Source organism: Temnothorax nylanderi, unplaced genomic scaffold (assembly GCF_030848795.1).
Source record: "Temnothorax nylanderi isolate EJ_2023f unplaced genomic scaffold, tnyl_v1.0 TNYL_tig0111_pilon, whole genome shotgun sequence".
Taxonomy (NCBI): Eukaryota; Metazoa; Arthropoda; class Insecta; order Hymenoptera; family Formicidae; genus Temnothorax; species Temnothorax nylanderi.
The window spans coordinates 110,605-619,324 of record NW_027249173.1 but is presented as its reverse complement, the minus strand read 5'-3'; the positions used below and the strand labels follow the sequence as shown (position 1 = coordinate 619,324).

At 37.1% G+C, this 508,720-nt stretch overlaps 11 protein-coding genes, 2 long non-coding RNA genes and 1 pseudogene across 29 annotated transcripts; 6 read left to right on the top strand and 8 right to left on the bottom strand.

Moving 5' to 3' along the window:
* Nucleotides 1–59,867: 59,867 nt before the first annotated feature.
* Nucleotides 59,868–327,467, top strand: LOC139776081 (UPF0489 protein C5orf22 homolog). Of its 2 annotated transcripts, XM_071712547.1 has the most exons (5): nt 59,868–59,990; nt 105,763–105,957; nt 208,977–209,092; nt 324,778–324,996; nt 327,243–327,467. In XM_071712547.1, the coding sequence occupies exons 1-5, from the start codon at nt 59,955–59,957 to the stop codon at nt 327,373–327,375; spliced, it is 699 nt and encodes a 232-aa protein (XP_071568648.1). In that variant the 5' UTR covers nt 59,868–59,954; the 3' UTR covers nt 327,376–327,467. The 2 variants fall into 2 exon arrangements, with proteins under 2 accessions (XP_071568648.1, XP_071568649.1); XM_071712548.1 differs by lacking the exons at nt 59,868–59,990; nt 105,763–105,957 and adding an exon at nt 204,578–205,030.
* On the bottom strand, nt 94,426–167,976 carry LOC139776082 (uncharacterized). 2 transcript variants are annotated; one of them, XR_011719007.1, is made up of 4 exons: nt 166,594–167,976; nt 158,143–158,189; nt 99,250–99,466; nt 94,426–94,926 (listed from the first exon to the last, which is right to left on the bottom strand). It is a non-coding gene; the product is annotated as an uncharacterized lncRNA (long non-coding RNA). The 2 variants fall into 2 exon arrangements; XR_011719008.1 differs by lacking the exons at nt 158,143–158,189; nt 166,594–167,976 and adding an exon at nt 99,875–100,183.
* LOC139776088 (5S ribosomal RNA) lies at nt 98,410–98,528 on the top strand (annotated as a pseudogene).
* A 41,645-nt stretch (nt 327,468–369,112) lies between the features above and the next one.
* On the bottom strand, nt 369,113–378,713 carry Spin (Protein spinster). 4 transcript variants are annotated; one of them, XM_071712555.1, is made up of 11 exons: nt 378,558–378,696; nt 378,235–378,477; nt 377,870–378,066; nt 377,565–377,716; nt 377,271–377,474; nt 375,580–375,714; nt 375,236–375,497; nt 375,046–375,144; nt 374,769–374,982; nt 372,617–372,709; nt 369,113–370,657 (listed from the first exon to the last, which is right to left on the bottom strand). In XM_071712555.1, exons 2-10 carry the CDS (start codon nt 378,431–378,433, stop codon nt 372,657–372,659), a joined length of 1,515 nt encoding a protein of 504 aa, XP_071568656.1. In that variant the 5' UTR covers nt 378,434–378,477; nt 378,558–378,696; the 3' UTR covers nt 369,113–370,657; nt 372,617–372,656. The 4 variants fall into 4 exon arrangements, with proteins under 4 accessions (XP_071568656.1, XP_071568653.1, XP_071568652.1 ...); XM_071712552.1 differs by lacking the exon at nt 372,617–372,709 and having other exon boundaries at nt 378,576–378,713; XM_071712551.1 differs by lacking the exon at nt 372,617–372,709.
* A 577-nt stretch (nt 378,714–379,290) lies between these two features.
* Nucleotides 379,291–381,368, top strand: LOC139776087 (lys-63-specific deubiquitinase BRCC36). Of its 2 annotated transcripts, none has more exons than XM_071712556.1 (7): nt 379,291–379,428; nt 379,869–380,002; nt 380,095–380,299; nt 380,391–380,479; nt 380,691–380,795; nt 380,877–380,979; nt 381,100–381,368. In XM_071712556.1, the coding sequence occupies exons 2-7, from the start codon at nt 379,889–379,891 to the stop codon at nt 381,243–381,245; spliced, it is 762 nt and encodes a 253-aa protein (XP_071568657.1). In that variant the 5' UTR covers nt 379,291–379,428; nt 379,869–379,888; the 3' UTR covers nt 381,246–381,368. The 2 variants fall into 2 exon arrangements, with proteins under 2 accessions (XP_071568657.1, XP_071568658.1); XM_071712557.1 differs by lacking the exon at nt 379,291–379,428 and adding an exon at nt 379,495–379,634.
* A 1,602-nt stretch (nt 381,369–382,970) lies between these two features.
* On the bottom strand, nt 382,971–389,322 carry Ksr (kinase suppressor of ras). The gene is made up of 16 exons (XM_071712550.1): nt 388,817–389,322; nt 387,730–387,867; nt 387,415–387,562; nt 387,081–387,320; nt 386,835–386,997; nt 386,432–386,700; nt 386,100–386,357; nt 385,823–385,959; nt 385,316–385,433; nt 384,986–385,239; nt 384,722–384,904; nt 384,414–384,596; nt 383,952–384,085; nt 383,731–383,865; nt 383,347–383,476; nt 382,971–383,228 (listed from the first exon to the last, which is right to left on the bottom strand). The coding sequence occupies exons 1-16, from the start codon at nt 389,108–389,110 to the stop codon at nt 383,076–383,078; spliced, it is 2,937 nt and encodes a 978-aa protein (XP_071568651.1). The 5' UTR covers nt 389,111–389,322; the 3' UTR covers nt 382,971–383,075.
* Nucleotides 389,323–391,120: 1,798 nt separating this feature from the next.
* Rpl11 (ribosomal protein L11) lies at nt 391,121–392,933 on the top strand. The gene is made up of 5 exons (XM_071712546.1): nt 391,121–391,141; nt 391,817–391,984; nt 392,078–392,227; nt 392,301–392,448; nt 392,757–392,933. The coding sequence occupies exons 1-5, from the start codon at nt 391,136–391,138 to the stop codon at nt 392,882–392,884; spliced, it is 600 nt and encodes a 199-aa protein (XP_071568647.1). The 5' UTR covers nt 391,121–391,135; the 3' UTR covers nt 392,885–392,933.
* Nucleotides 392,934–393,051: 118 nt separating this feature from the next.
* Nucleotides 393,052–407,222, bottom strand: Qtc (GRIP domain-containing protein quick-to-court). Of its 3 annotated transcripts, XM_071712541.1 has the most exons (10): nt 407,071–407,222; nt 403,008–403,266; nt 401,586–401,872; nt 399,043–399,324; nt 397,674–398,222; nt 397,338–397,574; nt 397,155–397,250; nt 396,353–396,454; nt 395,766–395,824; nt 395,134–395,384 (listed from the first exon to the last, which is right to left on the bottom strand). In XM_071712541.1, the coding sequence occupies exons 2-10, from the start codon at nt 403,231–403,233 to the stop codon at nt 395,363–395,365; spliced, it is 1,860 nt and encodes a 619-aa protein (XP_071568642.1). In that variant the 5' UTR covers nt 403,234–403,266; nt 407,071–407,222; the 3' UTR covers nt 395,134–395,362. The 3 variants fall into 3 exon arrangements, with proteins under 3 accessions (XP_071568640.1, XP_071568641.1, XP_071568642.1); XM_071712539.1 differs by lacking the exon at nt 395,766–395,824 and having other exon boundaries at nt 393,052–395,384; XM_071712540.1 differs by lacking the exons at nt 395,766–395,824; nt 396,353–396,454 and having other exon boundaries at nt 393,052–395,384.
* On the top strand, nt 401,866–403,614 carry LOC139776080 (uncharacterized). The gene is made up of 2 exons (XR_011719006.1): nt 401,866–401,992; nt 402,602–403,614. It is a non-coding gene; the product is annotated as an uncharacterized lncRNA (long non-coding RNA).
* Nucleotides 407,223–407,660: 438 nt separating the features above from the next.
* On the top strand, nt 407,661–413,754 carry Mif2 (mitochondrial translation initiation factor 2). Of its 5 annotated transcripts, XM_071712535.1 has the most exons (13): nt 407,661–407,795; nt 408,976–409,107; nt 409,417–409,558; nt 409,633–409,919; nt 410,019–410,179; nt 410,264–410,490; nt 410,572–410,842; nt 411,423–411,676; nt 411,778–412,036; nt 412,106–412,270; nt 412,340–412,480; nt 412,547–412,739; nt 413,254–413,754. In XM_071712535.1, exons 2-12 carry the CDS (start codon nt 409,070–409,072, stop codon nt 412,717–412,719), a joined length of 2,118 nt encoding a protein of 705 aa, XP_071568636.1. In that variant the 5' UTR covers nt 407,661–407,795; nt 408,976–409,069; the 3' UTR covers nt 412,720–412,739; nt 413,254–413,754. The 5 variants fall into 5 exon arrangements, with proteins under 5 accessions (XP_071568636.1, XP_071568635.1, XP_071568639.1 ...); XM_071712534.1 differs by having other exon boundaries at nt 412,547–413,754; XM_071712538.1 differs by lacking the exon at nt 408,976–409,107 and having other exon boundaries at nt 407,703–407,795; nt 412,547–413,754.
* On the bottom strand, nt 412,822–429,584 carry LOC139776078 (uncharacterized). Of its 2 annotated transcripts, none has more exons than XM_071712544.1 (6): nt 428,765–429,584; nt 418,461–418,594; nt 415,148–415,263; nt 414,598–414,742; nt 414,141–414,323; nt 412,822–413,634 (listed from the first exon to the last, which is right to left on the bottom strand). In XM_071712544.1, the coding sequence occupies exons 1-6, from the start codon at nt 428,856–428,858 to the stop codon at nt 413,287–413,289; spliced, it is 1,020 nt and encodes a 339-aa protein (XP_071568645.1). In that variant the 5' UTR covers nt 428,859–429,584; the 3' UTR covers nt 412,822–413,286. The 2 variants fall into 2 exon arrangements, with proteins under 2 accessions (XP_071568645.1, XP_071568646.1); XM_071712545.1 differs by having other exon boundaries at nt 418,461–418,576.
* Nucleotides 429,585–432,123: 2,539 nt separating this feature from the next.
* On the bottom strand, nt 432,124–434,903 carry LOC139776083 (uncharacterized). Its single transcript, XM_071712549.1, has 5 exons — nt 434,647–434,903; nt 433,966–434,236; nt 433,408–433,677; nt 432,624–432,877; nt 432,124–432,211 (listed from the first exon to the last, which is right to left on the bottom strand). The coding sequence occupies exons 1-5, from the start codon at nt 434,901–434,903 to the stop codon at nt 432,124–432,126; spliced, it is 1,140 nt and encodes a 379-aa protein (XP_071568650.1).
* A 906-nt stretch (nt 434,904–435,809) lies between these two features.
* Nucleotides 435,810–448,972, bottom strand: LOC139776073 (uncharacterized). Of its 3 annotated transcripts, XM_071712532.1 has the most exons (6): nt 448,829–448,972; nt 448,609–448,694; nt 439,866–440,190; nt 438,873–439,106; nt 438,470–438,705; nt 435,810–438,186 (listed from the first exon to the last, which is right to left on the bottom strand). In XM_071712532.1, exons 2-6 carry the CDS (start codon nt 448,643–448,645, stop codon nt 437,960–437,962), a joined length of 1,059 nt encoding a protein of 352 aa, XP_071568633.1. In that variant the 5' UTR covers nt 448,646–448,694; nt 448,829–448,972; the 3' UTR covers nt 435,810–437,959. The 3 variants fall into 3 exon arrangements, with proteins under 3 accessions (XP_071568633.1, XP_071568632.1, XP_071568631.1); XM_071712531.1 differs by lacking the exon at nt 448,829–448,972 and having other exon boundaries at nt 448,609–448,803; XM_071712530.1 differs by lacking the exons at nt 448,609–448,694; nt 448,829–448,972 and adding an exon at nt 443,686–446,321.
* Nucleotides 448,973–454,490: 5,518 nt separating this feature from the next.
* On the bottom strand, nt 454,491–463,118 carry LOC139776065 (uncharacterized). Of its 2 annotated transcripts, none has more exons than XM_071712510.1 (4): nt 462,762–463,118; nt 461,895–462,000; nt 461,591–461,788; nt 454,491–461,499 (listed from the first exon to the last, which is right to left on the bottom strand). In XM_071712510.1, the coding sequence occupies exons 2-4, from the start codon at nt 461,991–461,993 to the stop codon at nt 459,580–459,582; spliced, it is 2,217 nt and encodes a 738-aa protein (XP_071568611.1). In that variant the 5' UTR covers nt 461,994–462,000; nt 462,762–463,118; the 3' UTR covers nt 454,491–459,579. The 2 variants fall into 2 exon arrangements, with proteins under 2 accessions (XP_071568611.1, XP_071568613.1); XM_071712512.1 differs by lacking the exon at nt 462,762–463,118 and adding an exon at nt 462,162–462,683.
* Nucleotides 463,119–508,720: the final 45,602 nt, after the last annotated feature.

Here is a 508,720-nt window from a genome sequence, read left to right as displayed (position 1 = left end):
CTCTCTCTCTCTCTCTCTCTCTCTCTCTCTCTCTCTCTCGCTCCTCGTGCGCGTCAGACTTCTTTCTCTCTTCCTTTCTTCTGCTTTGTGCCTTTTCTCTCTTTTTATTCCTTCCGATAAAATGCTCGCATCGCGTCACAACTTACAGATTCTTCTTGCCCCATTATAAAGACGCTTAACGTTCGCCATGTAGGAACGAAGTATCGATACAAGAAATGTGAGATCTTGTAGGAAAACTAACGTACGACGATGTATTAAAAATGTAATTTATCGCGACAATGAAATATTCTGTCTCCTCGTTATGACGTGTTACATAATTTCTTGGACATTATTATTTTATTTACCTGCGATTTTAATTATTGATTATTTTTATTCAGATGAGAGATTTTTGGATAAAAGGACAGTGTACACACACACACACACACACACACACTAACATACTTATATTATTTTGCCTCTGCGGCGAGACAAAATTCAATATTACTGGCGCGAGGAAAAGTATATCAAATTCGAAAGAGGAGAATGAGAGAAACAACGGTAAATATAACAGTTTATTTCACCGTGTCCAGATATTCGTATAGATATCTGGAAATGGCCATGTGCGTAATATATCATAAATGTGCAACGAATGTGAATCATTAATTGACTTAGGAATATCAGTATCTCCAATGATTTAGGGCGACAATTCACCGTCCACCGATACAGTTGTAATACAATACTAAACCATTGGTATTTTCATTCCCACGAGATTGATTGGCCCGTTAATAGGAGATATTGAGCAGATGTTCAAAGTGTGTAAATGCCAAGAAATATTTATTTTGCAAAATGCAATTTCCATAAGTTTATTATTACGACACATAATAAATATGTGATCGATACAACGGTTGATTTTAATCCTACCGGGTACAGGCATTAAAACACATATCATTTATATTCGTAATTAACAATAACAGCGTAAGCAGGAACGGCCGAACGGTGATATGATAGTTTCCGATACAATCAAGATAATTTATTGCGTACTCGAGAGTACGTTTTCAAGCACGAGTTTTAGAGGCTGTCATATACTGAGAAGTGTTGTAATGTTATCGTCGTAATTATTCCACCCCAGTAACGCCGGGTGGACGAGCAACGCGTTGAACGCCAATAGTGCGTTACAAGGAACTATTATATTACCAGCCATACCATATATAGATATACGATATGAGCGTTAAATCTAAGACAAAGCAAACGGCATTGTTTTGCCCAAGATAAATATTAAGCAATCGTCGACGACTTTATGATGTTTATCTATCATCATAATTTTTTTATCGTCACTCACGAAATGGATCAGGATCTCACCGCTAGCTAAAAATATTTAACGGCGACTTTTATGGATGTCATTTATATCGCAAGTACCTAAATCTCGGCGGATCGTCGATCGGTAGTGGTTACGGAGGAGTCGAAAATTCGAGGGTCGGTTAACCAATCTCCCTCTCCCTCTTCAATCGTCGCAGCGGGCGATCTAGGGGCCAACAAAACAACAAAAGCCGAAATTGCGGAGCATTAGTCAAACATCGCCACGCCGTAAACTAAACACCACGCCGGTCCTTCTCTCGCTCCGTCTCTCTCCCCGTTGCCTCATCCGACCTCTATACGAGAGCGAGTTATCCGGCATCTCACTTCGACTGTCGATTCTCCTGCGCTCGGAGCAAGGCGGAACTTGGCCACCTGGTACCATCAAGAGCCCCTGGATAAAGCCATCAATAATTCACGATCGGCTAGTGCCTGTGGTTAATATATATATTACATCTATGTGCATTGTACCACATCTGGGCGCGGCAATGCGAACTGTCGCTCTTCGTTCCTGCTGAGAAAGGAGTGACGCGACAATGAGCATTAAAAAAAAAATGATTCCAACGGAAAGAAAGAGAAAAGCGAGAAGCAGATGACATTTATTACGTCACCGTGGCGCGCTTCTCTATAGAAACTCCATCAAGGCCAGCGTAAATATTTTCTATTCTATCGATCATTTTTCGAACGCGTTGTTCATCCTGGTTTTATATTTGAAAGAATGCGCGATTAACTTCGCCGATTTTATCACCGGTCAGCCTCTCGCCTTTATTTATAATTCACGCGAGACCTTCTGCATTCAGTCGCAGCTCGGAATTTTTCTTCTAGTCTCTCGCGCCGACATCTATCAGTTCTGTGACAAGTGTACTCGTGCCATAGTTTATTAATCTTATCGGTGTATAATAGGCATTGACTTTTGCACAATCCTCATATTGTATATGAAACGTGAAAGAGGCGAGAGCGAAGTCCGTCGGAATTAATAACTGAGAAGGACGTACGTCAGGTACGATGTGATGCATGCATATTACATTATGTTAGCCGTTGCAGCAGCCCGAGAGAGTCCCATAAATCTCGACCGCGCGCGCGGCGAGTTTCGACGACTTACTTGCCTTCGATATGCTCGATCTCATAAATTTCTGGTAATCTACAGGAAACGTGAGCGGTCGTGAGCGCATGCGTATATATACCCGGGTACGCGTGTGCGTGCTCACGTATGATCTCACGGCAAATGTTAGGATGATTCACGTACGATCACGTGGAAACAGCTTCGCTCTCTCGCGGTTCTTATTAATGCTGATTCGATAGCGCGATTTCTCGTGTATCCGCGCGCACCATCTTACACCTGTGCATGTGTTCGATACCTCGTACAAGTATCACCGCTAATTATCCAGCAATTTGTGGATTGTTCAATCATACACGAATGTGTATAATTAGCGTGCACCGTAAGGTGAGCTACAATATTATTAATGGACGAATTAGTTAAATCTATGATAGCCTCAAACCTAGCAGAGGCTTTTATAAAATGCTATCTAATTGTTGGGAAACGGGATTACAGAAGACTTAATTGCAGATTGCAATTACGTGCGGTAAAACCGAAAAAAAAAAAAAACGAAACAAACTGTTGCGTGGAAGAAGTCGATGAATTAGCGATACAATTATTTTTATAGCTCCCACGTTCGAATTTTCAGGAATATCTTTACTACAATCGATTTATTTTTTGCAACGCTATAATTATAAAACTCTAAGTATAATTATAAAACCTAAGATTAAAAATCGCATTTTTTATAAAATAGCGCCGCTTGGAAGATGGTGCAGCTGTTGAAGCGATCGATGGCTCATGTCGAAATCGAGACACGTATTCACTCGCCTTGCGCGTTGCCATAAATATCGCTGTCTCGTCCCATTACATTCAACTAATGCGCCGAGTTTTCCTTAGTTGGTAACTTCCGGCGTATAACTGACAAAGTGCCATTACATATACAACGTTAGCAGTGACGCTTTGTAAACGTAATTCATGCTGATCGTGACCTTGGATAACGCCGTTCCACATGAAACTATGTGAATTGCAATAACAAACAATTCATGGTGCATCATTGAAAAGAGCTTATGGAAAACATCGAAAAGAGAAATTTTATTTTTATCTGTATTGTTAATCAACCTTTGGATACTCGCTGTTATTCATTATTGAGATAAATTATTTTGCATAACTCATATACCTTTTAACAAATTACATTCTATAGAAACATTATTGTACCTACATATAATTCAACTTGAACAAACCATCTTGATACCGGTTTCGTGCTCGATAGATATTGAATTCCCAATAAGTATCAAATTTCGTAACATTAGAGCGCTGCAAAACAATTGGCCAAATCAATATTCGTAGCCGTGATTTATGCCGAAACATTAATTAGTCATTAACTATGCGTTTGTTTTTTAAGTATAATATCACGCGTTAAATTTACTATAATAAGCAATTGCGCGAAGAAGTCATTAGGATATACTACGGTTGGAGAAACCGTCGCGCGTCGGCACGAATCGTCGGTTCCGCATTTCATGTCTTTCTCAATACCTATGTATTTTGCGCGGTATGAGCGATCCCCGTAATATTTTAATGGATCGCTATGTTGATTATTTTAATCGTTTCCTCATTACCGATCGCTCCCGTATGATGTCTCGCGCGCGCGCCTCGTAAACGCGCACGCCGCGGCAATTACGTACACGAAGCCTTCTTGGAAACAATCCTCCCGATTGTCCGCCTCTGGGCAACGGTGATGCGTCCCGTCGACGTACGCTCGTCGAGGCTCGCCCGTTTATACCGATCGTAATTAGATGAGCACATACCAATCGCAACATACGTTCGCCACCGTTCGAGTGCCTCCGACTTTACCGCACGAGATTCCGATCGCGCATAATCGCACGCTCATCGATATGCCGTCGCTAATGATCGCTTTTGCGTATATTCCACGAACGATCTCTCGTACGAGAGGGAATTTTAGCGATTTGATCAGTTATGAGTCTTAACCGCGCGATGAGAAGTACATGTATACCTCTCGGAGGAAGGTACGATTGCGCCTTAGCAATTTTATGCATAGACGTTTCGAATGGCTTTAGCACGTGATTTGATATATTAGAATGGAAATAAAGAGAGAAGGAGAGAGAAGGAAAGAAGGAGCGAGAGTCGATATCGATGTTACATCATCATGATTATAGCTGAACACATTGATCGGATTAACAGTCTCAATCAGTTGGATACATAGTCTCGATTGTGAGCCTAACTTAATCTTATGTACACCTATGTATGCAAATCCTATCAAGTGTCAACCTTATCCTGACGGATAAAAAACTAATTTACAATTTTTTAATCAATATGCAATAACTGCTCTACGTTATTTAAATACAATCTTATAGAAAAATATTGTATGAATTGCCGTAGTGTTATCACTGTCAGATATCTCTTATATCGTACGCTGCTATATAATTTACAGCTATAACCTGTTTCTTATTATATTAACTTTCCTCAGCCGCATTTTATATTGCATGTTGGAAGATATAATGCTTGATATGTGTCGTTGAAAATCCTAAAAGCATTTCATTATAAAATTAGTAGTGTGATAAATTTAACATGGTTTGAATAGTTAAGAAATTAATGTATAATGAAATTGCTTTTGAATACCGAAAAAATATTGCTGTGTAATATTTCTGTAAAAAGAATGCAATTTTTAAAGAAACGATTTATTCCCTCGAAATTGTGTCGATGCACTCGGTACGTCTGAGACATCCGTGGTACCCATTCGCGGTAACGCGGCCGGTAATTCGGTTAACCGCCTCAACTCGTATGTTTTATCCTAATGAGAACAACGGTCGCGACCGATACGAGGCTCCTGGGAATTGGCGGCGTCGACTGATGAAGACGAAGAGGGAGCGGAGGCAGAAGGACGGGGTCGTTAAACTCACGAGAGAGAGAAACGCGGCTCTCGGGTCGCTCACGACACTGGACGGTGGCCGATACGCTAATTTAATTAGCAGGAAATGGACGAGCTGCCCGCTAGGATCCAGTGTGCGTGCGTATGCCGCGCGACATTAATGCGTGAACGCTCTTGGAGGAGAGGACGGTGTGTCTCGCGCGGGGCGGAGGGGGGCAGCGGAGTAGCCGTAAGCCAATTCAACTTCGTTCGCATGACCGGCCTGCCTCGAAATGAGTCTGTAATTTACGTATCGCCACGGCGCGGCGACGCTGTTTGATGATATCTGCGTCTGCGAAAATCAGCGATGCGCGCCCGCGATGGCTGGGAATACGTCGTTGACAGTTGCGCGAAAGTAGTTGGTGAAATTGAAATTCGCCGAGTTACCGAGAATCTTGATGCTATTAAGTGCACGGGTGATCTATGACCGTCGCGCGCTCATCTTCGTCATGCGGGCTGAAGCGCGTGAGCGTAGCTACCGCGGCATGACGAATGCGCGAAAGCGCGCATTGTGCGCGAAAATATTCGTTCCCGGCTATATCGCGCGTGCATCTTCGCGCCTAATCTACCTTACGATGATACTTTCATGTACTTTTAATTTAAAAATAAAAATTGTGAGATTTGTTGTCATAAAATAGTCAAACTATGTGGCGGTTGCCTATTTTGTACTCTGATGCTTATTTTATTTTATCACTGTTATATTTTAAATATTAATAAAATTTAGTAATTATCGATTTTTATATACAATAGATATTCTTATTTTTATTTAAACTTCTATATTTCGTTTTTCAGTGGTTTATAGCTTTTATAAATATTTTATTGCGACAATATAAAGTTGAATATAGTTTAAACTTTGCACTTTGTTAAAGAATGTATTAAAAGATTTTAAGGTATGAGACATGTAATCGCAAAATTTCAAGGGATGTTAAAAAATTTAGAAGGCATGCTTTTTATATTATAACTTTAAAGTCGATTCCGCGTACGCGTTGTTCAGTAAACGCATTGTAAGTCATCTCACATATCCGACAACGGACAGAAACAGAAACTTTAGTCATAATACGCGCATTCATAGCTCGTTCCCCGTGGCTTCGAGCGATATCAGTGTAACGTCTCATTCTAGCTGGCTATCTGGTGACTATCAACCCGGTCAAAACACGGCTGGCAACCTGCTGGTCCCGTATGGACCGATCGCTTCTTTATCTGCGATCAACAGGAAGAAATTACTCAAGAGAATGACAGTGAGGTGAACGTTTGAACGCCGGAGTTGTATGTATTAAAGCTGCGTCGGGATCGGAGATCTAAGATAGTGGCGAAGTAGAGATTGCGCTAAGTAATGATAAACAAAGAGACGAAGAGGAGAGGCTGGATAATATTATCGCGCAACGCGATTTATAACACTGATCCTGCACGATTGACTATCCTTCCCATGACTTTTCAGCAAAGGATTATTTCCCACCCATTTTTCGCATCTCCTAGCTGCCACCTTCGCGTTATTGAAGTACAGACTGTATTACTGAGAAACACGAATATAAAATTGTACATATAATCCATATATCTATAAATCTCATACGTGTTGGCATATTTAATATCGCGTGAAGAATACGATCGCGATAACATTCGTGGAATATCGTTCGCAACGAGAGCGGTATATATCGTGATGAATCTTGGGCGGAAGAAAGCAGAGGCGCGAAGCTGCTCTTGGCGGCTCGTCTTTTCAAAGAACGAGAGCGTTGATACGCCTTCCCGGAAAAACCATAAAGCCGATAGGTGATGGTAATTGAATGAGTGATTACCCCGCTGGGGTAGTTACGGCAAATAAATTGGCGGTGGAGTAATCGCTACGGCAAGAAGCACGCCCCGGCCAAGGGGAAGGGGAAGTAGCGAGTAAAGACGGACGAGAAATGCTTTTTCCTGCGCACAAAAGCGTCGAGTGGAAACCGGCGGAGACAGGCCGCGTTCGCGACCGCGCGGTGTCTCGCGATTGAACACTGGGATGGGAAAAAAAAACGTAGATAATAATGAAATGTTCTTGCCCGCGCGATGTGTTACCACCGAAAGAAATATTTTATGCCAGATGGGCCGAACGCGCTTCGCGAGAAGTCGTAAAGCGAGAGGTACGAAGGTGAAGGCCGGAAGCCGTAAATGAACGGCGAGGGAAAAGGCGATGGAACATCGTAGATCGTCTAGCCGCGTCTCAGCGTAGAAAATATACAATGACAGAAAAAAGTACTAATGACCTAGATTTTATCAGCGTCTTTACGTCCCACCATCGGTAGTACCCGGGCCGTGGTACAATACGGAGGAATGCACTTTGTGTGCGAGATAAAGTAGAGTTATTGCGACAGGAACACCTGAAGACCGATTTATGGAAATGTTTTGGGATTTCCTACGAGAGCTTTCTTCCGCGGCTCTCTCTCGGCGACAGTAAAAGATTTATATCTTGAACTATAAAACATTGTTAAGATTAATATAAAACATTGTTAAGGTAGCTTTATTTAATTATTGCTTTTAATTACATACATATATCGTATTTTAATTACAGTACCTAATAATTAGCATTCCTATGCAAGCCTCTATGCGAGAGAATTAATTTCGCGAGTGCGGGATATTATCTATAATCCGATATCTATTGGCCTTCTCGGAAACATACCTGTACCATATAAACAAATATATCGGTTTGAATTGCGGCTTTTAATCACGGTTAATTATTCGCTTATTTAGCAATCTCATTTGCACAAGTCGTTTGTGCGATCAACGTAACTGCCCGGCCCAGGAGGATGCACCGTCACCGACTGAAAGTGCATTCCACTGTTTCGGCCACGATGTGGAATGTTAGTGAGCTTTCTACTATGGGTATGTACAAGGCATACAACTTCCCGCATGAACACTGCGCAACGCCGGAATCTCGTCGACGAGCATAATTAAGGTGAATATGTCAGATCAGGACAATAGCGTGCGCGTTATTCCTACTGAAATATATCTCGAGGTACTGCATTATTTTGAATCTCTTGCGCATATTTAACGATATTATATATATTAAATTTAATTTTTAATTAAAATTATTACATATAAATTTAAATATAAATATATATGTTTCTTTTATAACATAAAAATTTTAAGTATGTTATTAAAATTTCAATTTCCTTAGTCACTATGACCTACTTTAAGTATCTGCGTTGTAACAGAAGTGTCACATATTAATAATTACAACAAAATATTTGGCAATGTTGTTTTGAGATTCACTCCTGAGTAAGCAAGTTTTTATTTCAAATATCTCTGATCTCTGAAAACGAATCTTTTAACTTCGTGTTGCATATGTGAAATCTATCCTGTTGGGCCAGACGTTATACAGTATCGAGGAGGAGTTTCGATCTTTTATAATGAAATGAATCTACCGTCGAAACAGGTGAAGTCCGTGGAACCGAAGTGTTTCACACATCCCCACGCCTGCACACGTGTGCATCTCTTCGTATGTTACATACAATAAAGGGCTGCATCCGCTGTAGACGCATCGGCCGGACAATAGGTTTCCTCGGTAGACGAAATTAGTGTTATTATTGGACCAAATGTCTGGGGCCACGTCGTGGGAAGAAACGTTTCTCGACAGCCTCCACTTCCTCTTCGGTCTGCTTCTTCCTCGTCTTCTTCCGTTCCGTCTTTTTCTCTAAACGACAGCAGGCGATTTAACCCTAGTATTTTGACATTATTGTACGCATGGCATAAGTGATAAATAAAATCTATGAGCTAAAGATTGTGCAACTATTTATTTTTTCTAAAGAAGCATTATCCATTGTAATTATTCATTATTCATTACAATTTGGTTTATAAATAATGCTTCCTTTGCAGAAAATTGATTAATAACATTTTATTTAAATATAAAATATAAAATAAATATCTAAATTAATCATATATGAAATAAATCTTATATTTAATCATAAATCATATAATGATGTTATTATATATAATACAGAACTTACTAGTAAACATATATTTTTATTATATAGTTATGTATAATGTTATATCTAATATATGTTATGTATAACATAAGGATTTCTTTTATTAATAATAAAAATAGTGATGAAATAAAAAATCTGTATTTGTGATATCTACTTTCTAAATCTCACAGAGTGGTTTCGCCACTAATATATTAGAGTGATTGCGAGAGTCACTCCAAAAGAAAAGATTGTCACTCTAATTTGAGTAAATGCGGGCATTTATAAGATAGGAGTGAATTTTTTACTCAAATTTTTAGAGCGGCTACTCTACCGGGGTGAAATTCTCTTACGATATCACTTTAAAACTATAGTGAATTATGATTCACTAAAGATCGACTGATAAACAACTCTAAAGAGTGAAATTCTCCACTCAAAATTGTAGAGTGACATAATACACTTTCATAGACACTGATCTACTGCATTCGAAAAGAGTGCCCTTCCACTCAAATTAAGTACGATTTCACTCCAACTTATAGAGCAAGTTTACTCTTTCTTAGAGTGGCGAATCACTCAAAGTGCACAGGCTCAATCGTCATTTTTCGTTACACTTGCATTTCACTCGTTTTGAGTGATATTTCACTCTTCGACTTTTAAAGAGTATTCATGTTTTATGTCATAAAATTATCATATATAGCTTCTCGTTCAGCAGAGCAGCAAACAACGTGATAAAACGATATATTTTTCAGCGAATGAATAACCATAAAGGTAGCTTTGCGACACGAATTATGATCAAAGCTTCCAATTATATATAATAACGAAGTACACTTATATCACAATTCTTTTCTCAAAGAGAGTGCCGCTCACATAAAAATTTATCTATAAGATTCCATTTAATATATCTAGATATGGATTATCATTTAAACGTCACGTTTACCATTATTGTGATAAGAACGTTGCATTTGTTCGGAAAACAAAGAAACGGACACAGCTCGTTTCGGCTCGAAACGCGAAACACGAAAGGATGTTAAAAGAGCTACTCTTCACGACAAAGCTTACAAAAGAGCCGGCGGTTACATGGTCGACTTTATAAATTTGCAACCGCAGGAGAAAATCGTAACGACGACGAGGGACGTCGGGAGAAAAAGAGAGCCGCAGCGACAAAGCGTGAGAGGACGAGGGAATAGGGGGAAATCGTGGCACGCAGAGTGCAGCGGTAGATTGTATTCAGAGGCTCGGCAGGAAGTAGGCGTTCGATGGAATTCGGCCAAGGTAGAAGCTGACCAAAGGTGGAAGTCGCCCATTATGATTACGTCCTTTCGTTTGTAAAAACAAACGGTGCCGCGCCGCTAACGCACGCTGAAAACGTGACTACCACCCACGCTTTCAAAACTAAGAACGGTGTTAGGCATAGATCGTATATAATTTGTCAGGCGTTTTGTCGCTCTTTGTTTAAAAGCCACGATGACTGAAAAATATGTTTACTCCAGTGTTTGGTGGAGAAAAAGTATCGCGTCGAGAAGTTGTGTTTATATATCTTTCATTTCAGAACGAAGCGAGAAAACGAGAGTGAAAAGCGAACATTCGTGCCAGTGCGCTTAGATACAATAATCAATTATTCAAATTGAAATCAAATTAATAATTACCAATAATAATATGTGAAACAGGATCGATATGATGTACAATCAAATTAAAGAATAAGCCGTTTACGATCAGGACTGGATCTTGCTTGCCTATAGGCATAATAATAGGTATATGTGTACTTAATATACATATTTCCAACCTGATAAACCGTGCGCCGATTATTTGTCGGACTTAAAACACAGCTTCCGTTGGAACAGTAAAATCTCCTCTCCTTATTTAAATCGATGATCGATTTAACTTTGATGCTAATAAGTATCTTATTTTAATCACTGTAAAAAGCTTATTGTGAAAAATTAGGCAACTATAACATCCTGTCCTGACCGTAAACGGCTTGTTCCTTAATTTAATTAATAAGTAACATCTTGGATATCAACAGATGCGGTAGCGTCTTTGCACTATGTAAAACATATGTAAAAATATAACAACTCTGAAAGAGACACTAATATAGTCTTCGAAGTGAGGAATTTTTTTTAGTATAATTCGATTACATATACCTATACGTTTAATTAGAACCATTTTATCGAAAGATGGACGTATAAAAAAAATGAATTCTTTATCATAATATTCAAAAACTAATTCCTATATAACCTTATGTGTGAACATACTTTCTGATGTATGTGTGTGTGTAATGTGAATGTGTGTGTGGGTAATAGAGATTTATGTGATTTTCATAAAAATTCGTAATGTTCGTGGGAGAGAAGATGTATTATTTGCAACCAAAAGATGCATGTAAATAGCAAGGAATATAATTACAACTAATAAATTTCAACAAGCAACAATGTGTATCTACGATCTAGGGAATGTAACAATAGACTATAACGTAAAACAGCATTTAACCTTATTGTTACAGACTCTATAAGCGGATCGTAAAGAAACTTTTCGACAGCCATGTTCGATCGTTGGGAATGCATAGCGATGGAGCCAGGGCGTAATTCCTGTTTTCCCATTTTCAACTCGCCCACGTGCCACATACCTATTTTCTCACATACTCATCTCCATGTTCGTCCGTTTCCAAGAGCGAGCTGGATGCGAATGCACAGTTATCTCAATCTTCGAGCAACCGAGCCGGCGCGGTGTCAGCGTAGGGGTCTTTGTTGAGCCTACCGCGAAGCGAAGGTGGTGTACGTGTTTTCTACGACGGGCATCCTACCGACCTATACGCGCATATCCACTAATCTCCTAGAATCATCTAAATGCTTATATTCTGTGATCCGTTCCCGCTCTCGCGCGCGGGCGTTTCAACATCGAAAATTTCTTAACGGCTCCGAGAGACCGGCGCGGCGCGCACACGCACGTATATGCATAATACGTAACGCTCACTCTCGCCTCTTCATTCTTCGCGGCCCCGTAAATCCCTCGAATGATTGATTACGCTCACGTCACGTCCATTCACTCGGGCCCTTTTGCACGCTCTATGTACCTTTCCTTTTTCGTGTGCCGTGCCGTGCCGTGCGCGAAGGCGCGCGGATCCGCGCGCCCGGTTCGTACACAGACGCGCTATTGATTTTCTTAATAATTAACAGCTTGTCGCGCCCACCCTCGACAAACGATTCCTCCGACACGGCTGGCCTGGCTCTCGTAGCACGTGCGATCTTCGGTAAACACGTCGCGTACTGATTTTCTCGATAGCTTATCGTCCAGCAAGAGGATCTTAACTATCGGCCATGTAAGCCGCGATAGATACAGGATCGTAAGATGATTGCAAGTGGGAGATAATTAACTATCTATTTGTATGCATCTGAGAGAGATATCGATCGATCTTTCGCACATGAGTCGATTATCAAGTAAAACGTTAGCGTCTCAGCTAATAATTTAAATAATTAAAGAGAGTTATGCAACTTTTGTAGCTTATTTTAGAATATTTTAAGAACAAATATTTTTTTCCGATGAAATTCCTCGATAATATTGGGAAGGTAAAAAAAAATTTAATTAACCGCTTTTATGTTCGTGCATAAACGTGTCTGTGCGTTTTTCCATCTCTCGCAGATCGTCTATCGAAGGTACATACGTATATCGCGTGCATGTGCGTGACTTTGGACTGTGCCACGTAGACGTATGTGCGCGTATTTCCAGTAGCACATTGTGTGGCCGCGCTTTATTTGCCTATATATAAATACGCACACACGCACGTGCGAAACACTCGCACATGCAGTCAACTCGCACGTATATAGTTTATAGGCACGGTCTCTTTGCCAGGCCATATCTCTCGTATCGCAATGTGACGGGTGTGTCGGCAGTATATCAGTCTAACCCCACTGCTAGTCGCTGCTGACAACGAGATATTAACACAATGCAGGAGTAGGCACGCATGTGTGTACGCACATGCACGCGCATCACGTCACGGGAAAGCACGAGAGGCTCGATGTGCCGTTGAACAATCAAGGAGCGACGACGAGCGTACGGCGGGAAGTGTCTTCTGAAAAACGAGAATGTCGTTATCATGTTTACGCACGTGTGCACGAGCACATTTTGTCCCGCGGCTAATTATTCACGTCTATGATAACGAGATATCGAGAAGTTGTGCAACATCGTACGTTTCTCTTTCTGTCGAAAATATGAACGATTGACAGAAGGAAACCTGGCTCACTTTTTGAGAAGAATAGAACAGTTTGAATTCGACTTTCGTTCAATTTTCAAATATGTATCTCAGTGCGGGGACTAAATGTTAGTAGCAGCAAATTATTGGAAAATATTTCACATCTGCTTTAACAAAAAAGAAGCATACGTAATACTAAAAATGTTATTGCATGTTCCGACTACAAGAACATGTTTAATGTAAATAGATATAGTATTAAACCCATGACGGTTTTTTTTTCTTTTAAAATGCAATCTCGAGGAATGACAACTTTTATCATACGAAATAACACACGCACAACATGCAGTTTGATAAATTATTTCACCACAGTACTGCATCCTCTGGTGCAGTCGAGCTGCGCAATTTACAGATGAAATGAAGAAATGTTGATTTATTAATGGATTTTTGCTATTTATTAATGGATATTTGCGCTCTTGGGGCTTTTTTCTAGTTTATATGTAGTATATGTCAGGCCGCGTTCAATACGAAAGTGATTGTATTCTCTTGTGCAAGCCGCTGTAAGTAGCGACCTTGGTTCGTCAGGCTGTAAACTTCAAGGCTGCTTGCAGTCGGATTGCATGAGTGGGTGGCCGCAAGCGATATAGCGAGAGAAAGATAAGGGTACGTTCACATCACCTTTGGAAGGACACTGAAAACGATACTCGTGCCAACTTGTTTGTCATCGATTTCGGTCGAAAACATATCGCGAATTTTCTTCTGCGAGAATACAGCGAGACTTTACGAAGCTACACACCCGCAATCTTCACGCAAACAAGATCTCTCCTTCATATAAATAGTTTCTCGATCATTTTTGATTGATCACTCTTACAAAATGATTATAAATATTTTCTAGATGTTTAAATTCTATAAGAAAAGAGATCAAATACATAAATAACTTTTTTTCTTGTCTGATAAATCAATTTATTCTACCTGTGTTACAATATTCATTCATGATTAACGGGAGAAACGCTCTTTCCCCTCACAAAACGTAATTTAGAATAGATATATTTCTTGTCAAGGCGTGAAAATTGTATGGATTCCCATATACAGTTTGCGCAAATAATAATTTACATAATGAAGGCGAGATCTCGCGCGCTCCATTTTAATAATAACGATCCTGGCCGAGTGATAGCGTTCGCAAATAAGGCATCGCAATACAACCGAGCATCCTGATTTGACCTGGCAATATATCTTTAAGGTGATCCCTCGGGAGAGCAAGGCGCATGAAAATAGGCTGCGGTCCAACTTGAGCGTACCGAGGTTGCGTTTGGTCGCGTTGATTTTTGCGGTCTTGGTTCACGTCAATCAGTCGACGATCCACGCGAAACCGCACGCAATCTCCATCTGTTCTCCTACATCTGGAGAATGCATATCATCGCGGGCGTACTCACACGTAGATAGCGTCGGAGTGTCGGACGTACGCGCGGATGTTCCTACATGAGGGGGGGGGGGGGGGGGTGGGAGGCACATGTATAAACCGGCATTACGTGTGCATGATTCGATGCGAATCCGTTCGATCAGACCTTTTTTCATTATCAAATAAGAAATTGCGAAGGGGTTAGGATTACTACGTGCCAAGAACAAGGTAGTTACCTGCTTGCGGATGCTTCGCGGTCGAATCTCCCTGACGAAGTTCGTCCTAGCGGAACTTTCCAGGATGATACACTGGCTCGCACTTGGACGATGCCGGCTGTCGGGAACAGAATTCGTAATCATAAATCGAATTCTATTACGGCTTCGCTGCGTTGCGATAACATGTATTCAACCTGCAGATTTATCCTTTTAAATAACAATGCAATGTGAGAAACGAATACGTTATGGCTAATTTGTAACGTAATCCTCGCTAAATTGTGTAGGCACAATATTTTTGATCATATTGTTATTTTATATTATATTATTTTATTTTATATTATATTATTGGTATAACTGGCAATAATAATGTTTTGATGTGTAATAAACTTAATATTTATTAAAAGTAAAATGGTTTCATCATTATAATATAATTATTCAGATAAGAGAAACGCGTGTATATAAGTACTTTACTCATTCAGGATGCAATAATTCTAACTCGGATAGCTGTTTCCTCTTGGATTATAAAGCTCGATATTTTCATATTGTAAAATAGGATGCATATATTCACACATACACACACATACATACATACACCCGTATGAAATACGATTCTGGGTCAGCAAGGCCCACAGGAAATTAACTGTACGTACTAATAGTCATTCAAAGCGGTCGCGTATCGTCAAACGGAAGCTGGGCGTATGTGGAAATGACGACGTATCGTAATCACGGGCATAACCGGCAATTATCGTTTGTTTAAAATCGGTAACCGGCGACGCTCGGTATTCGGGTCGGCCTCATAAACGATCCGGCTGACGGTTTCAAGCAATAAATCGCAGCCGGAGCATTGGGCAAGGCGGGAACTAATCGAGCACCCTTTTCCCTCCTCCTCCTCTCTTCCTCCCTTCCTCTCTCCCTCCCTCGAAACCTCCGCGGGTTGAACGAGCCCCATCCGATATTCCATTCCGTTTCGTTTCATTGCGGTTTCCTTCTATCAATTATTTCGAATCTGAAATCGTGCCTATAAATCCACGGAATCAGGATACAGAACGTTATTACTCCGCCCCCTTCTCCCTGTCTCCTGTCCCTCATCGTCGGCGATCGCGTAATCGGCGTTGATCCGGCCGCACGAAGGAATTGCGGCACTGAGGGAAATTGCGGAAAGGACGCACGCTCGCACATAGGAGCCTATCGATAGTCTGATCGCTCGCGCGCGCCGGCTAAGTGGCTCGCCCGGTTCTCGCTATAGTTTTGGCGCGATGGATTTATGATTCTTATGCCTGTAAACGCTCGATTTGTCGTTACTTCGGAATAGATTTCTGTCACGAAATGAGTATTACCGATTCGCGGTCAATCCTTTTGTGGAAATTGGCATTAAATGAAATACAGAAATGAGTGCAATGTTTTATCATCGGGGTATACAATTCAGATTATATGATATTATAATGAGATGAAATTTATCGCACAATGGATATTTCTCTGAACGTTGTTCCACGCACTTTACAATTATCATATAATTTTGCTGATTATATGAAGGATATATAATCTCTACTTTTTAGAAAATATAAAACCTTTTTGACACAGCAGTTTAAATTATCTTCTATAATTCACGCGTTGTATACTTTTTCGAAACATAATCTCTATTAACTCATTTTTAATGCGAGCGATAAAATGTATTTTTATTGCTAGAGCAGAGCGTTAAACATGACGTTACCAAAGGCAAAGATGGTGAGTTTGGCTAAAAACGATACACATGTTTTTCTTGCGTCAGTTAACGTGTTTATATCTGTTTTTCTCCGTCATACACAATAAATGTTTATTGCTGTCGTGACTGGTGTTGTCTGTTACGTGCCAGGTACATCACCGTTGACCCTTGCCTGCGCCACGCATTAAATCTCATTTTACGAGCTATACGTCATTTTTACAGGATACGCAGCTTCTATGTAAACAAATGTAATAAATTCTTGAAGGACCGACGTTAACGACGTTCTTTTCCATGTTCGAGCTATCTGTCAGAACGCACAAGTTCTGCAACGTGGCGATGACATCACGGGTCGCATGAGTACTTGACCCTCCTATTTTCCATAATATGGTCAATTAGTGCAAAACCGAGCGGCGCCAGACAATGGCAGGCTTTCGAGTTTTTGCATTCTTCGTATTGTGCCGAATTAATCGCCTCGGAGCTGTAGGGAGGAATAATGTCCATCAACGTATTACGGGTGCGGTTAATAGCTATAAAACGACGGCGACATATTGAGTGATATGTTAAAAATTTAAGTACACATTGACGAAGTGTACATTGTACTTTTTTTCATTAAGCTCCGTCGTAAAAATTTTATCGCAATGATAGCAGCTTGTTAGCAAGCTAATATTGAATTACTAAGAATAACATCCTGAAAATTCACCGTATGTCATATATATTATTATATATAATTGCCACTTTTTATAACTTTTGTACACATTCCCCTCTTGTATTTTGCGTAATTATTATTATGTCATTAAAATATAATTGTACTCTTGTTACTGCCACGTTTTATATTATGGCGATCATATTATTTATCTGTATTTTCCCCTCACTCGACATTCCTTTTTAATATGATTGTACAAATAAACGAGCGCGCGCGCATATGCGTTCAAATAAAATATCGCAAAGATACATGCGATTGGTTTTCTGTGAAACGGAATAATACGATCACGATATCCGTACACGTTAAACAAACAACGTCACTGATAAAATAACGTTTTGCCATTAACGAGCCATCCGTTGCACCAATATGCGTTCGCTCTGTCGAAAGCTGTTATTGAAGCAAATTTCGTGATTGCGTTTACACGGGCAATATTGCATGCGAGGCAAGTTCGACTACGAAACGCACATGAATACTGGACATTCACACCAACGTGTTCGACGAAAAACGGACTCATTAATGATTTATTTGCCTTTCAACTCCGAAACGTTGCAAACATTTTCCGTAAACCGCGGATGTTGATCACGTTATCGAGAGAGATACGTTATGATAAATATAAATCATTATTCATCCAGGGATTTAAATCAATTATGCGTGGCATTTTTGCAGCATTGTGTTATATCCCAATCCTATTATTGCATGTTTTTTGTAAAATTATAAAAACAGTATTTTTTGTTTATAAAATGATTGAATATTTCAAATATTGAAAACCATAATAATTAATATGAAAGATCTAAAAATATTTAAAAAATTGTTTTATAAAAATGTTCTATAAAAAAAGAATTTTTTATACTTATTCCAACAATATTAGAAAGGATAAGATAATTTATAATACGACATATCAAAACATGAATATTAATCTCTATATGGAGTTATAGTTTAAAATTATAATTAGTTAGATTGTATTGATTGTTCTTAGCCTTTAGAAAACGGGAATTTTTCGTTATATAAATAATATAAAACAACGCGATCAAGGTCTTTCTTCATTAGGCGGACTAATAAGTGACTAGCGAATGTGGGATCTGATAAACGTAGAAATTTTGTACTCACAATACCTATTTGATATATGAATAAAGTGCCACTGAAGAAAGATGTTTTGAACATTAACAAAGGATTAATATGTGCCCATTAGCCAAGTCTTAGACACAACCCCGCAAGCAATTAACGGTGATTTGACTTTTCTCCCTCTAACCGGTGACACAAATTAGCTGCGTTCCCATCACGTGTTTCAACATTACCAGGCGGCATCAATACCTCGCCATAAATCGTTCGTTATACGAACATAAACTATCGACGTCACGTACTAACTACGAACGTTGTTGTGTGTATCGCACTTGAAGAATAATCGGGAAAAACAATGGTTTCGCGAGGCTAATATAATAATCTATGAGATAGCGGAAGTAAAACGTTGAAAATTTTTGTCCCGCGAGTATTATTACGGCATACATATTTCATAACGAACGTGTAGGTTGACACAGAAAATTGATCGACCTTACGGCAGATTTATGTCTTGAATTTGCATCCAATCTCTCATGTCTGCGCCCACGCGTATAAATTATGTACGTATGTACAAATATATGTGGAATTGCGATTAATGCTGTAAAAAAAAAGGTAAGATACATTCGCAATAAATGGAAGGGGAGAGCCGGACACGCGCTATTACCTGACATTTATAATGAGAGAGAAAGAGAAAACTAAGTTTGTTTCGCATACAATTATAAGTTTAATAATCACGATTTACGTCACGCTTGCGGTTTTTTGGCGACGCGACGTAAGACAAGGAATAAGGAAATGACGTTGAAATGTCTTGGGCCTCTGCAGACGCGCCTAATTGCAACATGCTGCAACTCTTAAGCTGTATGAGACAGCAAGTAAGTCTCGGGTATTTTATCGGGCTAAAGTTCGAATTTGATATTCGCGAGCTCGTGTCAGATAATTAGATGCGAGTAAGACTTACCTGTTTAAGTACTTACCTCCGATCCGGAGATAAAACGGGCATAATACGCATGCAAACAATTTGCAATTTGACATTTACAAATAGGCTATTGCTTGTGTAGAGGCGAACAGAGTCGGCGTACGTGCAAATTATTTCGTCACATACAGACAGGACAACGCATTGTTACTGCAAGCACGACATTGAAGGCGTTGCCATTATCTTGAAGTTTGACATGACAATCGAATTAAAATTATCATAATCAATACTACCGAAGCTAGTATATTTTAATATTATTCAATATTATTTAATTTAATTTTATAAAAACTCTTTTAAGAGTAAATTAAATTAACAAAGATTATTTGATAGTCACATAAATGCAGATAATACGTAGATACTATGATATTTCAAAAATCTATTCGATCCATCTATGTAATTTTCTTCCAATATAAAATTGATGATTCCATGTAATGATTTATTATCGATAATTAACCGTGCTTGCCCCCTTGCGCCCGGCACTTGAAAAATCTAATAGGCGCAAATCATATATCTTTAAGAATGTTCTTTCTATCTAATCACTTCATTTACCTACCGTAAAAGTGTAATTTAACTCTTCATCACATGTTGTGTAATATCTATCAAAGTGATAAATAGTTAACGAAATATAGCAAAATATAATTTAAAAGAAATAATTAATATGTGTAGTTAACATTAATTAAATCTTATTAATTTTTAATAAAAAAAATTGGTCTTTTTAATAATGTTAATAAATAAAAGCACAGAAGTTCTCGATTGTAGCGATGTATTGCAAGTACTGAAGCTTATGCAGAACACAGAAGAGCCTGGTAGCGGAAGCCTATCCAGTCGAGCTTATCGAAAGTTATTTATGTCGTGTTTGGCTACTACTTCGCTCATACGAGATTTTACACGCATTTATATTCGTACACATGTGATACTGTGAGCTACCAAAAACTTGTCGAACATCCACGCGTCACCCATAAAACAACTGCAGGTACAATTAAAGAAGTGCAAGATACGAAGATTAGATCGCGATAAATCCGTCGATATTGGACGAGTTTGCGATGAGCGACTGATAAAGTGCGTAAAGCTGCTTTCGCGTATAGTGTACATCACAATGTCCTACGCTCGTCATTCATTTCTTTGATATCACCTTTTTTATATTTTCCTATACATTCAGCAGATATAAATTCGTCTCCGAATTAAAAGATTAAATGAATAAATATGCGATAATATCTTCTTCTTTATTTTGAGATAATAAAATTGGAATACGGAGCTCAAGAAAAGGTGTTCAGCAAACATGATTATTGTAAGAAGATTCGATAACAGAAATCTTTTTTTACAATTCGAAGTATAGGTTCCAATGGAAATCCACGAATAAAAAAAAGACGACGAATATAGAAAACGGGCTAACTAAGAACCAAGCGCGGTAAATAATGCGCGAAAGTTTTATTTTTATTTTTATTTTATAAGGTTGAAAAATATGTAAAATAAAAATAAAACTTTCGCGCGTCATTTACCGCGCTTGGTTCTTAGTTAGCCCGTTTTCTATATTTGTCGTCTTTTTTTACAACTTAAAAAGTGTTCTCTTGCACGATTTCCTAAGCAAGTGAACTCAGTATTGTCTGCTATCAGTGATGCATATAACAACTCGTAATTACTGATATATAAGCTTATTTCTTTCTTCATATCGCAATTTCGATTTACAGTTTACTAATGTTGTGGTGCAGCTGCGACCAGATCGTATAAGCTCAATCGTTAAATCGGCTTCGACTCGTACTTTTCTCACATATAAATACGAATGAATCGGGAGTTATACCACGCGATCGTTTCAGGATTCAACCGATAGGCCGCATCGAGCCGCGTTGGTTCGATCGACTTAACAGACAAGGACGTACGTGGTCACCGCGGATAAGGACAGACGGTAGATTCTCCTTCAATTTGTTTGTAGACGATGCTATTTGTGAGATGTTCACGTTGCGTCTGCATTTTATTACGAGGTATCATATATTTCTCCCTTTACGTACACGACGCAGTTTACAATGCTGACAGATCAAGAGAATTATAGGGAGAAGGAAAAGGAGAAGGAGAAGGAGAAGGAGAAGGAGAGAGAGAGAGAAGTAGGAGAATGGAGAGGATCCAGAGTCCGGTAATGGAACGCACTCGCCTTGGCTATCTAGCCGCGCCCGTCACTAAATCAGGAGATATTACCACTATTGTGCTCACAATCAGTCGTAATACCTGCGATAGGCTTAGTCAGGATGTGCTGCGATCGTCTGGACTAACGTCGATTTCCAATTACTGTCCACCGTTCATGGTGCACGAAGTCAAGATTTGTTGGAGAACTATGGAAAAAGGAAACCCGTATGGAATTATAGAAATGGTTTTATATAATGTTAATATAAAATATGTTAGAAAATAATTTCATAGTACTTTAAGCAGATTTAATCTTTTTTTTTTACACGATATTAGAAAATTTATGCTAAAGTGTGAAAACAATCATTCAGTATGGAAGATAATTATGAAAATTAAAAAAGTGAACATAGCCGATTTATTGTTTCCCAGTATACAATTTAAAAAAAAATCGTGTAGTTATAATTAATTTTATCTTTATACTGAGATTTACCTACTACTAGTTATAGTATTATAATTTTATACACAGAAGGAAGTTGTAAAGAACCATATTAAACCATTTATATAGTATTATCAATGCAGCGGTTGCGACGATAATTCTGAAACATGTTAATACATGACTGCCTACTGATAAAGAATGTCTCGACATAAACGCAGATCGTGCACGTTGTGTTCATAAAAAATTCAGACAAAAGTTAGAATCATTCAATTTTCAGTTTCGTATATTTCAATCATATGACTTATATTGAATCTGATAATACGATATAGTATCGCAACTTTGATGCACAAGATATTATAGGTTTAAATGTAACACGGATAACGCCATGAGCGGTCGAAATTAAAATTTATTTCTTGAAAACTAATTAGAAAAAATATGTAAATTTAAATGTAGGAATGTATGGTAGCTGGTAGCTAATATACGTGTATCGTGTATGGTTGCTATATCTTTCTAGTTTTATTGTAATTTCGTCGCGTATTCCATACGCGTTTTGCATTGAATAATATGACAGTAACCGATTGTATCAAACGACATATCTTTTGTTTTTATTCTTGCTTTCATCTAATTGTGATAATTTATTTTTATCGTATCAACTAGATGACCGGAAAATACATGCACTGACAGAAATGGAAATCAGATTATAACAATTTTTGCCCTTTTTATTTATCAAAAGACAGAATATTATTTTGAAATATAAAATACAAATGCGATTATATCAAAAGATAGAGATATAAGAGACACATTGAAGGATCTAGATAGATTAAGTCTATTATAAATTTGCATTAATTGTAGATGAGTGCATTCATATATTTATATCTGCTTTCGTGACAAATTGACTTTATTTATGTTACTAGATTCTCATTGTGATCAGAATGACAATGCATCTTGTTTAATAAAAGCGTGTATTATTAAGCACCCGATGTCCTGTTATCATAAATTGCACCGAGAGTGTTAATAAGAACAAAGCTCCAAAGCAAATTTACTGCAGTGTTCAGAATCATATTGTCTAACAAGAACAAAGAGAGCTGAAGGAATATCATATAATAAAACTGTGAAATAAGCGAATAGAGAGAGAGAAAGAGAGTAGAAAGTAAGAACTTATTATTATTATACTCAGCATTACACCGTATCAGTAAGAAAATTAAACGGAGACATAGCTTAATATTTAATAAACTATTAAAAACAATATTAAATAAACTATTTAAAATAATCTAAAGAAGCAATAAGTAATGATTTTATCTCAATGATTAATACTTCAGCGATAAAACGTGATTACATATATTAATATATAAATCGATTCGGTCTTTGATAATTTCATTGCGGTTATTGCCCTTCTAAGAATGTGATTTAATATGAATTTGCGTGATTAGTTTTGTCTCATGTCCTAAAGCACCATTAATACATTTTACGAAATAGAAGAGCAGTAACTAATTTATTGCAATAACGTTTTTTGTTAGCGATAATGAGATATAGTTTTTATTATAAAGTTGTAGAGCTTTCTCGATGCAAAATGCATTTTTACCGAAATGTCCTGCGCTATATGTTCAGTGAAGACGATAAGGCCTGACTCCGCCCTAACAGGTCTCCTCATCCTCATCCTTTCTCAGACCTTTCTATACTCTCCATCATCATCTCCTCGTCCTCCGGGGCCATGCAGGCGGGTAGCATCGACCATCATTCATCACTCGGTACTTTTTGGTACGTCGGACAAGTTCCGAGAATGTTGGTGCAATTATATTAAACATAAATCAGTTATAACGAGCCTATGTGATCGCAATGAAGAGTGCACAATTGATGCACATGCTTGTCTATCTGCCTTTCGCGTGCCGCTTCGCGCTTATTGCGTCAAGCTCGAAACACGCGAAAAGACGTAAAATCGTGTCTATTATTATTGCTTCATGCATGAGAATGCGCAGGAAATTTCTTTTAAGTATACTTCTTAGAGACGATTTCCTTTTTACTTCTCTTTTTTTTATCATAATGATTATTAATAGTTAATACCTTAGTAACCTTTGAATTAATTATGATAATATTATTATGATGATTTCATTATTTTGGTAATTCACATATTTTAGTTCTATAATTTACATATTTTACGTCAGCATGAAATATGATTGCTGCAGTTTTGAATACATAAATATTTATAATTCGGTCATTATACCTAAAGAGAGACACGGAGACATCAACACACAATGATAAATCAAATCGCCGACGAAGAAAAGCACTTAATTTTAGTGTATCTAGTTTGTATCCTAGTAAGGTCATCATGATTAGTACTAACGATAAAAAAGGCGTTCTCTATTAAGACAGTGGCCGAGGTCTATCCGCCTTCTTGAGCTCTGACTTCTCAGCTTCGTTCCCTCGAATCTCCTTCATATCTATACTCTTTTCTTCCTTCTCTTCTTCCTTTCTCCTTTTCTTTCGCTTCTTTTGAGCGCTAAGACCGAATGAAAATGTATGAGGGCGATATCTATGGTTGAGAGGGAGAATCGGAAGGGGGAAGCTGATGATGAGATACGATTCCCTCTCTTTCTCTTTGCCTCTTGATGCATCACGCACGTAATGCACATGCGTAGCAACTGCGGATGGATCGCAGCAGCAAGAAAAAGGAGTCAGAGAAGAGATTAAATAAGACAGGAAGAAAGAAAGAAAGAATGAGATCAGTAAAAGGATGGGGCCCTAGGTAATTCGTTTTGAGCATATATATATACAGAGAAACTGTATTTATACTATATAAATATATGCCGCCATTTCTGCACCCTATTAGATAACAATAGTAAATTTTTGGATAAGGAGAAGCTACTGCTTTTAAAAGGCAGTAACTAATCTCTGACTTACTTTATCAGTATGTCATATCGAACTTTGCAAATATTTTGAATTAATATGAAGAGATACGATTATTTTAAAATTAAATGTGAGATGGGATTTAAATAATTATTTTAAGATTAAATATGATGATTACAATCGTTCCCGGCACAATACACTATTTTGTTCAAATAATAATGTCCCGTCACGAGACTGTCGTTATATAACTACCGGAACGTACAAAAAGTGCCGCGTTCGTAATCGCGAGTTTTTAATGCGCTATTTTTTCATTAATACTTACATAAAGATATCACCGCAATGATAAAACATTGTTAAATATTTATATTGAACATGATATCTTACGTACGTATTATGCTCAATATACGTCCTATATGGCTGGAAATACAGACTCTTATCAAATGTTACAAAAATAGAACAATAACTTTGTAAATAACGTATTTCACTCCATATGAAGTATTACGTTATAGGTGTTATCATTAAAAACGCATGTCTCATATTTATTCAATTTCTATATATATTGTTATCCTCATCTGTATGCGATGAAAAACAGTTGAAGATTAAAAAGAAATACTTATATCTACCAAAAATTTTTATTGACTCTAAAATTAAGAATTAATTAATTAAAGAGATTTATTCTTCAAAATGCTATTTGTATTAATAGCTTCATAAACTACTATTGCCACTTTGATATTTATAATGAAATGGAGAATCAAGGTCACGTGCATTCGCGTGCAGAACTGCGGAACACAGATGAAATTTACCGAAGCGTTTTGCCTATTAAGTGTCTCTTAATGACTTTATCGGCACCAACAAGCGTAATCAGCGGGGATCAAGATAACTGCGAGAATTTATGCCTTTCTGAATAAAGATGGTATCGCTCGTGTGCAGAGGAGGATGCGCGTATCTTTGCGAAGCATTATAAAAGATGGACCGATTGCCATCCACGTATAATACTGTAATCAGCATTAATGGGAATTCAATTTATCGGTCGAAAAGGTTAACCACCGCTCTCCCACAAATATTTGCGACATCGGGCCTAATTAGAGCCGCGTTTTGCACGAGTAGCGGCCGCGTCTGCCTACCATTGATCCTTTCGATTAACCGGCAAGACTTTAATTTATACACCGAAGATACTCGCGGCACTCTGTGTGCGCTGTCTAGGAATATAAATTATTGTTCTGTTCATTATAAAACCCGTAGTTAATCCGGTTTAAACGAAATTGCGGATATTAATTAATATCGAGAATTGTTGTCTTGCTTCAGTTGCGACTTTAGCGGTTGAAAGAAACAGAGCCGAAATGATTTATGATGATTGAAAATTAGTTCGACTCTCTACGCACTTATTGACAATCTCTTTTATATATTACTTAGAAGCAATTACGCTACATTTTCACCTATACGTGTAAATCGGAGAAAATGTATATCTATGATACTCAAGGATACTGACAATGAGGAGTAAAAGGATACACCTGATGTATAAACGTATCATGATTACACTCTAGCACGTCGTCGGGTTTATCATCGCAAACTTTTATCTTTAATTTCAGATACATAAAGTCTACTCGTCAAATAGGCGCATAGAATCCGCCCTGCAGCTCTTTAAGCTGGCGTATGATGCTGTGCGTATGCCCGATGCCATGTAGATATCCGTTCGTGGTGAACGGAAAGCCGCAATTATTTTAATTTGTAATTTAATAGCACACCGTGCCTCAACTTAATGCGATATAACTCCGAGGCAAAGTCTTGAATTCTGACTCTGAGATATCGTGATCGCACGATAACACGTGCTGCTTAATCGAAACAACGAGTTGTTTGTTTTCCACACGTAACGCGTCTGTTGTTTCATATGGAATTACAGGATATGTCAGTCACTCCTCACCGACTTTCGTCATTAATCCCTCAACTTAACTTAACGTGATAGGTTAGCGAAACGTCATTATATGTAGTAAATCGAGGTTTTGCGCATTTCGCAATGAAGTAGAATTGAAATTATTCCTTTCATAACCGGTGTTCTCGATTTCTTAACTAGCGCGCGCGCGCGCGCGTATGGTCATGTATTCTATATACAAAATGTAAATTGTAAAGAAATAAAATTTTGTAAAAAATCTTGAAAATGATTACAGAATTCGCCAACACATTTTTTTGCTCTTTAGATAGATCAATAATTAGAAACTATTAGCAAAAACATTTTTCCATCAATATGCAAAATGTTGCTCCACCGGCATTTTCATGAATACATTAGTGGCTCGTACTATTCTCTTTTCCATAAAAAAAAAAGAAAGGGAGAACGCATCAACAAACACATTCGCGGCGTAATACAACCGCGACGGTGGGTAGCGAGATAAGGGGAGATATCAGAGGAAGGAATGTCGAGGAGTCTCACGCGTGTTTACACGACCGCTGAATGCGCTCCTATATGCGGTTTTAGACACCCTGATAGGAGCGCAAACGGCGCGGCGTATCGACTATCGAAGCGCATTGCAAAACACACCTGGGTGTTGCAACGCACCGCACCGCCAACGTAATGCCGTTGGTTGCGCTCGAGACACGCGCGCGCGCGCGCGCGCGCGGGCTCGCCCGCGGGCTCGCCCGCGATCATGTGTGCAAAAGCGCGGCTCACCACATGCGGGTGCAACTCTCGACGAGGCCGCAAGCAACAGCGGTGGACATGTACGTGAGCACACGTTGCGTGTATTGTGTAAAAGCCCTACCTACCTACCTACCTACCTACCTATGTGCGAGCCCGCATACGACTGATACGACTTTAACGTCGCGGAGAGTCCGGTTCAGAAAACCGATCGCGAAACTGTACTATTCCCATTTCGCAATGGCCTTATTTCGATACCCCCAGACTCTCGTCTGAATTTTGTTTAAATATACATGTACCTATATATTTGCGTCTCTTTCAAACCCTCGTGCAAATAACGCATAATAAAGGGACGAATGCCTACAAAAGCTAATATGAAACTTCTTGTAAGTTGTCAGTAGCAATTAGTAAACTGTGTTGGTGCATGACGGAAGACAGCAAAATGCAACATACAGATTTGCCCTTACTATAAATTCGTACTTACGTCATGAAATTTAATCTTCAAATCAATGACCCTCTCAGTAATGAACGTATCTGGATTTATTTCTTGATGCACGATACACCGTACAATACATATTTTCTCGTTAAGAGTACTTGGCCTCATAGGCGTATAGGACAGATGATTCTTCCTGTTGAGTCCTTTCGGCGAGGCAAAAGCAATCAGTTATCTTTCACCGGATATTCTTGCATCTATCCAGGCACAGGGAGCACGATGCGAGTGATCGTTACGATCTTCCGAGTACCACGGGTCATCTTGATCCGCGGGATAATCAGGAGAGGCTGAATGAAGCTCCTCGGATCGGCAGATCCACCGTTCGTGGACGAAGCACCCTCGTCGATCGAGGCACGATCGGCCGCGCCGGTCGTTTCAACCCGTCCGGATTTATCGATACTAGAAATGTAGAATCGCTCTCTGCTTCAATCTCCGCTCAACTAGACGATCAGAAGCATCCTCGCCGATATTCAATGTCGGTAAAAGCATATATTTACTGAGGAATGTTTAACTCGATTATCGTTCCACCGGATCATATAGTTTATAGTCAGCGTTGTAGAAACATCAGCGTTATCTCATTTTTTAGAAATCTTCCCTATAACCCTATCAAGAGATCTAATTAGAGACGAATGATTTAACGGATAGCAATCTAAAATAAGTTTTCCGCTTACTGATGATCTGCATCTCTGACTACAAATTAATCATTATGGATAATTACGGAAAAACAGATCGGCGAGAGATAATCTCAGATGAAATATTACCCTATATATCGTGAAGGAAAAATAATTATAAGAGATAAATATAGGTCGATAAGTGTAAATAAAATGTATAGTAAGGAATTACTAACTGCCTGAATGCAACATATTGTTAAATAAAATTAAACTGTGCATGCGATAAAACGATTAAAAAGACGATTTAAACAAAACAAAAGAATGTCAAGAGCCGACGCGCAAGCCAAACTATCAGTGGACAATGAAAACACAAATAAGGCCGGCAATTTCATTCCCCGCATAGTTCGTTAGCTAAAAGTATTCGTGGAATTCCTCGAGATTAAAAAGTTCAAGGATTATTGGGCAATTTATCGCGTAAAAATACACTTATGTGAATAAGCGGCGCGGCAAAGAGGCAGCTTCGAAGGAAAAGACAGAGAACTGGAAGTCGAAGGATGCGGAAGCTGAGGGATTACCGCGCGATCTCCCCCCCCCCTTCCCCCGGTCGTTGCTTAAATTGTTTCCTTAGAACAGGCCGTGTGTGCCATTGTTCTTCCAACGGAGTGGACGGTGACGTACGTCACCGGTTGCTCATTATGTTCATGTTTTCCCACATACCTCTTTCGTCGCATTCTCTAATCTTTTTGCGCCGGGTTCTTCAGAGAGTTCTTCATCCGGCTGTGTGTCCAGGGTATTCCGACCGATGACCCGGAAGCCAGCAGCATTCGTACGTCCATATGCGTAGTGAAATTTCATGTGACTCTGTGAACTTCTTTTTATATGTATATGTATTCGCGCGCGCGCGTTCTTAATGGCTGTATCTACATATATAGTCAAATATACGCGCGAGTAGACATTAGCATAAGCACATAAAGTAAAGTATTCATTCTTTGTGTTTAAAATGCATCTTCTTTCTGATGAATGTAACAGATGTTCATGAACATAGCCTAAAAAATTAATAATTAAATTAATAATTATTTTGAAACCATTTAATCTTCTTATTTACTTAATAATGGCATAAAGCGATTAAAAAATAATTAAAAATGTACAACAAAATGAATTAAATTTCAGTAATTTGAACGGAACACACATTTGTTTTAAATCGACTATTTGGAAGTTAAAAAATAAGAACAATTATACGTAAATAAAAGTAGATTTTTAAGAAGAGCAAAAAATGTGATATTTTTATCTTTTTTTATCGTGAGAAATCCAAAAAATTCCCAAACATGTTTTGCAACTAGGAAATATATTCGTACGCTATAAATATATATTACTTTACCGACCACTTCACGGTTTATCATGCTCCATTAAGCTAAACTCATACATCGAACACATCCGCGATAATTTCGCCCATACAGGCGTCCGCTAAACTAAATGTATGAGCTAGAAGTCGGGTACGCCATCGTTCTCGGATTTGCGCGTGCACGATCACGCATGAAACGTGAACACGGGCCTCCACGGCTTAGCGCGGATACCGCAGCGGTTCCACTCGAGTGTATACTTATGTTATACGCTATACCGTACTCTCTCGTATGCACGTAGGCAGAAGCTTCGATGTGCGAGAGAGCCGACCGCGACTACCAAAGGTATGGGCCACTCCACCAGGTGTGGAGAATGGCGCGCCCGATGGCAATTACATCGGCAAATAAACCACGAGGTGAACACACTGTTAAAGCTAGCCACGGCTGTGGCGCGGCTAGAGATGGCTGTTCACGAATGATTCTCGTCGCCGGGCGAGGCTCGAGCCAACAATAACGCGCGACATGACAAAGGGCTGTGAATTACTAGCAGACGTTTCCTGCATCAACCGTTGCGCAAATGTCGAAGGGATTCTCAGCGAACGTCATACGACAATCTTGTCCCGCTGGATTAATTATCGGAAATTAATTTCGAAATATATTTTTGCCAATACACACATTATTTTCGCGAATATTCCAAGATTATCCCGAGAAAATTCTATCGATCAGCACGTATATAGTTAGTTTATTTGTACATATTTTTCACTTTTAATTTAATGTAACAATTTCAGTATAAAATAAAATGCACGATATAAATTTCTTTTTATTAGAAATTAAGTAGAAGAGTTTGCTTTTATTTAAATATAACGAAACTAAAAGATATTTATATAAATTTACATAGATACAGAACAATGCGTATTTATTGTGAGGGTTTACTAAAAAATGGATATGTATTATTTCTTCATATTGTTCGAATTTCTAACAATAACAAGATAGAAACGAGAATTGAAGAAAGAGGTAGTGCATATTGTGCTCGTCTGCATTTTCTCTTGATGGGCCACTGCGGCACTATTAACAGAAGTGGATTCGTGTAGAACGGTCCGTCTGGTAAGTGGTCTGGCTCCCTGGCTTCCACATCGACTTCCTCGATAGAGCGTAAACACTGGCCCGAACGAGGAGCTCGGTACTCACTCTACCGTCTTCCCACGGCTGTTGACATGTTTTGTGTTCATTAGTCGACTCTCGAGAGTCCAGTACCTGTAGCCGTTGCATAGTTCCGTACCAGAGACGCGCACGCGGGCGCGGACACGTACACACATTCATAAATATATATATACATATATACGCGCGTTGTTCCACAACCTTTTGCCACAGCGTGAGAATACTCGGGAGTTATACCACGGTTGGTTGTAGACTTTATCCCGCAAAATGTATTCCCGCGTTCTCAAAATTTCACTATTTGTACAACGATTATTATCTTAATTATATAAATAATCACTTATTATATTATATTATATTACAATTGGATTAATTCTTAACATTCGCTCGATACAGATTGTTGCATTACACGATATTTTAAACCAGGAAAAATTCGTGAAGATATCGGGCGATAAGCGAATAAATGACGTGTCAAATCTATATTTATCACAGAAACGCTCACTTCCGGCACCGGCACCTGTCTAGATTAATCAGCTTTCGATTAATATACACAGATGCGAAGCTTTGCAATGCGCGATGGCTGCGATAACCTATAAAATAAGAAAGAAAGACTGATTAATATCTTAAGAAAACTATGACATATGACATATGTAGCTTTTCGAGTTTGTTCACATAGCTTTTCTCGAATTAACTAAAATTATATAGTTAAATTAATAAACCTGTGCAATGTATACTGAAACAAACATAAATTTTTGAGAAAAAACTTAATATTTTTATCGAAAGCTACTTATTGAAATGTATTATTTTATTGGATTACCATAGATATTGCTTCAGCAATATTAATGAAAATGTATCAATAGTATGAAAATGTCAATCAAATTATTCTGGCAGAATGCTAATCGAATAAGTATCAATCATATTCACGCTGTCACGTGAAAATAAATTCTGCAAAAATAGAACGTCGTGATCGTCGCATTTCACTATATTTCTAAATCCGTATTCGTTCCCCTGTCGAGGGATATAATGAAAACATCGAACCTAAGAACCATGACTGCAACCATTAATTCTTGCATCTTCCATCACGATCTTCACAACAATCATTAATTCTTGCACCTTCCATCTTGTTCGTTTAGAAACACGATCATCCTAGTTGCTCCGGTGATGGTATGTAAGACCTTTTAATGGAATGGTTAATGCACTTCATCTTGAGTGCTAGAAATGTCGTATTTAGCAAAAACGCCTCCACTAATCTGGCTTACGTACAAACAGGATATATTATTTGCTCATCAGCCTCGTTTTCCTACCACTTACAATAGTTTTTATATTACCAGAGTGCACGCAACAAATACTTATATTCCTGTTGAACATTACGCTACATATAAATGGACATTTCGACTTCGAAATGTGTACATAGGTGACGATGCGATTAGTTCTCAGGCGAACAAAAGCACACTTCCGTTCCGGATTTGATCATAACGCATTGTACTGCACGCGTACTTACGGCCACGCTGATCATCAACGAATCTACCCGCGGGTATCACAGTCATGTCATTAATATTGTAGGTATCGGATCTCGCCGGAGAGTGACTCAAAAATGCATACACAGTTAGCTCGGGCGCGGGTCTAGCAAGTGTGCGGAAGTGCATGGAAAGCGCATCTTCCCGCTTAATGTCGTGATTGCATTTGTATGGATCTGATCGACCGGCTGCGTTGAGAGCAAGAAGTTAAAAGGACGCCCGAGGATCATGACGTTGAGATCATCGCTATGTAGCCTTCGCAAACGTCTTTTTTACATATCCGAGAAGCTAAGATGAGTACCGGAGATCCTCCCGCCAGAAGTCATTACACGCGTGTTTATTTATTTGATTACAACGTTCCAGATACTTGAGCTATCTGCCGTAATGTGCAGTTTGCAGTTTGCTTAATGTACACACAATGTTCTAAAATCGCTAATGTGCAGTTTAACAGCATATCGAAGAATTGAGCAAGGGGGATTTTACTTTCGATAATAATATTAAAAGCTTTTTAATTATAGGCAATGGAGGAAAGAACAGTTTTCTAAAAGATTAATCAAATATAATTAGTGATTTATATTTTATACTATTAAACAAATTAAAACTTCTCTGTATCAGATTAAAAGCTTTTTAAATAACAATGTGTTTGAAGGAACATATAAAAAGCCATCACTCTCTTAATTTCTGTGCATTTATAAAAGTTCTCATATTTGATTAATCCCTTAACAAAAGTTCTTTCTAATTTTTGCATGTTATTTATTGCACTGATTTTTTTCTTAATTGATATCACAATGTGTTTAATATATAGTCTTCTCACGTCGCTCTTTTCACGTCATCTTTTAATTTTGCTTACGTGGAAGATGGTTAAATTATTCTGCAAGAATTTCCGTGAGTGGAAGGTAACTTGCATCGTCGACGACCGCAACGTTTCCTTCCTCTCAGAGTATTCACGATCTCTCGAACGTATTACAGTGTATTAACGTGAAACGATTATATTAACTCATTCATTTCTTGGTTTTCTTCATGACTTATGCAAGCCGCATGAAACGCGCGTAATCATAGGAATCGACTCCTGATAATATTTTATTTGACCGGTACATATTATGTAACTGTGGCGCAGATAACGAATCACGAGTTTGCAACCATGCAGCTATTACTCTTGACGTTATCTGCATTTGAGTTTCACCTCCAGACGGAGTAGAGACTTCGATATATTATTTATGTAATGTAACATCTATTTGATTAATCTCCCCGGCCATTTCTTCTTCAACGCGAATTAAAAGTCATCCGCTGAATTGTTTATCAGCGACATCTCAACGAAAGGAAAGTTTCCTCCGGTAAACAGGTTTTGCAAATACTTGTGCGAGAGATCTCACGACGCGGGATGCGCTACTACTACTATTATTATTATTAACGGCTATTTGTTGAGCGTAAGCAAGTGCATCGTGCATAGTTAATAACGGTTATTATTCATTGGTAATGGGTAAATTAATCTTTTGGTACGAGATCACTCGATAGACTTTCGATCTAAATGCCGTGGCGCACAGCACGAGACGAGACGAGGCAAATCCGTGGCGTCTTTTATGACGCAATAACATTGTGGAAATTATTCGCGGCGCAATATTCTAGGTATAAATAACCGTAAACTGCTGATAGAATGGAACGCGCAAATTTCTACAAGACATCATGGAATGATACGATTTACTTCTTATATACCGTGTATTTGTTATTAAGTTATTACGTTTGCAAAAATAATATGTGTGCTTTACAGAGATCTAACTTGCACTGAAATAATAATGTAGTTCAGATCGGAAACTTTGATATTTTGTGCGTGATGTGCATTATGTATTCTGTAATTAATCATCATTATAGTTTTACCGAGCTGTGAAATGACTAATATTTAACAATAGTAGGAAAGATTGATTATAACGTTGCTCGTACGATTTTTTAAATGTACGTCAGAAAGCTTCATTGTAGCTATATATACCTACTTAGTTTCAACATTAACTCAATAAGAATACATATCTTCTTTAGTAAAGTCCACGAATCTTATTCCTAAGAAAAAATTAATTGTTGCTGTTATATAAATATAGTTAAATATAAATATGATGTTTTAAATTACAATTATATAATTATATAATTATTCTCAAGTAATATCTCTATACTTCAAAAATTTATAAGCTAATATAAATTATTAAAGCTAATATACACATATATTATTAAAAAATTGCTAAATTATAGTATTGTAATATTGATTTTTAATGTAAAATCTAAAATTTATAATTTTTTATGTTGTAGAAAGCAATTTTCATTAATTATATATGCCACATGTATTACAATAACGTACAAAATATTACAGAAGGTATAAAGAATATAAAATCGTACGTTGTTAGTTGGTTGCGTGCTTGTTTGCTGCATCTATCCAAGAATTGTCCTATTGTCGGAAATAATAACTCCCGGAAGCATTAAGGCCTCAAGAACTTCGTGCAACTAAGATATCTAATCTAACCTACGGGCTGAAAATAAGCAAATTTCGCAATTTAAAGTAATGCCTGTTTAACTAAGAGTTCACGTATTATATTTCAAAATAGGAGTAAATGTTTCATCAAGATAATAAGCTATTAATAACGGAATAAATTAACAGAAAGTGGAACGTATTAAGAATATACTGTAAGTATATTGTGTAATTTTTGCATTTTATAGATATACTATGTACATTATGTTTCATAATCGTATAAGATCTATGTTAGCAAATGCAGTGAAATAATAATGAACAATTATTATTTTTCCTCACATATTCAATTTTTTCGATTGTTAAACCGAGCAAACCTGCGCGTGAACAAAAAACCCCGCATAACATATGAGTGCACTGCAAGATTAATTTTCTTTGAAACTAATGTATCTTTATACATACTTCTTGTAGTGAAGGAGTTAAACAGGATAAGTCACCGGCATGGAAAAATGCCGGTGATTCATTGGCCACGTGCGTCTCAACTATCCATCTAGGAACTAATGGAGAATGTGCGTGATTGAAGTTTTACATCTTGTTTTTTCTCACACCTAGCAGTTTATATCGGATTAATGACCGCGTCCTTGACTTCAGTAACACATAAACTTCATCGCGAGATTTCAAGGCGAAGGCTGCAGTTAACGTGTTATCTAGAATCTGGAATCGTTATCATATATCCTCGAATGTCAACTGATGCGAAATAAATTATTGCGTACTTGTTGCGTAAAAATAAATAAACAGCTGGTAACTAACGTATATCATATCGAAAGTGATCGGAAGTTTTTTTTTATAATTATATGATATATTACAAATCATTTGGCTTTTATCGGCGTGATAAATGATTTTCCTTTAATTAATTCTCGTTGCATATAATATGATGCAGATATTGAAATGTCACAATATTCTACAGCGAGAGAATAATTGCAAGGTGAATTATATTAATTTTACATGATACTACGTGAGAGAGAAGATATGGCCTAAAACCGGCTGTGCAGCGGTAAAAGGCCGCGTAGAAGTTGTGTCAATTTGACGCGCGTGTAAGCAGTACCCAGATGATAATGAAGCAATGTACATATATATGCGCGGTGACTTGACGCGGCGTCATCGTACGTTCGTGTGCATTGCCTCATTATTATTTAGATACTGTTTAAACACGCGGCAAATTGACACAGAGTCTACAGTGTCTTTTTGCTACTCGTGTCCAGCCGAGCGAAATCGCGAATTTTCACCGAATTGTTATTTAGAATCGCACGTGTAGAACGTAACAGAATTTTTTATACTGAGTTATATAAGACATTTTATACACTGTTTTAAGTAACAGAATGTACAAACTTATAGATCAACTTATAGATCATACAGACTTATAGACTTTATACCCTTAATATTCATGTTATTGCTACATGCTGTAAGAAATGTATCCTTTTAGTAGATATGTGTGAAGTTATGTAAAATAAATCTTTTTTTTATATTTATTTCTTATACAGCTCGATTCAGTGTCTTATTATTCTAAATATCTTTGACGATTTTATTTTTTTAATGTTGATTGTTGGTCGATAGCATGAACTCTAGCGGTATGTAGAAAATGTATTATAATCTATGCACCTTGTACGCATTGAGTGTACATGAGGAATCTGTCAGAAGATGATGAGAACATGCGTAGTCTCTTCCTATATACTTCATTTTTTTAAGTAGCTGCTTAGCATTAGACTAATATACGCTTATTCAACTTCAGCCGTATGTTTATACTTGACCACATGTGGTTTTAACAATGTTACAAGGTGCAGCACAGTTTCTTTCTTTACAATTCAAGGTTTGTCGAAAGATAGAACGAATAAACAATTTATGCAAAATAAGTCGCTGACATTATATTTTTGTTTACTGAAATACAAATACGAAAGAGAAATTACAATTTATTATTGCACAATTAGATATAAATTCATATCAATATGGTATATACAAAAATTGCTATGAAATTTTCATAAAAATTTGACAATCTCAATCATTGCATTTCGTTAAAAACTATGCGCGTGATCGTGAAATATAATGCGTTTTAAACGAGGAAAGACGACGTCGCTGTCGTAATTTGAGACTTGATAAGGACGTAATTGTTTGCGCTTCAGCTTCTACTACCTACGAAGAAGTGAGACACGCGTAAACATATCAGCTATCATAATAACTTATTTCTCGATAACAACAACATTTCGGTATTCATCGACAAATCTGAATCGAATAGTCCATCGTTTTTCCGCCCTGCTCCGTCGTGGACTCGGCGAGGTAATTCGACGAGTTTGAAAAAATGTCCCGATGATTCATACGTTGCGCGCGTCATGGGTATACGTTTGCACGTGAAACCTGGTGGGACCTCGACGGATCGGGGGTGCGAGGGACGCGTGTCGTTGGCCTGTCGTACTTCCTTTCCCGTATAGGTCCCGGGAAGTCTATTCAGAGGTTGCGCCACGACGACGTCCAGCATCCACGTCCAGGGCCCGGAGCGCGTTCCACGGTGATTACCATATTGCATGTCACATTGTCGGCGCACCCCACGATGGAGAAGAGGAGTGGAGGAGAAGACGAGGAGGAGGAGGAGGAGAAGGAAGAAGAGGAAGAGAGCAGAGGATGAGGCAGAGAAGGGCCCAACGAGAGACGGGCAACGGCACAGAATGGAGGAGAGAACGAAGAGGATGTGGACGCTAACCGCATTGCAATATACCCAAGGGCACGGCGTCTATAAACCACCGCAATTCTATCTGCATCCCTTCTCAGCGCGCGTATAACTCTCGCCGCCGGGATTAAGCCTTTTATAGTCCTTTGGAACGGCGAATCTTGCCTCTAACCCTTCATCCCACTCATCTTTGCCTCCGGCTCGCTCTTTCTTCCGCGACGTTCGCACGTTGAAGTTATACCTACGTTTTTCTCTTCTTCCATATCGCCGGTGCTAATCGTACCCCCAGCCCCGGCGCGCGTCACCTTCAGCGCCGCTACTGATATTCCGTTCGCCGCGTCCGTGATCCCTAACCACGTCGTTTTCAAGACGGACACCTGCGCGAGCGCGATCGGTAGCACGGTGCAGAAGATGAGCGTTTTGATCGATGATACGCAGGTGTTGCATTGTGGTAAAATGATTGCAAGCTGTTAATTTTGCATCCTTCAAAATCTCTTCAACCAGGATTGATGAGATCATATATGTAAATGTTTCAAAGCTTAAAATCTCATTAATAGCGATATACAGATTGCATAGAATTCTTTATCTGACTTACAATTAGACAGAGAGATAGGCTGTAATAGTTATTATACTATCCGATATAGAATATGATAGATAGGGGGGAGGGGTCTTGGGGCGATATAGGAAACGTACCGGTCTTGAAAACGTCATAAGCGAAACGATCGTGTCCGTGCAACTGGCACGACGAGACTCTTTCAGTTTAATATCTGGAGTTTTCTTTCACGTATAGTATATACAGAGAGAGAGACGTTCTCACGCAGCGAGAAACGGGTAATTCTTTTATCGCAATATCCTGCCAGATGTGAGATGAACGGCGCAAACAGGGTAGGAGTCAGGAACAGGAGAAGGGTAAGGTGAAGATACAGCGTGGAAAGTGTAGAAGGGCTGGCTTAGAGCGAGTAAAAGCTGAAGATACGTCAGCCAGCAACTTTTGCCAACTTTAATATCTCACAAGTTTTCTCATACGTATATATCTCTCATTCACCGTACTCTTCATCCTTTTTACGCACTTATATACGCGAAGTACAAGACGCACATTTTTCTCCGTGTATCATTGTTCGCAATTAAATATAGAATTATTTTTCGCGAGTTATTAAAAAATGAAGTGTTAGCCACCAGCGTTTTTCCATCGAGCGTAACGGAACGCGGAAACATTGCGATCGACAGACCGTGCAGGCAAGAAGGAAATCGCGAAGCGAAGGAAACGGACTGAAAGTTGAAAATTGTTGAAACATACGTCGATATACCTCGCGCAGCAGGAAATACAGACAATTATTTTGAGACAACTGAAAAGATCAATAGATATTCATAGCTCGTGCTTATAATAGCGTTTATGCTAAAGAACTCAATTGAAATCAGTTTTAAAATATGATTTTATAAATAGATCTTGAATTAAAATAAAAAGAATTAATTTGATGTTCGTTATGTCATATTTTCAATCATGATAATATTAAATCACGACAATTTAATCTAATTTTTTTGATATATTAAAAAATTCGATTACAATTTTATTCCGCTTTTAAATAAAAGAGAAATTATCTTTTTTAAGTAATAAGAAGATAATAAAATTTAATTATATAAATAATTTTTTATCAAAACGAAGATAAAAGTTATTCTTTAAATAACAAGTTTAATAATTCTTTTAACATGAAGCAAGTAATTATTAATTCATAATGACATTTAAAAAAAGAATTAATTTGATATTAATAATATACTTGAAGCAAATTGAAGCAAATTCTCTCATCAAAAAATCAATATTCCTATTCTAAAACACTTTTTCAAATAGAATAATCGTTATTTTGAGCAATATTAATAAAAGTCTCTACAAAAGAAAATAAAAAATATCCGATAATAGCTTATTTATTGAAATTAGTTTGAAATATCAAGAAATAGAATATTTATTTGACGTACATTTATTTCATAATATATAAAATATTTCAGCGTGACAAGAGTAGCTGGCGTTTGATCCTGATATTCGGTAATGTACAGCACGCTGTCGCGTATGCAAAATCATTGCGCGCCGTGTTATCATTCACGTGATGGAACTCAAGCGAGCAGGTACTTAACAGTACGAGCCGTTTTGTATGCTCTTACATTAATTATCGAAACGTGATCATAGCAAGTATATACCAAAAGATTCTAAATACGATTGATTATTTTCTATAATTATTTCTTACATTTCGAGTAATTAACCACTCGATATCAGCTCACCAGCGAATAATTAACTTCCGCGATTAACAACAGCAAATGCATCGGCTATTCATCAAATCAAGTGTACATGTTTTGCGCGAATTATCTATTTTTATGTATATAAGAAATCTGCAGAGCAATACGGAATGAAAATTATATATCATTACTTTAACGCGATATTTATACACACATGTGAACATTTGAAATATATTGCGCATACAATACTAAATTTTGATTATACACTCCCGATGATTGCATCTTGATTAGTCATCAACTCGATCTTATTAATCGCATTTTAATATCGCACGATATTAAAATGTCAACAACATTTCTTTTCTTCGTTGATAAATGAAACTTTTTCGAATCGGCATCATGATGCGTTTATTTAATAAGTATAGTCATAATTAAGAGCATATTTTATTTTTTATTCCTTGCTACCTGCGTTGTACATCGTCTGTGATTTGTAAAAATCTTTTACTGTTCGAGATTTTATTTGTTGTATTAATTTATGAGATTCGCCGAGCAGATCATAGAGCTTCATATTTTTTTCACGTTATTCTAGCGTCGCAACAATAAAATATGCGTGCGATTAACGTCGGAAAAAATATCATATGCGATTATCCTATTCTGATGATTAATACGCGCGATCGTAATTACCCATGTTTTTACGACTGTCGTGTAGTACGAGTGCAATGATCGAAACTGAGAATAAAAATGGAAGCAGTTTTTCAACGTAGTTTTCCATCTTATGTATCGTGTCAGTGAGCAACATGTTACTTTTTCTTTCACTAGAGCAATGAATCTACGTGAAAATTGTATCAGGTATATGTTATATATTAATAAATTTATTTGGCAAATTTTTATGTCATGTGTATGTATATAAATGATAATGTATTCAATGTCTGAATTTATTAGACATTTAATAAAAGATAAGAAAAAGAAATAAAACTGTGATATATAGAATGTATATATAAAAAAAATTTATATTTCAAGAATGTTAATATGTGTATATATATATATATATATATATATATATATACATATTAACATTCTTGAAATATAAAATTTTTACTTAAATTCTTTCGTAATATTTATGTCTCATGAATGATGAAGACTGAAACTAAGAATTTAGTTACATGAATATGTGTAGTTTATGTACTACACATATGTACTACATATATGTACTACACATATTCATGTAAAATAAAAATAAATAATCTGTAAAACATAACAGGAAAAATTGTTATTTTCGTTGTGTTGCTTTATTTTTATCTTTTTTTAAAATAGAATTTGAAGTCGGTGTTTAACCTCTATATGGTTCCAGGATTATTAAACAAGCTAGTACAACAAAACAGTATTTAGACATTTTTCTAACATGCATGCATTTCTCACAAACTTAAATAAAAGATCGACAGAAAATATTTTGCTATCATGAGTATATCTCAAGAAATATCATATTATACCGTTCATATATTTTAAGTTTAGTTACTTATTATTATTAAATTACTTGCTACAGTTTTTGTTCTTTAAAACTGAGATAGTTATGATAATATTCCATACCTTCACATACGGTCTTGAATTATACATGGCAACGCGTATGCAATCGCTTCAGGGCACGCAGATTTTTAAGTTAATGATATAAGTGCCGAAGGCACGCCCCGTTTACACGTGTGTACGATCCGTGCGAATGCGAACGAGATATGGACCGTGGTCAATTACTTCAATTACATCGATCGCATTGCGTGGCGAGGCATTGCTATGACATAATTTCTAATCCCCGTGTATATGTACCAAATGACACAAGATCGTTTATTATCATTATTGAGTAATTTAAAAAGTTATGTCCACTATGTCACCGGTAATTATTAACATTAATCATTATTATTACATAAGCCAAGCAAAAAGTCAGGCGAATATTCTACTTTATAGATCGTTATTCAGAACTTAAGTGCATAGGTATCGATACGCGTCCTTCACCAGATCACGCAATTATTCATACTTTCAGGTTCGTAAACCTGATCGTTGCGAACGTTGGATATCGTTCTTTAGATTGAATTTTATTTTCCTTTCAGAATTAGCATTAATTTTTCAATAAACATACGAAGAATGAAGATTTATAAAACTAGTTGCTTTCCGTAATAAAAAAAACTCCATACATTCTGTTCTTATTTTTAAAGCAACTAGTTTTATAAATCTTCATTCTTCGTATGTTTATTGAAAAATTAATGCTAATTGTCCGAGAAAAAAAGCGGAGTATTAATTCCTTTCTGTAAGGACAATGATCGATAATCGTCACGCTCATTGAGCTTTCATGAATTAAGATTAATTTCAAAGAAAGGATACAGCGCGCCGATACATACATCGAACGGTTCCAATGTCAGGACAACGAACGAATGGCCATTCACTAACGATTGCAGCGCGATGCAACATAGTAGGACCATTGGTGTCTTCTGGTACGAAAACGTCATTAACAGCATTTAAAAGGCGCAGAACGCCTCGCGGGCATGACATGCTATCGCCTAACGAGCGAGCGGAAGAGTTACGACTGGCTGCCACTGCTCTGTTTACGTTTACGATATCACGACAACGTTTACGGGCAAAGGAAATGTTCGCTATTAGTACGGGATTACCCGTTCGTATAGCAGCGACACGCTAATCCCTATGATTTCTGCCCTCCTCTTCCGCCCTCTCTCGCTCACTTGTATATGATATTCTCCTTGTGTCTCCTTCATCCACCTTCGTACCGGTTGTTCGCCTCAAGGCCGAACTTTTCTCCTCGCTCGATGTCGGCATGCTTTCTGGAAGTTTCTTTCCCTTTCGTTCTCTCGTTCCTTCTCTCTCTCTCTCTCTCTCTCTCTCTCTCTCTCTCTCTCTCTCTCTCTCTCTCTCTCTCTCTCTCTCTCTCTCTCTCTCTCTCTCTCTCTCTCTCTCTCTCTCTCTCTCTCTCTCTCTCTCTCTCTCTCTCTCTCTCTCTCTCTCTCTCTCCCTCCCCCTCTCTCTTGTTGTTTCTTTCTTTCTCTCTTTATTTCCTCTTTCTCGGTCTCGTCTCCTTCTTCTTTTCCGACCTCGACAGCGCCAGGAATATTTCCTTCTCTTGCACGGCTATGTTCTTTCAGGTATCTCGCACATCCACCACGTGATTACCGTAATTTTCTCGGCACTACGTCATGTTGCTCTGCCTTTCCTCCTTTTTTAGCCTTTCGAGGCACGGACTCGCGGAAGAGAAATTCGCAAAGAATTTGTATAGCATTTTTCGGAAGAGACCGGCAACCGCGATTACAGATTCGTTCTCCAAAGTTAGCTGTTCAATGTTCGCTGAATGGCTTTAGCAGCGAACAATTAGCGGAATGTAATAACGGATAAGCTACTTCAAAATTGATTTGTGAATTCTTGAATTGGCTTTAAAAATTTTTTCTTTCACGGTAATCTAAAATTCTAATTTTAATCTTGACTCTTTTACCCCTTTGATTTTTATACTAAGTACCTTGTCTAGCAGTTATTAAATATCGTAAAGTTCTATCAAAGTGTACTCAAAGTTAATGTAGATGTCGAATGATCGTTATCTACTCTCGTTCTCCTAATGATTATTTCGGTAGAAAATTTTGAAAAGAACATATAACTTTTTGAGATATACTCTGTAACAAAATTCTTTGTAATATAAAATAATTCGATTAAATTGTAAAATTTGTGACCGTTGACTGACCGATTTACGAGGAAAGGATTAATGTATTGTCAAAAGGCGTTTCTTTATGGTGACATTCGAAGCATATAATCGTGCCTTCCACGTTGTACTTCTCAAACGAGATCTAATTCTTAGCTGTCCTACTCATTCCCGACGTCCTTCCATACGCTCGTTTCCATCTCCCTGTCCCGAGGTCCCACGTTAGACGAGCAAGGCTACCTCGGCTTCCGCGGTCCGTAGCTTAACTCGTGCACATACGTGTGTCATTTGCGTGAGTCTCTCCCGTCGCAACGTGTGTTTTTCCACGTAATGCTCCGTGAAACGGGCAATCACGTTGCATTACCGCGGCCATTAAGAGGCCGCGCTGCGGGGCGATGCAGAAAACTACATATGCCCGACTCATACCCTGGCCTCTCTCGTGCGGGCCGCGCAAAACGGTTGCGCTGCTGCCGAGGGAGAAGAATCGAGGCGAAGAAGAAGGAGATACAAGTAGCCATTATTAATTCGTGCGTCCGTTTCCTGCCGGGTGCGCGCCCTTCTCTTTTCCCAACGAAGAAGAAATGATCGTCCACTTTCTCTGTTCTCCGTTTCTTTCTTTCTTCATCTCCCTCTCTACCTCACCCTTGCCCTTTTTTCTCTCTCTTTCTTTCTCTCTTTCTCCAGCTCTCGACCTTTCGCTCTTACTCTCGGCCTCTCGTTTGCGTAGGTTACGGCGGGCGACGTCGTGGATTTCAAGCGCAATGGAGTATTTCACTGTTGCTTCGCGCTTCCGCTGGCGCTTGCACGCTTCGTAAATCCCATCCCTCGCGCGTCGTTTGCGAAGAGATATTCGTGCGGTTATGCGATCGTGTTCTCCCTCTTAACAGCGGACAGATAGCGCTCCGGGGACGGGAAAGATGGAAAATTGAAAAGAAAAAGAGAGACGTCGAAACAGCCTGAATCTACTACTAGGAAACTAATGCACTGATGCGATTTATCCGCAAAACTTGTACCCGTCGGGTACAAGAAGTTATTATACGATTACAATTCTGCGATATACATCTACCTTTTTTTTTTATTATGCATTGCTCTCCTTATGATTAGTGGTACTTAGATCTCTTTGATGTGGACATCAGCTGCCGGTTCCGTCAATCGCGCGGGCTATTTGCCGCGTGCTTATTACTAAACGAGTGAATTATCTCTCGCGGAGTTTAGACCACGTATAATCTCCGCATAACTGATGATACGTGCGATACATTGAGATAAAACCGATATTAACGCCACGAAACTTTATTACTCGAGATCTGCTTCCATAGGCATTCCGTAATGCGCTCTCTGTGATCACGATCGCTTTGGTAATCGGCTTGGTAATGTAATGAGTATCATTAAGCGACATTCACTTAATTCAATTATTATCGTACCGCTCTCCACACGATCTCTGCTCTCCCATTCTGACTATCTCTTTCTCCTCCCGCCCTCTCTCTCTCTCTCTCTATCTTACTCCGCTACGTGCTCCGGTATAAATTCTGTAATCACGATTAGAGCCGTCGTCTGACTAATGCGCTGGGGAATTATTCTATTAGAGCGGAATCGCATTAGAGGCTTGCGGTCTTAGAAAAATTCTCGGCTCGAATGTACCTACGGCTAATAGGATGTCTATTAGGCGCACGAAGTATGTTGCGACGTTTGAAGCACACAACGCGTCCATAATCAAGGCCACGCGGTAAGGAGACGATAATGCGGTGGTTTTACGCGCTCGACAGTAACGCGTCCCTGATCAGTGCATTATATATGATTTATACAATTATTGTAAATGTTAAACATAATTGACTTTAAGTGATGAAAAATTGACTTATTATGCTTTTTTATGTTTGTGAAACAAATGTCCTTGTCACGCATTGTATGAAAAAAGATACGGTAAAATATTTATTTACATATACACACATTTTTAGATGCGATGCAAAGCGTTTTTATTTTATCGTTATCAATATTCGTATTCCACGAGACTTTCATCCATAACGATAAATCGAGCAATTTCACAACGTATAATACATTACCGCTACGATACCGCAAAATTATCGCATGAATTTGTCATCCCTTCCTGGAGGACAATAATGATTGTGTAAATTTCTCTCGTTAAAAGCCAAGGAAGCGATAATTCTCGCGTGCAACGGTAATTCACGTTCGGCTAGGCAGCATAATACGTGCCGCACGACGTTCCAAGTAGACCTGGGCACGGCATCGACTTTGACATTAGCTCGGACCGTGGCAATATCGTTAAATAAATGCCCCAGGGATACCACAACCTTTGCTCCGCCCTGCTGGAATAGTTTTCAGAATGTGTCACCGCGCTGGATAGCGACGTTATTTCACGTTCCAGGGCGAAACTACATTTTACGCCAACAGTTTATTGTAACTGTATGGAATATTAAAGTTTTACCCAACAATATTGAACGCGACGCGGTTTTTAATATTAATTTAATATTCCTTTAAACTATTTTAAAGGATCTACTATATATATCCGCGAAGTTTATTAAGTAAACGTTTTTTTCTAAAGCTTCTCAATGCAACAAGAGCATGACAAATGTGAAAAAATAGATAAAATCAGCTTACGCAAATTGCTTTACATAAAATAAGAAAAGCGCCCCCCTTCTCTTCTCTATAAATTAAATTTCAAATATTCTAGTAAGTACTTTAACAAACTATATTAAATATATACACAAGACAGTTTTCTAATCCAGGTTTTGTTATTCTTTTTATTTTTGTATAAAATATGTTCTATTCTCTGCTATTAGAATTTTTGTATTTTTCTTACTAGAAGGGCTTCTATTGTCAAATGAACAACACAAATGAGAAAATAAACTTATTATGTCAGAAGGCGACCGCAGAGATAAAATGCTAACGAAAGCATTGCGCGTGCAACGATAATTCTTGTTCAACCGAGCGATATGCTATAAACTATAGCGATCTGACTACGGCCATGCCTGAGATCAGCTTTGACATTAGCATGGTCCACGTTTATTATCGCTGGATAAATGCCCCAGGTATATATCAACCTTCACTCCATCCGGTTTGAATATTTTTAGACCGTGTCACAACTTTGACATACGTCTCCTTTTCTTTCACATACGTCATGTACTTTTTAACTAAAAGCTGTCCGTAAATCGGCCATTTTATTGAAATGAGCTTGCACACCTCGATCTATCACCAGCAAAAATGGAAATTAATGATTTTATGAATATATTGATCTTATGCAGGTTATAAGCGATTCTTAACGAAAAACCGAACTTGTTCACTTTTTAGATTAATAATAAGATTTAGGCACCTGTTGCACTTTTATCACAATTTGAATTGAAAACGTAAATAGTAATTTGTATTTTTCGTAGCTCAATCAAGAGACACGGTAGTGTCTCGCGCCAAGTGCATGTGCGCTAGCGACGCACGAGCGGCGAGACCTGACCGTATATCTTTACGCGAACCGTCGAGTTGAGAAACCCTTAGGTTATCGGATCTCAATAACGGCTGAAGTGATCAAGTTCTGAGTAGGCTCAATCGATAGCTTGGGGTTTGAGTTATATAATAAAAGTGTTTTTATTTTTCATTTACGTGTCCTACGAGCGGAGATATTGCGATGCAAAATCCGAAATATAAATATTTTGCATTAAGATACGTTGTTATTATTATTATCATCATCTTCGTCGCGGAAACCATCCCCATCACTTTTTTAAACACTATACAGTGCTAGTAAGAAAGCTTTCTCATTAGCGCTGCATTAAAAAAAATTGACACAATATCGCCAGCGTCTCTGTGACAACGTCTGTACTGTATCTGTATGTGGGGCAATATACATATGTGTGAGTAATTTTTACAGCTAACAATAAGCTTGACTTTTTAGCTTGACAATGTGGACAAAACGTGTACCTTAATCTAAATGTTCGAGGACTAGGATCGAGCAATTAGAAACAAAACTAACTGACTTAACTATTAGCAAGATTCAAACAATGTATCAATATTTATGTTTAGTAAAGGTTCACATGTGTCTCTTAGGCCGGTATTCATAATCAGATCTTATTTCAAGACCGTCTTAAGCAATATCTTAAGATGCTAATACGGCTCTGTGATTGGTTAATGACATCTTAAGATTGTACTTAAGATGGCCTTAAATATAAGAACCGACTATGAATACCGGCCTTAGACCTTCCCCGAACAGTTTCACCGAATATTTTTCTTGGTAATTGATATGTCATATTTAGTAATACACGCTCCGTGATACTGAGTGGATATAATGTCGTCGAAAAATAATCGACGTAGTCCGATGTGGAAACATTTAAAAAAATTAAACATTACTGAAATATAAAATGCAATACCTGTGATAAAATTTATAAATATAATACACACAATGCGCAAGGACACTTAAACAGAGATTATCAAATAATTGATAAAGAAGACCGCTTAAGATGGAAAAACGACACCTACTTAGTTTGGCGATATTTCACAAGAAGAGACAAGTATATTGCACGTTGCAGACTTTGCCGCAAATCAAAAATACTTAAAAATACATATAGAAGATTTGTTATAGAGAATCATATGAAATGTGCACATAAAGACGTATACTAACTGCAATACAAAAAGTAATTACTTTTACTAGGCTATTGCGATATTTTAATTTGACAAACTATTGTGGAACCTGCAGATTAAGAGAAAAGTGCGATTACACTGTTAAAATATTTCAAGGTATAGATGTCTTAAAATCTCACTTGGAAGCTCAAGCTTCAATATTTAAAAATATTAGATACATAAACTGTTGGAATTATATGGATAGCGTAGAAGAATGTTCTCCCACATTGCGAGCGTATCAGTTATTATCGTTTCGATATTTATGCCACATTGAGGCAAAGCGAGAACATATGTTTCCTGTCATCGAAATCATCATATATCATCGTGAAATCACACAGAGAGGCAAATACTCGAATGGTTTGAGATTAAGTGGGAGAACGGAGAGACTAAAGAGAAAAGCCACGTTCATTATACTGTCCAACAGTCACGTTATCGTTATAAGATGCGCGTTTTTATCATTCGCGAATTTTAACGTTGATTATCAAGTTGACGTGGGCTTACAACGCGTCCGTTTATCAATCGATTTATGTTATAATGCGAAATTATTATAAACATCGAGACGAGCGCATTACATTACGCCGTATCCCGATTTTTTTGTAGGTCGTAAAATAAAATAGAAAACTATGGTCCGTATATTCTGAACGCACTTTTATCGATGAATGTGTGCATTTATTTCTGAGATGCTCTCATGTTGCATATACTATAGCATCTTGGAAATAAGTGCGCGCGTATTTATCGATAAAAGTACGCTCAGAATATATGGACCTATAATCTTGTGTCTATAAAGTCGAAGTTATACCCACAGATAATTACATCTAATTACGAATAGAATTATGCTAAGTAAATGCAGTCGTACGTATATCGAGTACAGATAGTGGCAGTGAAATTGATAATAACAAGTGGTATCCATTTAAAGATTATTAGAATAACCCGTATTTACGAACAAAATTTAATTAGAGAGATATTAGGTGTTATAATTTACATAAGTTAATTGCGTGTAATTGTAGATAACGTAAAAAGTATTTTTACGAAAAGAGATGAGAGTGCGCATTAATTTAAATGAATCAAACGAGCACTTTTCAATTTCTAATCATGTTTCCATGCACAATTAAATAACAATTCTACATCAAGTATTACACCAAATGAGACGCGGCACAAGAGTTTGTTCTTAAATAACAATTAATGATACTAACGATAGGAACTGCAGTTGAAATAAATAAGTGTTTATCGCGGTACGAAATCTCCATGGCAGCTGCTGTTGCTTCGGCGTCGTGTCTACCGAAATTATATCCCCGTTACGCGTCCTTTGATCTCCGATCGACGAATACGAGGAGCAAGAAAAATGATTCCCTCTTAGCCCCGTATTATCATTAATCAGGTTACGGCGTAACGAACGTAACTTAAGAAGGTAGGAGGCAAATTATCTGTATTCTCGGTCTGGTGTGTGCGCGCGCGCGCGCGCGGCTCATCTCGACGATACATCACGTACGATCCACCCCGTACGGCCAATGATGCAACCTGAAATGATCGATTGTTCGTGGAAGATCGAGAGCTTGACATTTTGCTTTACGCGTCTATCTCAGGGACCACCCGGTAGATACTCGAGGCGTGCGCGACTAGTATAATCACCTTCGTGTGCAACAGATACATACCTACACCCTCATTCTCTCTTCTCAGGGACACTCTTCGAGTACGGTAAAATCGCGCGACATGTGTGTACCGGTGAGCCTCGCACCAATTCCATCTGTGGACGCGACACGTAAAGCATCAAGGGAATAGTATTAAGCTGAATATTTATTACGACACGTATACAAACTGGCTCTATCAATCGTAGATATTTATCGCTATTATATTATACGTATAATCCGCGGGCGATTATGTTTCCGAATCGTTAGGGTAGAAGTTAGCTTGACGCGCAATTTTCATATACCGCGCGATACAAACGAGTCCGATTCTTGTCCCGATAAACGGGCTTAACGGATTCGAAATAAACTCGTCGTACTCTCGTATAGGTAACGGCTAGGCTGAGTTTATTGCCGGGATTATCGAGCCAGCTTGTGACAGTGATGTGTCGTTTATACGTAACAGTAACTTATTGTTAGACAAGAGAATCGTGTGTCGCCGAGAAATTGATACGGAAACTTTCGCAATGATTTTGCGATATACGATCCTAAACCAGACGTGATTTATGATATAAGGGAGATAGGAAGAAAAGCATCTCCGCGCTTTTACGCCGCGGTTGCAGAACGATGAAACCTGATGCAAGACAATAAACGCAAAACCATTAGAGTGAAGAGGAAAATTGTTTTGTTGTTATTCCGTAGGGGAGACCGGGGCCTAACCGTCGCCGGGGTTAAACCGTCAAATCAAATATCTCGGAACCTGTATATTGTGCGAACTCGCTATTAACATTGTAAACGCTGCTTATGGTACCCATGTGACCAACGGAGTTTCGGCAGGTTACCTGCCGTGTTATGATTTTTACGAGGGCAAACGTGTTTTCGGAAGGTGAAAGTTACATTTTCTGCGCGTGGAAATTTTGTAATATCTGCAATAATATTTGCTCTCCAAATCTCGAGGTACGTGATTATAAAGAGTAATGCATGCTGAACACGAATCCAGTGTAGTTTTTTCATTATCGTTGATGTCTAATATTTCGTGGGCGATCAAACCTGAAACTTGTGTTTGGGGTTAATCCGTCAGTAAGCAGTCCGGGTGCATTTTCAAGGCATTTTCGGGCATTTCCAGGCTCACTGCATATGGAATATGGATGAGACGGGAATTACAACCGTTCAGACACGGAATAGAGTCATCGGACGTCGAGGAGTGAAACAAGTCGGGCGAGTGACTTCTGCGGAAAGAGGAACCCTCGTAACTATTTTTTAATAATGTTTCGCATAAAAATTTTAAATAAATTTTTATATTTTTCTCTTAAAAAACAATTATTAAGATGTATCCTATCATTTTTCAGGATTAGATGTACGTATATGTATTGAAAATGCAGTGTGACGGTTAAACCCCGGCATTTTTGAGATTTCAATTTTTCCACCGTTGTCGTTTTTACTCTATACCGGTTAAACAAAGCGACGTAGATAAAAATTTCCTATATAAATTTTGTAGCTAAAGGTTTACTCTTTACAGTGGTATACCAAATTTAACTAAAATTATTTATTTTCTTGTTAAAAATCGGCACCGAAAAAAAACTGACGGTTAGACCCCGGTCTCCCCTAATGATTAGGGAACGACAAATTTCATTCGTTGTTCCTTAATTATTTTACTATATTTACAATTTCGAATTACAAAATTTTAAATTAACTTATTTTTGTATAGTTGTATATTATTATTTATAATAATCAAATCTCAAATTAATTCCAATTTGTCAAAATATCATTTGCGAAGAGTCGCAAGAGGATATTATCTCATTCAATTAATATATCTTCATAGTTTCTGTTAAATATTATACTTGTTAAAAATTTCATGACAGTTGCTTGAACGGAATGTATTTTCGAGAAAAAGATTTTAATTCTTTGTTCTCTAAAAATAGGAAAACAGGTTCTTAACTGCCGTAGCATAAAGATGCGATTTGCTAATTCGCAAGTAATTGAAAATCACGCTGGTAGCAATATCTGTCAGTTAATGACCTATTAATTAGAGAGAGAATCCGCGCACGAAAAAGACCAATAAATTAGTTTCAACCATATCGTCGAGCGATTTCACGCACTCGCGTGCTTAGATTAAGAGTCAGAAATTCGCCGTTTCATTTTCGCCTACACGACTCATCACATGCGTGAAATCAGGGTGCGGCCATGGGGTTCCCTCCGTTTTTCTATCAGCCTCGCATCGTCCTTCTTCCTCGTACACATCGCATGGTCAATTTTGCACTTATTATTCATTCTACCTCTTCCGACCCTTATCTGACTTCGTCGAGTTTGCCTTTTTGCACTTTTACCCTCTTTTCTATCCATCTGGCAAATTGATTCGGCAACACGTGCGTAAGGCAAACAGGGCACTCTAACAAAATGATATAACGAGGTAAAAGAAAAAAAACTAGAAACGGACATTATAATCATTTGTTAAAAAATTAAAAGAGAGTACTCTATTATTGTAAACGATGCAATAGAATGTTTTAAATGTGCAAATGAAAATCGACAATTTTAATAGATTATTTTATTAAATCAACCCCTATCAATCATAAAAAATTATGCAATACAAACGAATACGTAATATTATTTTAAAAGATTTTAATAGACGTCCAAGTAATTCAATTCTCCTCTACGTCACTATATTTTAGCAATATTATTATTCTCATCGATTTATTATTAAGACATCTTTAATGATAATCGTGATAAGCTCAAATGATTAGAAATCAAACATATATAACGAAAGGGCACAGAGCCGCAACAAGATGTTCACGTTAAATTATTTTTAATTTTAATAGATATTTTCCAACCATAATAACTTGCGCGCCGACTAATTGTCAGACTTGCAACACAGCTGTGATTGGAGTAAAATCCCCTCCCCCCCCCCCTAATTACATCATTTCGACTTAATTTTGATGCTAAGCATCTAAATAACTGTAAAGAAATTATTGCGAAAAATATTACCTCAGCCAGGGTTCGAACCAACTTTAATGAGTTTCGTACCGAGGAGCGAGAGCGAAATTGAACGCGCGGTCGCGTAACCAAATTTTGTAACCGCCAATCAGGTTTGATCGCGCGTCGCGTGATGCCGCAGTTTCTTGACGCTGCCCAGTGCCCGCTGCCAGGCGGGTGAAGAGGGTGGTGTACACTGCACACACCACACAAGGAAGGAGTCGTGGGTAGGCCGCGATGGCCGCGTTTATTACGTATTTTCGCGTCTCTTTACCCGTCCCGCGCGATTTCCGTGTACGAACGAGTGTCGGGAGTGCCGGGAGTGTCGAATCTAATAACGGATGATCATCTCGGTGTATCAATTAATAACTCATGTATTAGCGCGTCTCTCGGTATTCGTAATCCGGGCCCGTCGCGTTTCGTGTTTCGTCGCGTCGGCGCGCGTCGCGTCGGTTCGGCTGGGTTCGGCATTCGTTCGAAGATCCGTTTCTCGACACGGGCCTCTCGCGTCGTTTATTCGCCCAACGAATGTCCTGAATGCCGTCTAACGTATATCGAGTATCGAGGAGCAGCGAGATGAGTCTCGAGCGATCGGCGTGATGCGTTAATCAATATGGTAAATAAATCTCCTTTACCTACGATATTCGCGCACTCATCGAAGCCGCTTTTCTAATTTTGCTCGCCAGTCATAAGAGCGCATTTTGCAAATCGGACGAATTTGAGTGATTCTCTTGACACGACGCGATAATTCGATCGTGGTTAATCGCGTTTTCTGCTACCGATATTGATCACATCCCGTCGAATCCGTCGGATAACGCATTTATCCAAAATAAACATTTATACGATTAGGTTTTTTTTTTATATCAATAACGATATGGAAAATTGAACTCGGCGGAATTATACCGATACACTGTTAAATTCGTAGTGTCAAATAATACTCAATTTGAGTCATTTTTAATCATTTCTATAGAGTGCCGTTACTCCTGTTCAATATGTCATTAATTTAACTAAAACAACGTTAATTCAACTAAATCAATGGAGTTAAAATAATACTGTTTCATGTTAAAATAATAAATTTAGATATGATAGTTAAAAATAATAAAGTGTTACTTAAGTAATTCAAGGTATTGGTTTAAATTTCATCCTTTAATATTTAACAGTGTATCAAACCTTGATCTAAAGTAGGAAGGCTATGAATATTCTCTTTTTTATTTAGAATCGCAGTTAAAATTTCTTAAAAATTAGAAAGTCAGTAATTTAAATGTGGTAGAAAATTTTTACAATTATTTCCAGAGAAATTACATAGGCGATAAAAAAATATATTCTTATTACAAAGCTTCAATAAAAAATTGAATCCTATATAATAATATAATTAGCTGCAGGCATATTCTATTTCCTGCAGTCGATTTCCGTCCATTTTATACATGAATGACTTAAACGATATCGTAATTAAACGACGAGTAACATATTATCTATGACATTTCATATGCGAGACTTCTTATTTCGATTAAGATATTCGTCTTGTGATTTATATAATTCTGATATCAACTTCTCGACATTGGCAGATTTATCCGTGTCCCAGCATAATTTTAATCCTCTCATATTGGTCGCGCTAAAATACATGCCGCAAACGAGTAGTACACGGATTTCTACATTCAATTCGTACATATTGTACACTCGATCGTCATACATACCATAAATAGCAGCTGCAGTCTGCTACGTAACTAATTGACAAGTTTAATGCCCTGGATAAAACATAGGTTTTGTTTTTCGGATATCGTCGAGTGAGCAACCAAATCCAATCGCGTAACGTTATTAGTATTGTTCGCTATTATTACTGCGCTGTGCTTTCTTTCGTGATTAATGATTTGCATTATTAAAGACTTCCTCCTCTTTTAGAACAATTTGCATGCCAATATAAAAAATAATTTTAATAGATTTTCATCACATTGCATATAATTTAAATACAAATGTGTGTACAGGATGTTCCCTAAAGTTAAAGAAAAATAAAACTTTGAAGGCCCATAACTCTGTAGGGAAGCATTTCCGGACCCCATGTTTATTGGAACTTTTTTCTTTAAAAATTGTCAAAGGAATCGCTTCCTAGAGTTTTTGACATCACTTGGGAAAGACCCTGTATACAAATAAGTACAGATACAAATACAAATACAAATGAGTATAGTACGTACTCTATTTTATTATTGTTATAAGCAAAATGCAGTTAATTGAATTGTTGTTATTTTACAATTATATAGTTTCGGTAATGTAGAATTTATATTTATACATAATTAATGCTTAAGTCTATGAAAAAAAACGATGCAGTCAATAATGAGGGATCTCTCAGACACTTATTTACTCTTTTCGATCTCTCTTTCAATTTTTTGAGCATATTGCTCATTATTGTTGCTTTTATTGATTAGGATATCCAAGAATAAAAAAAATCTGTAATTATTTGTCATGTTGCTTTGGGGTTTGAGAAATCTCGTATGTTTTGTTAAGACTTAATCAAATTATCGATTCTTCGGCGACACGTGGCCTAGCGAGTATGACTCGCTTCGTTGATGATAAAAGCATTTTTTTGTGGCATTACCATAGGAAACCGATTCTAATCATGCTAACCGACACTAAATAAAATGCATGAAAATCTCCTGGAATAGCTGTCTCGTCGAATGTGCATAATTATTGTGTAAACAATCTAACCATCTAAATGCGTTAAAAATATAGTTTCTTCGGAATTTCTAGACACTTCTGTAAACATTTGTAAGATTTCTTTCAAGAGACACAGAAAATTTACGCCATCATGCCACCACAAACGAATTTCTGTACAGAAATATATGTTGTTAGGGAAAAAAATGCTTAGAGATAAAATATCTTTTTATTTAATTACATTAAAAGATTCTATTCTGCTAAATAACATAATGTGTATGACAACATACGTAATAAGCAACTAATAATAAAAATCTACTAATTTTACAAATATAATTTTCAACAGAACTCTTTCTTTTTATACTTGCAAATGAGGAATAAACATGACCTGTGGTTCACTTGTTTCTATTTACCGTATACTTTACATATGCTGTTTTTTCTCTTTTTATTAGTGTATGGTTGATAATAAAATCGCTTTTCTACAGAAATAGCGCAATAATTTAAGAACGTTGCAATTATTTAAAAATATATTAAAAAATAATTTTTGTTAAAAAGTATTTATTATTGCTAAATTCATCCGTCGTTTCATTATGCGGTATTTATGATTTGTATTGCGAAATCTCCTTGGCGTATAAACGTTACTTTCGAAATTTGCGAAGCGTAAAGGATCCGGGGAAGGCTACGAAAACAAGGTGGCTCAACGACATCGTAGGCGTTTCGCGATTTTCTGCCAGTAAACGGCACTTTAATGACGCAGCTTGCGAAGAACTGATTCGCGGAAAGTATAACATTTAATGACTGTTTCGCGGTAAAGCCGTACCAAGTCGGATATACTTTCAGTAATCGACGAGATCAGATCTCGTTTTGGAAAGGCGATTCTCAACCAGCATTATTAAAGACCGAATATTAATGTGTTTTAAAAAATCGAAAACATTCAAAAGAAATTCTTAATGCGAAAAAGAGCAGAATTTACTATTTTCAAATTTTGCAAATTTTACCGAATAAGTAGCAAACATATTACTCCGTCTAACAAAATATTCCTCCGTCTGTATACAACGTTCGAGCCAAAATGATATCTGCTCGTAATTGTAAAACTTGCAAGTCTGCCAGAAAATATCGAATAAACGATGATTATCGAAATGATAATAATCTTTATAATCATTTTATAAACTCTCTCTTTCTCTCTCTCTCTCTCTCTCTCTCTCTCTCTCTCTCTCTCTCTCTCTCTCTCTCTCTCTCTCTCTCTCTCTCTCTCTCTCTCTCTCTCTCTCTCTCTCTCTCTCTCTCTCGCCTTCTTTTTACATTAATAATACAATATGATTTATTAAATAGATACAGGTATAGGTATATTATGTTTAAAAATAAGGGTTTACTGCAATGATTCTTGTTTCAAGCCTTATTTCTCCTTTCAATATCGCGAAAGCGCAAGCTGCAAGAATATTTGCACGCGTCGTTGCGCTTGTCCGAGCAAGCATACATATGTGGGCGATCGATCTATTCGGTGATCGACGGGTCTATGGATTACAGACATGATGTCTATTGCCGACTGCGTAAGCAACCAGTCGAGACCTACTCAAGATAAATCGTTAATTGTGCAGAACCGAGCCATTGATAGCACGTATGAGTTTTTTTATGCAATACTGGTTTCAGGGCTAATAAATTAATTTCTTCATTTTATTTCTGTGAAATCAAATAAATCACGGTTGTAACGTTGGTGAATGTTGTCTGGTGTCTATGAAAATGTACAAATAGCGTTATTATGCTAAAATATGTCCAAATATTATTAAAATGCTGCCTTTATTATTTTGCATGTTCATATTAATTTGATCATACATTTATTTGTGTGTATGTGTGTGTAATGTATAATAATATATAATTTATATATTTATATATTAAATTAAAATCATTAAAGTATTTTTTAATTCATAGAAAGGAGCGAAAAGAAAATAAAGTAAATATCGTAATGCTGAAATAAAAAAAAACCAACTTACACAAACACAAAAAACACAACTGTTATACTAACCTTGAAGTAGCTTCTTTCAGTCATTTTCTATCGAATACATATAGTCATATAATTATAAATTAAAATGCATCATTAAAGTTTTATGTATAATTAAAAATCCAATCTCTCATATAACTATTACAACAGGACTATAAATTTTTACGACTTTTCTTCTTTTTCTTATTTCTGGTTTAACAAGACTTGCTCTTTATTCTGAGCTTGAGCTCTCTGAACGAAATCGTTTCCTCTAAAAAGTCTTGCAAAAATCTGAACATATACGATACCACTAAAATAGTTATTACTGTTATTAGACGACTGGATGATCGTATCATGGCAATCTCCGGAGTCTTTCGATTACCCGCGTCCGATTAATTCGCATAAGCTTTATTAGAAAAACCAATATGAACCTTTTACGAATGAATAAGAAGCAAGTGTATTAGTTAATTCGCGTGAATCCACGCTTTCCGTATAATATACCTAGCGAAGCAAACTCCGAGACCGCTTCTTACGACGAGCTTCCTCGCGTAAGGGATCTCCACGATGTTCCTTTTGCCGAGCCTCCGATCGTCTCCGGGTACACGAAGCCATTAATATTATTACCGAGCGAGAGCGTGTGGGTATCATTATCGCGGACGATGGAAAAAACGACGATCGAAAGGGACGCCGAGAAACAAGAAAGCGAGGAAGAAAGGGAGATGGAGGGAAAGACGAGGACAGCCAGAAGAGGAGGCAGTAAAGGTGGTGGTGGCAGTGGTATCCTCAAGTAAGAGCACCTTTATACCTCGACTTAGGAGGCTCCTCGATTACGCGGGCATTCGAAATTTTCGAGGCTCTTCCGACACCGCCGGGAATCACCCTCGAAATTGATGTTGCCCGGCCACGCAATCTCGGGGCCGTTCAGACTGCTCGATTTTTCTCGCCTGCCTCGTACACATCCCTCTTTCTCTCCTCAACCATCTAAAGACAAGGAAGGAACATATTTATTATACTTGCCGTGACCCGGGAGCAGCGCACGGGATCCGTGCGTTCGTCGCCGCGAGTACTCGTACATGACGAAAAAAGTGGTGTATACCGCGTAAAGATTAATATCCTGCAAAAGAAAGACGGGAAGGAAATATTATTGGCCCCCGCGAGGTTCGGTGATTTATTGCGTTGTAGCCCACTTACTTGAAATGGAATAAATTCGCCACTCGTGTAAATCGTTGAAAGACAAATAAGCCGCGTCAATTAGAAGATATATATCTTTCATACTTTATAGTATTACGTATATATACGTACATTATACTATTCGCGGATACATGTAAATATTAAATAATGTGATCCCATTTTAAATTGTAAAAATCTTTCCATAGTTTTGTCAAAATAAACCTTTTTAGAAGGATACAAGTACCTACCATCAATACATTTTATCGTCATATAATAGCTGCATAACGTTAATTTTTTTTAATTACCTAAAAGTGATCGAACTTTTGGATGGTAAATGCTATATATGATATTTTTCTTCTTCTTTTTATTTCTCTCGCTCGGTATTCGTCATCGAAAATTCTCAAGAATCCCCTTATGTACCGCGCAGCAATATAATTAAATCGAGATAATGCGGTTTATGATACACAGTACATGTACGGTTATATGTTGCGATTAAATCTTGATATTGGGATAATAGTTACGATAACCATAAATGTTGACCCAAACGTCGGGATCATGGATTTTAATTTATTATTATTATTTATTATTATTTTTTCCCGCAAGAATATTAAAAATAAAAGTATATGAAAACATTCACATAATAATTATTATAATTTTAACTCTTCCATAAAAATTAATATGTTATGAATATTTAATTAATATGAATATTAATAAGATATAGATTTTATATATTTTACGCACTCTTGAAAGATAAATATATGTTTTACTAGACTGTGACTAATTATGAGTTCTTTTATCTAATTTAAATCTACACGGAGAGAATTTTCTCTTAAAATTTACCCTGAAATCATGGTAGTTGTGGGACAACATGTACCACCAAGAATTTTATGTGAGCTATTCTGATTAATATCCACCATAATAAGAAATATTAATATCTATTTCATTAAAATATAAAATATATTCGATTAATTTTACTAAAATATATCTAGGAAATTTCAATAATTTTTCAAAATTTACCAATCTGCATGGTAATTTTTATCACGTTGTTTGTAAAATGTCTTTTGTATATTTTAAAAATTCCTTGGTTGCCAAGTTGTCCCAAGTTTGTAGTGAATTTAAGGGTAAAATATAACAAAAAATTCTCTCCGTGTATCAAACGGAATAGATTTAACGATATTTATTCTTTGCAGATTAACTTGCCCCGAACCATACTTCCTTAGCGAAGGTTTATACGCGACACCAGAAGAACTTGAAAATACTCGCGAGGTCACTCTGCAGGTGATGACCATCGGAACTTTCATCGAAGATGCGGCAAAGGTAAGTGTCTAAATTAGTTAAACATCGTTTCTCTATGACGGGTCACAAAGGTCTGTTAATCTTTTTTACGCGATTTATCTTATTTCTTATAGTTTGTCTATAACAAATACTGTATAAACTAGGTATATCCCCAGTAGCAGAGTGGCGTCAAATGACGTTTTAATGACGTCTAGAGACGTCTCTAGACGTCAATTAGACGTCATCTTGCTACCTAGGATGATTACCGAAAAAATACGAATGTTTTTGATTGAATAGGATTTTTATTAAAATTATTTTCTATTACAGAAAGAATAACGATAACATTTCCAAATATCAACATTTGAAAAAGATATATGAAAAGTAAACGGTTCTTTGCATCATTTGGGCTTGTTCTTAAGATGCGCTTATGAATTTAAAGGACGTCTCATGATATTCGACGAGTATTAAAATCATCTTTTAATCAATAGAATTTGTACGATGCTAGTATTACAACTCGGATCGTCTACGTAATGTTTTCCATTTTTTCCTTGATTCGCGTAAGATTACGTGCTTAGAGACCCTTAAAATTCTTGTCGACCAACGGCTTCACGTCAGCCTTTTTTCATGCGCAGCTCAATAAGCGGTAAATAGGTAAATAAATAAAAATACGACTAATTGCAAAGTGCACGCGGATGCTAGTCCTGCATCCGTCGACCTTTCTTATCTGACGTGGGTGCCGATTAAAATTACGTATAGCTATGCAGGCCCATACCGTGTCGGTATCGCACAGCGCTAGGGCTATCTCGTGGCTTTCTCCTCGGATCGCTAATTAAATGCAACGGCTAATTAGATAACTGATAAAAGGTTATGGCGAGCGGCACGATGTACTTTTGGTCCTCTCTCCGCGCGCGTGTTCTCCTTCACCACATCCGCGCACCACGTCCTTTTTGTCCCCTCTCCCGCAATCCGCCGAGTTCGTTCCGCTGAAATCTGAAACTCCGCTTGAATTCTACGGTCGACGAGGTCCGGCGTGTGACCTTGAGACTTTGGAGGTTTCTCTCGGAATATTTTTGTGCGGAAGACGACTTACGTGGGCAATCTCTCCGTTTAAAGTGTGCCTTGCTTAATAACCAGATGTCTATTTAAATAGGCATCTGATTCTCTATGGATAAACAACACGTTACATAAGTGTATTGTAGCGTAACGCGAGAGCAATATAAGCAATCAAAAGAGTAATGGAAAGTAGTAAAAAAAATACACATCACACGTTACCTTGTACACTGCTGTTTAGGCACGTTCGAGAGGAATGATTTATTACGATAATAAATTTTATTTTGGTTTGGCGGTGCCGTTATTATTGCGGCGTGCGTTAGGGCACCTGAAACACTGATAATCGAGACAGACTTCCTCGAGAAAGTGTTCCCTCGCTGTTTATTCTGTCGCGATAACGAGTCTTGGAACTGGTTCGCATCCAGCTTCGTATGCCTCATTACTTGGCCGAAGGGCTTGGTATTTTATTTACGCGTTTATACCCAGGTACAGTTATTATAATTGCTTGTCGCCCTTGCGTGATTTATGAGGGCTCGGATAAACACTCGCTCTTGAACGGTTACATCCTGCTCCTAATAGCTACCGTGGTGCCGCCTTACACCGGCCGTTACGCGACACTCCCAATAAACGGTGCAAAATCTACGTGTGTCTTTTGCTCTTGTAAATTTTGCAATATATTCTTAATGGCTGGAAGTGGTATTTTGTTACGTAACTTTACAGTACTTGATTTACATAAACCGGATGAATTTAGCTGAAGATTAAAAGCTAACGCGTAATAATAGTAAATATCTTGCAAAGTCCGCGTCGTAATGTTTAACTTCTTTTTTAACGTTTTGCAACTTGTATTTCTACATGGCGTATCAAGATTCAGTGTTATTGGCATACCTATTTATGAGGTGTGAGAAGTTATGCCTCTTCTATTCTTCTCGTATTTCTCGGTTTAAGCGCAATTAGCGCATTTCTGTGAGCTTTACCAAGAAGCGTGTAAGAAGCATACAGGAGCGGATAAAGAAAATACAAGTTGCATAGTGGAGGAGAGTCAACTTCGGCGGACCCGCAGTGGCCTTCCGGGTACATTGAATAATGCATACCGCGCATCTGGGGGCAACGTTGTTGCGCGGATATGGGGACACAACACGGAAGAAACTACCAATTGACATGTCGACAGTTTTACGGGCCAGCAAACTTTCATGCATCATATATTTCGAAATTGAAGAAAGCCACATGCGGGACACACGGTTGCAGTAATGCATTTTAATTAAATCGGTCATTTCTTATTCAAAACACTGCAAATTTGAGAATTATAATAAAATCGTTCTATTAAATTAAAAAATGCGTTTTTAAATGTAAAAAATCTTTTTATACTATATAATATTGAAATATTGACGTTAGATTTAATATGACATCTCCATACAAAATTTCTTTATAAAAACTTTAATTTATTTAACCCTGCAACCGTATACATGCGGGTTCTTTGCGTCCTCGGCATTTTGACTATATTTTTTTTGCAAAGGTTCAACGATTAAATTAACAATTGCAAAATTAATTTTATATTAATACTGTTTAAGCTTATAGTTAAGATCTCAAGGAACACCTATGAATTTTTTCAGAATTTTTGGTAAAGTTTTAGGTTGTTTAATATGCCGCGGACGCAAACGTCCCCACATACCGTTAATGAGTGCCGAAAAAGAGTGTACGATTACAGGGTTAAAATATTTATATGCTTTATATGTTATGAAACCTCTTACTCTCTCTTAAATGTGTATTTTAAATCATATGAGAGAAAAAGAGAGAGTATTATAGTTGGTGACATACTATAGTAAGATGCACGTCCGCGGTGTTAATGTTCTTACAGCCAATTTAAAAGAGATTTTTCCAAGAAAATGTTACTAAATCCACGTTCTATTGCGTTCAGGTGCGAGTAAATGTCTATTTTTATAAACGATCTATCCCAACTGTGTTACACGCACACTTCTCGGTCGCGAAAGATGGTCGGTCAACTCCTAAGCACAGCAGCGAGCATAAATTATTCAGGCGATGTAGCAAAAGCGATTAATTTTATTGGTCGACGTCCCGGATACGGCTCGTCTGTACCCGTCACCGTTGCTTTGTTGCAACGTCCTATCCTATGCCCCGTGTTTCTCGATCATGTGCCAGCCAGACTAACACCTTATTAACGGCGGCGGTGGTTGCGCGAATGCCGGCCGCAGGATAGTTGCGCAAAGTTATTCGCGCGCGCGCGCGAGCGCGAGCGCTTTCAGTGCCGACCAGCTAATATTATCTTACATGTTGAAAATTAATCCGCGAGGTCTATGCGACGTGAAATTTATCGTGAACTAACTCGGAACAAGCGACAATTTAAGTATTCTCTTTGCGAACGATACCAGAATTAACATTTCGTTACGGTTCGATCATAATTTCAATGACATAGTTTAGCCGATTTCGAAAGAATAAGTAGAAGGGACATTATTTATAATGGTGTTACGTTCAACACTCTGTTACTGTTGTTATTATTATTATTATTATTATTATTATTAACCATGATATTAAATTTCTCTCTTGGCCTGGTTTAATTTGCAATTCGTATCTTTTAATTGACATCTCACGCCATAAAATTGAATCATGGTATTAATATTAACATTTTGAGTAGTTATTTGCAAGTCAAAACAGTTGTGCTAATAGTTTTAGAAATTTGTTTTGTAACCGTGTAGTTGTTTTACGTGGAATATAAAAATCCGATGGACTTGCCTTTCAAATTCGAACGGCTCACATAGTTTAGCAACATGTTTCAGTAGTGAAAGATGATGTGATCTTTTTGGGTTATATTACAAGGAGAAATTGACACCACAGAAAATATACCGACCATGGTTTTTATGTCTTTCATTCTGAAGACGCGGATGATGGCGACTCACCTTTCCCAATCCGGGTTTGCCGTTCAATTCTTTTCATTCCTAAAAAAAACCGCTCGGCCACACACCATAGATAGCTTTAGCAACGTCCACGGTATCTCGATGATTTCCCGGTAACCATGAGGTCGACACTTATATCAGGACATGTTTGGACGATGAGAAAACCGCGAACACAGACACAGAAAAGGAACTTCGCTGCAAAAGACCTTGAGCATTTAAGTTTATGCGTACACCTGCATGCACGTACCACGATTCTTTCGTCCACAGACAGATCGCATTATATTCCGTACTGAATAGAAAAAGCGTCTATACTCTCGTGTTTCTAACGTTTGTATTATTTGTGTATTTAGATTTAGCCGTTGGAACATGAATTGCATGTTATGCTTTCTACATTTTTTTCGTTAAGTATATGTTTGAAAGATTTGCATTACATTGCTATATGCTCATAATAGTCTTAACCAGCCATATACTATTAAAAGCTCAACATTAATAAGTTTTTGACACTTTGTATATAATATTGCTATTAATATGTACATAAAATTTAGAATTTTGACTTACAGTTTTTAAATACTTAATGGATGTGCTTTATGCGTGGTATAAATTTCAGTACCTCTTGCGGTATAAAAATCGAGATACTGAGCATCAAAGTTTCAACTTTTACTAAATTTTGGTATAAAATTTGAAACTTTAAGGCTCAGTATCTCGATTTTTATACCGCAAGAGGTATACTGAAATTTATATTACGCATAAAGCGCACCTAAATTAACGTATATTCACAGTTTCAAGAAAATCTATAGAATTTCGATTTTCTCTAGTATAAGGACCGGTGAACGTCCTTAATGTTACAATATATTTATGATAAATTTTATCAAAAATATTTTCTTTTATATATGTTGAGAGTTTTAAATATAAAACCATCACAGAATATAAAATAAACAGCAACACTCATAATCTGTGTCATTTGGTTTTGACAGTCATAGTTATGATAATATTCAGAAATACTAAATGCATCTTAAAATGAATGATCTATTTTGATAAATATTTTATACACATTTATATAGCCATCATATTTTCTTATTTTTTCATGTGATATCAATTTTTCCATTGTATTATAATCTAAAGATGATGCACCGAATTAACATTTTCAGTATAACAATCATTCAAATGTTATTTTTCTTTATCGGACATTTTCCGTGATAAATTATCGAATAAATCACGTTGCGTTGCAATAAACGATTTAGTTACTATTATCTTGAAAGTCGCCACGTGTATCTGTTTGTTACAGATATAACGATAGAAAAATAATCTATTATCTGCCACACTATTTTTGTTTGTTTTTTCTTGTATTGTATAAACAGTGTTATAGATATTGACATCTATGACGCGACACCACGTGAGTCTTGAATAAGTGTCGGAACAATGAGCATGAATGAGCCGATTATTAGACAGGTATTCGGTTACTACGGTCTCGAAGAACCATAGGTCAGCACTACTGTCGGCACTGTCAGCGATTTCAGCTGAAGTTACCAAATGGACAGACATGCTGACACCGTTGCTGAATCATGTCGAGCATAGTTCAGTCGAATGGTAGTCACCGATCATAAATTAGTTTAGATCTTATGTCTTCGCCCCGTAAAATATACATTTGATAATAACCCAGCGTTTTTTTTTCGACTGGCAAAAATAAATTTCTCTGCTTAACATGCACCATTTCTTGAGAACCGGTTGAGACTTTCTATCGAATCACGCCCGTTACTATTTATAAACGTCGATCTTAAATACGTAAATATATAAATGACTGTGTATTTTTAATGCGCGGAAATTTTTCATTGAATCTCAGATTCTCTGCATTTAAGTATCGCTAAATTATTGTTCAACGTAGAACGTCATATAAATCGATTTTGTAGAAAATAGTCGTGGCTTCACTACAAAAGAACATCGAAAACGAGATTTTTAAATTAAAATATGCGGCATAAAAAGAATAAAATACATGATACTTTATAGATTCGCAATATTAAATTTTATAAATAAAATTAAATTGGTTAATAATTAATTGCTGATTATTTAAACATTTTATATCTAGTATTTGTATAACTGATAGATGAATTGACGTATCACTTTAAAGAGAGGCTGAAATGGATAATATATTAAGGATAACGATAACTACCGTAAGGATAACAAGTCGTTACTTACTGATGACAAATTGTCACTTATTTAGCAAAAATTCTTCGTATATATTTTTATTTTATTATAATCTTCTAATTATAGACGGATAAACATTTCACGTAAATGATATATATCCTGAGATACCTGACGATTTACATGTCGATTTCGTTTCTATTCCTTGATTTCTCGAGCGGATTGATATAACATTTAATTGCTTGATGTCAGTACTAATTAGATATTGTGCCATGGTAAACGACATTATAATTTATTGTAATAATCAAGATTTCTCGGTGAATACACCGCCGTATTTTCAATACTTTACGACAGTCTTGCCGCAATCATGGCGCAACGCCACACATCGCGCGTACAAAATATTTCTCCAGAGATATGCGTGCGTGTCCGTAAACGAATACCTTAACGTAATGATGGGATCCATGACAATCTTATTCTCTTTACATTGGCTTATACTCGAGAGAGATTATAAAAATGCCTTAATTTCTTCTACGTATGTTTATACGAGTAGAATGACAATCGCATTCCAATCATTAATATAATTAATGTAATTGATCTATAGTATCTATACTAACAGAAAAAGTTTTTATTTTTTATTTGTTTAAAACAACATTAATTAGGGAACACGACTGAACGAATCTATTAAAAATTTTAGCAGTAAAGGCAGTTTATTCTCTCGTAGCTACTCCGTTAATAATACTTCCGATAATTAATATTAATTATTCTTGTTTATATATTAGAAATGGTATACATTAAAAACATCTATACGAAACATAGATAATTCTCAACCAGTTTTAAATATCAGAGCTTATAAGATATTTTTCCGTCAATGTGAATAAAGATTCGTACTCATTATACCGTAATTACAAGAGGGCTACGTCGCGCATCCTCATGACATTCGCGATCAATTCCTTTTTGATGGGAGCTGAATAGTTCTCGTTGGAATTTATTCACGGCTTAGCTAAGCAATCTGCGACAATAGACGTGACAACGATGCGAATTGCGTTCCTGCGCTGCGAGCGTATTTGTCAGTGACATTTCGAACGATTCATCACGACTGCCAATTCGATTACATCAACATGCAGCGGTAACTGCTGTCGACGCAGAAGACCTAATAAATGACAAGATGTAGGCGTGTTTTCGACGCTGATGACGATAATCTTGACGGTATGGTGAAAGATCGCAGTGCAGTTGGTTACGCGGCCGTTACCCAAGACCGATCAAGGATCACTTTAATGTTAGCCTGAGCGTCACACGCAATGATTCTGCGCTTTATACATATAATTTCATGGGCCTTTTCATATTTATCCTTGCGGAAATGCAATGTCGTAATCAATTTATTTATGATCGTAACTTTGCCATTAGTGTCGTTGTAATAAAAGCCTGGGTTACCGCTCAATCAATGTACGATGACTAAACAATCAGAATTGTCTCACGAATATCATTTAACATATATCTCAGATCTGAGAATATAACTTTTTTAAAGATTAAGGATTTTAGAAGCTGATTTTATGAAAATAAGGATCTTTGAATCCTATGACTCTTTCTTTCTCTCTCTCACAGTAAGAACACATTTAATAAGAATACATTTTTATGAACTGTTGCATAATAACTTTGATGCTTCTAGCTTTTTTAGATTTAAGTTCTCTAACTGGATAAAAAATTTTGGGTTATATATATGCAAGAAGATAAATGCCTGCAATTTCAATTAAGGCTTAGAGCTTATCCGCGGCGAAATATTTCTCCCGGCCTATCGTGCGAGGAAATACTCTCCAATTACGATATCTCCTTTTCACATCCACCTGCGGATTCGCGGATAGCCCGCGCGAGTCGTAAGCTACGTATACGCATATGCATGCGGCGTGGCGGCGACATGAGGGAGCCATTACCAGAGCGTATGTCCGGCTTAATTGTACGGCAGGAATGCAGCCGCGCGGTCACACAATGGGCTGCTCTTCGATATTTATAAGGGGTCAGTCTGTGATATACGCCACGTCGTGATAAGTATGAACGGTCCGCCAGACGTGTGTCGTGATAGAGCATACTTAAAGCCGAGCGTTATACGATGAAACCGATGGGCGATGCTGTGCCGTGAACACTGCAAGGATATATTATCTATAGAAGATGACCCTTATGATGGACATCCTCCTACATTATATTCTTAATTTTGAAAATTTGTTATTCCTCATATTCATCATATCAAATAACAATATAATTATTAGTAACTTTTTTATCATACATCTTGTGCTATAACATACAAACTATTTAATATATTATTTTTAATTTTTATTGTCGAATTGCAATTGTTTAAAAGAAAATATATTGTCTTAATATTTATTTATAATTACTTTGGCACATCATTCTTGCAACTTTTAAGAATTGCAAAAGGCGTTGCGCTGCAATGTTATGTTTCGTGTGAATTAATGAATAAAATATACGAACTAATGAGAGATTACATTTATCATTTTAATTTACATTTTAGTTTCTTGACGAATTTGAACCCAATTTACATTGTTTCTATAAAACTAGAGACGGTGTTATGTTATACAAATTATGTCCCCCAAGAATCTGCTCCCTCTCGCTTGTCGATAAAGCTTGTTGAACCTCCTTTTGTATCAACTAAATTCACAATTATCAACGTACGTTCGTAGACGTATCGATAACTATTAGGGCCAAAGCACATATGACAGTCGTAGTCGTGGACGTAAGTAGTAACGCACAAGCTTTGGCGTATCCTGATTTGTCAGGTCGAGGACTACGACCGTCGTATATCGCTACGCCATCCATGTTATGTGCTTTGGCCCTTACGCGTACATTAAACATAACCGTTCCATTCGAGTAAGTTTCTTGTCTGTAACTACGTAACGCAGCGCCGTCGTCGTCGTTGTCATCACCATCATCATCGTCATTATCAACATTATCATCATCATTATCATCGTCATCGTCATCGTCATCGTTAACGTCGTCGTCGTCGTCGTCGTCGTCGTCGTCGGCGTCGTCGTCGTCGTCGTCGTCGTCGTCGTCGTCGTCGTCGTCGTCATCTCGTAGAAGGCGTTTCACGATTTCGTGTTCGCCGTTCAACTCGGGTCAAAGTTCAAATCGAGGCGGACGAGATAGCAACGGCGACGTCGATAAATCGCCGCGGTGAACCGCGATAAACGTTCGTGGCTCCCTCCTCGGCTTCTCCGTGTTTCTCTTCTTTTTCCTCAGTATCGTACACGTACAGACCACAGATTTGGTAAACAAATTATTCTCAATGCAAAAGTCCTTTCAAGGCTTCCATGGGAAACGGGCGATTATGCTCTAGTAGACGCTCGTTTAAACTGCGGTCTGCAGAGATAATGATTTCGCGAGATAATGCAAGCCGACGAGAAATAAGACTCGCAATTTAGACGATTGCGGTGAGCGATTTGTATGAAACACATTGTATGTAAAATGATGTTGACGTCGTCCGAATAGAGGTTACACATGAAATATTATTACATATTTTATGAAGGACTATTATTAGTTTTTTTAAGCATTAATAATATGAATATTACGTAATTACATAAAATATCTCAGTTGAAATTTTAAAAGATTAATCAAAGACCAGAGCATATAGTTTGTTTTTTAACTACTGCTTTTGTTGTTACCAAGCAATTAATATTAATTATTGTACTTGGCGATAATGAAGACAGGAGATATAGCTCTCAAAGGGTGTCTCAAGTAACTAATACACACACGAATTGTGCCAATCTGTCCTTACTCCCAAACCACTCCCCACCTCCACCATATCCTACTTCCATTTTATCCCTCACACATATATGTATCACCTGCCACCCCCTTCTCCATACACGGATATAGTCAAACTGATAAAGCCAGTAAATAGACCTTTTTAAACCCTACAACTTTTATCTGAAATATTTTTTTATAAAACTTACATTTTTCGAGATATTTTGCCGTCCCGGAATTTTTTATATACCCTATATTCGCCAAATTTTTTCAATTTCGTTCCAATACGTTTCGTTATTATACCGAGGAACATGAAAAAAGCAGCATAGGCGAAAAATGTTTTATCGTTATTATACTCTTTACTGAACTTAAAAAGCTATAAACGACGACATGTGACACTCACATGAATAAAAACACGAGGTTTTAACAAAGGCGCCCTACGGTATATTGTTACACAGAGATCTATCCGCGGTTTTTAGTTTTCGTTTTTGTTTTACCGTTTCTTTATATGGCATCTTGTTTATCCGGCTTCTCTTCTCTTTAGTGCAAATATAGCGTAGCTTTTTAGTTGTCTATTCTATAGGAATATATAAAGCTTCTTTTATTAAAAACAATTTAAAATAATCAAACAAGAAAGAGACAGAAATGTATTGCTAATTTTATAAAATAATAGTAAATCTCAGAAATATCTGTTTAATAATTATTATAGAGAAAGAAAGTTAAATATACTTCCATAAATTTATCTTGATAAATTAAGATTAGCATTAGTGCGAATTATAATCTTATTTCGTTAAACGTAAAAGAGATGAATTATGTATTACTGTAATTTTATTAACCACTCTATTATTCATAATATGACTTCTTGATAACCGCTTGATAAAGGTTTTATCCCATGGCTATCCCGCAGCGCGAGAGAAAGGCCGACATTTAAGAAAGGGAACTCGGCAAATGTGGTACGCTCGTGGATTACGAGGGCGAATGCAAATGGATTAATATATCACGCGGGGCAGTTATGCTGGGTGTACCAGTAATTCTCGCGGAAAGCCTATGAAAGATCGGTTCCTTTCGGCGCTCTCTAACGAGCGGAAATTTCCCGAAGTGGGTGCTAACAGTATCGTTTCTTCCGTGGCGTGCGGCTTTCACGCGAATGTGAAAACGAGCGTGCGGACTCGCATACGCGGCGTGCATACACACACGCGCATCACGCACACCAGCACGCGAACCAGCACGAGAAACGCGGATGTGCGGAAGGCGGCGTGACATATTTTCCACTCTTTCGCCTCTGTGAATTTAACGCGCTCTCGACTCCCCACCTAGCTCGGTGCCGACCCCGCGCGAAAATGACTTTATCATTCATGAGATGCAAAATGCATTAGGAAGTCTGGAAAAATACCGAGCAATTAGCCGTAAATCAAAATCGCGCTACCGAGTACTTGTACTTAATGCCACCTGTCTGCGATTTACACACGGCTGTAGCGCCGGCGTTTCGGTGGAATTTACGGTACCCCGAAGTTTTGCGCGCGAAGAAACGTTCGACATTTACTTTTCGCGGGCGCGCGTTTGCTGAAATTAATCGACATGAATATCGTTATACGAATAAACAGCTGAGAAAATTTTCCGAGTTGAGTGATTTAGCACTCGCTAAGTATTCCACTCATCATACATAAATATTAATTGATTTAAAATTATGTTATAAAATGACAGTGAAGACGAACTAACCGACGTTTAACATACTAAGTTAGAATACTTTGTTTCTTTCAAAAGATCTTAGTTTTCGTGGTAGATATGAGCGATTAAAGCTTAAATAGTATAACGAAAAGAATTTTTAAAAACTTTTACGGTTATTTCAAAGATTAAATAGGTTGATGTTGGACTGCTCGAAAGCCTGCTTCCTACTATTTAATATTGAAATTAAATTTATTTACTGTTACAAAACGAAGTTATCGTATTAATGCCGTTTAATAAACCAACCCGAGAACTCATACATAAGACAGTGTTTTATGGATTATTTATGTATAATAGATGCTCATGAGCGCAAGTAACACGTTGTCGGTAATTAAAAATATTTTTCTTAGCGGGCAGGTGATAAGATCTGTGATTTTGCATCAGCATCGGCAAGTGCATCTATTTAAAGATTCTTTCGAATCTGAGATAGACGCATGAACATCGTCTTTTGTGTGTGTTTGTGTGTGTGTGTGTAAATATAATTGATCCGATATAACGCGACACGACACGACGCGATGCGATGCAATGCAATGCAGCGAAAAAATGCCAACAATTTTGTTGCTACGACAAGATCAGCTTTCCGTGACCAAATCCAACCGGACACATCAGAGTAAACAGGAAACACTCGACTACCCATAAATGCTTATCGATGCACTGGATATATTTCTGCGTGACATTCAATTTTCCGCTACAACACTTCGTTATGGTGATCAATCGCGCGAAGATACCTGTTGTAACTGTAATGCAAAGTGTAAATAATTACAACTATTTTCATTTGCGTTGAATATTTGTTGTGATAAAGGCTGCGTTTCGATATTCACTGCTAGTACTGAAAATCTATAGTGTATGTGACGTAAACTGGCAGTAAATATTAAAAAACGCAGTCATAATCATCCATATGAGATAATATATTTTAAAAATGTAATATATGTATATCCTTAGTTATTAGATTAAATTGGAATGAATCTTCGTTACTTATAAATTTAGAAATATAAAGTAAAAACTTGGACTTGTAAATAAATTTGATACACTGTTGGAAAATTTTTGTAGGTTTGTTAAAAAAGGTCCTTGTTAAAATTTTTGTGTAAAATAATCAACACATACATGTGTAGATTTAACATATGCCTGCTATGTTAATTGAACTTAACAAATTTAAAATGTAAAATTATTAAAATAATTTAAAGAATATGTTAAAGTAACACAATTTGAACGTATTTATTAAATGTGTTGAAATTTACAGAAAAAGAATGTTGATTTTACTCTATAACAGAAGTGGGAATAAAAATTTACAGAAAAAGAGTGTTGATTTTATCTTACAATCTTAACTTCAACATAAAACTTATGTTAATTGTACACATAATTAACCTTAAATTACGATCAGAATTACATTTCTTTTCTGTTGAAATATTTTAACATAGTATCGGTGTTACTATTTAACACATCCATATTATGTTAAATTAACACAAAAATTTGAGTGGACCGTTTGGGACATGCGATTTATGTTATATTTAACACAAATTTTCCAACAGTGTATGTATATACGCAGCATATATATGTATATTTATAAATTTAAACTATTTAAACTTATTTATAAATTTATTTATTAGAGGAAAGTCCCTATTATGAGACAGGATCCTAATATGAGATATGTTAAGCTAAAAGGCTCTATATAGGTCCCATCTGTTGATCCCACCATGAAAAAACCCCGCCATTTTATATTAGGATCTTATCTCATAATAGGGGACTTTCCTAAATACTTTTAAAAGAATCAATGGTACATGTAATTATTCTGACTACCATTATTTATACCTAAAATAAAAAAATAATATCAATAGAAATTTAAATATGTTAAGTCAAAATAGAAATGTCTGTCATTAATCAATGATAATAATTTAATAATATATAATTATAATTAAATTAACTTATATAAGCATTACAAGTACTTTTAATTCGCATAATAATAATTAAACGATATTTTATAAATATTTTCTATCTATCAAATGACTTATAGGAAAAATTGTCCCTCTCTCTCTCTTTCTCTCTCTCTCTCTCTCTCTCTCTCTCTCTCTCTCTCTCTCTCTCTCTCTCTCTCTCTCTCTCTCTCTCTCTCTCTCTCTCTCTCTCTCTCTCTCTCTCTCTCTCTCTCTCTCTCTCTCTCTCTCTCTCTCTCTCTCTCTCTCTCTCTCTCTCTCTTAATGATCAAGTGAGATATGTTGAACTGATAGAATCAAACTCAGTCTGATTATTTACATCTAATTATTCAAGCTCGTGAGTTAATTAAAATCAATGTATCTCGCACATACAAGATGCATTCTGCAATATTTGCGTGCTAATGATACGTGTAGTTTCCATTTATATGTATATTTATGTGCACTGTTTTTCAAAACATGTAACTTTCATTGGCGCCTTGATTGCAAAATTATTAATGCTATCGGCTATCGCTTCGAATTCGATAGCGCAACCTTTGCGCGATTCAGCACCGACGAGTCTCTTTCTGAAAACATAGATCGTTATTAATAAGCTACTAAGCGTCACATTTCGAAAAAATCTCGATCGTACGTTCGACAAATAGAAGTTATATCCAATAAATTTATAGAAGATTGATTTTATCTTTGACGAATTATTATTGAGTTTTTGACATAGTGTTATACATATAATATTGAGATTAAAAACTACTTCCCAACTACAACAAATTCTTATTGATCAAAAATATACTTATCGTTTAAAGTTTAGATCTAATTTTTCAAAATTGATGTAAAAATTCGTAATTAGAGTTACGAGTTGCTCTCATCTTTCTTGATTTACTAAAAGATAAATCAATGTATTATAGTGTATCTAACTTATACTCAATTCTTATAAAATGACGATGATGCACTTGGATGCATGAGTCTGTATTTAAATATTACATCTAATATAACATTAAAATAAATATAATATCCAAATTTAAAAAAATCTCCTATTTATATTTAATATAATATTGTTATCTTGAGAAATACGTGAAAGTCAAGTCGTGTTTAGCCGGGATCAAGCTATTCAAAAATGATATTTCTAGAATATAATGTTCAATTTATCTATGGCAAAATATTCAGACAAAGCGTAAAATCACGGTGTCTTGTATTTACCAGTGCAGTGTACTGTTCCATGTGGTACGTTACGAAGTTTACTATAACATGAAGATATAACAGCCTTAAGGCTACCGGCATTAATAAATAAAGACTCGCTATAGGGTCTGACTCGCTAACGTCTGCTCATTGCGATTGAATCCTCTGTTAATGTCAAACAGTCTCGCTGTTCGGCACAACGTGACGAATTTAATGACATTCCGTGGCCAACGAGATTTGCACATAATTCCTCTGGCGGTGCATATGGCGGTGTCGATAACGGTACAGGCTGCCGCAATCATACCAGCAGATAAGTCTAAACTCTCGTACGGTTTCTCTCTTTATGCCTTAACCTGTATCTGTATTTTACATCTCGCCAGTAGTAGCTCGACGATAAATCAGTTAAGCGATACGACGGAGGTAAACTTCCAATAATAATGACTAGTCAACAATTTTTTACAACGGATCGAAATAGACTGGGCGTATGATTTTTACATGCGATTTCGCAAAGCGTACCGCTATGATTAACATTTGAAAAAAATTGTTTTCAATAAACATTAAACAACTATCCGTCTTATTTAAGACGAGAGCTATTCACACGAATAATGATTTTAAAGATATGCTGCATTCGTCTGATGAAATACAGACCAATCTATTGAGAATTCAAAATAGCTGGTACAATTTGTAATATTTGCGGGCTATGACGAACTAGACGAACCTTAAACGTATTTTATATATATCTTTTTAAGTATTTTTTAAATATATTTTTTGATCACTAAAGGGGGAAGAGAGCGAAATTTAGTATTTAATTAAATTTAAAAATTTCTTTGCATATTTTAAAATCACATTTTAAAATTTTATTTAATCCTAAAATTAGAGACAGATATAATTTTTTCTAATATTCTTAAATATTCCTCAAATATTCCCAAATTTGTTAATAACTTACAGAAAATACTGAATATATTATACTCAGTTTCTTAATAAAGAGATTGTTATGCAATGTTTCTATAATACATACACAAATATACATGTATTTAATTTTAATATGACATATGCAGCTGCGAAGTTTCATATGGATTCTTAAACTTGAATTTTTAACCGAGACTGTTGCATCCGACTATACGCAGTAATGCTTCTAGTAAATAACCGTCCCCATATTGTTGTTGCGCGAGGCACCGTTTGACAGCATCAAAGAAAATGCAAGAGAATCGAGAGAAGAATTATTACTCACGTACTACGAGAATCGTTTCATTATCAACTCGTAAAGAGGCAAACGTGCATTGTGTGCTAAACACCGGTAACGTGGCCGAACCCCCCAGAGAGTGGCACCGCGGTGAACCTCACCTTCAAGCCGATCCATGGTTTATACTGTTGTCCAGTATATTGCCAAGCGGCGCCAACTAAGCACAGCAGCTGGTTCCTTTATGTTCATTTAAATAATAATCTTGCCACATTATACTCGAGCGTGGTCGATCATACAAATTTAAATATTCTTTGGGGAAAAAAATTAAAATCCATATACATACTCGTATATACGAGAAAAAAATGAATTTTGGTTTATACAAGTCATAATACTGTTTCTTTTGAATTTGACCATTGAAGATTATAGAAAAATTTAGTCCAAAATTTAAAATTAAAAAAAAAGAGATTAAAACTATATGAAGATATAAAAGTTTTAAATTATGAATTAGAACCGTATGGAAATCTGTCTATAAAATAATTAATTTAGAAAACATTTGATGTCCTCTTATGGAATTTTTTCATATATAACTTTTATTCTTTATACCATGTACATACCGTGTACTATTTTTCACTTTCATACAGATATCAAAGGATTGAAAATTCTTGATACTGGGATATTTCTATTCTCCGTGCAACACCATGCGGATAATTAGTAAGCGGTTCATTGTTCGTCTGTCGGCGTACGCATAAAATCTCTTTTTCCACCGTGTTCGTATACGATAAAATCTTTATTCCCCATAAGCAGAAGAAGCAGAAAATGGCTGGCACCGCCATGTCTCATCTTCGGATCGCTTCACGCTCGACGAGCACCATCAAGAGGCCTGAGGCTCGCTCGAATCATTCCCATACCAATAACATACACACGTACATACATTCGCATACATAAAGTGAGTTATTAAACAATTATAATCGCATCTAAGGACTAGCATTTACCTCTCGATTTGACGCACCGATAACCGGTATGAAGGAAGATTCCGCCTAAGAATTGAAAGGAAGGAAGGATATACGAGATATAACTTTGCCTTATCCCTTCCTATTATCTTCACTACTGATTAATGAGTAAAATTGATAGTCAATAACACAATAAAGTAAAATAAGGAAAGGAAATGATTTAATAATCTCCTCAAATGAAGCAAAAAGAACTTTTATTAAACGATTTATAAATGATAAATTTTTACAATATGAAAGAGTCTTCTTCATATTAGATACTAAATGTTTTTCTAGTTTTCAAGAAATACAAGGGTAAGTTAAATTTAAATCGCTCGGACGTACACGCGCATTTTAATATAAGTTTATTCATCATATCACATCATGTCGGCCTGATCCAAAATCACAAAGACAGCATACTGTCCTGACCTTTAGGTACGCCATTATGAAAGAGAAGAGTCTAATGGAAATCCGCTAATGGAGGACCGGGCGGCGACCTTTCGAAAACAATCGATCGCCATCCACAGCGGTCCCGGTTGTGTCTCAGGAACGAGCCTTCCGAGTGAAAGTCCCCGTAGCATTGGTAGCATTCTGTCGTTTCTTCACCGATATGTACCGCGCAGCGTGCTAACGGCGAAGTAGGTCAGCTGCAGACATTGCACCACCTTCCTTCCACTATATCAGACTCCGTTTCGTATCTCGGGGTTCTGGTTAAAACGCGGTGCACGCCGGCATTTGTTGATTAATCGCGGCGAGCTTCCTGTCTCCCGCCAGTCCCGCCAAGGAAGCTCTTTTTTTATCCCCCTCTTTCCCCCCCCCCCTCCGCGCTCAACGGCCACATCTGACGATTACGCGTTTCTGCGAGAATTTACGGTGCTTCCAATTTGATTGTGTAACACGCAATTAGTAGCTTCGGAACGCTTTCTATTTCTAACACTGAAAGAGTGCTCGTTAGTTATTCTCGGCGATCAAGCGCCGCGCAAAGTTATTTCATTGCAAATTAATGACCATGTAGCGATATTGCAACACCTGTGCCGAGTTGGTCGAACGCACATCCAGCCTTGCGAATCACACGCGCGGACGCGACTTATCTCTCCCTCATTCATTCTGGTACTACACGTTGCCTTACGAAAACCATTTAAAAGAGCACCATGCACGTCGCGCTTCGAAAAGATTCCGCTCCGCTTTAGAACGCTAGATAGAGGAGATTCCGTTCTTATCCGATCTCCGAGGGAGCTGGTACGCCGTGAGCGCGGTAGTTAAACTTAACTAACGACTCCATTAAAGCATCCGCACCTAGTCTAACAAAACTCACGATCGGCTCGATGCATCGCAACGAAAGCGATGCGACGCGCGTCCGCCGATCGGAGATCCGTTCACCATCGGTTATTGGTACCGGAAGTGAGTGCACAGAAATCTCCAACGGCAACCAGAATGACGCGAGGTCATGGGTGATCGATGGCTCGGCCGATTGATGCCACGACGATTGATCATCTGACTCAGGGAGTTTGTTTTTCTCCCGTCGCCGATGTCGTTTGACCGGTATTCAGTGGCAGGTACGCGCGGGTACCGGACGTATATCTGAAATAATATCTTCCTCCAGCATTATACCTCGTCGATAATTTTTTGTATTCGACGAAGTGAAGACAGTATTAGGAATTATTATTTATTAAATGCATTTCTTTATATTTTCATTTTATCTTCAAATGGACCTGCCATCGAGTTGCTAATGTGATTCATCTAATTAATATTTATTAAGGAAACGCGCAGTTATGTTTTTGTACCTGCAGTAATTTAATGTACATTTAAACCCGGATACCATGAAAACACTACGACAAATACAGTTGCCGACACAAGCCTCACTATATCTTGCTATAAGAAAAACATTAGAAACAAGTAAGAGAGCGTCTGAAACCTCGACTTCAATCATCCGAAACACTCGCTGTCATACATTTGTCTTTCTGAGTGAAGAGATTTAAGGTGTTTCGTGCCACGGATCGGTCGTGAACACGAGACTATTTCTTACAGTAATAAAGGTTCTTCCTGAGTATAACACCACTGATTGTGAGTAACTGCATCTCCACTACTATATTACACGATCAGGGTATTCCGCCCTGGGAGAGCACGGCGGGATCTTCCTGGACCCGAAGGTGGCGGGTCATCGTATTATACGAGAAAGACTTTCTACTTCTGTACTACACCGACCCGGTCCGCGCGCGATCTCTTCCTGCACGATGTAGATTACCCGGTGAGCATCTCTCCTTACAACGAGATACCAGCCAAGCGATAAGCTACCGTGCAACTTTCTTGGTGCCTTACCACGCTCCGCGATATCGCGCGCTCTTTCGGCATGATTTCACCTCGACTCCTCTCGGATGCCTTTATGCAAATGCACGCGTGCAAGAAAATTCTGTTAACAAAGCCTGCCACTATCGCGCCGGCAGTTTTTCCGCATTCTTATAGAGTGCGGAACTTATCCCTCGGGTTATTTTTTCGCGACCTGAGAAAATTATGTTGCTAGAGAAGTAAACATAAAAATAATACTTTAGGATCTTTGCCTTTATAAAAAGGAATCTTAAAGGTTTACTTTTAGTATGAATTGCATACGATAACAAACATAGTGTTAGTCAAAACTTCATAAAAAAAACAAAAATTCATATTTTTAGATTTTTTGTATAAGAAAACATACTTACATATCGTTCATTAACATAATAGTTGCTTTCCGTTTACACTCAAGTGATCTGAGTCACTCAGTTATGTGAGTATTTTATACTCAGGTAAGATATGTCATTTTGTATTTACCTGCTTATTTTGGTGACAAAGCTATCGCATAATAATACAGATTCATAGCCTCACTTTTAATGTGAGTCTATTAGATCTCGATATTAGGTCTCGATTGTGGATAAAAACTCAGTCGAATCTCACTTGCTAGCATGCAAAAAGAACGTGCATTCAACTGAGTTATGACGTCACAAGTGAGAATTATCTGAGTTTTGATGTAAATGGAAAGCAACTAATAATTGCGAATAAACAAAAAATTACATAGTGGGATTGAATTTAAAAATGTGTAACTTCTATATAAATTATAATGATTAAAAGTATCTATATAAAAGAGTGTTTACTTTATAATAACCGGAAGAGTTTTTAAGGAAATTAAGGAGGAGAGTGAACATGAATTAGTAAAAGAATTTTTAATTTTAAATTTTATTTAGAGTTACATTTACCCTCCAAACTTTACTTTATAAGAACATATAATTTTTATTTAAAGATATTACTTAAACAGGCTTAAGTACAATGCTCCTCAGCTTCTTTCAAATAATATCTGTTAATTTTAATACTTTGGCATCAAGCCATAATTTAATTACTATCTCAGTTCGTGTTATGACCGTTATGTTGCAAACCCGAGTTATCGACAACTGTTTCTCGATTACCTTTCCTCGATGGTTACTTTGTGTGCTTCTTGCAACGCGTACGCCAACGCACATTCAATTCTGTTCGCAATGAGTGTTACGCTATAGCGTATAAAGTCGATTATACCACGCCAATCAGATCCTCATCCCCGGGTCCGGAGTTGCATATACGCTTACTCGCTCGGTCGGACTTACCCCGTGATACATATCGTTTATTATTATTCCTCGAAGCTGTCCAATTACCTTAGCCAGCGCCGCAATTCGCGCTAATGGATCGAGGAGCACGTCGTGGCACGTCGTGGCGAGCCGCGGGGGAAATCGCCACGGTGCGGCGCGGCGGCGGCGCGGCGGCGGCGGCGCGGCGTGGCGTGGCGGCACACGGCGTTCCTGGATTTCTTTGGCGGATTTCCAAACGCGCCGAACGGCCTGAACTCGCCCTGGAGGAAAAGTTACGTTTACCTAAGGTTTCGATCCTATTTCCGTACGGGTCGGTGACCCGATCTTTTTCCCCTCTGTCTCCCTCCCTCTCTCTCTCCCTCGCTGTATCTTTCTCTCTCTCTTATTCCTCCGATCGCTCTCGCGACTTGACTTCTCTCTCGCTCACATCGCCCTTCATCACTCTTTGTCTCCTACTCTATGTTCCACTTCTACCGCGCGCGCCATGCCTTCCTTGCGAGCTGTTTTCTCACTCTCCTCTCTGTCTCTAAGTTATTCCTCTCTCGCCTCGCCCTTTATCCTTCTCTTTCCCTTTCTCTCGAGATTGCCCATCTTCATCTTCCTATCTACGCGCTCGTTTATTCGCGCTCGCTTCCTTCGCACCCGCCGTCTCTCATTTATCCATTCAACCTCTCTGTCTTTCTTCGGCTCACGATCGTGCATCCACTCGCTGTGTCTTTCTCTCTTTTTCCGTTTCTCTCCGCAACCGCTTCTTGCCTCGCGCAACCGACAAACCTTTCAGCGTTTCGCGTTGCACCATACACCTGTCAGACGTCGCGTAATTGTGAAACGACTTTATAGCCTGGACTGATATTGCAAAGGGACGCGCTGCGTTTCCTTCCTTCATCTAAAACCGGACGTTCTCTTTTAACCGAGATAGACGACAGATATCGCGCATCGCGCGAGATGTCTGGTATTTTTAGCCGTACTTGCAGTCGCATACATTGGATCTATAACTTGTGTATGCATATATTTCGGTCCAAGTACAGAATAACAGAGTTCGAAAATTGTCCCGAAAGATTTGCACAATGCGTGCAAATAAATCGGAGTATTTTCTATCTATGCCAAGAGTTTGTTAACTTTAAATTATTTATTTAATCATTAAATAAAATTAATGTAAATTTAATAATTGCATAAATATAATATTAGGAGAGAGATGGCTTTACTTCCATTTTAACATACGTATATATTTAACAATCGTCTGTTAATGATTAATACTAAACATAAATAACTGAAGTTAATTAAATTATTGCATTTATATTATCCCTTCTTTGCACGTAGTTAGTTATCTGCCGTACGCTACACAGCCAAAGATAAATCATCGATTTTTTTATTCCTTCCAAGAAATGTCACATACGATGAAGTTATCTGCTGGCCGCATCACATTTTTCATATCTGCTGCCAGGAAGGAGGTCGATCGGTCAATTAATTACACGGCAGTGATCGCTCAATAATTAATGCTTGAGCCACGAGATTCTTGATGCGTTCGACGTGAACTCCGGGTGGCCCGGGAACGAATATGGAGGCGCGTATGCACACGTGCACACATGCAAAAACTCCGCCTCTTTCCTGCGTATGCTCGCGATTCATTAATTAATCCATTTGTAATATCTCGCGTGGAATGCCATGAGATGCGGCGCGTAAATTCGAACGTGTGTACACAAAATGTTTGGTGGAACCCTCTCTCGATCTGCATTATATTTAAATGTTTTATTCAATGTGTCCCAAAAATCCAACATTTTCTCTACGTGCTCTTCAACTTCAACGAGGTCGATCTTTTCTTAGCGAAAATTGAATTAGATTTTCTTTTCTCAAATATCCGATTTTGATACCGTTGTAATTATATTTTAAATTAAAATGAATTTAAGAATTTAACTTATTTTCAACCTATTTTCGATAATCAGTTAAAAGTTAAAATATTCATTGTTAAAAGTGTTTTTCGCGGATACGTTGAATAAGGAGATTGTTACGAGCAGGAATTTCTGTCTAGTGTCACGTGACAAAAACAAAATTCCGCGTTATTATTTCACTTTCGTCCTTCTTTTCTTCTTACCGTCACCTCCACGAAGAAGCGGTCGCTATTTTCGATGCGACGCGCTAATCATTAATTAGCTCTTTCTTTAATCGGAGTCTGACTCGGATGTTCCGATCGTTTTTACCCATGACGATGAAGTCCGCGGCAACAGCGACAGGACGTAAACGGACGGCAGGAACGTCGCTTGACGTGGCGAACGCGATGGAATGTCGAAGCATAACCATCTTCACGAGAACAGCGATAATTCGTTTGTACGTTTCTTCGGCCGCGTCGAGCGGAAATTGGCAAAACGGTTTATACACAGAGAGTACTAAAGTTCCGACGTCTTCTGTATCTTTCCGCGAACTCCTGTAATTATTTCCGTTTTATATTCTTTTGCAAAGTTTGGGAAAAAAAGATGTGAAAGAATCTTATGAAAGAAACTTACGTATACGAAAGAATCGAAAAGATTCTCATGAATTCCTCAATCAGTAATCAATTCTCCGCGGAAGTTGATGGAACAACATAATTTAATTTACACTTAAACTGTCAACAGTTCGATTATACGATGATAAATTGGCACATTCCAGAATGTTAAACATTATACATATTAATGTGATATAAATCCTTTGAATTTATACTGATAATATGTATGTATCAGTTTACGTCGATATCAACGCGATGTTGCTTGCCAAAAGCTATTTACAGCAAAGAACGCGAAAATATTTGCGACTGCATTAGCAATCGTCTAGATAACATCTCGATAATTTCCACAGTGTTTACGCCGACATTCAATTATAAGGTCATTAAACGACTCGACCTACGGCACTTGAGGATAATTTCTCGTCCCGAGGGCTCGCGAGAGAAGCGCGTAAAACTTCCCGGCAGGTATTAATCACGTACGATAGACCGAGCATGGATTTAGTTGTCCGTTGAAGTTGCCGAGTCTCCTGCCTGCGGCGTCGTCTCTTCGTATAGGGTGTTTGAAGGGAGGGATGGCCCGATCCCCGCACACCGTTATGTCCTGCGTCGAGTTTAGTTTCGCGTCGGCCGGGGCACCTACGGTGACCGTCCGCGTCGCGATAATCATCGATATTTTCTCTTCCGCATACCGATTTCGTGGCTGAACGTGACCCGGTGAGCAGAAATTGCGGCGTGCGGTCGATACCCGATACGATAATGGGTAACAACGCAGAGAAATTTCTCTCCGTGGCCCCGGGTATCCCGTGTGACGACGCGACGCTACGTACTCGCGAGATCCAGGACTGCCGATTTTGTGATAAAAATCAGAAAAGTATACTCACCGGCGCCGGCGGGGAGCCAGCGGATGCTGGAAATTTCAGAAGCTCCGTACGATCGAGTAAATAAACAATAATTACTATAAATAAAACGTATATTTCACGCGATTTTAAAGCACGAATGATATTTGTAATATCGAAAAGAGTCGGAAAAATTTTTGATACTACGAAATGACGAAATTTATATTACTCCGCATACTAATGAAATATAATTAAATTATGAATATACGAGAAATCCTTGTATTAAAGATTAGTTGCGTTGCAAACAAGTTTTCGTCGAATCATTCATAAAATAGATAAATATATATATTTTATCGGCGTTAGAAGATTATAGGCTCATTGAAGTGCCTCTCCAGAGTATCCAAACAAAAAGTTCGAAAAGTATAAGATATAGGTATGGGATAACAAAGACTAAAAGTTAAACAGGATATTATAGTACAATAATATTTATTATTAATAAATATTTCCAAAAGACTTAATATTTGAAGGAATACATAAAGGAAAAGTACAGAACTCAATACAGAGCTGAGTCATGAATCGACATTGTTTGTTTGCGCGCTTTCGGTTAAAGTCTTGTTGATGGAAAAGGTTTGCTGTCATCAGCTATATTCGCTATTCGCTTACGGCGATACGAACAATCGAATGGTGAATTGACGTAACACAGTGCGGTCTCGCGAAATCTCGTATTCTCAAAGGAATCATTTAGCGTGCACGCGCCCATGAAGGCGCGTAACGTCGCGTGTCCTCTCGCCATGCCGTCGAGGAGTCCTCCTGTTTGTTCTGCACTTTAATAGCGCGCCTGCAATCCTTGCAACGTGGACACGTGGAGGAACGCGTTTCTCTACATTTCCCCCTCCTGTCTCTCTCTTTCTCTTTCTCCTTCTCTCTCTATTTCTTGTTTTCCTCCTCGTTCTTTCTCTTTCCCTCTCTCCCTCTTCCACCGCTGCCTCATTCTCGCGCTCTTTCTTTCTCCCGCTTGTCTCCCTCGCACCGTCGGTGGTCCTTCAGGACTCGAGGAGACACAAGCCGCCCGTGGAGAACACGTTCCCCAAGAGCAACGTCAATATTGACACATCCTCGGTGCAAATCGACAAATGCGTTTTGCGCTTCTGGAACTCACGCAATACAACGGGTACTTCTACGATGGGTTCTGTAACCTGGATCGAGCGTCAATGCCTTTCATTTAAGTATTGGAAGCTGTAAAAGACGGCTATATACTTATCTTATTAACCTTAAACGCTATTTGAAATACTTTGTTTCGTGTTTTTTTTTCTTCCTTTATTTTATATTTCTTCCAGATTAAGACTTTCTGTCTGCTGAAAATATTTAGAAGCAGTTTTTATTAGACCGTGTGGACGATACAAGTTTATTCAAACATATGTTATTGAAAATTTCTGTAGCTCTTTAATTTCATTGATCGAAGAAATGATCTGAAATGAAGAAGTATATATAAGATACGAATAACGTAGAAAAGTAACGAATAACGAATCAAGTAACACATAAATATTACGAATAAAACGTATAACGTTTCATACAATAATAATGTAAAATAATTTTAATTTTAAATAACATGTTGGATATTGTTAAAAATTGAAGACAAATTTACCATCAAAAATTAATAGATTGAAAAACATTGGAATTTAACGATTTCTATTAGATCATTTGTCAATCATTTTCCGACGGTGTCGCGTTTTCGCTTAAATGATTGCGTGTGCTGATACTGCCTCCTCAACGATATCGTAAAGGGACAAGAGCGAATAAAAAAAGCATCAGCTTGTAAGTGACGAGAGAGCGCTTGTGACGACAGCGATACTAATTTCGCTTCTACATTCCATCGGCGCGTTGGCTTGCCGTCTTAAAGCTGTTGACGAGCGCGAGCAAGGTGTGTCTTAAAGCGGCTGCAGTCTCGCCGAGAAACGGAATTTTTATTGCTATACCGAGAAAAATGACGGAATAACTGGGAAAAGCGCTTGTCTGAATTGCGACACACGGAAGAAATATGAAAATTTTTACAAAAACAGATTGTATGAATTTGTGATTTATGTTTCGTATCTCATGCGTATTTTAGTATCCAGTTCGTCATTTTATTGTAATAAAATTCAGTGAAATGCGCAACAATCGAACAGGTTCTTGTCTTGCATGATAAATTTTGATTTATATCTACTATAATTATGGCAATAACTTTGAAAAACATGAGGCCGCATTTTAAGATGTATCAGATGTATATACGTAGATGCAATTGCCAATGAAAGGATAGCGTGTATCTTTAATCCTTCCGACATGCCCATCGTTAGCGATCTGATCTATTATATCTCCGAATGTAGGATGCTGAAAAAAAAAAAAAAAAAAAAAAACGGATCTCAATAATGGTATCGATGTAGCGCTATATTCAATGAAATTTTCATTTCCGTAAACACACGTATTAATCACGCCTTATAGGAATTGCTGGTGTCGACGGTTATCATCCGCGAGTAATTAGATCGTGTACTTATTAACGAGAACACCGATGCGCATCGGGCTTAATGGCCGTTGCCTAGCGCGCTTGTGATTACCGTCCGATATAATTGCCCCGATGACCTTAAAAGCGCTTTGTACGGGCACACCGAGCGGTTTTGAAAGTTGGAAAAAGTGCTCGGCACGTAATTTTCATCGTGAAGCGTGGCTGACATTTAGAACACCCGTTACAGCGACATTCACCGATAGTCGTCGGGCGTCATGCGGCTACCTATGCGCGACGTCTTGTACCTACGAGCGCCGTTATTAATGCGTATAATTATTAATCTATACGTATTTATGTAATAATTAATGGGCGATCGCGGCGCTATACGTCCGACCGCGGTCACGGCGGAACACGAATGTCGAGGAACTATCTATCAACGTCCCACTTTGGCGTCGCTCTTATGGTTCCCGGGCGACCCTAATGTCATGAGAAAGAGGCGTGGACCGCGCGCGCGGAAGAAAATCTCGGTCCTTATTAGCCGAGCAGACGATCGTTTGATCACTTCTTATACAGGCTCGCTTATCTTTTTACTGAAAACTTTGGTTTTGTACCGTTAATTATATCCTGCTGCATTTTTTTAATTTTAGAGACTTAGAAACTAAATAACTCGAGGTAGAAAGAATCTGATTTACTCGAAAGATTTCTATGAAAGATATTAAAGCAAACAATAAAATAAAGACAATCGTTATCGATATTTGTTATAAAGTGGCAAATTGCGATAATCGTTATCGCAGGTAGCAAATAAGAAGATAGAAAGATATGAGATACGATATAGTACCACAAGTTTAATTAGCTCTTAATATCCGGCAGCGAGTTCTATATACCGCTTAGCTATAAATATATACTTCGCAGAAACGTTATGTAAGCTGTATATGACGTATAAGGTATCCAAGAGATAGCTTTTGCTGTCAGCAATGAATTTACAATGCGTCATAGTTTGAGAAATAATGATTGATGATTAAGAATTAAAGAGAGGAGGAAAAGCTTGAAAATTGACAATCTGAAATAACAGAATTTTTGATAGAAGGCAAATATAAAAACAATCACTTGAAAATCGTCACGAAAATGATAAAAAGTTACACACAGAAATAAGTGTTAAATCAAGACTCATATACTTGTATATAAGTAAGAATCTGTAATCTTGAAATGAGATATAAATTGCGTTAAACGAAGAAAACTTGTTTGAATGAAGGTATTTATACAGTTTAATCAAGAAAAAAAAGTTGAAATAAAAAGTTGAAATTCTTATAAGAAGATTATAGATTCTTGCTTATATACAAGTATATGAGTTTTGATTCAACGTCTTTTTTTTCTGTGCAGACTATTCGAAATCTTCTTGTTGAAGTTTCTGCTATTTTGTTATTGGATATATCTGTTCACATAATACACTTAATAATTGTGACAAAATAACTTCTTTATATTATGTTATATCTAACAATAAGCATATTATTTGATTTTCTTTAATATCGTTAAAAGAGCCAAAAAAAATTTGGTACGATTCGGTACTAAGACTGAAGTATCGCGAATACAAGACTAAATAAAGACAGGATCGCATGCTGGGAGAGAGAGAAAGAGAGAAAGAGAGAAAGAGAGTGGGGAGGGGGGAGAGGGGTATCGCGTCCAGTATTTCCTTCGCTTGACTTCTAGTATGGGTTAGGACGTGGTCACACGTACAACGCTGCTTCCAAGTAAGTCTCGTGGCGAAGTTGCATGAGAATGAACCTCCGCTGACCAAAACGAGCATTCGAGACGGCTGGTTGGCCCGATAGGTTCCCTTTTCTTCGGGATCTCGTCTCGGAACACTGTACCGTACCTTCCTTCTTGCAGGCCGCTTTCGATGAAGCCGGCCTTCTTTATGCCGTTCTTCGACGGCCCGCGCTCTCCACGCTCCACGCTCTTCTGGTTAAGTGTCGATTCGAGGAAAGCTACGAGTCGAATAATGCATAACGGATTCTCGGTCTAGCGAAGCTGTCAACCTCGAGATGTAGTAAAAATATTTTTTGTCTCGTATTCTAGTGGGTGATATTCTATTTGCAATAGAATTACATGCTAACGGTTTGAATGGAGTACTATATGTAGAAAAAACTAATACAAGGGAAAATTTATGCAGTCCAGATTTGAAGAGATTCCAGTAAAAATTGATTATTCTCTCATAGCAAATAATTATGATTGAGTATGTAACCGTAAAAATACCTAGCATTATAATTTGTATCACGCGTTCTATTGTTATCTGTTAATATGTCATCTATGAAGCTAATGCAAATTTATTTTGGATAGACTATTATCAAGAAATACTTCTAATAATATTTCTGTACGACGCAGTAGAAAAAATATATAGATTAGATAGCGATATATTATTTTAAAATATTATTTCTGCGCGTGATGATGAAATCAGGGTGAACAGAATAGCTTAAATCAAATGTAAGCTGCTCTCGTGATCAGATTGCTTCGAGAAGACACGCAAAGCTTCCGAGAGGAGGGCGTTATATGCTTCTCAAGAACGGTGAAGAAGCGCGGAGGCGGCGTCAAAGGTGGGAACCTTCGAGGAATCTTTAATAAACACTGCCATTGTATGCTAATCCATAAATATGCTCTGACTACAGTGCAAGCTTGCGTACAAACCAGCTGCGCCATGCATGCTTGCGTACACGTGCGGCTCTTCTCGACCAATCGAGCCTCTGGACGAATGCCAAAAGTAGAAATTTTACAGTACTCTCTAAAGATATCGCTCATTCGCTGCAACAATGACATAACTCGAAAAACAAAGTTTTCCAGAAAATTTTGTAATTGCATTTTTAAATGCGATTTTTTGGTGTAATAATTGATTGTAGAGGAATAAAAGTATCCAGCTATATATTAGCTCTTTACTCAGTGTATTAAATTCTCATCATTCTTTTGCAAACAAGTAAAAAAATTACAATTTTTGAGTTATGTCGTTATTGTAGCGAATGTGAGCGATATGTTTCCGATATTGATTAAATTGTTATGTCACATTAATGTATCACACCTGTTAAAAAAAAAATAATGGAGTTATTCCACTAATTCTACTTTTTCTCTTTATTATTTACGATAATTATATTACGATAAATACTATACTCTATGCTAAAATTTAAATATTCTGAAAATACTAAATAATAAGAATGGAAAATCTTGAATAACGAATAATATATGATACAAATTTTTGTATTTATTCAATGTAAATTTTGTTTCTTTATTATTTTGTGATATGCTATATCACAATATGCTGGAAGAAACTTTCTGCACAAACAATTCTTTTAAAATTTTATTATATCTTTATATTATTCCTATTACAAGTATATCTACGAAGAAATTTGTATAAAAATTTTGATTACACGATGCTGTTATTATGATTTTAAAGAATTGTTACGTACATAATAACATAATTTTATCTTTATATAATATTTGATAATATCAGAAAATTTAAAGAAAGAATAGGTCATGGTGATCGAAGTTTGAGGTCGTTTGAAAATAATTATTTTATTACCAAGTTTAGCGCTGAAGCGAGACATTGCGGAACTTTCTTTTGCGGAGGTAAACTCAGGGGCTTTATAGAGGGCGAAGTTTTCCACGGCGCCTACGAGAAACACGAGGCTAACGGGAAAATTCAATTCGCCGCGAATTTAATAAGAAGTCTACGATCGGATTTGTATTACGAAAAGCTGAGACTTTATTTATTGATAAAATTAAATAGCATTTTGTTTTATTGCATTTCATCTATTTATATTGCTTTTCTTCGTTAAAGGGATACGTATGCTTTCGATTTGGCAGAATATTTTCTATATATGACACAATAAAATTAATAATATTAATTATACCTTTTGGCGTTGATGTAGAGTAACTTACATTAGTTAACAAAAATAGGAGAACACATATTTAGATATTTATAAATATTCGCAATTTATATTTCCTAAAATTTGATATAGATATGTCTTGCTTATATTACATTCTCTTATTCTTATTTCTTATTAATTGTTATGAAATTTTATTTGTTAAAAGGAATGGTAATATTAAAAAAATTATTTATTAAGATTGGTTCAACATACAAGACACTATTGTATTTGTAGTTTATAGTTCAAAACTCAGCTTTAATTCTTTTTGTATCTTGAGAAAATTACAATATCGACTGATTGCGAGAGACGACATTGGCGAAGTGTCGTTTATCGGCAACAATTGCATTGAGCGAAAGGAAAATCTAAAGGAAAGGGTAGTGCGCAATTTAATATGTCTATTTATTGGCGGGTACATAAAATACGACATATAATGCGCGATTTATATACGTGTTTCCATGCGGTTGTGCGCCCATTGTGCACCGCGTTCCACGTCTATGAATCGAGGAGGAATAGAACGAGTCGATTAGAGGCGCGATATGAAGCGTGCATATCGATAGCGTGCCGAAGTATCATTGAATTTTAAACGATCGGTGCTTGCACCTTGTTCACGCCTCTGCTCACCTTTTCGAATCACGACTGTCGAGCGATTAAGCATTTTTCAAGGAGGCACCGCGAACCGCGTGCGCCGGGCGTTAGCGTTACTCCGCAATGACGGCAATCTTGCGCCGAATAACGGTACTCGAGTAGTAGGTGGTAGGAAAATAATGGTATAATTTAGAGATTTTTTAGCTGCATGCACGGTGTGTTGCGCAAGATACTCCTAAGTATTATGCGCTTTCTCTTCGCTGGAATATTTGAGAACACGAAAGATGTCATTTGTTTCAATATCAAAGCACCAACATGAACAATTGAAAATTAAGAGATTATCTTAAATTAAGCTGCAGATATATATATATAAGAAAGTAATATTATATGATGTTTAATTTCACTATTCGACTTCCAAGTTAAATCTTTATTGCCAAAAAATATCCGATAAATATTAAAAAATTATTTAAAAAAATAACATGTTATAAAAACTAACATTCTATAGTTTTGTTCTTAAAACGACATATTTTAAGATTTTCGATATATCACTGCGATAAATTAACAGAATATCTAAAAAAAATTAATAAATGTTTGCTTCAAAATATATTTATTGAAATTTTTATATAATTTTTAATATAATCAGTGTATGTTTAAAAAGTATCGGACATTAATTATATCAGTGTTTTATCTCGTCATTGCCTTCTACACTTCGAATTCTCACAGACTGATGAAACCGCGGTGCGGTGCGATCCGCGGAGACGTGCTTGCACCCACGAGAAGCGTGGTGCAACCATGGTGTTTTCTGTCGCGAACGATGGTGACACGGTTCCCTCTTGAAACGCTTTAAAACGTAGAAACGGCCGCCTGCGGCACAACTCCCTTTGTCGCGGCGCACCGACGACGATTGCAATGAGACATAAATTGCAATTAGCACCACCGTATCTGCGAGAGAGTACATACGTGCGCGCGCCGACGTTGCGCCGCGTTATGTGCTGGCGCGCACATGCAGCCCGCGTTCCTTGTCGTTGCAGTTGCAGCATTGGCTAGTCTTAGCGAACTGGCCGACCACAATGTGAGATCTCGGCGTCCTCTAACGAAGCCCGCACCGTTAAAGTGAAATACACGGGGAGACTCCGAAAGATATGCGTCTAGAGTGCTGCCGCTTTTTTAATTCCGTGGCACTTGAGGCTTTTTTTCGATCGTGCCGACCAGGAATGCATCGGATCCAACACGTTTCTCGGACGAAGTTAATTCTTTGGGTATTTGCCACGCATTCTTTATCAAACGTAATTCTTATAATGCATGATGGTATTTGCTGTAGGTATTTCAATTCAATCGAGAGAGTGCTATGGGAACTTGTAAGAAATAAGGAATATTGTGGATGCCAGTATATAAAAATAATTTGAATCAAATTATATTAATGCAAATATTGATAAACACAAAAATCTAATATTATAGTTAACAAATATAATATCACTAAACATATGTATAGAAGATATAGGAATAAACTGTTTTTTAGGGCCGATTGTTCCAACCTGTTGGTAAGCTAACTAATAGTTAAATCATATGTTTATCTTTGTCTAATTTAAAGGAAAAACCAACAGGTTGGAACAACCGGCCTTAGTGACGATAATTGATTTCTATCAATAAGATCAATTTAAATGATTAAAAATAAAGCGCTACCTTTTATCGTTTAAATAATAATTGGAATTATTTAATTACTTCGGCGCTTCTATATATGTTTTCTGAGTGTTATATTTGAAACAAAATATAGAGAACATTTAAAAATGTTACTCTCTCATAAGTACATAAATAAATACCATCTTTTTTTACTTTTTATGCATATGAATTAAATCGTGCCCGCTCGGAACTACTTCATGAAGTCTACGAAGCTTAAAGCGATATAATAAGAAGTTCACCATTATTCGCACGCGGACTCACGAGCTCGCGTAACGACATTCCACCGAGACTGGCAACAAAGGAAGCCCGTGGTAAAAATTCAAGAAACAACTATATATCGCCGGCATAAGTCACGGTAGCGCGGCATCGGGATCAGTTGGGTTTGCGAGCAACCGGAACGTTCCGCGATGCGATCGGCCCGCAAGTCGATCTGACCCTTACTCAGAACAAGGATAAGGAACGCCAGGAGGAACATAACCGTAGCGGTACGCCGCCCGCTACGGAGAAACGCGAGAAGAGAACGACGTCGAACGACGTCGAGTCGCATCACGAAAAGACAATGAAAAGAAAACGCCGGCGAAGCTCTTGTTAGGCGAAGCTATTATCATTAATTAAACAGCGGCCGCGCTATCTCGACTCACGTCTTGCCGATGCGATGCCACGGCATTAAGACCGTGTGACACTGTAAAGACCTCAAGTCGGTACTCGTTATCGAAGAAATGACAGAACCTGCCTCTCGCGTGTATCGCTTATGCACCGAAGACCGATCATCGCGGTCGTTCCGAGCAACTGTCTCTCCTTCCTCTCCCCTCTCTTTCTCTCTCTCTCCCTCTCTTTGTCGGAAATTGCTGGTTGCGATCGGCCCGAAAAGTAATTCACGCGGCGATTTGGCTCTCCGGCGCGTCGTAAATTAAAGCGGAATGAATGCGGAATAAGAGATCGCAGCGCGCGTAAGCCATTCGGCGACAGAGTTATAGAGGCGGCGACATCGTAAACACGGTCATCGTATTTACGATACCACTTGTTGCAAAAGTTTCCGCGCTCCGGAAAGATGCTAAATTAATCCTTACTTATACGCGTTCGGTATTTATTTACGCAGATTTTTATACGATTGACTTGTGATCGGATTCACAGAGCCGATTTCAATTTTAACATAATCGCGAATATGTACAACAATGTGTTTAATTCAAATTAACTCATGATTACTCTTTTTTTATACGAACCTATCGCAAACTTGAAATTATACATAAAAATGTTATAAACATTTCTATATAACGAGTATTTCAAGTCTCATGTAATTTTTCTTGTATAACGCATTTTTGTGTTTTAAGCTAGATAAAATAACATATTTTATTAACAACATAAATAATATTTTTAAAGTACGTGTTGTAAAAAAATGTTATAAAATCATCTCTGCATACCGTAGTTTTGAAAGCTCAACATGCCGCAACGTGTCAAACAACATATACACAGCTGTCTATGCGCAAAGCAATTCGAATGATTAAAAATTATTATGGTATGAGAGATATGATATGATCAGGATCGCGATCGCACGGCGATTTTTATTTGACTTGCGCTACAAAGCGCGCTTTCGATTCGCACGAATGCGATTCAACTTCTCGCGGAGATTCAACGAGCTAGATTCCGATACTTGGCCAGTGGGAAGAGGAGAAAAAGGGGTTGTTTACGATCCGAAGTACTCTCGAATTGTTGTCCCGCGAGACCGCTTCTCACAAAGCCGCCGATTAAGCACTATCGGGGCTACCAGGAAGCGGTAGACCACTTCCACAGATTCGCTCGTGCCACCTTAATCCAGCACGCCCTGATCCCGCGATCGTATATTTTAGCTCGGTATGTGCTCATGCACGGCATTATCACGATATACCGAACTAAACATACGTTACCGAATCGCGCCTGTTTCCCAACATGAGAAAAGATATTTCGGAAGATACACAAAGCTAAATAGTTATCCAAATATATAGCAATGCATAAACTTCTTCGCTAAACTTATGCTATTTTCTAAGCATTCGTGGGGAAAGAGGAGGAGTAGAATATTGATCTTAAATGAGATTATCATGGCTTTAAATTTCAACAAAAAATCGTGTTTATTTCCGTTATTTTAATGAGACAAGAACAGTGAAACGATAAAAACGACAATATTGGAATTATTGTGTTGATAAGCTTATTTTATTTCTGTCGCAGTTTTATTTATAAATCTGTTACAGTAAATCTAGCGCCAGGTGCTAGAGGAATAGGTGAGCATTTCTGACAAAGTTCAATGAGCCGAAAGATTATCGCAACTGTATTTCCCTGATTCAACCTTACCTTATACCCGTTAGAAGTAGTTGCCTACTTCCGCGGATAAATGTTCATCTCTATGCTCAAGTCAACATGTATTGACCTTCCACAGTAAACTTTATGTTTATATGCATCCGTCTATGGTGGTACCCGGGGATAGCTGGCTAGCCACACGTCACCGAATCGTGATTCTTGAGAGCTTGAAGTCGATGTTGTAATCCCCATCAAAGCCAGAAGTTCTCGACTTCGTGAGGTTGAGCGTTTCTAGCATGCGAGCCGACTTCTATAAAGGATGAAATATTGTGCCCATGTTATAGTCTCTGATTCTACTTTCATTTTTTCGTCAAAGAACTACAAAGCGTATAAAGCGCAGGATATTTGATACATAACGAATCATTTAGTACAAATCAATATATAAGTATGACTTATAATTCAATATTCATCACTAAATAGTTTCATGAATATATAGATTCTGTGTTGCAATCATTTATATTAATAATAAATACTGTATTAGTCAATAGCAGAGATTTAATTGACTTAAATGTTTTTCAAAGCGATTAGTTTTGAACAGTTTATCTTAAAAAAATATGTACATTTATTTACACATACAGATAGATCTATATCATTTAATATTATCGGCAAATATGAAATTGCATGGTAGGAAATCTTATCACTTACTAACGATAATTGAAATCCACGTAGATATTTTAAAGATAATATATGACGAATAACTACACGATGCCGGATCGTATATGGCGAATTGGGTGAAAATGCACAAATGGTCATGGAGAACATCCGGTTGCGCATGCCAACGGATACACGGCGATGTGCGCGCGTGAAGTAAATCAAAACTTGACTTCGCCGATTGACAATTGCGCGTTGTTCGCGCGCGCGGCGAGATTTACCGCAATTCCAAACGAGCTATCAGCAAGTAGCGCGACTTCGTGGCAGACCGGTTGCACTCGGCGGATCTTTAAAGCACCGCTTCGGCCGATGGAAAACACTTGTTAGCGCTCGGCGAGCGAATAAAGTGGTGCCTGTCCGAACTAAATGTAGATACATCTTTTATACGCGCTATCGCCAGCATCTGCAACCCGCGATCGAGTTCCCTTTTGCTCTCTTTTCTCCTCTCTTCGTCTGCCGCGCGGTCTACACTGACTCTTGCTGTATCTCTCTTCTTTCCCTCCCTCCCGCCCCTCTCTCTTTCTATCTCTTTCTCGAGACGTATGTTTTGCCAACTGTTGGTATGTGGCCTGCGGTCAGAGTTTTTCGTGGGGCACTTTGAAGTCTTACACACTACTTTAATTCCCCTTGCGCCGACAAATATCGAACACTTTTACTATCATACACCCACAAGAAGAATGTTCAGCAAACACTTGATGAGTAAAAGAAACGAGAATTCTCATATCCGTAAAGAACAATATTGGTTCAATACTTCAAATTGAATGTATTTCAAAGATTATCCTTTGTGCAAGCTACAATATTGTGTTTTGTTTTCTTACAACTTAATTATCTCAACGTTAGAAACAAAAAATGTAAAATGCCAGCTAAGAATTATGTTAGTAATAATTTCATTGAACTTTTTGTCATATTAAATCTTATTTTTAACGTATTTCTACAAAAATATACACATAATCTAAGAATTTAAGCTATAATAATTTTTGCATATAATATAAATTAAAACAAGAACTTCGATATTTGAAAACGACATTCAGTTTAAAGTATCGGATGATTAAACGGTAGATGCAATAATTTCCTCCGACATAAAGAAAACTATTTTAATTGCCATTGAAGTTATTCCATGTTCATATTTGATAACGGTCATAGAAAACGATGAAATAACTGCGATAAATAGTACAGTAAAAACGCACGCTATATGACAGTTACACATCTTTTCGTGACGCGAGTCACGTAAAAACGAAAGACGTGTAAGAACACTAGCCTGCGAGTGCGACTGGATGGACAGGATAAGCTGCACGATGTCATACCATCTAATTAATAACACGAGAGTTAATTATGCCACGAAGCAAGACAATGTTGTCTATCCTCTATCTACTTTATGCGCGCAACCTGCTAATAACAGGTAATCGTAGGTTTGCTTAACTATAGAAGCTCTACAGGTGTCCACAAAAGTGTTATAGTGTTTTATCCGCGGCGCAACGAGAGTCGGAGTCATTGATTAGAGAATTAAAGGTCAGACAAGCATAATTTGTGCCGTCGATGAGGGAAGAGAGCATGCACGGTGAACACGGTGATTGGCGAAAAATATGGACGTAGGAAGACGACGAGTAAAAAATTTATATCGCGCGCATTAATGAATACGATGATAATACAGATAATATAATAAATAAACATGAAATGTTCGTACAAGAACAAATTACGTGCCGTCGCCGATTACATTATACATCGAGACCGCTCTTATCTTATCAAATTTTCTATCCCTATCATTTATTTGCTATGACTTGCATTTCAATTAAATCAAAAAGAGGACACGCAATTAATTTAGCATTTTTTTTTGCTTACGACTTAGCATTTCCAAATTGTTATATTCTATATCATGGTAGACTGTGTGTGCTGCAGTGTGTGCAAAGATATTAATGTGCCTGCAAATTGTTAAAAAAGGTATATGCGTATATGCGAAACATACAATTTATACTTGTGACATATGAAGAGTTAATACATCGAATCTCGTAAAAGGATATGGCATAGAAAACTTACGTTATTACGTTGATGATGAGTGTGTATTACGTTACTAGTTACGGACGGTCACGTAGAAAATTGACTTTTAACGAGCGGCCATTTCCTAGATTTTCCGGTAACTTTTACAGTTTCACCTAGGGAAAGGCGTCGATTGCTCGCGTAAACAATAGGGTACGGGACGCACGTTCGTGGATGTATCGCCCGCGATTTCCCGGCGGACATTATACATAATTAGGAGCGCGGGTACCGAGACGGGAAGCGAACAATGGACGGCTCTTTTCGCATGCGACTAAATACGTCAGCGCCACAGTAATTGGCCGACAATTACCAGCCGTAGAATCGCGGCAGCGTTAAGATGGTATAGCCCAGTAGCACGCAAATATATGGGAGCGAAACTTATCTCCCGCAATTTATTTCGACGAGGTCGAGACCGTCGCGTTATGCGACGCGCAACGTCGACGTCGACGCCGCGCCGTTCTCCGGAAGCGAGCAGAAAAGTGCGATTAGGCAAAAGATAGCCACGCCAAAATGTGCATAACCCTATTCCTTGTACATGTAAAGAGAAACGATACAAATAGGTTTTCTGCATATGTATGCAGAATTCAAAGACTGCGATTTTCTTTCTAATAGCAATATCATGATATTTTGAGATTGATAAGACCTCTAATATTTCAAAATATTAAATTTTTAGTTGCTTAGAAAGATTTATAATTTTGTAGCTGATTAAGCACCTATTGTTGCATTATAATTGAAAGTTAGGAAAGACATATTTTACATTATTTCCTAAACGCTCAGTTTATGAGAATCTTGAATTTCTCCGAAACTGGAAATGCACATACATTTTACTCAACAATTGTGATTATATACGCACAATTTGTAATCGTAATTGTAATTTATATAATTTTAACGATATAGTTTATCACGCCCATAATTCTTACAGACACATATCGTTCCTTCTAAAACATTATATATATATATATATATTTTTTTTATTTAAAAATATAAGAAATGTAACATAAAAATTGAAGAAAATGAAGTGTGTTCTTCTTACAAGGAAGACACTTTCGTCAACGGTCAAATCACGTTTAAAAAACAAGTTCTCGTCCGATCACTTAAGTCAAGCAACGTTGAGCGCGGTTAGTACTTAAATGGGTGACCGTTTGGGAACACCGCGTACTGTTGGCATTTTTTTTTTTTTTTTGAATTCACTTATTTTACATCTATTCTGAAATATTTTGTCTAATTTATTTCTTTGTAAAGCTAATAACCAGCATTTTAAATATTTAAATATTTCTTTTTATTATAATTATTATTGAAAATCTTTCTTATAATTATTATTGTAACATTTATGTGCGGTATTCAATATGAGTATTGCATCTAGATAAATAAATCGATATTTCTGTGTGTAAAGAATTATCTCTATCCTTCCTTTCTTGAAGCTTTATTTCCCAAGGAAGTGGCGTATCTCTGCGTCGTCGTGCAAGAAGATGGAACGCGACTAACTCTTTTTTCGATGGAGCACTGACGCGGTAGCACTTTAACGGCACTTCAGCCGTTCAGCGTTGATATCGACAAGAAAAACGTACGAGGCGAGATCTACCGACGAGATGCACACGAGACGCAGCGGGTGAACGCGGCTTGTCGTCTCTCGTCAGCAAGCCGACAGAAAAAGAGAGAGAGAGAGAGAGAGAGAGAGAGAGAGAGAGAGAGAGAGTATCACAGACATTTTGCTCCTTTTGCAATAGTGTCTTCTTTCCCCAACGCCGCCCCGGCGACAGGGAGAGGTTCATAGAAAATTCTATTATTCTATTCTTATCATCGCGCTGACGCGTGGTGCCCGGTATCGACAGACGGATACATAATGCAACGTGAGTTTCCGAGCTTGCGCGCGTGAGTGCATACCTACCGGATGCGGCCACCACCGAGCTTGCATACTGAGCACCAAGGCCCGTCCACCGAAGCCCTCCTGCAAAACGTGCTGACTCGTCGTGACGAACGTTGCCCGCCGCGCCGTATGGCTAGGCTCTCCGCAACGTGCTCGAACGTGCCGTGCGACGTTGATCGAAGAGAGGGTAGACTTGACGTCTTTACGAGCACCGACGAGCATTTGTACGGCGGGATTTCTGTAGATAGGAAGACACACAATATCGTCACCGGACGTAAAACATAGAAGTCAGCTTCTATTAATTCGTTGCCTGAATTTGTTTCTATACGCGAATTTATATTTGTTTTATGAATTTAAATGCTGTTTTACATAAGTAGAGAAATAAATGAGCGACAAATCACGTTGAATGCTACTCTAGAAGTTAGAGAAAAGAACTGAAAACATAAGAGAATAATATTGAAGAATGCATATTTTGAGCAATCAAGATCTAGTCCTGACCGATTACGGCGTTTTCTCTTTGAATGCATATTTTGTTTGATACTATACAAGTAAACCACGCCTGTCCCGTGAAGAGGTCGAAATTGATCATACAATTTGAGATTTAAGAGATGATTAATTTATACATATAGCGAAAAATGTGTCATACCTAAGGGAACGGCTTGCGTGTATGGAGCACAGGTTTGACATATATGCGAAATTTGAATTCTCGCGCGTGCCGACGGGGGGTATCGTTTTAATTAACACGCCGTCTGCCGTACTCCGCGTACTCGACCCCGTCCATAAGACTAATTCGCCATGTGCAAGAACAATGCATCAGGATCGGCAGCCGAGCGATCGGCCGGGTGCGAGCGTACGAATGTATCTCGAGCTCACGCGGCGCCGTTGATTGCACGCCGCGGCGCGCGGATGTGGATTTGCGGCGCGCGACGCCGCGCCGCCGCGAGTGAGGGCAAGCGCGCGCTTGGAAATTCTACTAATTCAATGGATACGAACGTCATCGAGCAACAAGCGTGGGCAACGCCCACGCGTTGCGTAACATGTATTAATTAATTATCGACGTGCGCGCGAGTCTGAGCGCGGGGTCAGCGGGACGCGACACGGGGACGCCATAAAAACGTGACTTCTGCGTCGAATCTTGGGTATTCACTTCGGTCGCTTGCGTAATGTTCGCTATATGCAGACTCATTGTATTGCGAACGAGCGAATGCGTATCGGATTGAAGAAGGAAATAGTTCGTGATTATGCAGATGTTGTTTCGTTGTCATATATTGTAGAGTTGTAACATTCTGTTACAATAAAAATTGCTTAAGCGTCCTATTTGTTGAAAGTAGTGAATGGCATAGAATTTTTTTTCGCGCGCGCGCGCTAATACATCGATCAAATTAATATTATAAAATAAAATCACCTGTTCATATTTCAACTTATACAATATTTATAATTAATCCTTTACTTATATAATATCATATAATATTGTAACTTTATCATATCTTACATATACATGTAATATACATAAGATATGATAAATACGTATATATTTACATTTATCATATCTTGTTGCCCAATGTATTTACATGTGTCATATCTTATCCAATTCTATAATTAATTCGAGAACGAAGCAATTAGTACGTGAAAGTGAAGCCAAGAGCGCTTTTATTGCTAATCTGAAGCACAGCCTGTGCTCAAAATAGAAAACATACATGTACTCCAATTTTGGGATTTATTAAGGAGGTTCGCCTACTATTCTGAAGTCAAAAATGCGATTGAATAATAATGTCAATACAGCGATCCCGAATTATATCAATATTATTATAATGAATTGTGGATGCTAGTTATGTGCTATATTCTTCGTAAATTATTAGTGTATAGAATATTAACAAATATATGCCGAAGTATGAGAGCGTCAACGACTCGGGAATCGTTGTCAAATACTTATTACCCAACATTATAAAGTAAAAGAAAAATCACAAATAATTTATAAAAACCTATACGAACAATTGTCAGAGAATACTAAAGACTTAAAATGATTAATACATTGATGATTGCGTGTCGTGGATTCATGATTAGTTAAACACTGTTTGTGAGGTTGAGTTCGCATCAGCTGTTGCGTTGCCAATGGCAACGTCTGTCATTACTAATTCGATCCACGAGGTAAAAGTAAACTTTGTGACAATAAAGCTTTAAATCCACACGGTAAAATCCAATTTTTTGTTTTTATGCAATCCTTGATGTTTTATCTGTCAAATGCTAGTTTTTCAAAGTCCTAAGTTGGCTAAGTGTGTACTAAATCAGTGATCATTTACCTCAGAGCGACCGTTTCTCATGAGGCGATAGGTTCAAAGTGGTCAACTTCTGAATAATATTACAAAAAACCTATAATACGGTCAATATTGCTCAACTTTTGGGATTATTTGTGTAAAATGTTTATGTAAACCATACAAAAAAATTAAGACTCTAAGTTGACTTTTGACTAATAGGCGAACCTTCTTAAATAGATATCAACGTCGGAGAATACCGTAATATCGGATTAGTTTCCGCAGTAGGAATGACTAATCCTTTAAGCTTAGCGAACCTACAGACCCGAGCTTACTATATTGCAGTACTCTCGTATAACATTTACATATCATATATTCCCATATACATACTTTCTGCGAATAATAGTACAATAGAAAAAGTCTATGAAAATACAACTTAATCTAAGAAAAAGAATAAGAATAATAAAAATTAGAACAAGACTCGTATATGGTTGATATATATACAGAATAGCGCGGGCTAGCGTTTATTTTTATATTTGATTATCTCCAAGAAATCGAACTAATTAATCGCAGTTACAGAATTTTTACGATCCTTTCGAGTCCAATTTATAATCTGCGCAAACTCTTGATTTATTCGATATAATTACCCAAATTTCCTGGAACAAATAAAAAACACTCGTTCAACTGTAATGAAAAATCGTTCGCATTTTCGTGGCAGGGCGTGTATATTATACAGCCGGTGCAAATGAGCGAGCTGAGATTTTTGCGAGACTGTGCTCTTTCATAGCTGCCAGTGAAAGCACAATAAACCGACGGAGATCACGCCACTTTAGGTCAAGACAATGCAACCATTTGCATATGGCACTGCTCGCTTTAACTGCAGCCGCGACGGCGGTTGTGACCGACGATCTGCCGCATAGTAAGCACACATAGAAACGTAGGCCTCTTGCGAGCGGCCACGTGCTCCGCGTGAGGCTCGTTTGGCGTTATTCAGGCATATTCATTTGCGTGTATGCAGATTGCAGATCCCACGTCTAATTGCTTTTCGAAATGCGCTTATTAGAGTTTGTTAGAAAGAAGCTGCAGAAATTTTTCAAATGTATGTTTAAAAAATAATTTGTAAACTCTGAGAATCAAGAAGTAAAAGACGAAATAATGGAATAGAGGATGGTGTTTTATATGAATTCTATGAGGCAATTCCAAATATTAAAGATTTGAAAAGTTCTGGATACCTCAGAAAATACAATTGACGTATGAATCGTTTGAATACAAATTACAAAAAAGATGAAAAATTTGTCTCAGTGTTAAAATATTGATACAAATATATAATTATTATTTTATTTAACATTGAGAATTAGTGAATTTCTGTGACTGCTTTGTTCATTTTAATATTATGAATATTATTACACATAAAACCGCGAATATTCGTGAATCTTGTACTTGCGTATCTTATTGCGTGATTCATATGTGTGAAAGTGACGCTATTGCGATCATATTCTAACTTTGATGCATGGACGAAAATATCTGCCGAAATCGAAGTCGACGGATTATTGTGTTATTGCACTTACGCCGGGTGCAATGTCCGACTATCGCCTTCGAACGATTTAAATTTAGCCGGCAATGACATTCCTCTTTGAGCGTTTTCCTATATTGCAATCAGCAATTGTTAATAGTGTACGTGGAGTATTTATACTTTATCACACTTCTTTCCTGCATGATAATAATAAAAGATACGCCACAATAACTGATAAAAACAAATTAACACGCTGTCGTGCGTTATAAATAAAGTGTGCCAGATCAATGTATGTCATGAACAATAAGTATAAAAATTATGTGATTTATTATGTATGCATTTTTATTATAAATCGTGAATTTTACTCTTGTTGTTCAAGTAATTTTATATAACAGCGTGTATTGGAATTTAAATCTGAAGATGTTCATAAAAAAAGTAACGATCGATAAAGAAAATACTTACGCGATAAATTATATAACCGCATTAAATACTTACAGCTATTATTGCGAATGAAATATATGTATAGCATAATGACGTTTTGTTTGAAAATATTAATCACTGTATCGAGTGGAAAGTTCTTAACGCACATGTGCAACTTGTTCGCGTGTCGTGCATATCACGTAATGGACAACTTATACGAAGAAAATTTTAAATGTTAATGCACACCTGTGAGGCATTTAGTCAAGTAAGGAGGAAAAATTATAATCAGAGATTACTTGAAAACAATATGACACAGGGAAATTCCTTTGATAATTATTATTGCCGTCGTATGCCTGCAGCCTTTCCTTCGTTGCACTTCAACGTAATGCATAAGACAATTCGGAAAAAGAATTACTCGATTCCTTTGAGGATTGTTCGACTGAAATACATGTCTTTGTGGTATATGCATCTCGCATATTTTTGTCAGTCTTGCTTGTCGCTCGTACAAATTCGCGAGATAAGAATACAATTAAAAAATTGTTCAAACATAAATTGCAAAATAACTTTTCTGCAGTTATGTGTTTAGCGGACCATCCACTTGTGACATTCGATCCAACATCGTGACATTTGCACAAGTATTATGATTATTATATTTTTTTATGAGAACGATAAGAAATTAATGTAATGTATAATAAAATAATTGTACGCAATAAATACAAATTCGGTGGGCTCATCGAAGGAAAAAGCACGAAAAAGATATTTCTTTGTAAAAAATTCTAATTAAAAACACATTTACAAACATTGCTTTCGTTGACATCAACTGGATTCGCCAGCAGTCTGGTTCAGAGATCGTTAAATCAGACACAAGACCGATGAACATCTGCAGAGCGTGATGCGAAGGTTGCGCAAAACGAGCACTCTTATCAGTCGACGTGGCAGATCGGGAGCACAAAAAATTAATCGCTTAGCTTCAGAAAATTCCGCAGCTGTATTCAAGCTGTATTATTTATAATTCAAGCGCACATCCATAATATTTAACGACAAAATATTTTTAACTGTATGTTGACAAAATATTGATAGTATGATAGATTCTCGGTCCCGGGAAATATACCAAAAATACGATAGAATATTCTTTCTAATTTCTTACTAAAATTGTCTAGCATTTTGAACATTTTATAATTTATTAAAAAATAGATAATTTTAATAGTTTTCAAATCATTGTCCGTTTTTAAATTTTCGATTAAAATGTTGGTAAAAAGAATATAACAGAATAGGAAATATCATGTAAAGTTGAAAAAAAGATTTAAGAATTTACAATTCTATATACATGCTAAACATATCATCAAAAGATAATAATTCTATCTCTGTGCAAAGATTTGTTTTCGGTAATTTCTTATATCTTTTACTATCTCTTTTTACACTTAAAGCATTTTTTTCACGCAATTCGGTTGCTAAACTTTCTTTCGAAGATTATCGACGCGTTGAACGCATTACAAACTTTGAGAGCCCCTGCTCAGTCTGATTGTTGGTTTTTCCCCTCCTCCCATTTCTTCCCCCTTTTTTCCTCTTCTCCTCGCGATAGTATTGCAGCTCACCCCGCGCGCGCCGTTGTATTTCATTGTTGTGAACGCATGCAAATTGCGATCCCAGTGCCGGGCCCGAGTATCAATTCTAACAGAATTAATTCGAGTGCAGTCATTGTTTTTTGCGCGTCACAAAAAACCCTCTATACGCGGGCGGCATCGTTTTGCCCCGCTACGAACAATATCCGGTTCATACGAACGGTTGCGCACGTCGCCGATTTCTCCTCGCCGCGTCGACCGCCCCTGTGTTCCTATGATGGTGAAATCCCGTTCGAAAATTGAACCCGCCGTGGGTCGTCGATATAACATCGGCAATCGATCATTTTATTGGTAATTATCGTCAACGTTTCGCCAGTGATGTCAGCGCTCAGCGAACAGCGTCAAAAAAAGGATTGAGTAATATAGCGTCGCTAATTCGCAGAACTGAATGCCCGCGTTTCATCACGCGATAGCTTCCAGTGAATAACCTCGCTTTCAGTGACAAATGGCCAAAATAGTACGACTATTAGTGATGAAAAATACAAAAAATATCAAAGATTTGTAAAACTGCACGAGCAATTTACTCTTGTTACGTAAAGTGTTTTATATATAAAAGTTTTGTAGATTAAAGGAAAGTTGGGAAGAACATTCGATAATATCAAAAAATTAACCCGTGAAAATCATATAATATTAAAAAAATATTTAAGATATTGAAATGTTATCTAAAAGTATATACATAAAAGGTGGCATATACTGTAATACGGATTGTTTGATATTTATGTTGCAGAAAGATGACTTTACAGCCGTCAGCTCAGCATTGCGTCAATATCTTCCTGAAAAAGATACTCCGTATATCTTGGACATCGACCTCGATTTCTTTAGTACTAAAAACCCGTTCAAAGATCTTCATGAGCGTGTAAACCTTTATGACAAGTTGGCTCCTTTGTTTACGTATAAGAGGGCGGAATCAAATGATCCAGAGGTAAGTTTGATTTAAATCTATGCAAAAAAGGAGGCGATTTAATTTTTTCATTAAGTAAGCGTTATATACATATATTTCTAAAATAATGAAGCGATAAGATGTGTAGTGCAAATCAAGATCGCAACTGCTCAGTTATAGGACTTTAATATATACACTCTCTTCCGAAGTTTTATTTGCATCAACGGCAAAAAAATGAACTTTTGATTTATCTACATACAATCAAACAATAATATCGTTATAATTATTATTTTTATATATATAATAAAATTAATCAAATAGAAAATATTATCTTGCGCTTTCTAACAATGAAAGTTCTTCGTGGAATAAAAGACTGGAGTAATTTAAGAAAATCGTAGAAGGTAATAATTAGCTGCTATATAATTTCTAAAATTTTAGAGAAACGATGAACGTATTATATCAGTTCGTTTAATACAAAAAAATTATACTACATCTACATCTGAAATAATTAAGCATCGTATCTCTTACAATATGTTGACTCGCTGGAGACTTACTGTCTTAAGTCCCCTACATACAGCCTTATTTTTTTTGCGTATTACAAACAATTAAGAATAATACAATATTATTAAACAAGATTAGGGGAGAAAGAGATGAAGAGAGAGCACAAGAATATTATCAGTCATTAAATATCTGATTTCGCGAAAGCCTGATTAGGTGGGCAAACGAGGGGGTGAGAGGGGTCGGGTAAATCGCGACCAAGCTGGCTTTAGAAGCGATGGAATTTCGCGAATCAGAGGATGGGAGGCTACCGCCAACGAGCGGAAGATTTGCGAATAATTAGGTGGACCGACAATGGCCGTAGTCCCGCGGCAGGCCGGATACACAATGTAGCCTGCCACCAGCGGGATAATAGACAGAGAAGAACGACTCTATGGGGTTTTAGGATTCGACGGACATAATGGCACCGGCCTATTGTCTACGTAACTGCAGACTGCTAACATCCGCCTCCGGGGTCGACCATGTCGGCTCATCTGCATACCAGCTTACAACCCTTCAGCCGTTTAATTCCGAGCATCGAAACGTTAATTCCGCTCTGGCCACGCCATTCGTCGATGAATCTCGATCGTATGCTATTATTAGTATGTGTCGCGTGTGTCGCGCCATTTGACGAAACGAGACGTTTTTTAAATTAATTAAAATCGACATGATGCTTTTTCAATTAATTCTCACACGATATTCGATATATACACGCGACTTTCGATAAACCGTTCTCGATAAATTTCCGACGGATTCCCGTTATTTGGAAAATTCGCAATAGATTAAAACTGTTTTATTAGATGTATGTCATTAATGACGGCTGTTGGATATTTTTAGCAGCGCTGTTTATAAGAGGCGGTCATTGATCGGAAATATTTTCAGTCATTCTTATTTTATGATCGCTCAATTGTCCCAGATTGCTCGTAAATAATTCGCGCGATATTGATGTTGACAGGAAATAAATATAGATTTATACTCAACTAACAAATAACACTGTAGGCACGCGTAAATTCATCTATTATTATGATGCAGACTTAGAGCAGATAGTCTTAGATTGTTTCTGATTTAAATTTAATACAGAAATCACATTAATTTAAACATATCACTATATATATTTGTTTTTATGTAAACTTAAATATAGTATTTATGCAAATTTAAACTAAATTATTTTAAATATAACTATTTCCACAATGGAACAATGCTAAATTATTTCCTACAGACATACCTTTGCAATAACTTTTACAAAGCACGATTTACCGCGATGTATCGTAATTGTTAAATCAGCTGAATTCTATGAATAGCTACTCGCGGTTGTAGCTATATTCATTTAATTACCGGATTATGGTAACTAACATCACGCGTTGAATGTATAACAAATTTTGTCGATGAAATGGAAATGTTAATTGCGTCGTCATTTATAAAGTGCAACAGTATGTCATTTGAATTTATAAATCAATTATAAACGAGTTTAATTACGAGTATACATGTTTATACAGTATACTAAATATGTAAGTATTATATATTTATATTTATATACTTTTATAATATAAATTAATAAATATATATAAATAAAATAATTATATCTATACCGGGAAAATCATTTGTTTATAAATTGCTGCTGTGAGAATATTTAGTGAAAAAGTATTTTAACATTGATTTGTTGAGAAATTCTTTTGTATTCCGTTCTAAATTTTATATTTTGTTCTAATAATCGAAATTACCTAATCAAAAACTTACAAAAAATTTAAAAAAATGTGTAACGAATAACGAAGTAATAAAGGCATACTACAAATTTCCACTCTTTACACAATAATTCTCTTTTTCTTCCCGATGCTTCTTTATATATTATTTGCATAAGGTTTCGCATCGGATCTTTCACAACCTATAACCGATATGTACAACGGTAAACGGTTGCAGCATATCCTACTTTGCATATCTCCAATTGTCGAAAAGCCTTTGATCCAGCCAGATCGTTTGTAATTTCTCACGGAGTTCCATGTGCATCCTGCATGTCATTTAGAAAACATCAGAGCTATCTCCTCTCCTATATTCGAAATCGCTGATTTCAAGGCCGAACAATCTAACTTCTCTCACCGTGGGATCTCTGCAAGATGCGTACCCTTGAACGCAGAACGCAGTCAAGCTTTGACATCCGGAATTGCTTACCGTTATGTTAATGTTGCGAATCGGGCCATTTAAATGCATGCCGATTAAATATTCGCTTCTTTTCGGCCTGTACGTGTACTATGGAGGATAAGTCCAGTTTCTGCTTTCAGCACGATGATAATGCAAATGCAAGAGAATGATGCAACCGTTGCCGCGTCCAATTCAACTTTTAAAAATTCAAATCGGCACTGGACTTTTTCTTTTAATTATTTTTTTTATTCTTTATTATATATATTCACTATCTTTGCGTTTTTATTTATCTTTAGAGAGATAAAATTGAACAAAAAAAATACTTGAGTAATTGTAACGTTTTTAAAGCATCAATAGATGATTAATTAATAAATATACCCCGTAGTCTGTTTTGCTGAAATTTTTTTATTCTTCCGCATATACAATATGTGTGTTTATATCTATATACAATATATATATAGATGCGCAGACCCGATGATTTCGATTTAATGTATGCGGGTCAGACGGCGCTACCTGTCTTACCCTGAGAACTTGGCAGTGCATTGTGATTGTAATCGCCGGCTGCAGGTCACCCCGTAGCCTAACCGAGGTCAGGGTCATTCTTGAATTATTTAAATTATGCAATCCACATTCCTTCTTCCAGACTCGTACGCAAGCACCGCTCGCGCCACGGTCCGCGATCTTTTGTAAAGAATAATAATTACGAGGAAGAATGAAAAAGTCGGTCTCATGCAAGAAAACAACTAACCGCATGTTGTGTTTACGATTGAAACAAGTTTCATATTATTCTGACTTTAATATCGATTTTAATTTACGGCTCGAAATTCGTACAAAAAGATCGTAACTGTTCAGCGTAAATGTCTCGCAACAATGATAGAAATTTTCTTACAATTTTTTTTTCATCTATAAATTCTTTAATGAATATATTTCTTTATTCCAATAAGAACATTTTAACACAAGTGCAGAATAATAATAAACAAATTTTATTAAATGCGTTTATGTTCTATTCGACATGACTCTGCTCCGCGTTACAATTCTTGAGAACACGATTGTTGGATCCATTTTCTTTATGAATTAATCGACGCATACGGAGTCTTGAACGGCGATCCGCAGGGTGTATTTTACGCGACTCCTTTCTCAGGATCTGCCACGCGATGTCCCACTGGGATCCCAACGAAAGAAGAAACGACACGAGCGGGGGGTCCAGTATGCAAAACGGGATCCGTTTTTCGGCCGCCCCGAATATTGATGTATAGCCAAGTATGTAGATGAGCGTGAGAATGCAGCTCGTGCCGGATGGTGGCGCGAATAGGGTGAACCGGAAGTAAACCAGTTCCCCTATCCTCCGTGGCTCCCGGTTGCTTCTGCGGCGCATTCATTCTTCCTCCAACGTTGTACTTTTGCCATTGACTTTTACGAACGAAAACGTAAATGCAAAAGTCGAAAGCACTGTCGAGAAATTTGACACAAAAGAGCTCGTAAATACGACGTTTTTAAAATTATGTCTGTAGGAAAAGCAGTTACATGATATCTTACTTAAGATTGTAGCATTTACAGTTTTTTTGTATTAAATTTCTGTTACAAATTATAATTTTTCTATAGCATATTACAATTTCTCTCTCTCTCTCTCTCTCTCTCTGCACTTCAAGTTTGTTACATAACCTCAAAAGTGTATATTGTTTAACAATGGCGCGAGGGGTTGGCTCGGACTAAATTGGCACTCGTGGTTTCAAAAGCGGAAGCGAGCTATTCCGCTAGCATTTGTATCCAATTGGTTCTATCAATTTCGCCAGAATTTATTGAATTGATCTAGTTGTTGACTAGAATAACCACAGAATATTCTGATAGAATAATACATGGTTTACCAACATATACATATATGCCATGTTACTGTATCCAACAGGTATGAAAGTAATGCTGTAAGTACCAAAATATTGATGGTTATTTTAAGATGGATAAAATTATTTTTTTTGTGCAAGTATTTTTGTATTTATATATGTATTTGAAGTATTTTTATATTATATATTTCTAAAAAAAGAGACTTTATTACGTTACTTCCATATAACTATAAATACAATGCTCGCCGTTTTCCTATCTATCTATTTATCTATCATAATAGTTTTTCGTCTGTAATATAGATCTTTTAACTATATTTTATCATTGAACAGTTTGCGATTGCAATGATAAAAATTCGGTTGATTAGACTTAGCTTTATATGCGATCAAAGGTCCATGTACGAAGTTCATGAAAACAAAGCTTCCTCTATGAGGAAGCAAAAATTGATTGATTTTATTCAGCGTTTAATTTGTTCTATCAATGAATTTGAATTTCGCAACATATCGGGAATGCAGCTTCAACAGAAAATGCAGAAGCGGATTTCAAAGAGCAATAATGCCACCTTTGGCAAGATTTTATCACTCCTTTATTTTCTCATTTCCCTTTTACTTTTGCTCCCCTGCCTCGCCGTCTCTTTCGCTCTCACGACGGCTTTCTGCTGCTGAAATATCTGTTTAAACCTGCACGAGGTACGAAAACGGGACGGAGATAAACAACAAGGAATTAAATATACAATAAAGTGCGGAGTCCGGACAGCGAAAGGGCGTGGTGGGGTGGCGAGGCGGTAAAAGAGGGAAACTCCTTTACCGGCCGCCATTCCGCCTCGCTCACCCTCTCGTGCGCCCCAACCCCCAACCCTGAGCCACCCGCATAAATAAATCCAATTGGCTCAAATAAAATGTACGAAACGAAGTCGCGCCAATGGCCGGGCTATATTTTATTTTCTCTCATTTTCCCTCCCTCCCGTGCGGCGCTCTCGCTCTTTCTCGCTCCTTCTTCTCCGCCCACTCTCGCATCCATCCCTTTCCGTATTCGTCTGTAGTCCTTTTTCTCTCGTTTCGCTTTCTCGTCCGCCTCTATCCCTGCGACGACGGTAGGATAATTCAATCTCGACTTTTCACGGATTTCCCATCAAAGGAGACATACCGGTTACGAGCTGAGAGATTTCTCTTTCTCGGCGCGTCTGCAGTTGCTCTGACTTTTTGAATCGAAACCGTCCTTATTTCTTATTCGTTCTCACCAACCACGGCCCCTTCCGTGCATTTTCTGTCACCGCAATATACATATTTCATCTTACGTCGATATTTCGTATTAATATCCGGAATATGATTGTTCAATGTCATAATGTTATAACATGGCTTTACTTCTAATTTCTAATTGATAATACTTACACATGGATTCAGACATTAATATTGTTGCCTGACATTACTGCCTAAATGTAATGATTAGGTTATGAGAAAGAAATAAATCTTATAATATGTGAAATATATTATAAAATTTATGAATATATGAAAAAAATCAAACAGTTTTTAATTGCTTTTATGTAAATCCATTTGTGACATATCATTATTAACTTAATTAAAATTAAATCAAATTAACAGATGGTTTGATGTATCATTATACATTTTAACATTAGCATATAACAAAAATATTTTAAATATCATTAAACAATCTATTAATATTTAATTCACTATAATCTTAACAAAATTACCTTTACGTAGAGCGTTATTAAGTTGATTACAATGGAACAACAGTGAATGTTACGTTAAAACGCATAATATCATTGACAATACATTACAATTCATATGTATGAAACCGCGTTAGTTACTTGATATTTAATTAATTTACAGCATAATATATCAATTATATAACTACTGCATTTAACTAAATTATTAATTCAGCAATTATACGTATAGAGCTTTCAAATCGATTCTCTTTCTTCTACGCTTCTCTTCAATATTCGAGTCCATCATAAAGTTATAGTAAAGTATCTAAAATCAATGAACGACGAATGTTTTTGTTTCAAAATTATTAATTTTAATTATTATTTTTACGTACATTGATGAAAATATATCATAAAATTTTCCCGCTCGCGATTGTGCTCGGATGTGCAAGAATGCTGGTTTCCGGTCCACGTGGATCAGAACCACGTGCAACGGTGGTTTCTTCATTAACAAGGCGCTCGGTCTTCGAAGGAAAGCAAATTTCGTTGGGGCAGGTCACTTTCGTAATTACCTTCTCTCACGGAAGTCCCAGCTCGAACTTCGATCTCGGCAACGGCGGCGACGGCGGGTGGAGGTGGCGGAGGTGGTAGTAGCGGCAACGACCCTCCTCAAGGTCGTCTCTCATCCCCCGCAATTAAGCCCTCCGACAATTAGATCGATAAACGCAAGGAGGCGCTCTTTATGCCTCTCGTGCTGGGGCGTTTATGCGCTCCGCGTAACAGCCGTGACTCTCTTTTCCTTTCTCTCGCCCTCTCTCTTTCATTCGCATCCTACCGACGATAATGAATCGCTGAAATTACAGTATGCCGTTAAGATCGGCCCGAGATCTCTTTAATAATGTTACCTCCCTTTCGCGTATAATCTTTGATTAACCAAATACCTAGTGTTCATTATACAGTCCCATAACTCGAACCGGATGAAATATTCGGAGAAAGAAAGAAAAAGACGTACAAACGAAATGTGCGAACATATTATTTATCCCCCTATATTTTGGGGGGTAAGAAATTAAGTGTTACTCAATATGCTGCTACAACTTGTAAATCTTCAGAATTGATTTATTAATTTTATCCGTATTTATATCAAGATTTTTTTGAATAAAACAATATTATAATTGTAATTATAAGAGTAGAAAGAAATTATCTATTCTCTCTTCTTAGCCTTCGTAAATTATAAATCACTCTTTGATCCTTATCGTATGTTTGTCTGAGGTCCTGCACTTGCAAAAATGACAAATTTATCTAATGGAATATTAATTTGTAATTTCAGAAAAATAAGAATTACATAAAATTATAGCATATAGACTATTTTTTGGAAAGTATACGCAGTAATTTCTTGCGTATAAAGTTAGGTAAAATGATATTCTCTAACAGATTCTGTAGGACCATAGTTAGAATTCTGAAACGCTGGAATGTTTGAAAGGGTTGAGGGGGTTTATTTTATGTCCGGCACGCACACCCCTGGAAAACCGGATAAGAACCAACATCGCCATCTATCGCAGGTGATAAGAACGAGGATTTCCTTTGCAGTTTCCGGGGAAGCCGCAACCCCGTTGGGTGACGTGACGAGCGACACCGACGCCATGCGTCCAAGATGGCTGCGGATCGTTAAACGGTCACGCGCAAACTCCTCAGGGAATAGAGGGTTGGTTTGGGGGTGTCTCTGCTCCTTAATAGCGTCGAAGAGTAGTTACGATCTCAGATCGTCACAGCTAACTTATCAGACCGTTTCTACTCATCATTCGACGTTTAACGTTTAACGCGTGCAAAGTGTCACAACTAAATCATAATTCATCAATGTTATTTATTACTATTAAATATTGCTGTCTTCTTCTTTATCAAGAAGTTCTTGTTTACGATAAACGATGTATATAATACATTTAAATTATTACCATCACGGATAGTTTTTTAAACTTTGCATTACAAATAGTTGTCATCTTTCGCATCGATGAATAAAATATACAGCGTACATTTAAATATATTTAAAAGTTCCTAAAACAACGTGTACAAGCGTTTGAAAATACATAGAACATAATAAATATAGATATATAATATTGTCTGACATAATTTCAATTTTTTTCGTAGAAAATTTATTATGTCGTAACTGATTAAATAATATCAATATATCAATTACATCAATAAATACATTATTTTTTTAGAGAAATTTACATATTGTGAAAATTTTCCAACTGCCTCTTAAATCAATATCAATTCTTTTGTGCATAATATCTCATATTTTTTAAATATTACTGAATTATTGTATATATTTTTATTCTTCATTTTTTATTCTTTTGATATAAAATTTCGATAAGCAGACACGTGTTTTTATTTAGACGCAACTGGGTTATCGATTATTTCAAGTATCAAAATAATACTTATATCGATAAACTACAATGGATACGAGCAGTGAAACTTCCTGACACGTCAACGGCCAACATTTAATGTACTTCATAAGCATGGCGAAGGTTATCGCCCTTTCGTCGAACAATTGAAGAAATGACAGTGGTCATTACTTTAAAAAGGCGTAAAGGGCGATGGGCGTGTACGGTACGTGGCGTGCTTGCGCTTTTCAGTATTGAAGCTCATTGCCCTCCGCGCGGAAACGCCGTTTCTTACACCGGCACGTACATACCCACGCGTATTTAAGTATTAACCGAATACAATATAATATCGCACATGGCAATGCTATGTATTGACGCGTTCATGCATTCGACACCATATGATATATCGGAAGTCGTTGCCCGATCGAGACTTTCGGTGCACTTTTACGCGGCGATGCGTAAAAACGCGCACGTGAATTTCGTTTCAAACTGATCATTAGTGAGACAGAATACTGATCAGTGAACTGAGGACAGCTTAATTTTCAATCCTATTATTTAAAAAGTTTATTATCTTTATTTTAGTAATTTATATATATTTATTAAATTTATATGAAAAATTACAAATAGAAATTGTAAATATTTCGAAGATTAATTCTAGATACAAATAATACAAATAAAGTAGGACTACCTTTTTTGGTACGTTATTTCTGTCAGAATCCAACTGGAAGAATTTGCATTATTTAGATAGATTATAGAACAATGCGTGTAATGCGAAATCAACGGTCTTAGTACACATAATGCGATGTTTTTTCCCTCGCGCATTTACACATTTTCCTGATTCTCGCATGAGGTGTGAATCCAAGAATCCAAGAACATCGCCGCGTAATACTTCAACGTAGACAGCGGCATTTTTCGATGATTCGTTGATTAGAATTACACGTATGAGACGAGAAATGACATCACAGCTGCATCGCGTTACGACACGTGATATGCCTGTATATTTATCTATAAATAAGTCACTTGTGCATATCGGAAAGTTGCGCGTGATGAAAATGTCTATAGACTTACGTGTTATCGATCTTGTCGGTCTAGAGCGCTCTCGCGAGCGATACGTCGCGACACAAAGCGACGTTTTAACGACTGTGATTATTTGCGATAACGCATTTGCCGAAACTCTGATAAAGTGGCGAACCGCTCTCTGGAAAGTCTACGAGCATCGAAGTCAAAAGAGACTGATGTATTATTCGGAATTTTGCAGTGCAGGTATATTGTGTATCATATCGCAAATTACATTGCTGACTCTCATGATTATGGAGGATGTAGTTCGATATTGAATTATACGTAATTTATTTTAATTTCGGCAATTCGGTGTCGTAACACTAGTTCACACTTTATGTATTACAGTAATTATTTTATTATAAATATCCATAGTTGTGTGCTGTTTTATAAAGAAAATTTTGACAGGTTGATCTAAAGATGACCCGTATAGAGATGAGGTTGCAAACTGATTATGTTGATAAAAAAGAGCGCTGATAAAAAACAGAGACTATTTAATTTTCGTTAAATGATCGCTAATGACTCTGAGCGACGTCATAGATGGGAATAGAGAATATCGTTCTGTTTGTCGGTTCAAAGACTGACGAGTATCTATGAAAAGAGTCTTGATTGCGGGATAAATCGTCGGAATCTTAGTTGCCGTAATGCGTAATGCGAATTCCTTGCTGATTGCGGATAGTTGTGTTTAACAGTTAATCCATTATCGATAGCAGATGTTGCGCGGAAGAGTGTTAATGTTTCGTAATGAATGAGATTACCGTGTAAGTGCAACCATTATGTAATCAATAATTATGTGCATTATAGAACACGCTATTGTTGAGTTATCATGCTAAGAAAGAGCCATCTCCATAAGCAGATCTGTCTAAATAATATCTTGAGCATCCACTAAGGGAAATAAGTGAACTGCACAAATAACTTACACTGAGTTAATCTGGATTTTATAAAAAATGAAAAATTATTGCGAAATATTTTTCTCTTACTTTTGATAAGACATAATTATTTCTAAATAAATATATGTATATTTTTTATTAATATATTTGATATTCTTCAAAACATTAATACGATAAAATTTTAAAGAATCTCGCTCGTGTGTCCAAAAACAACAAAGGAATAACAAAGGCCAATATAATCGAGCAACGGTGGAAGTCAAATTAATAAATTCTTTTCTATATCAATAATACATAACACGTCGGTATACGTCGGTCCGACGTGTTATGTTTTATTAATATAGAAAAGAATTTATTAATTTAACATCCACCGTTGCTCGATTATTGATGGCCTTTGTTATTCCTTTGTGATTAATACGATAATTAATAGAGCATTTATATGTCACGTAAACAATTTCACTTGAATAATAAGCGCTATTTTTATCTTAGTTAATCAGAGAGTTTAATTAACATTTCACGAAGCATTTGTACACTTCTCGAGCAATCTCGGCGCACGGTGTACCTATCGTTGTGAATTCGAATGCGATGCGCGAATTGCCTTTCTCTCGGCGCAATCCGTAAATCAACGGCGAGTCTAAAATCACAGGGGCATCCAATTGAACTCCATGGCGGCTCTCGGTGTCAATGACTCCGGGGGACCGTATGTCGCGAGCTTCGAGCACGGTTGATTTCGATCACCGGGTACACACACGCAGCACGCGCGCGATCGTACAAACACGTCGTATAGCCATTTTCTGCGCCCTCTCCCCTCCCCTCCCCTTCTCTATTTTCCCCACCCAGCCCGGTCTTCCGTAGTCACGTAATTGATGCTACCGCGAAACACCGTCAATTTTCAGAGCACATGGTTCCGCGACATGCTCGGCGCATAAGCGCATGACCTCCCTACAGGTGGTATGCAACATAGAATGTAAGAGCGCATTGAACCCGCCACTTGCAACGAAAACGCCATGCGTACCTACCGTATTGTCCGTGACAATGAGAGTCAATGACCTTACGGACGGAAATATGAAGTTTTAATGAAATTTCGTGTAGTTAAAATTTTATCCGTTGCTTTTTAGACCGTATGGTTCCGAAGAGAGGTAAATATACTTTACATGTAAGGTCATTGAGCTGACAGGCAGTTCAGAGTACTGTGGATTATTAATATTAATATGCAGATATTATATAGACATGTTGATTTATTTTGACATGATAATATACTTTTTTCTGCATTATCATAATAATTAAAAATTTCTGAATATATATTAGAGAAACTTTGATATGTTAAATATCTTATCAATTAAATAGTACTTTTTATTTTATATTGATTAAGGAAAAAATATATGTAACATATATAGATGAAACTTATATCTATTTTTTTAACTATTCTGATATATAATTTGCATGTAACATGTATTATAACTAGTATTCATGAATGTTTTATTATTTCTAGTTTATTTTACATATAAATTCCTGTATATTTTTTATATAAAATGTGTCTTATATTTAGTCTTTTTTAATGGTTTTCTCACAATTATTTTATTAACATTCACTTATATATTTCCAATATTTAATTAGTATATCTCAGAGAAGAATATAACAGATACTATCTTGCAGATTCATATCATGATTTAAGATATGGCTCGAAATTTCGATTGATCGATTATAGTTAAATGCTATTTAATTGTTTGAAGGAGGAACAGATTGAAAATAATTGATGATACGTATAAAAGATCAATTATTGAGTATCATTATGGTTATGAGAAAGATTCGATATGCTGATGTATCAATGTCTTGATAAATCCACGATATGCAACGATTCGTAAAAAGAATGTGCATATCTCGTGTAGATATTCAGGCATATATTCACGTAGAGATTTTACGTCACGATAATTTCTTTACTAAAGTGCTCCTGTAAACAGCAGTTTATGTATTCTAAATCTTAATTGTAATACAATAATTATATTAAAAAAACCGGTTCTTAAAAAAACAACAAGATACTGAAAGAGTCTAGATTATCAGTTTGATAATAACCGCCTCCGCTTTCCTCCCTTTCCCTCTTCTTCTTCTTCTTTCTTTCTCTTTCTAAAATATTTAATAATATATCGAATTGCCTTCCAGAATCGCGCGGAGAGACACAATTTTAAAGCTTGAGATATTTAATGTTACAAATTAAGATATGTAAAAAATAATATTATCTCTGACGTTATTATCTTCACATTTCAGAGATTATTTTCAAAAATATTTGTTTAAGGAAATTCGACAAAATACTACTATATTAAATTCTATTAATTCTATTAATTCTATTCTAAATAATATATGACATACGTGTTTTAAAAATTCAGATTTATCGCAGATTTATCGCAGAATTATTTCCGCTAGCTCTTTCTTCTTCTTTTCACTGCAACTGCTAGATATCATTAAACAAAACGGCATACGATATGCAAGGAATATATTTATCGTGTAAATGTTACGTAAGAAACGTATAGATAATCCTCTATATATCGGTAGAGACCATCACCACTGATGATATCACTCTTTTCCGCCACGGCTTCGATTCTGTAAGTGTGATTTTATGCTGACACTCGGTTTCTCGATGCACGCGCGCTTGTGCTCGCCGCGTAATTTACAACTCGTAATGATCTAACATCGCATGATAGACCTGACGAAAGAAGCTATTGATAGACACTCGTGTGGGCGAACGAACTTGTCCGCGCCTACCGTTTCAGTCCTAAGAGAACACCGTCGTTCAGCTCTTTCTCAATCTCAGGTTAATTATTATTAATTTTGCAGTAAATGAATATGCATACACATAAAGGCGTGCATTTTTGTGCATTATTTTCAAGTGAAATCTAATAATAGTATAATAAAGAGTATAATAATAATAGTATAATAATCGTATAATAAATAGTATAATAAAAGTATCACTATAGCTAAGTTAAACGAGACTAGATTTTTTCCTGTCTCGATGAAGCCACGATTACACGCACATGAGATCGTATAGTTACAAAAATTATTGCACTTTCTTATAGCTACAGATTCTTGTATAAGTTTAATACTTTTTATGTAATTTTTGATCACACAAATACGTAGATACATAATACGGACGTCCACATACAGCACGTTACAGCACGTACATACAGCACTATATTTTTAATAAAATTAAATGATTGTTCATTTATTCCCAGCTTTACACACGGAATTTCTATTTCACGCGATCTTCCGCATGCAAACGCTGGCGATCCCTCCGAGATTATTCGAGAAGGCGCTGGCAATGATGCAAGGTCGATCGATTTGAAAGTGGTACCTTATACACCGTATAGTATTCGACTAGGATACGTGCACACTCCAGATATGAGCCTGATGCAAAGGCGGGCCTGAATATGGCGCTCGTCAATCCAGTATGTAGATTCGCGCAGGTGTCGCTGAGTTTTCTCGACGTAATTTTCAATTTTAATTGGCCGGGAAGGAGGAAAATAAGAATACACTCGCACACATGAGCACCCACATATACTCACGCTGTAATGACATATAGACACATCCTAGCTCGGGCATTACGCGCGGATCACTTCTGGATCGCTCTATCCGAACACGCTGATCATGCGTTAAGTGTACATCAGCGATACAACGATAATCGTCTCGGCCGGATAAGCGGATAATTGATGAGCACTCTGTCAGAGGACAGACATAAAGAAGTTAACTAATACGCACTTCACCGTTTGCGGGTATAATCTCAGGGTTAATAAATAAAATATTAGTCAGATCAAAAAATTGTATCTATCACGATCACGGTTGATGCTGAACGAAGTGTTAGACGAGTAAGTAAATGCGCACGATTATAATAATCTACGGATCAAAGATAAACGGAAACTAAATAAATATTTAACAAGATCCGCAACAGGTAAGTTCTATCTATTTTTAATGTCGATTTTTATGCTTATAAAGACGGATTAAAACAGCATATTTTGAATATATTTCTGTTTAATTATATTCAACAAGCAGGAAAAGCAGGAAAGAGTATTTATCCATTTTCTTAAAGATATTTTTCTTTTTAAGAACATAACTTACATATAATTATTAATATACTTTAATCTAATTAAAAAAATATTTGTTCTATTTTATTTTATGGCAGTTTTCGGTGAATGTTTAATTAAATCTGTTATTGTTACAAGATAGGTGATTACAGCTAAATTACCTATCAAATTTTTGTCGAACGAGTATAGTTGTAGATAAGCTTGCTCGATTTGACAATAAGTTAGCGTTTTCTGAATAATCATTAATTTCAATGATAAAAGCAGAAATCTAGATGTGTACACAAATTCATAAATTCGATGTATTAATTCGAAGCATGGCTTATGCATTATTTATTTTATTTATTAAAATAACGAAGTTACATTTTCGAATTTATTTCGTTATACAAGCGATAAGCGCGCGCCGGTTTTTCGCTCTATTCATATTAATAAAACAAATATCGGTGCTTAACGACTTTATTTTTACGTTGCGTTCATTGAACCGAAACGGCGCTTTATTATTTCTCTTTATTACGCTCGAAAAATATCTTGCCGTCGCAACCACACGCAGCCATTTTAATTTATACGAAACGCAATTTTGTCCGTCGACTAAAGGTGTAATTAGCTTCAGGCTAATGGCGAGGAAAAAATTCCGGAAGAGGAGCTGTGGCGCTTTTCTACCGGGTAATACGTGGAAATCCAAGGTATAGCTTTCCCAATTAATACTGGAAATCGAAGTGCCCCGGGATATTCCCATTAACTACAATCACACGCGCTGTCGGTGCGCGCGATTTTTTTCGTTACCTATGAACAGTACCATTTTCCCATTACTTGTAAACGTCATAGTAGTAGCTAAAGAACCGAAGGATTTTATTTTCGTTTTAGATTTTTCGCAAATATGAAAAAATATCTTAATACTTCCCTGTATACTGTGTATAATGTAATTCACAGCGCAATTCGTCTCTCTCAGAAGTGTAAATACTTGGTATGAAAAAATCAATACGTGAGAAAATTAACAAAACCACTAACATGAAAGTAGCTTTAGACGATGAGTAAAAAATAAATGAACCTATGTAATAAAATACGAAAATTTTTTAACAGAAACACTTAAGAACGCACTACGAAAATTAATGAAAAATGTGGACGACATGATCGAATCTATAATGTGCTCATTAGCTTTCATTTGTGATCGACCTTCTTGTCAATCACGTAGGCATCGATCGAATTCTAAATATCAAAGTCAAAATCCCTGCAATACGGAAAGAAAGATCTTCATCTAGTAGCAACCATCTTTCTCTAACCACATTCCTTTCGGGTATGAGCAAATTTTAAACAAAAATAAACCAAAAGTGAAATAAATACAAGCCTAAAATACACTATATAAGGAATAATAAATAGAACCCATTGATAGGTCGTTGATTACGCGCCCGGAAATTAACATTTAAAGCTCATATGTGTAAAATTTATAGAAAAAGTGAAGAAACTGTTTGTTTATATTTAACACAATCTTTAACATTTATTTCATTATAAATCTTTAGCTCAATATATCACAATTATCACATTTCTTGAAGCTATTTTTTAAAATTCTCTGTATCTGCTAAACATTACTAATCATGAGCGACAGCATCGACATCCGATAATTGTAAGATAATTAGTTTCCTGCACGCGGTCAAAAACCGGATCTCGTCTATCGTATTCGTAGCAAGTTCAAGAATTCATGAACAGACGGACGCGTTAAACCGCAAGAAAGGAAAGTCTTTCAACTCGGACTCGAGTGTCTAACTTGTCGCAACTTCTACAAGCTTATTCTTATCCTTCGTAACTCACAGAACTCACTGCCGGAAGTTGCTGTTCTACGTTTTCCATAACATATTCCGTGATATCTAAGAATCCATTATATGAATAGTTATAATAATTTCGACGTTTTTGTTATTAACATACACACACTATATTAATAGAACAACTTGTATGCGATTAGAAATGTCAATTATATATATGTATCGACACATTATTCGCAAATACGCGATTGCGAAAGATGCTCTGATTACAAATTTTTTTATTTACAGTTTGTTCAAGATAACAAAAGATAGAATAAAACTAATTTTATAACGAAAGATGTTATATCCAGTTAACCCTGCAACCGTACATGCGGGTCGTTTGCGTCCTCGGCATTTTGACTATGTGGTATTTTCTACGATTAAATTTTAACAATTGCAAAATTAATTTTATAATATTATTATTATGTAAACTTGTAGTTAAGATCTCAAGGAACACCTATGAATTTTTTTCAGAATTTTTGGTAAAGTTTTAGGTTGTTTAATATGCCGCGGACGCAAACATCCTCATATATCGTTGGTGCACAGAAAAAGAAAGAAGTGTCAACACTTGTATACATATACGCAAGAATATATAATCTTGAAATGAGATTATATTGCATTAAACGAAGAAAACTTACTTGAATGAAGTCATTTATATAGTTAAACGAAGTTTTATAGGTATAGTACAATCAAGAAAAAAAGTTGAAATAAAAAGTTGAAATTCTCATAAGAAGGTTATATATTCTTGCGTATATATGTACAAGTATATCAGTGTTGATTTGACACTTTTTTTCTGTGTGGGTGTAAAAGAGTACGGTTGTGCAGGGTTAAATTATATATTGATTGACTATTGACTTATAATCTTTACAATTAAATGCTCCGTTTTGACGTTATTTTTACGAATCAAATTTAGAACTAATTATATATTTATCTAGAAAGTTTACGGATATATTATACTCTCTCTCTCTCTCTCTCTCTCTCTCTCTCTCTCTCTCTCTCTCTCTCTCTCTCTCTCTCTCTCTCTCTCTCTCTCTCTCTCTCTCTCTCTCTCTCTCTCTCTCTCTCTCGCTTTTGGCCTTGAGACAGCATTGCGTTACTCTGACGGTGTTGCACAGCGAACATCCGCGTAATCAGTCAAGTTTATATCGATCTCCGATGTCGATCCTGTAGATCCCTCGCGATAAAAACTATGTACGAGCGGATTTATGAAGCGTGTCTACCGGGAGATCGAAAATACCGAACAGTACATGTTCGTATGGACTTTCTTATCTTCCTTCTTTCTTGGCCGATGTTTCTCCTTTTTTGAAATCCATGTCCGAGTGATGGTAACGCCGGAAAAGGATCCATGCACACATATGTATATTTGTATATAATCTCGGGTAGAGCGGTATCGAGGGTGGGATTTATGGAGCATGACAGAGATTTACAACGCCTCTCGCGTCCGGAGGCTTCATGGATCGCTGAATCGAGGGGACCTTGTTCCGCTCGCTTTCGATCCTCTCGATCTCCTCTCGATAGCTTACGCCACCATCCGCACCTGTAGCGCGTATCGCGTAAACGTGGTATATCAAGTGCGTCAAGAAGCATAAGGAAGGAGAGTAGAAGTAATATAGCGAAGAAACGATGAAAATTTCAAGAGAATAATATAACAGATAATCTAAGAATTGCAAATATAGGAAATTAAAGGAATCCAAGAGACAGTATTTGGAAAAGTTTGAGAGGACATCTATAAACTCAATCAATAATTCGAATCTTTTTAATTCAAGGATTTAAATTTTGAATTATCGATACTCGTATATAATCAAGCAATTCTAAAAACTATCATTAATTTTTAATTTAAACTTTAGTTCTATTTCATTGTTAGTATTGAATATATTTTATTGTCTATTTGCTTTAGGAAGATTATTGTGCAGCTAAAAGAATGAAAATATAACTTATGTACTTTTTTATTTATGTACTTTTTTTACTTACAATTAGAAAAAATAGAAATGTTACGAATGTTCTAAGTAGGTACGTTATTTTATTATACGACGGTTGATTAACTCAATTTTTGGTTCAGTTTTTATAGCTATTCTTTTTTTGTCCGGGGTTTTCCAGTTTTGTGGTTTATATCGGATCTGAGCGGGAAGCAGTCAGTTGGAGGGCGTAAACGACGATAGGTTTATCGAATAACGGAGCAGACAATCACATAAAAAAGGTGCTGACAATGTAAGCGAATGGTCAAACCTGACAAGCCGGCAAACACGCATAGTAGATAGCAGGATGTTACCGGAAACATGTCGAAACGAGCGGCAAAACAAAGCCGCCTTTGCTCTTGGTGCATCAACGTAACTCGTATTATAAAAGATGAAATATGCATTCATTATATATTATAGAAAGAAAGAGAAAGAGAAGGAGAAAGATATAAGCTTTGAGTAAGATAACTAAATAAGCATCGTGGTTATTTCCAAATTAGCAAATGACGTTAACAACACAAACGTTGGTATTAGCAACGTTAGGTACTATTAATAATTCGTAATTTATACGTTAATGAAATTGTGAGAAGCTAATCAACCGAAATTACGTTTACATCGTCAGTAGCATGGGATACACTGGATACACATCGTGATTTGTTATACAAGTTCTATTCAATATGTAGCGGCTTTGTTGATCAAAGCTACCAAATCATCCATCAGTGCACCATACGCGAAACAACGCTCGATGGAACTTGATCGCTCGCTGATTCATAATCGACGATTCGGGATGCGCTCGCGCCAGTGTTGCGAAAGATACGAGGAGCGGGAGGAGGGGGAGCGAGCACGCGCGAGAGATAGAGAGGCTTTTCAGCTGTCGAAATGCTGTACTATAGAAACGAATCCCATTTCTCGTTGCGCGGGGACCACGGGTGCTCCGCTAATTAATGTTTACAATTTCCATTAGCGGGACGCGACCGCAGTCGTCGACTTCCTGCGGAGGGGAGCGGCTCGTCCGTACGTGTGCACTTTGACGCAATAACGTCACTTGTAGTGCCTTCATGCAAATGCGCATCGCTATCTTCGACAGATAAAAGAGAAACATGTATTTACTTTTACGCTGATTCCTATATACGTGCATGTGTTTAAACCAGATTCTAGTATTGATAAGTCGGTATGATAAATCGAGGTAAGTGATTTTATATAGACATATTAGTGAAATTAGTAGGGGAGAAGGAGGTACTTTAGGACAGAGGCAGTTTAGGATATCTCGAATAAGAAACAAATTTGTCACTTTTTTTTCATGTTAAACGCATTTTTCGGTTGGCAACCGGTCAATAGATAAACTTCACATGAGAGCTTCCGCGCTGTTAGCTGTCAAACTAATCTACAAGCTGTTAGTGATTTTCGCTGTTGTAATTATTTTGGCTTGCAAATGTAAGTATTTTTATATTAAACTATTGCTCAAAAGGAAATTTACTTGTATGTTCTGGTTATGATTATATGTTTTGCGTTGTAATGAACGAAATACAACAACATAATAAAAGAGTTGGTATGAAATATTACGTTTTCTTTTTTCAAGTTAGGGTTGGGGCAGTATTGGACAAAGAGAAATTTGTGAGAAAGAGAGAGAAATTTGAAAGAGAAGTTTGTGAGACTAATTCTTGCCTTAATTAAGGTACCAATAGGTGGACACTTATGTTTATTTGATTGTCTACTACAAATTACCTACTGTATTGTTAAAGAAAAAAATATATTATTAATTTTTAATATATTTTTTAAATATATTAAGAATATATTAAAAGAGGTTTGTAAGATGTTGCCTAGCAAGAGATTTATTACTTTTAATAAATAAAATAAGAAGACGAGAATTATCTCGGTTTTTTATTATCAGTCCTAATCTGCCCCTCCAGGGAGGCGGAAAGACCATTTTTTTAAAAGGTAGAAACAACGCACTACTCTCAAATGTGTTTGTTTTATTATACATTTATATTGAGCATTAACAGCCAAATTAACTTATAATTGAGTCGAAGAACCAATTTCTTAAAAATTGAGAAAGATATAAACTTAAAAAAAACAGTGTCCTACAGTGCCCCCCTCTCCCCTAAATAATTAAATACAAGAAGGGCTCATACGATTAATAAATAAATTTTAACTAATGTCGAATTAATTAAGATACTTATTAGATTTGTTATTAGTAAGCGCAACTTTTATTAATGGCCCAAATAAGTATCTTCAACGGCATGTTTGTTATCCAATTTGTAATTATTTTGGATATCAGTAGCTATTTGTTGTTTATATTCTACTAAGGGCATTATTTTCGCGATGCAATTAGGAATAATAACATGATTGTTTTCGGAATAAGATATTATTGCTTTTAATTCTAATTGTGTGCACAAGAGATGTATTATTTGATATCACATTTATTATTTGATAAAAACAAAGTAATGCATTTAAACTCATTATTTTACTAATAGAGATTAATAATATTATGTAAATTTTATATCAATTTACATAATAATTAGATAATAATACATTAATTTATATTAATTTATCATTTATATTAATTTTATTATGTTTATTAATCTTTCGTGATTATTTAATAACTAAATTAAATTCTAGAATTAAGTCTTTAATCAGCTTTTTAATATCCTATTTATAATAACTATTCTTTTTTGTATATAGGTATATAAATTAAAATATCTACTTCATAATAGATTCAATAAGTATTTTCTCGCGTGGATTTCTGAATACCTCATACACGAAAATTTGCGTCATACGTTTAGTAGAGTTCAATGACCGAAGTTGTAAGCAACGTGCTGCCTTTGTGTAGTACAATGAAATGCAATTTGCGCTGAATGCGCAACAGCGCCAGGTGTAAGCTTCTACAGAAGCGGTAGTCAAACACTGTATTTCAATACTACGTGGAATCCATTAATTTTTAACTCTTTCTACGCCTGTGTGAATCAAATCTTATGCAATCTTTCGTCATTACTCACTGGTTAAGCTTTTATGTATTTACGTCCAAGGAGAACTACAAGCACAGTGAAAAATAAGCGTTAGCCAAATAAGCATCAGATTTTCGCTATTGGACATTAATTTGTTCTCAAATAATATTGAAACCTAACATTTATTAAGAAAATATCAATAATGTACTTTATTTGAGAAAAATGTATCTACGTGTACAAATATGACAAATATTTTTTTATAATATTCAATACAATTTACTTATGAATATTTGAATTTCGCAGATTTTTTATACAGATTCTTTCTCCAAATTGGAGAAATCTATAACGATGATGAATAGACGTTAGTCTCAAGTGTGATTATACATCCCTCATATTTTTTAATAAATAATACGCACGCAGCAAGGAGAAGGATTATGAATGTGTGTATGTGTGTGACGTTTCCCGTATAAGCAATACGAATCTTGCGCAAAGAAGTTTCCCACCCTAAAACTTTCAGCGCTAGATTCCCAAATCGTGCAAGAGAAATGGCGTATTTCGGCGCGAGCTGTTTCGCCGTTGGGGTGAAAAGCGTGTACGCGTGTGGGAGCACTTAAACGGGGGATGGATTCCTGTTTTTTCGCTCGTCCAATCGCCACACCACGGGACAAACATGGCGGGCACCATAATTTATGCACCCCACCTTTTCACGTGCGTGATTTTTGTCAGGGCCGTCCACGTACGTGTATACGCGCCGCGTGGAAAAACGGGCAGATGCTGCGCTTTGCATCTTTCTAAATGCCGATCCGTTTCAGATGCCACATCCGTCTGAAAAAAAAAATGGCACATTCGTGCATCTCGCAAAATTTCACGCAGAAAAATGGATCAAATTGATCATCGGATATAATATTCAAGTTTATTAGTAAATAAAAACGAATGGTATAATTTTCTATAATTTTTTATAAGAGAGAGCACCCATCGGTTGTCATGCAATAAAATTATATTATACTAGGAAAGAATAATGATATTAAAGAATTACTATCTAAAATTTAGAATAATATGTAATAAGAAAATAAAGGATATTTCCATAAAAATAATTTTAAGAGAAATGTTAATAAAAGTTGCAATAAATCTTTCACTAATATAATCTTAATAGATTATACACAATTTTATATTTAATTTTTAAAAATACCTTACGCAATTATTTAACGATACTTAAGTTTAACACGTTGCATATCGATTAAATTGATTGAAGAAAAATATACGAACATACATTTTAGTCTTTTAGCTTCATGATAATTCTCATGTAATTGCACAACGTATTCACGTAGCGTTAGATTTCAAAAGCCAACATCATTCAGATAAATGCTATCTCGGTTTTTTACATGATAAAGGATACCGCATGTTGGAGAGATCAGGCACAGTCGACACGAGGCGATACATCGCGAGATGTTGCCCGACTAAAAAAATATTAAAAAACGAGAACAAGTACGAGAGTGAGAAGAGACCGAACCGGTGCGGTTGGCCCTTTATCATATCTTCAAGATAAGCTAAAGCCTTTCGAGTGCACCGGTTATCTCAAACCTGCTGGCGATCATTTCGTACACGTGAAGCTAAAAGTTTTCGCTCGAATTCAAAATTTTATTCTATACAATTTTTCTATCGCAATCCTTTTTCTCTTTGATCTTCCCTCATCTGCAAACCAATTTTCAAGAAAATTTTTACCATTAATATTTTTATGTATTTCTATTCTCCACAATATTGTCATTATTTTATGTTTTAGAAACATAATACTCACAGAAGTCATATATTTCTATAGTTTTTCCGCGCGGCGCGTATTATACACGTACACGTGGACGGCCTGATGACAAAAATCACGCATAGACTTTCTTATGATAAAGCGAGAATTTTTTTCTTAACGTTCTTGAAAATTGGTTACGTATTGTACTTTTTAAATTTAATTTTTAACATTCTATATTATATTTCTACATGTGTTACTCTTGAAATTTCAACAATTTATGTCTTATTAAAATATCCATAATTTTACTTGATTTGATTCTGCTCTCTCTCTCTCTCTCTCTCTCTCTCTCTCTCTCTCTCTCTCTCTCTCTCTATATATATATATATATATATATATACTTAAAAAAATTTATTACTTCTAATATTCCGTAGAAATCTTACATACTTTAATGCATTATATCTTAAGTATTAACAAATATTTTTTATTATTACTAAAATTTGTTTGCTATAAATATTGCTACGATTGCTATAGATTACGGACGATATAAGATTGAAAGATTGTACGAATATTATAGTCATAAACATTTTTAGATTGACGGTTGAAAATATTTGATCACAGTATATGATGCTAATACAATGACAAAGTAGTCTGTGTCATAAAACGTCTTATCTTCGTGAGGGGTGTGAAGGCGTCCTCGGTGGTAGGTTTGAGGGAAGACTTGCCTAGTAGTCACCCTTGTATCCCGTTCCCCACCCGTTCCTCGAAGGCAGTTGGTTCTCTATTTAATCTCGAGGTGACAAATGGCCGTGGCACTGATTCGGTGACTCAAACATAATCCTGTCACCACATGCAAACATCGATCGGGACCAATATCGGGTCGAACCTGTCGGCGAGGACCCCTGTGGTACAACCCCCGAAGAAGATATATGAGGCGGACGAGACAATCTCGGCCTCGCAGAGGACTAATCAATGAAATTGTCTTCTTGCCACATACAAAATATCCCGTTGTTCTTTGATGTTCTTTAATTTAGAGATCAGGGTACAATTTCATTCATTAAAATCTGTTAGAACAGATTAACGCAAATGCTGTGCGAGTCAAGTACACTGGAATGACAAAAATATATAGACATATATAGACATATACAAGAGGATATTAATAGTTTAGTAAATATAAAATCACAAAGAATCCAAGTTTTGAGCTGAAAGAAGAGCTCTACCGAATATTAAAAATATAATATGCTTCATGTCATACTTTATACCATGTTTTTTCTGTAAAGAGATATGAAAATATATATTTGTTTTATTTTTATTTGCCATCCTAGCGTATAATGAAATACCTATGACATTTAGCTCGTTTTGCGCGTTTGTTTTAATATAATGGAAAATATGAATTGCTACGAAATATTTTTTCTGTTAGTGAATTGCGTTTGTGTTAAATGATATAACGATAATGAAGCAAATATTCCATTATAAAATGAAAAAATGGCAATTGAAACGATAAATGTAACAAACGTTAGCTATTTTTTTTCTCGACCTCTTAATTAGCTCAGGTATACGCACTACAGACGGTTAGGTGTTAATAATGGATAATGATAGTATAGGACGGTGGAATGTGCATATTACAGTTTCAATATATGTGTATGCGCTCTCAACAGCATGCTTTAATTATAGAACTGTTGACCGCACGGTCCGGTGTACCTATTTACTTCCAATAATGGTTCGAGGTTATTTACGTCGAAAGCTTCGTTAGCGTGATATTATTTGGCATGGAAATTGTATGCACGAAAAATTGCGATAAATTTAATGAAATAATAGCTATTAAAAAATACGTCTTACTCCAGCTTACAAGATTAAATCTTTTCCAATGTGTCAAATTAATATCTAAGAATGCCTCTGATATGTAAAATACTTCACGAGGTAGTTAATTTAAAGCAGTCTCAGTCTGATATTTGTCCTAAAATACACAATGGCCACAAATTTTTTATAAACTATTTTATTTGCGACGTTCACGCGTTCCAAAATATTTTCTACAAACACTACATTTTCCACTTTTATCTCTTGTTGTGCAAACATGGCTCTACATGAATCTACAGAAAGATTAAAAACGCATACTCCCTCGTCTTCGCCAACCGAAGGTTAGCAGCAGTCGGGAGAAAAAGATTAAAAAGAATTTAAATATTTGTTAGACATATACTACGTTTACGCGAGCGTTACTTCTGTAGTAACTTACGATAATTCCTTCGCGTAAACGGGATTTTGTAGCAACTTACGATAATTTACTCCGCGTAAACGAGTGAATTATCGTAAGTTACTACAGAAGTAACGCTCGCGTAAACGTAGTAATATTTATATAATTTATCAGGCGATAAAGCTTTTTTTTACAGAAAAAGCTTGTACATTACGTTTGTTAGTATAATTATTTTTTAATCTAAATTTTTTGCTTCGTTGCGTCTTAGAAGTGTTTGAAAAAATATTATTTTAATACTAAATTATTTATTTGTCACTTTATTTTTAATTTACATATTTTATTCTACAGATATTGACGGATTTGCATAATCCAGAATATAATTTTTCCTCCTCATGCATTTTATTTAATTACTTGTTTTCTATAACTAATAGATAGCTTCCAGCATATGTATCAAGTATCTTACTTATTTATAGAGTGAGATTATCGACGACTGATGCAATAGTATAATTTAAACGTATTGCTTGATTTTTTATTCAAACAGTTTTACGCTGATCTATAATTATGATCATGAAATTGCACACGCGGATATATTATAATCTTATTTACCATATATACGCAATTGCCAATATTTTCGTAGCAATGCGATTATCATCATGTATACATACGAGATACATCGATTATACGTCCGGCACGAGAGAAGTAATTTCCCGATATCTGCCATGCGTGTTTGTACAAACGAGACAAGCTCGATATGGCACAATCCAACAACATTCTCCCGCGCGAATACGTAAGATGTGGACGAGGCCAGTTGACGGCAAATCTATTTTCAGGCGACGTGAATAAACAGTAATAAGTGAAACGACATGAATCTTACAATTAATTAGAGAAGATCTTCAGTCGGGCTGGATCTCAGTAACCTAATAATAATTCTGTGTGAATTTTGTATACTTTTTTCAACTCAGTATAAACTGCGCGCCAATTATTTGTCGGTCTTAAAACAACTGTTTGTTTGTGGAATAGTAAATCCACATACTCTTAAATCGATTTAACTTTTGATGTTAATGAGTTTCTTTTTTAAATCACTGTAAGAATATGAGTTTAATTTAAGATGCCATTTTTGGCATCCTCTCTAATTAATTGAAAAATCTATTTTTATCTCCATTGCGTGAATTAAGTTCGATCAGTCCGGCGCGGCGCTAAGAATCCGCGGAATACTTGCGCGCATAAAGCGCGCACATGTTATCGCGAATGACAAGTTAATAAACGTAAAAAAAAATTGCATCAATTTCTATGCAAATACTTGACCGTTTTTTAGACCGACGCTTCCTCTATAGTTGCCCGGATAAATATGTTTCGCGCAACCGCTTTCTTGGGTTTTAGAACTTTGCCCGTAAGCGCCGACCAGAGAAAATGAAAAAAGAAGGAGCTTTCTCGATTCGTCCTTGTATACATATACAAAAGGACAGAAAGAAATGTGCTGCAAGATCGGTTGATTGCGTCTATTAAGATGTAAAATGCAGCTCGTGTCATCGGAACGGACACTTGTAACGTTGCGTGGCGATTCGTCTCCGAATCGTTGATTTTACGCTGCGTAAACAGAGGCCACGTCGTGAGGTCACGAGCCTCGCAAACCGATCGTCCGGCGCGCGTGTCGCGACGAATCGATAATTAATCGCTAATTATTAATCATAACGGGGAATGTCTGCTGCGGGACGTTTCCTTCACGAATTCCACGCTTGGATATTCGAATGGGGGTAAAACCAACAATATTAAAATAACACGGTTTATATAGGTCTGATATAATTGCCTTGATAATCTTCCAAAATCGTAGTTTATATTTTACACAGATAAAATATTTTCACAGTTATTTTGCGTAGATATTGCTTACACACTTGACAATGTCATTGCGTTATTAATTGCATCAAGATCAATTGCGCGGAGCTAATTAAGATGTTAATCGTTTAAAAGAAATATCTACGTTTCTATAAATAAACGTCGCGATGACGTTCACATATATTTCTTCCAATTGAAAAACAATGTACGTAATACATGCGAGATTTGTTCGTTCTTCAAGAAATGGTTTAAGAATAATTTCATTGTGCACGTGTTCACATTTTATGTACAACACTACATATAATCAAATAATTATATTTATTCAATACACAGATCGTATCAAGAACTGAAAATTATACAGTTATATTTTGCACAAACATATGATTGTAATTATAGCAGCTATTAAAGAAATCACTGAGAAACACTGCATTCACTTGATTTAATAATTCGCATGCGATTGAGATCGCAATTTAAAATTCCACATAATTGTATTTACTAACATGCAAATATTGGAGTAACGATCATGCAAGTGATTCTTGGACACTCGTGATAAAATATCGCGGAATGTGTGTGTGTGTGTGTGTGTGTGTGTGTGTGTGTGTGTGTGTGTGTGTGTGTGTGTGTGTGTGTGTGTGTGTGTGTGTCTGTTGTTGCGCTCTCTTCTGCCTGCGATATCTTCGGGTTATCTAATGCTTATACAAAACTCCTCTTTGTGTCTCTTCCAACTTAATTATACCTCGTGACTTACATACGCTATTCGCATTCGTATCTCGCATTCAGCATCCGATCGGGAGATTGAAGATTTTGTTGATCTCTACGTCTTATGCTAATCCACGTTTGCTTCTCTCGCCATTAGTTCCTCCCCTTGCCATCGCGATCGCATGCGTCTCGAACTCTTTTATCGGTGTGGTACACGTGGAGTATCGGTCGAAGATCTTTCGGCAAGTCCAAGAGCACGGTATGAAGTTCCTACTTTCTGAACACTACGTAGGAACTCTATACCTCGCTGCTGGATCTCTACCATATTCATTAGATACCGTCTCACTCTTCTTTCTTCGTCCTTCATTAGTGTTTCAGTTGATGAGTGCCCGCCGCATCACAAGCACTAAATATTTGAGATTTACGCTTTCCTATGCCGTCCCACGTGAAGGATACGTACCTTTATACATAATATAATATCCTTAGGGAAATAAGTTAATTAGAATATAATTTTCATTTAATTTAGTAATTTAGTAAGTAATTAAATTTAGTAATTTAAAATAATTTCTAATAATAGAGACTTAAATTAAAAAATTGCAGCGCGAAATTAATGTCGACAATATTACTAGGATTGGAAAAAAAATAGAAAATGAGGAAAAGCATACAAGAACATTTATAAGCATTTGTAAAGTAAACTATAATTAAAATAACAGATATATCCCTGATGGTAACGCACATTCTTATGATAAGGTTAAAGTACATAAATGCAAATAATATGTCCACTATCATATATCGAAAGATTCAAACTCTCACTGGTGTTTCAAACGACACGAACGTTCGAATAATTGGTGCATTATCTTCTCTCGCATACAGTGCAAAAAAAAAGACGAGTTTAATGAACTGAACGAAGAAGCAATCCTCCGCGCCGGCTCACGCTAAATGGAGCACGTTGGAGGAAGAGCTCAATGAGACGGCTAATCACGTGAATTCTCCATGAGCACTGCCACGTTGCCGGTTGATCACCAAGTCGTCTGAGGAACTTTTTTTTTAATTCAAAATTGAAGAAAAATATCTCTCGACGCTTCCCGCAATCACAATCACTTTCCGATTCTGATCCAGATGGTTCTAATCCCTCATAAGACAAACCGGTGATGTTCGAAATCTCGAATGCTCGATCCCGTGAAACCTATCCGTACGAAGGCCCGTGAAGAACTGAAGAGTCTCGGAGGGGCACCGAGCGGAGAAACGCACACGCCGAGGACACACACGGCCCTGCACGGTTCCCCTACTACTTCCTTCGAAGTCTACCAGCAACACCGACGCCCCTGGCGGTAAAGAATGACACGATGCCGTGCCGCTGCTGCCGCGGAAGAAGACGAAGAGGAAGATGACGACGGCGAGTTGTGCAGCGCGCCTAAAGACGGGGTGGGAGGAACCCGATCTAACGCCGCGCGCGAGAGAGAAAGAGACAGAAGAAAAGAGAGCGCAAATGCTCCAATTACAACCGCATTCGCGTCCGTGAATCGCACGGCGTAATTATTACGAACACGTAATGCATAACTGGCTATGATTGATTTTTTTCTGCTAGTCGTTCGTCACAAAGAGAGGCGAAGAACGGGCGTAGAATGTATAGTATCTTTTACGCCCGAGTTGTGCAATCGTTTTCTTCATAGATGATCTAATAGCAAACCTGCAAACGCGATTGACGGTGAATTCGGACACGATCGTTCGATCGGAAGTATTTTCATCTTTAGACATTCGATTTAATTAGGCGATAGGTATTTGTTACAATTTACAATACATTCTAATAATATATCTCTATTTCGAACAAACAGCATACCAAAAAAATTACGTAGAATCGAATCTGTTAAATTAATGTACGTTCCCAATTTTTATTATTTAATTACATTTCCAAGAAAAGCAGATTTCCCGAATCGTTTGCAAACTTGTTATTTATTGTAATCCTTGCTATCTAAAGTGATAAAATATTCTGCTGTTCCAGTTTTGTTCTGGCAGTCTCAATTTACATGAATTACTTTTTATATTCCAGAAGGAATTTTTATAAAAGGACGTGCAAATTAACGTATAATTACGTGATCTAAAACTGTATACTTTATTTGTAAAGGTTGCGACTCTATTTGCCAAAGGTTGCTCGCACTCGCGATAAACTTTCGCACGAACTGGCGCAAAATGCGGAAGGAAGAAGCGCCCTGTAATCGGCGTTGATCGGGCGTTCAAAGGAAAACCAAGTCAATTGAGTGATTTGATTATCGGCTGATTAATAGCATCGATTGCCATTTGTTCGTAGTTAAACGCGTTAGCCTGGTCAATGTGACCGCTGTTGAGTCAGTCGAATGATATCATTACCGCGCGCGAGGTCTTTATTTGCGTGAAACACTTATTCGATCACCGAGCGTTATTCTCACGCAAATAGCGTGTTTTCTCGATCGATTTGCCGATTAAGACATGTAATATAGTGTAATATGATACAACGAATGCCAAAGATTTTCTCTTGTACGTTAATATTCTTCTGTAAATTCTTATCACGAATCTTTAAATATTTCTCGTCTTTTATCACATGCAAACACACATGACGCTCACACATGTCGTATAATTTCAATATATTTTCTCGACCGAATTGTTGCAAAAATTTGGATTCATTCTTCAAACGGACTTGCGGTTCTGCGATTGTGGAATATTTGACAAAATAAAGCATCAATTAATTTTTTCCTGATGTCGTTTTTGTGTTTCAATCGCATACGAGGATAGTAACAGAGCTGATACCGCGAATGTCACGCGAACGCTGCGATACAGATTGAGCTAAACATCATACAGTATTTTTTTTGTCACAAAATGCGAGCGCGCGGAGAATTTCCGTGCGTGAAACCAATCAGATCACGCATCAGGGAGCTAGTTTAATTATTCAGAGTAGCTGGCGGCATCGGCTTTCCGCTGAATCAATCGGGCCGAACAGGGTGCGCGATATATGCGCAAACGTGTACGAAGGCAATAGACCGTGTGACCCGAGTCACAAAAGTCGATATTCAATCTTTGACGCCTGCCTGAAATTCGTTTGACATATGACGAGAAGTAAATTTTGCAGTTAAAGTTATTTTGGCAATATCGATCGGGTCTGTTATCGTCAAAAATAAAACGGGACCGTTTTACTGGCACGTCAGATTTTCTTTTTGGCTCATCTATCGTATCTGTTGGAACGATAGGTTTATTATATAGATAAATTTTATAGCGCTTACAGCTTTCGTGAGCAAAATGGCATTACATTGTTGAGAACACTAAAAACTAATAATGTTCCACTACCGTGCTCTCTTCCCGCTCGTTATTCTTGGAAAAAGAGCAATAAAAGTGGTGTCGTACGACTCTAGAAGTACGAGCCATCACGTTTGACTCAATGACGGTGACAGTACGATTGTGTGAAAAAAAAAGAAGAGAAACGTGACGCTTGTTTAACCATGTGTGAATTGAATTTAAGACGAAGCTCCGTCGCGCACGAAGACTTAGGCTTCCCTGCAACGTACATTTGCCACGATTCGTGGGAACTTCTTTTTCCTCCTTAAGAGATTTTACGCGCCCGCATGTCCATGTTCATGACCACTTTGACCCTAATTTGAACCGATCCTAAATTGACTGAGTTGACAAAATAGTTTCCCACTAGGTTTCTCCAATGTTTTATCTCTCAACATCTCATCTTTTATTTATTATAATGGCTTTTTTATGTATTAAGTTTCTTACCAATTATCATCAATCTCCTCGTGTTATCCCACATAATTCTACATACGCATATTCTCTTAATTTCTCGTACTGTAATATAAGTAAATAAACAAGCACATATAACGCACATGCGCACTTTGGCTCTAGATCACAATAAACTTTAACGATATTCAAGAATACATCCTCAAGCCACCAGCATACAAGGATAACGAGCTTAAACTATGATACGGTTCAACGAGTCTCGAAAGAATTGCAATTCATCAAAATAGCATAAAACGATCCGTCACGCGTTTTTGCAAGGTGTTGCCGCGTTATAGACTCGCGAGGATTCCAAAGAGCGGAAACAGCGGAAGCTATTGAAAAAAATCAACACCATTAGTGATTACGAAATTGTTAATTTATCCTTAACGGCATGCCTAAAATAAAGAGCTTAAACTATGGCACGCAGTGTTCAACAAGTCCCACGATACTTGGCGAGTATCACGACGCGACCCAAAACGACAAAAACGCGGGGTCCGCTTCGTCACGCGTTTTTGTAACGTCGCCGCAAGGATGGAGAATCGCGATGGCTCCAGAAAGCAGACACAGTAAAAGCTATTCTAAAGGCCAACGACAACCTTTTGTGCAACAGGTTAACCTGTCACTTCTTTCAATGATTATTAAATTATTAATTTATTCTCTCGTCAACCGGACAAGGTGATCGCGAATGACGCGAACCTGAAACCTGCTCGAGAAGTCGATCGTTAACCATAAGATAAACCGCGTTTTTAATGCGACGCCGCCTTCTCGGACTAACCGATCGTGGACCGGCCAATCGATAGACGCTTCCGCTTCGACGTACTATAAAACGCCGCACGCATCATCGTAAAATCCTAAACGGCAGGATAGGATCGTGACTTTTTTTTATTAGTCGTGGGCTTTTTATTGTCGTGGACATTTTTTTTAGAAGGAACCTCGCGTGTTCTCGCACGGCCGCTCTCGCGTACATGCGTGGTCGTAAAACGTCGTTACATCTTTCGCGGATCGTAAAAAGGCGCAGAAGTTGTCGTGGCGCAAGTGCAGGATGCAAACGGCGCGGCCGCGACGTCCGACGACAACGCCGATCATCACACACAGGCCGAAGAGAGGAGGAGACGGCACTGAGCGCGTTTCGAAAGGGACGAGAAAGGCGGAGGTGGAGGAGAGCGAGATGAAGAGAGGAGGAGGGAGAGTTGCGGTGAAGAGAGAGACCCCTCCGAAGAGAGATCAAGGTTGCAAAGTAGCTCCGATGACGCAATCGCCTGCAGCTGCATCCGGCGACATTTAATTGCTCTCGCCTTGTCATGCCAGATACATTACATATCACTGTCGAGCGATCTCTTTCTCGATCTCTCGCCGATTCTTCCTCTTTTGTGTTCCCGCGTAGTAGCACGCGCTCGAATTTTAGAATTCGATCAGCAGCACGAAGGGCGACACGTTTTTGAAATGCCACACGGCGAATTCCTAAGCGGTGGCCAAACGAGTAAATTCCGATTCTTGCATTCTATTTCTGGTACTGACGATGTCGCGAGGATAACGCGAAAATTACGAGAGCGGCCTGTGAAGCATGTTGATGAACGATTCCGAAGCAGATAAAGATAATTAGTTATTCTCTATTCTCGATGAAGCATTCGTCGGTAATTAATTACGTAAGAGAGCGTGTCGTGTCCATACAAGTCAGCAGCGTACAGTTGCATCAACAGTCATCGAAATCAGAATAACGAATCGCTATTAGCGTCCCTCATGAGATAAAATATAAATCGATAAAACGCTATTCCCTCTCTTCCGTAGGCGTCTAATTACCGAACATAAAAGACGGATATTACTGATTACTGGTCTTCTAGATCTCGCCAGCGCTTCGAAATGCGAGAGTCCGCGTAGCAAGCAATAATCTTTTTTTTTTTTGCCTCCGCATTGATCTCTCATCGACACGCAGTCATAAACGCGTCGCAATTTAGAAGATGACTGCACGAGTAAACACCGCACCGGTACTTGCGAATCATTCTCGTATAGCCCGCGCGCGATGGAACTCGTTTGCGGGTGAACGAGAGATCGGACATGGAGATTCGATTCGATCGGGCCCGAGCCGAAGGGAAGCATCGTTGGACCGGTTTCAAGGTGAATAGCAAGGTGCCTGCCGCGTTCACCGACGAACGAAATTGCTCGTTGTTACAATACTACCGCGCGGCAAGTGGTCCGCGCGGAATGTGTCTTTACTTGGGACGCCGGGGGGAGGGGGGGGGGCGTGAAATATCAATCCTGCAAAAATATAATCAATGCTGGATACACAAATCGACCAGAGAGATATAGATATTGACGTATACAACTTCCATGTGTTATTCATACGACACGCTATCGCTATCGCCGATAATTTTACTTCCAGAAATAGCCAGAATGGCTACCACAATGTCGTAAAAGCTTTACGATTTTAATCAATTATTGCTATCGCCATAATGACTTTATAAATTATGCGAAGGAATTTGAAAGTCATGAGACCTGTTACCTCCAAATTTTTCACCGTCAACGTCAAGATAATTTTATTCCTTTCGATGATTATCGTGATCGCTCAGTCACATTGAATATAACGTGACATGGTCGTACAAACAAATCTATTTTTAGTGCTATACTACTCTTCACTGAATATTACTTGATTAATAGGACTTTAACAAATTACTGACACTCAGTTATCTCAGCTAATAATTCGGAATTCGTTAGATAAATTTACGCAATGACGTGAGCTGTCCGCTATTTCATGCGCAAATGCGCTTATGAACGCACGACGAGCAGCTGCTCGCATAACGTAACGCTTCCTATAGCTATATATCGTTCATCATCCAAAAGCATTCGTCTCCCGCGTACAAGCCAAACGCTGAAATCTTCCCGACACATCGCGGCGCGTTGTGGCAATCAAACTTTCCAAGAAGCCTCAGCAGAAAGAAAAGTGAGATTCCGAAACGCCTCTCCCGGAAAGAGATTCGTCTCCCTTGAAATTATGAAAGTCCGCGGGAGCTTCGACCATTAACTTGCTTGCCAGGAGGAGAGCACGAGGAGGAATGGGATTCGTCATTTCCGCGATGGCACGTAAAACAGAACTTTAATACTCGCCTGGCACACTCGAGCCTCGAGCTCGAAAAGGAGACGAGTTAGGGCGCGGGAATGTTCGCATAAAAACGCCTACGTGGTCGTGGATAGATAGGCGTCGCATTGAAGGAACATGGGAAAAGGGGCTTCCTTCGTTTGAGGATGCGCGAGAAGAAATAGTGAAGTCACGTGGTCGCCAAATTGAACGCGCAATTCATTATTAATCTTTTCTGCTTAGATTTCTTTGGCTGAAAACCTATTAGTTTTCTAAAAATATATATATTTTAATATTACATGAATCTAAATGATTCATGAATCTTCTACATGATGCTAATTTATTTTTCTTGAAGATATAAAAAAATATTTCTTAAAATTTAACGCGAATCAGAAGATATTTCAATCTTAAATAATCTACAATATATATACATAATTTTTAATGCATGCCACACGATATATTTTATTAAAAAATGTAAAACAATAGCTTGTAAAAAGTTCCTAATGTTTCGAAATTTTAGTTGGAATAATCGGCCTACTTGCTGTTTCTATTACTTCGTAATTCTTCGTCTCAATTCACGACTATGCGCATTCCTTCACCCCAGAAATACGAGACATGAATAAGATTTCGTGTTCGGATACATACATCTACCACTACCAGCACACGACGACCGTGTAATCTCGAGGAGGGTTAAAGCTCCGGGGACGCGGTATTATTCCGGGTTAATAAGCTGGTTATTGAAAATTACATTGTAGAACGAGGCGACGCACGATTTCTTTTCTCTATGCTCCCTTTGTTTAGATTAACTGCTTAACATACTACAATTATTATGGGCAAGACACAAAAACAATTAATTTCAAATGTAACGCAACTAAGAATTTATACGTTAAGTAGTAATTAATTAAGCGTGAACGCACGTATTGCTCGTTTCATTGAATAAAAACTAAGCGACTCAAATCTGAAAAGATTTTACGCTTGCAGCCATGTATTATATATGGGCCTTTTACGCCTTTCCAATTAGACTATAATTGGCGAAGCTAGTATAATTGCTATAGTGGTTCTTGCGACACGGCAGAACTTTCCACGCCTTAATCTCGCGCATCATCTCAATTTTAAATTAGATTTTGTAACAAGCGTATGACGAGTCAGTGAATCATCATTCGCGCGCTTGTGGTTTCCGGTGCTGGCGAGTTAGCTTCGGTTGGCCCTGTAATAGGCGAAGAGATCGATGATATCCTCGCGCGAACGTTGATGAAATCCGCTCTACGCTCGCAATTTGCCTCGAGTCGTATAGATGCCAGCTTGACTCTGTCACGCGGTATATACGCTCTAAATTAGATTTTGCAATGAACGTGTGACGAAACGTGGAATCATCATGAGCAATTGTGGTTTTCTGCTATGACAACTCATCCTTTCGCGATTAAGCCGACTCTAGCACAATACGAAAATTAACATAGAGAAGGAATCGTGTTTTTTTTTTTTCAAAATAAAAATATCGATTAGATTTCTGATGATGTTCAGAACGACTTTGAAACTAAAATCTGTTAGTTTACATTTTCACAAATTTTAATTAATATTAGTATTTAGTGGTACAGATGAAAAAGTTGATTTTTTTATCCGTAAAATTGAAGACTATTATTCGAATCAATCAGTGTTTGGTCACTTTAGTATTATTGACAAAAAGTAGTTTTTTTTTGTAAAGAAAATTGAAAGAGAAAGTTGTCTGGATTTTCATAAAATCATAGTTTTCCTTCGTTATGTGTAATTTATTCGAAATCAATTTAGAGAGACAAGATGGAAGCCACTATAGTCACGAACACAATCAGGAGACATGTAACTTATGCACAATACAATCGGGAGCATTATAATGGCGTCTGGTGCACCCGCATTCAGAGAGGCTTTATGACATGCGATTCACCGATTCTTTTCCGTTTTTTTCGTAAAATAGAGTAGTTAAATTATACTATTAACTGTGTAAAAAAAAAGATACATTCTTAAATATTACAAAGAAATATAACTGCTGAATGCGAATGCGCTGTACGACATAAAAAGCTCTCGATTTTGCGCGCACACACGCGCGTGTGTGTGTGTGTGTTTGTGTGTGTGTATGGGTGGGCGTGCATGGAACCCTAGGCGACCTTTTGGAAAAATCATAAGGGTAAGGTGAAGCAGAAAGGGGGGAAGGGGGAGTGCCACACAATGTTTAATGTCACGTTGCAGGGAAGTACGCGTCGAAAGTGGAATGAAAACCCCTCGAAATCAAATCAATTAAGCCACGTGCACAGCCGCACGTCCCTACCGTCCCGTTCGTGATTGGATCCAATTGGATCGAACCTTCTTCCGAAAATGGAGGGAACTGTTAGCGTAAAAAGGCCTGTGTGTACTGAATTTTTTGACGAATACACTATAAATTTAGACACATTAACTCCTCAGCGATAGAATTATTTGAAATTATCTCGAATTTTTGTGGCAATTACAATTTTATGCGCATCATCATTTTGTTCTGTTACAATAACACGGCTCTAAACATTTGTTCAAATTTTTCTGACATCATAAAATTCTTTATTGAATTCACGTTGTACATACCTGGAAAATGTGAAACACTTTAAAATCGTCTCTAGTGACCCAGAAATTCTAAAAAAAAAAATATCGGTTTGCGCGCGTGTCGCGTTACGAGCTTTGATTTAATAATAAACTCGGATTTACTCGGAAGCCCCTGGATTTTACAGGACGCCGCTCGCAAAAAAAAAGAGGACGCAAAAAGGGAGAAAAAAAGCGCAAAAGCGGGCGCTGGGAGAAAGCGAACGTGGAAAAGCGCCGCGCCGCGCCGCGCCGCGCCGCGCCGCGCGCTGGCACGCGTCGTCACGTCCGCGCGAACGGGAAAATCGCGGAAATCCAGAAGTGGGCCGCGGGAAATTTCCAATAAAACGACCTCCGCGCAATATTCGGCGCCCGCCGCGCCGTCCGCTCGGCCCAATAACAAAGCAATAACTATCGACAGCGCGCACGTTGCCCATTACACCCCTCGGTACAGCGCGTCCGCGTCCACCGGTAACTGCGTAAACGCGGGCTACGCGCCGGCAGACGCGGGTATATAGAGACAACGCAATTGCAACGGGCGCCCGTCGATTTCCCTCGCGTCGCGATTCCCCCGCGCGCGTTCGTTGCATCCAGACATCCGTTGCCACACGGCCGCGTCTCCGTGCATATTGCAACGCGCGCGCTCCTTCCGACGGGCGACATTAATATTCCGCATGCGCATATTTGAGTCACAATCATCGTGAGATAACTAAGTTATTGCGAGACACTTGGCACGGCAGCATGAATATTGTATAGCGATAGTCAAAGGACAGAGATTCTCAGGGACAAGGCTCACGGACGGGTTGAGTTTATGAGCGAAACGCCATTCGGAAAGTTAAAACATCGCTAAGAAAACCTTTCCTCGCTATCGCTCCGCAAAATTGAACGTTCAACCGAATGTCCGACCGAATGGAACGTATTTTAGATTGCTCGTTATCGCTGTTTGACATCTATAGGGTTTTGCGGTATGAGGAGATACATATCTAAATTTTTTACCAAAAGTATGTTTCTCAGATGTGATCTTTCGACATGTATTATCTCACCAAAAAATTTATTGATGAAATTCGAGTTAACTGAATATTTTTCAATTTAAAAGACTACTATGAAATAAATTAACTTGTGCTTTATGCGAATTATTCATAGAAATTGCACTGCAAATGATGCAACTATGTTGATGGGTTTAAACTAATAACGGAGACGTTAGTTTACGATCCAATAGATCCCCTAGCTTTCTCTTTCGCTATTATCTCAATAATTGGTGCCCGCTACTTTTTCCTCTCTTCTAATGCGCGCAACGCACGTACCATACTTCCTTATTGTACATTAGGATAGAGTTATCTACGCGCCCGGTGCGGTGCAATAGATAATCGGTTTTCTCGTGCGTGAGCATGACCCTTTCTACATTGCGGGCACGTAATCCATGCACGTACCGTGCATTGGTCAGTCCGGCAGAATATCACCTCGTCTCGCTATTTAAAGCTTTACCCGGGGAATATATCCTTTCAGCTAAAATGGTCTGGCCTCTCGTGCGGCCAAGCTTTTTTCAACCTGCCGATCGGTACATTTATAATATTTGCCATACTTCGAAAAGATTGTTTATCAGTCGAATATTGTACGAAATGTTTGATATTTTGAGAAATGTTTTGTGTATAAAGTATAAAGTCTGTACGCTTCAAATAAAATGATTAGATCAATGCTATCATGTTAAAAATAATATAGTTCTTTACAAAAGGTGCGTATGTACACGCGTAATGCATTGATAGATGGATCACGGATGCGTGAAACGATCGGACATTCCGTGAATTTCAGATACGATATCGTTCGGTACACGACGAAACGTTCATCCGGATCGGTTTATTGCTCAACAGCGTTCTCCTCCATCGTCTGGTTTATTGCACTCGGAAATGGGATTGTAGGGGATGATTTTACCCGTTGCTTCACCACTCTGGCCTCGGTTTTTATATACGTACTCGTTCGCTCTCTTTTTTTTTTTTTACAACGGCATCAGGTGTCCGAGGTATCCCACGGGCTGCTTGAATCACTCAAACGTTCACACGATATTTATCAATCGAGAAGCACAAATTGTCACGGTATAATTTTTTAACGTAAATTTAATATATTTTGATTATAATATATATTTTCATATTCATGAATATAACACATATATGCCTTTGCGAATACATCTTACATCAGTTAATAAACCTTTTCTTACATCAGTTAATAAACCAAGAATGATCATCAATAAACGGTTATAATTACGTGTAAATGTATTCATACTTCGATAATTTTTGCAAACTATCTAAAGAAAAACGTTTTATATTTTGGAAATAAAATTCCCTTCTAATTACACGCCAAGCCTATAATGTGACAAACGGTAGGACTTCCGGACAACATTACTTAATTATTGATTGCTTTTAGTGTCTATGCCATAGCGCCATCATGGCTCTAATGTTATGACAAGCCATCGAGGAGAACTATAACTCATCCTGCGCTGTCACCCCATAAATTGCTCGTATCAATTAGCACACCACGATGTCAGTTGTCGAGTCGTTAGAGAGCGTTCCGATAAATAATAATTTTAGAAGCTTAGACTGAATGTTTATCACCAAACTGTTCTGATCATAGTATTAAACATTAATATGTACTGAGACTAAAAAACATTTCGACGGTCTGTTATCGCGATTAGTAATGCTATCGCATCGCACAAGCGATACGAAACCCTGTCATCAGCAAGCCTAAAGAACTTTAATCGAATCGTTTGTCATCGACGACATTTACAACATAAAACAGGTCTTTCACGTCTGCAGCCTTTGCCGCAACGCTCACTTCGTCCACTTGAACCCACAAAGAAGGAAACCTCTTCTCTTCGCGATGCGACACGAGAAACCGCCGAAACCCTCCAAAATCCTTCAATCTGTCGTCCCGGCCTCCGCCGAAACCATTCTCGTGCCATCCATCTATCCGCCCGTTCATACGACTGCCGCATAATAAGCCGCTCGAGGGTTAAACAGGCTCGTGCCTCCCAATCATGGATAGATGGTTCAAAACGCGCGAGGGTGGCAACGGAGTGAGACCTATGAAGGGATAACGGAGAGAAAGAGAGAGAGAGAGAAAGAGAAGAGGGGAAGCCGAGTGGCGGAGGGAGGAGGGAACAGTGTTTTTTCGACAGGGTAGTCCGGGGCGGTCTGTTGGGGGTGCATCTCACACACACACGGCATTTATACGGGAATAAAAGGGGGAGGGGGGGGTCTCTCCCTCGTCGCGTCGAGCGTGCGCCATTTTTATCGCGCGCACCACGCCCGCGTGCTGCAGCAACCCCCAACCATTCGGCCTCTCGGTCAATCGTCCGGGCCCGACAATCATGTGCGGAAGCGAGCCAACCCCCCGTTTAGCTCCAATACGCGCAAACAAGCGAGGTTTTTGATTCCCCCCTTCCCCTCGCGGTTTCTTCTTTTTTTCTCTATCATTTTTCATCCTCGTGAAGCGCCGAATCAAAATTTGTCGGTGCTATATTATCGCGAGCCGTTCGAGGGACAATCCGCTCTCGTCCGCGCCGCGGTCGTGCCACTGATTAAAAATTTTTCGTCCTGTCGGTAGTTTTAATTATCGCTGCGACCGTTATACGCGCTTGCAGATCTAACGCTGCCCGGTTTAATTAATTTTGCTTCGTTTCCAATATTGCTTGACGAGAGAGAGAGAGAGAGAGAGAGAGAGAGAGAGAGAGAGAGAGAGAGAGAGAGAGAGAGAGAGAGAGAGAGAGAGAGAGAGAGAGAGAGAGAGAGAGAGAGAGAGAGAGAGAGAGAGAGAGAGAGAGAGAGAGAGAGAGAGAGAGAGAGAGAGAGAGAGAGAGAGAGAGAGAGAGAGAGCGATTTGCGCGACTGCGATGTCGTTGCTCGCAACATGTACTTGTTTACGCAATCATTTATTTCCGAATGATAATTCAGATTACATTGCATTTTGCGCAGAGACATTCGACCCTCGTACGAACGGGGTGGATGATTACACGTTACGTGACAGACGTGGTATGGAGCAAACTAGCGGGTAAAAGAAAAAACGCATCCTGTATGGCGCATAAACTCTTCGTTGTTATTAATCGTTGAGTTGAATTGATACGATTGGTATACGGTGTACAATTCGCTCGCAATAAGAGTTAAGGCTCGTGCAGAAATTGATGGGAATTCACGGTTGCGGGAAAAGCCCGATGTCGCGAACCGATTATTTTACGATTTCTGCCGGATAAACGATCCCGGTTGCCGCGCGTGTCCCCCGCGCGCGGAACTTGGCATCGTATCGGTTTGCACGACAGCCTTTAACCGACGCGACGCGCCCAGCAATTACGGGAGCGTAACGAATACTACAGCGGGAATGACTCTCTCGACGATCCTCGTAAGGTTCTTCTCTATTTCTCGTCGCGCGCGCGTGTGGGGGACACAAGGGGAAACCCCGGGGTCGGCTCACCTCGTAAACACGATACGACGATCCGTCGTTACGCGAGGTAGAGCTACCATCTACCTATTAGCATATTACAGTGAGAGCTGTGCCACGGTAGGCAGTAAAGCGGACGAGTAACCGTCACCCAACGGGTAATTCCCCTAGCATAGGGCGCGACATGACGATAATCATAACTCGGACGCGTATATACGAATCATTAATTTCGCTCGAGACGAATCGCGCTCTCTGGTCCTTGCGAGTGATCCTAATTCGTCCTCGTAAAAGAAAGACACTTTTTGTAAAAAAAAAACTAGTTTTATCAATGTTTATGAAAAGATTGAAAAATTTTAGTTTAAATTATGTGCATGAAAAATTAATTTATATCAAGTTTTTCGATAGGCTCAATTTTGGTGAGAACTATCATTAAATTTAAAAAAAAATGTGTAAAGCTTAATTACAATTTTATAACTGATGTTCCGGAAACTTATTTAGAGATAAATTGCAGATATAATTTATTTCGAAGTAAAAAATACATTCTTAAAAAAAAATTTTACGAGATAATAATTTTAAGGAGTGCACATCTAGCATGATCTTTCTCATGCATCGAACAGCTAATCGTATATGAGGCGATGTCGGAAAAAAAATAAAGAAGCGCAGATTCGATTAGTAACTCGACTGGATATCAATCTTGTTTTTGATCTCGTTTTTCCCGACGAGAGCAGGTTTTCAAGTGGCAGGCGAAGCCAATCAGAGGTATCGGCACAAGAAAAACCGGACATTAATAAATTATCATATTTTTGCAAATAATATATGAGCGATGGGGTTTCGTGTCCCCGTATCGGATCTATTTTTATATCCCTGACTCCGATCTCGAACAGGTTCCTTCGAACGAAGGATCGCAGGGAGAGAGGGAGGAGGGGAGGAGAGAGAGAGGAGAGAGAGAGAGGAGAGAGAGAGAGAGAGAGAGAGAGGAGAGAGAGAGAGAGAGAGAGAGAGAGAGAGAGAGAGAGAGAGAGAGAGAGAGAGAGAGAGAGAGAGAGAGTCGCGTATCGCACTTTATTGGGCCCGTAAAGGGAGCCCGATTTAACACCGGTTTTAAACACCTACTATCACGCGCTGGTAGTCGATCGAGAGAGGACTCGAGAGGCTCTGAACTTGTCCCTATAACGCGAAACATAGTAATGACCCGGCACGAATTCTCAAATTACCGCGTCACGTCGCGTGATATCGACCTGACGTGCCGAACGATCGTCATTAGCGGGAATGCTCGTTGCCTTGAAAAATTTAGACGTCCGTATGTCGCGATACGCGCCGTCGCGACGTCAATTTGAGCTCGGTACGAGAGGGCGTCCCTGGCCCGGTAGCGTCGAGCACGTGCCTAGTACTTTTCCGGTTGATAGCCGATTAACGTCGTCCTTAACGGCAATCCGTTGGTTATCCCGTCGATTATTACAGGCTTTCAGGGAAACGTATATTATAGGTGAAGAAATAATGCATGTGCGGAGTGCGCGCGACGGGGGCAACCCGTTCGCGTTCCGCGTAGTGGCTGTCACCATGGGTTTTATATTCTCACATTAATTTAATATTCCACCGGGGGTAATCAATAACTTACCCCATCAGTTAATCAATAAGCTGGGGTTGAAATGATAAGCTTGATATTTCAGGAATTTAAATGGTGCTACAAGATATATGAAGTTACAAACCAGAGAATGAAAGAGAGAGAGAGAGAGAGAGAAAACACGTGATTTTTTTAAATATTGTCATATCTTAATATATTATGTTCTTTTCTAGTATGTTATTTCTACTTTTGGTATAAGAAATTAAGATTAAATAAGTAATTTTAATTTGATTGATAATTGATCTTAGCTAATGATTAATTATTGTTCTGCGTTTAGCTCCGTTGTGTATTTTCGGAAGCGATAGAGTTTATCTAACTAAATGTGCCCGGCCGCAAGAAGCGTCCAGGTGTCGCGTAATTAAACGCATTATATTTCAGAAAGAGTTAAACCAGAAAATTCCGGCTGCTCAGTTAGATACGGTCTACCGCGTGGCCCCGAAAAAAAATTAACAGCCGGCACCCAAGCGTTTAATCAACTATAAATTCTTGTCAGGAACGAGATCTACGATAATTTACAGTCGATCGGGCAACATACGTCTTGCGCTGTCACAAGTCGAAATCGTGCCCAACGCGGACTATAAATTCTCGAAATGTGCGTTTTTCCTCGAAATTTACCTATAGATTATAAGTAATCAGGGAGTCGATAGGGGCAACCCCCTCCTCCTTCTCGCAGTCTTCACAGGAATGGAATAGAAATAAGAGTGATAAAAATCGGTGGACCGCCTCGGCTTTCACGCCAACTGCGGCCGGCGAATAGCGTCTTTCTATTAAATTCCGCCATTTTACATGTATCGAGGGTGGGGTGTCTCGCTTCGTTTCGCAACCGAAACGCGAACGTCTGCACAGGACGCCGCCGCCGTCGACGATGCGTACACGGCGAGAAAAGAGGGAAAAAAGAGAGATCGGTTCGACGGAGGGGGAGGAAGGGGGGCACCGGGCGCAGGATAGACGAGAGAGAGAAAAAGTGAATCGGGGAAAGGAGTAATAAAAAGTAAGGTGCTATCGCAACGAGGAAGTCGGCATTTCGCGGTTGCGTGCTCGGCGCGCGAGATGACGTCAGCCAAGATGGCTGACCTGCGCGGCGCGCGGCAGTCCTTCATCGTTGTCGTTGAGCGTGCATGCGTACACCCGACACGCACGGGCGCTCTCGATAGACGCAATTCACGCAATGACATCGGAGAGGATACCGGGCAGATTGAATGATTAGAAGAGCAGACGCGAAGAATGGGAAGGGAGAATGTCCGAACCGAAGGGGGAGGGACCGTTGGATTATCTCATCAATTAGATCCTGCGATAAAAAATCTTTTTTTTTTCGTCACACGAATATCAACGAGAGTCTCTTTATTTATTTATTTTTTCGCGCTTCTATCGCGGTTGTGAACACTCTTTGGAAAACGCGAGATAAATATACCGCGAATGATGAATAATATATTTACACAAAATTCATATTTGACGCCGTTCAAAAAAATTTGCTTTGTTTCTTTTCTGAAAGATGCAGATAAATATCAAATCGATTAATGTCCTATATCGTTTCAATATCATAATTAAAAATTGATCCACTTTAAAAGAAAATTATGAAAGAAATTGTATTTGTTTGATAAAATCAAGTGCTGATCCTAATTGGTTCTTATTTCATTAAATTTGTAAATTGTTTGAATAATAAAACAAGTAATTGAGTATCGTAATTCATAAACTGAAAACGGATAAATATGCAATTTGCAATCTAAAAAACATGTTTTTTTCAGACACGATTAATTAAAAAGAAAATAACAGTGCGTATATTTAATTACAACTATATACATATTTCTGTCGAACAACATTCATAAATTTCTAAACTATGTACTTGACGATATTAATAGAAATACCATGCTGGATTATGTTTTCGATCTAAGAAGATATTCTGCCAAGTAAATATCTTTGCTTTTTACATCTTGATGATACAACATAATAATTCAATTATATTTTTTTAAAACACGTGAAAGAAACATAAATACGTTATTTAAAGCGTTATGTGATACAAACGTTTAGTGATATCAACAACTACATTTTGTCGTGTGATGTCACGTCTAACGTGTTTTCACGTTTGAACACGTTTACCTCGCGCGCTCCGAAATAGCGACGCCGACGTCGTCCAATGTTCGTTTTTAACCCATCGGAGAGACCGATTATTCGCGAGATAAGCGAAATTCACGTCGCGCAAACGGGGAAGTCAAAGTTTCACGTTTCTGCTGCGTTTCACTTGTTGGCTCGCGGCGGCACTTCGCCGAAGTGACGTCTTTGCGGTAAAAGCTGTAGATAAACTGCAATGCCGCGACTTAGATCGTACGATTAGGCGTATCGCGGAAGGCAAATGGAAGAGAGAAAGAGAGAGAGAGAGACAGAAGCAAAAACGAAGGAGGCGAGTCTGACAACACGACGGGCTCGATAATGATCTGACTGGCCGATGCATGCGCGTTTCACGCGTCCGTCTGGCTTCGCGGATCGAGTCTTCGCCAACTATCTTCGAGACGTGCCAGGGGATAAGCGCCCCGATGATAAGGCCGCAATTATTTCACACACGCTTAAAGCTACGATGTAGCCTGGAGTCTAGCCTTAGATCGGATTACTCGGAACGGCGTTAAAAGCACCGTCTATGAAAGATACGGGATAGCGCGATATAATATGTGGCATAAGTCGCACTTATAATTGAAACTACCGCCTCTTACGATAACGAGAACCGTTACCGTGGGTATAACATCTCCCCGTTCCCGGCTCTATCAAGAATGAATTACGAATAAAGGCGCGTGTGTGATTTTTAAGCGAACAACTTGTGCTGTTAATTGGAGTTATGCGGATCGCGTGTTGAAAAAGTTATATCGCCTCGTATCCGCGTTTAGAATAATTTATTCTCCGCATATGCGCGCGCACGCACTCACGCACGCACTCACGCACGCACTCACGCACATACATATACACGCGCACACGCGAGACTGAATATAATCATTAAATCATTATAATACAATACCGTGTGTGGTAAATACGAAATACCCGAAAATTTATCTGATTAAATACCGCCGACGTTGATAAACTACGGAGGTATGACGAGAGAGCTAAATGGAGCTAGTTTTTGAAGCACGCACACGTGGCGCGCCTGTGTGAGGAATGTGGCGTGCGCAAACAATAATATTTTCATCGGCGTTATCGTCGCGCGATTATTTTTTTTCCGCGTTATCGGTTGCCCGCCGGTTTACACCTTCTCTTACGCTATCGTTCATTTTTACCTGCGCGTATCGAGCCGGCGTTACTCGTGTCGTGCGCAGGGGGTGCGCACAATCGATTTATCTGCGCGATAATTAATGATTAGGGTGGGGCGCGCGGTGTATTCCACGGCGTGCTGCTACTGGCGCAGATAATCACGATAAATGCGCTTCTCGCTTTTTGCGCGAAATAAATCAATGGAAAAACGGTGGTGCGCGCACCGCGCTCCGCGCCGATGCGTCCGTGCGGTATCATTTTAATGGGTGATATCCACGGTAGCTTCAATCGCTCGATATTAATCAATGGCTCGAAGCGGTCGCTATTCATACGACCGCCATGTCGCGCGCTCTCGTCGTACAATCGTACATTAACAATTTTTTTTTGCAGTTAATGGAGCGTACCAATTTTTAAATCAGCCATCTGACGTAATAACAAGTCATTTTAGATATACATCGGTTATTACGTGCTTATCGTGCTCCGATTCGATCCTCGTATGATCGATTGATCGATGAGCGGCTCGTGATTATGGACAAATGGTAATTTATCATGGGGCCTATAAGGAACGATTGAAACGAATCAAAAACATTTTTATATTAATATACTAATGAAGAGAGAAAGAGAGAAAGGAAGAGAGGAGAAAATAATTAAACGTTAATAATACACATCTGTTTGCATAAATTTAATTTGCGAGCGATGCAATTTCGCGGTGAAGTTATAACGATATCGCGCTTGCACTGAATTTCGCGAGTCGAATTCCCAGCGTTGTTCCACCGTGGAAAAAAAAAATATGGCAGAGACGTGTGATTTTCGGGGCTCGCAAAAAACGCCGGACCGGTTCAGAGGCGGAGGTTCTGCCCGATCAGATGGCCCGAGCGCCGATTTGCATGCGGCCTTTGGCTCCAGGTGTCCCGGGATTTGCATACGAAAGGGTGGCGCTCACAGATTTCTCCCTTCCCTCTCGCGTTTCGTCCCTCTCGCAGCTCTCTCTCTCTCTCTCTTTCTTTCCATCTCGCTTTTAACCCCCTGGCATCCGCGCATTTATGGGTTACCGGCTCAGCGTGTCGTATCGTTAACTCGATGTTAAAGTTTCGTTAACGTCGCGCTTTAACTCCCAAAGCTCTACGGATGGATGGAGCTTCCGATCGAATCCAATTATTACCGGCAATTATGCGAGACAGTCGCGAAGCGTGATTGTAATCGGCTGTAACACGACACGCGTGATAGAGCCGTATACGAATGTCTCGATTCTATCAAGGATAAATCGAAGTAAAGCTTTCTGCGCTTTCGAAATAACGGAATGTTCGCATTGTGTGCCCTCGCATTTATGAAAAAAAGGATCAGCAATTATTTGCATGCTTCGAAAATCGTCCGTTTTACGAGAATACCGCGGTTTCTTCTGAGCGCAACAATTTTGCATGCAGACGTTCGGCACGTAAGTCTTCCGCTAAACATATTAATTCGCGACGTGTCTCGCCACTACTTAAAGAATATGTCTGATGCTTCTTCTTTTTTTGTTCATCATCTTGCCAGATGTAGCACGATAGTACGACCCTAAAGAGAGAAGACAGGCTAACGAACCGCGTTGTCCTCGTCATCCTCGCCCATCGTCGTGTACAGCCTAATTATTTTGCTCGTTAACGACCTCGAGACCTTAATTGGGGGACGTGACGATCAACGCCATGAGCATCCCCCCCCCCCTGCCCCGTGCCTCGTGTATGTATGGATGTACGGTTAACCTGAGAATATCGATTCTAGGCACCGCCGCCTTGCGGTTTGGAACATGCCATAACGTGTGGTGAATAATAATTATGCACCGCAACAGTTGTTTGTCAGTCAAGATTGCATTGGCCTAATCAGCCTACGTAATTATTGTGCACAGAATATAGTTATGTAAAATTAGAAGCCTGCAATTATTTGTCTATTATGCTGCTTTTCACATCTGGACAAACTTTTTTATCAGAAACTGGCGTTTCTTGTATTTATTCGTGTTTTTGTCACTTTTTATCGAGTTTTCTATATAATATCTGTAAATAAATAGATGAATAGATCGTGAGAAGCCAAAATTACTTTCACAAGAGAAACTTTATCATTTATCATCATTAATAATCCTCTTTCAAGGATCTCCGATATCTTTTATCGATATACAAAGAGAAGTTAGAAACCGGATGGCAGTATAAATTTGTTAGAAACAGTCCAAAGTTCGAGAAGTTTGGCTGTCCTTCGTAATTATTGATCTGATAATGGTCGCCGGGCAACCGGTGTGCATGCCCTGACCATTTAAGTTCGTTACGTGCACGAAATGCATTTTCGAGTTTCCACCGTGGCACCAACTTTTTCGGCGGGAGTGCACTCGATGTCAGGTTAAATAATTAAAACCGTCTATATATGCGTGCGATAAGTCCTTTCTTACTGCGTCGAAAAATCGGCAAATGATCGTGCGCGAGCGCGATATCGTGAACGGATTAAGGAAGTAAAGAAAGAAGGATCTAATATCGACTAATTTACACGCTCCATGATTGTTATTAAAAACTTAATATAATCGTATATTATCTAAATTTAAGAATTTTAAAAATTAGAAAAATTATTCGTGTTATCAGCATTAACTTCATTCTCCTAAAATGCTTTAATGCTTCCAATCTATGATATATCTAATTTATTGTTTATAAATGGAATTTATAAATTGTTGAGAAGTATCTAGCAAATCAATGATTCCAATTTGTATTAAATTCTACTATGTTATTTGCCCGAAATCCGCCGTCCTTTATTATTGATCCAAAAATGTTATCCGCGGTTGGAATGCGAGAATTGTAAATTATAGTGTCCGTATATAGCAGTAAACATTACTTAACTGCGCGTAAACATTACTTGTGTGCGCGTTGCACTACATTTGCATAAGTTTGCGTGAAACGCCTCGCGATGTCGTCGCTCTTTCTTGTTTTTTCTCCTCTCTTAATATCCCTTCTCCTTTCCATTCGTGGCGTTCATCACCATTGCGTGCGTTCTACGACATGACGCTCAAGAATTTTTTTTAATGGTGTCCCATTGCGAAAGAGTTCGTTAAATTTCACGGAGAAATACGGCCCGGTTCGCCACGCAGTTCATATAGTCGCTAGGTCTTCTTTTTAATCTCTTCTTTTTAAATAAAAGTATACCTTAAAAATTTTTATATTAAAGTTTTTTTTTTATTAACTGTTTTTTTCCGTAAAAACCGATCGACTATTTTTAATACATCATATAAAATTTTATTCTCCTCGTTCATACGCCGAGTACATAATTCGTTATGTCGTAAATATACATCGTATCGTTCATTATTCGTAATGAATATGTTAAGAGTATAATTAATAGAGTGCGTAAAATAATCCGATAATGATAGAATTAAAACAGCATAATAATATTTCATAATTCCTTGAAGATATCTTCATAAAAGACATTAAAGCTAGTATAATGCCTAAAATTATCTGAATATCGAAAGAAACGAGCACAATTTATAGCCATTTAATTATGTATAGTGTTATTAGCTGTTTAGTTATTACTTCGCGTTAGGCATACTCCATTTCGACGCTACCTTGGCATTCAGGAGGCACCGTGCGCAGTGCCTATAAATCGTGACATCGAGCCACGAAGCTGGTTCATCGAGTCATTGGCCCTGGCTTCCCGACGATAAAGTCAAACGTAAATCGTTATCTTTATTGTGCCATGGCACTCTTTACGCGGCGCGCCTGCAAGCATTTCGAAATCGACTCTCCGTCGAAAAGAGATCCTTGCTACTCTCTTTATCTTCCGGCTTACCGAACATAACGAAGACGTTTCTTTTCTCGTGAAAAAAAGCGAGAACGACGTTACGACTGAACTGTCCCGCCTCTTTCTCTTTTTTGGGAGTCGCTCCGATCAACATCAGCCTCTCCTTTCCTTCTTTACTCTTTGCACTTGCTCATCTCTCAGTTAAATATTTTTTTACGCTGTCACTTTAGATACAATTTTAATTTCACTTGAACGACCAAGATGTTATTTATCTCAATAATATGTTACGCATCGAGGATGTTCTCCACGAGAATGTTGTAAATACCTACTTTCTTTCTTATAATAGGGGCGTTACGCGGGCATAAGTGAAATCGAACGAACTGTTCTCAGCGGCGGGAAACGTAACGGTTGTTGTAAGTGTTGTAAGTGTTGAGGCAACGTATGTATATAGTTAATGATAATTGTTCAACTGGCTTGATGAACTTTAATTAGGAACACTTCTGTAATGCCGCGCGCGAGTTCCACGAGAGTTCTTTTTTTTTAATTGATTCCTTTATTTTCAACGACGATATAATACTGTCTATATTTCGTGTAAAATACTGCGTAAAAAGTCGCGAACCCTATCGAGACGGAATTAAATTGCTGGAAGCAGATTTATTTTGTGCAGCAGAGAATATAACGATACAACTACGTAGACCACTAGCGTAGATAATAACAAAAATGAGTATCTATCGTTTAAAATTAGCAACTAATTAATATGTTCACAATGTAATAAATTATTGCGTATACGCATTATATAAGAGGGAACGTATTTATTAAAATAATGAAGTAACCAATTAACGTATCCGCGGTAAAGTACGCCATAAACTATCTTTTAATAAAGCCGATATTTTATATTATACATAATTAGCCAACATTCAAATTATGATAGTTTTCATCATCTGAATTTATAATGAAATATAAGAATTTTTCATTAATCACATTGATCAATACACATATTCGGACACGTAGAATATTACGGTTTACGGAATACCATCAGCTACAAATTCTGCCCAGGTTAATTTCAACAGAATTTTCATTGTTGTTATTAAACATTTCGTTTTGCACGAAACAAAACTGCGATAATTTGTGACTGACTGAAAATATCGCATTGTGCTAAGACGGCTCCGTGAAGAAAAGAAATCCAAATTTGTCCGCGCTCAGTCTCGCGGCGACGTTGCACGGAATAACGGTACTACCAAGGGGGCACGCGATGTTGAAGTCGAAGTTATCGTTTGTTTTTCCGCGCGCCCTGCTCTTCAGAGATTTCTCTTCGAAACCCTTTGCGCGCAAGAGGAGCGCCGCCGCCATGAGCCCTGCCATGTGTTTCGAATGAATTTACATGACGTCCCACCGTGTACCTACGTCACTTTTTGCCGTGCGTATACGCGCGTGTGCGTCGCGGGTGCGCGTGTGTGCAGACGCCTGTACATACGCGCGTATCGTGATTCGTGCACGTGCGTATGTGTGTATGCGCGCGCGCGCGCGCGCGGGCCGGCCAGCATGTGGGCAGAGATTCCCTGCAGCGGCAGATGTTGGACCATCTTCCCGTGGCCCCCCTCGAGATACGAAACTCGGTATGATTATACCCTATCTGCCCACCGAAGGCAGGGACGTACCGTCTTGCCGGATTCTTCGACTCGAGACTCTCGATCTATAGTCCCGACGCGATACCTACTGCGCAACATTTCCTAAGCCACAGCGCGAAATCACGCAACTTCGCTCAATATTGATATTTGATATGATTGTGCGTAGGATTACACGATACCATTTACGGACTGTATAAAGTTTAGATCTTGAATTTCGCAAAGGCAGAATGAGATAAAGAAAAGTCTGTATCGGGAATGAAAAGCCTCCGCTGAAGGTTCACGGGAACAATCGAAACGAGTGTTTCACGAAACGCGCATCATCTGTGTTTTGTAAAAATATTAAGTGTTGCGCCGTGCAAAACGGCACATTTGTTTCAGACTTTTTATTGCATTTTATTAAAACTGGTTATTGCGTTATAGCTCACGGCTTAACGGTTCTCCAAGTATCTTACCGATCGGTGCCACTGAGCAGCTGCAATCTTCTTACCGGGCTTTGAATCTAAAATAAAAAGAAAGTACTAGATTAATATCTTGATGGCCATGTCATTTCGATTGAAATAAGTTTCAAAACTTTTGCAGCTTAATAATAATAGGATACACCTGGGTCATATCAGAAGTTCGACAAGTATTCGTGGTTCTTGTGCATGAGAATAAACGACGACAAACTAATTTGTTACAATTTCTCTTTTCTCAAGGAAATGTTTCAGTAGTCGTGTCATTAGTATGCTTTATCAGATTATCTTAATTAAACAGAGAAACAAGAATGAAAAAAGAAGTTGGTATATTATTTAAAGCGAGCTATTGCGATTTGAAATAATTGAGATATTCGATTATATTTTAACTTGCTCGCGAGATCCGGAATATGTCTGAATCGAAATTAGTTCAACTAGCATCAACTTTTACACGCGATTTTACATGGACTCCTTTCAATCACCCTACGGTTTTGCATTCGGCCCAGGTATTAGTACGAACCCCTTTTTTTGTGGCAAGGAAATAACATGCATGATCTCGACAGTGCTTTATAATAGTAATTAGTATAATGAATGCGTTGTTAATGCTACTTATATCTTGGGCCATGGGAGATTTTGCGATGTGCAAGTACAAGCACATTTATGTACTTACAAATGAATGAATAATTCAGTAAGGAAGGCAACGGTATATTCTTGTTATAATTATAACGCACCGCATGCCTCGTGCATTATACGTTACTCAATGCCAACGTCGTCGATATTTGATCTTCCAAAATTAATCCGGGTACAACTCGTTGCGAGTTAATAAGTTACACACTTCCAAGATTGTTCAAGATTATTTAAAGACAAAAAAGCCACGTCTATCGCCAAAACAATCACGGCGTTGACTAAAAAGTCCGCACGTAATTTATCTTTATCCCACGAGATATTATTCGATAATGTTTTTTGTCGAAAGTCGATTTCAGAACGAAACTCAATTTCATGGTTGGTCCATGGCGCGCCCTACCTTCGTCCTTAGCGCATTACGTATTCCAGCTTGCCCCTCCTTCTGATATTATTGTTACGTCGTGTTCCTTCTCTTTTTTTATTTTTAAACTGGCAACATACTCGAAGTTAGGCGATCGAGAGTACGCGGTGAGTCGGGTGTTCATTATAAATCACATCAACAGGAGGAGGTAAAAGAGAGAAAAGGCAGGGGAGCACCGGCCACAGATTATTCCATGTAATATCTCCTTCGGAGTCCAATGACCGTACCAAATTTGGTGGTAGCGAGTTTTTTGGTTTCCAATGTTCACACCCTAACTTGAAAATATATGTTTCCTTGCTTCTACGGAATACTTTCCGATTTTACGACTTTTTGATCATCTTTATGCATAATAGCTCGAGATTTTTATCTTTGTTTCGATAAATTCGAGCGATTACGATATGACTTTTATTTCAACTTTAATGATAAGCAAAATTAAATATTTTCATTATTATAAACAAGTTTATCTTTCTCCCAGAAAATATAACAATTTTTTACTTTATAAATCGCCTATGTGTGTTTTTATTTGTTATAAAAATTTGAAAGAGGATAAAGAATTGAAATTTATTAAACTATTCAAATTCGCTGTTTTTAACACAAAAATAGTTTTCTAATATTGCGATATATTTATTTCAACTTTGCCATCGCTTGCTTTATAGTCAATATTACTAGAGGGTTGCTGTGTCATTTATTATTCTACAGCATCAGTAATTAACGCCACACGTAAACCTACGCGAGAAGATTTGTTGTTAGAATAAAAATCAAGAGACACGCAGATGGTTCAGATCAGTCCGTAACTCTTTAACACGTAAATTCGGCTCAGTAAGATGACGGGAACACGGAACCTATTAATATTCTTTTAGAACCCCATGAGAAAAGCTTCTGAGGGGACTTTTCTTTCATCTATTAACATAAAACGCCCATCGCTTAGTTTCTCACGAAATTCTCGGCGACGTCATTTTCGAAAATTGATTAAAATATTTTACATTTACGTTTGAACGCCTTCATTATTAATAAAATGCCCGTCAATAAAAAAAAAGTTTATAAAATCCACTAAGCAAATTTTGAGATTGTGACGATGTTTGTTCGAAACTTTTCAAATAAACAATGAAAGATTTGAAACTTTTTCAAATCTTTATTCATCTTCAAAAGTATGTACAAGGAAACAAAGAGAATGGTCTTCTCCTTCTTGTATATAAAATGAGAGTTTACGAGAGAAGATTAAACAGCAAGAAACAATTTATAAACATTTAATCATATAATATGCTAAACTAATACGTTGCAATATTTCGCATGTGCCTACATCAAAGTTACATCAAAGGAAGTTTTTCCCGTGCGAAGGTTTCCCAGGTGGCTATCCGAACTCTTTTGCATCCTCGTATTTACCCCTCGGTATAGACGAGAGATTTTCATAAAATTCCTATAAATAAACGCGACCCGTCCTTATTTGTGCATAATATTTATATGCCACGCATGACCTGAAGCGGGATCGTACGTCCCTCTCGAAGGTATCGAGCTATCGGCCTAGGTATACCTAGAAAATCGAAGGGTGAAAAGAAGGTAGAATAGATAACACCTTTAACACACACCTGTGAAGGATCAATACCTTCGACGCTGATCCTTTCTCCCATAGAGCGCGTCGATCGAAGCCGTATAATATTATTCTTATAAATTCTTATTCAGGGAAGTCTCTGCCAAATATAACGTCAAAACATGCAGCGGAAAAAGCGCTACGATTTTTAGATATTTGCAAGCAGGGCGAAATTTTTTATAACACGCGTATTTTTATATATCCTTTTATTTATACCGCTTGGTTTTTATCTTGGAGTGTACCGTCCTAAAATTGGCCGTGCAGTATTTTTAGCGAAATAAAGATGATAATGTTGAAATACTGCTTGTTGAGCAACATCGCTACAAGTTTAATAACTAACATTGACTCGCGTTTTATGTAACATAACGATGATGCAACGTAACGATGGTTATGTAAAATACCAACAAGTGTTCAAGCGAATAACACTGCTCTCCTAGCTAATTGACGTCGCTATCTTGGAAACAGGAGAGGTTGAACTGTAATAGATACTAGGAGAGCCGAGATCGTAAAGGAGGCAGGAAATTATCGTGCGCGTCAACGAGTTTGTTCTAACATTCTCGATCTTACTATAGTAGAAGTTGGATGAAAGGTAGAGAATTTAGTTCCTGCACGGATATTTCTTTGCCTTTATGTTCAGCGGATGTCTCTACTTTTATTTTGATATTAAGTAAGATATTTGAGCAAATTGGATCAAAGCTGACATTTTTGCTAAAGCTAATTTTTAATAAAATTTAATTACCTACACCGTGTATAGAAACACAATATCTTGTCATATAATTATTTAAAATAATTAAAAAGAGGAATGGATTCTCTGGAAACTAATAGATAAATCTATTGTGTCCTGCGTAAACACTCGGATTATTTGAAGATTACAAGAAAAATAAATTAATATGTACAACAACTCTCTGATATAATTACATGATATATTACAAACACAAGTGCAATGCGCTCAAGAGATTGCTATGGTTTCCCTCGAAATTTGTTAAGTTTAATGGAAGGTAGAAGTCGAGCTTGACGAAAGACAGAAAAGTCACGTAAAACATTTTTGAAGGAGATGAATTTTCGAGCTCTTGAAATATAGACGCTACGGTAAAAGAAGTCGCGTGACGAACCGGCGGCGGAGAGGAGAGGTGAGGCGTCGGTGGTGGCAGGACCCCATCGTCGTGAAATCGACGAGCAAATACTTAAGGCGTAACCTCGTTACGCTAGCAGCCAGTGGAAAAGCGAGGAAAATCCTCTCTGAACCCGCCTTTAGCAGCGGCGACGCGGAAAACTCTCTTCCGGTCGTTCGGCGCTCGTTCGACTGTTCGAAATGCAGTAGGAATACGTCGATGCGCATTCGTAAAAATGAATACATGAATCATCGAGCGCATATACAGGCGACAAAATATGGAAGGATTCGCGGAAGATTCCTCGCTGGTTGAAGATTGCTACGTGAAAAACTGTTTTGCAAAATTCCACTTTTTGTGTATTATCAATTTTTTCAAGAGAAATCTATAACGAGATTTTCTGGTGTATACGTACACGAAATATTTCTTCTTCGCGACTAATTAAAAGCTGAAGTGTAGAGAAAAATCTGGTAGCAACATTTGCGTGTTCAATGGTAAGCGACTGCTACTGATGTCAGCAAGCTTAACTTTACTCGTATTCTCAAATTTCGATATGAATTTCTGCCGCAAAGGAATTTTCAAATAAAATGCAATTTACATAATAAAATTCTCGCGCTTCGCACATTGGGAGCTCCTGCGTTCGATGTTATAGTTCCGCGATGCACATATCATCGCCCATGTTGTTTCGGCTTGTGCAGTCTTCCGCAACGTACGTAGCCGCATAGTGCAAACCGTTGCTTGCGAGAAATCGTACTTTTCGTAGCGGCACATAGAGAGAGAGAGAGAGAGAGAGAGAAAGAGAGACAGAAAAAGGCGGTTAATGACGGGAAAGTTTGAAAACGGACGACCGACGTGATGTAAGCGGGTGCGGGAAAGTGGAACGGGGGTAACGGTAAGACACGAGTTCCCGAGGCGAACTCGGCGCATAATATGCTCGCGTACACCCTGTCTTGCGCTAATTACACTAACTCGAGCTAAAACGGACTAAGTAACGATATAAACGGGTCTCCCGACCGCGCGCGCGCGCGCGCGCGCACGGGCACGTAAGGTAATTACCTAATTCGGCCATGCGTAATTGCCAGTGATTAAAGTGTCGCTTTCGTGGCACGCCAGAAACGACGTGACATTTCACCGACAGCTGCAGCCGATATACGGATATCTCGTTTCTTCCATCGCTGATCCCTAACTCACGAAGTTTAGATTAGGACGCGAGGAAAATGTTGCGTAGTGCCGAACGGACGCTCTGCACGCGCGCGCATATACGATTACCTTCAGATATTCTCCCACTTCCACTATCGTCACCCGCAAAACATGCGAGACCAGCACAATTAAGAAGGTATATTTGCATTTATTACTCTAATAACTGTGTGTAATATAATTAATGGACTACTAGCTATATATGTAGGATAATGGATACTAGCTATGTATGACTCAAACGCTCGGGTCGGTTGGAAATATTGACGACGAATAAGTCAGTCTGTATCGATGACAGCCGACGTCAAATCGAATCATGCCACGAAGAACAATCGATCTACGGAGCGTAGACGCGAAATCATTTTGACACCGAGGGCGTTGAGTAAATTCGGCGAGAAGGGATGAGCGTTTCTCGTAGATGCGCGGCACAATAGCGATCTTCATCGAGGTAGAATTTTATACAAGGTAAGGACCACAATACTACGGGACGTTCTCCAGTTCCGTAAGATCATTTTTTCTCGACGGCAGAAACGAGTTTGAGGTCGGGACCGGGAGGAGAGAGCGAACAGGGGTTTAGAATAAATCAAGTGGAAGGGCTGTGTGAGTCCGCGAGTAGAAGCATTCGGGCCCGGCTTTGTACGGGGCCGCTGCGCGAGGTCCTAAAAGAGAAGAAAAAGGAGCGTCAGCGTGTAGCGAGGGAGGGAGAGAGGGAGACAGAGGCGGAGGAGAGAGAGAGAGAGAGAGGGAGAGAGAGAGAGAGCATAAGAAAGAAAACACGAATGAAGCGAGCGAGCGAGCCACGTTGCAGGAGCAACGACTGAAGATATCAATCAACGGGCACATTGTGCTCAAGGATAATTTGACGCGCGGCTGAAAGGGCCAGATCTCAAATTCCACGATCGGATAATGGCCCCTATAAGACCCAAAAAAGGGTGGGCCCCGAAGGTATGTACCAAACCGCAGCTTATATACGGACAGCTTCGTTTCTGAGCCGCTAAAGGGACACACTCTACGATTGTCTTTTAGACTAAGTTTCCGTTTCTGACGGGATACATTATCCGAATGCTCAAAAGTATTTATCGTAATACGATGCGATTACACTTCGCTTCTTCACACATCTTTGAAACCCCTCTATCCGTCGCACGAACACATCTACCTTTTCATCTAAGAGAACCGGCCATCTTCGTAACTTTCGACTCATCAAGACGAATAAACCTAAGTTTCTTGATTGAAGTCTCGGCGGAAAAGAAGCATGGTTCGCGTAAGTTACCGTGTAATTTCAATTGCGCAGCACTAATTGCGCCTACGAGAAATCAAAGTGACTAAGCACGGCGAGTATCCGACGGCTGAGAGAGTGTGTCGCTCGCTCCTAGATGTTTGACATGGTAGTTCTTTCTATCGTGAAGAAGACATTTTCCGCGATTCGTCGATTACTCTTGATAAAAAATTTCTTTTCAATTTCACGTATTTTCACGTCGATGCAATTACTGATTCAAATATTCATGCTCGAATATTATATCACGCTAAAGAGGCCTATAATTGTCTGGTGCTATTTCGAAAAGAATTAGCCGACGATTTACAGAGATGTAAGTGTCGTCCCGTGAATATTAAAAAATACTTGCGGATGTATACGTTTGCGTTTAGTTTTTCGCAATAAACCTAGCTGCTATGAAATATTATCGCGATATCCGTCTCTAACGACTTGATCGCGTGCGATTAGTATTCTTCTTGATACGTCATTCAATCGAGATCTCGTGATCGTTCATCTTTTTCCTCGTTTTCTATTTCGATGTTTCTTCCTCGGTTATCCTTGAAAACCCCGTGCGCTTGTATATGTAGAAAACGTTCGTAATTTGACGTTGAAAAATATATTTCGTGTGACCGACGGTGATATAATGAATAGCTCATCGTATAATCAAATCTGATATTCATAAAAGACTAATCACTCTCACACAGAAGATAGTTTAAAATCACATTAGCGAAGATTTTTTTTATTAAACAAGCGGGGCGGTTACTTGTGTGACATATCCGAAAAGAAAAAAACTATAGAATATTTCGCAAACTAAATAGGGAGAATCATATCATTTTTAGTTTAGGCTATTGGCGAACTTAAAAATCAAAAGAACGGATATAGTATATTGATTCTACAAAGTCACAGAAGTACAAAACTTCCAAAATTTAATAGTGTGTTATTTTAATTTTATTAAGTTCACTTTTATTAAAAAATTTTGTTAAGTAGCATTTTACACGAGAAGACAATTCACGCTCGATTGAGCACTTTTAAGAAACGTATCAAGGCGTGCAAGTCTTTGAAGAAATATCCTCGTCGATGTGGTGTGTGAACTTTCCGAAAAGCGCGCACAGGTCTTCTTTTTCCCCTCGTCCCGGCAAGTTCAATAGAGTTCATTCAAGTTTACACAACTTGACTTTCGGATTCTCTCAAACGTAGAATTGAGATCCTCAAAAGAGTGGCACGACTCGCCGATTGACGCTACTTCGATATACAATGCAACCCCGAGACGTTGCTACCTGCGTTGCGGCACGTGCCCTTTCCTTTCCAAGGATTTGGTGAATTCTCCGACCTGGCAGGGAACTATCCTATCTAGGAAAACCTTTACAGGTGGACTCTCAAGGCACACTAAAGCAAAGGGCATGCGGTCAACTTGTTTGCCTAACAGGTGGATCTATTCCGGTAACGATGATCACTCGAAAATTGTTTGCGCAACTCACTCTCGGCGAGATATCAAGTCCTCTTGGAAGTCCCGATACGTTTCACGAGATATACGAACACTCTCGAAACACGAATACACGAATGCCTATAAACGCGATTGCATTTTTTTCTACTGCGGAGAAAAACGTAGCAACAGGTGAATTTAAAAACCGATTTTTAGTATTGGATACACTGAAGCCATCGGGGGGATGAGAGAGAAGAATGTCATAAATGATACATTCTTCTCCTAGTATGTCATCAACCTCACTATCTCATCAACATTTATCGCTGCAATATGCATGCGTGCGAAAATTAAAAACCTTCTTCTTTTATTTTATTTTATATTTTCAGAACAAAAAGATGTTTACTCACTTTTGCTCAAATATTACAGACTTAACAAGTTCAAGAATATTAAGGACATATTGAGAATATACCATTGCATGTAAAGGATATTCAAAAAGTTGCATACAGAATAATTTTATTTTAATTAATTTTTGTGTGTGTGATAAGTTCTCTAAATCGTTTCTTTAATAAATTTCAGATGTTATCATAACACATTGGTATCTTGACATATAAATTTTATGAATTTAGCTGTGGAAAGAGAACATTGTCCATGAATACGAGAAGAAATATTGCTTCGACCGATTTTTAAATCCTGTCGCAATACAAATCTGATAACTTTTTATTCGCTTCGTAATCATGAGGATACTATAATTTTCACATTGGTTTTGGGAAATAAATTTTTAGCAATAAAACGATGAGTATAGAAATTTATTCAGGTTTATAATTCAGATGTTTCTCTTACCTCACTTGTCTATTTGATCACTGAACGTCTCGAATGGCAAGTGCCGTCGGCAGATCACACGTCCGAATAACAAGTTCGTCAATTATACGGGTAGTGGATATTACGTGGATATTCGAAACTTATGCTTGCGAATGCAATGGTATGGTGCAGTTTTACTCCACTTTTCCACTTTTTACATTTTACACTTCCCACACTCGTAGCGCCTCTTTACAGTTCCTTCTTCTACGCAGTTGTATCGTCATTGGACAACATTAACACGGTACGACGAATCTCGTAGGGTGGTCACTGTTACGTTGCACCTTTAATGTCTTTACGATCTTCACGGGCAGGGTACTTGATACTTGAAGATTGGTACTTCGTACTTGATCTCGTTTCGATACACCATCCTCAGAACGCGAATTTGTTTGTGAGTGGAAAATAGAGAAGATTCACGCGATTTAGCGTACCACGTGGTTTACCACGATTCCGCGGTTGCGATTGCACTTCGGCGTCATAGCGCGCACCTATCTTTGTAGATACGATACGCTTTCTTCACGTGTAATATTGCATTCGCCTGACCGTCATAGATTCCATTTTCAAAGTGTTGAAAAACAAACAGTCTTCTTAATACTTTCTTGATCTCTTTATTCGACGACATTCTCATGAGGCTTCATATTCTGAAGTTTCAATTGATAACGAGCACCCTTCTCCGACAGGTTTTTCTAAACGTCTATTTTTAAACATCTGTTAACTCCGATCCATCAACGCTTCTAGTCTTCTTTCTTCACTGTTACTCCAATGCGAGTAATCTCTTACTCCAAATTCCGAGAATCAAATTATAAGTTATTCCGGAGACTGATTCGGACTTTGATTATCTTTACACTGTGCACCAAAACCGTTGACCATCTTCTATCTGTTTCTTCTTGACATCGATCTTAGCTTAACTGAAGATCTTCCAAGTCAAAACCGCTTCGAACCGTTGAATCAACCAACAAAGGAGTAGCTGATGCAGCTGATGCAGTTTTCTAGTCTTATCTGTCGATTATCGTCACTAGTCAGAAAAAAAGAAGAGAATGAAGAGTTGAAGAAGAGACTGCTCAGGAAGGTCCATACTGCCTGGCGGTTTGATCGCTGAAGACTGAGCGCCGTGCTAGCGTTTCACCGCGTAGTAAGCCGGCTCTCGCCCCGCCATCGAGCTCTGTTCCTTTGCCTCTCCACGAGGAGCGTGGAAGTGAGAAAAATGCTCGAAAGGAACGAGGACGGAACGACAGGCGGCGAGAGGTAGAGGGAGAGAGAAAGAGGCACCCGTCCTTCTCGACCCACTCTGACGTTTTGCGCGTCCTGAGAGTAGCATGTCGCCGTCCTCGTCGGATACGTTCTCTGGATTTGCCCCCACCAGGCCTCCCTTTCGTCCACCCTACTCTCGGCGCGTTTCCTCTCTCGGCGTCACCCTGTCCCACCACCCTATTCTTCCACCACCCTGACGACCTCGGAGTTTCGCGCGATCGCCGCTGGCGGCACCAGCGTCCAAACTCACGGCCGAAGCGCCGCTCGAGCGTGGAGAGCAACAAAGATCCCGTCGGTTAGCGCCACTATGTGGGAGAAAACGCGCACCACTGGTTGGTGGAAGGGGTGTGGTAATCGCGAGGGTGAGAGCAGTCGGTTGCCCCTCTCGTCGTGAATAGATATCCCCCACCTCGACGCGATTCTCGCTCCTCCTCCGCCCCCACCGCAGCGGCACGTGTTCCGTTTTGCTCGAGCCGAAGTACACGCGAATCTTTCCATCTTTGTCGCGTCCGGTACGTTGCGATACCGTTGGTAGGGGATCGAATGTACACGCGGTGGGGTAGATAGATCAAATTCGAGAGTGGGGAGCAGAACCGAGAACGCTCTAGCATCGCCAGCATGCGTCACGCGCTATCCACGCTGCAAATATAGCCAACTTTGTGAATAGTCAGATCCGTTAGTGTGAAGATAACCGAATAGCCTTCTGCTCGCTACTTTTGCACAATAAATCCATCGAAGTCCGTAGATTTTATCCTCGAAGTATAATTTATAATTTATTACGCGCACACTCCACAATCTCATATTTTGTTTTAGACTAATCTCTATCACGTTTCATCTGTATATTTGTGACAGGTGTTTTTATTTGTTTACGTCGTGTCATCAGAGAAAACGTAGATTGATTTTATAGTGAAATCCAAAGACACTTGTCGTTTTAGCAATATTAAAACCATCTTATCGCGTTTCGCTGTCTTTAACTGCTAGGTGTTTGCCACACAATTTATTTATAGTTCGGCTATCGTTAATAGACGGCTTCTAAACTATATGTTAATATATTTCACAAGATGTGTTACAGTCTCATCAAGAGAAATGAGAGATTTGTGAAAAGAACTATTTTTCAATGTTACTCTTTGTTCATTTTACTCTTGAATTTTAATGTATAGTGTGCCTAGAATGGTGTCGTGGAAAACGTTGGATGATTCCCTTTAAAACCCTATATAGCCTGATATACTGATCATATTATATGTATTAGACACTGAACAAAAGATACATAAGAAGATATTACGATTGTTATCGTGCTACTGTGTCTTTGCTTCAGGTTTCTGATATTATTTGTCATTGTAAGTGCTGCAATAATTAATTTATTCTCAAAGGTGGCATTAGTATTGTACGTATAAATTTTGTTGCAAACGCACTTTATCCCAAGAGGCGTGCAGAGAATATTGACATACGAACCAAAGAATTGTGCACATTCTTGCCAAGCATTTTCAAACTTTCCCTGACAGCCTCCCCTGCGCACACAGAATCATAACTACATCAATATGAGCACTTGAATCTCCATCCGGCGGACACTTTCGACACTTCCACCGTCACGCACATTTCTGTTTTCCCTCCTTTCCGTTTGAGAAAACCCTACATTCATCTTCTAAATCAAATGCATATTGGCAACCTCGTGCTTTTCGAGAAACCAATCTGGTTTTTGTTGGTTTGCCGAATCAAGAAATACTATGTGGAAAATCTAACAGTTCTCCCAATTATTTGGCATACTGTCCAGCAGGATTTTCGTACGAGTAAATTTTTTTTCGATAAAACGAATGCGTGTATGGGAAGATGACGCATAAGTCGAACACAAGAAAATATCTTGAGAGAATGTTGGCGCGTATTGAACTGGCTGTTGTCAAGCTCGATCAGTCTGCCTGAAGCGGTATAGTTTCCCCTTCGTCGCTTTCCCTGCGTGCGACGGGTCTGCCGCCGCCGCCGCGTCCCACCAAACCTGCCGTAGCAACGACTTCTCCTCTCTATCCTATCCCCCTCCTCCCTGCCCCTCTTCGATACTAGAGTAAACGGCGCCCCGACGCTTTCAGCGCGGCGTCGCAGTTCGTGAATTCTGGAATTCCGCGCCACGGTGGCTCCACCTCCCCCTCACACGAGTCGCTAAATCTTTTTTAAACCACGCCTAGTAGCCTGGTTGAGCAAACGAGACAGCAATAGGGCAAAAAAGAAGCGAGCACGCGCGAGCGACTCGGCCGTTTTTCCTACTTCTTCGGCGATGCGAACGCATTGCGCGGTGAAACTCCACCCTCTTTTGACGGCGCCCCTCTTTTGCCTCCCCCTCCTCCCCACCCTATCTCTATCGGCACCCCCACCGCTCCTTTTTCCGATCTCCGCCGCACTCTAACGCTTTTCCGCCACGCGAGATTTTCTGCCGAATATAGTTTGTCACCCGACGAGAGAGAGAGGCGGCAAACATTTGTGACGCCTGTCGGTAGCTGGCGCCAACATACGTACGCGTCGTCTAACGGAGTATGCATTAAACTTGCCTTGCAGGTTCTAGCGGATATCACATATATGATTATACATGAGAGGTTATAGGAAAACGTAGAGTATTTTTTCCAATCAATTTTGTATTTTTAGCATCTATATTTTCAGATTTTAATCAAGTTTTGTTTTAATACTAAATAATACGTTTACCAACGCAACATTGGTTGCAAGTTAATATAAAGCATTTTATATTATATAAAATATTAAAAATTATGAATTATAAAAAAAGAATATCTTAGAAATATATACGAAGCACAAAACGTGAAGAACAGTTGGCATGATATGTTAGAACCGTACTGAATAAAAAATAGATTAATGATTACTGATGAAAATGATAAATTATGCGAATTATATAAATATAAATAATTGTTAATAATTGTTAGATATTAATTGCAGCTGTTAAATGTTTGATTTGATATCAAACGTTTTTGTGAAAACTTATTTATTTCTTCAAACATTATTTACTCACGTAACAATTTCATGATGTATATTTCTACCTTTGTTGTTAAAGCAGGTGCCTACAGCAGACATGATACCGACATTCGCCTTTTATTACTTTTTATTACATCCCCGTATTAAATGCTGGCGACATCTGGTGGTAGGTACTGAGAGATAAAGTACTACCCCTATACAAAAATTTTAGCATCTGATTTGTTTTATTTAGAATCTTTTCAATTATTCCTTTTCTATTCTATTCTTTTTTAAATATGAAGAATATTTTTTAGTCTATGATTGAATAAACAAATAAACTATTAATAGTTTCAATTTTAAATTTTTGCAAAAAAAGCAGATGACTTAAATAATATATTGCTATTTTAAGAGCAAAATTTCTTAAAGAGCAATTCGTAAGTTCCATATGAACGCTAATAGGTACAAATGAGCAAAGAAAGTAAAATAATATATATGTATATGTATAAATTATAAAATATTATTATCAAAATTAGATTAGAGTGAAAACACAGGTATACAAAAAATAGTTTTGTGAAAGTATCGTTACTATAGTAGAAGAATTTAAAGATAATTAAATACATATCGCGCTTGTTCCATAAATCTTATTACAACAATTATTAATTCTCAAGTTGTATCCATTAGAAACACATAAAGATTTGTGAGTTTGAACATGCGATGCTATTATGATCGTTATGGGACGATCTTGCCAAAGGGGGGTAATCCATGTCGGTATTTCACCCCTCCCTTCCTGCGCAGGGTCGATAAAACAGATGCCTTTACGGTGTAGGTATTTCCAGCTGATTAACTCGAAATTAGGTGCAAACGGGGGTGCTCCGTGATGGCGCGTGTCGATGCAATTTGTGCAAACTCGTGCAGCTAAGTGCACAGGAAACCGATCAATTGCCGCGGAATGGTCGAGCTGCTTCGATCGATCGCTACAATACCAGCTCCACATCTGCATTTTTATTACACCCTCACTGCTTCCGGACGTTGCCCTTTGCGTAGCGCGTCAGGTACGTTCGTGCGAATAATATCAACGCATCAAAATTTATATAAAAGTTTTTCACATTTCTTTCTTTATATTCACAACGAGTTAGGAATGAATCTATTTTATAATTTGCATAATTAACATTTTTAAGAATATATAGAGATTATGGGGGGATGCGCGTACATTGAAACTATAATAATTGATGTTATTCCGGTTTTAAAGTAAACATGATTATATATTTAAATAACTTATATTTTAAATAGACAATTTTCTTGTTTCTTTTACTATTTAGTCACTAGTCAAGAATTGTAATAAATTGTTTTAGCTTCAAATTATTAGTACTGATATTAAATTAATTTAAGTTTGAATATTGATTCAATTTTTTCTTTTACATGTGCAATATAAGTACACACATACACACACATATATATGTATATGTATATGCATATAAAAATATGTATATAACCGATATATAAAGTTTTATTGAGTGTAATTATCAACGACAAAATAAAAATGTATATTTTATTTCATCACTGATAATTACATTGGCTAATGCTTTAAATATCGATATATCTGAAGCAGTCTATAAAATATTCAGTGAAAATGTTTATATCACTTTGCTCGCGCGCTTATACGCGATGAATGGTATAGAAAATGTCAATAACGGCGAGTGACTCAGTGGTTTTTCTAAATACTTCGGATTAAGGATAACGGATTGCGTCTCCGTGGTAAGCAAGAGTCTAAGAGACTAATTCAGTTTAATGACATGAGCTTAAATGTATGATCCTCGGCTCTGATTGGTCGCCGACGGCGTTTCGCAATACCTGGAAGCCCATCGGGCGATGGCACCCTACCGAGATGACGTCGCACAGTGGCGCGTGCATAACAACCGATGGATTATGCCAGTAGGCCCTGTCGGCAGCCGTAATTGATTTCGCTTAAACGGCTAAGCGTATCAATTCCTCTAATAGCTACGTCATTGCGATGAAGAAACTGGGATGGAAGGGCAGTTTGCCTCTTTTTCATTCGTGACTTGTTTTATAAGGAGAGAAAAAAAGAGAAAGAGGAGGAGGAGGAGAGGAGGAGAGAGCAGTAATTTATTTATTATTCCGAATCCTAATCTGTAATAATTTTCGATCAATGATTCGATCCGATTTTACATTTGATGGCAAAGGATCTGCATACAGTAGGAATCGTAACAGTCAAAACGAAATAGCGCCATCAGTAAACTTAAACAATGGCTTAATAAAAAAAAGAAGAATGTAATCTAAAACGATGAAAAAAGTGAAAAAGTTCGCGTTGTGTAGTGTGATGTTTTTCTTTTATACCCACTATTGTATGATATTCTTTTGTGCTCGTCAATAGCCATATTCTGTTATCTACATTTTATCGTTCTTCCAAACCCACATATACATAGTAAATTAAATCACACGATAAATGCCACGATTGTATAATTATTGCTGTACAATATAATACGTATAGTGTGATATTTATTACTATAAATGTAATTGTTATTTACTACTATACTATGAATGCGTGTAGTACACAAGAATGTCTCGTTTTCGAAGGCAATCGCGTCCTAACTTGATATTGCATATGAATATATTGAATAAATTTGAAAGATACAATATATATCCGTCATCCACGATAAGAGTTCTGAATATTATTCCCATGCAGCTTATCCCCCAGTAATCAGTTTTAACCAAGCGCTAAGGATATAAAATAGAATTATTTTCACAATCATGTCATTAGAATCATTATATACAGCGCAATTAATTTGTACTGAATACAATTATCTTAACAGTATCCAGTGACTTATATGCTGGTCAACTGCATTACGTTGCATACACGCACGTAGGCGGTGTTACGTAGCGCAAAACGGAACGTCGCTAGTGGACGTTTAGACAACGAAACGTAGTTTACGATTGCCCAGAGCAATAAATAATTCCCGGTATGATGTCCCACGACTATTTCGCCACCTACAGCGTGTGTCTGCGATTTCTTACGTTTCTTCGCGAACGGTTGTTGCCAGTATGGCATACAGAAAGGTCAATCGAGAGTCCGCGAGCGACGTGAATTAGATATTCACATCGAGACGAGCGTTCCACGCTGCAAAAGCAGATTTTACGATTTCCTTTATCTTCCGCTCACTCACTGAGTATTTCACAAAGTCAATAAAACCTGCAGTCGAGCCGCTAATGGATACGAAAGCGAGTCGAAAGAATGAGGTTCTATTAACACCGCGGAGGGGGAAAAAAAAGCGGCGTTCGCTACATGTTAAATCAGAAATCGTAACTCGTACCATTAAAGCAGATATGGGCGGATAGGGTAATTGTCGAATAATTGAGTTGTCGCGTACTTTTTTCAACGCGAGAGATTGGCTTTAACGATTGCGACATTACAGCTAACAATTTCCGCTTGTGCGAATTTAATCGTAAAATTTAAAACGCGAAACGTTTCCAGTTATTAAAATTTTACAACGAGAAATTCCTGTTTCAGATAATTATGATTGCATCATCTGTCCCTTTTTTAAAAATATTATCCTTCTCTTTAATAGCTCGAAATCACATATTTGAGACAGAAGATAAATTTCCGTGTTTCAAGTTCACGATTTGATGAAGCAACAAGTGCAGTTACCTGACGATAAACGATTTTTTTTTAGCTGCAGCCGACCGACCCGAGAGAGTGCCAATCCGCTGATGAAAGGGATGGTTACGGCTTACGATATCTTTTATAGCGCGGAGGCGCCCTTGTATTGTGGGATTTGGAGTATTTTTTTTCTTTCCTTTTCACTGAGAATTCAGGCACATACACCTGTATCCTTACTCGCGCGATTCCCCTAAACTTTCCACAGCTCGGTTTCACAGTGTGTGCGTAGGACCGTTCTCTAGATACCTGGCTGTTTGAATGCCTACCTGAAATCTGCTTTATAGTAGGTCTCATCGAAAGATCGACTTTTATGAAACCGAATATCCGACCCATGACGCGTATTATGCTTCTAATGATTTTGGTTAGAGGGTCAGATTTGCGGGTGTCAAAGAAAGCAGCGGTCTTTTGCAGGTGCAAAGAAGGTTTCGGTTGATTTCGTAATAGTATGTTTAATATAAAATGGCGCAACTCAGATATCAAACAAAATATATTAGATAATATATTAAATTTGAAAAAAAAATTATTTTTTCATTTTTATTTTTATAAATTAAGTGTTTGAGTATTTAAAAAATTTAGTATAAAAGGATTTAATATATTTTGCACAATTATTATTGACAGTGTTTTTTATTATCTTTAAAGCATAATCTGCAGTGAATGATTAAGAAACATTTAGCATAATGATATCTTATGCACATCCCACACATCGTACTTACACAACGAGAATGTACATGAAGTTCGTAAGGAGACGTGGGTACATTTGTCTCCTGCCAAGTTACATCTTGTAATCAAGTACTTGTCTAATTGCACGTTATTGGTAGATAATGGCGATGATTACTACACATGAATCGCTGAGAGCCGCGTGGCTTGCTCTAACAGAGGCTTTAATTGTGCCCACTGTGAGAGAATATACGTTGCATCTATTCATCTTAGGAACCAGAAACGCGAATTAATCATTAGCATTTCCCAGGTACTTTTATGTACCTAGGAGATAACGTCATTAGAACATCGAACAACAACGCAACTGAGCGACTCTTATCTTTTACATCATCTAGCATGCTAAAAATGCTTGTAAAATATTAATTTTTTTCTTGTAAGATATTTTCCAATTACGAAAGACGTTTTACAAGCGTGGGTTGTTAGATACGTTATTCATTATTAATTTTTGTTCTGCGGAATACAAAATTTTGTTCTTGACTTTCCATAGAATTCAAATATAAGATTGCGAGTGAATCAATAACAAAATTTTTCAAATATATATATATATATTTTTTTGTAGAATCTTAATAAGTCCTAATTACTAAAATTATACAATACTGTTATATAGCCATAATATAGATATAGATATATCCTATTTAAACCTTCAACAATTATTCGGCACATTTAATCTACTAATTTATATATGGTTGTACGCACCAAATTATTTTCTCAATGTTTCATACTCCGCAATCCAGCGCCACACTTTTCCAGGAGTTTCCACGTACACTCGGTGGAAAAAGTAATACCGGTACTGCGTCAGTCACGTGTGTAGCTCGATGAACAGTGTAACGCAGCTGGCACAAAACTGACCTGAACTCCGAGTCACGGGTTCTTGTAGTTTTTTTCTCATACCCTATGCTCACACATATATACTATACATATACACACGTCTGCGCGCACGGATAGTGCATCCACACCTAAGGAAAAAAAAATCCCCTTCCGATCTCCGATACGCGCCGCTCCGAGATGGAGTGGCGCGTCAAAACCGGCCTTTTTGGAAACTTATCTCGTCTCTAAGGCTCTTCAAAGTTGGTTTTACCGCTACAGCCTCTCTAATGCGTTGCATCACGGTGCAACAGATAAAGTGTAAATAGATGGGGCTGGGCGTTTGATGTCGCGTGAAGAAACCTTCAAAAGGATTCGGTGAGACGGTGAGGCATCCAACAGAGAGATATCCAAGTTTTATTGCTTGTAAATGTAACATTGGAGATAAACACGTTGTCTAGAAACGCGATTTGAAATCGTACTGGCTCCAAGTTTCCAGCGCATTGCATTTTCATCGTGATAATGCCATCGTGATAATTACTGTCATAATTATATACATATATAATTGTGTCCTCTTTTATATTTTTGTAAATATAAAAGAGACCAAGTTTGTGTAAATTTATTTAATCTGTCAATTATATGCAAATAGATCTTGTGAGAAAAATAAATACAGTAATTACATAACAATTTCATGCAGTACTAAAAAATTGAAAAGAGCTCATGTTTAAGTTACAGAATAAAAAAACATTTACTTGACTTTTTTCTCTTTTTAATAATTTACCAAAATTATTTTATACATTTTTATAATTATATTTCTCCGATAAAGTAAAATAAAACAATTTTATATTATTCAAATAACTAATATGTCAGTGAAAAAATAAAATTTTAAGCTGACTTTGGTTTTAGATGTAATTCAATTGGCTTTAATTTATTATATCCTCAAACTTTAGAAATATGTTTTTGTAAATTTTGAATGTATATGCCAATAAGAGACTGGATAATTAAAGTAGCAAAAATTTAAATTTTTATGTTAAATTTTTGTATTATTTTACATCATTTATGATATTATATATAAATTAAATTATATTTTTATGTTCCATTCTGTACAAGAATATTTGAAAGTCACTAAAAAATTCACAAAAGTAATACGTTGGAATTCTGAATATTTTATGATACATTAATATACCTTCCATATATTATATCCTTCTTTTATATAAATATTCACTCTGAAATATTCTCGAGGCACGTATAAACCCTTGAAAATTATAAATGAAACCCAATTTTGAGATTCGAATTTCCCGTTATCCCGTTATCCCATTATCCCTTTATCCTATTATCATCAATATAATAGCTCATAACTGATTAAATTTTCATTGGCCTCTGATATTCTTTGCATATTGCAAGCTAATTTTTGTTTTATCGAATAAAACTTGAAAAATTTATAATAAAGTCGCAGGTTTTTACCTCGATGTCTGACTCTCTATTGCTATAACAATTGTGAATAGGCAAATAATGTCGTAAGAATCGATGAGCGGTTAGCTATCCAGTCAAATGGAAAAGCTCTCTAGTTAAGATGCAGACACGAAAAATGCTGCCGCCGTGGAATGATATCCCGATGAGTGGAGGCGAAAGGGAGATGGCGAAACACATATACCGGAAACACGAAGGAGTCGTTACCGTATACGAGCCGCTATTGCAAACGGCATACAAACAACAGCACGGAAATGTCCCCTTATGTACGTCTCCTCTCTTTCTTTCCCCTTCCCCCTCCCGGTCCCTCCCTTTTCTCTTCGTACTTTCAGTCAAGATCGTAAAAGCCTCCCTGGTGCTAACAGCAGCGCCTGGCAGACGATCGGCGATTTCGGGATGACGGAAGAGCTCTCCAACGACCGGAAAACGATCCGACACTTTATCGGCTCAAGACGTACTCTTCCTGTCGATTCCCTTACCTATCTGCGATGGTATAATTACAAGAATAAAGTGCCTATTGTGTGATAAAAATTTTTGAATCGCTCTTGTTACTCTGATAAATATATAAATTCTATAATCCGCTTTTCACAAAATCGATTCACTCCGTGATAGTTTGTTAACGATATAATTTTTATCTACATAACTTTTCCGGAATTCACCATAGTAAGAGAAAAATACTATTTTTTATAAATAGCCTCCTCAAACCATTTTAGCGTTTTAGAAAATTTCCATTTTTAAAGATTTCATGTGTTATAAGTCTGACAAATCTGGTCGGCGCGCAGTTTGCTAAAGTTGGAAAAAAGATATGTGTAGTACACAAAAAAATAATTATTAAGTTACTAAGATCCAAAAGTTCGACCGTAAATGGCGTAAATTTTATTCTAATTTGATTAAAGATTTTAGTTTCAAGTTATGATACACAATTTAACGACGTATTTTGTATTTCTTTAATAATCTTACATACGAAGAAGAAAAAATAATTCACACGTAATATACTCGTTACACAAGATTTCCATGACGATTTTTGAAACATCGATTATTGTTACAACGATCTGCATTCCACGCACGTAAGAACCAGACGTATTATTCGATGAATCTTATCTTATTCCTTAGAAAAAGTTTCTCAAATCTCAAGGGAGATCTTTATATACGGAGAATCGTCGAGTGAAAGAAGGTGCAACGGTGTGGTGTAACCAACAGTGCCCGAGATTTAAGAGGCTTAACTCACCGTGGACTCGTAGCTAGTAGGACGCATAAACTTCGTTTTACAAGGGGATCCCTTTCCTCTAGGGGCCGGGCCCCAAAAATAGAAAGCGTTCCCTCGTCTAGAGAGAGGGTTGTAGATTCCAGATATCGAAGGAATAGGGTTACCGGTTCAAGTCTGGCAGGTGGATACCGCCTGTAACGCGTGAATGCCTGCTACGTAACGGGTGTCAAAAATACAATGCTAACAGACCTGTTTCTATTTCTTTCAAGAAATTTTTTTAGAATTCTTCAATTTTTTTTTAGCTATGGAATTAATATGAGAAATGCCACTTTTCTTTTGATTCATCTGGACTTGAATCAATCTGTTATTTATATTCCTATACATTAATATTTTAGACATATTTGTTTTTTAATTTTAAATAAACATTTCTTACTACCTTGATACAGTTAATCTTGTTGAAATTAGATATGATTTTATCAGGCATTTGCCAGAATTAAGGTTGATATTGGATCAAAAGCTCGATGTCCTATATAATCGTAATTTGTTGTATGTATGATAAAAAGATTTTATAATTATATTGAAAAATTTTATCATATATATAAGTTATATACATAAAATATATAACAGAGAAAATAAGAGAATTTTACAAATATCTAAATGACCATGATAACCAATACGCTAAGTGCAGTGATTATAAATTTTATGGGCATATTAAATAATATTATAAGACAGAAAGTAGCAGATGTTGAAAGAAACATCGTGACGGGATAAACATTTCAGAAATCCAGCTGGACGCCCGCTGGTTTTAAAGCTGTATCCTCCCTCGCTCCCGTCACACTGTTTAAATAATTTATTCCTCCCTTTTTTTCTTCTGGAATCTCGAAGTCATCCACATACGGCGAACGGTCTAGCGGGAACGGAGGGAATGAGAAGAAAGACACACATATGAGCATTCATGTTCGTCTCGCGCGCTTATATTGTGCCACACATGTTCTTAAGGCGCAACGCTGCAAAAGTTGAGGGTGGAAATACATTCCAGACATAACAAGACTCCTCGTCATCCTACATTTGTGGTGCTCCCATCCGTCTGTTTTTCTTTTAATTGTATCGTCCCTTCTAGTATATCACACAGGTGGAACAACAAAAATAACGACGGAAAGAAACAAAAGTTAAAAGTTAAGGAAGAAGAAGAAGAAAGAGAGGGAGAAAAAGAAGAAAGAGGCAGGTTGGTAAAAACACCAGCTGCTACGTGAAATACATAAACATCCTAGACTTGCGACTTATTTGTTTTAATTGAATTCAAATGCCAAGTTATGAATCTCAGTGAAAAATAATTTCAGAGAAAATGTAAATACCAAAATTAAGGAGAACAGGAAAAAACACCAGCTGACACATAATGCAATCACAATTTCTTTATTTTCTTCCTTTTTACCAAATGTTTCTTGAATTTTATTTAAATACAAAATTAATTAAGTTTGCCTGAATTTTTCAAAAAATTTGTGAGAATTTCGATAAGAAAAAAATTAGATTGATATAAATATGGATATTTTTTAAATATAGTATTAATGTGTAAACCATGCGTTTATAAATTTCAACTTACCGATTACACTAACATAACAATTCATTATATTATATTAGATCATTTTTTATAATCAATGTCATTTAAGTTATTCAATGTTATAATGGCCTATACTAACTGTGCTATGATGATCGATAATTATCTTTTACATATTCAGAAATAATATATTTTTATCTGAATTTTAATAAATAGATCAGCATATACAATGCAAATGTATTGTGATCTATTTCACAAATATTATTAACAACTTTTTTTCTCAAAATAACAATCACCGTGGTAAGCGTCCCGAAAATGTTGCAGTGAGAAATTAAATTCCTAACAAATTTCATTACATCTTGGTGTATGCGCCGCTACAGAAAGTTTGCAGCGCGTAAAGGATATTACGAGTTTGAACGAAAAGCCACTCTTTTCTCTTTCAAAAGAAGAAAAAGAAAAAAAAACTGAATAGAACTAAATAAAAATGAGCAATTCGTCAAAAATACGGCAATGTCGAATGTTCTGGTTTTATAAATTAAGAAAACTTTGGGATATATTCAAAGAGTTTGAGTATGTTTTGACAACGTCTGCGTAGGTGTTATCGACACGAACATCGACGAGAGAATTTTACCATACTCTAATGAAGCAAATAAGCCATAATGAGATTATTGACGTGCTCTTAGCGAAACATCACTGAACCTTTTTGATCTCGCATTTACGTGAGACGTGCATGCTATACATGCGCTGCCTAATTGCTATATATAACGGATGTATTCTATATGTAAATCAGTGCCAAGATCGGGTAAGCAAATATAAATTAACATAGGTATTTATAGACTTCCTACTATAAAAACATACTCTTGTAATTGTGATAATTGCAGTTAATCTCTGTTGGTATAGAGTTAATTCCGATTAAATTCTTACGACTATCTTATTCCGAGAAGCTACAAGGATCTGGGAGTTTTATCGCATCGCAATCGCTGAATCGCGCGTCACATGGGAGAAATTGAAACTTTTGTGGTTGCTATAATTACGGGTAATTCCGGCGCGGCGGTTTCTTGTAGCAATTTAGATCTAATCGTAAGGTAACGCGTGGAACAGTTCTTACAAATACGCGTATACCCTGAAAAACGTGCGGGAATATAAGCGGATCCACGTCCTGTCCCGAATTCCGACCAAATTAGGCAGTGCAGAGTTACTCTTGGAATTGTGTATAGACCGCAAATCGCTACACGGAAACGTCGTAGAGCGCAAAAAGCCATGGTGGATGAGACCGTTTTACTCAGCGCGCTTTCTGACCATTAAATGAATGTTTCATGGAATTAGACTTCCTCATTATTAGTGCACGTATACCTATGTAAGGTTTATGTTATAATATACGAAATAACGCTTTTAACTTTTTTTTATGTATTTATAGCTAAGGCCTAATTTTCGGTCTAAATTCAAAATTAAAAAATAAAACATCTAATATTATCATATATCTGAGAAATAGAAAATTATTATTTTCTTTTTTCTATTTTTAAATCACGGATTGTTCTCTAGTTTTGAAGTAATAACTAAAAGAATAATTCTTCCACAATGGAGATGCTAGGTTAAATATATTACTGTAACAGTATTACTACTATAATAGTAGATAAAAACATTTTGTGGACATATAAACTAATTCTTAAAAATTAATTTTTATTTTCTATAAGAAGTGACATATTAATATTGTATCTGATAATATAAATAATATAATGTTGAATCACTGACGATTCATCATTCGTTATTGACTGAAATATGCATCTATACTTTTACATATCTCTCGTGTACGAGATGATATCAATTTTCGAGCACCCTATATAAGAGAGTGCACACCTCGCGAGTTAAACTAGCGTGCGAACGTTGATGGTGCTGCGTAACACAGGTACACGAACCTGATGCCGCGGCACGAGACATCGAGTACACGTACCCACGGGTGAACGCGCAAGGGCTCTCGAGTGGCTTGGAATTAATTAAACAAAGAGGCATGTTAACGATATAGCGTACATTGACGTTTCGCCAGTGGAAGGCAGAGGCCACAATTCGCACCGGTGCACTACGCTAATGCACGCTCGTCAGCCCGGTGGGATTGCGCTTCCTCATCATCCTTCAATGCGTAATCGACTAATTATTGAGCTTCAAGGAAGGATGTGCATACGCGTGCGGTCGTTGATCTCCAGTTATGTATTCGCAGTATGATGATGCGTCCGAGAAGGCTCTTTCTCATTTCTATCGCACGCGTTGAATGCTTTACGTGTCGTAATCATAAAACGAATAAACCAAACATTTCTTGTTTAATGAAAATAGCGTTGGGAAACAGAGTTCTTCACATGTAAGAGGTTTAATTTTGCTCGATATTACATTTATATGTGAATTAAATGTAAAATAAATTGTTAAATGTATAATAAATACGCGTAGATACATTATATATACAATATATTCATTAATTTAATAAATAATAAATGTGAAAATAATAATTCCTGCGAAGAAAGGATATTTTTAAAAAAGTTGAAACAAGTTCCTTCTCAAGATGAACAGTTCTTTTGTCAAGATTGGCATGATTTTACAGCGTGATAAACTACTTTGACAGCTAAGAATGCACAATTACATTCTTCGGGCTTAATCTACGAGACCAAACTTGGTGATAATAGGTCTCGTGACCTTTCCAAGCCAGACGGGATCGTCTTCCTGTAATTAGCGAGCCGTATAAAACCCGCGTTTCAATCTACGAGGATTCTTGAAAAAGAAATGCGCGAGAGAGTATACGCCCGATGAGTTTCGCCGATTAGCATCGTCGAGGTCTTCGGCAAATTGCTTTCCTATTCGGCGAATTACGGCCTTTCTCGAGCGTAATGGCGCTACGTGCGCTTAGGCCACTGCGGAAAAATATTACAAAGCTATGGGTTGCGTAATCACGCGGCGCTGCACGTTGCGCTCTTGCGTTGCGGAGAAGCGTGCGGTGTGTAATAATGCATACTGGAGCGTTAATGAGTAATGCCGGGCGGTAATGAGTAATAAAGGCGTAGTCTTGTTCGTACCCTCGCATTTCTACGAATCCTTTTACGTCGATAAAGCCCGATAAGCGCCCGGTTACGACTGTAGAAGTCCGGCGGGCAGCCTATCTTAATTTATCCACTCGCGCATCGAGAAGGGAATTCGAAACCGTTGCTTTCGAAATTGTTAAGTGTAGAAAGAATTTGTGCAGAATGCAGCAACCATTTCTGTAATAAGGCCGATAAGCGAGTGCTTATCTTGCGCCGTACCGCGCATGATCGACGTGATTCATGATTATTCGCGTCAAATACGATTGAATTTTATGGATACATAAGATTTAAATGTTTATATGATAATTATAATATTGGCATTTTCCGCGAGACGTTATGGAAATGCGAAAGGTACCAGAAAATGAAGCGTGTCATCTAATTTTTCTTCAAGGGAAAGCAGATCTCAAATTTCTCAAATCGTGCTTGTATAATCAAGAGAAAGTTCAGCACTTCTGATATGGCTCGTATGTAAATGGTTATTGACATATCACCTTATTGGACATCTTTCACAATAGCGTGTCGGAATATTCGAGCGTAAAAATGGCATAACTCAGTCCTGAGTATATCGTGGTGCCTGAAGAAAGAAACGGAGAAGAAAGTACACGCCAGGTAATCATGCATATTTACGAGGACGTCACAATTTTGTCCAAATCGTCAAAAATTTTTGAATGCCGAGGGCGAGATTCTCTCTCTCTCTCTCTCTCTCTCTCTCTCTCTCTCTCTCTCTCTCTCTCTCTCTCTCTCTCTCTCTCTCTCTCTCTCTCTCTCTCTCTCTCTCTCTCTCTCTCTCTCTCTCTCGTCGAAAAACACGCAGCCCATCGACTCGCCAAGAAGAGGGCCGTGAGTCATAAAATCTACGAAGAGCCCCTCGGCATCGCCGATATCCTGACATACGGCCCCATAAATTATACAGCCCCGCTGACCTCGCTCGTCGACTTCGCTGCTACTGGAAACGTCCGTGCGAGTGACGTCCGTAGAAGCACAATGCAGACTTGCAAAAGTCTCATATGAACACGAACGAGATTCCTTGACTGTCAAGGCACGGTTTCCCATTTTTTTGCTTTCTAACCGAAAAAGAGTAACACCGAAATTGTTGAATTTCTGATTCATCTGACAAAATGACCAAAAGTTATTTTAAATTAGAAATCAAAGGCTTACTATTTTTTAATATTTGATAGATATTTAGCTAGTAATAAGACGTTATAGGATATTATAAAATTTCCAAATTATCAATTTTATTTTATGTGTTATTTTTAATACTAAATGTCTCTATCTCTCTATTGACGTTCGTTTTATCTTTCTTTTTCGAGTATATATTTATCAAAAAAATAATTATTCTTCAACAGACAGCATTTTTTCATTAAAAAAGTAATTGTTAGGATATAAATCTTTCATGTTTCTTAGTGCAAAAATAGTAATATATTTTTTTATCTCCAACGAAATGAAAATGTACCATCGCTCTTCTTTTTTCCCTCCGTCCATAATCTGCTTCTTCTTTTTAACGAAATAAGATCTCACTTCGAGTAAACGAATATGTGGTTCTGCATACCGGTGTCCACGAGTGTGATGGAAAAAAAAAGAATAAGACCGAGCGTCTCAGTGTGCAGCCTAGTAAAAAGACATTTGAGAAGAAGAAGAAGTCGTAAAATGTAAACGCCGGATATACGCGTGTACCTACGTTACATCGGTTCTAACGACTGATCGTAAAGAAGCTTGTCGGCGACGTCGGCGTATTCACCAGAAGTATTGGCATTTAAATATCTCCATCTGTTCCCGCGCAAAACGGCGAGCATGATTCGAGCCGATATTAATAATAATAAGCGACCGGCTCCGAGACGCGCGCGCCGCACGTTTCTTATCGACTACAAGTCGCCACGATGGATGTTCCGTATGTAACACAGACGGCCAGCGTAACGGATCGGTATTGTCGAACACGAGGACTCCGATCGGTCCGCGTATGAGGATCGAGCGTAGAAAAACATTAAAATGTTCATCGAAACGCATCGCGCAATACAAACGCGTACGCGGCGCAAGAATTTTATAACGGCCATTCGATAGATGCCGGACAATCATTTTCAATTGTACGCCTTTTTGCGCCCGAACGCGATTTACTGCACATAGCAAACAGCCATTCCGCCGATTGAATGCCATTTTTGTCAAATGGCAATTCTGCTTTCAAGAGAGAAAATGTCTTCGGAGCCAACGTTAATAACAGTTGAACGTTGATCGTTCTGGCATCTAAAGTCGCATTCTTATTTCTATCATTATTTTTTCCAAATGACTAACAAATATTTGTTCATGATAAGATACTTTAGTTTTCTATACTTTTTTTATTGCAATTTATTATAATGCTATAATGGCGTGTTTCTTATAATCAATATATTTATTTATTATTTCTGAAATTTTACATATTTTTCATACAAGCAATTTAAAATGATAAAAAATGTAGAATAATTTGATAATAGAACTCGAAATAAAGCAAAAACTAAAGCTCGTTATTTGTCACTCAGCGTTTTCAAGGTATACGTTCGGATCTGACAAGTATAAATTATTGCAATCGCGCACCGGTATCACAGTGCGAGGACACTCGGTGCAATGTGCACGTAAATTACGAGTCGTGAGATTCATACATGATGATCGGTGATAAACCAGTGATCTTTGAACAATCGCGTCCCGCAACTCTCTGATGTCATGCCGATTGATTAAAATATGAAGGCTATAAGCGCGTTACCAATAATCATCAAATGATTAAAACATAAGCTGCATCTCAAATTATTTGTTTGCCTCTTTTAGCAATTTTGTAATCCATTAATTTTGTTGCAACAAAAAGTAGAGAAACTATAATTTTAAACGATAGATTATGAAACGATATACATTTTTTAAATTGATATATATATATATATATGAGGTGTTCCATGGGATCTGAACTTTTTTTTTCACTCGCATTCACCGATTTCTTTTGTTTTGCAGTATGTTATTGTACTGAATGATAGGTTCCTTCTCAATTTTTTCCAGAATTTTATGGACGTTATTTCAGTAGATATCAACAGTTGAATTTTGAGTTTTTTTCAAGAATTGTGTGTGTGATATTTTCGGAAATTTTTAACTCAAAAGTTCTTCTATGTAAAAAAAATTTGTATACATGAAAAATGTTGGATTTTTCTTGTATTTTGAGATGGTAATTTTCATTTTTTACCATATTAATTTTTAGTACTTTTTTTTCATGAAAAACGAATAAAAAATTAATTATCTCAGAAGTGCCATGCTCAATTGAGCTAGTTGTTTTTCTTTAAATTTCAAAATGCCAGGACTAATAGAAAAAAAGATATATGATTTTTTTATTATGAATTTTTCACATAAATTTTTTTCAACTCGACTACTTCCCGGCAAAAAAAAGAATTGAACTTTTGAGGTTTCAGATTAGAACAGTATATGAATTATCTTTTTGATGGAAATGGAATTCTAAGTACATTTTTCAATTTTTTCGAAATCCCTGAAGAATAAGTCAATTTCTGGAATCCGAAAATAACAATTGCTAATTCTGAAATTTAATTTTTTCCACTTATTTTTACAATAATATTCGTCTTTGATTGAATTTGTATCAATTCTATTTATCAAATTAACTCTGAATTCTAAATTAACTCTGAACTAAATATATTTAGTTTCAGACAATAAAAAATAAGTTCCAGATCAAATTGTGTCGATCAGGCAAAGTGTCGAGTTTACCCCGGCATTTTTCAATTTGAAAATTTGTCTTCGCGTCACTTTTCTTTTCCTGAGGGCAAAACTAAGCGACGTACAGCAAAATTTCTTTAAGCAATTTTGTACCTGAAGGAACGCTCTTTAAATGTGTACCATTAGATTTGCTTGAAAATTTTAATTAATTGTTGAAAATTGCCTTTGAAAAAATTGTGTCGAGTTTGTCCCGGTCTCCCCTAGTAGATAGTCTTAAAGTAAAATTTTTATGAAAAACTTAAGAATATTTTCACTTAAGATAATTTTTATTAAGTTATTCAAAAAGCATTTAACCGAATTCAGAGTTAATTTGATAAATAGAATTGATACAAATTCAATCAAAGACGAATATTAAATAAGTGGAAAAAATTAAATTTCAGAATTAGCAATTGTTATTTTCGGATTCTAGAAATTGACTTATTCTTCAGGGATTTCGAAAAAATTGAAAAATGTACTTAGAATTTTATTTCCATCAAAAAGATAATTCATATACTGTTCTAATCTGAAACCTCAAAAGTTCAATTCTTTTTTTTTGCCGGAAAGTAGTCGAGTTGAAAAAAATTTATGTGAAAAATTCATAATAAAAAAATCATATATCTTTTTTTCTATTAGTCCTGGCATTTTGAAATTTTAACACGTTATTACACACGACTGAATGTATTTAAAGAAAAAAAACTAGCTCAATTGAGCATGGCACTTCTGAGATAATTAATTTTTTATTCGTTTTTCATGAAAAAAAGTACTAAAAATTAATATGGTAAAAAATGAAAATTACCATCTCAAAGTACAAGAAAAATCCAACATTTTTCATGTATACAAAATTTTTTTACATAGAAGAACTTTTGAGTTAAAAATTTCCGAAAATATCAATTCTTGAAAAAAACTCAAAATTCAACTGTTGATATCTACTGAAATAACGTCCATAAAATTCTGAAAAAAATTGAGAAGGAACCTATCATTCAGTACAATAACATACTGCAAAACAAAAGAAATCGGTGAATGCAAGTGAAAAAAAAAGTTGAGATCCCATGGAATATATATATATATATATATATATATATATATACCCCATATATATATATATTTCATTAAAAATTTAAATCTAAATCTATTTTTAATTCTATTTAATGATATGATATATAGAATAAAAAAATCATTTTGCAATTAGTGCTATCCATTATAGATGCAATTATTTCCATTGCACATACAATAATAAATGGATATCTGTCATACATTATGAAGTTATGTTTAGCACGGCCAAGTTGAAAATGAATGTAATGGATGCATACGGTAAGAAGATTATAAAGCCCTCGATTATACCCGTAGGCGTTCAATGAAGCGATTCGTTTCTGCTCTACCACCCCTGAAAAATCAGTAGACAATTAATCATCGAGCGAGTGATCGTGAACGGCGTTGACTAATTTGTCAACCGCCGAGTGTTAATTATCGCTTCTTATGCGTGATGATTATAACAGTGGCGCTAATTGCATGCTTTATATGTCAATGAGCCACGCCTTACATAACTGTTTCATAATCAGTATTAAAAGCACTTAACACGTTCACTATCGTAAATTTATTCGTTGTTTGTTCACAATGCTAATATGATTTATAAACGATAATCTAAATACAAAACAGACGATAATCTTAATACAAAACAGATTTATTTGACAGATATTTTTCTTACGGAATACTTATCAAGTGTTTGTTGAGAACACTTTGACATAAATTGTCTTGCAAAGAAATTGCTCTGTACGGTTGAAAATTTTGTTTCAAAATTATAAAAATAATTACATATGTATTATTTTGAGTTTGCGAAAGAATAGAAATAATAAATAAATAATAATGTAAATTCTTTGAGAATTCTACGTAGCTTCTGTGTAAAATAAAAATTATATAATTCCGTAAAAAATTCGGTAATGAAACTATTGATGAGCAGCAGTAAACTTACGGAGGCTATACGCGCGCCTTTCCTATTAAGCCCGGTGAGTTTTAATTATTGTTAGCGATGTACAATCCCCAATTCGAGTTCTGTATAATTTCAGGAAACGATCGCGCGTTTCACACGACACTTGGACGGAAAGGTCGGGTGTGTGCGAAGGCGCGCTGCGCGCTACCCAAGAACTATTTAATGGTCCCGCCGTGTTGCAATACGATATCGCGAAGTAGCACTGCGAAATGTTACGATAAAATCTGATTTGCATTACAATGGCCGCATCTGTCTCTTGGACGATGTTGCATGCTCTATCTTGGCTCGTTGACGTTCAATGAAGCCTGTACCTATGTATATGCATACATACACTTATATGTATATATGTACATATATATATAAGTTTTATATGTATATGTATATATTCACGCGTATGTATAAGTATATATTCATCACCATCCTGACGTGTAAACACGCGTGTGACTGCGTGTAGGTCGCTCCGGGGTCTTGAAAATAATGAAAAAGCCGATTAAGTCGCTAAGTGCAGACCGCCGGCACAGAAACGTGTAGGATACCGACGGGCTTATGTGCGCCGCAAAATCAGCGATCTTTCAGCACAATTTCAGCGTGTCGTAACGCTCGTTGACGTCAGGCTGAGCTGTCCACGTCCACGCTCGCGGTATAGGATATTACCTACGAGCGCGCGCGAAAAGTCGCGGGGAGACTCTTTTTCACGCGCCACTGTGACTGGCGGGCAACGGCCACAATAATAATGACGGTAGTGTGAGACCGATGCATATACGCGCGCGGCGCTACATCAACTTGGCAGACCGTGAGGCAGACTTAATTGCGATACTTGTGCGGTCGTCAAAGGCCACGCTGCACGGTCGTCGATAGATCTGCTTGACCGTTATTGGATAGCAAAGGATTAATATTCACGGTAACGGTAACCACCGGGCTCACCGGGCTCACCGGGCTGTCATAATTAAGATTTCGTAAAAATTATTTTTTATCTGACTAACCACATTTTATTTAGCTACTTGAGTGACGAAATAGAATTTTATTGATTCTTAGGATTAATTAAAACGATAGTTGGCTCGCTAATTTTGATTTAATTAAATCAAAACACATTAAAAGAGTATTCGAGAGAGTATTCCTTGCATAGATCTTAACTGATTGAAAATAAATATGAGATAAATATTGCAAATTAATGATCCAAAATATTAATTAAATTATATTCAAAATTTTTAAATACGTTGTATGTTTTAGAATTTGTAATTTACTTCGTGTAAATTCCTTGACTAATGATTCAAAATGTTAATTAAATTATATTCAAAGTTAATACGTTGTATGTAAAATGTTGTATGTTTTAGAATTTGTAATTTACTTCGTGTAAATTCCTTGACTAGTTCATAATTATTTTCTCTGCTTATATTTGATTAAATATTATTTCCGTGTACTTGTGCTAAATTGAACAAAAAAAATGTTTATTCTTGCGTACATATGAACACTTCTAATTACATAAAATTTGATTTAGTATCGAGTTTCACCAAATCCCACAATCGGCATGTATGCATCGACACAACTATGGAATTGCTAAATCATCGAAAGCGAAGAGATCGCGGGGCGTGAGACGATAAATGATATATCATTATGCGGATACATTGAATGTTTCACTTAACTGAAAAGTTTGAGCGTTTAGTCTACGTCGCGATAGTATCGCGATTTATTGAAAATTGATATCGCGAATTGATATCAGGATAATATAAATCCTTTCATTATTGCCTCATTTTATCGCATCAAAAGAAAAAAAACAATTAAAATTTCTTTTAGTTTCTTTCACTTTTAGGCGTGCTCTCTTGTATAATAACATAGCGTGAAGTTAAGATAAATATATTGATACATATTGGCAAATATAGCATTCAACCCATCGAAAGTTCCTTCTTATACAAAATTTAATAAGCAAAAGAGATTTTTAGGTATTTTTATAAAAATCATTTATTTTAAAGTGTCGCGAAAAAGAAATTTTATACATATATATGTTGTATGTTGCGTATTTGAAGAGATCATAATCTGTGATACAAGCTGGTGCCATGATCAACATACAGAAAGTCGAGTTTTCCATATTTACGGTATGTGAAGAAATAAGGCGTGTTCACACGAAGATCAGTATCACAGACCGACTGCAGCGTGTCGTTAAAACAAATCGAAATTTGATATACGACTTTGCTACAATCTTTAGTTATGTGAAATATTCGACACACCCGTGTAATGGTCTCATTCATCGTCTCCAGGAATAGCACTCACGTCTCGGATATCACTTTATAGCATCTAGACACATTTTGCGCAGCTTGATATCTCGATGTCAAAACTGAAATCTATCGATTCAGTTTTACAAGCTTCGTTTTACGTCTATAGGTACATTGAATTTTATTCTTATGGATTTATGGAGCTTTTAACTTCATTTTTATCTTTACATATATTTCTATCGACGCTTTGTTGCCAGTTCTATGCACAATATTCACTCCTATAACTTTTCAAATTTTGTGTTTACCTTTTAAATTTACAGCAATGTATCAGCTTTCTACAAACATCAATTGTTTCTTCTAACTCCTATACGATTATTATTTCCCTTCTATTATTACTCTTTTCAATCTCTCGTATTGTTCAAAAAATATTTGTTTTTAATTTTGTTAACTATCATCATAATGTGTTTTCTCGGCACTTTTGAATAAAGCACCATCCTGCAAATAACTTGGTTACAAATGCACCTAAGTGCGACGTTACTATTCTTTAAAAGTATTTTAATCATCGTCGCTTTCCCATGATTTCTTTCAAAGATTTATCAAATCTCCGTCTCGAGAGGGAAGGTATGTCGATGCCGACATGCCCGTGGCTTCTTGATTTTCTCGCCAAGCCGACGGTAATAAGGAGCCCTCTCCTCTCACACTGTGGAAGAAGCGGGGTCGACGGTGGTTTATGGGGGTCGCGTTCCCACTTGTGCAATCGCTTCATGGTAAAGTGTTACACGAATGCATACAAGGGATTTTCTCTCTTCCTTTTCCCGGCCGCCCTCTTTCGTCTCGCTCTCCTTCTCGCGCCTCTCTTTCTTCGCGCCTCTCTATCTTCTCTGCTCCCCCCATTTTTTCCCTCGGCACCCGTCTTCCTCGCTGTTTCTTCCTCGCTCGCGCGAGTATCGCGGAATGCATCGGCACTTCCGAGCATCCCCTCGTTATCGTTGTTGCAAATCCACTCACCGCAGCTGGGATCTGTAAGCTACCGTTCGCGTCTTATCGCTCGCTTAAAGCCCAATGAACACTTTGGACACTGACAGTATACCGTGCGAAATTTCTGAGAATCGCCGATAAATATCAATGTATAAACACCGCATCTCGATACATAAAAATTAAGATCAGGAAAAATAAAGGTTATCTCATGATGCTCCCTGTCGTTTGACAGGATGTAATGGACAACGAAGACGATACATAATGTTCCAAAATTTTTGGAATCATTAATTATCGCTGCTGTTTTATTGTTATACAATGAAAAATAAAATGTAACTGACATTTTCATGTAAAAAGGATTGGATCTTTCCCATCAAGTTCCGTTAATTTACTACAATCAATAAAACATAAACTTTCTTAGAGAAAGTATGCGCCTAATAATAAGATAATTTACAGTAATATGATAAAAAAATTGATTAAAGCGAAGACTTGAATTTAGCGCATGCATTAGGTTATCTTGTTATTAATCAAATCTCCCTCTTTCTGACCATATGATGTTTCAAAAAATGTTTCTTTTCTCAGAATTACTTATTTTATCTCACTATCTAATTTCATTCTACAAAAGAAAAATTATATTTACAAAAAAATATTAATATATTTCTTAATAAACACATCTAACAAAATTACACTAATTTTTTTAATGACAGAGTTTATAATTATATTTTTTGAAAAATATGGATGGAAATTTCACGAATGAAGCCTCTTCCGATATGGCAATCAATACAATATGCATTATTATCTCAAATAATATACTTTTTCTTTCTTTCTATTCACATTGTAGTTAAAAGTATTGTATAATAATTAATACAGTTTTTATCAACATTAAATAACCATTGTTAAGTTTAGTATTTGTAGACTCGATACGCGTACCATTTCCAGGATAACGTCTCGTATAACATTGTTATGCTGCGCAGCACTACATTGTCGATGCGCGTTCATGTATCGCATTACTGCATGTGCGCTCCGGTATAATTTTTATCGTTCATCAGCAGCGTTTTATCCGCTCAAAAAGAACATGTTCTTTCCAAACGCGTAATACGTATTTCAGGTTTCTCGGCGCTAAAGTCTGCCATACTAGGAGCATGTGAGCTCACGCAAAGAGTAACAATGTGCATATGTCATGCAGCACTTCTTACAGGAGAAGATTTTCTTTGCCTGCAATTGTTATTTTAACGAAGTGGAATCATTATTAGTTCGTTCTACGTCATATGTTTAATTTGATAAATGTTAATTGCTTTTATGGAGTATATGACATAAAAATATACAATAACTAGGATTTTTAAATTACTACAATCCTGTTTCAGTGTCTCTTGTAGTATTCAAATGTATCGAGTAAATAAAATCTATAAAGTACATAATATCAATATAAATATATGGAATATAATTAATTAACTATACTAGTAAGAATGGTGCAAATGGATATTTTATTTGTACTGCAAACTACAAATTACAATTTATATAAAAATATTTAGTAAAATTTGCACATTATATATATATAGAGGAAAGCGCCCTATTATGAGATAGGATCCTAATATGAGATGTCGGGGTTTTTTCATGATGGGTTCAACAGATGGGGCCTATATAGGGCCTTTTAGCTTAACATATCTCATATTAGGATCCTGTCTCATAATAGGGCATTTTCCTCTACTTTTATTATTTTATAAGCAATACATTTGAAAATTAAGAGTAAATTTCTTTTTTTGAATTAAATACAAGGAGTGAGAGACCACATTTAAATATTCCAGTTCATATGTTAATGTATAGTTCTAATGAAGTAACATAACCCAATCTGATTTTACAAATGAGATACACGTTTATCATCATACCGTAGTTCTTTTAGCTTGTACGGATCATTATCTGTTTGAGAAATTCTACGTAATTATCATTTATTTGAGCTGATTACTCGTCGCTCTATCGAGTCAGCTTAAGTACCAATGATCCTAACTCCTTCACCATCGATGCTGTTTATTTAGTAATTTATCTGTCGTATACATGTGATCGATTATATTGGCACGCAAAAAATTGACGCTTTCGCGACTCCGATTGCTACCGTGCACATGTTCGCCATACACGACATTGTATAATATAAAACTCACTCGCGAGTTTGTAAATCAACGTCGTTAATTTTACTGATGGCAATCCGTGTTCTTGCCACCTATCAGCGTTCGTGTGCACTAATAAACGAAGGTGCGTAATACACCGTACACTGATTACGTTGCGAGTGCATTCACTCTGTACACGCCGAGTGGAGAACTTAACGATATTACGAGTTATTAATGGCACGACAGTGATCGATTAACCATCCGAGAAAAAGTCTGTTCCTCCCCATTACAAATATAAGTATAATTATATCCTACGGACTCTCTCGGCGACATTGAGTGTGCTTTAAAAGTTGCCGCACCTAATTGGATGCATATGTATAAGGTAGGCCGAAAAATGTAGCACGAAAATTAAAGTAATTTCTTGAAAAAAAAAAAAAAAAATTAAGTACACGCGAAAACGATATTATATAAAGTGGAGTAATACGAATTTTTTTAATTTATTTTAATGTGCACAATATATATATTGCAATATATAATATATATTGCAAAGAAGATGCACATTATTTATTAAAAGAACTCGGAAATTCAAAAAAATATAATGTTTCCGTTAAAATAAAGTGAATAGAAGCACGTTTTATCTTTTAAAGATACTTAGAGATATTTGAAAATGTTTTATTCTCTGTATTATAAAACACCCAGTATTAATATAATATATAAAGTATTTTAAGGATACTTTATACCTGTTTCTTAAAACCATCAATCATCTTTCATCAAAAATAAGAATACATAAACAGATTTTAAAGAAATGGATGATTTTATTATTCTTTAAAATGACAGCAAAAATTTTAATGGACTATTAAGATAATGTGTAGTCTGTGTGTATAAATAAAATTCATACCATCACTCAGATGATTTATTGTTACTTTATTGTTCCACATTACGTTCATTAAAACTTATCTTTGTTGAAACTTATAGTGCCTTGATTGCATGAAATAATTTGTTATTATTAAATCGCCTATGAAACCATACAAGATATTGAAACAGGCACAATATTTTCTGTACTTCAAGTACGATGTAAAAACCGTATCTTTTAGCGGTGAACGTCGTTCAGTGAGTTTTCCCGATGTCGTGAATCCGCACAAACCGCGAAAGTATTATGCGCTCGCATTCTAAAATTTCACGGAACGAAAAAAAGGGAAGAGAGAGAGAGAGAGAGAGAGAGAGAGAGAGAGAGAGAGAGAGAGAGAGAGAGAGAGAGAGAGAGAGAGAGAGAACGAAGGAAAGAAAAAGAGAGAAGAAAGTGGTGGGCGGCGAAGGGTAGAGCTCAGCGACTTTATCGCTTATTAATCGTGCGACTGTGATCGATTATCTTGAGTGAGAATGGCCATTTCCACGTGGAGGGTAGCAATTATGCCCGGTTCTCGGGCTATTATTACACCGGAGAGGGCCTCCGCCGAAGGAGCGGTCCGTGGCCCGCGTAATCGCGGCGCGTTGTTAAAGGCGAGCCCGAACGGATCGCACCGTCCGTGCACTAGGCCGAGATTGATTTATAAAGTATTAATTGCTGGTACGTGGGCGGGGAGAAAAGGGTCGAAATAGCATTGGGCATCGCGCGCTCTCTCCATCCTCCGTGTAATTGAAAATGAGGAGGAGCTTTTACCGACGATAACCGCAGAAGGCCCGGGCTCCCGCCGCGCCGCGCGCCGCCAGGAGAACAGCAAACGCGCTCATTTGGAATTATTAACGACATACAGCTCGTCGAACGACCCAAGGCTAAAAGCTTGGACGAATCTTAATGTGGACTATGATTATGTTCCGAAATAGTAATATCGTGATAACAATAAAGCGTATTTTGTACCGCATTACACGTTTTACTTTCTGCAACAACACTATAGCTAAAATATTAATTATTTATCTATTTAGCAATTTTTATACATTCGGTTTCCTGAAAACTATTCGCTTTACTAAATAGCTTTGATATTGGAAAAGGTTACTATATATATTCAAAATAGAAAGGTATGTAAATTTTGTATAGATATGTAGATGAGTATGGGTATATCATACATAACAACGAGGGAATTCTAAAGTCAAGAAATCCATAGAATAACTTAAAAAATTTTTTCAACTTTCAATATTGTCTGAAGTTAAATTATTTATGTACATACATGTATTTTGTATAGATATTTTATATTTTTATCATAAACACATTTGTAGGATAATTATCTTTCGCTTATTAAGTTAAATTATCTTATTAAATTATCTTGTTGTTCCGAAGAACGGAACAACAAAAACATAAAATTAATATTTACAAATGCCAAATTAATGATGCTCAAATTCTGATGTTTAAACGAAAAACAAGCAGGTGATGTATCTCCGATATGTTTATCACATTATTTGGAACATAAATCTTCCCTACGTAACAACATTAAATATGCATCGTTATGGAAGAAGCTGAAGGAAACAATTAATGAACAATTACGGTGCAATTTATGATTATGGCGCTCGGCGATATCCATCATGAGCTAATGCTGCCTATAAATATAGTTAGCCAATAAATTCAAAGCATGAAGGAATCCGTTGATTACAAGACTGTCTTCCGTTATGTCGCATATTATAATATATAATTAGAGATACAGTCATAAATTATAATGCAGAGTATGCAGACGATATTATTTGACTTGTGCTTTTTATTATAGATACAATTTTTATTGATAGAAGGGGACTCGCCTATATCGTAATTGCAAATTACAAGAATTTACTATTTATATTTAAACAAACGATATTACTATTGCGGAAGTTATACGTATAAAACAGAAGAAATGCAAGTGACAAGTACAGAACATACTTTCCAACTTTTGTTTGTTCACTTATCTTAGATTTCCTTTCTACTACTATAAGGTGACGCAAAATAGGTAATTAAAAACAGCAATTATTATGTGCAGAAAATAACTAGTAAAAGGTACGTGTTTGATTGCTGACATGTCCTAATTACAATGTTAGTTAACTCGATCCTTAGAATCAACAATTTATGCTCTGATTCTAATACTCGCAAATACGTGTACGTCATCTAGTAATTATGAGATAATTATAAAAATCATAAATTTGCATAAGCCATAAATAGGTTCAATATTTTTTACAGAAGAGGCTATTTATATAATACTCTCATTAATTTTTCCGTTGGGTGAAAACTTGCCGATAATTATATCTTTCATAATCAAGGTTGAAATGCTATATTCGTGTTTTATTAAAATAAATCTGATTTCGTATTCTTTTGAAAGTCGACATATTTAGATATATCATCATACGGTCATACATAATAGTAATTACATCGGAACCCAATCTTTTTTATCATAGAATTGATCAAAATTTTCTAGGAAGCTATTTGAAATTATTCCTTGCCTTTACTTAATTTGAATAATCTCTCGCAGCTCCGCGACTCGTCCGACTCGTTACGAGAACAAGCGCACAGATTATCCGGGTATTAACCGCGTTCCTGAAGATCAGAAGATGGATATCGTCGGGTGATCCTTTATAGGTTCAAGTTTCGCCGAGAAAAGTTCTTCTACGTTTTCTTTTTTTTTTTATTTTACTCGACGCGCACGACGAAGCTGGATCAGCAAGCCGCGTAATAAAAAGTTTCGCGTGCATTAAATACGCGTCTCCTTTTATTCGTTATCGCTACTGCGCTGCATAACGCGATTACGCGACATCGATGGATCGATGGGCGCTGATGAATTTGCGTGCGAATAAGGCAAGGGGAAAGGGACTGCCGATGCCCTACAGCTGCGCTCGAATTTTGATGAGTAACGATTCTATCAAGCATCGTCAAGGAACGTTCGAGGTGTTAATAAGAAACTTCGGGAACAAAAGAAGTTAATTAACACCTTTAGCAGCTGCGTGAACAACCTATCGCACATAAATTGAAAAGTCTTGCAAAGAAAGTCATCAACGAGAGTATGGAACACTTAAAGGGTCACTTTCAGTTTCTTCGCATTACAAGAATTATTTTGAAACTGATTGCTTACTTTCTTTGAGACTGTTCAGAAAAGCATTTAGTTTATTGCAACAAAATTTTTTACTCTGTCCAAACTTTAATTCATAATCCTTTATATAATAAAGGTTAGAAATGTTATAAAAAAGTGGGTTACTTTTTTTGATAAATTTTTAATGAAATAACAGAAATTTACTTCAATTTGCTATTTTTATCGTAAAAAAAGTCGTATTTTAATTATTCGCCTTCTATCGACAGAAACAAAGCTATTACTCATTGAAATAACAATGAAAGTGAAGCGGTTTGTGACGCAATATCCAAACGTAACGATGATTGCACAATTTTCATTTACACACATAGTATTGGCGAGATCGCTAATTATTCATTAGCAATTACATGAAATGCATCGGAAAAGATCGTAATTCCCGCGCCACCGATGAGAAACTCCGACTTGTGTTAGTGAGGCAATAGCCGGTTTACAATTTACTATCCTGCATATATCACACGTGCGATTGCCTGCAATGTCCACCGTAATGAAGCACATAAAACGACGAATAGAATACATTTGAGTACTCCGACATCGATCAATAGGACACAACTCCGTTCTACGCGGAGAATGATCCATTTCACAATACTCTTATCGATCATTCTTAATCCGCTCTACTGCTCCGACCTGGACGGATATCAAACATCAAAGATTCAAATGGAAATGATTGCAACAATTGCTCAAAATAAAACCGACATTTCCATACCAATACAATCAGTCGCACAAGCGAGATTCCAACAAATATTAATCATAATGAAAATAATAGTCCATAAAATTATCAAAAAAAATCTATTGTTGAAAAATATCAATTTTTAATTTTGTTCTGAGATCGATTTAACGTTTAACGACTGAAGATTAAATAATGACAATTTATTTCTTTTTAAAATTTTAATTATTAAAAAAGAAAAGATATGATATATGTAACGAACTACCAATATAATTTAATACTCCACAATCCATAAATATATATAATATTAAAACTGTAAACAGATATTATATCTATTTGTGCATTAGTATATAATTTTTATAATCTTTAAGATGAAGTAAAATGTGTATACACATTGCTCTCAAATTTATATATCTCCTAAATAATTAAATTGAAATTTATTGCTGGTTTCTCTCTCTCTCTCTCTCTCTCTCTCTCTCTCTCTCTCTCTCTCTCTCTCTCTCTCTCTCTCTCTCTCTCTCTCTTTCTTTCTATCCTACACTCTAATATCCGCGAGTATTAACCGTTATATCCATCTTTCGTTTAGAATGAACTATTAGAGCCGAGATCCGTAAGGCTATTTCGACTCGGTTAATAATCCGCGAAGCGCTTTTGGAATTCAGGTATAACAAACGATACCGACGCTATTCGCGTCGAACTCACGAGTACAAATAAAGGTGACTGAATTATAGATGGTCGACGGTATTAGCCGTTCGACCCGCGTATAGCCCTCCGAATGCTCGTGCGGTAAATTGAAACGTTATACCGCTCGGAGGCGCGACTTTAATCCGCGCCAGCTCGTCGCTGATTAATGCCATCAAATCGAATCATCCGGCTGTAGCTGCATCTTGAGGCTACACGCCAAGGCTCTCTTCCTGCAGTTCTTCACGAGAGATGATTGCCTCTCCTCGCACACGGTATCAGCGCTCTTCTTTCATCTTCGTCCCGCGAGCCCGTGGGAGCGGCATTACCCGACCGCTTCTCTTAGTTTGTGTGCATGCACGCAACTCGCATATAACATCCTGAACTGAAAATCTATGAATATCTGGCGTAAAGGGGTCGGCGAATATCGCCGATGTTTTCACATTTCATTTTGGCACGGCTAATAAATGTCAGCGGTGTTTCTGACATTTCTGTTAATTGAAAGAGATTGATTGACATATTATTTATGATTAATTATTCGCGAAAAAAATGCATGAAATAAAGTGAATAACGGAATAAATTATACTTCTAAATTGATAATAGAAAGCATGCAGTGGTTCTTTTCAAGAGCGTATGATTTCAAGGAGATATTTTTTGGGTTAAGAGTCCTTATAGACACCGAATGTACATTGCCCATTATCGTGGACACTTATACTCGCGAATGTGACACTTGGCTCGTAAATAGGTGCCAATATTCGCGCAATAGCGAGATTGCACAAATATATTTTGCAACTTGCGCCACCGTAGCGCCGTCTGCTTTTGAGCCTTAGAGCGCGCGAACGTTATATTAAAGAGAAACGAACGAAACGAGTTTATGGTACGGAGAAGTAGTAGGAGTCGTGCGAAGGAGTATACGCTGACCGATAGATTGCGATATACAAATATTATGCCAAGCGCAATGGAAGAAAATAGCTTTCGTTTGAAAATGACTGCCGTAGACTGGACCAGAGTCAAATAATCGTGACAATTGCATGAGAGACGATGATTACTTAACCGAAGCCCACGTGGAAACGTGCCGGGGATATCGCGACACCCACGTCGAGCGAAAATAGATTTACCTAACGACGTTCGAGAGTGTGCGGAGCCTCGAGTGAATTTGACTAATATCCAACGGGAAAGATAGGGAGAGAGAGACTAGGAAGAATCGTTAACTCGTGAGAGCTGCGTAAACATTTACGCGGATGAGTAAGTTTTAAGACTGTTGGAAAATAAGTGCAGTATCGTGTACCTTCGTAATATCTCGAAAGATAATGCGCGCGGCCTATCGTAATTTCGTACCCGGAAAACGTTGTTTCACCGTTATTTTCATAAGAATAAATTAATAATTTTTTTTTTACGCAACAAATAGAACCGTTTGTATACGATCCTGCGCTTGCAATTAATTTCCGCGGAATAGAAAAATATGCGGAATTAAATAATGTTTGAAAACGATATATCGAAGTTTCGCGGTAGTTATGTTAAATTGCACGATTGAATTCGATATAACTTTGATAAATTCAATTTTCCGTACTACAAACATGGAAAAATGTATCTTACGTCAATCGTCACGTTTCCATCGCGGTGGATAAATACAGTGATCATTTTTGTGTGCTTATATATCATCGAAAACTCGGAACTCATTGAAATTATATTGGTTTTAATCTTCGCTATAAAATGTGTGGCATAAGTGTGGAAAAAATATTCGCGACTAGTTGTATTATCAAGATGTTATTTTAAAAAATTACAGAATTTTTTATATTGGATTTTCTCATTCATTTTTTGACAACAAAAGATTAGTTCGTTCTTTTCATCTGTCGCCACTTGTTCACGGTATTGTTAATAAATCTCGCAATTTTTTGAGAAATATGGAAAAGATTCGGCTGTAAATACAGATCATACGGTATCATTATTTGCAAAATGACAACGAACATTTGTACAACACAAAATAACATGCGATCGCAATATCTCGCCGTGCCGTGATCAGCGGAGCAGACAAACGAAAGGAGACAGGAATGACGGAGACGGGACTAGAAGGAGAGGGAAAATCCGCGACGTGGAAACGTCGATACAGATTTCCGTGGAACTTGATCCCGGTATCCCGGCATTTATTCCACTTGTCTCTCGAATCAGTCACGACGATCTTCACGATCTTTCGTAGGTGCATAAATCACGCAGAGAATACCCGCGGCTGTTCCGTCTTGCGGCGACCTTTCGATCGAGCACGGGTCTCGTTTGCGGAATTTATTGTCTTACATCACACGAAAGCGAGCGTGTATATATATGTGTGTGTGCGCCGGTCTGCCTGTTACGCCGAGGAGTACCGGCTGTTTTTTTCATTGTGTCGTCATCGATGTGATCCGGCGCCGTCACGAAATCGTCGATGTCGTTAAATTGATGTTCTATTAAAATTCCGATATCCGCGAGAGCGCGGACGCGCCGCGCCGAGCCGCGCCGAGCCGCGCGCTGTCTTGGCCGTAGAGCCACGGCGTAAAGGCGCGAGGTTAAACGATGGACAGGGCGATAAGGCTAATGAGCTGTAACGATCCTTTCCCCGCTTTATCCTCCCCCACCGGCGGCGCAGTTAACCTTTTATCCGTGCGCGATTTTCAAAGACCTTGTTAAACGCCGACTTTCTCCGCGAGAGCCTTGCCTAATTTCTTAGTGCCCGAGGATTGGACGAGCGTCCAATCGCGTTTATGGGCGAACATACGGATAATTGTTGCGCATAACCCGGGGTTCTCCTATAATTGGTTGCCCTTTATCGTCCGCCTTAATAGCGGTTTGTTGAGAATTAGATAAAAGTCCCGTCCCGTGTACGCGCGCGGCGATAAATACCTATATGCGTTCTGCTGTGTAATTTACATTTGCAGAATATACCTACGATATAACTAATTGGATAATGTTTAGCACGGCGACGTAGATTATTATTAAGTCCTTGTAATCTGTTATTTCTGTGTCAACGGAATTGCTCGCACGTCTGAGAGCCACGTATCTAAATGACCTCGTATATTACATTAAAGGATTAAAAGAAAAGTGCATCCCGCATTTTCAAGGCTATCATAAAGCTCGGATAACGATTTAATGGATACGGAGGCAGAATGTGATAATTAATGAACATTACATTAGCATATTAATCCTTTACACGACTGTTCGCGTATAATTTGTAACAAGGAATTTCGCGGGGTGACGTCTCGCGAGACGGGGAGAATGGGAAAATGGGTGGAAATAATCACGTTCTTCCTGTGTTTCACTTTGCATCCCCCTCGCTCGATGCCGGTAAGACGAAACTTCAACGGCAGCGTATTCGCACGCAACTCGCCTATCTATCCCACTCACATTCGACGTACGCGCGCCCAGAATGCTCTCACATAATGTGATTATGCTAATGGCCAATACGGCCGAAGGAAGGCGATATTGGGATATCCCGTGTCACACTGCGATCGACAATAATTATCGAAAATGACCCATCAATCTCACTCAGTCTTAAAAAAGCACCCCGTATATCATTATCAGAGGCGTATTTCAGGTCGGACTTTTTAGAACCCGTCTTATTCTTATGTCATGACATGCACCAATTATTGTACGTAATTACTTTAATACAATATAAAATTAAAAAATACAAATTGTATTTTTTCCTACATACAAAAAAAATTAATATATCTATATAATATTATTGTCTATATACATGTGTGTGTATGTGTGCGTGAGAGACAAACCACCAGAGAGAATAAAATAATCAAAGTTAACATTACAGTACTTATAGACTTTTCCTATAGAAAATTAACTTATACCGCTAGCTCTGTTTCACCGATTTATATGCATCTTACTTGATTTTATTTCGTTGATCAAAAATTCTTATCCTGATCTTAAATTCGCTTTTGACATTGCTGTTGGTTTTAATTTCTTCCGAGTTAAAATAAAAGGCAGTTTTGTTCATGTACTAAATGTAACCGGTGCGAAATAATCTACGTACATGCCTAAATGGTAGAATTGTAAAATTTATCTGGCAGAACGGAAATCAGATAAGACCGCCGCATCGCTCGAGAGGCGGTATTCGCGGTATTCCCCTAGAAAATCATAACAGCGAATCGTGGTAATTACTTTACGTCGCCGGTAACCACGGGGCTGTTGCGTTTCCGTAAACTACAATTACCGCTAACTCAACAATGGATACAGCAAAGATTTAGCCGAACCGCTGTTTTTGTTGCGCAGCGGACCGTCAGCTCGGCAATTACTACGCGCTTGAGTATACTTTTGAAAACAGCCATCTGCTTAGTGAAAGTAAACGTGCAATCCTATCAATTTCTTCGTGTCACTTTTGCATCGCGGACGTCCGGCAGGCCGTAATTTGTGCAACATGTACACATATAAGTGACGCGGGAGAAACATGAAGATAGGATGTCCAGGCGGACAATAGTTGCCGTTTAAATATCGCAGCGTATAGTTCATCGGGGTAGGGCCACTTATTATTTGGTAACAACTTGTTGTTAACGTCTCGCGCCGTGCGTAACGCACCGATGCAGTCGCGAGTGGAAAACGAGGCGTGGAGTTTCAATATTTGCGTAAGTATATTTTACAATATATACAGGCGGGGGGAGGCCGCCTCACGCGCGTTTACTCGAACATAACTCGAAGGCGCGTACCTTTTTCTCGCCCTGTTATGCGCCGCACGCTCGAAATCACTTCACATCTTTTAACGTACCGCGAGCGAATTTATGCGCGCATCCACTTTGGCGCCTACGTGCATACTGCGGACGAGTATATGGCGGACAGAAATACGAATACGTATTCGAGAAATCTCAGGCAGTTTCCACTGCAACCCGGGCAGGCACGGGTATTACTTTGCTGCAAAATTTAAACGATACTTGAATAGGGTGGATAAAATCGGTGGGGCATTAATAATTCGTGAATGCTACTTGAATGAACGTGACGCGACGCTGTATAAATAACGATTGATAGGGTAACTTCATATATATTTTAATTACGCATCAACAACACTCTAGTAAAATGTTCTTGTCTTAATTACATTGATAACGTAATAAAGATGTATATTAATATTTTGAAATCGTTGTACATTTAATCTCTACTTGCTTTTATTTACTTTTAAGAGAAAGGATAATAACAATAATTAACTTTATGTTAATGAAATGAAGCTTAACGCGTGACAGGATATTTTGAAATTACCTTTATGCTTCTCTTCGATAAAACGTAATGTATATATCTTTATATGTGTCGAACTTCGAGAATGAACGTAATACGCAAGATTCAATAAACAGTGCCATATTTTCCACCGCAAAGCAGCAAGCGTGTTTTAAGGTAAGATAAACCTCGCTGACGACGCGAATGATAACTAAGGACAAAATGAGCATGAAGACAATTCCGCCGAAAGCCCAAGAGTCCGCGGATATAATCCTTTTTACGCCTATCGGTGAAGTTTCTCCTCGAATCGGCGGTCTTATCACGGGAAGGGATACGTAAAGTGTGCGATTTAGCGAGTGATATCACGAAACCTGCGTAAGGCAACTTTTACAACCGTGATATAAGTGGTGAGGATTAAAGCTGCAATCCGACTACGCGCGTGCGTATCGCGACTATATTCCCATTAATATAGTTTCATTAATACTATTAATACTTTTTGTTATTACCGTGACTAATTAAATACGTCTTTTGGAGCAAACAATCTCTTTCGAGAAATAATTATAAACACGAAGTATCTTCTTATCAGGCTGTATATTTGCTAATAAGTATCATGCGGGACCAATGTACCGCGCGTTTGGATTAATAAAGGAAATCGAACTGAGGCTGAGAGAGGCGGAGATTATAACGATCGACAAGTCTCAGAATTAAGCATCGGCGTTAATTGCGTTCAATGTTTTTTACTTCCGATACCACCTGATATCATAAACCTGATATCCGCCTGATATGAAATTGTTTTTCATATTGCATTTACATAATTACCATAAATACACATCTTATTCTGAGCTATCTACGGTGAACCTCTTCTTATCTTCATATATATATGCATGTATATATACATCAAGCTAGAGTTAGATATTTTTGGATTAAGCAGCACATATAAACTCGAAAATATCTTTGCATGAAATCAATTACAATCTGTAATAGTAATAATTATTTAAGTCTTAATTCAGTCTTACTTCTCCTACTGATAAACGTAATTATTGAAATCCATAAACTAGGTTTTCAGTTCTTCCTCTCGTAAACTGAATATTTTTTTCTCTTAGAATTACAAACGTGGAAGAAGCCTTTTAAATCATCTTAAAACTTGTTCCGTAAATATCCTTTCGAGCTTATTAGCGCTAATTAGTTCCTATTACCGTTATTAATACTATTTAATCCATCAAATCATTTTTCGTCGTCTGTCTCGCATCGTCGTATCAAACACGTCGCAAATTATGTCGAAATTTCAAATAATCTTAAAACTTGTTCCGTAAATATCTTTTCGAGCTTATTAGCGTTAATTAGTTCCTATTACCGTTATTAATACTACTTAATCCATCAAATCATTTTTTGTCGTCTGTCTCGCATCGTCGTATCAAACACGTCGCAAATTATGTCGAAACCTTTTTAATTTTTCGCGAGAAAAATGTTGGAGGTGTTTGAACTACATCGTCCATCACTTTTATCGGAATGTGGAATATTTTCCGTAGAAGCCCAAGATGGGAAACCTGTCGTGCGCTTTTCTGTGCACGAAGATGAGAGCGGAGGGATCGTAAATCGCGATGGCTGCTTCTAGGTGAATGGGGTATATGACAGCATTGGTAGGAGAATGGCGCAAGGGAAAGTCATGACAGAAAACAATCTTGATGGCATAAGCCACTTGCCTTCGGTCTTCCGCTAGTCTACGAACTTAGCTTTTCGAAATAAAATAATTTTCTTACAGAAGATTGCGCAATATTAGCGATTACACTAATAATCTTTTTATAACATTGCACGCAATAAGTGGAGAAAAATAATTATTCCTATAATAATATAGAGTATATAGTGGACACACAGTTATTATGTAATTAAAATATTGTCTAATTAATCGCAATTCTGCAAGAGCATGCATTGAAACTTACAATTCGTCAAAGATGGATGAAGTTCTCTCTAGTATCTGAAATTATAAAAGAATATAATTAATATCATCACATATACACACATACACAATTGATAATCTACATATATAAACTACAATATGACATATTTATTAAAAAATTGGCATATTGTAGGTACGGAATAATCGAAATAAACGAATGGTTTCCTTGTACAGAGATATTGTCGTGCCGGTACTCCCAATGAGTCTTACAAATATGGTAATCGTCGGATCGAGGGCGATAAATCAGTCCACGACAAATGGGAACATACTTATGGCGACACTTTCTTTATGCTAATTCTCCAAGTAAATCGCGCATTCGCTGTGATCCGCCGTTCTTTACCGACAGAAAGCGGTCGTAGGCAAAGCGCACTATGCGGCAATATTGCGACAAGACGATAGGAGGTGACGTGGGAGAACGGGCATAGAAGAATGCGTAATTGTTTTGAAAGAGACCGAGCTTCGTCGCCGCCGCGCCGCCGCCGCCGCCGCCACCGCCACCGCCGTCGTCGTCTTTCGTGTGGGATGTGTGAAAGGCGGCCTAGCCTGCCGACGCCGAGCATAAACGACGAGGACAGGTTTCGTTTCTTTCGCTGTCCACATATCCGCCATTCCGACCTCTCTTTTAACGCGATCCCGGCGCATGCACGAGCGCAGAAATTGTCGGTCCATAATGGATCTGCACTGAACGTGCAATACACGTAATTTTCGATTTATCTTGAAGCTAAAACCGATGCTTAATCAGCGAATATTCTTATTGGAAAATAAAACAATAGTCATATTATTTGATAGAAAAATAAAAAATTTGTACGATAATTTATAGAAATACGATGTGATTATTTTATCTTCTGACGAAGTTACTCGAGTTGTTGCATGTTTTTATATTATGAATGTATAATAAAATGGTTTTTTGTAAAAGTCTTTAACTTCTTTTGCAAAAATTTTGTACTATAAAAATATAAACTTTCGAAACTCGAATTAATTTGCAGCTAATAACACTAGATTGAATTGAAGAATCGACACGCTGATATTATCATTAGTCATTCCAGCGAAAATTTTATTCAGAGTTCTTGGAAATCTTATGAAATCCCCTGTGATTAAAAACGGAATAGATAGATTTTCTCATTAAAATTTTCCTGCATTGTCCTTTCTAAATGCGCCCAAAAACCGAAGAACTTTTCATCTAGTTTCTGTAATGTTCAGATTCATGGCGAAATCGCGGAGATATTCTAGTAGGACGGATTTTCCACCGTACGCATATCTTTCATCGTTGTATTCGTTACGTCGGAGCCATTCGAAATTTTGAAACAAGATGTATTCTCGTTCGCGAGAGGCAGACAAGTGGAGGCATCAACAATAGGGATTATCAGCATTGGCTGATCCGACTTCGGGTTGATATTGGTCTCTCGAGCCCCGACATATTGTAATCACGCGGATATATTGTGCTCGTGCAATGCACGCTCGTCTCTCCCAGCATCTCTCTCTCTCTCCTCATGCTACACTATCCGCCAACCCACCCCAAGGCACCCTCTTTTGGTCTCTTTCTTCGCGTTCGTCCATTTCCCCCGGCCTCTATCCCCGGCGATCAATGCTCTCCTATCCTACCGATAACTCGATAATATTACACGCGAAAACCGCTTCCGACGTGCTCGCCCAGTCAGCGAGCCACTTGTGCGAGCAAATAACCAGTTATCGGAAAACCGATTTTATTTTCGAGGAGGAGCGGTGGTCCCAATTTTTTTTTTCTTATTGGTGCTACTCGTCCTTCCTCCGCGTTCGATCTCTCGCTCTCTGATCCTTCCTTCTCTATTTTTTCTTTGGCTCTATACCATGTACAGTAGAGGACAAAGATTGGCGCGATTAAGGTTGAATGACGCAATTCTCTTTCTAAATGCGGAATTGCGATAATGCCTTTTTTGTCAATCCCTTGATTCCGTAGCTATTCCCAAATACAGTGAAATTAAAATTATTTAAATACTTTCTCGATTGTAGTCAGTATTTTATCTTTACAGCTTGTATCTTTTTAATATCAATTTCTGTAAAAAAAATATTATGTTTCTAATATATATAATATAATATTAAACGTAAACATGTGTTGTGCATGTTTTACAAAAATTACCTTTCAATTCAATCTTTTTTTCATGAATATATTTCGACCATGTGTTTTAGGTTCTAAAAGAATCGATGATAGAACGGAACCAACAGCTCTCCGAATTGAAGGATCTTTTCGACTATTTAGAAGAACATCGTTCTTTGAAAGGTTACGACGGTTCGAAGACATCACGGTGAGTTTGCATGATATTTTCCATGAGATATATCAAAAACTAATATATTAATGGTGTGAAAATTTATCAATGAACGTTATCACATAATCTTAGGTAATAAGAAACGCATAATTAAACATGTAACGAAAAGAAACATGATGAAGCAATATGTTTCTCAATATGAGTAAAATTTAATTTAATTAGATTGATATATCTTGCACGATAAACTATTTGTGATTTATTTCTTATTATAAAAATTAATTCTTCAATCAAAATAATTCGTTTCATAACGCATAAAAAAAGTTAAAGAAACTTATGACGCATTTTGATTAAATTTATATTGCATTCATATTTTGTGTCACGAAGATATATATATGTGTGTGTAATTTCGTAAAAACCGACGCGGTTATCCGGGATCAAGACATCAACGACATAGAAAGGAAAGAATCAATTGTACCAATTGAAGATTGATTACGTCGGTGTATCGACGACCGAGATTTAGCGCGGCAATGCAATTTCTTTGTCGTCTTTACTTTGTACCAGGACCTTTGCGCCTCCCCATCTCCAACGCATCCTGGATCAATCCTTTCTCCTTCGATACCGGATCTACTGTGGGTTTCGCGACAAAACGACCCAAGCGTTTGAACAGTTTGCTGCAAGATTGATCTCATACCTTTTTTGCCGCATCAGTCTTTTTGATACGTTATTGCTTCGTTTCCACAATCTAATACCTCAAATTTATGTCTTAACTTAATGCTACATATCTATTTGAATACCTTAGAATAACTTGCAATAATTGTAATAATCTCGCGATGTTGAAGAAAGGTCCATGAATATCAATGTTAAAAACAAATCTATAAAGAGTAAAATTATTAAGACATAAAATGACTACAAACTTAAAATAAGTTTACGATCGATTAGCCATTCATAATCTTCGCTTCTCGAAAAAATATTGTTCTGCGATATATAACGATATTTGGAGATTATATAAGGAGCAAATTAGATCCAAGATCGCTGATGTTACCACCTGTTACTTTCAATTAATATCAATTAATTGCACTCATGTATCGCGATTAGTCAGGCCCGTCTCTCAAAGAAGATATCGTAAACCTATTTCCGGCAGCGGTATAAATACTATTATGCGTGAAATGCGATTGATTATCTGGGGATTGAAAGAGTATATTTAAACGTGTCTGATATTTACAAAATATAGATCATTGATAACTAAGCTGTTGACGGTAAAAAGTTTTTAAAAAATTAAAACAAAACTAAATTGATTCTTATCATGCTAATCCTAATATTTCTCTGTCTCATATTTTGTAATATAGCTATACAGAAATTTTGAGAAGGAGTTTCAGCTAATTCTGCTAAATCGAAATTCTGATAATCTGTATACAAAATCTAAATTGCGTAATATTGTACAGTAAGCAAAAAAAATCGTTAATGTGTGAAAATGTATAATAAATTAATATGACGATTATTTTACTTAAAATGTTAACGCAATATTTTTATATGTATAACAAATTGTACAAGAAAGTTATTTAAAATAACATAAAACTTATAATTAAAAAACAATGCTTTTAAAGTTTAAAATAGTGTAAATAATAAAGATAATAAAAATATTAAAATTGATTTGAATGTTAAACATTAATGTATCTTTCATAAATATGAAAAATTAAGAATATTTAGAATAAAGTTCTTTTAGTTATCAAGATTCGGTCGCGCTTTAAATAAAATATTCTAATAAGACACTAATTTACATTCTCTTGGTTTATTATGTTTTTGCAACAGAAAATCTTGCTTAAGCATATGTACGTATCGGCTTAATCTGACTTCATTATATTTCTACCATGCGAAAGTTTTAACTATGAATACATTTGCAACTACATATTGTCTGGAATGTCTTTATCGACATAGCGCCTATTGTGATCTGCAAGATTTTGCGATAAGAACAATAGAGTTGTAAAGTCGTCAAGCTGGAATTTACATCGAGATGTAACGTAAATGCATTTATGCAAAGAGTTTTATTATATCATTTGCTTTATCGTGCGCATTAAAATTCCGGTAATTTTTTACTGCTACTAGAAAATTTTGTAACTCTAATATATATATATATATATAATATATATATATATATGTATATTTAATTTTTTGTCTTTGATAAATTTACAAAAGAATCTCAAATATAAATATATAAAGTCTTAAAATTCAATCCATGTAAAATTTCATAAAAATTTCACTGCAACAGCAATATTCAATTTTTGTCATACAAATGTACCGTACAGTATTAATATTTAACTGTTTATAAATGAAAATATCTTTAACTGGTGATTTTAATCGCATGGACTTTCGCGACATAGATACGCAATAAAAATTATTTACAGGGTCATGCAATTTAAACGCATACGTGTACGTATGCCCTCACCGTCGATAACATTTTCGACGTCAGCCACGTCAACTCGTTTCTCTCGAACGTGCGCATAAATCCCTTTATGAGCGTCGTGTCACGAATTCACGGCTTGTCGCCGATTTTATTGCATGGCAGATTGCTCGGCGTAGTCGCGGCTTTTACGCCGCTGGATAGAAGTATCGAAACTTCCGGCATTCCATCTGACGATACGAGCAGCAGAGAGAGAGGCTCCAAACGCAAGGTGCATACGCACAGCGCGGCGTGTCGAACGTGCGGCGTGTGCGCCAGACGCATAGATGCGGTATAAATGCATATCTCCGGTAATGTACGGACCGTCTCGAATTTAGCCCGTCGAAGCGCGTGACGATATTCTTTTAACGGCTTGAGCGGCTATATGTTATAAAGTCGATATTTCCGTATTGATAGGATGCTTACGCGCGCGACCTTACAACCGCCTTGATGGTCTCTTTTACGTAAGCTTTCTTATGTGTCGTCCAAAAATTTGTTGATAAATAACTGAAATGAAAATTTAAAAAAAATGTCCGAAACTAAGAAGGATTTATTGAAAATACCTAATAGGATCAGCTGTGTAGTATCGTCGAGTCAAGATATTAGAAAAATAATATTTTTATTATAAACTCTGTGTGAAACTTCTTACTATTTAGTTCAAATGGGAAAGAATTAGTTTTGTCTACAGAATGTAGAGCAGTTTTATTTATCGTAACTATACAAAACGTGAGTTAATCAGTTAATGTTATCTACTTTCGTGACATTATATTGCGAAGGATGTGGAATTTTTCTGTTTCATACGTGCGTTTCGATATCAGACGAGGCGATGGATACAGGGGACCCGCGTGACTCGAAGCTATAATTCAATTCGGTGATAATTGTCGCGAATTAGTCCTCTAAATCAGTCGTATACCCTTACATTCTCCGCCTCGGTCTCTCCCACTCGTACTTATCGCCGATAAATGGCGGCTCTTTCCTTTCCCTTGATCGCGTGATCGTTTGGCGTAAATAACAATTAAATAAAACTCGAGGTACGAACTCGCCCTCATTTCCTGTCTACTTTTTCTATCTTTAGCCACTGGTGAATTATACCGCTGTCATCATAAATCCCACTTATCCGCGATACGCATAGTGACTGATAATTAGATGAACCATCAATTCGCGAGAATTTCGTCTGATCTCATTTTGCCACTTTCCTTGTTCTTTTTTTTTCGGAACAATGTATTTCTATATTTATAAGATCTTTGTTATCTCTCTTTTAAATGATATTATTAGAATAACAGATTTTTAATTATAATTTAATAATGATCGAATATAAAAAATTGCTGATATCGGCGAACAATGATATAACAATATCACGAATGTAAGAACCTAATTAAATAGATGATGGATCGTTCCAACGTGTCAATTTATAATAAATCTTACATTGCAATTCCGGATAATATAGATAAATTTCTGATAATCGGGGCGGAGCGATACATTTTTTTCCAAATCGGGCGATCGGATGCAGGTGTATTACAGGTGCAATACCTGTCGCCAGGTATGACCGCGCACATGGGGCAGGTGATTGCCGACAGAATCATTCCTTTGTGATCTAGAATTGATCTTGATGAACTGACCTTGTAATACATAGGCGTCAAATTTTGATGTTCCTTCTAATATGTCCAGATACCATCGTTATTATCTGAAATTTATTCGTAGTGCCGACGTGGCGCAAATGCTGCTCGCGTTATATCATCGATATGTATATTAATTGCCAACATCCATAATCTCGATAAATGGTAGATAGAAGGGTGGTAGGAGCAATTGTTTTATCTGCGACGGAAAATGCTGATTTGTGCATAAAAGGCGATTATAGAAAAAAAAAACTGTAATTAATGTATATCCATTGCGAAGAACATTCATATTAATGATATGTACATTATTGGTTGTTATATGAATATCTGAATGTGAAATATGTTGGAAATATATGAGGAGACACGCATGCGCATAATTTTGAATATCGTCTCGTAATTGAAATTATACATATACACATGTTTTTTCGTTCTTTATCCGAAGCATTCGTGTTCTCATTCATGTTCTTTTCTCTCACTCCCCCCCGCCTCTCTCTCTCTCTAAATTCTGGCAGTAAGACTGATTATATAATCCTCTTACCCCGTTTCACTGGAAATATCCAACTATACAGGTGTAAGACATGTATGTAACGGATTCCACCTGCAACACGACCAGCAGTTAACTCCTAATTAAGAGTATATCGCTCTTTATCGTTGATCGTTCCGTAGCGATCCGCCAGACGCGTACTATTCCGCAGAATTTATTCACACACGTCGGCTCGGGTTTAGCATTAGACGCGATGTGGTTGTACACGTTAGTTACCGGTGCGATAAGAATCAACTTCATTTTCCCGCGTCGAAGTCCTTTTAAATGGAAACGATTTTCATCATGCGGAGAAAATGAGCGAACGCTACAGTTCTTTATGGGGGAGATTAATTTTAATGAACGCCACGAGCAATACGTAGACGGGGTGGGGGGGGGGGGGTTACTTCGTAAGACGGGAGACCGCGATTTCTGGCTCGGTTGTACGTACAAATCCGTTGCCTGTGAAACAATTATTATTCCTGGCAGATCGCCTGCGTTATTGAGCAAGAACGGGACTTCCGTCGGGGAATCAGATACCGCCGCTCGCATGTGCAACGCGGCCAGATGCGCACACCTAGGAATCTACCTATCCTCTCCACGTACCTGCCTGATGCCTACCTGCCTGCCTGCCTGCGATTCCCCGCGTGCATCCGTGTAGGAAGCGCCTGTGCACAGATTACAAAGTGGATATTGGTTGCACGAGCTGCATTCTCTATGATCTGTGCCACAGTGCAGATGGACCAAGTCTAAAGCTATCTCCACAACGGCCGCAAACGTAACGATTTTTTAATTAAGCTTTCGCAAACGCAAAAATACGCAGGTGTTAAAACTTTGCAAGTTAGTGTTTTCTTATCTTCCATCACATAGATTCAGATAATTCTCTTTTCTCGAGAGATTCGTGTATTTTTATCTTAATAAAATAAATCGCTCGAATTTCATGAAAAGCGTAATAGCGTGTATCGTATGACAGTTTTTATTTGAAAAAAGTATTTTGCGTATTTTGAATGCTTTCGTTGTGAGCGTAGCCTGCAATTAGAATCGGCCGGCACATGTGAGCTCTATCGGAACGTAGAACGAGAGCCTATGGAAATTGGCAATTATCGCAACCCATAACTAAAGGTCTTAGTCGTGCGCTGTATCGAGACATAAGGTCTGCACGCAGTGTCGGAGGTCGGAGTGCAGGGTCATTACGCAATAATTAGAAATTAAAAAACACCGCGCGGTGTCTGCGTTTCCCCCCCCCTCGCATTAGCTATCTCTACCTAATGCACCACCCTCCCACGTTAGAGGGCCTCCTTCATTCTCCTGTCCGGTATATTTCGCATCGCGGTTAGTCCGTTGCAGTTAAGCGTATCGTCAGCTGGCGAATTGCAACGATGTCCATACGACAGGTTAACGAACCTGCCGCCTACTACATCCCCTCGGTTTTTATCTAATTTCTTTTACGATGCAGAACATCGAAGAGGAGAGGCAAGGACATGAAATTGCCGTCAGAACTGCATGCAGGTAGTAGCGGCTGGTAAACATCGCTTGAGGAACTGACCTTCTCCTCTTCAAGTCTCATTATACCACGGTTTATCTTCTTGTGGCGTAATGCGCGGCCGAATGAGAGATCGATGGCTTTCAACGGCTTCCAATAAATCTGCATTTCGTGCGCATAACTATTCGCTGCTTACAAGCCTAATGTCACAAGTCATATTTGATCGTGTAGACGTATTTCGTTACGTGATTTTATCTAAAAGTAAAATGTATCACTGACTTATATTAATATAGCAATCCGATATTTTAGGATATTAAAATTAAACAATAGCAAATTTATAAAAAACAATTTATTTTATGTCGCATTTTATAAAATCTTACGTTAAGAGAAACATATTAAGCAATAACTTAACATTTTATGGATGGAATTTACTATTATTTTATCAAATACTTTTTTGGTTTATTATAAGATATCAATCGTATATCATTTTCTATAAATAGACATAAAACTTAAATTGTATATTAATTAATTTTACTTTTAGATAGCAAGTGTTTCAGGATACGTGAAAATTCGTTCGTTGTGCTTTCTAATCTATTGACTCATTGCTTAATAGACAAATATGCTCAACATGTAATATGCTTTCGCCAAGACGTGGCGTTAATCTCGATGCTAATCTTCCTGAATAGTCCGTAGGTAGTAAACAACTCTATGATTTATTACAAAAATGCCCGCGAAATAGGAAACCATACACGTGCTGACGCATTTTCATTTATTGTGTGCAGTACGAAAGGCTCGCAGGTTACAGGAGTATCCATCTGTCCATGGCATGGTTTTCATGTGGGAAAGAACTCTCCTCTTCGCTCGGAGTAACGCCCAGGGAACTGGTTTCTACCTTCGCCTTCTCCTCGTTCCTACCTCGGACCTTTCTCCTTCCTCGCCACGAGAGAAACGTCTCCGCGGATTCTGGATTTTATGAGTTTCTAATGAGAAGGGATTGCATTAGCATGCAGTGCAACCGCGTGACTGATATGTTATATACCCTTCATGCGTTGCACATGTACCAAGACGAGTCATCAAATTATTTCTACCTCTTCGACAGATGGAGAACGCGTCTCGAAGTATTATGCCTCCCAACTTTCTGAGGCTTCCGTTAAAAAGCCGAGGCTTTGATGGTTTTGATCAATAAAATTATAAATTTGTTCATAACATCGTCGTCGTTAGTAGAAAATAAACGACTAAACTCCGTGAAATATTTATAATGCTATGGAAAGACTGTTGCAAATTAATTGCCGTACTTATGAGAAATAATCATTCCTTAATATCATATTCAATTATTTAAAAGAAAGATTTGACATATAATAGTCTTTTGCAAATTCTACAATATCTTTTCAAAATGGAATAGATAACAGATTATGAATTATATTTTCCTAATTTTTTAAATACTTTTAACATGTTTGTTATATCAAAAATGTGATTTTAAAATAAGAATAGAATATCAATATAATTTCAGAAAATTATGACAGAATTAAATTACTAATTAGTGTGGAAAAGTACTTTTATCGAAAAGTTATAACATTAGCAATATCTATAAATTGTAATTTTGTATAAATTTTAAATTAGAAATAATTTTAGAAGACTCGAATGATTAAAAATTAATAATTCAGTGAAAAAGGCACACAAGCCGTAACAAGATGTTGTTGTTTTAATCTTTAATCAAGTCGAAGTTAGACAACTTAACATATGTTACGACCTGACATTAAACCATCCTCATTACAATAATATATCAAAATTTTATAAACGCAGTGAACGCATATCACATAGGTATTTTTATCGCAATATAATTTATATGGATCTAAACAGCTCATGTCTTATAAATTAAATTGTCGCAAAAATAAAAACAGTAAGTCGACAAGTAGAAGTAGTTAATATGGTAAGAGGACCCATGGTGTTTGATGTCGAGAATGTAGAGAACAAGTGCTCTCTATATCTTTAACTGATAACATCATTATAGTGATCTTTGCAACACAACTCTCGACATGCAACATCATAGGTCCTCTTACCATATTAACTACTTCTACTTATCGACACTTACTGTTTTTATTTTCGCGACAATTTAATTATAAGACATGAGCTGTTTAGATCCAACATATAATAAATTATATTGCGATGAAAATACCTATGTGATATGCGTTCACTGCAAATCTATAAAATTTTGATATATTATTGTACACTAAAGATAGCCTAATGTCAGGCCAAAACGTATGTTAAGGTGTTTAACTTCAACTTAATTAAAGATTAAAACCACAACTTCTTACGGCCCTGTGCCCTTTTCACTTAATTATTAATTTAAATTAAAAATTGAGATGTTTATTACATTTCAGAATATATTATTACTAATATATATAATCTATTTAAAGTGTATAATTAATTTGTTGAATTTTTTTTATGATAACGAGAATACAAATGGTTCGCGTATGATGAAAAATTCGAGAAAATATTTTATCAATTGCAACAGTCGCAATGTATCAGTTTTGATCGTATTAATTAGCTTCATGTTATTACATGACAGCGGTTAATTTAATAATACGTTTTAACTTATTTTCAAATTGCTTTCACATAGCTTTTAATTTAAACAATTAACATTTGTCGCTCGTAAATCAGCTATAGGTACCAATTGCAGGTGTACGCTTATGTACCTCGTAAGATTGCGATGAAAAATTTTTGAAATACTCTGTTCCTAAATCACCGAATTGTATAATTGTTACTGTTGTATAATTATTACGTTCATAATCGGCATATTACAAAATACACATGGATTAATTATTAATTTTAATTACATTTGTTCTCTAGTACTTAATTTTATGTATTGAAAAATTTCTGAATTATATAAAAAGTTTAAATACTTTATATTCATATATTATATGAATTGTTTAAATAAGATTATTACTTTTTACAATTACTGTATCAGATGTTTTATTTTTACGTTAGTATGTTTTTATTTCTATGTTACTTATTGTTAGAATTGTTATCTTAATATTTTGTTTTACTTACATACAAATATTTTAAAATAATATTATAATTTCGAATACAAGATGTTTTTAGTTCATTAATTAGGAGTATGTTTGAATAAACGTTGCATTACAAATGCTATTGATTATGAGATTTTAATATAGAAATAATTCATTATTTCGCAAGTATATTTGATGAAAAAAATCGCACGTGTATATTTACACGTTAAAAACATACATTCTACTATATCCACTATTAATACTTTTAATTCTACTGTATTATTGCCGATCGAAATCATTATCGATTATCTTGTCTTATTATTGTAGGCCCATGCATTTTGATCTGGCATGTGTTTATCCTGTGAATTGGCATTTAAATAAATGAATATGATAACGTAAGACTTGTACCATAGCCATAAAATGCGAGGAATGTGCATACACACCCTGCATTCTGTATTTACGAGCCGCGAGTATCGCGGCATCTGCATCACATCACAAAATAACGATTCGATTACCGCTAATATACGAAAATGGCGTAAGTACAGGCTGCACACTCGGAATCGAAACGTAGCGCAATTTCATTCGATTATAATCGCCGGCCCTTTATCCGCCAGCCGCGCGTCCTGTACGATCATTCGATTAAAATTACACGAAAACATTACTCGGGCCGATCGGCAGATGTGCAGTAGGAACGAATGGATTTCGAATGCATGAACGATCCAAGGCGTGTTTGTCTTCCCGTAGAATCGCCCAGGCGCATACCGATGTTAGCATAATAATTGATCCACGATAGGATCAGTATCAGTACCGTGCAAAGTCACTCTGGGTGATTGGCTATGACCGCGATGTAACGGAAGAAATCTTTTTTTATCTCTCTTTTCGTATGTAAGGAAACCGAATATCATTCGATATCTCATAACACATATAAACGGCATAAAAATTTTTATAAATTAGTACAAACGCACGAGTAAGACTCATATTCTAGTTAAAGTTTGTTTTTTGGAACTACTATATCGAAGAGTGATAATTGCATGTCATTTAATTAACTTTTACACATAACACAGAATTTTGCTATTTTCTGTGTATTACCTTTTATTATATGACAACTTTTACGAAATTATTTATCTATTACGTTATTAAGTAAATTATTTTAAAAAGCAGACATTTATTATATATTTTATTCTATAATATCTGAGTAATTTCGATAATATATGAGTTTAAAAAGAAAATTAGCAGTATCAGATTGAAAAAAATGTTATCCCACATTTGTCCATTTAATATAATTGGCAATTCTATTTAAATTTATAAAGAAATTTAGGAAGAAATATATAAGATTTATTCATGGATATAAAATTATATTATTCTAATATGTAGCGATATGCTTTTAATCTACAATGCTGGTTTGATTTTTCTCAATCTCTCGGTCTTTCCTCCGATTAAATTATTTCCGATGATTACATTATAAATCATTTTAATCTGATAAATTGATATCAGATATTAAATCGTTTATATATTATAATTCTGTTTCTGCCTCCTCTTCCTCCTCTCCCCTTTTTCCAGCAACCTGGCTCATCCATTTTATCTTCAATTAATTCTCCGAGTTAATTGAACCTCTATTTCGTATATAGCATTCACCACGCGAACACTTCCTGATTACAAATCGTATAAAACTGTAAATGACATTGATATATACACTATCACATACGCAAAGCCAAACTGCATTAATTATTGACGGAAACACGTTCCTTGATATCATTTCAATTAATTGAACACCTCGCAGAATTTATGCTGAGAGAGCCGCCATCAGTTTACAACATAATGTTTCATTTTCTCAGACAAATTTATTTGCGAGCTATTCTTATACCTACTTGTTAAAATTTGGTAAGCGAAATATTATTAATATTATTATTAGTCTCTCATTCTCCCATTATCTTTTATGTAATATTCTGCATAATTAAAAAGTACTAAAAGTTTTTTTGTCAAATATTTTTTACTACTAACACACAATTAATTATTTAATAAAGTATGTTCTGCTTAATAAAGTAATGATTATTTTCTAAATTTTTAATTTTTAACTGAATTATTAATATGTAATAAATGGATAATAAATATACTCGAAGAATGTAATTTGATCAGAAAGTTAATATATGATTTTATATTTAATATTTATAACACACAGTTCACATTCCTAGTATCATATAATACACACTAGGAATAAGGAGATTGAGATTCTCTGTACATTCTCGTAGTTCAGTTGTGCCTGAATCCAGCCTGAAATTCTTAAAATCATCCACATGTCTTCATAATTACTAACAACTCGCATCCGCATTCTAAAGATTCATCATTGAATCCTCCAATATTGTCAAGTTAACAACGATAATAAATTTTTCATTAAAAACATAAATTTTTGCAATATAAAAGTACAAATTACATGAGATAATATGTTTTTATTGTGTATCATTTGCGGTGCGCTGCAGCGCACATTTGCCTCAAAGAAACTTTAAATGTGAGCATTCTACGTCCAGATTAATCTATCTAAATGCCTCGTGCACACGTTATATCCTTCGAGGCACAAAATGGAAGAGTCGATAAACACTATTACATATTATCCATGCATTAAGACCCCAAGCTGGCGGAGGCAATATCACGTCGTTCGTAGCTAATATATACACCAGTTACGGGGAAACTTAAAGACACGAGAGAGTTTAACGCCTTGCTGCTTATTTCTGTCGTTCGGATCCCGCGTTTTACGGGGGCCCCGTACTTCTATTAATTTTTCTCAACGCTTCCCGCTGGTCGGCACTATCATGGGCACCGTACGCGCGATCACTAATTGCACGATGTCATAATACTGTCATAACATATATTAACATATGCTTCCCTGACCTGCAAATCGCATCTGTAAGTGTAGAATGTACGAAGTTGGCTAGTTGGCTCCGATTAACCCAAGACCACTTGAAATCTTCCCGTAGAGCGCAATCCGAAATTGTCCTCGCGTTTCCGCATATATTTCTCAACTATAATCTCGATTATGCATGTACATCTTCTTTCTATATTCGCTTGTCGTTCGACAAGCATTTATTATATACGACTACAAGATAGGCGTTGATATATGAAGTACTTTGATAACTCACACGATATTTCTGTAATTCTCATCGCACGTTGCACTTATCCGTCCTCATGCTTATCTTATGTAATATTTTTTATTTTTTCGCTATTAATATATACATAAATATATACAATATAGGATGAATTTTTAATAAATTCTTATACATCTTTCTCTAACAGTATTTAAAACTAAAATATATATGTAATTATTGACGGTGTAATATATCCTTAATACATTAGCATAATGACGGTGAAATTTTATATAACAATTTGCTTTATATAACAACGTTCGACATTACTACTGTACTGCAGCTGTTAGAATTACTACTTGACAAAAAGGGATAAATTCAATTTGCATGCCTTCAAAGTTATTATTTGTTATTTTCTATATATCTGCAACAGATTTTTCTTGCCGGCGTAATAAGTATCACTTACAACGCGGAGAGAATATTAGGTCTCCAGACGTTCGCAGTTTCAAGTGTCCTTGAAAATAGAATGAAATTTAGTCCTAAGCCGATCATGATAAATTAAATCCATTCAAATAGCAGGAACGATCGCATTCTGGAGTGCTCGCTCGGGCGAAACGGAAGACTAATGTCACAAGAAATGCAATTTATTACGTGATATGGAAAAATATGATCCTTGATGTATTATATGTATTTTATATGGTTATGCACACGCTTAGCGATATACGCGATATACGAGTCTTATCTTCACCCATGTATCAACATATAAATCTATACGACGATTACCGAAACATGAAGAACTCGATAATTAAATATGCATTTAATAAATTGCTCATGTAATTTATTAAATGCCCTATGAAATTAATTTTGCGTAATTAGATTGTAGATGAGAAATGACAAAAATAAGTTAAATTGTAGGATTCAAATTTGTAAGGGGAAAAAAATCGTTTTCTTCGAAATCATTTTGACGAAATTAAATGTATTATATAAAACTTTATTGTATTCAACGATATTGAAGCATCCTGAGCAAGCAATCATTTATGTAATTCGTTGTGATTTAACCTTATTTGCAAAGTCCATTACTTGAATGTTCGATGCAAATTATCCTAATCGTATTGAAGTTTCAATTAAAACCGTGACAGAAGAAAACAGACGAACTATAAATACGAAGCTAATGTTCTTCCTTTACAATTCGTCGATTCGAAAAAAATCTCAGAAGAAAACTCGAGCTTGTCGGAGATTCATTGCTCGCCCGATGGCGTAGTTACAAGCCGATACAGTAGCTAGACGGCCATGAATTCCAATACAGACATCACAAGGATGGATCCTCCATTTACGACGACGATCTTTTGCCCGTAGCCGGGCAAAAAGTCACGAAAGCGCGACGGTGATAGGTTCGGCGCCTCCGGTTGTCGCGAATCCCGCGGATATAACTTCCTATTACCGAGCGATGTATACGATGAGAGGAAAGCGGGTGGGACAGGAGGGGGTGGTTGCGCGCGGGGTGGTCGGCGGGGTGGTCGTTCGAGCGGAAAGGGTGTCTCGCGTGTGCCAAAAGAGAGGCGTGCATTAGGAGATTGTGTTCGACAGTTGTTTACGACACTCCTAACCGCCGTCTTCCTCGTCTCGCCGCCCTTTGTGTCTCGCGAACCTCCGACCGGCGCGGCGGTGTATCTACGTACGAAGATCTCCGGGTGCTCTTTATCTGGCCTTCTCGTTGCCGGCGAAACCACACCCCTGTTTGCACCCCCTCACTCTTCGGCGGCAAGCGCGCGTTGCATCGAGTAACAGCAAAGGCGCGTATTTACGTCGTTGCGCTCACATAACTCCGGCCGACAAACTGGCAAGCCTTTCTTCTTGTCTCTGTCTCTCCTCCTCCTTCTTCTCCTCCTTCCTTTCCGATTTCCCCAGGCCTTACTCTCCTCTACTTTTCTTGCAATCTCGATGAAGTATTTCAAGGATCGTCTTCCAATCGTCCACCCTCTCGCGCGTCGTCTACGATTTCAGGGTGGGTACACGCGAGCCAGAACGTCTTGACTTGGCGATTTCTTTATCCGCGACACCGTCACGACTTGACTGCCGCGATACATCAATTGACGTTCAATATCGCTCATTTGCTTTGCATTTTCAAAATTGATTATTACATGAATGAATGCTTCTCTTGATATCATTTTTTCTTTTCGTACAAAATCAATTATCGATTAAACAAAAATTATCTTCATGTGGATCTTGACGTTTGTCGATGACAGACATAATAGAAACTTAATCAGGGTACACTTGATGAAGGAGCGAACGTGTATCATATACTTATGTGATAAGGAAACGATAGCAATTTCATTTATATTGAGCTTCATATACTAATTGAATTATACGTTGCCATACATATTTACTGCGAAATGATACTACATCATATATTCACACCGGAATCCGAGTACTACATATTTATTATTTATTTATAGATATTTTTAGCAATATATTTATAGTCATCCGATTAACTAGCTATTACTAAGCAATTTTTAATATTTCTTAATATTTATTCCTATCTTTAATGTAATCTCCGACGAATAATCTTACTTGGACGAACGTCGATTCGATTTTTATCTGGAGCCACTAGTCACGATCTAAAGTCCCGCGCTTTATAATTGGACTTTCTATTGCGGCGGATATATGCATGACACGCGTCTACATCTTCCAACAAGTTGTCTAATCTGTTAAAGTCGCGATCGTCATCAGTTTCTGCAGATAGAACCCGTCCGCTTCCTAGAACCAGTGATCTGTACACCGGTCCGGAAAATGTATAGCCCCGCTCGATCCATTAATAACGCGGGAGTCATCAAACGAGTCGCGCATTCGCGCGATAAGACCATTCTTAAGTGGATGTCGAGTCGCGGCGCAGCGTTAACGATTGATGCGGTTTGGCGTCGTCGCCGTCGTTTTGTTCGCGCTGCACGCAACACGCGCGCGTTCCTCCTTCTATATTTTCTATCGCCTGTCAATGCATACGCGCGCGATATATAAATTATACGCGGCTGCAGTATCGCGGCATGTTAAGAGCTATCTCGCACACTGATACATGTAATTAACTTCAAACATGTGGAGTGTTCCTAGTTATAACTCGGTGAAAGCCGCGAATACATGTGTAATGCGCGAGATGTCGTCAAACAACGGATTCTAACAGGAAGTTCTCCAAGTAAAATATGCTAATTGCAGTTTTTAGGTCTGGCAATAAAGTAGTATATTTTATAAACTTCGTAAAATAATATGCAATTTTTTCAAACATGGCAGCACTATGCCGTAGTTATTATGCGCAAAGAACTTTTATAAATGTTACCGCTAATATACGTGCGATATATGTAAGGAATTTATATTCCTAGATTCAAGAGTAGCCTTACCATTTTTACGGGATACATTGCATATTTTTATCTCAACATATCGCCGAGGTGCACGCGCGCCATACGTCGAACGATGCAGAGGAACGAAATATTTCACGAAGCTCGCGAAAATGCACAGACAGTTTTCTCTGTGCGGAAAGAGAAGAAAGAGAGAGAGAGTCTCCGAGAGAGGAGGAGGAGCCATCCAGTCGGATATCGACGAGGCAGATGAGCTACCAATAACTCAATGTGCGCTTATAAACTGATCAGACTTCCAACCGCCCTCCTCCTGCCTCCACCTCTGGCGGTGCACGGTGGAGCGGTGGAGCCCCGGCAAGACCTTCGATTCGACCCGGTTCCAATAGCTTCGAGTTCGTCTTACGCCCTCCATGACGACAACGACGACGACGACGTATTACTCCGGGACTCCTTCGCCAGAGAGTGAAATGCAAGCGAATTTACCGCACGATTTAACAGCCCCTCCGACCTACGGGTATTCATCTACCTTCTCTCGCCTGCAGCCTGCAGACAGGCGCGAGAAGGAGACGTGAATACAGAGAGGAACTGGAATTCCTCGTAACTCGAGGCTAACCGAGTTTGTTGTGCGCGCTTCAGCCGTGTGTATGCAACAAACTGCAATTCAATCGGATTCGTCCAGATTCCGTTGTACCTGTTGTCCCCGGGGAACGGCTTGCGCCTGGGATTGTGCCTGATTTTTCTCGAGGTTTTTCAATTTTCAGCGAGACCGCTCGCTTGTTCGCTCGCGCGGAGGACATTGAGCGGAATGCGGCGTCGAAAACCCCTTCTCATGCACGAAGGCGACACGTGTGCTCGTGCGCGATATTATAGCTAAGTTCTCTCATGGGCTTATTGAATCGCAGATTAAATGGACCGCACTCTTCTGCGAATATATGATATATGTAGATATTATTTCTACTTACAGACTTAAATAGATATTGTGAGAGGAAGATTTTATGACACATATGATCCAATTGATATCATAATATATTATTTATTGAAGATATAAATAAAGATGGAAAGTTTGTAGCATATTATCTTATAAATTCTCAGATTCAATTAAAAATTTAGTTGTACGCAGTAATTGTAATTTTATTTGCTAATGTATTGGATTTACCATATCGTGAATTAAGATATTGATAAATAATTGAATAATTGCTTTCCTTTCGAACAAATTAGGCGTAAGACTAAGATTCTTTATGATGCTTTCCAGGCATGCAAGCAAATCTTATCTTTAAGCAAATATAGATAGAGCCTGTAACATGGTAATATCTCTGCAGCTTTGTAAGATGGCGGTATTCATTCAGGAGTAAAGAATCCCTATACACGAAAGTAGATCCAGTTGCATGCTTACGGGCGCACGAGTACCTACACCATCAGCAAGGGGAGACTATCGATCTCATCGAAACGTGGTCGCATCGAATCTCGTTTACCGAAGGGTTCCACGAGGACTAGTAAAATCGAAGCAGTAAATTTAAGGATTTTACTTCACGAGGGATACATTTATTTCTTGCATTGGTTCCGCGATAAGAGAGGAAATTTGAAGTGAAACAGCAGGGAAATCAACAAGCGAAGTCATCGATCTACTCGCTGAGCCGAAGTGTTATCAACTAAGTTATCCGATGAAGTTAATCTGTAGAAAGGACTCGCCTGTCATTTGTGCGAGTTCAAATGGATATTCTAATTTTTCTTTCTTATTATTCAGCCATTCTTATTATTCCGTCTAGCTTACGTTTAATCATTTCTGATCTATCTTGACGTACTCCGTATACATTAGAGAGCATATTTAATCAGGTTTCACGATACGACGCATGTACATACGTGCACTCACGCAATAGACATCCAACTATTTTTCTCATGCAGACGAAATATACATGTATATCTGTACTTTACAGGTAAAGAATCGTATCTCCATTATTAGAAATTTAAAGAAAACTTTAAATTTAAAGAAAACTTTAAGGATTTAAAGTTTATTATCTCTATGAAAATTTCTAATATGACTTTTTCTAAACATTGTATCTTATTAGGAACCAGTATGGACATAAGACCCTTTATCCTTTATTATATACTTTAAACTTCTGGTATATTAAAAAAAGTATTAACTCTAATTTTGACAAAAACTGGAGATATGATTCTTTACCTCTAAATTACAGATGTATAAAGCACGTTTAATTCGACCGCGGACTGCCTTTTATTTCATAAAATGAGAGATTACTGGGCATTAGTGATATATTTCTCTAAGCGTTCTAGAAATACAGTCGAATACTTTCTATTTAGGTTATATTATTATAGGTTATTTCATCCCTAATTATTTAACTATTTTTTACACAAAATAGTTTGATATATATTTATTGCAACAAGATTCTTATTACACTAAAAGCCATTTTATACATTGAAATATATATATATGTATATATAAATGTACTATTAATTTATTATATTATCTTTTTCGATTTATTTTGTAAAATAAAAAAACGGGACATTATTTTTTATTCGTATATTATATATAAGAAAAACAAAAATAAATCGATGAAACAATATATTTGACTATCTCCATCGAATCGTGTGCACTCTCAACTAGTCAAAGTATTTTTTTTATCACACATCTCCTGCTCACAGAAATACAATTGTGTTTATGGTCTCTTTTTCAGTAGAACAGAAAATCGCTCACGGCTTTACTTCTAAGAAAGTTATAGAACGTAGGCAGCTGTTGCCTTGCCAAGTTTTATAAACCATTAAAAGTGCTTATTCCGTCACGTTAATTTTTATTGCGTCGCCGTAAACGTCATTTTGTCGACAACGAAATAAATTTCTTGCTTACGTTTTTTTATCCATGATTTTAAAGTACTTTCGGGTAACGTACAGCTGAATTCATGATATTCTCAAGGTGTTATATAGCCATTATGTGGCCATTGTACGGCCCTTTTAAGACCATTTACCGCGCATCACAGATCAGCAGATGTTTGTTTCTTAATTTACGTATATATGTGTGTCAACGTACGTATATTTTCCGATGCATATCGTATAAAATAAAACGATTTAAAAGACAAATAAATATGAGATCGACACGTTCTATTATTGTGTTCCAAATTTGATTCGTCTGAACGTGCTGACACGTAAGATTTTCTTAATCGCTCAGATTGTAAATCTAAATTTTCTCCAACATAATACGATTTATCTTTTATATTTTTATATTAATTATTAATTATCTTATTTGTTTACGAATCAACACAAACACAATCAGATTGTTACTCATTTCAATTGTATAGACGAAGACCATTGTATGTACACTTTTAAACAGTCGAAAAGATTTTTTTTTTTCATCTTCGATAATATATTAAAATTATTTTATTTTTTTGTGTATACTACATTAAAAGTAGACTTATTTAATAACAAAGATATGTGGGGAATTGTGTCGTTTTATCTTTTTTTTCTGTAAAATTCCACATGAGAATAATTAACGCTCAACATTGGCGAATTCGAGACATGCCTTTCGATCTTCCTCACCTCGTTCGTTCGGCTCGATGTTTTTCAAGCGCGCGAGTCCCGATGGGGTCGTAGTGCCAGAATGGAAGAGTTCAATTCCGTATGCAAATGCGTCCCTCTCTCACGACACCTCGCGCGCAACGGGAACCCCCGGCGTGGCGACCGACTTGGGAATTTGAAAAGCCACCACCTGAGAACGTGTCAATCGGTCGACATAATTCGATTTGAATAATGAGCGGAGGTCCCCTACGCAAATCGCGTCCATTATGGTGAGTCTAACGCGCGTAACGGTTCCACGCTTCTCGGCGTTATATTGTGCGCAACGGAAAAAGATTTTGTCAAGATCGAGCTTGTGCGAGAAATGCTGAGAATGCTAGAATTCTGATTATATGGAACTTTTTACGCTAATAAAAATTAATTATTAAACAAAATTGTAATTGATACAATGCCGCGTGTTAGAAAAATTTTGTACTTTGAAGAATGCTACATTTTAATACTTTTTATTATAGTTTTCTAACTTTAGTGTTAAAATAATGTCTAATTCATAAAAACTTTTACTTTTTGTACTAATAGATTTTAGGAAAAAAATTATCGCCAAAATCTGTAAAAATTCTAGAAATCTGTAAAAGATGATTACCTATAACGATAAAAATTATTCCATTACCAATGTCGTTATCATTCACGTAGGTAAACAAATATAAATTTTGATATAAAAGACTAAGGAATATTGATATACGCATTTTTTCGCAGTCCATTTTATGTTTTTATACACACGCATTCACATCCGTTTGCATAGAATTTTAGTTTCTCGAATACTTTACTCATTCAGAATAAGCGAGATACGTTCGCGTTTTCACGTTTGCGGCAAACACAGTTTGCCGTTTTTCACGCGTGAAGCGAATTTCCGACGAAGCGCCCGCGCCGCGCCGGCAACTTTCCCGCCAAAACGCGGAGAATTCCACTCGCAGATTACGCATTCAATCATCGCCACGGCGCGGGCGAGCCAGTGCTACGGCGATAGCATATGGTGCTCCACGCCATCGAAATTTGCGAGCATTTTGCGAACACAAGCATGCGACGATAATTCCGCATGCGTACCCTCCAAGTTTCTGAAAGGAAAATACTTTCTCGCGTGCGGAGCACCGTGGCGACGCGTCACAATTGCCTCTGATGAATGCCCGTATACATTTACATAGCAAATGTAGTATGCAATGGTCTACGAAAGAAATTGGCTTACCTGAATAGTACAGAATGTTTATGTTTTGTTGGAAAAAAATTATAATTAGCGGTGATATCGTTTTATTAACAAATCCTTATAGCTTTATTTCGTAAACCAATGTTTAATCATATTTTATTGCTGCATGATTGTTAATCAATTTATTGTCAGCTTTTCTATATTTTGGCTTTTAGAATATTGGCTTATAAAATTACTTCTATCCCTACTCTATTTTGTTATTAAAGCACTATCGTACAGACAATATGATTATATATGTAAAATATATGTATATGAATTTTATATTTTATGTCTATAGATAATCACAAATTTTAGAGAAATATTGCACATAAAATAACGTTGCAATATTTTACGAATATATTTTTATTTATTAATAAATAAATGTAAAAGAATACATATATTTATTACATATTATTATTATTTTTCATGTTATGACCTCTTCATTATTTTTGTGTATGTAGAGCATACATATGAATTTTCTAATATATATATAAATATTATATTACTTCTTTGAATTTATAAATTCCTACCTTTTCAGAACACATTTTAGAATAAATTGTCATAATTACATAAACGTATATACTTTAGCTTTATGTATCTTTCTTTCAACACGGTAGCTTTATTAAGTATCCTTCTGGCCCGGTCCCTTTAAACTGTACAGGATGGCACAGTTTAAGCGCGACCTTGCTCTTGATAATAGTTTATGAAGCCGTACCGTTCTCTCTATGCAATACGACAGCCTCCAGTCTGCTCGAGAGAGACAGGGAAAGAGAGGGAAGGGTGGGTTTATGTCCCGGAATTAATTAACCTACCACCCTTCCAAGTGCAGTCGCGCCACCCCCCGAGCGGCCCGCTCTGGAAGCAGCAAGCGTGCCAGCCATTTTGTCCTCGACTCTCGCTCTCGAAATTCCATTATCCACTTTCTCCGTTCCCGTCGACCATCCCATTCCACCCCACGTTGCTCTTTCTCCCTCTCTTTCTCTCTCTCTCGTCCTCTTCTCATCTTTATCGCCACCCCTTTAGTACTGCCGTCACCCGCGCGGTTTCATCCAGCTCCTAGCTTAAACCGCCTCCCGCTTCCGGCCAGAAATTTCCCTTAATGGAAGTCCGTTAAAGTCGAGGTGCACGTGCGCCGCGAAAGCCACCCCTGCGGCGAATAGTTACGACGATATCGTTATCTTATCCGTCGTATAAAATAGCGAACACTGAAATTTTGTCATATGAATTTCGGAGATATCCGATTTCAATTTTCTTTGTTAAATAAGTAGGTGACGGATGAGCTAGTCGATGTATTTGTTTATAGGTAAACATGCGAAAGTCCAAAAAAAATCTTGAAGCCAGAAAAATGAGTTAATTCACATATAATGGAATATTTGATATATAAAATGTTATTGTCTGAGAATTAATATTAAATAGAATATGCGAAACGTATTTATTCAGCGAGTTTACTATCCGACATAATGCATCGCAACTTCCGCATGAGTAATCCGCAATTAATATTGATTAGAAAAATATTTCGAATGCATTTTTTAGAAGTTATACTTAATTTTGCATATCCACCTTTTAATAATTGTCTTTTTAGATATATTTTTACAGCAGTGATTTTGAAAACCTTAAAAACATTGCATTTATGACAATATACAAAGAATTATTACTTACGATTACTAAGATTTTTCTGAGTTAAAATTTAGAATTTGGAAATTGGAAATGTTGCTAAGCTTTAACAATTATTTTTATTTGAAAAACCTGTTTATTATATTATTGTAAAATAAAGCCTTTTCTCGATTGTAGTAACGCTCTTTTTATTGCAATATTTAAATCATAATTATGAGTTTATCATTACCAGATTTTTAAACAATATTATGTCAAAGATAATAGGATGAATTTCCACTGCATGTATCTTATAGATATAGAAGAAAGCAGCGCGAGAGATGACACGAATTTAATAAGTAAATAAATGAAGGACGTCGTGCGTAAATCACAGACGCGAGAGTTATTCGGGGGTTAAACAATATTCTCCTTAAGGGAAGGAGTGACAGAGATAAAGAGGGAAAGTGGCGCGCGCGGTAAGCGTTTCTCACACGGCGCGGCGGCGGTCGAGAGGGCTCGCTCGAGGGATGATAAGATGCGATGCGAGTTTTTATTAATACTCTACCCCATCTGCTAGCTTCACCTCCCTTCTTGCTTGCCCTAAAGTCTTAAGAAGATTGCGGAACGAATGGCGCGAGACAGGACGAGAAGAGAAGCGCGCGTGCCCGTCGCTTCGGTGAAAGAGAGAAAGCGCTTAAAGGAGGAAAAGAGGAATGAAGGAACTTGGTTAAGCGAGAGAGGGGTAACAAACAACGACCTACCTTAACTTGATTCAACCTCTACTTAGTGCCGGGCTCCCTTAAATGAGAACAGGAAAGACGTCTTGTCAGAACTCTCAAAAGTAGAACAGATAATGGAAGATGTTAGCAATGAAATGTTCAAGTTAACTAATTTGCATTATATATATATAATTAAAACTGTTAAAACTATTTCAAATTGCGTAACTATTCCAGATTGTGAATTAATACTGGTGCCGTAGTTATGATAGATTAACGTAAATGCCGTCGGACTTTTTTAATCAGGAATACACACACCCAGATATTGAAAATTTATGGAATGGAAGTAGAATAAAAATGACATTACGTTGGGGAAAAGAGTTGCCCCACTAATTCATAAAACTAATTCGCAAAACATATCAGGATCGCGAATATCGAAGCCAACAATCAATCGAAAGCGGTCTGGAACGGATTGGAAAAAATCGGATATGAAAAAAAGAGAAGAAAAAACATATTCGCGGCAAACTGCGAAACATATTTATTCAGCGAGTTCACTATCCGACACAACGCGTCGCAGCCTCCGCATGAGTAATCCGCAAACTTTTCAGAGGAAAACTCGCGCTTGCGAGTACGTGTGTTGTACCAGATGCGGGCGGGGGGGGGGGGCATGGTGTTATCGCGGTGGTTACTTTTGCAAACCGTACTACCCGGCAAGGGGTGGAGTTCTCTCCGGAGGGGGTTGATGTCCGCGAGCTCTTTTCTTCTGCCGGGATTTATCTTCGCTTATACGCGACGGTCCTTTATCGCTCTCACATCTATTATCATATTTCACAGCGTGAGGCTCGAAAACAGCCAGATTTATGAACGGACTTCCGGCCAAATAAACACGCCTCCCGTGGGTGTGAGGGTGGCTTCGGCATCCGCGGAATTCGCGAGTGACAGGATGCGAAATGGACCGGAGCCGTTGCCACCTTTCACGCGAGGATCGGTTTCCTTCGAGCTGACGATCCGCTCCTTGTCATCGCCAAGGAGGGGAAAATGTGTGAGCACCGATCAATCAATCGACATTGATGGGCTGGCAAAATTAATTCCATTCCGCCGCGGGCTGGTTTCCGCAATTTGTCTGCCGCGCTTCGGGTATCTCAGAAGTTTCGACTTATACTTTACGCTAACGAAATAAACAAAAAGGATAACAAATTAGAAATTAAAAACTAAATTGCGTCATAATTATTGATGATAAGAGCTAAAACACAAAAATCACACATATAATGTTATACACATGTGTCGTTTAATACGCACGATAAATAATATTTCAGTAAATGTATTATGATAAATTAATATTAATAATGATTTATCGCGACGATAATAATAGTAAGAATAATAAAATGATTAATTAAATTGTAATAATAATAACGCCAAGCAAACTTGTGTGTTTGTTAAATTATATGACAATTTTTTCCAAAAAATTTGTTTTATATATTGTGTATACATATATCAGATATATGTACAGGAAAGAATATTAGAGAGCGAAAATTTTCACTATTGTTTATCGAAACCAAGTATGTGAGATTGGATTTTATTTCCGATCAAATTATTTTGGAGAAGTGTCTAGCCCTCAGGAGATACTTATCCGTAAGTTTACACAAGGCAAAGCCCTTTCCTGTCGAGTTTCAGGCCACCTCGTCTCACAAACGTAAGGGTACAACTTCCCGTGAGAGTGACGAAATTAACATAAGCGTAAACGACACGTCCTACATATTGTGTATCCATTATATTTACCTACTTACGAACACAGTGTGAATATATTTAAAAAAAGTATATATAATATATATATATATATATATATATATATATATATCATTTATTTGTTTTGATAAAAATAAAAAAATTAGATTTATTTGAGCACTTACCATCTATTGGCTCGTGGATGTTTAATGATTGCTGGAATAATCTATAAGAATTAAAGTAATCTAATTGATCCGTAAACACTGAAGACGATCCGCTTCAAATCACAAATAAGATACGAACAATATAACAAATCACAGCATAAGTATCGCTAACTGCTACTGCTCGCAAAAACCATGCACAATTGTTCTTGTTCTCAAAAATCGGAAGACATTGTAGAATGTCGTAGAAGATCAGAAACAAACTGTAGCCACACGTGACACGAAGAAGACTCTCCACCCTCGAGCCGTCCTTCACCAACCATACGCACACATACATACACACATACACGGCGGCATTCGCCCACGCACATGCTCAAAAAATGTTTCGTAGGAGACATGTGCACCCCTTATCGGAAAAAAATAACGTCCAATCAGGATCGCGTAGGATGCGTGCAAGCGCTTCTCATATGGCGGGGGCTGGAGGGAGTTACGTGTGTCTATGGAATTCGAAACGGTCGCCATAGCAACCCCATGCTTCCTTGCCAAGGGATGTTCATGGGGGAGTCGTCCTTTCCTATTCTATCCTTCGTCTAATGCGAATCGGAAATCTACGTGCGTCCTTGCGCGAATCTTCTCCTGACCGTGATTTACTGACGAAAAGGCGATAGGAAACTATTCTTGCGACCCATGTACAATAATCGAGGGAACACACAAATTCTCCTCAGAAAAAAAATTACTTGTTATACTGATAGAAGAAAAATACGCTACATTATATTATAAAATATACTACATTTTTTTGCAACTTTGCAATCTCGCACCATTTTAATTTTAAATTAGAGAATTGTATCTGTTTTGTAATAAATTAAAAAACAGTTTATTGAATTTAGAAGAAATATAATTGTTTCTAGAAATTTATTTATTTATGTTAATTGTTTAAAATCTAATCTAAGTAATGATTCCTAATTAGAATGTAAAATATTATCCAAGATGTAAATAGTAATATATGACAGTGTATACATATTATTTGAAGCAAAGCTTTGTATTCTCGCACTTTGCAACTTTACTTGACAAAAAGTATCAATCAAATCTTCTCCAACCTATGTTGATTGGAGACTCTTATCCTGATTGAATTTACGGATGCAACTGTTTTAAATGCAGAAGCATTTTCATCGACCGCGTACTCGTACAAGCCGGAGTTGGTTTGGTAAGTGGAATTATCGAGAGGCGCCGCGCGTACACTCGTAAATACCGCATGGGTCTGTGCGAGATGCGATCGGAATGAAATTAACCGCGATTCCCGTTATCAAACATCGCATGCTCTTCCATGATAAAAATTCGATGGATAACCCTCGCGTGATTCTGTGATATTTAAGATTGCAAAACGTAATTTAGCTTTTCTCGATGTAAACTATTGCGCATAAATATATTTATTAGCAGTGGTAGAGAATCCTTTTCTTCATATGTTATATTCCATTTATGTTTATCCCAGTATTTGTCCAGTTAGCTCCGTAATTTGAAAAAATACCGAATGGATGAAGCAATCGAATGGATCAATTTCATTGGGGCTTGAATCGCGAATAAAATCGGCAACATCATCCGCGTCAAAGCGACGCGCAGATATGTAGCGACCGAACTCCATTGAGAATTGACAAAGTGAGGAACGTTCCCCCTTGATACCTCCGACCGACGCGATAACCCTGGCTGTACACGTTCTATCGTGTCTTCGTATGATAGGTAGGATCGGTGTAGAGGGAGGAAAATAATGGCATGGCCCTTTCGAGGCTGACGAGAATCGATCATACGTGATGAGAGTTTCATTTTTATTGGCAGGACAAGGGGGGGACGCATGCAAAAGGGGCTCTTTCGATAGTCTCTGTAGATCCAGAGCACTCTGTCCTTTGCAAGGACTTACAAGATCAATCAATTTGGTTTTCCTCCGCAAGCAACCTGTTCTCGCTTTGTCAACCGTAGACCGTTTTTTTCATTGTGTATGATATCATTATTTATTAGCTACCCCAGGTAGCCACACTCCAGTCCGTGAGACCGCTCAACTTTGTTGCATTTTCATTCTAAGTAATATTTTTAAGCTTGTATTGTAGAAATTGGAAATACAGACTTTGAATAAAACGTTTATGATGATATCAGGTCAAGAAAATAATTTAAATTTAAATAAATTTAAATAAACTTATTATAAGAAAACTAGAAAATGATGTTATTATGTGAAAACTAGAAAACCGAAAAACGTTCAGCGGTCAACTGGACCGGAATGTGGCGAGCTAGGGTTAAGACTTTGCGTTGCAAGATTTATCGACTTGGTCGTATGTGACTACAGTAATATTATCTCTTAACGTATCAAATCTCTTTCATTTATCATCGATCGTTGTTTTGACTCCGCTTAATAAATTTGTTTGGTAAAACTTTTTACATCTCTTGATAGCATATGCACAGACGTACATTCGATATTCACCGCCTAAAGATATTTTTGTGGTATTAGCGGCGTATTGAGTTACACTTCTCTCAGAATCTCCGTCTACTCACTTTCGCGTTCCATGTGGATTTCCAGATAAAATTCGCACGAGGATTTTTCCATTCGGCATGGGGATTCGATTTACGTTTTGAGATAGATAGCTGCAGTATCGCTCTAAGCACGGAACCAATTTGAACATTATTCAGATATTATTTATTAATTTAAACATTATTTACTTTAAAGAATATCTAGAAAATCACATATAATTGCACAACATATTTAGCACCTCAAAATAGAAACGAGTTAATAATTAACATTTTTTACGCCAGTGTCTAATGTATCTATTATGTAACATATATTTGATAGGAAAGCATTATAATATTGGAAAATATTAGAAATATTGATTTTTTAATTCGCGCCAGGACTTTCTGCAACGTCGCTTGTGTTCGCGAGTGATCGAGAGAATCACGATTTTCGCGGGAAATACATTTTCCACCGATCCCACCATGGCTTCAAAGACACCTATGAGGAATTCCAGTAACGTTTCGCATAACCGAATGCCACGTACACGGCCACACATCCGAAGGGGGCATACTCGTCTGGCCCCGAGGGTTGGACCAAAGAAGGGTGCGGGACACCCGCCTTCGCTCACTCCTCTCCCCCTCCCCCCTCCTCGTAGATACTCTCGCATGTTTGGCCTCCCCGAGCATGGAAACACGCATGTGGGGCCAGGGGCACACACTTGCCTCCACGTATTGATTCCATTCTCGTTCTGGGGACTCTCCCGTCCTCCCCGTAACTCGTCCTAACCCCTCGCTCCTTCCTCGCCTCTACCTCCGTTACTCTCTTCGAGCAGAGCCAACCTCGTCGTTCACCTACGCCCCCGCCGGCTCCTCTCGCCATCCCCCCCCCCCCTCGACACATCCCGTGATCTGAATTCTTTCTATTTTCCGTACATCTCCCGCTTTACCACACCCTCCTGCCATCCACCTGCTTCCTACATCTCTTCCAACGGCTTTTCTCTATCCTTCACTCCTCTCGCTACCCGTACACTACCCTCTCTCAACCATCCTTCGACGTTATGCTCACCCACCCCCCTCCCCCCCCCCCCGCGGCTCTTTCGAGCTTTATTCCTTATCCGACATTGTTACCAACGTGCGTCCTACCCGTGGCGCGTTTTCCACTCTCCGACGTTGGGAGACGAGTGTCTCGGTCTGCGAGAAGATCCTCTTGATCGCGAAAGAATCCTTGAAGAGAAGCATATAAGAGGGTCGAGCAAATGATCCACGTAAGTCTCGATCATGATTAGACGCGATTTGCTGACGCCTGGAGCTAAGGGGTTCGACGTTTAGTGATCGCGATTATCTCCTATTGGATTTCGAATTGTAATTCCATAATACACTTTTGCGATGAAAAAAGAAGACTTTTGGCAAAATTAAAAAAATTATGTTGAATAAAAAATTAAAACTGGTAAATATTAGTCAGCCATATTGACGTTACAATTGTAAAATTTTAAACAATTTTTTTCTAATTTTAATAAACTTGAAAAGTTTTCGCTAATCAGAATTGTTCGCGACGAGTTCCTTCTACGAGTAGCGTGTTAAAAAAAAATTACGTAAGTAGTTAGGTGTCATTGATCCGTGCGGAAGAGAAAGAAAAGAAGTTGTGGAAGCCTTGAAAAGAAGTTCGGAGCAGTCGTGGGAATAGCTTTCCGCTCACTTTCTCCTTTTCTCGCGAATCAGCTGATGTAATTTAATTCCCTTGGAAGCAAGGCAGAAGCGCGCATACCACGACCTACCCTTACACATTAATTATAAGGGGGAAAGCACCTCCCTCCTCTCTCTCTCTCTTTCTCCCTGGCCTCATCTTCCTTACTCGGCCCCATTTTCTCTCTCGCTTCTCCCACCTCTATCTCATTCTCGCTTGGCTTCGCTCGCTTGCTCTCCGCTTATATATGCCTACCTTCCTCTCTCCTTCATTCACATCTTCCCGTGACCTTGACTCCGTGTGCACCCTTAAATGAGAGAGAGAGGGTGGTAAACATTACGGATATAGAGCGCGCATATATACACGCGTAGGGAGCGAAATCTGCTTAAAACTGATAGACTTTGATTGGAAGACGGATGTTTTATGACAATTGTGTTATACATAAATTTATCACCAATTTCTTCGCAACGATATTAAGCTTTTCTCCTTAATAGAGGCATAATAATGGAAGAACAAAAGATTATTATAATAATATCTATATCGCAAAAGTATTCTACTCTGATAAAGTCATTAATCAAAAATAATTTTATAGAATGGATAGTTTTGATACTGAAGTCTAGTGGTTTTTATTTTTATGAAATAATAAAAAAATAATATGCTGCATTTTTCTTATATAATAGATTGTATATTATTATTCATCATTCATTCACCAATAGTTCTACAATCCATATCGAGCTTTGGCCTCCTTAAATATTATTTAAATATATTTCTAAAAATAATATATTAACTTTTATCAATATATATCCTTAATTTCTCAATCATTTGCACTTTAAGATTTAATTGCATTATAATTCAGTTTAACTGATTTCGAGTTAGTAATTCATCCTTTGTCCGTAAAAGTGCGATCTTACTTACAATATAAAATCCAAAAAGAGAACGATTAGAAATCGTGTTAAGCGACATGATTTTAGTGATTTTAGAAACTTCTCATGACCGATTGGATACTGTTCATATTTAATCTAACTTTAATATAACTCTGAGAATAATATTAATATCTATTTATTATTTTTATATGTATTATTTACCATATTAGCAATTAAATAACTAAAATAACTGTCCGCGCAATGATTAAAATGTCATGAATCGAGACCCAGCGAAGGTAACCGATGAAAATTTAACATCGCCATCGACGCGCACCTGTCTATACACCTGCGCGTATACCTGCCGTCGAGCAGGCGTATACGCGTGGTTCTTCAGACAGCACTGCGATGTATCTACAACACTGGATATACGAACGAAGCTATGTGCTCTCGAGGCTGTCGCGGAGAGGGTGACGAAGGGGATGGAACGGATGACGGGCGAAAGGGGCCTGGGAGAGGGTGTTGCTGCGACGACCTGGAGAGGAACCAGAGGGTAGCTTGAGCAAGCGCGGAAAGAGAGAAGGAGAAGGACGAATGCAGGGGTGGGAATGAGGTGGGCGCGAAGGGGAAAGGACGAGAGAGGGCTGTGGATGTCGGGACGTCAGTGTCGAGATGCGAAGGGAGGAATAGAAGTCTCCTTGGCTCCCAGGGGGTGAGCAGAGTGGAATGAGTGAGTAGAATCGCGGAATAGGATGGAGTCTAAGGGTGCGCCGGTGACGCGAAGCTCGTACGTTCCTCCTCTCTCGCTCCCCCCTTCCTCCCTCCTTCCCTCCCCCCTCGCGCCCTCAGCCAACAAATCGCTTTCTATATTCCGCGCGTATACGTGCACGCACTCCCCCGGTGTGTATACGCCGAGATACTGGTATTTGAAGTACGAGCGGAAATATGGAAATTTCAAAAATGCTCGCCTACATTTTTGATAGCGGCTGGAATATTTCAGGCGCATCTCGAAAAAGCGTAACTATCAATTTATTACTTGTCGCGATCAAAAGATCTAATTCTTTCCTATACTCCAAATCACCATGATAATAAATGCGAAAATTTGGAATAATTTTCCGAACGGATTTTCAAGAATCGCTAATATCAAGTCGGTTATTTTTTTTCACATATATCCAAATGTTAAATCGTAGATAGCGTGCACGTGCGAATAAAATGTAATATTAAAATTGAGATATTACTCCGAAATTCAGACGCTTTTTCGTGTAACATTTCCCCATTTGATTCATCTAAAAATTCTTGTTATACATGAAACGTCACTTTCTGTATTCCGTCTCGAATCGCGGAAGATTGATATGACGCGCGCTAATAACAGCTTCCTTGAAAAAATTGTCAAGGACTCGCGCTTTCAAGTCGGAAAGGACGGAGCTAACGTGCATTTATTCTCGCGTGTATATAGGTTACGCGTGTCTGCGACGTAACCAGCTCTACCCAGGAGGATTCCGCTTTTTCCGTATTCGACCTTAAACCGCTCGCAACCGAGTCGACAGCCTTCTGCCAATGACGTCGACTCAGCCATCCTCCCAACCACCCACCTTCTATTAGATTACCTATCCTATCCTACTATTCGTACTATCCCCCCCCCCTTCCTTTCCCGCCGTCGTTTCTCCGCAGAGGTATTCGTCTCTCTGCCAAGTTCTTCTTCGAGGTTGGCGGCTGCTGATGTGCCCTCAGGTTCAGACGGACGGACAGGCAGGCATACGAAATCTCGTATCCCGCGCTTCTTTCTAGTCGCTCTCCTGTCCCCTTCTCTCCCCCCCCCCCCCCCTCCCCCCGCCCCTTCGCCCCCTCACGTATTCCTGCCTCTCTATACCCTACCCCTGTTTCTCTTTCTTACTCGTTCCGTACCCGTGCACTCTCCACGGTTATATCGACTGAAAGACGTCGACTCAGCTTCCAACCCTCTTTCCATTCCACCCTTCAGCAACCCACTTCCCCCCCTTGCCGCCCATCCGATGCCTCCTTCTTTCCTTCGCATACCCTACGTACGACGCAAAGAATTCGATTCTGTGGTACCGGCTCGGAAGACTCCTAGCAGGATGTGTGGAGCAGCAGGAATTTTTATACCAGAGGGCGCGTTCCAAAGACGATGTCTTCCGAACGATGATGTTGAGCTAGAAAGCCTTGATCGATCCCTACGTTTAGATGCTCGAAAAAAATAAGTACATATCTTGCAATGACTAAGCGTGACAGAATAATTCTGAATTTTACAACAAAATTTTGCCAAGAGTTTACAAATTTCGTGATTGCAAAGAGTAATTTGTGTTTTCATACTGTATTGTAAGCATGCGCTGACTGAGGAATTATCAGAGATACATGATCGATAATAACATGACGCTGCAACTTGGAATGCAAGTTGTGATTGTCTTGGATAAGAATGCGGTGTGTGCAACAAGAGCTAAAAGGAAGATTCCTCGAGATTCGCAGGCATCAGACGTTAAATAGGAACGCAAACGTTCTAACTAAGTCTGAAATACTCCGAAATGCTCCACCGTGACGGTCGGGCTCTACGTGTCCTGAGAATCTTTCGAGTCGTAACTGAATTTTCCTCGTGAAATATTCACTCCGCATACCTACGGCCCGTACATATCACTCCGGGTTCACCCGTTCTCCGCTTTCGCTCTCTTCCATCTTCGTCCTCTCCTACCTACCACGCTACCCTGGAGATCCCTTCGCGATTCAGATCCTTCGGCTAATATCGCTGACCCGGTTTACAAAACTAAAAATCTGAATTAAAAAATCGCAAATTGTAACTTCAGGTTTCGTAAACGCAAAGCAAATTTTTTTCAAATTTTTTCTATCAAACGAATTATAGATCATCTTTAAATAAATAAATATCTACTAAACAATGTATTAGTTATAGGATGTAAAAGTCGATAAGAAGTCACTGAAAGCTTTTTCGTATATTCGTGTCTGAATGCATTCTCTTGAGATTGTTGTTCGGGCGGCTTGTAACGCGACACGGAAAGACGATTTTTTTTTCGTGTTATAATGCGCACGCTATTTTCACGACGATCGAGGAGGCTCGTGAGATATGATTGCGGAGGTTTCACGAACGAATCCCAATCGTCGGTTGAAACGGACGTCACGAAGAACCCCCAAAACGAGCAGAGAGATAGAGAGAGAGAGAAGCAGGACGAAGGGAGAGCTGCGAGTCGATATATGTATATAGGAGTCGGAGGAACAAAGGTTTTGTATCGAAAGTCGGAATGCAAATGTGAGTAACATCGACACGGCATCTCCATTCGAACGGTCCCTAAATTTGTCCCAGCATTCTTCTCATCCCTTTTCCTACGGCCCGTCGGCAAACTCGAACACAGCCGTGTGCGCGCACATGCGACTCCCCCCGCGCTTATTTCCCCGGCGTTCTAGAACGGAAAGACACACGCGCGCGCCGAGGACGAGTGGGTGGAGTGGAAGGACCCCCAATCAATAGGATGTGCGGGCTTTAGCATGACAATCAACGATCAAATAAGAGAAACGTCAGTCAGGGTGAACGTACGTGTCCTCCTCGCAACATCGGGCGCCGCCGCCGCCGCCGCCGCCGCCGCCGGCCGGATCGATGTATGCGTGCGTATGTATACGTGTGTACATGTGGGTTTATACGTCAGAATTCGTGTACACCGTAAAGGACAAGGCGAGATATATCGCTGACGTAGGTGGAGCACCGTAGATCCTCCGAGGAAGGATCACGGGGGTAGAAAGGAGTGGAGACGCTCTTCCGAGGAAAAAGAGACGAAAGAGAGAAGAGAGAGAAAGAGAGAGCGAGAGAGAGGAGAGAGAAGAGAGTAGAGAAACCGAGGAGAAGGGAATATACGCGAACAGAACGACACGATGATTGGACGGGCGGTTTACAGAGAGCCTCTTCCATATTCCCATGAGCGACTTTTTCCTGTTGCCGCTCGCCCGATTGTTTGTATTCGATCAAAATTCTATTATTCCTAACGTGCGTAGGATGAGGAGACGGGACTTCGCGATCTGTCGTAGACACGTCAGCACCGGAACATTGCTCACTCTCTATTATTTCACGACGGCTAACCTTCCGTGAGATAGGTATGTCCGACGAATACCGTTGCAATATGCAATATTGACGGATTCCCCCGGGATTAACGTTTTGCTTTATTAAAATCTTTCGATTCTTCAATGCTGTGGCTCTCAAATTATTCGAGATATTTTGATTTCGACTTGACTGACCTTAGCTACAAACTTTCCGAAACTTTTTTAACAAATCCAACATAATTGTCAACTTGCTCTAATATTTTTCGAGTATTTAATTACTTTAAAAAGGGTACTTTTATATTACCATATTACATGTTTCCTCAAATTCAATACAATAAATAAAAAATTAAAATTACTCCAAAATTTCATTCAGTTTCAAGATTATAATTTTTCAAGTCTCTAATATTATATCAGTGAAATTTTATCTGAAACTTCTTATTCCGACGCTGACTCGTCACGCAAACTCGAAAATTCAGATTGATTGAAAATTTGATTTAGCAACCTCAGCATTGTCATTATGATCAACGTATTCTCCCGGTACCAAAGAGATTCAAGCGGCGCGAGTCACTCATCCGTAAGATCTTTCAAAGCGCGGCTTTATCTGACCGAGAAGAAGCGGCTTAAAATTGTCGGATGGTACTTCAAAGACACCATGCTTAAAAAGAGCGACGGCTGATGTCGAGAACGAAGGGCAACCTCCCCAGATACGGAATCCCAGCCCATAAGCCGCCGCCATTCTCGACAACTTTCGGACACCACCGTATCGCGGCACCGAAAGAGCCGCGCGCGAGCAGACTGTCGGAATGTTGATAGCATTTTTCCGAAAGCGCAACGTTTTATGAAATTATCAGGCGACGTAAAAAAATGCTGCGCGGTCTCATGAGCAGCCTGTCGGAAAATCGACGATATGAAAGTGCGGGCCGTTGTTTCGCCCCGTGTCGAAAGAGCGAGAGGAAAAACGCGAACGCGAGCCCGAGTGTTTGACTGTGAGTAAAAAAATATTGAAGTCAGCCGACCGGAAGCCCATAACCCTCCGAAAGAGGAGGCAAGGTAGCGTTTGTTACGACGCTCACAATAATCAAAAAAACGCGCTCAAACGAGTATTATTGGTTATACACCTTTGTCGAGGTCGCGCCGCGGCTTGAAAAAAACTTTTATTGAATCGAGTGATTTTATGATTCCATATTGACAGCGACAAGCAGAATTCGACATCGGGTGTAACTCTGGAAACGTTTCATATCTCAAAGAGAAATTAAATCTCTAAGCAGTGTACGTCTATGTCGTAAATATCGAGATTGAAAACGCGATTCCACTATAATGATAAAATTTTTAAAATATTTTTTTTGCTGATAAAGAAAATATTCCTTTTTGAAGTCCTTTTTTTGTACTTGCATTTTTTATTTAAAAATCTTTATATTGATCGTATATGATATTATTAAAATTGTTTTTTAATATTCTATGATAAAAATTCGAGACAATAAAACGTACAAATATGTATTAGGATTGTATAAAATTTGTCTTTTTATATATTTTAAATTTTGTGAAATATGTGATCGGGATCAAAATTCCTGAGAATCTTTGAGTAAAAAGAAGGCATCACGCAACATGGTGAAAGACTTTCGAATAGGAGAAGCAAACGACAAAATGAGAAAAAGAAAAGATTCCATTACGTATCAGTTTACTCAACGAATCAATTTCAGCTGCTAAAAGCCGGTCATAAATTTCACCAGTAACTAGACTCTTTCGGTTTCGCTGCTGATTCAGCGTTTCTTAATGTTTTTTCGTTTTCTTCTCTTCTGTTCCTATATACTTTCGCTTGAAAATCTTATATTTATATGAGAGAAAGAGAAAGAGAAAAAGAGAATTATTAAATCAATTGTTCTCGCTTATTTCTATGATTCGCAAATATTATTTCATAAATATACGACCCGTATTTACAGTACAACAAAATTCAGCTGAAACCAATATTAAAACATAATACGGTTTAATAAATAAATCTTACGAGTCAATTTAATATATTTGTTACGTTATATTTGGAATCATAATTTAATTGGAAAACTCAGATAAAGTTTATATTGAGATATTGCATAAGTTTCGTTTCTTGTTCAATAATTAATCAATTCTTGGAAAAATATTGTGTGTAACATTTTTCTGAAGTTAATTTGAATGTAATTATTAATATTTTTAATAATTTTTTTCAAATAGAGTAATTAATCATTAATCTTAATTAACCCTTAGCCCGTATACCTGGGTCGTTTTCGTCCGGGCGAAAATCAAATGTAGTTGTAACTTTTGAAAACGGGTAGAGAGAACGCCACTGAAATTATGTGAAAAAATTAAATTGTTTATAATTTTATGATTGATACTTCAAATTGAAGGTTTGAATTACCTCCATGAATTTTTTCAGATTTTTTGTAACACTTTAACACTAAAAAAAAACGTCAGGACGAAAACGACCCAGGTTGGCGGCGTAAAGGTGCCAAAAAAACGTATGCGGGCTAAGGGTTAACATTGGAAAGAAAATTAAATAATTCGTATGTAACAGTTAAAATTTAATATTAGCAATATACACACTTGAAATAGACAGAAGCAAATTCAGTCTTTTTAATGAATTCTTTCTTTGAATTCGTAACAATATCTCTATTTCAAAAAGCTCGGAATTAATCATTATTTTAGTCGACGCTAATGGATCCATAAAACGAAATGGAAGGTATACTGCAGTAACAACGCATTTATCGCGATGAATTCGAAATAACAAGAAATAAAATTCAACGTACATTTATTTCGTTATACGTTAAATGTTTAATAGCGGCGAAACTTCCTGGCTGACTTTAATGTTTATTTTGATGATGTTTGATAACGTTCTACCAAAATGGGGACGCGACACACGGCACCCGCGGCTTACCCTTACGAACCCCCCTCCAATGACTTTCTCCTTCACATAATATTATAGAGGTCATCCTGAGTAACCTTCAGAAGGTTTTAGCCGTCGCTCGTTGTTTATTAAAAAGTTATGAACAAATATAACTGCGAAATATAACACTTTGTATTAGTGCTTAGGGAAGTAATTTGCTGATATGTGTGCATAAACATTTCACATGTGAGTGGGGGAGGGGCTACCGCCCCTCCCCCGCAAGCAGGGGGGGTGGGGGTGGACCTCCTTTCGCGTAAAAAAGTTGAAAACCCGAACGGTTCAGGTTTTCAACTTTCCACGCGAAAGGAGATCCCCCCCCCCCCCCCCCCCCCGCTCACATGTGTACTGTTTATGCACAATATCAGCAAATTACTTCCCTAAGCACTAATACAAAGTGTTTATTTCTCAAACTTTTTTGTTAATACTTTTTAATAAATAACGAATGACAGCTAAAGCTAAAGAAAAAATGCGCGTTTCTGAAATGTGGATGCATGAAATGTAAAGATTCAAAAAAATATATTCCAATAGTTGATCCTGATCGTACGTCAAATGTAGAAGTTTGTGGAGCAACATGTTAATCGTTTCGAGTTTCTCAATACACTGAATATTTTCATTTCCTGACAATGTACGAATATGATGAAACCTTTATGAAGGTTTTATATGTAAACATATCGTAATAGTGAGAAGTATTTTTTTAAGGAACGAATTTATATTGAAACTACATATCGTATAAAGGTTCCTTATACGGAATAATGAATTAAATTAGATCAGATTTTTCAAATTTCTTTTATTTATAACTTTTTAATAAACAACGAGCGACGGCTAAAACCTTCTGAAGGTTACTCAGGAGGATGACCTCTATAATATATGTGAAAGAGAAAGTCATTGAGAGGGGGGGGGGTCGTAAAGGTAAATATTATCCTGTAATAACTGTAGGAACTGTAAGAATAAATAATATATGTATTTAGTTCAGATATTTCATGAGATTAAGTAATACAGAACACTTTACCGCTACATTAATTATCACTTTAAATAAAAATTTTGATATGTCTAATAATTGTTAGAAAAAGACTGCTTGTATAACTGTTTTATAATATCTCATTTCTCATACATACATTTTATTTACGTTTGTAATATAATTTTTACAAATCCATTGCCTCGACATTGAAATAAAAAAATAACTCACCGGCCGAACAGCGGAATTATAATCCTGCGTTGATATGTACGTAACAAAGAAATATTTTTACATTAAAGTAGCGTCCAAGATAATCGATACTTGAAGTAAATATAAATTATCGCGCCCGTTTTTAAAACGTTATTTTAACAGATATTTGATTTTAAAATGTTAATGCAAGAAACAATCGCGGCCGCCGGCGCCGCAAGCGGCTGCATATTTCCGTATTAACTCGGTCGCATAATTAATCCGCAAAAAAGTGTGCAAATAATATTGCGACCGTGCGAATAAGAGAGAGACGCGACGTTCGCGACGTAACATCACTTCTCGCATATACCGGAGATCGAACTCCGGCTGAAATTGCGCCGGAGTTAAAATCTCGAAAGTGACGGAATCTACCACAGGACTGACAGGACAGCAAAATATAATAAATAAATAATAACTACTCACCCTACGGTCGCTCCGCCGTCGCCCGATGCCTCCCAGGTTCCCTCCTCCTCTCCTCGATCCTCCAGATCCTTCTCCGTTGCAGCGTTGGCCCGTTGTCGCATCTCCGTCGCGTACTCACTCACTCGGTCACTTCACTCGTTCACGCGCGAAAATATCGTCGCTTATAAACGCGCGATATTTTTGACACTTTGCACGGCATTCCCGGCATTAATCTCGCGACGCGGCCGCGTACTAGTTACACGGCAACGAAAAATTACGACGGAGAAGCTACGAATGAAGCTGTACAATCAATCTGCTCGACGCCCATCGGCCCGTGATGTCCCGCAGGTGGACGCTAACATGGCGGAGAGAATTTCGTAAATCGCGCGGCCAACTTCACTCGCCAAGTGTAGCGTCCTCGCGACGGTGGCTCCTGGCGAGTGAAGTTGGCCGCGCGATTTACGAAATTCTCTCCGCCATGTTAGTGTCTACCTGCGGGACATCACGGGCCGATGATGGGCGTCGAGCGGATTGTACAGCTTTGTTCGTAGCTTCTCCGCCGTAATTCTTCCGTTGCCGTGTAACTAAGTACACGCCGCGTCGCGAGATTAATGCCGGGAGTGCGTGAACGAGTGGAGTGAACGAGTGAGTGCGCGACGGAGATGCGACAAGGGACCAACGCTGCAACGAAGGAGGACCTGGAGGATCGAGGAGAGGAGGATGGGGCCTGGGAGGCATCGGGCGACGGCGGAGCGACCGTGGGGTGAGTAGTTGTTAATCGTTTATTATATTTTGCTGTCCTGTCAGTCCTGTGGTAGATTCCGCCACTTTCGAGGTTTAACTCCGGCGCAATTTCGGCCAGAGTTCGATCTCCGGCATATGTGAGAATAGATATTACTTACATCGCGAACGTCGCGTCTCTCTCTTATTCGCATGGTCGCAATATTATTTGCACAATTTTTCGTCGATTAATTATGCGAACGAGTTAGTGCGGAAATATGCAGCCGCTTGCGACGTCGGCGGCCGCGATTGTTTCTTGCATTAGCAGTTTAAAATCAGATATCCGTTAAAATAACGTTTTAAAAATTTAACAGCGATAATTTACTTCGATCAAGTATCGATTATCTTGGATGCTGCTTTAATGTAAAAATATTTCTACGTTACAGATCAACGCAAGGTTACAACTTACAACTCCGCTGTTGCGTATCGGCCGGTGAGTTTTTTTTTATTTCAACGTCGAGGCATGGATTTGTAAAAATTATAGGTATTACAAATGTAAATAAAATGTATGTATGAGAAATGAGATATTATAAAAGAGTTACAAGCAGTCTTTTTCTAACTTCTAATTAATAGAAATTTACTCGCGCGGCAAAACTCAAGCGAGCAGTAGCAATGCAAACCGCTTTGTGTGCTTTCACATTAGATACGCGAAACATAGTCACAAATGTCTGAAGATATCAAACGCGATTACTTTTTATGAATAATAAATATATTATCAATTCACACGTTTAATTAATTCTCGCGATTAACCATTGTAAATAAATTGTCTATTTATCAAATCAAGTATTTTACTTCAATTTATTTCTTTTATGGTATGTGATAGGAAAAGCATTATAAATTACTACTTTGTCTCGATTTTTATACAGATATAGTAGGTAATGTCTTTAATAATATATCTACATAATACTTAAATGTATGTCAAAAAATAAGAAAATGAGAAAAATAAAACTATGACAAGTAGAATTCTGACATTTTTTAAATATAAAATTTTTACTTAGATTCTATCATATCTCATTAATGATAAAGATTGAAAAATAAAATGTTTATATTATATACTTATGTAAAATATGAGTAAATTGTAATACATAAAGCACAACGGGAAAAAATAATTATTTTAGTTGTATTACTTTGTCTTTTTTTCTTAAATTTTTTAAAATAGAATTTGAGATGTGTATTTGGTCTCAAATTTTAATATAAACAAGTTTACATTTTTTCGCATTTCTCATCGCCTCTCAATAGCTTACACGATATTTGTCAACGTGTTTATAAACTCCGTGTGCTTAGTAGTATTGAAAATCACACCAGCGAAAATATCTTGAGCCCCAATTACTTGAATTCACGAACCGATACCTTTGTACGAGGATTGCTTGTTACGATCGTAACGATTGCAAGCATCTGCGCGCAATGTTGCTCTTCTTCAAGATTTCTGTGTCGTTCTGCGAAAACTGATTTTCTTATATCATAAAATTCTTAACTCATAAGTGATCGGAAAAGGAATTTAAGAAAATACAAAATATTATTTTACAGTTCCATGTAAACATTTGTTTAAAAACATAAGTATTTATTATGCATTAGTATATAATTACTTATACAAACAATACGATAGTAGTTACAAGATATATTGAATATCTATATTTTTTTTAAATAAGAGAAATTTGAATCTAAAATTTTAAAGTAATTGCTCCTGTTTTGTTTTTTATAACAAAATTTGTAAAGATAATTAGCTTTAATTATTGGCATTTATTATCATACATTAGCATACATAATCGTATTTAATCGAAAAAGTTCAAAAATATGTTAGCAACCCTTGACAATGAAAGATTATTTTACCGTGACAGAGATAGAGAGAGAGAGAGAGAGAGAGAGAGAGAGAGAGAGAGAGAGAGAGAGAGAGAGAGAGAGAGAGAGAGAGAGAGAGAGAGAGAGAGAGAGAGAGAGAGAGAGAGAGAGAGATCTTAGGATCAAGCCTGCCATTATTTTTAATTTGATATTTCTAGTTTCGTTCGCTGTAAAAAAGATTACTCGTGCTCCTTTCCTAAAAATATCCAGGGGGAACTTACACAGTTCCGAGATAGCCGTAAAATTCAGTCTATAATTTCTCAAATATCGATAAACCGTGGGGCCACGGTGAAGGGTCGACGCGGCGTGGCGCGGCGCGGCGCGGCGCGGCGTGGCACGACGTCGAGGGAAAAATGTCGTGGAAAAATAAAGTTTACCGCGCGCGAGATCGGCGCTATCTGCAGCGACGTCGAGGAGAGGAAGGAACGAACGGACGAGGATGAAAGCGGTGGCTGGTTCAGGAGTGTAAGTGGATGTGTGGGATGGTTTGCGGTGAGGGAGATGGAGGGTCTCGGGCATACGAGCGAGCGTGAGGGGGTAAGGTGAGTCGCGGGGACGGGCTGGGTTCCAAGGGTGATAGATTGCCTCCTTCGCAAGGACGAGGCAAGCTCTCTCGCGGCAGCAGAGGTGATCTCTTTCGAGAAAGCTCGAGCTTTCTCTCCGGGATCTGGTTTTGAGGAGGAACGGAGGAACGAACGCTCGGCGATGGAACGATAGAATGTATCATCCTATGATTTATTATCAGGGCTGTCTTCGAGCGACCATCTCGCATCCGCAGCCATCCCCCCTCTGCCAACCTCTCCCCGGACCACCGTCTAACCGCGCCAAACTTGCCCGCCTTTCTCGCGGAGTCGCTGTCTTATCTTTTCGCCCGGAGAGAAGCGAGTCTGGGGAATAATCGGATAGTTTAATCCTATATTTTCGGCCTAACATCATATCTTTTTAAGAATAAATGTATAATCTATGGAAAAATATAGAGAAATGATCATTTTAAGTCACGACTATAATCTCTGTATCACGTAATTTATTTAAAAACTTACATTCTGCAATTAAAATTCTTTCTTGTAGAAATATAAATATTTCTGCGTTAATCCTAATTGACGGTTCAAAGAGTTAGGCTCTTTTATTCTCAATATTTGACGCGTATAGTAAGCAAGATTTGGAGCGATTTGTCGAGTATCCGAATGGTTTTCACTGCGCGAGGACACACGTTTTTAAACTCAACCGTGAAATAGTTTTGCTCGGTATAAAAAGAAACGAAAGGGGACTGTTTTACGAGGGTGCATAGCGTCCTAGGCCCAGTATAATCTACAGGAGGTGCTTGCGTGAGCCGGCGCAGAGCGTATACACCTTCATAGGTTCTTTTTGATACGTGAGCAAAATGTGTACACACACATACACGCCTTGAAGAGGTATAATGTCTGGATATTGATAATCTTCGTGTCGAAGGAGAGGCGACACCTATCCCCCTGTGCCTTCGCTATTCTTTCTGATGACATTCTGCGCGTATATCTTTAAAGACGACCTGGTCGACAAACGATAAGCCGACGCAGTGTAAATGGCGGAAGACATTGGCCATTTACGAGAAACACAAGCGAGAGAGAGAAAGAGAGAGAGAGAGAGAGAGAGAGAGAGAGAGACGCTTTAACTTGTGTTTTTTTGGAAAAACTAGATATTGCTCTAGCGACGTAACTTTTATTAAAATTCTGTTAAAATACTCTTTTTTTAATATATTTGAATTTATGTACATAAAGTATCTTATAATCCAGTAAAATTTTATTTATTCAGATTGTCCGAAAAAAAGGTGATTTTATTCGGTAGTATTTCAGTAGTGTAATATTACACTTATTAATCAGATAGTCTTTCAATTATATGCATGGAAAAGAAATTTGGGGATAAAAAGACGACTAATGTAATAATATAAGAGGTATAGTGGCATGCTTCAATATTAATATATTGACTGTTTATCGCAAAGCTATTATTAGATTTGTAAGATACCTTGCTGCTTGCGATTTTTCACAGAATATATTGTACAAACGTGAATATTTTTATATTTCTGATAAAATAATTTTAGAATTTCGATTTTCACGATAAACGATATAAGTGATGTAAGTTTTTAAATCTCCATTATCATACTCTAAATCACAATATGATTGTAAAGATGATATTTTTGCGAAGAGACTGCTGCTTGATACGTAGTTTCTCGTAAATCAAAAGTTCCCTTTAAGTCGAATAAAACGACAAAGAGTACGTAGTAACTGGTCTCTTCGTGGGTTTCGACGCGGATGGCTTTTGTAACCGCCTTACTGTCGTACTTTGTATTTCGCCAAAGTTGCGAGAGTCCTTCGTTATGTCGAAACAACGTCTTGCGCCGCAGTCTCTATCGCCTGCAGTGTTCCTCGAGCACGCAGTGTGATCGGAGATTGCGGAAGCCAGAAAATTCGTTTTCGCGAAGTGCCATTTCGGGAACGAGGCAGCCGTGTTTCATCGTGCAGCCCCGAGCACGTCGCGGATGTAGATAGAGCATGAACAAATAGCTCGATATAACGCAAGCAACTTGTTACGAGTCATCGCTCGTATTTTGTAAACAAGCGCCGACATTTCGTCGAAAATTTGACTTCTTTATCAAATTACAAAGTTAAATCTTTTCGTGCATTGTAATACGATTAATTTAGTATCGATCCGTTTCAAATTGACATATCGCACCCTGAGAAGAATACTGTCACAACTCAAAAAATTTCGATTTTTAGTTAAACCCATAAAAAGTACGCCCAAAATATCTACGTGTTATAATAGTGTCACAAGTCTATATACGAAATCCATTGCACGGGGCAGAAATGTCGTTATTTTTTTTAACCGGTATATTTAACCGTTATACTGTGATTTCCTGAATAAATAGTGTCATAAGTGAATCACTGAAAATTGTATTGCTTCCTCATAGAGGAAGCTTTGTTTTCGTTATTTTTGAGTTGTGACCGTGTTCTTCTCGGGGTGCGATATAAATTATTTGTATATACGTCTCATTTTGCATTAATATAATTAATTTTTTTAATAATATTATCCCCTTATATAATATATTCTATAATTTCTATATATGTATACATATATCATATATATTTTTTTAATTAGTATTTTCTTGAAATATACTGATGACATTCATTTAAAAGTATTGACTATAGGACTAGAGTCTTCCTTTTAAAAGCTTATTTTTACTCATTATAAATTAAATTTTTAAACAAATATTACGCGTGTACAATTCGTTGTGATACACATGTGAAATACATGTGAAAACTTATTGTCGTATGAATCCTGTTATCTCCTATTGCAACCGTTCTCGGCGCACATCTACGCAATGTTCGTGCGAACAGGAATTAATAGTCGATCGTGCGATCGAACGCGAAGGAATGAATACGGTCTGCCACCTCCTCCTCCGTCTCGTTTCTCCGTCGATCCTCCCCCTCTTCTCCTTCCCTCCGTAAGGAACGACGAAACTTCGACCGTAGCAGCGATTCAGAATTTTTATGGGGCCGTTACCGTTCTGGCAGTGATACCGACCTATGGCGCATTATAAACGGGAGGGGGAGGCAGGAAAGGATAAGGAGAGACGCTTCGTGCGCCCATCGAATCCCCGGGCACACGTAGAACTCGAAGAATTCCACCCCCATACGTGGCGGGGCGGAAGGGGGAGGAAGGGGGAGGATGGGGGAGGATGGGAGGAGGGAATGGGTGCCTAAGTGTGTCGGACGCTCTCACACGTACCGTAGGAGCCGTGCGAGGAGCGTGCATCTGAAAACTTTTACGACACCCTCGCGGCGTTTATGTCCCGTGTAAATCTCGCTAATTCCGCGAGCTTTGCGCCGAAGGCATCTCGCGCCGCCGCGGCCTTTCGTCGTTTCTCGGCTCACTTGCCGCTCGGAATGCACTGCCGGCGACGCGATAAAACCCGCGCGAAACGATGCCGTCCCGCAATCTTTACTGCCGTTCCGCGAGCGAACGGTGCAGTGGGTGCAAAGGAGGCGAACGCGACGCGAAGATCGCCGCGATTATAATGGCAATAATTTGAGCGGCGACAACGCGCCATTGCGAGAAATATGTGTTAGAAAAAGGACAAATTTCGCGGACATACGTTTCTTCGCGGGGAGGTTTATTATTGCGACTGTCAAGATTCCAATAAAGTAATTTTTAAGATTTCTCAGCGTTAAAAAACGAATCCAATATAAAAGTATTACTTCTATTCTGTTTTGTTGCGCCATTTTCAGTGGCCGTATAAATATCGCTTCAAAAATTGCAGACGGATTTGTAATGTAGCCAGATTTTCCTTCGGCTTATTCCGTAATGGTTTCATATACCTCATCGCACATACTTGCGCGCGCGCCAACGTTTCTCTGCGAGTCTCTCTCTTTTTTCTTGTTTGATGCTCTAAAGCGATTCGCGAGCAGGCCACCGCACTTTCCCAACTTTTCTCGAATCCGTCAAGTTCAGTCAGCGGCTGAACCGCATTTCCTCCCTCCGTCTCTTCCTCCTCGCTCCTCTTCCTCCCTCGCCTCGGAGGGACCGGAAGCCGGTCTCATGCGCGCGTAGACGGGGCGCGTATGTGTACGGGCGCTGTGTAGCTACTGCGAATCGACGATTACACTTCTACATACAGGCGTGTGAATAACGCGTGACGTGTATGTGTATTTCGCGGAGCGCGAAACGTTGCCCGCGGCAACCGCTGTATTTACTCATATCGCAAGTTTCTCGATAGTTGTTGTTTCCAAATAGCGTTTCGTCAACGTCAGGTATTTTCCCGCGAGAGAAAGAGAAAGAGAGATACTCGCTCCTACCCTCTCGGCCGAGGATGAACAAAAAGCTGCGCGAAGAGAAAGAGAGAAATTCGTTCCTCACGAGAGGCGCCTTCGCCTACATATCTCTCCATACGCCAACCAGCGATAAGTTATCTGACATTGCAAGATTGCAGTCACTGTGCTTTCAATGAAGACACCAAGTCGAAACGGCGAGCCAAAAAACATATGATTAGCTTGTTTTTATTTCTAATGTTTGTTAAATAATCAGCATATAATAATAAAAAGAAATAATGACGTTTTCCATAGTTAACCCTCCAATGGGCACGTGGGGTGTATTTTACACCCTACAACAGCTTGCAAAAAATAAGTGCTCTGGACTCATTTCAAAACAGAATCGATTATTATCGAAGAAAGGTTAAAATTAAAATAGGTTCATTTTTGCTATTACCGATTACGATCCTTTGGAGATAATTTTAAATTTTGGGACTCTTTTTTTCATGTTTTCAACGACGAACTACTGTTTTAATTAAGTTCCGATCATTAACCATAGTTTATTTATACTTTTTGTTTTAACAAACTGCGTCCGAGTGTTACTCGATTTTTTAAAAATTAATTTTTGACATGTCTATGTTATCTATTTTATGACATATGTAATTTATTAAATATGTTCTTTTGCGTTCTGAGTTCTGAGGAAGACTTATAAGTCGAAACGTAAACTATTTACATTTATGTGGTTTTAATAAAATCGTTTTTGGTTTAAACTAACATTCTTTGTTTTGCTCGAAAGTCGGCCGTTTGATTCACGTTTAACTTTTGCTTTTATCGAGCGTGGAGTTTTCCTCTTATTGTAAAATTAAAGTTTCAACCTATTAATTATTGGGACTTTAAGATATGTGCAACAATGAATAGTATTAAACAGAAAACAAAAAATATTAATTGATTTAATATTTTATATATAGCATAAATAATGTAAAGTGTAATTTACACCCCATGCTTCCTCTTACGTTTCTGTATACGTCTTCTAGACGGTTAATTGCTAAATAGGTCTTGCATAAGATTTGGATTTTTCATTGTCTAGAAATGTGAGTAGATTCGGCGTGAGATATTATTTCATTGCTTTAGATATTTAGAAAATTTAAGAAGGATACAATGCATAAAAAAGCACGCATATTATTTATAAAAAGTTATATAAAATGGAATATATATCGATAATAATCGATCCCCCGAGCCACACAACGCGGAGTATAAAACAGCCGATCGTCATTGCGCGCGACGCGCACATAGAAACACATTTAACGCTTCGCTTTTTACAAAGCGCGCGTTTCGCATCGGCCCGCGCGCAATGTTTTTCCAAAGCGACAGAACGGAATCTTTTATTAAAGTACGTACCGCCGAGGGCGGCAGCCCTCTGACGCTAAATAGACGAGAATGGAGAAAACAAAGAGCAAGAAGAGACCATCCGAAACACGCATCTCTCATACGTCGGATAGAAAATCAATACCGTCTCAGCGTCTCTCTGAGCCCATTTCCCGTACTGCCGCATGCAGTGCTGCCAACGAGATGCGAGCGACGTGCACCAAAACGAAATACACTCCACGTCGGATAAAGAATTCGGCGCGTTTCGCGCGCGTCTTACACGGCACGGCACGGCACGGCACGGCACGGCACGGCACGACGGCCGTATTACGTTATTTTGCGCCGCGTCGCCTGTTATTTTACAAGCAAGAAAATAAACCACGACGCGCGAAATTCTGCATGAGGAGCGCGGGACGAGTATTTCTCGCGCGCGCGCGCCCGCGACAAAGATGGACGGTCTATACGGGAGAGCGCGTTAGATAATTCAAATAACGGCTCGCCAACGACGCTATAAAATGGAAATACGCGACGCCAATGAACGGTGAAAAATCCCGCGCTCGCCGAGACGCGAAAAAAAAATCGCGACGCGATTCCACCGAAACGATCGACTTCAACCCACCCGTAATAGCGGGCAGGTGGTTGATTACGGCTCGCCGTGAGGGGCGTAAAAACGGCGGTGACGGCGGAGCCAGCCGGTTATAGTGTTCAATAATTAAGTGGAACCTGTTGCGCTTCTCGCCCCCACACCTCCCTCACCTCGCCTTTACCCTCAACTAAAACGACCAGCCCCTCCACGTATATATATATATATATATACGTCTCTCTCCTTCTCTATCTTTCCCGCGACGACACCGTCGCCGCCGCGAGCCGCACGTCGCAATTCATTATTCATAGCAATTAAGTACTCGGCGTACTTTCGAATCGCGAGTAGTACGAGTAGTATGATGTAGTTTAAGCTCTATAATTAGTGTATATATCCTTCCGTAGAATCTTGACGCTCTGAATCCGCACTACTTTCTTAAAGCTCACTTTATGAACTCGCAATATTTTTTTACGAATTTACTTCTTTACCTTTACGTAATCTCTTAACAAACGAGAAGCTTTGAACGAGAACAAACTTAACAAAAAAGAAATAGCACTCAATAACAAGATCATTGTCTTTATTTGCTGCAAGCTCAAGTATTAAAATCTCATATAAAATACAATTTGTGAATATAACTTATATTATAGATAATTCCATAAAAGAATTCTTTGAATTGTTTTTTATTTGAAGGATTCATACACACAATGTCTATGTTTGGAATGTATTGATATTTAAACATCACAGTATCTTAACCATCATTCCTTTTGAGATTTCATATACATTTCGAAATGAAGCCTCATATATACCTATCTCAGATGCAAAGCCAATGATGAATATGCCGACGCACGTGAAGCATCAGAAGGAACTCATACCGTGTTCCTCCGTGCTTCCTGTCCTTTGAATCGTTTAGCTATAAATTCGCTCGGGCGGTTGCTGCGTGACCTTTCAGCCCGGTTCACTCGCCCCACATTGATTAATATATCATCGGACGGGCTGAAAAGGGACTTCAATCGAACTGTCCAGTCAGCCGACTCCCCGGAAAGGAGATCCTGCTCTCGAGAAAGGAGCCGCAGCCATTGGTCGCCAATGGATGAACTTTTTGTGTGACAAGTAGAGCGGAAAGCGTATATATATACACACAACGCATTCTCGTATATGACGGCCACGCCGAGAGATATCACTATATTATATCAATAGAAAACGAACAATGTTAGTCTGCAAGTTTGGAAGTAAAAAATATGAATTTATATGTCTCTCTTCTCAGTCACGAAATGATATATTTTTGATTACTAAGGGTTACTTCAACGTGTTAAAATTTCTTTAGAATTAATTTCCATATATTGGACTTTTATTCCTAACTTCGCCGTATTTTTCTTGCTTTTGTCCTCTCATTCGCGGTAGCCATTCAGCTCGAGTTATTACTATTAGCCCTCGAGCGTCGACGATTTAATCCTCTCTCTGATTGCCTCCGAGTTTTAATATTAGTTGACGGTTTCGACCGAGGTTTCGACTGTTCTTCAAAAAGTATCCACATATCCAATATATATCCAACATGCGGCGCGATGACGTGGGATTCAATACCATTCCCGTCACACAATCATCCCTTGTAAAACCACTCTCTCGCGAGGCCGCCGCCGCGCCGCCGCGCCCGTTCGACCCTCCGCTGTCGCGTATCAATTTTGAAAATAACAATCTCGCGTAGCTTGCCTCCTCTTTTTCATCTCTTTCGATTCTTCCCTCCGTCTGATTTTTCCCTCTTTCGACTTCCACTTCGGCGTCTGATGCGCTTCGGTTTCGCCTCTCCTCTGTTTTTTCACTCCGCGGTAATGGTCCTGATGTCTGACGAAATACGCGAAATCCTATTGCGACTCTTCGCATCGCAGGTACTAGTTCCTTTTTCCCCTCTTATCTATGAAACATGAGAAAGGGAGAAAGAGGGGAAAAATCGGATGAAAGAACGGTCGATAAAGAGAGAAAAGGAGAGACGCGAAATTCTAGCTGATTCTCTTCAAGTTTTAGGAGAACAAGGGGTCTCGACGAGAATGCACCGGATAGTTCTTTACGTGCTAGAGAGGCCGCATTTTGCAAGAACATCATATGTGTGGGAAGTAAAGCATCCATAATGATGAAAGTCTCTTCCCCGAAACTCTCTTGTGAGGAAAGATTTACAGAGATATATATACTTTTAGACTTGCGCATTCTTTTACCGTGTGCTGCCTTAAATCTTTGCATTTATTTACCGCGGTGTACGAATCGTGTACTCTCCGGCATAGATTGTATTCCGAGGAGAGTATATCATGCGCTTTACGTTGCTGACGAAATTGTTGACTGAGCAACTTATTTTGAAAGTGATGTAAACTAGATTTCGTCACGTTATGAATTTTAATGAGATGCGAATACAAACTGACGACGTAGGCTACTGCTTCAAACGCGTACACTTTTTAAAATAGGTCGCTTATTTATTTCTTTAGAGATATCTAGTTAATCTGCATTTTATAATATTCGAGTTTTGGCTTAGATTTATTAGCTTTTGCTCTCAATATTATATTTCTCTATGTATAAGTCTTTCACGTATCACGTTTAAGTCTCGGTGACACGCAAGACGCGAGAGAGACAGCCGACGTCCCATCGCGAAACTGCAACGTTTCGCTGACATCGACACCCATAGAGTCCCGACAATACGCGCATAATAATCAGTTTGATGTCAAAAAGAAGGCTCCGGTAGGGAAGGTAAATGTAAAACGGGATTCGCTGGAAATAATATGATATGGGAGATTGGGATGCGCCGAGGGTAGAGAACGCAGGACGAGGGGGAGTGGGGGAGGGTGAATAGGTGGCACCGTGTGGCTCTCCGCGGGATGCGCAGGGAAGAAGGAGAAAGCAGCACGCTGTATGTCGCAGTAATCTTTTACGGTCTATCTCGCATCATGCCGGAGCGCGAGTCTGCATTGCCAACCGTACAAGATGTTTCAGAAATTTCCGATGTCCTTGCGACGGATATAATATATACAGGCCGCGCGCGTTTCACGTGTCATCTTTTAAAATTAATTTAATTTTTAAACAGGATTTCTACATGACTGGCGAAATCTGTAAAATACGATACTCCGAAAAATGTGTGTTTAAAAAATCTGCCGATTTTATTAATTGTCGAATTTTCATTTTGACGTATATTGATTGTGTTTTACAATGAACTTTTCTTTTGGAATTGATGGTAAAAGAATATTATCGGACGTACTCGGCACAGTTACTTTTCGATCTTGAAACGGTCTGTACGTGTAGTCTCAGCTGAAAGGAGGACTCGAAAAGCTCCATCTCCAGCACGGCGCTCTCTTGGGATAAAGGATCAAGGATCCTGGATGCGATGCACACGTATATCCTTATCTTATATCCTTGCCAGCCAACCGCCCTCCGCTCCCACTATCCGCCCACCTCGCCCCATCTTCGCTCCCCCTTTTCTCATCGCCCCGCGTTGCCCGCGACTTTTATAGGATAGCATGTCCGCGCGTTTGCCTAATATCAGACATCATCATTTACGTGTCTCAACCTACGTATCTGAGCATCTTTCGCCGACCCGACATTGGCATTTTCTCTTGGATTACCTTGTCGCGATCATTTCTATTTAAATAATCTCGGAATTTCTCCTACTGAAAACGAGGAACTGCCCTTTTTACATTGATATTATTTGACAACGAAATAATTATTAACATCCAAAATAAATTTTTTATACTCATAATGTGTTAAATTAACATTATAATTTAATTCTATGCGAAGTATACGCTTTCGACGATATTTTGAATTACATATCGATGGAATATCGCGACGATATAGACGTCCTCCATCTTTTTTCCCGTTACGCTATACGCATTCGTCATGGCGTCGTCCCCTTTTTACCCCCGATAGGACACGTACTCGTGTAGGGGACATGCGGAGCATATATGTGCGTATATGCTTATATATACGAAAATATACAGTATATACAGTATGAAGTATATATATGGCTTCCCGTATTCTCGGGTCTCTCCTTGGAAACGTAAAATTACTGAAAACGCAAAATCGATACGGGCGAATAAAACACGATACTCGGAATCTTCAGGGTCTAAGGTGAATTTAGATTAACCATTTCGTCGTTGAATGTTAGTCAATAATTCTTCACGAAAAATGCAAACAACTTACCGTTAATTAAAGCTGATGATTAATTTCATTATTATTCTATAAAGAACATTTTAATTAATATTAATGACATATAACTCCAAAATAATAAATATAAACTATACCCTTCTAATATAACTTACTATTTAATACGTAAACATTAAACAATATGGTCTCATAAAAAATAAAATTTAATTCGACATTAAACAAGTATAATATTTCTTTCTTTACGCAAAATTATCGAATTTTTTACTTTTTACATGTTAAATGAAATTTATATTAAATTAAATAATAGATTGAATAGATGAACGAATAGATGCAGGGAAAATAATCCTTTTCGTTTTTTTGCATAAAGTTTATATAAATTAGCAACCGCGGTTTCTGGTTAAGTGCACAAAATTTATATAAGAAGGTTATTCTCTCTCTTGGCCGCATATTTATTTTTCTTGACGTTGCATGCGCAGGAGAGGGAAAAGTGTTCCTTGTTACTTCGAGCGTTAAGATCCAGGTAAGTTCATTCAACGAGAGTGAAAGTTACTGCGGAGTACTTTGCGAAACTTCTTAAGGTAGGTCAGGATTTTCCTCGGTGCGATGTTATTTCAGAGGGACTTCGCCGAGTCGTAATGGGCAAAGTAGAGAACCGGTTGTGTGCGCGCGGGAAAGATAGTTCGCTGGATTATGTTAATCTGTCATTTCTTTGACTCGTATAATCTAATCGGGAACTAAACAATTGAGCTAAACAAACCGTCGTGTAATATCCAATGATGTGAAAATTATTGCATTATTGCTTGCTGTATAAAGATAATTTTGTGTTTAAACTTTGTAAAGATGTTTCACGGCTTATTAATTACCAATAAAGTATAAGAGTGCCAGTGAATACGTACTCTATTGTTTCCTTGTGCTAACGAAAGATTGATCGTATATTATAGAAGCGCGAGATATATTTTAGATGATCGCGCGTATTTTATTCCAAGTATAAAACAGACGACATGTTATATTCGGTTAGAGATGTAACTCAGTAGTAGTCTGCACATATTTTGTTTTAGCCATGGAAAAGTTTCATAACTAAAGGCTTCCACGTGAGCTTTCTTGTTATTTCTGGAGAAAGAAATGTAAAAGGAAAGGGAAGGAAGCAAGAGGAGCTGCCGCGCGATATGCAGAGTGACTTTCCGCCGCGTCTTCGACTCCGGTAGGATCGAGGCAGGATCCTTGGAAGCATACATATTTCGCAGGCACCGGACTGCCTATCTTTCGAGACGTCTCCCTTGAGATCCTGTTCTCGTAACGCCCGCCTTCGCTATATCACGCATATGTATATGTATATATATGCGAGGGTGTGCGCGAACGTTGAGTAAACGGACGCTATGAAGAAAAATGCGAGCTCCGTATTGCAGCCTGCGAATCTCTGGAATTGCTAATGCGATTATTATGCTTTGTAATAATTTTTAAGGCCTTTGAGTATTTTTCAAGCAAAACATTTGTGTCTACATTTCGTGTATACACACTTCCCTCTATAATATACATTTTTCAATGGCATTTATTACCTTTATATAAGCGTTAGAAAGTTACGAATTGTCTGAGCGTAATTCAATTCACTATCTCGCTGATAAGACAGCCCATTGCCCTCGAAAGAGAGCATAAAAATTATTTACTACCGACCCCGGGATATATCCCGCGGAATATTTTCACACGCGAGGAGTGAATGAAACCTTTGTTTTTCCAACGGAGTTATTCCGGCTCGAGTGCGCGTGCAAAATAAGGATGTGTTACGGCTTGCACGGGGTGCGCGCGCGGCGCGGGTGAAAATGTACCCCGAAAGAAGTGACAAAGTCTCGGCGTATTTCGCCAAACAATTTCGCAGCTAGACAGTGTGTCTTGGCGCTTTAAGCCAGACCATCCTGTCCCATTCGCCACCATTTCTCGTGCACCCTCCGGATAGTAAGTTACAGATGCATCACCCCCTCTCCTCCTCCTCTCTCTTTTACTTCCGTACTCTTCTACGAGCCTCGTCCTAGGCGCTTTGCCCCTATCGCGTCGCGTTTCCACAGTGCGTACAGTGGCTTGAAGTAAAATAGCGAGATTATATTATTTCCGTGGTCGGAAAGGTCGTCGTATTTTCTCGACAAAAATTGCCCCGACTTCGATGCATTCCCTCCTCGGTTCCCTCTCTCGCGCGGCTTGACACCGATATTCCAATCAACTCGATATGTTTGACTTAATATCGAATTCTCCTATCCCAACATCATTATGCCGCATCTTCACCGTTCTTCACTGCACTCTCTATTCTTTCTTTTCTTATCTTTTTTAAAGATATATGTTATAAAGAAAATTTATATCCGACTTTCAATTGCATTAGTAATAAACTTGTTTATGTGTGATTTATTTAAATATAGACAACGTAAATAGCGTCTTATTGCTACATAATTACAAGATAAAATATTGAAATCACTGTGAGTTCATTTCTAAAACGTTTAAAACGTATCGATTGATCTTAATGAATGAAAACCGCCGAAAAAAGAAGATAAAGCCGAAGAGAAAATAGAGATGTGGCCGCAGCGAAAAACGAGCCATCATTCCCACGGAGCGTCGCATTCGCGAGAAATCAAGTATGGAGGAGATTTGCATGCGAGTCAAATATAAGCTTGCTGAATATCCTCGAGTATAAGTATTTCATATAAGAGGCCGCTGCATCCGCATATAAGACACTCCGTACACCCTCCGATCCTCCTATTTTCCAGCGGGGAGAAAAAACCACCCCCGCTGGATTCCGGAAACTATCCCCGCACCCCCGGTAACCGCCGAGGCTCTTTTACCCGTATCTTCGCCCCTATGGTGCCCCCGTAGAGTGAGGTAAGCAGAAAGAGAGGAGGAAAGAGGCAAGAATGGAGGAACGAGAAGAACCACGACTCCATCCTGCGTAACGTCTCGAGTGAATAGCGCAATGGCGTAGACAGGGTGGCAATACTGAATACGAGAACATATGAATGAGTACTTGCATTCGTGAGGTTTTCATAAGAATATCAATATATCTCGTGTTTCAGAGTAACTTCAGTTTACTGCAAAGGTAAATACATTAACTCTCGAGAATGCATGTATACCTTGAGAATCGTTTTTCTTCTTTCTTCTAAGAAATCGAACATAAAAATTCGAAATCTGGATGAATAGAAAGTAACGGAGAATATACTAAACAATCTAAAATGTATTGACAATAAGAAAAATAAAACGTAAATTTCCGTAATTAGCAATATTCCGTAGGAACACTAGGAACCAAAAAATATGTAATATGTCGTATAATATTAAACAATAAAAACGTAATTTAAACATACCTTAGCATATTGTTACCATCCAGAATTTTTACAGATTGGATTTTTTCCAAAAATTTTATATAAACATAAAGTGAGATTATTCCGTTCATTAAGTCATCGTTCGTTTTATTCATACCGTTTGCGTCGTCTTTTATGGTTGGGAAAGAGTACGCCCGAATGCGAAGAGAACATGCTACGCAGCAGAATATTTCGAGTATATAGGAGTTTAGGTAGTGGGCAAGAAGACGAGCGAAGGAGAGAGGATTTGGAATACGAGAAGGTATGCATAAGCCGCGCGTTTTGCAATGTTTAATAATATAAATATGACATGTCCACAAGGAGGATAGCACTGCGGGAAAATAACGCTAGTGGTAACGATTCTCTCATTCGACTGTGAAGTTGATAATCTCATCCTTCATTGTTTCATGCTTTCTAAAACTTATCGGAATACTGTCCGTCTTTAGAAAATCATTATCTGCGATAATCTCTCAAAAATCAAAATCACTTGAAATCAAAATCAATGGAGTCTAATGAAATATTTTCAAGAAATTTTTTTTTTATTTATGTAAAAGATTAACTGTGTTATTTATAATATATTACTGCTCGACAATTTACTTTACTTTTTTATCGATGAAAATTTTATAAAGAAACTAACTACCATTGAAATGCTAACCATATTTTCATAAATAGAACATGTATATATAACGATATGTTTTATAAGAATGCAAAGTAAATTATATATAAGTTACGCATAAATAATTTTTTTACTTTTGTATATAACGGTAAGTCGATATAAGTAACAAAATATCATGCAATAATATTGTGCAGACTATTCAAAAATATTCAAAAATGAAGTACATGGTAAGAAGAAGCTTTTTTCGTCTTATGATGGCTGCCTACCCACTTAAGTGATTATGGTGAAAAATATTTTGTCACGATACATGTCTCACACGTATATAATGCTCGCGAAAATCATGTTTTCTCAAATAACATCCGTACACATCGTCAATGGCAGCGATCAAAAAGCAAATAATTTCAATGGTTACACTTGTGACATTAAATTCGTGGTATAATTAATCTTAATTTCATAAACAAATTTATATTTATTTATACATATTTGTTTATACATATAGATAAAACTATCAAACTGGATAACTAAAATATAATAAACGTAACTAGTATTTCAATAGAAGTGCTCCAAACAGAATCTATCAATTTAATTCCGTTTCGGGATAATGCTACTATTCCCTTATTAATAGAAGGGTTAATCATATTTCCGACATTTTTTAGGGTAATCCTCTTGCAATGACAATACGATACGTTTACATCAGTTTCTGCTTCGCCCCGTATTGAATCTTCGTGTCGTCGCATCTATTCTCGCGCTCACCCGCGCGCTAGCGCATCAGCGATTTCTGTCTTCTTGGTACTCTCTTTTCGCGAGAAGGTGTGGCCCCCGAGAACAGCGGTATGATATGCAAAAATATGTGATAAGGGTAGCTAGGTTGTGCAGCGTGTGTGGGAGGGTATATGCGTGTGAACGCGTCGGTGAGCGTGTGCGCGCACGCGGATATGGAAAAGCCAGTGGCAACCCTATCAGAGCGACGGCCCTTAGGGGGAGGGGGTGCTCACGGCGCGAGAGAGGAGAACTACCGACCAACCCAAGTCCCGAATATAGGATGTCAGGAATTTTCATATCTCGATGCCGCTCCTGGAAAGTCGCAAGCTTTTCCTAGAAAATTCTTCTGTCGACACGATGGAATAGACACACGATACAGACCCGGAAGTGGGGTTAAAGCACGCACAATGAGAAGGATCCAGGAGACTGCGCGGAATATCAGACGTATATGCGCTACGATAAAGAAGATCCATATTTTCGACAGTTCCATATTATTTTATTATATAAAATATCGACGACTATATAACTGTCGTCTTCATCTACGTTTCATTATGTAATTGCAATTTTTCTCAACTTATATTTTAATGCAAAATTTAACGATTTTGTCGTCAATTTTAACAATAATTTATCGAAAATATATAAAATATTTCTGCAAATATCTAAATACAAAAAACACAAAAGGCTGGAGTCAATAAAAAATATCGAAGAAATGTAAAAGAAGCATATAATTTTTTTAATTATTGCGAAAATAAAGTAGATGCTCGGCCACATGTAAAGTGGACTTAAAAATAGCATATTCTTTGTCAAAAATTAAAGGGAGTAACTTTATGGATAATGAAGTGTGAAAAAAACATAAAAAGACGGTAATTTATGTTTGGACCACGAAGGGAGAAACTCCAGAATTAGGTGTTGAAAATTCGTTTACCAGTAAATGTAGCGAAAAATCACAGCCATTAGACCCTATACCTCGAAAAAACTCTTACTCTGTATAAATATCACAGCTATCACTGTCGGGCTGGGCAAATTATATGAATTGTTCAATCTGTTCAAGAAATGTGATAAAAAATGTTTATTGTGATTATTTATATGAAAAAAGTTACGCAATTATATAACATTAAAAATTTAATTTATGGTACAGATACAATAATAATTACAGCGAAGTTTGATTGTAATAATTTTATATTAAACAAACATTAAATTAAACTTTTAGTGTCAAAGCGGTAATCTCTGTAGCTTAAATTAAAATTATAAATTAAATTAAAATGACAAGGTAGGATACGCGCGTAACCGTGAAAACAGCAGGGTACACATTTTATACATTTGATATATAATATTCGATAATGCATTAGAACAATATGAAATAAACGCAAGATACGTATTCTTAGCGATCGTGCGAAGTGCGTTTTTTTGGTACGCGTATATATAAAGTAGGCGGCAGAACCGACGCTATCGTCAGAAACCGCCAGCGTCTCCATCCCTTGCCGTCCCTCCCCCCCCCCCCACCTCTGCCGCCACACCGGCAGGATAAAGGTGTTAGGGGTGCAGGCTGCGACTGACAGCTACATTTATACGTTTCGCGAATTTTCCATATCGAGATTTGTCGAGTGCACACACCCGGGGTTAACGCCGCCGCGGCGCGGGCGCGGCGCGGATGCGGCGCGGCGCGGCGCAAGGCGGCACGCGGAACTGCAAATAACGTCGGGAGGATTTGTATCTGTCAGAAGTTGCGGAGGCGTTCGGTACGTGCCCGGTTGCCAAGCCCGACTTCGAAAATCGCCGTCTGCGCGACGACGCGCCATTCCGAGCGCGAATTCCGCGGATTCTGATGCCGGGGCTTCGATTGCGAATGGGACATGTCACTTACCCGCGCGCCGACAGATTTCAGGCCTCGCCTGCGGATAAACGGAGATGAGCTGTCTTTTAAGTCCGTAAAAGCGGTAATAGATTACTACCTAGCCGGGAGAGTACTCTTTGCCGGGAATAATTCTGGTGCTTGAGCAAAATTTTGCATATAAGTTTAATGACGAATACTCGTGGTGCTAGAAATATCACCACGAATTCTTACGTTATTTCGATGTACGGATATTCCTAGTATTACTGTTATCCATTACTAAATTAATTACGTTTATGTTACTGCTAGCAACAAAAGAGAATTAATTTAATAATTAATAACAGGCAATTATATCTCACTTTTAAAACATTGTAATGACTTTTCAAGGAAGATTAATTTTTTATTACAGTCTCTAAAAATTTAAATAAATTTAACAAATAATAATTCTTATTATAAAAATTAATTATCATTATTTTTAATTATAATCTGACAATAAATGTATAAAATTTTTATTATTTGTCAGAAAGAGGATTATCACAATTTTGAAATGTTAATTATTATATTATTTAACACAATTTGAATAATTAATTTAAAATTTATGTTTATAATAATTTTTAGTATGGCGCGCGTTTTTACACTTTTCAGGATACACAAATATTGTAAGAATTTTTACTTGTAAAATCACCACTTATACACACATAAATTATTTTAACTACTGATTATTCTATATATATGCGTAGAATACTAGATGCTGTCGACGATCACAGTGATACGCTCTTAAATACACCGGCCCATGTGCTCTGTACCATAGCCTGTAAGAAACTAACCCTCTGATTTTCATCATAGCATTCTAAACCTACCGCGGGATCACGCAACCCCTTCTACAGTGGCGATCACATACCTGTACCGTACCTCAATTGACTATAACATTCTCATTCAAAGCAGAAAGTTTTAGGAAACGTAAACGTTCCTCAGTTAGGCTTAGTTTTTGTATAAGAATTATTCTTATACGAATTTTTAATAATATTCTTTAAATATTGTTTAAACGTTATAATTTGTCTAAAGCAAAATATAATTTGAATATTTTTGATGCATTTAAGAAGGCAAATATCCATTCTTTTATTTAAAAAGTATTTAAAAGTGTTTGGTATTGATATTTGGAAAATTTTAAGTCGTCTTTTTTTAAGTTTATAATTAAGCTTACAGTCCATACACTAGGGGAGACCAGGGACAAAAGTAACGCGGGATGAACGTAACAAACGCGATTACTAAAAAAAATAACATTCATGTACGAATCTATCAGCTGTTATATATAATGTCTTTTGAACCCCTGCCTCACCTCAGTAGCGCTCGAAGCTCTGTCATGAGAAGTTGTGTGTCTATTGTGTCAATGCCATAAAAATATGGTCAAAACAAGTATTTTGTGTTTTGTTATTTTCTCAATATTTTATTGGAAATTTGGTTTACCTCCTTATTTATTATTTATTATAAATAAGTGACTATTCCTTTAAGTAGTTTGATACATTATTTTATAACAATGAATATTTGACCAATTGTGGCAAAAATATAAGTCGGGACAAAAGTAACAGTCTGTTACTTTTGTCCCGAAAGCAATAATTGTTATTGGTGTTGATTTCTATTAATTTATATATATTTCTTTTATAAAAATATTCTTATATATTATTTTAGAATGCCGAATATACGGAAAAGAAAGACAAATAAAGGTTTAGCAACGTCTGTTTAAAATAATTAAAAATGTTCAGAACTATTTGAAAACACACACACACACACACACACACACTAAATTAAAATTTAAATTTTTATTCTGAAATTTTGAAGTATGTCAGAATCTTTAAAATAGTATAAATGCTAATATAATAGTATACTATATTGTATTAATTATATAAACATATAATATAAAATATGCCAATCTCACACTAATCATAAAATATTCCATACCTACAACTTCGCGATTATCGCTCGCCGCGTAAGATTCATCCGAGTGCTCGGCCGGCCGTCCTCAAGTGTACACATGATCGCGGAACCGAAGAACATTTTCTCCCTCTTGCCTACGAATTTACTAACCATCTTGCCTTCTTCGAAAATCGTCGAACGAGCGGGAAAGCAAGAGCGCGGTAAAAACAGGACGAAATCATTAAATTGACTGCGGTTCAGCGAATTCGGACGGGGTATCGAGCGCACGTCGTTTGCCCTTTTAACTTTCCAGCCCTGTAGAACCGGGCTAAATGTATTTGCAAATATGTACGTATCCCCGACGCGATCTATGCCTGGCTCTTACCTCGCCTCACCTTCTCTATCTACTATTTCTCTCGCTTCTTCGCGCTCTCTTCGTGCTCGCACCCTCTTGCCATCGGGCAACCCCCGAGCCTCGAACGAATAATCAGGTAGATGTGGAGCAGCGCACACATCCTTCTCTTTTCTCTATCTTTCTCTCTTTCTCTCTCTCTCTCTCTCCTCTATCTTTGCGCCCTTCTCTCATCTCCTATCTCCATTTCTGTCCATACATGTATGTAAATCACTACGGCGCGGCGGCTGTGTGCGCTATATGTATGTATACCGTCCGACGTATTTGCATGACAATATTATTCCATTCCTGGCATACGTGGATTGGTTACCCTTTCTCTTTTTTATAGTACTCGGGCAGGACGCGCTTCAGATACCATATCTCCAGTGTACTCATTTCGAATAATAGCTACTTTGTCGTCTTCCTAGAGTCCTACCGATGCTTCTTCTGTAAACGCTGAGAATTTTTGAATTTTTCTATATATAATAGGTACTTTTATTGTACACGTTCTTACATGGCACGATACATTGAAACAATTTTTAGCGATTAGATTTTGAACAAATAAATAAATTCTAAATTTCATTCAGATGTAAATTAAAACCAGCAAATAAATAAACATATAGATATGTCTTTGTTTTGTACACACTTTCTTATAAATCGCTACAGCAGCTATATCTATTAGTAATATAGTAACGGCACGTATATATACAGCGTATAATTCATGTGTGTATATGCACATAGTAATACATAGACATTACTAGATGTTTTTGCATGACAATATTATTCTACTTCAGTCATACGCAGATTCGTTATTCTTTTTTGTCATCAACTATCATATAGGATATTTCATAAATTTCTCGCGTGGCATCTTGGTGGGTACTACGGTTTCTTACTTTTATTGCCTTTTCCCTATTCTACAATTTTATCACATTAAAGAATTTCGTACTATTGCATTTTAATTCTTTAACTAGCAATTATTTCATTTACATTAGTTTAAAAAATAAATATAATATAAAAAATAATAAATTACTGTAATTATTTAATTTGTATCGACTTTAAAATAATTATATTATAATAATAACATGTAACACAACTATTTTAAAAAGTAATACGTACATTCGGTATATTCTTTCCAAATACAGCACGAAAAAAGCGCGACTTGAAGACCGTCGACGCTAATGCTTAAGACGCGGAACTTTGAAATAGCCTATAGAAGCGTTTCTCGTATGCAAATTGGCCGATATTGTCGTGCGTTACGTGGCGGCCCGGGTATACATACATACGTGCAGTCGCACTCGCGTACTCGCCAGGTATATATCCGCGACTAAAAGGTAAAAAGAGGAGGAGAAGTTGAGTTGGAGGAAAGGAGAAAGGGAGGTCGATTCAACCGATGCAAATTCGCCAACTAAAACGGAGTGCATAAAGCCGAAAGCTCAGCCGGCTCGAGGCACGATTTGCATAAGTGTCCTGGCAGCTGCGAGCATTGCCACCGCGAAACACGTGCCCCGACATCCGATTAAAGGACTTGCGACCCTCTGCTTCCTGCTTCCGGGTGTTACGCTACCAGAGCTCCGTGTGATATCGGCGAGAATTCCTCGTCGGAAATTGTCTATTTCACTGTCACACGCGAAGTAGCTTTTTAGTGGAAAATTAATGTTTTAATCATTTTTATTGTATGGTAAACTACATTCTGTTCTCTCTAAACTTTTCTATTCTTTTAATGAAAATAATTTTCTCCATCAAATTCGTTTATAACAATTAATGATCCGATATAATATTCTAATCGAAATAAGAACACCCTGTTCTTCTTCTAATTTTTCATAAAATCTTTAATATTATCTATATCTTTTAAAAAATTTAATTTTGTCCTTGTACAATTGAGATCAGGATTGATCTTTCAACCGCGTGTCGTTTAATTTGCTGGAAACCCTAAGTCCTCGTTGTGCTTGTTGTCTTCGATCGCTATTCGACTAACAATGCGGAAGAATGCGGAACGGAAAGGCATCGCTTTGGGAAATTTTTCGGTTCGATTGCAGCTGTCGCATGACGAGAACGACTGGCTGCAGCTAGCAGCGAGCAGCTCCGCGCCGCCGCCGCCGCCGCCGCGCCGCGGGAATAAGATATGGAAATTTTCAATTCGGGCAAAATTTAAGAATTTACCCCGCACGCGGGCTGGTATAGGGTGCAGGATATGTATTATGCGCGGGGTAGAGGGTGCACCCTTTACACAGTGAGAGGAAGAAGAAGAAGAAGACGGGGAGAAGAAAGGTGGAGGAAGGACGAGAGAGAGAGAGAGAGAAGGATATGGCAAAGGACGAAGGGGGGAGTATGTGTGTGACGTGTGTGGCGGCCATTACGAAGAGCCGGGGGTGGTTGCCAGGCAACGCCTTTCAGCCCCCACATACTCACACCACCCTCAACCAATCCCCAAAACCCCCTTGTGAGATCCCCCTTCGCCTCATGGCGTACTCTTTCTTCCGTTCTATGTCGCTCTCTCGCTCGTTCCTCGCTTTTCTCGTTTCCTCTTCCTCGCTTTTATCCAACGCGATGTTTAACAAGCACGGCCTATTGCTCGTCGATTTCTATAGTGATTTTAATTCGGTGAGAACGACCGGATTGATATTGTTTTCGGGATAATGCCTGACAATGGTCTATAACACTTGGAATCGAACTTCAATACGAAAGTTAATGTATCGTATGATCAATTTGTTTTTATTATAGCAGTTCTTGCTCGTCCTCTTTCCGATATCTTATAACACATTTTTATTTTATACCGATTATGTGTACTGTTATATGTATAATTACGTACCTGAAATGAAGATTTCTTTATGCATAATCTTTGTATATTGTGATTCTAATAAACTTGAAAAGTAGCCCCTAAAAAGAAGCTTAAATTGTTGACTCCAAAGACTTCAAGCAGCTTAAAACTTAATTTATCATGTCTTTTGTGTCTTAGAACTTATAACAATCTGCGATATAATTAAATTGTGTTTTAAATTCTACTGCAATACCGAAAGAAATTGAAAAAGAAAATAAAATATTTTTAAAAATATAAATCTAGCTTCTAACACCATATTTAATTATCGTATAATCTTTATCTTTAACGCAAATAGTATTCTATAAATTATATCAACTTATTTATATTGAAGTAGTTTATTGAATCAATACTTTCTAACTATGTACAAGTGATTTGATCGTAAAAATTTATCTATTCTCGTTTGCTGGAAAATCTCGAATATTTTTGGCTACTCTTGTTTCCGCCTCATTGATTCGATCAACGAAATCGTTGACCTTGCAGATTATCGCCGGCACGACTCGTCGATATTGCTCGACGTTCAAATAAAATCCTCGATAGCTCGATTCGCATTCTCTCGTCTTCTAATGCACAATCGAACGGTGCGGCATTCGCTGTCTTAAATTGGGCGTAACGTTCGGTTGTTGACTCCACGTGTGCACACTCTTATGTACGAGTGCGCACGTATAACCGGGATGTACGTGTACGCGACAGAAGTATGTATCGATGATGGGTCGATAAACATCGGTGTATTGTGCAATCAACCGCCTATTTGGTGTCATTGTGCCGACAGTTCGGTAGGTAGCTTTCTCATCCTCTTCTCTTGACCCGCGCGCCAGTCTCTCTTATTTCTCATGTATTGTACTCGTTCTGACGCAAGGGGTTACGTAACCCCTTCCGCGCAATGGTCCTTCTACCTGGGTCGCCTCGGTACGAGATACCTACCTACATGTCGATATGTAAAATCAACTGGAAACGAACAGCGAACTGTGCAAAACAGAACGTCTTTCTCGTTTGCGATTCAGATCGTGTCTTTTCGTAATTGATTTTGCAATGAAGTGGCTTTAAAATTAATATATGTCTTTTTTAATCGTTAATTCATTTAGAATTATTCTTAAAATATAATATTTTATTCAAAGGTTGTCTGCACTTATAGAAAAAATTTCCATCAACTACCATTAAATCTATAATAATAAACGTATAATAGACAATAAATAATTGAATTCCATTATTAATATTCAGCATAATGTGTAATTGATAAATGGTAAAAAGATGTTGATATAGAATTAATATGAAAAATAAGTTGCTTAAAATTTGGATAAAGATTTAAATCTTCTAACGATAGCGACTAATATAATTTTGTACATAGTAACACCTGACACACACAACAGGCTCGCTCTTCAGAGATATTCCGCCGAAAGAGAATTTTCCGCAAAGTTTGTGCGTGCATCGATTGAAAAAAAAACAAACTTCTCACATATCCTCTTTATGTGAACACGTTGACCCACGACCCGTCTACCTGCTGCCGCGATAGATACAAACATTTTTGCGGTGATTCCCGCGGAACCCCTCGGGTATCTTTTCACGGTCCTCATTCCGGGTCAGGCGGCACTATTCTTTAATGCGGCATTATATTGGACGCGGATTATTAATGGCTGCTGTCTTTCTCGGAGCTTCAACGAAACCCTTCCAGTTAATGCGATCGAATCGCGCCAGGATCTCTCGTTCATCTTTAATCCGACCAATACGCGCCTAAACGATCTCTAAGCCCCTCACGCTTTATTCTGTAATGATACTTCCTTTATTGTTTGCTCTTTGTACGTGTCAGAAAGAATGATACGCGATTATCTAATAGTCGGTAACTGCGCGAGACCCTTGTTAGAGATATATCGGGATGACGAAACGCTAAAAATTTCTATAGCGAGAATTTCGAAAGGATAAATAAATAAATTTACGAGATGATAATAAGTTAGCTTACTTTATTTAATTGACTAATATTATCAATTAATATTAATTAATCTGTTAAAATATATATTTAAATTCATTGATTGGTATCGAGGATAATGTTTTCAGTACTTCGTTATTGTGATAAACTCGGTTTATCTGAAAAATTCCAAGTTATACATGGCATGACTTTGTCACACTGTCCTCCACGTCTTACCGCGTATTTGATAATCGGCACGAGGCGAGGGACGAATGGGCGCGCAGTAGTCAGCGTGGCGGGCCGTGTGTACGGAGAAGCGGATATTTAATAACGAGTCGGTACGACCGGATATACCGTTGTCGCCCAATATATTCCGCCGAGTCGAAGCCGGCATCGCGGCTGTATTTCGCGAGAAGATATTTCCAATTTGTCTTGGTTCACAAAGTGGTGCGCCATCCCTGAAGCCGGGGGAAGAGGAAGCGAGAGGGGGATAGTGAAAACTCACGAGAGAGAGAAGGGGAGAGAGAAATTGAGAGAGGGTGGAAGAGGGTAAGACGAACGTGGCACCGGTGGAGACGCGGGGAGAGAAATACGGTCGGGTAATGGTGGAAAATCCGTCGTCTGAATTGAAGCGAGACGTCGTGAAATTGAACAACGTATGTAATATATACACTCGCGAGAGCTTTATACGTGCACGAGAGACGTATACTTCCCTCGCTCTCCCCTGCTCCTCTCCCCTTTCCACCCTCCGCGCGCCAGACGCGCGAATGTGACTCTCGGTTATAGCTCGGTTATACCGGCGCGCGGTAGCCGTGTACCTGTGTGATAACCCCCGCGTTACAGCCCCCGTGCATCTCGGAATACTGTATACAACCACGCAACAGATGAAATCGTCATTAACCAGCATTAGCTTCGCAACGCGACGACGCAACGTTACACCGACTGATCTTATATCGCAACTACGCAAGCGATCAAATTACCTCCCTATTTTAATATGGAAAAAAAACGAAGTATAGATATCAATGAACACTTGTTGATGCGGCGATCTTTTTCTTGAATCGATATCTTGGACCGGAGATAAATATAAATAAAGATAAAAATAAGAAAATTTTCTACGCAAAAACGTATATTTTACATCATCTTCTTTGCGTAATGTGATGTCAGTTGTCTTTGTCTCAAGATATTGATACATCGTTGCAAAATACTGATAAAGCTATAAAAATAAAATAGCATAAGACGCGGTCTGAGAAATTGATCTAGTTATTATAACTAGGCAAACACTCGCTTTCCACGCGCATTGTAGACGTAAAGGGTTGTTCTCTCCCCGCGTTAAATATTTGCACCACTTCAGCTGTCAGGTAATCGCCGGAAGCCAGGCAAGTTTGATAATCGAGAGGGGTTTTTATAAATTTTTGCCGCGGTCTTTTTATTACAAGATCAGACATTATGTTCAATGTTGCCTGCAAATAATATGTTTTATCGTTTACATTCGTCAGATATGCATAAAAAGTATTTAATAACGCGTCCAAACGGTAACTTAATTCTTGAATTACGTAATTATTTAGAGATTGTTCTTATAAGATAGCTATACTTTTTTATTTTTGGTTGTATAAATACGAATAGCAATTATTTCCAGTCAGATCGGTATGCGATCAGAACTTGAAATTGCACGCTCGATTAAGAGTGCGACAGGGGTAAATCTTGATTTATGAGTGACCCCGTAGCATCGCGCCTAACCCTTTCGGCGAAGATCAGGATGTACATTCTCGACAACTCGAGGGTAATCGTATGCATTTTACGGGGTTTCAACCGCGGGCTTCCTTTTTGAGAAAGGATGACATCGCGTTATTTTGCCAAAACTAAGCACCGTGACGCGCGTATAACGGGCGCAATAAATTTCGATTATCGATCTCCTCTCCTCTTCACAATGCCTTTTTCGCGTCGTACAATGGCGGGGCGCAGATACACGCGTTATACGCTACGTAAAAGCATTATATGATTCGTGAAAAAGGAAACTCGTGCGCTCATTCGGGATATAAACGCTACCGGCGTCGGCGAGTTGTACGATGAAAAGTAGAACGATCATTTTCGACATTAAAAAGGGAGCGCATATACAGCTAACGATGAAAATTTGTCTGATAAGAGTGTCTTTAATAACCGCGGGTGACATGGCTATAAACCGAGAAAAAGATATGGAAAATGATGAACGAAACAACTTGTTGCATAATAACGCAGCGCTAGAAGATAGGGTTGAGTTTAGTCTTGCGCGATGGTCGCGCTTGCGCCTCGAGAACTTTGTTAAATCTTCTCTTAAAAAATAAATTATTTTTTACTACGCAAATAAATCATTTAATCTGTAAAAACAATATAAAAAAAAACTTGTGATAAATTAAATATTATTATTTATTTCTGAAAGATATGTTACTGGCAAACCATAAATATTTTAATGCAAGATTTCAGTTTGCTCTTGAAAAACTGGAAAGACAGTTTGTAATATCCCAGTCTGATTCTACGCGCTAAAATAATTAATATTATTTCAATTTATAATTCATATATTATAAATATTAATTTATAACTATTATCTGAGAAAAATGGATTACGCCTCGTGATTAAAACTTCAATCACGACGAAAACTCGAAAGTATACCGGGGAAGCTTGTGGGCTGTTTACTCTTCTTCTCATTTAAGGAACGTCGTCGTCCGTTATCCTGCGGGATAGAAGTCGGAAGGACAGAGAGGATGTAAAACAGGCCAGACAGGAAGAGGTGGGGGTGGATACCTAAATGGTGGAGAGGCGAGCGCGGCATGCGATTAGCGTTTGATACCGCGTGCCAACGTCCTGAGGGCCGGGAGTAGGAGCAGACAGCCAGACAGACGTATAATTTCGGGGATAAGATCTAAAACATTGCCCCGACCTGCCACAGACGGAGACCGAAATACTGGCGGAAGGGGTTGGCGGCGCCATGTGTGAAACGGGATACGAGAGCCAGAGAGTACCTCCTTTGAAAAAAAGAGTTTTGCAGCCTTGCACATTTATCTAACGAATTTGGCCGAACTCAATGCATAACTACAGTTATATGTCTTTTGCTAAACTTTGCAGTGTGAGAAATTTACTTGATGCAATAGATGCAATCATATACATATTACGCGTCGATTTATTTGTTTATTCCATTCTTAAGTAAAACTCTAGAAGTAAAACAAATATCATTTACTCTTAGTATATTGCTAAATATCTCTTATATATTTCAATAATCTATAAAATAACAACGAAATATAAATTATGAATTAAAAACTATCTAATAATAAAAGCAAAAAAATTTTAGTTTGTCAAATGTTTATCAAAAATTATAAAAAAATTTATCTATAGCGGCGTATAATTTATTATTACAATTCAGAATAAATAACTTTGTAATAAAATATCTGACCTTGTAGTTAATAAATATCTATCGCAGAAAAGCTGCGAAATTTAAAATTATAACGCAACGTGTACCAGAGGGAAATACAGGGAAATACTAAAAGAAGCAAACGACAGAGAAAAAGCGGCGTATCAGTGGATCATTAAACATAGATAGGGTCAACCCACTGCATATGTCGCGGCCCTGTACTTCTCGTCTGGCTCTGTGACGGTTGGCAGGCTGGAGTTAGTTAGCGTGTATGCAAAGCTAAGCCAGGTAGAGAGAGAGGCAGAAGATGAGGAGAGCCGCTCTGATTATTTATGTGAAGATCGCACCAGAACCCCCTTTTTTAACCCTTTTTTTCATCGTCCCCCTTTTTAGATGTAAGAGGACAGACGGAGAGCACGCGAAGGAAAAAGAGAGAGACGATGGTTTATAGGTTGTACCAACGGATCCACCGCTCTCTCTTTCTCTCTCGCTTTTTGTGTAGATAGTAAAAAATATTATAATCTATGCTTGGCTGGAAGAGAAAAATATAATTCATTATTCCGGCGGGTATACAAAGAGGACGACAACGGGGTGCCCCGCATGGGTGAATCCCGCCCGCCTCCCCGGGAGGAAAAAGGGTTGAAAACGCGAGGGGGGTCGTATCCTAGCCAGACAAGGACTGTCGACGAACTCGAGACGGGAAAGAAGCTATATTTTATCTTATCCTGCTTTTCTCACGAGTGCAAGGCCTCAGAGATAGACGTTTCGTGACTTTCTGTATCACGCACAAGGTAATATTTGTGATAATTGACTTTTCCAAAAACATTCTCGAGATGTTTATAAATATACATTAGTTGATATATGGAAACGAACAAAATAAAAATTTCTTGGACAAGTTATTAAATAGTTCTATACGGAAGACTACATTTGCAAATGTGTGAATTATTTTGTAAATATTTGTATCAGTAAACAATTTATTGACTTATTGGATCAATTATAAGTTTTATATTTTGTATGTTTTAACTTAAATAAAATTTTTCTATGTTTAAAGAAAAAACTCAAATAAATTTGATTGTGATATTTAGATTTTTATAAGCTATTATATAAAAGACAATATGCCTTTGTGCATGTAGTTTTCTGTACTGCCAAGCAAAATAGTCGAGCTCGTCCGTCGAGCTCGTTTTCTGACACGGGATCGCAATTACATATGCAAAAAACATAAAGAAAGAGACCGGTGGGGCAGAAAGGGTTAAAGAAAGAGCGATAGAGAGGGGTTGATGAGTGCAACCGGTGTCTGTCTCCCCACCCTCTGACCTCGCCAGACGGCAAAACGGCCTCACGGATTCCTGTCACCGGAAACGTGTCAGTTTAACACGAAATCTCGATGAGGAAAGTTCGAAAGTTGTAAAAAGTAGAAACACGCTTTTCAGTACGCGAAGAATAGAAATCCGCGCGGGTAATCAAACAACAAAGAAAATCCGTTAGTGCAGAAGAACTATTATGGTGTTAATCAAACGTGTTAATTAAGTCAATTATAATTAATTATAGGCATTGATAAACATAAATAATTTGATTGGAAAACAATGCTAAATTAGACTTAAAAAAAAAGTGGAAACAGTTTGTGATATTAGAATAAAGACTAGAAGACAAAAGATTTGAAGAACTATGCAAAGTTAAATTTTATTTTACATTGTTTTATAAATGATATATGTTTATTGCTATAATTCTTATATTATTAAAAACATTTATATAAAATATTTAAAAATTATATCTAAAAATATCTATGTAAAGTATACAGAAATATTTAGAGCAAATTGCTGTTTTATAACAAATCTATTAACTGACTTTTTTCTGTTTATTTTTATTAACACTTTTGTATACTAGACTCTTTTAAAATACTTTCAGAAATTGTTTAACAAAAATACATTAAATTGTCAAATAGATTCGGTGATTTAATCTCTTTACGACATTCTGGCTTAATCTTTCGATTCCTAAATAAGGTATTCCGTTCCCGTCTGCAGTTAACCATATTGCATTTACCAATTTCTTAATCTCATCTTTCGCTCCGCCCATAGAAAATCGTATTCGTTAGTAATGTAAAAACATAATATTTCTTTTTATTTTCCCAGATGCTATCGGCGTTTCGTTGTCATAGATAAAGTTGAAATACATATGAGCTAATATCTGTTTTACTTTAATCTTTTTTTGTAATTTATGCAGACACATATTTCCTTTTTTTCTTATATATTTAATGTACAGAGACGTGTATAAAGAATAGAGACAAGTATGTAAGTATATACGTGGCGGGAACCACAATCCATATTTTAAAAACTCGCCAAAGTTGCATTATAATCGAAAAGGTCATTCAATACTAAATTTAGGTACGAAATACATATCTATATTAGGACATAGAAAAGTACTTACTCATAATCGTCATCGCGCGTCGCCTCTTCTTCTCCAGTCGAATCTCTCACGCAATGAGAAGCTACAAGTGTGGAGGAACGTAAAATTGTTTTTTTTTTCGCGAGATGCGATGCAATTTTGCAATCTTAATGAGTTAAAAAATCAATTGCACGCGCGTACTCAGTTCGTCAGGACATGGAGAAATCAGGGAATCGCTCCGTGAATGTTTGTACGCGGCGGGAAAAGGGAAAGCGAAAGTGAAAATGAATGGAGGAGTAGATTGGAGGAGAGAATAGCGGAGAGACGAGTGGGGTGTTGATTAAGAACGTGGAGAGGGTCGCGCACGCGAGAAGGGATGGCGCTGACGTAATTAAGTCGAAACGAAGGCTCGATGCCGCAACAGGGAACAATCAGCTGTTAGCTGTCCACGAATACGCTTCGTGATTTCGATCTTGCGCGCTGAAGAAACAGTTTACACCATGTAAATATGAGAAATTCGAGTTTCGTAAACGAATCGTATGTGATTATGCGTTTCGAGTGCAAAAGTCAAATATTTTATAGACTTCTTTAGTTAATATTTTGCACTTTTTCACCGTTCAATTCTTTCTGTGCGAAGTCGTTGTCGAAATTAGTGCCTTTTTTCAAAATACTAACTTGTCATTTTAAGAATATAGGTTTCTCTGTGTAATTCTTAAATAATAGATTTCTAAGAACAATTTTTCTAACAGTGATTTTTTCCATTCCGATGACTTGTCACTTCTTAATATATTTTCGAATATCTTATGTATCGCAAATCTATCACACAAGTTTGGGAATTTATATATCTTCGCGCGTAAACAGATTCAATAAACGATTACAAAATGGTTACAAAATTTTTCACGCGATATTGCAGAAATAATTTTGAATCTTGTTATCTTGAAACAGATCAGTTTGACGTTAACTCACTCGTGAAATCAAAGGCACTTCACTGCGTATCTATGTCGGATAAAATTTATTAATATTAATATTAAGCGCGACTTAATGTTTATTACATTTAAATGAAAATTTTTGAAGAATTCGCGGTGTTTTGCGCATTCACTCAATCACGCGATCCCGCTTATTTCCTTTAATCTTAAGACGAGAGAGAAGGAAGGAAAGGACTACGTGCGAAGACGAGTGCGCAGATAGGACTGGGAGAGGATCCAGGACCGAATCCTGCCATCTCCAAGAACCGTCCGACGGGAACTGTACCGTCGAACGTCGCGACGCCGGCGTCTGCGTCCCAACTGCCTATATATACGTATATGCGCAGATAGATATATATAACTTTTATAATGCAATGCCAGAACACACGCATGCGACTGTATATTCGCACAAATATACAGTGACGTAAATATAACATAATGCAGATTTTTCAGAAAAATAATGTTTAATTTTCTAAAATGTCTGATCGTGCAATTCTCTACATTAAATCAAATAAAGTTAATCTGTCCCTATTTTAATATAAATTAAAGAAAAATAATAATTGTTCTCGCGTTAGTAATAATATTATGAAGACATTTTTTTTAAGTCAATATATTAATTGTTTTAGATTTGTTCTAATTATACATATATATGTTATGTTTTATGTTCTAATTATACATATATACGTATATTATGTTTTTGAAACGTTATAGTTATAGATGTGTGACTTTAGAATCAATTATATAATAATTATAATGTCGGATTTTATATTATAATATAGTAATTATTATACGAGATTTTTTTAAACGTAAACGGACGTATAAGATTATCTTAAAAAATTAATTTGTTATTTTTGCTGATTATTTAAATAATTATAAAATTTTGCAATGTAAAACAAGTTTTAGTTAGGTTTTTTTTAAAGAAAATTTCAAATGTAAAAATTATTTAAACAACGGATGCAGCAAGAAAGTCGATATTGACTATTTGGTGGAATTCAACCGTGTCAAAAATTTGTGCAAAATAATACTGAAAATCGAATCGATTCGTTACTTTTTTTTCAGTCAATACTTTTCCCCCTAGCACCGAGCACACCCCCTAAGAAGGCGCCGCGACGCTACATACGCAGGCGTCAACATGGCCGCCTCTCGACGACGACTCCATCCAGTCGAGCTGACTCTCCTTCGTTTAACTCGTATCAGTAATTAATAACACGCCGTTAAGTTCCATCGTGCAAAACGACAAGTCTCATAGAGAAATTTAATGATCGGAAAGACGAAAGTGTTAGCGTGAGCATTAATTGGCGTGTAGTAGAACTCAATTAATATCCTTTGTGAAGTGTTTATTATTGATAACATAGATGTGCAGCCAAATGATGTCTTAAGCAAAATATTTCGATCAAAGGTGTTACCGCTTGAACAGTTATGCAACAGTGGTAGTTTTGCAGCTGTTAGCACGTAGCGATGCAATAATTACATATTTACTTTGCGTTATATCGGTTAACTATTCGACGAATAATTAGAACATATTTTTTTATACGTATTCTAAATGTGAATACGATAATTCTTTGTGAATGACATAAGTGGAACTAAAAAATTAAAGTTTTATAATATCGTGGCGAATGAAGACACAGTTTAAAAAATTGTGAACATCAATTTATTACGTTTAATGATGCAGTTTAATTTTTTTAATTCGAGAATTGTGTGTTATTTATCGAATTCAAGAATGAGAGAGAAAATATTCAAAGTGCAATTTTGCGTAATGCATTATGTCACATGTTCAGCAATAGCTATGATTTCTTACAATACTTATAATACTTATTCTTATAATACTCGAGAATTGTGTGTTATTTAAAACATTGAAAGTTTCAAATAATTTCAATAATAGATACTTAATTTAGTATTTTAATTTTTCTGTAATTAAAGGAGAAATAGAATCTTTATTAAATACAGCTAATTATAGGTATAAATAAAACAATTATTTTACTTTATTTCTGCTTGATTATTCGAATTTTAATAATAATAATGATTCTCTATTTAAAAACCTTGTTTTTCTGTACTTAGAAGAAAAAAGTTAATTTTTTTAAATAGATTAATATTATTATATATGTAGTAATTGCTTTATTATGTTTTTATTGTTCAAATTTGAATCAAACGGCTGTAATAATGATCTTTAGTTCGGAAATTCTTATTTTTCTGTGATTAGAAAAGAACATAAGAAACTGATTGGAGTATTTGTCATGAGTGCAATTATTTCATTTCTTTATTGTCCAAAATTTAATTAAATTTCATGATTTTCACTTATACATATTTAGGCTATTTTTTATTTCTCGGTAAACTTATTTTTTGTTTAATAAACATATTATTAAATCTACTAGAGTATGAAACTAATCAAAGAAAAAAATCTGTAAATCTCTTTCCTATCGGAATGAGAATTGTAGTTTTATAAACCAACATACGATTCTCGTTGTCAGCGCGAATAAATTTTAATCAATCATATCACTGGATATCACCAATCATCCAATGCACTCCGAGAACGACGGTTCCACAGAATGAACTAATAGTTATTATGCACGTGTAGTTTATCGCGTATTTTCACAACACTATTCGGATTTTTTTTCGCAATAGCGAAAAAAAGGGGAAAAAACGAGAACGGCAGCCGGCGATTTGAGCACGGTAGTTCATTAAAGCGGAGAGACGATTCGAGCTAACCCCCGCCGACGAAACTGAGTCACGTCGTAGAGCCGGCTGACCGTGTATGCAAATCACTCGCGTGGGGTGTTTTCCCCTCTCGCTCGCACGCCCGGTCTCCGTCAGCTCCTCTTCTCTGCTTTCGGCTCTCCATTTGCCGCCGCCGGTCCCTACGGCGTGTGTCCCGCGTAACGAAAGCTCGGTTGGTAGGGGAAACTCATTATATCTCTTTTTTTCCTTTTACGCCGGCGATAGGGGCACTGGGTCTCGGCTCTCGTTGGCGGCCATCATGAATCGCGCTGCCCGGCCCTGCGATTGTTTATAAGGGCGCACTTTTCGCCAATGGGCGGTTCGGTGACCCCCGAAGCTAACTCGCGCACGTCGACGGGCACCGCGCCGCTTCGCCGCCGCTTCGTGGGGAACGGGAGCGCTTAATTTTCTCGCGATAAAACACGTATCGCGCGCGTCGATTATCAGCAGCGTCGAAATTGCGCGGCGCCCTTCCGCGCCTCGTGCGCACGCCGTAATCGCCGGTAATTGCGGGCGGTTTTAACAAGGGCACGATTAGCTCCTTATTCGACCGCGATGAACGGAATGCCGTGCTCGTGCTCGTGCTCGCGCGCGCGTCAACATGGATGGAGGACGACGCGTCTGCACGCGAGTATACGGCCGCGTAGGGTTTAATTGATCACTTATTATTATAATAATTGCAAAATGACACGAACGCAGTGTGCTTTACCAGATGACTAAAGATCGAAAATTTAATTATATTGCTGTATCCATAGTCATTATTGAGGATTATTATACAGAAATTATTGACACTTGTGGATATAAACGACCACAAATTTTTGTCACTTTTTTAATCACATTTAATTAACAAGCTTATTTAACAGCTTAGATATTAGTAATATTTATGAAGAAGGAAATATTACTCGTACCGCGATGAGAAATTATCTCTGCGTACAGTTCTAAATGTTTTAAATTATCGGACAGTCGGTAAGCCGCATGTCACCGAGTCATCGCTCGCTTTTGAGCTATTTCGCGAATCAATGGTTGCATAATAACGTACCTCCATTCGCGAACTTGCATGCGCGAGAGAAATCGTTCGATAAATCAAATCACGGACTCATTGTATACGCCAGCAAGCCCTCAGGTAGGCACGGATCGCCGAAAGCCTGCCAGAAAGGCGCGAGAAGAGCGACGGAGAGAGGGTGAAGGCCGTGAGAATGAAAGACGCGCGGAAGGATATTCAAATTTCCAACCCTCGTTAGCGCGGAAATTCTCAATGTGCGATAATTTATCATCGGGCCCCGCTGAGATGAGCGACCGTACAATGCGGACTACCTGCATGCATAATTTATGCGAATGATTTTCAAGGAAGTAAACGGGGCCCAAGATCGGAAAGGGTTACGCTGGGCAGGACCGTAATGCAGATTTCTTTTGTCTCCTAATACCGTACGATAGGACAGCACGATTTTTTTTCAAAATTAGTAACTACGATTAAATTTTCTCATTTGATCGAATATAATTTAATAATTATTTCCTTTAATTTTTAAGTTTTTTAATGAGTCATTTCTAAATTTGATACATGCTAGGAATTAGATCAAATGATTTCTGATAGTATAAATAGCGACTTAATTAGGAAAAGATTATAGAGATTGAAATTGTTGTTTGTAAAATTGCTATTTATTACTTGCCAGATATATGACTTTCTTCTTAAAATTATAATATTATCCCAAATAAAAAGAGCGTAGCTTTAGACTCTTTAGAGAAATATTGATAAGGACCAGTTTACCTACGGCACTGGTTTAATTTGATCGACCCTCTTCCTGGTGAGGCACATATGCATATGCTCTGGAAAACGTCACTGGCATGTACCTGCCGATCGCGGAAGGAGCCCTTAACCCCTTTTTCTCCTGGAGAGGAGGCTGGAGGAGACCTTTTTTTCGTACTGACAGGACAAAAAAAACAGGAGACCCTTCGACTCGGATGCGAGCAGTCTTACCCCTCCCTCGTCCCATCCTGCTTTTTCACGGTGAAAAGAGGCGTTCGACGAGGGTCGATTCAATGCTCTTCTAATTATATGCAAAGACGCACGACTACTCATATACCTACTATCGCTATATGGGCGGCCTAAGGATTCGCTTATGTAACGCACGGTGAAAATCTGGTCTCTCGGAATTTGTTGAAAAGGCAAATTTAGCATATCCTAAGAAATTATTTTTTAATTCATTTTTAACTATTATAATTAAGTTATAGGTGATATAACTATTCAAGTATAATCTGTATAATTTTGTTAAATAATTGATGCCATTTTGTAGCAATAGATTTGAAAGTTGTCTGTTTTCTCCTTTTTTCATTGCATGCCTTTATATAGCAAATAGCAGAAATACGTGCATAAAAGTAAATACAAGAATGAAGAAATTAATAAGACGAGTTGCACATTTCTGATGTGATTTCAAGAAAATCCGATACCCCGCCGTACAGAAGGTTGTACACTCACAATCAGTCACAAAAGTAGCAAAATTGTGGAGGAATAATTTTAAGGCCTGTATATTAATCACCATAAATTATCGTGTTTTCGCGCAAAGAAAAGTATCTGTGAAACTGATTGCCTTCTTATCAGTCCCAGTCGCACACGCTTGAAAGCGTAATCGAAACACGCAGAGATGTGTATAAAGCAACATTTTTTATGGCGTATTATAAAACAACATTTTTAATGCTATGTATGTATATACGTGAGCTTAGATACACGAGAGGAGCACTCTTATATTATACGTAGATAAAAGGGCGTACTATCGATGCTCGTATGAGTTATCGCCAGGCCCCAAATTGCTTGCCAACCGGTGATGCACAGCCCGGGGCCGAAGATTTATTTCCTTGGGGGTGGGACATCTCTCGGGTACGAGCTCTGATTCTCTTGAACCGAGAATGAGGTGCGCCGTGGCAAGACACATTTCTCGACGTGGAGAAGACTTTAGTTCCTGAAAATCTCGTCGTGATTCAGCGTTGTCTCTTTCATTCCATACGTCATATCCATACTCTTTACTTTCTTGAAAAAATACAAGCAATTATTATTTTTATCAATATTAATGAATATGTGTGTAGAAAGTGGAGATATTCGAGCATAAATTGCTATAAAATATTTATACATAGTATATTATTAGAAAATTTTTAAAACTTTAGCGGATATTTCCAATAAATTTAACTCTAATAATAGCTGAAATAATATATAGTATTAATTACACTAAAATTTTGTAACGGCTTGAAATAGCAACAAAGTAATATTGCGCTATCTCCATTCGTATGTGCAGAGATTGGTACAAAAAGTCTGACTTACAGAAGTCATTTTGTACGTTTAACATTTAGGTGTGCGAAAAAATGTAAAATTGTTCCGCACTATATAAGCCGAAGTATGATTAGACAATATACCAGTGTGCGAACAGAAAGGATCGTTGCACATTTATCCGATTTCCCGTAACATTTTATAATCGTCGAAGCGTTGTTATCTGTCAGGCCTATCGTATAGATATATACGCTGCACCATATGCTAATAACTCACGCACGGATCGGTATAAAAAATAGCCAGCCACGTTCGCGTCTAACCACATCGGACCCGCCGTATTATATTCGGGAGGACGAATAAAAGCGGGATTTCACATTGTGATACGACGTGATCGTGTTCACGTAATATCTGGGAAGGATCGAGAGAGACGGAGTGGGAGCGTTCGAGGAGGGAAGCGAGAGGAGAGGAGAGAGAGATGAGAAGAGGTGTGCGTCAGGTAGGAAGCTTTAAACGTTGCAGGAGCGAAACCGAGGTCGGATAGGGTTGCCGCGCTTGGCAGACCGCGCGGATGTAACCAGCCTGGTACCTGCGATTCCGCTGTCCGATCGGATCTGCGGCCGCCTCGTTTCACCTCGTTCCTCGATGCGGAAAGGCAAACTTATCCGCATGCGAGTCCCGCCGAGTGCGCCTCCCCGTCAGCCGCCGTATATGCGTTATCTGCCTCGCTCGATTATCAGGCGTGTTTCTGACTGGGACGGCTCCATTACTTTCGCGAGCTTATTTCTTTCTATTTTTAATACGATATGTATAGGTATACGACTGCCGCGAAATTCGTACGTGGAGTGCGTGAATATAGTGCAACCATACAAGTATAAACTTCTTTACCTTTACTTGAAAACTTGCGAGAAAACTTTTGTTTTAAACAAAATTAACAGATAGATTACGAGATGCTTCAGAATTATCATCACTTTTTCCATTTACAAATCCATTGATCAATCTGATATCAATCTTTTGGCATAGAGTATCGTACGTATAATTTTTGAATTAAACTGTAAACTGTTTAAAATGTAATAAATAATTTAAAGAAATTGAACATAAAAAGAATTATGCATAATTTTTTGAAAATTTCTTTTTAAAATTCTCTTTTCTCTCGAGTGTTTTAATGTTTTCCTATTATTTTTATTACGTTTATATTTAAATTATTTATTATGTTATGTTACACGCAAAATTTATTTATGTGCGAAAACTAGGAAAAGCAATTACGATAAGTAAAATGCCTAATTATAATATCACAACGTCAGATTAAAGATGTAAAAAATGTAGAAAACGCGACATTGTGAGAAATGAGCGTGATTTACATGGCTGGAATCTCTATAACAAAATATAACGTAACATAAGAAGCATATGAATTTCGACATACATCCATGGTTTTCATAGTAGTGCATGCGAGAGGAAAAAAATTCCAATTTATTGGCGAAGCGAGCAACGAACGAATAGGGTCAGTGGAGTAGGAATGGCCACTGGCTTTGAGCGTAGAGTTTGTCGATTGATCGACGCCGGCTCCAAACCCATCAATTGGTCGAATTCATCCCCCTTTGATGGACGGGGTGGACGCATTTCGGTTTCCTCCCTCTGCGTGCGAGGGTGCGCTTGTCATCAAACGGCCTGGCCATGCTTGAAATTTCGTACGGTACACCGGTCGAATATCGATATTCCCCGTTGGCAATCCTGAATTTCTCAAGGACAATATCAAAGGACATTATCGGGCCCACTTGCGCGTGTGGTTACGGAAGAACGCGCGCGGGCATATGTGTGTGTCTGTGCATGTACGTAATCGAAAATTGCGAATTTCGAATTTTGTTGAGGTCAGAAAGGATCAGAAAATCGAATGATTTTTAATGTTTGACAATTTTTGATTAAAATATTATAATCATATGCATATACACAATTCATAAAATACTATATACGTATATACTGCTTTTTGATTAAATTTTTTCGTGAAAACAAAAATTGAAATTAATTTAATACGTGGAAAAATATAGGAGAGCTAGAAAACTTATTCTTTTTTTGCATACAATTTTTATAAAAATAAACTAATTTGAAAGTGCTAATTAGAATTTAATAAAGATCCAGTTAAAATCCATCTAAATAAAGATTTTTTAATTAAAAAATATTTTTTTCGTGCTCTTTTTATATTTGATTGTTACATATTAGTAACAATAAAAGTAATTTTATATTAAATAATACTAATTTTTATAGCCAAGTTATTATATTAATAAAAAGCATTATCACATTGTCATCACGTTATCACAACAAAAGTATAAAATGTAGAAAATGAAACCCACGATAAGCCTATAATTCAGCAAAGCCCCCTCTCGCAAAGCACTCTCTTTAGCTCGGCTCAAGATTTTGGCCATTATCAATAAATTCCGAAAATTCCGGACTGTAACTGACGTCGGTACACCGTTAGAGGTATGCGAGAAAATTATTTTCGTCGGGTGAAACCGAGTTTAGACTACGTCAGATTGTCGTTCACGAACGTAAGTCAAGTTGGTGTAATTTCATAGCGTGGCAGCGCCATCGGAGAAATAAGCGTTTGGCGCCGCGTGCAGTTGATTGTGACGTATGATACTCGTACATTATGCACCTCGCGCTTCGTCTCGGTTTCGAGTTTCGACATTTTTCTCTGTGCTTTATTACACGGTCGAGATATTTCCACTGCGATATGTCGGTTCCGAATGCTCGGAATACGGGGCCGCGTGCGTATGCGTATGTCCTCTAATGCCGTACGTGTGCACAACCCGAAAATATATCAAATATAAGAATTCACGATGTGAATCGCGTTAATAATATTGATTTATTTAAAATATATAAGTACATTCTTGATATTGAACAATGACGTAAATGTCGAGTCTCGAATTTTTGCTATTAAAAGATATTGATTAAAATAAACTATTGTAGGATAACAAAAGGATTATTATAAACTGTATTGCACGACGTATAATTGAATTGTATGTTAATAATTGAGTTTCAGAAGCACATTGTATTGTGCTCATCAATACTAATTCAATATTTTTTAAATATAGAGGTGATATCTTTACAATGAGAATTTTTGTAAGTCTTGAACTTTAAAAATAAAATTATATGATATTTAAATTTCCGGAATTTTTATCATATAATACAGAAACAGGTTGAAAAGGTTGAAAAATTTAAGATATAATTATTTACTTGTACCCCAAAACTTAATACATAAAAGTCTCTCTTTGTATATTAATCTGAATAATGAGGGAATAGAGATATGCATTTTAATTTTAGTTGATAATATTTATCATTAAATTTTTTATTGGAACAATAAATTCCAACTATGATTATTATAAATTTGTGTGTTTCGTATCGACATATTTGTATCTCTGAAACTGAAGGAGAATATTACAATTATGTGAACGTTTAAACAGAAGTTTGATAATGACAAACTTCATAAAAATAACGATGACAGAACAATCTAGTGATAGAATCGTAAAGAATTGAATAGAATTGAGAACCGCGAAGGTCGATAAAGCAGTCCACCCTTTCCAACCCCCGAACGCATCGATGTGGTAGAATTCTTTCTAGGGGGTAACTTTTTTTCGGAGACAGCGACGTGCTCGGACGGGGTTGGTACTGTTACGTGAAACTCGACTTTTTACGTCGTTCTTCTTCTTATACATATATCAGAAGACTTGCATTAACTCATGTAAAATTTTAATTGTTTTTGCAGAATTGTACCCTTATATAAAAAAGAATTGCTTTTCTCTTAAATAAAAGTAATAAAAATATACGAGTTGAGTAAAGTACGTTTTTATTGGCGATCGTTAGTTTTAAAAGAACAAATCAATCATAGTAAATAAATTGAAAAATATCTTGAATGAATATTTTATGTTATATTTAAATTGGTCGATTTAAATATAATTTATTAAGTTTCAAATTTAATAAACTGCTAAAAACGCAACTTTTACAAAACTTTATTTTCTTATTGACATATTATATGTTAAAATAAAATTTTATTTAATTAGTTTTCATTTCTGTGCATAACAGATTGCACGTACTCCCATAGATTAAATAAAAAATGTTAATGTTACTATAAATAAATTTAATATTTTCGCGAAAGAATACTTAAAAGATTAGAAACGGTATAGTCATTCCTTGATGAACAAAAATTCCTTATTTGTGTATGTACTCATATGTGTAAAGAAATGAAAAGTTCTTATTTATCAATAAATGTCAATGCATGAAAATACTATTTAACAGACGCCTGAGATCACGCAACCAGATTGCCATTAAAGGATATCAGGTTTAGTAGAAGGTTTAAATAGGTTTAAATAGGGTCGTAATTTACATAATGCTCATTCCTTGTAGTAGATAACCCGCCATACGATCACGTTATGTTACTACCTTTGAAACGAGTCTTTTACGATGACGAAGCCTTACGTTATAATCTATTTTGGAGTTATTGCTCGAAATTTTTAATTTTTGTTGCATTATACGTACAATTTCTACAAAGAGATGCCATGTGTTTATTTATATATTACAATTTTATGAATTCTAAAAATGTTATTACAACGTATTAGTTTATTAAAAGTTTTTTTGAAACATTGTATATCTCCTGATATTATAATATTCTATTATAAACACATTACTTTATAGTTTGACAGGATAACATAGATATTTACAATCTTTTCCTTTATGCGTGTGCAATTGTAAATTACGATAGCATCGTACAATAGTACAGACCTTCGTTCTGGTCAATATAACACCTCTCGATCATCGCATCCACATATAATTTAATAAGCCCTACCAGCGATATCTTGAAACGTAAGCGATTTTTTTGTCGACGATATTATCCCAAGGTGTCATTACTAAGCATCATTAGGGACAAGAGATATCAAGATATCGCCGCGATCATCACGGAAGTATTGTAGCTTCCGTCGTTGGGCCTCAGCAAGAAAACGTATCAGGCCCTGGCGAGCAAAAAACCGAGGACAAGAGGCGTAATGGCATCCGCTTTTTATTAGGCCGTCTTGCGAACCCTTCATTATAGCGAAACACCATTTGTCCATCGGGGGTAGATTGCTGCAGGAGAACGAGACCGAGGGAATCGAAGAATTCTTTCCAATAGCGCGACATCGGCGTTTCGTAGACTTTGAATAAACCATTTATTTGGATTTTTAACGATGGAATTGTTAGACTCTAATAACGCAGCTTGACGTTTGCCCCGTCAGCTCGTGTAGTTTTTTAAGTCTCTGAACCGAGCAAGTTGCTTAATAAAAAGCCGTGCAGGATGTATTGTTTGAAATCAAAAAAATATTAAGATATATGTATACGTGCTTCTTTCTCTATTATTTAATTACTATTATTTAACTACTGGTTTTAAAATGTATTCAATTCGCAATTATTGCTATTAAGTATTGTTTTGTTGATAAAATATCTATTAGTCACATGTTAAATTTGAGCAATCATTGAGCATCACATTTTACGTTAATTAATAACTTTCAGTAAGTCTATATCAACGCAAGATTCTTTACTTTCGTCGGAAGCAACAAATATATGTCTCTAAAGAAAATTATGATGCCACTGTTTTGAAATGTTAACATTTACGCAACGCATATTACAAGCGATGCTTGTAGTATAAAAAATCTAGATTCGAATAAAAATCTCCATTCTAAATCGTAATATTGGTGTGAAAATCTGAAATTTTGCAATACCTCGTGTTTGAAATGCTCTCTTTCTTTCTCTCTCTAGAGCCAGTCTTTTCCCTTCTCGAGATGGCTCGACGAAACCGCGATGTCCGACTAGCGAGATAATGAGACGTCTCGATCCGCGGTTGCGGCCGTAGGATCGGGATATCGCGATTGGTGGGTGGGATTTATAATTGATGAGGGCCGTAGGTACGACGCCAAGGTGTCGTTATCCGTGCTGACAAGATAATACTTGCGAAAGCCAAGAGACCTCTTCTCTTTTCCTTACCAGGTCTTCCTCCCCGTCTGCCTTTCTCTTCTCTTCCTCCCTCCTCGATAGCACTCCTATTTTCCTTGACTCGAGGATCGCATCTCTTCCCTTCTCCTTCTCTTTCTCTCTTATTCTGGCCCGACGGCCCTTGAAGGAGAGACCAACTACCAAGATAACGACTATGCACTATATACGTGCGCAGATGCATTATGCGATGGTGACTGCATTGCCGCAAATTTGCCGAAGCAAGTTCGTCGCGTTTAGTGGATTAACGTGTTCGCCGAACCAATCTTCTTCCAGATCGCTATTGCATTATCTCGAATTATTGACTACAAGCTATTAGAAAAATGAGCAAACAATGAATTGTATGTCACGACATATATTTTACACGGATGATTTATTTCCTTTATGATTGATCGAATGTGCAAAGTTTTTATTTTACTCGCAAAATATTTTACAAATCATTACTTTATTTCATTATCCAATTTCAGTATCTGTTTATTATGGTAATATTTAAAATTAAATTGAGTCTTTGTGTATTGATATAAGTTATTTTATACGTGCAATTTAGAAATTTAAATTTTACGGCCAAGAATAATAATAATAATTATTATTCTGATTATCAAGTTGGCCCAATTTTTTATTATGAAGTTCCGATTGTATTTATGTATATGTTAGATCGATATGAATATAAACGAATACGTTAAACGTATATAACGGGATAATGTGGAATAACGTTCTACATAATAAATTTAAAATTAAATTTATTTCGCATTCTGGATCAACGCCACATCGGCCTTGTGATTGGCTTCTTTATTTCAAGAACGAGAAGAGAACCTAGAAGATTGCCGCCATTTCCCGGTGGAGTACCTTTGATAAGGAAGCTTCGAAGATTTATGTCCTCGATGGCCCCTCCTTTTCCCACCATCCTCGATTTCTTAGTCTCCTTCGCTCACGCACATCCACGACCTTCCGCTCCGCCTTTGTGCTCATCTCGGCGAATACTTTCGTGCGCATCACGCAAGATATTGCGGCAAGCTCTCTTACGCATTTATAATAAGAAATTATAATACCAATAATTATATTAAAGAATTACACCACATATGTTCTAAATCACAGATCGTTTGATTATCTAGCGTTGCGTACGTTCTTTCTTTTGCATGAAGTCTATATATAAAATAGCATCTTAATAGATAATATTTAATTTGGCACGTGATAACGAAAAATGTCCATAATAACAATACTGAATATAAATTAAACAGTTTAGCCTCTTAAAAGGTAAATTAAAAAATTTATAAGCAAGAAATGATTTTAGATAAATAAAAAGTTTAAAAATGAGAATTACAATAGATATACAATTATATATAACTGATATAAAAGATACATTAATATTGATATTTCTGTGTAAAAAGGTACCTAAATATTAGGTATCACATAACGCTTTCTAAACCCATTATCACGTGACTCCATCCGTTTACACCTCCGAGTCTCGTCTTAGTCTCCGCGCAGCCTCCAAGGGTATATTTTCTTATCATTTTCTCATTTCCCGCATTGGGTCACGGCTTGGAAAGTCGCGAAGTGAAAGAGGAACAGAGATCAAGCGGAAATGAGAAGGAGAGGAATTGACTGCAGAAAGAATGAGAGAGGAGAGAGAGCTCCGGCGGGGGTTGCAAGTACTTCGGGGTGCAGAGGATCGTGGAAAAGGAACGAGCTCGTTATCTCGCTGGTGGTAGATAGAGACTCACCTTTTTCGCACCGCCGGCTCACCGCCCCGCCGCGCGCCGGTCTCCCCTTTTGCACGAGCTCGTGCTTGTTCGATAAGGAATTTGATTTAAAAATTCCGACGACTCGCCATTTTATGTAAATACACGTAGACGGTTCGACGGGCAGGAAAAATCAGCGACGGAGGTGCCGTAGTCTCCCCCCCCCCCCCCCGCCCTTCAACTACGACGGGGTTGTTTTTCCTTTTACGCGTAAAAAGGCGAGAGCGCGGGGCAAGCGCGATGGCGTATGCTAAAATTACACTAGACGTCATATTTACATATTTCCTATTTTGTGAATTTAGATTATTTACTACTAGCGCATATAGCTCGTACGATCTTATCAAAGATAGTTCTTGGGATGAAGAGATGGATTTTTGATTATCAATTAACAGGAATTATTCTCATATTTGAATGCGCTCACACTGCAAATCCAAGTGTTATTTTTACATGCATAAACGTTTAAAAATGACACATTTGACTAGCTCTTTTTACATGTTTCTTTATGTGTTAAATTACGTCATTTAACACGTTTAATCGTATCAAATTAAAAGTTAATACGTTCAATTATGTTAAATGACGTGATTTAAAACGGAAAGAAATGTGTAAGAAGAGCTTCAGCTAAAATAACACACTTGGACTTGCAGTGCACTTAATAAATTTGACATATTATTATTTAATCTCATTTTTTAATGTCAGACCTCCTGGCGGAAAAGAGAAAGAATCCTTAATAATATTTGCATATTATATAATTTAATATTTAATAAAGCGCAATTGTTTGCAACAATTAAAAAAAATTACATTAACATATACACTTTTTATGCATTTACATTATTTGTTATTATTGATTTCGGCGTTTCCCAAAATTTGATAAAACACCCCAATTTGCAAATATGTACATTTAATTAATGTCCACGATTAACATCACAGATTCGAATTCGTAAAATACTCTCAACGGTCAGTCTACGGACTTTTGTTTTAATCGATCGGACATTGACGACAAAGACGAGGCTCCTTTCGCGGAAATTTCACTCGGCTGGGCCACTCGTGTCCTTTGCGATACTTCCATTACGATGAGCATTACGTGACGGCGGCAAGGAGTAGAGAACACGAGGGTGGAAAGCAGATAGCGAAAGAAAGATGGGCTCGTCGCGCACGCAAATGCGAGTACACAGGTACGACGTGCCGAGCAATTAACTTAATGTCTTCGAGCCATTAGCCCGTCGGTGGTACGACACTTCGTAAACACTGTCCGCTTGTCTTGATTGGGTACCGGCCCTATCACGAAGCAAGACAAAGAGGCGATCTATACTGGTGCGCGCCTTGATAAATCGAAAGTCGATACGACCAATTATCGATTTCGCGTGCGAGTCCTGGGCGTCGCGTCGTCGTAAGAGCTTTCCGAAACGAGATAATTGAATAAGAATTTCAGTGTAAGTTATTACACATCGCAATATTACTGTATTTCTTAATAACAGATAGACACCAAGATAGACACTTTTGTCGCCGTTTAAAAAATTAAATCTTTTGCTCCAAACTCACGCTTCGTTTAAGTGAATTTATCATAACAAAGTCATCAAAACTTCCGGAAAAAATTACGAAATTCAATGGGTTTAAGATGATCGAAGAAATTAACCTGATCAAGGGCACATCGTCGTACTCTCTACACATATTGCAGCCGTACAATTATACTGTTAAATATTAAGAGATTAAATTTAAACCAATACTTTGAGTTAAATAACATTTTGTTATTTTTAACTGCCATGTGTGTCGAAATTTATTATTTTAATACAAAACAGTATTATCTTAACTTCATTGGTTTAGTTAAATTAATTCATTGTTTTAGTTAAATTAACGGCATATTGAGTAGGAGCAGTGGCGACCTATAGGAATGGTTAAAAATTGAGTATATATATAATTTGACTCTACGAATTTAACAATTTACAGTACCGTGTTTCCGTTTTCCGGAGATAAGTAACGGTTCGCGAGACACGCAGCTCGCATGGAAAGGCAGACGTATGCAAATATATGATCCCCTTGAAGGATCAACGTCGTTGTCAGAGAACGAGCCAACGAGCCGCTCGTCCTTGTCCGCCTCTCTCGGCCCCGTTCGTCGCAATGTGCGCCGGATGACCAACCGGCTATGGCGAGCGCGATACACCAGGCGCACTGTGCGACACGTGGGTGCACCGGCACACGTACATACACGTACCATTATATCGGGATCACCTGCTGCTGCTGCGGCTGCTGCTGCTGCTGCTTTGTCCACATGCTGCCCGCAGGCTGATCGCGCGGCCGACACCGGGCTCGCTCCTGTCCGTCCGTTCCCGATGCGCACTAGGACATCTTTTTCCCGCACCGCCGATCGTTTTTCAGGACGGGTGATAGACGGGGTGCTCACGATATACCTTCGCAAATCGACCAATAAGAAAGAGAACCTGGCACTTTGTCTACCTCGAGGCTGTCTTGTTTATTTAGCGCGGTCTTCTGCCCGAAGGAGGAATATAGGACATCATCAGGAATGAGATTTTTATAATTTTGATTTTTGTAATTTTTTTCCAAAATGTTTGCTTTCTCTCCCTCTTTTGCATTGTTCTTTTAATGTATTTTCTCATTTTATATATATTTTTAGTAGTTTTTATTCTTGTTTGAATATACAATCTCATGCACACATTATGAATTAATAAAATTTTAATATTAATAAAATATATATGTATTAATACATATGTGTATGTTTAAATGTTTATGGTTAAAAGAAGCAATGTATAAATAAATAATAAGCTTTTTTTTTACCAATGCTTTCCGGAAATTCGTGGTTCTGTTACATAAAAATATGAATTCTGCGAGAAATATTTATTATAATATATTATATTTTCCGTATCGAAATGTGTTATCTTAATATACGCTATTTTATAAGATTTATTTTTTTGTCGATATTAATTGCAAGCTTCTTTTCTTTTTTTCTAATGAACAATCATAATATTAGTGTTGTCTCTTTTTCTCTTTCCTTAAAAAGATGTCGGTGTTGGAAGGATTGCTCTATCGCGAATTAATACAATATAATACCTGACCGAAAGCTATTAAGTGCATCCATGACCTTGACTCGCGTTTGCATCTCTACCTGCTGCTGTCCGCCGGTCGGCGAGAGATCGATCTCGATCGTTGGGAACGGAAGGAGCCATGTATACGTATGGCTTCCTGTTCTTTTTCTGGGGCCCAAACTGACTCCCAGATCAATTAAGCACAAGGAATTCAGGTTCTACCAAAGGACGTTCTCACGGTTGATCGACGTCTATGCTACATGTACATGTGTGTGTGTGTGTGTGTGTGAATCTAATTCGTGTATTCATATATGAGATCTCTCTGGACCTACAGATCTGACGCGCGTATAGACGCGCATATAGGTAGGCGTCAGTCTCTGCGTTTGACTCCTTTTTAGTAGACGATCTTCCAGACGGTTTGCTACCGTCAGTCCTGATGAAACATCGTTCTTCGATCGTTCTTCAGGATTCCGGCAGATTGCCTCGTTTACGGCTCATATCACCCTACAAGACACTGTTAATTCTTCCCATCCTCTCACGCGCACTCCACAGCTCTGTGCCTGTCCTTTCTCTTGGGCTCTTACCTTTCTTTATATATGTATATATTGGATGTATATAGTATATAAAGACTTTGTCATGCTGTCCGGTGATCACATGATTGACTCCTTTGACCGATGAATCAAACTCGATGTCCATGGAAATTTATCTTTTGGCGTAAGCAATTTTATTCCAAATATTTAGATAGAGTTTATAAATAAAAATAATAACGCACGAAAAATAATGTCCATTATCACAATTGCGATTTACTGAAACTAATTTTTTATATTAATATTATTTACTATTTAATATTATTTTTTATTCTTTGAAAAAGAACTGCTTTAGACATTGAAAAATAAATTATTCAAATGATAGATTACTATATCATTCTATATACGTATTATATATGTATATAAATTTTTATTTTTTAATGGAAATTATTATTATTTTTATTTACTACGCTTTTAAAAACTGAAAGAGAATATCTTGTAATCCGAAAATGAAATATTCTTGATATCAGAAACTCGTAATTTTTATAACATTGTACTTACATATATGGATATTTCCAACAATAATTATAATTTAATTATTCTTTTATTTAAAAAACAAGCGAAATTAGCTACAGACAGTATTTCAAAGTTTACTCGTCTCGATCATTAGAGGACAGATTTCTTACCATCGAAAATGCACAAAAGATATAATAGCGAGGAGAGGACAGATGATCGCCTCGATTTAAAATGAAGGCAAACGAATTTGATCGACTTCAATCATTATTAATACAGGAAATCGTAATGGGGACAGCCTTTTAAGCACTTTCTTTCAACAGATAGAATATAATCGGCCGCTGATATCGAGTCAACCCTCAACAAGGGGCAGCCTAATTAACGTCATTTCGAAAAGAGCGGGTGACTCGTTCGCTCAAAAGTAAACAGCTCGAGCCGGTCCCAATTATCGAAATAGGATATCGAATTAGCAGCAAGATCCGTTATCTAACTGTCAGATCATTATCTGGTAACAGTAGCCAATTAACATACTGTTAAATTCAATCGATCGCAATTCTTTCAATGCAGGTCAGGTGCTAATACAAATGTCCGAATATATTAGCCAAACCAAAATATTTATCGTTAATATTTTTGGACAGATAACAGCTATGTATGAATATTATAACAAAAAATATAATTCCGTGTTACAAAAAAAATAATCTGTCAATATCTAATGCCAAACTGAAATGAGTTATCGATCTGATAAAAAGTAAATTATTTCGTCATCCGGTAATACAAAAATTCCTGAATAATACTTTCGATTGCTGTGATATTGTCGTCGTCGTCGTAGAGTCTCTCAACGAAATCTGACACTCGCGTTCGCTCCTCGATGACAGATCGGGATATAATTTTGTGTACACGAAAGGGACGAATCTAAAAAAAAACTTAGCTTGTGTACACCGTGACTCCTGAGGGACAATTAGGGCAGCCTACGGTACCGCAGGATATCTCACAGTGCCTTCCAGCTAATGTACCCGCGCTGATCAGATTACATTACCCTGCTGTCACGAAGAAAAGTCGATATATTACGTACGTTGAAAATATTAAATAAAGTGGTTAATTACGTACTACAATTTTGGATTGCGATTATATAATTATGCATAATTTCTTTTTATTTTATTACACAAAATGATATTAAAGGCCAATGAAAAAAAAAAAAGATAACATCGTTTGTGCGTGTTATATGTTTTTTTATTAAAAATTTTATTATTTAGTTACGTATAAACATTACATAAACTGTTTGAATAGTTTTTGCAAAGCCTAAATTTAAATAAAGACAAACTTTGCTTGGTAAAATTCTTTCAACATTCAAATACAATTATATTTTTGGAACATAAAGAAAATGAAAGGAAATTAAGAAAAAAAGAAATTACAATTATAGCTGTCCTTCTTACATTTATAATCCCTCTTTCTACTATCTGCATATACATATGCATCTTACTATCTGTTGAACCTTGATACCGCCAGAATATATCAAAATATCGGCGGAAAGTCGTACTGCCACCCTCTGATTACAATGCGAGATAGCAACAGAGTTATTAGGCTATATATCTCGGTAAGAAAGGGCGGAAAGTATAAAGGAAAACAGAAATGTCAACGGGTTTTACCTTGAAAATGGAGATTGCCATACGACGGCTTGTTAATTATATTCTTGACTGCCAGCTGACGTAATAATATCCTTGCCAAACGAGATTTATTTTCTTCTTCTCTTACGAAGCAACACATTATATTGTCGATCAATATGATAATTTCGGAAATCTTTTTTCCATCCAGTACTTTTTAAATGGAAGAGATATGCGTTTTTTTCAGCCAGATACTTCTTGCAGTAATCTTTTCTCTGAAAAATATTCCGCCTCGCAGCACGTGAAAATGTGGAGCAGATTTGATTGGATAATCCTGCTCAAGCTTTTATTAAATCTCACAAAAGTGTTGAATATCATATAGGTGTATGTAGGCATACACGAGCGCCGCGGACATAAAATGGATAACTTTATTTCTCTGACATGAAAATTAATTATGCTTCCTTGAAATAACTCCATTTCCGGCCATCTCTTTAAATAAACATTTATTCCCTCAGCATATTATTTCACTTATGTATGAAATAATATGCACCAATGTGAATCATATCCTTCAAATTTCTTTTTCATTCTCATCTCCAAGGAAATAAGAATTCGTTCTCGATTCGTCCGCATTCGCCCGGACGCCTTTAATTGAGCCAATCGACCACGGATTATCCATATTAAGCCTCGTCTATCGTTTCGCTGCTTACTGCTGATTCTGCTCGCGTAATTTCGCGACTGCCAAATAATTCGATCCCAGATCGTCAGATTTAAGTAGAAGAGGGAAGGAAGCGCAAAATGAATGCAATCGATACGCCTCGTCTCTAGATAATTATTTCCGGATTAAAATAAAATTTTTAATAAAATATTCTTCTTCCTTTTCCCGCATTCACACACAGATATATTTTTTCAGAGACAATAAAATACATAATATCTTTGACATATATAATACGTATAAATTTATAATAGCAATTTTAGTATATAAAGCTTGCATGTACAAACACACACACACACACACACACACACACACACACACACACACACACACACACACACACACATACATTAAAAGCGTACATCAAATAAATATAAAAATAGCTTCCACAATATCTATAAAAGGTATTTTATTTATCATAGAAAATTTTTTAAATAAATCTTTGTAGTAATTTTTAGTTAAGAAAGATTGTTTTAAGTATTGCATACTTTATCGTGACGCTATGGACCATTTTACATTATAGTGTTTATTGAATATTGATCCACTATTATACAAGCCCTTAATTTTTATTGTATTGCAATTACTTTTAAGCATCTTTAATATAATACAAAAGGAGAAAAATATTGAAAATTTATTAATTAAAAAAAAGAAATGATTGTGTGATAGATCTGTAGATCCGCGCGACCACTCATTTCTTCGCGCACCACTGCAGTGTTAAGAATTATGTCCGCGCAATTTTATTCTGGAGATATTAATAATTTTTCATTTATATAACTAATAAAAAGTAGGAAGACTTTGACAAGAAATTAAATTACTGGAGTGTCTTACATTTTGCACAAACACATTTTACTTCAAAATGGAATTTTAATACTTAATTCGTCAAGATGAGCGATCAATGAAATTTTATAAATTTATTTAAAAAAGACATAACGCATAAACACATTTCTACTGAACGTTAATTTCTTCTACAATTGTCAAAAAATTTCTAATTACAAAGTATATGCGAAATATTCAGGGCATCGCGCACAGGCCAATTCAACCAAATGACCGTGTTATTTACATCGTGCTTGAACGTTATACGGCCACAGTAGCCTACGAGCCCCTTAATCCCACAACAATCTTCAGTGGTCCGCCGATAGGTTACGTCGCCGGCAATAAAACCAAGAACACGTTGTGCGGTCCGCCGACGACGATTGGACGATTTACGGACGACCAGCCGAAACCCCGCCGGAGGACGCGGAGGAAGAGAGACTCATCGAAAGAGATCCGCCGCGGTCTTTTAGGACGGTGGCCATTATAGCTCGAAGGCAGGCCGATTCTCGTGGTCGCAGAAGCGTGTTGATGAGCCCAGGAGACGGTTTCGGTTAATCACGCAATTTTCCCGGTTCCTATCAAGCGCTTACCCTTCGTGCAAGGAGGTAGAAAGGGGTCCCAGTGATGGGCAGAGAGAGAGAGAGAGAGAGAGAGAGAGAGAGAGAGAGAGAGAGAGAGAGAGAGAGAGCCGGTCGGTTAAAGAACGAAGCGATGGCGCAGAATGGCGGTGGGCAATTGCTCGTAACTCGCTAAAACGCCCCCTCCTTCCCCGTCCCTAGCCCCGTCTATATCTACCTGCCCCAAACCGGAGACCGTCGCGACCAGCAAAACCCCGTTAAACTCGACCGGCGAGAGCCCTCGGCAGAACCTGACCGACCCTTCATCAGGGCGACGATCTTGCTTCCTTCCTTCCTTCCTTCCTCGATGAAAGGGTTGGCCGCTTTTTAGCCACGGGGATGGACTATCTTGCAAGAAATTAACCTGTTAATATTTAGTACAGCCAGTAGCGATTGCCGTCACGATTTCGGCAGTTTTGTGAAAAGAAAGGGCATACTAAACGAAAGTGATTTTGGTCTTAATAGCAGTCCTCACAGCAGTCCGCGCTTTTAATAAAATATCAACGCTATTAAAAGCATTCGTGATACTCGTATAAAGGAACAAATCATTCCATTGCCACTTTCTTTCAATATTTATTTACGAATATTGTGATACATAAAATTATAAAAATTGACATGTAAGATATAATCTTTTAATTTTTACACGTAATGTTAAAAAACTTAATTTTAAATTTCATTAAAGTAAATTTTATTAAAATTAAAGATTGTTATTACCGTAAAATTGATCATTTCTTCAATTCCTAATTAATAAACAGAAAAGTTATTAATGTCTTGGTTTATGCACCCATATTTGTGATTAAGATATTCGTGAGTTTTAATATATATTGTATAATAAAAGGGCAAATCAACCATCGTCGTGTTCCGCCACCGCCTTAATTCTGTCGCGAGCAAGCAAACATGTCGCGAGATATCGAAAAGTCGCGATGCAAAAGCACGGTGCTGTACGTGCGTAAAACGAAAAGAGATAAATCAGAAGATGGAAGGAAAGAGAGAGGGAGAGAGGAAAGACGAGAGCGGGATGGAAAACAGGAGGGTTTGGTTGGGTAGTTGGGTACTCGGAAACTCGCGGAGACCCTTTAACGAGCTCTTTTCTTCCCTTCCTATTTATTTCTGTTCCTTATTTAACCAGCTCCAACTAGCCATTCTCCGTCCTCCTTCGTTCCTCGTTTCAGCTACCTCCGGCGAAACACCAAAAGTCCTCTTTCTTCGATGCAGCAGCGGTGAATCCACCCTCGAGCGGGGACCGAGCTCGAGGACTGCTTGAATAAATGGGAGGAGAGAAAGTATGGAGAAGGGGTATATACGTTGTAAATATACATGACAGAATGTCAAATATCGTCGCAATTGAACAAAAATCGTGATTCGCGAAATTGTAATAAATAATATTTATTTTAAATGTATTATCTTGCTTCGGTTCTTCTCGTTGGTTCTATTGATGCTTTTATTCTCTCAGTGAATACGAATTATTTTTTTCACATAATACATGGTATGATTTCATATGTATTATATATTTAAATATAATTATATTACGTTTAACTAGAAAGCTTGATATTGCATAGAAATTTCGCATTAACATGCCGAATTTATATTTATTTTTTCGATTTCTTCTCCAAGTTCATTTTGGTTCATTTTATGGTAGACTATTTCAAGCAAAATGTATAAACATGATCAGAGATATAATCATGATAAATATTTGTAGTTAATTTCTTTCGAATTTATCGCGTCGCCACATGATGTTTCAGAGAGTCTTATCTACATCTTTTTTCTCTCCCAACGTTTATTAGAAAAGTAATCGTGAGCCCATATAATAAACATAATCCTATCTCCTTCTTTTTCTCGCGTTAATCCTCGTAGGAACCACCGCGGTCTATTATTAATGATATTCCGCATGCTATATACTATTCCTCAACGTAGGTGAAATAAAAAATGGCGTTCTCGCGACTTTGCCACCCCAATGTCCCCGCGAGGGGTGACGCGAGAGGGGGGGGGCAGGGAGGTGCGACGAGGTGAGGCGAGATGGAAGGAACGACGAGGGTGAGACTGCACGAATAAAAATGCCCCGTTCCTGAAGGGTAGGCGGTGGGTGTGGTGGTCGGAATTGGGTAGCGTGTTCCAACGACTTGTGATCTGATCAATAAGCCGGCATAGGGGATTATTTCGCGGCATGACTTTTTTTCGTGTATGTGCGCGTGTTCTACGAGTGTGTACCCGTAAAACCGGGCTATAAGTCTGCATTAGTGATATATGCGGGAAATCCTTCGTATTGAAAAACAACAACAGTCGCAAATAATAGCTGAACAAACCAGCAGCATTTGATAACAATGTCATTGCAATAAATAATATACGTAATAATAGTGCGTAAAAATATTACTAAGACACTATAAGAAAGAGAGATAAATATATTTTCATATATTGTAAAATACGTTCTATTTGTATCTATAGGAGGGAATTAAAAATATTATAGTTATAGTGTTATTACATAGTTTATGGTTTATAAAAAAATCACACATCAATAGATAACGTTGTAATCTAATATGAAATTAAGAGCGATTGCCCACTTTTAAAATATTCATCGAATACTCGTGTAAAATGTAAATATCTCTCTCTTTCTGATCTTCTCGCTCAATAATGGAACGACTCATCCATTTGGAGGTGAGAAGCCCCAATATCAATCCGACGCCCTGGCGGAGGTGGGAAGAGCGCTCCGGCGCGTTTCAATCGCCGGCGATGTGACTGAAAGAGGGCCCTCGTTTTGCATACGCGTGCAATCTCGGCATCTTTTTTTTTTCGGGGAGAGAGGACCTCGCGCGCGCCGAGAAAATGAGACAACGACGAGCCGTGCGCACGCTTACGAAATCCCTCAGAACGTGAGGCACTCCAAATCTCTCTCGGTCTTGGTTTGTTGGAGATTCGTCGCTTGCGAACCATCCTGCTGCCCCCCTCCCCCACCCCCGCATCCTCAACCGTTCCCCCTTCAACTTCCGGTCCATCCTCCTCATCGGTTAGACAAGGAATGACGAACGTCGGGAACGGTCCGGATGGAGGGAGGGAGCCGGCGAGCATTATGGGAATTGGATTTAAAAGCACTACACTTCGGCGGTGCCGCGAAACGAAAACATTTATCATCCGCGAGCGCGCCAGATTGTTTGTGTCTCCAGCTTCCGCGCGAATTGCTTCAGCCGTCGCCCGCCTGCGAAAATAACCCGAGATCTGGCGAATATTACGGCGATGGGAATTTTCTTATCGTCCCGACGCGCGTTAGCGTTCGGTCATCAGAATTCCCGTCATTGATCCTATCATCATTGCGATCTCGTTCGAGTATATTTTCTTGAAGAGACGCTTTTCCTACACTTTCATGGAATTTGGCAGTAAATATTTTGTAAAGTAAAGAATCAGTACATAATTAAGATTTGACGACAATTTTCTTTTTGCACAGACGTATTTGTATAGATTCGTAAAGATTCGTAAGAGATTTAAAAAAAATAGAAAATTTATATATTTACTGATCAATACTTTAATATCTTATTATTAAAGTAAATATATAACCTAATTAGTATATGCAGAAAATATTTATTGTTTATTTTAAAATACTATATCTCCTATCAAAATTTAATTTAAACAACACTAAAATGCGTAATTATGTGTATACTGTAGTCGGATATTCAACAGCAATATGATAAATATAAAAAAAAAGACAAAACCGCAAAAATGAGGATATAAAGAAAGGTAAAACTGCCGGTTTCTTGGAGAGAAGCAGAAGTTTGAGAGAGTAGCACGCCGATAATTTAGCAAAAGAAAATATCGTATTGTACCTTGCGCGGGGTCATTATTATATCCAAGCTGGCATTACCCATCAAGATGAGAACGGCGAGAAGAGCCGACTGATATAGAAAGAAGAAAGGGAAGGAGAGAGAGGAATGAAAAAAGAGCGTTCTTTGTGCGATGGACAATAATCGTGAGAAAACAAGCCTGTCGACTGTGACTCGTTTCACGTTTCGTTGATCATTCTTCGCGACTCCTCGCTCCTCTAGCCCCTGATTTCACTCTCGAGCTCTCTCGACTCGAACGGATATACCTTATAAAAAATAATAGCGTTAAAAAAAGTGACGCATTCGGAATTTATAAATAACGCGACTTAATTTAGCATGAAACTTCGTAAAATATTTCAACCGTTTCTATTAAATACTTCATGCATATTTTTTTATTCTTATCTTAGACTTGCTCTTTATCATTTCTGTAATTGGATAAACCATAGAAAGCCTATACACAGTAGTATATTTATGCCTTTTGTAGCGATAAAATATACAAATAATTCAAGCAATTATGAAACGAAGAATACACTTCTTTTCATCCGCGTTTGATGATTCTTATGGGAAGAGCTCGCGAAAGCTTCGAATAAAATTGATCTCGCCGCAGGTGTTTCGTATATTACAGGCGTGCACTAATACACGTGGCGGCACGTACATTGCGCATGGAATATTAATGCGAAACCGCAAAGGGATTACGGAGACGAACGAGAGAGGATGGCATCGAAATAAATGTTACGGCAGGGTGGAGCGTTCTTATACCATCGTTATATTAAAATATAGCAATAAGTAAGGTTCACTCGGCCTCCTCCGACTGCCTTCACCGACGTCAGTTCGCCACCCATAATGCTCGCTACCCTCGCCCTCGTAAATCTCCAGTGAGTGAAAAACGCCCGCTATGTTGCGTACATGCCACGAAAAAATTACATATCTAGAAAACACGTCAAGTACATTTTAAAATATGCCGGTATTATATTATTTTGCAGATAGCAATTTGCGGATATAATGTGATTATAAACTTAATTTATAAATTTTTACATCAACTAGATTATATGATATTCTATAATTCTGTAATAATTGATGCAAAAATCATTTTAAATCGTTATAAACTGCCTAAAATACTTATTCCATTGTTTATTATTATTAAGTAATCTTTCGAATTGCTTCTCGTGTATATACTCGTCATTGATTGGTACACAGAGGTATAAGAATTCGGAGGAGGTTACGGAGAAAATCGGGACGGTTGAATACTACGAGGAAACCTGTTATCTGAGGTCAGGGACTAATTACTTGATTACGTAATTGCCTTCCCACCCCCGACAGCAACCCTCCCGCGGTCCGTCGTGGTCGACAAACCCTCGCTGATTCATCCCTAACCGCGTGATCCTAACAATCTTCTCGAAAGTAAAAATCGTCTTCCCTTTAATATTAAATTAGTATTCTGAGGAAACTTTTATATTTTTATGGTTCTAATTTTATTTTATTTCCTGTCCTATAAACTCTGTTATATATTCTTTTTTAAAAATAAATATGTAACTAAATAGTGTATATCTCAATAGTGTTTTCTTGAAAACTACGCTTTGTAAAATTGGTATAGATTTATACTTAAGCTTATTAATAACACCAAAAGAAAAAATACTTGTAACATTTATTCCAAATTGACAAAGCGATATGTTTAAAAATGTTTCTAACCACGTACAAAAACTTATAAAGCTTAACAGTTTTCTTTATGAAGCAAATGACTTAATATCTATTTATTAATTTCATCATTTTAGTTAATTGTATTTTTCAGTCTATATATAGGTATATTCGAATTTACCAAGAATAATTCCAGCAGATTTCTGGACTTCTTATGAAAATCGATATGCATTTATAAGAAATATGTACTTTTTAATTTTATTGTTGTTATTTATTTGAGAAATCAAAACAATTTTACTATTTTTTAAATTTGCGTTTTAATTTGCAATATTTATGTAATAATTACTTAATAATTTCTGATAACAATATTTTTCTAATCACAGTTTATTATTTGAAGATTTTTATAAATTAATAAATACAATTACAAACATATTTTTTATTTCAATAACGATTGATAATAAAATTTGCAATTTAGGGAGACAAATCAGAAGAAAACGATCTTAGAATTATTTAACGTTTTGTTTCTATAGCTGCCGATAGCCACATAAGCGGCTGTATTTATGCATAACCAAGTTTCTATGAGATTTGTCGTAACGCCGTAGGAGCCGTAGAGGGTGGGCGAGAGTCGGCACGAGGATACCATGGTGGTGTGTTGCTCTATCTGACGACGCTCATGGAGCTCGTTAGCGTTGCCCGTAGCAACACCCTTACTTCACCGACCCGTACTCCCGACCACCAAGCCACCCCTCGCCTTACAAGAGGCGGAATGGGGTAGGGATGAAAGAAGAAAAAAATATCATGTCGGGCGCATGCGTTGTCCGTTCGCCGTTCGCCATCGCGTCATGTGTGCGCGATTCGCGACGAGGGTGAGGACGCACGGGGGGGGGGGGGGGGCAGAGCACAAAGAAAAATTCGGGGGTGTCTGGAGCCGGCAGGAGAGAAAGAGAGAAACAGAGCGAAAAAAACCGCGCAGGGGTTGAAAGAGGTCTGTATGGCTGTTTAACGAGACGCTTTGAACCGCGCTGCTCTCGCTTACCGAGATTTAAGAATATGTATGTCGCCGAATTGCGCACATTTTGATAAATTAATTACAAATTCTGCGAACTTTCTCTCTGTTTCCTCCCCTCCTCTCTCCTTCCGAAGTCATTTTTTAGGAACTTTATAAGTTTACGGCCTACATATATTTCTAAAAAACTTAAAAAAATGTTCGTATAAGTGAGCTAAAAAAAATTTTCCTAGTTTCCGGTGTTTTACTCCAAGTTATAATAAAGTTTATACAACTAATATATATTAGCTTGAAACTTGGTTATTACAGGCAAAACTACACACATAACTGAATTCTTATTAATTTATGAATGAAAATTATTAGAGAATATAATACAAAATTAAGTATAGAATAACATAATAAAAAATATTGACAACAGTCCTGTTGTCAATATTTGTAGCTAATGAGCCACTATCGGATTTAATCAAGGCAACTATCTATTTTCTTACAAAGAAAATATATATTTATAAAAATAGTTTTGTATTTAATAAGTAGATTATAAAAGTTAACTCAAAAATCTATATTTAAAAGAATAAATTATAGTTATTAAATAAAAAACTCTGATAAATTGCTGTACAAAATTATTTGCGCTTTGAGTTTTTTTTTAGTAACTTTGTGAACTTATTATAAATATGTATAAATTATGATTGTTTCATGTATGAAAAAAAAATTACTTTTTAATAGAATTAAACAGTTTATTTGGTTCTGAAAGTTAATTTTAATTTGAAAAGAAGTAAATCTCCATTTGGTCTTTAATTAAAATAAAGCTCGCGCAGTAAAGTATGAATAAACTTTAGTATCTCTTTTTCTCTCTCGCTACGACTAAGTTTTTAATCGGCGCTCTGTGTACGCTACATTAAAAACATTGTCGCATATCATTTTACCACGTGTCTCCCAGCGACGTTGCATTGAAACCGAACCGAAATTAAACTTCAAACGGAGAATGCGAGCGCGTGTGCGACGTCGTGAGAGGAAATATTCCGCCGTGTGCCTAAATTAAATTTTGGCGGCGTCGTATCATCGAGAATGCTTCGTCGAAGCGAAGCAAGTATTTCAACACGATATACATCGCCGTACGTCAATTTCGTACGGCGCGGTGGCCCGACAGCGATCCGTACGTTGCGGCGACAACGGAAGAGGAGCAAGGGGGCCCGGACATTGGAATTAATAACAAAATAATTCTTTATTGTGCTCAAAGATGGACCGGTGATATTAATAATAGCGCTCGTTACTCCTATACCATGGGGATTTCATTAAAAAGCGCGCGGATCTTGGAGAGAAAGAGAAAGAATGGGCGGGGGCGGTTGCGTGAGGGGGCGGATGCGACTCGGCGAGGAAAAGAGAAAGTGACAGGAGAAAGGTGGAAAGGAGAGGCGGAGGGAGTGAAAGCAGAGGAGGACGAGAGAAGAGCTGCGTAAGCCCAGGCCAGATCCGCTTAGGGGATGTAATTAAAATCGGAAAAATGTGTTTAATGAATATTCATTTGTGCCTCGATCTGCGATATTAAACGGGCTTGGCTCGCTTCGCATATTGCCATACTGCCCCTCCACCGGCGGCACGCGGCCGATTAAAGAGAGGTGACGAGGAGGACAAGTGAGAGAAAGAGAGAGAGAGGGGGGGGCGAAGGGGGGACAATAGACATAGCTGTGTACGGCGATCGCGGCGATCGGGAACCGGGCGAACCGGTGTTGCGTGCCTCGCTTTAATTTTATTTCGCCTCTTTTTCACGACAATATTTCTCCGCATCGGTTTAGAATCTATCGGGTGGCCGGGGAAATATGGCGTGCGGCCGGATGCGTCGCGGCGCGATAAAAATTCGCGGGGCTTGAAAAATGACCCGCGCCAGCCGCCACGTCGGAAGATCGAAACCGCAACGGAGCTACTCCCGGTACATTTATCGGCGAAATTGTAGCGGAGTTATTGGCGCGATTATACGAAAAAGGTCCGTGGGTTCGCCTTTGTCGGTTTCGAGATAACTCCCTTGATGAGATAAGGTAATGAAAGGCGTTGCTATACTTTATACCTGCACACACACACACACACAATTCACGTTACATGTTACAAGAAGATTGGAAACATTCGGTACATATAATAAGAGCTAAGTTGTATTTAAAACTTCAAAAAAATTGAGATTCACGAATTATAAATATTTTCTTATAAAGAAAAGAGGGTCATATAAATTATAACGCTAGTAACAAATTAATTGTAATTCGCGACAAATTTATCAAATGCAGTTTCCCTTATTTCGTTTAACAACTAGATTATCTGTGCAATATTAAAAAAGAAGTTATGCGAATTAATGTTATTACGTACCGTAGCTTACGGCAAATTAAAAATTTTCAAACCGACACTGGAGAATCATCCTTACATATATTCCGATCGCCTCGGCATCATCGAAACTCTCCGGAACGGTATTCCAGGCTCTTCTTGGATTCCGGCCATATCCTCGATTTTTCTCGCGACAACGAGGTCATGCGAAAGCACCTCACGTAGAAAATCCACTGCTCGCTCGCCTTCACGTGCCACCATCGCCGACTGCTACCCGCGCCCCCGCCACCGTTCAGCCTCTATCTCTCTTCTATACCCTTTTTCCTCGCGACGTTTCATTTCCAGCGGGGGTGCGCGATTTCGGGCGCATAAATCGCCACGAGCCAGGAACAGAAAACACCCGCCTTCTTCCACCTTCCTTCTTGTTCCTCTTCCTTCTCCTGGCTCTTCGTCTTCTTCGAGGGTCGCATTCGTTTTCCCCGTCCCCCCGCCCCCCTGCCCCCCGCGCCCCATCCCCTGTGTCCCGCTTTTCTCGCCTAGAGGGTACTAGAGCCGGAGGTGGATGAAAGTTTCGAACGAATTTGCATGTCGCTCTCCTAACGATTTCCTCCTTCGAGAAGAAAACTCGGGCTTCATCTCGTTTATCGATAAAAGAAATGACGTTGAATAACATCTCCTCTTCGTTACCGTGCGAGATACTTTCAATAATGCCCATTGCAGATTTGTAACGCGATGGATTATCCCCGTTAAATTTTAAATTCTGCTATTTGTATTTTGTAAATGTTGGCAAAACTCATCACTTCGGTCAGGATAAAACTTTAAATAACATGTTGCTTCATTGACTATCGGGACTTTGATTATTTTACAAACCTATTGTTAAATTAATCGTAATTCGTCGCTCATATTTTTACTCTAATTTTCTAAATAAAAGTTTCAAGAACGTTAATGGAACAAGTACATATTCATAAACCCTGGTCCAGTTTTTATGAAAGTATTATAAAGCAAACGGAAAAACTTTTACATACTTTTCTGTTATCACTGATATTCATACAAAATTAAAAACCAATCCTATCTGTTCTATTCAATATCTTTATTGCAACCCTAAGATTATTATGTCATACATTATATTAAAGTTATTAATTTTTTGCAATGCGCATTCTCTTTCTATACGTGTATTTATGTAATTATGTAATTCTTTTACGTAAATCCTTTCAATCAATTCTATTCATTATCTCATCTTGTAGCAGACAATTTCTTAAGAGCAGCGCTTCGATTCCAACAAGGAATCGCATCCACGGCAAAAAAATTCCCCGTATCTCGTTGACACGAGTCACCGGGACCTCCGCGTGGATACCATTTTGCCCTTCTTTCCCCCCCCCCCCTTTCCGCCGTTGTTCCACCCGCGCTGGCGCGTCCTCTACCCCGTAGATCCCCTCTAGATGCGTTTATCTTCCATACCCTATTGATCCGTAAGTGATGGTGCTCCGGAAGGTGGAGGGTGCCGGTGACGGGGGTGGGTGTGGATCGGTCCCGGGGACAGGGAAGGGCGGAAGGTGGTTTTCGCATAAGGGGGGAAACAGGGAGATCGAACTCTCGCGCGCGGATCGCACGATTAGGTCGTCGAGTAGCGAAAGAGGGAAAAAGACGGGGGGAAAAAGAAGACGAGGATGCCCTGAAAACCGAGCTCGCGGAATGAAATAATAATATTAAGATGGATAGAGCGAGGCCCCCAAGTTCTTCGGTACACGGCGACGAAGGGGGAAAGATGTGGCGGGGGAGGTGGACAGGAAGAGGGAAAGGGGGGAGGGGTAATATGGACCGGCGGCGGCTGACAGTGACGCAAGAAGCTTTTTCATCATTTCCAAACCATCCTAACTTCGCCCTCGGAATAGCTCAAGGCGAATCCATACGCGGTATCACCCTCGTCTCGCTCTTCCGCCCCGCGATATCCTCGTAGGGGGATCTTCTTCTTCTTCTTTCCGTATCCAGGTGGATACGCCGTACGCCACAAGTCTGTATATATCGCTCGATATCCAATGTGAACGAAATTTTCAGTAAAATAATTTTACGAAAAGATATAACGCAGGAGTAAGTCTAATTCTTTTAAATATTAAAGCAAAAAAATATGTTTGTATAAATTTAAAAAATATGTATAATTTGTCAAATATGAATAGGAAATTGTGTAACTACTACAATATTGTTTACAATATTTTTTTAGTTATCACATTTTTGTTTTGCATCAAAAATTGTTGGTTTTAAAATTTTTTCTAATTAAATTTTACGCGCGTAAATAAAATGTAATGCTGTTATCATTTTAACTTGTTCAAGAAAAAATATTGTATTTTTGATCGTATATGTCTAATGTAAATTGAATTTATATAACATTTTAAAATAATAGTAGATATATTTTTATATTTATTTTTTTATTTTTAATTTTGCTAATTTGCGTTAAACAATCGTCCATTTTGGAGAATCTAATTACTCTTCCTGCTTTTCCTCCCACGATTATTACTTCTATATCTGGAATAGTGCAACCATCGGTATAATAGCACTCATTTATACCATTAATAACTGACAAGCCGGATATGAAACATAAATATACTATAGCATTTTAAGTTCTAAATTAATATGGGCTAAAATAATACGGGCTTAATTCACATGCTCATATGCATTTAAATAAGCTATTGCAATAACAAATGTACTATGCAATAACATATGTATCATTATTAACGTATACACAATGAAACAATTAGTAATTGACAATCTATACTAAAAGAGATATCTCCTAAAAGATATGTCCCTAAAAAGATATCTCTACACAATTATATACAGCTAATTTTTATTCTAATCTAGTAGCTGTGTAGAAATTTTCACGTAAAGTATCACTCTGTAAGATATATTGAATTTTACACTTTTATCAATCTAATAATAATTTTTACACGTAGCACAGCCTAATCTTGATAGTTCCCGCACTTCAACACCTTGTAATCTTCCTGTTGCCCGCTATTTACCGGGAAATACCGTAACAGTTATCGTGAAACTTGCGAATTAATAGCACGAGAACAGAAGAAGAGAAGGAGCTGAAACGGTTCGAACACGCGTGCCAAACTGAAAGTATACGAGCAGGTTCGAAAGCGTGAGGCCCCCACTGGTCCGCTTTCCTCCCCTTCGCTGCCTCCTTCTCGGGGCCCGGATTCATGCCCAGTTTTTATCGCGACGCTTTGTTCTAGTCCCGCGGCGCGACCCCTTACGCATACATCACATCACAATGTGTCGTTTTTTCTTGTCCCGGGGCCGGCTCGCGTAATGGGCCCCTTGTGCGACCACCGCCGGGGGACACGTCGTCTTCAGGACCGTGAGCACAGAGTAGATGATAATGTCTCAAAATTTCTCACCTAATTTTATGCGACAATGCATGTTGCTGTTATTTGTAATATTTATTATGCACGTATGCGATATAGTATTATTATTAAAATGTGTAATTATTTTTATAAGATTCATAAAATTTGAAGAGGCCAAAAAAATTGAAAATACACATCAATATAAAACAATATCAATTATTATATTATTATTTTTTTTTCTCCTTATGGTTATGATTGCAACTCTTAATATTGATACAACAATAGTAATAATTTCACTAACAAACAATTACGAAATATACCAGATATAATAATTTTCACATTTTAATACACTTTTTGTGTCAATTTTCAAGTAAATGTCAAGTAATGGAAAATTAAATAAAAATATAAAATTCGAAAGCAGGGTGCAGAGGACCCGATGTTGCTCAGTTACGGTTCTGGCTCGCTTGTTATTTCATTTGCATACTTACTCGCGGCCGTGCCCGAGAATTCAAACCGTATACTACGTTTACGAAAGCGGAAGATGAGACCTATCGAGCGACAATGTCTAGATCCCTCCGGCCTCCTTATTTCTTTTTTTTGTGACACGTATGCGCATACGCGCGAGAATTCTTTCCCGACATACGGGCCCGATAATTCGTGCGAGGTCACGTCGCCACCGGGTCGACAACCGCGAAAAGACATAAAACCTTCCCGATCTCCGTGATCCGCGCGCGGGACCCAGCGTGCACGACCTTAATTCTCTTTATGGCTCTTTAATAAGAGCCAAAGATGAGTAATTGCACGTCGTGTATTTGCGTACCTTTGCTCGCCTTAGGAAAAGGGGGAACGGTGAGATATTTAACATATTAAAAAGCAGCCACCCGCCGAGCATCGAATGACTGCGAAGCTGTTCTCAGCTGGAGCGAACTTGAAAATCGTGATTTAAAACGCGAGGAGGAAATGTTGAATCGAACGATTTGCTGGGACACATTTTACATCTTTATTCATAAAAAATATTTAATGATGCTTATAAGATCTGAAATATGAATGAGGAAAATAAACTTGTTCTTTTTTATTACCGTTTTGTTTGACGGACAAAAATTACGATTCGTGAAACTGAACTGCGCAGCATGAAAGATCCAGGCAGCGAGCAAGAGCGAATATAAATATCCGGCCAGGACGTCGGAGACAAAATACCGTTTCCACCGTATCGCGAAAGAAAATAGACGAAAGGAGGGCGGAGAACTTCCTCCGTCCCTTCCGTCCCGCCAAGTCACGGCCGCCGCGGAGCACAAGGATAATTGCATTAATTTATTCCCGATCCGCCACAGAAATTCTAGATCCTTCGGGCTAATTACGTTATTAAAGGACTCGGCTACTACCTCCCTCCCCACCCCCCCCCCATCCCATACCATCCCGTAGGATTACGGTTCCCGATAAAATTCCTCGAGGAGCAAAACGCCCGATCTCCTGCCGCGCACCATCGCTCCTTGACACTATTAAATTGCGATTTGCACCGACGAATCACGGCCGGTAGAGGTAGGTTCGTGCCGATGGTAAGTAATATTCAAGAGTTTTTTAAAACTGTTATTACGGCCGGCTTCTGTCTGGCTCTCGAATCATAATCGACCGCGCGCACAGAGCGACAAAGGGGAAGTTCGTTAAGCCGTTCGCTCCTCCAGAAACCGCTGATTGTACGCAATTACGAAGCGAATCGCTGATCGAAGAGCCTATGCCGTTGCGCTAATTGTTAATTTGGCGACGAGGACCTCCTATCTACTTCATACTCCGATAGATCAATTAAAACTTTTGTCTATTTAGTCGTCCCGTAGAGGGTGATGTCGAGAAAAGTTTGATAATTTTCCGAACTTGTTAAGTGATTCAAAATGTAAAGAAAAGATGGATATATACCTATATGTATTAATTTTATTTTAAATATATTTCAGAGTTACTTTTTTGCAAGATCTTCTTGATCTTTAACATTAAATATTTTTATCTGCAGATAAAGAGCAGCTATTTTACAAATTAAAAATATTTTAATATCTTTTCGTTAAAAAATTTTATCAAATTACTCTCGTAAAAAATGCCCTTTTCTTCAGATTAAAAGAAAAGATTGTTTAAGTAATGACTAAAAGAAGAAAAAGTATATGCTATAGGTATTATTAAGAAATCATGTATAATGTGTATGAAATAACGCGAAGAGGAAAAAAACGCGCGAAAATACTGTTCATAATTCTAGCAGTGTTAACAAAGACGTAGATAAGTAATAAACATCTCTATTAACGAAAATGAATTAATTAGACAGCGTGAGATCTTTCACTTCCTGTTCCGGTCGTCGTCGAAAGTTTCTTTTAAGACAGCTGATGCTGATACAGTAGCAGGGTCGAATTTGCATAAGGCCCCATAGAGAGAGAGAAGCTAACTTGATTATTTCACCTTCCGGAGAGCAACGTCGCTCCCCTTGCCCGAGTAATGCGCAAGCTTTATAATTAGAAGGGGCTGTTTTCATGTAAATCTGTAATGGTAGCTGAAATATATGTCTCACGAATGTATCAGCCGACGTATCATGTTCCTTCGGCATGTAATTCTCAACAGATACAATCCATAATTGCGCTCTTTGTGTCTCCGTGACGACAAAATAATTCAAAGTATTTTTTAACGTAAATATTTTTTAAATAAAAAAGTTTTCTTTTGAAGCTTTGACCTTTTAATAATATTCTTTTTTTAGCAATATGACAAATTATTATATTAAATTATTATATTAAATTGATATTTACTACAATTTATAATTAATTGCAAACAAATATTAAATAATTTTTCTCAATCATAATAACGGTTTTTCTTGTTACTTGTTTCTATACGGAATAGTGATTATTTTTAACCGATTAGAAATTCACGAAGAATTAAATGAAAATAAAAGAGGTAGGTACGCAAAAAAGATGATGAGAAAAAAGGGCGTAACCTGGGAAGAAGAACAGGATAGAGAGGGATTGCATCAGAACGGAACGGGCCACCGGAATTTCTAATGAAGTGTGTGAACTTCGACCCGGTTTCGTAACCTAATTAAATCCGGAACACGTATGCAAATTTTCGCGCAGCGTGACGGCGCGGCGTCGCGCTGAAACCGACCCCCATCGTCTTATTCCCTTTCTCTCCTTTCCGCTGTCGCGCTGCCCCAATGTGTAGCAACACCGCCGCTTTTGGCTTCGCACGCACTCGCAATTGTGACCGAGTTCGACCGTTAATTAATTAGAAGTCTCCATGGAGAAGGGTTCGGCTGAAATACCGTTACAAGACCCGAACGTTCGCGCAAACGAGTCAATAATTCACGAAGGAATTAAAGCTCTATATATAGCGCAATCCTTTAGACCTACCAGATGCCATGATCTCTTGACAGGAATTGTTGTTTAAAGTCGGCTAAATATTTATATTGACTTAATAAATATATTTATATAGAGATTTGCCCCAAGTTAAATATGAAGAAAAGAAAAATATGTTGGAAACTTATTATTATAACATTATAAAAATCCGTAAGATGAAAAATGAATCATAGAGATTAATATAACATTTTCTTTCCTATTTTTATTATATTCTTTTTACTCTGAATGTAACGAAATGAGGAACGTCTTATCTTTCATGAAACTTTATAAATAAGTCGAGTTCTCCAAAATTCGTCAGTGCAGTTATGCAAAACATATTAAAGTGATTTCCTTAATTTAATAGCTTAATAACGTAAAAAAAAGATCTTCTCTTTTGTTCCCGAGGTACTATCTATCAGGAAATATTGTCTGTCGAGATTAATACATTTTGGAGTGAATCTCATGCAAGACAAATCGTAGTAACAAAAAAGATCGACCTGTGCTTGACACGATGTCAATGGTCTTTTCAACTTCTGCCGCGACACATCGGTGGCAACAGTGCAACCTGCCTGTCCCACAATGCAGCTGAATGCACCCAGTATCGACAATACATCCGAACCGTTCGATGGGGATGAATATCTATTGATTGGTGGCATGGGGCGGCCCCTTAGGATCGTTTCTCGATATAGATGTGTACCTGCTACACGGCCCCAAACACGTCCCGCTCTACCTGCGAGTACGCGCCAAATTATCGTGTTCCGAATGGCACGTGTCACCTGACAGGTATCCGCCTGACACCAACAGAGTGATGGGAGCTTCCAATATCAGTAATGGGTGCTACTTAACTAGACCAGCAATTTGAATAGCTCTCCAAACGCCGATCTAAGAATCTTCATTACTGTCTGTTTATAATTATCGCGTTATATCTTAACTCAATTGTAATATTATTTATTATATTAATAATGTATAGAAAATGCACTAGACAGAAGTGTCAAAATAATTTTTAATACACACATGTCTTTTATCTAATTAATTGAGTATATAATAATCTAGGGTGTCATTCTGTAAAGTGAATACGTTAAAATACGCATAACTAAATTAACATAATTTAATAAATGATAATTATATCGTCTAATTACCTTCAATTGAATTAAAATTAAAAATATTACACTATTTTACTTTAGTTTTACACTTACATGTTTAATTAGGGATTGTTTATAATTATTACTCGAGATAAAGGTACTGATTAATATAAAATATTTAGACTAGTCGATATTTTGGTAACTTATAATATAATCGAGATATTATTCACATGTTATTTGGCCGAAAGGAAAAATTCGGTTACTGATGCATAATATATAACTAAAAACACAGTGCTCACTTCATTATCATCTCAGAGCATATGGTAATAGATAACGGAAATTTTGGGTCACGCATAATAAACGTTTACCTTCGATCATACGCGTGAACGCAGCTGGGTCCATATCCATTATAGATCGGTAACTCGATATCGACGCATTTTCCTAACGCTCGGCAAACATTCGTGTAAAACAAGTTCGGTTGGATCAGGCTGGAGGAAAGGTCGAGCACGAAGAAGACGATACCTTTACTATGTAAGATCGTTGGGTAATAACCCCCTCTCCTTCATGCAACTAACGTTTAACTTCTTTAGAATTTTTCTGTCAAAAATTTATCGTTAAATCTATATAAATAACATATATACAAAAGTAATTGCACGAATTTTTAATAACTCATTCAAATAATAATCCCGAAATTATTGTTATATATACTTATACGAAAAAAATGTATTCATTATACAAAATCAAAAATATTAATTTCACCTCAACTAGAAAGAATGGCATGTGCTAAATTTATGGAAACCATTTTTATTTTGAAAAGTGGCGTTTTAGAAATGTTTACTGTTCTTATTTTATCAACATAAATATTTTCTACAATCAAGTGAGATTAAAATATATAACAAACTTATTATTATGACAGTATAAAGATCCGTAAGACTAAAAATGAATTATAGAGGTTAATACATTTTCAATTATAAAGATTAATATATTTTCAATTCCTCCATTATGCTTATCACACACAATGTCGGTGATCACCTGGTAATCCGGGAAAGTTAAAACAAACATTAAAAGCATTCGTAATAATGCGTGTGCATGTTAAATTCTGACTATGCGCTCTTCGCGACTCGCTCTATCTAATGAAACCTTAAAACCGCGTATCGAATGTCGGTCGCCTTAGGGAGATCCCGGGATGGATCGCGAATGCAGAAAAGGACGAAGGCCCCTCGCATCCGGATACGTTCCTGTCCTGTCGCTCGTACGTCAACCCTCGTTGTTTTTTTGCCGCGCTCTTAATAATTGATCATCTGATTACGATACATTATACCCTCCCTATCCCTCCCCACCCTCCCCCCTTCGTTCCTGCTTGTGAGCGTACTGTCGGAGGGCATTATTCCCTGCACCGAGAGAAGTGGCATCGGGACAGATAGAGAGGAGAGAGAGAGAGAGAGAGAGAGAGAGAGAGAGAGAGAGAGAGAGAGAGAGAGAGAGAGAGAGAGAGAGAGAGAGAGAGAGAGAGAGAGAGAGAGAGAGAGAGAGAGAGAGAGAGAGAGAGAGAGAGAGAGAGACGGCGAGAGGCAGCAGGCGCGAGAGAGGGAAACTTTTTCTTTCCGCCGCGCCCGGCGACGGACGGCCATTTGCATATAGGCCCCCTTATCGACAAACACACCGGGGGCGCCCTTCGTAATGAGGGCCCCCGCCCTTCGTTCAACGTCCCTCTTTCCTTTATTTTTTCAACGTGGACCGCCATTGTCCGTTAACTCATTCGTCGGGACAGCGTGGACCAGTAGTATCTCCGCTTCCTTCCTCGTTATTTCGGTCTCTCTTCTCCTCTCGATCTCCTTCTCTCGCTCGCGCTCATTGTACGAGGACGCAGTAGCTTGTGTTACAAAAAAAAAGGAGAGACAGAGATAAAGGGTGAGAGGAGTGGAAAATAACAAAACCGGTCGGTCACACGTCGAAAAATATGAATCGTACAGATAGAGGCGGATGCGTTGGTGCTAGTCTCTCGTGACATCTGCTTCCTGGAATAAGTGCAAAAAAAAAAGATCCAAAGAGATCTCGCGATCGTTTTTGCCGCCGTATATAATTGTAGCCGTGACAGCATGCGGATAATACCCTACCGCTCGATATCGTTACCGTCAGTAATATAAAGGATGAAAAAGAAAATATTTCATACACGTAACAAATCATGATCCCCCACATCTGACTTCCGGGTTTTTTTTCCCGTTCTTATTTTAGCAAGATCTTGAGAATGAAATACACAATAGCAATACGTAAAAATCCGATGTTTTACAATGAACGACATACTGTCACAGATAATATTGAAAAATATCTCAGGGCGTTACAATTTTTAATGGGTTTGATGTTGGCATTTTTTCCCTAAAAGAATGTCAAAAGTGATCATTTGTCACAATCTTTTAGTATCAGCACACATTAAAATTTTAAAAATATATATCTCAAAATAAATATCTATTAAAATGAGATATACTTGGAATCAGACTTTTGTTATCTATTCTTACTGCCGTAAATTTATGCACAAAAATTCTTTTATTTTCAATATAATATATTTTTGTAATTAGACTTCTCTGAAAATTTGAGAAAAAAACAGGTCAAGAAACTAGATCAATGAAAAGACTAATTGCAAGCTAGTTTAAGATAAAAATTTTTTATTAGAGTTTACTGCATATTTATAAATGGTTTATTAATTTGATTGTGGTATTTATTTATTTTTTAGTTCTTGCCTGCTAACGATGTTAATTGTTTCTTAAAATTAGCAATACTATTAGCAAGTCGATTTTGCAATTAGTATGCGTTATCGTCGTCATATTATACTAGCAAAAGTCTTTCCGTGTAATGCACCTGGCATCTAACAAAGATCGGAATTCCACAATTATCTGTAATTTCCTAAATTGCGGGCATTAAATTTGAATTACGCGAAGAGAATCAGAGGGATGTAAACCTAGTGATTTCTCGAATCTTGAGGTTCTTAATGAATCGCGCGCTAACGATGCGGTCTCGCTTTTCAAGATTGAATGTTCACGAAACACGCGTCGTTAAAACATATTCTTGTAACGAGTATAATAACTCATCTATAATTATACCTATCAGCGATACCTAAACATCATCGATCATGTCTCATTCTGTTCGAGTTTTTTTTTACGAAACGTTTTAATTGCTAAAACAATATTCGTGTAACAGTAAAATAAATAATATACCCAACTCAATTTATTATTTGTATATTTCAAAAAATTATGAGTGACATTCTCATTTTACAATTTATCGTATCCTCTTCGTACATGAATATTAATCAGTCTATGTCATATTTATCAGAGGATTGTATCTCTGATTTTACAAACAGTGTTGTCGATATTATATTAAATTAACGAGACATATGCAAAACTATTGCTTTCTTCTTTAAATTATCCCTTCTCGGGTCACTACAAACAGATAATCTGTTTATTAGATTAATTATTGTGAAAAAGTTGTATTTCACAAGTATAGAGTGTAAATACAGTTGATATACTTCATTCTTCTTAATATATCTAAATATTTGGTATTTAGCCATTTGGTATTTAACCATTTTGTATTTGTTCTAACTATGCTGTTAAATATTAAAGAATGAAATTTAAACCAATACCTTGAGTTAAAAATAACATTTTGTTATTTTTTTAACTACTATGTGTGTCAAAATTTATTATTGTAATCCAAAGCAGTATTATTTTAACTCCATTGGTTTAATTACATTAACATTGCTTTAATTAAATTAATCAATTAATATATGGGGGAAAGCAAGGGCCGACCTAGAAGAATGATCAAAAATGACTCAAATTGAGCATAATTTGACACTGCGAATTTAACTGACAGTGCAAGCTATCTGAATAAGTATCTTCGCGAGGATCCAAGAAATAGGTATATAGTAGCGGATGCTACCGTGAGTCGCAAGAGAATCATTTGCAGCGTTGTTCGCACGAAGTTGCACGTACGAAGACGCAGCGACGTTCTCGTTCCCTCGAGATCGATCGTTAACCGGCATTGTTACCCAACTGTCAGGATAATCTGCGGTGGGAATCACGAGCTGTGATAGATACGAAGAAGCGGGCTCGTGTGTCCGGCCCAGAGGCGGCTAGGGCAGGTGCGACTTTCAGAGGAGAATAATTAATATTCAGCGAGGAAAAAGTGGGCGAGAGAGAAAGGCCCCGACGATGGGCCTCCTCTTATAAACAGTTGACGCGCGTTAGCGACTGAGGTGCGCGCCGCTTGCTGGCCGCTTGCTCTGTGGCACCTGGTACCACCGTACATAAAGAAGGGATGAGGAAAGGAAAGAATATCTCTTCTCACCAATTACGTCTATTACGAAACGGACGCTCGGTTACCGTGATCATCTAAACCCAAGACCGCTTAACTTAATTCGAAAATTATGCATCGGCGCGGTGAAATGATACAGCGCGACGGGTCGTCTGCGTGCGTTTCCGTTATTAATATCAAAAGTGTCTCACCTTTTCCGGCGCATGCGTCGACTAATTTATGTCGCTCGCGCGCGACGGTTCGTATCCCCGCGCCCTGTAAAAGACACCCTCGACTTTCTCTTATCGAATGCGATACGCGTGTCTACACTTGGAAATTTGTTTTCTAATTTCCATTCGAATATTAATTGGTATTTCTTTTATTTGTCTTCTAATTTGCAGAAAATTTTACCGTTAAAAGTTTTCGGCAAGCATCACATTTTATTCGCACATCTTTTTCGAATTTCCAGTATTTAAATATTACTCGAACTAAAGTTCTGTGAGAATAAATAAAGAATAGGATTTTATCTCAATCTGTTTTTTTTTTCTTAAAGCTTAATTTGTGACGGTAACTAAACGCCCGGTATATCCACGAAACACTAATGATGATAACAGTCTACGCGAGTATCGCAGCACGCTTAAAAACGTCCTATTACGAAGCAGGTTTACGAAGCCCGCCATCGCGATTCCCGCATCGTCATCCTCAATGATATCATTATCGATAATCTAAATAAAAAACAGATGATCGGCCCCTGCTTGTCAACGGAGGTATCGTCCGATCGTGCCGCGCCAGAAATTGCAGCTGCAGAAAACGAGGAAAACTTGTGATCAGATAAAGAGTAAAAGCAGAGGGCGGTATAAGGGAGTCCAGAGGGAGGGAGATAAAGAGCGTTCGTAGAGGAACGGAGAAGTACAAATTACAAGCACCCGGAACCGTTCTTGCGGCCGTGTTAACTTTCGTCGCGTGCCTTCAGGAAATACCTCAACTTTTGCAGCCACGTGCTATCGTTGGGGTATTATAAACTTTCCATCGTTCACCTTTGTCCTCCGCCTGCCTTCGCCCATCGTTACGCGCGTCCGCGATAAAGTTCACAAATTACCTATGCAATCGACTTTTTCATAAACAAAACGCTATTGTCATTGAAAGGATTTATTTTTTTTACAAGCTTTTTTATAAATACTCATTATTCTATAATTAATACATTGTTAATCTGATTTATTCAGCCGGTTCTAACTATAGTAATGGTTTTCTCACATAATTATATAATCAATATCCAATAAAAATACCGTAATTAATTTGATAAATCGACGTTTAAGGACGTCTCATAACTGTAATCTAAATAAAACAAGTGCGAAAATATATAATTGCAGAAGCATTTGAGATTTACGATTATATTTTATTTTGTGATTATAATTTCTAGTATTATTTAATTTGCATAATAACACAAGATTAGTCACTTTTAAAATTTTTGTAAGATCAAATTTACTCGACTCTATAACGCAATAATTATACTAGCATAATTGTGCTTTGCAATTTTCAGGTACGAAGCCGTGGATCGGCTATTTCAAGAAGTAACGAGCGCCTACAGAGACCCGGAGATCGATTGGATGTTAGTGTACAATGCAGGTTCCACTATAGATGACACTGTTCTACCCGAGCATGTGACGGAGCCCAACGATCTCGATCGCTTGATCAATGGAACGTTCAGACTGTTTTTGACGGCTCTCCCTACGTCTCCAACAATCGTCACCATAGCCAGGTAAATCACTTCTCCAATGTATGCACAATATTTTCTCTTATTAGAAATTCACAAGAAACTTGGTCAGAAATTTACAAGTTTATCAAATAAATAACATTTCTTTCTGCAGTAAAATAGTACATACAAGATTTATCGGAAAACATGTAAAAATTACATAACTAGAGTATATAGTTAATATCTTCAATCAATTCTTCTTTATTGATTAATCTGTTATAATCAAATGATTTATAATGACACATATATAGCGATCTTTCCACAAAAGTCTCTTCCTCGTTATACAGATACTTTTAGATATGACATGAACTTAATTCTGTGTAAGCTTTTAATTTCTGTGTAATTTTTCCATTTACTAAATACTAAAACATTTACTAAAAAAAAGCTACTATAATAAGATCGGATTAATGTACGAGATTATATTTTACACTATGCCATTAAAGTATGATACCATGTGCGCTTGCTAGTAATACAAGCTGGGAATAATTGCACGTGTGATAAATTAGCAGATGCAGTTGAGCGTGCAAGAATCGTTTTGTGGTAAGAGAGTCGCGCGCCTCTTAAAGGTGGAGGAGCAAAATTAGCGATCGCGGTAACGTCTCGTGTATATACCGACAATTAAAAGTTGTCGGGTCGTATACAAATTAGCTTTAATTTACGGTTTCCAACGACCGAAATTATATTGTCCCGCTTTTGCACGCGTGCGAAATCGAAGCCCGCAATGCTGCAGATGGCGCGGAAGAAGATGTTGGGTGGGCACGAAATAGAGAAGAAGGGCGGCTTATAGGGACGACACGGCGGGGCTGTCCGAGGGGTGGGTTCAGGTTCGTGGGTATACCGTTAAGCCCCACCCTCCAAATAGGCAAGGGTGGGTTTCACGTAGGGGTGCACAAAATCAAACCATCCAACTTTCGCGTTTCATAACTAGATGTCCCTACCTTCGATTTCCTGAAGTAAATGCTGTACATTTCTTCTTTTCAGCTTTCTATCTCGTCACTTCTCTAAATATCAAAATGACTAGCAACAATGCTTGAACTTACGAAATTATTTGTAAAAATTTCTAAACGCGAGAATTTATTTATTACAATAGTAACGTATACTTTTTTTATGTTAACGAGATGTGTCTGGAAGAAGATGTCAGATATTATTTAAAAAATATTCTTAATTCATAGATATCAGATATTATTTAAAAAATATTTTTAATTTATAGATATATTTATCAATATGGTGTATATTACCGCATTAACTTCATTGACCGTAAAAAATGTATAAATGATGAAAATAATTCTGTCATATAGATGTATGAAAATATATGTCTAAATAAATTAGAAAATGACAAGCTTTTACGGCGACTTGTATCAAATTTTCTGAATGATTTTTTAAAAGTTCCATGAAACTTACAGAAAATATCTTTCTCACATAATGAACTAAATACTAAAGACAGAATGCTAACAATATTAATTAATATCGCAAAAAGAAATATGTATATCTTATCGAAGAATACATTACTTTTTTATATCTTATACTGTCTTTTTTAAATAATCTTTTTCTGATAGTATTTAATATGAACATGTTTTGAATTGTAGTTATTGTGGTAAATGCATATTTTTATCTTAATACAGAGCTACCGTTACATATAACTATATGAAATTCATGAATTTTAAAGTTTAGTAAGTGACTTGGCGCCATCTGGCAACGAATGTACGGAGATTCTGCTCAAACTTCCGGCAGGAGCTGAAAAAAAAATCGATTCCACCCCATTCGACTTGCTTCCACCCTTCGCTGTTTCCCAACCCCCATTTCAGCACATTAGTTTCCGTAGGAGACGCGGAAACGCTGCCGGATATCGTCTCTGGACAGTTTGCAGTTTCTCTTGTAGTTTGCCAAACGGCGATTAAACAATCAGCGACAAAAATTGACGAGGGGCGAGATAGCAAATAAAAGAAATGTTGAATCGGCGAAAAAGTGAAAATAGCGGAAGTAAAGGAATGGAGAAAAAGGGAAGAGAAAATAAATAGAAAGTACGATTCTTTTAACGATTTACTTTTACGTTTGGCATTTATTTTATATTAGAGAAAATAATAGTTTCTTAAAAAATATATTTAAAAAATAGTTACCACAAAATGGTTTTGAGTAGTGACATATTATCACATGGCAGATATTTTATCAAAGTCTAAGGATAGGTAGAATAAAGATAGATGTGTTTTTTTATTAACTATTTTTATGATTAAATTAATAATTCTTTATTGCAGATCTAGTGAGGACGATTACACTCCTCTCGAAAGCGTTGATCAAATTCAAGTTGACGTTCTCGACCAACTTCGCGAACGACTGGGACCGGAAATAGATATCAAACTGATTTATCAAGACGAAGAACCACAATAATTTTTAAAAAAGGATGTAAGCCCTTTATTCTTTCCTTTTATCCTTTATAATCCCGTCTTGTCAGATTGTCAAATAAAGGTATAACCAGCAAATTCGTTTTCTGCTATTAATTACATAAAAATATGTGTACAAGCATATCCTTCGCATTAATTTTTTAATAAAATTATTCAATAAATTGGCATATAGTAAGTGCAAACAGTATACAACAAGGATAGTTGACTGAAAACCTTATTAGATTAAAATCATAAGTTAATATCGATCAGCAGTTATGAATGATACACAATATTATAAAATATCCAGATGTCATTCGAATATCTCTCACACGATCGCACAATCGTCCCTCGTAGCAATTATAATGTTTCAGACAGTATTGAAGCGCATCGCGCGGACTTCTCCGAGATTCGTAGATTGTAAGGCAGATACGACGAGGAAGGGACGTGACGACGAGTCCTTTGATCGCACTGCGGCGATTTACATAAGATCAGTGCCACTGGTCCACTGTGGGACGCGAGCATAATGCCGATATGAAGGTTGCTGCTTTTTTTTGGCAGCGAAAGTAGCCCCCTACCCTCTTCGCCGGTCTTCGTTCCACGAGTCTCAGATTTGCATACCTTGGGCCAGTTTCCCACACGTCTCAACGAGCTTCCGTCTCGTCTCGGTCTCTCCTCTCTCGCTTTGCATCACTCGCGCTCTCTCTCTCGCCCTTCCTTCGACGTTCCGCGCAACCCTTTCAGCTGCTAGTATAGACAAAAACATCGGAGTGCCCAAAAAAATAAACGTCTTCCTTCTCCCACGATCGTGGCGTTTCCTGGTGAGATTGCTCTTAAGACGTGTCTATTGTGAACATAACACACAACGAGTTTCGGAGTAGTCGATATGCCTTTTTTTGCACATGGTTTGAAACGATTGATGAAAGCGGAAGACCCGAGCACCCGTACAGCCTCCTCGAGATAGGTTAACCGCGTAGTTTTAATGTTGTTGACACTAATAAGTGTTATTAGAAATATCTCTTTTTGTATATTAACTAATTGATCTGACAAATTTAAATTTTATTACCGTAATAAAAGATGCAATCTTATATAAAACATCTTAAAATAGAGTAAGAGAATTGTATGTTAAATGTGCACTTGTAAAATTAGATAAAACGTTTTCCACATTATTTCTTAATTATATTTTTTCTTTCTGTCAATTTCTTTTATGAGAGACACAAAATGAGAAATAGAAAATTTTCTGGGCGTATTGGAATTACTTTTTGTACTTAGATGGTTGTCGGTTTTGCCGGAATTAACATGAAGCGGGCAAGGTGAATGCGGAAGTGCGGTCGCGCGACTAAGGGGCGAACGTTAAGGAACAACCGCAGGGAAGGAGGAGCGAGAGTTTACGAGTCGCCAGCCTCCCAAGTAATGATTGTCGTTAACCGCCGCGCCGCGCGCCGTACGGGCCGCTCGCTCGGCCCGCAGCCCGAGAGACTTTTGTATGCTAATGACAGGGTGGTCCGATTTCATCCTACGGCCGAGTAAAAAATCTTGGGGGTCAACAGACCCATCGTTAGCCCCGAGTTTTAAGTCTCCCTCGAGCGTCATTGACCTCGAATTAAAAAACGGGTGCGACCTTCCGTCCCGCCGACTCCGTCCCGTCCGGAAATTTTACAACAGGACTCTCTCTCTCTCTCTCTCTCTCTCTCTCTCTCTCTCTCTCTCTCCTCTCTCTCTCTCTCTCTCTCTCTCTCTCTCTCTCTCTCTCTCTCTCTCTCTCTCTCTCTCTCTCTCTCTCTCTCTCTCTCTCTCTCTCTCTCTCTCTCTCTCTCTCTCTCTCTCTCTCTCTCTCTCTCTCTCTCTCTCTCTCTCTCTCTCTCTCTCTCTCTCTCTCTCTCTCTCTCTCTCTCTCTCTCTCTCTCTCTCTCTCTCGCCTCGTAATGTAACACCTCCACTTATTTACATTTACCTTTTACACTTCGTCTCGCGGATACGCGATCGTCTCAGATGGTGGATTTTACGAGTTGAGAAAACAAGACGAGATAAAGGCCAATTGTGACTTTTCCAAATTTCTCACTTTATAAAATGTCTTTTTTCTCTCTTTCTCACGAAAAGTATGAATTATGTTAGGCTTATGTGATTGTCTCTTTTAATCGAGAAATATACTCTTTGTACGGATAGATAAATACATAAGTTTATTTAACTTTGGGCAACATGATTTTTTTAGGAGTTAATATATCCTTTTATTTAGTTCTCTTTTATTTAAATCTTTATAATAGATATGTATATCGAATCTCTAAACAAAGAATTATGCACATTGTGTATAATTTTAGTGCAGGCTGAAGAAATTAGTTAGTGTTGAAATGTTCAAGACACTAGTATGACGCGACGGGATAACAGAATAAATTAATTAGAAATTCTTGTTAATACTTTTGTCATCCAGGTTACAGCGAATGTAAATATTGTTTTAACGCGCGCACAGACTCTTTATAATTCACAATTTTCTCTTCTCTCTCACGGTCGTTCGCATTTCATTCATCCAGGTGACACCGTGTCAGTGGGTTCTAAGGGAATTATTCAAAACCAGCCCTGACTGGCAAAAGTGCAGCCGCCCTGGAACTGTAATCCCATACCCGTATCTAATCTGCATAAAAGAGAAGAAAAAACGTCGCGCGGGAAAAAAACAAAAGCGCGGAGGAATTCGCCCGATAGGCTCTGCGAAATAAATTAACATAAAGCAAAACCGCTGTATTGGTATTAAAAATTCCGTCTAAGGTAACGAATAAACAAAGCTATTGAAAATTTTGAGTTATTGAAGAAATTCTAAAGTGATTCAAAATATTTGTGGTTTTTCTATACTCTTTTGGGATTGTTTCCAGTGCGGCTGCAATAAAACTTTGTCTTATATTGATCTCCTCCTTTTATTATCTAACATATATTTTCAAGAATTCGCTACGTTTATCAATTTTACAAAAAAACTTGAGAATTATGTCACAAGAAACAAAATTATTTGTATTCGTATAATTATAATATAAGCAGCGGTCGCGGATGCTAATTAAAAAAATCTGGGTGACATCCGACATATTTTGCGAAACCGAAGTAGCGGCGCGGGGCCCAGTGTCCCTTCGAGAAGCATACTTACCGATTATGCGCGTGACGAAAGAGATCTTCGGGCGAATATGCTAATGCACGCGACGACATAATGCGAGGCCGATACGCCGAGGCAAAGCCAATTATGGCACAGGGACCCATCATGCCTGATACTCCGTTTTGCACGTGGGTCGTCCTCGAAAAATCTCTCTCTCTCTCCCTCTCTCTCCCCGTCTCTCGACACGGTCGCACAAAACGTAAAACGGCGAACGAGACGAGAGAAGGAACGAGAAGAGAGGGCCGCATAGACAACGCCATAGGCGGAGGCCTGGCACCGTTGGCCATGCATTGTTCGAAAGCGCTATTTGTATTTATTTGGGCCCTTTGTTCGAGCCTTGAGAGATTCATGGGGCGGAAGGTGGGGCGAGAGAGCCAGAGAGCGGCCAAAGAGAAACAGAGACGAGAGAATTTTATTCGGAGAATGAGGCAAAGGGTAAGAGAGGTCCACTAGTCGTTACGGGACTACTCTGCCTTTCGGTTGAAAAAAAGCACGCGGCGCGAGAAGCTTCGGCCCGGTATCACCAGTGCATTTGGGCGACGGACGCACGAAGCTGGTAGAAATAACTGGTAACCACGAGTAGCAAGTCATTTATTTATTTTTCCACTACCCTTGCTCATATAGCGTGGTAGCCGATAATTTTAATAGTATACTTTAGAAGTATTACACAGTATTATGTGACTTGATTACATTCTTATTGCTTTATTGACGAATATAGGATGTGTTAAAATTATCCTTGTTTAAATTTCTTTACTATTTCAAAAAAGGAGCAATTTCATCAAAGAGTTTGTCTGCGTGCACGAAAGAAGTTTAAGGAAGCACGATAATCGCAGACGATAATTTTGAGACATTGTGGCATAAAGGCACCGCGACGTGAAGTTCTGAAAGTGCAAGTAGACCAAGTCACAAAATACTTGTCTTGTGAAGAACCAAGGTAAAGTTGTTATCGCGCAATGTATTACGAAGATTGCAAGATATGATAAAAGTAAAACAGCAATTAATCATGTGTGTAGAGACCAGAGTTGATATTAAAAGCAACACCTCCAATCGACGTAATCTACTTTTGACATCGGTAATAGAACAACTTTTAATGATGGCAGTTTTATCGAAAGTCTTTTAAATTTGATTAATGCAGGTTTAATGTTTCTAAATATTTTTACTGCAAAATCGATGAGATTAGTTACGTGGGTTGATCGTATTCTACAATTTTTTTGACTCGCGGTATCTTTTTTCCGCTCGCGAATAAGTTTTCGAGAATAAGCTTCGCACAATCAGTAACTGAAGGTGGGCCAGCCGGATTCGAACATCCAATTGCGAAAATGCGTTTGTCCCGTCGGTGGGGAAACTTCGCGTGCTCGTTGGTGCAGTGTGCGACGAGATGGCCCGGTGTGCGTGTATGTGTGAATGCATCTCGTGCAGCGGATGCAACTGCGAGTGGTCAGTAGCTCGCAAACCGAGTGACCGCTCTCTCTCGCTGCGCCCCGACGTGAAAGTGGCGCGCGCGCGCGAGGGAAAAAAAACAGAGCCAGTTTTCGCCGCGTTGTGAACTTTTTTAATTGCATTTCGCGCTCGAAATGCTCCTCGAGTAAAAATTCATCAGAGACAGATGGACCTTTTCGGACGTACAGATGTTGTGAAAATAGCGAATTTATACGTGAGTCGAGGCGTGTCGCAATAAATGTAAATCGAAATAGATATAACGTCGGTGAGACTAACTTAAGAGAAAGATTGAATTGACTCTATCATAATGTGATCGTCGTGTATTAAGAGACAGTGGATTAAGTTGAATAAAATGTGAAATATTTAGACTCTACATTTGTTTTTTAATACTCAAAAATTGTGTGAAACTCTGTGAAATTTTCATGTTCAATAAAAGTACATTGAAAATACATTTTACATAAAAAACAATTCTTACTATATAGCACAAGCGATATTTATTATGATATAATTATAAACTTACGTCATCTTCAATTTTATACATAACAAATTTGCAAATTGATATCTCTTGAAACGAGAGGGTTAAATCGTCGCTTTTATCTCGCATTGTCAAATTTTCCAAGAAACTTTTTTACGCGCGACAGAATGCGGATGTAAATTTATTTTTGGAGCGGAAAATACTCACAATGCGCGGAACAACATGAAGAGCCGTGACAGTTTCCTCGTGGACAGATTAAGAAAGGAAACGGAAGTTATGCCATAAGTTTTAATAACACATAAATAAAGACGACGTTATAATAGAGTTTCCTCGCGGCGAGTTTCCCGGCCGAGAGAGATTCGATATGACGAATATAACACAGTTCGTTATAAATATTTAATCGTAAACGCGTGGCGTTTTCCAACGACGATGTCACCTGAGGCAAAGAGAGTGACAAGTTCAATTTTTTAGACATGTGCTTTTTGCATTGCTTTCTAAGTAATTTATTTTTTTAATATTAGCTTATTATTTTATTATCAGTTTATTATTAGCGGATGGAAAGTATCAATTGAAAGTAGTCATTAATAATGATTAAAGATATAACAGATTTGATCATGATTATGAAATTATATATTTGTAAATTATTCCTTATTAAAGTTTATCTTAAATTAATTAAATTAAGAATTGTCAGTCAATTAAAGCTTAATTTAATCGTAATTCAAGTTCAAGAATGAATAAGAACGCGATTACATATTACATCTGCGTTTTCATCAGTTTTCTTCCTTGCAAAGTAAATTTTATACTTCAACAACGCGCGCATCTTCTCATAATTCACGTACAAACTTCGTTTGTTCGTTGGAAAAAATATCGCGCGACGAGAGAAACACGAGTATGTTGAAACGGAGCACAATCGGGCTCGCTTTATCGCGGTCTGTCGTTGACACGCGACGGCTGCGGCTGGTCTCGCGCGTAGCTTATTTTCTTGCTATATCCAAAACGATACAAAGTCGGCGCCCGGAAACGCAGGCCGCGGAATTTTGCCGCGTGGCGCGCATCGAAGCGCGAAAAAAAAGTCGTCGTGAAAACTGCTATCGTGCCCCACCGTTCTCTTTCCCTTTTTTTTTATTCTTTATTCCAACCGTCACGCCGTGGTATTCAATCGCGCTCGGCAAAACTGCCAGAATTTATTCCCGATAAGAGGAAACGCGGGGGCGGAAAGAAGGAGAGGGAGGGAAAGGGGAGGGAGGGATAAAAGAGAGAGCGAGAGCAGTCCGTGTCTCTAATACACGCGGGGGCGCGTGTAATTCCAAGGCCGCGCCATATTTTAACATCGTTCCGAGTTACATTATGTTTCAGCAAAATGGTCGGCGCACACGTGGCAGCGCGTCGACGACGGGGAGGGTGGTTTATCTCAAACACACAATCCCACCCTCCCTTTCTCTCTCTCTCTCTCTCTCTCTCTCTCTCTCTCTCTCTCTCTCTCTCTCTCTCTCTCTCTCTCTCTCTCTCTCTCTCTCTCTCTCTCTCTCTCTCTCTCTCTCTCTTCTCTCTCCGGTTTTGGCTCCTCGCCCCTCATACACCAACGGCGGGAGCAGAGGCGACGGCGAGGGGATGTGAAAGGAAGAAAGAGAGCAACGGCGATGAGAGAGAAGACGAGAGGGGGCGAACGGAGGAGTTGAGGGGGAGAGGGTGGAGAGAAGGTCGACGACGACCCTCGGCAACCAGCCCCCACCGTCAGCCACCCCTTTCTCCTTTAGCTTTCGAGTCGTCTATAGAGGGATGGAGGATGGCAAGCCGGCAACGGTACGTGAACTAACGACGTTCTTTCGCTTCTCGAGAGGAGGAGGAGGAGGTTGCGCGGGGGGAGAGAGGATCGGGATAGGGGGGCGGGGGGCGGCGGGCGGGATGGGTGGCAAAAAAATGGAAAGAGGAAAGGCAGAAGCCGGTCGCGCGCGACGACCTCCCTCGCGCGCTCGCGCCGCGCGAGAGAGGAGACACCGACGAAGGGACTGCGGCAGGTAATGATGTACCGCGGTAAATTTCCTGCGGAAAATTACACACAAACTTGGCCCGCGGATTTGTCGCTAAAAGGTAATCGTTTACCTTTTTCCTTAGCACAGCTCGCTAGAGTTCGGCCAGCGTGGAGAGTGGAGAGACGTCTTGCCGCACCGCTAATCTCGTTAGAAGAAATTATAATGTTTTATATCGCATTATTCGTCTTCCCTTTTAAACAACTGACATGCACGAGATAATCAGTTTATTATACATCAGTTTTAGCAATTACAAAGTTATTTTCAAGTACGTTTATAAGAATACTTTATACTTTTTAGCGAAAATGTAAGAGATTTTAAAAAGTATTATTAACATAATCATAAACATTAATCTTTTTTACATATCTCTTAAGCGGATCGACAAAATAAAATATCAATATATGTTTTGTTTCAATCTTTTCGATTAAATCTTTCCTAACAGCGGGAGTAATTGATGAAACGAGTTTCTGGAGTGGTAGATGAAACAAATTATGAGATAGAAACAGGCGATTTCTTCCTGCAGTCAGCAATACACGACCTACAACCGTGAAGGAGACAGTCGATAATTTCTTCGGGGGACCACTCTCCACGCTCCCTTTACGAAAAGACCACGCTGAACGAGACAAACTTTGCATTGTTACGAAATCGAGTGTCGCATTTGGTGACTATCGACCATTTTAAAGTTTTAATTTGAGTTTGCCGATTAATTGGGAACATTATACTTCCGTCCGGCCACGCAAATGCCACCCCCTTTTTCCATCTGCTCCTTCCTACGTCGCCCCGTACTTGTCAGATCAAATTGTAACGTCGATCTCAAACTTGCTCGTTCCTTATCAGTGATTATTCTCTCAGGTATATAAGAAGCAAATAATTTTGTTGGTTATTAATTTTGCAAACTGTCACAATTCTTTAACAACATTTTAATTAAATTAAACACATAATTCTATTTTTAATAGCATATTGATAGTAATGTGAGCATCAACAGTGATATAAATTCAATGATAGAAATTCAAATTGTGAAAGACAAAAAAATTTCTATTTTCTCTCATATATAAATGACTAATAACTATTTTATCAAGTAACATACAAGTATGAATCCGATTTTACTTTCCATGATATAACACAGATGTAACATGACATAACTATCTAGATAACAAAGAAGGAAAAGAGTAAAAAGACAACTATAAAATTCTTATTTAAAAAAGTGACCGCAAATATTTCTGATAGACAATAAGGAGCGAGAAAATTTTTCTACGAAAATTATTTAATGGTTATTGCAATTATTGTATGGGTTTCTAAATAAAGTTCTAAAACTTTCACACACAAAAATTTACACTCTACATCTGTAAATTATTATCGTTTTGACATTATACTTCTACAAGCCAAAGTTAATTGTACACGAATGTATACAGGCATGTCCTATAACGGCCCTTTTATTTTCTTACAGAGAAAGAGAAAGGGGCAGGGAGGGAGTATAAAAGTATAAAGAGAAATCTCTCTGATATTAACGGACATAATATTACTTAATGCATAAATGATATTTGAAAAGTCGATAACGTTTTTTGCGTTAATTTCTTACACTATTGCAATACAATACTTAAATAATTCATTTCTTATACTTTCTATTTCAAGCAAATTATCGCGACCACAAAATATTACATTCTTCAAGATTCGAACTTCAACCAAAAAAGAAATCTCGGCCTATTTAAAAAATCTAATTAGTTACTTTCCTGCTATTAACTCAACACGGCAAACGCGAACTCGCGTTTATTCGACGATTACCAGGGATTTCAGATAAGCCGGAGCGATATTTGGCTGTAGCTTCACTAGCCTCACCTACGGCTATTACTAGAATTTCCCGTTTCCCGCGGAAAAGAAGGCATATCCGCGCCGTCCGTGAGTGAATCGATACGGAAGGTGGATGTGCGGGGTCCAACCAGGCCGATGGTACACGGAGGACGGAGGATGAGAAGTGAAGAGAGGGAGGGGGCACTTTTTGAGGGAGATGTTTCGTCCGTTGGCAGTAGGTTTTCCCCCACCCGAGATACTTCCGTAGGATAATCTCCATCCCTCTAGCTCGTCTCTCTCTTTCTTTCCCTTTCTCTATCTTCATCCCTGTGCCTCTCTCTCTCTCTCTCTCGCGCGCATCGACCCCTCTCTCTTCGCGAAACTCGCTCGTGTTCCCTGGTCCACCCCGCTCCCTCCGCCATCCCTCGCATACGCTCGGCCGCGTACAACCCCCGCGTACTACCCTTACCTCTCATGACGTTAACGCCGGAAAAATGGGCTGGAGGGGCTGCAAAGACGTGGCGTGGGCAGTGACGCGTGTGCACGCAGGAAAACTCTTCTTATTTATATGCTCCATGCTGCCACGGAATCGATATCGCGCGTGAATTCTCCCGACGTGCGCGATGTAGGATGAGGAGGAGGAGCAGGAGCAGGAGAAGGAGGTGAAGAAGGAACGGAAGAAGAATCCTTTTTTCGTGACGTTTTCCGGGCGACGTTGACGACGCACATTTCGCGACTTTTGTTGCGCGAAATGACGCGGAAAATTTTTGCCTTTGAATTACTTCAATTATTTCAACTTGAACCATCTGTGCACATTAAATTCCATAGAATGGAAAAAAATTAGGTTTATATCAAACACACACACACATTTGATACTATCTATAGGAGCACGTATGATACCAATTTTTTATTTCTATAAATTTAAATATTTTACGTTTGCTAATATAGAAATTATATTTTGTATATTCTACTCCTTTTTGCGATGTTATATTTAGATTGGAATAAGGATCTGTTACATCAATTTTATTCTTAAAAATATGGAAAAGCGATACGTATGCGTGTTTACATTCTGATTCGTTCGCATATGCTGTGTTTTACAAAAGAGCTCGCGTAAATTATATTTTCGAATAAATCCGCGCGTTACAAGAGAGCGCGGTATAAATTGTGAAATCGTGTCGTCGAGGCGAGGCGAGGCGGAGGCAACGTAAGCAATAAAACGCGTTTATTTATGCGCTTCATGCCGAAACGGCGAATCGATATTTTGTGTGAATTCTCGCGGAAAAAGGACAGCACCCTCTCATGCAATGGCTTCCGTTGTATCAATTTTCCGCGTGGCTCAGCTCCGTCTTCATTCGTACGGTTTTGTTGTTATTATAAATCAAAGCAAACTCCCATACTGTATAAATTACGTTACTGTATAAATTACATATACTTTACCATTCGGCAATAACGGGACATATTAATAGATAAACGTGTGTGCGCCATTGCACATTTGTTTTATATTTTTATAATTCTTACCTCGTGCTACTAAATTTTATTTATCCGTTAAAATACAAAGAAAGACATAATAATATCCATTTTTAGAACGTATCATACTATCGTATAACAATCACTCTTCTCTAATTAAAAATAAAAGTAGGATACGATAATTTAATCGAAGATTAACAATAAAAAATCTTTTTAAGAAAACATTATAATTATATAAAGATAATTATCTCTTGATTATTAAAATTAAAAGTTGAAATAATAAATAAAGTAGATTAATGAATAAATTTTCCATGTGTAATTCAATCCATATTTTAATACTGTTTCATTCATTATTACTATCAGCTGTATACTCTTAACGACAATTATTTATGACGTAATAATATTCTGCAGTCTTTTTTGATATTTATTATTAATGTTATTATTTTCACCATGCTAATGTTAATCACTCAAAATGATCGTATGTCTGATATCCTTCACTTTTGTGATTAGGCACGTGTTTTATCGAAATAAATAGTTCTTTCATTATCATTCAACATGCTAATTTCTAGACACGGCGGTTTATGGCACGCCGTTTTGCTATTTATTAATAGGATTTTTTAATCTAAAATAAAAATTCAGTAATTGATTTAAACTGAAGTAGATAGTTTTTCGGAACCATTTTTATTATGTCATAACATAATAAAAATGAATTAAAATTATGTATTCACGTAAAATTAATTCAAAATAAAAATTTTATGAATAAATAGCAAAACGGCGTGCCATACATAGAGAAAGGTACAGTTTATATGTCGAATTACTTTTATGTCAAGACATAATTTTAATTCATTTTTATTATGTCATGAGATAATATTAATGTATTTTTATTATGTAGTAACATAATAATAATTGCATAAATATAAATTATGTAAACTATCATAGTAATTCAGTAAATTAAAATTATGCTACAACATAATAAAAATTCACGAATTAAAATTATGTCATGGTTAATAGAATTTCAGTGAATAAAAATTATGCCATGACATAATGAAAATTGGAAATTAGAATTACGTGCTACTATCATTTCAACCCTAGATTTCATATAAAATTTTAAATTGAAAAAAATTTTTATTATGTCAAGACATAATATTTATTGAGAATTCCCATTGTGTACATAATTTTAATTCCTGAATTTTTATTATGTACATAATTTTAATTCTTGAATTTTTATTATGTACATAATTTTAATTCTTGAATTTCCATTATGTACATAATGGAAATTCAAGAATTATAATTATGTACATAATAGAAATTCAATAATTAAAATTATGTACATAAAAATTTAAGAATTAAAATTATGTGCATAATGGAAATTCAAGAATTAAAATTATGTACATAATAGATATTCAATAATTAAAATTATGTAGGGGAGACCGGGGCTAAACCGCCAGTTTTTTTTCGGAGCCGATTTTTAACAACAAAATAAATAATTGAAGTTAAATGTGGTATATCACTGTAAAGAGTAAACCTTTAGCTACAAAATTTATTAAGGAAATTTTTATCTACGTCGCTTTGTTTAACCGGTATAGAGCAAAAACGACAACGGTGCAAAAATTGAAATCTCAAAAATGCCGGGATTGAACCGCCACCCCCCCCCCCCCCGGGGTTTATCCGCCACACTGCATTTTCAATACATATACGTACATGTAATCCTGAAAAATGATAGGATACATTTTAATAATTGTTTTTTAAGAGAAAAATATAAAAATTTATTAAAAATTTTTATGCAAAACATTAAAAAATAATTGTTTTACCTATTCCATAAAACAATTTAGGCACGTGAATACAGAGGTTAACCAAATCGTAAACTCCCCAACGGCACGTCACATTGTCAACGCGGGCAACCACGGGGAATACGCGTGACGGCGTTCCGGTGCCATAGGATCAGCGCGGACCCTCGAGCAACCTAACCAAGCCGCGTTTCTCGCGGGGGAGCGATAAATAGCGACAGGGGGGTTAGAAAAGCTCGCGGTGGAGCGCGACCATTTTACCGACTCGACGGCGTCCTCGCGCCGATTCCTCGACGCGCCGACGACGACGACGACGACGGCCATGACCACCACGACGGCCACGACCACCACGACGACGACGGCCACGACCACCACGACGACAACGGCCACGACCACCACGACGACGACGACGACGACGACGATGACCACCACCGACACCACCACCACTACAACGGCGGCGACAATGACGCCGAGACGATGCGGCGAACGCTGGACGATGCGGTCGCACGCGCGACTGTCACTGACACAACGACCAACAACGACGATTTACCGCGGCCGGGAGTCGGGACAATCTACAGCGCGCGCGGCATGTCAACTCTCGCGCGGAAATCGCGGGATCTCAGAGCCGTGCCGTGCCTCGCCGTACCTCGCCGACGTGCCGTGAGCGTAAGCGATCTCGAAAACAACGGTCCGCCATCTTTTCGGTCGGCCAAAACACCCAAAAACACCCGTTTTGCGACGATACGTGCGTACCATTTCCCTCCTACACAAACTGACGCACGTGCAAGGGAAGACAGAATCACGCTCGAGGGAAACCTAACCTGAAATCGCCGTGAGCTGAAGTCGTGCGCCCGGCGCGCCACAGTGACGAGACTGGCGGACCAACCCCGGGTGCTTACTGGCGGATAAGCCCCAAACATAAGTTTCAGGTTTGATCGCCCACGAAATATTAGACATCAACGATAATGAAAAAACTACACTGGATTCGTGTTCAGCATGCATTACTCTTTATAATCACGTACCGCGAGATTTGGAGAGCAAATATTATTGCAGATATTACAATATTTCCACGCGCAGAAAATTTCACTTTCACCTTCCGAAAACACGTTTGCCCTCGTAAAAATCATAACACGGCAGGTAACCTGCCGAAACTCCGTTGGTCACATGGGTACCATAAGCAGCGTTTACAATGTTAATAGCGAGTTCGCACAATATACAGGTTCCGAGATATTTGATTTGGCGGTTCAACCCCGCTGGCGGTTTAGCCCCGGTCTCCCCTACATAAAAATTCAAGAATTAAAATGATGTACATAATACAAATTCTAGAATTAAAATTATGTACATAATACAAAATCGGCAATTACAATTATGTGCATAATTTAAATTCCCGAAAAAATTTTATGTCATAACATAAAATAAATTCAGAATTAATATTTTGTCTAGACATAATTTTAATTCTGCATTTTCAATTATGTAATAGCTTAATAATAATTCGATGAATTATAAATATGTCTAGACATAAAATAATTTCTTTTCTTTGAGTATCAATTTAATTTGGTAGAATTTTTATGATAGTATTAAATAGCAAAACGGCGTGCCATAGCCGTTTTTTATATTTAGTCAAGCTCCGCATCATTCACACGCGAAAAATTAATCTCCCGGATAAAACATTCATCTCCAGAGAGAACATTCTCCACACATATTTCTGCAAACAAAGAAAGACTCCGCTTGATTCGCGACAGCGGACTTGAAGAACATTCGCCGCGGCGCGGCGACCTTTCGTTCCCTCGCAACGGGGCGCGCCTCGCGAGAGAGCTCTCTTCCATTATCTCGCGCGCGTCTCTCCTGCATCAATGCATGACGTCATATAAGTGAGAGGGAAGAACAGCGAAGGAACGCGGGCACGGATGCGGCGGATGAAAAGTCAAGAGGGAGAAACGCATGGCGCTGGGGAAGAGACATCGGAGGGTGGCGAGAACGCGGGAGGATGCGAGAAAGAGGTGGTGGAAGAGGGGGGGGGGGTGACTTCACATCGGGGAGGCGGATAAAAACGTAGTTGGTTCGTATCAGCATAATGTAGATACCAAACTCCTTGCTTCTTCCGAGAGTTTCGAGGTTTCGGAGGAAGGATGGGGGGCGGAGGGGGCCGCTTGGCCTTCTGGAATACGGAAATACGGGAATCTGCGGAGCAGGGGGGGGGGCAGGAGGGAGGGGGAAACGGATGAAATTGAAATGGAACTACCCGAAGGAACAGACGGCCCCGCGGGTTTCCGAACCCGGCGAAAGATTAAAACGCGACCGAATGGATGCGAAGAAAAGTTTTACCCTACTGCCTCCCCCGTGCGCTATCGAACTATGCCCTGGCCGAAATGGAGGAGGGGGGTACCGATTTCAGAGTATCTGAAAGGTTTCCGCCACGAGGTTGGGTTGATACGTTTTTTAGGTAGAGACTACGTATAATGTGAAGGATATACAGGCGCTCTCTGATGGAAAGCTCTCGAAGGACCATCGTCTTAGCGATTGGTGTGTTGTTGTTATTATTATATCTTATTTAATTAACTATAATATTCGACTAATACTGCCTTGACGATTGATTACTCTTGGCAATTATTTTCAACAAATTGAAGACTAATAAAATAACAAAATGTAGAAAATTTTAAGTCATTTAGGATTTAAATCATTTTACGTAAGTTGTAATTGGATATAAGTATGTACATATTCTATTTGCTATGCACGTTGCAAAATTAAAATAAAAAACGTCGAAAAATGTACAAATGGCAATGTTCGAGAATTATGTTTTTTTTTTTAAGAGCTTCCTTGTTAATTGTATATCAGAGAAAATTTACTTCCTGTAATCACCGAATAATTTTCCAAGAAAAAAATTCTACGAAAGGATATATATTCTTTTAATTTATTTGTCCTTGTCTCCCGTTCCAATCTCGTTCTTTCCATCGTTGTCCGAGAAGAGCGAGCGCGTGGCGGTGTGAAATGAAATTAATTATGAGAACGTCTCAACAGGTGGGTGTAGGCGTCTTTAATCTCCTCCCCCGCTCCTCTTTCGTCTTCTCTCTCTCTCTGTTTCTCTCTCCCCCTCTCTCTCTCTCTCTCTCCCCCTCCCCCTCTCTCTCTTTAGAAGATCCTGCGCCGGAAAATGAGGTTCGATTATACTTTGGCCCATATTTAAAACGCTTAGAAAATATTAAAATTCTAATTAAGATACACCGTCACTTTGACCAACGTTAATAGTCATAAGTTAGCAGTAATTGCAGTTTGGAAAGAGTCTTGTCTTGTCAATATAACAAATAATTTGTCAATATTATACAACGAGCAGTTATATTATAAATATTTGTAATAACAAAAAATATTGGCAGATAAATACCCTGTTGAAGAACATTGCTGGATGTAGACAAACAAATTCGTGGTCATATTTTATTCAATCCATCGCCCGCAGCACATGACGTTCAATGGACTCAAGAATTGCGTAGGGACTTGAAAAAATTGCGATAGTTACGAGATGACCCGAGTGCAAAATCCAAACGAGATTTCCTAGCCGCCAAATGTCGTCGTTGCGTCTTCCCCGCGCGCGCGCGCGCGTCCCTCGTTCCCTCGCGTTTGCTTCTCGAGAACTTTCCCGTGGAAAAACAGCCTTTGTGTCTGCACGCGGGGCGTCAAAGTTTTTACTTCGGCGAATGCATGTATGCAGATTTATGCGGTCTTCCTCGCGCGCTCGCAGACGAAAGGGGCAACCGAAGAAAGCGCGGTGCCCGAGGCTTTCCCACGTTCAGTGGAGAGGTTCCACCGGCGTGGAAGGTCTATCTTACCCGCGTCAAGGTGGGGCAGGTGTTTAACAACGCGGACGGTGAAGAGGTGACACATATCGATGGCCATTAATATTCGTATAAAGGGACGCGACGCGACACTGGCTGCGCCGACTGCGCGTGTGGTAAGGGATATCGACGTTACGCATAATAACAGTAGCCCCTCCCCGCGAAAGCACTCGATCTTTAGGCAAATTTATAGATCATTGATACTTTGTCAGTGTCCGAGATCGGTAAACAAACCGGGTCCCGCCGACACTTGTGCATTACGACTTAATGGTCTTACAAATAGCGCACGCCAAGGAAGGAAGAGTTGTTGATTTGAGTAAAATTGCGTAAATAAAATATTTCATTGCTAGATATATGATAAAATTGAATTTTTATAAGTCGAAGTTAAACAATGTTTTATCTCTAAAATTTAAAATATATAAATTCATTAATTTGAATTCTTAATTTTCTTATGTTAGTGAATTTCGAAACTCTTTGTAATAATTATGATTTTACCTAAAAATATAGGTTGATGTATAAAGATTTAAATTATTGAATAATATAAAATTGATATAAAGATATTGAATATAATTTATATAATAATAAAATGTCAAAAATAACACTATTATACCATGAATATAATTAAATTTCATCTTACTGCTTCAGAATTAACATATGTATCGTCATATTTTCACGTTTGCGTATTTCTTCTTTTAGCTTGTTTCTCAGCGCATTATAAATATCGCGTTATTATTTTGGGCAAATTATTAAGCTGTGCTAATCGGTGAAATCACATTTATAAAATATCTACTAAAATATTATAATAACTTATATAGATATTTATAATCGGCGCATAATCAATATAAAGTCGCGAGTGAAATAATTCATGAAGTGGATACTACTATGTCGTTAAAGACGTCATTAACTTCCGTTTAGAACTCAATTTGCAAAAAGTAAGATGCTTAGTTGAACTTTATTAGAGGGTGTCGTATTCTCTGCATGAAAAATATGGAAAGGAGAAAAATTCCTTGCTCGGTCTGCTTCCTTGTATTTCCTGGCGCTCGCCGTCTCTTTTCTCCCGCCCCCGCCGTTTCCACGTCCTTCCTTTCCCTCTTTTTTTCCTTTCCCTCCCTCTCTTTTTCTCGCATCCACCCACGATCAATAGTGTGTATTCTTGACGCGCACACATTGTATCCAAAGAGGATACGAACACACATACGTGTGCATGAATATGCGTATAACACCGGCGATTGGAAATATTTCGGTCGCCAATTTTGCTGATATATAGACAATCTCTCGGCAACTTTAAAATAATCTTATTGTTAACACATCTAATTACGAAATCATCACACATATTTACGATACATGTGGTGAATACGTTCTTGTTGAAAATTGAAGCAATCTTGTCTTTATCAAAATTTAATTGAATGCCACTACTTTTCGCCACCTCGTTCGCAATAGTCTTGTGTGTCTATTTACAAAGTCAAATATGTACATTACTTTTTTTCTAGGAAGAATTGCAAAAAATACACGTTGGAAGATCTTGTACTTTCAATATGTATGCATATTTTATAGATAATTAATTTTATATTAAATTCGTAATTTTAGACTTTCTTAAAATTGCTTAAAAATATATTCTCCTTGCCACATCGACAAAAGAACCTGAAGATTCTTGCACATGTAATGCAACGCATTCTACGTTACACGCAAAAAGCAACGGTGTAAAACTGATATATGCATGTAACACGAATAAAATTAGAGAATAAGTTTCGATGCTTGTCTCTTCGCTTAGCATCCCGCGATGGTAAGCGGAAATCGGAGAAGCAAGGATAAAACGCACGTGAAGAAGGAGGGAAAGTCGGGAAAGGGGGGAAAATCAACACGAATAGAGAAGCGAGGACAAGGAGCTATAGCGGGAACTTTTATCCAACCGACACCACCGAACCGAAAGCTTTTTCCAGCTTCCCAGCTTTTATACGCTTGCCCTCTGCTGACGAAAGCGCGAGATGGAAATCGCACCGGGTTTCATTTTTACGTCACGCACACGCATGATTATGCGCATTTATGCGATTCAATGTTTTCCGGTTTCCACAATTATATTCATTTTTACATTTTTTCCTATGATACCCCTCAACTTACATCATTCTTTTTACAGTATTATTTTCTGTCAATTTTTTGCATAATATATTACAGATATATGACATTATTTGGTATCTTATCTAAATTATAACAATTCTGCCGTGTTTTTAATTAATTATTTTACATTATTTTTAATCACACACGGCCATTTTCTCCGGTCTTCTCACGTCACATCGATAATAATTCTACCCGGCGCCACGCATTCGCGCTACAACGATAACGACCATCCCTCCACCTCGGTTCGCTTCAGCTCGCTCTTCCTCGCGCGCTCTTTTCTCTTCCTGCGAGCAGGTTTTTGCGGCGTTCCTTTCGCGCCCTCGGATGCCGGTGATGAATGAATCTTGGCGAATCTCCAGGATGGCGGGTGGAAAAAAGATATCCCAGCCCATGCAGGAATTACTCGAAGACGATGACGTTGTGGAGGTGAGGGGGGAGGTTGGGCCGAAAGAAGAAACGACAACACGAGCGGTCGGGGGGGGGAGGGGGCGGACGGAGGCCGAAGGGAGGCCGGGGGAGGAGTCTGCCGACGACGTCGGCATTTCGTATGATTGATCGAAGCCACTGTAGCTCAGGCAGATGATCGTTAATGATATCTATCGGCTGAGAACCCGATCCATTATTAACGCTGTCATCAATAACATCTTTTCCGCGAGACTCTCATTTACCTTCGTGCGTCTTGAAACGCGATATAGGAAATGTGGGAAGAACCCCGCCAGACACGAGGGAAGTGCCACTTACGCAAAACTGAAAATTACGCGAGACTGTTTCAGAACATAATGCTTTGATGGAGCCAAGAAAATCGTACCTGTCAGCTGTCCTTACACTTGCACTGCAGACTAACTAATAAAAAATTATTTTTTATAAAAATAGTTTTTTACATTGTGTTTCTCTGTACTACAAAATATTTATTATATATTGCATATACATATTGTATGTTAAATATATGATTTGTTTTTACATGGAAGAAAAACTCGCTTTTAATAACTATATAGTATTTTAAGTAATCAAAAGAATTATAAAGTTTTACACTGCAAATTTATTTTATCGTCATACAATCAATCATAGGCAACATTGTAACCTTGTACTCTTCAATTTTATCCTATCAGTTTTATCCTTAAGATCTTCTTTATGCCTGTGCCTCGATCTGAAGGATAACTGATGGAAGGTACTCTCCGTCGACAGATTCGAAGGGAAACATATGCCGAGAATCCGAAAAGAGTGGTAGGCGTCGCGACGCCTTGGATCGATCGGAGTGCGCGCACAACTCCAGACCAACATGGACCCGGATTTACGGGGCTGAATTGAGTGGAAAAACGAGAACACGGTGAAAAAAAAAAGAAAAAGCACGGGTTTCGCCCTATAAACTTGTTTACGCGAACATGCCGGTGTCCAGCTATGCGCGTAAATTCAACAGAACCATATTAGCTCTGGAAATATCAGGCTCTTTTATGTGCACTACCAAAATACCATTTTTTGCTTGCAAACGTTATGAAAGAAATGAGTAATTTGTACCAGAAAATGTTGCCATTTATTATTATCCGACCATTCTATATTTATGAGCATGTTAAATAATTATACCAGATAGATAAAAAGAAAATCAGCGAGTAAAAATATGTGAATCCATCATTTGTTATAATTGGAAGCTTAAAAATTTTGCCACAATTTAAGGTAAATGTCCCTATGGCCGACACCTATAAGGCCGACCCAACAAAAGAATGGCGTTGTCAAGCGTGACGAAAATAAATTCGATAAAGAGTTTCATACTGGTGGATAGCTTCATCCATGCACTTTCCAAAAATCGTAGACTCAATCCATTCCGTCAAGTATTTTTCTAGATAGAGAAGAATAAAGGCGCACTAGTGCGTGCCCCCTCTACCGACCAGCTGTTCCCAATTCCGACCAGGCATGCCCCCATCACCGACCACCTTTTTTCAGAGCATACGAGGCGGAGGTTTCAAACGAAAAATAAACATAAAAATGAACATAAATCAATGATAAACATAAAAAATACACATAAATCATGAAAATAGGTATTTTATTTTAATTTGATGATATCACACAATCAATATCAAAGAGATTATCACTGACTTGAACGATAAAGAGAATTCATAGATGATCAGATATGTAAAAAATAAGGAATATATATTGAAATACAATTATTATTGCTCCCATTTATATTATTATAAAATTTTTTCTCATTTCTTTACCGCCAGTCACAAAAATCTATAGATATTTCTGCGTAATGTAATCTGCGTAGCAAGGAATAAATTATTGTCATGTATGCAGACTTCGATCATAAACTCTACAGCATTTATGATCGAACAACAAAATTTATATTTTTTACAGATATTTTAGTGTTCGACAATATACTGATGTTTACGTGTACGGTACTGGGGACATGCAGGCGTTTTGCTGTGTCTAACCTCGACCATCGAATAAATAAAAAAAATGACAGTTTTTGACTAATTTTTTTTTCCGAATATGGCAATCAAACTGTAACGAACCATTTAGCGCTCGAATTATTCCTTACAAAAGGATTTTGAACGAAATACGGACTATTTAGGCGACCGACAATTCTTAACCTCACTCTTAAGAATACGCGTGGATGGTGACGTGCGGTAAGAAATGCGAAAAAAATATATCTAATTATTGTATTTACTCTGCACGTTATAATCCCTTTGTACTGCACGAATTGCGGAATTTTTTCACTCCACTAATCAACGTGTTGATGAATCGGCAGCCTCGTAAATAACGTTTCAAGTCAAAGTGGTCGGTAGAGGGAACATGGTCGGCCATAGGGACATTTACCTTATGAGTAATAAAATTATATTTAGTATTAAGGCATTCTAAATCTATGCGTATGATGTCCTAAATAAACTTCTTCATATTATTTGCAAGAAAAATAAATTTTTATAATATAGTGATAAATATAAAAAAAATAAAATTAATAAAATCTTTCTATCTTTTTTTATACTTTTTCTGTTTTTTTAGTTTTAAAATTTTGTCGAATACACCTTGTGATGATTATCATGTTATAGCAAAAACTACAACCGAGAGGTAAGTACGGCATTTAAAAGTACCAAATATAAATAAAAATATTTGTATAATATATTGAATGATCCTATAATAAAAATATCTAAATATAATGATTCTAATATCATCATATTTAATATAAATTGATAGGAGGAAAGATGTAACTTCTCTAGAGATTTGCAAAATTTATTAAAAATCCATAATACGGATATACATATTTATAGCATAAATAAAGTTTTCTGCATAAAATGTCTGCCTTTTGTTTTTGATCGTACGAAAAATTCGCGATGCAGTGGCGTCGAAAAGAAGAGGGCCCTAACCGAGTAATGGGGTGTCGCCGGCAGTCGCGCATTTATAATTTCTGTCCCCAATCCACCCCTCAGTAGTCATTCTTTGTCCTGCATTCTTTCTCTCTCGCAGACTGCTAACACGAAACAATTGCTTTTCGTACTGCAGAGAGGAACAAAGCTGTCTGGAGTGGCGTAGGCAGGTCGGCTGAAAAGCGCAAGATGAGCTACCGCGATGTCTCAAGAATCTAATGGCATTACTCCGTTCGACGGACAAAAAACCGGATGTTCTTTCTTGAAACCATTATTATGGAATTTATAAATATTCAATTTTGTTAGTGCTTATTAAATTATATCTGTTTATGAATACGTATTCATTTAATATATTATAAGAAACTATTACCCAATATTAATTTTCTCATAAATTACTGATATGAAACCTCCACACTTTATATACATTCAATCCAGCAGTTTAGCGGCAGGTTAATTATAAATTAAATAAATTAAAATTTTTATAATACTCAAATAATTCCGATTTTTAATTGTAAAATTTAAATAACCTTATTTATCTAGGAATTTTTCCAAATTTTGCTGGCCTGACATACGTTTATCAGCGTTTACCGAAATACTAATAAACATCTAAATCACGTATGTTTAATCAAGCTTAAAAGTAGTTTTAGTAATTAAACACTCAAGCAATATTATATTTTATCTAATTATATATAGCATGATATTTCGTTATAGTAGAAGAATAGACTCGATACAGTTCTGCTTCACACATTCACAGGTCGATCTTTTATCATATGTATCTAATGATTCATTATTACATATAACGCTTATTGTTATTTAATAGTAAGTTAATAGAAGATATGCAAGAAACACACATAAGGAAATACGGGAGTAAAAAATCTCGTTCATTCGGAATACCCGTTTAGTTTCGCTTGAGAGAGAGGAACTTTAACTCGCGGATGACGTGTCTTTAGGGAAGAAGCTGTTCCCGCAGCGAAAGAATCGAAGTGGAGAACAAAGCGGCGCGAAAACGGCGTCCGGTCTCGTCACGGCGAGAAGCCGTTGGCCCGCGAAACTCGTTTCGACTTAATTTATGCATTATCGCGGCCCGAACGTGCGCCCCACCTCGATCTTCGAGGCCCCCTTTGTGCAGTTATTAATGCGCCCGGGCCACTTCATTTTCACCCTATGGCACGCCGGTGCACGGCGTTAGGACGACTGCATATCGCGTCGTCGTCGTCCTACCTGCCGTCCTTCCGGACCCGGACCGATTCGTTCCCGCGTATGCAAATCCGATGCGAGAGCGTCGCTACGACGCGGACGGGAGAAAGAGAGAGACGGCCGCGCGGGGCGGAAACCGAGCGAGGAGAGAGAGAAAGAGAGATTCTTTCAGTATACATCTGCCGGGGCGCGCGAACAATCGTCGGAAAAATAATAACTGTTTTTACAGCAGAGAGAATACATTGCCGGGCATCGGAACCGGCTCCTCGCTGCAAGGTCGATCGGCAAGTTTCGAGTACCTCGGCGAGCGCTCTTGACGAGGCCCGAGAGTTCGTTAATCTTTTATGATTCTACGCTAAGATGGACTGGCTTCGCGCACAATCGTCGCTGGAAATTATTTAATTGTTTCTTTAAGCAAGCCGAGCGGTCAGTAATATAATATGCGAATTATTTGTCAATGCTATGGCAAAATCGCAATTCTGTTTTTTAAATTATATAAAACACAATATGTAGAAATATTTCTTTCTGTTAATGTATGTTATACTCTTGAAACGGATTATATATTTTATAGACCATATAAACTAGAAAGAGGAAAAATAATAACAAATGTGTACAAAAATAAATACACTCGTATATAAATTTCATGTATATATGTGTGCATTTTTTTAATGACTTTGTATAAAATGGGGTGGTAAAGAAAATTTATATAGCTGCAATCATATTTATGCGTTCTGCAATTAGATAGAAGGGGATGAAAAGCCATTTATCCCTAACGTTTTTCACGGAAAATATACGAAAGCAATCAGCCGGGCATAATACTAAATTCTAATTTATTCCGGCAATTTGATCGTCGCCGCCACATATTGGCATGGAAATTCATTTTATCGCGTTTATAAATCTCTTTTAGAAGCTTAAATCGGCGTAATCGAGAACGTGAGATATTTTCTAATGTGAACATTAAACTTCTCTTACGTAAGCTTTGAGAATCACTGCGTGCGGCAAGCTAGATATCTGTTTTACCCCCTTATAGTCGATAATAGGGAGGACTGTAAAAAGATAGGGGTTGCTGTAGATTGCAATCCACAACGGAATGATGTGCGTACCCTCTACCAAGAAACGTTTGAAACCTGTTCATCTTTTGTAGTCGGTAATGTTTATATGTGAAGAATATATAGGGTGTAACGTAAATACTGAATACTGTTTAGAAAACATCCCTGTTACTTTTCTGAAATAATATATCTCATTAAGGTAATTATAATTTAAGAAAAATGCAAATGTTAATTAAATAATTGAAAACTTTAAAAATTAAAAATTGAATTTTTAAATTGAATAAAAATTAAATGTGTGAAAAATAAAAAATATAATTTTTATTATCTTTTAGAAATTAAAGCTTTAATTGTTACACTAAATAAATAAATAATTTTTTAATTTATATCTAATTTACTTTGTAAAATTTATTTGTTTTAGGAGTCAATTTGATTTAATTTAATTTAATTTTAAGTATAATTTGAAAACATAAAGTCATGAAACTATTTAAAAAAAAAAAAATCAATTTTCCATCACATTAGATATAATATGTGATATGTTTATAAAGTGCAGAGAAAAAAATGCAAAAAATTAGATATATGTTAAATAATTATTTTATAACTTTATGCTGATTGCATAGTTACTATACTATAATACAATGAATTATCAACAATTAACATCAAAAATTAAAATAATTTAATACAAATCAGTAAAGAATTTACTTCAAGAATATTTTTTTACACGACATGCTCGAGGGCGTAAGTCTTTCAGACAGGACGCTAATTACGAGTCCTCGTTTTCTTGTTCGATTGAAACATAAGTCCCAGATTACCTTACACGTTAATTACGCAGTAATTAACTCTCGTCGTCATCTCCTCTCGGCGCCATCGGATGCGAGACTAAGTAGTGAGAAGGTTGATGGATCGTGATTTGGCTTTCTTAAAGCCGAATCTTCCGTAAAGCCCGGATCGCCGCCATCGACGTGGAATAAAAGGTGACGATGGCGTTTATCGACCCTCCTACATCCAACCCCGCGACCCCCAAAAAAAGACGCAACAAAATACGACGTTGCTGGTTTCAACTCGGCGCCATTAAAACTTCATTTCATGCTCGTTACTCGCCCGTACTTTTAACGACCCCGATAAACGGGCCATGTCAGATTCTGATGCGCAGCAATTTCGACAAATTCGTCAACGTAATTGGGATTATAAATTCTTTCACAAACTCAAAGTGTTTATTTTCGAGTTATTGTAAGTGATTGACAAAGAGCTTTCCAAGAACGAAGTTTTCGAAGTGCAAAAGATCTTAGGAGGTCACTTAAGCTTAAGATTTTGTTTTCTTTTAAGATATTAAGTCAAAACTTACAACTCTCTCTTATATTTTTTATTATCAAATGTTTTTGTTAAGACAAAATTAATTTTATGTTTAGAGAATTTATCATGGTAATCGGAAAAATAAAATTATATCATTAAGAGCCGGTTGTTCCAACCTGTTGGTAAACTAACTAATAGTTAAATCATATATATGTCTTTGTTTATCTTTTACATTAGACAACGATAGACATATGATTTAACTATTAGTTAACTTACCAACAGGTTGGAACAACCGGCCCTATATAAGGGCTGATTGTTCCAACCTGTTGTAAACTAACTAATAGTTAAATTATTTATGTCTTTGTTTTTTCTTTAAATTAGGCAAAGATAGACATATTATTTAACTATTAGTTAGCTTACCAACAGGTTGGAACAACCAGCTTTAAAGTAGACAATATTTTATTCTTTATTTAATTTTGAATGGATATTATTTTAATAGACTTTTAAAAAATTTATTGCTTTATTGTAATATTCTACATACATACTAATTTATTACAAAAACAATAATCTCTATAAAAATTTCATATATCCATAAGATCTTACTCTTTAGATATATATTAATATATTCAATTAATTATTAGAAAAATATTATTTTATCTTTCTAATTATAACTAAAAATTTACTGATGATGAAGCGATAACTATATAAAACATTTCAAAAAGCAAAATTCAAAGTGCCATTACAGACGGCTAAGGTGTCAAACTAAACGTCATCGGCGATTTATAGTTTCAATACTTGCGGTATCACAAACGTGCCAACTGAAACAGGTAACAGAAAGCGTTTTCAGCAACAGGTATTGATAGCCTATTATCCTCGCTCCATCGATTCGATTGGACCTGACTCTCACGCGTGGCAGGTACGTGGCACGCGCTCAGGTAAAAATCACTGCAGGTAGACATCGATTACCGATGCACTGATGCTCGTGCCACACTCGAAACGTCAACAGTCAGTAACCTTAGACACCATTTCTTAAGCCTTAACATTCGAAGGTTCAAAAGGTTTATTTGTCATGGGATCTCATTCGTCACAAAGAAATCTCGTCACAAATCTCTTCAGACAGTAATAAATCATTTTTATGCTAATAGTATTTAAAACCTAAAATGGCATAAATTTAATATAATAATAAAATATAATATATAAATATTAATTAAGTATAAAAATTATAAAATATAATCATGACTTTGAATTATTTCTTAGAATTGCATTTAATTATTAATTACTTGCGAATTGGAAAAACTGGCAGGCACAAAGCTAATTATATTTAATACGGGCATTAGGGCAATGCAAAAGACACGAGAGACGCCATTGCACGAAAGGGAAATACGAATTGTGTTGGTCGAGGGACCACCCTCTAAACTCCACCCCTACCGCCCTTATTTAATGTACGACGCTAGGTAGTACATACCCTATTACTTGAAGATCAACAAAGATTTATGAATAATTTAATTTAGTAATAATATGTAGCAGTATTACATTTGATGACTTTTATCTATTATTTAATAAAATAAGTGATAGTGAAATTTTTCTTAACGCAAGTTTGATAAAAAGCATTACATTACAAATGAATACAATACAGTACGGTATAAATATTACAACATAAGCAATAAAGTGTAATGAAAATAATAACAATCTTAGAGTAACTAAAGGAGACATTTAAAACTTTGTCAATTGACTTTCATAAAAATAGAATTTTGGATAACACACATATGAAGAATTTTATCAGATAAAATGTATTATTCAACACAAGAAAATAATAATTTATATAAGAAATACTCAATTCTGTACTTGAATAAAGACATATGTACATTGTGTTACTTTAGGTTACATTTTGTGTCATTTTAAGTTTTAAATACTGATAGTATAAAAATTATTTATTACTGTCTGAAGAGATTCGCTTTTTTTCTAAGAAATACTCAAATTTAAATATTTATTAGTATAATTACATTTTGACAAGCAATAAAATTCCACTTTACTATATATTTATAAATAATAGATCAAAAAACACGATTGTCTTATGTATTTGCATTCTGCTTGTAATGGAATATATTTATCGCTCAAATATAATAAGAATGCTTAGTCATCTTATTCTTTCTCATTCGGAATTATGATAGCTCATGGTACCTAGTTTGCTATACAAATGAGGTAAATAAGAAGAGCTTTTCCTTCAATAAGACAATAAAAATGTGCAATGTGCGCATATTGAAAGCGTACTCTATATAAGGAGAAGCGGAGGTCGTTCCCGGACGCGCCCGCTAATTAACGATAATGCACTTCTTCGGCAAATTTCATCGAGAAGCGTGGATCTGCGTCCCTTCTGCACTCTCTGATCATCGCGGTATCGGTTCGCGCAGCCACGGGTCTTCCAATTAAAAGCATTTCGGAATTTCCCGAGGCGGTCGCCCGCCGTCCTTCGTAGCGCCGTTCCTATCGTCCGCGGAGGAACGGAGATGGGGAGAAAACGCCGGAGAAATCGCTCGGGCGCAATAAGTCAAATCTTGTTTGCGAGTCGGTGCCTTTAGTTAGGACGACTGACAGGGTCTGCTGCGTCGAGGGCTCGACGCGAGGAGACGGACTCGTCGGCAGGAAGAAGAGAGGGCGAACCGAACGAAACGAGTCGACGGGGAGATTGAAGCACCAGAAGAGAGCGGCCGGGGCGGGGGCGGGGGCGGGAGAGGGTGGGCGCGCGAGTACCTCCTCATCGACCGTATAATTAAACCGGGCGCTGATTAAAAAAGTTACCATGGCCGTAAGATCATTACAGGGCCTCCGATCCCGCCCGCCATCCTCCGCGGGGGCAGAGGCAGTCCTCGCTCGCCTCACTTTCCCTCGCTCTCGACCCTCGGGGGGGGTTGCGGCCTCTTCCCGCGCGCGTGGTTCGCCCGGCGAATTCAGACGCCGTGTTTTTCCGCCCCACGGAGAGCCCGCAGACGGAGAAAGTCGACCGGTCGTCTCTCGTTGTCTCCATTAGTTCTGCCGTCGCGTCATCCTCGCGCGCAAACTTGTTTAACCCTTGAATACATAAATTTTTATACAACAAAACAAGACTGCGTCGTTACTATAACGCGGGGATGAAAGTTTGACAAGAGTACAGAGAAATATCGAGATAAAAAGTATTGTAAAAAATACAATTAAACAATAAAAAAAAACAAGAATCTTATAATGATTGACTTTTACTTAAAAAAATAATAATTTACAATGCGTGTTAAAAACATGTCAAATAGGATACGTCATATAATTGAGGTTTAGTACATTGATGAATAGAGCATAAACATCATGAAAAATTGCATTTTATGACATGATGATAATTAAACCACAGAATTTTTATTTTACTTATATCTGTAACAGAACATTTTATTTGCATCATTTTCTTGCATTTTTAAGTAAAGGTTTTAATTAATCACGCAATAAAGATGGATATATGCTTATAAGCAAACTTCATACATCGACTATTATTTAAATTCAATTATGAGTCGTAAATGAAGAAATATCTTCATTTATTATCAGACTCTTTGCCTCAAGCATAGGCCCAACTAAAATGTTACAATGGCCCGTATTCATAATCGATTTTCTTATTTCAAAACCGTCTTAAGTAACCGTCTTAAGATGCTAATACGCTCTGTGATTGGTTCGTGACATCTTAAGATTGTACTTAAGACGATCTTAAATATAAGAATCGGCTATAAATACCGACCAATATTATGATAGTAAACAATTAAAAATAGCAAAAACATATTCAAATGTCAAAAATAACGGTTAAAATTTTAAATTATCATTACCGACATATTAAAAATGTCAATATGCACGCTGTTTAATCTGCCAACATAAATATATTTAAACGAAATAACGTTCTGAAAGCATCATATAAGATTTTTCTTTTACATTTTAACTTTTGAGCAAATTCCTCTAATTCAACCTCTTGAACATTTCTAAAGGAGAGAGAAAGTTGTGACGGTCCGCAGTTATCCCTATTCATTTCTTTCATTATGCAGACTAATGCGGATAGTTGTAATCGCATCATGACTTGGTTGTTCTTACAAACATGTTCTTGTGAATGCTTTTGCAATTTTAAATATCGTCGGATACTGCGTATTGTTCTCTAACAATCTGGCATAAATTTTCATACATGCTTCACGCTAATTAATTAATATTACTTATGTAATTAATAATACATATATCTTTATATCAAAAAATATATCTTTGAAATAAAATTTCGTAAATATTATGGAATAAATATTTCGAAATATCGTCGTAGGAAAAAGTATAATTTTTCTAATTACATAAAGAACATATTGTTCTTGTAATAATGAAGAAACAATATAAAACAATAAATAAATATTAATAAAGAATTTATTCAGATTTTTTGCTAGACTTATTTGTCATTTTTTTTAAATAATTTATTTACAAAGTGTATTTATTATATGAATAATATATGTATATCTTCCGCATTTTTTATTTGTTTGATGCAAGAAATTAAACGTATATTTTAGATAATTTCAAAGAAGAAATATGTATAATGTAGAGCTGCTAAGAAATATTAAACGATGATTTGAAATTTATTCTTATTTATAATGTTATTTTGCATATCAATTAAATTGAAGATGAAGATGAATAATCTCAAAGTAATAAGAAACATCAATCACAATAAGTAATTTAAAATAGTATAAAATTAATTCAATATTAGCAATACGTAATATTACATAGAAAGACTAGTAATCATTTACTAGTTTGATAACAAAGAAAACAACTCTTATTTTAATTGCACATCGTACTATATAAAAATTTCAAGAAATTTGTGATTGTTTTTTTTACATCTCCTCTCTCTCTAAGTTATTCGATCGAAACAAGATGAATCTGTGTTTTCTTCCAGTGTTGGTAACTCTACAATAGAAAAGCAATATCAGCCCTCGATTATTGGAAACTCAAAAAACAATGTCTCCGTATAGCGTATAAGATCGCCAATATCACATCCGAAATTCTATCGTAAATGATGATTTTTTTTCTTTTTGCGGAGCAAATTGCAAAGATCTCGAGATGCTTGCTAGGGCAACCTTCGCGACCCTTTTCTCGCATTTGTGTTCGGGTGTAGCCCGCTCGTCTCTCCGCGCCGATGGAAACTTTCTTAAAATTCAATATGAACCTTGCGGGCATCCCTACGAGTCCGGGTCGCCACCCCCGGCGAACGAGCCCCTTCGGCCGATGGCGGCGGGGCCTGGTTACCATGGCGATTCTTTTGCTTGACAGGTGGCTGCAACCACCACTACCGCCGCCACCGCCGCCGTTGCCGTTGCCGTCGCCGCCGGCCACCCTCTCTACTCTCCCCACCTCCTTCGTCCATTCTGCCTGCCACCGTTACGACGAACCAATCGCACATAGCGAAAAAATATTCAATCACGCGTCAAGAACCCGGCCAGTGACGGTGGTGGTAGTGGAGGAGAAAGAGAGAGAGAAAGAGAGAGCTAAAGACAGAGAGAGAGAGAAAGAATCGAATCGCCCCCTCACGACCGACATCCCCCTTACCGATGGGGACGAAGGTCGATGGCGGTGGAGGTCGAACCGCCCCGTTCCACTGCCCCCCTCCCCCTCTCCCATCCACCTTCTCCTCTGCCAAGTACGATGGAATAATAAAATGCCTCGGATTACATATTCAAAATCAATGGCTCCGTACCTTCGACGTACGAACCGAGTGGGTGGGATCTACCTCCTTCCACATCAGACTCGGACCCCGCGTGGGTTTGCACACCGGGGGGGGAGGAGGGTGGATGAAAGCTATGGACGGGGAAAATTCCGCGGCCGACATTTTAAGCAACCACATTGTCGTTAGCAATTAATTCTCTCTTCTTGGACGTCTCTTTTATTTTTACGGCACGTCTCGCGATTTCGAGGGATTTCGACCTTCTTCTTAAAGTTAAAGGGATGTCAGCTTCGAAGAGCAAAGGCAGAGAAAGGCTCCTGTCTTCGAATAGCACAGTTCATCCGAGAAGTCAAAATTTAGAAGAAATCTTGTACACTGTTAAATTCATAGGGTTAAATTAAACTCAATTTTGAGTAATTTTTAACTATTCCATAGATCGCCACTGCTCCTACTCAATATGTAGTTAATTTAACTAAAACAATGTTAATTTCACTAAACCAATGGAGTTAAAATAATCCTTTGTTTCAGACTAATAAATTTTGACGCACATGGTAGTTAAAAATAACAAAATAAATCTAACTCATGGTATTGGTTTAAATTGCATCCTCTAACCTTTAACAGTGTACGAAGTATGTAAAATTATCTATTTTGTAATTTTTACATTATCATGTATAAAGTATATATGCTTTTATATTAAATCCCTATCGCGTTTACACCATTTTGCCTCTTTGAAAAATATTTTTCTTTCTTAAATGGGTCCTTTAAATATAGCTCCTTAATATCTCAGTACATGCATATTTACTTAAACTTATATAATGTAAAAGAAATTAGTTTTTAATTCTTATTTTGAAAAAAGTATAAGTTTTGAAAAGGAAAATTAAGTATATGTATAGATATAAGATATAGATATAAGATAAGTAAAATCCTTTAACTGGAAATATATAATTTTTCGAAGCCTGCATATGTGCGTATGTACTAGAAATTGAGACCAATTTCCCAATCTAGCGACAGCATAAAAGCTTGAAACTACAACTAACTTGTAGAATTCTTGCGAACAGTCTTTGTTACAAGTATTTTCGTGCAACTTTTATCAAATATAAATTAAAAATAATGCCTAATTATTAAGAATAGTTATTATACTCAGATTATATATCGTAATAAATTATAATTTCACGTTATTTGAATAGTTATTACACTCGTTAATTAATTATGTATGTTAATCAATATTGATTTAATAATTAGATCAGCAGTAAAGAATCAGATCAAGTATAAATATGTCGATAGATTAAAAATTGATAATCCCATTTTGTAATTAAATATTTTATATGACATGTATTTCTAAATCTGAAATATTTATCTTAATCTTTAACATGCGTCTATTGAAGAAAATTGTAATAAATTATAATTTCACGTTATTTGACATAAAGACTTTTTCTCTCAATTTCTCGCTAATTGACTGTAATTACGTGCGAACGAAAGCTTTATAAAACTCATGAAGTATAAAATCTGCCCGATCATTATGACGGTTGAGTTACGCGCAATAATTTCACGGACAATCAAGAAGGGAAATGGTCGAAGACGTATTTCGTGAGAATTAACCAGTAACTAATTGATCTTTCTAAGATTAACAGCATTATTTCCAGACGACCGACTGATAAGAATTATACATTTAACTGAATAAAATGAAATGTCGATGAATGATACGACAAAAATTGAATTTTTCTGAAAATACGTGTAATTTATTTCGAATCATTGTTATATGTGTCTTTATTATGGAGAAACATGTAAACCGTATATAATTATAATGTTATACTTATAACACAAAAACATAAATTTGAAAACTAAAATTAAATTTAAATGTGTATTACATAGTTGCATAATTTAGAATAAACACTTGATTTGATAACATGCTTAAAGAAACAGAGACTCTATAAATTGATTAGTTAATATATAACATCGCCAATTTTGTAATAAATACGAAATATGTGGATTATTAAATCATTCTTCACAAATACGAAATTTCTTCTATATTTAGATAGAAGAAATAAGCTCCGAGTTTGTTCAATTTATTTTTTATTTATTAATGTATATTTCTATAAATAATTTATATTACAAAATAATTTATTAATATAATATATTAATGTTGCACATAACAAATAATATACCGATAAAAATAATTTTTAGTTTATTAAATTATTTAATTACAGAATCTTAAGAGAGAGATCTATCTATAATCATATCGATCTATAATCATATTATAGATATTAAAAGAGAGAATTATTTGTTTTATATTTAAAACTTATACTTTATTTAATGTTTGACAGTTAAAACATGCATTAATTCAATATGTATTAGAATAAATTACTGCGTAAAATTTCACAAATGTTTAAACATTCTTTCTTATATTTGAGAAAATGGCGTTTATTTATAAAAGAAATCGCGCATGCACAGTATTATTTAGACGGTAATCATAAACTATGAGCTATTAACTTTTTACTTAGGGCCAAAGCACATATGACAGTCGTAGTCGTGGACGTAAGTAACGCACAAGCTTTGGCGTATCCTGATCTGTCAGGTCGGGGACTACGACCGTCGTATATCGCTACGCCATGTTATGTGCTTTGGCCCTTATTTCTATTACGTCGCAAGAAAAATGAAAATTATTAATCGACCAGCGTAAATCGATCGGCTAAAAAAAAACGACAGCCATTAATTATCTGATTGTGCAAGTTGACCGTCTTCTTTTCGATCTCACCAATTTCGGCGATTCTTCCTTTCCGTATTCTGCCGCACTGTGGTCGCACGATTTGGCGAAATAATTCAGACGCAATAGGCAACGTAGAGATTTGATGGCCGGCCGTTTTCAAACTGGCCTCTTGCATTTTGCGTGAATGGAAGACCCGTTCCAAGGGCCACCCTTTCGTCGACCATGTAGTGGGGTGGACCCGCTCGAGTTTCACGTGACCCCTTAAGAACACCACGGGGACTCCCCCTGGACACACTCGTCACAGAAAAACTGGACTTGGAAATATTTTTTGAACTCAGTTGTGCCAGTGTCAGCCAATGGATAACATATTGATATAAGTGATTTAACTTTCAATTTAAAACTCTCTAATATAAGATACAATTCTTACTAAAAGTTGTATGTAATTTAAAAACAATAGTTATGTCTGTATAATGTGGAATACAATATAAAGTTCCTTTTTATTTTTAAAGAGTTTTATATTCGATATGAAAATAGCGAGATAAAAGCATCATTTTTTGACAGTGTTATTTTGACTATCAAAGTATGTTAAAGAATTAACACTAAAGAGATAGGTAAGTTGCTTATCTCCGATATTTTGATTTTAAAACTTATAATTTACAAACAATTTATAAAGTATTAGATATTGATAGATATAAAAAAGACGGATGTTAATTAAGATTACATTTTATTTTATAACAAATATTAAATTTTATTATTATAATTAGATTTTTTATTTGTACAAATTAATTCATTAACTATCCCTAATAATTAATAAAGAAAAATTCTTCTAAAACAATCTAAGAATATTTATAATAAATTAAATATAAAAAAAAATTAATATTGAGTCTAAAGAATTGAATTAACTAGTACGAAACTTTACATATAATTTATGATATCTAGTAAATTCGCGTGATTTCTTCTTGCTTACTATATCAGTTAAGAAGAAGAAGAGAGCGATCATCGAAGTTCGAAATTAAGACCTTGCAAAATAGAAGCTGTAACGTTCCAGTACCTGTAAGACAGGTCGCCCTCCATTCTTCGTCCTCCTTAGAATGATGATTGTTCGAAGTCGTCGTTACGAAACCGTCGTCGATCCAGAAGAGAAACGATAGACAATAGCTACAGTGGCTTTTTTGCTCGGGCAGCTGCCGGGCGCCAAATCAGAGGGGGACATTACTTAATAAACGTGCGCATCCGGGGTGCGGTCCAGTCACCATTGTTTCAGAATCGGTAAATGGGCGTTTGCCGGCGGATACGCGCGCGACCAAAGGGTTAAGGATTAAGGGTTGAGAATTGTTGCTCGGACCCACAATGGACACCTGGGCGGCGCGCGGCGCCCAGGGAAAGTTGCGCGCAAGAAAAAAAGACAATCCTCTCTCGTTGCGTTTGGACATCTGCCGTCAATGGTCGATGGCCATCCTACCGCGAACAGAAAGATAGGCAATGTGATGAATCAACTTTCGAATACGTGTAATGCGTAATTATGGACAAAACGTAATTTAGATGTATTACGCAATAAGTTCAAAAAAATACCGATTGCTTTTAAAGCTGCTTCAATTAATTGTTGCACAAAGATCAAATCTTGATAAACAACTTAAAAAATCTTTTCTTTTCTAACTAATGTTGAGCCGTCAATAACTTCCAAATTATAAAAGACTGACAGCAAAAGATTTTTCGCAACCTAAGTTTTTAAATTACATAACAAAACTTAAATTCAAGAGAATCTTATTTCTTCAATGTCCCGATTTAAGATTTAATTAAGAAGATATTAAATATTAAGAAATTAAAATTGGATATAGTTTTTCTCGAAATTATAATTAGGGAAAGATTGGTGATTATTATAAGCATTTATAAATACAAATATATATCACAATGCTCAATAATCAAAAGCAATGGCAAGCCCACTGGGTACCACGTACCCATCTTCCTACAAAAACAGTCTCCGCTGACGTACTATCGCACGCTGTCGCTGGATGAAGGGTTTAATTCGTTCCTCGCAAAAAGAACGTCGCCGGAGATCCCGCTTCGCGTCGTCGCGACGAAACTGCGAAAGAAACGGGCGTACAATAAAACCGGCGTGCGTATGATAATCGCAACGACGTCGCCTATGAGAACGCGCTTCGCGGTCTCGTTTTTCTCACTTGACGAAGGACCACTTCTGGCGACCCTCGCCTTTCGATGAAAACAATAAGTTACATAGCAGGCGGCCCGAATAGAGAAGAACCTGTTTCGCGAAGCGGCGGGCAAGAGAGGGTAGAGAGAGACGAGGGGAAGAAACCACCGGCGGAGAAGATGCAAAGCTGAGAAAAAGGAGCTTCTTATTGCTGATAAGTACCACGTATGTATCATGGGTACGTGAAGTCTCATCGATTCTGACGAACTTTCAACATGTATTCATGCCACGTACGCGAAGATTCGTCGGGAATCAACGTTGATTAGTGTCAACCCTGTTGAATATTAAACGCGTATAATAAATTTCTAATTTCTGTCTTGCCTGCTTTTTTCTTACAATTAAAATATAATTTCGCATCCGTTATGATTTGTGCAAAATATTATAATTTGTAATTATTATAACTATTCTATCTATAATCTTATATATTGTATATAATATATTATAAAAAAACATTTTAAAAATCAAGCTATTTACATATAAAAAATAATAAATAAGATATATGACATGTAAAATTATATTAAATTAAAGTTAAATATTAAAGGATGGAATTTACATTTAAATCAATTATACTTTGATTTAAATAACATTTTATTATTTTTAACAACCATATGTGTCGGAATTTATTATTTTAACACAGTATTATTTTAACTCCATTAGTTTTGTTAAATTAACATTGTTTTAGCTAAATTAACGACATATTAAGTAGGAACCGTGACGACCTATAGAAATGATTAAATTCAAAACTGCAAGATTCGATCCTGAATTCTGACACAAATTCTGACAGATCGTCTACAAAACGGGCTTTAATTAATTAATTTCAATCCACATACAAATTCCTTAGTTCCCCAAAGATAATAACATCATTGTAATGAACACCGGTATCTTTTAATAGCACTTTTTAAACTTATTTAAACAAGAGACGCTTTCATTCTTTGTGTCAAATTTACATGAGGCTAGTGGGCCAGGCGAGCGTCTCAAGTAACAAATTGCCTGCACGCCTTCATCAATCAACAGTAACGAAAGGGTAAATAAGTAACTTGTTATTTGACTTACCTCGCTGCTAGCCCCGGATATTCGTGGTCTCAGGGAACAGAAATATGAAAGACAAATCCAAATATTTATCAAAGTTACCGGTTGCTAACCCAAAGTTAGTTAATCCAGATTCCAGTGCCGGTGCAGCTCGATCTACTAAGGAGGACAGAAAGCAGCGCGCTAATAACGTATGCACCGCACAGCTGGCACCGGCGCGTTTTGTTCTTCTTGGCGCTACAGGTTCTTGAATTTCACACACATCGCATCGCGCACGATAGGGTTGCTGCTCCTCTCTGGCCTCTCGCTGCTCACATTCTTTCTCTCTCTCTCTCTCTCTCTCTTTCTCTCTTTCTCTGCCAATCACTCTCTCTCGATCTTCCGCTCACGTTCTCACATCCCTGTCAGAGGAACCCCCTATTGTTTTATATAGCGAGACCAGTTTTTGTTTCATTCTGCCGTCCTTTCCTTCTCTCTCGCGCTCTCTGTCTCTTTACGGCTTATTATATATATATATGCGCTTTCGAGCGTTCCATTTGTGCACGCCAATTGTTCGCACGGGCAAACTTCGAAACCCGGTTCGCTGCGAGCGCCGCGGAGAAAGGAGCGAAGAGGGTCGGACGAATCCGGTCAAACGGCGCGAGAGCATAACGATAGCCGAGAAAAAAATGAGACAATGAAGGGGTTAAAGTTGATACAATTGAACGAGAAACGTCGCCGCGTCGGTACAGGCCTGATTTATTTTCGCAGTCACCCCTTTGCCCCCCCCCCCTGTTCCGCGCTAACCCTCCCCCCGTCTTCACGCGCGGGAACATCGCGCTCCCATTGTTTTTCCGGCGCGGACTCGCGGGGAGAGGCGAAAACCGGAAAAAAAACCTCGTGACGATTTAAAAAGCGCTCTACGCGAGGCACGGTTACGGATATGAATCATTGCCTAGTAACTAGCGGAAGTGTTTTGTGACGAGGAAATTATTTCGTCCTGGACACGGTGAATTATTTGACACGTATGAATGTAAAACACCGTGAAATATATGCGCAATAAGGGATGATGAGACTGTTCCCCAAGAAATCTAATGTGTAGCAGTTAAAAATAAAGAAGCAAATTTTTTAAAAATGTTAATGTAATATTGTTACAATTATTATTAATAGGATGATAACTTTTTATCACCGTAATTAAAATGTATCGTAAATAAAGCGTATTACAATGTTTTTTTTTGCAACTAGAAAAACTGTTCTCACCAATGTATCTATAATTTATAATATTTTTTCTAAATATTATTTAAGTGTCTCTGGACTCGAGTATGCCACAAAAATCTTTATCCAGTGTTGGATGAGTTAATTTTTTTTTAACTAAATTAAGTTAAAGTTAATAGCTTATAAAATTAATTTAGTTACGTTAAAAGTTGCATGAACAAAAACTCAGTTAAAAGTTGCGTTAAGATTAAATTAGCTTAAGTTAAATTAAAAGTTAATTTTTGACAGCATTATTTATATTAAATTAGAATGTCGTAATTTTTTAAAATTTGATTACTCTAAATAACAAAAAATTACAATATGGATCATCAAATAAATGTAATATTTTATTTGTAAATTAAGTTTATATATAAAATAACAAAGAATTTTTGTTTTTTATATTATCATCTTTGGGCACTGCAAGTGTCGCACCCATCACAATCTCATTAAGCTTTTTCTAAACTAATTGTCCAATGTTCAAGATTTTATAAGAAAAAAATATTGACGCTCAGATATGAAAAAAATTTTTAACTTAGGAAAAAAGTTAATAAGTTTAAGTTTATGTGTTTTAAAAATAAAACTAGTTGAAGTTAAAAATTAACTCATTTTAAATTAACTGAGCAAAGTTAAAAGTTATTAACTTTTTTATTTAACTTGTAACTAATTAACTAGTTAATTTCAAATATTTGTACCGCATGCAATTGTGTATGTTTTTCAATATTTTGTACATATTACAACGTTAGCGCGATGTATCAGCATTTTTTATATTTGAGGAATCTTGAACTACTTCTAGATTCATGGTAAATAGCAGATATAATCTTATATTTTTATACTACAAGTAATTACTCCAAATACAATTGTGTGCTTTGCACATAATATATATAATATGTATAATAAGAATTTATTGGTCTGCCATTTCTTCCATGTAATTATTTCATATACAACATTCAGAACTTACAAAGTAAGAGAAATCGCCATGCAAATACAATATAATAGTGCGCGTCGTCAACAAAACAGATAAAATAAATTGTTATTATGTTAGATCCTAAGAGACTTGTCCCAAATTCGTGATAAACATTCATCCATCGTGTGCGGCTGCTATTCGTCATTTTCGCTCATCTATTCCGCCCACAGGGTTCTTCCCCCATCGAGCCCTCGCTCGTCCGACGATAATCCGTCATTCCGACGGCGCGGCGGCGGCGGCGGACAGGGGAAATCGGAGGAAGGTGAGAGGGAGGAAGGGAAGGTAGAAATTGAAATGCTAAAAGCGAAATTGGGTAGGAATTAGGAAAAACGCTGCGAGATGGGACGGTGTTTACCCGTCGTTGCTGGAAGGGCGCGCGAAGGTGGGCCCCCATGGCGAAGTCGGAGATTTCTCCATCCCTCGTCGAGAGAACGAGGACGCGGGGTTGGTGCTGGCCACCCTTCCTTGCCCAGTGGCTGCTGCATGCCCGATGAGGGCGAGGGCGAGGGCGATGAGGCGGGGGCACCGTGTTAGCGTGGCAAAGGGGAGACCAGATCGAAACGTTGGGGGTGAGACGGCTGCGGGGTTGCGACGCTGCTGGAGCGTGCTCCGAGTGCCGCGTAAATAACTTCCATCTTCGAGGGTGCAGCCGTCCCTGCGCGGGAGCAGGCGAAGGAGGAAGATGAGGAAGATGAGGAAGAGGAGGAGGAGGAGGAGGAGGAGGAGGAGGAGGAGGAGGAGGAGGAGGAGGAGGAGGAGGAGGAAAAGGAGGAGGAGGACGACTCTCAAAACCGAGGGCAAGAAAGGGCGAGAAGAAAAAGAAAGTCCGAGCGTGGGGGCGAGAAAGAAGAGAGCGGAGATGGCGCCCGGTTATAGGAAGGCAACAGCGACGTCGATCGCGTAGCGTGTGGGAAGGCTGATGTAAAATATTCTTAATGAGCAAAGACTTTCAAGTATTGACTCAAAATGGCGGCTGTCCTTTCAAGTCGGCTTGTTAAGCATTATCCCGCACCGCGGTGGCCTCTCTCCTCATCCTTCGCCCACGCGCTTTTCTTTGTGCCACCATCACCTCGCCGGTTGTTCCCCCTTCTCGGCGTTACTTCATGTTCCACTGTCCCCATCATCGGGCACGCTGTTCGGAAAAATTGCGGAGGGACGACGAAAAGTCAGCCTCGCTCGACAGCTTCGCTCGCTACGAGCGAACGTTTGAAGAATTGTGAAGTCGTGTCACAAATATTAATATTTTATATCACTATATCTTGTACATTGAATATATTTATCATATTTATCATATTTCTGTATTTTTATGATATATATTAATTTCTAATTGAGATTTTTATTAACATATTATTCATAATACTTCTTCTCCATGTTATCTTTTGAAAAACCGGATAATAAAGCTGTTGATACATTAAATTTAAATCTTCGTGTGTACAAAATAAAACAATTTGCAAAAATGTTATAATTAAATAGATTAAACTAAAAATTTCCATAATCAAAAAAGCAGTAAAAAATATTTAAACGAATAAAAACTGTCATCATTTCTACACGACATCGTACTTTAACTTCATCAAATTTTAATCAGGATGTTCTCAGATTTTAATTGACAAGTTCTTTGATCAATTTAAAATCGACTTCTTCTTGAAATTATGGAAATCTTTAACGTAGAAAATTAAAGGTATAGGAGATTATGCTTTAAGAAAGTAAATAGATTAATAAAAAAAAAATTATATTTTTCGATACCAAAAAGATTTACTTTAATAGCAACTTTATGTAAATATTACTTGCTAGAATAATTATTTAAAAATTGGAAAATTATGTAAAGAATAACATTTGTCCATCAAATTTTTCTTAAGATTAAATTCGATTATAAACGCATCAAGAAAAATCTCTATTTAAAATGATTTTTCGGTAGATGCGATATATACCTTGCATTAAATGAAGTCTTAATATTCTTATTGACTACCAAGGAAGTTTCGAAGACCCAATTCCTTGTGGATTCGAAGCCGGTCCTCGAAAGATGCAAGCTACCAAGTCCTTTTCCACAGAGGCTTACGCGCGAACGGCTCGCCGAGTGGATTATCCTGGAGGAAAGAGGACCGGTGGCCTTGGGGGTACACCTTAAGGGTTGTTAAAACTTGACTCTCTCGCTTTGAGTCTTTCTCCTTGTCTACGCGGGGGCCGAAGTAAGGGTTAAAAATGTATAAGATAAGACAGCGACAAGGGAGGTGCGTAAGAGTACGCGCGCGGGGGGTGAGAAAGCGAGGACTGAGCGAGAGACTGATGGAAAAAGAGCAGAGACAATGCGAGACAGAGAGAAAAAGAAAGAGAAGGAAAAAGGAGAGAGGCAGTGAGAAGAAAGGCGAAGAGAAGTTTCATTATTGATCAAAGAAACCGAGTGTCGCTTCCCTCTCCGATAGCTCATTCTATTCAGGCCCTCTTCGACTTCCCATGAAAAATGCCAGCTTCGCCTGCTTATTTGTAACGCAACCGCGACCTGCAGGTACACGCTACACGATGCTGCGGTGTATTCTGCGTATACAGGGTGACCTAAGAAAACGACCGAAGAGTTAACGTAATATCCGTATTATGTACGATTAAAAAAAATCAATTATCACACATGAATCTGCAAATTAATATAAAAATACAAGGCAAAATAAATAATTTTATGGAGATTCTGCAAAAAAAATAAATTTAAAAAAATTGATGGAAACTTCTTCTATAAAATATATTATTAAATTCCAAAAGCAAAAAATTAATTTTGAAATTTTTTAATTTGTTTTTAATCGCTTCCTACCATATATTATTCATCTTCAGTCGCAAAAATAAAACAACATGATTAAAGATTAACTTACATAAGTGTTGGTTACAATTATCATTCGCGAAATAATTTCTCTTCTCTTCAGTAGAAATAATCTGTAAATGAAATACATAATTCTTAATATTACTAAGCAACTATACGCAAAAAGATTTATTGCCATAATACATAACGTAATACAATTCGTTTCTTATAGTTAAAGTATCATCAAATTCGGATAATTCTACAATCCATAATTTCTGCTTATTATTTTATACATAAGTACTGCCATTTTGCGCTAAAATGCATACAGTTCAACCACTTTTATCATATGGTTTATTTAATTGAGTGTTATCAACACATGTTTAAATAAAAGCTCGCGACAATTGTATTTTTTCGTGTTTAGTTAAATAAATTTCATATTCTTTAATTTTCCAAATCAAAGTTAATTAATTTAATATAGATTTTATAGTTTTATTTAATCAATACTAACTTTACATCATTTTGTGCTCACTTTCTTTTTATGATGTATAGACGTTATATATTTAATTATACAATAATATAAAATATATGTACATATTTTTCGATAGATTTTATTAATCTTGTAATAATGTCCTAATGTGCATTTTACATAACAGAGTACTATATTTCAGTTTGATTAGATATAAACATTTCAAACTCGCATTATATAGTGATTATAAATATAAATATAGACAGAGAGAATTCATGTATTTTAAAATTTGGAAAGAATCAATACATATATATAATATCACTGGAAGAAAAGAGCAGTAAATTCTGAAACAATTTATAATACTTATATTGATTACTTAAAATCAATATATTTTTAGAGTATTACTATATATTATTATATAATAATTTTATATTATAATTGTAATATTTCTGAAAAAAATATTCAAAAATGTTTTAATGTTTCGAGAAAAAGACATTAACATTTATACTTATTGAAATATCTTTATCTATACATATCTCTGACTTACCAAAACAAGTTTTATGTAAAAAATAAGCATATTTGTAGCAATTATTGAAAATGTCTTCTGAAGAATTATGCAATTGTTAGTATTTTTACAGTTTAATGCTAAAGCAGTACTGATAAATTAATCAAATATTTATACCAATTAAAATAATTATGTATCTTACATATAAATTATTTACTAATACAATCTTACCACATAGATTATTTATACAATTTGCATCTATTATGTGATGATTTCATAATACATTACATGAATTTGCAATATGAGTTATTATAAAAATATAACATTTAAAAATATTGTACAATTTATATGTGCATCTTCATTCAGATTTTAAGAGTTTCATTGCTGACTTGTCTAATGTATTGTACATTATTAACAGTAGTAACTTGTAACTATTTTTCTCTGAGGATACTCTTCATTATGACTATATGAAAGCTTTCTTCGCAAATACATTCTGTATATAATACATATATCCTTGTATCAATGAGAGACACATTTTATATTATAAAATCAAACCAATAGCTACGTTTGATAGAACCATGCTGTACATTCGTAACAATAGCTTATTTAAAGTATCAAGACCCTATAAAAATCTAGTCAGGCGGTTCCACTTGATGCCTGTTAAATTCTAGTATCGTATTTGTATCATTTTGTAATTCGCTGTTAACTGGATCATTGCAAATACATACTGAGTCTGAAAGACTTCCACCTGAAAATAATATAAATAATATAAATTATTAACATATGTTATTATATAACATACAGATCCAGATAGATAAAAAAAATCTGCAGCTAAATATACAATATCAATTTATGTATAAATATACGATAATATAAACATTACACACATAAATTATTATTGTATTAAAATCATAAATTATTTTTTGTTCGAAAAGTTTCCATGTTTTTAAGTTGATTAATTTCTATATTTTATATTTCTCCAATAAACAAGTAGTATTTAAATAATTAACATATTTTATTAAACATAAAGAAGATCCTTGTTTCCATGTAATGATAGGATATGACAAGACTTCTAAAGTGGAGTAAACAGTGGAGTACACACACACACACACACACAACCAATATACATCCATTGATTAAAAAAACAACAGATAACACATAAGCAATCTTTCAAGCATCTATATAAAGCTAGAATGCTAAAATCCATATATGATAAAAATGTATAGCACCAATAATATTGTACAACACCAAGCATAAATTGTGCGTAATGCATCTTGAAATCCCATCTATTCAGTTTTTAATATAAATATATTTATATATATTGACAAATTTGCAAAGCAAAAACATATAGATACAAACATATAGACACATTTACAAAACAAATCATATAATTAGATTGCATTAATAAACTCGATTATGCGTTTACTATATCCCAATTACAATTTAGTTATTTAAAAACATACATGCAACATTGTACCATATCCACATAACATACATCCACAAATATACATAAACTAAAGTCTATTAGTTGTGTTACATTCCACACATAGATTTATAGGCAAGCTTCATCAGTCTAAAAGATGACCTCACATCACTTTGATATCAAGTTTTAATATCATTATAAGTATTTGTACAATACTTTATTCAATAAATACTTGTAAAAAAAACTAATTTTTTAAGTACTAATGTTAATTCTAATAATAGGAATATCAAGCCTGAGCTATATTTTATCTATATTGTAACTATTTAAAGATATAATTATATAATCGAATTAAGCTGTTGTATATAAGTTTTGTGATTGTTAAAAGTACCTAAATGTACAGGTAGTAGAAGAAAATTTTTAATTATCTAATAAGTCATATTTTCTATTTATGATATCCACGGGCAAAACATAATGTCAAGACAATATAAATAACGAAAAAGCTCCATATTCCTGAGTTTGAAATTCCTCATGCATCTTTAGAAAATAATCATAAAAATAGAAAAGAAAAATAGAAAAATACTTTTAGAAATTATAAACTAAAAATATAATAATTTTGTAAAATCCAATGTAAAAAATATTATGAAATGATAATTGATAATCAATTTAATTGTTTAATCAGTTTAATTTTGTTTTAAATATAATTTAATTCTATAAAAATATACAAATTTTTATTTATAAGATCAACCAACATATATTTCTTAAATAAATTTAATTCTTTTATTTAATACAGCTAAATACTGAACTTTGAATCTTATTTGATAAAGAGATGTCAATGTTGTTTTTTCGTAAGTACCAAATAACTTAAATTCTTCAAGAATTAAGAATAAATATAGTAATTATAAATAATAGATAACTATAAATGACAATTAGAATAGAAATCTAACTATTAATTCATATACAATATAAAATATGTATAAATAGTTCAAATGTATCATATTGACTAATCATCACAAAATTTAATCTGTGCACTGCAATAATGTTTTTATAAAATAAATAATTTAATAAATAAATATACATATCTATTTTGGAAATATATGTCGATATAGATATCTCCTTCTCAAAACATTGTTTAAGTTAATTTATGAGCATATAATATAATAAAGACAAACAATAAAGTATCACAGAACAGAAAATTATCACTACTTGTACAAAACCAGATTAAATTGATTACCAAATTAAATTTAAAAAAAAAGAATAATGAAATCATGAAAATAAATTATATACCAGGTATACAGCACATTATCAGGGGAGGCCCAGTGGTGATCTATAAATGCGTTGATTCAGCTTGCCCATTATTCTTAGTATCTAGATATTTGTCTGTAAGAAAGATGTTTGCATATTATATAAAAATAACTACATGCACATTCCGGACTAAACCATGTAACATATATCATGTATCGCTTATGATAAATATAGCCCATTTCTGAAAAATTTTCTAATAACAAAAATAATAAATCATTAATTATTTTATATAAATCAAATATTAAATTATCAAAATATAAATATATTGTACAATTGTAAAAATTATAAAATAACTTGGAAAATAAAAAAATTTTAACATAATATATTTCTCGATTTTGTACAAAAAATTTTTATACAAAATGCAGTTTGTCATTTTGAAGACATAATTAAATATATAATTGTGCTAAAAAATTTAAAGAAACAAAGGACATAAAGGTTCTCTTATGCCTATAACAATGTATGTGGAATGTTTCAACTGTCCTATATAAGTTAAGATTGTGAAAATAGATTATATTTTAAAGACAGAATAATCTAAAAAAATAATTATTATCTAATTATAAAAAGATAAATATTATAATTATAGTATCGCAATTTTGGTTGTAAATAATAATAATAATAAATAAATGTATTGATTCTATATTGATATCTATATAAAATTGTATGTACGAAAAGCTAAAAAGCTACACGCGACAACATTAATAGATGATAAGAAAATAATTATTTATCAATCTGAGAGATATATTACCAGCGTATATATAAATTTAAATATGTTACTTGTGGATTGAGAACTGCATAATAAATTATATTAATCTTTAATTTGTGCGTTCTTTAACACGTTAAGCACCATTGTTAAATAGATTAATATCATAAATATAAAGATGAAAATTTATAATAAATTTAATATGATTAAAAACTATTAACTTTCAAAAAACAAATTACATATCTCTAATGTTAAAAGATTTAATATAAATACATAGATATCTTACTCTTTAACATATATTTTGGTGGAACATAAAATAAAAATTTAAGACTATATTATAAACGTTCAAAATTATTGCATATAAAACAATTCATCATAAAAAAATAAATATAAAAAAATCTTTAATTTTAACAAGTTAAGCGCCACGGTTAAAAATACAAAAAAATTTTCAAAAAATGTAAAAAAGCAGAAAGATATATCTATAAACTTTATTATTTTTTAGAAAAGTTACAATTATAATTAAAAATAATTATACATTTAATAAGTTTTTGAAAGTTTTGGCCTAAATATTTTTTATAATTTTCTTATTAAAAAATTTTGATTAAAATTAAAAAAATTAATATAATAAATAAATAAAATGTATAAATAAAAATGAATATTTTTTCCACTTATCCTTGCAATCTTGTAAAATATTTTATATACATTTCACATTATTACATTAAATTACATTTAAATATTTGCATATTTTTAAATATATTTTTTATATATTGTTTTCATATATTATCACGCAATATATTTCAATATAATAGATAAAACTTTTTGGCGCTTAACGTGTTAAATGATACTATAATTAATAAAGGTAGATATACTACCTTCTTTTTGGTCCCAAAGCTTGTGCTTGTAAGTCCAAAGTTGCGAACAATTCATGCACTGTGCAAAAATAGAATTAGTTTTAGTAGAGCTGCAAATTTTTATTTCACATTCCAACCAGACCTATACTACAGAGGTAATATATGTATATATGTTAGTTTATTAATGCGATATAGCATTATTGTATGTTAACAATTAATCAGCTATTTGATTATTCAATAGCTTAATATATATATTACACTTACCAAATAATGCGTGAGCATTGATATCGATGCTTTACTTAATAATAATGTTTATATGCAAAATATTTGGCACTAAATATTTAAAAAAAATTACTCTTGCAAAAACCCACATTTATACTTGCGCTAATGTATTTTATACATAAGAAAAAGTTATAACAACATTATTCATAACAATATTAGTGTATATATATATATATATATATTTATATGTCAAACATCAAGCTGTATTAGTGACGATTTCAATTGTAGACATGCAAAACACAGTGCGGTATCTAAACATCAATTTTGTCTTACTGTCTAGTAGGCATATTATTTTACTTACCCGCAATAGCAAGGTCGACTAATGCCTTATCCTTCTGTATATGCAATGCTGTCAGGAAGAAGAATAGAGCACCAAGTACTTCGACAAACATTGTCAGAAACATTGCATATTGTAGGCTACGGAACTCGACAGCTACATTTTGATTGTCATGAACACTAGATTGTTCTCCTACAGCTAAATCCGACAAGAACGATGACTTTAAACCTTCTGACATCTAAAAGAATATTAATAATTAATTATTTGTGATATTAATAGTTGTGAGTTTATTTCTACATACAAGTCCAATAAGGTAAGGACTGCCTGCATCTCCGAGAGCATGTGCAATGAGTATTTGGAATGCCTCTGCTGTAGATCTTCTTGTGGGAATTACTACATACTGCAATATAATAAAAAAAATTAAATTTATTGAAGTATAAATAATCATAAGAGAAATATATATATATATTTCTTTTTATATTGTCACTTACCAGTAATATATCAGCTACAATAGCCCAATTCAAATTTAATGATAACTGACCAAAGAATACTAATGTATAACAAAGAGTAGGATTTGTATTGGCAGTAATCATAGCGAAGAATAATAAAGGAGCACTTATTAGAAGACCTACGGCGCATATCAGAGGATCAGCTTGTTGCCAATAAGTTCGTAATTTTTGTGCTATAGTAGAGCCTAAGGGTACACCTATTAGACCGGATGCCATACCGATTAATCCAAACTTATATGCAACACTGAAACATTGTAACAATAATTATATAATTATATATTTTTACAATATAATAAACACACTACAATAAATGCTAAAAAACATACTCGTCTGGATCAACATTCGCTCCATAAGGAAGTAATTTAAAACCTAATTCTAGATATGTTGGCGCCCACCATGCTAGCGCACCAGTGACAAACGCCACACAAGTAAATCCTGCAGTAGACAGCATAAAGCTCGAACTGAAAATCATGTCTATAATATAGCAAATATAGTATTAACTACAAATTATGAGGAAAAAGTAATATAATAGAACTTCGATTATCTGTCACCCTATTTACCATCAATCTTTATTTACTGTCTTTTAATCCCATTATGCATTGCTATAGTATGTATAGCTCAGTCTTTGTTTATAACTTATTGAACCAATAAAAAATAAATAATTAAAATTTAATTAAATTTGATTAAATTATATATTATGTAATAAAATAAACAAATTAAATAAATCAATCTATTTGAGATATTTATGTACAGGTGATTCACTTAAGTGTTAACACATTTATTATCTTATTTGAATCATTAAAGATATTAAGATGCGGTTTTCACTGATAATGAGATAAACTAGATAAAGAAGCTATTAATTTACAAATTGCAGTTTGTTGTAGAACTTTTATTTGCAGAAATTCTGACTCTTATTTGATTTTTTAAATGTATCTATATGTTTTTTTTATGCAGCACATTAAAGTTGATTGAAATACGAATAAATAGATATAACATTTGTTACATTTTAACAAATAATTGTTGCAAAAACAATGTTAGTAAGTTCGAACATTTTGCCACATGCCTACAGCCGCATAGAGAGTCACAACCTCGCGCGACTGAGAAGTCTACTTATGACTCAGACCGTCAAGGTGAATTGCTCTGTTAATATGACTACATATTTGTAGGCTCAAGTATCTCTTTTGTAAGTTTATGGGAATAAAATATCTGTTTTGCATTACATTTATCAACATGTTACACAGTTTTTTGGACCCTATCGTATAATACAGAAACTTAGGAATTGATATAAAGAAATAAGCATAGAATGTGACAAAATGCTGGAAAATAACTAATTTTAATCATTAGTATACATTCCGTTTCCGTTTTGTAATTTGCATTGCAAATCTAAAATATATACTAGTGACGAACACAGATTAGCTGCTTTACTACGCAATAATTATTGCTGCGTCTTACTTTGACGATTTGAATGGGTAGATTTCCTATTTGTACGAGGTAAGGTCTCTGTCAATAAAAATTCTATTTAAAAAACTGCAATTTGGCAAGTTAGTAGCCTCTTTATCTAGTTTATCTCAGTAAAACTGCATCTCAATATTTTTAATAGGTAGAAGAAAATAGGTGTGTTAACTCTTAAGTAAATGTGCATGTGCGTGAGTGTGTGTGTGTGTGTGTGTGTGTGTGTGTGTGTGTGTGACGCATGCACACGCATGCACGTACACGTATATGCACATTATATATATATATATATATATATATATATATATATATATATAATGTACATATTTTATTATCCATTTATTCAATCATTTGTCATGATCTTGGCCCCATATGGCCCTGACAGATAATTGAAGTTCTATTGCACAAAGTTCACGTTCCGTCTTATCTGAACAATTAGTAATGGATAGAACAATATAAATCACTGCTATAATAAAAAAGCATTAATAAATAAGAGTGTCATGTCCTACACGTTCTACTCGTTATTATAATAGCTTCACTCAAAAAATATAATATTGATAATTACTTTTTTAATAACTCCTTGATATCATACGACCATGTAGTACTTGTCAAATGAATGCCTCCTTCTCGTTCACCTCTGATAGGATCTCTTACTACAGTGAGTAACAGAAGAATCGCTACAATACCTAATATAGGAGTAATACGTAATCCCCACTGCCAGTGACCAGAAATACGAGCTGTTTCACCTCCCGTAATATATCCTAAACCACTGAAATAACACATACATTTAACAGAAGAATATTAAGAAATATATATTCTAATCTATATATATTCTAAATGCAGCGTGTAATCAACATACCTTCCAACTGGAATAGCAAAGTAAAATAAGGCGAGCATCTTAGAACGTACATCTTTTACGAATAAATCGCTAATAATTGTTGGCGCGATTGTAGAGTAACTAGCTTCTCCTATCCCAACAAGTGCTCTAAAGAATAGAAACCATCCAAATGTCTGAAATAAATTAAAAATATTACACATAAGACATATACTTAATAATTTTTGCGTACGGCAAAATTAGATGCGTTAATGCATTTAGATGCATTTCTCCATGTTAATATTGAATTGAATAAAAGATTCATTCTATATGAAAAAAGATATACTTGCTTTCATGTAAGAACCAATAAATGTCGTTAGGCACCATAGAAATACGCCACTGCTCATAATAAACTTTCTATTATAACGATCTCCCAGGTATCCAAATAACGGTGCAAACACCATATAGCTCAAAATGAACGCTGTTTGCAGTAGTCCAGACTTATCGTTGCCGATATCAAAGTCATGCTTGATATCCGGCAGTATACCTAAAATAAAACATTGAGTTTTTTAATCAATAAACTGAGAAAAATAATGTTTCCTGTCCAAGAGATCACTCTCTCTCTCTCTTATGATGTTTCATCAATTTGAAAAGATTTCTCAGAAATGAGAAATCTATAAATTCGAAATTGTTTGTAAGGCAAAGCGAGACTCACCAGCGACCGTAAAACGGTCCATGTAATTTATAAGATTCACGAAGCAGAGAACCGTGACTGTGATCCAGTCGGCCGCGCTGATCGACCTCAGCTCCGACGGCATCGTTGCTTTCACGCGCGTCTCCCTCGGGTCGTCCTGATCCGCATTTACCGCACGATACTTATTTTCCGTGTTGACGGGCGCACGATCGTCTACCATGGCGCGACAGGTTCCTCGGTAATCTCGCCGTTAATCGCGTCGCACTGTTCAAAGTAATGTAATTCATGAGTTCAGCAAATTATCGCTGATTTAAAAGCTACCTCATTTCGGCATTATCAGTTACCCCGCGACAAGACATAACCTCAAAGCCCGCCGACGTTGCCCCGCCGCGCGATGACAAAAAACTGTTTGCGAACATCTTCGAGCGTCACAGTGTGCGCATCACACCACCTCTGATTGAACTCCAAAGTGGACAAAAGTGGGATTGTGATTGTGCGAGCGATCGAGAGCACGCGTGTCTGTGTGCGTGCGTGCGTAGTCGGTACGTATATCGTACATATACTCCGCGCTGGCGCGCACGCTAAATATTCCGTTCTCGCGCCGCGCGCGTAAAGCCGTAAAATCCGTATGAATCCGTACAAGACAAGCCGCGTCGCCGCGGCGTGCGGTATAATTGCGTTGCACAAGTCAAACGTAAACAGCATAGATCGAGCGGGATTAATTGGAATTGATCTCCGCCAGCTGACACTTTACGGCATCGCGGGCAGCGCGGGTCGCGCGCGTGGCACGGTGAGCGAGCGCGGTTTACTTAATTCGTAACGCGATTCCGCACAATTCCGCAGGATTCACCCTTGGACTCTTCGGACTGGCGCTTGAGCGAAATATATCGTTTGTTCGCCAGTCCGTTAATTTCTGATCAATCCCGGGGATTCACGCTATTCACAGCGCCCCGTTGCGTTCGAGCGCGAGTGGCGAACAGTGGCGAAGCGAGGAGGTGGATCACGGCAAAGGGGAAGCTGGACCAGCTGGACAAGATCGGAGAGAGATCGTTGAACCGTTGAACCGCGGGAGCGAGGAATGCGGGGAGTCGCGACTCGACGAGGGAGAGATCTGTCGACCCGCGCTTAGCCCTTAGCCCACGGCTGCAACGTATCTTGACTGCACGTCGCGCGCGCGTTTATCTGGACTCCAGATCGCTAGTTCGCAATCTGCTGGTAATATATATCACGATATATCTTGTTTGCCGAGCAGAAAACACAGACATTCGAAAGGCGGTGCAAGTAACGCGCTATATGCACCTTTGATTGACACACCAGTCCGCAGGAAAAAGTTCTCGGCTCGAAATGGGACCATACAGGCACCTAATTTAATGTTGGACGAACCGGCGTGTGTACGTGGGCGTCAATTCAGAAAGAGTGGTGTAGGTTATGCATAAATTACTATCTCACGTCATCTCGCATATAATTGCCTTGTTAAGGGATCTTGGCTTAGAAGAAGCCTCTTCTTCTGAGAACCCTCTTAATTAAGATATGAGGCACATAATGCATTTGTCCATACCCAGAGGATAGCTCCAAATTTCGATGTCGCACCAGGGTCAATTATATGCTATCGTTTGAATGAATTTATTCGCATCTTATGTATTTAATTTTTGCAGGATTAATATTTTCGTAAACAATGGATGACTCTCCATTGCAAAAAGTGGAGCTGCAAACAGACGTCTACATGGTGTGTTTGCAGCATGCTTTATCCACAGAGAACTTTGAAGTAATGGGTTTACTTATCGGTAACGTAAGTGGAACTTGCTACTACTTTATGCTCGATATTCCTTTATTATTTCTTATACAATTGATAAAGCAAACCATTAATTATCCCCCTTTTAGTTTGCTTGTGGAGTAGCAAAAATATCAGCTGTTATTATTTTGCGACGTCTAGATAAGAAGAAAGACAGAGTAGAAATTTCATCAGAACAATTACTAAAAGCTGCTGCCGAAGCCGAACGATTAACCGTAGAATTAAATCGACCTATGCGTGTCCTTGGCTGGTATCATTCGCATCCACATATTACAGTTTGTCCATCACACGTTGGTGTGTATCACACAAATATTTCTCTCGTCAAAATGTTTGAGTACAATGTAATTTACATTCAAAATTTTTACATTAAATTTTTCTCTTGCAGATGTCAGAACTCAAGCTACTTATCAAACAATGGATCACAGTTTTGTAGGCTTAATATTCTCAGTGTTTTCAGAGGGCAAAGAATCAAAAGTATATATATATTTTTTCGTTATATTAATTTCTGCATCAATAAACGAAATTTACAACCATTGATGTGGCCTATATGGTTTAAAATTAATATTGTTAATAATCTGAATATAAAACTTCCAGTGCATGTAACTTATGTAACAAATAATCTATAGAATGTTTAATGTTGTTGATGTAGATAAATGATATAATAATGATTTTTTTTACTTTAAAGGAACACGAAATCTTCTTAAATTGTTTTCAATCAGATAATGGTGAAGCTACAGAGATACCATTAGAGATAGTACATACTCCGGATATTTCAGATAGATGTTTAAGAGTAAGATTCTAATTTTTTATATTATTATAGAGAAATTGAGATCAAAGAAAGCTTTTTATTTGAAATTAAATAATATTGCAGACAATGACAGACCTGTCAAAAATTTTGGTGCAAGAAGAAGAAGATATGGCTGAAGCCTGTAAAGATCATCCAGATGTCCTCGCCAGTATTCACAATGACGCTGGTATGTTTTTGTTTATTATACATTTTATAAATTAAATATACATATAATTGAAATAATAGTTTTTAATATCTGATAAAAGTAGATAACAAATCGATAAATAGAGATAATTTTTATTTGCAGTCAGGACACGTGCGTTGGTTCACATAACAGATATCATTACAAAGCCTTTGGTACAAACGTTTGAAAAAAGAATAGCGTTAAATAAATTGCGTACTATACATCTCCGAAGACAACTACAAGAATTACAAAAGATGTGCAGTGGATAAAAATACTTTTTCGGAATCAATAATTTCTTACAAATGAATAATTTGTTTGTTCTTTAAATAATAAGCTCTTATGTAATAAAAACAAGATTTAAAAAAATAAATATTTAATTAAATTAAAATTGACATTACATATTTTAGTAATTTAGCACTTTTTATATTTATTTAGGAGGGACTCCTAGGTAGTCCTGGGTACTTACTACTTAGAATTTTCTAAGCCTGGGTACTCGTCGCAACCATGTTGGAATCGTGATGTCAGAAGCGAAAAATGACACGTTGAAAATTCTTACACGGTATCTCCAAATAAAAAGATATTTGCTTAAATTAACACTACAGATCACTTAGCACATTTAAAAAATACTCCGAGTTGCATCCCTTTTCCCTGTCAAAGGGAAAAGGATAGACCTATCATGATATATTAATAAAAGCTTTATAGCGTGCTATATACTTTTTACCGTTTGTATTTTCTCATTTATTTGGAATAATGAATAGAAATTTCTTGTCAATAATGTTTATAATATCAACCAAATAAAAAATTTTATTTAAAAAAATCCTATGTACATGTAAAACAATATTTCTTAATTATAAAATCGTTAATGTTTATATATAACTACAATAGTATAGATTGTAGAATAATTCATCTATAAGCGAAAGCCTTTAACTGAAAAAAAAGATGAAAGAAGGAAAGGAGACCGAGGGGTTCATAACTAGAAAAAAATTTGTACATCGGATTTCAGAGAGGAAGGATTTCAGGGGGTTTCACTGGATTTCAGCCCTGCTGGATTTCATGATGGCCTGTACATACACCGGATTTCAATAGTTGTAACCCCTCGGAAGAAACTTGAAAAAATTCAAGTAACATTATCAGGAAAAACAACTTATTATTTATATATTATTTATTACTTGCAGGATTATATCCATTATAAACGAGAATTATACTCATAATTCGTTTGTATACGCATTGGGACACGGACTCGAGATAAATGAGTCGAGTAGATTTTTTCATCGTTTCGCTCACGCGAAGACTGATTGAAGAAAAATAAAATAAATTATAATTAATCCTCTAAACACTCGGACTGTTGAAAACACGCAATTTTTGCCATGGTAGCTATACTCACGGTACAATATAAAACATACAGCAAAAGAACAGGTAATCGATATCATAAATCAAGCAACAATAAAATGTGGCAAAAATATCAATTTAAACTGTTTCTTTCAAATCATTAACGTACAATCAAAAGCAGATTTGAAAAAACTTATATTTATTTTGTTATAATTATTAGTAATTATAATAGATATAAATATGGTAATTATCAGATAATTTTATTTATAAAACAATTTATTTAAAACAAATTGTCTATCGCCTATTATTCTCAGTAAGTTATATCACCTGAGAGAGAACAAAAGTTCAATCAACATTTCTTAAAACACACTGAGAAGAGCTGTTCTATAATCTATATATATATAAATGCTTGTTTTGAAAATTATATTACTTATTTACAAATATTTGTAGATTTTACATATATTTAAAATACAAAAGATATTTACATATATTTAATAAACACAAATCATAAATATATACATATCTCCTCCTAAAGAGAGAGACTTTAGTGTTACGATTCTATTCGCAAAAATAGATATGTGTTCGCAACAATTTAACATTTTTAATTATTGTATTAATATTCTTGATTTGTACATTTTAATAAATTAGTAATACAAACAAACGCGAATCTTTTAGTGATTTTTATTTTACTTTTCTTGAACAAAGATCGGGCAATAATTCTATATTTACATTACAAGAACAACAGCATATTTAAATAAACTTAAATGTATTCAAAACATAGATTCTGCAGAACGAGAACAATTTGTAGGATTGGAGGAACTACGCGCTAACATTTTGCGAGGCAGCCTTTTGAGTAGATTTATTATCTCTATAAAGTCAAGACGTTTTGTTGGATGGTATGACCAGCAATGCATTAGAATATCCTATAAAAAAAATGGTAAAATTTCCATAATTTTTGTAAATAGTGCATAGAATAGCGTATAGAATTTACAAACAAATCATATAATACAAATGTACGCATGTTCTAAACTCTCATATCACCTTTACATCACGGGAAGCTTGCAAATTTGCTAAAGATTGTTTCATTCCTTTTCCAACTTGCCAAACGATAGCTTCGGTAGGTTGACCTCTAAAGGGCCACTCACCACATAATAATTCGTACCAGATAGTCCTATCGGAAAGTATCTTTTTTAAATCTTTCATTGTTATTCATTTATATTTACACGTACACATTTGTCATACTTTTTAAATATAAATTTAAAATCGTCATCACTTATTAATTACAAGAAATAGTGCATTCTAACATAAACCAATATTTTATCATTTTTTATTATATAATATTATGTAAATGATTAAATATATTATATTTTATAGCTTTTGGGATAGATCTAGAATTGCATACTTAAATATCGTAAAAGTACTAACCCAAATGCATAAACATCAGAACCAACTGAATATGGTATTTTGTCCTGACCTCGATTTAATGGTCTTAGTCGGCGAATAATCTCAGGTGCTAAGTAACACAACCAACCTGGTGGTATATTCAATGCTTCTCCTTTCCTAAATATTTATATAAAATCAGCTTATTTTAAATATTAGAATACAACTTATTTAGGAATAAATTTTATTCTAAGATATAATTTTACCTATTTCCATGGCACAATTTGGTAATATTAAACAGACCGAAATCTGATATCAGAACTTTTCTATTTTCTATAAATACGTTCTTGCTCCTAAGATCCTTGTGTATTATCTCACGAGAATGAAGATATTTCACACCCTATAAAATAAAGTTATTAGACAAGAATACACTATAAGATTATTCGAATGTCTCCAATTTTTTAGAAAAATTTTTAATACCTTAATTAAAATTTACGTTTTATTTATGTGTCTGTAATGCCATTTTTAATACATTAAGTTTATTCAATTAATAGTAATAATTATATGCATACAGACAACTTGGCTTAAAAAAATTTGAAAAATTTTACACACAAATCAAGAGACACGGTAGTGTCTCACGTCAAGTACACGCGAAGTGAGACCGCACCGTGACTCTTTTACACGAACGCACGAGTTGCGAGTACCCGAGATTTTGAGATCATGTTTACCTGACAAATCTGTTGAGCTATAAAATTCATTTCAGCTAAAGTATATCTGTCTCCTCCTAAATGAAGATGAGTATAAAGTGTCGTGCCTCTAGACAAACTAGTCACTAGAGCCAATTGAGGTTTCATACAAACACCCAAAAATAATATTAAATTGTCGTGCCGAGCTATTCGGCATGCAGCTACCTATAATAATCAAAAATATAAAATATCTATCATTATTATTTAATCATAAAATCTCTTTATTATTTAATCATAAATACCTCTTAGTATTAACAATTTCAAGTTTTAATATAATCATATATTCTTACCTCTAATTTGAATGTTTCTAATATCTTGTCATCTTCCGAATAAAAACTAAAAATATTTAAAACTTTAATTGCAATATCTCCATGCCAAAAACCTCTATATACTGTAGCAAATCTTCCTTTTCCTATCTGTTTTATAATCTTTAATTCATCATATGGCATGTCCCAGTCTTGTCCCATTGTCATCTATAAAATATAAACATTTTTAATTAGATACATTTTTGATTTTATATTTTTATCGAGAGATTAATCAGATGTAATACATACACTATTTTGTCGAGGCCAACGATATGTAACTCCAGCTGCCAGTACTTCGCTGTCAGAGCTTAGAGATTCCTGAGAATCAGCACTCTTTGGTATCTCTTCTGAATCTGAGATATTATGTTCCGAAACACTTAGTCTTCTGTCATACTTATCATCCGTATCACTTTTTCTTCTCTTATCACTCGAAATTGCTAATTCGGATCTGTATTTCATCTCGTGCAGTTTTTCAGAAAGTACCTCCTTTCTAATCAGTACATCTAGAAGCAAAGTAAATGGTATGCCAATATTCTGAAGCTAAAGCTACAAATTACAACAATAAATGCCTTTATTTACCTGGAAAATGAAACTGTTTTAAAAACGTGTGTGTATTGTGGCTAATAGTGGCTGATTGCAATGCTGGACTAGAAGGTGTTGAGCGGTTATATCTCAAGGTATTTAAACTAGAATCGCCCTAATAAATAACAAACATACATATATATATATATAAAGATTTTGCATCATTTCATCTATATAAAGTTATCAAAAATGATTCGTTATGCAATATAAAATATCTATACATTTACATCATTATATAAAAATTTACTTGCGTATTTTAATTTTAAATATATATTTTTAAAATTACTGAATAAATTTTTTCGCATTGATAATAGCGAATGGCTCTTAATTAGCCCTGTTTCCTTCACGATTGGATTTCCAACAGAGCCTCTACTCAACGATATATTTTTAAAAATTCACTAAAAATATTTGGAAATATTTGGAAATTTTAAACCAAGTCCACTGCTTGGCGATGTAAGCTAAAGTTAATAAAATATATTGTATTTGATAGAAATTGTAACATACCTGACAAGGTATATTCATAGAAGATTGTGTATATGACAGTCTCCTGTCTCTGCGACTTAAAGGGGGTAATAAATTTGCATTATTCAAAGATGTTATGGCAGGCCTCTTTAATACTGGAGAAACATTCAGCAAATTACCTAAAATAATGTATTTTTATGACTTACTGTTAAACATTTGTTACTCTTGAAAAAACTTTGTAATATAACTTAAAAAGAAAATATGAAAAAAAAACTTAGACAATAATTAGCAGTATTAAAGTTGCAATGTTTTTACGTACTCTCAGATTGCATAGTTCGTTTAAACTCAGCATAAAATCCTCGAGGTAGGCCACAAGAAGGAGGTACTTTGGATCCACATTCTCGATGGCATCTATATTTACATTCCTTGCATTTTAAAGTGTTCATAAACATCGGTTTCTCACAATAGTCACATACTGTCATTACATTAAAAGATCTGGTAAAGCGATGAGCAATTATATGACTCATGCCGCGAGACACAGGAGTACATGGAGATTTTGGCACATTGAGACTTGTTTCTAAAAATAAAACAAAAAATATAATTTATTTATTTAAAGGATATAGCGTTAAAAAACATTTCTATTTCATGTACCTGATCCCGCAAGATTATCATCACTTTCTGCATTTGTAGTACAGATTGGTGGTGGTTTAAAAGGTGATTTAATAGGTGATTTAACAGGTGATTTAATAGGTGATTTAACAGGCGATTTAATAGGTGATTTAATGGGGCTATTACAATTTGACAAAAGACTTTCTTCCCTTCTATAGTCTGTTGTACCATAATCTAAACTTTGTTCTGTTGGTAAATTTCTTCTCACCGAAGAAATACTTTTGTTCTCTATAGGAAAGTCATTTCTAAAACTAAAAAGATATAATGTTAGTATATATTTAAAAGATAAATATTTTATTAAAATAAAGGTTTAGAAAATTACCACAATGAAATAACATGTAATGAAATTAATAGAAAATGCATAGTAAACTATTCTAAGTATTACCTAGATAATGTATCATCATTATCAAGTTGCATACTATCAGGACGACTTGCCAATTGTGATTCATGAGATTTTGACTTGGTTAATGGAAATACTTCAGATGGGCTATTTTGCACACTAATCAGTTGTTTTTTACATGGAGGAGGAGTTGACGGAAATTTAATTTCTATAATCAAGAAAAAGTTATGTATTTTAATCTTCAAAATATAACACAAGATAATTAAAAAAGCATATTTTCTTCATACTTACCACGTTGTTGCTTTAGTAATGAAGAGATACAAGGAGGACTACTTAATATCAAAGATGCAGAAGCTGCTGGTAATACATCATTGTTGTTATTATGATATGGAATGCTACTCTCTGATGGAATGGAACACCGTTCACGAGATAGAATTGGCTTAGAACAAATTTCCTTGCGTAAATGATAACTGTCCCAAGAATCCCAGTATAAATCTGAATCATTCTCCATATCTCCTTTTATTAGAATATCTAACAAAAATAGTAAAATATGTATGCATTATTTTGTTATTCATATATACAAATAAAATAAATTGTTTTTACAATAATATAAAATTTTATTTACCCATGTATCGCCATAAATTACTCAGTGCTTTAAGAAGCCTACGACATTCTTCCTTGTAGTATATACAATTTTTATTTAACATACTGTTTAATTCATGTTCAGACTTCTCTCTCAGGTCTTCAAGAGTATTAACTTTGGAACAAACCATCTAAAATATTATAACAGGGCATTAAAGAAACAGAAATTAAGACTTGGTTTGGTAATGTCATTTAAATTTATTTTTAAATTTTAATAAAATAACAATGTAATAAAACTAATAATAAACGTAACAAATCATAAAAAATCTTTTCATATCTGTGCTCATATAATTGTTACCTGAATTGATTCCTGAGTGAGACCGACTACCCGCAACCATTGTTGTAACGATGGATATTCTAGTATGTCTGACGGTAACGGGTTGGCCAATCTGGCCTTTGCCACAAGTTGTTTGCAGTATAACTTTATTAATTTCCCCTATAAAAAATATTTAAATATATAGATATATGTAATTAATTTAAATATAGATAAATCTTATTCCGCTATTGTGACGCATATTAAGTATTAATCTCTAAGTTATATAATTTATATATTATGTACACGTATTAATTTTAAGCTTCGTTGTTTATTACCGTAATTGTGTATGTTTATTTGAAATAAAGGTACAATGCTCAAACACGAAATATACACCGAGAGTAAAAATTATTTATATTTATATCAAGTGTCATATACAAGACTACAAATTTCTACCACTAAAACATTTTAAGCAATCATTACACCATAATCCCACCATAAACGTATATAAATTTTAAATAATATTATCTATATCTTTCAATGAAATCGTAATAACATCACAAATTTCTCAATCTCACAAACTGGACACATATTTATTCAAGATAAGCATACAACACTCAAACACGACATATTGCACATTTTATACTCGGATTAAAAATTATGTATATCAAATGTCATATTATAACTTTCCTATGACCATAAATTTCACTACAAAAACATGTTAAATTTTGGAATTACGATCATTATGTCATAATCTCAAAATTTACAGATAAATCTTAAGTGACATTATCCGTGTCTTTCAACGGAGTGACATGACAAATTTCTCATTCACAAATTGGAAACGGCAGGAAGGCATTCTCAAGAGCAATGTAAACAAATGTAAACAGCTGAAGCTGTCATAACGCGGAGCACGGCGGGGCACGATATTTTCGACGTTCCCGCCGACATGACGGAGTCCGGAGGTTCTCGAGGCTTTGAACGACGGCGAGACGGCGCGGTTGCAACTTGTTGACGATCAACAGAGAGAAAGAGAGGCGCCAACGACCAGCGTCGTCGGGGCAAATCGGTCCTGATTTTCGCGCGCGAGTGGCGAGGGGCGAGGGGTACGGCCGGACTTGGAGGGCCCCCTCACCTCCAGCATCCTTATCTCCTGCTGGGTCAGCTCCGCGGTAACGGAGCATTGGGTCCGCAAATCGTCGAGCTGATCGGCGGTGAAATTAATCATAGTTTGCACGACGTCCAGGGTACGTCGTACGCTCTCCACGTCCCCATAGGCTGCCATTCCTCGCGCGACGGCCAACCCAACACGCGAATTCTCATCAATACGGGCTCTCACTTGACGGGCATAACGCCGACCACGCTTGATACCCCCGTCCGGTCGTTTATCGTCGCCGCTCCGCCGTATAACCAAACCACTTATCAACATTGACAACCATCTTGGCCGCCTGTCGATGACGTCAATCGACGCTGCCCATGCCGGGCTGTTGAGGAGCTCGACCGATCAGCACTGAATCAGCACGCTCATTCGCGTAGCACGGGCGTTCGCGAAGCCAACACTTTTTAGCTCGCGTTGTAAACGGGCTTTTCACTCATTTTCTCACACTCCGTCCCTTCTCCGTTTCGTCTGTAATGCTAGGTCTACAATGCGCAAAGTCGTGAGTCGCAAGAATTGACCAATCACAATCGAATTTGAGGAGAATAATCGACTGTGATTGGTCAATTCTTGCGACTCACGACTTTGCGACTCCCATTGTAGACCCAGCATAAAATATTTTTCCTGGTTGCACGTTGCACGTGCGAATGTATGTAGAATGTATTAAAGGTGAAATTTCATGGGCAGTGAAAAGCAGCAGCAGATCATACTGATTGGCTACAAAATAGAGAAGTTCTAGAAACTCGAGAACTTCTCTATTTTGTAGCCAATCAGTACGATCTGCTGCTGCTTTTCACTGCCCATGAAATTTCACCTTTAAGGTGCGATTTCACGATGACGCTCGACGCTGGATTCGAGCGTCAAATCTGGTCACGTGATAGATTCAGAGGGACGCGAAATATAACCTAACCACTGGATTGGCTGAAATCTATCACGTGACCAGATTTGACGCTCGAATCCAGCGTCGAGCGTCATCGTGAAATCGCATCTTTATATGGAGAGGTAAAAGCCATGCAAGTGGTGCAAGTCAAATTTTTTAAAATATTGACTCGTGTGCATATGCAATTTATATATTGTATAGATTGCATCTATGCACGCGAGAAAAAATTTAAAAAAATTTGACTTACACCACTATGACTTTTACCCCTCCATATATAAATAATAAGAAGAAGAATGTCGTTTAGCTAGAAACAGGACTATTGCATTCGTATGATGTTAGCCGACGACTGACACTTATTTTTTAAATTATAGGTGTGAAATCGATTGTATTTCGTTTGTAGATTTTGTAGTGTATTCATTTTCGTTTGTTAGTTTATAATTAATTTTTAATTAATTATTATTTAATTGTAGATCATGAAACTATAGACGGCGTTATCCTCTGGCGTTATGTATTACAAAATTAAAAAAATAGGTGTAGAATCGATTGTATCTTGTTTGTAGATTACTGTAATGCATTCGTTTTCGTTTGTTACTCCATGGCCGTTATTCATAATCAGATCTTATTTCAAGACCGTCTTAAGGGTCGGCAGGAGACCCAGGCAAACTCAAGTACACTCAGGTGCACTTTATGCACTAAGTGCACGTTAAACTGCACTTTAACTCCTATTTTATTTATTATAAATTTTTAAGAGCAAAAATGCAAAATCGGGCTCTTTACCTCCCTGCATTATTATATAAAGAGTATATAAAAAAAAAATCACGAATCTATGTAACTTATTTTATGAGAAATATGGATATTACGAATTACGGATTCGTAATATCCAGATTTCTCATAAAATAAGTTACATAGATTCGTGAATTTTTTTTTGATATATTCTTTATATAATAATGCAGGGAGGTAAAGAGCCCGATTTTGCATTTTTGCTCTTAAAAATTTATAATAAATAAAATACGGACTCGCAGCAAGTCGCAGCTAAGCCAACCCGACAGAGGTCTCCACCGTGTCTCCTGTCCGAGTTTCGGTTTAAAGCCTTGTGTACACGATACTAGAAATCGGTCCGAGTTTCGGTTTAAGCTAATCAACTTGCAGCTCTAAAGCCTTGTGTACACGATACTAGAAATCGGTCCGAGTTTCGGTTTAAGCCAATCAACTTGCAGCTCTTACAGAAAAGCAGCAGTTTCATTGGCTTAAACCGAAACTCGGACCGATTTCTAGTATCGTGTACACAAGGCTTTAGCCTCGGCGGGTGCACCCGGGTGAAGTTTCCGAACGCACCCTAGTTCTGCCAATGAAAAACGCTATTAGTTACCTAGAGTGAATTTTGGAACGCAGCCCTTGATGTTTGTCTTTTCTTCAATATGGCGGTGAGTTTACGTTCCTTGTCTGGAAAAAACTTCTTTTAATCTTCATATATCTTTTACATCACTAAGCTCTAGCAAATATCATTATGACACAGGAATAACTGATACTATCATAAATTATTGATGATGTTTATTATTTTTTTTAATTAAAACGATGTTCAAAATTATCACTGCGATAGGCGGATCAGAGCGCATGCTTGTTTTTAATCGGCATTAGTACATACATATATATCTTATTGTTATGTTTATAATAAAGTTTCTTAGTTCATTTGTTCTAAAAAAATTTTACGTTTAATTAATACATAGATGACTTATTAAAAATATATTTGATCTATGCTGAACAGACGAAGTACCGAATTATAGGTTAATATTGAGTTATGTTAATCCTTACTCGCGGTTTTTTTTTTTACATAATTACATGGAATGTAATTTGCATTATATCTCGATTTTCATTGTTATCTTTAATGATTTCTAATTAAATGAAAGTTGATATTTTATATATTTTCCATATAAAGATAAACGCAAAAGTCACGTCTAATTGTCAAACAATTTATCCATAAAATCGGTAAAAAAGGTTCACTCTGTAAATTTAGTAGATTCCTTCAACTGGGATACATTTTACATCCCACATGAAGAACATTGGATTAAAGGTCTTAATTTTAACCATTTTAATCGCAGGAGCTAAAGAAAGCGTCCGAGAAGAAAATCAGGAAGAAAACCGACAAGAAGACTAAGAAGGAGCCGAAGGATGCATCCAAAAATATAATGCGTGAAGTCAAAATCCGAAAGTTGTGCTTAAATATTTGTGTGGGCGAATCAGGTGATCGACTGACGCGTGCTGCCAAGGTAGATTTAACATTCTGAACATATTATTTTTGTTTTAATAAAACTGTTTTCAACGGTCCAACCTTTTTAGAGTTAAAATAATTTTTCACATAGGTCTTGGAACAACTGACTGGCCAGCAACCAGTGTTTTCTAAGGCTCGATATACAGTACGTTCATTCGGTATCCGCCGTAATGAAAAAATAGCTGTGCATTGTACTGTACGTGGCGCGAAAGCTGAGGAGATTCTGGAACGTGGCTTGAAGGTGAATGAAAAAAAAAATCTCTACGTATGATTTACGCTTACATTATAATTCTAATGTATTATTTGGGTTACAGGTACGCGAATATGAATTGAGAAAAGAAAACTTTTCTTGCACCGGCAATTTTGGCTTTGGTATTCAAGAGCACATTGACTTGGGAATTAAGTACGATCCCAGTATTGGTATCTACGGTTTAGACTTCTACGTTGTACTTGGACGCCCAGGTTAGTAATAACTACCTCGATTTCAATTGTATAGGTACTGAATGCCTAAAGTAATGTTGCACATTCTGCATCATAGATATCCTTGTTTTATGGTGTTATCTATACATTAAAATGTGCTAGAGAAAATGTTTCATATTTGCAACTCATGCCCACTTCATTTTACTGGGTGTGTTACTTGATTGAGACTACACTTTAATTAAATATTAAAATATTTATATAATATTATATAAATGTAATAAAAGGATGAAAGTTTCATACCTTACGTAAGGATAAATCCAAATGTAAATTATGAAATGTGTTTATTGTAGGATTTAACGTAGCCCACAGAAGAAGAAAAACTGGTAAGGTCGGTTTTCAACACCGACTTACCAAAGAAGATGCTATAAAATGGTTCCAACAAAAGTATGATGGTATTATCATAACAGGAAGGAAGTGATTCACATGTATTTTATATTGTACAATTTAGTAAATAATTTTAACAAAAATTGTTTATATTCTTTAGTAATATATCTAAACCTTGTATCCGTACACCTTCATGCTGCCGAATCCGCAGATATATTTATGACACTCCGCGAAGCTTTGGAATAAGAAAAAGACTTGATATAAAGCATTGGAATTTTTATTTAATTTTTTTTTTTCTAATATTGCATAATACAATCAAAACACTGACGAGTATGTGGATAAATTAATGAGACAGAATATTCCTCACCAAGATGCATATAAAAATGAAGAACAAGTAAAACGTGAATTAAATTTGTTATTGTACGTAATTATTAAATTCGCGGAAAACACTGTATCAGAGACAAAATTGGACAATATTCTATTTAAAAAGTGTCAAATGCTTATCTCTAGCATTTTTTGTCATTATTTTCGATGGAATGACATTTTATTAGCTATAATCGATCTTACTTAGGCCTAGCATTATAACACCTACATAAAAGGAACTTCATTATAAAATAAACATTATTTACCACTTCGGAGTTAGAGAAATGTGTGATCGCACTTACATATTATATGAAACTATATTCTTTCCTTGGACATTGGACGTTTTGATACAGTATTACTGTCAATATATATTTCTGTTTCTTGATTTATAAAACATTTATTAGAAGAATGTTGCTTCAAGAAACGATCTGTATGAGCTATGAACGTTTCGTACTTATTGGCACCTTAGACGTACACTTTTCAGACTAATTTCATTCGAAATTACAAAAATCTTAGTGCTAAAGAAATTATCGTTTCCATTCATATTGCGATTTTAAATCATATAATATAACACTATTAACATAAACTTTCAGATCATAACATTAAGATTTAAAAAGATAAAAGGCAAAAAGAAAATTACTTACATCTAATTTTACGATATTCTTATTGCTGAACAAGAGTTCAGAGCTTTGATAACAAAAGGTAACTTTAATCCGATAGTTGGTGCCAAGCATTAAACTTGATTATAATCAAATATTCATTCACAATAATTAACTGCCCCACTACTCTTTGGTTCTAATTTAAATACATGAACATATCCCGTAAAAAAATGAATAATTATAATTATAAGACATAGGAAGTGTGCTTATTGATATCCACTAATAGTTGCACTTGTATAACTCTTCACGACCTACTTAACTTGAAGCTACGAGCAGATAAAAAGGCAAGATATATCCTTCAGTCTCCATATTATTACCTTATCTGGACGCCATGTCAGCAGACTTTGATATAGATAATATATACAGGATGATTCAGAGTTACTACACATATATACAATTAAATGATTTCTTTTCCATTGTGACCATTTACCTCAAAATCATTTTCTTGTACATATTTAAAAGTTTGAAAGACGGACAAAAACTCTGATCTTTTTATCCTGAATATTGTATATATATACATACATACATACATATATATATATATATATATATATATATATATATATAATATGTATGTATGTACGTATGTGTATATAGATATATATTTCATTTATAACAAATATATAAATAAATTTATTTATCTATTTTTGTGGGAATTCCCACGTGATAACGAGAAAGATATATATTCAAGTTTTACTCGTATAAAGATGGGCATGCATTTCAAATAATTACGTAAAGATAAATTCTCGACTTAGAATTTTCCTTAGCAATTTGTTATATATATCATATATTTCTCGCTCAATTTTAGAATATTTTATTATGATGCAACGCATGCATAATAGTCATTGAAGAAGTGAAATATGATTTGCAATAACTAGACAATATATCTTTTTTCGAATATAACTAGGATATTTATATATCTACTAATTTAGAGCATACAAGTCATGCGATACGCGTGATATTAATTTGTAATACATGGCCATCGCAGAGCATTGATAATATATACAGTCATAAACAAATTCAGTCTAAGCTGTATATAATTTATGCTGTTAAATCCCAGAACTTTAAATATACAAGTAAAAGCAATCTCCTAAAATTGCTAGCTGTTTACAAACTATGCGCCATATATTTTTATGGATTAGCTAGCAATTTTTGTGAGAAAAGCATGTTGCTTTTATAATATATATTTTCGATATATCTATCAAGTTTAAAACAAATTTTTTTAACACACATAAAAATGTTGATTTTTAAAAGATACCAAAGACCTAAACGCATTTTAAAATTCGGGTATTAAATCGGATAATGTAACACCAGCCGTCAATAATGATATAACTTTTTTATATTGAAAATTTTTAGAAAATATTATTTTCTCGCTGATCGATAGTATCTATCGATGTTGTGCTTTTCCGCATCCGTGAAACCTAAGATACTTTCAATAGCATTTAAGTGACCGTGATGATTCTCCTTATCAGTTAAGAAATAGTAGATCGCCGACTTTAGGAACTGCAGGGTAATTTCTGGGTCGAGAGTACCCTGGCTGCTTCTCGCCTCTACAATACGCCTATACATTGCCTGATCAAAACAGAATGGCACACTTGTTAAAGAACAAAGTTTTGTGATATTAAGAAAGTGTACAACTGGAAAGTGTTGTATAATTGTTTGTACATATAATGTTTCATCAGATTTGAATTCAGACATATAATGTATAAGATTCAACATAATAATATAGATATCAGTTTTTAATGATTTACAGCATACATGTATGATTGAAAATTATTTGTATATGCCAATTTCGTATCAAGACATAACACAATATTACATTTTTACGCATTAATATCAAGTAGAATTAAATCGATCTATCTGAATTCAAAAATATAGTATACACGTTTTGTATGCAATATGGTGAAAATATGGTGAAAGCGTGCATTGCCTGTAAGCACGTGCAAAACTTACATTGCCCGAAGATAATAAGAGGCTGTTTCTTCCAAGTGCACTGGATAACATCGCCCGATCTAAGAGCAACGTATAGAAGTATAAACCATCTACGTTTGTGCTTCATAGTCCGCATGCAATTGTTGCAGCAAGCATTCACTAACGCGAATGTAAAGGAGAGAAAGATACGAGGAGCGCAATCGTGTTCTTTTCCACACGCCCTTATCTATTCAAGAACTGATCGCCCTGCCGACAACTTATGTCGGCAAGTTCTCAACAAAAGTTCTCCCCAAAGTTAACGTCACTCCTTTCACTTACGGATGAGTGACGATTACTCTGAGATAACACGGAATTACTAAGTTACAAAATAACAAGTTATTCAGATAAGTCACAAAAAAGATCTCCAATTAAATACATTCATCTAATTTCGGAATTTATAAGAGGAAACCACAGCAAACATTACATTTATGTCAGAATATCAGCTCTTGATGCAGTAAAACATTGATAGAATACTGGTGCATCGTATATGCGAACAACTGCTACTTTATGGGCGATAAAAAGTGGATGAGAATTGCGTCATCACGTCGCAGCCGAGTTAAGATACAGACCTTACGTGTGCCAAGGACCCAGAGAGAAACAGCCTCCTGAGCGCTTAATAAACTTTGGCTACGTTCGGCTGAAATGTGAGGTTCAGGCGAGTAGCTTGTGTCCTGGAGTGTGAGCGGCGACCAAAAAAAGTGGCACATCGTTAGTACAAGAGTATTGTGAACTACGAGGATGCTCGAAATGTGATGTACACGCCTAACAAGTGTAATAAATAATATGAGAAATGAATAAACAATGTCTGCGAAACAAATAAAAAAGCTGATTGGATTACGTAAAAAAAAACGCGCTTGAGATTCACTTTATTAGACGTGTTATTGTGTTAGCATAATTAATCGCTAGCACAAATCTTGCTCTCTCTCTCTCTCTCTCTCTCTCCCTCTCTCTCAATCGTGAGAAAATCAGTTATTTTACGAATTTTGGTATACCTATACTTTAGGTAGAATGCATCTAAAAAGAATAAGACATACTAATGATTAAGCAAGGAAAATAAGAATGCAAATGTCGAACTAATAAGAGACGCATTTGTGCAAATATCGCAATGCAATCTAATATTATGAAAGCTCGTTGATGACAACAAAAATGATGAATTCGCTGAAAAAGACTGTGGCATATAATAACTAGTGTTTGAAACGCTTAAAAATCATAACAACAATTCTATTTGAGATATATTAATAGTAATTGAAAATTCCTCTCATCTTGCAAAAGACGAATAAAATTTTCAGTCAATCTGCTACGTCGCTGTATTGCCATATTTGTCAACGTAGGACTTATAGAATCGTAAATTATAAATAAATCACATCTCACCTTAATATTCTCTAACTCAGCTTGCGTGACAGTTAGCTGTTGAAGCAACTCTGCAACGGTGACTTTAGGCGGTGATTGATGCGCCTGCACGAATATCTGTAATTTTATGAAAAGTACTCTTACCAGTGTCGATCTTGCTTAAGTTTTCCATCCTTACGTTTATCTTCGATATATCTATCATACCTGATCGGCTTGTTCGATGCGCGCCGCTTCTTGACCTTTGGCATACATTTTCAGGTACATTTGCTTATTTCTTTCTTCCTGCTCACTCAAAAGCGTCTTCTGGTCATTAAGCTCAGTCTTCACAGCCTCTAATTCCATTTCTAATTCACGCGCGCGAGCTTCGGCAATGTCCATAGCCGGCCGCATTTCGCAGTAACGAGTATTAACCTCAGATAATTGATTCAACAAGCTTTCCACCTACAAATATATTACCAATGTAAAAAATCATACAGTTTCTTATTTTTTAGAATGAAGAAGGAAAAATTTATGATCAGTCGAACAAAAGACTTTACTGACCTTGTCATTGTGCTTCTGTTTAAGCTCCTGCAATTCATCAACATGCCGCCTATGCATATCCTCGATTCTACCTTCGTAATGACTAACTAATCGACGTCTCTCTTCATCTCGTTCTTCGCTCGTTGGCGTCACAGGATTTGTATCAGGAACAATATCGTCGGATACCGTATTAGCACACGTTGTCGTGCTGACAGTAATCTCCGGCTGTGACTCAGGGAGGCACACGGAGTCTTTCGAATGAACGGAACCGTCTTCGAAGTGTCCGGAATCAGCTAATGACGAGGAGAGATCCGTGTGCACGCGCTTTTCCGGCGTTTCCGGACTGGTGACGGGTTTCTCCGCGGCGCCTTCATCAGGAAGATCCTTGCTTGGCGATTCCGGCGAAAAGGGATTGTTCTCGCGCACGGTGAGAGCGTCGCTGCTATCCGTTCGCTCATCTGGACTATTCAGAGAAGCCTTGTACAACCTCAACTCTACGACCTCCTTCGTCAAACGCAAGATCTCCCGGTCCTTCTCATCGATCTCCTTGCGCGCCTCCTTCAACAGAGCCTAGACATAACCGAGAGAGATATTAACAGCCACGTAATTTTGACAAAGAAAAAATAAAATTATAATAGTTAAATCAATCAAAGAAAGATGGAGCGTGGAGCCGTAACAAGGTGTTGGTGTTCATATATTCTATACTTCCGTAAAGAATTAACGAATTGTAATGTACATACTGTACTTATACATATATTCCAATTTAATAAACTGCGCGCCGCAAATTTGTCGGACTTGAAACACAGCTATCTTGGAAAATTAATACCCTTTCCTACCCCGGAATTAAATCTAAACGATTTAATTGTTTTAAAAAACGTAAAGAAGTATAATAGTTAAGTATACGTGTAAACCATTTGAGTCTCGTTATCTCATCACCAATTCCAGATTAAACGATTGTTAATCAACTATGAAATTTAGACTTCTCAAGAGACTGAGTCACGAATGATATTTTCAATTCAAGAGATAGAGTATATTTTGTATATTGCGCTTAATTTGCAAGGCTAATAAAGAAAAATTTAAAAGCGGAATGAGAGTAACGAATAAAATCTACAGTTCTTACACACCCTGGTGAAAAAATTTCTCATATTTTCTCAGAAATTTCCTAAGAGAATTTCTTATATAGTTTACAATATATTTAGATTTCTACAAAGAAATGCATTAGCGGGAAAAATATTTCAATATTATTTTGTCTGAGTTTTTCTGAAAAATGTTCCAATTCATATAAAAAATCTTGAAATTCTAAGAAAGCCTTGAAATTTTTATAGAAATTCTGTTTAATAATATAAAAACTCTGAGACATTTTTCCACCAGGGTAATAGGAATTAATTACCTGAAATTTTCGGACTTGTTTAGCCGCTCTCTGAGTAGGCGTAAGGTATTGTTCGTTGTCGCCGACATAATTCGAGCAGTGCACGACATATTTTCGCGACCGACCGGACCAGGTGGTGCCGTTCAACGCGAAGGAGGCATGCTCGCAGGCGCTCGCTGTGCTGCAAGCGCTGCTGTAACTCTTGACGCTTTCGGCATCGCTGTCATCGTTGACTCCCGCTGTCGTCGATCCCCTAGAGGCCGCGTGACCTGGCCGCGGCCTCACCGGTGTCAGTGAGAGACTCTACGGTACATTATTCCATAAGCAACATCCGTCAGCGCGACTCATTAAAACAGATACGAATAGAATAGACAATATACAATGCGTATATGGTGATGTTAATTTTATAGATACAATCACACAGCGTTAAATTAATGATTGTTTGAAGTATGGGAATAGCTTCGAAACTTTCAGGAGATTTAAAGATACCGCGTTGATAGAAATATAATCGTGCAGCTAAATCAGTAATTGCTTGAAGTATGGAAATAGAATTTTTTTAAGTAGCGTTTTTAAAGACCTAAAATATGTAACTTAATATAAGTTTACGTTAAATCGAATGTAATTCGAATTTTACGATAGTTGCTAAACAAGTAAAGAAAGCTTCTTAAAAGCATATAAATGCTATTTCCAAAATTAAGTAGTATCAGTTTAAATTAAGTTCAATTAGAAGATATTAGAAATATGTAAGAAATATAATTTTGCATTGCATGAGTCTGTGCTCATTGTCTCGTGCTGGTTTTAATTTAATTCGTTATAACTAAATGTTTCGTTAACATTTTTCGATTACCTTCAAAATTGCTTAAGTGGAGTAGAAAAACGTAACTAATTATTTCGTTAACTTTTCTCGATTACTTTCAAAATTTCCAAGTCCTTAGCTGACTTGAAAAAATAGCTATTTGTTAACAATAAATTAGAGAAAAGGCCATTTACGGTCCAGGCTTGGTAGTCTAATAATAATAATATCGTATGAATTTATACTTTTTCCAATCTCAGTGAACAAACTGCGCGCCGATTTTTCGCAATACATTCTTTACAGTGATTTAATATAAGGATGCTTATTAACATAAAAAATTAAATCGATTATCGATTTAAGTATGTGGATTTACTGTTCTAACAAAGAGCTATGTTTTAAGACTGACAAAAGATCGGCGCGTAGGTTACTGAGTTTGGAAAAAGTATACAAAATTCACACAATATTATTATTAGGCTACCAAAAAGATCCAGCCTGGACCGTAAATAGCATATTCTCTAATTCTAATTGGTTATATAACGGTTCTGTTTTATTTATTATTATTAACGTTATTATTTTGTTAACGTTTTTCCTAGGTTCTTAGCGATTTTATAGAAAAAACGATAGTTAACTTTTCTGTTAATGCTTCTCAATTATCCAAAATTTTTAGGTCTTTAAGGGAATTAGAAAAAAATAGCTATTTCGTTAACGCTTCTCAATAATCTCCATAATTTCTAGGTTCTTAAGCAGATTAGAAAAAAAGAATAGCTAACTCTTTCATTAACGCTTCTCAATTATCTCCAAAATTCCTAAGTCCTTAAGCGGATTAGAAAGAATAATAGCTAACTATCTTAACGTTTCTCGATTATCTCTAAAATTCTCAAGTCTTTAAGGGAATATTAGAAAAAAATAACTATTTCGTTAACGTTAACTATTTCGTTTCTCAATTATCTTCAAAATTTCCAAAAGTTCTAAGGATTAGAAAAAAAAAAAGAGCTAAAGGCACGGCTTATGTACAATGGCTCGTGGAAATCGATACGTGGGTGGATTTATAACGAGTTGCCTACCTGTTGGACGATTTCTTATATTTATTACACTTGGAATAATGACATCTAGGGTATATCTACCCGGTCACGCAAAGGCGGACAGGCCGACTACAGGCTCAACGTGCGAATCGCCCGTTAATCAACGGAACTTCGAGCGTCGTCCCGAAGTTACGGTTAGCACAAAATAAAGGTAAAGGTCTCCATATCAAGATTCTGACACACGCCACACGTAAAAGCCAGAGATCAATTTCTTCTATAGTTCTTGCCGAGGACTTTAGTGGATCTTAGAACACGAGCGGTAACAAATCGCACTTTAATGATCTTAATACGCTTGTCGTTGCGTGAAAGAATATAAAGGAAATATAAAAGAACGAATATATCGAGCATTCGTACAGAATATTCTATGCTAACACCGGTGTAACGAGCAAAGCGCGCGGAGCGATCCCGGTAGTGCTCTTCAGTTTTAAACCGTTCAATCTTTAATGCAAACCCGGGATTGCGGAGCTACCGTTTGCGTGTCTCTTTAGTTTTCGCTTCCTCGCGCGATACGATAAGAGATCGTAATCGCCGCCGAAGCTCCTCGTCGAGCAGCCGTGCGGCAGTCGATACTTGAAACTTAACTCGGAGCAAACTCGTCTACGTAGTGCGTAGCGACGTTGACGATTCCCTCCGGACTTGGGAGACAATTCCTTCTGGGTAGGAGCTAGACGTGTCAGCGAGTTACTCACGAAGGATCGTTGTCGCGGCGAGTCGGTTCCATTCTCCGTGATGACCGGGAAGATACGATGATCCGGATGTTGATGCTGCTGCGGCGACTGCAGGAGGTGGTTGTGACGACGGGGATGGTGTTGGTGGCCGACCAGGGCCGTGCTGGCTGCGACGGCGGCGGTGGTGGGTCGCGGATGATGTGGTAGTAGTCGTTCGCCGCGCAAGCGCAAGCTCGCGGCGCGACGCAGAGCCGACGGCGACGGCCTCGGTATACGGGAGTCCAACGAAGACGGCGGCGAGGTAGTAGCTGCTCATAGTACATTCCGGTTAATAATTGAGTAGCGGGAGATGGAATCATGATCGAGAGCGGGCTATAGAGAAGGGTCTGTGCATCGCGCATTCGCTTTTAAAGATCAGAGATTCGAGGGTAATCTAGTACTTTATTTCTTTAAAAGCTTCTTGGAAAAATCGATGTAATCTTTTGAAGTCAATCTTCTTTCGTAATTAGAAATCTTCTTTCAACGAATGTCGATTAAACCACTTCCAGCAATGAAATGGAAATTATACGTATTGATTTTGTCTTCCAAACTTTGCGATATTCGCAATTGAGGTTTCAGCAACTTTTAATAAGTTTTGATATCGCCGATTTTGGGAGCTTTCCAGCAAGCGACACAAATCGACACAAGTATCGTTTTATCTTTGTTACTACTCATTGCCAAAAAAGAAAGATAGAACGATGTTTGTATCGACTTGTGTCGCTTGCTGGAAAGCTCCCTTTAACTAATATTGTGAAATCTTAAGTTCTAAAGTTTTTAAATTTTAGAAAAATATTTTATATTTATATGCATTGATCGTATTTTTTCTTGATGGTAAATTCTTAATCGCAATTGCAGTTCGAGCACGTGGAAATATAAATTTTTTCGGGATAGAGTATGTGTGAGCCTCGATTGCCTAAATTCGTTAGAATTTTAAAGTTATAGAAAATAAATGACGAATGATACAAATTCTAAGTAAATCTAACAAAATCTAAAAATAGATTTCCATAACACGAGTTACAACGGTTGACAAACGAAGAGGAACATCAAGGAATGACAAAACAACGATAAAATCAGTTTACGAAAGTGACATTTAGGAAAAACAAAAATAAAACTTTGAAATTGAATTGATTGAAAGTGACATTGGACAGTAGAGAGTGATACTCGAAACAATTACTTTTTCGGACGATTCCGCAAACCGAATAAAACGCCACGGTAAAGCAAAAATATTGAATTTATGATACATTTGTCAATCCAGATTACGTGAAACAAACGAAATATTCAGAGCTCTATCGCAAATCTATTATAATCTTTCAGTTGTTTGGAGCAAGATGTAAGTCTAATAATAGCGTCGGCCGCCAATTAATGCAGACGTAATCTCTGCGGAGGATTTTCCATCCTACTTACTAGGGCTACCAGCTGATCCGGCATCTGACACGTGGGTAGAATTGGTAGTTGTGGCAGTGACCTTGTCGGTCGCGGTGACGGCACACGTTGCCAGGATCGGCGTCACGGGGGACGTCGGGATGATGGTCGCGGTGGCGTGAGTTGATTGACCCGGGTGAGTTGATTGCACCAGCTGCAAGGACTGCGGAGAGGATTCTTCGTTGCCGTAACGAGCCATTCTGTCCATCCCGGCTTATCTCGGCGCCGTGACGACTATCACCTGATGCGAGGAGAAAACATAGCTGTTTATTGCCCGAGGAATTCAGAATTTGAACATCCAAGATCTTGAGAAAAATGCGTAAAACGAAATCTTGAAACGAAAGATCGCAATGGTAAAATGCACGTGAAATGATTCGTCCGGGATTAACGCGAGATATAATTAATATTTTACTTTATTACTATTTTCGAAATATGAACATTATCTCATTCAGAGATGGACCCTGTTAATCTGTACATTCTGTATTCTGTACGCACATGTGCGAATATGGATTGAAATAAGCTAACAAGCAATCTTCAGTTCTTTTTTTCAGTCGGAATTTGTGGAATAAATATATTTATTTGTGCGCAATCTCACGACGTTGTTATCTCTCAAAGTTTTGCCTAATCTTTCCTAAGGTCTTATCTAGCTCGTAAGAAAACAACGTCGATCAATGGTGCATCGGCGTGCTTATCTCAGCAAGCAAATTCTTCCAGACGCCCGTCGTAGTAATATAAATAATCCTTCGGCAAACAGGAAAAGGTGGTGTTAACCGAGGTCGAGGACATATCGATTGAACGGAGGCGCTACCGTGCACTGAACCTAGGTCAGTTGTCTATCTGAACCAGTTCCTGGTAAAGATCTTTAGAGAGCGCAACATTGTCTGCGAATTCCGGACGAATCTCAAATACATTCTCGCCCGTGAAATTTTACTTTATCTAAATTTATCTAAATAAAGAATTTTTTCAAAAATTACAAGATTTAGAAAAATGCGTTAGTGGGCGTAAAGAGTTCTCCGATAAAAAATTAAATTATTATAATTAAATTTTTTGTTATCTGTTTTTGTGTATAAATTAAATTCACATAGATCTTTTTCTAATTAAATTTTTCTATACATAAGAAGCAAAAAAAAATAATTTTAATAAATGACACATAGTAAATAATCTGCATTAGAAATAATAAATCTATATAATAAATAAATAAATACAATAAATTGCGTACGAATTCGAAGCGCACGTTTTTCGCGGATAGTCACAACAGCAAGGAGCTCGAACACGCAAGTGCTCGAAGTCATTCGCACAATTGTCGGGTGCATTAAGCGTGCCGTATACAGTTGTTAACTCCGCGTGTAGGTACTTCGTCCTTGCAGTAACCGCGGAAGCCGGATACGGGACCGTAATTTCGCGGCGAACTTTAGAATGATTAGCAGAATTACGTAAAAAGATTTTAAAGGAATTGTGCGTGTAAATTCCGAACGTGAATCTCGAATTTGCTCTCTCGAGATGTACAAAAAAATCCAAGAGACGTATACAAATAAACGGACGTATAAAAAAGCGTACGTATATTATATAATTACGCAATTTTTCATGAATGTATAAATAAGAAATCGCAAGTTGAAATAACAGTGATCGTAAGTTATCATTTTATAGGACAAACAGTAGAGAATTAGATAAAGAATTGTCTGTTTTAACGCATTCTTAGAACTTAATAAAAAAACAAACTGCATAAAATTGTAAAATAATATTTAATTAAAGTTCCTAATGGTAAATTAAAAAATCATGTAAGCAATCACGAAACGCAACGAATCCATTATTGTAATAAGAGATTCAAATAATTTCGCACATAATAATCCGTGATTTTTAAAATAGACTTTTAGCTAACTAGCATAGAAGCGAAGTTAAGTACTTTACAAACGAACATCGATCCGGTCGAATTCGTTTACATTCCTTTGACTTAGTTTGAAGGTCTCTAAAATTTGACTTATTCTGGAAGTTCCTTATTTCGTCCATATTTCATAAAAGAAAATCCAGACTCGCGATCTCCTTCTCGTGACGTAGAACTTTTCAAGTTTGTAATGCAAACACAGATTATTTCAGTTTGGGAGCCTCATTACGTAAATCGATCGTAACGCGCTCGGCGGTTTCGACGTCGCCGAGAGTTTACGAAAGGTGAATTAAAGCCGAAAACGCGGAATAATCTCCGCTCGACTTCGGGTGTCGAAAGGAGAGTCGAAATGAAGTGAAAGGCGCGAAATGAAGGAGAACCGCGACCTTTATCGAAAGAAAATAATCGATCGGGGGCCACATTCTATTTCAAGGATATTCTGCGACATTATGCCAGCGTTTGCTTCGCCGACACGGCCGCGCAGCGACGATTCTACGTCAAACGGGGAGGGTATCCCCGATACCATAAGGCAACCGTAAATAATTTCGCGTAAAAACATTTATTTGTTTACAAATACGCGCCACGCAAGTCACGTACTTCCGCAACCCCCGCAAATCCCGTTCCTCCTTAAGCCTGTAGTACCAGACTACAGATTGAGATTGAGATTGAGATTGAAATTGGATTGAAATTTAACCAATTAGAGTATTAAAGCAAAGTTTACTAGTAAACTTGAGATTAGTTTTCACTATTCTAATTGATTAAATTTCAATCCAATCTCAATCCTAATCCGCGATCTGATACGGGCTTAACTCGCTTTTGCCAGAATCAATATACAGAATTAATGCGTCTGCAGTAACGTCTCGCTCTCTGTTGGACAGGGAACATATTGATTCGTTCATTCAATAATGCAATTTGTTATTTCTGCATTGGCCGAAGATAATTAGTTTGTCTACTTCCGCGATCCGTTGCTCCTCGCTCGCTTTTCGCTGGAATCAATACGCGCGCAGAATTAATGCGCTTGCAGTAACAAAATTTTATTTATATTTATTATACAACAAAGATTATAACTTATCCATTCTAATACAGTCAGTTAATTGAGATTAGATAATTTGTTGATTACATTTCTATAGGAAATATAATTTCCAAATTATCCTACAGAAATATAATTTGTTAATTTGTTAATTATATTTCTATAGGATTGATACAGAAACCTTAACAGCAGAGAGGATAAAATAATGAGAGCTGAGAACAAAAAGAATAATCTTTTACGATACTCGATATATTCGTTTAAATAATTAACATACAATGCGTTCTGGCATATTGTAAAATTTCAACGAATAACACGACATATTTTTGAACAAACAGTACAATATATATCGATAGATCGATAAAGTGATAAATCCTTTAAACGAACGGGTCGATACTTTTCGCGCACGCGAACGCATTCGAGCGACCGATCGGCGCGAAATATAGCGACGCGCGCGTTATATAACGCAAGTAAAGTATAATCTAGTATAATTATATACGTAAATTGGCGCGTTAACGGACTGGGAAACGAAACGCTCGCGATTAACATCGAGCGAATCCGAAGTGTATTCCTATTCGTAGAGCGCAAAAAGATAGCTATCGGCTTGCCAACGTGCTTCTCATGCTCGACGACGTTTCCACTTTCGTGAGAAAATATCGATATACCGTCAGCGACGATACTTTTCGGTCGCGTATTTTTTTCCATTAATCCATCCGTGATATCTCGCGATAAGGCGCGTCACGTCGTAGATTATAAGATTATTAATTCTTTTTAAACATTACTTGCTCTTTCCGCAACGGGCAGAAATCAAACGTTGGAACTGGAAGGAAAAGGAAATGAACGAGACGAGATTGGAGGGAACTGGGAACTGCGGACGCGACTGCGGCTGGAAAAGAAGCTGGGAAAAAAAAGCGACCGTTGTCAATTTAACGCGAGTGTCGATTGTCGGCGCGTATCGTTCAAAAACTGCTCTCCACTCTCCACGCTTTCGTCTTTCTCCTCCTCCACCTCTTTCCCGCCGCCCTCGCGCCACGCCGACGAGACGAGACGCTGCGTAACCAGCGTAACATATGTAGCGATCGCGGATCCGACGGACCGACGACTGAGGAGTGAGGAGAGCGAGGGAGGGCACTCACCTCGGTGAAAAGCGCACCGGTACCGTGGGAGAGACACGTTCGATCATTCGCCGTTTGTTTTTCCCGAAGCTGCAGATTTCCTCGAAGCGGAGGCAGGCGCGTCACAATCCGTTCGCGAGAGGCGAGAATGCCGAGAATCAACAAATCCGCGAGGAAAGACACTTGGCTTGACGCACTCACTGTCGAACACCCACTGTCACTTCGGACGGGGGCCACGTGGTCCTCCCGCAGAAGTCGGAATGAGATTCGCGACTGTGCGCGAGAGCGCGAGAGATGAGAGATCGGGCAACCCCGCGCCCTCTCCCTCACCACCCCCTCACGTGCTCTCTCTTTGTCGAACCACCGCCACCACCGGGCGAGAATCGAGATTCGGTTGCCTTCTCGGTCGCACACTCGCACGGCGCGAACGTTGCCGCAAGTGCCGCAACTCGGCCGCGAACAGCCGCGAATTCGGACGCGACGAGCTGAAGTACGCGCCGCTTGAGGAAAGTCAACGTCGCACTGTGAGACCGTGACACGGATCGCGCGCGGGCACGTGACGTTGGCGACGACAGAGTTTTTAGCGATATAATATCGGTCGTGCTGTCGTGCATACGCCGTGAGTACCGCGTCGACGACGATGACAATCTAATTTTGACCGCCCGCGGCATCTGTCGACGATGAGGCGAACGTTGTTGCGCTGCTCGGGAGTCTCGGGCAGTCTCGGGACTATTCGGAGAGGATCGGTAGTAGAGTTTGTTTTTTTGTACCTTGCACTTTTTACACTTGAAATGAGATAGACATATCGGTTATTAGAGGAAGAAGAGAGACGGAAAGTGCAGAAAGTTCTGCTACAAAGAACTATATTTAATTCTATTCAATTTGATTCAAATAAGGGTGCCGTCCTGCATGGGACGGCATCCTAAGAGTCTGGACCTAGACACCCTCGACTTTCTTTTATCGATCAATTTCGCGTAAAGCAAAAATACGATGAGAGACTAATCGCCACATTCAAACATATAGAAGTCAAATTTGAAAAAGAAGAAAAAATTGACAAAATCAATTAGAGAGGAAATGCCATTTACAGTTATTTCCAGGCTTAATTGGCTTATACTTTTTTCGAACTCATTATCAGTAAACAGCGTGCCGATTTTTTGTCAGTTTTTAAAGTATAGCTGGTTGAAACAATAAATCCACATACTTAAATAGACAAGTGATTTAATTTTTGATGCTATAATAAGCATATATCCTTATAAATTTGAAAAATATTGATTTTTGAGAGAAATGGAAGTTTGTAGTAATAAATAAATAAATAAATATACGTATGTTTCCTAACAGTTATGATTTTAATTTTCTGTCCCTCCAAGCCGCGGATAATGCGAATTTTCGAATCAATTATTTACGTGATGATTTTTAGAACGATAAATTTAAATATAGAGACTAACCAAATTTCTAATAGATATCTAAAACAGTGTGCATGCTGTTCTCGACTTGCAAAAATATTTCTAGTGTAAAAAAACATGTCTAATTTGACGCATTCTTCACAACATGTTTTTAAACGTAGACGATCTATTATACGAACGACTTCACTTAAAATCGGCAATTATATAACCGGCAGAATTTGCGTAAAGCAAAAATTTTAATTATACAATTCGTTATCTCTAATCCAATTTTTTTCTATATGTTAAACGACAAAAAATTAATTATATTTATGTTAAAATAATTGTTTGATAAGTTAAATTACCGACGTAAAACATAAAACTTATAATGACACATGTCAATGATTTCTATCTGAAAGTTAATCGCCGATTAATCTAACTGATGGAGTTTGGTTGAAGTTACTCAAAATTCGTTGTTTGCAGCTGCATCATATTATATTTTTTGCATTTAACATATAAAATAGATATATATAATTACTGTAATTAGATAGGAAAGAAAAAGAGACAAGATGAACAGAAAATTTAGAACAATCCTTCAATCATTCAAAGTTGGCTAATCTGGTTGTGTAATCGACGCAAACATGGCTGCTTCCTTGATCAGAACGTGTACGACGTTTAGGTGATTATTTCTTTTCCTGCCGACATTGTCACGATGATCAAAGTCACATCTTCAAAATTTGCTCAGTATGTGTATCTCGTTATGACAACATTGTGAGAAATTGAGAAGATTCTTGCAAAAGAGAAACATAACCTTTCGCCCTGCAATCAGTTATCAGTTTTACTCTTTAAAAATGTAGAATATAATAAATATATTAATATATATTTAGGTATATTTAAAAAAATGTATATTTTATTGCAATAATAATCTATATAATCTGGTTTAGTGGCCAGTGAATTTTCTGTAATAATTTTATATCACAATTTGCAGTTTACTGAGGCAGCCACTCTGCAAAGTTGTCAGAAGCGATAACGTGAGGAAATACATGTTACACAGTTTGTTTCTCACGTGCACGCAATGCCAGTGTTTTCATACAACCCCACAGTATTTCAAGGGCAAGCCAAAGAGGAAGGTAAAACTTTGGTTTCTTATCTATACAAGACCATTTAACTCTCGAATATTGTTATATCGAAATTTGTCTAACAGATAATTCCTTTCACCCAAATCAAACCGAAGGCAAAACTGCCAGTTGTGGATATATGGAACAGAATGACGGTGTCAGAGCTGGCAACGTCCACAGAAAGGAATATAGATGATGTCATGGAAGCAATTTCTCTGACTGATTCAGTTGGACATTACAATAAGAATACTGTCGTAGAGGATCCGAATGTATTATACAAAGCTGTGCGGAAACTTGGTTTAAAGTTTAAAGTGATTCCTAGTCCCGATAGCAAAGTGGAGAAGAGTACAAAGGACTACAATGTTGTTAAGCGGTATTGATAGAACTAACCGTCTTAGTCAAATATAGGATAATATAATAACATGTTTATATTGTTTATATTTTTATATTTTGCATGTATTTTATTCTTCAGGCCTCCACCGGATGAATCTGTACTGATAAAACGTCGTCCAGTGGTAACGATTATGGGCCATGTTGATCATGGCAAAACTACGTTGTTGGATACATTACGTAACACATCGGTTGTAAAAACGGAGTTTGGTGGTATCACTCAACATATTGGAGCTTTCAATGGTAAATAGTACTATCTTATTCAAATATTCGTCGTACAGTTGGATTAGTTCTCTTGGAAATGTTCTCTAATATTCTGATTGACAGTAACGTTGAAAACGGGGGAAACAGTTACATTTTTGGATACTCCTGGACACGCCGCCTTTAACATTATGCGAATGAGAGGCGCGCAGGTGACTGACATTGTAGTATTAGTGGTGGCAGCGGATGACGGCGTAATGGAGCAAACCATAGAAAGTATACATATGGCAAAAGCTGCGAATGTCCCGATTATTGTAGCTATCAACAAAATTGATAAACCGGAAGCCGACATTGTACGTGATCTCGATATTCATTTTAATGAATAATAGAATCGTAAAAAGTAGAATAACATAGTTTATAAACATGTATTTCAGACAAGAACGCAAAAAATGCTTGCGCAACAGGGGATTCAAGTGGAGGCAATGGGCGGAGACGTTCAAAGCATTAACATATCAGCTTTGCACGGAACCAACCTAGATATCTTGACAGAGGCTATAGCACTGCAAGCCGAACTCGTGGGATTAAAAGGTGATCCGACGGGGTTAGTCGAAGCTGTCGTAATCGAGTGTTCTACCGATCTTCAACGTGGCAAATTAGCGACAGCTTTAATTCAACGTGGCACTTTAAGGAAAGGTGCCTTTCTTGGTAAGAGCAAGATATTTTTCTTTAAACATGAAACACAAAGAAAAAATAGAGAAGAAAAGAGTTTCTATTAAAAATAACTAATTTAATTCCATAAAACGAGCGGTACTTCCAATTTTCTTCTACTTGAAAGTGCAGCAATTACTCTTAACATAAAATGGTTCCATATGAGTTTCCAACTTTCCATGTGAAGCGAGGTTCACCGCTCGGTGTGAAACGAAGTCTATTATTGTACGGTTCCACATGGGTTTCTAACTTTCCACGCGATCCCATCAATGATAGACCTCGTTTCGCACTGTAAACACCGGACGGTGTAGGGTGGACCTCGCTTCACATGGAAAGTTTGAAACTATTTTAATGCAATAAAGTGTAACGAAATGAAACTAAAACCATGACCTCAACAACATATGTCAAGATCAAGGCCATTGGAGCTAATTCCAGTTGGAAGTTGCGCCCATATAATGAATAAATACCAAACGAGCTTTTTCATGTCTTTTATTTCTTTATTTCGAATACATTTTAAGGCATTTTATATTTTCGTAGTTTCGAATGTTAACCTAATAAAGTTTTTGTTTGACAATAGTGAGCGGGTTAACGTGGGCCAAAGTAAGAGCCATGTTTGACCATTCCGGAAATCCAGTTATGGAGGCCAAATTGTCTGACGCGGTGCAGATTATCGGATGGAAGAATTTACCCACTGCCGGAGATGAGATATTAGAAGTTGAGAATGAGAGAAAGGTACGCATGGTAATGCGATATAGGGAAGCGGAGAAAGCTACACAGCTGGCACAAGAACATAAAATTGCAGCGGATAAAAAGCACGAAGAATATCTGAAAGTAAGTTTTCTATTAATATAATGTAACATTAGAGATACATTATTATGTGGCGTTATTTATCTTATATGTTTATCTGTCACATTATTATTCGATAATTGTAGGAATATAAAGAACATCTGGCAAAGAGAAGAGCACTTGGCAGATACAGGAAGCTGATAACGCCTATTAAAAATGAAAATCCCGATGATGAAATACCCAAACTTAACGTTGTTGTAAAAGGTGATGTCGCTGGCTCTGTAGAAGCTATATTAGACGTTTTTAATACATATGGCAGTGACGACAAGTGTCAATTAAGTGTCGTCCATTATGGCGTTGGACCTGTTGCGGAGACGGATTTACAAATGGCAGACACATTTAACGGTAGGAATATATGTCATGGTGTATTAATTAGTATTATCTATAAATGTCAACATCATGAAATGTTTATAGCCATCATATATCCTTTTAACGTTGGTGTAACGAAAGACTTGCAACAAGAAGCTAATAAAAAAAAGATATCGATCCGTCCATACAATGTGATATACAAGCTTATTGACGATATTAAAAAGGAGCTAAATAAGAGACTTCCAACGGTTGATGCTGAAGAAGTGCTAGGTATGAGAGAAGTCATGATAGAGTAGAGTAATTATAAATTTATTTTCTTGACTTTTCATTTTTTTACAGGCGAAGCAAATGTATTGCAAGAGTTTGAGATCACAGATAAGAAAAAGAAAGTAAAGGTTGCGGGTTGCCGGTGCGTCAAAGGCGTTCTCAAGAAGGACGCGATGTACCGTTTGATACATGGACAGGAAATCCTGTATATTGGTAAAATACTTGATTGAAAATCATGAAAGAAAAATGTCACGAAGTGACATTTACTTGTCTTTTTAGGGAAATTGGTGTCAATGAGACATTTGAAAAATGAAACGGAAACGATCAAGACTGACGTGGAATGCGGCTTGAGATTCGAAGATTCCACATTGTCTTTCAAAACCGGGGACGTTTTAATTTGTTATAAAATATACCAAAAACCACAAGAAACTGACTGGGATCCCGGCTTCTAAAGGATTTTAAAGATCGCAAGGTTAAATCAAGCAAAACGATATTGTATATTCTCTTCATTCGAGTTAGTTATTTAGTACAGGAATAACGGAAATATTTTCGAATTAAGTACAAATTTATTTATTATTGCCTGAGACTCGCAATCTTCTTTTACATTCTTTTTACATTTTTCTTTGACATTCAGTTTAATAATTTCGCTTCGTGAAGGTATCTGATTCTTGAATACGCAATTTATGAAATTAAGACAGCCAAGCTATACCGTTAAGATTTGTCAGAATTAAAAGTATCGGTGACAATTCTGTCCTTTGGATGTCCACATTAAACGGAATGGATATTATGCACTTTTTAAACATATTTTTTTTCTTTTATAATATATTAAGCAATGTACAGCAAAATATGTTGGTCACGCTTTAAAACGTAGCTTGCGGTAATCTTAATTTCATTGCCCGTAAAATCGATCTCTTCCGAATTTCCGCGAAATTTTATCCTTACTCCACGTGTGAAGAAGACTAAGCTTCCGGTTTTGGGTCCATTAGATCACCCTGACAGAATATTCGGGATGTAGCACATTAGGACGCATAAGTCTCGCGAAAACGACGTTGAAGATGCTGATACGCCGTGAGGACGCTACGCTTTTTTTTCTGGAGGCGGCAAGGGGTTGTTTCCTGATTGGCTATGGTAATCTTTGTGTCTAACGGCTCGATAGGAATATCGTCGTCTGGATGCACAAAGAAGGCGATGGAATGACGGCCGCGACCACAGTGTTCCGGCACAACAACGCGATGTCTGAGTGCTGGAAGCTGCCCGTTGGTCCAGTGTCCTAGTAACTCGCCAGTGTTCACCAATATGGCGCCTGGGAGATGACCCACTCTAGCCCATCTTTCCCCAGTTTGTATTTCAAGGCCACCCTCGCAGTCCTGAAAATATGTCATTGTCTTGCATAAATTATAGAATATAATTAATAATAATTTGTAATTAGCAACGATCTGTACATATATATGTATACTGTATATAATACAACGTTACTTTTATATTGATTTGATATTCTTCAATCGTAACTTACAATGCGTAGCTTATAACTGCGTTTAAATCATTTCTGTTTTAATATTTAATAATTCATTATCTTTTAATGCGTGCCTAATACCTTCTTTGCGTTTCTAAATATCTTCACGTTTCATTTGATAGCGTTGTTAGAGCCGCTTATCGTAAAACGATTGCGCACCGTTTTGTGCGAATGAATATGCCGAGTTATCTCTGTCAGCTCCGACGAAATTATAAAGATACGTAGAATTTACGACGCGTTACGCGCAAAGCGTCATGGAACAGATTTTCTAGAAAATTATTTACGACCTTGTAGCCTTCTGGTGGACAGACTACAACAGGCAAGTTAAGTTTCAAGCCCGTAATGCCGCAATCTGCATACCTGCGCCAACAAAGTGAAAGTGCCATAGTCGCAATGAGCGCCGCATCGGGTCAGTCCTTGTACCGGTGCACCGAGTGGCGGATAGTTGAGGAGACGCATGGTGGACGCGTTGCCAGAGCCGAGTATGTGCGCGTGCTTCGACAGCAGGAAGTCGTGGGACTGTTCCAAACCCACGGACAGAGCCTGCAGCGAACCAGGTTTTCCAACGTTTTATTAGATTCTATATGGAGAGATCAGACTATTCTCTCGTTGATTAATGAAATTACTGAGAATTATAATTCAAAGATCAAACACACGGCGAAGCTCTTCGCAGGAAACCTCCAACCGCAAAAGAATAGATAAAAGATAAAATGATAACGATAGAGCAGAGATGCTCGCAAACAGAGATAAAATAATAAAGAGAGATCCAGGAATTAAATCCATAAACGAAACGTAATTATTATTCAAGGATTATTACGTTAAGAAGCATGGTAGCCAGTTGCTTAAAATCACGTGTCAATTCGTCCACTGCCGATCTAAATCCATGAACCTCTTCTTCCGGCAGGATTCGTCCACATCCGGTCACGTTGAAAGTATGGCGAAGTTCCATCTCGTCCGAAAATCTAATCATAGGAAAATGAATTCAATTTAAATAAAATGCCGACGAAAGCTTTATACTTGTATGAGTAGTACCCGCAAATTCCATAAATTTTAAAAAGTACATTGAAAAATTTAAACTGTTAAAATTATTATTTAAACTATTTAAAATATGCATATTAAATAATTTACAGTAAGTAAATAATTTACAATAATTTTACATTTATGAGCAGCATATAATTATATAATGATCAATTTTGTTAGAAATGTTTTTAGGATAAAGGCCGAATTCAAGCGACACACACGCTGCCTCTCGTACTGTTATGGAGCTACAAACCGCGGTTGGTTAATAGAAGAGAACGCGTTCATTAAATCGAATTGCGGCGAAGTGAATTACGCGAACAATTTGAGAATGCAATTTTCCAACTTACTTCTCCGCGCCCGGCTTAACGTAACCGTGATTATCCGGCGAAACGCGCTCGTATTTTGCTCGCGTTTCCTCCGGCAGCTCGCAAAATGCGTCTAGAGCTCTGTAAGCTGCCTTCATCTGCAAACACAGAAAATAGATTTACAGCGAAGCTTGCGAGGCGGGACATTCGTGATGAGACTTTTCGCCTCGACGCCGTTATCCAGGTGTGAACGAGACGCAACGCGGGCAAAAAAAAACGGATATTTACGCGACGATAAGGTTTGCTTTCGATGAAAATTATTGTCCCCGAGAATGGAGATTCGCGTATCTTCTGTATCTCGACAACCCACGACAACCATAATCGCGTCTTTCAGATTTCGCGTTACGCTCCTACGGACATTGTGCGTAACGCGGAGGTATACATCGCGAAGATATCTAGATCATTCCGGTAACGTTCGGCAATAAGCAGTTTCGCGAATGACGAATTGGATACATGGAAAAAAAGAAATGTTAAATCAAAACTTATATACTCAAATTAAAAATGTCAACTTTTATTGCTTGGTTGAACTATATAAAATGACCTTATTCAGGCAAGTTTTCTTCGTTTAATGCAATATAATCTCATTTCAAAATTTCCACGTTGAAATTAAAGATATTTTCAAATTCTGTGTATCTTTGACTTTGACTGATAACTTTCGCCTAATTGGGGATGAATATTCCAACAAAAACAGAGAAAAAAGAGAACAGAGCGCACCGAGGAGTTAACATTTTTTGCGAAAAGACGTCAGAGAGCCACAATTTGCGATATCGCTCCTACGTCATCGCAATTGTACAAACAACCGCACTCAAAAATAAATCGTCGGGAAACGATACGCTCGCGGGCGTACGCTCGCATACGTTTTCTTCAATTTTCCGCGCGAGTGATCTCATTTCAAACTTAACAATTCAAATTGCTCGGGTAATCTCGCGTCGAGTTTTGACAGAAACTTCTTTCGATCTCAGTCGCGCACGTTTTTTTTTCTTTCCTCGCAGTATGAAATACGCGGCACGCCGCACGTTAAATGCTGCATAATTGCATAAGGTTTCATAACACGCCGCGCTCGCGGACACTCCGCGCGGTCTCCGATTCCCCGAATGTCAGGTAATATCGAGAAGGTGGTATCACGAGATCTCGGAGAGTACCGAACAATGATTCACGCGCGTTTGACGCGCGGGTCATATGTCACGCGGCACACAACGTGGTTTTCTTAGCCACACACTGGCGGTACACACGGTACCGCGGGCGGACGACGATCGAGCATGATGTGTATTCTGGTATTATCGATGGCGTAATATCGCATGCGGCGTTACATAATGACGGAACAGATCGTGGCGGAGGAAAAAAACCCCGAGGATTATCGCTCCTAATTCCGTCGCGAAATAATCGCGTCCATGTCCGGACTCGCGCTTATCCGCGAGCTATTTTAATAACTAGAAATGGAAACCGATACACAGAACAAAGTGCACCGTCGTCGATTGCGACAAGCGTGGCTTTTGTTTTCCAGTAAGTATACTTATATTCTGTCCGCGTTATTACTGTCCGTCACAAGCGGCTTCACGGTTTGTGATTCGACCGATCCGTGGCAGTCGGACAAAAATGATCGAAGACGATTTTTGTTCTCGCAAATTGTGATCGATATCGTCGGAATATGTGATAAAATATTAAGGAACCTTCTCAGAGCCGGAAACTTTGCTGAAAATGATAGAAATGCGTTCTACTTTAATATTAATTACAATTCACAAGAGAATAAATGATTAGTAATTAGTTAATTAAAGTATAATCAGAAGTAACAATAAACTGTGTATTAAAATATTATCTGGACATAATACTATATTATTCGTGGTACTCTGTTTTGACGTTTATAATTAGTTAACAACAGCGATAATCTTTTTCTTCTTAAAGCGGAAGCTTGCCCGGGCAAATCACACAATCAGCTCAATCAAGATAGAAGCCAACGGTTAATCTTGTAAAAATCGGCTTTCTGCATATCTAGAAAAAGTATCAAGGAAGAGAAAGAGCCAATCCCTGAGCTACTCCAACGTTAATTCTGATAATCTACCGATTGATAACACGGACAAACGAAAAAATCGAGTCCGTATTGAACAAAGAGCACGCCTGTGAAATTTAATAACTCTCGTCACGCTCATCCGGTTATATTTATCTTACTATCGCTTATTAAGCGATAAGCGATTGTTCGCGTTTTAATGAATCTCCTGACTACTGCTCATTAGCGTTCGAGGACTGAATTAAGATCCTCCTTCGGGCGATATTTTACAAAGGTATCCTTGAGAAATTGTCTTATCTTCCTAGGATGATGTATTAGCGGCACGTATGCACGTTTTTGCGGTGCGCGGTATGTGTTTCCTCGCGCGTGCATATACGCGAATAATATTCCTGCATCAACTCATTGTCAGCCGCGGTTACTCATCGACGTACACTCGCGATTGTCCAAGTCCGTAAGTCGTGGGGCGGATTATCGCGCGAAACTGCAATATAACTGCGGGTGATACCACTGCCGGCCGCGGTATCACCCGCAGTTATGTTTCCGATAGCGGGTATGAATACTATGAATGCCGGCAAGGCCAATACGTGCAACAAGTATTGTGTTTATCGTAGGCCCTTGAAAACGCAACCGCTCCTTGGTCGCGGCTCTAGATATCGAATTCCGAGATAAGCGTACGATAACGAAAGGGAAAACAATATTTGATTTATGTAAATGTGAATTATGAAACTCGAATTCCTCTGTAAAAGCTCCCGCTTATCGAGCGTTACTGTCAACTAATTATAAACGCCAGAACAGTGTACTACGAATTAATATATGGTGTATATATAGGTAATATTTTACTTACAATTATACTTTAGGTTTAGGTGACTAATTACTGCTAATCACTTGTTCTTGTGAATTAATATTGAAAGTAGAATGCATTTCTGTAATTTTCAGCAGTTTCCGGCTCTAAAAAGATTCCTCGATACTCTTTCTCAAATATTTGTACAAAATCATTGGCCAGAAATAACATAATCATTTTTTTTACATATAAATTTTTGTATTGATATTTCAATATTGTAAAGGCGCCGTGAATTACTCGACTCGTTACAATTGGCGCTTGAAATTATTCGGTCACGACGGTAAGTTGCGACAGCGCGTGATATCGACGACACATTTGCGAGCGACGGAAATCGGCAAGACCGGCGCCTGATCAATCAAAGGAAGCCTCGCCTGATCAATCAAAAGGAAGCAATCGCTAATCGTTTCGCAAACGCGCGTTTCTCTCCCCCTTTTTTTCTCTCGTTATACCTTGCACTCTGGAATGCCGTGGTTGACGAGCAAGGCCAATCCTTTCTCGGACAGCGCCCTTAGCAGTTTCGAGGCCACCTGCTTCACGACTCCCTTCTGAGGACATCTCTCCGTGCCTGAAATAAGCAAAATGCCTGAAATAAGAGAACATTTGAGTACAGAGACGAGAAATAATAAGATTGCGCGGAAAGAAAATCTACTGCGCTTATGTATATTCATCGCATTTGCTAAAACGATTATCCTTATTTATTTTTTGGAAATTCTAATTGAGCGATTCCAATTATTGTGTTGAGCGCGAATTTTTAGTGCAACTGATATATCAAAAGATCCAAAATAATGTCAACTATTGTATATTGTATATTATGCACAATTACACAATATTATCAACTTAAAATATACGTTATATTATATATATATATATATAGATTATATGTGTATATATATATTGCATAATATATATATTAAGAATATATATACAAATATATACAGTTTGTTTGTAAATGTTGAAAAGGCTCAGATTTCGCGAAGATTTCGCCGAACGCTGAGTGCAGATTAAGGAAGCGTTGGGTTATTCAGTATTAAGTTTCTCGAGTCTAGGCTCTAAACGATACGTGATACCGATGCTGGCTGCGCACTGATGATCGATTAAGTCTTTCGTTTAATAAACGTTCATTGACATTGAAACAGATATTGTGATAGTAAAGTGTAAGGAAAACCAAAATGGCACAATCATTTTTACAGGCAGTGGTTTCGTTAAAATAATTATTTATTACACGTTGTGTTTTTTCATTTTCATATTGCAACTATATTTTATTGCTTAAAATTAACTATCAATTTGAAATATTATATTTACTTATATAGGATTTCATAAGAAAAATGTCAATTCTTGCCCTTGAATCGCTTGATGAAACGCGCAGTAATTGAAATTTCCACCGTATCTGGCACGCAGTAATTCATACATGCCCACAGTAATCATGTATCGAGATGTTTTTTTTAAACTCCGTTTTTTAATTAATTCTTTACATTACAACGCTCAATTTTTTTTATCTTGCAGAAAAATTATCAAACTTTCATTTAAAAAAAAAATAATGTCACTTTTTTCAGTCGCACGTCTTATTTTATTCGTCAAAGTTCAACTAAAATGAAAAGCCGCAGTAATACCCACATTTAGCGCATATAAAGATGCGCTAAAAAATATCGGTTCTCCCATTCTGTATGATCACAAAGCAGAATAGAACAACTGAAGTGAAATGTTAACGAAACAATTATAAAATTATATGCATATTGAAATTATAACGTATGAATATAATCTCACGTTTAGTCACAAGTTAATTTCGATTTACTTATGCATCAGCGTATAGACATTGCAAACGGTGACGTTAAGTAATGGCATTCATTGTGTCGTGATTTCGCGTCAAAAACTGTTAGCAGCAAGCCTTGGAAGCCGACGCGAGGTCATGATTCTCGAGAAAGCCATCGTCCCCGAGTCCGCCTCATGTCGTAACGAGATCCGTCCATGAGCGATGAGAGAGGAGAAACAAACCGCAGAGATATATATGCTCCGCATGCGTATCGCGCGATTATTACATTTGCCCGGCCAGCGTTCACTCGATTAAACTCCTGTTCTCGGTTATGTATTTGGCGATTAAGTTTTATTCTCGGTTATGCGTTTGACACTATAAAAATTATCCTCGAACTCTCACGGTCTTTCAAAGAGGATGACCTCGGCAGTCTCGGCACAGCGGTTCACGACAATCTGCGACAAACGTATCTTTTTTAATCGATCGCTATCGATTAACTTGGAAAATTTAGATTTTTTTTATTGTTTATATGAAAATTAATATCGATAGAATAAAAAGACGTATGGCATTTTATGTAATTTTCTTTTACGTGAATATACAATAATATACTTAATTTTCTTATACACGAGTATAAGAAACATGCGATATCAACGAAAGAAACATTATTACTTATAGCATGTGCCGTATGTACTAAGATCGACACAATCGTCGTTAAGGAAAATATATATGAACACGATATATATACGATTGTGTACTTTAATAAATTCCCCGGCGGCGTGCGTATTCCGTGCAGTTGACGTCACAGCCGGACGTAGAGTTCTTCCTACTTTGTTTGCTATTTTGGCAGCATCGCGACGCAACGATGACGACAAAGTCGGCAGAAGGACTGCTTTCGTTTCACCGTCCTCGAGGCTCGAGGCATACATCGGCCACGGGCAAGACGCCAAATTCGTATCGTGCAAAAGACGAAAGAGTCATCGGCGACAAAGCCGTATTAATACCGCGAAACTATAAGAGAAACGTCGGCCTTTAATAATAGATCACTGATGTCTAATCCCGATCGAACTGCTGCAACGGCCAGCTGGTGATGTTTAATCTCGACCGATCTATAACGTCTATACGTTTCTTTCTGTCGCGCTCAGAAAGAAATGTTTCGAAACATCTAACGCGATGGAATCCATCTCGCCATGTGGCGGAAATGTATACAATCATATCGCAGCGACAAGAAGAGTTTATCGAATCTGTTCTGATCTGTCGGACGAGAAAAAGTTCGATAAATTACAATACTACTTTATTTAAAAATGTTTCCCTACTTTAATATAAATAATAATTTGATATAATTTTAATTTCGATCCCAATTTTAAATATCACTTGTTTTTCTCTTTATTTCAGCGAACATATTATTAATAATTTCCAAAAGTAAAATGTTACTTGATATTCCACGAGAAAAAAGTAGAACAAAAATCACAATTGTTATATCGATAATTACGCTAATTGTTTATAGTATTTAACTTTTTGCAGTAGCTATATATAGTAAAATTGTTGAAGAAATTTTGTTTAATTTTAAAGTACATATTGGCACGTAAAAATGACTGAAAGTATATTCAAAAACGTATAAGTCTTATCGAGGATGGGCTACTAAGGGTTAATGACACGGGGGATAACAAAGCCGACGTTTAACATAAGATGACCTTAGAGACAAATTTCACGGAATACAAACGGAAACTCCCACAGCAATCGCGTATTCCTTTGCGTAATAGATATAGAAAAGGTATACAGGCAGGTGCAACTAAAGACGGGGGCCGAGTTTCTAGGGTGTACATATAATCGCAGAGAAAATATTCGTCGGAGTTTCTCCTGGTAGCGACAGACTCCCCGATACTTTCGCCTAGAGTATAACGATCGGGTATACCGTTACCGGACATCGACTCCGAAGGTGCGCGATATATGTAGTTTACTGGCAAGTGCGACATTACACTCGCAAATGTTATAAATTTTATATCATTGCCATCGATATTACTTAATATCCATGGATATTCCAGATATTAGTAAATAATACAAAGAGTATTTAATCCATATTGATAGCTACTATTTTGCATTTGTGAATTTTTTATTCGATATCACACAAGTTTTGCGTAAATTTACGAATTTGTGTTTAATATATTAACTATAATAATAAATAAATTGCCACAATTTTATTAAAAAGAGCTTTCAGTTTTAGTCCAAAAACTTTATTTCTTTCTTTTCACATGTTTTGAAACTACAATATTATAAACATGTTTTTCGAATTTTACTAAAAATATCTTGAAATTAATATCTTGAATTTTGGACGATGCACGATCCTAAAAATAGGCTCGTTCGGCACAAACATAAAATATTTATTCCCTCGATATCTTGATATCTACACAGTAGATTCATAATCTATTACCGATATTATCGATAACATTATTTCGACATTTCGATTCATAATCTAATTGATACACTGCGACATGATGTATGTTTGTTTATTATCCGAAAATTCGTCGAATTAACGGTCGAAAGCTCAATTATATACTCTTACAATTTTTAAAATAATTAACAATATATTAATGTGTTTAGATAAAATTACATCCAGATTCAATTAAAGGAGGAACGAGAGGAACTATCTAGGCTATATTTATTATCACACATGTTCAACTAATTATACGAATTCATAGTACTTTGCTCTAGAGAGAACATAATTGATGTATATGTAAAGATTGGTTTATTTTTAAAATAAACCTTAACCTCTTTTATCTTTTTCTATCATTAAAACAGAAAATCCACTTAAGACATGTTCGATCTTTTACAAACAAATAAAAAGTTAAAATGTTAATATTCAACTCTTGATCTCCAAATTAATTTATTTGTCTTTCTCTTCTCTTTTCCTGTTGTACTTTCTTTCTTCTCACTTTTCTTACATCGGTATAGTTAAATTAATATTAATTAGTAGGATAATTTTGTTTTTAATCTAATAGCTATATATACGTCTTCTTGGTCGCGTAAATTCACGATTGTGTTTATGAGAATAAATAAATTCATAAAAGATACATAAAGCTTAAATGCATTTTATTTTTGCTTTATGAGTTCTGTGATTTTTGAGAAAAATACAAGTCTTTCGTGGAAATGTGCATTTTATAATTTCTGCGTATAAAATCGCTGGATTTATCTACATAAACAAGAGGAAAAACAGTTTCGATATAGCGATATGAAGACGATAAAAGGAAAGATCTTGATATTCGACAATGTCCAATTTATGATGCATTTGGTGCGCGTGTGAATGTATCGCGTTGATTTTCATATATATTTATACACACGCAAACGAGATTTGATCCGATAATGCTCTTATTTTGCGAATAAATTTTTCGGCTTTTAAATCTGTACTCATCTAAATGAAACGTAGCAAGTGGAAGAGACGCTTTTTATTCACGACACGTATCTCAACGGTACAAACTTCCGCGAGTTTTTGTTAATATATTTGCAATCCTCCGCACGTATACAAAGTTACACTGAGAGAATAAAATAGTTACAGTTACTACAATTTCATCAGTATAAGTTATTTTCGGTAATTTCCAATTACCTTTTTGTAGTTATTTTAACAATGCGAATTATAGCTGATCCATACTATCATTATTGTTGTCATAGCTTTATGTTTAACTTGCATTTATTCAACCATAACATAGTTTACTACTATAACCTGTGATTTATGTATAGTAAGTCGTACCTACTATAAATATGATGAAAGTGACCATGATCGAAAAATCTATACATATAAGATTATTTTACTATGCAATTATAGTCGCAAATACCAAATACTTTTGTAGTTGCGACACAAGGCGCAACTGTAACTCAACGTATTGTTATCAATTCTACGATATCAACGTCGAACTTGCAGCTACGTCATCCCATATCAGGATGTTTTGCAGTTTTTGCATATCTTTTTACTGATTTCACTTCGAGATTAGTACTTATCGTAAGAGCGCGCTAATTTGGAATTAATACAAAAGAAAGAGTTTTAAAATAGCGAAGCGTCAAGCTGTCACACACACATTTGCCTTTATTCTTTTATTATACGAATACCAAAATAGACTGCGAACGGACAGATTCTTACGTTTAAGACGACGGATAGATTGATTTCGCTTCATTGACATTCTGAGTCGTAAAAATAAACTCGCGTTCTCACAGATATCTCGAGTCTGTCTCACGTTTAATGTGCACATATGCACATTTGCACGACATCCAGACACCGACAAACCGTCGCAATCTTACACATCATCGTTTGTAGTTATAATCCCGTAACTTCCATCATATACACTCTGTTGTCTCACGTTTCTACTTGCCACAACATTGCCCCCCGCCGCGGCCGTCGCAAATTCCGTAAGCTGGGAGGTTCCTAAGTGCCTGTCGCATCAAAATTTCGCAATATGGTCATTAGCCTTCCGCACGCAATGGCACGCATGTACGTGATGCGTGTGAACTGACAGCGTGCGGACAGATAAAAAAATCAAACAAAAATCAAAGGCATTAAGCAAGATTGAATGAAATCAATTGCAAATAAAAATAGATTGTGAGCTAAATTTAATCAAGTTATGTCAAGATGTTGTTGACAAATTATTGACAAATTATGTAAAATTAAAGTAAATTGTACAAAGATCGAAATAAAACAGAAGAAAAGAAACTTTTAATTCCTATTCTTATACGTAAATAGAAAAATCAACAATGTGAATTCGAGCCTCGTCGAAATTTTTGACGCTAGGCTTTGACGAGAGTTGCTTCTTTTGATGTAGTAAAACATATATCACGTGAAAGGGCGTAAAGGCTTTCCATTTCTCAAGAAACCATTAAAGGACTTTCCCGGTGGCATGTCTCGCAGAATAATACCTGAAAGACAACATGACCATGTGGTAAACATACGAAGACAAACCCCGAGACGCGTTACGATGCTTTTCTCTCGTGGACCATCATTTTCTACGTTCGACAAATATTTAAGTCATAATCCAGACCCGCCAGACGTGAAGGCGCGCGAGATATTTCACTGGCCACGAAGTACAACGTCGTGTTACATGCTATTTAAGCCGCATGTAAATTCGAGCGTGTTTTAAAGCCGACACGAGTGCTCACGAGTGCACACGCGTGTTCTACTTCGCGCGACAACGTCAGCCAGACTTTTACCAATAAGCTGCAAATAATGCGATAGAGCACGCACAACGATGAGTCAATCGGGCTTCACAAATGTAATTGAAGGAAAAAAAGAGAGAGAGAAACGCATTTCTCGTCTTGACAACGATAATAAATACTAGTCGGTTTAAAATTATTCGAGAGCAAAGAAAGTGTTCGCTCGATAGCCAAAAATCGAAGTAAAAGAGCAAATATTTTTTTTTAGCCGCGTAGAAATATGTATAAAGTATAGAGAAATACTTTCAGAGGGAGGGGAACCGGCTTGATCTACCTAGATACATCTATGGCTTTAGAACCGTTAGAATATAGGTGATCAATGGCACGCGAGCGCTGCTTGGATAGCACACACGATCTTTAAATGGCGAACAGACGTTGCAACAGATGTGTGGATGTTAGCTTTACCCTTATGTAATTTAATAACCGTATAGACGGCTAATCGCGAGCGCGCAACGTCACGAAATTTGGCTCAATATTAACCGAAAGAGAGTAGGTCGTTACTTTTCAGGTCAGATAATATCCGTTTAGAGTTCTATCGCGGTGGCCGACTTAGAACTCCGATTAATGTCATACTATGGCATTTAGAGAAGTTTTATCTGCTTAGTCATCGACTTTCCATATTATTTGGAAGATATTTTCTAGATTACAAGCGGAAAAATAAATGTTTTACCTCCGATAAGATTGATAATAATCATCGGAAATCTTCGAAGCGTTGGAAAAATTTCTGAATGGATCGCTCTATTCTCCCGTTTAACGTTCTAGCTCGCTTCGTGGAATGGGGGGGGGGGGGGCCCAAGTCGACTCATCGTACGTGTTTGCTCAACTGTAGACGCGACTTTACACGCTACTTACGTATATATTCACCACGCTGGCCATTAACGGCCAAGTCGCGACAAGGAAAGAAAGGAAACGATTTTTCGCGCTCAAAGACTCTGACGCCGCTTAATAGAGAATTTTTCATGTTACAGGTGCCTCTCGAAAAGTACGTTATAGTACGTGGCATGCAGATACGACAGGCGAATGCGCGATCGCTGGGAAATAACGTTACGTTACATTAAATTCTCAGCGCACCGTGAAAAGTAATTATTCAAGCTACGCAGATGTGGCAGGACAAATAACCGGCGTCGGTATTTTAACAGCTTGGCATAATATTTGTGCAAATTAATCGATTAGTCTTGTTTTTCTAGATTATAAATGGATCTCTGAGGTCAATCCATAAGACGATACGTGCTTATTACGTCAGTAACGTTTGTTCCAATCATCAATTTCCGTGACAAATGAAATAAAAAAAGAGAATCGTCAATGAGAATAGCAATCAACAGTAATAATGAAGGAAGAAACTGATTAAAGAGATATCTAAAGTGTATTTCTCTCTTGCTTCGTAAAATTCAACGGAAATACGCGACTCGTTGGACCAGGATAATTTTAACGTTCGCGAAATCCGTTGACAAAACCCGAGGAAGCGGAGGGATCGCAGGCGAGAGAGTCTGCCTGACTCCGGCAGGACGATGATCCACGTTTAGTTAGGACCGGATGTTCGGGTTCGCGAGGAATTTCGAGGATTCGAGAGTGAGAGACGACGACGGTTTTACGGCTGCTTGGCAACGAGGCCAGGCACCTAGCCAGACGAACCAGCCAGCGGGCAACCGGAGGCGCCTATCGCGGGTCCGACGATCCGTTGAGGTCAGAGCCCCTCTCACAAAGAAGGGCCCCTCCCTTGGCGCCCTCGAACGTTTATATAGGGTGTCCTGCTCCTGCTGATACCTTACTATCTGGCATTGCCATGTAATTTTCCCAAGAGAACGCGGCTATTGATTACATTATTTAAAATTTATCTTGAGCACTTGTCCCAAGAGAGAAATAAAAAATATGTTAAAGGAAAAGGCATGAATCAGGATTTTATATAATAATAACACAAATGATTTTCTTCGGTCTTTCTTTTAGTCTTAGAAACGTTCGACAGACTCGCGAATTTCGCAAACAAAGAGATCGCAGAGTAAATAAATTTTAACGGACAAATAAACGGTGTTTTGCTTTATCTGTCTAGTACATGATAATGTAAAAACACTGGGTCGATAAAGCCGATAAAGCAAAACACTATTATTTGTTAAAATTTATTTAAGCCAGAAATATCTAACGATATTGTTCTACGGTCTTTTTCTTTTTAAAACAGAATCATAAAATATAATAGAATTCCGATTTGATAAAAAACGGTTGGGAAATAATTGTAAGATCATGCAAATCATATACGTGATATAGTGATAGTGAAGTGGATAAAGTGTTTGAAGGCGCTATAGAAAACGTGCTGAATAGAACTTCTGTTAGACGCAACAATAAATAAATGCCATTTATTTTTACTACGCTTTATGCACTCGCAATTTGCGTCGCCTACACTCTGATACAACGACAGCTATTGATGTTGTTGCTAAAAAAGAAAAGCTGACTTTTATACTACGCTAAATGGGAGGCGGGCATAACTAAAACTGGAAAGTCCAAAGCTCCGAGAGAGGAAAGAGATTCAGATTTTATTATTATACTATAAATACGCTACACGATGTATGTGCGATATTCCGACAATTGAATGTCTTATTAAAGTCTCTCGGCAGATAATAACAGTGATAAACGAAGACAAATCGAATCAAGGTTCGATAACGGAGATACGTGTCTTCTCAATAGCAAGATAAAACAACTTTTTCGCGCACGTGCGTAAACGTGCCGTATTTTCGCGATCGCAGTTTGTAAAACTTATTAGCGAGGAAGGAGAGAACAAAGTTGTTTCAAAAAGTCTCAAGAGAGATATTGATCGATATTGCCATGATTAATTTCAATTTAATTAGTTAGTCTCTCAACGTTTTGTCACGACTTAAATCGAAAATTTAACATTACCCTGAAACATTAATGAGAATCAGCGCTATATAAATTATTAGTCAAATTTATGCTTATATATTTGCATGTACTGTTAAATTCGTAGTATCAAATTATAATCAATTTAAGTCATTTTTAACCATTCTTATAGGTCGTCACTGCTCCTACTCAATATGTCATTAATTTAACTAAAACAGTGTTAATTCAACTAAATGGAGTTAAAATAACGTGTCTTGCGTTAAAATAATAAAAAATAACACGGTTTCGTGTTAAAATAATAAATTCCGACACATATGATAGTTAAAAATAACAGAATATTATTTAACTCAAGATATTAGTTTAAATTTCATCTTTTAATATTTAACAGTATATAATAAAATTGTATATAATAATACTACATATAATAATAATACTATAACTTATATTTGTATATAATAATCGAGACTCCTGTCTCCTGAAGGCTCCTGTGACTTCTCGCAGAGAGCCACAATTCCCGGACAGACTTTCGTTCGAATTACTACTCCTCCGGAGAACCGGAGACGTTATCTGCGCTGAAATTTCGCGCGTGATTCCTAGGTGCGTCAGTCCAGTTCGGTCACGCCGTTAATTTCGTCATCGTCGCCGACCTATGACCGACTTGCGACACCGGCAACGAGATCTCTCGGCGTGCCGCGCGCCGAGGTGATGGCCAGACTTGCCGGTTCGTTTGACGTTCCTCGCCGACGCGGCGCGACGCGGCGTTTTATCGGATCGCGAAAGAGACGGACTCGCTCACCGCGCATTCGTAAACAATTTCGAAATCGCCCCGTTCCCGCAAAATCACGGCCGTCAACGCCCGTGTCTCGCGCCGCGGTGTTTCCACACTTTCCGCGAAGCGAGCGCGGACGGACGAGACGTGTATAGATTCCAAAAAAAGAAAAAAAAAAAGAGAGAGAAGCCACTCACCCATGTGAGCGAGGTCGATGATCGGGATTTCGCACTTGCTGAGAAGAGTCTCGCAAGTGTGCGTGACCATGGGCGCGCTGGTGCAATAACTCATCCTGACAAGCCGGGGTCTCCTTGGAAATCGGTCGAGATTCCTTTTACACGCCGGTTCGCTCCCTCCTTTCCCGCCGTCCCCCGTCAGTCTCTTTCTCTATCTGTCTCTCGAATCCCTGCCGATGTACTCTCGTCGCAGACCGACTGCCGCTCTCGACTTTCTCTCTCTCTCTCTCTCTCTCCCTCCCTCTTTCTCTCTTTCTCTGTGCTCCGCAGCGAGAGCGACAGCAAAAAAAAAACGACCATAAGCCGCGCCGCTTCGCGCGCGCTCGACTCGGCCACCCGGTATAAGGCGCTCACCACACGGACTCACTGGAATATCCAAGAGAAGATCATACTACCACGCGCGCACAGGCACAGACGTTATACACATACGATATTCTCGCGACCACGCGCGCGTGGATCAAAGCGGCAAGCGCGGATTTAAAAGGGGGTTGCTAGATTCTCCGGATTATCCCCCCGGGGGTCACATGCGCGCGAGCGCGGAGAAAAAAAAACCCGCGCGCGGATGAATATGGCTGCCCTAACGGTAGCCGTAGGAGACGAGTTTATTGTGCGGCTCGCGATGCGGTAAGCGGCATACGTGGCTGCGGACTAGCGGGCACATGCTACGACGGCGTGATGGCGGGTTTCGGAGTAGCGATCACTCTCGGTTGACCACATTGATCACCGCATTCCCAATCAACCGTACCGTCGCGCGGCCGTTCGCGAACTGCCTCGACTGGCCGGTGGCCCGCGTCCGCAACCGTTTCGCGAGCCTCGAGCATTCCGCGCGCTCACGAGTGCCGCCGAGCGCAACCGAGCGCGATCGAATGCATCCGAGTGCGGCCGAGCGCGGCCGAGCCCCGTCTCGAGCGTCGTCGAAGATCAGCGCGCGCGCGCGGAAAATCATTTTTGCGATCTGCCGTTTATTTGTTTAAAGGTAGTACGTCCGTAAACTTATTTTCTTAAGAATCTTGTAAAATTTGGACGGCATATTAATGTAAACACGCTCTCTACACACATGTGCAATTAGAAAAAGATTGACCGGACCGGTTGAAATAATGGAAGTCAAAATTAGCATTTTTTACATGTATCATAAAACGAAAACGGCTTCCGATATCGCATTTCTAATTGTAGAGATCAAACTACTTTTACGGTTTTAATAAAGACCAAGAAGACGATAAAAGAGACTTGCAAGGATATTCTTACAAAATTACAAAACCTTTGACCGTCTAGATCTGATACGTAAAGTAGGGGAGACCGGGGCAAACTCGACACCGGGGCAAACTTGACACTAGGCTTTTTGCCAATTTAAATCTATCGTAGAAACTTGCCTTTCCTACTGTAAATGCGTCTTTATGTGCCAGTATTATCAACGGAATTTGGTAACATTCTGAGTTATACTGTAATTTTTAACGCGACATAAGCGTTTTTGATAGTGAAAAGTAATTTTTCTGATCTCTCGAAAATGTCTACTCTTTCATCGAGCTTTACTCTTGCGAATCTACCGGTAAGTGATTTTGATGGGAAATTCGATGCTTTATACGAATCCGATAATAGTTTTTGCATATTTTCAAAATTTTTATATTTTTGGAGTAACAAAAGTAAAAAACGACGTTCGGGGCAAAGTCGACACGCTGTTTTATTGGCTCCCAATAATAAACGATGCTTGTGATGCAGCTATATGGCCCATGACAAATGTGTGGGCACGTGTAATCGCGAATTTACTTGCATAAATTGTTTTTCAGACATGAGTTTAGATGAAAATAATTGAATGTTCAACAATTTTTGTTCTCATTATTTCCAATGATTGTTTTACTTAATTCCAAATTTTTGTACTTTCTAAATACACGATAAACAAATGTATATTTAGTTTCAGACAATAAAAAATAAGTTCCAGATCAAATTGTGTCGATCAGGCAAAGTGTCGAGTTTACCCCGGCATTTTTCAATTTGAAAATTTGTCTTCGCGTCACTTTTCCTTTCCTGGAGGCAAAACTAAGCGACGTACAGCAAAATTTCCTTAAGCAATTTTGTACCTGAAGGAACGCTCTTTAAATGTGTACCATTAAATTTGCTTGAAAATTTTAATTAATTGTTGAAAATTGCCTTTGAAAAAATTGTGTCGAGTTTGCCCCGGTCTCCCCTACATAATTTCTGATAGCGGTGGACAACTAAACTTTGAAGATCTAATAGTACACATTAGTGTCTATATATGCATATATATATATATATATATATGTACATATAAGATTCTTACTTACACATGCATATAACGTGGACAATCCCAGCCAGATACTATATATCATTTGTCTATCATTAACTTTTTGACAATATTGTCACGGACGAACTACCTTAAAACGCATTTGATACGAAAGTTTACTGCAAAATAACGTTTCGTTGTTATTTTCATAATGTCCGTGTATTTAGTTCATTTCATACACACACTCGGGAAAATGATAAAATATACGTACAATCGGTACGATCTAAATCTTAAGTAGACCGGAGTAGATATTCTTTCCTCGAATAATCGAGCATGGAGCTAGTCGCGTTTTCGTCGCGTGAACTATAAACCTCGTTCGGGGGACTTTTCGGGTTTCTCCAGAACTGTATTTTCAGCATACGAAAGTGCCGATGAAATGCAATAAGAGGAACACGAGCTCTCGCTCATGGGACGTCACCGGTTCTATTACAGTCGGTCTACAGAAGAAGCGCAAAAAGGAGCACGCGGAAGATTAACGCGCATCGAATACCGCGAGTGGCTTTAAAGTCGCCTGCAGTTTTCAAAAATATCGCGTCAGTCTCTAAAACTGTCAATTTGATACGAAATAGCAATTAGAATAACTATGATCGTTGAAAATCGCAGGAAAGACAGAAGCCAGGTAATCACATTTGTAATGTGAACTCATTTTATCGTAAATTCATTATAAAAAGATATCGTGACATCTTAAATAAAATGTATGTGATAAAGTTGCGCGATAAGATCGAAGCTACAGAACAAAATTACAAGTACTTGAATGACGTCAACGGCGAAAGCGAAAGCATCGCTCGTCCTCGTTGTCGTTCGATGTCTTAAACTACACTGAATTCCCGATGTCGATCGGCTTTCAGACAGGAAATTTACTTGCTTCCCACCAGATTACTCATCATTGCCTAGCCGATGACACGACTTACCTCTAATCGTGATAATTAGCGTTTTGCAATTGTTAATACGCAGTTTGTTCGAAAGACAGCCGCCGCTTTAATCGCTCCGAAGATCTATAGTTCATTAACGCAAAGTGGCTTCAACGCGCGCATTTGTTACGAAGACATTCCACGGATATTCTATGCTCCTCGTGAACGCTTGGTTTAATCTTCGCCACGTCCCAAGTACTATTAAGCAAAGCGCCACAGTTGTTTTCATCTTTGCATACTCAAATGACAATTTTTATCAGTTACAAAACTAAAGTTCTATGATAATTACTTACACAAAAAGTTATTTTTACTGTAAGATTTCATAATACCTTGTTTTTATTACTTATTATATTTCTTTTATTTTTTATCAAAAGGTATTTCTAAATCTTTTTAGAAATTCGCGTTTTTAGATTATAATTAATTCAATATTTGACTATTGTTGAAATACTAAGAAATAATTATAAAAAACATACAAAAAAGCGATCATTAAAAGAAGTTATTTAGTTCAAAAAATTCAAAGCAGTTGTCTCTCTCTCTCTCTCTCTCTCTCTCTCTCTCTCTCTCTTCCTCTCTCTGTCTTTCTATTTATATTAAAAAGATTTCCACTTACCGATTTCCGTGATTCGAAATGGGATATCTGCGTCTGACCTTAGGCGGTCTAATTTTCCGGTTCTCCTTGGTGAAAACGTCTTTAGCTGTTAACGAACAATAGTGCATGCTCGGTCTTTTGCGCCAAGTGGATTTCTTAAGTGGAAAAAGTCGTGGCACGTAGGTCCTTGACGATGTATTTGTAATAGAGAATGGCACAGCGGAACATCTTACCCGAGGAAAGGACGTTCCCAGAGGGACAAATCTGCAGACCATCTGTGACAATAGAAGTGACGTCGGAGATATGGGTAGACAATAGTGCTCGTGGAATTGTTACGAGAGTAATTTGAGACATTAATCAAGGTAGTTTGGTTTTACACGTGTATCTAATTTAAATTGTATCTAATTTAAATAATTAAATAATTAATTTTAACAGAAAAGTATAAGTTTGTTCCGCCAATAAGTGATTAACGAGAAAAACTCTATTTTTAATCGACAACGTTTGGCTATCAGTGTCGTGATAATTCGACTATTGGTTTTGGTCGGATTAATCGTCAAGACGTTTCGACCATGGGTTTTGGTCTAATTAATTTTAAGTTAAAATCTTTCAATCATGAATATTCTGTTGCGATAGTTGCAATAAGTGATTGATTGTAGCAAATTTTCAGTAAAGTACCATTATTATTATATGATGTAAAATGAATTTTTTTTATCAAGGGAATGATAATATGCCGATAATAATCATTGTCATGTAACTTTTATTTTAAGAACGCTTAGCACAGGTCAGATTAGACAAGCTAACATACTCTGGTAATTAGAAAGGCCAGTAGCACTTGTATAACGATCAAAGTGATAGTCATAACGTAAGCGACTATGACGATTCTGAGAAGAATAGGACTGATGACTTCCGCGCAGCCGTTCACGTTTATCGTTTTGTCATCCGTCATCTCTAAGTGCATACAAGGTGCCGCAGCGCGCAAGTTGCAGCAGCTAAAAGGGACTCCAAGACTTCTATAGTCTTCGTCCGAGATTCTGTTTTGTTCCGCCATTTCCACACGAGACGCGTAATCTACTTTCTTGTTGAAAATATATATCGCAAATTTATATACATTCCTATATTTTTCCTATCGATCTCTCAATCAAGAAGAAAAGTTCTGTATTTAAAAAATTTTATTATCAAAAGTATAATAGAAATGCGATATTAAATTATAAAATACCGACATCAATAAAATTTTTCGACTTTTAAGAAAGAATTTAAAAAGATTAAACCAATACAATGGATTGTTTATTTATCGTCAATCGGCGAATTTTTTAGAATGTTTTCGATACCTGCAATCGAGACAAATATAATGTTGGAGGATTACCTGCCAGTCGAAGAGAAACCAATCGGTATAAGAGGAGTGACCGCAACATTGTAACACAAATTGGATCTCGTCGATTGCGTATTTATATGACGCAACAGTGGCGTACAGATGCATGGAGGCGTTGAAAACATCAATTAAAGTGTCTTGCCTCACACTGATGTGATACCCTATCGAAACTAATGTCGTCGTGTTCATAGCGGTACACACAATTATCATTATCAAAAGACATCTTAACACCCGCCTAGTTTTCGGACGGAGATTCGATTTGCGCCTGCAAGAGCGCATCCATTATTACAAGTCACACGCCAAGAGATTATAAAAGGAGTTGCAGCACACAAATACAATTAATTAATATAATCTTATATAATCAATAATGTAATATGCAATAATATGTTTTATATAATCAATAATGTAATAATTAATAGTAAACTTTTACGATAATATGCAATTGTTTTTCCGATTTGATTGTTCCTCAATGCAAGCCGAAGGTACCTATTATATATTTTAGTTATAACTTGCATTTTTATATTTTTTACCTCCAAATTATTTATCGAAGAAGAATTAATCGAAAAAATAATTATTTATTGTTGCAGAAACTTTTTAAATATATTAATAAATATTATTCCGCGAGTGCACGCCTCACTTTTGTTCGTCCATCACTGCGAGTAGAATGAGCGTTACCTGCGTATAGTGCGTACGGTGATAAGGGCGCACGGCAATCCCAGTGTTACGTCTGCCAAGGTAAGGGCGACCGGTTGGGAACCACCTGCGATACGGATCACCTGCCACTCCGCAAATATCTCCAAGGCGAGCACGAGGAGACGCTTCGCCTCGAAGACGGCCAGGGTGAAAGCCACGCCGTAACCGAACTTTACCTCCCATCCGCAGGTGCAGCTTACTCTTTTGCGGTAGACCAGGCTACGGCCGTTCTCCGTCATTCAACGGCTGCACGACGCCGCGCCTATTTTATGGACAATTTCGCTCTGCTGTTATGTTACAGTCTTTTTGTCTTTCTCTAAGTGTCTCGCGCGTGCAAAAGAATACGGAACGTGTCCGGAAAATTCGCAATTATATTATCTCACCAGTTATATTATTTCACCGATAACGATAATTCCAAATATATCATATATCTTAATTATGTAATTAAGTTAATTGAAAAAGTGTTTGGCTTACGGCGTAAAATAAATAGTTCTACGTAAAGATTATTTCTACCATGTTATAAAATGTTCATGTGTAAATTTATGTGTGTGTATTTGTATATTTAATTGCAAAAGACAAAACTCCTGTACGAATAAATCGTAATTGTTTATATTAATGACGAATATTCTTTCGTTCCACGTAGTTGAAAATTTGTTTGTCACTATACTTGACACTGATACCTTTGTATGTAACACTATTTTACAATGTCGAATTGTCACGTGTCGCGGCTGCCGCATATATGTGCCGTTTATTACTCATCATTGTTGCGCATACCGGAAGAGGTATGTAAAGAAAAAAAAATGTTTTGACGAGATACAATTAGACGCGCCGGGGCTATAATTGACGTGGCGTGCAAATGGGTCGCGTTTGCGTGTGCATATTGCACGTATCCTAAAGTGGTTACCACGACAGTTGCGCAATTTCTTCGTCTCGAAATATTGCGAAATTGTGGATCTGTTTATCGGTCGCATGAGAAACATCCATTCGTATATTTATAATAAACTTCATTTATATATTTAACCGCGATTTTGTCAGTTTAGCAATAATTAATAAAATAATGATTTAATATAATAAATACAAATTTTCTAAATATAATAATAACATTATCTTCACATTATGTTAATTATTATAAAAGTATTATAACATTTAAAGAGAAAAATGATTTTTTTATTTAATATATAAAAAATAATGTATTAAAATATGACATATACAGAATTACATACATATATTCGGTCTTATCTATAATGTCTTACTTAAAAAAAGCGCAGTTTAATACTTTTTATGCGTTTGATGTTGAGTAACATCAACTTAGCGATTGAAAGAGTTAAGATTGAACTTTGAGATTATTTAAGGCAATTTGATCTTACGTGTTACGAACGTTTGAATAAACATTCGAATAAAACTTACCGGTAAGCATCGTGCGCTAGAATGGGATATAATTTCTTGAATCTTTAAAAGAAATTTGTCAATTTGGTTATGATTACGTTCGTATAAACTATAAAATATAGAATGTATAACGTGAAGAGCACGTCTAAGATGACATATATGTGATATATGTCGTTGTCCTCGCTAGGTCGATGTCGATATATCTCGAGATTTTGATATTTAAAGTGTCAATGTACTCGTATACAAAATATGTACTCGTGTAGATATGTACTCGTATAAATGTTATAACTAAATATGATTAACTTACAACTAATATATATATGTATGCAATTATTAGAATATTTCCATTTTGATTCCATTAAAATATTTCTTTATAATATCAGAAGCCCAGGAAAACTTTTCAACAATGAGAATGCAAAATGTTCTCATATTACGGTCGCTATATACGACATTTTGAAATAGAAAATTTAATGAAATTAATTTCTTTTTTTATTAGAGTAAACTATACTTTTAAAGGCATACGTAATTTACATATAACTTTTTTATTTTTATTCACAGAACATATTGTTAAAATAAGATTGTTTAATTTGGAAATATTCTAATATAATTTGGAAGTGTAAATTACTATATGCTAGCAATAACTGGACGGCAGTATAATTGTTTATTAACAACTAAATTAAAAATTAGGACAACAACGATATAATTTAACATAAAAAAAGATACATTTTGAATATTTATATTATCTGGGAATTGTGACATTACTAATGAATAATTGAGCATTAGTATGAATACTTCTTTCACCTTTGGATTACACACTTAGGTTAAAAGCTCCAAAATAACTATAATTATACCATATAATAATTATAGTAATTATTATATGGTATAATTACTATAATTATTTTAATTACTGTAATTGCACTGGGTTATTATTCAGGGTGTCTCGCAATTACCGTAAAATATCTTACTATTTTATTCTGGAGATGAAATAAAGTAAAAAAATTTTTATACATAAATGTCGAAGTTACAATAGTTTTTAATTATAACCAATAAAAAAACAATAATAAGTATCTCGTAGAACTTACACGCTCAGGCCCGCAGTTATACGTGCATCGGTCTGTCATTTGTTGTTGATTTTCACAGTTGGTATCAAGTTTTACTGCATAGCTGATTATTAATAATATTAGTAATTATTATAGTCATACGATTTTATTATTCTCAAGACATAAAAAAATACAAAAACAACATAATGAATTAATTCTCATAATTACTTTTCACGTCAAATGAAAAAAAACTCTGTTTCTCAACTGTGTAAAACCATTAAATTTAATATTCCTAATAATAATAATAATAATAATAATAATAATAATAATACCTAATACCACTAATAATCAGCTGTGCTGTAATAATTGGTATTAACTGTGAAAATCTACAATAAATTACAGATCGACGCGCGTGTATGTGTAACTACAAATCTAAACGCGAAGTTCTACGCGATACTACTGGTTATCTTTGATTGATCATAATTTAAAAAATTTTGTGACCTCAATTTTTTGTATTAGAATTTTTTATTTTACCTTCAGAATACTCTATTAAAATATTATACGGTAGTTGTGAGACAATCTGCATACGTATATTGAAGAGCGTTACATCTATATGCATATTTTATAAAACAAAATATTATTTATTTTTTCTAAGAATCCTGCATGCATAATTTGTCTTCTTTTATTTTTTTTGTAGGAACATTTACTGCTTTTCAAATTAGATACAATTATAATTATACAGATATGCGATAATAAAATTAATTATGCATGCATAATCGCGTCTCTCTATGAGGCTTTTTCTCTCATTGATACTCAATTTAATGTAATTTTTTATAATGCCGGTATCCTTTGTTACTTCGATTAAACTCTCAATCGAAGCGATGATGAAATATTTTGATCCTTGCATACTTCTTCCCAAATTTCCAATAAGCAAGATAGGAAAAATTTTTTAGAAAGTAAATCGAGTATCGTATTAAACCATTAAAAAACGCACGGAAGAATGAGGACCACCAGGCACTAGGTCGCATCAAGTACTTCAGCACAAAATGTTGCAAATTGAACAAGTACCAACTGTAGAACGGCAAATTCGAGAAATCTAAAAATATATTATTGTATATTATTTATTGTATTAAATATATTATTGTCTTAAATTACATATTATTATATATTATTTATCGTATGTAAATAATACATACATGAATATATTGTATATACATACGTATGTATAGGCTTTTATATTCAACATTAATATCTACTTTACTTGAACTAATACTAATTACAAAGATACTCTTTCTAAGAAATTGTCACTTTCGCTAGTTATATATTGTTTTTTTTTTAATTCTGTAGCTTCGTGAAGCTTAAAACTCTTATTAAATTACCTATTTTAATGAAATGATTATTGTTACGCGCAGTCGAAGAAGCCAAGTGAAGTGTAAAGGCAGTGAACGCTAGCGGCTCGATACTAAAGCATAAGGGCCAGAGGCTCTCCATCATCACAGTGCCCATCTGATTGAAATGCTCGTTCCTGTTTGCCAGGGAAGGAACAAAAACATCTTCCAACAATCTTTGGCAAAGAGCGCGGGATTCTTCGACAGTTCCCGAGCAAAGATTGAATCTAGAGAGAAACAGATATTCGTGAACCATGCATTTGAGTGCATATTTTACCAATTAAAAAATCTCCGATAAACTATTTTATTAAAATATCTGATGACGATCTGTCATTGTGCTTACGTTTTTGTTACCCTACTGTATATATGTAATAAAAGATGTAGGAGTACAAACTTGTCGTCCATTCCAAGCATGCTGCCGACGACCCGCCAGAGATGCACTACACCTTCCATTTCCTCGGGGGTGGCCTTTATCCCCATATATTCCTCGCTCACCAAACTGTATCCGATGAATCCGAACTGGGCGAGTGCCATGTCCAATTGCGTTGGCTTATGAACACCAGCCTCGGTGCTTTTTTTAAACGCAATACAGTGTTTTCGACGTACGATTTTTAGAGATTCCAAGAATCTACAATAATTATATATGTATATAGTATATATATATATATATATATAAATTAATATTAACAATTATTTAACGCAATCGTTATAATTTATTCAATTTACTTGTTCAGATGCTGACAATGATCATGCACTTAAATATAAAATTGTGCAAATTTGTTCCTATATCTTTTTTCACGCTAACTTCGAGTCTACAGTAATATCATGTCAGTTAAAATCGGTTCACACTTGAAAATTTGCTTTTCTTGAATCGTATAATTACTTCATAAAAGAATTAACATTATTTAATAAATACGAATACATCAACCTGGACTTTCATAATAAAATCTGTAGATCAAATATACAATTCTTCTATTCAATTTATTATATATTTACATTTACATAATTCAGAAAACATATCTTTATAGCTCAGAAAATATATCTTTTAAGTTTTTATTTATATAATTTCAAGTTTTTTAAAATGTATATATATAGCTTTCTGACAACTTTTAGTACTTATTATTTATTATCGACACTTTTTTATTTAATAAAATAATCTTTTAACGGTCAATTTATATTTTTATAAATTTACCGTGTATTCCCACGTAACACATATTCATCATTTTTACCTATTTTGGGTAATTTATAACTGTCATATATATTCCACATATTAGATAATTAAATATTTTTAATATTTGTATTTTTAAAGATTTTCGATATTGATTCTTCCGCTACATTTTTTAAATATAATTTAAATAAAAAACACTATGTTTTACTCGAATCTTACTCATTGGGTTTGCCTTTGGGATCCTTTTCATGCCATACGACAGTATGAAGAACCGTCTCCGCATATCTGCGATACGCCAAACAAGGAGTACTGCTCTTTTTGGTAAACATAATTACATCCAATATGGTCGAAATAGCTAAGAGAGATACAAGGCCGCAAAGTTTCGCGATCATCATGGAGAAAACATTATTGTAGAAAGCTTGCTGTCCCAACCGAAATTTCTTCTCGTCGTAAAACGGTGGTAATTCTGGTTTCATATCCTCGAAGTCCATTATACTTTTAGGTCCTTCAGTGAGAATAATTCGCAGTCGTTGTTCCACCGCATCTAAAAATTCGAATTTTTTGATGAAATTGCAAGCAATTTAGCAAAATCGTTAAATTTTAGAATAGAATAAATTTTATTTATGCGGTGTATATTAGCGTGGAATATTTTTATCTGATAAACTTAGATGTTTTATTTTATATGTTACGTCTTTAATTTATTCTTTGAATTTAATATGCTTTCTCCTTTGTGCATACAAATTATAAGGATTATTATTATTTATTCATTCAGAATTTTTACTTTTCCTTAAATAATATATTATTAAAAAATAATGTTTTTAAAAAATATTCCTTTGAAAGATTAAAATAATATTTTGTTTAAATTCTTCTCTTCTTATCGTTAACTCTATATTTGATCAAGGTGGTTGCTTTAAAAGGGATTCATGCTCAATTCACCCATTGTGCGGCACAATTTGGAATTTCCGAAAACACGTTCGGCAGAACAAGAGGACATATGTAATGACGTCGTGCGGGTGATCGCACGGACCGATTGTACATGTTCCGCATGTAGAAATGTCGAAATCAACGTTAACATCTGCGCGTGCACGTGAACGGAATCCGGGAAATTTCATGAGCTTTAAAAATTCGACATAACATATGTCCTACGTAATTATAATTACAGATTTATTATATAATTATAATTACAGAATTGTGTTTTATATCAACGATTAAAGAAATATCTGATATCAATATTATTCTCATATACATATACCGGGTGAGGAAAAACGCTCAAGGTCAAGTAAGTATCACCGTTTGATGCATTTGTTGAGGGCTACAATTTATGTATAAAACATTTTTTCCTAAAATGTCTTGTTTTCGAGATATTTTACCGGTTCCAGACTTTTTCCTCACCCGGTATGTAGGGAAGATGGCCATCGGTGTGTTTGCTTTATTTTTTAGTACGCTTGTAATTTCTAAAAATATTAATTTTTTATTAACAGTAGAGAACATCATATAAAAGAATGTAAATAGAAATTCCATACAAATTAAAAAAAATTGTTAATAAATTATTATAAATAGATTTTATCGCAATTTTAATAAAAAAAAGCGACAGAATATCGCTTATTTTTAATGAAAAACTGACTTTAAATGCATATATACACGGAAAAAAGAAGTCGTAAAATATGGACAACTAACATTTTTTCTACTGCGAGAGCTATACACGGTCTTATAAACAGGTCTGGACACTTCGGCTCGGCAAGCATCCCCCAAATGAAGCCAGAAAACCAATATGGCGTCAGAAGTAGTAAACGCTTTCTGTGCATGCACGAACCAATATATATATAGAGTAAGTATATATAGTCCGTCAATGAAACAGTTGTACACTATGAACCATTGCAATATTTCATAAATATAGTGTTGCTAGATTGTGCTTGTTGTCATGCAACGACTCTCATTTGAAACCCTCTTCGGCTCCCCAATCGGCCGGCAAATCGCGCGAAGGATGACGGCCGTTTGAGACCACATTTTGTGATTTTTGGGTGACAAACTAAGTTTTTTTCGTAACTTTTACGTATTTTTCATGTTTTTGTTGTTATATCTATTATTTTTTTCATTATTCTATAATTTTGTGTGTATATTTGGCTTTATATAATTCTGTAAGCAACTTTCTTCTATTGCATTATTTTACCGTATTTTTTTAAGATTATCATAAAAAATGTTATATGGTCTACAATGAATCATTTTGTTTTTTACTATAGTTATCTGTGTTATAAGTCTTATTAAACTGACTAGTTGTTGCAATAAATAATAATCTAAGTGAGAAAAAGTCTGATTAAAAATAATAATTTTGATTGTAAGCTTTAAATAATGAAAACATAACGTATATAAAATTCGAAGTATAGGTTCCAATGGAAATCCGAACGAATATATAGAAAACGGTCTAATTAAGGATGTATGGGTGACATCTCAAAGCATTACCAAAAATCTAAAAATTTCATAGATTGTTCTATTATTACGTCTAAGTATCTGTGTAAAATTTCAGCACAATTCTCTTACTGGTTTAAAAGTTATTGTAATTAAGGATGTATTGGAGGTATTTCAAATATATTCAGAAAGTGCTGTAAATTGTTTCTAAATTAAATTAAAAATACTCTGTAAAATTTTGAAGTTATTTAAGAGTTATTTAAGTTTAAAGTTGTTAAAATTAACATTATCCGTTATATAGAGAATCGACATTTTTGCTGTAAATATAAATAAAATATAAATAAACCATTAAGACATTTCTTAAACTTTTTTTATGTGTAAAACATACATCATTGATATTGTATTTTAAGTTTCAAAATTTCTTGCAACAAAACAATTTTTTTAATTGTTTAAACAATACTAATTATTTAAATAACAAAAAATCATACTCAAACTGTTAACGGTAATCCCTTCTAACATATAAAAAATTTTGAGTTGTTTGACATACATGCAAAGTCTTCTTTTATTGAAAGTTTAACTTTTAGCAAGAACTGTACGATCTATATACATCCTTAAGAACCAGGCGCGGTAAATAATGCGCGATAGTTTTATTTTTATTTCTATTTTACATATCTTCCAACCTTGACTTCGCGCCGACTAGAAACACAGCTTCGGTAGTATAAAATAATAATAGTAAAAATCCTCCCCCCCTTCACCTAATTAAATCGATTTGATTTAATTTTTGATGCTATATGCATCTAAATAACTGTAAAGAAATCTTTGTGAAAAATATTACCTCAGCCAGGGTTCGAACCTGGAACTTCCTTCATTCCGTGAAGGTGTCGTATACCAATTCGACCACTGAGGCATGTGGTAATATTTATCGCAATAACCTATTATTAGTTGTAATATTACGAGTACTTTCGCGCATTATTTACCGCGCCTGGTTCTTAATTAGCCCGTTTTCTATATTTGTTCGGATTTCCATTGGAAACTAATATACTTCGAATTTTAAATCACGCTGGCTGAAAGTCAAGGAGCGAAGTCAAGGTTGGAAGATATGTAAAATAGAAATAAAAATAAAACTTTCGCGCATTATTTACCGCGCTTGGTTCTTAATTAGCCCGTTTTCTATATTTGTTCGGATAACATATATAATCAAGTTAGCTTTAATTTAAAGTCATACTATCCTAATCTTACTTATCATGTCTTATAATTATCTCTTCTCTAAATAAACATTTTAAAACATAGTAAAACTAAAATAACACTAACAATTCACTGTATAAAACATGTGGTTTATTGTTAAAAATGGCTAGGTTCATTGTGTACACACCCCTGTACACAAATCAAATCGATTTAATTAGGTGAAGGGGGGGGGGATTTTGAGATTCTAGGTTGTGTTCTGGAGTCAGTTTCACTTGGAACAATCCGTTTGAGAGTTTCCTACCTTTTAAAACAATTTTATTATTAGTTTTAATTTTTACCTCGTTTTTCGTAAATATAACTTCACCACCGTTTTTCGTTATTGTATTTACTGAAAGTAAATTCGTTGTTAATTTCGGTACATATAAGACTTCTTTTAATATGCACTTACTGAATTCAAGGCTGCCTATACTTTCTGCCTGCATCGTTTCTTTCGATTTTGCAACATCAATTTGAATATGTGACTTCTTTAATTCTTGGAAATGACTTTTGTTGTTTGTCATATTTGACGTGCTTCCCGAATCAACAATCCAAGCCTCATACATCTCACTTAATTGTAAGTAATGCAATCTTTTTAACATCTTTATTTTTATCTTGCTTCTTGTTCTTAAAATAACAATCCTTTTCCAAATAATTGTTCTTCTTGCAAATATGACACCTTTTCTTACTATTTTCTTCCTCATTGCAATGTTTTCCTATATGACCATTTTTATTATATTTAAAGCAACGAACTTGCTTTTTGTCTTTTAGTGTAAACTTTGTTTTGCAGAACTTCGCCAAGTGACCAAATTTATTGCATTTATGGCACTTCTTTTGAGTTGTCTTGAAGGCAACTGCATTCTCTTCTTCCTTCGGATGAAACCGAAATTCTTCTCCGATTAGTCTCGCTGTTAAATTTTCCATCGTTTTCCTATCAGGTTTCGCCGATTCCCAAGCACTTACAAAATGTATATACTCTTTCGGCAGAGTTGCTAATATTTTTGAAATCAGCATTTTATCATCTATCTTTGTATCCATTGCATTTAACCTAGAAAGCTAGATTCTTTAACTTACTTATATAAGATGTCATATCTGATCCTTTTTCAGAAGTAGTATTATAGAATTTTTGCAAAAGGCTACACCTTTGTTGCTCCGTATCCCTTTCATACACTAAGAAAAAAAATTTGTTAATCCCAAAAAATATTTAGTCCGATACGTTTAACTAAACATTTTAGTTAGTTAACTAAACATTAGTTGAATTAATTAATTCTTGATTAAAGAAACTAAATAAATTGTTGAAACAACAAATGTTTAGTTAATTAACTAAAATGTTTAGTTGAACGTATCGGACTAAATATTTTTTCGGATTAATAATTTTTCTCAGTGTAGGTATTATACATATATCTTAGTCCACATCTCATTAGATGTGTTACAATCCATTATATTAAGAAATGGTTTCTTATCAATAGTTGATATTATTATCTTTTGCGCAATCGCATCTTTCTTTCGCCATAAATCATTTCTTTCACCAACACTATTTTCTGTTACAATTTCTAACACTTCATTTGCACGAAACATTATTTTAATTTGAAATTTCCAAATTTGGAAATTTTCAACACCCGTTAACTTCTCAATATTAAAATAGTCTTCCGCAACCTTTGCCATATTTTAAATTTTAAAGTTTCAGAAATTTTATTCAAACCAACACGTTTTAAACCGGCACGTATATTCTTTATTCAATATCGAACACGTTATAAATTCTTTACCTATACGCGCGCGACAACACGTTATATAATCTTTCAAAAAAAACAATACATATTATGATATGATAATTTTCACTTCTTAACCTAGACAATATTTTATTTATCGTAATCTTGAAATCTGTGTATCACTTTTAAATATCTTTAATATTTTAATTTCGAATTCTTTATTTTGTTTTTACTGTTATTCTTCAATTACTTTTCTTTACTTTTTACTTTTAATTTATTTTTTTACACTATTTTTAATTTTACTTCACACTATTTTATTTTACTTTACTATTTTATTTTACTTTATTACTTTTTCTTTACTTTTTATTTTGTTCACACTACTTTTAAGTTCGACTTTATTTTACTCACACGCACATTTTAATTTTACTTTTATATTCAAAATCTCTTATCTTTAATCTTTTTTTATCTTAACTCTTATATCTAACATTTCTAAATTCTTTATTTATCTCAACTGTTACATCTATTATGCGTTTGTAGTCTGTCAAGAACTCTAAAGAGATTGTTGTTTTTCTATATGTATAGCACTATATATTTAGTTGTACGAAAAAAAAATGTTAACACATTATCCGTAAACTATGAAGTCAGTACACTGGTTGATAAGAGAGAAAGAATTATATTATAACACAAGTTTACAATATGACAGTTGGATTTACAGCAAATATAATCTGAACAGACTTATCACTTATCTCGTATGTAGCTCACAACACGGCTTACCACACTGCACGTAACACGGCTCACAACACAGCTCACAACGTCTTATTATATCTAATCACAATATATATTTGCACACGTCCGCTCTAGTCCACACACGTCCACACCACACGACGGTTCGCGAAGGAAAGGGACGAGCAACAAGGGACTAGCAACACGTTGTTCTGATGTTATTTTAATATTTTACTAGTTCACTCTATTAGACTTTTCATAATTAATTTGATTTAAATTACTTCACTACTTCAACAAGAACGAATCTTAAGAAAGTGATGAAAAACGGATGTATAGTAGAAGGACACTTTAGGAATACTAGTAAAAAAAACACCGAAATTATTGACCGTTTAGATTTAGAAATACAATAATAAATAGACCTCGATTTTCGCGATTATTTGACGTAAAGAAGCGACTGGTTTTATTTTAGACCGCCTAGATCCTTGTTTTTGTTAAATTTGCATAACGCTTTTTAGAGAAAGTTTGGCAAGATTTACGAGACATATATAGTATTAATTATTTATTAACAATATTTACTTTATATATATTTTTTTAAACCAAAATTATTTTTATCTTTCTTTGAAACATGGAATTATATAATATAAGCTTTATATACAACATTATTCATTGAATGTATATCTTATAACTTTGAAATAATTTCTTATCATTAATAATAAGCTTCAATTATAAATCACGCTGACTTTTGTAAATCTAATTACTAGAGCTTATTAATTGATTTGGTAGTGAAGTTTTAAAAAGAATATGAAATTTATTACTTAAAAGAATTGATGTTTAACCACATAGTTCGCACTTTAGTGCAGCGATTTGTTCAAGCGCGAGTTGTGTAATGCAGCAAATACTGCAGCAAGAAATACCAGCAAATATAAGTCGAGGTCACAACATTCACAGTTCTATTAGACATATTATCGCTTTTCTTATTAACGCTGGATGATAACGGAAAGAAACTTTGTTTAAACCACTGTTTACTGTCTGTGCTTTAATTAATTGTTAAGTAGATTTATTATTATTATTTTCTATACTATTTATGTGAAATTTTGTATTTGCACATATAATTTTATCATTATCATTATTATTTTTTTTTACTTATACATATTGATTATATTTATAATCTTCTTTTAAATACAACAAATGCTACAAAGAGATATGGACAACGGAGTTACCAAAATATGTGATGAAAGGGTGAAAGGAGAAAAGATGGGCAAGGATAGCAAGTTCAAGTTAGGGAATGGAGTCAAGGAGTCGAGATATTGAGAAAAGGAAGGAAAACGAAATGCAGACTATGTGATTGGAGGGTTGGAGACGTGGAAGCACATATTGGAGGAGTGTAACAAGTGGAAAGATGATGGCATGACAACTAAAGAGAAGGTGCAGGTATCTATTAAGAGAAGGACAAGAGGATAACTCTTGGATAAGAAGATGGGAGAAGACAAAGTGCGCGAGAAAGGAAGAAGATAGAGCAAAGGAGAAAAAGCAAAAATGGATATCTATGATACTTCATGTGCATGTTGCTTGTGTATGTACATACATATATGAAATCAAACGTATACAAATGGAAGTTTTTGTAACCTCTCCTCGGGGAATCAAAACTAACCAACTATAAACCTCTTTTTACACTATTTATCCGCATTTTTATGTCTGTACACATGCTTTATTTATTATCATTGATATTATTATTATTTTTAATTTATATTAATTGTGTCAAGAATCTGGATTTGTAAACAGCATTGCCGTTGAGATGCTGCTGTCTTTATCTTTATCTTTATCTTTATCTAAAAAACCTTATCTACATGTAAAACATTTCTTATCTTCGGCACTTCAATAAAGTTATTATTATTATACGTGGAAAATCTAAAATAACTATACTAAATCAAACTATACATGTGCATTTTTTTGCAAGTCCTCCGATTATGTCATTTCATTAATCACAAATTATAAGAAAGCAATATAATATTTCTTATTACCCCTGATTTAATATAATGCGAACTCTGCACCAGTGAACTTTTTTAGCAACTCCACTAACGTTTCGACAAACTTTTTTCGTCGAAGAGAAACTTTCACTAAATAACATTATTGCCACATACAATATTGTGTCACACCTAATATCCTCGATATATAGATTTTAGTATATGTTTCGAGAATATTATATAATACTTCCCATCTCGACATATGGAAGCCTTATGTACGTAACTACATAGTTTCTTCATTGTGAAATTCTTGCATGGTTCACTAAGTGTAACCTTGAAGAGGTACTGCTGCTTGGCGCATGTACATACTTTACAATTTTTTGTTTGCATCGGTCTTTAATTTAATTATATTTACTTACATATATTTTGCATTTCTTGTAACTTTCCAATATATGTATGTTTGTCTTATGTAAATATATTTAAACATATAGTCAAAATTTGTTTAGTATGATATATTATTTCAATTTTTTAGTGTTGCAAATACTTAATATTATTTTAGTATGTATATAAAAGATCTCAAATTACAATTTTGATAAAGGAAGTTCCATTTCTAATTAAATGAAAGTAGTTTCCAAGATATTCGAAGATAAAGCTTATTAAAATTAAGGTCTATAATTTAAATAAATATAAATAAAATGTAAATAATAATATTATATAATTTAAATAAACATGAATAAATTAAATGTAATAATATTAATCAATTAAATATAAAAGTACATCACAGAACGGTAAAAGAATTGAGTCAAAACTAAATTTGTTTATGGTACATGATATTATATAAATTCGTAAAAGTAAATTTAAACAGATCTGACTAACTTATTTATTTATACATGCAATTGAATGAAAAAACCCATATCTCTTTCGCGCAGAAAAACTGACCTGCCATAGCAGCATTATCAGGGATACTTTGAATCATCTTACAAGTCGCTTTGTTTTAACATCAGACAGCGTTGCAAATAATCCACCTGTAAGTGCAAGTGATATGATTCAAGGTAAGTGATGGCACAAATGAGCAAAACTAGTCAGGATAATATTTAGAGCGTGATCCTGCACTATCGCGAGACATATACCGCGAAAGTCTCAACAGTACTGAACGCACCTACAAGACTTGCTACAGGAACTCGTTTCGCACATCTTCTGGAGAAAGGAGCCCCTTCCACCTTTCCTCTTCCCTTCCAACCCATGATACTTTTCCTGGGCAATAGACTTGTAACGTCGAAGAAATGTTCTCCCCATTATTCCAAAAGCAGACGTGTTGAAATTCCTCTTTTATGAAAAAATCTCTCTCTCTCTCTCTCTCTCTCTCTCTCTAACTTTCTGAATAATTATCGCTAGTCTTTGCTCTCAAAGATTACACTTTATGTGATCGCAATTTATATATTTTTAAAACAAGTATGGAAAGTCGAAAGCTCACCTCAAAAAAGTGATTTAGAATGTTAGACAGATTTATAAATAATAGTGAGTCTGTCATTATCACAATAATAAAGAGTCATTTATAATGACAGACAATCTGTCATTATAAATCATTTCTTGTTGATGTTTTTGTTAATCTGTTCTTCTAGATGTTTTATTAAAAACAACATAAGAAGCTCGGGCTAGCGAACAGAGCTAGATACACGTGCTTACAATATTTGTTATAATAAATTAGTTATAATAAATATTGTAAGCTCATATACATATACCCAGCTTTCGCTAGCCCTATTCTCTTAAGCCAGGTCCAGACTTGTATCGTATCACCGTATCGTATCATGATATTTTCTTATCAAACTACGGATATGTTTCCGTATAGAAATTTGCCAAACATTCCCAAAGTATAGCTAAGATTCTGATCAGATTACCCAAACATATCCCAAATAGGGTTACATATTGCGATACCAATTGGGAATCCCATTCTTATCCCAACTATAAAAGAACTTTAGGAAAACGTTGGGCAGAACGAATGGAATCTGTCTGGGGTTTCCATTAAAATCGCAACTTTATTTATTTGGTTAATCGGAATAGATCCCATAAAATTTGCTATATGAGTAAATAATTGAAACAGCTCGATTATTTACGCTTTTTAAGAATTTATATTTTTAAAGTGTGCGTAAATACTCAAAGCTTTTCGGATATTTTGTTCAACATAAATATAAAATGCTTTATATTTATAAATTTATATATATATAAATTCTTAAAAAGCGTAAATGTTCAAGCTGTTTTAATTATTTTATGATATATACCTTTTTAATGGACGTAAATTTTAGTTTTGACGTTAAAAATTTTCTATATCCGTGACAATATTACTGACTGTTGCCATTACCTCTTATGTGATTTGCAATTCGTGCTACAATTATTTAATAATATTTCTATTTATATCTTAATTATGTTAACTCGATTAATTATATAACTCTGTCGCATGTAATTAACACCTTAATTCGCTCATTTTTTAATTTATTCAATTATGCTAATGAAGACTATCCAAGGAGAACAAGAAGTCAAGATGATGTCATTCTGATGTAAAAATAACGGGAAAAAGTCAGAGTTTGATCACTGAACTATTATGATCCCAAAATGACTGTACAGTGACTCGTCATAAAATCACTACATGACGATATTTTGACTTTCAGGATTTTTATATTAATTTTCGAAAACATAATTTGTTCGACCACTTTCACAAATTGTTCTGAAAAAAAGTGAATCCCTCTGGAAGTATCTATCTCTTATCTGGAAGCATCTACAAACGGGTTTTTTTAATTTCTGCGAGGAGATTGCCTGGCACTTGATTGAAATTATTATATAATATATAACGAAGCTATTTTTCTGTATAATATATAAGTTGAAAATTATAGTATATATACTAAGGTAATAAATGTACCAATGTGCCTGGACACGTACATATGTTTGGACATTTTTATCATTTTAGTTCTTAAATAAGTTATAAAATTGTTAAAACTAGTTAAAACTAAAATAATAAAGGTGTCCAGACATAGGTTTTAAGTGTCCCGGCATTTACCTTATTATGGCTGCGTTCCGATATTCACTGCAAGTACTGTAAGCATCGCTCCATCTTCGTTTGATATACGATGTGCAACGAAGACAGAATGATGCTTACAGTACTTGCAGTGAATATCGGAACGCAGCCATATATCAAAAAATTATATAGTGTTATATTAGAGTCCCTTTAATCAGAGTCTGCATGGCCAACTTGCAGTTCTGACAAAATTCTACGAGAAAGAAGAATATACATTCACTATCGTTTTCTCTTTTTTTCTATCTTTTTCTTTGTCTGTTTTCTATCTCTTTCTCTTTCTGTTCTCTTGCTTTTGCTAAGAAATGGCGAACCAATCAAAAGTTGCTACCGTATGGCCAGATTCTGATTACGAGGGACTCTAGTGTTATATTATGGTACATATATATATATATATATATATATATATATATATATATAATATATATATGCTCCCATGCATTGACTTATATGTGTTCTCCTTGGGCTAAGTATAGTCAGAACGTTTACATTTGCCTACCATTGGACAATAAACTATAGCTATATTTAACTGTAACATCTTTGATTTGACCCTTTTATTTGACCCTTTGACTTCATACTTGTTTTACATGTGACTAGCGCTTACTTATTTTATTTATTATTATTTTAAATTGTACAGTAAAAAAATTTATTTGCGACGTGAATTTAATTTGCAGATGTCTGAAAGTTACAATTAAATATTTGATAAATAATGTGCCTTACGAAGTATAAGTTAAAACGAGAAGCTCGAGCATTAAGGCTTCAACGCCTCCTTTCTAATCATTTATTTTAACACATTCACTATAACGCGACGTGCAAATGCAACATTATTTGTTTCACGTTACATAACGCATGTCCAAATCTCTATTTTCGAATGCGCAAGGTAAGAGCGACGCGTGATATCACGTCGCTTTCACTATCATCGAGAAACGGAAGATGTTTTTGATCGTCAATCGGAAATCAGATGTAACAGTCGCGCAGATTCACTCGCGAGTTGTTAATTCCGCGACATTTTCGTCGCTTTCAATTCCTGGAAGGGATGACGCGATCGAATCATTGCACTTTGCGTCGACCGCCGCACTAACGACGCTCTCGCAAATCACCATTTGTCACCGGAAAAGGACGCGTCACTGTTTCAAATTGATCAGCGGCGACAGTGGCAGGTGGTCGACAAAACTGACTTTGCTTCGTGAGAATGTACGGTGCGTCTTAGCGAGTGAGAGTCCATTGCACGCCTCGTTTGGCATAGACAGGAAAGGGAAAGTCCTCCCTCTGTTTCGCTCTTCTCGCACGGAATCTTTTTCTACGACACGAAGCGCCAAAATGATCCGTCACGATATACATAATAGTGAAAGCATTAGTAGAGCTGTATATTATTTTGATTTAAATTGTTATCCGCTCTCGTGCATCATCTACATACCTTAACAGATAAATACTTGTTTTATGCTTTTCGATTTTGTGAAAGTTTGCAGAAATTATTTCAAATAATGATATTACATACCGATACCGTAACATAAACTTGATAAAAACATAATATTGTTGCTTTAAATTATACAAGTCTTGAATATCATATATATATAATTTATATTTTCCATTACTATTACAACATATTGCTATTTTAGGATAGCCCTACCTTCTTCCTCCCTTATTCTAATATTCCTTAATTTCTTTTAGTTTTCTTTTCTTTCCTTTTTTATGACAATTTTTTTCATCCAGCGAATTTCCTCTTCCGCCAGTAGTTGCATCACTTTACAACGCAATACATTTTTTCATATAAAGAGCACGAAGGAACGTAAATTTTTTAATGCTATTGATTGGTGTAATTAAACAGAGTTTTTGTTCAAAGTGACGGCCTTGTACATTGAGACATCTTTCCTCGGCAGCAGTGGCAGAGCGGCACTATGAGTACCTGTTATTGCTTCACATGCTTGAATAATTCTTCGTTGTAAAGAATTAACGTCGCATTAACCGGCCTTTCTCGTAGACTTTTTGTTTAATAGCATCCCAAATAAAAAATCCAACGGCGTCAAATCTGGAGAGCGCGTAGGCCAATTGCCACAAGTTTTGACATAAATTCTTTACAACGAAGAATTATTCAAGCATGTGAAACAATAACACTGTTTAGCCCCGGTCTCCCCTACTCATTGCAGTGTTCAAGGCTGTCACTTTGAACAAAATTTATAATTATGTAAAAATTTTCTTATTTTCTAGTAATAAAGTAGTTGAAGCACACTATTAAATTATTTATTATAGCCTAAAAACAAATTCATAAAATTTTTTAATAAAAATGTTTAGATGTCAATATCTCTTAAACAAAGCGTTTACGGGCATACCTCCAGAGGAAAATTTTTTCTTGTTTTGAGGTCCTAAGTTCATATTTTAAGGTAGGACATTTAACCCTGAAACATACCTGTATATAAAGAACATTTTTTATCTCTCGAAGAATTTTTGAGATATACTGAAAGAAGCCAAAAATCGTTTTACATATAAGAAGTGATTTTACGTTTAAAACCGTTTTTGACTTTAACTGATAATTTTTTAATTTATCTATTTATGTACTTACGTATAGCAGTTTTATTAAAATAAGAATTTCCGACGTCGCTTAAACTGTAACCTTTTCATCTCCATATCTCGCGATAATTTTCTGATTATCTTTCTGTCCTTATTTTTTTTTAATATTCGAGAATCTTTATTATATATACAGATTCTTATATTTTTTTCATATCTGTATCTTACTGTTAAAGTGATATCTAGTTAAAATGTATTTGCTTTTCCAACCACAATCTCCATATCTCTCTACACTTGATCTCAACAGCTTCCTCTCTTGATCTCTTCATTTTCGATTCTTACGGTAATGTATAATATTTATCTCGCTGACTCCCATTTAAATTTATTCTCTCTATATTCTTTTCTACTTCACTTAAGCATTTCTTAAATATTTTGTTAATTAAATTTCCTAATTTTTTGTTCAAATTTAAGTACTCTTCTTGCTTTTACATTCATTATTGTTTGTCTAATATATTCCAGTCCAATTCCAGCGATCGTACGTTTTATGTCATTACAAAATCAGCTTCGATTTTCTACACTTATAATTAAATGTCTTTCTCTAAAGAATTAAAGAAACTTCTCAGCATTTTCTCATTTGCTCTCTTTCTTCGTTTAACTAGCATTACGTCACCTTACATATCTAAAATTTTTGAGAAAATTAGAAAGACAAGGCTATTAAAGGAGAATATTTTTTTTGATCGAAAATACTTTTGCTGAAAAAAGTTTACAATAATCTGTAATATCAAATATTCGTAAGTAGTTTATAAATTCATATCTATACACATATATTTATTATATATTTTATAATTTATTATAATAGATTTTTTATATATGGAATAAAAAACGTATCAATACATAAAAAAGGTAAAAAATTATGGACAATAAAAAGATAGGCAAAGAGCTTCTAATTAATTTGATACATGTACATTGATCCATATAGCCAACACTTGTACTTATCACTTTTTAATATTTGGGATCAAAATGATAGATAAATATAAAATTACAATATAAAATTCTAATAAAATTTTAGTTAAACATAATTTAATTGTAAGAATATGCAATATTGAGAGGAGATTATGATAGACAACAATCTTTCTCGATATCTTCGAAAGAGCATGGAAATCTTAAGAACATGGAAGACAGTTTTGTAATTTACGAGATTAATTATGTCTAAGGTTCAACGGATAATAAAGCGAGATATAGATAGGCAAACTTTGGAAAAACCATGTATTATAGAATAATAGATTACAATATTTGTGGTAATAATGATATAATAAACTGCAATATACCTGGACAATAATAATAATCAATAAGAATCTAAAATAACACAAATACTGAATACATATTATTAACAATAATGAGAGGAGGAGCGGCGTCGAGGAAATTTCGGCAGAGGAACGAGCCAAGCCGCTATCAAATTACAATTAAAAAAGAGAAACGTGATAAAGTCATAAAACTGACAAAATTCTCATCGGCGTTCGAGTACGCTGTTCTCCGAAGACTTAAAAGAAGCACTCAGAATCACGATGTTTCAGTATCGTTATTAAAGATCCGCATTTTTTTGCAAAATGCATAAATTTAATTCATCTTAAATAAACTTATAAATAAACGTCCGCCAACGCGTACTAAGCGCCATTCGCCATGCCTCGTATTCGAATGAAAATTAAAAGAAAAAAAAATTAAAAAAGAAAAAAAGAAAAACGATACAGGACTGTATACTTTACTCGTAGATAAATAAATATATTAACAGGATCAGAATTTTTTGTAATAAGAAATCATTATTATCGTACATCTACGGTAATAATTTCACATGCGATGGTGAACCACCTTCACTTCGCTTAAAACGTCTTTTTCCCATCGACGAAGCTCTGCGTTTCGCGAAAGGCAAGTTGCTATTTACAGCAAACTGTAATTTGCATGGGTCTCAGTGAGGTCCATCACACTTGTTGATTCTAGGGAATAAAAAGCTCATTCGTGTCTTATAAATTATTCGTGAGGCTGTATCGTCCGCGGTTTTCCCCCTCGAGTCCGTGCCATTCGCAATCTCATTTTCGAAACGTAAAAAAAATCAACCCGAGCAACAACACATCGATCTGCATGTCGCGACGCGGTTTAACCGAGTCGTCGCTTCCATGGCGCTTAGTGCATTACTAAATATAACAATTGGTCTACATCGTAGAAGGGACTCAGGTCGCAAAATAATGTCGCTAATAGTGGTTACACAGCCTTATTCCTACATTGTTTCTAGGAGAATTCAGCCGATATATCGTGAGGTCGCGATTTTCAAAAATAACAGAGGTATTTTTGCATCATCACATTTTTTTTAAGCGGCGCACATTTAATTTATCTTCTTTTTTATCGCGTTTACAATTGCACTGTCTCTCTCTCTCTCTCTCTTTCTCTTTCTCCGCGGATTGGTCCTTTCCATACGATTGTATATAAACAATAACTACTCGCGAGCTGAGATCTCTCTCTTAATGATACTAATGAAGCACCTCGAATACACTGAACAAACGTGACGAAATGTCCGGGAATAAAATTCGAGAGGAGACGATTTTCTCTTCGAGTTCGAACAGCTCACAAGTATATTCTAAAATATCGAAGCATGCGACACGGGGATCACGATAAAAGTGCGGTTCGCAAATTTAAATAGTTGCAAAGAGTCTCCCTGTAGTAGCCCGAATAGTCTCTTAAAACTATCAGTAGATATACCCAGGATATTTAGAAGAACGGCGAATGACTGAAGAAGAATATTTCTTCCTATAAAAATGCCGTTTCCGAACATTTACACAGATATCCTTACATCAATTCTTGCAGCTAACATTCAAAGCGCTCTTCTAGTTACCTTTACTTTTATTCCGTTTTAAGAAATAACTTTCAGAATATAGTTTTTTATGTTTTTGTAATAAGAACGCAATTTAAAAATTTTTTAGAATTCGAATATCATAATTTATCTGCTTTTTATTAAAAATAGTAGAAAGGCGAAATTCCAGTCTATAATATTTACAATCACAAAAAAATGAAAAGAAGCTAAGCGTTTAATTCTACGCGCAGTAACGATTAATTTTTCAACACTCTTCTTTTTTTGTTCGTAAAAAAATAATACTTAGTTTTGGGGGATAATTTCGCGGTTTCCTAAATTGCTCCGTTCTCAGCCAAGAAGCTACATTACGAAGTACAAAAATATATTTTTAACAAAGCCGACTTTGTTGAGATCGGTCTAAGACAGCCAATTATTCATTATTACACGCATACACACGACGCTACGCGATTAAAATCGACTCTTTCCAACTATTTCAATTTAAAAATGGCAGCTTTATCCGCCGCTTCATCTTATTGTGGCAGCGATTGTTAAAAACCGTTAGAATATGACAACGTATCGTCTATACCGGAGGCCAAACACTATTTTCATCCTTATAGAAGATCGTTTGTTAGCATTAAGAGCATCGGTGACTACATAACGCGTTTAGACATTAGGTTTCGCTAAAACTGTTAAGTTTTTGTTCAGCGCTTTCAGGAACAAGGTCGCCGATGCGCGCGATGTGCGTTTAGACGTCCCGCATTAAATAAGAAAATAATGTGCGCGACCCGGTCGCGACTAATCGAAGGATAATTGAGTAATTGTGTGCGCGATAATTGACCGATTAGTCTCGATCAGGCTGTATGTCATGGGCGAATCTTTTTTCTTAGGCTGATAAAACTGGCAGAGTACACCCAACCGAGAAGCGATTATCTCTGGTCGATTACTATGTGGTAGCACTATATATGTTTTCACAGTTTACTTATACGAGATTACGGCGAGTTCGTGATGGCAGATTTGTCCCCTGTAAATTGACTCTGAGTATTTAACGCGTGGAGGACAATCGTTCAAACGAAAACTCATGAGATGAGTGACATTGAAGAAATACGATGAAATACGATCGACTCTCGCAGTCGAGACATGAGATACGGTTCTGTACGAACGCGGCCAGTGAGTCGTCATCTAGTTCTTTCCAGTTGTTTAATTCATCGAGTTAAACAAAATATTGAGATTTTTATGTAAAAAATGAAAATATATATATTGCCTTGTTAAATGCATATATATTTTTTAACTCTTCTGCGATAATATAATACATATAAATTTGAAACAATATATAAATTCAAATCGTTGTAAAGTTTGATATTCAGAACAATGATAAAATTAAGAAAACGACTCACTGACTGTACATTTTGAGAAAGAGAAGCTGTAGGCTTCGCGTTATAAATACGGCAATAATCCTATTTAATTTGTTTTCATTCTCTTGAAATGGAACAATTTGAACAAACATCATCCATCTAATTAATATACTTCGCACAAGAAACATATATTTGCCTGATAAATCTTTAAACAATTGTTATTTTTTAACTGCAAAATTATTGTTCTATTACTTCCAAATTCCCAATCGTTCTTGGCATTTGCACATTTCAAAATTAAAAAACACATTTTTCATAATAAACTACAATTACGCATTCGTTGAAATACAAATCGTAATTATCTATTCGAGCACGTTATCAGATCATACAGATATTCACATTATTGACGACGCGCACGTGCGAGAAAACACGACGTCGCTCCGATACAATATTCTTTTCGAAAATCATCGTTAAAGCTGAATTATATTAAACTTTAAATTGACTATTTATAACCGATAATATGAAGAATCCTATTAAAATTTTGTTGCGGAATGTTTGGCGATTTAGTGCAATTAGATTGTTACCGTATTTATAATGCAAAGTTTTTCTATGGAAAATTTTGGTAGAAATTCTCCGATTGCTTTGTAGATAGATAAGTACGAGATGATGAGCTGTTTTACATTCTATAATGAAATGCTTCTTTCTTCGTAAATCTACAGCAACGTTCGCCTTGCAATAATTACATGTTATTCTGGCTTAAACCTACCGATTCTTCTTAACTATAGACAATACCGTTGTATGCTTAATGGAGCTAGGCAAAACACTAGTTCACACATTTCAATTATGGAGTAAATCTCACGGTCATTACTGAACTGACTCACTGGATTATCGCATAATCCATCAAATAACAAAGATCCTGAATATCACCGATCTCGCGTACATCACTGCATTAAATAGTGCTTCAACGAATTCTCGGTAGTTTAGAAACATCCAGGCATCGCGCGATCACACAATGTTTAACAATATTCGAAAATATGCGTTTTACCCAGCTTTAGCGCTTAGTCCAATTCAAAAATGTATTTCAATTCGTTTTCGTGCGTAGAGACAATGAGGCAGCGTTCAGAAATCTCGTATACTTAAAAGTACCATAATATCACTTTCTCTGTTTATCCGACCTTATTTGCCGCAAGATATTGGAAGCAGATTGTGACAGTACTGAAAATCGTACAGCGTATGTAACGTAAACTATAGATTTTCAATACTGGCAGTGAATATCGGAACGCAGCCTAACTAAACGGATCTCGATTAGCAAGCGTGAACTCATGTTCTCAAATGATCACATTCGTCGCCGTAGTGGGTACAGTAAAAATACCAAACAACAAATTTATATTTATACTTATTTTCTGAGCGGATATAGATATATATCCATATTATATATACTTGTTCAAAATCAGAATTTAAACATTTAACGAATTATTATATTTTAATTTTAAAAAATGCTTATTTTTCTACAAAATATAGAGTAAAAAGAATTATATTTATCATATTTCATCAATTAAACTAGATAAAGAAAAATTTAATAAATTCCACTATAATAAAAGCTCGACATTTCGGAACTCAGCAATAACTTCATAATTACAAGTACAGAGATATGAAAATTATAACAAAAACTGAAACTGTTACTAAAAACATTCAAACGACATTCAAGAAAATAATCTGTTATAAGTAAGGCCATTGCATGAAAATTGATGAATCAAATTGTACATGAATTCAAATTGTACCCAGCTTCGATCACGAATAAGTTTCCCGACACTCCTATGAGTAGACTAACGTTGATAAATCCTTGATATCACACGTAGTACCGTTATTATAAGAACACTGTGACAGTTATAAAATCACAAATAATGTTCGTCACGTATCCGCGCGATGATAATCGATCAAAGCCGTTTCAAAGACATATCAATTCCGTTCAGGACTCGAAGTAAGGGTTTGAATTCTAATCATCAACGATATCTCCCCCCGCCTATCTGTTCGCGATGTCTTTCATTTCTTCCTGACTTCTTTCTATTGAATAAAGTTCTATCTATTTACATCAAAGCCCTTGGTCGCGCGCCGACACAGCTGAGTACCAGCTGTAGGCCTGGCTATCACGAGAGCACGGGAGCGATCTCGGTCGCGTCCTTGCAGTCTTGAATGGATAATTGAGCGATCTCGCTCACCATCTCCTCCTGAGCCTCCTTCTTCAGTATCGTGTATCCCGGTTGCACCTGTTCCTCGTTCTCGCACATCGCTTTGCCATTAGCTGGCCTTGCCTGGCCATTCGCCTTTTTCTTACCCGACGATTCCTCACTGGACGCGCCTGGATTAATCTTGAAAACACTCTTGATAATGCTGTTCATCGGCGAGGATTTCGGAAGCTCCGAATACTTATTAACTTTGGTTATTACTCTTCGCGGTTGCGCATTGCCTTTGACAAACTTATTGGCATTCTTCTGAACAGTCAATTGTTGCGTGGCTGACACTTCCGTTTCTTTCGTTTCCATCGAAGATGTTTTACAAGATTCTAGTTTTACAGAATTCTTTTCTTCACATGGCGGCGCTTCCTCGACAGTACGCGTATGTTCCGAACCACAGACATCTTCTTTCTCCGGGTACCCATACTCAACGCTGTTCATCGGTGAGCACTTCGGAAGCTGCGAATAGTTATGCTTATTACCTTTGGTTATTACTCTTCGCGGTTGCGCATTGCCTTTGAAAAACTTATTGGCATTCTTCTGAACAGTAAATTGTTGCGTAGCTGACACTTCCGTTTCTTTCGTCTCCATCAAAGATGTTTTACAGGATTCTAGTTTTACGGAATTCTTTTCTTCACATGGCGGCGTTTCGTCGACAGTACGCATAAGTTCTGAACTACAGACGTCCTCTTTCTCCGGGTATACATACTCAACCACGAGCTCATCACTCTTCTTAAGATCCTCATCTAAATCTGTCACCGGGACAATCTTCGGTTCCTCTACTTTTTCTACTGGAGCTTTGCTCTCCGCATGATTAGTTGTATCTTGCCGCTCCATCGGCACTTCCCTTTGAAGAACTTTAACGGGACTCTTCGGCTTCGTGAAAGATTGGTCTTCCTTATTTTGGCAATTTGTACAAGAAGTGTGTGTTGGTGAATTTGTCTGTCTCTTAGTAACGTTGTTTTTCTGAGCTACTCCCATATGCGGTCTGCTTGCTCTATGCGCATTACTTTGTACATTGAATGACCCAGATTGCTCAGCATACGGCGACTGTACATGATTAAAGTGTATTTGTGACTGTTGCGGTTGCTGTTGCATCCTACGAATATCGACGTGCATCGTATTGTCTATATGTGGCGGCGGCGGTGGCGGCGTCGGCTGCTGCTGTTGTTGCTGGTAAGTAGGATATGGCTGAAAGGGCTTGATCTGATTCGAAAGATTAATGGCCGGGTTGGTATTTGCGGCCGGCCCATATGGTAGATTCGAGTTCGGATGCATATACTTAGTATTCACATACTGCGGCCACGTTTGCCTCGGTTGAAATTGATGCTGTGCCGCAATAACATTTTGCACAACTTGACCGTCTCTACCGCGCTCGCGATAGTTGTACTGATCGAGGGCGATTCGATGAACGCTGTTGTGGCACTGCTGCGATACGATGTGTCCGGATATGAAGATAGGCTCGTTCTTGGAAATCGCCGAGCTTTGAGGCTGATGCCCGTAGCTATCATAGTGCATATTTTCGTTGTTAATAGTCCTACCATAGGCGACGCTCGAGTGATACTGCGGCGGCTGTGGTATGTACTCTTGCTGGTGCTGTTGCTGTTCCGGGTACTGAGGAAATTGCGACATGGGAGGTTGAACGTCGATCCAGGTTTCCTGCTGCGGCGGACGCTGTTCATTGTCGCGTATGGCTAACACTGCGTTCCAGACCTCCTTCAGCTCGCCCGTGATGTCTCGATCTTTTAGTATTGTATAATTACGATTGAAGACTACCCCTGCGTTCATCGCTTCTATGAAGTCTAATAGTAACTCGATAAAGCTCGTACGCTTCTGTTAGAAAATAATAGGGTACATGTGACAAAAATTATTTGCGCTATTGTTTATCAATCAAGACTTTACAGATTAAAAATGTCTCATTTACCTTTGCGTCCTGAGCATTCTTGCCGCTCATTCGCAGGACCTCGGGGTTGGCCATTACAGCAAACACTATGGCTTCCGTCTTTGTGCGAGGCGGTGGCACTCTCATACCTCCGTAGAGTGGCACAGGCAGTGAAGGTCTGCGAGGCATTGCAATTTTGTCCCAAGACAGTACGTTTACATAACACGGAGCCGTAGTGCCCTGTACCAAGAGAATCGACATTTATATAATACCCACGCCATTGATTCCTACAAGTTATGTAATAAACAATTCTTGCAGTAACACTGTTATCACAATGACACAATACCTGTATGAAATCCTGTATACACATGTGCGGCTGCGGTGGATTCTTGAAAAGTCGTGCCCCATTGCGCCCCTTCATTCTGGACACGCTACTTTCTGTCATCTTGCAGCTGAAAATCAATCGATTCAATAGCAAAAATTCTACGCACGTAATTCCATCTATGCTATCGAAATGTGCGCTCTTTTCTCGTACGGATGTTTCTAGCGTTAGTGACGTTTACAACGGACAAGGAAACAGCGATCGGCTTGTCTTACAAAATCATATACGTACAGATCGAAGTTTTAATCCTCAAATCAACGGGCGACTGATTTCCGAAACCCTCCTCCAAATTAGCGCGGTCCGTTACATGTGCGGAGCACGCCCTATCGCGGACCCGAAGCCCGGAGGGGTATCGAGGATTCCGCGGCCCCCTTCTCACGACCCCCCGTAACGACAAGCGGCACCGCGTGAGCGGGTTGTCCCGGAAAAAGAGGAGTTATCAGTTGAAAAACACTTCGATGCCAATATGGCGCGGTGAGCGGAATCGCGCACGTTATGACAGATGCGGCCGCGCGAAACGGGCCCCCGCGGTGCCCGCGGTCGCTGTGCCGTTGTGCGCGGCTCTCGCGAGACGAACCGACGGACGAATTACGTAACGCGACACACACGGGGGAAAGAAGGACGACACCGCGCGGGCCAGATTCCCGAGCGATCGAGGTCGCCCGAGGCACGGCCAAGGTTACACGCGCCCTGTCAACATAACCTGTCAAAGCGCCGCGGTGAAGCTCGCGCCGCCGAGTCGCTCGCGACGTCGCGGGGGTCGGAGGGAAGGAGGTAGGAGGGAGGTCCAAGCGGGTCTCACGTCTCGCGTTTCTTGCCGTGGAAACTCACCCCGATGGCGAAGTCACATTCGCGGGAGAACAGTCTCAAACAGCCGCGAAGCCGACGCGAAACATTCCCAGGATGAGGAAAGCCGACTCAAGGGAGACGAGCCATCTCAGCCATCCGTTCCTTTTGTTTATTATCTTCCCGGGGGGCTGCACGCTGCACGGCGCCCGATCGACACCTCACGCCCTCGCGGCTCGCCGCGGTCGCCACGAGAACTTTCGTCCGTCGTTCCAACATGGCGCGCGCGCGTGCGCGGACGGCCGCCTCGCCGGAAACCGGGAGCGCCGTGAAGTTACCTGCCTGTATGCGAATTCCCTAGAGCGTGTCTCGCGCGCGCTTTCGCGCGGCGATGAGGCGATTCGCGCGCGACTTCAGACCGCCGCCTGCCTGCGGCCTGCCGCCCCCGTTGGCTAGCTGGGATTCACGTCGGTTTATTTCGATATCGGGCGAATGAATTTTCGTAAGCCCGTTCCATCGAGCTTCGTCGTTCCTCGATGAAACAATTTAAGGGTGATGGATCGAATACGGTAATTATTAGGCGATTTTTGGCGATCGTTTGGTATGGCTTGGTACATATACCAAAGTCGCTATCCGTGGCTGCTATTGGTTCTGGTGCAGTTTGGTACCCGTTGGTTGCTTATACCAGAGTCACGCCAAAAATCGCCTTTTATCGTTGTCTGTTTGTCGATGATGCGATTACCCCGATCAAATCTCTATTGACTCAAATAGTTGCAAAGAATGTAAAGAACAAAATGGCGAGCAGCGAGTAGCCGCGCTATATCGATCGAAGGAGATTCAATAGATTTGTTCGCGTTGCTTGAAATTCCTAAAAATCCCTGCACTTAAAACGAGGTAAATTATACATGGAAAATAGAAAAAGCGAAGATTGTAAGTGCAAGAAATGCAGACAACACGAACAGACCTAATTAATATTTGCATCTATAACAATAATGTTAAATGTCATTACTAGGTGTCTACGGCAATTCGGAGCTGAAGATCGCAAGAAATTCGCATGCAGCTGGTTCAGGATTCCGTTCGGCGACTGCATCAGGCGTAAGTAGTTTTTAAACAATGGCCGCGTTCAGCAGACACAACTGTTGAGTGTCGTCTTATCAACACGCTACGCTGATTTGCTCGGTCTAAAAGTAAGAGCCAATCACGTTCGATCGCTACTGAACGGTTTGTTCTGCTGAACGCGCCCAATGCAAGTACTATTACAACATATTTTGCTAGACGTCGGCTCGACATTCATTTGAAAATTATCGAAAGCGTTGCGACATTCGAAAGTTCTGTTACTCTCGCAAATTCGATCTTATGCCCTGTCTAGACCAGAGGATGTGCCTACTTGTGACTCACCTTGGAATGCATTCCGTTTCACGCACGATGCATCATTTATCCATGTTTAACATTCGGTGAACAACAAGGATAAATGATGCATTATGCACATTGTGCGTGAAACGAAATGTACTCCTAGTGAGTAGTGTACACTACTCACTAGGATAAACCACAAGTAGGATCATCCTCTGGTCTAGACAGGGCATTATCCCGACCTTGAAACAAACAACTGCAAACGCGTTGTTTAACAATTACTGATCGAACAATATAATAAACATATTATTGTCAATGTTACAGAGTATCGTTATCGAACTTTATCACATTCAACAATTCCGCACGCGTATGTTTTAACCTTGACGGAACAATTATAAACAATTAGCGCGACGAATGATGGATATAAGAGAAGGGAAAGAAAAAAAGGACGGTCGATCGACGGTTTGAAAAGCACCTTATACTGAAACTTGCTGTAGAACTCGCACAAGCAGGCGGCTCGGAGGACTGTAGTTAGCGACTATTAATATCATCGATCGGGATCGATAGTTCTGCCTGCGAGGCGTCATAATGATATGGTGGATGGTGCGGAGCTCTCTGATACCCCGCCGATACGTCACGTACACCGGTAACGATGTACAAGTGGCGCCAATAATGCTTGCAAACATCGCGCCCCGCTGTACAATCTGTTATCGTTAACTCACACTCGAGAACCGTCCGCTAATGCGATGCCGCTAATGATCCGGCATTAAGAAACAAAAAGACCGGGCGCGCCGCGCCGGTGTTGTTGCGGCAGGACCCTTGTAAAACCGTGCGACTCTATTTCGCCGTAATCGCAAGTTTCTTTCCCTTCGTGATCCGACAGACGAATCTAATAAAATGACGTCAAGACCATCTAAATTTTGTCGGTTTAACGTACTATACTCGACGATTTAAATTAACCTTTACCTTGCTTCAACTATTTAATGATCCCAAGATCTATTTAAATGTGAAGTTGATTTTAGAAGAAAAAGAGAGTTGAATTCATTTTATTTGTCTCTACTGAATTCTTCGTTCGTTTATAAATGCGTCAATTATATTTAACCCTTAAATTTCACTATTATTTAATCAATTTATAATTTATTATTAATTATTAAATTCATAATTAATTATTAAATTGATTTATTTAATTTTAAATATCAAAAGCATCTACCGAGTCACGTCTAAATAGATATATCCTACGTGAAGAGAAAAGCTCTCGAGAAATCGAGCGATCCTGTCGATTGTCATGCGACGCGGTTTGCGCAAAATACGTACGTATAGGCCCGAGAAATCTCGCGCGAGTTCTCGCGTCGTTAATGCGCGATCGTTCCGCTCGATCCGCACGATCGGCGCGATCGTACGGTAAGGACCCTGTAATGCGAAATAATGGGTATCCACCCACTCGATGAAAATTACATGAGACCCTCTCTCGAACGAGGCTCGGGCACTATCTCCACGTGCGCGCGCGCGGGGCCACCACCTTAGGGGGCACGTATGGGCCGCGAAACGAAGGTGGAACGACGGAGCCCCGGAGGTGAGGACGTCGCACGTAGCGCGGCCGACGATAATTGTTTGGTAAGCGCGAACGCCGTAATTAAAATTTCAGAGAATACAGATGCGGAGATACGGCGTCGCGGCACCTCCGTTATTGTTATAGCGTGCGATATGTCGCGGACCGCGGTGTAGCAGATGTTCCATGCATCATGCGATATTAATTCGTGTTGCAACATACATACATTGAGACGAACGCGAAATGGGATAAAGATCTGAGAACAGGTTTCACAGTTCGATTTTATAATTAATTATAATCTTAGAGAGAGATGGGGATTACCTTTGCAGTTTATCTGATAGACATACATAATTATTACTACAATTCTATTTAATGATATCGCAATAAGAATTATAATCATGCGATATATCAATATAATCTGTAATTAGATAAAATAGAGAGAGAGAGAGAGAGAGAGAGAGAGAGAGAGAGATTTGATAAATATAATACCTATTTATATTTATATTTTTTAACATAGATTTATATTTTTTAAATAAGAATTGATGTTCTTTTAAATTGTACTTAATGAATTAATTTGTAGTTAACGGAGAACTGAATGACAAATATCAATATAATGCAATAATTTACCGATTATTTTGTACATATTTTTTTCTGTATAAACAATGTTTGAGAGATACAAGCTTTATACATGTATGTATATTCTATAGTAAGAAATCCTCTCTTTCTCCTTATTTATTTTATTTTATTAAAGTATTAAATATAATCATGATAAAATATTCATACAGCACACTCAATTATTCATACAACATATTTAATATACTATGATAAACTTTTTAATTAAAATAATTATATATACTTATAATAAATATATTTACAATCAAAATCTCTATTTTTTTAATAATTAATTTACTTTTATATTTACATTAGATAAACATGTCTGTCTCTTCTTTCTTTTTTTTTCTATACGAAACTTATATTCTCTGCATACGTAAATTATACACGTTGATTGTATTTGCTCTATATCTCTCGCCGGACAATCGCATAGATAGATAGTTTAAGGAGGGAGAAAAGACTACATATAACCGTGTGTATTCATAATGTGTGTTCATTATTGATTCCGATTCGATAGGGCAGGTAGAGTAAAACGATTTTTGCAACTTTATTTAGCACATCACAAAACGCGCGTAGAAGTCGGGCGCACTATAACGTTATCTTGCAGACAAGCGGAACGAGAGTAACAACAATAGGTACGCATGATATTCGTGATAACATTCAATGCACTGAGATACGTATACGATTTTTTAACTCTCTAAACCATATTACGATTTAATTGTAACGATTCTATTTCTTTATTAGTTTTCATTATATAACAAGTAGATTATAGTTATATACAATATCGCTAATGGTCTAATAATAATATAATTAATATTAAAATGCTGATTATTTAATACATGATATTCTTATCATGTCTTCTTACTGCGATTTCTTATCGACAACCTTTCAGTTCTTTTTGCAAAAGAAAAAAAGGGTTTAATAATTCTTATGAATTTTATAGTATTTATTGAAATTTTACTTTACTGTTTCGAACGAGTCAAATATTATAAGAATATTGAATAGGAGTCTTTATTTATCGACGCAATTGGCAATTATCGTAACAATGTATCACGACGTTTCGACCCGGGGGATTGGCATCTCCAGTATATAAACCCGCGATGTTTATTCTTTTAACCTCACAACATTGCTTAATTTTGTCAGTCGTGTGCGTGCTTCCGACCGGTCTCCGTCTTTGAACACTATGTAACTCGCATCAAGGTGCTCCGCGGAATCGAATATGTAATTATCTATCTGTGTATACCTCATTTTCACCTAATGACGCCTCTTAACGAAATGATTTTTTATTTAGCTTTGACTTATGACTTTTTCGGTCAAAATTCTCATATTCTGAGATGTTCGTGCGTGTATGTAGCTCCATGCTTATTTAGGTAGGACATTATTTCTATAATCTTATTGTATTTTCCGCGTTTTTTACTGTTAGATCTTTTAACTAATTATCTTTTTCCTGCGTTACCGTTCTTGTTGTTAGACACTTGAGAAGGACCCAATCCCCCGGGTCGAAACGTCGTGATACATTGTTACGATAATTGCCAATTGCGTCGATAAATAAAGACTCCTATTTTAAATTAACATTGGCGGATTAACTCATTCTGAAATATTGAATAGTTTTTCTAGTTTTTGACATTAATTGGAATTTAATTTTTGTAAATTCAATTTAAAGACCAATACCTATTTTTGTTATATCTAATATCTTTCACTTAACTCTTTATAATCGAAATATTCGACTTATAAAAATGTCAAAGTTTTACTCTTTTTATTGAAAAATTTCTTTTTGAAACTAGTTTAATCGCCTTAAATGTTTTTCGTATGTGTCGAGATTATTGAACTCTTAAAGTTTTTCACATTTTATAACACAATCTCCATTTTATGAACTTAGAACAGTTTTAAGGACAGAATTAAGCTTTCAAATCAAATCGTGAATTTATATTAATAATGAAACATTTCTCTCTTATTATCCATTATTATCCATTCTTTAATGAACATATTATTTAACAATTATTTAACAATTTTATATTCTAATGCTTAATTTTTATTGATATCTTTCTACAAATCAATAATTTTATTAATCGATACACAAAAATAGTTTATAACTTTTAATTCAATTCAAAATTATTTGCTATTTATAATTTATAAACTGATTTGTATATTTTTACTGTAACGTTTTCTATACTTCCGCATCAGATATAGAAATTGTAATTTAATTATTAAAAAAAAATTATGATTATATGTTAAACTTGTTTAAATATAAATCTAATCATGATATTATGTTTTTGTTGCAGATCTCGCAGATGCAGGATTCCTGAGCCAGTATCGGTGAGTAGAAGGGTTAGGGTAAAGGTGATGCGGTTCTTTCCCGGAGATGATATCGCTGCAGTCTTTGAAATCAGTGCAATGTATTTCGCCTGTAGATTTGCATGCAGATTTTTGCAAATGTTGATCAGAAAAGGGATATAACTGATATAAGTTACAATCTTTTCATTTTAAGAAGAAAAAATAATTGATAAAATAGCAGATTGAAATAGAATCATTTATTATAACACTTTTTTCTCTCTCTTTCGTTCTTTCTCTATTTTTCTTATCTTATTTTAATGATATTATATTATATAACATGTCTTTATCAATACGATTACTAAAGTATGCATTGATAAAGTTAGAAGCTTTTATAGTATTTAGAAGTATAAATTAAAACAATTTTTTAAACGAATTAAATAAAATTCATACGATGCCATCAAATTCACACAATGTGAAAAGAATACCGTGATATTTCATAATTTTAATACATTTTATAAATCTATCTATATAATTCTTTTTATATTTTAATACATATTTTAATATTGAATTACATATTATATATAAAAATTATATTTTGGTTATTATCCAGAAGCATTGGAAAAAAACTAAAGTTTTTATATCTTGAAAATACGTTGAGAATTAATTTCCTATATAATAAAATACATATATTTGATGTGTTATAAATATACAAATATGATTTTTATTATATTACTGACTTATATCACTTATCTGTTCTCGATGTTTGCATTTTTAGCATGGATTTTTTTAAGAGGAAATTTAGCGCAGACGTCTGAACTTTGTAAATCATGATAATAAAAAACTACGATTATTTTACGCTTGTTAATACATTTTGCGATTGTGTTTACTTGTCCGGTTTTTAATTTTCCATGTAATAATAATATACATGATTTAAAAAAATATATGAATTTCGCAGAGTTAGAATCGCGGAAATTAGGAAGTTTCACTGAGATTATTTCGAACAAATTGATATCGTGATTTAGTTTTTTTTTAATTTCGTACTTTTCGTCTATATACAATATCCTATTATACTCTTATTACAATATGGAAACAGAAATTCTGTTAAGTTCGCATAAGTATCGCAATCGTCGCTTAATTATTTTACTTAGGTGATTAATAATATTCATGTGAATCGATTTTGCCGACACTTATACAATTTTTAGTTTTCGATTTATTATTCATATATATTCGCGATTAATTTCATGAAATAGATAACACGAATTTGATATTGAATTCGTGAATGGTAAAGACTTTCGCGGGAATATATTTTCCGTCTGTTTTATTTGCAAGCTACGTTGCAACTTTTAGGTACCGCTTTTTAAATTTCGATTTTTTAAATACAATTTTGATACTGCGATTGATCAAATAATATTAGCAAAGAAATTGCGAAATAGAATTTTGCAAGGATATTGCGAGGTAAAGCGATTTTTCCAGAAATATAACAGTTTTGGCAGATATATTGCGATATTGCGATATGATTGTCGCAAAAATGTTGCGTAAATGTAAATTGAACGCAATGCAAATGTAAATTGAATTTATATTGTATAGAAAATACTAAAAGTATTTTTGTTTTGCGGTATAAATATGTTTTTTAGAGTTTAATTTACAAATATTCTGCGATAGATTATTACTAAATAAATTCGCATTTTATATATCTCTCAATGTGCATATTTTTTAACTAAATTCGCAAAATAAATCGTGGATTTTTTTGTCGCGGGTGCGTGAAGTGCGTAAAGTAATATTGCAGAGTGTTTTTTTTTGTATAGGGGAGAGTGGGGCAAAGTGGGGCATGTGGGGGCAAAGTGAGCACTTGCAATAAATTTTTATGTATTTATTATAAAGTTGTAATGATTGCATTTAAAACTTCTATTAGAATGTATAAGATAATAAAAATTAAAATTACTTTGTTTTATAATAAATACATAAATATTTATTGCAAGTGCTTACTTTGCCTCACTCTCCCCTACTCTTATTAAAGGACACAATTTTTATCTTTTAATAATTATACTTATAAATTATTAAATTCCCTTAAATTGCTATTGCATTATTAAATTGATTAAAATTGCAAGTTTCGCATTGTGAGTATAGTGTTTGAAGTGAAGTGCAATTGATGTAGACCGACGAAAGAAGATTCTTGTGTCACTTCCGGAAAATATTACAGATATCGCAGTAGAAGAAGCATCGATGGACATCAAGGGACGTCGCGAAATGGCGAGTTCTGAATTAATCTGTTTTGTTAAATTTTATTTTCCTTCCACTTGGCTACAATTTATCATTAATTGTATTATTTCTTACTTTTAATCAAATATTATCAAATTAATGTAAATTGCTGGGGCTGATGAATCAAAATAATTCAATTATTTTTATACTTTATCTATTATTATATTCAATTTTACACAAATATTAAAATATGTAATTATGTAGAAAAATACTTATGTATATAAATTTATATATAAAATAGAATGAAATAAATGTAGCCAAACAGAAGAGATTATACTGCATGCGTAATAACTGCAATGTTAACAATAAACGCACTGATTTTAAATGTCAAAAATAAAAATAATTATGTATTGTCAAATTGATAATTCTATATGTTACGCGTCGCGAAAATTTCTAGTATAAAATAAGTTTTTACATGCTTGCATTTGCACTTGTTATATATAACAAATAATGACTATACGCATACATTTTTGTATATACATATATCTTATAAGTTTAATATCTTTAATAATTTTACATATTTACATTCACCAGTTTGTTTTTTTATATTTACTTTTTATATATTGTTTTATGCAATTTTTGCAAATTATGTTTAAAAAAAATATCCATTATATCTATACAAACATTATATACATATATATGCATAAATAACCAAAATTATCTCACTGCCCATTTCGTTGCGTCAAGACATAGTCGTAATAGTAAAAAATGTGAGTTAGAGGGAAAGGAAACCGCCAGGTGCTTGCGCGCCTGTGTATACGTGTTGTACACACATCAGTTCCCCATGTCCCGTCTGACCATTTAAATTAGTCGAGAGCAACCTCCTTTCAAAAATTAATTGACGTATCGATTGGGCTGCCGTGCAGACACATTATATCGATGTCGGTGGTGCCAGGGCTTCAGTTTACATTACCTACCGCATGAATAAAAGTCGAATAATGACGTCGCGCTTCTGATTTAAACATGATAAGGTGCAAAGTACATGAAAAAGCAAAAATCACTCTCTATTCACAATTATCATATCAACAACAAAAGATAAGAGTTATTGCCTACTATAGTAAGTGTATTGAATCTCTGCTGCGATATAATTATATTTCTACCGACATTATATTAGTAGATAGATTTATTTAATTTCAGCTACAAAAAGCCAGGAAATGGACTTGGTTTACAATATACCTTAGACAGACATTATATTAGTAAACGATCGCAAATATTTTTGCAAAATAAACGACAGGTTGTAACTATTATTCTATATTTAGCTTTAAAATGCAAGTTTGTAAATACAATAATAATATCTGGAATTAACTATCACAAAAGATTTTACGCGTGGGAAAAACAACCAACGGACGGAAAACGGGAAAAGCATTCGAAAAAGAGTTTTTAGCGAATAAAACTCTCATCTGCGACGTCTTCTCGCGACAAGCGCACGGTTCTCCAGTTGTTCTCGTTGCATTCTTCATATTCGTTGGGGCGGGGGACGCAAAAATGTCGGTCGCGCGACGCGCGATTGGGACGGACGCGCCGGATAATATAATAACGAACAAGGGAGACACGCGGATATAAAAATAAATGGCCGTGGAGAGGAGAGAGCGCGGCAACCCGACGCGCCACACGCAGAGACGTGTTTATAGTAATGAGCCTTGTCGTTATTTGTCCAGCGAAGGGGATTTATCGAGATACCTTGTGAGATCTTGTTGCTCGATCTTCTTCCCTCGATGTCCGCTTATTTTCTCCGCCGTTCTTCGCTCGTCCTCCTTGTCCCCGCTAGGTTGTTAACCCTCTCCTGTCTCTATGGAAAGAAAGCGAAAGGATTGATTTTATTGATGACGAAAAAGAAATATTATATGATTTGCTTGTACATCCTCACCGTGAACTTTAATGACGGATTTTTCGGCCACTTTGACGCTAATCTTTAGCCATGTACCTATATCAAAGAACTGATAATCTTCTAATAATTGAGAAATATTAAGACATCATGGCGTATATATGCGTACATGTTAAGTCGTTAACAAAAACGTGCAATCTGGAAATGTATAATACAGAAATTAATGCAAAAATAAAGACAGAAATTAATTTTTTATTTATATTGACAATTGTATTTTAATCATCCGTGATTACTGGAAATAAAAGCAAAATATAATCTTATCGAAATAACAGTAATTATGCGTGCGATTTAATTTCATGACGTTTTTGCAATAAATGCGAAAGCTTAAACTGGAACATATAAATTATTTATCGCGCGGCGCTTCGCGAAAATTACACTGTATTTGTAAACCTGGTCGTTTATGACACTCTCTCTCTCTCCGCCATTTATTGACTTTCCTCTTATTTGATGCGGCAAAAATAAATTAATATAATTTTATAAAACGACCACTTTTAATGATTATTTATGCAAAATAGAATATCACGAATGTTATTCGCCAATTTGCGAGCGAGTATCGATTGAAAGTGTAAAATCACCGCAACTCTGCAAATTTAAACACAAAATCACACGGCCGCGTGCATCAAAGTGCGAGATGCGCTCGCCCGATACGAGATCGCCGTTGCAATGAATTTCGCACACGATACACTTGTGTCTACCTCAGGAAACCCTTGGGTAAAAAAAACCGGCCCTGCACGACGTAAGAAATTATCGGTAGTTTAAGAGATGATTTTGCGAGCGTTCCTTCGACCTCGGCATGCCTGCATTTTTGGGATCCTGGCTATTACAGCTATCTCTCGCGCGAATCACTGTAATATGCCCGTAATGTGTGACATATCGGTGAATCGAGTTTCCCCAGGTATGAAGTCATTAATCTGTCTAATATACGTCGGCACGAAAATTAATTCGAAAAGAACAGAAAGCAGACTTGCGGAAAACTCTTTTTATCTATCTAACTATATACTAGAATTAAATTAAATCGGGTTGGTAGGGGAGACCGGGGCTAAGCCGACACTATTTTTTCAAAGGCAATTTTTAATATTTAATTAAAATTTTTAGGCAAATTCAATGGTACATATTTAAAGAGTGTTTCTTCAGGTACAAAATTGATTCAGGAAGTTTTGCTGTACGTCGCTTTGTTTTGCCGCCAGGAAAGGAAAAGTGACGCAAAGACAAATTTTCGAATTGAAAAATGCCGGGGCAAACTCGACACCCCGCCGGGGCAAACTCAACACTTTGTCTGATCGACACAATTTGATCTGGAACTTATTTTTTTCTGTCTGAAAATGAAAATACATTGTTTATTGTGTATTTAAAAAGTACAAAAATTCGGAATAAAGTAGCTAGAACAATCATTTAAAATAATGAGAACAAAAATTGTTGAACTTTCAATTATCTTCATCTAAACTCATGTCTGAAAAACAATTAATGCAGGTAAACTCGCGATCGGACGTGCGCATACATTTGTCATGAGCCATACGGCTGCATGACAAGCATCGTTTGTTACTGGGAGCCGACGAAACGGCGTGGTGTTGACTTTGCCCCGGACGTCGTTTTTCACTTTTGTCACTTCAAAAACATGAAAATTTTGAAAATATGCAAAAACGATTATCGGATTCATATAGAGCATCAAATTTCCCATCAAAATCACTTACCGGTAGATTCGCAAGAGTAAAGCTCGATGAAAGAGTAGACATTTTCGAGAGATCAGAAAAATTACTTTTCACTATCAAAAACGCTTATGTCGCGTTAAAAATTACACTATAACTCAGAATGTTACCAAATTCCGTTGATAATACTGGCACATAAAGACGCATTTACAGTAGGAAAGGCAAGTTTCTACGATAGATTTAAATTGGCAAAAAGCCTAGTGTCAAGTTTGCCCCGTTGTCGGCTTAACCCCGGTCTCCCCTATATGAAAAAATTGATAGATATTAATAATTTTATAATAAAATTAATTTGAGTTGTGCATCTCTCTTATTTCTATTGATTAAATATCTCTGGAAGAATGTCTTTCTGGGAAAAACTTAATACATTCCTAAAAATAAAGGTTTAGATTACTTGTTTAGATTACTTAAGATATAAGTCTCAAGATCTTCACAAAATGATTATAGGTTACTAGTTACTGTTATTTTTACTTTATCTACTTTATAGGTAAACTATTAGCAAAAATAAATGATGTGTCTAAGCCGTACACATAACTAATATAGATTTACCATACAAAATTGCATTTTGATTTATTTACTACTTACTACTTTGATTATTCGAAAACTATTTAATGGATTAATTCATTTTTGTATTACACATTTAAATTGAAAATAATGAGAGACCGATGCCGAATACGTACTATCTATCGGGCGCGTTAACGATCCTTGACAGTTTTCCGTCTGGCAACCGCCATCGTGGCTGGCAACCGCAAGGTTTCAATAAGGAGGCGAACCGACCGTCGACCGATCGGTGCAGGTCGCCGTGCATGCACGGGATATCGCGCTTTATTCGCGAACAAGGTGCACGTCAACGTGACTAAAGAGGCCTCGTTACCATAATCGTCCAAGCACGAGGTGTATTCTTAAATCTGGCAAGCCAACACCTAAACACGGTCATCATCGCTTCGCGGTATAATAAGATCACATCGCGTCGGGCCCAAACGAGCCTCCCCTCGTGACCCTTGCGGCTTGCGATACGCGTCAGGTCGATTCAGAATGACTTTTTTGCGAGCAAAAGGTTCGTGTCTCGTAAAGTTTAATATTAATGAATTTTTTATATATAAATATATTGCAATTTTCTTGAAAACCATTCAATATTAGTAGTTTTATTTACACTAATCTTTTTTATTTTGTTTTTTCGACAAAGATATATGTATAAATTTCATTGTTAACGATACTAATATTAAATTTGCGCATTCGAAAAATTGTGAATTAAATTTTAATTAGAATTGAATGAACCAATATAAAAACTTATTACAATGTATACGAGACATTATTAGATATATAAATATTATCACAAATATCGAATGTAAAGTTATACCAAAAAGAATTAATATGTTCATATATAAAGAGATTTTTTTTTAAGTAGTCACATCTGAAAATATTATACGAACACGAAAATCTCAAGCTTATGCGAATTTTCTCGCGGTTTTAAAATTTGACGTCTCGACGATAGAGGAGATGCAGTTTCAACTGAATCAGCCTGACGCTATTTAAGAGCAACGAGATGGACGAGCAAGATGATTACCGGCAGTTTAAAGATGATCCGCCGATCGAGAGACGCCTACTTGGATACCAGCATTTTGCTGCGCGCTTATTAAGGTTATCCTCCCGTGGGATCACTGTAATACGCTCGTAATGTGTGACAATTCGGATGATTTGCATCCCTGGATGCGGAAGACATAAAGCCATCAAGCGGCCTGTGCAATCTTGGCGCATCGAAGGTGCATTGTTCTATTAAGCGTCTTTGCGAGAAAAGTGCGAGGCACACGTGTGCTGCTTGGATCGAGTTACTTGCGGGTATTCCCCTGCTTTTTCCCCCGACTCGCGCGCGTACGAGTTTCTTTTTTAATTTCATACGTCCACTCGTAAAGGGAAAAAATTGATTCGCGAACGGGTAGACGGAAGACCCGAGGGGCACACTATTGGCTTCGCGAAAACGATGGGGCTCGGTACAATAATGATCAGACACGAAACGCCCGGAGTTACGTGAGTAATTGTAAATTACCTATTCTCTCCATTCTCCCTCGGAGTAAATAATTTGTTCCATGCGCCAAAGTAGTGTTCCGCAGAAATAATAATGCATTTCACGCACAACGGGTAAAGAAAAAGAAAAAAGAAATCAAAATTTTTAGTCTATAAGATGTATATAGTCTATTTAGCGATCTATTTTTCTTTGTTCTATTGCAGTATATAAAATTCAAAATATAAATCTAAACATATCCCACGTAAATTAATGTTTAAAAATCAAAAACTTAATAAACATATCACATTAGCAGTTGTTATTTGTTAATTAAAAGAGAGAAAGAGAGAGAGAGAGAGAGAGCTGATAAATCATTTCGAATAGAGATAAGCCAAAATATAGTCAGTAATTGACCAAAAATCTTACCAGCTATACTGGTTCTATTCTAGTTTATTTTCAAATCGGAGTGCTTCTATTATATTCTAATGTCAAAGTTATCGATCGGAATGCAATGTTCTAAGGAGCATTTCCATCGGTAAGATATTTTTAATTGTTTCATTGAATATCTCGCAAAAATATCATTGACCAAGCAGAAAAGTTGGCATCGTGGGATTTCTCACGAATTGTCGAGGCATAACTGGTCATCGCGTTGGTCGGGGGGGGGGGGGGGGAGGCGTTCGAAGTTGCAGGTACGCGCAGACGCGTTAATGGCAGCGAGAAGGAAAGAGAGAGAGAAACCTCGATGTCATTTCTTGTTTGCGATGTGTTGTTGTCGGCGTGAGATATATCGGGCCTAATGACAGGCCGCTTCGCACCGCCATGCGGTATCCCCACGCCCCACAAGAGCGTCCGCTTTTTTTTTATTTCCTAGCCGCGAAATTTTCCTTTTCGTTGCATGCCACAAGTTCCAAATTATTACTTTGTCCGTGAAGGAAACATTGTTTTAACAGCATATAATTGTTTTAATATTATCTTATGTAGTAATTTATATTTCTCTCTCTCTCTCTCTCTCTCTCTCTCTCTCTCTCTCTCTCTCTCTCTCTCTCTCTCTCTCTTTCTAATTTTCATCTCATTGCGAACTGTAATTTTTTCAACAACTTTAAAGAAATCTTGCGGTCAATTAATTTGTCTTTGCATATCGTAGAATCCTAGTAATAAATTTGAAAAATTGAATATAGAGCGGGAAAGAATATAAATGTAGAAAAGAGAGTCGTTTATAACAAAGTAACGCACTTGATGGCGGCAGCGGACATAAATTAAGGATAGGTACTTTCTGTTCATGTCGACGCACCTCCGGCGTGCTAAACAGCGCTCGTTTATATTCGCTGTCGCTGCTTCGAAGAGTCAACTTTAAATGGATGTTCTTGTAATGAACGAGGATCGATTGGATTGTGTTCAGGGGCGGACCGATTTGTTTGGCGCCTCAGATAGAATATTAAGCATAGGAAACATAAGAATATCTAAATAAATTATTTTTATCTATCAAATAAAGTCAGATTTAATACAACATTAAAAAATATCGATAGACACGCCTGTGTTTAAAAAAAAAGTGTACAATCTTATTGTGCATTAAGAGAAACACATACGTACACGTTACACATTAATAAATATTTAATCGAGCACGATGCTATATATATAATAACGTATATCGGCAGCGAGGAAAAAAATATATACGCAGACATTTAATGGAATGGGAAGCTGGTATAAATGTTAAGTAAAGTATCACGTTGGAGGAGGTAAGTGGCAAGAGAGACAGCCGAGGAGAACGAGCGAGGGGTGCGTCTCGGGCCTTCGGGGCCCGTCATAAACAATAGCGGAGGAGTAATTGATTCTCTAATAACTTAACGCGCGCCAGCACGAGTCGGCCACTAACAGCCTTAGGTAGGCATAATGTATTACGGCCGGCAACAACTCGACTGCCACGCCGCGCCGGCCGGGGAGAGTGGAGAAGGCTTCGACGAGAAGCACCACGGGATCTGCTGCGAGTGTGGGGTCCTGGACTCCAGAGATTTAAGGCCGCGAGCCGATAATAAAGCAGCCACCCTCGGAAAATGCCGTCGTCCTCGCGCACGAGGAAACCCTCCGCCTCGTCGAGATATACGGTCGCCCGATCCCGTTTCCTCGATCGATCAGGCGATCGCGCGCGCGCGGCGCTGATCTCCCATTTTCATGCGTCTCATCTCGGATCGTGCCAAGAGGGCCAAGAAAGAAAAACATTAAAAGACTTTAATATAAAATATACACAGATTATTATTAATTAAATTAGTATATAATTCATTGATAAACTAGCATAAAATAGCTAACGATAATTTCAATATGTAAAAGTTGATTCCTCGTTTTCCGACGTGGACATTTTTCCTCGTCGTTCATGCAGATTCAGTCCCTAACGTTATATCTGACGTGTCTAAGCGAGTGCGATCCTCAAGCGATTTCGTGCCGCGACACGATCGCCGTGCCGTTGCAATTCCGTCCAAACGCGAAGACCACGGCTGCGATGGGTGGTCGATCGCGCATGAATGTTTCATGGCTCCTAACTATCCACGAAACATGATCGATGGCCGGTTAGCACTCCGCTCTCGCCGACCCTCGTGAGCGCATCCGCTGTACGAACGGCGACTCACACATGCACGTTCACGAGCGCAAACGCGTGCGGGTGTGCGTTGCGCCCGCACCAACCGGCGTAGTTCATAAATACGCGGCCATTTGGCAGTAAATCTTGGTAGCCACCGGAGAGAGAGCCGGTGGTCTCTTTCTCTCTCTTTTTCTCTCTCTCTCTCTCGTCCTCGTTGGTTCTTCACAACGTTCCTCGTTGTTAATTACCGTGTTTTAACACCTAGGCCCCACACCACCCGCTCGCCCCAAGCTCGTCGTCTCTCCTTTCCCTCTGCTCCCGGTTACTCCCGCGACCCCCCTCGTCAGGGCCGTCTACAGATTCGGGCCGCATTCACTAAATTCCTACTGTATGCACGGGAGCTTCCAATTTGGGATTTTATATAGAATTTCTCAATACGTACGTTTAATTCGCTGTTCGAGGCATGCAGAATGCAATTAACGTTCTTGGGTTCTGGAAAAATTCGATTTTAATGTCGTAAGTACGAGTAGCTTATTTGTTGAATATCTTAATATCATATGCGAAATATACATATATATATATATTTTAATGTGTGAAAAATTTTATTAATTTAATTAAAGATATTATACACTGTTAAATTCGTAGTGTCAAGTTATACTTAATTTGAGTCATTTTTAACCATATTCCTACAGATCGCCAGCGTCGTTAATTTAACTAAATTAGTGTTAATTTAACTAAACCAATGGAGTTAAAATAATACTGCTTTGTAATTTTTACTTTTTTTCGTATTATTTGCTACTAAAAGTCTAGATTAGAGAAGAATTTGAACTAAAGTATTTCAAATAATTATAACGACACAGAGAGGCTAAAACATCTTTTACATTTTTGTTTCTATATCTCTAATATAAAAATTAATATATGACTTTAACGAAATTACACGTATGGTAGTTAAAAATAACAAAATATTATTTAACACAAAGTATTGATTTAAATTTCATTCTTTAGTATTTAACAGTAATTCTGTATAGTATTTATTAAAGAATGCAAGAGAACTTGTAACTAAAAACTCTTTCTTTCACGTGAGATATTGCAGGTAAAAAGTTGGACGAAAATAAAAGATAGAAACAGATCGAATTGAAAGGGGGAGGGAGTCAGAAATTCTTTTAATTATTCTGAGAATAGTGATTAAACTTAGTCGTAATTTGTCTGACGTTCTCGGTAATCGATATTCCGTTGTTAGAAGTATTCGACCTTTGCTATTTGGTATTAACGATCATTGTACTTATTCATTGCATGCGATATATCTGAGAGTTTATGCATGACTATCTGATTGTCTCTTTTTACCTCTTTTCTTTATGTCAGCTATCCAACTGCAGATTGTCGATATTTTGTCTTCTTATTGTAAAAATTATCTATTGAAATTTATAAATAATATATCTTTATATATATCATTAAAATCTCTTTATTCAGTCTTAATTTATTTTAGTTATACTTAAACATGCAGCTATCTAGTTACAGTGACATGTCGAGCTCGTTTTAATAGTATATCTATATCTATTTATTTGTGTGTATTAACAGAATTATATATAAAATTTGTATATAATATTGTTTCAACATAAAACAAAATTTTTCTTCTTTTTTTTATTACCTGCTAACTATCGCAGAAATGATTATTAAAAATAGAAAAAAGATAAAAAGAACTATGGAATTATTGTATCATTTAAATGAAATAAAAGGCAAAAGACATATTAGGCGCTTAAATAAATTCCCACAACTACAGTCGTCGTACATATATGTATATGTATTGGCGCGAGACACTACCGTGTCTCTTGATACAATATATAGCTTTTTGAAATGTGCCATTTGTACATATACTGATAGCATAGCAATATCGTGTCGCATATTATACATTTAATTGTTTCGCGTATTCATTAACGGCTCTTTGTCACTAAATATTCCGTCTACGTATTGGCTATGAGCGTCACATTGATCTCTGTGCGATCGATCGATCGCAAGAAGAGCGCACAACGGCCCTGCGCGGGTGAAATCTCTCATCGCAGAAGCGACCGCGCCCAATGGCAGCTCGAGTTTCAATAATTTTTTTCTTTTTATTCCCCCGAAGCTGACTTACTGGACCACTGTTAACTATATACATTTGTCGGACATTATTACAATCAGTTTGACATAAATTCCTGTATATTTTTACGACAATTGTGTTTCGAAATGTTCTGAGATTTTGTCAGTTGCACAAACCACTGATCGATTGTCTTCAAGCGATTGCTCCTCATACAGCCAATAATGATATATTTTATTTTCAATTAAGAATGAAAAATAAAATAACGTACAATATTTACAGATCTGTATACCTGTAAATATATTCACAAATAATTTGCTTGGTTTCTTTTGAAAAAAAGACAATATAGTAATGATTAAAAAGGTTTATTTATTGCAATATTTACGTCTTTTATGTTACCCACGAATAACCGTCTAATTTTCTTCGATGCTTCTACATTTACTAATATATTTTTTAATAGTAAAAATATATAAAAATTCAAATTCCAGAAATATCTACGTTCAACGTTGTGAAATACGAAACTGGTTGGCCCGGAAAAAATAACCATGAAATATTGTTGGCCAACTGTACCCGCAATGTTCTCCAACTATTCACAATCAAAACTGTTTGCAAACGATGTTTATAAAAAAAGAAAGAAAGAGTTAAAGTTACATATTTATTTTTATATTAGAGATACCTATATACAGAAACGAAAATGTAAAAGATCATATTCTATCCTCTTTGTGTTATAATTATTCGAAATATTTTAGTTCGAATTCTTTTCTAATCTAAATTTTTAATAGCAAATAATATGAAAGAAAAATTTAAGTCGATACATATAGTATAATAGTACGCAAGAAAAATATAATAGTTTAACGAATTATAATAGGCAAAAATTAGGTACGATAAGAACCATTAATATGTGTTACTAGATTTTTTAATAAACGTTACGAAATAAAAATCATGCGATACGCGAAACTAAAAATATTTACTATTAATATAGCAAACGTTGTAGTAGACGTTGCAATAGACACCCAATTCCCTGTATACCTCGATAATGGAAACTCTCCGGATCGCGGCGACTCACGTCGCGGATTTTTGCGAATACTCGCGAAATTTATGACGCGGAATATTTCAGTCCGCGCAACACAATCCTCGGCAGGGTTTCGAATATATTAGGAGTCTCGCACGTTGGGTGCATGCGCCACGTTCGCCATGCCGCGCCGCCGCGCCGCGACCGCCACGCTCGACAGATAATAACCGAGTGTCTCGTATCTCTCTAATTGCAAACGAAGGGCGTAGTGCTGTAGGGAAACCTCCCTCTTTGCGGTTCCGCCTCGCGCCGGATAAGCGATAAGCATCGAATGTAGGTGCAAGATGTTAAGTCCGGCGGCCACCACAGTCATTCCTCCTCCGATCTACATTTGTAATCTGTAGTATTCATTTAACTTACACCCTACCAATGAAATCAGAATATTCGTCAAGATGTCGACACACATTGATAATTTTTTTGCAAGTACATATTAAATCTTTATACAGCAATGCGTTGGAGCGAAAAAATAAAAATAGATAAACAGAAAATCTTATATTTTTCAATAGCATAAATAATAAAAAGAATTAAATATAATTAATGTAGAATTTTTATTAAAAAATCTAAATAAAATGAATAAATATATTTAACTTATGAAAGATAAAGCTATGTTAATTAAGATAGCATTAAATTAGATGAAAATAAACGACAGTATTATTTTGTAAATTATGATGCTGTATTACTGTACATTAAACGATATATCAGCGAGGTATCATTCTTCAATACGATTTTATATTCAATAAGATTTAATAAGTCGCGTGAAAAAGCGGATCTCACACGATTTACCGATCGTCGTCAACTCCGTATATTTCGAAAAGCCCCGTGAATTTCCGGTCGTATCTCGATGTAATATCTTTCCCTCTGTCTCTTTCTCTTTGTCTTCGCCTCCCATTTGCTCCGTAGTTCGCGAAGGAGCACGAGAGTGTCGAGAGAAACAGAAAAGAAACACGCTACACCCTATAAATACGAGAGGGTAATTGATTCAGTAATAACTAACTCAAGCGAGTCCTTCCTCCTCCATCGTCGACCTTTCTCACCCTCCTCCACCTCCGCGCATAAATATGTATGCAGGCAATAATATAAGCAGGCTCGTTGTTGGTGTTTCAGAAGAGACGCCTTCCAGAACCTCGAGGTGTATAGTGTACGTCGCATTTTTTTTCCTCGACGCCGGCGCCGTACGTTCTCATGAGATCCGATGTATACATATTTACTTAATCCGTTACTCATTAATCCATTACTTTCTTTATACGAAATCATTGATAAGCCTTTGTAACGACTCTTCTCTCTAGCTTCACATCTTTGGCATCAATACTCCTCCTAATTGAAGCGCGCAATAACGACAGTTCACAATTTATGGCATTTATTTAAAAAAATTGATCCATTGTTATACTTATTAAAAATCATATTCAATTATTTTTTTTCTTCCAAGCTAAGCTTCGACTATCTGATCATGGAACCTAAATTAGTTTCGCGAAATCCTTCAATGAGGAACTTCTCCTTCTACTGACTGATCTTCAGAATAATCTTCGACTGGTTTCGCGATATCTGAAGTAAAAATTTCGAAATCGTTTAAGTTTTGTGATAGGTAGTCAAATAATGCTAAAGTAATTAAGCCAGAACACTGTGAAAACGGTGATGAGGGTTAAACGCGCGACCGACCCAGATCCATCGCGAACCTGTCGCGTATCCGTTCACGCCGCGACCGTCGTACGTGAGGACGTGCGACGTTGTTAATGCGTGCACGGAAGTTTTCCGTAACTGATACCTGGACACTGTTATCCAGTTACCAGCGCGGAGCGGCGCGCGCTGGTACCGCAACGCAGGGTACCATGAACGTCTCGGTCGTCCCGCTCGAATGTGCAATTTCGAGAGACAACGCTTCCACTTCCGCCGTCTCTGTCCCCGATAACGACCGTCTGGGATCGATGATTTCTCTACGCTCCGCTCTCTGGGAATTTCTCTCTCGATCTCGTCCTTCGATCGTGAATCGCGTAAAATGTCGAGTTGTTATTGCAGAACGTTTCATCTGTCCGAGTAGACAGCGATAACAATTATGGATGCATTACTCGAAGTTGAAAAGATCAAAATTTATTATATGACTTCACGCACTTATTAAAATACTTAAGAAGAAAAGGCAAAAACTTTTCTTCAGAAAAATAAAACATACACTGAGAGAAATAATTATTTTTTTCAAAAAAAATTTTGTTGATTTAATAAAACCGGAAGATTGTATGTTGCCAAGCAGATGATTTGATTGGCTTAACAAAATATTTGTACAAAATATTTTGTTCTTTTTGTTCTTTTGACTATTTTGTTTGTTGACTATATTGATTTGTTCTTTTTAACTAAATATTTTATACTATCAATTATACATAATATAACATTAACTAAATATTTCTTTGAATAAATTTACTATTTTTAAAAACGTTAATGTTTTTAGTTCAACAAAATTATTTTATTGAGTTAACAAAATTGATCATTAACTTAAAAAAAATGATTTTGTATGATACCATTTTCAGAATTCAATTATTTCATTTTGTTCAAATAATAGACGTGTACTTAATTCAATAAAATAAATAATTGGATCAATAAATTGAAAAATCAACAAAATTGTTTTGTTGATTCTATACAATATTTTTCCCTCAGTGTAGTTAATGCCTTTTATTTAAAGATTTATTGCAATTAAGAAATACATGTCCTAACTACAAAGAGGACAAAATGATAAGAGATGTTAATGTTTATATTCTACAAAAAAACTTTTAATTATTTCATGAACTTTATAATATCTGTTAAGTATAATCTGATACATCTTTAAATAAAAATTTTCATGTAAATTTTCATTTCGATTTCCTTTTTGTGTCTAATGAGAACATTTAATAGTTGCTTACCTAACAACAAAAATAAAGAATGTAGACATTGTAAAGAACTATTAATTTATACTGCCTCAAAAAAGAGAAAAACAAATTGTAAACGATTCAATTGCATTGGATTAATGGCTCTCAACGGGATGACCAGCAATAACATGCAGCACAACTACGGACCAACAAGGGCTAAAGAAGGGCCACACCTTCTTCTCGCGCCCCGAGTAAGTAGGTAGCCAGCTATTTACGACTATTGCCTCCTGCCCACCTCGTTTCATTACCGATGCATTGCCGGATGCCAACGGACGTGCTGGTCCCCAAAGTCACGCGACCAATAATGCGCCTCGTAAACGTACACTGCGACGCCACGCGGGAAATTGGATTTTAGATTACAAATTGTTCCGCAGGAAGATTTTGCGACCCTATCTCGCGAATTCCTCGCAACTAACGTGGCTCAATTATTCAGTTTTACTGAAATACACTGAGAGATATTCAAGTATGCAAAATATTCGTGGCAATTGGCACTTAACACTAAATTAAAAAAACAAAATTATTTCCTGTTTATTAATTAATTAAAATGTATTTAAGCATGCATATTACATTATAAACGTTTATTAAGAATTCTATTAAATATCGAAAAACATATATTTATATATAATATGGATTCGGTATAATATTGTAATCGCTCCTATAAGAAACCTATAAGAAAAGAAAACACATTACAACGAAGTTTTTTATATCTAAAAATCTACATTGAAAACCAAACACTTTCATTTCCTTCAATATTATAGGTGCAATAACCAATCTTTCATATTGAGAATCTTTATTCGTAATCTATCTATATATATATATATAATCAAACTGACTCATCAACGCCCAGCCCCTAAACCTAGAAACATGAAATTCGGGGAGTATATTCCTTCCGTGACATAAGCACCCACTAAGAAGGAATTTTTACAAATTCGATCTTTTTAACAGGGTAAAAAAGGTGAAATGTATTTTCACGGATTCCTCAATATCTCTTAGGCCCGATGAGATATCGACTTGGTTTTTGCTTACAAAGGTTACCCATACAAATGCTTAAAAACATACTTCAAGATTTTGCCCTATATAATCAACCTCTAAAGGAGCAAATCTAAATTCAGAGGTGAATTATAGAATCCTTTGCATACCGTAGCGAAGCATGCGTGTGTATCAAGATAGTTTCCTATATTACAACATAGCAATAATCCGAATTAATATTTTTTTTAAGTGTGAAAAATTTCATTTTTTTGTATATAGTTAACATAGTTAAAACAATTACTGAAAAAAATAATTTTATTAGTCTCAAGGCAAATCTTTATAATGGACGTTTACGGCAGTTTATATTGTTATACGCTTAATGCAACATATGTTGAATGTTCTCTCGTTTAATTTTGTAACTAGAACCCAAAGTTTCTTTACTCTGATTGCTGTGTTTCGACGCGAGACGTATACAAGATAGATGGAGGGTATCCTCCCATATTTGTATCATGGAAGAAGGTTTAACGGGGAAGTTGGGCGCCGTAAAAGGAAATTCGCGGCACGTGATCGACGCGAGAAGCACGTGTCGGCGGCCCATCATGGGCGATTTCGGTTTTAGATACCACCGATACGTCTCCCGGCTGAATAAAAGGGTACCGGCGATGGAGGAAGCCATGCGGTAGGGGCACCGACACGCGTTCAATCCGCTCGTCTTAATGACCCCCTCATTATTGTGTCTCGACAAATTAGTCTTGTTATTCCGGCACCGAGTGCATGATCCTCTCGCAGAAGTACCTTTCAATCTCACCCGTCATTTTCGCGTTAGCATTAATATTATCTCCAGCCGAAAGTGATAATCGAGAACAAGGACTTTAAAAACTTCATAAACTTGTCCAGTTTCATGTAAAATTTTTTATTGCGATCTAGAAATGTCAATAATGAATCTAACAAGTTTTATAATCATTTGTCAAAAGATTTATCGTCTTTACGTTTATTTTATTATAAAAATAATTTATTTTATTATTGCTACCATCTATATTTTATTATATTTATTTATATATATAGTTATATTTATTTTATTATTATTACCATCTTTATCTCTTTTTATTAGTCTGAATTTTTATATTTACTCATCGTAAAAAGAAATCATATTATTTGCTACAACGAGACAATCGAGGAGGATTATAGACGGTGAGAAAGTGTTACCTCTCTCGTACGAGATATTTTCTCGGTGCCATGATCTCGTTACGCGACACCCTCGCCTATTTACCACCCTTCTACAACCTCCAGCACGGCGTGATCTATGGAAATACGGTGCACGCGTATCGTTCGTACATGCACGTGGATCAACACGTGGCCAGAGGCGACGGGCCGATAATAGGTTTGGAGAAAGCTTGTCGATCAGGATAGCCTCTGCTCACCGATGCGCGACAGTCTGATAAATAGCAACTGTTGGTTAAGCCATGCGATCTCATATCAAAATTTCTATGTGAGAGAGAGAAAGAGAGACGCTTTTTTATTCAAAAAGATAAATAACATATAATATTTACGTATAAAAATAAATGTATATATATATTTATATATTATATATATTTCACAAAAGTATTTTTAAACGGTTTTATTCAATTTCTAAGTATATCATAACTCAAATACGTCTATGAGTAACTGCACACGCCACTTTGTTATATCATTACAGCGCGTTTGTTGCGTAATAATTTTTCCTGAAATAATAATCATCACGTAAAGCCACGTAAAACTACATGCATCCGTTCTAACAATTAAAAGAAGACTGAATTTAAACTATCGGAACCTAAGAGATAATGCATCTTCCAAGGCGCAAAGAGTTTAATGGAAACGAAGACCCGTAATTCGCGAGAAGTGCACTGCGTCGCGTCTGCACAGCGCGCGTGACAGACGCGCGAAAAGCGCTCGAAACGCAACGCGACGCGACGCGACACGACGCGGCTCATCTCGCGGACATAATTGAGTCCTCCTCCGTCTCGTGGCTCACACCAGCTACGCGCTCCTCACAGCTACGTCATCGAGAGAGGTGCGACGGAGAAAAAGGAGATTTGTCTCTGCGAGCACTCCGGTGGATTCGCGGATGAGTCCACGGGAGGGCGAGCCGGTTAACGGAGGAGATGGTAGAAAGAGTGACGGGGGGACGGGTAAAGGGGCTCTCACGTTACCGACGCTGCGGCTGGGTGTCGGGTTACCTCCGACCTCATCTTCCTCGGTGCCTCCGCGAGTTTGCCACCATCGACATCGTCCGTCCGTCCGTCCGTCCGCCCGTCCGTCCGTACGTCCGTACGTCCATCCGCCCGTTCGTGTGTCCCCGCGTCTACCCTTCTCGATGCTCTCGACACCGATTTCTGACATCTTCCGCTTTTTGCCCGGTGAGTGCGGATCTGTGTGAAAACTGATGAAACTTAAGTTTCAGACCTCCGTTAACTCAACGCAGGTGATCTGCGGAATAATCTTATTCGGAAATAACGCTAGAAGGACCGAAACATTTTCCTCAATCGTTTGAGTCAGCACGCACTGAAGATTTCTAAAAACGATTAGCTTCAGGCTCTGGAAGATTACTAATAGTCGCTATTTTCAATTATGCATCATAGCAAAAAGAGATTTTGAAAGATCGAGACAATAAAAAGCATGAGTCTAGAATACCTTAAAAACTCTAATAATTCTAGGATTTGCTTCATACAATGCATAAAACATTAATAAAAAAATATATGATTAAAGGTGTAATGTGTAATTGAATATATGCGCGTAAATAAATACTGTATCTTGCTGGTCAAGAAAACAATTGCATGACGTATATGGTCAAATTTAATTTACAATCAAGTCCAACAACAATTATCGTGTAATTAATTGTCAAGCACGCGTTTATATATTCGTGTACCTTTGTTCCGATGAGAATCATCGCGACGTACATCTAGGTTACCCCTAGTGGTTGTTTACGGAAGGAAGATGTATGTATATTTAGGGGACGCGATACGCGGCGTATTGTGTCGGAAAGGGTGGGTGTTTCCCGTTATGGACACCCCTCGATGTCGGTATCGATTATACACCCTCCGACGTGCGAAGGGGCACGAAGCGCGCGTGGTGAAGCGCCGAGAGACCGTTTTAATTATCTCCTGAAGTAATTATAAAAGGGCCGTGGGGGAATCGATAAGTCAAGGGCAGGAACACTGTGAAGTTGAAACTATTCGACGAAGATACCAGTTAGGTTGTGTTAGACCACTCGAAATAGGCGAATTCTAATTATCGATATCTAGAGCAACTAATACATGCCACGCGTTGCTAAAATATCGAGTACAAGTAGTATTCGGTATTCGGTATCTAGATGTAGAGATGCAGACTTCAACATTGGAACAAAGACATACTTAGATTATATCATGATTAGGCAAAAAGCATCTATCGAAGACCTTCAGTCTTAAGATATTTGATACTCTTTTCAAAATTTCGCTGTCTCCAATTTTACCCTTCGGCTTTTATGAATTTACTCTTGATATACTCATGTTATAGATATACAATATAATATTTATTAGAGACGTCGTCTTGATAGATATAAATCACTTGAGTTTGCGGTATATCATCACAAAAGTTGAAAATTACTAGAGTACAAGAATAAGAGATAAGATATCATAATTTATAAATTCCATAAGGTAAAGGAGGCGCTATTTGAGTCAGTTGAAGAAAAAATCGGATAAAAAATTTTCAAGACAGGGAGTTTTTCAATTTTTGGAGAGGAGCTTTTTCAGTCATGGGGTTTTTTGGCTTTTTGTCTTGAAAATTTTTTATCCAATTTTTTCTTTAACTGACTCAAATAGCCTCTTCTTATCCTATTAGATACGATCATATCTAAAATAGATCTTACAAATCATGCACTTATAACATAACTCATTCTTGAACTAAAATTATATCTCTTGTACTGTCTAAACATTTAAAGAATTCTTTTTACGTTGAAAAGATTCAACCACGTAGTGAAGACAAAGATTTTTCAAAGGATCGTTCAACTTGTCGTTGCGCAATTTTCAGAAATTGTGCACTTTTCGGAGATAATGGTAAGCTTATTGGTAGAGCAGAGAGAGCATTGTAAAAGTGTAAGAAGGATGTAACGAGGGGCAGGGTGGAAAAAATTAGTGAGAGGGAGACAAAGGAGAAGAGGGAGAGAGAGAGAGGGGCACGGGGTAATCTAACACCGGAAGCGTCTTGAGCGTGACGCCACCCTGAAGGTGCAGGATACGCGGCGTGGATAGGTAGGCAGGAGGTGGGGCGAAGAAGGTGGAGACGATGGCGATGGTGCAGCCAGCCGGTGGGAGTCGGTCGGTACTCGAGGCCGCCATGCAAGGCGAGCTTCCTTCGTATTTCTCTTCTATCTCTCTCCCCTCCTCCCCCTTTACCCCCTTCGTCTTTTTGCACCCAGGCTTTCCTTTTCCCTCCTCTACCTTCCCCTGTCTTTCGCTTGATCTTCTTTTTTTCTCTTGTAATTAGAACAAGGTGATTTCTTGGTCTATTCAGTGTTCCTTCACCTAGTCCAAATATTGTATTTCACGTTCTAAAAACGTTCATTTTGATTAAACAGGATAATTCTATGTCTTTTTTATCATAGCGGAGTAAAAAGAGGATAAATGACAAAAGGAAACAATTTCGGTGTTTAATATTTTTCGTTATTTCTATTACTCGGTAATACGGCGCAATGGTTTATTTATTTATTTATTATAGTTTAATAGACATCTTAATCTAAATCTTATATACTAATCTCAGATATTTGTTAGAGGCGGGAATATATAAAACTGACAAAATCTTTTAACATTGAAGCATCAAACTTTACTTTATTTCATTTAATTCATCATACGGAAAGGCGAGAGTTGTAATCATCGCGTAATTTGATTTAAAGCACAAACGAACAAATTATTTGATATTATATATCAATATAGTTAATTAAATATGATCAAGAGACGCAGTAACGTGTCTCGCGACAAGTCCACGTGCAGCGAAGTCGCACAGGATAGTAGATTACTCGACCGCATATATAGTTATTGCCGCAACTACCAGCACTATTTGCATCAGGTGGCTACCGGATCGACAATCTCCACAAATCCCTTCTCCCCTTCTCGTCCCTTCGTCCGAATAGCTCCTTCTCCATCTCCGGCATTCATCCTCCTTTATTTTAGATCACCGCACGATGTATAGAGACTTCCCTCTATCCTCTGGCTGTCCTCGTTTTTTTGCACCGGTGTGTGGCCGGTCTTACGTGCCGCACTTACACGCCCGCACGTAAGACCGGCGCGCGCGTATACGCACCTACCTACGTCCAAGGGGATTAAATTACCACCGCGAGAGCCCCTATGTGGCAACTCTCTTACTTAACCTACCGAACTGTATCGGTACATTTTTCCTCCACGGGGTGTCCCGCAAACGGGAACAGCCTTCTTTAAACCGGGTCCGCGGCTTGTTGCGCGCGCAAATACACGGTCGTAATGAGAAAAAAATATCAGATGTGTAGGCATTAGAGTTAATCGCAGCAGCGTATAAAATCAAACGTCTAATTTTTTGTCGCTTTTATAAGTACATATACTTTTTTGCCTTGCTACTTATTTATTAATACGAACGTTTATTTTTTTTTTTTTTTTTTTAACAAGAGAAGGAAACCTAAATGAGATTAAGAAGATAAATCATTGTCGAGGCCTTGTTCTTTAATTAATTTCGAAACGATTTCACCTTAACGATCACGTGTTCCTGTTCGAAATTACATGCCTAACGAGAAAATCGTTCAATCATCGAGTTTCGCGACGCATTCACGCGAGAAGACTTCTGGTGCATTGCGTGCAGGCGACGCACGAGGTGCAATGGGTTAAGTGTCCCGTCGGGACGAAGCAAGAGGTGTACTTTTTTATAGCCGTGGGGGTCCTCGCAGAGAGGGGGGGCCCGCCCACATCGCAGCGCAAGGGGGGCCCTCTCTTCCCTCGGCCGCCGAAATCTCCGATCTGTCGGACTCGATAAGACCGCCGACCGGATATTTATTATTTGTAATTTACATGGCGAGGTACGCCTCGTTAAGTCGCTAAGTCAGGGGCTAGAGCGTGTAGCGAATTTCACGCGCGTGTGCACACGTATGACGGGATCGGTGCGAAATTTACATAATTTTCGCTTTGACCAATATTGGTCGAATGGTTTTAGAACGCGCATTTTATAATTTTTTATTATTTTTATTAATCTGCCAATTTCCATGTTAGGCGCAAAGTACCGTAACTTATCTGCTACTCGACTATTTGTTTTTTCTGATGTTGTATATTTTTATATCAGTTTCACAAAATAATTCGTATGCATCGTGACATAGTTTATCTGCACGCACACACTATTTATTATAATATTTACTCATATTTTCTATGAAATAAATATAATACTGCATATATATTACTTGTAAGATGTAAATATAACGATGTATTAATTAAATTTACAATAATATATTTTGAATATATTTCTCTAAATAAACTTGTACTTACACACACAATGATGAACAAAATTCAGATCTCATAAGAAAGTATATCATATGTGGCCGCATGCAACTATGCGCTATAACATATATAGCGAAATAAGATTAGAATATGACTTCAATTTACACCAAAGAAATAAGTTGCATCTGCAACTGTCGGGATTGCAGCATCATCCGTTGACGCTAATAGATTTCCGCTTTCCCGAAGATGTGAGAGAATCCGGTGGACCGAGTAGACTCTATAGGCACAGAAGAGGAAGGATGAAAGGTCCAGGTGAAGCGGGATAGGAGCAAAACGAGAGAGAAAGAAAGAAAGAGAGGGAAAGAGAAAGAGAGACGCGCTGTCTGGCCACTCTATAATTTGTCGGGGTGAGTTACCGCCCTTGTCTTTGCTTAGCGCTGGCCGTTCGTTCGTTCATTCTCTCGCTCGTTCGGTTTTCTCTCCGGTGATGCTATCGGCGCATACCTCGCTAGACAGGTGGCCACCCCATGACACCCACACATGCTCGATACATCGCTGCATCGCCAGAATTCGGCGCTCTTTATTCCGCGCACCCGCGCGCGCGCGCGCGACGAACGACGGATGATGGGTAAAGGCAGATAAAGCTGACTCGTCCTATTTGTCGTGCTGTCATGTATATATTACGTAATGTGCGGATTGGATCTTTCGCGCGTGGCGTACCGATTAGAACACGCTTGGCTTTAAAAATAGTTCTGTACATGACCTGTACCCAACTTACAATCTGTAATATCTGAATGATCTTCAGTCATATGTACATATAACAAAAATTTACATCTTCCTTATTCAATTAAGATGTTAAACATTGCGAATGAAACAAACTTTATATACAATTTCTTAATTCATAATTGTAAAAAAATAATTAATTACGATATCATATAAAGTCATGACATTTATTAGTATTTATAAGAAACACATTTGACAGCATTCAGTGATTTTAAGATGTCTTCGTTCTTTCTCTCTTTCTCTCACGAGACAACAACGACGTGCCATTGCTTCCTTTGAGGAGTTTTTTTATTAAGTTACGAAGGGGGATGTATGTGCTTCGCCGGAGAGTTTCCATTTCAAGTTAGCGCGATGGCTGTCACGTCTGCGTTCGATCGCCAAGTGATAGAGTTTAAGATCGAGGGATCCAGAACGGTAGTTCGCACCGGTGGAAACCGTCTGTGTGGTCTGCCATGGGTTCCTACCATCCGTTTTCGAGCCCTCCTCGCCGCCCTCCTCCGCCTCCCCTCTCTCACTCTCTCTCTCTCCTGAGCGCTTCGCCAACGATGACGTTAGTAACACGATATCTGCCCCATCCGCGGCCTGCAGACGGCTTCCATACAGATGTTCCAAAGGGAATAGGACCGAGGTGGTGTACCATTATCCGTTTATGGAACCGCGGTGACGCCCAGTCGTCGATAACGGTAATCAATTTTGCTGTACGCGCGACGAATCGGCGACGATTCGATGCATCTCGCTCGCGCGGTTGCGTACGAGTCGGTTACGTACATACATAAGTTGATATCAACCCAGTTCCGGTTGAATCTAAACTCAGAAAATTTTAATTTTCATATCATAATGCGAGTCGTAAAGCAGGTTTTAATGTCACGATGGAATATACTGTTATATATAATTTTCCAGGAAAGTATACTGTTTGCAAATCGGAAAATAACAATAATTTTTTCTACTTTGCGCTTGAAAACTCAAATTTATGAACATTTTACTTCTAATTTACGAAACATTATGTCGATATTTATACATAGGGTAAGCCATGTAAAGTGTTATAAGTTATTTCCTTAGAAATTATTAAAAAACAAAAGCTTTTTCTAGTATTTCAAGATAGAGGTCCTTTATAGAACGAATGGATCCTATTAGCAGACTCTCCAGGAGTACAAAAGGATAAACCCCTCATTTTTTTTAACTGGAACCACATATTTTTTCTTACATAATCTTGTCTTGATACTTTTACACGCAGGACGATCAGAAGAATCGACTTATGTAAGAAAAGAAAAACATACGGTTTCTTTTAAAAAAAAAAAATGAGATGGGTTGTCCCACTGTCCCTCTGAAGGGCCCAGCAGCGGTACCCCATTTGTCCGAATGAAGGGCCGCAACGGACTTTAAAGGAAGAATCTTATCGTATTCCTAATAACTTCCAAGATAAACAGCTTGTAAAATTTCACGCGCGGACCACCCTGTGTACCTTCAGTAATGTATTGTACACAGTGCGACGCAGGAAAATTGCACTTGCTCGTCATCGATTGTCTCGGCGATAACACAGAGCGCGGTCGTTTCGAGAGGACATTAGATATTCGAGCGCGGTCTGGTTGGGAATTTACCAAGAATGCTCGCGTTTCTTGGTAGAGTCGAGCAGAAACTACACGAGAGAGCGGCACGAGAAGGTAAAGGGGTGAGTGGAAGAAAACTGGGGAGGGCGGACGGCAGACAAATGAGTTGGGCCGCGAGACCCTGCGACTCGTTTAATCAAAGTTTGGGATGCGTGCCGCTCGGTCCCGAACTAACTACGTCCGATCATGCTACGAAGCCAGCCAGCCAGCCTTACCATACTGACTCGTGCCAGACACTCGCAGACGTTACCGTACAAGTCTACCGTACGACTCCACCTTTCCTTCGCGGAACTTCGATTCTGACCCTCTACGATGTTGTTGACTCTGCGTTTAATCTTTTGCAGGAGCTATAAAGCGTTCAGTCTTACATTTCTTCAAAGTTGTTGCTGTGATCGTTGTTTATAATACTTGTAAAAATTTCTTCGTATTCTCCATATGCGATTCTAGATAATACAAATTCTATATACGCGTATAAATAATGGTTTATATATTCGGTTATTCCGAATTAAAAAGAACTACCTTATTGTTAGTGTCATGTTCAGCACTAAACTCAGTCGGGTTAAATTAGATTCTACTTTGCTACGATGGAAGATATCAATTCCTACTGCGAGAGAAGGCGCCACCGAAACTCGCCAACGAGTGGAAAAGAGGCACGTAGAGCCAACGTGTATACGACATGCCTACCGACAATAAACGTAGTCAGGTGATGGGCGAACACGTGAGGATGCACCACGCGCGTGTTTCGTAGGGCGAGACATAAAATAGGTGGATATCGCTGTCCCGGTGCGTGCAGGCACCTCGTAGATAAGCAATTACGATGGAATCCGCAGATAAGACGACAAATTCGAATTCCGAGATTCGGGGCCCCTGATACCATCGACACGAAGCGTGCGTCCTTCGCTCCTCTCTTTCTCCTCCTTTCATCGGATTCCCCGGGGACTCTCGACTGGTTGCGTTTCGCAAACGCGCAATTTACTAAACGATAAATCGAACAATAAACGGCTGATATCCCTTGAATCAAGGAAGATCTGAATGTGCAGGATTGTCAAAAATTTCAACTATGAAATATACGGAATTCGAAGACTGGAAATATAGAAATCTTGAGACCCAAAGAATCGAACAGATTTACACTGAGAAAAAAAAGCTGTTGCTTCAATTAAAGTGCTATCATGCATTGTACTTCCTATAGTTTTTATTATTGAATATATATATTTTTTCAATATATAACAGTTTCTTTCTATTTCTTCGTCGAGAGTAAAAAATAACAATAAAAAGTAAATAAAAATTCGGCTTTTTACCGAATTTATACAAAAAAAACGAAAGGACCGTAAAAGCGCAACAATTTGTCCTGAAAGCTGATGGCTTTTTACGCTTTTTACCGAATTTATACCAAAAAAAGAAAGGACCGTGAAACCGCAGCAATTTGCTCCGAAAAGTGACGGCTGCGCGGAAAATCGGTCCGCGTGATTTTCTGATCACGCCGGGCCCACGCGACGCCGGCGTTTATTTTCTAGCGTAAATCGAGTTGTTTCCGGTGATGCGATTTTCGTAAACTACGCAATGCGGCGCAGCGCGATGCGACGCGACATCCGGATGTCAATCACGTACACGCGGCGCGGCGTTTGTCGTATTGCGCTGGTGCGTGTCAGTCGATTTCGCGTGCACGCTCTCTGCCATCCGAAACTGATAATGGGCGTTGCTCCGCGAGTAATGCGATACGTTTGTGCGTCGCGAGTACAATACGCAAATGCGTGTGCACACGTACACGCGCGCGCGTTGCACGTCAGTACACGGCCTGCCGCGCATATTTAGCCGTAAGATCAAACTCAAACGACTTTGCCATTATTTTAACTCCAAACGATGCAGCATCGTTTGTCCCGCGCGCGGACCACGAAAAACACGATGTTTTATCGCGTGCGACACGTACGTATACAATATGTGCGGTAACGTGCGTAACGAGGATAATGATTGTGATGACAATAATTTATATGCCAAAATTATAATTGCACGCTAAAGCGCAAGGGCATAGCGTGCATTGTGTAATATTGCGATTTTACATAAAACACTACATTAAAAGTTACAATCTTAATCTACGTTTCTACAAACTCTATTCTGCTATAACGATACTTTATTTGTTGCACAAAAATAAGTTTCTGTTTTAGTTCTTTATATTACATTTATCGTTTTATTTATTATATGTAAAATCACATAAAATTACCGCGTGCTAAAAATGTACACATTTATATGTAAATTTTATGCAAACGTCAATGCGTTTGAAATCAGACAAGCTCGCTGAAATAGAATCGCGTTTTCAATTGGGCAAGGGTTAACTGTCGTTTCTTCCTTCGATAAGCCCTCGAGGACAGGAAAGCCGGAAGTCATATCGAAAGATTTATACGCTTCCGAGTGTGGCTCTGGCTCTGGCTCTTGCTCCGATACTCACGCCCACGAGCGGCAGTAGATTACGTGGCATTTTTGCTCTGCAATCCGTGCCTATGCTCCATCTGGATTTATGAGTTATGCAAACAACAAGGAAGTCTCGTCGGGGCTAAGGGTGCGAGAAGTGGCTCCGCCCTCTTCCCTTTTTTCTACGCGTAAACTGGTTTAATATGGTCTGGTTTATCTCTCTTTTCAATTCTATTACGACGTAACATAATTTAACTTACGTGATGCAGTTTATATTTTATTAATTAATGTTGTTTATTAATTAATGTGTGGAAATTAATGTTATTAACTAGATTGACGATAATAATTTTGCATGTTTTATATATAAAATATATATGTGTATATATGTATATATGTATTACATATTATATGTATATGTTTATAAGGTAGTGTATATGTAGACATATATATTTATTTATTGTTCTTTTAAATTTATCGCTTAACTGATATTTGACGAGACTGATATTTGAGAGATTATGTTTAATGAAATTCTGTTATCCAAATGCACTTTATAATATAAAACAACAATTAAATCAGAATAAAACAATAAAATAATAAAATGAAAGATATGTGATATTATGCAAAAGGTATAATCAAATTAAAGTAAAGCATATTTGACACATTGGAAAAGTTACAAATAAATGAATAAATAAATAAATTATGATATCATATGGTCAGATCCGCGTGGGTGGAAAAGGCAGATGCGCCTGTCCAAAAAGGAGAATAGCCTCTTCGCATTGGTCCAACCGTGGTTTCCATGGACGCGAATAATCGATCTGTTCGCCGCTGACGTTTGTCTCTTCTACGGAGCATGCTCCAATGAAACCCGGCTCTTCTCAGGCATTGCGTAATAATACATTATTATATGCATTATACAAGATATAAGACAAAGTAATTTAAGCAACTTAAAGCTAAATTTTAAGTTACTTCAAAATTAGCACTGGAGCCAGCAAAATTATAAATTAAGATTCCAATCATTAAATATGAGGCGAAATATGTGTCACGATTGATCGACAATATAATTCTTTATAACAACTAATAATATTTTTCCGTAATCCAGAATACGCTGGCGCCAATTAATGCTATTTATAATATTTTTTTAATTATAATTTCCCTTAATATATATGTAACAAAATATTAATTTACTGTCATATTATTTACGTTAATTAGTAATTTCGTTATTGATATACTCGTCTCAATAGTTTAATTGTGCGGGTGCGGGCGCTCTCTCTCTCTCTTGTGTATACCAGATTACATTATTATTCTTCAACCATATTTGTGTAACGCTTCGGCTCGGTGTGTTATGTGAAATTTATTCGTAATTTAATGTTGCCTCGTAAAACCCAGCTGTGCCGGACGATCGGATGCGTCGACCGATTTTATTCCGAGCTGTCAGATCGCTCAGGTAGTCTGACTCCGTATTACGTTACCCGGCTGCACTCGCTCGATTGCGCTCGCTCGCGCTGCCGGCTGGACGTCACCTGACTTTAACTTTGTTCCGAATTAATCGAACTCGAGGCGTCCGTGGAGAAATGCACTCGTTTCACGCGGGCGAGTGTTCATTAAGTAAAGTTGATTGCCGTCGTATCGCGAGCGCTGAATCAGTCGGACGGCGAAATACACTCAAGTCGAGTAAATTCCGTTGGATGTTCCTGATAGGGCGATGTAATGTGTAAAGAGCATAATTTCGGTGATAAATTCTTCAATTAATTCGCCAGAGACCAATTCATCCAATTTGGACAAATTAATACCGATTATTATCAATATTACGAATCTGTTAGTATAATGAATTCTGTTGTCGATTTCAATTTTACCGATTAATTTTGAAAACGTCAATTTGAAAGGAATTTGCTTTTAACGATCATATATAATGACAACATTAATGAGGTATTGCAGTATACGTGTGAGCACGGCTGATTTTTTTTTTCAATTCCTCGCTGCTGCTTTTGATATGTATGTACATAACTTGTCCGTGCAACTTCGTGCTTTTGTTCTAATGCTTTGGCGAACTGCTTCGCCGATTCTACTCATTAACTATGTTGCACCGCCTGCAACGAAGTGCGCGATTAAATTACTCCCTCGCGAGTATCAGCCGTCAACAACGGGAACTTGGCTCGTTAATGCGGTCGGAAACGACGTAGACCAAGTTCCAAGTTCTGCAACACTCTTATACGGATTAAGTAACGCTTCGTAGATGCACTCGACTTTGGACGGTATTGTGCAACGCGATGATTATGACGCTCTTCATAAACGGCAGAAACATACACGCGATGAATGCATAACGCGATATTTAATTAGGACGAATATAAGTAGACGAATAGAAAACGCGGATAATTACAAGGAAATGATGTATTAAATCTTTCTGCCTTCTCTGCCTTTGAGGAATTGCGACTACGCTTTTATGGCACTTTCACGAATGCAAATATGCCTGCATATTCATGTTGTATTTTGCATTGGAAAGCGAATAATAATGACTTACGTCCCGGAATACCGATCGTAATCTGTTTCGTAATGTGAAACGTGATGACAAAATATCTTTTTGGTTACGAAAAACAGAAATTTCCCCGAGGAAAGAATTCTTATGCAATTCATATATATTTAAAGTTGGCATGAACAAAAATGAACAGAATCTGCACTTCACAAAGATTACTTTCTGCTTTTAAGAGCTCAACAAGATCGCTTTCTACGTTCAAGAACGCTATTGCGGTAAGAACAATACTAATTCTACATTGCGCGTTAATAAATTTATTTAAATCGTGTTAAAAGTACAAAGAATCGAATAAATTTTATATATGCATCTCGAAGGTGTATGCCTGCGATAATAACGAAACAAAGTTGTGGGACCCGTTTCGCTCGATTCTCAATCAATGGAGAACGGCAAGGAGCGAATTTTGTTGGATAGAAGTTCGCGTACCGCGCAACCATCAAAACAGGATCCGAATCAATCAACTTCCACCTCTCAATGCCAGGTAAACATGAATACGCAAAGAGTAACCTTTTCTTACCGAGGTAAAAGAAAGTTCTCCTACGATAATATAGTCATAGTAAATTTGTGAATACAAATTATAAATTGCAATTGTAATTTTTTAATTACAAGTTGTAATTAAAATTGAATGTTACTAATAAGTCATAATAAAAATTCATTACAAATAAATTATAACTGCGTGTATCACACAGAGTGAATTTTGGAGTTCGTTGCAACAGACCGCGTCCGACGATAGCGCGAGAGACGGCGATGAGCTTTCAAAAGAAGAACCTAGTGAACATCTCGAGGCTTTGAAATTCGCGTTTCCGAAGAAGGTCAAGGCTCGTGGAAGAAGAAAAGCGAACGGCAGCGAGCGTAGAGTCACGTTCGCTGATCATTAAACTCGTTCGCGCGACGAGCGTTGCGTTACATTACATTAAAAACTGCAGCAAATGCAAATATTGTATTACATACATTCGACCGACGTCCGATCAGATTTTTCTGCGTAATAAGATTTTTCGATTTCAAAGGCGCGAGTACGGATGATGCGGTTTTATCGTCAAAAAATTCTGTAACCGATATTTGTTAATGATACTCTCACTGCAGTAGATCATTAAAGAAACGATACAAAATCGTCACACGCACACATCGTTCTTATTTATCATAATAATAATGTTTTTCTTTCTGTTATTTATATTAGGTGTGTCCAATGATGTCGTTAGAAAATACAATTTTACTTTTGATTTGCGATATTTTATCAGATGTTTTAATATTCACATAGAGACTATCGATCGTCGATTTTAGTGCTGAAACTTCAGACCATTCTTGACATCTATAACTAAATTTTCTAATATATTCCGAACCCTCAAAATTCTAAGTAGATCAAATTTTATACTATTTTAATTAAATATTATACGAATAAGAACAAGCATGAATGTATTCAGGATATTGGCGTTGCAAGATTTATCACATATTCTGCCTGCTAAATCTGTGCAGGTACTGCCACAAAACCAACCCAAGTAGATCAAATTTTAAATACTATTTTAATTAAATATTATATGAATATGAACAAGCATGAATGGATTCAGGATATGCGCGTTGCAAGATTTATCATATATTCTGTCTGTTAAATCTTTGCAGCTAGGTACTCCTCCACAAAACCAACTTCTCCCCAATTAGTCAAAAAAATCAATATTTGTTGGTTATAAATACTATGATAGAATGTTAAGTCTTGCAATAATAACATCCCCAAAAAGAGAGAAATTTCGATAATTTGTATTTATTCTTAAAATTATATTTTTGTATAAATTATATGTATTAAAAACAATACATAAAAATGATACATATGTCAAATTTAATATCAAGACTAACCTGTAGATAGGAATATATACGTAAAGATAACAATTATATATAATATATGTAAATACACAAGAACTAAAAATATTTTAAATTAGATAAAAGTATTCAGTAAATGTGTTTATAGATTGGATAATATTGTTCTTTATTACGATGAATCACAGCATGAAACGCACGTGCCCATGATCGTATTTAGGCGTTGCCTTTCAAACTTCCTCAATTCCTCACGCAAACAAAACAATGCCCACGAGAGTATAAGAAGAATTAATTTATCAACAGTCTCCAATAATCTGGAACCTATCTTCACCACATGGATGGCCTCACCTGAAATCACAACAACAACCTTCAATTCTCGATTTCCCGCATATTTTTTGTCTTTCAAAACAAATACGGAGAAAATGCATTTAGAGACATTAAAACCTCTCATTAAGTACGATGAGTTATTGGATGGAAATCCAGTATCTAGAAGCAAGTGCTGCAAAACGCTTCCAAATATCCAGGCTGGTGATTTCGGTTTTGTATATAATGACAGCACTGTAATAAAGTCTGATAAAGTCTACTACGATGACTGCGCTTCAAAAATAATTTTCGCACTTCAAGAAAATCAACAACCCAGAATTGATCGCACAATCGAACAAGTATCAACTGATGATTTATCGACTTGCACCACTGTAAAAAATGTGGATTCTCCGTTTCTGGTGAAGCCGGAATTAAAAACACTAGAAATTCAACAGCAGCAATCAGGAGATTTATTCGAAACATTGCAACAATTGAATACGATGACGAAACCGCAAGGAACGAAAGATACAGCGAAACAACCCGCGTTTTCGAAAATAGGTAGAGAAATTCCACAAATTTGTACATAAATTGAAACACACTCGAACTTTACAAAACACTACGTCAGATTTACGTCTTGTAGAAATCCTGCGCAATATTCCGTTAAAATGGTCTTCTATGGAGCGGTCATATCTTCGTAGAGAACATCACACATGGAAGTCTTCTAAGATCGAGAACGATGCAATAAGACGTGATGATCATCGTTTCTTCGCGTCTGACATTCGGACAATGCGACAAAAACAAAGTGCAGGCTACGAATCGTCTCGATTTGCTTACTCTGGAAGTTTGGAGAATCAAGGCTTTCGAAAGTCTTCGTTGTGTCTACCTTCTGTACCACGTCGCGTGTTCTCCTCAGGAAGTTGCACCGTGATACAGCAATCTATCCGAGAAATTAAAACCTTGAGAAAGGATCTGAGCGCGAATACATCAATCGTTCGTTTGAAAAGCACGCGATCACATCCAGGTTCGAAATTCTAGATAATCATTTTTTTTTAACTTATAGTTTAAATAAGCCTCAATTTGAAATTATATGTGCGTACAGTAATTTAATAAAAATAAGCGTCTTATATCTAGTCCGCAACTAATATTAGTGCATTAAACGATCGACATTTAATGAGATTGTCAATCGCAGATCGCGTTTCTCTGGCGAAACTGCAGTCATTTTCCTGTGACGCTTCGAGGTCGAAGAGATCCGCCGATTGCGAGGATGATAAGTCGCAACGATCGAAACGCGAAGACGAGACCAAAGACACGTGTTCTCAGGAGGTTGCGAAAAGTCGCTGCCGGATCGAGAGTAAAAAGATCTGCGGAAAAACGCGACGGAAAGACACTTGCGCCTCGTCCCAAGATGATGCGTGTGAAAAACGACAGCAGAAAAAATCCAAGTCGTGCAAAAATTACATGTGTCCCGAATTGAAACGACAAAAGCCATGCAGTTGGGACGTGGAGCGATGTCCTGAGACTCGTCGAAAATGCGATGCGGAAGGACGAGTCTCGTCGAGAGATCGCGCGCGACAATCGAGAGATTCTGATTGTTCGCAGGAACGGGGTATTGATACTAGATGTATAATAAGAGTAATGTGGAGCGGCATATAATCATTATTACAATAACATATAAAAATATAATTCTTATTAAGAAATATTCATATTTAATTTAATATTCATGCGATATTTCATAAAACATCTGAAATTGATTATCTCGAATATTCAGAATTTTACAGATTAATAGAGACAGAAATTATTGTTGCTTTATTATCTTATAATAATTTAAAATTAGCTGTCATCATTATAATAATTTAGCATTTATTATATCTTGCTCTCTGGAATTCTATGTGGTGTATCAATTTGTCCATTCTTCACGTTTCTAATTCATATTTCACCTATTGTGTGTTTTTATATCTTTTCTTCATTATTCTTTTAATTTGTTTAACTTATCACACTTGTTACACTTGTTTTCTTTCATTTTTTATTATATACTTTTCTTTAACATCTTGATATGTTAGGACGGCAATCAAAGTCATATAAACGACGTGAAGATTGCGAGAAATCCGGTGAACCCCGTGCAGTTTGCAAAGATACAATAAAAGAAAGGAATGATTGTAAACCAAAATGCGAGAAACGATGCAAGAAACGTGACATCAGCGAGAAAGAGCGGCGAAAGTGCACTGGAAGCAGTCGAAAGCGATCCAACAGCTGTCGCAGAAGAAATTCTTCCCGAGCCGGTGATAAACGCTGCAACAAAGTAGACGGAAAACGACGTTACTCGCAACAATCAATTTTCTCCGTCCCGCAAGATCGTAAATCTTTCTCCACTTTGATTCCCGATATCGCTCTCGGCACGAATATAAGCAAGACAACGCAGAGATTTTATGCTAGCTGCAGCAAAGATGAGAAAGATCGAAAACAGAGTCCGTCTTGCGAGAAACGAAAGAGAAAATGCGAAACCAAGGAAAAAGATAAAATCAAGAAAAGATGCGTGAAAGGTCCAGCTAAATGTATATCGAGAAAGAAAACTATTCACAAGATGCAAACCTGTCAGTCTACACAAAAAGATAAACACAAGAAATCATGCAAATCCACGAAAAAATCCAATCGTGAAGAATTTTGTACTAGTAGAAAGAAAGAATTTATGAAAGGTAAGTTATATTTAATATTACTATATATACATGTGTATATATAAAATAATATTAATAATAATGATAATAATAATAAATATATATATATATACATATAAAGATCACAAGGTGTCTTTAATTTTTTCTTTGCATCTTGTCATTTTCTTTACGCAGAAATTCCTGTTTTATTATCATCTTTACTGAACTTTTAATTAATTTTTATTTTCTCGTTGCAGACGAAAAACTCAAAACAGACTCAGTGAAACCATGTACATCATCTATCATGAAAGGTGAGTTTTACGAATTCTTGAGCCCTTAATCTTTTTTTATGTTATGATTTATATGGAAGAGGAACATTATTATATTAAATTTTTAATTAATTATATTTCTTTAATTGTTTGTTGAAGATAAAAAGCCTAAGGAACAATCAATGAAGGAACAAATAGGTCGTGAATACAAAGAGATAGATGAATGCAAGAAGGGCTTCAAGAAAGAGAAAAGGGGCAATAAAGCCAAAATGGTTTCCATAGAACACAAGCCGTCGGGCTTGGGCCGCATAATCAGTTCATATAAAGAACAGAAGAAGGATAGTGAAAAGTTTGCAAGTACGCCTAATGAATCAATCACTTCTACGGATACCATATTCAAGTGGTTCATCATTCAATCTCGGGTTATTAATGGCAAGATTCCAATTGTCGCCAAGTTAGTACTCTCTTAGATTTTACTTATGTCGTTAACTGCGTTCTAAAATCTTAAGAACTAAGTAACTCAGAGAAAGAATAATATTCTTTAAAAATTCAATGTTTCTCAATATTTTTTATCTTGATCAGTGATTTATCTGGTTTTTCGTAATTTATATTATTATTTGGATCATTCATGGATTATTCACAATAATCGTTTCCATTTTATCGTAACTACATCACGTACTTGTGATCAATAATCATTTATTTGCTGCAACAACGAGTTATTTGATGCGATATAATTACAGGGATGTCAGACTGTTCAATGTAATGTTTGATCGATCATTTTCTACCGCGAAACTGGATTATCAGGATGATTTTGCTATCGAACGAACTATGAGCAATGGTAAAATGGCTCAGAATTATTCTGCCAATAGCGACGATTTTATTCACGATGATGAATTGCCGAATTATGTCGAAATAGAGTATGAGGACGAAGAGGATGACGTTTACGACATCGGGCCACTAGTCGATCGGTCTCCGGAATCGATTGAATCTTACGCAAAACTCGCAAAAGCCACAGTAAATAATAATTTATTATGCAAATAGTAAAAAAAAAACAACTTTATTATAATTGTTTTACACTTTGTCGTAATATGACGTGTATTTTTGAAGAATGCAATGGTGATCCAATAAAAAATGAACATATAACTTGTAACGTGACTGCATTTGTGCTTTGCTTCTTTTCAAAGAATTCACTTAAAAATTAGCATTTGTTTCGTTCAAATATAGCGACGCCCGTAAGTATGCAATTCTCTTATGATGATATATATAAACTTTCCCCGCATATGAACATATACAACGTTAGTAAATATACGAACGTATTTCCTTTTCGTCCAAGAATATTACGATCCTTCTAGTTGTACGGTAATCAATTACTTCACGACATTGCTTCGACCATGGATGGATAGTCGATCATTCCCCGATATTACTTAACTAGGTTCTGTAGACTGTAAGATAAAATTACTCTCCGACATGACTTGGACGATCGTCGATTACTCCCCGAGGGGCCGGATGCGACTCGTCGTACGAGTGAAACGCGAATGCGCGGGCCCTTACGGGGATTCCGCTCTCCTTCACGAGACGTCTTTGTAGCGCGACGGAGGCGTGAATGGCGGTGGGCCAGGAGGCCCAATTACGAGTTATTCAGTCCTCGCCACGGGGCACCGCGGTGCCGCTGCTCCACCGTCGGTGTATTCACCTACCTGGCGCCTTCCCCCTTCATCTCGCGTAAGAGCGAGAAGGAGCGCGCGCGAGCTGGGGACGCGAGGCGGAACGAGGGAGTTGAAACGCGCGGGACGTGGGGTAGAGAACGTGAGGACGTCTCTGCGGGATTCCCCGCCGCCACTTATGGGAATGCGATACGAGCTTTTCGTCGGATGCTCTCTTGCGTTTTCGCATTGTTACGCAACCGTCCTTCTCGCGTCCGCGTCACCCTCGTGCACCCCGACAAAGGGAATCAATGTCAATGCGCACTGCCGTGCCGTGCCGTGCCGTGTACTGCCGACCAGGAGAGAACGCGGAGAGCGAGAACACTGGAATAATGATTGAGAGTACATAAACGCGAATGCGGATCAAAATCGTTATATTATGCTCCTCTGTAACTGGATTGCACAAAATATCTGAACCGAGCGGTCCTTTAAATTTGTCCACTGGCAAAATTCCTTCGAATTTTTATTGTTTTGTTGTTTTATTACGCTAGGTTTTTGCGACACTATAATATATTTGTTATTATCCTTCTAATAATTTAAAAATATTGGCTTTATTTGATCCTAATTATTTATTAATGAAGACTGTACCACTAATCTACTGCTTTTGTCATATAGATATACTTAAAATAAGTGAAGAAAAATGTGCATACAAATCAGAGTTACATGATGCTTTCATGTTTTAGTAAATATTATCATGTTGTGTTAGCCTTCTTCCGATCTCCTAAGTTACCAGCACTAATAATACCATTAAACTCACTTTAAAAATCTAAAATTACCTTTACTCTTCAATCTTCATTTCAATCTCAATTTCATTCATTTTAGCGAAACTGTTTACATCGTACTCGATCAGAGACACGCGAAGTAAAGTGACGGTAAGGGCATCGCGACGAATGCGGATCGGCGCGACTTGTCCCATCAGCAAGATCGAGCGGTCGATTTCGCGGCTCTTTAGGATGAACCTGGGAAGGTTTCTTGAACGTCATATTATGGTGTCAACGACTTCATCGTGGACCACAAACCGCTGGCATCCGCGTACACCGAGGATGAATGGCGACGCCACGGGTGGCAGGGAGGCGCATACAACTCGAATAAAATGTATCAATTCCGTCTTCGTGACGCCGGGGTTCCTTTCCCCGAGGATCGATTGTGCGCGCCGCGAAAGGAAGGAAGTTCCGCACAACGGACAACATCTATTATTGCGCGATATTATTGAATTATACAAGTCACTCGACGGAACAGAGTTAACAAATACTGTGTATTGCATAACGCGCGAGTTTTGTTAAACGCTGCACGGAGAGAATTTTCTCTTAAAATTTACCCTGAAATCATGGTAGTTGTGGGACAACATGTACCACCAAGAATTTTATGCGAGCTATTCTGATTAATATCTACCATAATAAAAAATATTAATATCTATTACATTAAAATATAAAATATGTTTGATTAATTTTACTAAAATATATCTAGGAAATTTCAATAATTTTTCAAAATTTACCAATCTGCTTGGTAATTTTTATCACGTTGTTTGTAAAATGTCTTTTGTATATTTTAAAAATTCCTTGGTTGCCAAGTTGTCCCAAGTTTGTAGTGAATTTAAGGGTAAAATATAACAAAAAATTCTCTCCGTGTGTCTAAATAATATATATTTTTGACTAATCCTCTAAGTAATAGATTTATTTAAAATCTTTTATATATTTATTAATAGTATTAATATACACAGATGTAGTACATACGCAGAAGGACGTAATTATGAAGATTATACTCGCCCATTTGATATTACATCCGTCGGCGCTGCATTGCCGTCGGTAAATCGCGACGGATGCGAAATTCTGAACATCATACGGTTCATTCGACCCAGGTCTCCTTCAATAACTCCAAGTTTTACTATTAGCTGCGCATCATCCAATGCGTCGTCACATAAGGTAACTCGATAGAGACGAATGAGAGAGATAGATCAATGCGTCTTCGAAACGCAACGCATGATTCATCCGCAACGGGAAATGTCAGAATTGGTGGACACAATTCAAAACGTAGAATCCTTCGTCCTTTTCTCAAGTTCTCCAATATCGTTCGGTAGAGCCGTGTAAAGGGCAGAAGGGTTCCATACGCAGTTGCCGAACAGTTGAAGAACGTCAGTCCCACGTCAGTCAGATGCCCTCGCAGGCAGATCAATGCAAGCCACACGGAATCTTTCTCTCACGTACTCTGTTGGGATATAAGACGCATTATTTTAGGCAATATTTGTTCAAAACCCGTATTGAGAGAAA

Bases quoted from the DNA above. Each gene is read 5' to 3' on its own strand.
- LOC139776078 (XM_071712544.1), bottom strand. From the start codon at position 428,858: ATGAGTTATTGCACCAGCGCGCCCATGGTCACGCACACTTGCGAGACT. The intron at 415,264-418,460 runs GTATAACGAGAG...CTGTGTTTGCAG, and splicing joins ACGGCATTCCAGAGTGCAAG to ATGAAGGCAGCTTACAGAGC. The intron at 414,324-414,597 runs GTAATAATCCTT...GGTTCGCTGCAG, and splicing joins TGGCTACCATGCTTCTTAAC to GCTCTGTCCGTGGGTTTGGA.
- LOC139776087 (XM_071712556.1), top strand. From the start codon at position 379,889: ATGGATGACTCTCCATTGCAAAAAGTGGAGCTGCAAACAGACGTCTAC. The intron at 380,300-380,390 runs GTGTGTATCACA...TTTCTCTTGCAG, and splicing joins AGTTTGTCCATCACACGTTG to ATGTCAGAACTCAAGCTACT. The intron at 380,480-380,690 runs GTATATATATAT...TTTACTTTAAAG, and splicing joins CAGAGGGCAAAGAATCAAAA to GAACACGAAATCTTCTTAAA.
- Qtc (XM_071712539.1), bottom strand. From the start codon at position 403,233: ATGGACAGAATGGCTCGTTACGGCAACGAAGAATCCTCTCCGCAGTCC. The intron at 398,223-399,042 runs GTAATTAATTCC...GGTTATGTCTAG, and splicing joins AACAAGTCCGAAAATTTCAG to GCTCTGTTGAAGGAGGCGCG. The intron at 397,575-397,673 runs GTCAGTAAAGTC...ATATATTTGTAG, and splicing joins AACAGAAGCACAATGACAAG to GTGGAAAGCTTGTTGAATCA.
- LOC139776073 (XM_071712530.1), bottom strand. From the start codon at position 443,977: ATGAGGAAGAAAATAGTAAGAAAAGGTGTCATATTTGCAAGAAGAACA. The intron at 438,706-438,872 runs GTTTGTACTCCT...GTTTCTCTCTAG, and splicing joins ATGCTTGGAATGGACGACAA to ATTCAATCTTTGCTCGGGAA. The intron at 438,187-438,469 runs GTAATTTAATAA...ATATATTTTTAG, and splicing joins TAATCATTTCATTAAAATAG to ATTTCTCGAATTTGCCGTTC.
- LOC139776065 (XM_071712510.1), bottom strand. From the start codon at position 461,993: ATGACAGAAAGTAGCGTGTCCAGAATGAAGGGGCGCAATGGGGCACGA. The intron at 461,789-461,894 runs GTATTGTGTCAT...CTCTTGGTACAG, and splicing joins GTATACAGGATTTCATACAG to GGCACTACGGCTCCGTGTTA. The intron at 461,500-461,590 runs GTAAATGAGACA...ATTTTCTAACAG, and splicing joins AGAATGCTCAGGACGCAAAG to AAGCGTACGAGCTTTATCGA.
- Ksr (XM_071712550.1), bottom strand. From the start codon at position 389,110: ATGTTGATAAGTGGTTTGGTTATACGGCGGAGCGGCGACGATAAACGA. The intron at 387,868-388,816 runs GTGAGGGGGCCC...TATTTTTTATAG, and splicing joins AGGAGATAAGGATGCTGGAG to GGGAAATTAATAAAGTTATA. The intron at 386,358-386,431 runs GTACATGAAATA...TTTTATTTTTAG, and splicing joins TGATAATCTTGCGGGATCAG to AAACAAGTCTCAATGTGCCA.
- Mif2 (XM_071712535.1), top strand. From the start codon at position 409,070: ATGGCTGCTTCCTTGATCAGAACGTGTACGACGTTTAG. The intron at 409,559-409,632 runs GTAAAACTTTGG...TTTGTCTAACAG, and splicing joins AGGGCAAGCCAAAGAGGAAG to ATAATTCCTTTCACCCAAAT. The intron at 410,491-410,571 runs GTACGTGATCTC...CATGTATTTCAG, and splicing joins ATAAACCGGAAGCCGACATT to ACAAGAACGCAAAAAATGCT.
- LOC139776083 (XM_071712549.1), bottom strand. From the start codon at position 434,903: ATGACGGAGAACGGCCGTAGCCTGGTCTACCGCAAAAGAGTAAGCTGC. The intron at 433,678-433,965 runs GTAATCCTCCAA...ATTTTCAACAAG, and splicing joins GGTTTCTCTTCGACTGGCAG to AAAGTAGATTACGCGTCTCG. The intron at 432,212-432,623 runs GTAAGTGGAAAT...TTTGCTTAATAG, and splicing joins ATTTCGAATCACGGAAATCG to TACTTGGGACGTGGCGAAGA.
- Spin (XM_071712552.1), bottom strand. From the start codon at position 378,433: ATGGTAGACGATCGTGCGCCCGTCAACACGGAAAATAAGTATCGTGCG. The intron at 375,498-375,579 runs GTATGTTTTTTA...ACAATGTTTCAG, and splicing joins GCGAATGTTGATCCAGACGA to TGTTGCATATAAGTTTGGAT. The intron at 374,983-375,045 runs GTATGTAGAAAT...ATATTCTTTTAG, and splicing joins GTCCTTACCTTATTGGACTT to ATGTCAGAAGGTTTAAAGTC.
- LOC139776081 (XM_071712547.1), top strand. From the start codon at position 59,955: ATGACCATCGGAACTTTCATCGAAGATGCGGCAAAG. The intron at 105,958-208,976 runs GTAAGTTTGATT...CATGTGTTTTAG, and splicing joins CGGAATCAAATGATCCAGAG to GTTCTAAAAGAATCGATGAT. The intron at 209,093-324,777 runs GTGAGTTTGCAT...TGCAATTTTCAG, and splicing joins GACGGTTCGAAGACATCACG to GTACGAAGCCGTGGATCGGC.
- Rpl11 (XM_071712546.1), top strand. The intron at 391,985-392,077 runs GTAGATTTAACA...TTTTTCACATAG, and splicing joins GACTGACGCGTGCTGCCAAG to GTCTTGGAACAACTGACTGG. The intron at 392,228-392,300 runs GTGAATGAAAAA...TTTGGGTTACAG, and splicing joins TTCTGGAACGTGGCTTGAAG to GTACGCGAATATGAATTGAG.